Source organism: Tribolium castaneum, chromosome 3 (assembly GCF_031307605.1).
Source record: "Tribolium castaneum strain GA2 chromosome 3, icTriCast1.1, whole genome shotgun sequence".
NCBI classification, from domain to species: Eukaryota; Metazoa; Arthropoda; class Insecta; order Coleoptera; family Tenebrionidae; genus Tribolium; species Tribolium castaneum.
In genome coordinates, this window is record NC_087396.1 from 10,014,711 (window position 1) to 10,502,297 (window position 487,587).

Consider the following 487,587-nt stretch of genomic DNA (forward strand, 5'->3'; position numbering starts at 1 on the left):
GGAGGATTAGGAGAACAAAACACGTTGTTAGAAAAACAAAAAATAGATAGACTTGAATAACTTTTTATTTCTTAGTAACGCATTTACTGTATACATTACACCTGGGAGAGAGCTTCTGGGATTGGTCACTTTGACACCTCTGTATCTCGCAAACGAAGAATGAAAGACCTACATTTTCTGCGTTTTTGCCATCTCTATTGCTGTTAACATTAGCACCTGTACGGTGGGGAATGACTTCTGATACAGTCTGTATAATAGTAATAATAATAACCTTTATTTACGGTACTAAACCTTTACATTTACATGTTAAAACGAAACACAAGTTCAATTTGTCAAAAGTCTATCGTTTTACAATAAAGATTACATGAATAAAGATCATTATTAAAGGGAGAACGCAAGGAAAAATTAGATGTAGAAGCATCAATAAAACAAAGGAGATTTTACGTACAGAATAATGAGGTAGCTACTACATTAAACATTAAAACATAAAACAAGTTGAATGGTAATTTTTTCTAGTTTTCATCAAACTAAATAGCTTACCTAAACTGTTAGCGTAATTGTTTATAACTATTAACTATGGATGAAAATTTTCATTTTATAAAGTTAATAAATTTGTGTCAATTTCAATTCTCTCGATGTATGTTTTATAGAAACCGAACTCTAGGAACAGAGCAAACAATATAACAAAGTTTTCAGTGTTGAAATTCTTTTAAAATCTTTCCTATATCTGTTAATACAGGCAAGAGCTTTATTAGCTTTTGCGATAACATTTTCATAGTGATAGTTAAATAATAATTTATTATTCAGAAAAATAGCAAAATCTTTTACTACTGAAATTGTTGGTAATACTTTCGAATTAATTTTATAACTTGGAGTATTGTCTTTCTACTGACGTTAATTATAACGTTTATATTATAAAGTTCGATGTTATTGCTAGATGAAATTGTTCTATAAATTTTTAAGTCTTCCGAAACATACAAAAATGACTTATGAAGTTGTTGCCAATATCGTTGATAAAGAGCGAAAACAATAATGGCCTTTGAATCGAGTCCTGAGGGACACCTGATGTAAGAGGAAAAACAGTCACTGATTTTAAGTCCCAGATAGGTAATTGCCAAAACCATTTTATCATAAAGCCATCAACGCCATATGCCGAGAACTTATATATGTACTACCTAATAGAAAAAAATAGAGTGGCTGACTCTATCAAATGCTTTGCTGAATTCGGTATACACCGAGTTGACTTCATGACCATTGCTTAAGGACTAACTGAAATAAAGTTAATGTAAGGAAATAAATTTGTAATTGTAGAATGTTTAGCAAAAAATTCATGCTGATTACTTGATACAGCCGATTTAAGCAAAGATAATAATTTAGTATGTAAATTGCTTCGTTGCTTGCAACACGATAATTTCACAAAATTATAAATTCTGTATTGATCTGTATTTGCCTTTACCTACTTAATATATGTTTGGTAGTTTTCAAGTTATACATAATTTTTGTTATCGTTGAGAAATTATTGGCAATTTACAGATTTTTGAAGTAAAAAGTACAGTTCCAAAAATTTTCAAAAACTTTAAATATTTTGAAAAACGGATAAATTTAGGTATAAATGAGCTGACGAATTAAAATAACTCCAATACATGATCGAAAAACACAATAAAACACATTAACCTTATCATTTAGAATAAAGAAGTTAATACCGACTTCCGGTATTACCGAAAGTGTGACCACGTTTAAAAAATCTTCATTAAACAGGACCTAACACGAGTTATCGCAGTTCATCAATTTTCAGTATTGCTAACGTGCGGTTTAGACGGAACAACCTGTATTCACATGGACTATTTCAATTGCCAATACTGAAAATAAATTTAAAGAATCCCATTGAAAAAACCTCGAGAAATACCGAATAAATTAATTACAAAATAATTATTTTCAAATTTGTTGCTAACATCAGACATAGTTTTTCTTGGTCAATCTGTATTATTTTGAAAACAGAGTTTTTGTCTGATGAGCATAAATCAGATTTATTGAAACAGTTAATAAGTTTTGCGGCTGATCTTAATAAATCAGAATTTTCTAATTACATGACAAATGTTTATTTTAATGCTAATTTATTTATTCTTAAGACAGCTTTATAATTTCCGTTTTAATTTTAACGTAACGTAAATCACTAACTCACATTCAAAAAAACTGCCTGTTCCGCCATCAAAACATTTCTGAACTTTGTTTTGCCCAAATTAGTCACATTTTGTATTTTTACTTCAATCATTCGTGTTTAAGTACAGAATAACGTCCGATTAAAATAAAAATGAAGATTTTAATTGTTAATTGCCGAAGTACCATAAAGTAATAAAACCCTTGAAATTATTAATACGTTGGCAACGGCAATCTGATGTATGGAAACTGAATCTTCCGTAATGTATTATTATTGTATTCATAAATAATGTTCCCGTGAGCTTTGCGGTCACGACGGCCGAGTTTATAATACACATACATTTAAATGAATTCATATTAAACCACAGCCTGTGGAGATCTCAGTTTGATAGCACTATGTAAGCTCGATTCTGTCACCTACTAACAACCGTTTCCATGTTAGGATTTATGTCTATCTTGTAGCCTTTTTAATTTGAAATCTCTTATTTAAAATCTCGATGGTTCCTGGGTCGGATCGTGTTTAGCACTCGTATTTTTTATTACCCACTTGTCAATAATTAAGATATTGTCGAATAAAAAGTTAATGCTTGTTAACGCCATTTGTCACGCAAATAAATTCTATTCCAATGTGGTGTCAATTTATTGACAAATTCCAACAACTGCTCAAGTTTGTTAAAATTATTTACAATAAAATGTTATAAGAAGCAGCTATTGTTACTGCAAGCCGTTAATGTCATCATAAATTCTACTTAGAATTTGTAGTGATGTTTGATTAACGATTATCCTTCCATTGTGAAGCGCGACCTGCGTTCTTAGTAGAAGCGTAACTTATTGACAAATGGCGTACGCAATAAAGTCTGCCGCAGGCTTTTTAGGAATTCTACTTTTTATTTTTTCCACAAAAAATATATTTTTGGGCGTGATGTACATCTAAACACGGAGACTTTAATGCTAGGGATTTTTCAAAAAAATACTCTTTTACTGAAAAGAGAACTGAATACTTTTCATGAGCGAGAATAAAATCTAAATACATTATTGAATTTTTTCTTGCTTCTCTGGTCGGCTATAAATTCCATCAGTAGAAATGAAAGTGTGTGTCAGCTCGTGCTCTTCTGGGAAGTCCTAAAACCACTATGAATTCAGTTTCCGTATTGTGTGTGTTATTTTCTGAAATCATTAACAATCAATTAACGTTTCTGTCAGGTAACGTATTCTCCACACATGGTCGTTAAGGCGCCACCAGGCCAACCAGCTTCTTATGCCACCATCGAGTCCTTCATCCATAATCTTAGATTAGCCGATCTATACTATTAAACGCAACATACCTAATAACCATAAAACTTGTACACTTTACTATCCCAAGTTAATTGCTACACAGTCCTGGCCTGTGTAATACCTAAATACGTCGTATTTGACGAGTAAGTATTTCTACTCAGGTTTGGAACGCTTTTGAATTACATTTATTTTTTCCAATTTTCCAACTTATTTAGTATTTTTTTTTAATTGAGAACAACGACAAGGTGTCACACAATAAAAAATCTTGTTCCAGTTTTACATTTAGGGAGGTATTTCACAAAATATGAAAAACTAAATTTTTTTAGTAAAATACAATATTAAGATTTCATAAAAGTTGCAATTATTAGATTTACAAATCTGTTTGTACAGGGTGTTTCATAATTTTACGGGGCTAAGTGTCAATTTTGTTAATGTTCACTTCCAAGAATTTGAAGAGAAAAAGGTAGTAGTTAATTGTGTTTATATTGTATTGTTTATATTTATGTTTTTTTAGCCTGATGATGTTAATTCTACGAGTTGTGCCTTTAATGTATGCACCCAAATATACAAAAATCACAAAAAACTAGATACAAAAAAAACACATTTAATTATTTAATTTTTGGGAACCCATGTCAGCAATACTACTTACTGTTTCATAAATGGTCATACATTGCTGTTTTTCATAAACAATTTTCATGTGTCCTATCAAGAAACGTAATGAATATAATTCTAATCCATCTAACTCAATCGTTTTAACAAACTAAAAACGTTGCAATTTCTGAAAGGAGTGAACAAACTAAAGAAGACCATCCAATTTTTCAAAATTTGGAAGCGAGTTCGTGCTGTTGTTGATTGGGTTTTACAGGCGCAGACCTTGTAAAATTACGTGAAACACCCTATATAAAGAAAACGTTGCAACTCTTTTTTATTTAAAAACTTTTTAAGAAATTTGCTCTTATCGTCGTTAGATTTTATTACAATCAATTAGTCAAGAACGTCTAAAAAATTTCACTATGGTACGGCTTTTCTGTAGAGCGGCAAATATTTTAAGTAAGCTCAGTTTAAAATGTTTAGTTTATTATTGATTATTCGAAGCCGATTAAACAAATGTTGCAATAAAAATTGTGATTATATTTCGAAGAACGGTCGAACTGAAAAATTGCTTAATTTTTCAATAATGTTAACAATTTTCGGTTAGTTTTTTTTGTGAAACATCAATAAACACTGCGTTTTCTAATAAACATAGGCTAAAATATTCCAAAAATCAAAATAATTTACTTTTCGATCCAATTTAATGATTTTTTTTGGCTGATTTATAAGAAAAATGAGTAATAATTCTGTTTCTGTAAAACGAGGTAAAACGCTTGAAATTTCAAAACATAATCTGTAAAATTCGGTAAAGAATTCTGTAACTTTTCAATATTTATTTGAGTATGGAAAAAAAAACCAATTTTAACTGAATTAGGAAATGCTGAATTTTTAACACATAAATTGATAATATTAATATTGAATATTTGAAAATTTTCACCGAATTTTGCAAAATCTTGTGTTCAACTCGTCCGGAAAAGTGATTTTTTTATTTATGATGTGTTTTTTTATTTTGGTTTTGTCTCAAATGCTGTCTAAAATGAAAAATATTTCATTTATTATTGAATTTAATTACCCAAAATTGCACAAAACTTGGCTTGTCTTGAACGAAATTCCTCGAAATAGTCTCGTTTCTGGTTAATCGGTAGAAAAAAAGCAAAAATATTGAAAATCTTAACGCATACCTACATTAGTAAATTTTTGTTCTGATTTAACAAATCGTTTTGGCGTACAAGACCGGAAAAGTAACACTATTTGCGACATTGGAATTCTAAGATTTTTCTGCATACCTTTGATGTTTGGCAAAATAATTGCGTCTCTGATTATTTCTGAAATATTAAAACAACTGAAAATAAATTAAAATAAAATAATTTTTTGTTAATTTAATGTTTTTCCGTTTTGTTGTAAAAAATTCGCCAAATAAATAGTTTTGAAGTATTTCAATGCTCGTAAAAGGCACAAATAACACCATTTTCGACCCAACTCAAGGATTTTTAAGCAATTTTGTTACAAAGTGCAAAAAATAGATCTAGCACCTACAAATATTATTAGAGATCGGATCTTAGGAAATATCCCTAACCTGCAGTTTTTAAAAGGGCTTTTCTTGAAACACGAAATAAAATTTGTTTTGTTAAAAATATATCCTTAATGTGCTTTATACATCCTTAAGTTGTACTGAAGGTTCTTAACTTAAAATAAAATAGTTTTTATCATTTCTTAAATAAAATTTCGTTTAAAAAATACAATTTACTAGTTTTCTCAATTTTACATGTAGAGATTGTATCTCATAGTTTCTTAGTGTTTCTGTCACACAGTTTTTAAGTTTGTTAATATTTCGGCTTTTAGGTTCTCGTTTCCCTATATTTCATATTCATTTTCTAGATTTTTCAGTTGTTTGTGGTTTCACTATATTATAATTTCAGTTTTTCAGTTTCTTAAAGTTATTACTTTGCTCTTCTATAGTTTTTTTATTTCACTCTTTCAGTCACTACAGAAATTCAGTCTCATAGTTTTTTAATTTTTTTATTTCAGCTTTTCAGTTTCCTCGTAAATTTGTTTTTTAGTTATAATACAATCTTTCAATTTATAAGGTTTCTTTTTTTCAGTTCTACTGTTCTTTTACTTTTTCAGTTTTTTAATCACCTAGTGTTCTTCTTAACTTCGAACTCACTATTCGGAAGTAAAATTACCGTTGGGGGCGCCACTGAGCTAGGTCGAAAACAGTAACCATAAATGGCGGGAAAATGTTTATTCGAATATTTTGAGCATTGTACGAAATTTGAGGCTTCACAATTATTGCATTGCCTATGCGGAATGACTATTGTGCCTTTGGTGCAAGAAACAAATGTTGACAAATTAGAGATGACGAAGAAAACACGAATAAGAAATGACTGTTTAGTTTACTTTCTTTATTGTAAAATTGTTACAAAGACATTAAAAAGCCTACCTTTTGGCATAATTTAACAGCAGTTGTTAATCTTAATTGTAGTTTTGTAGATTTACCAAAGTATTTCATGATTTTGTCAGTGGAAAAATTCTAACCTAAAATTCACACACTTCACTAATTTATTGGTTTCTTGAGCCCAACTTAAAGTTCGCTGTGATCCATTACTTATAGTCTTTAATTAGACAAGTGTTTAATAACATTTTGTAACCAAAATTTAAATCTTTGTCACTTTTTATCCCCTTTCAAATTCCAACAATAAACACTTTATACCACAAAAAACAGCAGAACCAAAATTAAAGCTAGTATTTACCACCACGTACTTTTAAAGTGATGCTCTCTAATGTAAGTAATTAACACTATAGACGCAAAATTGTTAAACAATTCATTAAATGTCAGTTAAATGTGGAATAACGAAATTTCGTTACTGTTACTGTTTTCGACATAGTTCAAAAGTCATCACCAGAGGGCGTCTAGTTAATTTTATTTCCGAATATAAATTGAACGCTACATTACGTTTAAATCTCATAGGTGACTTGATGAACAACCATTTTTGAACACATTGTAATTTAATAAACTGTAATTTTTAAAACGTAAATTGTTGCACCAAATAAAAAATTACTCTTATTACGAAGGGGTTTTTATAGACTTTAAGGTGACATCATAATTAACCCCATTAGAAAAATTAACTACTCTTTGGGAGTTGAAGTAGCGCGAAGACAACGTAGAGATTTAAGTGTCATCCTTGAATATAAAATCGACCTGTCTGAGCGTTTTTTAGCAAAATGAGTCCAAACGTTAAAAACTCGCGTGCACTGTTTTCGGTAGGCCACCCTGTATACTAACACTACTTTGCGGTGAAATTAAAGTCTATGATACACTGAATTAACATCTAGAATTTGAGCAGTTTTGTTATTGCAAAAATTAAATAATAATAATTGGGCACTTCTTTCCCTTCCTTAACCCCCTTATTTTTTTGTTTATTTTTCATAACTTGTGTGATTTTTGAGTTTTTCAGTTTTTTTGCTGGGGTATGGACCCCGTTTCAAGATTTAATATTCGCCTCACATCGTTAGGTTAAACACTAAAAAGTGGGCGATCATTCATGCGTGAAGTGAACCGCGGGATCTGCAACTTGTTTGAGCGATTTACGATTTGGCTTCACGATATCTTGATACTACGGTTGGCTGTCGATAGTTCAGCACCGCACATACGGGTCATTCCCGTGTAATTTACTTTGAGATTAAAAGAGAGAAACTCTTGCGATTTATTTCCTCAGTCATCTTAATTAATGGGAAATAAAGAAAATGCGGCGGCTCAAGTTGTACCTACGAGTACTTGGCTTCGGCAAACAACACGAAATGCTCCCCGATGATACCATGGCGTATGCGGAGGAATTTTCGTGCTCGTTAGTGGTGTAATTGGGCCTAATCGACGCCCATTCGGACCGGATAATTGTTTATTGGACAGTTTTTCGGCCGACGAGCCGACGCACAAAACCGTACAGGAAACCCTAATTAAGCAAAAATGCTATTCAAACTTCGTTTACCCACTCTTTAATTAACGCGACGATTCACTGACCACAAAGCCTGATTTAACAACAATTACCCACTATGGAAAAATGGGCACTCTAATTTCCAACTCTTAGACAACGCGAGATTCCTGTTAAATGTAGACAACTATTGTAGTATTTAAAAAGTAAAACTCAATATACAAAATTTTACAGCCATTCGTATGAATTTGCTGTGAATTATTTTTATAAAAACCTTTTTATTATTACAATATATCATTTTTTATTAAAAAAAATAAAAACTTTGCTTGTTTTAGTATTTGCGTTCATTAAAATAGTTTGAAACGAAGTTCGTTCAAAAATAATAATAATTAATAATAAGAAAGAATTCTATTGTTTAAGAGCTTAAAAATTGGAATAGTTTGTAGGGAGTGATTATATCAAACAGCATATAGACTTATTGGACCGACAACCTACCTGACGTGACCTGCCTTGTGAACTATTATAGGATCTTTTTCTAAAGATTGTTAAAACGTTCAAATAATATTTATTAATTTTTGTTGTTCTAAATGTTATATCTTGTATAAGCTGTTTCAAAATGTAAAAACTCCAAAGTCGCATTTTACAGAATTATTTTTTTAAACAAGATTGATAAAATTGTAAAATAGGTATTAATTGTTAATTAATTATTAATAATAATTATTATTAATGTTATTTTTAATTATTATTACATTATTAATTAATTATTAATTATAATTAATCTCTCATTGAAAGTAAAAACTACATTAGCTATTATTTTTTTGAAGTGCATAAATAATTTATAACAGCTAATTTTAAAAGAAAATGCGACGTTGGGGTTTTTACAGTTTTGAAGCAGCTAATAAGAATATTAAGCCTTTAACTGGAATACAATGCAAACATTATTTTTCCAAAGCTTACTTCAAAATATGTATTAATTGATAAGTTAAGATTTCAAATTCAATTTATATTTTTTTTGATACGTTGTTAATTGTTTTGTATAGAATTTCACTTATATTAAAATGTTTGTGGTATAATAAAATTATTACTTAGCATAATATATTGTGCCCCTTCCGTAACGTCTCGTTCGTTATCTCACAATATTGTATCTATTTTTATCATACACCATAAGTACACTTTCGCTGTCTTACCTATTTTCATGAAAAACTCCTTCATTTTATTTTCATTACAATCAATTTTTAAGTAGATCTAGCACTACTAACATAATTTTTAAGTATTCACAGTTTTTTTTTACTTACTTTTTACTAGGCGCTATTAGTATCTTTTTAAAAAATATATACTTATCATGATTTATTAGAAAAGTTGAAAAGTCCAAATAACTAACTAACTAGCACTAACTTTTTGTTGTTATAAATAGTAAATTTTGCAATTCTCTGGTTAGAATTAAAAAATCTATCGGAATAAGCAAAATTTTCAACGAAAATGAAATCGACGAGTAGAAAACTACTTTTTAAAGCCACGTTGTACGGTCACGACCAAAAAGAATGACACTCTTACCAACCAGCAAAAGTTTGACTAAAATTCTTTTAGGTCATAAATTTTAACAAACCGGTTAGTTTACAAACTGTCAGCTAGTTTACACAATATCCAGTTAGTTTATAAACCAGCCAAACGTACACATTAACCGTATCACATCAAAAAGATATGTAGTTGCGGTTTCAGGAGTATCATTCTTTTTGATCGTGACTATACGTAATAAGCTAAAACATATCTTATTTCAAAACTTATAGCATTTTTTTGTAAGCATTCTTGTTATACAATAAAGTAATAAACTAGTAAACATTAGAGCTTGTTTTGTAATTTTGTGTCGACAAAAACTATATTTTTTCAATTAAGAACAGTTTTTGTCAAACAAAGATAGTCTAAAAAAATAAGCTTAGAATTTTCTGTATCTACAAAAAATACCTCAAATAAGTTTTTATTTAACTAGTTGACTGAAATGTGGCTCTACTAATTCAGCAGAAAAAGACCAGTTATAAGGGCTGTTTATAAAAAAGTGAAGGATCTCAAGTTGTTCTGGAATCAGAATTTGCCGCATTTAATTGTTTTATTTCTATAAAGTTTCTAAAAAGTACCAATTTTTATTTAGTCAGACAACCAGTAAAACCAAATTTTTTATATACCAACATTATTTGTTTTCTCTGGAAAGAAGCGGCAATTTATAGATAGATTATATAATAATTATTAAAAAGTGTCAAATTCACTCGATTTTTATTGAAAAGTAAACTAAATCGACAAAACGTACCTATTTCAAGTTTAAAACCTATTTTCATTACGGTGCTCTCCATCGATAAAAATCTCTTACAACAAGCGACTTTAGTTACAAAGATAATTTGTTTTCTTCTTTTAAATCAACAGAATATACCAAATTTTTGCATAAATTTTAAACCAAACTTTTAGTGGTCCACGGTACATTAAAAGCCATTAGTCTATTTTGTTTATATTTATTTATCTTTTTTAATCAATCGAAGCTAGTCCTCAGGTATAGAGTAAATTTCCCAAAAATATTAAATCTGCAAGAATCAGAGAAGAAATCGTCTTTTGGGGTCATTTTATGTTGCACTAAAGCACCAAAAGTGAAGAATATTCAAAAAAAATTGCATGGTTATTCTTCTAACTTCTAACCCCATTAGTTGAAACGACGTTAATTTTTAATTAAAAAAAAACAGTGTAAATAAAATCAGGTTTCAAATTCGCTCAAACTACATTCTTTAAAAAATATTGGACAGTGTTATTATTTAGAGAAATTATGTATGTACTTCCGCTTCGCCGTTTCGCCTATCCCTCACCCTGCAAAAACCGCACCGACCGACAATGTTGAAGGAAGAACGAACAAGAAGCAACAATTCTGAAATCAGTATGTAAGTCATGCTCTGCATCGTCGCGAAACGGAGCAAAAAGTAGCACCAGAACGTAATGACGTCGATGTCAATTGGCCATTCTTGTCATTTTCTTGAACAGCTCTCTTCAATGCCTTAGAAAGAAACAGTTTGCTTTTCGTGAAGGGAAAATCAAGCGGTTCGAACTAGCGCCGGCTGGGCTATCCTGTCTTTCGACGACAACCCATCAATAGTAGTTATCATCAATACTCGATGGATTTACACACTAGAAGTTCCGTGATTGAATCTTTACAGCTTTAGATGATTTCTTGTAATCATGTGAGCAAAGAGGTTAATTTTATGGACAAATAAATGAATCGAAAGTTTAATCGCTTCGCATTCGTCTCTCTTAATTATTTCAAGAAATTTTCTGGACGCTTCGCATTTTATTACAGCTTACACGAACTCCAGTCTTTTACTCATTTCACGTCATTAAAGCGGAGCAAGCTTTTGACCAAGTCATTAAGCAACGAGGCCATAATTTTAAAAAATTGCAACTTTTTAGAAATAAATTCGTCCAAGGCAAATAATTTAAAAAAAAATACAACGGCTTCAGTTCAGTCAAATAAGCTTTTAAATCAAAATGTTGGATAAGTTTACATTTTTAACATACTCGTAACCTACTTTAAAATAAATGATGAAGATGACCCAGGAGTACGTACAAACCCCATAACTTTTTTATGCAAAATATCGACTTGATATTTTTTTAAACAATGGATTCGACTTTAGAGCACATTTTAAAAGTATTTCAATTTATATACAGGATATCTAAAATAAAATACTCATTTAAGTTCTGTTTGTTTAAATGAAAACACCATTTTTTTTTAAATTTACTGTCATTTTGTAGATTTTTTTTACTAATTTACTAGAAGCCTTGCAGCTTTTTTCAAAACTGGTCTTTTTGTTTTTTAATATACTATTTTTGCATCTCGAAAAATTCATTACACAAATATGCAGCGTTACCAGAAAATGATTTTCGGTTTTCCTTTATCAAAACTCAGCCAAGTGTAAATCTGCATCTGCATTCATTAGAAATTTTTTGCATAAAGTATTTAGCTTTATCTAGGAATAGTCTAGTCAAAATAGATATTTCAATTTACAAAAATTCGCATAGAGATAAAAACTGGTACAGGTCTTTGCGACACGGTTTTTGCAATTTTTCTCGTAAACAGTACATGTTATCATTAAAATAGGTCAGACAAAAGTTATAGACCAAGTACTTGTCTACAAAAAATGTTCTTATACTTTTTTCTTTACGACTCACTGTTACTGAGATATCACCGTTTGAAACATCGAAAATACTAATATGCACGTCTACGCTACCCATATTTGGGACTGTTCCTAAAAACACGTAACTCTGCGATGGTTTGCATGTGGCTCGCTAATTTAAACATTTTTTGCGGTATTGTGTCTTTGTGTTTGAAAAACTAGTAATTTATAGAATACGTCTTCTTTAACTTTTAGAATCGCGATATCTCGGTAATGGTGACTTGTAGAAAAAAAAGTATAAAAACATTTTCTGTAGACAACTGCATACTCTACAACTTTTGTCTGACCTATTTTAATGATAAAATTTACCGTTTACGAGAAAAATTGCAAAAACCGATGTTTGACCTTCAAAATTTCAATTTTTGAATCAATTTTTAGCCCTATGCAAATTAGCTTAAAAAGCTTACCACTATTTTGATGTCTATTTTGACCAAACTAAAAGAAGATACGCGAATGTAAATGCTAAATTTGTTCAATTTTTGGTTTAGTAAATTTTTCGCTAAAACGTCTTTTTTAGGTAATGAAGACAATTTCAAGACTAAAAAGGACCTTTGGATTTGAATTCAGCAGCAAATGTTACATGACATTCAAATCTTTATGACGATTTTTTAAAATTTTACGCCTGATGCTTTTATTTTTTTATTAGCCACTCTAAACTCTGTTAATTTGAATGATATCAAAAAAAATTAACAAAACATTTTTTGTTGGTAACATTATAAACCTTCTTTTCAATATCTGAATTCTAGATTATAAACACTATTTTAAAATACGTTTCTGATAGCAACGTGTTTTCTCTGTTTTAAAACACGCTTCCCATAGCAACGTGTTTTAAATTAAAATCTTCCAATAAATAAAATTTTGAATAACATTTATGCGAAAACACTTAAAGTTCTCGGGCTCTCGCATACGCTCGTTGCATAACGACAGTCCTGGAACTTTAAACTTGTGTTTTCGCACTCATATTATTAATAATGACTATTAGGTATGTAAAATTTTATGCTTTTCAATTTTTATTTAAAATTGTTTTCTATTTTATTCTATTCTATTTTATTTTCGCTATTTTAACCTATTTTCGGGGGTTAAAAAAATTCTTTGGCTAAACGTTTTTGTATACTTTACAGTAACTTATATCAAAAATGCAAGTTTTTCTCTAACATTTTGATTGAAAGGCTTATTTGTGTGGACTAATAAAAAAGCTCATTTTGTGGTAATATTTGTGATATGTGTGAGATTGGCGCGCTGTGTCGCTGTGCGACCAAGACACCGATGGTATTAGCTCGAATTAATATCCGGAACAAATGTATAAACATCTTATAATGATGGTCGCGTAAAAAGTGGAATTACCATCCACTTCGACATAACTTTCAGAGCATAGTTAGCGAGCAAGTTCCACAGGTGTGTTATAGATATTTATGTAATAAGGAATGAAGCTAATTAGCTAACATGTAGAAAACATATTGTATGTGATATAAAGCCGACCAAGATTGTTTCAATGAGAAGTTGAACTAGGTGGTCGCACATAATTCCTTGGTCGCCCGAACCCATTGAACTGCTTGCTCATTACTCGAACATGCGTGGCTGTGTAGGTGAAAGTAATTTTCGTAAGCGAATTCACCCCTTTTGATGTGTTCGCAAGCGGAACGCTGGACTGAGATACGATGCAGATTTTCTCAGAGATGTTTAATTTATGAAGTAATAACGTCGGGTCCACGGCGGAACGGATAAGGAAGGATCAACGATAAATTTAATTGAAATGTATCGATAGAAGGAAATATACGACAATGAGCAGTGTAATTAAATGTAGGTAGATATTTCTAAGAATCCATAAATAAAACTAGTCTAACTTAGCAGCAGGAATGCATCAACACTGATCGTATTTCTCGCGATGACATAGTAATGGGACGTCGATGAAGGAGAATTGTGACAATTCTATCAACTTTGAAAAATGAACGACGCGAAACTTGTTTCAGAAAATTTGCGAAAAAATATCTAAAATGCGACATATTCCAACAAAGAAGTGGTAGCTGAAGTGGAAAGTGTCAAAGGTAGATGAAATATGTTGAGACTGGCTAACACCTTGGAAAGATAATCCGTCGTTACGGACAGTGAGTTGCCGTTTCACTGACTCGTCTCTTCGACCAAACTGATTTCAGTGATTTCAGCCACCTATAATTTCGGTTTCCCGCTCGTGTTTATCTCACATAATTAAAACGACCTTCTCCACTCGAATTTTTGAAAAGTTACAACGTTTGCCAGTTTTGTTTATTTTTTACATAATTGTGTAGGTGTGTTTACTGAAAGTATTTTTTGCATACAAATCTAATAGTAGCACAAAAAATCACCATTTGCTATATTTAATAATTTATATTTTGCTTTTTATTTATTATTACGTAAAACCTCTCAACAACAGACACCAATTGTCCGTTGTGAAGAGGTGTCCACTAATGAAAGGAAGGCTATTTTAATATAAAAAATGTTATTTTTTCTAATGAATAACGTAACACCGAAGAGATGCATTATTTTTAGTGCTACGAAAGCATCATTCAATAAACCGTCCACCAAACATATTCAAATTATTTAAAACAGTAGCAAAAATATATTTTACAAAAAGTAAAAGTAAAAGTAACACTTAAGTATGTATGTTAAATAAGCAAAATATGTTTTGTAAAAAACAAAATAAAATTAGAAAATTAATAACAACTAATGTAATTTGTACTTTCAATGAGAGATCTAATCATTAATAACTATTTTACACTTTCATCTATTAATTAAAAAAATAATTCGGTTAAATACAACGTTGGCGTTTTTATAGTTTTGAAACAGCTAATAGATGTATTTAATTTTTTTAATTTTTTGACCATGTTGATATATGTATGATTCGTGACAATATAAACAATTGGTTATTAAACTTTTTATTATTAGGTACAGGGTGATCCAGGGGTGCGTGCATGCTCCATAACTTTTTTTTCTATGCGCAAGCTACCAATTTACATTTTTTAAACAGTAGGTTTAGAATAAGGCACGTTCTAAAGATATTTTAATTTGTATGCAGAGTGTTCCAAAATTAAATACTTAACTAAATGCTGTTTTTTTAAATGAAAACCCTAATCCTTTATTATATTTTTTAAATCGTGACTAAATTGTCGACATAATGTACCCGGATTTAATAGACTTATTTGTCATAGTTTTTGACTTGTCAATTTATGTATGGAAATTTATAACTATAAAACCATTTAAGGTAATTTAACATTTTTTTCTCAATCGATTCGTTAAGCTTTAGCACATTTTTTGTCATAAAAGCAAACTCGAAATCGATATTCCAGCGCCTACTACGATTTTCTGAAAATGACAAATTACAAATTGCAATAACTCGATTTTTTTATATGCAACAGCTTGTATTTTAATGCACCATTGCATGACATTTTTTATGATCTTTTTGTCAATACAAGGTTTGTAGGGTCTAATTTGGAAAATATGTAAGATTTTCGCGAAATAAAAAATGTTGATGTTTTTTTTTTCGGAAAAAATAAATCGAGTAAGCTGTTGTAAAATTTAACGCTCGAGTACCATTCTGAAACGAGTCTTTTAACAAATTGTGAAGTGTAATGGAAAGAAGAGTACATCACAAAGAAAACAATTTTAGTAGTCTTTGTAAAACCAGGGAAGCAGGACAGAGAGAAAACAATCTAAAAGTTTTCAGAAAAAGGTATTTATAAAAAATGCACAAATAGGTCAACAACGTGTTCCACACAAGCTGCTAGTCTTCTAATAAATGAGTTCCGAACTCTTGCAAGCATTCAATTGAACGGAAGGCTTCCGTAATTCTTTTGCTTACTTGTTGCGTACAATTTTGCGGACTTGTTACATAAACAACTATTTAGAACGTGCCGGAACATGCTTTATTGTAAGACCTAACTTTAAAAAAAATAAATTGATAGCTACATAGAAAAAAGTTATATAGCATACATGCATCTCTGGGTCACCCTGTGTATGTATTATAACTATATAACATAACTAAAAATCTTTTCAAAATAAAATGAAATAAACAGAGTTTTTACCTAAAATCTTTAATTTTTGTTTGGTTGTTTTTAGGAGCCGTGTTTTTACATGATATATCATTCATCTATTTTTTGAACAGGTTCAAAATACTCAAACAGCGTGGTGTTAAGACAAATTTCTCTTTATCATCACTATCGTCTTTACCAATCTTTTTATCACGTTTTTCTAAAAATTTTTGCATATACTCATCGATATTTAATTTTGGATTTCCGGCATAGAATTTTTCATCCATTTCTAAATAGTCTACGTAACAAATGTTTGTTTTTTGTACAACTACTCTTTTGGTCAATCCGTTACAAAAGGCAAATTTAGGTAGACATGGTATTATGGTAAATGTAGATTTTTTTGTCCGCGTCCGCTATATACAGAGGGTCCGTCGAAGAGAGGTTTTTCCATTATTATTTTTACTTTCCTCCAAAAATGTCCGTTGTGAAGTGGTTCGTTATTCGGAGGTGTCGTTAAGGGAAGGAAGGTTTTACTGTGTTTATATGCATATAATTTTTTTCAAAAATTTTTTGCAAACTTTACAATTAAAACTAAGACTCAGTTTCACAAATGAGAGAAAATGTTGGTAAAACCGGACCTAAGGCTATTTAATATTAAAATTAAAAATATTTAGATATGAATAATTAATCTTTATAAAATTTGGTAAATTAAATATATATTTATCAACAATTTAACACATTTAGGTTGTTCGTTATCCCAATGGCGTAAATTTTTTTATTCGAAAGATAGGTAAGTAACGTAAATTTTTAATAAATTTTTTAATGTTATAGATTTTTGTATCGGTGTTGATTTTGAAATAAAAGTGGCAGATTATGTTATTGTTATTTTTTTTTGATAATGATTTTAATTTTCTTATGTACTTTTATGTTAGTTAACAATAATGTAACTAGTTATTAGTTTAAATAAAGAACCGCATTTTTGCACACAGTTGTGCATTTCTAAAAATTGTTCGAATTCTTACTCACCATCATTATTATTATAATTAAAATCTAGACTAAATCTAGATTTAGACAAATGTATGGTACGGTGTAACAATTTTGTTAACTGATTAGTAATTATGTGTAAGTTTGCTATTTATGTGTTTCTTAATTAATTGGGTTATCAAAAACAAAGAAAATTTGTGTGAAATGGTGCTTTTGACTTTATTTCTAAAGCGAGAAATAAAATCAGTCGAAAAATACCAAATAATGCCACTTTTAGAACTTATAAGACTTACTCGTAAGTGCAATTTTCTTAAAATGTCAGCAAGATTTGGGTGTAGTAACAAAAATTTTCGGAATTTTAATTTCTTGGTAGGTGCCGAGTTGTTCGTGGCTAACTAAGTTACCTAATTTTGCTTTTGCAGACAAAACGATTCGGCGTTTTTTACAAAAAATCGTGTGTAATCGAGCCTGAATAATGAGCATTCCACATATAAAGTGTTAAATGAGGTAGAGTCAAAGTGACCACATAACTTTTGGGTTTTAACCGCACTCAAGCAAGTTCTCGAGTCGGGACGGATCCTAATTGTCAATGCTGACGCAGCATCTTCTTTTAATAATAATAACAACGTCCCACTTCAATGGCAGCGTGTGTCATTTTTTCGTTGAGAATTCTGCAAAAAAATTCTTGACTTGGACAAGACGAGTCAAAATTATTTCGGGGAATAATTGACGGACGATGCTGCACCATTACATATTTCAAAATTCGGGCCTTGCCGAGACAATGCCGCTAATTGGGGACTTATCGAGAGTTCGCGTTTTGTTTAGAATTTTTGAGATGCTTTGGATAATTGAATTAAAGCAGGGAAACTTAATCAGTTTTAACGTAATTATGCAAAATATCAAATATGGATTCCAAAGCACGTCCAGCATTATGCACAAGGAAATAATATGTTACAACAAACGTGTTTTGAAACTCAAATAAAAATAATCTTAAAATTTCAAATATTGTCTTGTGACCAGGGATCCGGACCCAAACGAAATAAGGGTTCCGTTACAGTTTCGGTTCCACATGGGTAAAAATTTTGGGTTCCGGTTCTAGATGAGCAAGAAAATTTTGATAGTAAAAAAAGTAAAAAAATTAAATCAAAATAGAGGTTTCGGTTATGGTTCCGGTCAGGTTTACAATTCTACTTCGGTTATAAATAACTTTAATTCTTTAGTCAAAATTTGTTCCATTTATTGTATTTCCTAAAAAAGTTCCAAAGCTAAGTCCACATTATGGCAATCGGCAAGCACTGAATGGCAAAGTGTGGACAAGCCGCTTGGCCATAAGTTACATGTAAAATAAGCCGATCATGCCGATTAAACTTGCCAGTCGGGCTTGCCAACCGGCATGCTTAATCGGTATGATCGGATTTTTTTACATGTAACTTTTGGCCGACCGGCATGTCCACATCAAATCGGCTTTGCCGTTTGGCGCTTGCAGATCGGCAAAATGTGGACGCAGCTTGATAGTCAAATGGTAATTAATTTTTTGATATGTACTAATGTGACAAATTACATTAGTAATCTAATTATTACCTGACACATGAATGAATTGCACTCATCAAGAATTATCAATAAAATTAATAAAACATGAATTTTTTATTTTTTTGAACACTTTAAGAAATATGGATTGTAAATTTGCTATACAAACCATATCATTAGAAAGCGTTTGAAGAAATACATGGTGTTTCTTTAAAAAAAGTGAGTTATTCAACTTTTTGCGTTTTGACACACCCTGTCCATTATTTCTGTGTTTCAAGTAAAATGATTATTTTCTAAAACTACAAGGTTTTCCGAATTTTTTTGTTGCAAATTTACCGGGAAATATTCATAGGCGACTTTGTAGTGATTTTTCAAAAAAAAACTGTTTTTTTATGACGAGAAGAGATAGATCCATAATAGTTTATATAAAGTTACATTATTTTTTTACGTAGAATATAATTATGGAAAATATGTAGAGGGTTCCAATTAAAAAAATATAACTTTGGTTCACTATACTGTTCACTGTATACAACTCTCTGTGTTTAATAAAAATATTTTTAGTTTGTAGAATTTAAGTCGATCTAACGGATCATCGCAATATTTCAAATAAGAAAAAAAGTTATAGACCGATTACACACCCCTGGGTCACCCTGTATAATAGACTTTTTGAAAGAAAATTACACAACCGATCGACTTAAAATGTATATATTGTAAATTTTTGTGGATTATACAACAAAATAACAAACTAGAGACAATGTTTTTAAGGATTGTATATATGCCTCAAACGTTCCGAAAAATAGAGAAAACCAAAAAAAATTCAAAATAAATTTTTGAAAACTATTGAGAACAGGACTAAATTTATTGTATATTTTATTTTATTTTTTCATACAAAAATTACGAAAATGTCACAGAAAGTAGATGTTTAAACAAATCTAATCTCTGAGCTTAGTTTTTCAAAACATATTACATTCAGTTAAAATTTGTAGCAACAGCCACAGCTTGTGTTTACAAAAATGTAAAAATTTTGCATAGTTTTTTTTGGCAAAGATTTATTTCCTCAAATCACCATCTGTTAGTCATGTAAAATTTGGAAAAAAAGTACTCAAAAGACGCAAAGCTAAATGATATTGCGTTTTTAGACTAATTTTTAGACGCTGAAGTGGAGGTTGCAATCTCTAAATATCAAAAAGTAGTAAAAGTAATAAAAGTTGGAATAAATCAAGTTGATTTATTTTGACTTTTTGAAGTATTTACACAACTATCAAATTCACACAGTACTAATTAGGTTTAAAACCAACGTTTTCGCTAGTTAAAATGTTTTCAGTTAGTAATTAATTAATTCATTAATCTGTTTATCATTTAACACGTCTCTTGCTGCTTTGTTATTATGAACCTCGACAAATTTCTAAAAATTCGGTGAAAAGTTCGTTATTAACAGAAAATTGCGTCGCGTTTTTGGTTTTAGTAAAAACTAAGCTTCTTTGATTAATTTTGCTAAAAAAGTTTGATAAATTAAATCGAAATTAATGTTATTAAGCCTCTTTTACTTGATTTAACTCGATTTTAAGTAAAATTTTTGTCAAAAATAAGCCAAAAAGTAAGTGAAATACATAATAATAATAATAAATTATTACTTGTTAATGAGTTTTTAAAAAACTTCTTTTGAGTCTGGCTCTTCATTTTTGCAAGCGAATTTGTTTTTAGAAGATAGTAAAGCCTGCAACTAGCAGTGGTTTCACGTCGTATAAGCATGCAGGGGTTACTGCTTAGTAAATTTATGCGTCGTAAAATTCTTCGAGTAGTCAGGTATGCACTTTATCCTGCTTACCAAAACTGTACAAAAATTAATTTGCGAGATGTTATCTGTCGGCAATTTATAAGAGTTGCAGACTTCCACTTCTAAAAATGGCTATTAAAATTTGTCATCCGGCGCAGCATGAAGCCCGAATGAAGAATCGCCGACCAGCATATTTCTCCTCAAAACATATTATTACACCCGTTCAATGTATACAAAATGCGATATCAATTGCGGCTATCAAGATCCAGACCCCTGCGTTTCGGATCGCGGCGGCTGGGAGAGATAATACCAAAGCCTCCCGTGACGAGTTTGCAAATAATCGACTTTTGTTTTGCAGACATGGCCTTCTCGGTCCCGTATCCGAATTTATCAATCATCTCTTCGGTGACACGATGTAAATCCGGCGCGCTTTTTGTATAATTTCGCCGAATTTGTAATTCATGACGGATGTGGTCGTGAAACATGTCATGCTTTTTGCAAAAACGTGCTATCAATTCCGATCAAAAATCGAGAAATATTACAACGAGGGCCTGTTATTAATTGGCGCAATCAATAACGTTTAGTCTGTTTAAATAATGTCTTAAGAATGTGGGCCGTACATCATCCCGGGTTATTATTAATTAAAATAACACTGAGGCTGGAAGTAGGCAAATATCAGGCCAGATAATGGGATGGATGACTGAAGTTTATTTCTTAATTAGACCCCCGCCGACCCACGGATTGGATCCAAAACCCACGTATTATACCAGTCTTCCTTCACACCGACTAGACCTCTAAATCAGGGCCTTATAATTAATTTGAATAAAACACGGTAAATATCGGTATCCGTAACGAGGTGCATCCATTTAGGCGCTCACTTTTCAATAAGCCCTTCACTGAAGCTTTCAACCGAGGATATTTACAATAGAAAGATTTCTATGAATATTTTACACATTTGAATTTCCGTTTCCTTTATTAATCTCGCATCACGGCTTCCTATGGCGATCTTTTGTTTTTACATAACGTTACTTCGACACATATCAACTGGCTTCTTTCATTTTTGCGTTTTGTGTCATAAACTTAAATCTATTCATTCCTACAGCCTACAAGAAAATTCAACGAAATGTCAGTTCTCTTCTTTAACTACTAAACCAAGAAAAACAAATCATGCCAATATCATTTGTTGTTAACTTTCAATATGTGAAATGTACAATGTGTTTTTAAATGATTCTCATCTAGTTATCTTTGAAATTGGTTTATGTATAAAAATTGTGCCGTTCTGCTCAATTGAATCCTTTGTCAGTAAATGTCAAATCTGTCATTTGAGAAATTCAATTAATTTCTTTTAAAAATTTCGTTAAAATGCAACTAAATTGTTACACCGTGCAAGAAAACACTTTTATTATCGAAGTTTGTTTCTGAATTGGAGACTTAATAAATAGAAAATAGTAATATTCGATGTCTAAATGCCTATCATTAGTTATATGAAGCGGCATTTTGTCAAATGAGAATCATTTAAAAACACACTGTATAATAGCAACAGTTGAATTATACTAAGAACGTCTGAAGAGGAGCTTACAGGTCAGTTGGTACCTCAATTTAAATATTTTTATAAGCTGTTTCGAAACTATAAAAAGACAACGTCGCATTTTATCAAATTATTTTTTTAAATAAGATTGATAAAATTGTAAAATAGTAATTAATGATTAGATATTTTTGAAGTGCATCAATAATTTATAACAGCTAATTTTGAGAGAAAATGCAACTTTGGGGTTTTTATAGTTTTGAAAGAGCTAATAGAGATTGTTCCATATCTAGTGGCGAACTGACGGTGACATAAAAGACTCTTGAAATGCACTTAAGATAATGAAGTACATCATGGGCGCGCATTTTTTTTCTCTAAAATTTACTTAGTTGTCATTTTAACATTAATAACACATAGAAATATTACTACTATTATTAATAATGTGTTCATTATTCTTCATCTTATGTATCTTATTATAATTTTTAAAAACCAACAGTGATTTTGAAAAATATTTTACTACGACGCCCAAGAGCAATATTTTTAAATAATAAACATATGTTTTATGCCAAAATTCTGTCATTTTTGACAATGTCAGTTCGCCACCAAGTTTGTAATAAGCTTTTACCAGTTAAAATGAGTAAAAAAATCGATTAATTTATTTTCTTATAAAAAAAATTTCAAGTTTAAATCGCATGAAAAAATATTAAAACTTTAAAATAAATGGAAATAAACCTCATTCTTTGGTCATTTTCTTCTTTTTTTAAAAAATGGTACATACAGCAATTTCATTTTCTTTGCGTCTTTGTCCTAGTAATTTACTAGTGTAAGTCGCTCTTTAAAAAAATTTGCCAGTTTTAAGAACGACTTACAATCTCGAAATTTGAGAAATTTACACTAGGGAGCTAAGAAACTTTACAACTTTTAGTTTTTTGATACATTGTTTTAGGGTCCTGCATATTACTTATTTATGAAACTGTATTTTTTATGCCATTTGAACATTAGATTTTTTCTTAAAAACGTTAAAACTATTAAGCTGTTTAACTCGTTAAAACTTGGTTACTTACTAAACGAGATAAGAGGTAAAGATCATCAATACATGAAACGACACAGAATTTTAAAAAATTTTTGTGTTGCCAATGTATAATTTAGTAATTTAAACATAATTACTTCTGTGGACAAATTATACTGTTATTTACGCCAATTAATAATTCCAGTGTTATGTATTTAAGCATTCTTCTGCCTATTTCTGTAATTTCGACATTTTTTTACATTTTTATTGAGGTTTTGGATATTTTAAAATATCGGCTTTTGCGCAAAAATAATTTTGGTAGCTGCAAACTTAGTTTGTTATAACTTCTTCAGTTTTCATTATTTTTATGTTTCACACTACTATCAGCCTTTCAGTTTTATTTATTAAAAAAATATTAAAATCTAACAAAAACAACAACAAAAATGCAATTTGTAGATGTGCCAACACTGATGGAAATTATTTCCTAAGAAACCGTGTCAAAGATAATTCATTTTTATTGTTAATTAAATTCTATTGAGATTACGATTGTAACACAACGTTGCCACATATTATTTATTTAAAATTAGTAACTTTAGTTTTTCACTATTTTTACCTTTATTATTTAAGCATTTCTCTACCACACACCATTGAGTTGGTGCGCCTGTTTTTGAGCACCCGGTAGTGCTACAACCACTTCGGCCAAGTTCAGAAAATCTTTGTAATGAGCTCCGAATGCAACTTTTCTTTTCACTGCGTTTTTTAATTACTCTAATTATTCTAGGGGAGTTTTCGTTAGTTTTTTCTATACCTATGTTTAGCCGTTTTCAATTTTTGCATATTTTACTTAAAAAACAATAATTTTTAATAAATCGTATTTGAAAAATTAAAAGAAAATGCATTAACTGTTCTAATGTTCAAGTTCAAGTTCAGTACTGGAAAAGAAGTTAATAAACTCACTTAAAATTTTAAGGTTAAATTTGAACAACTTCTAGTTCTCATAACTAATTTTTTTCCAATCAAATGCTCTAGTTTTATTTCACTAAATGGATGAGAAATTATTTCTGCATCGATTTGTATTAGCATTCCGTATCTGTGATTATTTTGAAAGTTATGGCAACATATGGCTTTTTGACATTGTGGGAAATTTCTTACTAAGCACAGCTATTTTTGCAAAGTTTGCCAAAGAAACATTTCTGATTAAACAAACGACACATTCTGTTGAGAATTTTGTAATTTGTTTCGTCAAACAAAAGAAATTAATTGAATATTGGTTTGGAAAACTGACTTCTCACATTTTTTCTCTCAACCTATGAGAAAAAAGCTATGGCCAATATGTAACTTGAAAACTATTAATAATGGTGTATGTTGATTTTTTGATGTTATTTATTTTTTGGCGTTTGTAAAATAATGTAATTATTCTTGCACTAATAAAAGTAATAAACCAAAAAAAAAACAAAAAAATTGTACTGTCTGGGGTTGAAATACAATTTCTAATGTGTCCCTGTGTCTGGATTCCTCCAGAGGTTTGTCTCTGGGAATTAGCCAAAAGCGGCTAGAGGCCATAATTTTTAATAAGCTGCGTTTTTGCAGATAATAATCGTGTCATTACCAAACAATATTTAATCGGTCGGGAAAAAAGATCGTTCGGGTCGCTTAAGCGCGCTTTAGAGTCTTGAGCACGCGATTTGAGCGAAGCACAAAATACGTCGTAATTTTTTATTGCCTGTGGTAAACAATAGTGCACATAGCAGGACCGAATTATAATATTTAATAGCGGAAAGCTGGTCCCAGATAGCGATTTGTGAGGCTGGGCACGCAACGAACCCGTCTGTTGGTATTCCGCGATCGTCTATGGGTCCCGCGACCCCCATGATCTGGATCACAGAATGTGCTTTGAATCTAGATCTGCGTTTCTGTTATGTTTACTTTATGAGATCTGCAACGATATTGGCTGATTCACTGCGGTAGGGGGCTCAGCCGATTAAGAAATCAATGGAAAAATAGCGTCTAAGGAACGTAAATCAACGGCAGGATGGCGAAACGTGACACTCTTTCACTTATCCATTTCGCTTTATTTATTATTACTTCTCTTATCGCGGAAAAATCAATTTTTAGACATTTCTGGTACAATTTTTACCGTTCCATTTACGTTGAACCTTATTGCACAATTTTTAATTTCAGATTTCGATTGAGATACTTTCCAGATTACAACGCAAGTTATTAAGTATGTCATGCGTATCACCATTAAATTTTATTATAAATATTGACATCTCAGTGTAATCAAACCAAACCTGCCGAGTCCTTGCGGGTTATTAACGACATTTTATGTTCTATATCTTTAAATACCATTATAAACTTTTTACAGATTGTTGGATTTTGTAATTATAGGATGTCTGAGGAGAAAAAGAATCAGAAACATTTATTGCGAAAAAATCTAAGTAATTACTCTAAGAATTGTTTTTCATGTCCTGAATTAAAAGTAATAAAACCAAAAATGTAAATTGTGTGGGAAAGACATTACTTATTAAAATTGGAAAAAATTGAGAGTTGATAAAAGAATAGGAACTAGATAAAACTTTTCTTTTTAATCTCTAATCCTTAACACCCCCAGAATTTTTAATACCACGTTTTCCTAACTTGTTGAGTGTCTTCTGAGACAAGATACAAAAGACTAATTTTATCTTCATCATATCTTAGATGACCTTAGCAACCATATTTTTTTAAATTTGTTATGTAAAAAAAGTTGAATGTTGAAAGATTGTAGGTACGACTGATGACCCAACAAGTAATTTGTGCCTAATTTCTGCTTCAAGACATTAAAATACAGACTGTTTATATAAGAGTGTAGGATCTCAGGTGGTTCTGGAATTTGTATTTGCCGAATTTAATTATGTTATTTCTATGAAATTTCTAAAAATTATGTACCAATTTTTATCTACCCAGGCAACCAGTAAAACCGATTTTATTATATACTAGCATTGTTCATTTTTTCTTAAAAGAAGCAGCAAACTTTTAATACCTACTACGATCCCATATTCAATTATAGGACAGATTGTACATTCTACATTGTTTACAGTAAAACCTCCTTCCGAATAGCGGCCACCTCTTCACAACAGGCATTTTTGTATAGTGGACGCAGACAAAAATTACCACAGACAGTTACCATAGCGTCATATAAATTTACGGATAAACGGATGAACAAACATTAAAATTTGTTGATTTATGGACTAGGTAGAAATGGATGATAAACTGTATGCCGAAAATCCAGAATTAAATATAGTGTATGCAAAAGTTAAAAAAACGTGATGAAAAGATTGATGAAGACGATGTAGTGTTAAAGGAAAAACTTGTCTTAGCACAGCAGTAAACTTATACTGTCTGAATATTTTGAACATGTTCAAAAAGTAGCTGAAATTATGTGTCATGTAAAAATTATTGTAAAAAACTCGGCTTTTAAGAACAACCAATAAAAAAAATCAATTTTTAATGTTTTTTATTTTTGATTTACAGTAATGATAATAAATAGTTTAATAACAAAATGTTATTTCTTATGGTCATATGAATGTTAACATAGTCAAGAAATTTAAAAAATTTAAATAAATTGAAAGCTATACAAAACATAATGTAACATACTTTTTTTATATTATTTGAAATAGCTAATAAAATAATACTGTATGTTTGAATGAAACACTACGACTTGCATAAGCAATGTAACAACGTACTCCGTTTATTAATTTTTTTTTATTAAAATTGCCCAACTTCCATTTTTTACCATTTCGCATGCTAAGAAACCGTACAAACCCAAAAGTTACTACTATACTCTGTAGTTCCCATATAATCTGCCAAAAAAATCTGGGTCATTAGAAAAATCCAATAGGTCCGAAAAACCATTTTTTGTTAGGTCAAAAATAATGAAGATAAATTAACTCATTATCCATACACATTCGTCGCTACTGATCACAGTCATAGTCAGAAATTAATTGTTAGTGCTTTCAAGAATGACAGTATCTAAGCAACCATACTTACCTTTTTAAATCATTAGCGCACAACAAAATTTGATCTAATTTTCAATGATTTTTAATTCGAAAACGAAAAGACGTTTATTAGAAAAAAAATTGTGTTTACTGTCACTATATCGGGACCACGCTGTATAATTAAGACAAAATGTTCAGTCTCCGAGGCATATACAGGCTTTCCCAACGTTCCGAAAAAACTCCATAACTTGTATGGAGTTGAAAGATATTGTTTTTTTTTTTAGATTATAGCTGTGTTTTTGCTGCATGTTTCTAAAATAGTGCGGCATATATACGGGATGTTCCATTATTAAAAAAACACTAAAGTTATGTTTTTCAAATGGAACACCTAAATTTTTTGGCATTTTTGGACGTAGCTTTTGAGACTGATGATTTTAATCTAAACTGGTATTGGTCAATTTTGGGTACTTATTGAGAGAACTTGATTTTTTTGACAAAAACACGCTTTTTTTTTAAATTATTATATAAAATGTAAGAATCTCAAAAAGTAGAACTTTTACCATTTTAAACAAACAAATTCAAACTTAAAGAATATATTACTTTTATTAACTTACTGCAATCAAGAAGATAAAAAATGAAGAGCATTGTTGCAACTTCAAAATTTTAAATGAAACACCCAATTTTTTATTTTCGCATCTAAAATACCTTTAAATTGTCTCTCTAAAAATATTATCAGTTAAGTCTTTTGCTGATTATTTAAAAGATATTTAACACTAAACATAAAAAAATTATTAACTATTGTTTCAGTAGTCGAAATTTTCTGCTAATAATAACTTTAGTGTTACTCTTAGGCCTTATGCCATTATTTGTCTTTTATTACAATGAAATAACTAAAGTTAAATATTTTTCGCGAATTTTTAAATTCCCGTATAACCTCTGTGGTGGAGTTGCTATGGTTATGGTATGGTTTACTATGAGTACAACAAATAACAATGCTCATGAATAGAGTGCTGAAATTAACTTCTTTTTAGTTGTTAACTTTAGGCATTTGAAACTTTATGGAAGAAGCAAGAACAAAAAATAGGGTGTTCCATTTAGCTTTTTCAAGTTAAACAACTTTTAACAAAATTCTTAATTTTTCTGTTTCTAATTGCGTTGCGCTAAATAATTGGAATAGATTTAAGTTTGAACTTATCTATAGACAGTATTTTAGATAAAATTGCGTTTTCTACTAAAATAGGTACTTCTTAGAACAATAACTGTTTCTGTAAATTGCAGGTAGAATCAAATTAAGTCGGAATTTGATTTATCTGAAAATGTGATAAAACACAAAGTGTTAATTATTTTTAGTAGCGAGTAAGGTTTGACGATTCCAAGCTCCTTCGACTCATTAGCACCATGTAAATACCTTTGGGGCGCTCGATTTGGCTTCATTTGGGCTTGGGCGGGTGCGTTCGGTGCTATATACCGCTGGGGGCGAATTCGTGTCGATAAACTGGTTATTCGTTGGGTTGCCTATGCCGGGGGGTCCTGGCACAGACAGCCTTGCCCTCAGCGCCAACGAGCACCTGTGCCGTTAACTCGAACACCTGAGTGCTTCTCCTGCCAAGCGAATTAGCTGTTTGATCTGGAATTTTTCACAATAGCAAAGTTGAAAACTCCTCAGCAGATGGGAGCCGAGAGAACGAGCAAAAAGATCACACGAATTCGTGTCGTTAAAAATGAAATTGATTGCGCTCAGACCAGCTCCTGTCATAATCTCATCTCTATACATATTTTCCAATTTAAAGACTTAATCGCGCCACAAAATCTTCCCTGCTTTCAAATATACTTTCAAGGCGCATAGCTGGAGATATCATCGGGAACAAGCCGTCCTAAAATGCTGTTAATGATGATTAAAAAGTGACCGAGAAAAATAGATTTGTGACTACAAATTTTCTTCATGAATATTTGTTCTACTTTGTTCAAGAGCTATAGTTTCAAACGACGACTATTATATTTAATCGAGTCACGCGAGCGGTTTGGCGCAATTTTACAAGAAAAAATCTGTTCCCATGGCGATCGCAATTTGAGATAACCTAATTATTAAAATAATTGCAACAAAAATGTTTGTGAAACGATTATAGATGACTAGCCTTTTGTACTTAATGTTAGAACACGAGCAACGTTGAAGATCGAAGTCTAAAAATAATAGAACTACAAGTTTGGATTTTTAAGTCAATTAGAGCACACCTATAAATGTCGAAATGATTCACAATTTGTTTTATGTTTATAGCGAAAATGGTTCAGAATTTCCAATTTTTTTAATTAATTGTTATTGCGGAAAAACCTTACACAAAAAATTTCGGGAAAATTGACAGACCTACCTACGTATTTTGGCACGAACATGGGACTAGAAGAATGTGTCTGCTGTTTCAAAAATAAATTGGAAAGAATAGAAGAGAAATAGTCAAAATACATTTTAAAAGACGAATTATTCTACGGTTTTATCGTAATTAATGATGTGCTGTTTGCAAGGAGTTTTAGTTCAAACAAGAATGTTCAGTCAAAGGGAAGTGAAACAGGCTGATTTGAATAATAACGTATTTAAAGCAGATAAAATTGACGAGTATTGACAGTTTATTAAACTATTACCTTTTGAATGGTTGGAAAACAACCGTTTTCTGGAGTGATATAAAAATGTTATTGATTGAACACGAAAATGGAAACGGTAGAAAAGCAAAAGACGAGTCAGTAAAAGACACAATCGTACAAAATATATTTGAGAATGAATTAATAAAATAAAATAATAAAATTAATAAAATAGTACTTGTTTTTTAATACAAAGTGACAAATTGTAAATTGATTTAAGTTCGATTTCTGGTAGGCTTAAACTTCAGTTAAATTTTATCTTTCAGTTAGTTGCTATAACGTGATTAGCGACCATGTTTTAACCGAGGTTTAAATTTATCTCTCCGAAACCGGGCCATAGTGATTTCTTTATCTATTCTATTTTGTGATCCTAAAATAATAATTTACAACTTTTTTGAAACTAGTTTTTTTTTATTTTTAACTAGTTATCCATGACAGTTTCGCCAGCAGTGAAACGAATTGCGTAAATAACTTCAGCATCGCTTTATCTGTCAATATGTCCAAAATTTTCACCAAAGAACATAAAAAAATTATGTTGAAATCTTATTTCCGTAATAGACATCGGGTTAACGTAACTGTCATTAATAATTAGATCAAAATTAAAGTTCTGATTACAGAATCGAATCATCAAATAAGAAAGAAGGCAAATGCAGACTGAGTCTGTAAAGAGTATATTTTTTCTGTCAAAAATTAATGATATAATCTTACCAAAATTTGCGTTTGCTATTGAATACTTTCCACTTTCCATGGAAAGTTTTAGATTTTTTTTAGATACTAGAATAATACTCATTTCAACTGATCAGATCAGTAATCGTTAATTTTTTAAATTAATCCACAACTGTATTGTTCTGAGTATTGTCAAGTTTGTCATGAGTCATAACAGTTTGGCAAAATTTCGTTTTGATTTATCATTATTGAGAAAATAATCCACAGTTGATTTTATTAATGTTTTAAAAAACTAACGCTGTATGCAAATGTTAAGTGTACTTAGTATTTTTGGTTGCATCTTAGGTCTTGTCAGAAATAATTCCATAAATAATTCATCTCGTATTTTTTCCTAATCGTTCTAAAACGATCAACACTTATACACTGAAGATTTTATTTTATTTGAACACCACATAACACACATCGCAGAATTGTCCTATGCTCAATTTAAAAAAAAATCATGTCAATGCATTACTAAAGTTCTTAGATCGTCTGTATTATATAGTTAAAAATTTATTTCGCAGTACATTACATAACGCACACAACACTATTAACTGTCTTATCCTATGTTCAGTTTTAAAAAGTAAATGTCATTGGCAATGCATTGCAAACAAGTCCATAGAAAGCCTGTGTTCAGAAAAATAAACTCATTACTGTATGTTTTTTTGTGGTAAAATTATTTAAAGAAACAGTTACTAACTCTCAAAAACTTATTAAAAATAACTTAAGTTTATTCACTGTGTAGTCCACATCTTGCAGGTCACATTTCACAGTAATAACATTTTAAATTCGACATTAATTTGAGTGTTGCATAGTAAATTGCAACAAAATTTAATTGAACACTAATAAGAATTAATTAATTACTCATTAAACTACTAATTAGAATTGAATTGCCATTTACTTACTTGAGAAAAGTCGAATAAATTACACATTAAAATTTGATTAAAATCGGTTAAATGAACTACACAAGGGAGCTTTTTCTTAAACTAACGTTTTTTTAAGTATGTAATCCTTGCCCAAAACAACATTGAAGATCATAATTTGTTTCAGAATGTAGTTAGAATTTTTAATTTTTTTGTTTTTTTAGCGACTCTACATAGTGTTAATTACATAATTACTTAATTTTTACTAGAAAAAATTGTTGAAAAATTCTGAAAAAAATTACAACCATAATAAAGATAAAATAAAGTATTTAGTTTTTGATATACAAACAAATTTACTGCTGATTTAGGCAAATGTAAAAAATTGTTGACCTAAACAAAGAACTTAAAGTGTTGTTATCTTACAGTATATTACAATATTTTAAAATATACGAGAAGATATTTTTATTTAAGAATATACAATATGAAATGAAGAATAGAGGACTCATTGAAAAATTGTCTTCATAAAGCGATTTCCACACAATGGAAAACTGTCAGTCGCGGATGCTGAAAATATTTTAAATTCTTTTTAGATGTTTTCTCGTGACAAGTGACAGCATACGTGTGATTTAGTACGAGTGTGATATTTTATTTAAGCGCGCTCCTTTACGCGTGTTAAAAAATTCATCGAGTGGATAGTTTATGCACGACGTTCTAAAACTTTTTTACCGTTCTGATGGCAATAAATAAAATTTTTTGTGAAACTTTTAACGCTAAAGGCGTCGACCACAAATCAGATTTCTGGATATGTGGGAATTTAAAACGGTCCAATCACCGTAATGCAAGTAATGTATGAAACAGAAGTCGCACGAATAAATCAAGAATCGTGGCCATAATTAGAAAAATTCTTCGACTGTCGTGAATATAATTAATGGGTCGTCAGGTGTTCGCTTCGGATAAAATCACATTCCCATGGAAAAGTTGCAAAAAGTATCAAAATTATGATTTTATATGATCAGGAAGTTCAGATGAATGATTCTGTACGCAATTACTTGGAACGTATGCATCTCTTGGATATTTTTGCGCAATTACACAGCTTACGCAAGGAAGCAATATGTTACCGCTTACCACAATATCATTTTTACCATTGCAGCGTCCCATAGTTTAATTGTGAGCTTAATTATTATTACGTTTCAGAGATATTCATCTCCATTCCATTTATACGTCAACTGGCGCAAAAACGCCCAATTAAAACAGACATAAATCTGGACATTAGCTAGCCACTCACGTATTCAAATCCTTGTTGCGCAAAGTGGCGTCATGTCAATTCGTTTGCAAGACGTGACGTCACGACGACCCACTTTTTGCCGATGACTTTAATGAGTATAAAGGGCTCTGAACGCGACAGGTTTAGAGAAAAAAAATTCAACACCTAAGGGTGTCCCAGCGAGTTAGAAAAGTTAATATTATTCATTTTTAAAAATGGAAACATAAGTATTTTTATACAAAGGAAAAAAGGCCATAGATACTAAACTTCTACATCACCTAAGAGTACTTTTAAATACACAGGATATGTCAGAAATGACCTACAACCTTGTGTTTTCTAAAAGGAACACTCTAAATTTTAGTGCGCTTTTGGACGTAACTTTCAATGGCTTCTAATGATTTTGACCTAATTGCATTGGTCAATTTTGCTTATTTTTTTATTTTTTTTTATTTTCATTACCAAAACATGTCTTTAAAAAAACACAAAAAATAATAATGTTAGAAGAGCAGAACTTTTACCATTTTAAAGGACAAAGTTTAAATTACAGGGGACTATTACTTAGGAGACGAAACGAGATACAAAATCGCAAAATGTTCTAAACCCAAATGAGTTTAGAGTCTAACGAGTTTAAGTGTAAATCGGACGCTATATTTTACGAGTGGATTATTATCATCTAGAAGGTGAAATAAATGAACCGATTTATACGAAAACGATTTGAATACATCATTTTATTCTTCGAATTACTTCGAATTAGACTCAACAAGGCCTAAAATTGCTTTAAATCTGTTAAAAATAATGTGATGATTCGTATTCGGGTATGCCAAACAGTATGCAAAACTTCCTTACACAAGAGAAAAACCGTAAATTTTGACATTGTCGAAAAATAAAAATTATACGGTATTCTCAGCGTTTTGAAAACTATAAGGTAGAATGAAAATTATTAAAAGTTTGATTTTTTTTTAAATGTAGTTTACGATAACATTTTTGCATTATGTTTATGTTTTACTACTTACCATTGAAAATTTAATGTTCTATCTGCCCATACTTTGTTTGCTTGTTTTTTGTTTTTGTTTTGTTATACAAATACAACCATTCTTTCAATTCATTGCTCTGAAAACTTAGCCAGTAATGGAATAACTGCGCTTTCTGGCGACATTAATGGAACTATCAAGGACGAGAACGAAGTAGAAACGTAAAAAATTACGAAATTTGTTAAAAGTTTAATAACTTAAGACAGTTAACGCTTTATTTCTTTTTTTTTGGCGGTTTATACGAGGATTTAAAAATTTGCCATAAATATTAAAATTCTAGTTATTTCACTGTAATAAATGACAAATAATAACAAAGGTAACATTATTAAAGTAGTTTATTATACAACTAGAAAAGTTGTTCATTATCTGTGAGTGATGGGTTTCAGAACGTGTATAATACAACGTTTTATCTTATAGAAACATCGAGAAATTTTTGCCAAATTTTTTCACCGATAAAAAAATCACCAATAGAATAAAAAATCACTAAATAGAATTAAAAAAATCACCAAATGGCTACATTATTCTATTGAATTTTTGTTGTATGGTTTTAATTGTAGAAATTTATATAACTAGGTATATTGCTCACCTCAAATCTGGGTAGGTAATGTAAATTTAATTTTTCAATTTTTTCTTTTACGACGATATGAACTTTTATACTAGATTTGGACAATGACAATTGTTTATAAAAAAACAGACCATAAACCATAATTAGAGAGACAATTCAAAGGTTTTTTAGATGCGAAAATAAAAAATAGGGTGTGTCATTTAAAAATTTTTAAATCAACTGATTTTATCTTCTTGACTATAGTAAACTAAAAAACAATTTTTTTACGTTAGAATTTTCTTTTTTAAAGCAGTGAAAATCTTACATTTCTAGGATTCTCCGTTATTATGTAATAATTTAAGAAAAATTAAATTATTTCAAAATCTAGGCAAAATTGTCTAATAACAATAATTAGCTTAAAAACACCATTGTTAAAACCTACAACCAAAAATGCAAAAAATATAGTGTGTTTTATTTAAAAAACACAAGTGTTGTCTTTGCTTATTTCTGAAACGCACTGTATAATTGAAAATAATTTTAGATGGGTGAGGGGATCAGTATATACCTTATCTAGCGCTTTTATAAAATTAGGTATTAATTTTCTAAAGTCAATAATAGACTTTTCCATTTTAGGTTCTGGGACACCCTGTTATGTACGGTGTATCAGAAATACGTGTGTTAATTTTAACAAGTAAAACAGAGCTCAACAAATAATTTTTTTTTATTTGTAATTTTTCAATAAAAGTTTCGACAATTTACTTGAAATTTGGGAAAAATAACATATCGAAACGTGTACTGGCCTATGGGTACAAAAATAAAAGTACCAAACTATTTTCGTTGTGACAGAAATGAATAATTCGAACAATGAACCAATGAAAATTATTGTTATGTATACAAACTAATTTTTAAACACTGACCAGCTCGTTTACAAGAAACGAGAAAAACAGTAACAACAGTAAATAAAAATTTAGCAAAATTTTATACAGGGTGCTCAAAAACTGGCACACCAACTCAGCGGTACGTTGTTGAGAAGCATGAGTAGATCACGGGAAAAATCTTCAAAAAAATACCTAAAATCATATTTTAAAAAATGTGGAGCTACAAACTTATTTTATTAACTGCTTCAGTTTTAATTATTTTTTTATGTTTTTATGTTTCGCACTAAGTAATAGTTCCATAACTAAACAATAAATAATTATTTTTTAATTCCCTATCAAACTTTAGCAGTTTTTTAATGTGCCAACACTAGGGTAATTCCTAGGAAATCGTTTCAAAAATAATTTATTTTTGTTGTTGATCAATTTCTATTGCGATCACGACTGTTAGACAATGTTGCCACATATAATTTATTTAAAATTCGTTATTTATTAATAACATTATTACAGAGACTTTTTTTACTATTTTTACCTTTATATGTAAGCAATTTTCTGCCACACTCTACTGACTTGGTGCGCCGGTTTTTAAGCACCCGGTATAGAAAAGTTGTTGTACTTGATGAGTTTTAATTACGTGGTAGAATTAACAACGCCTATATATATTTTTTTGAAAATCCAAATTGATTCACATAACATATAATTCATGTACTACAATTTGCTCAAATATTTTTACTGTTAGACAATATTTAATATTTTTCACAAATGCCAGAAACAACTTTAACATGACCATAGTTTACCTCATTTTCTGCGTTTTAATTTTGATATTTTTTAGAGAAGTTGCTGCAACGGTTGACTTTCAAAGCATTTGCGAAGCCTATTTCACGTTCTCATGAAATGATATTTTCCCAAACAATTTTCTAATAGTGTCTAGACCTGTCATTAACTGCAGAGGTTGGTCTAGTGACCATTTCATTTATCTTCTCGTGTCCTTGCTCTACAGGTTTTAAACCTCTATTACACGCCCCTGTGTTTTTGTCTCAGATCGCACCTTCTAATCATCTTAGGCCAGTGACACAAATGCTAGTTATTATGGTAGTATTAAATAAAACGGAGGGTTTTTACCACCCGTTTTGATTTTCGTAATTGATGGGTAAAACGATTGGCAATGAAAAGATTTTTTTGCAAATTTTTTACAAATTGCAATTAATTGAAGTTTATAGCCAATCAAACTGGAACAAGAAGGGTTTTATACGCTTTTTATTGAGTCTACATTTCATGTTACCAGTTTTGCACCGCAAGAAATTGGCTATTGATTCCTGGTCAAGTGGCACATACAAAGTGAGTTTATTTTAGTAATTCCAACCTCTACGCTGTTTAAAACTGCTGAAAACGTTAGGCTGAGTAGATGCTACAAAGTGATAATAGCGATAATCCTTTCCTCATTATTTGTTATGTACCTAAAAGTACCATTTACAATCAAAGTAACGACATTATTATAGGTATTTATTGAGCTCAAAAAGAGGAGATAATTTGCAGTATAATAATTATCGTTAGTAGACGTGGACGTTGATGTTTGCACATAAAACTTAATATTTTCCTTAAAAATGTAGTTGCAAAAACTGAGCAAATTATTTGAATAATCGTGACACGAGACCCAGACGCTAAGTTAGCTGAATTTATTCCAATTGGAAGAACTCATTTAAATTAGCAGCAAGTGGCAGTGACATTAATTATATTTCTCGCCAAGTTTAAAAACTTTCCATTGCGTTCAGTAACCTGAAAATTGGATAACGAAGACGGGATGGATTAATTAATTTTTTTCTAAACCCGATTCGTTGCTGCACAAGAGTTGAAATATTTCCGGTGTCTGTTCTGCGGCAGCATCGAACATTCCCACTGCTAGTCGGTAGCCGAGGACACACAAACTGAAAAAGAAAAACAGGAAAAAGTTAAAATAAATCCTATAAATGAATACCTCGATACGAAGTTCTCCCTTTTAACAAGTTTCTGAACTGGATCTGCACTCACTGAAGCACAACACAGACATGTTTAAGAATTAACAGCCGAGATTGTATTTAGGAATGTGGACACGATGCTGCTCCTCACAAAAGACTCTTCATTTCAAATCGCTCATTAAAACTCTTTTTCTTCCGCTATTTTGCGCCATGCTCTCACATGACGTCACAATGAGACATACTGGTTAATTGGATACAAGATGATTACACACGAGACAGAAAATTTGACGAGAAACCGTTATTTCTCCTCCGAATTATACTGTTTATTTGTGGCTTAGGGAAATGACGCTAATAAAAACTACTAATTGTGATTAAATAATGGGAATAAAAGCGGTCGCATTCCGAATAGACGAACTTAGCGCATGTTTTCAAGTGGTTTTGTGTTTGGCTTTCAGTCCCACTTATTTCTTTTTCAGTTAATTCTAAAGCGTTTTTTATAATTATAATATTTACAAAGTTTGACAAGAGAATGAAACCAAGTGATTTTTGCCCAAACTATTTACATTCGGAAAAAATATTTAGTAATTTAATTAGGTACATTACTTTTACAAAATTTAATTTAGTTCTCGAGTTATACAAAGTTTGGGAAATCTTTGTGATGAGCTCGGAATTCAGTTTTAGTAAATTATTATTTAAAAGAGAACACTTTGGCGTAAAAATCAATATTACTGAAGTATCAAAAGTGTCTTGTTCTTCTACTTTTTTAAGAATTTTTAAGTTAAATGACTAAGATGAGATTTAGGGAATTAAAAAACGATACATTTTTTGGCGACGTTTAGAAATATTGTTATCTGATATCTTTTATAGGTAGGTATTATAGTCTTCACAAAAAAATATAATTTTTAAGTTAATAATTGTTTACCTAAAAAAATTTGTTATCTTTTTTGTGTAAATTCGAAGCTTTTATTTTCAACTTACCTATTATCAAACATTTTACAATTAAAAACACGATTAAACTTTATATATTTTGATTACAATTTGTTTGTCTTTTTGTTTGTTTGTTTTAAATTAGTTTTTGCATAATACAACACACCTACCTAATATACTATGAGATCGAAAATATTCTGAATTAGAGCAAGTTATGCATGTGAAACATTAGGCACATTTTAGCTGTTGATTTTACGCCCCGTAGGATGTGGATAAGGTTACACTTCAATTTCAAGGGTCGCTTTAATTCAGTATATTTTCGATCTCATGATATAAATATTAATAAATTGTAATAATAAATTTAATTAAAATAAAAATAAATAAGGAATTGTAAAAAATTTACATAATAGACAAATAGATAAATAAGGTGTACTTAATAACAAATGCTGATATTATTGTAGGTATCATTATTAGTTTTTGAGATACAGTAAAAACATATTTTTAGCTGACGTTATTGTTCCTGATATTTGGCGCTCGACTGCGTCAAAAGACATACAAGTAAATGTACAGCCATAGGCATAAATGTAAGCTTGATATAATGTGAACTAAAAAACCAGAAGGTTTTTGTAGAATCAAGACGTTCATACAATCGTTTATTAACCAATTTAAAAAAAGAACAATTAACATTGAACTAATTGCTAACAGGAAAATATTTAGCTAGTTTAAGTTAACCCTTTTTATTAATAATTGAGGGACAAATCTTTGATTTTTCGCAGAATTAAAATTTTTTCGAGCGCTAAAACGGCGTTAGCTGCAGTTATGTATTTCAGTTCAATTACTGTTAAACTTATGTCAACCTTTGTGTCTGTGTTTTCTTCTTTGTTTTCTTCGATTACACTCAAGTCATTTTCTTTAAAACTTTTTCTGTTCTGTAGGTTTGTTTTTGATAAAAAAAGGATAACATATGTACTATCAGTACTACCCTAATCGCCAAGTTTATTCACATCACACTGAATTAATAAATGTACTCGTAAGCCAATACAAAAGCTTTAAACCACAATTAAATCACAAAAATTAAAAGAGCACAGACACAATTAGAATTCTCCTGATATTACTACGTTCTATTTAGAGAGAGAACTTTTTCAGATTTAAAAAGTATTAAAAATTATCTAAGAGTGATAATATCCCAAAACCAATTTTATTGTCTTACTACTGGTACCTAATACCTAATACCTAAGGAACTAGATAAATTAAATTTTATAAAAAAATTTTAGTAATTTGCCGCCAATTCGATGCTCGTCATCAAGTGCGATATCATAAGTCATAATAGTCATTATTTGACGGAACATTTTACGAAAATTTTGAGGTTGGCAATAAGCAAATTTGGAACCGTGTTTTTCCTAATTTTAGAAATTTCAGGAGGCGGTTATGGAAGATTACCTTCATTATCATCCATACTCTTGCTTTTTGTCAAAATTTGGAAAAACAAAAATTTTTAATCAATTTTTTACTTTCAAAGTTGAGACATTACCAACCGTCACAAAAATTCCGAAATTGACTGAACAAATTTTTGTTTAAAAAAAACTGGTTTCATAGAACTTTGAAGCACTCATGCCTTCAAAAAACTTTGTGAAACTGAATACGTGTTTTAAGACTGATCTTCTAAAACTTGTTTTCTAATATACTATTGTCTAGAGTAGTGTACCTTAGTGAGGTAAAATTAAATTGTGTAAATTATGTAAATATTAGGTATGTACATACACAGCAGATGCACCCATATAGAATTTAAAAACATTCTCTTTAAGAATAGATTTATTTTTGTATGAATACAGCATGTTCGCGAAGTTGAGGCGTTCTTTTTAACACGAGTTACTATGCATTATTCTTATTAGTTTTAGCCTAAATTGTCTTAATAAAATGTTTTTAATAACGGAGATAATTTTTAGGTTTTCTAACTGGTCCTGTCTAACTGCTGTTTTGAGATGAGCGCTTCAAAATAATCTACCTCATTATTCTGGATACCAAACTTTCAATAGTGTTACTTTTATTATTATTAGATTAATTAGATGACAATTGTAACAGTTTTTGTTGATTACGTCAATGGTCTTTCGATTTTTTTGATCTGAATAGGGTCGGTTTTCAGTATTAAAAAAAAAAGAAAATATTGTATTTTTGTTGTCATCAACATTTTACTAATGAGTTTTAGGCTAAAACTCTTAAGAGCAATGCATGAGAGCTTTTCTTAAAAGGAACGCTACAACTTCGCGAACATACTAATTAAAAATATTTTAAAAATTAACATCTATCCATACTTCTATTTATTTAATTTGATAATTCTTAAGTACTACTATTTTAATCAGAGTATAGGGCACAATATTTAGGACCTGCATACGGGCGGCCAATTGGCTTAGCTTAGCCCTGATTTTCAGGCAAAACAGATCGATAAATTTCGAGAGGGATGTCTAAAAGTAACACTCTCTATGTTTTGAAACGTTTTTGTTTCTCACTGCTATCGTGTTCGTCATCAAACGACCAAAAGCTTTCAGTTTATGTTTGTTTTTGCTATTACTTTATTTTCAGACTCTGTTGTTTCTTTATTTTATTTTTTTGTTGGTGACATTTTAAGTCTTCTTTTTTATATCTGAATCCTAAATTCCATTTGAAATTAAAATGAATTGTCACATTGTTTCAACGTTGGCAACTCCATTTAAAATTAGTCGTCTAGGCTTCGTTCCTATGGCAATGCGGGACAGAGTTCCAAAATAATTTTTGAAATTTTTGACACTGACAATTGATTTAAAAAAATAAGGTTTTTTTTAATAATTTTTTTAAGGTTTTTTTTTAATATCTGAATCCTAAAGTCCATTTGGAATTAAAATCAATTGTCAAATTGTTTCAACGTTGGCAACTCTATTTAAAATTAGTCGTCTAGGCTTCGTTCCTATGGCAATGCGGGACAGAGTTCCAAAATAATTTTTGAAATTTTTGACACTGACAATTGATTTAAAAGAATTAGGTTTACATTGAAAACAAAAAAAATTTGAATGACACTGAGGTGTCTAGGTATGCAGTTCGCATACGCTCGTTGTAATAACTATAATTCAATTTCATCTTAAAATGTTTCTTGAAAAATGTAAAATTTTCTTAAATCCTCCAGATCTATCTCTATCTTCAGTTCCTCACACTTTGAGATTCTGGATGTATTTTTTGAAGATGTTGACAAAGGTACAATATGTTGCTCCAAAATTGAACCGTCATCATCATCTAAATCATCGTCTAAATTATCCGACGTTTCAATTTCTTTTTTCATTAAAATTCTGACAATTTTGAAGCTGTTTTTATTCTTTAAATAATTCATGCTTGTTTTGCTAACATTGTTGTGTGCTTCGTTTTTGGCTTTATTCGAAAGTTTTGATAGTGCCGGTATCATTTTTAACCAACTTATTGTCGCCATTGCCAAGTGTGTTCTTAGTACCTAATGTGAACTAATGTCCTGTATTTTTTTTGTATTGTATTGTATTCTTATTGTATCTATTAATGTATTGGAGATGTATACAAGTATTGTGAGCTGCAGCAAAATTAGGCAAAAACCGTTTAGTACCATAGTTTTGCCGGGTGCTGTATGTAAGTGGTTATTATAAAGATGAATAAGTATTTCGCGGAATTCGCTATGAGGAAGCCATAAAACGATGCGTAACAATTCGTCTTGTCAAATCGTTGGCGTCCAATAAAATCAGGTGTCGGTGCTTGCGGTGGTTATCTACTAAAAAGGAAGAAAGGGAAACTGCGGAATTCTTGTCGCCTGTTCATTGATGAACGAAGCAATTGTGTGGTGGATAATTAGAGACAAAATTTTATTGAGAACAGCTCGCATCACTTCCCCATACGGCAAGACTAGTGGCGCACGGATCCGACCCGTTTTGACCAAATACAGCCAACGAGGACTGTCTTTAATTACCCGATAATTCACCGACTAGGAAGAAACTTAAACCAAGTCCTAACGAGTGCTATTATGAATATTTAGTGCTGTCGGTTGGGAAATCCGTTGTGCTTGCAATTAAGAAAAACTTTAAATAAAATCGAATTCCAATCGTAGCGCGGCAAAATTTCAGCGGTTATGTAAGAACAGGTGGTTTTTCATTCAGCTTGCTTGGTATGCCAATAATGTGCTTTATTTTCTGTAATGGAAGGTCGATTAATCTTATTTTTCCGAAATTGTAATTGAAACTTGATTGCATCATTATTAAATTAATTAGTCTATGGTAGATTTTATGAAAAATCAAACTGCAATATTTGTTCTTGTTTTCAGCATAATTAATTTGAGACACGCTTAACGTGATTTTGTTCTACTATAAAGCAATTTTACGAGCGTTTTAGCGACCTCTCCGCTTAATATCTATTTATCACGTTGATGTATAAAATCGAAAAGCACATTCAAGACCACCTTGAAGAAATGAGTTTAGATTTTTACACAGTGTGCTTGCTTGTTTAGCAAAACTTATTAATTATATTCTCTTTTTTCAAAAGAGCTAAATATAAACAGAAAATACGCTAATAATAAAATAAATCTAAAAGTAAAATGTGCAAGAGACATTACTTTAGCATTCGGTATAAAGACATTCAATAAAATTTCAATTCAATTCAATAAGGTTATAAAGTCAAAGGACACTTTAGCCATAAATAAGTATTTACAATGTATGAAATTTGAGAAATGTTATCCTATTATGAGACACCACCTTTTACGTACCTTAGTAATCACAGCAAAAAATCAAAAGGTTAAAGAAAAACGCAATGGAGAGACCTTAATAAAATTTTAGAACTGTTGAGAATGTTATTGTTTTTGTGTTTGTGTTCAAGTAAATTACGACACTAAAAACACTTCGTTACAGAAGAGATAAAGCAACTTTCATCGAAATCTTGCGAAAAGAAGACTATTTGCATCGCTTTTTCGACTTAATTTGATCATTTAATACAAACACGTTTCTGTGCATTTTTCGAGTCTTTGAAAATTTTAAAAGTGCAAAAAATGTTTAAACTACTTAAATAAGTTCTAATTCAAAAACTACTTGTCGTAGAGCATTTTAACTGTGGTGGTCTATTGTTAAGTCTAGAAAACAATCAATCAAGGACGTTTTAGGCACTTTTCGAAGGTGTGTTAGCAAGTAGATATTTTTTAAATAAAATCTTGTTAATTACTTGGAGAATCTTTAAATTCCCTGCAAGCTCCGTTACATAATTACTTTTGTAAAAATCAAGTAGTTTGTAGCCATTGTGAAGCCATTTGAAACATTTATTACTGTCTGCCATTTTAATGCCTCTTTTATTATTTCAATTACTTGAGGAATTAATTAAACTTGTTTGACAGAACGCTTCTCTGGAGAGAAAACTCCAACTTTAACCTCTATTAGATTCGTTTTCCCGATAGAATTACGAATTTGTCTTTAGGATTTGCATTGCGAATTTTATGCTTTGGCCATATTTCAGAGATCCGAGGCCTCATTTATATTGAAATAGGACCATCAGACAAAGCACCTCTTCGTCACAGGGGTCCACTACCACGTCTAGCACTGCCCTGACTAACGACTGCTATCCACGCTATCAGCAATAGATATGTGCCGACCGGTGAGGCTCATTTGTTATTTTTAATGAACCGCCGATTTATGGTAAACATGCCTTATTTGTAATAAACTTGTGTCGACTTCACATCAAGAACGCTTCGTTTGTTCTTGCATCCAGTAACTAATATTGGCCGAAAAACTGAGTAAAATAGGTGTCTGAGTCTGCGTTCAACTTCGATGAGTTATTAGAACGGAAATAAAAAAACTGGAAGTTTGTCAAATGTGGACAAGTGAGACAATTTAAATTCGAAGCGCTAGTTAATGTGGACAGCTCGAAAATGTAAGGATTCGTTTCGTTTAATGACAATCGTATAAGGCTATGTTTTTTCTACTTAATAAGGTTATAGTCGATTTATTTCGTGGCGTGACTGCTAGGCAAGTGTTGCAACTCTAACATCTTTTAAATTAAGTATTGTACGAACAGAAAAACTCTTACTTTTTTAATCGTTTGCCATTGAATAAGTTAAATTTACTCTCTACAATTTGGAGCAATTGTTGCTACGAGTATACGGTGTGACCTCGATACATAGTGTTCGAATTTGAATTTTTTCGGGTTATCGATTTCTTGGTTTTCCAAGAGAGAAGAATGATTATTCAATTAAACGTTTGTTCTAATTATTAAACGTAGAAAAGTTCTCACATGGGAGTCTTGGATCCTGGATTTAAACAAATGCTTCATAATATTTTTTTATTGAAAATATAAGGCGAGTCTCTATCACAAAAACTAATAATTACACAGAAATTAATGCTTGCTGTTAAATATCATGTATTTTTCTTTGTATATATGTGCAGAAATTTTATTTTTTTTATAATTCTTTATAATCAAAAATTATTCATTAATTAATTAGGATTAAGTCGCTGCACAAAACAAAAATATTTTTTTATGTTATTCTAAAATAAACGATGTTTTTATGTTAATTTTTGAAAGAAAAATGAAGAAAATAGTCTTAGTTTCCAGCATTAATTAAAACTTTAAACAAACGTAATTTTCGGCTTACGACAATTTTTTTTCGTATATATTTTGCACAAAACATTCAGTTTTCATTATTTTTTAATGTTTCACACTAAGTAATCGTTTCCTAAGTAAATAATAAATAGTTACGTTTAAATTTCCTATTAAATTTCTGCAGTTTTATGAATTTAATAAAAATAAAATTTATTAAAAAAATCACAATTTGTAGATGTGTCAACACACGAAAATATTTCCTAGGAAACCGTTTTAAAAATTTCACGATTATTAAACAACGTTGCCACATATGATTTATTTAAAATTCGTTATTTATCAGTTTTATCACTAACTTTAATACAAAGAATTTTTTAAATATTTTTACCTTTATACGTATGCAATTCTCTACCACACACCATTGAGTTGGTACCCCGGTTTTTGAGAACCCGGTATAAACCCGACATAGAAATTACAAAATTTTAAATAAGTACTACTATCTCTGTTTCAAAATAAGTGAACGGGGGGGGAAGTAATATTTAATATAGAAATTGTAGAAAAATTCTAAAAAAAAAAACTAAAATAGAATGTGCTGCTTTATGGGTGTTTTTGAGATTCAGTAGAAAAGAACAGACTCGACTTGTATTTCATTGAGTATGGAAAAAGCTTAGTACTGAAGTAAAATATAAACTCAATAATAACTCATTTGGAGACTTTGATGAATTAATGCAAGAAATCGTAGAATGTGCATTGTCAAATCTCAAATAAATCGTGAAATGTTTAATCGAACCGGCGATTTTCTATGTTTTTAATTATTTTTTTTATTACCTACAGTTAAAACTTACTCTACTACATAGGTTCTTTTACCTAACTTGTTTTACCTATCTTCTTTCAGTAGGTATACAAGTTTTTTTAAATTTATATCATTCTTATTTTATTCTGTAGTGAGAAATTACAATGGTTTACGATTTCTGGTTGAAAGAAAGAGAAACACTTTTTTTTCTATTTACCAAATTAGACTTGATTCTAAAAAATTGCAAACAAAGTTAGGTTTTATTGTTTTAGTCCACATTATTTGATTTTTTTATTTTTAAATAAGTTACATGATTATTTTATACAATTTATGGAAGCAGTAACATGCACTGATCTAAAGGATCTTTTAAAAACAATGACATAAATTAGAGTGAAGTGAAGACAGGGATCAAATGATAAATTAATAACTCACAGTCACAATTTCCAGAATATTTCAAAATATGATCGACTTAGAGATTTTTCAAATTTGGATTACGGATGATTGATGGTTTAAAGAACAGATTTCCTTTTTTAAACAATCAGATATAAGTGATGTTTTGTAAACATACAGGGTGTTTCACATAATTTTAAAAGGCTTGCCTCTGTAGGATGTAACCAAAAACTCGAGTAGGGATTTTCTAAAATTAAATAGACTTTTCTAGATTGTTTGCCACATCAAATAATTAGGTTTTTTAGGTAGGTTTCCAAAAATTAAATAATTAAAATCGCATTTTTTGTATCTAATCTTTTCTAACATTTTTATATTTGGGTGCGTAAAAATTACATTATTAGGGGCTGTTCTTCTAAAGTTGTGTAAAACACCCTGTATACATTCATTTAATTTCTTTAAATAGCAAATCATTATTTTGAAAAGATCTTTTTAAGTTTTTTTTATGATGTAGGTAATTATTTTCATATTTAGATTACGCTCGGTATTTCAGTTGGCGGTTAAACCAACTTTTTTCCACGGCTGTAAGTGAAATAGGTATTCAGAGTTAAAATTTTGGGTAAAATTTACCGACGCCTATGGTTACCACATGATATACAGGGCGACAAAAATAGATATGTATAAATGAGATTACAGTGTGATAATAATTATAATTTATTCATCTATAAAATTGCAAAGCTTTATTCTTATTATTTAATCAGAAAATTCTAATTAGTATGTTTCGTTTGTCCCTTTTTTATTATTTAAAAATAGTTATAGTACATTTTTAGCTGTAACCTATGTATTATACTCGTAATTTCGCATTCATAACGTTCTAAAGGTTTTAAGAATAATTTTCCGGTTTGTATAACACTTAGTAGAGTATAAAATGTTACTTCTGGGCCAGGACATTTGGCGTCTTAAAAATCAAGGTAGTATCTTACAAATTTAACTGTTTGCTCAAAAGCAAACAACCGAAAAGGGCCCAAAACCTCTCAAAAATCATTAATTTACTTGAATATTATTTAATCACGATGGATATTATTAAAAGAAATTGTTTAGAATTAGGTACCGTTCCTATTGAATAGTATGAATAACAAACACTATTTTATTGAACCTATTCAATTAACAATTTACAACTGGTGAATCCGAATCTGAAGTGTTTTATTTTCGAATCGGTTTTGATTGAACCTTTCGAGTCAATGCTCCAGTGCACGAAATCACGACTTTCAACCAGTAACAACCAACAATTTTTTACCATAATTCATAACTCCACCATTTAATTTGCAAACGCAATCTCCACTACCGTGTGAGCTCCTCCTTATCGCAACAAAGGAGTCCTTCCGCCGGTTTCCTGGTTATTTAGCAACTCCTGCAGCTTCATTCTTTTTGATGTCTGCACTGCAAACGGTAACAATTTATAGAACACCGAAAGCTTCGTCCAGCATTCAACAAGTTGTTGGCCTGGGGCGCCAAAACAGCGTTCGCCGGGGCACAAAGAAGCCTCTCGGTGCTCTCTTATTGGTCCATCGCGGATGCTGTGCCCGAGAGGCAGGGGGCTGCCTGCGGCTGCGCCACTCTTCAGTAGTCCACCGGCCGTTGAGTGGAACGTGTACGACAGCGCAACGCGAAGTCGCGGACGTAATATTACAAGTGAATATAATTTTTTTTCGGGAAAAAGTTGGGGGAGGATTTAGCTCGATGTGGGCTGTTTGCGGTGATTATGTGCAGTGTCATGTGGCGATTATTGTGTAGGAGCATGACCCATGGATATTTATTACAGTTCTTCCTTCTGCTACTCAACCTGCTACAGGTAATTAGTTTTCTTAAATTAAGTACGCGGGGAAGTACCGATTTGGCGACGGAGTGGTGATTGCCGGGTGGTTCCCACGGGTTTTATTGGGGCATATTACAGACATTATTAGTCTCATAATCATGATCATGCCAATTAAATTCCACACATCCATTAACTGCATTATCCATATAATAAATTGCCCGAGATGAATTAATTCGCTGTTACTAAATTTCATTTTTATTTATAGAACAATTTTTCTGTTTATTCTATTTTTTCTAAATTGATGCTGATAAAAATAAAAGTAAAAATTAAGAAGTCCAATTCAGACTGCTCTCTAATCCCTCTCCCTCACATGCTGGTAACAAAAAAAGTTTCCCTATTGTGGAGTACTATTAATAATTTTGGAAAAAAAACTTTATTCGAAGTTGAGCTTTTTCTGACATCATCTTTTTTGTAGTAAAATATTTTCCAAATATAGATTTTTTAAAAAAAACTGATGAGTTAGATAAGTTTACCAAGACTTGTGAAATTTATTTTTGTTATTGTAAATTTTTGAGACATCCTATTTTGTGACGTGAATGAGATACGTTTTATTAATTCATTGTTAGCATAAATACATTTTTTATTAAATTATAAAGGAATAAAAAATCTAACCCTTTTCAATATAATTTAAGGGCTAGTGTGAGATTTTATTATTTTTTCCAATTCTAATATAAAAGAAAATTTTTAGAAATAAACAAATTTTAGTTTTTAAAAATGTCTAATTTTAAATTTTCTCAGTTGATACTAATTATTGTATTGAAGTAGGAATAATTTTTGTTATTTCAAATTCGGTAATTAATTTTTAATAAAAAAAGGAATTTAAACGTTGATTTTGGAATTTGGATTGCTCTCAATTGCATATTTATATTTTGTCTCTATAGGTGTTGGAACAAAAAACTGTTTTCCGGATTGTGGAACAGTACCTGTTAAAATTTTGTGATAATAAATTTTTATCGAAAAAAAGTTGTAAAGCGCATCTGTTGTAACTTCATTCCTTTTACTGCTATTTTTAAAGTACTGTCGTTTCTTTTCAAATTATTTTGTACAAAAACTGATGAATTATGCCGTTGGACTGGAATTTTTTGATTATATTTTTGACAATTTACATAATCTTACGTGACATCATCTAAGTACTTTTTCTAGTAATTCATAGTATAAATACATCATTTTATTAAGTTGTAAAAGAATAAGAAATCAAACGCCTTTGTAGAATTTATTACAGGCCAGTACAAAACCATTTCTTAATTCGTTATAAGATCTTAGGAATATTTTTTTATGCATTTGAGTGTCATACCAATAGTACATTTTTGAGAACGAATTTTGAGGAAGATAAAAAATAAACCTGATTTAAATAGATTATCCAGAAATTATATAAATATAATATAAATAAATATAAGAAATATAAATATTCAAATAGATTATCCACAAATATTCTGGATAATCTATTGTTACTCGTAGAGGTATTTTTGCCATTTTACCATCAACTTCTTGGTAGACAAAAAATATTTTAATTCAACATTAAGAACCTAATTCTTCTACATTATCAAAATTTATTTTAAAATGTTGATGTTATTTCGGGACGCTTTGTGGTATTTTTTTATTAACAGGAACGACCGAAATTGTTTTAAATTTTTGTTCGTATTAGACAACTAAATCGAAACAGTTACTACAATTGAAAACTCCAGCGATATTTTAGTTCGTTTGGCATTTATCAGCCCACATTCACGCAATAATAAAATAGTTACTAGTTTTTTGTTAACTTTCCAAACGCCTTGTGATTGGTCTGTTCTATAGTTGGGAGTGCGTTGGCCCATCAATATCCAATCACAAACACCTTGATTGTGATGCCATTTTTTGTATGACAGATAAATTATTCGACCAGCAAATGAGACGGTAAAGACTTGTAGGGTTAACCCCGCCCACAAAATTAGAATTTTGTATTCCAAACCGAGAAATAATTGCAAATGCTTGAAGTGAAACAATTATTATCGAAATGTTTAAAAAAAATTCAAGTCAGTTTTCCAAAAGTTGATTATTTTACAAAAATACGAATATAATTGGATAAAAAAATATAAAAACATTGGATAATAAATATTTAAAAATATTAAATATATAATTCTGTATGTACATGGTAGGTACGTACGCATTATAATTATTTTTCACGCTATTGAGTGCAAACTGTCTCAAAAAAGTATCAAACTAAGTTAGTTTTTTTAATTAATTTACCGTTTCCATCTATTGTTTTACTACTCCAAAAATCGCTTAATTTTTAACAGCAGAAAAAATACTGTATACGATACGTGTAACCTAATTTATTTCTAAAATAGAAATAGAGCGCGTCATTAGGACCTCACCATTTTACCTGAAGTGGAAATCGAAAACGCCATTTTTTAGTTGCACAATCTGTTCCAGTATTTTTCTCGGCAGTTTTGTTGCATGCAACATTTTCAAGAATACGAAACCTGTAATTGCTACCTTGAAAGTGATTTAATTATAGTGAAGTAAATACAAGACAAATAGGTTTCTTCAAAAATATTGCTCTCTGAAGGGTATGGAAAAAAAAAGAGTTTGAACAATGATTGACATTTTATAAAAAAAAATCTAACTTGATCCTGGACCTCCCGTCAACAGCAACGCGCGACAATAAACAAATGACATTCGTCAGAGCCATCTTAGATCTTCAACCGAGATTAATGTGTTTTTGTATACGTTGTGATGGTTCTATAGTAGTTTTTAAAGTTGTTTATCTTTGCCTTCCATCTTTAGCCACTCGAAGTGGTAGTCGAGACAGGTTTTCGGAAACTATTTCTTTTTAATAAGGCCGAGAAAAGGCTTATCTGTAAACACAAACCCGTGGTATTAGGAGGAAATTGCGTAAATTTTATTACTTTCTCCTGAAAACGGTGAGATGAATGAATGTTTACTTTTGCGGATTCTTTTATCGGCGCGGTTGTTGATGTGGTGGCGTCTCCTAAACCCAAACATAGACTCGGTAGTTTATTTGTGTGGTTAATTAATAGTCGTTTGGCCGAGGTGAATAATCTGATTAATTAATAAACACGTAAATTCGTAATTTTCGATTCGCTGAATCAATTAGTCGGGGAATAATTGACCTACATTAACTCGCTCTCTAGATATCGAGGAAGAGTTCTAAAAATAGGGTTGATGTAGTAGGAAATGAATTAACCTAATTGCAGGTAATGAATGTGTACAATAACCCGTTAAAGCGCGAACGTGAAATCTTCATTTAATCCACAAAATTGCTTATTAATGAGCGGTGGCTAATTAAGTCGCTCATTCTTATCCAGAAGCAGCTTTACAGAAGAGTGCCCCCTTATCTTTATTGTTTATGTAACAAACGCCATCCTTTTACTTTCCTTTCGGTGTTGGTCTGATACACGGGAATTTTATGGCTTCCTCTTATGTAGATTTTTAAAGAGCTTCTCGCAGAAGAACACTTGACTATTTGTTAAATATTTTACGAGACACGGTGGAAAAGAATGATCCAGATCAACTCCACAAAGGTTAATCTGAACGTTAAACTTTTGAATTAAAAATGTTAGATTCGTTCAAGGTCGAGATGAAATGGGTGACGGAGAATGTTGGGAGAATACTAATTAAAGTTCATGTCGATTTTGGAAACAAATAGGAACTCGTGTATTCAGTTTTACATTTATTTCGTGAGCCGACTAAATAATTGAGCTTTTTATTACGAGGACATGATTGGGTTTACAAAAGCGAGCGCTGAACGACGACCAAATTGAGGAGATATTTTTGAACAAAGAATGGAGGACTCCGGTTTTATTTCTGAATTGTTTGCAAGAATTTTGGAAATGGGGTTACCAACCAAACTCCATTAAGCAGAAAATAAACCACGCCCGAGACGAAGTCTTGCATACTTTTGTGTTTTACAATAACTTCTTCCGGTATACAGGGTCGCTAAAAAGTATGGATGCAGTTAAATATTAAAAAATAATTCATTAAAACTTGTTGAAATTTGGTATATGCTTAAAAGTATATAAATTTCGGTGTTTCAGATGTTAATTAAATTTCTATCTTCATTTGTTTAGAGAATACAAGGCTAACTTGCTTTTTTTATTGACCAGAAGGGTCAAATTTAATAATTTAAGAACAGCATTTTTTCTGAGTCTTATGGTGTAACACATGTATACCTTATTTTAACCAAACTTTAAAAAGAAAATGTTTTGAAAATGTTGTCTTTAATCTCCTGAGCTAAACAAATAATAAATTAATAAAAGGTAATAATGATTGTTAAAATAACACTTTTTAAGAAAAAAGATCACATTTTAATAAAAAAAGCTTAAAGTGGAAATACATGATTTCTATGCTACAAGTGATGTTTCAAATGATTTATATTGACTTTTTGGCTTTCTGTAGCCATAACCACCCATCATAAGAATTTCTTATGATTTTCACTTAAACGTAGCATTGTTGTATGATGTAGCATTGTATGATGATAGAAAATTGTAAAAGATTTCAGATATCCATCCTTTTTAGCGACCCTGTATGTACTTGAGCAGAATACTTTTGCATGTGTCCTGAAGACACAAGGGTTAAAAAGATAATTTTTGATTTCAAAATGTAATTTTATTTCTTTTTAGGGAATTTGGAAAGTACATTTTATCTTGCTTAATTTGTTTTATTTAAATTACTTTTCCAAATAACAGAGATGCAATAACAAATTTTTATTTGATGAATGATTTATGAACCAAAGAATCTCTAATAATAGGAACGAACCATTATTAGGTTAGCCGACCTTCGTCTTTGTAGCAGCAGCCATAAATATTGGAAACAGAACATTTTGACAGATTCGGTAGTTTCATTTTCAAGGGTCGTATTGACAACTTAAAAGGCCAAAAAAAATTGTACAAGCAAAGTAAAAAACAGCTAATTATTTCAAAAATGCGTTCTGGAATTCATTTACATAATTTATTAATGAAATATTTTTTACGCGACTAACATTTGTGTTAATTTTTCATATTCCATGACCCAGCAACATCCTGTATATTGATTTAGAACTGTCTTTAGATAAGCATTGGCACTTTAGCAATAATTATATAAATATAAAATTTGAATAAACAGCCAACATAACGGAAATGATAGCGGATTGAATATTGAACATGGGATCTGTCTATAGTTATTTAATAACATCGCGATTGAGGGAAACTTTGAATAAATTTGAATGATTAATTCCCGAATGAAACTCGTTTTGTGTGGCTCCGTTGGGCACGTTCTCGTACCCATATGCGAATTTATGCTGTTGCACGAGGAGTCGTTATCGCCCCATCCTCTTAGTGGTCGATATCGTTGCTTCGAAATTAAGTTGCAAATTTATTAGCGCGGATAGCAGTTCAATTTTGTTGTTTTCATGCAATTTACGACATCTTATCACGCTTCGGTTCTCCCACACTATCTATTATTGGCGGTAATTACGTCGATAAAATGGAACTTAATTAATATTCCACACATTCAATCCCGTAAATGTACTTGTGTTGATTTTTTCTTCTTTGTTGGAAGATCTGAACAAATATGGGTTATAGATATTTACCGAGATGGTGTTTATTGTACGTGCTTGATTTGCACCGTTTTGTCACTAAATAAAAATTTTTATTAACGAGACGTGCTCTGGCTTGAGGCACAACTGTTTTTTTAAATAATTTTGTGGGAACTGCAGTCTCCTACTTATTATTTATGGCGTTATCACTGTGTACACATCTTAAACAACAATTTTTCGAGGAACATTCTTTTATCCTAGCCTCAGACCTATCAAGTAAATATTTATTCGAGACAAATTTCGTGTTACGATATATGACAATTTCTCACGCATTCTTCGCATATTTATCATAATAAATAATAACAAGACACAAACGGTGAATAAATCGCGTTTCATTTACATTTAAGTGATTATCTAGCGCAATTATGCATAAATTCCTTGAATTATCCTTTTATTCTAAGGTTGCTCAGGTTCAAAATCTTGTCACTGTTGAGGCTAATTAAATCGAGTAAAGCTTTTAATTATACGTAATCTAATTTAATTAACGCAATTAGCATACAATCAAGGAAAGCTAACGAGGATCATTTTAAATAGACCATTGTTCGCTTTCGGGACACAGGCACGGATTATCGTAAATTTTGTTTTAACATGAATTCGTTTAAAACGTCCATTTATAATAGTCACGTTTCGTATAACTTGCCTGGGTTTATTTCATGATTGTGACAATATGGGACTTCCTGTTTTAGACAAGCAAAGGTGAGAAACCAGCTAGTTTATGCCAAATTGATGAATTTGTCCTCAAGTTAATGAACCTTCCGGAAACGCTAACGAGAACGTTGCTGGAAATCCACGATTTACGACAATAGTTACGTTTCCAAATACTAGTTTAATTTGCAACGTCCAATTAATCCTAGTTTTAATTGGCTTGTGCCCATCTAAAGCAAATGATTGGAATGCCAAGCCGAAAATTCTTAATTTACCGTCGAATGAGACAAATTAAGTTAAATTGTGCTCGTGCCAATTATCCTCGATCCATATTAGGCGGGTTTAGTGTCGTGTGCTTGTCGAGTTACCATTTCAGGAGTAGGCCGATAAGTCGGAAATCGACAACTCAATTTTGGCAGGTGATACGGAGACGAAAATTCATGTTCACTCATGCTTGGCCATATTATTTTTTCGGCTGCGAGTCGAGAATTCGCAATAATCATAACTGGAACCCCTGTTGTGACGAAGCTTTAGTCGTAAATCTAACGCCCACTGCGAGTTTGGGAAAGATACGACCAGACTAGGGTGCGATGCTTGAAATTAGTTTGGTCTTTGCGGCATGATTTGCTCAAATAGTTTATTAGTAATTCAATCAATTGACTTGCTTGATATAATACTGGAATTGTTTATATTGTGTGCCATCCTGTTTCTTTGTTAGCTTCATCCATTCATCATAATACATAATGGCACAGAGAGAATCAGCTACCTTAATGAATAAATTTTATTGAATATTTTTTTTTTTAGACAATTGCACTCGTTCATTAGTTATTGTACAGACTATAAAGACTTATTTATTGTTTCCTTGCGCTTCTAACTTTATTAAATAGGTTAATACAGAAACCACAGATTTAAAAAACGTTTTGTTTACTGATCCGTCAAATTTTACATTTTTGGAAGATCCTTCTATCAAATATTTGCTGCTTTTCTGTAAAAAAAAACTGTAAAATCTTTCAAATAGGACAAAAAGCACAATTAAAACCAGAGAACCTGTGGTAAACAGCTATGCTCTGGTTTGATGGTCTAACATTATTTTTGACATTTTTATTTTTTCTAATTTTTCGCACAAACCAATATTATAAGTAAATTATGTTAATTAATGTAGATTCATTTAAATTTTCCTTAAGACAAGAATTAATATTTTGGTGAATTTGTTAACTGGAAAGGGATTTTTGGATAATTGGGGTCGGTTTCAAGGAACTAAGTTTTATCCACACTTCAAAAATAATTATTCCTTGTAGTCAGATCAAAATATGTTTCAGCAATCAACTGGCATCATCAGCCTAAATACAGAGAATTCAATTTAATTTGAAAAACCTAATTTGATTTTCAAAAATTGCTAATAATTAAGTAATCTTTTAGAAATTGTTGAAGGCTCTTTATTTCTTTTATTTAAGCTGATGATGACAATTGATTGCAGAAACATAACATGCAATAAAGAATTATTGTGAAAAAGAAAATTCTTTTAATTGTTGGTGATATCTTTTTTCCAAAAGACAAGTAGGAAAAGAGGAAAAGGAAAAAATAAAGAAATATTCTGAAGAAATAGCTCAATTACTTATATGTCTTAAATTAGGTCTTACTTATTTGTTATTTGTTTACGTGATTTAGTGACTCTGAGTTATTTTTCTTATTTTTGAGCCAGTGATTCATTTATCTCAAGAAATTTTATCGAAAACGGTCAAAAAATGCTAAAATAAGCACTAAATTACCTTATTTCAATCAGTTATAAGCGTTTTAAACTCTTACAAACTTTTGACGTAACATAATTGATTTTTCAATCATTATACAGGGTGTCCGTTTTTCGAGCTCCATCATGTGAATCTCATTTACAGAAGAAATGCAAAGTCGGTTAAATTCGGGCAGTTTTTTATGCTGAACACTTGTCTAAAAGAAAATTTGAAGTCATTTTTAGTTTTTGAATTATTTAAAAAAAACGAAAATTACAAATTTTTAATTACAAATTTATTTTTTCAAACGAAAACCAAATAGACGTTTTTAAGTATTAATAAGACATTCTTTGGGCACTTTTTTATAAGAAATCTAAACCTGTCATCGCCTTTTCCAAGGCGTTCTTGATGTCAGAGTTATAACACTCAGCAGTTGGTTTTTTTTTGGACACCATATTTGATACTTGTATTTTTGAAAAGTCTTTTTGTTCCCGATTACAACGATGTGCCAAATGTTATGATCGAAAGTCACATGCTATTAAAATTACGAAAAAAGCGTTTTTACAAATATTGCTTTGGGAAAAACACCAAATTTATTTAACAAACAAAATTTTGACAGTTCCATTAAATACGCGAGCACAATTTTTATAACTTTGTTTTGTTTTGTTTTGCGAAGAATAAACTTTCTACCTTATCATATTGTTAGTTTTTAAATAATCAAGCTTGGTGGAAATGTGAACCTTCTTGATCTAAATTCAATAATACCTTCAGAATCTAGTTTGTTTAAAACAAAATTGTTGACGATTTTCCCAAAGCAAGAATGCTTTTTTCTACATTGTGATCTACATGTAAGATTCGATTATATGGTAGCGCTCAGCTCCGTTTGCGTGTGCGTCATCTGACATTTCTGTCACTACGTTTACATAGCAGGGGCATAGCGGTGACAAACTATCAAATATTTTTTGAGGTTACAAAGTAATTAAATTATGAATTGTTACGAAAGATACAGATTCACAAAACAAGAACTAATTAACGCAGAATCAAAAACCTAACGAAACGCAAATCACAAAACACAATAAACGAACGGAAAATACTTGCGATTAACACCGATAACACTTTCGACAACCATGCGACGACGTCTATAATTTACTGTCAATGTCAGTTTGACAAATTCGTGACACTTGACGGTGTTGTCGAAGTGCACATGTAAATTAATGTTCAAGGATACCACCCTTAGATAGCCTTTAGCTGTTTAAATTTGCATTGTTTTTGATAATTTTTTATAGCTTTGTGTTGGTAATGAAAAAATGAAATTGATGACGCACACGCAAATCGAGCTGACCGCTACTATATCATGTGATACATTGTTGTAATCAAGAATAATTAATAAGAATAGGAAAAATACAAAAAGCGACCATAGCTTTCGTAAGAAAAACCAAAGTGGAGTGTTGTAACGTTGACGTCCAGAACGCCTTGGAAAACACGATGACTGATTTAGACTCCTTGTAAAAAGGTGCCTGAAGCACGATCTATTTGAAACGTCTAGTCTTTTTGGTTTTCGCCTGAAAAAAATTACAATTATCTTTTTTTTTTTTCAATAATTCAAAATCTAAAAATGATACATCAAATTTTCATTTAGATAACGGTTCAGTATAACAATGCGCAACTTTGTTCTAATTTAACCGACCCTGTATCTCTTATAATAAGTCAGATCCCCATGGTGGAGCTCGAAAAACGGACGCCTGTATGTACAATTTTTTTGGTTTCTGAAATATGTTCAAGGAAAAAGTAGTCCTGATGAAAATAATCTTTATTCTCGTTACTCAAAGTACATTTTATTTAAATATACCGGTTATTAGAAATTATCATTTTGAGAATTGTTCACGAAGAAAATAGTTATGAATATGTGTAATTTATAACATGTAATTAATAGTATATTGCAGTTGCTTCGTTAATTTTTAAATTTAAACCGTCTACAGAAGAAACCATTAATAAATGGTCCAAATGCTTAATACAGTTTTTAATTTGGCAACATTTACGATTTGAATATGGCAAAAAGTAAACCAAAAAGTGATTAATATTCGTCAGCGAAGTAATTAAAAATACTTTTTGAAAATAAATTATGAATCCAATCATTGTGTTAATTTAGAATAACTAATTGCGAACCGGTCTTAACAGGTGGACGGAAAATTAAATGAATCATCCTTACATCTTGGTAAAATATTATGTCAACGAGTTTATTTATCGAATTATCTAAATATTTTATATTGATATGATAGTAAGTGCAAGTTTGCTTGTCTGCAAACAGTACATTCTGTTGCGGATATTCTGAGTCGCTCTGTATATCACAATCTTCTCTAATATTAAATTTCATCATGAATTGCTGTTTGCCACAAAAAAGTAATCGCTTAGCGCTTAGCTTTTGTACTTTTTATAAACCTTTTGTGACAAGCGCTTTGAACTACTTGCCAACACAACGGTAGAAAATGCTTCATGATCAAAATCCAGCAACATGGAAGGAAAACGTTGTTCTGATTTCTGATTAGTTTTATTGTGTCTTATTTTAGCGCAAAGTTTTTATGTTTTTAAAGGATATTTGTTGTTCATATTTCTTACTTTTTTTACGATTTTTGGAAAAAGCAATCGTGTAACGTGGCGATCTTGACCAGTGTGTGCCGCTGTTCCATTATGATTCCTAGTTGCAATATCCATATATTTACATGTAGCGCACATAAATTTGCTTAACCGAGTATGTTAATGGACGAGCATTTACAATGTGCAATTCAACTTTGTTTATTGAGCCATGAGAAAATTAAATAATTTCCAAAGATTAAAAATCGTGACTGTAAGAACACTTCCACGTATTCGGAGAGAACAAGAAGAGCAATTTTCTAGGAGAGTCGCTGAAAAAACTTAATAACTTAACAATGTCTAAACATCGTTTAAGTTTTTAGCTTCTTTTAATAAAACGATTTCAAAGCATTATGTTGAGACGGTTTTTGGTCGTTTTTTCCTCCGCACCGTCTCGCTTGACGGATCCAGCCAGCGATTTCATACACAGACCCCGCCGAAGCTTCATGCACGCAATCTTCATCCAGCTGTGTTTGTACACTCAATAATAAACGGCCAACAAACTGGATTTTGAATAAATACTGATATGACCTTCATAGGTGGCATGAGTGACCGCAACCAAGAATTGAAGAGTTCTAGAACAAACACCGATCGATTTCGTCGCAGATTCGATTTCTCCAAGCTCGGCTTAGTGCCCGGTGTCGGCTTACCTTTGCACCGGGACACAAAAATCCGCTCAGGTGTGCCAACATCACCGGAAACAGAGCCGAGGTTTTCCGGCTCTGTAAGGCATCGTTTTTACGAGTACTTCCACCACCAATAATATTTTTTAATAAGCGATGGCCGGATAAAAGTCGAATTTCTTATTACATCAGAACAATGCTAGCGAGGCGAAGAACAATCCATTGATGCGCAACAGACTTGACACGAAGAATGTCCATCCTGATTCAGTGCGAATGAAACAATGGGTACCGAGTAGATCCGACATGGTGATAAGGAGGCGATCTACTCGTTTGCCATACTCGATTAGAGCACCCAGGATATGCATAGAAAGTGGCGACTGATGGAATATTGGTGTTTGCTCTTCTTCGGTTGTTGACGTGATGGAACGGGGAGGATCAGCGTCTCGGGCCTGTTCTCAGGCATCGGTAAAGTCGTTGGGCATAATCAGTGTATTATTAAATCTCATGTCGATATAATTGGCTGGAATAAAATGAGTGGGCAATAAAACGGTTTTGAACCGTGGTTTTCAACCGAACTCTATAGCTAATGGTAAGGCAGTTCGCGTTTCTGTTATTAATGGTTACAACTCGCATACAAACCCCACTTATTATAGGTAGTCACTTATTATTGTTATTGTTGGATTGTTGGATAAAGTAGTCTTGTGAAGTTATTAGTTGCGCAAGGAATGACTCGATGTCATCACTCTTTGTTTCGACGCTCCAATATGCAGAATCGGAAATTCAAACTAGCTGAAGGAAGAAAAAAATATCTTTAATAATACATGAAATTAAAGATTCTATAATTATGTGTTTTGTCTGTCTGCAAACGTATTTAAATCAGAACTGGAAGCGAATAATTGTGCTAATAAGAGATTATGTTAATACATTTTGTAATAATGTACGAGAAAAAATGTGCATACAAAAATTGCAGATGATTTTAAATTCAGAGAAAGTTTTAGGTTGTGGTTGATTTTATCTTATTTGAATTTTAAATTGCATTTAAAAATTCTATTTAAATTTGCAAAACACTCACGCAAAGGGTTGGGTTGTTCATATTCAAAACAGGGGAGTTGAAATTTATGAATCTTGAGATTAAGATATTTGGTAATTTGAGTTTCTTAAATACTTATATAACAATGAACTCACTCAATACAATTATTATTATAATAGTTGGCGCAACATCCACAAATTTTTAGGAATATACTTTAATAAATTGCACTATGCATTAAAGGCGTTAATATTTGTATCTTTTTTTTGATATACTTTTTTAATTATATAATAAATTGAAAAAATAAATAAATTTGTGATAAAATGCAATTGAGCAGGGTTTTGAAATGATTAATTTTGAGAAATAGACAGAGTTAAGTTCTAGGGATTTAATATCACTTGCACTCATTTATATGAGTTATATAAATATATTCATTTGAAATATACATTTCTCTGTCCCTTGACCACCGATTTTTAGTATTTGGACATTAGAATAATGACTAGGATTTGGAGCCTCTTAAAAAATTCGTTTGCATTGTTTTTGAAAGTTGGATGTCCAGAGCTTTTGATGATCGAGCGGAAAACAAACTAATTTAGGTATTGCGAAGAGGAACCTACGTTAACCAATTTGAACACCAATGAGGAAGAACTTGATATATTTATTATAATTTATTAATACACAGTATTACTCTGATGAGAATTTAATTTTTTTTACTGTTTGTTTTTCGTATTTTTTTTTAATAAGTTGTATCACTTGTATGGATTGTATCCTTTTTCTTTGTAACTTATTCATTAATAATGTAATGTTTTTTTTTATAAAAAATGAGGGAGAAGAAAAAATAAATAGCGTACCATTTAGTAAAACATAAAAATCTTTTTCCTTTTCAGTTGCAACGTGAATTTATGATTTATTTTTTTTAAAACCATGATTTATCAAGTTTCTGAAAGATGCTATGATGTGTATTTTTCTTTGACATTGCTATAGTACTTGTAACTTGGTTTTTGTTTATTTTTTGGAAAGACGTTTTGTTGGCTTAACTACGTACTTGAATTTTACGTGGCAGAAAGAATCTTAAAGAAGTTGTTACATTATTTTTTGAAAGTTCAGATCTTTTATGCCGATGAACTTAGATCGTGTTGGAAGAATTAAATTCTAGTAATTTACCCAAACTTCCAGAAAATCATTTTCATCGTGATCCAGATGATTTAAAACTCAACTTCTGGTGAGGAACCTACGGTAACCAATTTTGACGGAAATAAAGAACTTGATCTAAATATTACAGGTCTCAAATGTGCCTCAAAATTAGCGAATTCTGAGTTCAGAGCATTGTACTTCAGTAGTTCAAATATAGGGACAATGTAAAGATTCAGGGTTTCCCACAAAGATACATTGGTTAGAAGGTGCACTTTAAGTACCATTATGTATTATTTTTTAATACATAAAAATACTTGTATCTTTTTTTTTGACTTATTCATTAATCCATGTAATCATTTTTTTTTATTACAAACGTACCAGGCACTAAAAATACTAATGATTTTTTTCCTAACATATATTTTTGAACTTTGTCTTTGTTTGGCACTTCTAGTTGCAATATTTTTTTAGGTTTATACAGGTATTTTCTTCTAGCAGATAGAAAAAAACAGATTCTTAAAAGTTGTGATTAGTCTCAGTAAGAACTTGAGCACCATGAGTTGTCAAACAAAATTTTTATTTTTTAGCAATGGTTGAATGGTTTTACAGGAAATAGATACTCTTCATTTTTATTTTTCTAGTTGTCTTTGCTATTTTTTTACGAGTATAATTAATTTTTGTTGCTGTAATTACTGAATTCTCTTTCAACGGAAATTACTGAAATAGCACGTTATCGTGCAGTTCTTCCTTTCGTTCTATAACTGTTAAAAATTTGAAATAGCTCATTAATTTTAGAGCAGCAAATCGTTTTATGGTGTTCGACAAAAAGTGTCACAAGCCATTTGATTGCTTCAACCATAACCATGCCCTGCTTTTTTCGCCAGTCCATCTCGCACAATTGTGTGGTCTTGAATTGTAAAGGTGTGGTCACACTTGGCAAATCGGCGCTCCGCTAGACGCCACAATCTTCGGACCATTGAGCGTTTTAAGTAGTTGACAACTTCGTCTGAATTGATTTCAATTTTACGGCTATTACAGGTTATTGTTTTGCACGCTTTAATACCCACTGATTAATTCACTTTGTTAAAAGCGCAAAAAAGCACCGAATGTAGCAAATTATCCGCGCTTCGCCACTGACCGGGTTCGTCGACATTGTCTATTGCGAATTTTTTTCTCCTTGATTTTTTGCTATTTCTGTTACAGTGCGCGCATGGCTCCGGCTTCTTCGAGCTGCAGGTCCTGGAGATGGCGAACCCTCGGGGCGAACTTTCGACGGGGGAGTGTTGTGGGGGTGGTGCGCGCTCTCCCATCATGGGCCGCTGCTCGACCCCTTGTAACACTTTCTTTCGACTGTGTTTAAAGGAGTACCAGAGCAATGTGACCAGCACTGGGTCGTGCTCCTTCGGGAACACCTCTAGCGTGGTGCTGGGACGCGACTCCTTCACGCTTGCCGATCCCGAAAGGGGAAAACTCGTCTTGCCATTTACCTTCAGATGGACGGTAAGTCGTTGACTTTGCGTACTTTTGTTCAAGTGACAAATGGGAAGCTAATTGTGTCGGAGGAGAACGAATCGGACTGGAATTCTCCCAGTTATTTGGTAAACCACCATGGTAATTAGATAAAAGTTTCGCTTTCAAGAGTAATGCGCGTAAAAATATTTGATTTGAGCCATTGTTGCCACTGGATTAATATTTACGAGGCGTTCGAACGTCTAACAAAACGCACGTTCTTTTGCCTTTTTTGGCCTGCAACTAATACGAAATCTCACGATCTTCCAAGAAACGCATAATAGAAAATAAATTGACGCTCTGGATTTTGCCACCAACACCAAAATCCGGCTTAGACGTTTGCAGACGCGCTAATGTATGATCTATTAAAGCAGCATGTCTACACGAATTATCTCAGCTAACCAGCTGGTGGATCTTGTAAAACGTTTCTTGCACCTCTTTGTCAATGAGTTGCAATTTTGCGCAGAGGATGTGGAAGCCAACATGAGTTTTGAAATAAAGAATGATAATTAGGAAACGCAAAACGGGCCGCGTTTCTCCACATCATGTTAAAAAAACTCGAAAGAAAAATTCTTCTCGACCAGCGCTAATGAGATAAATAAACGAATAAACCCTTTAAATTCTCCACTAACTAAAAGCGGACCTAATCCGAATTACCTGGGCTTGTGTCTGTCTTAGTCTTTTTCGAATGAAAGACGTAACACTGTCGCATACCCAAAACGAACAATAAGCTCTAAACTGTTGGAACTTATCACGTCATTATTCCACGGTCGCTTCGGGAGTTTCCATCTTTTTCAGGCCAGTATCGAAGACAAGGACATGAGTAAAACACTCTACAAACAGTACATTTTGTTTTATGGAACATTGAAAAAAGGCGATTGAGAGAGAGAAAAACGCTGTGTTCGCTTTTATTGGTCAAACGAACAGGTTGAACATGAAAAGGGGAACTTGGTCGAGGTGGCTTTTTTGTTCTTTTCGAAATAATACCATATCTGATCGGACAACAAAGCTTTTAGATTACAAAGCGGGACCTAAACACCTTTAACGGTATTGATTGATCGAGTTGTTATAATATTTTGGCGACAAATTTTCAAGTTACCGTCTAAATTGTACTCCACTAGTTTACGAACGTTTTTCTGAAGAATTTTTAAATTTAAATTCTGTTACGACTCTGGAAAACTCATTGATGAAATTTGGCGATTTTGTGACTTTTTTCGACGTAATTTCCCATTTTTTTAATTTCTTTTACTTATCCATGTTCATGTTCCATTTCTTTTTAAATTGTGTTGAATTGTCTGAAATAATGCTATTCTAGCATCAAACGGTTAAAAGTATTTTACTGTATCTCAAAAAAACAGAAATGAACGTTTGTCATTAAATTAAATTAAATTATTTAGCTCAATATGCATGCTTAATTTTGTTTGTAGTTAGCAACAGAAAGTATTCATTAATGGCTCCTAAAAAAAAGATGTTTCTTTAGGTATTATAGAAAAACATGAAGTTTTAAAGAAGTTACTGTATGGTGTTAGCTGTGTGGTGAGTTTCGCAGGAAAATATAATATATAAAATTTAATATAATTTAATATAAAATTTTGCCTTTTAAACTTAAGAAGTTTATTTGTGACAAATCAACATATGAAGGTACTATTTATCCGGGAGCGGATTAAAATTTTTAATTTAAATTTAATCGGCTACCATAATTAAAATTTAAGAATTCAAATATGTACATATAAAGATAATTTACGGGTTATCGGCGATTTATTTTATGTATTTTTTTGTACAAGACATCTACGCATGCGTGTTTATTAAAACATTCTATTAACTCACCATTTTCATTCAAATTTTCAAGTTTTTTTTTCAGTTCTTTCTGATAACACGAATTTTCGATTCCGCATTTAAAATTACTAAAACACGAAACGAAATTTTATGATTTCTAGTGTCATTCTAAAATAAACAAAAAAAAATAAAGAAATTGTATTTTAAAGCTTTAAAATTAGATACCTTTATTTACATTTTAAATTTTCATGTAATTATTATTATCTCGCCTCGCTTTATAGAAAATGATATTTTGCTTTCTAACATGTGGGTTATGTACAAAGTATGTTTTCACTTCCCTAGGAAATTTTTGTCAATTTTACTATTCCAAGTTTCCGCCTTCAAATTAGGGAGCAAAATATTTCTATAAAGCAAGGAGAAAAAATTATATAGGTACATATACCTAGATTATAAGGTGCCTTTTAGAGGTGTCTTTCCTAACTGACATTTCTAAACTTCGACTATTCACATGTCACTTAAGAGAAAACGGAGAAAACTTTTTAATGCAATTGTTTAATTACCTAAAATGTGTACAAACTATGTAGACCATTAAGTTAATTCAAACATAACCTTTTATATTATTACTTTAATTTAATTTTAATTAATTCAATAATTATTAGCTCTTAATTAATTATTACTTTAATTAATTTTTATTAGAAGGAAGAATAGAAAAATTCTGGAAAAATTCACTTACACATGTACCGAAAAATAGGGTATTTAATGGCAAACGCTAAATTCTGTGTCTTAGTTATTGGTTTGGTAAACTGACTTTGAGTTAGTTTACGTAATTTTGTGAAACAATACTAACAATACCAGCATCAGTTTATGGTAGTATTGTATTAAAAAAAAATTGCATAATTCAGGTGTCTGTTTTTATTGCTTTACACTTTTTATTGCATTCTGTTTTGGCTATTTGTTGTTTATCATTTTGTGATTTGTTTGTTGAGTTTCGAATTTCCCATCATATTTGCGCAAAACTAGCGACACGTGAATGGTGCTAATAGACCGAGATAAAGAACATTCTAACAATGTTAAAAGGCTAATGCTAAATGCGAAAGAAATGTCAACACAGAAATGCGAGATTGTAGAATTTACGGCAATAATATTAATAATGTGAATCATAATGAAAGTTGTATGTCCCGTTATGAACTCGTGGTATGAATTTTTTTCGGTTTTGGCCAAGCGAATACCTCGAATAACACATCCATAAATGAGCAAGCAGAATTCATCTGGTTTCCTGAAAAAGTGACATCTGTATTTTCCTCAATTGACACCAACAGGTGACAATCGGCAGCCAGCGTGACAAAAAGCAACAATATCTCAGCATTTCGAGCGTGGACATAACGGAAATGCCAACAAAGGCGCTAATTTGTAAGGTTGTGTGAGAAAGGTGATAATGAGATAAGAGATCAAAGTTTAGTAAAGACGCTTAGTTGGCCGATGGAGACGACGAAGAGTAATCAGAGGCCTTCGAGCGCCGCCAGACGCGGACTAAGCGATTATCAGGATCTGTGCCAGGTTTAATCTACACTGCACTAATACTTGTATTACAAAGTAGGTATTTGCAGATAATAATCTGTTGCGAGTTGTGATTCATGCTGTAATAAAGTGTGTGGACGGGCTGCGACGGTAAGTCGATCCGGACTAGTGTTCATGAGACTTTTTTCGATGACTCCTGGTGGAGGAGTCACAATAGCGGCGGAGTAGTTAATGCTTAATTTCGCGACGGTGTGTTCGCTGAATGACCGGTCTATGTATGTATGCATGAGGTATGACATCACGGGCATGAGTCGGTCACCGTGGGAAAACAGTGCAGCTCATTCCGTATGCTCGTTGGTGCGCCTCGGACTGTCGCTGACTTGCATTCATTCGACGACGACGACGTCCTATCGACTCCCGACATATTCTCGTCGGTCGCACTACCGGTAACTGATGCACGATCTTCAAGTATCGAGTAATTGACACCGAAAAAATACGTCTGCTTCCTTGTAATCTTACCGATTCAGCGCATTTTTATCGTTACTGAGAACTAAGCCATCATTTAATTGTTCCCCATTTCCTGAGATGGTGAAATAAATTAGATTTTTTAAATCGGTTGAAATGAATCTATGACGTGAAGTCATCTAAATCACTAATCAGCTGTAAAATTTGAGGACTTGAGGAAAAAATAAGATTTCATATAAAAGTAATGTGTAAGTAAGAAGCGTATAAGAATGGATGACATCGTAGACACACTATTGATTTCTAAACACTTGCTATTTCTAATTTGTTGTTAGTGGTCACTTCAATATAGGATAAGATAAATAAATCGAGAAGAGAAACTTCTTTAACCTCCAACCTATTTGTAATAAAACATGCTTTTAAAAACACATACCTACTACTTTATTCATTTATATGCATAGTAATTTCATAATAGTGATTTTTTGTCTTATGTAGGTACAAAGTTTTTAGATAACGAGAAAACCCGTTCATTTTTTCTCATGAATTTGTAAAAAACTTTCTAGTCGCTTGGAAAACTTGTTAAATACAACTCAGTTAATAATCCAACAATTTAAATAAAATCAAATATTAAATTTCAGAGTACTTTGGATTCATTTTTATAAAAATCTTGAGAAGAATAGAGGAAAAGACTGTTATGGAGAGGTAGTTTAGGAAGATATCTAACCATTACGAAAATGTCAACAATTTTTTTTTCGTGTTTTATGTCAGTGATTTACACCCTGTATTACTCTTATTCATCATTTAATGAGAGGCAAAACGTTTTAGACCAATAGTTTTTAAAATTCTATTTAAAAAACTCTATTATCATTGGATATTGACTAAACTTCTGTAAGTCACAATACTGGTCTATAAAAAAATTTCTATTTAGTAAACAAAACGTTTATCCTTATGTATCTACATACAGTTTAATCTTTCATCTTTAAATAGAGAGAAATCTTTAAACGGAAGAAAACCATCATTTCGGATAATAGAAACTTTGCCTTTCAAGAAAGTTGTCTAATTTTTAGAAAATTACCAAATTAATCCACGACTGCATGCAGTAGAAAATAGTAAGTACTTATTATATTTTTGATCTAAGGAAATTTCAAAAATAAGTTCACTAGTACATTACAATTAATTCACTCTGTATATAAAAATTGAGTTAGTTCAATTTCTTGAAGATTTTTAATAACTGTGCTGGAGTCTTCTCTCCGTTAAAAAGAAGTTTTCATCGACTTAAATCAACTTTTGATAGTTTCTCACCACATGAATAAATTAATTTTTTTTCCACTACTAGCTTTAAATTTTTCTTACTTTTTGATGAAGTACAAAGTGCTCTATTATGGGAATGGAGAGCAGGTTTTTTTAACTTTTTATTATTTGGTTGAATCAATTTTTTTATTAATGTTTTAGATGAAATTTTTTACTGTTTAACACAATTGAGCAATACCTAACTTTGGTTGTGTTTAACGATTTAAAAAATATTTTCAAGTTCGAAAAATAAATGTGAGTTACGGAAGGTTTGGGATTCTAGAAAATACGTAAAAAAGCGTTCAAAAAGTTATCTACAATCTGGTATTTTAGAAATTATTATTTTGTAAATAGTCGGGTGTTAAATTGCCAAACCAACTCGAATATCACTGTTTCTGATGAAAAGTTGAAGGTTTCAGTTTAAGGAACGACAATGTTTAGATATAGCAGTTCTACAAAAATGAAAATTTAAAACGTTTCTATTATTTGGAATAAAAATAGATCACGTACAGTCAGGATCAAAAAGAATGACTCCCTTAAAACCGCAAATCAAATCTTATCGATATGATACTGTTAATGTATACCCTTGGCTAGTATATGAACCAGTTGGATATTGTGTAAACTAGTTGGACAGTTTGTTTGTTGAAATTTGTGACCTAAAAGAGGTGCCATTCTTTTTGATTGTGACTGTACCTTTGTTTTACCCGAACGTTCGTTACAAAGGGAATATTATTACTGTAGGTACTTGCAAACTTACCTGGTTTCTAAAATTTATTTTATGGACAATGGTTGTGAGGTTGTGACAAGGTTAAAGGCTTAGTTTTGTTGGAATGCCTTAAAAAATAAAATCATCCGTCGTATCACTATAATATTATTATTACACCACTAGAATATGATTTAGTTGTTTGTAAAAATGGACACTAACAATGCCATCAACTGGAAATAACAAACAAATACCTTTGGATGAAACTGAAATTTGATATTCTTGACACTCGCCAAAAACTGCATATTTTTCTTTACAACTCAGGTAGTAATAAAAATGAGTTTTAAACTTTAGATGCGATTGTGTGAATAACTCAATTGATTTTAATATGGAAGTTTGTGGTTAGATTTAGCCACAAATCGCGGTTTGAGATGTTTGCTAATTTCATTTATTAAAAATTCAGTAGTTATGTATCTTATCTTATTTGTTACGTGGCTTGTGTTTCTGATTCACATTGAATGGAATTATAATACAGCCGAACAATAAACTATGCTTCTTAAAGAACACTCTCTTTGTATGAAGGTAATTCTATTTGTATAATATTTATTATTGCAAGACAAGTTAATAATTATCTTGATAACGGGGGAACAAAGTAAGTAAAGTATAGACTGTTTGCTTCTGACATTTCTCCGGAATGTTAGGCGTAACTGGCAGTGACCAACAAATTATAACTCATCATGCGAAAGGTTTCTTCCTTTCAAGTCAGCAAGAATACTCATTGTTGTGAATTAAACTGCCTGAATAAAAAAAATGATATTTCGAAATGGAACGCGTTAGATAAGGGCGTGATCACTGCAGTTCCCAGTTTGTAAATTGATAATAATAATTTTGAGAGGCCTGTATTTCCAGTCCCATCGAATTGATTTTATTGTTTTTCGGGCGAATGCCACTCAATTTTTCATTTATTACGGTTATTACGGTTTTATGAGGAACATCACGGTGGTAATAAAAATCGGCATTTTCCACACCGTTCTTCGACATCTTGGTGGTCTGATTAAGCCGCGATGGTTGCCGGTGAGATTACTGTCCGAGCCCTGAACAGTTAATTTGATCTGGATCCGGTTGATGGAGGTAGGCTAGCAATTAGAGTGAAATTAAAGATCTGTGTGCCAATTTGTGGCGTCTGGGAACCGGCAGAGTCCATCTCTGGAGATACAGATAGATATGCATCCGCAGCAGAACTAACATTTTATTTAGTTAAGCAAAGAAGACAAAGCGCGGCGGAGCTCTTCTCTAAGTACCGCTCCAAGTGCGTGTAGCAGTCCGGTTAGAGCGATTTAAGAGTGTCGTTAGGGCTTATATCTCCTCGGAATCTCACTCGGAAGTTTAATTCAATCCAGTTTCGGAATAAATTAGTTCGGATTTGATCCCATATAAAACGTCCAGTTTCCATGTTTGGCCGAGGAAGATAAATCGCGCGAGAGGGGAGATGTTGTGGCAAATTTCGGAATTGTTTATCATCAATAAAAATTCACGACCATGAGTGTTCTTAAGTCGATAATCACACGTGTGGGATGGCAAATGATAAATAAAAATTCCAAACCAGTTTGGTTTTGGGGGACATGTTCAATTATTTTGATTATATGTAGCGAGCAGAATATTGCTTCTGTGTCAACGATCCCGGAATAATAAAAATTAGCATGGAGAGTGCGTACCGCGTAAACAATTCTATGAAATTATAACATTCAATATTGCGAGCTATGCATGCGCGAAATGATGAATTACCAACGTCAAACGCGCTTTATGTATCAATATTCGTGGGACTCGAACTGATAAAAATTATTCATTCATCATTAAGTTCGGCTTGTTTCAGAAGGTAATCCATCACGGACACGCTAAGACGGAACACAACGATGACATATTGCTCTTTGTACCACGCAAATCCGAACATTGCCCACCCGTATCCAGAGGCACATGCGAGATTAAAACCAGAATTTAACCGAAGTAATAAGCCATGAGATAACGCGCATTCATCAAAATTAAGCACAACTTTGAATGCTTTATTTGTTCGGGAACTTGACAAAAGGAATTTATTGGTCGTAATTAAAGGAGGCAAAGATAAGAAATGTAATGAAATAAATTGATGCCACAGCGAAATCGTTGTCTTTTGAATTATCACACGAGGACAGTCACCGGAAGCTCAGAAATAACAAAATATCAAAAATTGTGTCTAAATTTGAGCAAATTGAAAAAAGCCGTGGTTTCAGTCGGAAGCAGTGATTTTGTGTGATGGAGATCTTGGGGAGTAATCAAATCTTGTCGTCTATCTTTGTAATTTGTCGGTGGTCGCGTCATTGTGCTTTTGCCTATGAATCAATCAGAGTTAAAGAGTCCTCAGTGAGGACATGTCGCGCTATCAGGTACACGTCACGTGGAGGAATGCAAACGGCCAATACCGCGAAGAATACACACATAAATAACATCGTCTGTGCCAAATGTGCTTATAGGAGAAGACGTCGGAGAGCTAACGCTTTCTTCGTCCGGCGCGGAATCGATTGTAGTCCGTGTAAAAAACATGATTAATTCGCTTTTATCGCGTCCAACAGGCGTAACAAAGAGAAAGAGTTTATCGGGAATTTACTTTGATTAGTTTTTTCGAAAGGTCCAATCAATTAAACGTTAATAAAACAAATAGAAGGCATTAATCAGCATTCTTCGTTCAATAATTATGGAATTCGGGCAAAGGCTTGGTGACCTTAAAATACTTCACCTATACCTACAAGGTCACTGGAGGATTCTTCAGCTTTGACCCCGAGCCGATCGAGACTTGTCCGTGCAAGATTCTCATTAAAAAAATGGGCAGTAATAACAGCATTCCAGCCCCTCAGCGACTCCCCTCGTTTGACTAATTTAGTGTTTGTGCGTTATCCTGGGCATTACCTTCTTTCTCCTGGTGGACGCGAGGCGAAAAATGCCGCCGTGAGTTATGATATATGTAAATTGGCTACAAGCTGGACGCAGCTCGCCTTTTCTTACTAACGTTCCGGCGTAATTGTATGAATTAATCTTGATATTATGAACGTATACATACCGCTGGTATAATACGAAACCCACACGTTTTACTACCGCACTTTCTTACAAATGATTCTTACGCGACTCGTTCCTACAACTAGGTTTACGTGTTCTGAATAATTGGAACTGGCTCGATAGTCCTGTCAAGGATTGTGCAACAAGACCAAGGCACTACACCCATCCACCATGAGACCCTTCTTCCGGGTACTTCTCAAGCCAATAAGAAAGTTTAAATTCAAGTTACTTCAACTATTTTTTTTTTGTTAAAGATAACCTCAGTTTCTGAGTGCTGTCGTAATATAACCCGAACAACTTCTAATTACTTATCGACTTAAGTCTGGTGACTTAATGGTGGTGGTCAGAAGTCCCAACATATTGTTGCATCATGAAATAATTTTAAATGAATAAAATAAACGTTTAGTAATCTAGTCATGACCAAATAAAAAATAGTGCATGTTACTGATTTCCAGAAATTTCAAAAACCAAAATTACGCAAATTATGTTACTATTTGAAAAAAAAAGGATATACTCGTATTTCAGGTTATTATTGACTTTTGTTTAACTTTTATGCGTAGCTTTGGAAAAAAATAAGAAGCTTTTTGGCACAGTGCTAGCTTTTATTATGAATATATTTTTTTCTATCTCTTTTAATAAAATGCATGTGCTTTATATTGCATCTAATTAAAAAAACAAACATTTATTAAATAGGTTCATAACATGAATAAAAAAATGAAAAATTTTTTTACAACACTTTAATAATACTGTTGACAACACGAGTAAAGATCGAACCATGACTCATGAGCTTTACACCGAAGTTTTATACCGAGTACTGTTTTTGACAGACTTCCCAAATTTACTTGCTAAATTAATTGCAGAACGGTATATCGACAAATCGGTTGTTGAAAAATAATTTACGTTAAGCAAAATGTTAATTCGACTAAATGCTTATTAGAACTCCTACAGTATTTGACTCTGTCGAAACTTTTTTTGATCGCAATAAAGTCGAACTTTGAACCCCCGATAACTGGAGTTTTTTGAAATGATATTTATTATTTGATAACTCGAACAGTTCAAATTTCTATAAACCTTTCTGAGAATCTTGGACTTTTTTCTGCCGAACTTTTCCCTCCAGTATAGGTACAGTATACTGTATATTTTGAGTTAAGGGACAATATTTTTAAGCGCACTAAGTATAAATTTACTTATTTGTTAAAAGAGACATTTTTGTTTTTTGTGTACTGTTTATTAAAACATAATGGGCTTTATGAATAAAGTGAAGTAAATGCTTCTACTTGGTAGTAGTAACAGATAAACGTAATCTCTAGCAGAAAGAAAGTTTTAAAACTAGTAAAAGCTTTTGCTACATTTTACTCATAATACTCAATATATTAACTTACTTTGTTTTCAAATCTTAAAAAGCTTCAAAACTATAAAAACCCCAACGTTGCATTTTCTCTCAAAATTAGCTGTTATAAATTATTCATGCACTTCGAAAAGATAATAGCTAATGTAATTTATACTTTCAATGAGAGATCTAGTCATTAATAACTATTTTACAATTTTATCAATCTTATCTAAAATAATAATTCGGTAAAATGCGACGTTGGCATTTTTATAGTTTTTAAACAGCTAATATTTTAATAACACGAATTTTTGGTAACTAACTTTTGTACTGACTACTGCGTATAAAGAGTTATCGATGTTTAACTGTAGTACAGTTAACATTTATGCTAATGATTAATGAATCACTTAGCTAGTTTCAGGTAACATATTTAACAGAGATAAATACCTTAGCTTCCATCGGAACAATAAAATTTAAGTGAAGTTTGATCATACGAGAACCAGAAATTGAGTTTTAAATTTTTGTGAAATTGGAAAAAATATTGTACGATACTCGTGAATAAAAAATAATATCAATCAAAAACATCTAAGCTAAACCATAAGAAAATAAAGTGAGCAAAAAATCCCCTATCGAAATTCCATGAAGTCCACATGGCTTCAACAGAAATTTCTTAAATTGTATTGAAGTTATGTGTTATGGAAGATCATCCTTTTTTCCGTAAGTAATGTAGTGAGCAATTACTTTAGTTTCAAATCTTTTCTTATTTCTCGTAATTGGTAAATTATCAGGTATTTGCTACAATTATTGCTAATTTATTTTTTGCGTTAATTGCTGTCTGCATTTCTTCGTCCTCATATTCTCCAAGTTCTGTTTAATCCGTGGTCGTTTAGATTTCTTCGAATTATGGCAAAAATGTGGTAGATTTACGTTCCAGAGTAACACGGCGTGACGTCAAATGGAATGAATTTTTGCTTGAGTGGCTTTGTGTTGATTAAAAAATGATTTTGTGCTGAAAACTCTACATTCAAGTAGCGTGTGTGTGTGGATATTGTCGAGTCGGGAAAACATGGTTCGATCTCATTAAAATATAGAATTTGCAGGAAAGTGCATGTCTTGTTGTGATGGCTTCTCGTCAGGGTATCGAGGGCAGATCGTCAATCATGAATGGCCGTTACAATATTCAACCGTATATGGGATCGATAGAAACCTCGTCGTGTTCAGTTCACTCGATCGTTCTCTGTGCTGATTTATTAATAATTGTTTTGAATTATTTCACAATGTTCTCGCAGGTATCTAATTAGGCCTAATTAACGGTTGCAGCGTTTGGATTATGTGTTGGGAGAGTCTGTGCGAGCGATACAAGAACGGTCGCAGTGCATGTTTAATTAAATGCCATGTTAGGTTAAATGATCGGTTGTTTAAATTAGTTGATTGGCGTGTAGAACAGTAAGCTACACTTACCTAGTGTTTTTATAATTGTTATGTAAGCCTCCGCCGGCATTAGAACTTGTACGTGACCACGAGAGGCACAAATCCATCACAGGAACCTCTTCATCGACTAATTAAACCGAAGATTAAGCAACCGATTGGGGAATTACGGGACGTGAGCTGGTTTTCTACTTGGAGCGACTTGTCAAAGAGCTGAAAGAATGTGACGTACGAACGCATATCCAACAGGACTTGTAGAATGCATTCGAATTTAAATCGTGCCATTGCAGCCGAGCTGAAGAGGTCGTGAGCTGCATTTACCATACACTTCTTTATATTCTACAACCTCGCAGGGTCCCTCCAAACGATTGAATGCTTTTTAACAAGACTTCCTCTTGCGTGCACTCTTTGTAGGCAAATGATACTGATTGCCTGATGTGCTGCCAAACCACTATTTACACAACTTCTTCAGCTTTGGCCACCAGACCAAACAACCAAGCGGTTTGGCCTTGATCCCACATAATTAAAACCACGTCAAATAAATAAGACTGAAATTAACTTGACTTGTAAATTATTTCCCGATCAATATTTTTTGATACCATCAATTACTTGTCCACTAGCAAAGTGGGCAGACTAATTTTGAACATAACGGTATTTTATGACAAAACTTCAACTTTCAAATCAATTCAACAACATCTAATACAAAACTGAGGTAATTGCTGAAGTAACGGCAGCGCGAATTTGTTAATTAAACGGTGTTATTTTACCATCTGTTTGGTTGAAATTTTGATGAAGCACAGATATTTTTGCCAACGGAAATCTCATGATTTAGACTTTAAGATCGTTTGATAGCTTTCCGACCCAAATACTTTGTTAATCTATTAATCATACATTATTTAAAATTTAAATTAATAGATCGAATTATCACACTCTAAAAATGGGGGTCCGATGACCCCCCAAAACAAATTTTTTGCGTTCTTTGCTCATCAATCTTGTCTCGAAACGTCACACTATGTCCTCGGTTGATTGCAATCACTGGTTATTTTTTAAATAAATTTCCTCGACGACAATCAAAATTTGTCCGTGGATCTAAAACAAGTTGGGACCTGTCTCGCTAACATTAAATGATCACGCCTCGTTCATAACATGTGTTCTATCGTACTTTTTATCAGCTCTTGTTCCGAATACACATCCCACTTGCGGCATTACTAACACATTTTTTCATTGTGAAGAAATGAATAATCAGTGAGCTTTTCTGCGGTACTTTCAATTAATCAGTCGATTGGAGCCGCTTAAGATTGAAAAATTCGTGGTCTTAATCTCTATAAAACCGCCAGCAACGTCCGACCGGATTACAACACAACACGTCAAGTCTCGCAACAAAGCTTTAATAAAATTCACCTGATGTGATCTTGAAAATCAGCTCGCTTATAAAGCATAGCAATTACGCTAAATGTTGCGTTATTATCGCAGATGGAATTACGATAATTAATGCTAAACAGTGGTTTTGTGTTTAAATGTTGGAGTGTGTTCGACGTGTGTGTGTGGAAAAAGTCGCTGAAGTGGAGGTGTGGGATGAGCAAGTGAATAAATATAATTAATTAGCGCATTGTTGGTTCCGCTCCGCTTGAAGGACTCGTTAATTGTCGACGTTCACACAACAAGACCATTTTTGATATTTTTCGAACGTTTTGCCGCAATCACACAAGAAAAGTTAAGTCTGACAGATGATCAATCATCATTACGAGACGACAATAACTAGTCGTTGAGTAACACAAAGACGGATTATATACAGGGTGATTCACAACTGGACGACCTCTAGAGTTCAATCAAATTCTGCGTGTGAATTAAGCCGGATATTGTCCATATCCGTAAAAATGTTACTATTTTTACTATGAGAATATTTTTAGTGGTCCGTTCTGAAAACCATGTCTAATTTGTAAGAACATGACGGAAGTCTTGAGACTTATAAAGTCTGATTTAGAACACCTGAAAACAAGTGTTTTACAACATTCAAGTGTCTTCTCGTTTACGTAACGGTTCATTTATAATGTCAGTAAAATTTTTAATTAGTGCTATAGGATTTCACGTTGCCTGGAAGGCATAAAGGGCACTGCTTTCTCTCTTATCTCTAGATCAGGTCTAATTATAGACAATTGAGACGTGGATCAACAAAACAAACACAATGGAGATCATTTCGAACATTTGACTTGTCGATTAGAAAGTTTCATTGTGCACTAATTTATTTTGTGTTGCAATGATTATGGTTAAAATCGCAAGGACCAAGACCAAATTGATTAATCGTGCACCACCCAAGGTGCACGGGAAGATCCTCTAAACCAGCCACAAATAAGAGGCTTAACGTAATTTGTCTCCGTTATCCTCTCATCTCTTCAATTGTCAAGACGACCGTCGCTTGTCAACTGACCGAAGAACAAACAAGACATAAAAGAAAGACATTAAGTGAACAAACATGCAACGAGTTCGTTCCTATTTTTTCGCAAAGCAGTAGAAACTGATGGTATTTGATCAATGATGGTCAAAAGCTCAAATAATTGCAAGGCTGAAATATGATATTTTTAGATCTTAATTCAACTTAACTTGGGAGCGCTGATTGAGAAAGGAATTTGGCGATAACAGGCGGAATCTTGACGTTAATTAATGCTTGATAAAGGCGTACACAGTTATTAAGAAATTTTGATTTTTGATAACTCTTAGTACTGTTAAGTGCGCGACAGGTGTGTTTTTTCAATTCGTAACGTTTTCAAGACAAGTGGTATTTTGAAATTTACATAGCAATTAAAAATCTCACATTTCTTCATAATTAAACTAGGTTCTAGATAAAAGTAGGAATGCCGAGATCGAAATCTCTATCCAAAAATGCTTTATATGTGAAATCGGAATTTCCTTACAAGCATTCTACTTTATTGCATAAACTTTTCTTTGAAATCAACATTACAATAACGACCTTTGAGTCATTCATTGTGAAGTCATGTGAAAAGTAATTTCTAATTTTATTAATCTAAGGTCTTAATAAGAACCGCAATAAAAATTTCACCGTTCTCACAGGGTCAAGAGTGGTAGGTAGGTAAATAAACATCTGGATTTCTTACGAAAGCTGTAATGTCACGAGAACTGTACTACAAGTCCAAATTGAAGAAGCGTCCAATAATTTTTGGTAGTCAATAAAGACATCACGCGAGCGTGAAATACGATAGCAATAAAATTTAACTACAAATTAAAGACGTTTTAATGTGAAACGTCGTTTTATGGCTTATTAAAAAATGTAGTATTTTTCGGTGTTTCTGCGCTTTCACCGCACGAAAGCTCTGCCAAAGCTCGCTCATCGTGAAACTCCCATTAATAAGTGCAGTAAAATCCGCTAATTATTTAATAATGACGAAATGGAGACCAGGAAGAGTGCAATTACTTCGTTAATAAATTAAAAAGTGGGCAATTTAATGAAGTTATCAATAATAAATAAAGCAGACTGAGCATTGACCCTGCGAAAATTCGCCATTAAGATTTTATTTGTGCATAAAATGCGCAAATTGCCGTAACAGAGTCTTCGGCACGATTGTGAGAGGCAAAGCGTCGAATAATAATAATAATTTAATGTGATGACAGTGGATTACGTTTTTAATGCACGAAAATTGTATTAATTAGAGGAGTTTGATGAGAGTTGGTCCGTATTGACCTGTTGACCGACGAAGCAGATGTCTTCTTTATGGCTTGGGAACCGTTGACGAAAATAACCAAGTCGTTTCGTTCAAAACGAAATCGACACGCAACAGGTGGTGACAAATTTTAACATTAATCCGTTGCTCATTTCTCGCAAAAACCGCTTAATTAAAATTGAAAAGTCAACTGGATCTAATAACAGTAATTCCTGTGTCGTATGGTTCCATCGGGCCATAAATAGCAATAAATAAATAATTGGAATCCCAAGGGGATCTACCGGCTGTATTCCAATTAACGTTATTAAAAAGGTAAAACAACAAAATTAATTGTAAACGTAAAATCGAAGAAATTTTTAATTGTGCAGCTTATGATGATTAATAAACGAGAGAAATGCAAATAGTGGCGGTATTTGTTTGAAGGAATTGCAGACGTTTATGTTGGCAACGGTTTATTTATGACCGAACTTGGAAAATTCGCCGCTGGGAGCCTTATGGTTGGGAAATGGTCGTATATGGGATATTAATATTTTTTTCGAAAATTTTATGCATGTGAAAGGACGTTAACTCACGAAATTTTTACAAAACGGCCTTTGATGCCTTAGCTAAATGTTTCCCATCGATGGGGGAGCCGCAAAACGAATTAAATCCAAAATGGTTACGCTAACATAAATTTTCATTTCACCTGTAAGAAATTATTTTATGAGCAAACGGGAGAACTATTTTTGATTGAGCACCAACGCGCAGTGTTGGAAAAACTACTTTAGGTTAAAATTTTAGAATGTTTGTTTATTAATCATCGCGAAATTAGGTCGATAAAAGCACTCTCATTGGTAATGGAGTATATATTGATGATCAGAAGTCCTGCCAAGTACTCAAGTACTTAAGTTAATGTGAATAATTTATTACGCTTAATGTACCTACCTAGATAACATTTAATTAAGGAACTAATTGTTGAAAGTTGCAACGAAGGTATTAGATTACAATTATTGATATACCTAATTTTCTATGGTGGTTGATTGTTTGTGTTCTAATTATATTGGGTTGCAACAAAATCCTCCTTTAGATGAACATGAAGGTTTAAACGTGCTGAATCTATATCTGCTTTTTTGCAATCACGTATAAAGTTTTAATGATTGTTTTAATTTCTTAATTTTTTGTGTCGTTCTTACATTTACGATACTTTAAACCATTTAAACCGTATTTGTATATTTGCATGTTTAGTTGATGGGAAGATAAAAAACTGAGAACTACCAGAAAATTATTCCAGATTTTTTTCATCTAAAGTCTGAAATATGCGATGTTTTTTCGAAAAATATTTTTTTATGATTGTCACTTTCTTCAGCGAAAATTTTGCATAGTCTTGATAAACATGAAGAAAGGTTTGATCAAAAAATATTGCACATAGATGAGAGACGATTCAACGAAAAATTGTCAGAAGATCGGCAGAAGCAATGATAGCAAATTTTTGTTGGTTAAAACTTTAATGGAAAATATGAAAAAGAAAAAATTTCAAAGAACAAAGCTATTAATATGCAGTTGTGGTTACATTTTTTAATATTCTTTAGTGATTCGGATCCAATCATAACTTCATAATATTTGTTGTAAATTATTGTGGCAGTGATTAAATTTATAATAATAATTAATCATCCATAATAATAAAAAATAATTTTTTGCACACCAGTTAGGCTATCTATTCTTCACAATTAATTATACACATATCTAGCTTTTCTTGCCCATTTATTATTAGATAATATATTATTAGAAATACTCTATATTACTTCCTTTTAATAAATAGTGATGCAGTTGAAAAAAAAAGGTTTTATTCAAAAGATGCATTAAAAAGTATGTTTTTCTATCAAAGGAGAATATTTTTGCTTACAAATTAGAATTTTAAATTTTATAAAATTTGGGAACAGTGCTTAATTTAAGAAAATATTTCTGTAATTCCGTATTGTTATGACTTTTGACCGTTCCAAAGCTTTTATAAATTTTAAAATCCTAATTTGTAAGCAAAAATATTCTCCTCTGATACTCTAAATATTTTTTTCTCGAAGATTTAGTTTCGCCGTAACACCATTATTTTGCTGCTTTGTGCAAACTTGTTAACATTAAAAGAACATCCTAATCTCTGTTCTGTGTCTATACTTTATCGTCCAAGATAAATGAATTAAAAAAATAGCGACATTTGTTTGTAACGAAACGTAATGAAAATGGTTAGGTATTAATATATTTCCGAATGACCAACATACCGTTAATGTTGGTATAAATTACGGTTTGTACACATCGAAAACCCATTTGTAAACATAACCTAAAACTTCAAAACCCCATTTAACTCCTTTGGGGGGTATTTAACCACATAGGATTGCATGCATTGTCATGCAGATTAAGTAAGTACGCAAATTTCAATTTATTAGGACAACGGGAACTTTTCAAATTTGCCTCCAAAATATGAAACAGACAGACACACAACAAAGCAAGTTAAATAAAAGCTTCTAAAAATTACATTCTGGTTAAAAAAACCTGAAAAATTGCATTTTGTTTTAGTTTAGTGTTGTTTTATGGTTCTAATGGTCTGAACCTGGTGCTTTCGTAGTCGTACGACAATTTGACAACAAGTACGTAGGCGGATGATAAATAATGCAGACACAGCTTTATTGTTGTTGTTGAAATGTATCGTAAACTCTTAACTAAGACATATTGTTCAGAAGTTTCATAGCAGCACCTGTCGTAAATAAGCGATCCTGTCGTGAATGCTTGTTGAATTAAAAGGGTGTTACTGTTCGAAAACCGCCCATGAATGTGAAATAAATTCGTTATTTTTCCATTTTGTTTGTTGTCCGAATTTCTTCGTCCATGCAAATGCATCACGGTATTGGAACGCTTACGCATCTGATCCCATTAGAAAAGCATCCGAACCTGCAAGATTGCGATCAGTCGAGATATTTTAATTAAAAGCGCTGGAACCTAAAAAAATCCGGCAAAGAGCGGCCGATTTGGCGGCCGGGTATTATTTTGCACCACCCGCGGACCTCACTAGACATCTCATTGTGCTGTTTCCCATCCAATTAAAACCGCCTGATATTTGGTTTATTGCCGAAACCTGATTTTATCCGCGACCAAAAAACACACGAAACAAAAATTTTAAAGAATGACTAATCGAAGTTTTCGAAATGAAATTTTTGCGTTAATTGAATGTTGTCGCATTTGCGCCGACTATAACTCTGTGCCTGTCGACTTGCGCGCTGGTAGAAAAAATCTAAACACGCGAAAAGACCGTAAAATAAATGATAACCGGCAACAGCGTTCATAAATTACAAGCGATGCAAATATGCGGAGGCTGCTTGTACGAATAAAAACAGAAATAAAATGCTTAGGGAGACAGGTCAGCAGGTCGTGGGGGTCAGAGGTTGATGCATAGCCTACTTCCGAGCGTTTTGCCGTTACATTCGAGGACACGCCAGACATGAATGGGTTTTTGACCCTCTCTTCCCTAATTATACCACTGACACAACCAATTATCTTACCCTAGAAGCCGTTTTTTAATTGCTCTTCTCTTTTTTCTGACGCATGAACCAAATCGATTACGCTTATTAAAGGCGGCATAAGTTGTAAATGTCAGTGCTTTTTGCAATAATAATGCGAGATAAATACCTCTGCAATTAACTAGCATCTAGAGTAGCTCCGCCAATAATTAATGTTGTTCAAGGTCGGGCGTAATGCTCATAATGATCCTGTTCATACAGTTCACAATTAGGAACGCTTCAATTACCCCCATCGGAAATGGACGCAATTTACACAAATCAATCGTGCGATTTTTAAGAGAATGTGCTTTCTTAGTGGACCTTGAGGAGTCTTGACTTGTCTTGTGTCTTCATGGCCACGAAATGTTTTATTGAACGGCTAATTGATTAACTACGGTTGCTCGATCGACACCTGTGGAGGAATATTTGCTCCAAACTTGACCAACTTAAAAAATTTTGAAACTAATGTTGTAGCAGCAGCGATTACTCTTGTGCGGTTTAATTACGCCAATAATGTATTGCTAATATCCAATTTATGCAAAGATCATCAATGTTTTATCCTGTCTAAAACCATATTTACGTCTGAATAGATTACCGTCAGTTGATTTAAAGTTATATTTATGTTATATCTGTCTGTCGTAAAAATAATTAATCTCCTAGTAGGGTAAATTGAAAAATTCTTGCGATACGTTGCGAGTTCTTCCATGTAATCGACTTTGCATTTTTAATGTTACTGTGGGAAATGGAGTTGGTAAAAAATCGATATTACATTTGTGACCTAACGGAGCTTTGTAGAATGGAAGGACGAGGATTTTTCCAAGATTCATATTTATTGATTCGGAAGTTGATGACCTACTCGTTCAGTCTTTGTCGTGGAATTTATAGGACAAGAGATCAATTGTTCAGTCACAGATTGACTAAAATTCCTATTTATTTACAATGGATACTTAACATTGTTGTAATTGTTCTTGGGTAATAAACCTTGATTAAAGGTTAATCCGGCTCTGAACAAGCAACGACAACTATGCCATTTATCACGTTATTTGTACCGAGAAATAACCTAAAACAGTGTTGTGAGGCTTAAAAATTCTTTATTGTCTTGAAGAGTTGGTCCTTCCCACGACGGTGACTGAAATAAAAAATCGTGTGCACTTGTGATAGTGTATCGCATCTGTCAGTAGGCTTTTGGACCTTCATCACGACGGGAATAATCCGTTTATATGTTACTCGAAGACACCCAACCAGCTTTTTGGACGAGGGCAGTTTATAATTAGTAAAACCGAAAGCTTTATCTCTTCAAATTCAGTTTGATCAGACGACTCTCCATAATCAACGTCAGACTTAACAATACCTTAATTAATAGTCTGAAGCTACGGTGTCGATATTTTCGACAAATAAAAATAATAAGATTACCGGTGGAACGACTCCCACCAAAAATTTAATCTTCTTAATTGACGCACCGGCATTAAATAAACAAGTTGCCATAAACCATCGCCCGAACTATTAAATCAAGTTTTTTCCTTTCTTTTCCGATCGAAATATTTCACATTTTTGGTGACCGGCTTGGGCGAAAGAACGAAACGAAAAGTCAATTATATTAAAATTAATTGGACACCAACAAAGTCAGTCGCCGAACCACAACCATCCTAAGAATGAGTCTGGTATTTCTTGGCCGAGCTCATCCAGTCCCCTAATGAAACCAAAAGTCAATTAATTGGCCTCGTAACCGCTGTCGCTATAAAAATTTGTAAATTAAAAATTCAAATTAGTGCGGGAATTCGGTCTTGTAAACATCACCATTAACGCGCTCGTAAACCAGGTATCGACTGTCAATTACCATCATCCCTAATGACGTCACGGGTTCATTATGTGTCCCTTTATTAAACTTTATGACTCCATCACGCTGCCCATTTTTGTCCCAGAACGTGCACAATTAGCAAAGAATGCAAACCGCGGTTTATGGAACACGAGATGTTATAATTGCAGCAAAACGGCGAGTTTCGTGGCCCCAACCACGCGATCCTCATATTTCTCCCAACAAAAGACATTACATTGTCACTGGCAATCTCACGCGCTACTTTCTTCTGGGGTTTTGTTGGAGAAAAAGCCGCCAAACGGTTGCTCTCACACGAGGGTTGTCAATGGCTTAATCGTTCAATTGATCCATAATACAACAGAGACAAAGGGCCAATTCGGAGATGGGAACTGGGAGGACTGCGGTTACACAGCAATAAAGCTGACCGCTTTGTCGGTCATTTACTAAGGGAGGGCCTTAATTTGGAGCGGAACTAAAGCACAAAGGCTTGAATTTTGATACGACACACTTCGGTTTCAGGACTTCAAATTACGGAGTATCATGCTCTCAAGGTGCGGGAATTCGTCGCGCGGAAATACAACACCAAGGGGTCCCAGAAGGTGTGAAATTGAAAGTTTGTGCCACCGTTCTTAGCAAAAGTGTTGGAAATTGGCTTTGTATTATCTTGTAGCGAAATCGTAAATTTACTGCTCATTTTACACTTCCATAATGTACTAATTATAATTTCAAATGAATTGGAAAGTGTTTTCGACAATTAAGTTAATTTTATTTGTTTTTGCCTTTTTTGTCGGCGCTTATAACGGTTCGCCGGATTCACGGCTTATTTTGGATTGATATTAAAACTGACGTCTTGTTCTACTAGAATTTCCTTTTTTTCACATTTCGGATTAATTTTAACGTTCCGTCCCACGTTGGAATATTTTTTTGCTGAAGTTAAAATATAGAAGTGTGGAGGAAGATTTAACGATTTAATTAAGAAAATTGAGCTATTACACATATTCCAACACATGAAGTAATGCCTTTCTAGGTCATGCAATGTAGAGGGTCCTTTGTAATGCATTATTATTTAAAAAATAATACTTTTCGTGCAACATATTGTGTAATGAAAGATTTGTAACGGGTATTTAGTACAGGAGTTTGGAGTGAAGATTTTATTGCATTGACGTGGATATTTAAAACTTTACGTAAGATAATATAATATTATTAATAGTGTTACCTATGTTACGTTATGTAATGTTTAGCCAAATTAGCTTTTCAGTGTGTAATACAAAAGATCTGAGAAGAACTCTAGTTGGTAATGCATTTCGATATGAATTTTTTAAAATTGGACGTAAGATTAAAAGTGTTGTCTGTTATTTGAGATTTAGTGAAATAAAATCTTCACTGTACGTGGTTCCCAGTGAGTATAAATTCTTCATTAAAATAGGATTTGCAAAAGATGCATTTTTTCAAGCGAAAAATTTGGATTTATCGGGAAAACACTTCTTTAGTAACACAAAGCAACTACAGTATAAGCTGGATTAAGTGAATATCCCACTATATATAAGAACTATTCAGTTGAATGAACAACCAAAAAAAAAATAGGTACACACACTGTTCTATAGAGTGAACAGATTGACAGTGAACAGTTGTTGTTACTCATTTATGTTCACTGTTTTGTCTGTGTTGTTGGAATTATTTTGCTGATTTAACCGTCAAATGGCGCGGAATTTATTTTTCTATTATTTTTTGATTGATTCATTATTTCGGAAAAAAGTTTTGCTCACAGAATCGTAAGTAAATTTGTGCCAACGTACACTTTTATTTTTTGACTACTAATTTTTGAGAAAAAATAAAAAATACTATTTCTTGTTGATCACACGTGTATTTTTGTTTTTAAAATTCAATAACGGGAAAGTTATCAAAATGGGCATTTTGTAAATCTTTTGTCCTGCTTCAGTCATCTTATGGTTGGTTGGGCAGTGAGGAAGACACTGTTAGGAAGCAGCTGTTAGCAACTATTAGCTACCAGCAAATTTTTTTAAGTGATATAGAAAAAATTCAATTTCGAGTAACCAACAACAAAGTGGAGTCTCGTTATTTGGACAGAGAAGCATTTGTCTGATTTTTATGATTTGGGAAAAGCGGTCCACCCGATATTAATAAATATTACAAAAAATCCTTAGTATCTTCATTAGACTTTGTATTCATTGATAAAAATTTTCCTCCAACATCTAGAAGTCATTTAGTGAAGGATTGGTTTTGTCAGTCTTTTATACATTTCCCTTCAGACGCTATGCAAAATTTTTAGAACCATGTTTTTTTTTCTGTAACTATGCACCTGATTTTTTTCCAAAATTCTTAAATTCACGTCTGTTTGTCGAACAAATACTGAAAGTAATCATTCCAACCAGAATTCATTGAACCGTTCAAACAAGAATTTTATAAAAAAATCGGGAAAAAATTTAAGACTTCAATTTTACTAATAACCAAATTTATAATGCCTGTGAAAGTGGGTTATTGTGGAAATTACTAGAAAGTAGAAAAAGCCCGAATTACATTTCCTGTGGTGCACTAATTCTACAGGAGAATATAAACTGAACCCTTAATTTTTGAAAATTGTTCTACAAATCTTCAAGTAAGTGTTAAGCTTGTTCAATTTATGATAAAAATTGAGTGGTTTTTGTTTGTCCTGGTCAAATTTTTTTGTGGAAAAATGCCTACATAGTGATCGCTCTTCTTCTCTTCGAAAATGTTTCTTCACATTTTGAAATCAGATACTGGTAACATCAAAATAGATTTATTTATTTTTGGTTTTCTATTGTTTCTTCAAAATAGAACATTTCAAAAATTTTTAAAAATCTAAATTTAAAAGATGTGGTTAATGTCGCTTTACCATGCGATAAAGTACATCCCTATATAAAATGTGATGTCTGATGTAATAAAGCAATGTTAGCAAAACATTTCAGTTTTTGGCGAAGACAAGTTGGAGAAAGATCCCCCACTGTTGCGGAAGTTTTAACGTTATGTAAAGGAATTAATGAAGATGCAAGATTTTATTCTATATAAATCTGTGTAAAAAATGGTAAACGTTTTACATATTTGTGGGTTGAAATATTGTAGCAAGATATTAAATATTGGAATAAGGATAAATATGAAAATGATATTTTTGAATTTGAATATTTTTGATTTTGAATTTGATAGAACCAAAAAAATACAACTGCAGCCCAAGACGTTTTAACGGTGGAAATTTTTTTAATTTGTTGTGCAAAAATTTGACCATAATCTTAATGCTCTTATAATTCTGAGAAAAACCAAAGACTTTGCTCTCCAAAAAAATCAAACAACCCAAACTGATATATCTTGATATTATCAATTAGGTATTACGTGTTTTTTTTTGTATTCTCTGCATTAATTACGCTACAAACAGTTTTAATAAAAACTAAAATCGATTGAGTAAACTTTCTCTATCATTTTGTCTCGTCGTTTCTGAAGCGAAAAAATCCGTTTTACGTTGCCGTGAGAGCATAATTTGCTCATGCTCGTATTGAGTCAGGTGGCTGAACCACCTTTGCCCATCGCATTTGAAATACTTTGTCGCAACTCGATCTAATTTATGTGACACGGGTTTAGCTTGTAGATTCGTTGTCCAGTTGCACTAGCAATAAATATATCGTGAAGCAATGCGAAGTTCGATTCAGGAAGAGTCTATTATATCCCACGCACCGTCTTCACTGTTATATCTTGTTCTGTGTTGATCTTTATTTGGTCCGACTCGCATTATAACCTCGCCAAGAAGTAGCAAAATTCCCTTTCCATTTGCGAGTTTGCTGTTTCCGTCGCGTCGGCCCAGCCAAGATGGCAAGTGCGTATAATACAAATTGCATTAGCACTCTATAAGTTGGAGTAAGTCGCAGGTGTCGTTCCATTTACAGATGCAATAAGTTACGTGGTCGCTCCGACCGCATCTTCATCGACTCTTTTACTTTCAATTTTCTAAAATCAGCTGTTGAAAGTTGCCACTGCAAAAAGATGTTTTATGAGTTAATGGATTTAATTACGAGAACTAGTTCCATTATGAATAAGTGGTTGGTGTGCCTTTAACCCAGTTTTGAGGAAACGTTTATGTCAATTTCTCACGCAATTGCACAAGTTTTTAACTCGTGTTTGCTACACCTCCGAAAGGATCGAATTTGAATAAACAGATGTTCAGACACTAACAAGCACTAGCACTTATTACAGCTCTAATGAGTCACGGTTAATTGCATTTGTTCAGCTCATTAAACCCAAATTATACGCTCGGAAAGCGGGAACCCCAAAAGCAGGTGGATGCGCCTAAAATTCAGCTTCAACTGACTACGTTTTTTTTCTCAAATTTTTCAGTCTGCATTTTGTGTGGCATTGGCAATAATATGTCGATATGACGGCATGATAAGCCACTTCATGAATAAGCCTTTCCGACTTTTTGTTCTGAAAGGGTATCCGATTTCTTTGACGCGTCAAGTCTTCAGTTTATTAGCAGCGCTGACTAAACGATTGTGGTATACTACCCTTGATAAAATCGTTAAAGCAAAACAAAGAGCTGGGATCGTTGGCTATCAGATTGATTACACCTTGTCAGTGTTCATTAATTAGACGCTATAATTCGATTTCGTCGAAATGGCTAAACGAATTTCCGTTAGGTTCCACACCTGCACACGTAGATACTTCTCTCGAATCATTCCTCAATTTATTTGCTTCGATCTGTGTGATTCATGTAGTCGTTGAATCGCATTCGGAGGAGGCATCCGAGTGAATAAGACGACATAAGATTCCGTGTGAGTATTCTGAAGGAATGTGAATGTCCAATGCACTTGCTGAGGAACAGGTTGGTTCTCGTCCATACATCTGCAGAACCAGTCCGTGGACATCTATCGCCAACAATTAATTTATTCAAAAGACCATACTTACCATAACCCAATTCTGATGACTCCTCTTCTAATTAACAACACTGTGTATGACTCGAAGGTCAGAAAGCAACCGGGAATTTATTGCCGAGGATGTGCATTAAATGCAACGACACACAAAAGACCGATAATAATTTATTGGCGATACGATCGGCTCTACTCGATAATTACCACTAAAATTAATATCGGCTATTAAATGCCAGACAAATTTTTGTGCGCGAGCTTTGATTTATCGGGCACTGATTTAGCAGCGACATCGAATTCATAAATTGGGATAGTTTCGGCGATTTTTATTACGATTTTGGAATCTGGAAACGACAAGTGTGGTCGACGATTTCCACATAAAAGCAATGAAATGTTTCAAATACTAAATCGCTGGTTTTTACAACGTGGAATATTATACATTTAATGTCGACGAAAGTCCAATAAAAACGTTGAATTTGAGACTGAAATTGCTGCAAGTTAAAATGGAAAGTAAAACAACAACCAGGTTGGACTGCCATCCGAATGTTGCTCCGACAACTTGTCCAAACCTATAAAGTGTTCAAGAATTCACCTTCCTTTTTCTAAGTGGGCAAGATTCACTTACTCCTGCGTTTTACTTTCTTTCATTACAAAAAATCGCTGACAATTTCTTCACATTATTGTTATTTTACCGTTTTTTAACGTAATGATGACATCATTATTAGTTAGAAGTACGGATATCTAAAGGTTAGGATGTGAAACTACGTACAAATAAAATGTTCCCGACATCGATAGTTCTTTTAATGTCACCAGACAGCGCAGTTGTTCTATTACCGTAAATTTTCAGAGCAGTGGATTTGAAAAATTGGTTATATTTGTACAACGGTATAACACATAGAAAACAAAAAAATACAGGCAGATGGAGCATTAATTTATTAATAGTAAGACATAAACATAATGCAAAATATTTATCGTGAAGTATGTTTAAAAAAAAATTTCTTACCATTTTTTTTTACCACATTTTTACCAATTAGTACTCTGTCTCATATTTTTTTTAACGCTGCGAGTACGGTTACAGATGGAAGAAAAATGTTTTAAAGGAAGTTGTAGAGAATTTAATTTCGAACAAATAATTCCTCTAGACCATCAACCATTTAAGCTTTAAAGTCGTTCAAAGACGGATTTGCATCAATTTGACGGTGGTCAAGTATTGGAAAGTTATTTTATACCTAAACTGTTAACTGTTATCAAAACGCCGCGAATACGGTTACAGATGTAAGAAAAATATTAAGAAGAAAGTTGTAGAGAATTAAGTTTACTACAAAAAAGTCCAGAAGACCATATCTTTATCTTCAGCCATTAGTGCTCCAAAGTCGTTCAAAAACGTCCAAGCAACAAATTGGCTTCATTTTTCCGGTGGTAAAGTTATGTATTGGAAAGTTAATTTATACCTGAACCGTTGAAGATAGAAATATGGTCTGTCATACTTTTTTGTAGAAAATTTAATTCTCTACAACTTTTTTCTTCCACTTTTTTTGTCTTTAACCATCTTTGCAGCGTTCGCAAAAATATAAGGTGGAACGCAAATTGATAATTCTAAGCCAGAATTCTTTTCGCATCGTCGCATATTTATCAAAATGCTGAGAATACGGTTGGAGATACAAATAAAGTGTAAGGAACAAAGTTGTAGAGAATTAAGTTTCCTATAAAAAAGTCGGCGACACCATATTTCTATCTTCTACAGTTTAGGTATAAATTAATTTTCTGCTATTAGATCACTGGTAAAATGTAACGAATTCCTCGCTTTAGCGTCTTTGATAGTTTTTGGGGTCTCAACCGTTGACGATAGAAATGTTTCCGCGGACTTTTTTTAAGAAAATTTAATTCTCTACAAATTTCTTCTTAACATTGTTCTTGTATCTTTAATAGTATTCGCAGCGTCTTGAAAAATGTGGGATGAAACACAAATTTTAAATAATTTTTTTCTCATGTTTCTTATGAAAATTATAGTCGTCAGTTTTTCAGTCTGTTATAAGTGCAAAGCTCTAGAAATAAATATATGGGCGTGCTAAATTATTTACTTTATTACTTTTATGTACTAATCTATGTTTGCATTACTTTTCTGTTTCGACGAAATTTCTTGAAATAAATTAGTTTTTGTGTCAAAAGGCGACCTAAACCAAAATTTCAGAAAATGAGCTAATTTCTGATTCAAAAACAGTTCGGTGTTTCGGAATTTGAGAGAAAAAACTCCGTTTCGCGGGCCGTGTCATTGCTAAGGATGGAATCAGGATGATTTATGAAAAATAGGAGAGGTTTTTTGCGAGTGAAGCGGTTAAAATGAATAAGCTCTTCACGTCCACTGTTTAGCCGCGGATGCCATCGTTCTAATCAATTTAATAGACAAATACGGCAACTTAACTGAACAAAAATGCGCCGTTTAATTTGAAATGCAAACACGGGTCTCTAACGAGTTTTGCTCATTAAATTCTCCAAGTGCGCATAAATTCGTTGTCATTACAAAGTTTGCAAGCCGTCGGACCCATCCGAGCCATTTGTTGCACCTATACATAATCATATTTGCATTTTTATGGGTTTTATGGTGATAAGGTTGATATTAAAATGGGACTTCGCGCCCGTCAAACCCTAAAATATGCGCTCGAAGGCTGGTAGTAGCAGTCCAATAAAACAAAGTGTTTTGTGTGTTTAAATTTATTAAACTGTGGCTGTTTTTTGGATTAAGTATTTTGTTTATTACGAGACGGAGGAACATCCACTTAGCGATACGCAAGGTTAGAAACCTGCTATGTTCTGAATTCGAAATGACATTCTCAATTTTGAGATCCATTGATATCGCCAGGTCCAGAACCAGTACCCGATCAAATAAAACTTAATGTACTGAATTAATATCGAATTATTTTATTGAGATTGGCCGTGTAGAAAATTTCGGCTGATTGTTATGCGCTGTTTTTATCACTCCACTTTCTTTGTTGGCAACTGGGCCGCGCTGTTGCCAAAAACCACGTCCTCAGAGAACGTTTCAACATTCAAGTGCTGGAACAATTTGATTGAAGTTTGAATTGCAAACCCAACAAAGAGAATTGAGTAGGAATTGCAAGAATGCGTTCCAGTTGCTTGAAAAAACTTTCCAAATTTTCATTTTGGGTGTTTGGCAACACTGCCGCTGGTTCTCGTTACTTGTGGTTCTTATGACGTCGTAACGTAGCAAAATAAAGGTATTGCTGTCATTACAGCGCAGAATTGTCTCACAACCACTTAACAGTGAATTAAATGCGCATCCTCAATAAACTCACTCACTTTATCGGCGATTTTCCACAGTCCCGCCAAAAAAAATTTGATTATATGCACACAAGAAGCTCGTTACACCTTAATTGGCATGAAATAGTGGCCACATTGGCACGTCGGGGAAAAAATTACCATTCTTGGAAATATTTGATGTGATCTTGTTGAATTGTGTAATTTATTCAAGCATCGTCAACGAATATTTCTGATCGGAATTATTCAACGACGAGGACGAGATTTACCGGTGAATAATGATGAGATACAAGCTTTGATATCCATCAGTCAAATTCATTCGATGTTTCAAGGGAATGTTGCAAAAATTGTGCTACATGCTCGTGTTTGAGGCAATATCGTGGCCAGGGAAATGCATGAGAATACTCACAATGAAGGGAGTCACTGACTCTGGTAATTAGTGGCCGTCTAGTCGGAAAAACGGGACTCATTGAGGCATTGTGTCCAAAATTACATTCGGAAATTAACTGTTGGCATTTATTTATTTTAAGCTTTTTTCAGTGTTGTTTTGTTAGGGTTCAGTTATCACATCGGATATCGTATTATAAAATTGTAAATGTGAGGTATTTCTGCAATATCCTGTACCTCAGTCGTGTAATGCATAATGATTAAGTGGCTATAGACGTTATCCTGTTTTTAAACACACAAATAAGTTGTCGTTTTAATAACTACAATAATTTGATTAATACTACAAAAAATACTTTTCTTGTGTTTGTTCAAATGTATTTAATATTGGCTCTTTAAGAAATTAACGCTTTTGCGGTACTTGCAAAAAATTCAAATTTTGTTATTGCCAAAATGAAACTAGACTCACAAATTACACGATGTGAAGGCTGTATGAGTTAAAAATAATTTATTGCAATTAATGACTATTCAGACAGAAACATGTTTGGATGACCATGTTGGTCTTGCGGTCATAGCTTGCGGTTTCCCGTTAAAATTACACCATGTTGCTTTCGGTTATTTATTTGCACGTACATTCCGGCACTAAAGCTGAAGAGCCCTTAAGTAATTACTTCTAATTTTTTTTGTAATGTTAAACATAGTTTTCAAATACGTATTATACATTTAAACCTCTCAACAACGGACACCGATGGGCAATTTTTAATTGTCCGTTGTGGAGAGGTGTTCACTAATGGGAGGTGAGAAATTTTAATGTAGGTTTTGTTACGTTCCTACAAAAATGTCCGTTTTGAAGAGGTGTCCGTTATTCGGAGGTGTCTATTATGGGAGGTTTCACTGTACTTTTCTCGTATTTAAGAAATAGTACAGAAGATAACTATTTTCATTTTTTTTAAGTAATTATTTTTATTACTAATTTTAATAATTATTATTTATTTTTTTAAGTAAAATGTTTTTGACATTTTTAGCTGTAGTTTGTTTAACACTTCGATCTTCGGGAATATGCATAATTTATTTATTTTTATTAAAATAACATTCTGAAAATAGTAATATATACATACTTGGGAATCGAATTGCGCTTAAAAATCCTTGAAGGGATAGAGGTTTGCGTCTAATGAAGAGATGAAGGGGAAGTACTGAGTGATGGTTCATGGCCCATTGCACAACCTGAATCGGAATAACAAGCACTATTTTTGGTTACAGAACGTCACAACTATTACCTGTATATTGGCAAGTTGTTTGATGATGTATCCATATGTAATAATAGTTCATTTAAAGGCTTAATAGCTGTATAACATATTAAAAGCATATAGATTGGTACCTGTCGTCATGTATGACATTGCGCGGCACACCCATGACAAGTCTTAACAGCATGCAAGGTCTGAAGTTGGAAAAAAAACTCGTGTGATAATTCAATAATAGTAATATGAAATATTGTCGTATGCTAATGGTTTTTAGTGCCTAATTGTTCTCTTCGCCACTTAATCAGCCCACACGTCGAATTTAAAATTCTATTCGTCACACACCATCAGCATTGTAGATTGAAGATGACTTGACGAAATGTCGAAGCTCGTCCACAATGACATATAAACATCGTGACCAATCTAGTTTGTTACTACATATAAATAAACATTTGACAGCGATAAATATTTACAATGAAATTACCTTCAGTCATTTTACCTAACCAAGTGCCCTATTGTAATTTTTTTATTTGTTCCAGGTAAGTCTTCCGGATGCCCTGCCAGATGGTGAGGAATAGTAATTAATCGTCAAAGGAAAAAATTAATCGTAAAATGCTCGTGATAAATTAATGTCGGCAAGCACAAAACGGGAACGTTTCAAACACAAACAAAACCAATTGGTACTGATGCCTGATTGGTACTACCATCGGTACCCATTTGTTAGACCATCGATAAGTGCCAGCTTTGATGTGTAACTAGATGAGCTCGAACGAAAAAATCGCTGGATATTAACTTAACGTTAGAACATATTTTTTTGCGCATGATTAATCGAACCAGATGTTTGAGGCCCGTATCTTTTCATCTAAAATTTACCAACATAACGGCTTCATCATCAAATTTTAAATGAGGTGGCAAACAACATCTATTCAGGAGAATTATTATCCATCCGGCTACAATGCTCAAGGCGGCAAATTTTCTGTAATTGATCAGCATTTAATTCAATTAATTAGGTGTTGTGTAAATTGTTGGTTGATTCTCCTGATGTACCATCATTTCTAATTGAATTGTGTAACAGGCGCGCGATGGGGATACAGATAACGTGAACATGAAAAATTAGTCGGTTTCGATTATGTAAATCCTAGCAATAGCCACAGGTCAAGTTTTTTGGACCCGGCATATTGATCTCTACATTAGAAATCGATTTCTGGTAAACATTCTCCACCATATTTTTTATTTATTTGACAAACCCGCTAAAACTAACGGGATGTGTTTGATATTTGTATTTTGTTGTGACACGGTATCCGTTTCAGTTATTAAAGATGTACAAGTTCGGTTAGATTAGGGCAAAGTTGCGCATTTTTATGCTGAACAATTATCTGCATAAAATACTGAACCGTTATCTAAATGAAAATTTGATGTCATTTTTAGTTTTTGAATGATTAAGAAAAATCAAATTTGTAATTTTCGTTTTTATTTATTCAAGCAATAACCAAAAGTACTAGATGTTTTTAACTAGAACGTTCAGGTTCTTTTTCACAAGGAATCTAAATCTGTGATCGTATTTTCCAAGGCGTTCTTATGTTCTTAATGTCAGTGTTACAACAGTTAACTTTGTTTTTTTATGGAAGCCATATTCGCTTTTTGTATTTTTGGAAAGTGTCTTTATTGATAATTACGATGTAAAAACCTAACCAACATAAATAAATAAATAAATGCTTTATTGTCAAACAGAATTACAAAATTCCAATAACAGGACAATTACAATAATAAAAATAATACAACCCCATAATTACAAAACAGTATAAACAAAATATTAAATATAAACTATAAGAAAGAAAAATAACAAACATACGATATAATAAGAAAAAATAGTTATGAAAAAATACATTATATTATGAGCGAAGACGCAGCAAGGTAGACAAAGAACAACAAAAAATATCACACTCTAATAAGCTAGATGTTGTTTATTTTTTGCAAAAGAAAACAAGACAAAATTATAAAAATTCTACTCATTTATTTAATACAATGTGTTTTTAAATGATTCTCATCTAGTCATCTGTGAATTTCCCATGGAAAATCAGAAATGCCGCTTCATAGAATTAATAACAGGCATTTAGACACCGAATATTAGCATTCTCCATTTATAAAGTCTCAAATTCGGAAATAAGCTTCGACAATAAAAGTGATTTCTTGTACAGTGTAACAATTTAGTTGAATTTTAACGAAATTTTTAAAATTAATTAATTGACAATTTGTGAATTGACAACTGGCAGTTTTGACATTTATTGACAAAGAATTCAATTGAGCAGAGCTGCACAATTTTTTTTACATGTATACCAATTTCAAAGTCAACTAAACGAGAATCATTTAAAAACACATTGTATTAATATTTAATGGAACTGCCAAAATTTAGTTTGTTAAACAAAATTTTTGGCGTTTTTTTTCTAAATCACTCTTTACAAAAACATTTTTTCTGAATGTTAATCTGCATGTAAAATTCGATCATAGCATGGATACATCGTTGTAATCAGGAACAAGAAGATTTTGCAAAAATACAAGTATCAAATATGGCGTCCATACGAAAAATCAAAGCTTAAGTCCAACTCTGACATCAAGAACACCTTGGAAAAGGCGATGACTTGCAAAAAAAGTTTCTGAAAAATGTCTAATACATAAAAACGTGTAGTTCTTTAGATTTTTTGAAAAATAGAAACGAAAATTACAAATTCGGCGTTTTTCTTAATAATACAAAAATTAAAAATGACAGATCAAATTTTCTTACAGATAACTGTTTAACATAAAAATGTGCAACTTTACCGATCTCGTTCGTATCTCTTAAAACAACTGAGATCCCCATGGTGGAGCTCAAAAAATGGACACCCTGTATAAAATTGATCACGATTTCTCAAAGAATTTGTTTTTGTAAATGAACGAAACATTTTAATGAAGAAATGGAGAGATAACAGAGTCACGTCCATTCCTGCTGCATTCCTCGCCTTTAACATTGCCGATCGATCAAATTTAACATTTAAATGAAATCAGTTTTGTAACGTGGCGACCCACTGCATTTCAAACGCTAATTCCGTGATATATATTGATTGCTATTTAAGGTTTGGGTCTGTGTTGTCTTGCTTTCAACAGTCAATTTGTAAAAGTGTTGAATGATTCCGTGATCGGATTAAGAGCGGAATCCACGCATTAATTTTATTATCAATGAGAAGCGCATAAATCAAAACTTTCGAAGCCCGCATCACTTCACGAGGAACTTCTTCAATAGATAAATAATTGATGAGAATGAGAAAGTCGCGAGGAATCTGTGACAAAATTAGCAAAAGCGTCGGTTGCACTTTATTTGTTTTAGAAGGGATGGGCCACCCACACACTGGTACTATAGAAAATGCCCAATAAATCACGACGGTTTGTCTTCTCCGCACTTTCCTGCATATTCTAGCACCATCTGAACAGGAAACCACGTGGGCGCGCGGCTCGCGTAAATACAACCCATTCATAAGTTGCCATACCTATAAAAGATACGAGTGTTAACAGCAGACTACAAAAATTTGCATTTCATGGCGGCTTCCTCTTTCCACCGTAGATCCTCTCCAGAACTATGAAATATGAAATTGTTGTTAACATGCTTCAGTGGGAAACACTCATTTACGGTACACACATGCAAGAAAAATTGAGGTATGCTAATAAGCACCACACCGGACGACTATAAATAATTGGCCGCTACTTACAAAACATGAGCAGTTATATTTAATGTTATGCAAAAATGTCGCGGTATCAATCACCGGATCAGAATATCGGCGCGTTTGAGCGTAGGAAGAGATTTATCAATTTGTGGGCCCTTTTCCTGGACGCAATCACATCAAATGAATTCTTGAGCTTTTCCTTTTTTTGGGCCCAGTTCATTAGCGAATTCAGTCGAGGGGTGCGATTGCAGCGCTCATAGATGGGCAATCTTTTGGGACTGTGGGAGCTCGTTACAGTATTTTTGCGAGCATCTCCTCGTCGCGATTAAATTCCCTCATAAAGCAGCTCTTAATGATACAAAACCTCACGAAACAAGTTGAAGCACCAACATTAATTGCTTAATCTATCAGATAACACGCCCATCTCTAACCCGAACACATTTCACCACGTCAAGATCCCGGGGAGGAAAAAACCGCAAACTCGAACCGTTCCACACAAGAATGAGCGAGCTTTCGTGTTTTGAATCCGTGGATTATTAAAGGTCGGCGTGAAATTGAGGAGCAACAAGTTGGTGACAAGAAGCTCTATTTCACGGTGTTTATTTGTTGTGGAAATTGCCTTAAAGGTGCGTGCGAGACGGTAAAACCATTACGAGCTTATATTAGCGCGACGTTCACCGATAAAACCGCTCATGAATTATTGATGAGTGGAGTGCAACGATTTAAAAATTAACTCTGTTAACTTTTATCCGTGCTGTCGTCGTAACATAAATCTCCGAGTTAATGGATGCTGCGTAAACTTTTTCAGATCCACTCCTCTGACCGACCGCCTTTGTCTTTATTAATTCGCACGTCGTTATCACTGAGTTTCTTATTATCATAACGAGGCATTTACGAACGTTTTCAGTCCTTTCATAAAATGCAAATTGAAGCTCCACAACGCTTCAGGTAGTGAGAAAAATTGATGAATTATGTAATCTCATGTGGTTCTGCGAACGCTGTGCTGTATGCGCGATTCAACAATCTAAAACCATTACAATACAAAATATTCTCAGGAAACACGAGGAATCCTATCACATTAAGACCATTAACTTGATTTACCAGTTGCGTTCGACCAGCATGCACCTACAACTTACAGGGAACAACAGGAATTGATGCCACTTGGTCTGAGTCCATTTCGATTTACCTTTCACTATTTTTTTTGCAAAAAACAAAGGGCTAATAATTAAAAAGTTTGTTATTAATTAGTAATTCGCGGCAGGATTTTTGCGCGGTTAAAAACTTTATTTAAAATTACGTTTTAAAATCTGGTCATTTAGAATACATTTGTTCTTACAGCAGGAAAAAAACATATTTTTTGCAATAAAAATCATTACAGAAATAAACAAAAAGAAATACGTTTTGTAACTTACAACACTATACTGCAAAAAAAAAGTTATAAAGAAGTTAATTAATTGTTGAACTTGAATATTGTTCTAATTTCCTCTTGTAAAATTAGTTCATTTTTTTGTAAAAATTTATCTCAACTCAGAAAATGAACCCTGATGGAAATAGGCACTACATACTAGTACCAAAATCAGGCACCTCTGCATTACCAATATTTATTATTCAATTAACATTTTTATTTTCGTCTAAGTTTGTCATTAATTTTTTCACGACTTCTGAAGTACTTTTAACAAAAATTTACACTTTATTCACGAGTTCAAAGCTTCACCAGGTTGTTTCAATTTTATATGCCGTTTACTAAAATTTTACAGTAAGAAAATAAATAATTTTTAACGTGGCTTGCCTAAAATAATGCTGTGCTTTTGCAAGAACCCGTAACATTTAGACTTTGATGGTAATTTATTATGCAATAACGAGAGTATTTGAAAAGTAGAAAAATTTAAAGTTCAAAAACTGTCACTCTAAATAAGTAACTTTAACGCTACAGAACTTTTTAACCTTTCAGCCCTTAACACGAAAAAGCTAAAAAAGTAGTGAGATTGAAGTTCTGAAGTACGAAGTAGTTAGTTGAAAAACTGTAGAACTGGAAAAAAGAAAATTCACATTCACATAAAAAAAGAGACTGAAAAGCTGAAAAACTTAAAAGCTGTAATACTAAAAAAAAACTAAAAAGAGGGATTGCAATTTTGTAAAACAAGCGATTGAACCTAAGTGAGAAATTAAAAAACTATAGAACTGCAAGTAAGAACATTAAGAAATTCGAAAACTAAAATTGTAACCACGAAAAACTGATAATTTTAGGAAATAATATTAAGTATGCGGAAACTAAAAAACTAAAAGGATGTAAAATTAAAAAACTATTAAATTGAAAAATCTAATGACAAAACAGATTTATATCCCATCTCAGTTACAGTAGAATTTTGCAACATCTCATTTGCATTTTTCAGATTGTAATTGAGAGTTTCTGGGCTCAAAATTTGTGGCTGGCATTTAATTTAACACATAATTCTTTTCTTATACAAAAACTTTCAATTTGTGCTTTATTTCAATTAAAAAACTTCAAATGAACTGTTGCAAAATTCTATTATGAACTGAAATGGGATATATTTTGAGTGATCATATTAAAAATTGCGGATCTAGAAGTTTTCTAAGATTTGGTCTCTAGTAATAACAATCCGTAGATAGTATTTTGGGCAGAAAAGAGATCTTTTTTTCTGTTGTACAAGATATCTGCGCCTTTTTTGACTGGAAAACACGATTAGCATTAGAAATTTTTCCACAACAGGAAAGCTATTGCAAATGGCAAGCAAATTGAGCCTCGAATCTTGATGGGAGCCGTCGTGGCATTGCCATCTGGTGAATATGGATTAGTATTGTTGAAAGTTTGCTGTCGACCTCGTTAGAGTGTTAACGAGGGAGTGATGAACTGGAACTCTCTTCCAATTAAAAAATGATGGGAGTTTATGTTCGGTCGGCATGCAAGTACCGTCATAGGAAGTAATATAATTGATAAAACAGTATAAACACGGAACACGGTTGAGGAACGGCACTAATAATAAAATATGGTCGCTAAACATGCGGCAGTGCATACATTACAGGAAACTCACAGCGTGTACTTCCAAGAGTGGGCCCTCGGCAAAAAACACACGATCATCACGATTGCATCCGAGAATCCGGATTGAATTGAAGAAACCCGTCTATGTGTCATCAATAACGTATGGTGAAGACCTGCAGGTCACAAAGGCCAATATCGTTGCCTGCATTTCTGTACACGGAGCAATGACGAATCATCAAGATTGTTAAGACGCGCAAAAAGATCACACCAAATCCTCCACAATTAGGTTTCGTGATCGACTCTTTAAATTATTCGATCGATTCACAAAGAACGGCCAACACTGGACGAGATATAATTACAGATAAGCGCCCGGCATCGACATTGCTGTTCCGGGCAAATTAGATACGACACTAGAGTTGGAACATTTTAATTGGACTTTATGGACAGTTTTTCATAAATTTTTGACGAAAAACTCTCCGGCGGCGTCCATTTAATTTCACGCAGCCGGATCGTGTGCGAGTTAATTTCGTGTTCTTTTGTGTTTGGCATAAAGAATTTCGTCCGAATCATTAAAACAACTTCCAATAATAAGTCTTTTGGAATATCTTGCATTAAAAAGCGACTTGTACGTTTCCAAGTACTTGCAGACGAATTTTACAGTTGAATTCAGGTAATGACACGGTGGATTAGCTGCCACCGGGCGGCAGCACAATCACCACAGGGCAGTAAACTCGAGGAAAAAACCGCCTCACGTCAGAAGGTGTCTCTATTGATCTCGACCGTAAAGACGAAGACGCGACCCACAGACCGAGACCGAAAGCTCATTGGTCACGTTAACGTACGAAAATTGCTTTCGGTACTTGACCATCATATGGTAAGCGGTAGTAGCTTACCGCCAAATGTTGGACCACTCTCTGTAATTTGGCGAGGTCTGGCGCCACTCACGATCTATGCAAATTTTCTCACACGGACGGGGTTCTTGCCCTTCATTCATGAAACCAGACTGGACAATAGGCTTGGGCAAAAAGAAAATTACGTCCCGCCTAACCAACAGTTATAAATTTAACGACGATAATCCGATGGGTTTTTGCAATCAGCCGACAATTTATCCATTAGTTATGGCGATTTTACACTTGTTTTTCCTCTTTGATTCATTACATGGTCGCTCTTTGATCGGCACGAAGCCATTCTACAGTTAAGTATGTACCGTCCAAAAAACGCGACACTTGAACGCGATTATTCATTACCCACGGCAATTGTTGCGAAAACTACCCACAAGAGGCATCCCTCGGATTAACACAATAACCCACTTGTGCCTCCGGCACGTTTAATGGGCCGTATTGTTGGCGGCCGCCCATTGGGACACCATAAGGCGGTTTGTTGTCACAAGGGTGTTAGCTTCAGTGCGAATTGATCACCCAGAAGGGGAGAGAATGTCCCTCCGACTGTCACACGCTCATCATCGAGAATACAATTTCATAACTTCCTTTTTCTTGTGAAAGTCGAGTAACGAGTGTCAAAAGGAATCTAGCGTGATGCAACACATTGCTGTAATTAGCATGGTTCCGTAAAAACTTCTTCACTTTCCTCGTAAGTGGGTTCAGCGCTGAATGTGCGCTTCCTGCGGTCGTGTAAATCATTTGTTCGATAGATTTTCTCTGTATATGGCACCGTGAAGCTTCCCGGCTCCGATTATCGACATTATCGCAGTTGGCGAACCACTATACATGGTCAAATGGTCGTAATAGACAGCATGTGCGAAATCGCCGTTCATTCGTTACTGCAGCAGTGTGTGCGTTCGCCTTTTAAGCATTCATCAATGAACGAAAACTCGGGGCATGTGTGAGTCATTCACGACACCAGCACGAAATTAAAATAACAATGGTAATAGTAAGCGTGTGTAAAACGGCATGAAATATAATATTTTGGCTTCCTCTTGCGGTTTCTGTTGCGGTCGAGGGCAATCTTGGCTGCACCGACTAATTATATCATCTCTGGATGGACGTACATGTGTTGGACAAGAAGTGTATTGTGTAGAAGTTGTCTCGAACATTGTCTGGGAACAGGACAGTTCCGAGTGAAGGCAATGGACATTTTTATTGGTGGTCGCTGACGGTCGCCGTCCGTCACTGTCACAAGACGGGGTGGCGGAGTCGTGTTGAGATCCAGACTGCTGATTTTGCCTTCTTCTTGTGCTATCTGCCACATCTTCGGTCGGACCTTCTTTATCGATGGCCGCGATCATAACCACACCGGGACCGAAACCAATTAATTGGTAAATACGACGAGACTTTCGGAAATTCCACACGCAACACAGGATTAAGTCACTTCGCCATACAATGCACAAAAATATTTATAACCACATGAAAACCGTATTGGATGATCTTCAAGAGTTTTTTTTTTGTCTTAAGTACATAATAATGCTAAAAACGATTAATACAATAGTGAAAACTATTTCTTTTTAGCCGCTGTCTATTAAAAGTTATTGAACGAATATTTTATTAAATTTTAACACTTCATAGTGTCCCTGACAGAGTTTATCAAAACTTGAGAAAATCTGTCAAGTGACAAAATTTTGAACAGGAAGAAATCAGCTTTTGCTTTTATGGAAGAGGGGTGAAATTTGTTCAAATGTTGATCAAGTTTTTGGTTCTGTGCTATTATAACAGCGTTCTGTACTAAGAGGCGGTTGTGAGGTCATAATTTCTTATTTTCGAAACGATTGTCTCATTTTTAACGTAGGAAAATTAAAAAAAATTAATTGTCATAAAATCAACGATATTTTAAAATTCCGGTAACACATGCTCGAAAAACATAAAATAAGTTCTCATTGCCTTCATCAAATGGAGACATTTGTTTAGGAGAAGGATCGAGAACTCGAAAGATGATCTTTGTATATTGAAGATACAAAAAGTTGGCGATAAAGTCTATAATTACGTTTAAATTGATTAAAGCCTGTAGAAATATTTAGTAAAAAATTTGAAACCTAGAAATTTTGTAAAAAAATCGAAATTAACAAAAACTTTATCACAACGATCGTTTATATTTGTACCTTCGTATTGAAATACTACGGACCGGTTTATAGAAGCGTCATTAATGTAATTCGCAATTAAATGCGTGGTTTGGTCACGTGATAATTTGGTTGATCTATGTTGTTTACTTTTGATAACGAATTAAGTTTTAACAATGCCCTACGTCTTTGATTGTGGTAATTATGTAGGTAAATAAATATATCTTGGTTCTTCACTTTTTTACATTGTAAATGTAAAGCAATTTACCCAGTGTTGCTAATTTTTGTTTATAAGTGGAGAAACTTGGGGAAGAACGGGATACCTAATATTTGGGTTTTCAAGATCCTTTTATGTATTTAAATAAACCAAACAAAAAATATTTGTTTAAAGATTTGCACAGTAGATAATCATACGTTAGAACGGTTTGACACTTTTTCTCTCATTACAGCTTGAACATCTCTTTTCATATTTTCTAGTAACCAGCTTCTTCAATTACTCGTACGATCTTGAGTAATGAAATAACTAAAGGAAATATCAAATAAAATCAGTTTGTTGAATATGAAGTGATCAGTATCTTTCCCAAACCTTGATCCAATGAACGCTAAATATGCATACTCGTACCTACAGTCTGTTCCGGAATGGTTTAGCAAAAATTCGAAGGTATATAGACAATGACAAAATAATTAAATCAAGTAAAATTTTCTTATACAAAAATGCACACTTTTCTCAATAGTTTTGAGCCTGTGGTTCCAAATTTTGAGGACTGCTGATCTGGGATGATAAGAAAGTACACGCCAACTTTACAGTTATTAACAAAATAGTAGACGTAATTTAGCTTCTTGGTCCACTCCGTAATTCGTCAATTCGGCAAGAAACATACCAGGACCGACAATCGACACTCCACAAATGAACATGCTAGCAACACTTTTTGGGAATTTTTAAAAATTTCCTGCGCTTTTATGTCTATCCTTGTATAAGAAAACCATTAATCGCTAAAAAATTACCATAAGATATACAATGGCTTTAAACAGGTGATAAATAAACGCATTTCTATACACAATGTTGGTAACACATTACCTAATACCCCGTATACTGCTCTACACTTGAAGTGGATATTGGAAATAATCGTGTGGGTTCTCTCCAGACTCTTATTGGGGTCTTAACTTAGTGGAACAGTCATTATCAAATTATGAAATAACTTCCAGTTCAGTTAAATGCAAACTTTTGAAAAATATGTACTTACAGCCGTTTCATTTCCTTTGCGTCCTCTTTCTAGTGTAATTTGGGTTTAGTTCATTAGTCTAAGTCGCTCTTTGAATAATTCTGCAAGTTCAAAGAGTGACTTACACCGGCGAAATTTTAAAGATTTAGCCTAGGGAGTCAATATAATGTTCAATTGTTGAGCAGTCTATTTTTCACTCAATTGAATTTCGATCAAAAAGCTTACCAAGTCATTGTTACATAAAACATACTATTGAAATAACGTGACCTTCCTCGATTTATATCTACAAAAATTATAAATTTGATTGACTGAAATTTTCTTAGCCACGTTTTGAAAATTATTTGTCGTTTATCTTCAGTTGTTTACATTCATTCACTGATCTTTTGAAATTGTTAACACTGATGGTGGAATATTTTTTCTTGTTGTTTTTGATTGAGGAAGCGCCAAATCGCGTTTTTTCGAGTTTTGCGCTAGATTGCGTCGCAGAGCAAAGATGAAGTATCTCTCTGTGAGTCAATCCAACTGTTAATAAATCAAGCCGCTTACGCGGTGCGACACAAAGAAACGAAGACGCGCTCTATGGGAGAGCCCATCTGTCTGGATTCATTTCTCTGATTGATGATCAATTGACAAGAAGCACTGTTCAATTATTCCAACTTACATCTCAGTCGGCTGTTCCGCGCCATGTTCAGATTGTAATACCATATCATAGTGTAGAAAAAAAATCGTTAGCATATTCATGACCCAGGAAATTTTAATTTGACAAGTTTGGCTGCGAACGCTGGTCTTCCTGGCCGATTTTGGGGATGTTTTGAGCTGCCGAAGAAGCGGCTCCAGCGGCACAACATCGAATTAGAAACTGGAAAGACAGGTTACGTATGATAATCTGTGGTCAGCGGTCGACGGCCTTCTTGATGCACAGGTGCAAATGCTCCGGGTCATGAGATGGGAGACTTTGTCACGTCTGACGATGGTCTTGGTGCTGTGGCCCATTGAAAAATGTCGCCAAACGCCCACTAGGAAGACTCGTTATGGTAAGACGGGACGTTGCGTAAGGACAGACGAGCTGTCTCGACACCTGTGCCAGGGGACTTGAATCATCAGACACTATCAATTACTAACTAGTACCAAAAAAATTCACTCCGCGTGTTTGGGGCAATAAAACAAACAGGTGAGGAAAATGACCTGCTGTAGGGCAAAGCGCTCCGTTAGGCCGTAGCTACTGGAGCTATTGTTGCCCATGAAAGATAACTAGCAATTCCCTATGGGCATCATAAATACACCAGCCGACACATAAAGTTCTAATATTCTATTAGAAGCGAGATTATCTGCTTCGTTGCCACAAGTATGCCCTTAAACCAAAGCTGATTCATCTTCCACGTTTGTTTTCCAAACACCAATTACTTAACAAATGGTTGAAGGCATCAGTCGGAAGTTCCGAAGCAAACCGTTAAAATCAGATTTTAATAACCGGCATTGGGGTTTATTTGACCGAATCGATCGTACGTCTTTCCAGACGGAAAGTCGTAATTTAGTGAACGGTTGTTCGAGGAGTGTACGGCGAACACTGGTTGGTGTTTGGTGAAGGCCAGGTAGACGATACAGGTTGTAGAAAATCATAATCCATTGTCTAACAAGCAATTTACTTTAGCGCAGTAAAATATACACCAAATTATAGTGCAGTGGTCAGGCTATTGTTTATGTGCCATTGCCAGTAATGGGGCCTTAATAATACACGCTGGATACGCTGCGAGTCCCACCGGCAGTGGCGGAGGCCCAAATTGTACCATTTTATTAACAGAAATAACACCACCCATTGATCGGAGGCAAGGCCGTTTCTGGAGTCGAACAAGTTTAGAAACGAGGCATTTACTAAAGGTTCAATTTAAAAAATCAGTCATTTACGAAATTTTTATTTTGAACACTTAACTATAAGTAGAGACCGGATTTTTTATATAGGTGTAGAACAAGAAATTAGGTATTAGAATCTGGTAATTTAGGACGCATTTTACATTAATTTCTCCAGCAGAAAAAATAAAAACAATTTACAAAAACAAACAAAACAGAATGTGTTTTGTAGAGATCTTAAAATTCCCCACTGCACAAAAAATTTCTAAGAAGTTAATTAATCGTTCATCTTAATTGTTGTTTTGTTGTAAAATTAGTCCTTTTTTTGTAAGAATTTATCTGAACCTAGAAAATAGAAATACATACTAGCAGTAAAATTAGGCACCTCTAACAGTTTGTCAAGTAATCTTATAAAAATTTGTACTTTTTTTACAAGTTCAGCAGCTTTAACAAGTGACAGACCTACTGTTGCTCATTTTGTTATATTATTTACTAAAATGTGGTTTTGCAAGAGCTCGAGACAATTTAATGTACATTTAGGGCCGGTTTACAGAAAGTGAAATTAAGATTTAAATCAGAATTAAACTAATTCGAATTAAGTTGCCATTTAAAATGCATTGACAAATATAAAGTTAATCGCGATAAAAATTTAATTCCAATTAAAATGTTTGGTAAACCGGCTCTTAGGGAAATTAAAGTTAGTTGCAATGGTAAAAGTTAACAACGCGAATGGACCAACCAAATTGTTTCATTTTGGTCACGTGATCAGTTAATCACACATTTATGTGTGAATTAAATTAATCACGTTTCTATAAACCGGCCCTTAGTATTTACAATTGAAAAGTAGAAAAATTAAAAATTTTTATAACATTCTAAGGAAGAAACTAACTCTAAGAAACTAAAAAAGATGAAAAACATTACAGAATGAAAAAAAATCTATAGAATTGGAGAAAACACTAATAAATTAAAACATTACATTCTAAATAAAAAATCAAAACACTATGAGACTGAAAAGCTAAGAAACTTAGAAACTGAAACCTGAAGTACAGAAAAATTAAAAAACAGTGTGATTACTGTAATTTTATAATAGTAAAATCATGAAAAACTGAAAAATTTGCAAAGTGAATATGAAATATGTATAGGAAAACTAAAAAACTAAAAAATCTATGTGCTTAAAAGTCTGAAAAGCTAAGAAATAAAAAATCTCTCTAGATGTAAATTTTACAAACTACTAAATTGAGAATTTTTTTTAAATACATACATAGTAGTCTGTATTACATACTAGAATGTAGTTAAAAAAATGAAAAAATTGAAAAATATCTAATTTTAAGTAATTAGGAAGGAAGCACTAGGATGTTTAAAACACATTTAACATACTACAAGTCAATTTAGGTACAGTGGAACTTTGTTATAACGAACAACCAAGGGTCTTCAGTATTTGTTCGTTGTAACTATAACCGATCGTTCATTCTAACCTAACGTCGTTTTACCGAGTCATTTTCAAATTAAATGAGCTTTAAGTTTGAAATAGAAACAGGAAATAAAGTATTAATCTATTTTATATATACATAAAAAAATGTTTTTACTTAACATTATCATTTTTGTAATCTTTCTGCAATATCTGAAATGTTTATTGTTTCATAGAACATAACAAAAGTGCACGTCCGTATGTTATAAGTTATAACCGAGACGTAGGCCGCTTTTTTATCTAAAAATTGGAGTTAAAAGCAAGTGTTCGTTGTAAGCAGAGTTCATTTGTTTGTTTGTTAAAACCGTACCAATTTGTTACTATAATGTAGGACTTTAAAACTTTCAATTTTGTTTATTATATCCGACTGTTCGTTAAAAGCCGAGTTCGTTATAACCGAGATCTACTGTATTTAGGGAAAATAAAAATTGTGCCAAATATTGACGTTTTTAACAAAACAGGTTAATTCGATTAAAAAAATATATTTAAATATTTCGGTTGAGGGACGTTTTCTGATTTCGATTTGTATGTTATATATATTCCAAACAGTGAAGGAAGGATCCATTTTATTTTTTGCAGCTGTTTAAAAATTTTTGACTTCCTTTGTCGCTTTTTTCGAAAACTCGTTAGACTGACATGGCAATTGCCGAGGTGTTGCCCTTTCCCTGCACGGAGGTAACAGCTTGCGTGAATCGGCAGTTTTTTCGTGTAGGTTCTGTACGGCAGCACCATTACCAATTTGAGTCCGTGGTATAATTTGCAACACGTTAAGTCCGGATTAACGCCCGGATCGTAAACGAAACAGACGAACATCGTAGGATAGCTAGCCTACTTTACGAGCTGATCGCTAAATTACAGCGCGAACCCTGGGAACGTTGCTCTCGTAATTAGACACTGGGATGATTCTTCTTTTTACCTCGCCATTGAAGATGGAGAAATTAATAGCGCCGCTGGTTCGGACGACGGCACTAAATCAAGGATTAATATTAGCTAATTACGGATGAAAATCCATGAAGCGTCGTCATTGGCAAGGGGAGTGCTTGTGAAAATGTCTCACATTCCGTCGTACTGTTTGTTGTTGTAATTGGTTTCGTGTTTCCTGTTTTATATGAGAAACTGAATACTTTGTCCATGATTTTTTAGACGTTTGTGGTTGGATGTATTAAAAGTGTGTACACTGGAGAATGGTGTCGTTAAACCGGTGACCTTTTCTAATTCGGCCGTTCTTCACATTCTCCCCATCCAATTTTCGACTTTCTATCTATGTTATTCAATCATTTCACCGTTTCGCACAGTTTTCAGCTTGGGCCGATTTATGGATGGCCGTTACAAAAGCTCAATCAGTTTTGACAGCCCGGTGAGAGGCAAATTAGATACATGGCCATACGTTAAAAAGGAACGACATTTCTATTTTCATTAGTTAAAAGTTTTAATGAGCTCTTCATGAGACCTAGAATAAATAACATTTGGGAGTTTTTGCGTTTGCACCAATTTAGTTTTTTGCCATTGAAGACACAATAGCGCAGGTCGGAAGTGGTCTTGATGAAATAAAGTCGCTAGTTCCACTTGTACCATTTGTTATGGCGTGACAATATCCTTTGAAATCCACTAATGGGCGCACAATTACCAGATCCAACAAAAGCCGAATAAAGTGAATAAGTAGTTCGGAAGAAATGATTTAAATTCCTAATTGCATACTTCCGACAAGGCTACAATGCCCCAAGCAAGACAGTTTCGTCATCGCCTTTTGACGGAACTAATACCTCAATAAAAATTTCATCGGTCAACGGTTTCGATGAGTTTTCAACACAACTTTCATTGTTTACGTAAAGGTCCCATAGACTCACTCCGAGGCCGTTGGGCACGCTTTAGTATTATGTACACAGGTGCATCGTTCTAGTGTGTAAACACGGCTCGGCTTTCCCTTGCCATGCATGAGAATTTAATGTTTCGCGTGTTCTGCATATTTGAAAGTGATTTTTCTTACATCAGAAATGTATCTCCTGCAACAACTATTCATTGTTAGGGCTCGTTGTTCGCATCTGATAAATTGCTCCAAACGCCGTAAATTCCAAAAAAGCCGGCTAAAGGCAGAATGCGGAAAAGCGCACAGATATTCGAGCTTCCGGTGATGAGGCGGAAGAAGATACGGAGAGATTGCAGCCAAGTGGAGAAATTATCACGCTCGAACGGGCCGAAGATAAACCAATCGAATTGGGCGAGATTTTGATTAAATACATCTCATTCCCTTTCGAAATATTTTTTTCTTACAAAAAACCTGTCGCAGTTTCAATTATCTAAGTCATCAATAGAATATTCTTTCTTGGTGTTAAGTTGAATAACGGATTAGGATGCCAATAGATTTGTCATCTTCCATAAGCCGGTTCCATCCGCCTCTTTCAATAATATTAATTCGATGCGGTCGATCATTTTACTGGCTGTCGTCGATCTATACAGTGGACTTTTCACTAGCGCAACAAAAATCCATAAATAATTTCAGACCTTTTCAGTTCGAAAGTTGGCCAGCGACCAGATTCATAAATTAATCTGTAATTAGTGTGAATTAATGTTACTTTGGATTTGTTCCGACTTTGAAAAATTGTCGAAAACATAAATCATAATGACGCACCTTATTCACATTCGATTCGCCTTAATATTCCGTAAAGTCATTAATTTTTCAGGTATGGAAACTGAATATAATTCATTTGAGTTGCATTGTCTCTAAATTTTGCAATCGCACGAAATGGGGGTGAAGAAGGCCAAACGCCCACGCATGTGCCTCCTTTCCCATATCGTTCCATTGATCGTTTATGGGCTATTGTCGCAAATCTGCTTTGGAAAGTCATTGTCCATTTCACTTAATTGTGCTCATTTCTTATGTTCCCATGACACTGTCACTAACAAGATATATTTTGCACAGATTCTTTTACAAAATTCACACTTTTTCTTGATTTAGGCACACTTTCTCCGAGACTAAACGAATCGATTTGGAAATTGAAGCTGGATGAATAAGCGTAAATTTGGCCCCGGCAGGTCATCCATCACGATTAGGACAGAATATTATCACTCTATTAAGCCAATATAAATAAATTCTTTAAACCACACACGCAGTCCAGCGTGTGACGAAGTAAGTTTTTGAAAAAATATGTACCTCAGGGCTACGGATATCTAAAGGTTAGGATATGAAACTACGTACAAATCGAACCTTCCCGTCCTCGGTAGTTTCGTTAATGCCGCCAGAGAGCGCAGTTGTTCCATTACCGTCTAAGTTTTCAAAGCAATGTATTTGATGAAATAGTTGTAACACATAGAAAAAAAAATATAGGCAGATAGAGAATTAAATTCTCAATAGCGGGAGATAAACATTATGCAAAAATTTTATCGTAAATTAGGTATACTAAAAAAAATTAAAACTTTTACCAATTTACACTTTGCCCCATATTTATCAAAACGCCGCGAATACGGTTACAGATGTAAGAAAAATGTTAAGAAGAAAGTTGTAGAGAATTAAGTTTACTACAAAAAAGTCTGCGAGACCATATCTTTATCTTCAGCCATTAGTGCCCCAAAGTCGTTCAAAAACGTCCAAGCAACAAATTTGCTTCATTTTTCCGGTGGTAAAGTTATGTATTGGAAAGTTAATTTATACCTAAACCGTTGAAGATAGAATTATAGTCTGACGGACTTTTTTGCAGAAAATTTAATTCTCTATTACTTTGTTCATCACACTTTTTTTGTATCTTTAACTGTATTCGCAAAAATATAAGGTGGAATGATAATTCTAAGCGATAATTCTTTACACATCGTCGCATATTTATCAAAACGCTGAGAATACGGTCGGAGATACAAAAATGTGTAAGGAACAAAGTTGTAGAGAATTAATTATCTATAAAAAAAGTCCGCGACACCAAATTTTTATCTTTTACAGTTTAGGTAGAAATTAATTACTTGACTATCGGTAAAATGTAACGAATCCGTTGCTTCATCGTTTTTTAATGCCTTTAAGGTTCAAACCGTTAACGATAAAGTCTCACTGACTTTTTAAAGAAAATTTAATTCTATAGCCCTATTTACAGCGTCTTGAAAAATACGAGACAAAACGCAAATTTTAAATTTTTTTCATATTTTTTATCAAAAGTTTAATCGTCAGTTTTTCTCACTCTGTTAAGATTGTAAACTTAACATTTCTGCAATTTTTTTCAAGTAATTAGTGAATTGGCTGGATTAATTTAAAACGATTTGGCGCCAAGACGATATATGGATCGAAGCGCCCTCATTTTTACTCTGCCGTACTGTTTTTCGGGTCCAAAAAATCCTGCGATTTTGTATCTTGTTTTGCCTCCTAATTTATAGTCTTCCGTACACAGGGCCCAGCTATCAGATTGTTTATTTTGCTTGTTGGTTTCGGACGCATGCAATTGATTCTAGGATAATTAATGGCTTGAAGAAATGAATTTTTACAAATATGATTTATTCGTTGGGCATAGCGCCGGGTTGTCGCACCATCCCACCCCGAATCCAGCCCACAAGAATTTTGTCAGTCTGAAAATTATAGCTTAATTTTAATTTAAAACCGTTATTCAAACGATTAATTACAGATTTTCGGTTGGACACTTTCACTCAAGTAATTTATTACAAGCAACGACCATTAAAGGTATTTAGTTTCCTCTTAATTTATTTTCTAATTTCCTCGATGTCGCATCCTGTTTTCCTCATACATCTCCATCCAGTTCGCCCGTGGCTAATTCGTTGTGTATCCATGTTTCGGGCCCAAATCAGGCACTGATCGTGACAGCAGCTCCGTAATTATCATATAAAATCGTTTTAATTGTTTCAACCGTAAATTATAGTGATTAAGTTTAGGATCTCGCTAATAACGTCCATTTGGAGAAGGCTTTTAACCAAGTCACCGTAATTACATGTTTGGTGTACATCGCGTATTTGTTCACGCATAATCGATTAAAACTATATTGATGGTATCGGGGCCTTAATGCATTTTACATTACGTTTTTAAGTAGTAGTTAAACGACATAGAAATATACCCAGACATGATGACTCGGGACAACAACTTAAATGCGGTGTAGCAAACGCGACTGTTATTTTTTGACGTGGCCCGCCTCATCCACAATTTTTTTACGCATCTCTACCTTATGTATACTGCTATTAAAACCGTTATCTACAAGACGAGACGTTCTCAGATCAATCAAGATTGTTGCGAATCACCGTCTCTACACAGAACACCCTGACAACGCTTAACGAGGATCTTTTGGGAACGCACTAAGCACTACTTCAAATGGCAGCAAAAATAAAAAACAGCATTTCTCATTTGACGTTTGCTTCTATTTTAGATTCCAGTTAAATTAGAGAAGCACTTTCTGAAACAGTTAAATAAACACAATACTAGGGTTCTTACTACATCTTATTCAACTGTGTTCCAGAGCTAAGTTAAATTTAATGTAATTTAAAATTGTAAGTTGTTTTTCAGAAGACGACAATTGTAATTCATATTTGTTAGTTGTTTCAGAAAGTAAATTGTATTTATGAAAGCGTAAATTGTAATTCAGAAAAAAATATTTTATATTTTACATCTAATCTTTTCTTAAATACAGCTAAAAAAATTATGAGTTACAACTTACTCTTCCTGAAATATATTTTACAACTTCCGAATTACAAAAAATGCTCTCTCAAATCAGATAATCAGATTTACTGCCTTATTAGTAAATTAAGAGAGATTCAATTTGTAATTTCTTTATTTTTGACTCTCTCATTTCTTTTAATTCTGCTACTAATGACAACATAACTTGAGCTCCATCTCTCTCCAACTTCCATATAGATATCGAAGCTTTCATTTTTGAAATTATTATTTCTATTTTCATATTTCCTGTCTGTCTTCGGTTGTATCTTTTAACTTCATTCCCAAACAATGACTAACTTTACCCAAGTCTTTAGCCTCCTCTCCTCTGTTCACTGTCATTTCTTGATATAGTTTCAGATATTGATCTTCTAAAGGTTCAATTTCATCGACAGGTCTTCAATGTTTACCTTCTGGGTGTTTCCTTTCTTATCTTGCATTGTCATTTTCAAGTATACTGAACATTCTGAATTTCAAAATCTTTTGTCTTAAATCTTCTGCTATTTTTTTTTCGTGCGATGACTGACTTTGGTTCACTTTTCTTGGGGATTTTCTATCGGGAAAATATCTAAAAATTTCTTCATCTTCGTAAAATAAATCTTCTGCAGCTGAATTAATTTTCTTATTAATGGCAATTCTGCAAATATACCATTTCTTGATTTCTTTACAGCCTTACTTTTTCACCCATTAATTTGTAGAAATTTTTACAATATCCAACAAAGAGTAATTTTTCTGATTTTGAATCCCATTTAGTTTTTTTTTCTTTTGATGAATTTGAAACTTGTAGAATGTACATATATTTCAAAGGTCAAACAGTCACAGAATAAAGTATTCTCACATTAAAAAAATAATAAGAAAATAATTTTGCTTAATTTTTTTTATCGAAGATATCACCGAATATAACTTCCACAAATTAGCGATGTAAACTTGGGAATAAGGTGCTCAAAAGACGCACACTTCTTTTACATTGCCTTTTTTTGACGAATTTTTCAACACTAAAGTGGAAATTGAACTCTTATGTCTCAGAAACTATAAACATTCGAATAAGGCAAGGTGAGCTTTTTTGACTTTTGTGAGGTCTACTTTAACCCTTTTATATCTACAACTTTTAAATTCACCTTGTATAGTTGAATGTTTCTCAACCTGTCCAGATTTCTTCTGGGGTATGTTTCTTAAAACTTTTTACGAGTAATTTCTCTAGCGTCATCCGTATGTAGACATTTTATTTTGCGATCTGTTTCAACTACAACCATTTTCTTGAAATTTTTAAATTTTTCAAAAACTTCAGACCTATTTTTAAAACATTAGCAAACGTTTTTCTTGTAAGATCGTCATTGAAAAATAAAGTTTTCCACCAATAGAATTTATTTTCTAACCTTTCTTTAGCCTTGAGCACTGATTTCTTTTGAAACTTATTCTGTTGCTTTTTACAAATATTGCATTCCCCTTTAATATCTTCAAATTTCATACCATGAACATAAAACGAGCCTCTTCATACCCAGATTGCTTAAAGTAATCTGAAATTCTATTACGACTTTCTGAAATACTGTTACCTGATCTGAATTTCAAGTAATCTTTTCTTAAATCAAATTTGCTACACTGAATTACAGTTGATTTTTTCTAAAATACATGTTACTAATTTGAATTTTAATTTAGGTGTAGAAGTCGTAACTTAATTTAAATCAATTCTCCATTTGAGATGGTAACTCTAGCAATTTGCAAGTTGTTATTAGGATAATATTATAGTTAATCTCGAATTTTTGGTTTGTTTGTATGAAAGGAAATCTGGTGAAATGAGTTGCTAGACGACTCTTCCTGTTCAAAACCATAATCAGTTTTGACGTATTATTAATCGAGTTTCCGATTCTAATGAGGGCTTTGTTTTAGTGCTCGTATCTTCATTGTTCTTAGGGAACGTTTAATTTTCAATTTATTTCCGTAATTAGGTTCTCTTCAATAACATAATTAGTAGAAATTTTAAGTTCTTCTTATAAGCTATGCGCCTTTTATTTTGGAATTGGGTTTCTTTGTACGCTAATCAGGGGCAATTTTGACAATCATCGTGTAATCGCAGCCGACCGCAGGTGAAAATTGATTTGATTACCAATTTAATTTCAATGAGGCGCCCACGGAAATACAATATCATCAAATGGAACACAATAAGCATTGCATTCGTGCTTACATAATTGATATTTGAGTTGGTGTGAATTAAAGAAATTGTGAAATAAGCGTAGGTAATGCAGTGATTTGATTCTGGCCAGACGACGAGAAAAATCATTGGAACCAAGTACACACTAATTGAAGAAATGGAATGTGTGATTAATATTTAATAGAGTAATGCGAATGTCACACACCTTTCTTTAAACGTAACCGCAGATAATTTTATCCTTGAAGTGGTAACCCGTGTAATCTACACATGATCTTGATTTATTTGTTATTAAACTAACGGTGAATGTGTTTTCTTGTCGCAAACACGGTTGCCGATTCGGTTCATTGGAGACATTGGGAAAAATTCGTGCTTCACCTGTCGAAAAGAGCGCCGCTTTTAGAAATTCTATTATTTCCGGATGATATCTTTAAGAGGAATCCGGTGCCTCAACACACCCGATATTTCAAAACACTCAATGGGATGTCAATGTGGGCAACAATCTCACGACATCAAATAGTCCGTTTAAGCGCTCTCATAATTATTAACGTAATAATCGGTCGTTGACGACAAATAAGGACAATATTATGGGAAGCCTACATGAATAAAGCATCAAGATGGTACGGAACAAATTGCATAAAATCAATCCGATGGACGTTATTTATGGGCGATAATGCCATAAACGGGTTGATGGAATACGGACGCCAAGTTTGTGGTACGAACGAGCGAAGTGAAGGTGCTGCAAACATCCAAACAGACACTTCTACATTTGCAATGTTTAAAATTCACTCCAAGTGTTTTTTCTCAGAGTGTGTGTAGCTATATTAGTCATTTACGAGTAACTGCATTCAGCGTAACCTTTGCGATTGATTTATTTATTTTATTCAATATTTATACTTCCAAATGGAGATATACATAATACATTTGCAATATTAAATACATTGTTTCTAAATTACATAATAATGGAATAACTAATAGGCTGGGTGCATATACAGGGTGTAGGGAATGGTTTAGCAATAACTTGTATGTACATCTGTCATGATCACACGAGTTAAAAACCCTTATTTTTTCAAAAAAATACATACTTAAAAAAAAATTATAACTCACTTGTTTGGAGCCACTGTTTATTAGCAGTTTTTTTTAACAAAATGTACATAGTGATGCATGGACATCTTGGGATTTTTTAAATAGTGTTGCTATAGCATGTTCATTTGTGTGAGAGGTTCGAGTGCTAGTTGTGACATAAATTTCTTTTAATTTTTTTCTCTGCAAAATTTAATAACAAAAAAAATTGAATAAGAGGAATTACGGTATGGACCAAAAAGTTAATTTACCTCCCTTGTTTTGTCAATAATATTAAAATTTACACTATATGTTTTATCATTCCAGTTCGGCATTTCTCATTTCATTTCAAAACGATGTTCTGGGAAAACTATTCATCTTCGATTTACACAAATTTTGCTTAATCCATTTGTTTTGTCATTCCTTATCTTCAAATTTAAACTATTTTCTAAGACGCTAGCTATTTTACTAACTAATGCAAATGCCACTAATGTTAGAAGGATTCTTATAACAGAACATTTTATCAGATTACAAAAATATTTAGGTATTAATTAATTAGTATGCTTTAACATTTGTTTTTTTCTTTTTGTTTCTAAATCCAAAAGTTTCATTCTTTTTTGGTGTTCTTTAATATCTTTTTTTGTCAGAATGCACTGTTCTTTTTTTTCTTTTTTTTTTTTCTATTATCTCCGTCTTTTTTCTTGTGTAAAATTCTTCCTTCTATGGATTTTCAGTTATTTCTTAGTTTCCGGGCCATCGGAGCTCTTACATTTTTTTGAAGTGTATTTGCTTCAATTTCTTTTTCTTTTTTATGTGTTTCTTCTTTTCTAGCTTCCTAGTTTACAATGCAGAAAGTACTGATTTCCAGTAAAAAAATGATTATAAAAATACATACTTGTATTTGAACACCATTATCTACTAATTCTAAGCTTTGTTCTTCAATCTCTAACACGTTCTGTAAAAATAATTTGTTCATTCTTCAATGTTACTAAGTCTGCTCATCATAATTAAAATATTAAAAAATTGGTAATTTTTTCAAAACTCGATATAATCTAATACCTCTATTCTTCAATGTTTTATGTTAGCAGAACTAGAATTTTCTTCTACTTCAATGTGCTCATTCTGCAAATGTAACTCAACATAGTTTAGCACCCTCCCTATATGGATGTCAAAAGGATTTTCTAAACTTTTTCTGATGGTCCACCACCAGTACCCTGTAGATATTTTTATTGCTTGCTGCTGTTCTTCTTGTTTTTCTTGCTTTATTTTTCAAATTATCGAATTTTGTTTTAATTTGATCTAAACTTCTGAGCCATGTTTTTTTGAATTATTGATTTCATTAAGCAACAGAAGCTTTTTCTTCTTCTTTGGGGAAATTGCTTCCTCGGTTATTTTTTTAGTCTCTTGCATTATATTCAGCGTAAGCACTAATCTTTGGACACAGCTTTACAGACACACACTTTGTCATAGACAATATTTAACATAAACGTCTACGTCTGTTCAAAAGCGGTACCAAAACGTTAATGTCTCCGTTTAATCAAATGTCCAATTAGTTAAAAATGAGGCATTAGCGGTGTATTTATGAAATCGGACCTTACATAACAGAATAAGACGTAACTTAATTTTATACGAAACAATGTATGGGATATCAAATCATTTTTTTTTTGGTTAGAATGAATTAAGTTAAAATATACAGTGTGAGCCTGTAAAGGCCTGAAAAAAGTTTGTGTCGGGTGCTTTGCTCGATCAGTTTAATTCGATCTGAAGCACTGGTATTTTTTTCTCGTTTTTCGTGGTGGTCTTGTAAAACGATGTCGGTGAACTCGATTATTGTGTTGTCGAGATTGGTAGTGATATTTCACGTGGAATAAATGTGGATTGCTACCGGTAAGTGCGAGAGGCGCTCCGGGTACGTGCAGAAATCACAAAGAAATCGTCTGCCGTTCTCAGGCACGGACATTATCCGTTAAATTGAATACATTCCTTCACGGACGAGGAGACGGTGGCACTTCGCCACCTTGCCACGACCAAAAAGCCCATCAACAGCTCCCCGGAGGAAACTTCACTCGAACCAAAAAAGATCCGAGCTTTCTACTTTATTTTTCATCAAACCGACGTAAATGTTTATCACGACTATCCATCTCGTGGCGTTTTGACGGTTTTGACGTTACAGATTGTAAATAGAATAGGTACAGGGAACGGCGATGCTTATTAAACGTTTTTATAGAGTCCGTGCTGCTGCAAGCGGAATGAAATTAGTGTGAAAAAGCAGCTAAAAATGTTCTAATGAGCGGTTAATTGTTAAACGCTGAATGGACGGCTAATAAACGTTACACTTCACAAGACACGATGTATAATTTTACGATTAGACCCCCACAGGTTGATAAATTGGATGGGATGCCACTTGGGAACCGTGCGAATTTTCATCAGACGCGAGTGAAATCAAAATTTTCCTTTTCCTAGATCAAATTAAACATAAAATAAACACTTTACTCGTGTCAAAACCGGAAGCGATAAAGCACTCAAACTCGCATTATTTCCTTGTCGTTTGATCTTTACGTCTAGTTGTTCTTTAATTGTATTTAAATGAGTTAATTTGCTAGTCCAGGAGACTCGAAGTTTCAATGACAAACTCATTACATTATCAAACTGCTAGCCCTAATTGCTTTTCTCTTGTTGCAGAGATCCTTCACCCTCATTCTTCAGGCTGTGGACCATAACAATTTTACATTACCTGGTAGGTATATCGGTTTAAAAAATTCGTTTTGTTCAGTGGGCGTTAAACACCCATTACTGGAGCGTCCTCTATCATAATAAGGTGTGCGAGTGCATCTTGACTTATTCAAGAATCTGCCCACACGAACTCACACTTTCTACGAGTGTTCGAGTGATGTTTTCCCAATAAAACTAATTAACCTACTGGGTGCTGACACTTCTGCTACCTCAAACAAAACCGATTCAAAAGGTTGTTACAGACGACCACGCACCGTTTTAATTTGTTTGGTACAACTCGAAACGGGCACTCAACACCTGGAGAAAAAACAACATCACGAAAGAAAAATTTACTCGACTGACCACCGGTCAAATTTGAATTTACGAGCTCCAACAACTGAATGTTCCGACAAGGTCCGCTAAAAGTATTTTCTACTGTATCTCAAAACTAATTATTAATCAGCGTTTGCTATTAAATTCTCTTTCATACATGTGAATTTAATTAATTAATTAAAAATAAAGGGTGTCTCAAAATTAGCAAATTCCAAGTTTAGAGGGTTGCAGAGAATCACTTCAGTAGTCCAAACATTAAAAAATAAAGATTTGAGACTTCCTTACAAAGATACATTGGTTTGAAGATCACTCTTTGAATACGGTTTTCTTCAAATAATGTAAAACAATTTATTATTTTTAAGAAAAATTACAAAGAAAAGAATGCAATTTTTTTCGAGAAATTGCATTTTAAGAAATCCAAATTCAAAGTGCACCTGAAGTGCGTCTTTAAACCAATATATCTTTGTGGGGAAGCCTTGAATCTTTATTTTGTTTCTATATTTGAACTACTAAAGTGATTCTCTTTAAGGCTCTAAACTCGGAATTGGTCAATTTTAAGGCAGCTTGTTTGTATTAGGTAATATTAATATAAAGTTAAAAATATTAATAGTCATCTCGATCCTTTTTCTAGAACCATGGACTGATTTCTTTTTACTATGAGCCCAGTGACAATTTTGTTACGTATTTTTTGCATAAAGTAACCATCGTTTGTCCTGACAAAAATATTTTTTTTGCAATGTACTACAGTGATGGACACGGAATTTTGGACGCTTCTGTCATTTCATTGTCAAAAGGTATGGAGTATTCCGTTTATGCCAAGGAAATGTCATAATTTATTAATTATCTAAATGTTAAGTTGTTTTTTATTTATTTTAACAACACGTATTTTCGATAACTTAAATTATTGTGTTAACAACTGGCTATTCGAGTTATCTTGTGTCATTCTAAATATAAATCAAGTGTTACTTATACCGGGTGCTCAAAAATCGGCGCACCAACTCAGTGGTGTGTGGAAGAGAATTACTTACATATAAAGGTAAAAATAATTAAAAAATTCTTTGAATTAAAGTTATTGATAGATAACGAATTTTAATTAAATGATATGTGGCAACGTTGTATAACAGTCATGATCGCAACAGCATTTGATCAACAATAAAAATAAATTATTTTTGAAACGGTTTCCTAGGAAATAATTCTCAGTGTTGGCACATCTACAAACCGTGATTTTTTTGCTGAATTTTGATTTTTTTAAATTAAAATAGCCGTGAAATACTGATAGGAAATTTAAAAATAATTATTCATCGTTTTGTTAGGGAACGATTACTTGGTGTGAAACATGAAAACATTAAAAAATAATAAAAACTGAAGAAGTTAACACAATAAGTTTATAGCTGCAGATTTTTTAAAACACAACTTTCGGAATTTTTTCAAGATTTTTTCCGTGATCTACACTTGCTTCTCAACAACGTACCACTGAGTTGGTGCGCCAGTTTTTGAGCAGCCTGTATGATGTTTTGTGCAAAAATACCCAAAAAACTATTTTTTTGTTTTATTAATTATATTTGAGGCCAGGTTATATTTTTTACGTAGAATCTTTTGCACAAAATAACATTCAGAGTTGTATGTTTTAGAATGACTTGAGAAATAATAGATATTTTTTGAGCAGTGACTTAATGTTAATTAATTTAATATTAATGTTAATGTTTAATTAATTATGGAAAAACATTACATACCTACGTAGAAAAAAATAAGATACTTAATATCATGAAACACTGTTTTCTGTGTTACAGTATTCGAGATACAGTAAAAATATGCTAATAACAGACTAACCCTGTATAATGAATGAACATACAAAAATCCTTGATGTAGTTAATAGAAATTTAATATGATTTTCGAAGCATAGAAAATAATTTTACTTTAAAAGACAATTTTTCTTTTAATATACCTTGAGTTAGAATTAGAATATTTTAAAATTAGTCCTTTTTAATTTTTGGGCGACAATGTATCTTTGCAAGTAACTTTAAAATACAAGTAATTATCATAAATCAGTATTGCAAAGATAAAACGGTTCGATATATTGCAAATGGTTTGGATAAATATACAGTGTGTGATATAATATAAAATTATCCTAAGACTGGAGGAATAAATGTGTAAATATAATGCAGGAAGATCGAGAATTGTTCAAAGTCGTTTAAATTGTTGCCAAGTGTGGGTTAAATCTTGTTAAAGTTACAAAATTAAACACATAAATGATGATTTGTATTTAGACCATGGAATTATCAACTTATCGATAGTTTTGAAAATGCAAAAAATTCCAAGAAAATGAAAAACAAAGTGGTTAAACCATTGCTATAGTTAATAGAAATTTTATGTTTTTCGAAGCACTTATCACAGAAATTATTCTTACTACAGTAAGACAATTTTTCTTTTGGTTTATCTCGAATTAGAATTAGAATATTTTTTTTAATTTTTGGACGAAGGTGGGTCTTAGATTTGCAAATAATAAAAAATTATGCTGAAACTGAAAAAATGAATGTGAAACAAAATCCAGGAGGATCGAGAATTGTTCAAAGTAGTTTTATTTGTTACCTAAAGTGGGTGGTTCATAAATCAGGATAATAGTACAAAATTGAGCACATAGATGATGATTTTTATTTAAACCAAGAAAAAGCTATGCTACTAACGAAGAAACAAAGGAAGAGCAGACTACCATTCGATATCTGAGAAACATCAGAGTAGCTTGTTTAAGAGGAAGGGTTTCAAAAAACTGCTAAAAGGGATTGTGAGTTTCTTTAAAAATGTGATAATTTGGGAATACAAGTCTGCAAGAAGATTAGACAATTACCAACTTATTGATAATTTAAAAAATGCGGAAAAATCTAAGAAAATTTACAACGTGGCTAATTTCCAACGTTAAATTTTTGTACCGTCATTGTGATTCCAACAAAAAGGGGCAACATACCAAAACCAGTAAAAAATGATTTGCGGAACTTAACATAAATGTGTCAAGTAGACCGAACCAAAATATCGAGACTCTTTAGCATGACATGATAAACCATTTCAGCAAACACCGAAAAGGACAAATTAAGATTTAAAAAATCAGATTAAGTGGAGACGCATTGAATAATGAACCAATAAAACAGTTTTTGTCCGAACATTTAGTTGTTAAGTTTATGTGTTTTAATTGTTCGGCTTATTGGTTATTGCAGTGTTTATTATACCAGGTGATCAATACAAACCCGAACACCCATACAAAATATGATTATTCTATCTTTAAATATTCCTGCTGCTTATAAGGTGATGTTAAAATATTTTATCAAAAAAGTAAATTAAGAATGTCTCTAATATCGGAACGATAGGTGATCCCCTTAATCCGTGCCACTTACGGCGCTTATGAGTTTAAATTAGTTGTATTAGAAAACAAAATGTGCATGTTTTCATCATGAATATCAGTAATACACAGTGATCAATATCATGCTTTCTCCTAACTGTGCTAATACTACTTAGGTCCATATCAGTGGCGTACGCTTTATCTCCAACATAAATTTAAAAAAAATATTTCGAAAATGGTGATTCTAATTTTTTTTTGTCGGTCTATTTAAAAATCACGCTGTAGAGCAAAGAAAGCTATATTTTGTATGGGTGTTCGGGTTTGAAACTGATTACCCGGTATGCAGTAATTAGTTGTCGGAGAAAAAAAAGCTTCTGATAAAGAACTTTGAGTTTGTTAGCGACTCGTCCATGTCCAGAATTAAGCCTTCCTCTGCGGTGCTGTTAATACCCAAAAATCATCATTTACATGCGTGTTATTATGACCAACCCCTCCCACTCCCGGCGGGTAGCACACGCTATAGAATAACAACACACAGTAGGCCGCAGATGCACCGCTTTATGAATGGAGAACGAGACCGTTTACACGATTGTCCCGGGGGTGTGCGCGATCGTTGTTGCGTGGGCAGTCTTCCGATTCAATCACGAATGTCTTTAGGCAAGGACGTTGCTCGACACCACCATCCAAGCTTCTGTTCTTCTTTCATGATTTATTTTTTTTACAGCTACTAACGATATCATTGAGGAAGCAACGTATTCGGGGATCATCGATCCGAGCCCCGAGTGGCACACCCTGAACCACAGGGGTCCAAAAGCCACGCTCACCTACAGGGTGCGTGTCAAATGTGATAGTCACTATTACAATGCCACCTGTACCAAGTTCTGTCGACCGCGTGATGACAAGTTTGGGCATTATATCTGCGACGCCAACGGCGACAAAGAGTGCATAGAGGGCTGGAAGGGCGCCACTTGTGATTTCGGTTCGTATCATTCCATCAATCACCGTTGAACACGTTGGAGAAAAAATGGGTGCACAAAATCATAATTAATTATTTTTCAAGGTTTTGTGGACAGTTTTTGTACATTTTTTCAGAAGAGATAAGAGCGGCAAAATTATGGAATACTTAATAAAAATTGTTTTTAAACTTCACAAAATTGAAATTTTTTCATCTTTTGTTTTTTTTTTTGGTTTTTGGAAATCTCAATTTTTTAGCCAATTTGATAGAACCTTTTAATTGTTGAAATGAGAATGTTTCACATCTTTCGAAACAACGTAAATTTCAATAATAACAAAAAGCAAACACACAATTTGTTCTTTCGCGGAAAGATCATGGATGTAGGTAAGTTTCAAACGAAGTCTTAACTTTTCTACACCAAAAGTATTTTTTGTGAGAAAACAATTGGATATTTGTTCGTTTTAAAAAAAAATTGTTATTTCGTTTTCTAAATAGACAACCAAATTTAAAAGGCCCTGTTTCATCAACTGAATGAAATAAACAGTTGAAAACAATGGTTATTATGATTATAACATTCGTTTCTATGGATTTATTATACTACTACTTTTACTTATTATACTTACTTTTGTTGGTGAAGCCGGGACAAAGAATATTATTCCGGAGGTTGTTTATAATTTACATTATGAACAATTTCTGGACTGCTAGGAAAGTTTATCCATATAGGTATTATTACTGCTAATAAGAAGTTGATAGATGGCATTATGAAAATTGTATTGTAATTGAAGATTTGACTTTTTTATTGTTAAATTATGTTTTTTCATTGATATTAAAATTTACGTTTTTCATATTTTGAAGATTTTTTTTCGAAAATAAGTTTCTATGGTAATGGAACATTTAATTTTTTGATATTGTCATTTCGACAATTAAAGTATCTGTCGATATGACTAAAAAATAAAAATTTCCATTAAAAAAATGCTAGGTAATGACGTCATTACTTATACAAAACAGTAAAAAATTTCAAATTTACCTGGGAATGTTGTACTTTTTAAAAAGTAAATTGATCTGTTTGAGCATTTTTACCATAACAAGATGTTTTTAGTTTTATTAAGACTGTTTCATAATTTTGTCGTTCACTGTGTACATACAGGCTGATTCTTTTAGGGCCTACATTAGAAACTTTTTAACTTCTAATTCCTGATTCAATTATTTTCAAAATGACTGAAGATCCCAAGATACACGGTATTGTGCGTGCCGTGCCAACTTTGAAATTCTTCTTTATATTTATTGCAGTTTTGAAATTGCGTTTTTAAATCAAAGTAAAATGTATTGTAGTTGTTAGTATATTAAATTTGTCATTGTTTTTGACATATGGCAGTTTTTGGAGACAAAATTTTTATTTGCAGGGTTTCATTCAAAACATTACTCATTTTGATTTTTTTACATTCCATAACCGAATATTTAATGAGTCATTTATAATTTTTTTTATCAAATGCATCAATAGTCAAAAAACAATATTTAATTATGGCTTACTTTTTAATAGGTATTACTTACTAAAAACTGTGCACTTTGTTAGCGTCCATTGTGGTGCAAATAACGTTCTTTTCGCATTAACTTTTATATGAGTTATCATGGCAATAGGTTAATTATTTGCACCATAATCGACGATAAGAAACTGCACAGCTAATAGTTATTATAACTTTTTTGGTAATTATTTCCAAAAATGTATGAGACGGATGTAAAAAAATGTTGATAAAAGTTTCCAAAAAAATCAATATTTTATAATTGCCTTGAGAAAACAGGATCATTCTGTTATAATCATTTTTGATTATCATTTTCAAAAAATCGTACTAGCCTTGCAATTTGATAGTTGACCATTCTGAGATTTTAAAAAACTCTCGTGATATTGTGAATGAACCTCTTCAAATAAAAGTGTCAAAAAAATTGACAAATCTATGTCAAAGACTATGACAGAAGACGCACTAATAAGTAGGGTAAATTTTACTCAATTTGAAAAAGCGAATTCGAAAATGCAGTAAAAGTATATATTATTGAGTCACATCACATGCACTGCTAGTCCACTTTGATCCAAAAACCTGTAGCTGTGCCAAAATTTCAACCTATATTTTATACTGACCGTACAACAAAATAACCAAACAAATTACTAATATCACTGAAAGTACTTTTAAGTTAATCGTTGAAAGATAACGTTTTTTGACATTTAATATTAACTATTTAAAATTTTTTCTGCTTTTAATAAGTAACTAGTTGTAAGATTTGCCAACATGGAGAGTAACTTTGATACGTGGTTACCATTTAAAATTTCAAACTTGTCTCCAATTTCTCGCAGTTCCGCATGTTTTGAGAATAATTTAATTGAATCGTGTATATGGACGGTTTGAGTTGTGTACAAAATTTCCTGGCTATATTATAAATTAAAAAGTTTCTAAAAAAGGTCCTAAAAGAATCACTCTGTATAGAAAGAAGAAAAAAATTTTTTTTGGTCACCATAGAAATCAAAATTTTGTTTTCAATTCTTATCTACGTATGGATCCTAGAGTGGCGAGTAGGTAATCGTTTTTGGATAAAATACAGAAATAGGTAATACAAATTCGAAAATGTTATCTAAAGTATTTGCTTATGATTTGTTTGTTAACAAACAAGTGTTCAGCTTCTTGAGCATTTTATAGGAATATTCATTGCCACGAGTCGCATCAGAGTGACATATCACGCTCTACCATCTCAAGGGAAGAATTTACTCCTTCCTCGTAACTGTCAGGCCTTGTTATGCGCTCATTATGGTTTTGTGCACGCGACTTTTTCCCATCGCGAACAATTTCCTTACTTGCTTCTGTTTCAGCTGTGTGTAAACCCGGCTGCCATCCCGTCCACGGCAAATGTGATAATCCCGGCGAATGCAAGTTAGTATTTACTTTATCTCCATTATTTACCAACTTAACATCATTTCCGTCATATCAATCTCCTTTAATCTTTGAATGGATAGCCTAATTAAAAATTGTATAAGGAAGAGTTCCAAGCGAAAAAAAGCTTCACAAATCCATCATGTCGTGGTTTCCGCGAGTCCAGTCTTTCTCACGTATCCATCCAATTCCATACCTAAAACTGATTTATTTCTTCAATAATTGACGTATCTTCTTTATGTTAGATACAATTTATCCGACAATTGATATAATTTAATCTTGTAGAATCGCTTTTTCCGTTAACTGCAATAAATAAGAGATCCGAGCGAGTTACGTGATGACGTGATCCTCCTCTCAATTACTTCCTCCATCAAGTCATAACATTTGGAACTTGCTTAATTGATAGGAAAGTCGCGTTTGAGAGAGCTAATTGCACGGATGAGACCCAATTTTATGAAATAAAACGGGTTTTCTGATTTGATTACACCAGAAATAAATAAAACGGCTGCTGTTTGGTGCAAATTGAATTGGGATCGAGACGCTAAAATATCGACATTTAATAATTACGTTCAAGCTGTTGCGCCGCAAGCACATGTTGCATTTATTTAACTCTAACTTTATTGCACTGTCAAGACTCGTTTTATTTGCAGCTCCAACAATTTAATTAATTTGAATTATCCTCAAAAATGACTAACACGTCTGACCAGCTATGAAGGTTCAGATTTTTAGATTTTGAGCTTGTATTTACTTATTCATTATGCAAGAATTTGATGTGGTGAAGTCTCGCTACATTGAAAATGTCAATTATACAGGGTGTCTTAGCTAAAATTTTCGAGCTTAATATCTCAGTTATTTGTGAACGGATTGTTATGAAATTTAGAATGTACATATTTTAGGAGGTGGTCTTTCAATTAGGGGCAAAAAAATGACCTCAAGTTAAAAAATGAAATTTTAAAACACATTTTTTTTATTGAATATTAAGCCAAATTGCCGTTGAAAGTTATCGTGTCTGCAGCAGTTGGGCGAAAATTACAGTTGATGAATTGTGTTCGAGTTTAAGTAACACGGTTTCGTAACTGCACATTTTTAGGCCCCTTTCATAAATCTGATACGAATTTAATTGTCGGTTATTATAAACGATTATATTTCGTTGTTATTGATGCCAGATACCCGAAGATTATATATTAACTTCTGTTGTATTAGCAGAGCTACGCCTACTGCTTTCTTTTGTAATTAATGCCAGAACGGATGGGCTCCTCACGGCTTTCGATAAAATCTAAACGCGGTCAAAGAAAATTATTGCTATGGGCGTACACATTGCAAAATCTCCAAGGGTTCGTTTCTTGCTCGAGCGTCGAAGTCTGTGATACGCTCAGCGCTTTCGCGAGGGCAAAGCACACAAAATGACTCCTTTTTTAACGCAAATTTCTATTTCCGTCCGGCCTATTAACGTTGTTAGAGATGGAGGTGCAAATTTGTCACGGCTCTTACCACAATTGCATTATTGTACCGGGAACGGAAAAGCCGAGACGAGGAAAGGTGGATTCGCCACAAAAAACTATTTATGTGCATTTACACGCTCTTGAAGGATTTTACACGGATTTTATGATTTTACAGTTGCCGGCCTGGGTGGCGAGGCGATTTCTGCGACCAATGCGAACCCTATCCTGGGTGCAAGCATGGCTACTGCAATGGGTCCTCCTGGCAGTGCATTTGCGACACCAACTGGGGCGGCATCCTCTGCGACCAAGGTGGGTTTCACAAATGAATTTTTTTTTGTTAGTAACATTTAAGTCTTCTTTTAATTATCTGAATCCTAGATTATAAATACTATTTTAAAACACGCTTCCCATAGCAACGTCTTTTAAATTAAAATGTTCCAACAAAAAAATTCTGAATAACATTCATACGAAAACGCTTAAAGTTCTCGGGTGTCTAGGTATGCAACGAGCTTATGCAAGTCCTTGAACTTGAAGCTAAATGATCAAAACTTTGGAATACGACAAAACCTATTTTTCATTTTGTCTAATGGTAGATTGAGAAATCTAAGCAGAAGGCAAAGTAATAGTTTAATTAACTTCTCTAAAATACATAAGTTTCTGTCGGAATATGTTAAAACTGTAAGCGAAGTTCAAGAATATCTGCTTCCCATTCCAAGAAAAAGCTTAAAAAAAACTGAAACTGAGCCGACGTACAATAAAGTCAGCGAAACGAATACTTAAAATGTAAATATTCATAGTAGTAGTACTGGTAGTACAGTAGTAAAAGTTCATACTACTTCATATACAGGCTAAAAGTTAAATTTATACAGAAAGTACTCGTAATAATCACACAGAGTTCAGCGTTTGCTATTAAATTTCTTGTGAATTTCTTTCAACATTCTTCTACAATTTCTTAATATTAATTATTATTAATTAAAATTAAAGCCCTGCAAGAAACCTATAACTTTTTATGTACATATTTCAAAATTAATATAAACGTAGTTTTAGTTATACCAACAGTTTTCTACATAAATTTCGCACAAAACATCATTTAAGCAGTGTTTGTTTTACCACGACAGTTCGATTAATTAATGTTTTCATATTTTTAATTTAATTAATAATAATAATTGTAAGGAAGTGTAGAAAAAAATTGAAAAAATAACAGAGAAAATAATAAAACATTTTTAACGAACACAGATTTTTAATAGTTTATGTGATAGAGATTAATAGTTCTTGTGATAGAAAAATAGTACATAGCAGACTCACCTTGTATATACACGGTTAAGCAACAGTATGGAACCAAGCTACTTTACTACTACTTTACTTTTGGATATAATTATTTCGGTTTTTTTTTAGTTTTCAAGTTATTAATTTTTTTTTCAAATTGCACCCTACAACGGCATTTTTTTTTGGTAAGAGATTATGATGTAAAAATGACTTTTAATTCCATATTATTTTTTAAAATAAATTATAAAGTTAAAGTTGTGTTCCAAGCTCATTTCGAAGATTTTTCGGACTTAACCAAAGTTGTTGTATAATTTGACGAATTAATTTACTGGAATAAAAATATCTGTGGATACAACCACTTGAGCCAAGTTGAAAAAAAATTTGGAGTGAGCTTTAAAAAAACTACTTGTTTAAAAACAGCAGATATTATTGCACTGGAAGCCTATTTTACAGAATAATCTTTTATCAGAAAAGTTGCCGTAATGCCATGCTCCTATTTAAAAAATGTTTTTTGAATCATTACATAACTAAAAAGAATTAGGGAAGAAAAAGATTAAAAAGTGATCACATTTTTAAAGTACTTGATGATTTTAGGGAAAATACGCTTGTTTCCGTCCATTTGCCTAACACTATGTCCATTAACTAATACTGAAATTTTTCGTCGAATCTGAAGAGATATGAAGATGAAGAAATTGATTTTGAATAGTTTATTTATTAAACTAAAAATCTGAAATAAAAAGAGTCAAAACCGTTACTAAATGACTTTTAGATGTCGGGGTGTAAAAAGACTTTTGATTTTCTAATTTTATCTAACATTTGATGTCGGCTTGTTAATGTAAAAATTAGTCTTTTAAAAAATTAAAAATTTAATTAAAAAAAATGAAAATCCAAAGCTTCTGAATCAGAAATATAACGTAGTTTATCGAATTAGTTGTAAAACGTGTAAGATAATCAAACAAATTTATACTGAACATTTTAAACAAACATTATTAATGAATACTTAGAATAAAAAACTACCCAGCCTTATAGCTAATCATGATAAAGAAACAAAACAGGAATTTGACTTTGATGGTGTTGAAAATCTTGATGAAGAAAGGCATTACAAAAAGTCGTACATCGTATTCCGAAATGTTTCTTATCCAATAAAATAAAAATATTGCTATTAATATTCCAAATCATATATTGCTAAACTTAAAAATAGATATAAAGTAAACTTAAACTTAAATAAAGTAAAATTTAGAAATTCCTTGTTACGAAGAAATAATAAAACGTAAATTATGGGTTAGTGCGTTTAGTATTTTCTATGTTTAAACAACAAAACTACATTTTTTTTGTTCGTTACTTGAAGTTGAGAATTTTTAATTTTTTTTTCAGAAATAAGTCTAAAAATAAAAAACTCGTTTCCAGACTCCAAGTGGAACTTGATTTTTTAAATGCATAATTCTGTTCTGAGGATCATTACGTATTTATTAGTCACTTCTTTATTTATTGTATTAATAATTTGTTATCCTCAAAAGAAAGAACGGGCGTGAGAAGAGGGCTAGAAAGCTCCATTTTTTATCTTGCAAAGTATAATGTTTGGTTAATTGCCTCCCCCGTGCATACACATGTTGAAGGGTTAAATCGCGCAATCCGTATTAGACCCCATTGTTAATTTAATAACGAGGGTTGAAGCGACCGCATGATCAAGTGCACCATTATCCCAAATCACAATCCATGACACCCCTGTTGCTCCATTTTTTTAAACATAGTGATGAATGGACACTGTGGTCCCTTTAGGACACTTTAGTTTTTTTTCTGTTTTGTATACAACAGTTGTACAAGGGCGCATCTGTCGTATTCTCATTGCTATTATGGTTTTTTAACATTTTCGATAACAAAGACGCCGATTATTCGTGGTGAAGTTTATGTTTATTAAGTTGTATGGAAATGACAGATCGCTTGCACGCTACATTAATTTTTTTTCGACGACAGGAACGTTATTATGTAACCACAATTGTATTATTCTTGATCTACACGTTTTTGAGTCGAAGTCAGCTTCATGAGAAAAGGTTGTTTTTGAGCGGCAATTAAAATTAATTAATAGCGCGCAAAGAAAGAAGAATCGTAAGTTGCGAGTAATTGCCACACATGAATGATTTCAAATAACATAAATAGTACAGAAAGAGTATTAACGATGCAAGAAATACGTAACGACGTGTTAATATGGACTGCGAAAAGGCGGTAGGAAAAAAGTTCATTAACACCACGTTGAATTACACGTGGTGATCTGAAGAATTTGGTTATAAATTGAGTATTAATGGCCCCGAAAACACCTGGAAATATTGGAAGTATAAAAGTCACAAGATAATAAAACAGACAATTATGGCAGATGACTGAAAACAAGCCAATTAACTTCACTTATTAGAACCAGGCGGTCATTACGTGACCTCGCCAAAACAGCTAATTTAGTTTGTTCCAGAGTGTCAAAACCCGCTCCGGAAATTTGTTAAACGCTGACCAGCGGTCAAAAATTTTAATTGGCCCAGACGGGACGCGTTTCCTCCCAACAAACAATTTTTTTCGCATTTCAACACAAAAACCCGTGCCGTTATGAACTCGCGATTTATTACAGCCATTTTGCACTCTGGCGGTATGTTATTATAAATTAAAATGATATATATTTCGAGAGCAGATCACCTCCGGGTTCCTTATAAGTAGAGACCGGATTTTAGGAAACCTTTCTAACACGCTATTTTTAAGGGCTTTTCTAAAAACTAGAAATACATTTGTTTTATTAAAAATGGAAATATTCGACACCCTTTTTATTGTTTCTAAATTCCTAAATTGAATCGTTCTATCCTAAATAAGTTTCAAACATCATACAGTTGTGTTTAACTTTCCTTATTTAAAATAATAATTTTTCATTAGTATCTACTTAGTTTAAAATCATTACATCAAATTATTCAGTTTCATAATGATTTTATTTTACATGTAAAGATTTTTGTTTCTCAGGTTTTCAGTATTTCACCTTTTTACATTTTCTCAATTTTTCAGTTTTTCGTGGTTTTATTACGTCACTTAGCTCTACAGAATTTAAATCTTACTGTTTTTTAGTTTTTTTGATTTCCAGTTTTTAAGTTTTTTAGCTTTTTAGTCTATTAGTGTATTGATTTTTATTCAGAAACTAATGTTTCATTTTATTGGTGTTTTTCTTTTCCAGTTCTATAGTTTTTTCAATATCTCAGTTTTCCACTCGCTTAGTTCTTTTTTTTTTATTTTTTTGTGATTTCAGTTTCTCAACGTTGAAGTTTTTGTATCGGTGTTTGAATGTTTATTTTTGAAAATATGCATACTCTAACCCTATATTAAATAATTTTTTTTATTTTACACAATTTTTGTATCTTATAAAATTTTTATATCAGCTTTGATTTTGGAATAAAAAAATTATTCACGTGGAAGTTTCAAAATAATTGCAGTGTTCGCCAATTGTTTATTTTGATTTTAAAAATTTATTTATTTTGATTACTAATTATTAATTTTTCTAAACCGACAGTGTAGATTTTAATTAATTGTGTGATTTTAATTAATTGTGTGAAAGTTCTACATTTTTTAGGATTTTAAGTTTTTGTGCACTAAATCTAAAAAAGGGTTTTTGATAAAGATTGCAATTGTTTCGTGTTCAAATTCAAACATTTCGCAAGATTTTCAGCAAAAACTCAAAATGTTTCGCAAGATTCCCTCAGAGATTAGCTAAACAAATCTTCATATCTTCATAGTTATTAACTTGGGCATTTGAAAATTATGTTTTGTTTTTATTTAGACAATATAATCATCTTTGAAAAGCAAAAATTAAAAAGTGGGTGTTTCATTTAACGTTTTCATCTTTTAACTAACTAATTTTTTTATCTTCCCAGTCTTTCAATCTCATAGTTTCTTAGTGCTTTAGTCACACAGTTTTTAAGTTTATTCTCAGTATTTAAACTTTTTTGTTTCTGAATGTCCCATATTTCATATTCATTTCCTAAATTTTTCAGTTTTTCGTTGTTTATCTTCGGACCGGTTTGCAGAGAGCTCTGTTAAAATTTAATTCGTTGTTAAAAGTTAATAACGTGAATGAACCAACCAAATTACTTCAATTTAGTCACGTGATCAGTTAATCACGCATTTAATTGCGAATTAAATTAACGACGCTTCTGTAAATCGATCCTTAATGTTCTTACTTTCCAGTTCTATAGTTTTTTAGTTTATCACTTTTTCAGAATTTTAGTCTTACTGTTTTTTTATTTTTTTTGTATACTAGTTTTTAATTTTTTTCAATTTTTAACATCTTTATAGTTTTTTTGTGTGATAAGTAATTTTAAGTTTTTTGCCAAAGGTACTTCGTGTTGTTTGTTTTTGTATGAAATTTGTTACAATAAAAAGAATATTTTTTCCTTGTAGTAGGATTGAATAAAAAAATATATACTAAATTACAAGATTTTAATACCTAATTTCTGTTTTTGTGCAATCTTTTTTGACACCGAAATAAGGTTTCTAACTTCCTAAAAATCCGGTCTCTACTTACAAAGGTATAACCAACGAAATGAAACAAAAGTGTGTTGACGCGTACCACTTTTGTGATTCTAATCCTCTTTCTTTCGCTGTATCCGGTTGAGATTAGAGGACTTAGTCCCGGGAACTCTGAAGTTGCACCTGTAGAATATCCCACGGTGTTTCGGTGCATTTGTCACAACTCGAGGAGCTTTACATTTTAAAAAGCTGTTTAAATTAGTTTAAAGGCGCTGGCATACTAATGCTTTTATTATGGTAACTAATGGGAAGTGGATATCTCTCTTTGTTTGGCGTTTTCAGCACAGTTGTAAGAAAGTTCATTCTTTTTAAATCAATACCACTTTAGATTTTGTATTAATTTTCGTCAAAATCGCTCGTTAATTATTTCAAGTCCAGTGTGTTATTAGTAGGAAGCCCCGCAACACCAAGTCCACACAATTCCCATCGAACCATCAATCCTGTCAATCACCGAGGTTAATTATTTGTCTAAATTTCAGATTTAAATTACTGCGGAACCCATGAACCGTGTTTGAATGGGGGCACCTGTGAGAACACGGCCCCGGACACTTACTTGTGCACATGTCCGGAAGGATTTTCCGGCACGAACTGCGAAGTTGTGGACAATCCATGCGCCCCCCAGCCCTGCCTCCACGGAGGGACGTGTCTGGAAGCCGGGGGCTCCTTTAGTTGTGAATGCGCCCCCGGATGGACGGGGCCCACCTGCAATGTGGGTGAGTAACCCATAGGCAACCATCAATCATCTTAAAAATTGGTTTCCTAATTGGAAGTGAGGCTGAACGACGCTCCAGCAGCTAAGACATTAACTACATTATTGTGAATTTTATCTATTGTTTTGGTAACATGTGGTGGCGTTTACTTAACCAAACGTTGTCATGTTATCGACAAATCTTTCAGTGTTGCGTTGTGGTGAAAAAAATGAAAGGGGCTGTAGTACCTCCACTTGTTCGAGCGTTGATTGATGGAAGGCAGACCGTTCTCTTTTGTTGTGCTTATAAGATTTCTTGATTAGTTCCACACATTTCACACAATTAAAATTTAATTGCGTCACTGATTCAGATGAATTAATTAAATTAAACGTTATTAGAATAATCAGGTCGTGAGAATCGTGCGGTAAGACCTTATAGGTTGGGGGAAAAGATTCGATTTGTTTTCTGCATAACTCAGAGATTCTTTGCGTCAGACAATATTAATAATTCTCGGGGCTATAATTATGGCGTTGGGGGATTATTAAGTTACACCTACACACAAACCCAATCAAAGCTACTAAGTAATAAAATAGACGATCGGTTACACAGCACTTGGAAAAAACTCTTGAATTTTTATAGTTCCTAATCACTGAGGATATAATAACATGGGCGTGAAGGTTGTTGCATTTGTAATAACTGGCTTGCCACATCCTATGTCACTGGATGAAATTCAAAATTATTGATTCAACTCGCTTTTTCTAATATTTTATTTAAACTAAAAACGATAAGTTTCTTCATCCGTAATTGAACACTCGGCAAAAGGAAACAGCATGTTAAATTGGTATGAAAGTGAAATTAACAATATAATTGCAAGTTATCATAGGTAGCAGTACGTATTTAAGTGGGCATTAATTAACAGGAGTAACTTAAAAAAGAACTTCTTCTAACCTACTTCGCGCTAATCATTACGCTGTTAAAGTATCAGTTAAATGACTCATTTGAGTGTTTTCCTGTATTTACAAATTAACTAGATTTGAAACGATGTCAAGTCAGAGTTGTGATTTTTTTTCCTTGAAAACTAACACAACAATTTAAAGTATAAAATTTCAAATTCGACCATCTATCAAGCTACAAAAATTTGCGAAACTTGCCTGAAAATACTCTTTTGTGTCCTTTTAATGAACAGCCATTAGATTAGATAGCTTCTAATTTATTTACTTTTAATTGGTAACTATGTTAAAAATTTTAGGAAAACCATTTTTGTGAAAATATTTTCAGGTTTTGCCAGATTTCCCTGAATGATACAAAAAAACATGTTCAACTCGTAAGAGAAGTGGTTAACTACGTCATGAAAACTTACCAGTAAGCACATAGACGTAGATCTAACGTTTTTTTAACGTTAGAACAATTGATATAATATAACGTAATATAACGTTAGACGTTGAAATTTACAATGTTGTTATTTGGTTTTATGATTACGTTTTCCTTTAACGTTTACGTAAAGTAGTTTAAAAACCATTTTTAACATTTAAAGTACGTCTTAACTTAAAGTTGTATTTACGTAAAAAAAACGTCAAAGAACTTTAATGTTATTATTAATCGTATGTGCTAACGTTTGTTTTAAACGTATAATTAACGTTTCAAAAAAACTGAATTTGTTGTTATGGCACTGTTTAACGTTACTGTAACCTTTTGATTGAACGTTATATTAATGACGTGAAACGAAATACCATGCGATCGAAAATGTACGTTATTAGAGCAAGCTGTGTTTGTGGAACTTTAGCCACATTTAGACATTTATTTAAGGCCGCACTCTTGAGGTTATGTTGTCTTATGCTGGTTTTACACAACATAAGATGTGGCTAAGGTTACACTTCACTTTCAATGCTTTCTCTGTTTCAGTATATTTTCGATCTCATGTTATAACTAATTATTTGGGTAGAAAACTACTACTACTACTACTGCATCTATTTTTGACAATCATTATAAAATATAAAAACTGATATAAAAAAAGGAAAAAGCAGTTAAAAGCAGCTATTTTAAAACGTTGCTTGTTGATGTTGATTACTGGTTTTATATTTTCTATAATTTTACGTTAAATTTTTGCGTTACAAAATTGATTAAACAGTTATGGAAAAAACGTTAATGTTTTACGTTACAAATAACACTACTATCGTAGTCATTTGAGTTAACATAAAAGTAACATTTTTACAACCTCATTAACATTTCTTTCTTTACGTTATTTTTGCATTAGCGTGTTTACAAGGTTAATCAATCTGTTTTCACTTTATGCAAACTACCACTTTTCTTTATTTGTTAATATACAAACTTCTGTTTTTCGTTAACCGTTCGCTAATATCAATAGGTACTACTTAATGAATGATTTTGTCTAAAAACGAAATATTTAACAGCTTTTATTACGATTTCCTCCTTTACAAGGCTCCTGAGTCGCAAAAAACGCTGTACAATTCATTAAATGCCTCTTTCAAATCAGCAAGTGTATCTGCATAAATTATACCCTAAACGGTCCATTGAGGTACAATTACCGTGGCTCCTAGCGACCTGTTCTTGTACACAATTTACAGTACCGCAGGCACTCATTACACTTTACCATGTTTAGCTAAATAGCTCACAACTGATTATTACAGAATATCTACTATTTTTCTTTGCATTTGATTCACAATTCAGTTTGGTTGAATTTAAACCATTAAAGGCTCTCACTCGCTATCGCTCGTTCGTGCTTTCAAGAGTGCAGTTTATTAAATAAGTAAGTAACAATTATTCAATGAAAATCGTTCAGAGCTTCATAATTAAGGATTAGTTAGGTAAAAACTTGCGAGGAATTAATTTTTGACAGTTTGGAATAGTCTTAGCTCGCTTCAAGCATAGTGTTGACCACAAGTGTGCTTATTTTTACTACAAGGACTTGAGGTAAAATAATACTCATAGGTAACGGTAACAAAGTGATAAAAACTCATTGCATTGCAAAGCAGTGTTAAGTCTCCAGAGCCATGTCCTTATGTAATCTAGCACTGCATTACAACAATATAAATCTCAGTACTTTTCCCATTGAACCAATTCTCGCAGGACACGTTTCTGTGGGCGAGTTTTTATGCTTCTTGAACAGCCTGTAGTTTACCGGCATTAAATCCTCGGATAAATAATCGACAATAGTGCGCTGATTCTCATACGAAACTTGACGATAAAACTGGGTTTAAAGAAGAGAAAGTGAAGAAATAGTGGAGTCGAAGCCAAGTTGTTTTCGTACCACGCCTCTCACGTTGCCATCAAACAACAGACCTGTTATTTTCTGAGAAGTTAAATTAATTGAGTTTTTTTTCAACCGAGAAGGTAAGCGTTTCTACCGGCAACCATAATGAATCCTCCGGGCCGACTTCTTCAGTAAATGGTAGTTGTCTACTGTTTTTCAAAATTGTTATTTATTAAATTATTTAATTTACTCATTCGAGTTTTTAGAACTTCATTTCTGCGTTTCCTCGTACCCGGCAATTAACCCACCTAATGATGGGTATTGGCCGACCAACAAAATGGAAACGTTCGACATCGTGATTTATCATTGCCGAAAACGACAAACACCCCGAACACAAAACTTATGGCTAGAAACCGAAGGACAATTAATTACAATAAAGCACATTGTCCTTTGAATTCAAAGTTTGCGGTGGTTCCCCGCGAGTTTTTTTTAACATTCGGTGCCGATTGATCGAAATAAGCATCTCGGATTGGCCATCACGAATAGGAAGAGCGCATTGAGTAGATTCGTGCCGAATAGGTGGCAGCACCGGAGGAATGCGGGGTCAAAGGTGGCACAGCGCAGCGTTCTGGCGTAATTAAGTCTCCCCGCGATCGGAGCGCTCCCTGCAAGTAATAGAAATAATAACGGGGCGGGGGAGCGACGTAATTGCCGGGTACGCCGCTGATTTATACGTGGATCTCTTCGTGCAACCATCGACAGGGGGCGCAACCTCACGAGTGTCACCATATTGCCTAGAGAAAGTTTAAATTAAGGGCCGCTATTAGTAGTGGACTACTCATTTTTTCAAAATCTGTATAACATCATCATTACGCGCCCAATTTGGTGCGATGAGTTTTTTACTTGCGCAACACGGTCGCTTTTGAAAACTGGTAATTTTGTTTATTTGGAGTAACCACTGTTTATAATTTTAAAGCAATCTTGTCGGTAATATCTGATCGCATGAAAAAATAGTTTCCTACCAACATAGTAACAAGCAACTACTCAAAGAACAAGTAAAAAATGTAACTTGTGACCAACATTATCCTCTAATAAGTCAGAAAGATGACAATGGGACTGCTTTGTAAAAATATTTACTCAGTTTACTCTTAAAAATTTTGAACAATATCAAAGCTTTAACAGTTTACGTTATTATTAATTTATTTTTTTACTTGACTAGAAATATTTATTTACGTTTCAGCCTTAAAACTTATAAACTTATATATACTTATAAACTTATATAAAATATATTGAATATTTTTTGATAATTTTACTAATCCATCGACAGAAAACAGTTGTCTTAGCTTTATACTAATAATTTTTAATACTTATCTTCTCTGATTCCTGCTTTCTGATTTCTAAGTTTAGAATTCAGATCTCAGAAATTAATTATCTTGTCATTAATCCCACGGAGGTTATAAGGCCATTGACAAATCAGAACAGAAAGCAGAAATAAAAAAACAGATGTCAGAATGGGTTTAAATAGACAAAATAAAAACGTTGCTATATGGTACTATTACAGCTGTTATATTCTTAACAATTTTAATTCTAAAATAGTACTGGGTGATAAATTTCAAACTCTAACGCTAAAAAATATAACTAAGGTTTTTGACTTTGTATTTATTTATCGTTTGTTAGAGATTCCTTAATTTGCTTTGTTGATAAACATATTCTTAACATCACTTTACAAATGATAGTAATTTTTAAATGGAAGGATAGGTTTAAATTTTTCTGTAATAGGGGAGAATGATGGAATGGTCTAACAGTCTAACTCACTGAAGCAAGTACTGCATTGTAGAAATAATCAACTCTCTCTGTCACACTAATCTATGGAATTTTTCCTGGTCAGCTCAGGGATTGCTTTAGATTTGTTCAAATCATACCATCCAAAAGAAAGCAAAACCTCTTAATTGAAGACTCTTGTAATAAATAATAATAGAGATTGAAAAAAGGAAATCCTCAGGACAGTATACTAGGGACGTTAAGTTAATTAAAAAAATATTTATTTCAGAAGAATTCGATTACCACTCGGGAACTGACACTACTTCCCATGCAGAGCTTTTGGGATTAATGATACCTTGAGTTGGTCAAACCAAGTGCATATGTTACGGTGAAATTCCGATTTTAGTTAAAACCGGATCATCCTAGGGAAAACTAGTTTTAGAAGTCTGATAGTTCTAGTTTTCGGTAAAACCAAAATTCACTGTTAAAACTTTCTAGGAATAACCGTTTCCACTGAAATTGAGTTTTTACGGTAACATATATACTTTGCAGTAAATTGATCAGTGTGTACCATCAGAGTAGTACTGAAAAGCTATTTATTGCCTAGTAATGCTTTAAAGACTATACCTACATGATGTTCGGTATTGGCCTAGCAATATTTGTTAGGTGAATGTGTCATGTTCATACTACTTGAGAACCATTCTAGCCTTTTATCCAAAAGTGCATACTTTCTTCTGAGTATCGAATTACCCACCGGTTTAGAACCACTATTTCTTTACGTTTTTTTTTGTAAAATTTAGTAACAAAACTTAAATTGTAATAGAAGAACTACGGAGTGCACCAGAAAGTTATTTCATATTTGTCATACAAACAAGTCGCTATAGGCGATCGGCAGTAAACGAATAATGAATCTTGTAAAGGATTGTTTAAACTAAATGGCATGCTCTAACTGCTCTATGTAACGTACATACCTATTCTTGATTTATCGATTTCCTTCCAAAAAAGAATAAAAGTATTTTTGATTCTCCTCTACAATAATCTACTAAACTACAATAATTGCTATAACTACTTAAAACATATTTCAGTCAATTGAAGAAAAACAACTCATTTTTTTTTCTAAATATGGAACCTTACAATTTAAGAGAGTATAATATGACTTATAGAGAACTAATCATCTTGATTCACTTTGTGTTTTTGTGTTTGTGTTTATGGTGTTTGATTTACTTTTACACATTGTCCACTATAATATTATTAGGTTCAATCAACCAAAATAAAGCTGAAGAGTAATTCCAGCAATGTGCATTGGGAAACCGTTGATGGAGTTGAACTTATCAGTTCTTGAAATGAGTGATACGTCCGTGCTTTATTTGCGACAGCGGTATTTCCCTGGTCATGATCTTAGATTAGATAGCGAGCAAAGAGAGGAAAAAATACCGAGAGTTGCTGTCTCCTTAACATGATATATCTGTTTCGTGCCTCATTTCTACACAACATCCGTCGATTTTATAGGAATATTTGACCTGAGTGCAGTTCTTATTGTTTCGTTATTTTATTGCAGACATTGATGAATGCGCTTCTGCTCCGTGTCAGAACGGAGGAACGTGCATCGATCTGGAGGACATGTTCAAGTGCGAATGTCCCCCAGCTTGGGAAGGCAACGTTTGCCAATTCGGTAAGTATGAAGAATCCGTTTGGAAGAAGCCGAATTTAGTGTTTTTCGCTACAGATGCAGACGAGTGCCTGACGGCCCCTTGCATCAATGCCATCTCCTGTGCGAATCTGGTCGGAGATTATCGGTGCAAATGTCGAGTCGGTTGGATGGGAAAAAACTGCGATAGTAACATCAACGATTGTGTGGGACAATGCCAACACGGCGCCACTTGTATCGATTTGGTCAACGATTACCACTGTGCCTGTCAACCAGGCTACACAGGTCAGTATTGAAAAAAATCCCACATTAAAATAAATCGTCTGCACTGAATACAATCGAGCGCTTAACGAATCCCGTGCAAGTTTATGATTGCAGATGTTGATCGGAGATAAGTAGATTCGTCAGCGGAGGACATAAAGTAGAGATTGTCGTTGTTTGCGTCTTAAAACCGTCCAGAAATTCTTCGTGCGAAACGTGGAATAAGAATGTGTCATTAAAATTCATTCTGACGTGTGAATGTTAACGCAAATAACCGTTGGTTTTGCGCTCACGACCGACATCAACACTTTAAAATTGGAAAGAGACGAGAGCTGTTGATGCTGTCGATAAGTGCATTTACATTCGGAGGTGCACGATTTCGTGTAAAATGGACATTATACAATTATTGACACTCCCTTCCGACTACTACATGGCGATAGTGGAAGTTTTCACCGGTGTTTATGGGCAATTTTATGCCCCGATCGCTTAGAATGCAAGATTGATGGTTGGGAATGAAGGATCGACCTGACCTTCGATCAATCTTCAAATCTTCATTTCTATTCTATTCACGGAACTTGCACGGCAGCTTCACAAAAACTTTGTGATAAGAACTCTTTCCCATTACGCCAGCGACCGCTAATAAATTAGCACCTCAAAAAAGTGGAAAATAGGAAACACGCGACAAATACTTTCTTCAACTAAGCTTTTGACAATTTGAAATTCTAAAACATTGTTTTAGTTGTTTGAGTAAATATGTGAAGAAATAAAATTGGTGTTTCACATAATGAGGAAACGCATTACTATTCCAACAATTCCAACACATTTTATGCTTTTTTCTCTAAAACTCGAACCTTAAAAAAAACACCGGAATCGGCTTCATATTATTACCTTTTAGTTAATGGTCAAAACTTGGAATGTGTTCGGGCCACAGTTACGGTTTGAGACATTTTTTTACAAAAAAAAAACAGCTCGAAAACGAAAAATTCTAGGAACAAAATTTTAATTATAAGTATTTTATCATGTTTTTTAATTTTTTAAGGAGCGGTCATCCTGCTCTTAGTTTTTCAACGACTTTAGTTGAGTTTTTTGTTTTTTTTATTCGGACTATGGAGGCCTAGGAGACGAAACGAGATATAAAATTGCGGGATTTTCTGAACCCAAAAAATTGTAGGGCAGCGTAAAAATGATGTCGCTTCGAACGTTATACAGTCTCAGCGCCAAATCGTTTTAAATTAATTTAAATGCAACCAATTCACTAATTACTTGGAAAAAATGTTGAGGTTTGCACTCTTAACACTTTGATGAGAAAAACAGACGACTAAAATTTTCATAAGAAAGCTGAGAAAAAAATTAAAATTAAAATTTTCGATCCGTATTTTTCAAGACGCTGTGGATACAGTTGAAGATACAAGAAAAGTGTTACGGAGAAATTTGTAGAGAATTAAATTTCTTTTAAAAAAGTTCGCGAGACCATATCTCTATCGTCAACGGTTTAGACCCCAAAGACGTACAAAGCCACTAAAGCGACTAATTCGTTTCATTTTACCTGTGGTGAAGTGATATAATAGTTATTTATTTAACGAGTTTGAGTGTAAAGTGGACGTTTTAGTTCACGAATGGATTATTATATTAAACCACGAGTGGAAACGAGTGATTTATCATCCACGAGGTGAAATAAATGAACCGATTTACGATTATTTTAGAAAATGAGTTGAATACATTTTATTCTTCGAATTAGACTTAACAAGGCTTAAAATTGCTTTAAATTTGTTAAAAATAATCTGATGTTTCGTATTGAGAAACACCAAACAGTTGTCAAAACTTCCTTACACAGAAGAAAAACCGAAAATTTTGACAGTGTCGAAGAATAAAATTGATTTATAGCTTACCTCTAGAAGATAGAAATATGGTGTCGCCGACTTTGTTATAGCAAATCTAATTCTCTACAACTTTGTTCCTTACACTTTTTTATATCTTCAACTGTATTCCCAACATTTTGATAAATATGCGACGGTTCGCAAAAAAATATTACTTCAGTGTTATCAATTCGCAATACACCTTATATTTTTCGATCGCTGTGAATACGGTTGAAGATACAAAAAAAGTGTAAGGAACAAAGCTGTAAAGAATTAAGTTATTTATAAAAAAGTCCGGGTCACCATATTTCTTTCTTTAATGGTTTAGGTATAAATTTTAACTTTCCAATACTTGACCACTGGCAAAATGAAGCAAATACGTCGCCTGACCGTCTTTGAACGTCTTTGAATTTTTTTAAACATAGTTTACGTTTAAATGCATTATGTTTATGTCTTGCTATTGAAAATTTAATGCTCTATCAGCCTGTATTTTTTGTTTGCTCTGTGTTAAACCATTATCATATTTAATCATTTTTTCAAATTCATTGCTCTGAAAACTTATAGACGATAATGGAACAATTGCGCTCTCTGGCGGCATTAACGGAACTATCGAGGACGGAGCGTTTTATTTGTACTATATCGTTTCATAACTTATCCTTTAGATATCCGTAATTGAGAGGAATCCATTCACATAAAGTGCATAAAGCAACAATTAATTAAATTCATTTTTTCTAATTTTGACGAAATTTTGGTCGATACTCGGTGGATTTATCTGACAATAACTTCTGATTTATTTGTTAAAACCTATTGGAAAGCTCCTTTAATTATCAATCTTTAAAAAATTCATCCTGACATCAATAGTGTTATTAAAAAAATTGTAAGATGAGCAACAATACGTAAAGTTTATATTTTATGTGAAGATCGCTTGAAAACTATCATGAATTTTATAATTTTCTTGATGCCAATCGATTTTTTTTCTTTGCGTAATCGGCGTTTTAAAAACATTTCAAATATATGAGAAAAAATCAGCAATTGACAATTTATTTGTGATATAACCGCGAAGATTTGGTGGTGATCTAAACAGGCATCTCAAGACGTTATTTTTTGTAATCATACTCGTATTCGCATAAATTGCTTCGTCACGATTGTAAACATTTCTCAGATCAACCATTTATAAATATTTCTAACGGTATCTATACCTACCCAACACCCGTGTCCTTCGCCGGTTTTACCCAAAAGTTCCATTTTCTCTAGTCGATTTTCATAATTCCACCATTAATTTTTGTTTTACAATCATAAAACGTCGCACGATTTAATTTAAAACACTAAAACGTCTCTCGTTGATTATAAATTAAGACAGTCCTCTTCCATATTTATAAAATAAAACAGAGAGACACCAATTCTTGTACACCACAAAGTTAATAAAAATAATCATAAATTGCATTATACGAATTCATTAACGCAAACAAAACAGTTACACTGAAATAATTCTTCGACTCCACCAAAAAACACGTTTAATAGTTTACGTAATAGTCTTGTGTCTCTGTGAATATTTCCCATGTAAGGTTTTGGCAATCTCATAAACATAACGATTTTATAGCCGCGGTAACAGAGATTTGCGACCGTGTAAACTGCGTTCCTGAAGCTGGACATTTCGGTGGGCAAATGAATAGCTGGATTTTTTCTATTTTGTCTCAGTTACTTCAGTTACTTCTTCAGTGTTGTGTTTTGTATTACAATTTTTCCGGTGACCGCCCCTCATCATTAAACGTGAAATAAGAACATGATGTATGACAGATCCGAGTCTTGAAGAGAATGAATAAATATTTTATTACACATAATTTTGCAATGAAATCCCACGTGTTGGAATTTTAATGAGGAAATCGTTTAATTGTTTTTGCCAATAGACGAGGCCTTTATTATAATTATTTATTTTTACAAACTTACGATCCGTAAATAATATTTTACAGCCTTATTACATTTAATACAACTATAAAATACCTACTCGTCCGGTGTAAAAATGAATTTAATGATAATCCCACTGGAACCGTACTCTTGGCACAAAGAAATTGCAACAAACGCGCTAATTGACAGCGAAAAAGCTACAAAGTTTAATGAGCTCAAGACATTACTCGAAGTTTAATTAAAATGAAATGTCCTTATACGTCCGCCAATTTTGTGTTCTCGAACGAAGTGAGCGAGCGTTAAGTTAATTAATTGTTAATTTTGATTTCCAGGTCGCGATTGCCACACGGACATCGACGACTGCGCCTCAAACCCTTGCAAAAACGGTGGCGAGTGCGTGGACCAAGTGAACGGTTATCGCTGCATCTGTCCTGTGGGATTCACCGGCCACGAGTGCGAGGTGAGTCAATTTACCGAAAACGTCTCAATATTAAACGCAATTTTACGAACAAACCGCTAATGTCCATAATCGTAGCAGCTAAATAAACGATAATAACGAGCGGACATTAGAGATAATGACGGGCATTTACTCATTTCTCTCGGCGAGCAAATCATTTAGTCGTCGCTAATGCAAGCAGCAATGAGACGAGACGCCCGTGGCGACATTTAACTACATAATCGGGACCGCCGACTTTCAATGACGCCGTGGCCACATCATAATGACAGCTGAGGGGCGTTTCAGCCACCTGAAGCATCACCGTGACGCGTGGGTGGAGACGGGGTGCCAACAGTTTTTATTCCAAAGAACAATGCTTCATTGCAGTTGATTTTGTAATTTGTCTTTTAATTTTCTATTTTGAACAGAATCCTCGGCTTTTGGACTTGAGTTAAAAGCCCCGGCTTTAATTCCTACAGATCTCTAATGTGCGTTCATTTTGACTTGATTTGAGTTGGGGCATTTATTTTTTGGATTTATTTGTGGAAATACAAAATTGCATTGAAGACTAGTTATTATTGTTCTTTTGCGTCTTTTCGAAAGCGACTGTTATCATTTTTAAGCATCAAACGGGTCAAAATTATTTAGTTTTACTAATTAAAATTAATTTTTAATTTACTTGTTAAAAAATTAAAAAATGATACCGGTTGGTTTTTCGTCTATTTTTTTTTAATTTGAAAATATACTACACCAGTGTAGAAAACACCGAAAATGTTTCAGTGCTGAGATCACCGTAAAAATAAATAGTAATTCAGTGCTGTACTGTGCATACAGGTGTCTCAAAATTGACGCCCGCTCTTTTAGCATTTGTTTCATGAGACTAAAACAAATCAAAAGTAAAGAGTGGAAAAATGTTATTTAGAAAAACTTAAAATTGAAAATTTAAACTTTAAATTTTATTACAAGCCAATAATCCCTGTTATGAAACTAATATTTACCACATTTGTTGACACAAAATCTGTTTAAATGCAAATTGGAAACACAAACTTTCAACATGTTGACTAAATCCCAATTGTAATAATATATCATTCTAAACATACAAAACCGAAGAAAAGAAATAATACTTGTCACTGGGCAGAGGAATTCAAATAATTTTAACATTGCTATAGCCAGCTAATGAATTATGGTGCACAACAAATTGGAAAGACTGCATAAAACTTATTATTTACATTTCTAACAACAACTTAATAACAAAGGACAAATGGAAATTTTGTTACTCTTAATTTTCGATTTGTATTAGCCCTCTGAATGGAATTTCCAAGGCATGGGCGTCAATTTTGAGACTGTATTTGTACTACACACCCACCTGATGTTTTTTTTTAAAACAATGCTTGGTATCTCAGAAAATAGCGAAAAAATTAAAAAAACTTGTAAAATGTAAATTTTTATGGACAGGTAGACACCTTACGGTGTACCTACTTTTAAAAAGAGGAGCTACATGTAGTTATTTTTTAATGGGGTTAATTCTTAATTATCATATGATCTTAAAGTTTATTAAAACCTCTTTATAATAAGTTTTTATTTGTTTTTTTATTTTTTTATTATTTATTTTTACTATTTATTAGTCAACAAAGACACTTTTCTCAGTTACTCAAAGCTCTTAATACCTAAAGAGGGGTCTTTACTAAAAAAAATAATAAAAGTGACTCGAAAACTTAAAATCCTTTGTGGTTTGTTTCAGCCAATTTTATGGTTCAATTTACGTATTATAATACTAGATATACAACATTTTTAAAATTATATTGGTCATTTCAGTTGGGTTACAGAAAATTGTTAAAAAAAAATCTTTTTTTTAAATCTTGTTTTAGCAAAGTTTTATCCAATTTTCTGTATCTTTAGAACTCTCTATATCCCTTAAAAAGGCAAAAAAGTTGGTTTTGAGACGTTTGATTTTTCCGATTTTTGTCGAGATTTTAATACCCAGAGCGTTTATCGGACAATAACTCGAGAATTATTAGTTGTAACCATTGAATTTATTATTTTTGGAAACTCTCTTACAAGAATTATCTATCTTTAAAAAATAGTTTTGCTGTAATTGACAAATATAAAAAAATCAACATACAATATGATCGATTTTGAAAGTGTCTGATAGAATTTTCATGTGATTTTAAGGATGGAATGAGACTTTTTGTCCTTGCTCTTTTAGTTTAAATTAAACGTACGCAGACCCAGTTCTAGCACAAGTTCTCTAGAAATGCAAGAATAGTTCTGAAAATTAACCACAACTTGAAAAACCTGAAAAGTTTGTAAAGTCACCAAACATGCAAACATGCATTTTGGTTTACCATTAGAATTTTATTTTTACATGATAATTTTTTGAGATAGATTTATTAGTACTACATCGCATGGAGAAAAATAGTGATCATTTCTTATCTAACACAAGAAGATCTGCTTTTAATCATTAATTTTTTACTTACATAACATTCATTTTATTCAGAAATATTACGTAATGATAATTTATTAAAAAAAATAGTATAATTTAAATTGTTTTGAAAATTTGTATGAGATAAGTAAAATTTATTTATAAATAAATATGACAATATCTTTCCATAAGAAAAAGGATCATTCTTGAAATATTTTTCGTATATCATATCAAAAAGTGTAAAAAATTTCTATCAGAAATACTAATAATTGCTCTTTTATTTGTTGACAATAAATATGATTTGTTTTTAAATACATAAAAAATAAGTACCTAAAATAACGACATAAGGATTTTTTTTTAAATTTGTAGTTGTAATAATGTGTTTGAGGGATTCTTATTGCTTCAACCTACAAAAACGTTGCTTTATTATTTCAACACAAATACTATTCTGAACTTCTTCAACAACTTTTATAAGTTAACATAAAAAGCTCTTTTTTATCACCAATATTACCATAGTTAGAATTTATAAGGGTGATTAAAAAATTTCGTACTATCTCTCTTAGGTAGGGATAATAGTCCTGAAAGTTCCTATGCAAAAATTGTTGGGTTTCATTTCTGAGCTAAATTTTTGGTACTTCGGATAATGATTTCTTGAATTTAATTAATGAAAATTGTAGGCATTCAACGTTAAAGAGATGGAAGTTAAAAAAAATTACAAATTATAGTGTAAAAGACATTTAACAAACTATCAAATTAGGCAAAAAATTAAATACGACAACATTGGAACCAAAAGAATTAAAGCTATTGCTAATGAACAAAAAATGAAAAAATATATAAAATTCAGATGATGAATAAATCTGAATTCATTTTTATGCTTAGCTGAAGGTCTTGTATTCGAAATTTGGCCCGACACATTTGAATCACCCTGTATGTTTTTTTAAATCTTTAATCGCTGACATATTTTCCACGATTATTATTAATTATTTACATACCGAAATACAAAACTAATATTTTTCCCTCGTCTTTGACAAGAATCTATGCCAGGGAGTCAAATAGACAAAAAAATTATTAAACACATTTTCATTAAAATGAAAATTCAATGCTTCATTAATAATAATATTTGGCACATTTAGTCTCTTCTTTGATGTAGTGAAAACAATAAAAATATTAACCCGTTTTTGAGTGTTTTTTGTGCAAATTCCCCATTAGAATGATTTCTAAAAAGGTTTAATTTAAAAAAAAATATTATTCCAGAACGACTACAACCATTGCAGTCCCGACCCGTGCCAAAACGGCGCTTCCTGCTTCAACACGCAAACGGACTACTACTGCCATTGTCCTGAAGGATGGCAGGGGAAGAACTGCAGCGAGAGCAAGGCGATTTGCGACAACCCGCCCTGCGATGACGGTAAGATTTTGCGTTTGGAATTTTCTTTTCTCGTGTTGGATTTATGTCGGTATTAAGTCAGAGCGCGTAAACATTCCGGTCCAATTCTTTTTGCATTGCATGGTGATTTATTTTAAGACAATTGTAATTAATGGCATTTCCACTTGCTAACAGGTTTATTTATGTTGTATAAAGGTTTCGCTTTCTGTGAGAGACACGAAAAGTCATCGATACGGAGGCCAACCTACTTATAACAACTGCATCCAAGCCTACCATATGCAAATCTCGAAATTAATGGAATAAGATTAATACTGGTCGTTCGAAAACGAGTTCTTTGTTTAAGGAAATCACTTTTATAATTGCTTTTAACTTTATTTGCCCTGATGTAAATACGGTGTGTAATTGATTTCGACATTTATATACATATTTTCCTCTTTATGGCTCTACTACAGATAAGCAAGCTTGAGGCCGCTTTAATTTGTGGCACGACTTTGTTACCTAAATTTTAATTATGCCGTAAATTTTCAGACATTTAGTGCGACTTATCTGATGGTAAAAAGCACACAAAAAACTAACTTTTTTGCCTTTTTCTTTTTAATTTTGCTAATTCACTGTGTACATGGTTAGCCAGTTATTTTTGAGTTTGCCGATTGATGGAGCGAAATGTGTATAATCATCATTCCAGCCAGTAACTAAGGAAAAGAGGCTTAGCCGGTTAGTGCATGCTCTTAGACTTATGAGAATTTTGCTCTCACTAGAAGTAGCATAAAAAAGGCTCTATTTAATGACGACGAATAAAAGAAATTTATCGCAACTGAGGTGCAATAAAATAGGAAATCGCAACATGTATAACTAATAAATGGAAAAACGTCGAAACGGTCTGCATTTCTCTTGTCGTGCTTTAAGGATTACGAATTCAAAACGTTCTCATAATCCAAATAACAGCATTTACATCAGCGGAAAACACATAATGGTAGCAAATCATTTGCGCTGTTCTACAGATTGACTCTATTAGTCAGCAACATGCAGATCTCAAACGAATGCTGCTTCATTGTCCGCTTCTCGCAGCAACAGGATATTTACACACAAGCAAACGTTCCTCTTGAGCTCTTTGACTGAGACAAACACAACTCAACCTCTCTAAGCTGTCTTACATGCGTTAATAGCGTTTGTTGTCACATTTTTTTCGAACTGTACAGGTCAGCTACAGTTGAGAAATTAAAGACTTGTGTGAAAAAAGATAAAAATTTATCGCCTCTACAGTGTCGTATTTTTTTATTAAGATTATTTTTTTATTCTTTCACTGAAATGGACAAAATGAACTGAAAAATTTCCATTATTATTGGAATTTATCTTTTAAAATAAGCGAAACTTTTATTAAAATTTCATCAACCAAACATATAAACAACGAGGAAATTTCTCTTGACGGACACCTCCTATAAGCGGACCCCTCTGACAAATGGACATTTTTGTAAGCTACGTTTTGAGATAACGTATTTTAAATGGTATACTTTCCAATAAACGGACGAAGAGTCTGTCACATACATACATATTTACACAGAAATGTGAAAAATTAAGGTGAATTGGTGAAGAAATGACTTGGAAGTGGAAATTTTTAAGGCACTTGATGGGTAAGAAAATTTAGATTTGTCACCATACAAATTTTAATTACATTTCTGGCGAATCTGCGAATATTGATGAACAAGATTTTGAAGAAAATTTTGTATCTTTTTTTTAATTCTCTTAAGAGGACACCTTCAGTAACCGGACAAAAACCGTGTCACCGTCGGTTACTGGAAATTTTCACTGTACTACTACGTAATTCTTTAAAAAAGCTATGTTGAAGGAAACAATTCAAGATATTTTTTTGCATTATTAAAACTGATAATAGAAGTAGTTTTATTTCCAATGGGTTAGCACCCAATTACGGAACGAAACAGAAATTAAAAAAATTTTTAAGATACAAATAAAAACAAGATAATAAGAAAATCAGACAGTACACAGTAAATAAAAAATAAGGGTTTACAAAGTTATGATAAAAATAAAAAACATTATGTAGTAACAAAGAAAATAATGAGTGAATCATTTAGCATCAGATGCTTCCATTTGCAAAACTAATTAAATTCTCAATATTCCCGAATATGATTGATGAAAATTATCCAAATCTCCATAAAAATTGTTGGAACTTAAACACAAAGTAATAATTTGCACTTCTGGACATAACATTTGTTTCAGCTTTATCACAGTAGAACATGTAGTCAATAAAACTAGGCATTCAACAAATAAGCACAATTATTAAAAAAATAAGTGTAATCGAGGGAGATTTGCCTAACATAAATATTTAGTTTTTTGATCTTCAGCATCGATAATTTTTGCAATCTATTCGACTTGACATTTTTTTAAATAAGAGATTCAACTTAAAAATAACACAAACATGGTAAAAAAGTTATAAAGTCATCAAGTGTTTATAAACTCGATTTATTTGGTATTTGTTAAAGTTTAATAACATTAAAATTAAAAACCAAGTATTTACAGAGAGAAGTTGTCAGCTTTAAAATGCTTCTTTTAAAAATTAATTTTTTGTGACAATTTCGAATTTTATCGAATAAATTAAACTTCTGTAATTGCAAAATTCACTGTTTTGTTTCCATATTTAGAAAATCGGTACCCAATTTGTCCCTGTATCTTTGTTTTCGTTTCTAAATTGTAGTCGAGATTTTTTTATTGAGACTAAATGTCATTTTTTTCAAAATAAATCAAAGATTAGAACTGCAAACCTGAGTGCAAACTTCTATAAAATAGTGGTATCAACACCAACGATAAAATTATTTGACACATGTGTTGAATAAATTTTGGCTTTGTTCGGGGTTATTTGAGAGGACCAAAAAGTTTTTAACAAATAAAACGTATAATTTTTCGGTATTGAATTTCAGGTACCTAAATAATTATGTTGCCTGCAGTACTACTAAGTCAGAGCCTGCTAGAGGATAATTTTTTTCGATCTTAAATACAGTAAGACCTCTTCACAAAGCCCGAATCAATTTTAAGTGTTTCATTTGTGCAAAACATTTTTTTTAATATCTGTTTAAAACTATAAAAACAACTGTCACTTTTACAGTTAGTTTTCTCTTTTTCTTTCTTCTCAAAAGAAGCGCTCCACAAAATCGAATAGTTTAGTTCCTAAAAAAGAGAGTCAAATTTCGAATGCTGTTAAATGCATACTGTAGTACGCCACCCGGTTTTCAACAGAAAAAAAGTAAACCTGATGTCAATTAACTTTAATTAGAACATCGATATAATAAAAGTCTCTCAAAGTTAGGTGCTGCAATTAAAAAAAAAATGGAGTTCGAGTTTGGTGCGTTAAAAATGGTAGCTAAAGCGAAGCTTACGTCTGTTTTACGGCCTTAATCGTTAGCTATAAGGATATAAAAACGCGACGCGTTTATTTCCATTTTAAAGACGCGACGTTATTTACTTGCGTTTCCGGATGTTAAAGAGCGAAGTTAAAACGAGCAAAACGCCTCTAACACGGTCCATAGAATAATTGCTGGGAACATATCATGCAGGTGAGTAATGCTATTTTTAAACTTGGGCCAAGTCGCGAGGAACAGTGTTAATATTGTGCATGAATCTTGGCGGATGACGCTCGGGTTGACAGGTAATTTTCAAGCTAGGTGAAGTGGGGGGCGCGCGCTCCGGGGGGCTCCTGCATCCTGCTGGGGCAGAAATGGAGCCGGACCGGTCGGCCAACTCTCTCACTTATCCACCGTTCATAAAGTGTTTAATTGACGCGAACTAGTGCGCCGTACTTTGATTTGAGGGCCACCCTCGGGAAATCCCCGCTCAGTCAAGAAAAATAACGAAAAAAATATCACACTTGGGGCTTGGCGTGAGTCTGGGTAAGGTCGTGGTTATTGAGACGTGGGGCCCACGCGAAATTGCGTAAAAATCCCTGTGGTAAATTACAAACACCCACAAGCTCATCTCTCAACCGGTAATAAGTTCTAAATAGAGATCAGATTACCGATAACCACATTGATATCTTTCATCAGCGGTATTGTATCGAACCAAATACACTCGCGGAACAGTGACTTGCATCGCCGCCTCAAGTACATACATTACAAAAGAACAACTTCTCTTCATTCCCATTGTTGTGACGTAATATTTCATCGATTTGAATCGGGACTTTTTCAAACGTATCTCCACCGAGGCATCGGCCACGGAAAAATTCAAAGACAAAATATTTTTAAGCGCTTCTTTAGTTGGCAAGTCGTTACACGGCTCATTTGCCACTCGCCTTGGTCATTCCAGAAAAGGTAAAGTATTCACTTGGAATCTTTCATTACAGAAGTGGAAAGTTGCATAGCTGTGGGAGTAGGAAGTGGAAGGAACAGCGCCCCCAGCATTTGTGGCGAACACGGGCACTGCGTAAACCTACCCGGAGTCGGACATCGCTGCCAATGTCAGCCCGGCTTCACCGGAAAGTATTGCCATGAGAGTAAGTCCCCCGAATGAGTTTCAAATAAAAAATTAACGTTTCTTTGTTTAGATATAAACGACTGTAAAGTAAATCCCTGCGAAAATGGCGGGACTTGCGTCGACAAAATCAACGCCTTTCAGTGTATTTGCAAAGAGGGTTGGGAAGGCGCTCTGTGCAACATAAGTAAGTATTTAGTAAAAATATTCTTAAAGTCAACATTTAATGCTCAAAAAAATATTGCACATATCTTCTAGCAGAATGCTTTTGAGTCCGAACAACACTACTCGACAAATCTCAGTGACAAGAAAATTTTAATAAAAACGTCGTTTTAAGACTAATTTATTTCTTAACTTAAATCTACATTTTTTTGGCAAAACAAGCCCAGAACTTGTTGTTTTGAATTTATTTATTTAAACAGGATTCAATTCGTTTTTCAGTTAGATAAGTAAAAAAAATAAAAAACACTTTTAAATCTTGTACAAATATACTTAGTCAATTCAGAGCGTTTGATCATGTTTTTAAACCAAAAAATTTTTACATTAACAACGCAACAACAGTTGTCATTTTAGGCCCAAAATGTGTTATTTTTTTTAAATTTAAATATACTTCAAACTTAAGGAGTTTTGCCGAAACAAGGACAAAAAACTTTTAAATTGACAAATTTTATACAAAAAATAATTAGGAAATCATTATTTTCTGTGTGATTTATCCTGTTTTGGTAATCATTTTGTTACCCATTTTGACCGATTTAACTCGTTTTATTAGAGTTAGAAGCTAACAAAAGTTTAGTTTTGACGAAATAATTAAAAAAATCATTTTTTGTCTTACAAAAAATAACAATTTCAGTTATTCCAGAGTAATTTAGCACATAATTGAAACTCACTAATATATCTGCAGGTCGATGGCTTATGAAATTTTAGACAACTTTGAACGATTTATGATGTTTTTTCCCAGGTTTGACAAGAAAAGAAGAATTTTTTTTAGATCTAAATTATGCTATTTTGGTCAACTCTGGTTTAGCGGCCTTTTAGGTCAAAAAGAAACCTTTAAATTAACCAACTTAACGTGTTTTTGAATTAAACGTTACCTACAACAATAGCTCAGTTATTCTTTTTTTGCAAGTAGTTCTGAACAACTTAGCATGTCGTTTAGCCAAAAACTTACAAAGACGACACATTTGCTGAAAGTATTGCTAAAAAAGTCATCACTTTTATGTAAGATTTAACAACTATAATATTTCATTACTTCATTAGACATTTCATAAACGATTTATTATGTTTTTCACTTTTTTAGAGCCAAATATATTTAAATCAACAGATTTTAATTTTAAAGGAAAAACTCACCAAAATCTAAAAAAATTTACTACAAAATTGTCGTTTTTTGGTCAAAATTCTTCCAGTTTTCGGTTAAGTTTAAACCATTTCATCCCGACCGATTTGTAGCGCTGGTTGAAAAAGTAACTTACTTAATTCAAAAGATTTTGCCGAAACTAACTTTAAAATAAATCAGTTATTCCAAGAAGATGAGCACGATTATAAGCCAAAAACTTACTTAAGTCGAATTATTTTACCGAAAGAAGCCAAGCTTTACGCCTGAATTACTCTACTTCGACTAATTCCAGGTATTTTAGTTTGTTTTGGAGATAAAAATTTAACAAATTCTATGTTTCACTAAATCCAATGCCAAGTAATTTTTATGCAATTACATAAACTCACGTAATTTGGAGAGATTTTGACGAAAATAGCTAAAAAACGACATTTACTAGGTCTGTATTTAAGTTTTTGTTCGTATCTCGGTTTTTACTTATTTCTGTTCAGAAGTATTAATTTTCCGCCGATTCAAGTTTTAAGCGAATTAACCGGTTTTTGTGGTAACTAACTAAATTCAAGATATTTTGCTAAAATAGCAAATGTATTAGTTTAGAAGTTTTGTTGATTTTTCTACCAGAAACAACCTAAAAATAAATAGCTGGAGATCGTTATTTACTTTATTTGATAAATTTTGCTATAAATAAAACATAAAGTGGTTTTAGGTTTGAATTACGTTATTTAAGCTAATTCCAAGCATTTTAACACATTTTTTGAGACACAAACTAACAAAAATCAATCATTCAAAGCTGTACTTAATTAATGGTAAGAGATGAGTCAAAAAATTGAAGTTTTACGTTATTACGATCACATTTTCTTGTATAACTACAAAACATACGTGGATTTCTATAACTTCATTAAAAAGTGTGGTGTCTTACGTAATTGCCCACCAAAAGTTATTTAAAGAAAAACATCACTGACTTCATAGTAGTATACCGGGTGCTCAAAAACTGGCGCACCAACTCAATGGAGTGTGGAAGAGAATTGGTTACATATAAAGGTAAAAATAGTTAAAAAATTCTTTGTATTAAAGTTATTGTTAAATAACGGATTTTAAATAAACGATATGTGGCAACGTTGTCTAACAGTAGAGATCACAATTGAATGTGATCAACAATTCGGAAATAAAATTAACTAGACGCCCTCTGGTGATGACTTTTAAACTATGTCGAAAACAGTAAAGAAATTTTCGTAATGCCACATTTAACTGACATTTAATGAATTGTTCAACAATTTTGCGTGTGTAGTGTTAATTACTTACAATAGAAAGAATTACTTTAAAAGTACGTGGTGGTAAATACTAGCGTTGACTTTGGTTCTGTAGTTTTTCGTGGTATAAAGTGTTTATTGTTGGAACTTGAAAGTGGATAAAAAGTGAAAAATATTTAAATTTTGATTACAAAGTGTTATCAAACAGTTGTCTAATTAAAGATTATAAGTAATGGATCACAGCGAACACAAAGTTTGGCTCATGAAACCAATAAATTAGTGAAATGTTATGAATTTTAGGTTAAAATTTTCCTCTGGAAAAATCATGAAATGCTGCGGTAAATCTACAAAACTACAATAAAGATTAACAACTGCTGATACATTTAAACGTAAATTATGCCAAAAGGTAGGCTTTTCAATGTTTTTGTAATAATTTTCCAATAAAGAAAGTGAACCAAACAGTCATTCGTTATTCGTGTTTTCCTCGTCATCTCTCATTTGTCAACATAAGTTTCTTGCATCAAAGATGCAATAATCATTCCGCATAGGCACTGTAATAATTGTGAAGCCCCAAAATTCGTACAACGCTCAAAATATCCGAATAAACATTTTCCCGCCATTTATGGTTACTGTTTTCGACCTAGCTCAGTGGCGCCCCCAACGGTAATTTTATTTCCGAATAAAAATAAATTATTTTTGAAATGGTTGCCTAGGAAATAATTCCCAGTGTTGGCACATCTACAAACTGTGATTTTTTTGATGAATTTTAATTTTTTTAAATACAAAAAACTGCTAAAGTCTGATAGGAAATTTAAAAATAATTATTCATCGTTGTGTTAGCGAACGATTACTTAGTGTGAAACATAAAAATATTAAAAAATAATGAAAACTGAAGAAGTTAACAAAATAAGTTTGTGGCTCCAGATTTTTTAAAATATGACTTTAGGAATTTTTTCAAGATTTTTCCCGTGATCTACACATGCTTCTCAACAACGTACCACTGAATTGGTGCGCCAGTTTTTGAGCACCCTGTATTAAAGAACAAGTTTTATAAGGGTTGCGCACGAGAAAAGAGGCATAGGCAAGTTTTCTGTGGGATGAGTGCGCCAAAACCCTTATAAAACGAGTCTTTTTTTCTAATTTTTAAACTTTGGGCCCCCTTTTTTATTTTGATTAATTATTTTTTTGTCTTCTAGGGATTTTTGTGTCAGTTGGTAACGACAATAATAATAAATGAAGAAGAAATGATGATTAAATCTAAATAATAATAAATATAATAATAATAAATAATAAATATCCCCAAATTCATTAAAGTACACTGTACTTTAATGAGACATAAACGATTCCTGTTGAAAGATGTTAATAAACGTATTATAAACGCAAAATATAAATAACCATTTATACAGGTGCTCAAAAACTGGTCCACCAACTCAGTGGTACGTTATTGAGAAGCAAGTGCAGATTACGGGAAAAATGTTGAAAAAATTCCTAAAGTCATATTTTAAAAAATCTGGAGCTACAAACTTATTGTGTTAACTTCTTTAGTTTCAGTTCTCTACCACACACCATTGAGTTGGTGCGCCAGTTTTTGAGCACGCTGTAGAATAAATTTGTGAAAAAGTTTCATTTGTGACTTTGGCCACTTTTTGCAGTAAGCTCACAATATTAAAGTTGTATTTCTGAAATGCTCGAACAGAATTTGTGTTTACAATTTTGAGAACAATTCATTGAGTCAGAAAGTTGTATAATATTCTTTGCCTTTGCAGACACGGACGACTGCAGCCCGAACCCTTGCCGTAACAACGGCAGTTGCGTGGACCGAATCGCCGACTTCGAGTGCAACTGCAAGAACGGCTGGAAGGGCAAAACGTGCTCTCTCAAAGACAGCCACTGCGACCACACCACGTGCAAGAACGGCGGCACTTGCCAGGATTTGGGCAAGACGTTCATGTGCCGATGCCCTCCCGACTGGGAAGGCACCACTTGTCACATCGCCAAACAGACGGCGTGCCGCTCCAACCCCTGCCTCAACGGCGGCACCTGCGTCAACACCGGCGACTACTACCAGTGCATCTGCAGGGACGGCTTCGAGGGCGTGCACTGCGAGGACGACGTCAACGACTGCATCCCCCAGCCGTGCCAGAACGGCGGCAAGTGCATCGACGGCGTCAACTGGTTCCTCTGCGAGTGCGCCCCTGGATTCACAGGACCGGACTGCAAGATCAACGTCAACGACTGCGCCTCCAACCCCTGCGGATACGGAGGCACTTGCTTGGATAGAATCGACGATTTTGATTGCATTTGCTCGCCCGGAAGGAGCGGAAAGCAGTGTAACGGTAATTAATATTTATTATATTCACGACGAAAGCAGTGGCGGTTCGTGGGTTCGAAAACTTGAACCATTTTTATCCACGAAAGAGACGATATGAAATACAAAATCACTCGATTTTAATTTTCTACTATTTTTGTCATAATAGAACTTTTGTGCAACTCCTTTTAGTAAATTTAGCCATCACTGTAATTTAGTGTATGATCTGTCAACAGCGTCAAGTCGTTTATTGATAAAGCCCGAATAATTAACAAAATTAACAGGAAATAGTTTAAACAGGTTTTGATAAGTTAAACTAAACAAACAAACAACAAAAATAGAAAGTATAAAAACACTCGTTTTATAACACTTAATTGTGGCACTTATTCTATTGAAGCACTCCTTCGTTGTGCTCCATTCGTACCACAATAGAACGTCTCATAAAACTCGTATAATAATATACTATTCCATAAGAAGTTTGTACAGTACGGTGATACAAAATTGACAGCAAACTATAAAGCTCATTTTTCTATTTTTTATCGTCGCATTATCGTTGCTGCATTTTTTACAAACTATTTTTGCTCCACAGCCATTTCATTACCGACGGGACATATTTATTTAACATATGGTATGGACATGTGGTACCTATTGTCAATCGGGATATTCAATACTGTAACGAAATAAGTCCAATTAAATTAGAAATTTTGAGAAAAAGGCATGAAAAAACGATTTGGTTGTAACACCGAATATTTGTCAACATTTATCCAGTGCAATAAAGAAATAAATCCATCAATAGTATCTTTTCTACAAGTCTACAAATTTGAATCAGTATAAAGTAGTAATATAAAAAATTATAAATTATATCTGACATTTCATTTGTTGTGTTTTCCATATAAATCTGAAAGCAATTTTTAAAGGGGTGGATTTTATTAAATAAAAATGTTTAACTAGTGTTTCTTTTTAGTTATAGGTTTAATAGTGTTTCTATTTTTATTTATTTATTTATTTATTTATTTTAACATATTACATTGTTCTAACTATATTGTTGAATGTTTATGTTCTCTTTTAGAGATACGAACATTATAGATGGAACATAAAAAATTATACAAGTAATAACAATTTTATTACCAAAATTATTATCTTGTGAACAGTGAAATTGAAGGAAAAATTTTTGAACATGTCATTTTTCGGCCTCTGAATTCCGCAATGGTTTGCTTTGTTTATCACTTTTGTAATTCTTTCTGATGTTAGCAAACTACTTTCATTTTCTAAGTAACTTTCACATAATCCTCTCAACAATTCAACATTTTTATGATCCGGTTATGTGGTAAAGATGGTTTAGCTTTTTGTACATTTTTTCCCAAACTTTGCCGACCTTTGTCTTTAAGTTTTTAAGTTTTTTTATTTTGCAACAATTTACACGTTACGTTTCCTCATAGCTAAGCTTATGTTCAGTGTAAAGTTTTTTGTTTTTCTTTAAAACCTACCTTTTTTGCTTCAGGTTTGTTTTTTCGTTTCCTTTCTACATATTTCTACAAAAATTGTGTTGTGTGTTTCTTTATTTTATTTTTTCTATATTTGTGTTCAATTTCTCCCTACGGGTTTGCCTTTCCATTGTATGCCCGTGTATCAGCACTACTAAACCAAAAAAAAATGATTACGGACAGGACAAAATTTTAAATTTCATATTTAAAATAAAAATGACACAAAAACAGTTTTTGTTCATAATAAGGCATTGACTTGACAGACTTATTTATGACTGAAAAAAATTACATTAAAGGAACTTTAATAAATGTATACCTAGTATTTTCTCAAACTTTATTTACGTTCGGCACAGGAAAAAAAGGATGATTCTGAGGCAAGGGAGCAACGTTACTTACCTACTGAAAACCAATTATGATAAAACGAAACACAACAAAGCTAAAAAAGACAAAAATTTAATTTTTTTATTAAAAAACGATATTTTGGAATAATATTAATAGATATTTCATAAAAGTAATTCAAATCAAAATTTATTCGAAAGTTAACAAGTACCGTGGAATTGTGCCAACTTTGGAGGTGGACAGTTTTCATTGTCACAGAAATTTTTTGTTGCATTTTTCTTGAAATAAGTTGTTTTCGCTGTTTTTTTCACAAGCTAATTTTTACTGCGTTTTTTATAATCTCAATATTTCAACTAATAAAGCGACAAAAATAAAGTAAGTCAAGGGTTAGTGAAATCATGTCGAGCAAAAAATAAAATTGAAGGAAACGAATATTCTGTAATGACACCAATGACCTAACGAGCCGCCGCTGGTCACGATTAGAATCATTAATTATCGATAGGATCAGTTCCAGACAATTCCCATCTGCCATCTCCAGGAAGTTGCACATGGGAAGGCCACACCTTGGAGAACAACATCACGTGGCAGCACGAATGCAATACGTGTCTGTGCCTCAACGGATTGGTGAAATGTACGAGGATTTGGTGCGGTCTGGGAAACTGCAGGAGTTCCGAGAGGGTCAACTGCAATAATAACCAGGTTTGCGTCCCGTCGCCGTCCGAGTCGTGCTTGTCACCGCCGTGTCAACCCTATGGAGAGTGCAGGGACTTGGAAAGTGGTCGAAGGGTGAAACCGCCGTCGGTGCCCAGTCCTAGCACTTGTTGGCCCAATCAGGCCGTCCTCAGCAACACTTGTGCCAGGTTAACTTTACTCTTGGACAGGCCCAAATTACCACCAGGTGTGACCGTGGAGAGTCTTTGTGGCGATTTGAGGCGGCTTTTGGCCAACCAGCAGGCAGCTAATGACTTGCAAAATGAATTGGTTCTACTGTGTGATCTTAAGATGGACTACAACGACACCGTCGAAGTGACTCTGGTAAGTTCTATTGGAGGCCATCCTAACCCACAAAAATAAATAACAATGGAAATTTTAAGTTTTATGTTCAGCGGCTTTCAGAGGGTGATAGATATAATTATTTAGGATTTATAGGACCTTTAGCAAAATTTATCTCCTTAAAGAAGTTCTGCACTCTTTTAAACATGACGTCGAAGTTGCATTGTGCAACTAAATATAAGAAAAAATGTACGAAAAAATCTGTAAAATTAAAACAATACCCATGCAGTTAATTACTATAAAGTCACGAATTATTAGAAAATTAAACTTTGATTATAAATCGGAAAAAAACATAATCTAAAGTCTGGTTTTTATTTTTTAATTATTCGGTTTGCCAAATTATAAGTTTTCTAGAATTTATGGGGTATTTTTCAATTTGATTATGTTTTATTGTCTTTTTAATTCCAAAGTTTTATATATTTCAGATTTATTTGTAAATTAATGCTCTACTTCTTCACTCGTTACTTTTTATTTATTATTACGGATCCTATAGTTACAGAATACAGATTGCAGGAAGCGAAACTACAATGGTGTTGTACTTTTGTTGAGGTTTTATTAAGAGAAAAAGTTGAATCAATCTTTCAATAAAAAAATTAAAAACAAAAATGATACGGAAAAACAAAATTCAAACAGTGGGTACACAGTTCAAAATCAGTAAATAAACTGTTCGAAAAAAATTGCAACTATTTAAGGTCTGCCTTTTGAAATTATTTTTAAATTATTTCTAAGCGTAATATTTTTCTTGCTTCTGTAGCTTTTCTTTAAAATTCAGTAACTTTTTTAGGTCAGTTTATCATAAACCTGTACCGACAGTCTTTCTAATTAAACATTTCAGAATATTACCTTCATCATAAATTGTAAAAGTAAAAATTTTCTCTAAAATAAGGGCTATAAAACAGAATTTGTTTGATTAAAGGTATTCACCTTTTTTATTCAGATATTCGAGGAACGTTTTTCTTGTAGTTTAGTAACTCTATTTAGGTTTTCGTAATTTTAACTTTGTTTTGAATTCATATATTTCTACAGTTAGTTTGGGTTTTCAGTTGGTACTTTGTTTTGGTCTGTTATGCATCAACATTCAGAATTTGAATTTGATTTTTTATTATCCTTTGATAGTATCAGACTGCAGATAAGTATACAGGGTGTATAAGTATATGAAAATAATGAAAAAAACCTAGTAAAAGCTTATAGTTAATTATAGTTAATTAAATTTTATATTTAAATAATATCAAAATTATCATTAATTTAAAACAAACTCAGTGCGGTAAATTCGACATCCAATATAAAGACATAAAAAGTGAAAAATAAGTGAAATGATTTTTTATGGAGATTTTAGCTGCCTCAAAACTAAAAAATTCCAACGTCGAATTTTACAAAATTATATTATTTCTTTATCTTTAAATAACACCGATAAAATTGTAAAATAGTTATGAATAATTAGATCTGTCATTAAAAGTATAAATTACATTAGCTATTATGTTTTTAAAATTCATGAATACTTTATAACAGCTAATTTTGAGAGAAAATGCTACGTTGGCATTTTTATAATTTTCAGACAGCTAATACATACATATAATCTAATAAACTTGAAAATATTAAAACAGCACAATAAAAAATATACAGGAATTCGAAATTTTGAAGGAACTATTCAGTTATTTTCACCATTTACACACGTTTCATTTCTTTGTCATAATAACAATAGTTTCTTTAAATCTTGTTTGTTTTTTTTTTCATTAAACGCACTATTGATCATACCCGAGATTATAGATTCATGTATGTGTGTTTAAATGATTTTCATCTAGTCGTCTGTGAATTTCTAATGTAAAATCAGAAAATGCCGCTTCATATAAATAATAATAATAATTTAGACATCGAATATTACCATTATCCATTTATTAAGTCTCCAGTTCGGAAATAAGCTTCGATAATAAAAATGTTTTCTTGTACGGTGTAACAATTTAGTTGCATTTTAACGAAATTTTTAAAAGAAATTAATTGAATTTGTCAACTAACAATTTGACATTTAGGGACAGAGGATTCAGTTGAGCAGAGCGGCACAATTTTTTTTACATGTAAACCAATTTCAAAGTTAACTAGATACAAATCATTTAAAAACATTATATTTTTTAATGAAACTTTAAAAAAATGTAAGCATCGTGCAAGAAACGTCATAATCATCACGGAGGTTAAGGATTGCCAATCCCAGACAACATTTGTCTTCGATCGGTAAAATCTCCTTAACATTCTTAATACTTAATAATACTATTGTGGAGGATTACAATTTTGAATAGTTGTTTTTTGGAATTCGTTTGAAATGAATTTGAAGTTGATATGTTTTAAACTTAAAATGATCACATTTTTGACTCTTTCACAAAATGTGGTCTCACTAGACATCGTTATTTAACTGCTTATTCTTACTAAAAATTTCTGTGATTTTCTTCACCCTCCAAATTCACAAAAACTGTCAACTATACTGAATTTGTCCCTGTTTTGTTGTACTGAAACTGCCAGAATCTTTTAATAAAAACCAACTTGTAAGTAAAAAATGTTCGTTGTTTGAGCCATTGTTAATTGTTTCAGTCTGGCGAGGAAGGCGTCTTGGACGGAATACGCGTGATCGGCGAGGCAATATCCCGCAAACAGACAACCCTTTTAGCCCTCACCTCCATCGTCGAAGTAAAAGTCGAGACGGCCCTCGTGTCCGAAGAGCAACAAAACAACAAATATCTGATCGCACTCGTGTGCTTCATCGTCATCGGCTTGATGGGCGCCCTCACCGTGGCCCTCCTCTACGTCCGACAGCGGCGCCGCAACCTCGGCCTCAGCGGCATGAACCTCTCCCCCTCCTCCGACACCTGCCACCGCAACCACGAGGACGAGAAGTCCAACAACCTCCAAAACGAAGAGAACCTGCGCAGATACGCCAACCCCTTGAAGGACGACGGCGGCAGCATGGCCAGCATCAACTCGGCGGGCGCCTGCGGCCTGGACCTGCCCAAGGTGAGCGTGGTGCGGCCTTTGAGCTCGATGCTGCCGCACGACGGCTCCAGCGAGATGCTGGAGATGATCTCCGAGGTGGACTGCCCCGGGTCCAGGAAGACCATGCTGGTGGTGCCCGGCACCAGCAACGAGGCCAACAGCATGAAGCTGGGCGATGGGCTGAGTCCGGCCCATCGCAGCAGCCAGATCATGCTCTACAAAGCGCAAAACCCCGATGTGAGGAAAAACACGGCGGCTTTCGACGACTCCTCGGGACACAAAGACTTTAGCAAAAGTATTATTAATGTGAATAAACAGAGGACTTCGCAGAACACGAGCGGGAGTAACGACGTGCTCACGGTGCTTGTGTAATGGGGCCAGTGTAGACTCGTGTTTTTTGTGCAATTTTAGTCGTAGGTTTGTAGCGCAAATTATAGTCCAAATTTTCTAATGGGCCCACAAGACTCGATAGCGATAATTGGAGATTGATCTCGTGATTATAAACAACTGATGGTGACACATAAACGAGTGTTGATTGTGTGATATTATTTAATATTTTGATTTGTTTTCTTTTTATAATATAACTTGTTAGATTTTTTCAAATTATTTTTATTTAAATTTAATTTCTGTATCCCAGAATATGTACATACTATTTGTTTTTTTATTATTGTATTTATTGTATTGTTCCTGACTTTTTCACATTTTTTAGTGTATTGTTTTAGTTTTTTAGAATTTCATTTATAGACTTCAAAGTATCTGTGAAATTTTCTAGTGTACTAATTTATTAACATTTTGAAATGTCATTCCATGGATTTTAGCGAAGTCTCAAAGATGCCTTAAAACATTTATCATGTCGAAGTAATTAACTGCATATTGTTGTAAATATGTAAATAAGAAAAATGAAACCAGTATTGATTAAATAAACAATTGTAAAGTTAGTGAAAATCTACTCCGAATCAAAATACTCAAGCAAATCATTGTAGATTTTCACAAACTGTAAAATATAAAATACAGTACTTATTCATATAGATATGTTTACGATAGTGCCTTCGTTGTGCCTGTTCACTACAGAACAATTCTGATATTTTTAGAAATAATTCCGCAAATTCCCTGCACCCCTTACGTTTTTTGTACTATATTTTTTAAAGAATTAAATAGACTAATAACAGTAAGAAGTGTTTGTACATTTTGTATAAATTATTTTGCATTTTATAACGCAAGATACAAAATGCTGAAGCTTTTGTAATTAAAAATTAAATTAGAGCTTGTGAGTTTAAGGAAAAGTAATAAAAGATTTAATAAAGTTTACATCTCACTTTTTTATTTCACCTTCATATCGGATGCCTTTCTACTTGCTGTGATCACTGATCGACTTTTGCTCAGTTCTTGTGGCTATAAATTGGCGATCTACCTTTATTATGGCAAGCTTGGTTTACGTTTGCACATTTTTAAATTTGAGCTCTAGACAGCCGAAGATTACAGACTTTTTGCTGTCCAAATCATTGGTTCCGACATTAAATAACTTGAACGACAGGTAGAAATGAAAAAGGATGAGGTAAATAATGATTATTAAAAAATGAAAAGAATAAACCAAATAATAACATGAACCTATACTTTACGGCATCTTCTGCCACAGTTTGTAGCAAGAGCAAGTCATGTATCATCTTCTTAAACGGAAAAACAATAAAATCAGAACAAAGTGCCATTAAATTAGTTGAAAATACATATTACACATTTAATGTAATTCTCTAAAAAAAGTGCTGCAGTCCAGTTCTTTAATCCGGATTGTTTCGTCTTTTTCTCCTTGGAAATTCATTCTAGTAGCCCACATCGTTCAACACGCACTAACCAACAAAGTTGAAACTTTCAATCCGCAAAATTCTGATTTTATTTACAATGCGTCTGTTTTGTGCTTCTAGTTAGCAACGCAGTTGTAGTTTTCTCCAAACTATCAGTTTGTCGCTTTAAAGCTACATTAATTGGGCAAATAGTAAAATAAAATAAAAAATAAAAAAGTGATTTGATAACGCATCTTTACAAAAACAAAATATGGAATATGGGACAGGTAGAAATGAATTACAAAGAACACAAATGTACTGGGTGTCCCAAGATTTTTGACCAGCGCAAAATTAAATATTTCTAGTTAAGTAAAAAATAGCTATTTGTGTAATAACAGCGCATTAAGTAGTACATTGTCAATTGAGAGAATGTTGACGCAAGATGAAGGAGCACGGCATTTTCTCGAAATCAACAATGTACAAACATTTACGCTCACAACATACGCAAAATTTTTTCTCAAATATGAAGACTATACTGTAATATTCAGGACTAAACTATTTAATAATTTACAAACAAAATCACAAATTATTTTTTTATTAGTAACACTTTAAGCCTTCTTTTTTATATGTGAATCCGACATTATAAAACACTATTTTAAAACGCGTTTCCCACATCAACGTGTTTTCACTATTTTAAAAACACGCTTTCCATAGCAACGTGTTTTAAATTTAATTAAAAACACGTTTCAATTTAAAATTTAAAATAAATTAAAAAATTAATTCAATTTAAAACACGTTTTGTTCCAAAAAAAAATTAATAACACACTTATGCGAAAACGCTAAAAGGTGTCGGTTTTTTAGCAGACAGCCGTCGATTATTAAGCTTGTGTTTGCACTTGTATTAATAATAACTATTCTGTTTACGTTGTTTCTAGTTACATATTTGCCAACGTCGCATTTTCTCTCAAAATTAGCTGTTATAAGTTATTCATTCACTCAAAAAAAAATTACAGCTAATGTAATTTATAATACTTTCAAATTCAATGAGAGATCTAATTATTAATTTTTTTAAATTTTATCAATCTTACTTAAAAAAAATAATTTGGTAAATTTCGACGTTGGCGTTTTTATAGTTTTGAAACAGCTAATAAATCAGTAGACCTTTGATTTTAATAAAAAGTGGGAGAGCGAGCGATTGTACATTGTCTCAAAGCGACAAAGTGATAGTTTTGAGAAAACGCCAACTTTGCGTTGCTAACTCGAAGTGCAAATATTTATTTTTGATAGCCTAAAAAATAGAAAAAAAAATAGCCTAAGGGATGGAGATTTAATAATAACGCTACAATGTGATGATTGCAAAAAAGTGAAAATTTTAAGTTTCAAAAAAATTCAATTTAAATTATATACCATAAAATCTGTTTTTAATATAATATACGTATTACAACCACACTAATCTATAATTTCCCTTAATTAAAAAAAAACAAAATGTTAATAAAAATATCCATTTGCGAAGCACACTGGTATTGAACTCATAAATTGCATCAAGACTGTGATTCTGAAATTTTCATAAGCAAATTTAATTGCAAAAATAATAGAAAAGCTCACTTACCCAATATAATTCCATGACATGTTAATCGTTGCTCCCTTTCTGACCAAACAATTTCGAAGCACCAAAGGCAAAAGCCAATCCGGCCCCAATAACCCCAGCAGCCACTCCGATTTTTTCACCTGTTCCTAGTGTACTCAACCCACCACTTCCACTCGACATTTCCTTGGTTAAATTTATGCGTTCTTCCAATCTTCGTCTATTTTCTTCAAACTCGCGCACCTTTTCTTCGTTTATTTGTCTATAATGTTGAAACTCCACATCCATACTCTACAATTCGCCTTTTAATGAAACCATATTCAAAAATAAACTAATTTCTTACTTCCTTCAGTTCAACCAAATATTTGTCGAAAACAACCGCGTCGTCAAATTTTTTCACTTGCTTGTAAAGGTCGACTGCTCTTTTCTTATTAGTTGTGTGTCTTTTATACAGTTCCTCCATAGTCCAGCCTCTAGGGCTGCGTCTGCATTCAACATCCATGTTTCTCTTGTACAACTTGAAGGCTTGAGACGACGCAGATTTGTGCTGCGCTTCAACAGTGGCCTAAAAATTGATCGAAAACGAACGAAAAACTCAAACATGATAAACCTTAAAAATGGTATCAATTTTCGGCAACGAATCACCCTTCAGGACATTGCTGTATTCGTGAACGTAGCAAAGCAAATCCTCAGCCTTAACTCTGTGGCCGCTAATCGTTTTCAAGACCACATTTTCGGGTGACAACAAATTTGTCACAAACTGCGCCACTTGAATCTTAAATATCTCATCAATGTCTGGAAATGACTGTGACAGAAAGAATCAAACTTTTGGATTTTAGTACACGTACCGTCCAAATTTCCGTCAAACGAATCAGACGCGTCAACAATGCGACCGGGATAAGGCAATAGAAAACAACTCAGTTCGTTGAAAAGTCCTTTAAGATTTTCAATTTGGTCCTTGACTTCTTTCTGGGGCGAGTTGAAGACCTCCTGCAGGTAGGCGCTCCCACCTTCAGCGCCATAGGGCTTCTCATAAGGACAAGCCCAATCCCGCACCAGGAAACACAAATTTTGGAAAGGCACAGACATACAGTTGGTCATTAGACTACCGTAGCCTCCGAAACACTTGAAAACGTTTTAAATGAAAAAGAATGCATAATGAAATGAATGAACGTACTTGCAAATGGGTCAGGTCATACTGTTTGATGCTCCGCATGACGTTGAAAATCTGCACCGAACTGATCAAGGTACTGAAAGCAAAAATTCGGGCGCAGTCCTCAAAGGTGGTTTGGTGGTCGAAACCGCCTTGCGTGTCGATTAAAAGTATGGCGACCCTCTCGCCCGTTGGTTTTTCGGTGAGGAAAACTTCAGACCACATGTGAATTCCAGTGGTATGGCGTTTGGAGCCCGAAGACCAGCTGAAACCTTTCAAAGGCCCATCTTCTGCTTTCAACCAATCGGTCACATCTCTCATTTCGCGATACTACAAGTATTTTACTGTACTGAAGGTGCTACAAGCACACTATTTGTTGGTTTACTTTAATTCGTAAGTAACGCAGTAAGAAATTAAGGAGAAATGATTTGCCTTGCCTAAATACCCCTGCGATGGAAATAATCGATAAATATCTGTCCTTGATTTCATTTTTTGTCAAGATGCAGCGAAGGGCTTCCTCATCCACTGTGATTGTACAGTCGGAGTTTGCACTGACAATTTGGAGAGAGCTGGGTTCCATCTAGAACAAAGTGAGTGCAAATACTGTTATAGATTCGTTTTTAATGTCGTACAAATACTGTATGCTCGTAATACATTTTTGATATTCCTACAACCTATATTTAAAAAAAATGTGACAAACATGACATAGATATGACACAATTACGTTCAATTTCATTTTTTTTATTTTCCCTTCTTTCTCTCTTCAAAAACTATAACACTACATTGACTAAAAGCAAAGCCAAATGGAAAAAAGCATCAAATTAATAAACTCATAAAAAGAAAGAAATATGCGAAAACAATTAGTAACTTAAAGACAAATAATGGATTTCATCTTGAAGGTTCCAATTTACAATTTACTGTAAAAGCATAGTGTAATTCAGCTCGATGAATAGTAGTGTAGAAAAAAGTAACTAAGGTAACATTGAAACAGCAAAAACAACACCATTTTCTAATTAATTCGTAACTTGTCTGCTTATTTTTTTCCAACGAATATCTGTAAAATAAATGCGTTTTTGGCTAAGCTATAAATCATATTAAAACGTTTGAAAATTTGAAAGTATTGGAAAAATTTTTACTCAATTTATTGATTACTCGTTCCATTTTATTCCGAGTAAAATACAGCGAATAAGAAACAAATGTTTAACTCAAATATGCATTTAGACATTCTAGAACTTCTGGATGTTTTTGAGGCAAAAAAAAATTGTGAAATTATACAATTTAAAAATTATGAAAACTGTATTGCATTTAACTTTAGAAGTAACACAATTTGCGACTTAAGAGCTCAAACAATTTTTTTGATATTTTTTTATGAATTCGAGCGAGAAATTAAGTGTTTCGCAACAAAATGTATTTGAAGACCTGAAAAATGCCAAAATAACATTATTTTCGCCCTATATCCGCGATTTTTCGACTCATTTTTCATTAAAAATTATGGAAACCTAGTAGCTGTTTCAAAACTATAAAAACCCCAAGGTCGCATTTTACTGAATTATTTTTTTAAATAAGTTTGATAAAATTGTAAAATAGTTATTAAAGTGATATAGCAGATCTCTCATTAAAATTATAAATTACATTAGCTATTATTTGTTTTGAAGTGCATGAATTATAATTAATAACAGCTAATTTTGAGAGAAAATGCAACGTTGGCGTTTTTATAGCTTTGAAACAGGTAATATGCACCAATAGATTAATACAATGCAAGAAACGACAAACAATTAACAAAATTTTGCAGTAAAACGTTTTTTATTAAAAATGTGCAAGAACATTTTTTTTGTAACATTTTAAGCCTTAAATCTTTTTAATATCTGAATCCTAGATTATAAATACTATTTTAAAACACGTTTTAAATTAAAATGTTCCGACAAAAAAAATTTGAATAACACTCATACGAACGCTTAAAGTTCTCGGATCTCTAGGTATGCAACTCGCTTACGCTCGTTGTAAATAACAACAGTCCTCGAACTTTAAGCTTGTGTTTTCGCTGTCGTATTATTAATAATAATAATCCCAAAGCGAAGATTTTTTGTGCTTAGGTACTCGAAAAATGACAAAACTACTAAATTTTCGCACTATTTGACAATTGGTGAGATTGTTCGATTCATTTTAAACTAAAAAATTGAAAAAAAACTGTTATATTGTAAGTTTATCTTTTTCCGTTTCGGAATTATCCAACTTTTCGTTATAAGAAAGAACAACTTGTTACTGCAATAACGCCTGTGAATATTTTGCGACATATTTGCAACAGGAAAATTTAGAATACCTTGTAGTTTTAGCACATAGTCGTTTTTTATCAGATAATGTACAGGGTGTACCAAAACACAAAATGTTGAATAACTCAATTCAGAAAAATATTATTGATTATACAGAGTGTCCCACAAAGAAACATGACATCAACTAATTATTTTTTTAATGGCATGCTATTATTTTTAGGATGCCTTTCTAGCTTCTTACATGTCCTTAAATTTTTTAAATCGGTTCAGGGTTTACTGTTAAGAAAAAATAAAAACCAACAAAAATCGATATTACACCTTTAGATTTATAAATTAATAAAAAATAAAAACAGTGGTGTTTTAATGACTTTATTGGTATGTGAGTGTCGGCAAAGTCCAACAGACTTACTAATTAAGTTTGATTGATCTGAATTATTACAGGGTGTTTACAATTTATTTCCAAACTTTTTAAAATTTAGAGGCATTTTGCTTATTTCAAATAGCAAGCCTTGTTTATTTTTATACTATTCGATGGGGAATTAAAAGATGATCGTTTTTTCTTATTACAATTCGAACGTAAATTCTAACACATTCTGAGTAGTTATTTGCCAAAAACTTGTTTTGTCAACTATTTCACTGACAAATTTAATGAATAAAAGTTGAAGATGGCTTCAACCTGATTATTTTTTGTATCATTCAATGCGGAATTAAATAAGCAACATCTTACAATCCTGTTGCACATTCAAAGTAATTTGCCAAAAACATTAACCATATTTGAATTTTTGATCGTTAGTAAATTTGTCATTGACAGAATGAGTTTTTTAAAATGACTTCGAATATGTTAGGATCTACGTTAAGGATTAGAAAATACGTTCGTCCTCTCACTCCCCATCGAATAGTGTAAAAACAAATAGGGGTTTCCATCTGAATTAAGCAAAAAAAAGCTGTAAAGTTTAGAAAGTTTGGAAGTAAATTGTAAACAGCTTGTAGTAATTCATATCAATCGAACTTAAGGTAAATTTTTACTTTAGCTACTTCTGGATTTTTTTTTTGCATTTTGCTTTAAAAAGCCTCTAGATCAAAGATATGACCATGAAAGTTTGTGCAAATGCCCCGTTTTCGAAAAATTCGACTTTGAATGACCTTGACATACTTTTTAAATTTTATTAACACTCTAATAAATGATATTAACCGTAAATGTAGCTATAAATGAGGCAAGGCGCCTACAGATGATAGCCCGCAGGCTGGGGCTTCGCCCCAGCGACCTAAAAATAAACATACCCCACGGACGAAGTAGTTAAAGTAAAAAATTACCGAACTTAATTAACACTAATAATAATACCATCAAAAAAGCATTGTTTTGATTTACACCTTTCCCTTACCGTGAACACCTACAGTGAAGAAACAATTGTGAACAAGCAAATTTGGAAAAAATAACGAAATTTAACGCACAACCACCTTATTGCCACGTAACAGAACTACACAAAGAAAAACGGAATTAGCATAAAAGGGAACCCCATCAAATACTGCCACCCATACCCATGTCCACCATTATAGAAAAGTAAAACTCCCTAGATTTAGTTAGGTTTCTGTCAAATGTTAATTGACTAGGTTATAAACAAATCACACGATAATTTTCAAAATATTCAGAAAATCACAAACATTGTTAATGATTTTTCGGCGAAAACAATGTCTCAAGCCAGAAATAAGTATCAAAACAACAACCCCCATGGCTTGCACGGCAGACCAGACTTCACTAAACACAAGAAAAAGTTTCGCTTTCATCAGAGGCCCTATGATCGGTTTCATTAGTGAGTGTTTTCGTTTCATTGGGCGTATTATTACAACTATAATTTCAGTTACAATGGGTATCAACCACGCTGGAACACCGGACATTGGAGGGAATGCTTTGTTCCAAGACAAGCCCCCCGCAAGCAACCTTCGCGATCACCATCACCGTTCTCAGGCACAGAGGAATACACCCAGCGAAAGATACAAGAAACGAGCGATATGATTAAAAAACAGCTGATGATGCCGCCAGAGGCTGATGAAATTGTTAACAAGGAGCCACCTCCTGAGGCCCCAACTCAAAGCGAAGCCACTCAAAACGACAAAATGTCCAGTAAGAGCGAAAAAAGCGTCGCAAAGCCGAAGAAAGTCGCGCATTACAACGTTGAAGAAATCCACAACAAAATCATAACCCACATCAGCAAATTGAGCCATGGAAAGAAAATGAATCTGATCTGTTCCACCTCCTCTGGGTATGACATTGCCATCCAACAGATCCAGAAGCAAAAACGATTAGAGTTATCAAAGGTTTTGCGAGATATGTGCAACAGCCCAGCGGTGGAAAATAGTGAGGTTATAAACGCGATTATTCCCGATATTGGCATAAAAATCGGAGACTTACCCTTAGAGGTGATCCAGGAGCTCAGCAGCACGTTAGACTTGAATTTTGACGACTCTTCATTTTGGGAAAGTGGCGATGACACTCAAAACGTCAAATCTGAAGTTTGTGAAAACGTCACTGAAAAACAAATGAACATGACAGAAGAAGTTTTGAACATCAAGGAAGAGGTTTTGAACATCAAGGAAGAAGTTAATCAAGATCAAAGTGAATTTGATGACTCAACTTCGATTTTTAATATCAAACAAGAGTTTATTTCTGATAATGGCTCATTGGACGAGACAAAATTGTTTGAAGTTACTGAAGATCCGTACAATGAGCTGCAAGCACCATCCACCGAAAATAAATCTCAAGTGTTTGCGGCACAGCCCGTTTGGTGCGAATCACAGACTGATTTTGTAGAGTTTCATTCCATTGCATGTCAAACCGACCCAAATAGCTGTAAGTTTGAAGTTCGAGAGAATGTAGAGAACTTGGAAGACGCCGTGAAAGTGATGCTTGAAATTGATAATGAAATAGCGCGACTGACGAAGCTAAGACAAACAATTTTTACTAAGCTACAAGCTAAAAACATGTTGAAAAATCAAGTAAATAAGGGCAAAAGTAGCCAGAAAAAGTCTCCCGCCAATAAGTTGAAAAATAAACTAATTAAGCGAAGTTTAAAACTTAAGTCAGAAGCTGCTCCAAAGCGTAAAAAAAAGTCGAATGTACAACCTCAAGCCATGAAGGTGGCGATCGACTGTGTTTACGAGGACCCCAACTTACAAGACCCAAGCACGAAGCAAGTGACTGATTGTGTGTATGAGAAACCGCTGGAGTTTAGCGTTTCTTCAGAGAAAATTTTGGTGCTAAAGGTAAATTTCTTATTCATTTTTATTCGATATGGGCAACCAAAACGTCGATTTTGTTATAAATTTTCTGGTTAAAAAATACGAACCATAACACTTGTAATTGGCTGAAGTAGTTTAATCTAATCCTTGTTTATCGATTTTTTTTGGTGTGTTTTGGCAAAATTTTTAAATAATTGTTAATAAAAATTCACCAAATCATCCAGAATTAATTTTAAAAAATGGCGCCATTCGAATATTTTCTGGCTTTGTTAAATAATATTTCTCCCAATCTAAATTTTTTATTTAATTCAGGATACTGGTTTCGGCCTGACGGCCCTCATCAGTCTTTCGTCAATTTTCCCTGTATTAAATACAAATTAAAAAAAGTAGTGTAAGATTTTCTGGTTTCTTATTTCACTTGAATTTCTGTATTAAAAACTTATAAATTAAACCAGAATTATTGAAACCAGCCTTAAAGTAGAGGCAACTCTAATTAAACAATTGCTAAATTGAAAAGCGGGAATAAGAAAATTTAATAATCTAAAACAGTGAAACAACGATTTTCTGAAGATCAGTGTGTTTCAGCAAAATGTCTTCAAGTGCCCGATTTCGTCTAAATACCTTGGTTAGTTCTTAAATAAACTGAAATATTATAACTTACAACAGTCATTCCATTTTAATGGACAGGACACTTTGCACAAATTTTTAGATTTAATTTTTATGAACAGTATCAATCGAAGAAAATTTTTCTTCATAGGAACTTTGTACTAGTCAACCTACAATGGAAGCCACATTTGTAAAACTTGAAATACGAGCAAGAAAAAGAATTAGAAAATGATGACGGACGGGACAAAAAAAAGTTCTTACATTTTTATCGTTGAACAATCTTATAAAATTCTGCTAATTTAAAAGGCACTAATTCCAACTGTAAATTTTTAAGTAAAAGCTGAACCTTTTCGAAACTTTTGAAATCACGGAACCAACGAGGCAATGTGTAACTAGTTCTGATTAATTTACTTTTTGTTTACACATGACGGACGGGCCGAAAAATCTTGTGTAAGAAAATAACTTTAAAAAAATTATTCAGACAGCTTCTAATTGTTAAAGTTTTTAACAATATCAAAATTAAAAATGCTTGGTCTTGTTTAAGTACGTAAAAAATAAAAACCTGAGTGTGTGTTTGTGTTTGCAATAACGGACGAGACAGCACAATATGCGAAGATAAAAAAGTAATATTACTATCAATTCACTTACCAATTTCCATTTTCTAAACTACCAGAACCTAGCAAAACACTTCAAAATTTATTCAACAGTTCTAGTACATCACCTGTCAACAGTTTTTCATGTTATCGCCAACAAGGCAATGTATGCAGTTTTTAGAATCCAACGAATTACTTCAATTTAAATGATTATCCTAGAATGGCCATTTTCAAAATAATTTTCGTAATGTTAGGTTTTCCTTGAAGAGTGTCTTTTTTCTAGTTTCTAGAAGTCAAAACAACGGATATCATTAATATATCATTGATTATTAGTAATATTACTTTCTTATCTTCGTAACTTTTGGTCTCCCGTTCGTCACAAACATATAAATGTTGTTCTTATTTCTTATCTCGTTAAGCAAAAACAAAGATTTTTAATTTCCACTGAAGTGCATAAGATTATGATAATTGTTTTAAATTGTTCTTTTGGTATATTAAGATATTACTAAAAATAAAATGTCCTGTCCGTTTTTTTTAGCTATTGACAGTAATATAAAGTCTGTCCAGTGTTAAAAAATGGGGAAGCTACGAGTCCACACTGCAATGGAATATATTTTTTAGTTTGAACCTTCGCTAAATTTTGTTTGCAAAAAATGTTTTTGTGTTTTCTGGGTTGTCTACTTTCTATTGCATTTTTTATAGTTTATAACCATTAACCAAATACATAAAAAATTAAGATGTTTTATATACAAATATAGTAGCTAATACTTATTTTTTAAATATAAAAATTTACATTTGAATCATGGAGTTTAAACACATTAAGGGTCAGTTTACAGAAAGCGAAATTAAGATTTAATTCGAAATTAAACTAATTCCAAGTAAGTTGCCATTCAAAAAGCATTGACAAATGTCAAGTTAATCGGGATTAAAATTTAATTGCAATTAAAATTTTCTGTAAACCAGCTCTAAGTGTTTATTATGTCTTTAATATTTTGAGTCCTTGGGTCTAAATCCTTCATAATTCATTTACAATTCACAACAAATTTATTGCATCTAAACAACTTATATGTCAGAATTATTAGTTCTACCACTACTCTTAAATCGATTTTGTAGGAATCAGGTTGATTTTCACTAACGATTTATTTTCTGAATTAATGTAAAAAAAAACGAGTAATTATTTCATATTCAGCAGCAAAGACGAAACTGAATTTCTGAATGTGCTTAGTTCGTATCAAATGATTTTGAAGACATGGGATCTGGTACAGGCGTTTCTAACGACTTACTTTCCGAATTAATCAAAATGACAAAATTGAACTGAAATGAATAATCGTTTTAGAAATCAGCAGCAAGAATGGATGTATTTGGTACCATATTTTGATTGTTATTTTTTAAAATGTTTTCTCAAATTACAGTATATTAAGTACCTATTTTTTTAAAACTGATTTAAAGTAATTTGTCTATAAATGAATGAGGCATTGTAGTAGGTATTAAAAGTTTGCCGCTTCGTTCAAGAAAAAACGAACAATGAAAAAATTGGTCTTACTGGTTGCCTGGGTAGATCAAAGTTGGTACTTTTCAGAAATTACATAGAAATAAAATGATTAAATGCGGTAAATTCAAATTTTAGAACCATCTGAGATACTACACTCTTATAACAGTCCGAAAAAAATTAATTTTCTTTAATTTAAAACAGATTTTGATTGTCAATTTAACAACTGCCACGTTCAAACAATTTTTGTAAGCATCGTGAAATGCACTGGGTTGGGCTGGAATGGATTAATAATGTTATCTTAAGACACTGCGATGAAAACAACTGGCTCAAATAATTTGATGACTGCTAAATTTGTCAAGTTTGTCATATTTGGAAAAATATGAAAATGTGCCATTTACATGTTATGACATTTTCTGTTTTTATTGCATTAATTATTGGTACTTTAATAAATATACAGTTTGAAACAATGATGTCATTAAGCTGAAAAATGGATTATTTGTGCGTCATTTCAATATTTTGTCAATTACGTCAACAATTGTGACATTGATTTTCCGTAAATTTCCAAATTTCAATAATTACAGTTTCCTTTGAAGCGTGACGCGCGTCATCTACTGGAATTTACAATTTTGACAAGTTTACGATTTTAGGCTAGTGGACAGGCGACTTTATATTACTGTCAATCAGCGAAGACGACGACTATTGCAATAGAGCCGGTAATTTTTTTATAGATAATGGATGGCAATATTGGAGAGGCATCTGCAGAAAGATCTCGAGAAAAATTAAGAGAGGCTACGCGTCGTTATAGAAGCAAAATTAAGAGTAATGAAGATCTTAGAAAACAGTATCTTGAAAAAGATGCATTAAGAAAGCGAAGAGAAAGGGAAACCGAGCGTCAAAAATTACGCGAAAATGTGTCTCTTCTCGCCATAAAAAGAAAGAAAGAAGCCGAAAGAAAGAAGAAATATAGACAGAAGATAAGAAATATGTCACATAACGAAATCGTAGCTTCCGGTTTAGAACTTCATAAATATACAGGCTGTATCAGAAATACGTACGTTAATTTTACCTTGTAATAAAACTCATCAAGTTTCCCTCCTTTCTTTTATGCAAGCGAGCCGATCGTTGTTTAATAATTAATCCGAAAATTGAGTTGAGCGGTGTAATGCATTTAGAAGATGAAAAACTCGTGTCGCAGAAAACGCTGCATTTTCTACACGCGTTAGACCGCTCAACTCTCAATTTTCGGACTGTAGTTTGTATTATTTTTATACACGTGCAACAATTTTCATTATTGTTTTAAATTGTCCGTTTCTATCACAACTAAAATAGTTCGGCACTTTTCGGTACATGTTTCAATATGTTATCTTTGTATTGAAAAATTAAAAATAGAAAAAATGTTTTATTTGTTGAGCTCTAATACCTGTTAAAATTAAAACAAGTATTTCTGATACACTATGTATATAAAAGCGAAACGTGCGTTGTCTGCAAGTCCCAGTTAAAAAGTAACTGTGGTAAAAAAAAATGGCAATGGAATACTATGTGCCACGTTTACTTAAAAAAAGTGATCAGGGAGCCAAAAATTCGCTACCTAACGGAAAGAAAAACAAAGTTATTGATTTTTACACTAGGGATGATATTAGTCAGCAAGCACCTGGGAAATGAGACACGAAGTCCATTAAAGATCCAATTTCTGGTGTGGGACAAATTTTTCAAAAATATCATGATGGAACATCACGTAAGCACATTTTACGAAACACATCGTATTATCAAGAGAAATGCCGTGTCGTTATCATGCTAATTATTATTTATACTGGGTGCTCAAAAATTGGCGCACCAACTCAATGGTGTGTTGTATAGAATTGCATACATATGAAGGTAATAATAATAAAAAAATTTTTTTATTAAAGTTCTTGATAAATAAAGAATTTTAAATAAATGATATGTGGCAACATTGTCTAACAGTCGTGATCGCAATAAAATTTAATCAACAATAAAAATAAATTATTCTTGAAACTGTTTCCTAGAAAAAATTCCCAGTGTTGGTACAAACTGTTTGTATCTTCATATTTTTTAAAATATGACTTTAGGAATTTTCTTAAGATTTTTCCAGTAATCTAGACATGCTTCTCAACAACGTACCACTGAGTTGGTGCGCCAGTTTTTGAGCACTCTGTATATTGGAAACCATCCACGAAAAAATTGAAGTTTTTTGTAAAACTGGGCGATTAATATTTGTGACCAATGCAAAGATGATTTACATTACACACTACTTCCTCGGACATTGAATTTTCGTTCTGAAGATATTATCGTGAAGTTTAAACAGTGAAATGAAACTAGTAGCCGTCCACAGCTCGTTGGACAAACAAACTTCATTGAGTGTTGCTGTGAATTATTTGGAAACAACTTCATATTTTTAAGACACATTGTTACATAAAGCCTGGGCAAGAAAAATATTTTGAATTACAAAACAACAAATTTCTAATGCAAATAGACTTTGCCGAAAATTATTCATTAATATCGGAGGATCATATCCAAGCTGCTCACTGGTGTCACAAGCAAGTTATGATTTTTACATGTGTTATTTGGATGGCCAATGAAAATTATTCTTTTGTTGTTATTAACGACGACTTACCTTACAGCAAATATACTGTTTTTACATTCATCAAGAAAACTGTAAAACAAGTACAACAGTTACGTCAAGGATTAATAGTTATTTTTGTAATTTGGCGCCATTTTGATGATTTAATAGGCATCTTAAAGCACTCAACGTCATCAAGTGCGATGTTATAATAGTCATTATTTGACGGAACATTTTACGAAAATTTTTAGGTTGCCAATAAGCAAATTCGGGACCGTATTTTTGCGAATTTCACAAATTTCAGGGGGTGTTCATGCAAGATTACCTCCATTGTCATCCAGACTCTTGTTTTTTGACAAAACTTTGATAAAACAAAAATTTGAAATCAATTTTTCACTTTCAAAATTGAGATTATCAACTGTCACAAAAATCCCTAAATCGACTAAAATAACAATTTTTGTTTAAAAACAAAAAGAGGGCAAAAAAAGTAGAAAAAAACTCGTTTCATAAGACCTTAAAGCACTCATCCTTTCAAAAAACTGAATTCGTGCTTTAAGCCTGATCTTATGAAACTTGTTTTTTAATATACTATTATTTAACGAATTTGAGTGTAAATCGGACGTTTTATTTGACGAGCGGATTACAAAACCACAAGTGAAAACCAGTGGTTTCTCATCCACGAGGTGAAATAATTGAACTGATTTACACGAAAACGAGTTAAATACAACATTTTATTCTTCGAATTAGACTCAACAAGGCTTAAAATTGCTTTAAGTCTGTTAAAAATAATCGGACGTTTCGTATGAGAATTGCCAGACAGTTGTCAAAACTGCCTTACACAGGAGAAAATTCATTTCTGGAATGATTTAGAAATACTGAGTCAGTGTTGCAACACTGTTACCGGATTGGGTTGGTTTTCTTTGACATATATTTGACGTACAACGTACAACCCCACAAGATTGTTGAATTGTTGTTAACTGAAAGAGTACTCTATTGGTGTCCTTAAAAATTTAAATTCAATATTGTTAATAGACTCAGTATTTCTGGATCAGTCTGTATTTTCTGATGGTTGTGCCGCACAATTTAAAAACAGATTCTCACTTTCAAACTCATGAAAAGACGATTTAAACATGATCAATGTATGGATTTTTTTTCGACATCTCATAATAAAATAGTTGTTATTTACGTTACTGTTACTGAGACTAAGGAAAATCAAGATAAGTTACATATAATAAATATATTACAAATATTTAAATCAAATAGTCAGAACAAACACCATTTTAAGTAATACACTAATACAACAATCTTAATAAAACTTTGTAAAAACTCTAATTTTATTATTGTCAAGTTGTTAATTAAATCAAGTTTGAATACATTTTTTAAGTTATTTTCACACACAAGATTTTTTTGTCCCGTCCGTAATGTGTAAACAAAAAGTAAATTAATCAGAAGTCGTTACACATTGCCTTGTTCTTCGGTTTCATGTTTTCAAAAGTTTCAACAGATTCCACCTTTTAATTAAAAAATAATTGTTGGAATTAGTCCTACAACGATTTGTTGTACATTTATTTGTCAATAAAATCTGAAGTCTTTTTTGGGTCCCGTCTGTCATCGTTTTATATATTTTTTCCTGCTGTTTTAATTTTTACAAATGTGACAAACAAATTTGATTACAAACATTTTGACTTGCACCAAAGTAGCTTTAACGAAAAAATCATTTCCACTAATACTGGAATGAATGGAATAAATTAAATTAAATGAATGGCTGATAAATTAAATTAAATTAGCCCCAACAAGTCAGATCACTTAGAAAGGGCTGAAATGCCGTAAATTAGTTTTTGAAACGACAATTTTTAGTCGAATTCAAGCAAAATCGTTTTAAATAATCGAATGTGTACTCAAGAAAATGCGCCAATCACCCAGAACTGTTTAAAATACCATAATTCAGTCTTGAAATGAAGATTTTTCTGGCTTCTTATGACAATTTTTTAAGACTCTTAAATCGTACAAATTAAGCCGGAATTGGTTCAAATAGTGCAAGTCAGACGCAGTTTTTTGGTCCATTTCAACAAAATCTCTTGACTCTTGGCGAATAGTTGCTAAGGTCGTGCGTATCTGATTGACGTTGCTATGTTTACATTTATCTCTCCGTTAAATATTAGCTGTTTCAAAACTATAAAAACTCCAAAGTCGCATTTTCTCTCAAAGTTAACTGTTACAAATTATTCATACACTTCAAAAAAATTATAGCTAATGTAATTTATACTTTCAATGAGAGACCTAATCATTAATAACTATTTTACAATTTTATTTAAAAAAATAATTTGGTAAAACGCGACGTTAGTTTTGAAACAGCTAGTATGTGACCTAACTGACATGTGAAAAGAGGATTTTCTGGCCTGTATCAGCAAAATGTCTTGAAGTAAGTGAGTTTCGGATTCAAAAACGAGCAAATAAATCAAACAGAATTTCTTGAGAACTTATAAACTAACCGGAAATGGTTAAAAAACGTAAATTATGATAATTGTTCCCAGACCCTTCAAGGTTAAAGAGCAACAAAATAAGTTAAATTATTTATTTGTATTTAAATAATGTTAAGCGCAAGGTAAACAAAAAATTACAGGTAGATAGAGCATTAAATTTTCAAAAGGAGATTAAGGTAACTTGAATGGAAAACTTTACAGGGTGTCCATTTTTCGACCTCCACCATGGAGATCTGTTATTATAAGACATACGAAGTCGGTTAAATTAGGGCAAAGTTTCGCATGTTTATGCTGAACAAGTACCTGAAAGAAAATTTGGTGTGCAATTTTATTTTTTTAATAAGTGTAAAAAAACGGAAATTTGTAATTTTTGTTTTTATTTTTCCAAACGAAAAACTAGGACGCCTTTCAGACACTTTTTTACAAAGCATCTAAATCTGTGAATGTTCACAGATCGCCTTGGAAAATATGTATTTTCCAAGGCGATCTTGATGCCACTTATACGTTATACGTTATGGTTTTTTTTATGGACGCCATATTAGATTTTTGTATACTTGAAGTGTTTTTATTTCTCATTACAACATAATATGGTCGAATTTTACATACTGATCAAAATGGAGCATTTTTGCGAAGAGTGCTTTGGAAAAAACCCCAACAATTATGTTTTTTAACAAACTAGATTTTGGAAGTTTAATTGAATTTGGGTGTGGAAGGTTCACATTTCCGCCAAGCTTACTTATTTAAAAACGAAACGACATGATAAGCTAAAAGTTTATTTTGTGGAAAACAAAACAAGCCAAAGTTATAAAAATTCTGCTCGCATATTTAATAGAACTATCAAAAGTTAGTTTGTGAAACAAAATTTTTGGCGTTTTTTCCAAAGCACACTTTGGAAAAACGCTTTTTCCAAAGCACACTTTGGAAAAACGCTTTTTCCTTAATTTTAATCAACATGTGAGATTCGATGATATGTGATACATCTTTGTAATCAGGAACAAAATGACTTTTTAAAAATACAAGTATTAAATAAGGCGTCCATAAGAAAAAACAAAGTTGAGTGTTGTAACTATGACATCAAGAACGCCTTGAAAAAGGCGATGACAGATTTAGATTTCTTGTAAAAAGTAAAAAATTTTTCTCAATAATTAAAAAACTAAAAATTTTCTTTCAGATAATTGTTCAGCGTAAAAATGCGCAACTTTGCCCTAATTTAACCGACCTCGTATCTCTTATAATAACTGAGATCCCCATGGTGGAGCCCGAAAAACGGACACCCTGTATTACAAAACTTCCAACGTTTACCAATTTGCGAATATTGTAAGATACAAAAAAATGTAAGACACTAATTATAGAACATTAAATTCTAGAAATTGCCCAAGTTTAAATTATTTTAAATATAATGTATAAAATAAATGAAATGAATCCGTGGCTTGAGCGATTAACCATCAAAAATTTTGTGGTAAATTCAATTTTCTTATTTACCCGTATTCGCAGCGTTTTGAAAAAGTAAACAGGCAGAAAATCATTTTTTTCTAAAAAGTCGACTACTTTAGACTTTTGAAAACTTAAGAAAATCGATTTTTTTCATCGATTTTGCTTAGTATTTGAAACAATTTTATCCACCCCATTAAGTTTTCCAATATAATCCATTGTTTCAGTTAATTGATGATGTCCTTCTGGCCGCCTCCGAAAGCGGCCGAATTTTCTACATAAATACTCAAACTGGTGCAACCGAAGCCACTCTCCAAGTGTCTCAAACCCCGATCACGTGTCTATGTCACATAAAAACGCCCTCAAATGAATCCCACTTATTGGTGGGTTCGTTTGAGCCTTGGCTCCGCGTGTATCACTACACCACCCGTTTACTGATCACCATTAGCAACATTTTTGAATGCGTCCAATGCTTGGAATACGCGTGGATGTGCATTTTCATTGGCACAACCAACGGCAGCCTGAAGCGTTATTCTCCAAAGGTATGGACGTTTCATTTTATCAAATGGCCAAAAATGAGCCCGTTTATTCCAGCAAAGACTGATAGAATTTGAGGACCGCATCTCAGAAGAGGCTGTGCTTGTGCTGAAGGCAACGAAAGAGGGCGCTCGCCGCGTCCTATTGGTGGGTTCCCGCAACGCTCCGGTGTGTGTTAGGGACGCGATGTCGGGGCTGCGTTTGAGAACTTTGGGGGATTGCGTGACACCAACTGTATATAGTTTACTGCTGGAGAACAATATGGTTTATTGTGGGACGATGTCGCACGATATTTTAGTTTTTGGGTTTCATGTGAGTGCTGGCTAAAATTAGTTATAATGTTCTTATGTTTTGATGCAGAATGGATTTTTGGTCCACAAACACGAAGCTACGAATTCCAAAGGGATTTGTTGTATGAAAGTTGTTAAAAATTTGCTTTACGCCAGTTGCTACAATGGAAAGATTTATGTTTATAATGTTAAAAGCCATAAGTATGTCGGGATGATTGAAGGGCCAGGAGGTGTGATACTCTCAATGGAGGTTTTTAAAAATATGGTAAGTGGGTGAGGAGTTTTAGACTTTTTTCGATTAATTTTTTTCTTTCAGCTGATTGTAGGGACGATGTCGCATAATTTCAAGTCGTTGTTAATTCCTGATTACATTCTAGAAAATGGGAAGGCCTGATTTTACCATTTATGATTATGAATCTCGAGAAGCGGGCATTGATTTTCTAGTCGGTTTAGTTTTTAAAAATACATGTACGATTAAGATTTGCTATGATTATTTTTTTAAATAAAATTTTTACGATTCGTTTTTAAATTTTCTAAAATATTCCTATTTCTGAATTTGAAAAATACGTAAGCAGTATAGGTATCAATTGTGTTTCGTACAAAAAAATCAATACAAAAAACATTAAAAAATAAAAGTATAATATTTAAAACAAAATTTATTTTTAAGTGAGGAAGTGTTCAAATACTGTTGCATCGTTTGAAGCTAGTACATGACGCAAAACATTCAGAGCTCTTTTATCGCTTTGTAGACATCTATTAGCTGTTTCAAAACTATACAAACGCCAACGGTTATAAATTGTTCATATACTTAAAAAGGTAATAGGTAATGTACTCGTAATTTATAGTTTCAAGTATAGTCTAAGCATTAATAACTATTTTACGATTTTATCAATCTCATTTAAAAAAATTATACGGTAAAATGCGACGTTGGCGTTTTTATAGTTTTGAAACAGCTAATATTTATAAAAAAAACTATAATGCAATTTTTTGCGGCACAAGCGCGCTACATGTGAATACTACGAATGTATAAAATTGCTTTCCAAACAACTTAGGTACAAATTTTTTGTAGTTTTATATATTTTTATAAGATCCCAAAAAATATTTGTTAAATTATTATAAATTGAAATGAAGATCCATAATCATGTACAAGATATATTTTGAAAGGGTTGATAAAATGTTTACTTGCACGTCAAAACATTTTAAATTAAAATTCATAAAATCATGAAACGAGTGCAAAATCCTCATTATCAGTCAAATTGAAAACTGAAATAGTATGTTACATTATTCACAGAGTTGGTAATAGAATATGAAGGATTACAATTAAATTTTACATTAAAATTCAGAAAAACTAATTTTTGCAATTAAAAATTAACATGCCGGTGCGCGGTAACGCTGCCATGTTAACGCGTAGTGGCAAAATTTTAAATTTTATTGTAATCCTTCATATTCTATCACCAACTCTGTGCATAATGTAACATACTATTCACGAAGGTTACAACGAAGTTTTTTTAAATTTAATTTGAATTTAATTTTTAATTTTTAATTTGACTGATGATGAGGACTGTGTGTCCTCGAAACATGTTTCATGAATTTTAAATTAAAATATTTTGATGTGAAAGTAACCATTTTTATTAAACCTTTCATAATTATTATAGTTCTTTTTAAATTGCACATGAGCTGGTAACAAGTCAAGCAATCATCAAATTAACATGAACTGTCACTCATCTTAAAAAATCATCTTTTGACGGTGTATATGAGCGTCATTAATGTAATCCATGTGATTAACTGATCACGTGACCAAATTAAGCCAATTTGGTTGGTTCATTCGCGTTAATTTTTAACAGTTCAATTAATTTTAATTGTGTTATTCTGTATGATTTGAGCAAAAAATTCGTAATAACATTGTTGATAGTCCCAAAGTTACAATAATACTATTGTTTTTTTTTATTTTTTCTTAATTAGTAATTATTTTTTGGGACTAGCGACATTTTTTGCACAAAACAACATTTAAACATCATTTATTCAAACCGACATAAGGAGTAATAATTTTTTGCAGATAGTACTTCATTAATTAACTGTATTTAGGTTAGGGTGGAGCGTCTTGGACGGGTATAATTCTACATAATTTGCTATCTCTGTCATGGTTTTATTGGTTAATAAAAACTTCACTAAAATCGCAGTACCGAGAAAATTTCTTTAAGATCCTTTGTTGTAAACATCAGCAATAGCCAAAATAATCACTGCGGATTTGGAAATGTTTTTTTTATTGGTTTAAACCAGATCAAAATCAATAGAAAATTCTTTGATAAACATTTTCGTTTTTTCGTAGAAATAAAATTATTTTTATCCGGACAAATGCATTATTATTTAAATTAATACATTTACTCCAAACTACTTGAGTATAATGGTTTGAATTTTTTACAATTGTACTCAATTGTACATGGTATATCAGAAATACGAGTGTTAATTTTACCAAGTAATAAAACTCGTAACGTAATACAACAACTTTTCTATATAACATTTTACAAAATTCTTATTTATTGTTTTCACTGTTTTCCTCGCTACTTTTGTGCAAACGAGCCGGTTGGTGTCTAATAATTAGTTTATATTCATGGCAACAATTTTCAGTGTTGTTTTAATTGTTTAAATTGCTGTTTCTATCAAAACAGAAATTTAAAATAAAAAAAATGTTTTATTTGTAGATGGTTAACACACGTATTTCTGATACACCCTGTATGAGCTCTTTAAAATTGCGACCATTAAATTTAGAAACAATTTTAAAAATTTTTGAAGGGTTCCAAAAGTTGTCCGAAGTTGCCCCACCCTACCCTACACATATGGAATTGTAGAAAAATTCACAGACATAGGCAAAAATGTAAAGCATTTAAAGCAAACGCTGAATTTTGTGCGATTATTAGTTTTTGAGATACAAGATACCTGTAGTAAAAATATACTTTTAGTAGATGCAAATTGAGAATATTTTAGGTTTGCTGCAAAGTATAGTTGAAATTCCATCCTCAGTTCTCTTCAAGGCTAAATTTTTTTCCAATTATATAATGTTGGATTGTGATGGCGACTCATAGCAAATTTTGGAGTAAGGTTAGTCCTTACTTTCTGCTTCTTTACTCAAATGTAAATAATGTAATATAAAACCTTTTTTCTAGTATTCTATTAAATTTAAACTGATTTATTGTCATTATTTGTTATTAAGTAGTATGTAAATACCTATGAATGTGAACAGTACAATGAAGTTGCGCTTTAAACAAAACATGGATTCATTTTAAAAACAAGGCTGTTTTGCAAATTATTACCAGTCTGACTATTTGAAAATTATTTTAGGTAATTGTATCATAATTACACAAAAACATGAAATATTACCTCATCATTACATTCTTTGCAGAATAAACAGTATAAACAAACGGGAGCATGTATAATAAACTTAGAATCTAATCAGTGCAACATACACAAATAATCTTGTCTTTAAATACACACAGATTAAATTTCGAGCCTTCACACATTTTATCATCACTGCTTATCATTAGTCAATATTAATTCCGTTACTCATTACCATAGGTCGAAATATAATGCGATAGTTACTTATTTACAGAACTGTTCACAATGGAAAAATGCAGGAAATGTAACAAATCATACGTTTTATGCCAGAAAACAAGGTCACAATCTCATTTTATTTTCAAATGATTTATTAATTTTGCAAAATATTAGATCCCATCCGACCATATCCAATATTATAGTATACGTGCGAAAAAAAGTGATGAGTCATAGAATAAGAGAGAGGAAGAAGCGAATCTCTCTGTCTACCCCTCGTTTTTTCGCGAAAGCGCCACCTAACCCTGGGAGAACGAACTAATTCGATAATAGCGGGAAATTCAAACAGGACATTTTATTTATTTTCCAAATTTAAAGAATAATAAATGTTAAATGTTTCTGTACTCATGCACTGTTACGAGACATTTTAATAAAAAAGCATCTGTAACAGTTGCAATAGCACAAAAAAATTTAACATCGCTTAATAAAATGAAACAAAGTCTTTCCAATAAAAATTTATTAAAAAAATAATAACGTGCTGGAATGTATAGGCAAAATTAATTTAACTCGAATTGTTCTTCATAAACATACTCAGATGTAATAATATATGTAAATACATTGTCTAAATATACACAATGATCCAGAGAAACTGAGTATGTTGGCATCAGATTAAATTATTGAATTGCTACCTGAAAGTGTACACTATTGGTATCCTTTAAAATTTAAATTCAGATTGCTAACAGACACAGTATTTCGGGATCAGTCTGTATAAATACATCAGTTTTGTTGGTTTGATTACTTGTCTACAGACTGTTCAGAAAAGCAAAAAAATATCAAAATTTTGCTTGTAACCTTTGACAATAGTCCAATTTTTAAGTCCCTTAAGGCTAAATTTAAACAACTATTTTTCGAAATTTATTCGCGGTTATAAGGTTTACGGACGTTTGTAAAAGCGGCCCTAACACGTACTTTAACAGTTTGATGTCAAAGTTCTTGATAAGTTTTGAAATTTTTTAAAAGTAATCTCGATTGCATCATAGTTATTAGTAAATTACTCAAACACAAGAGAATTACAAGTGTGCTAAAATTATTTTAAATAAAAACCCACATATCTGATATACATAACTATCACTGGAAGTTAACTGATTAAAACTACCACGTAATCATTTAAATTTATAATAATAGTAGGCTTTAATATTGATTAACTTGTATGATACTTGTAGAATACGTTTTTTCGCTTAGTTTCTAAATTAAGCAATCACAAAAAGGACAAACCTTGTTTTTTTAACAGGCATAGGCGTTATAACATTGTGTAAAACAACATAAAAGATTAAGACATAGAGGGACATGGCGAATTTGAAAACCTTGAACCATAACAAGTCCTAAACTCCCTGCTTTCACAAAATACTAGCTTCGCAACTACAATAAATTTATTTATTATTATGATATACCTATTAATTACTGCACATTATATTTAACTCCTCTTCATGGGATTTTCAATTACATCCCAAGAACCGTTATCATCTCCAAGGACGGTCTTCATCTCCTAAACATCAAGAAATTCCCTTATTAGAGAAGTTTGTGTGATCCTTCTTGGTGTAATATGATTATATTAATATCTAGAAATCGCAATTAATTGTTGTATAGACACCTTTCAATAACGTTTACCTTAATTTGCCTTAAGTTGATTCATCCTTCATTAAAACACTGTCATTCACACTATACACTAGATTCAAATAAAAGATCCATATAAAAGTAGAGATGTTTGATCACAAAAACATCCAAAAAATCACGTTAAATCGTTTTCTGAAGTCTTTAAAACACATTAAAACAAAATGTCGCCAAAAACCGCAACGACAGCAAAACAATCGGCTGTTGATAAATCAAAGAATTAAAAAGAGAAGTGTGCGCACGTCGATTATTTTTAAGTGAACCTTCTTTACTTTTAGCAAAATGTGTGACAGATTCCTTTAAATTTACAGATTTCTTTGCAACTGACGCGACCTCTAAGCTGGAGCACACGAACTATTTTAGCTATTTCCCCCCTTTGCCCCACCGCTCCCAGTGAACACATAATTTGTATACACTTTCAGGGGCCTGGTGATGAGTGAACTGGACTAGTAATGCTTGCCAGTTGCCACCCATTTAGTTCCAACGCAAAATTCCCTACAACCGGGGAAGTCCAGCAGATTGGGTGTAACTCTGTCGTGCTTTGAAAATGTTGAACGTAATTCGTCAATACATCCCCCACGATTGGGACGAAATTTTGGGAAGCCGCACCGATCTGAGTCAATATTCAGATGAGTATAAAAGTGTTATAAATGACGTAAATGAAGCTTTACAAACGACGACAATTGCAAATCGGAGGATTCAACGAGTGCAAGATATTTACGCATTTGGGCAATTTCTAATTCGCGAACAACAATTACTGAAATCAGAATCCACTACTCTGTATCGGGTAATTTTTTCAACTTTTTTGGTATTTTTTTTTCAAAATTAATTTTGTAGGTCCGCAGATTTGTCCAAGTGAGTCAAATGTACGTCAATAAAGTCGTCGAGTATAATTTGGACCAAAGGCGGTGTGGCTTGGGCCAAAGTCTAACCCTGAATAGAAAATTGAATTATTATGATCCAAATAAAGTCATTGTTGTTGTTAAAGTCCTGGAGACTGATCCACAAAGTAGCGAAACGACCGTAAAAAGGTCGTCCGATTATTATGTTGAATATATTGTGCACATATAATTATGTTCTTTACCCAACTTTGAATAAACGTTGATTTCAATGGGTGCCTTTGTTTGTATTCATCCCCTGTTGTCATAGTCACCACTTGTTTGAAAGTCCCATTACCACCATTTTCAACATGGAACACGACTTTTTAAAGAAGGAAGAAGAATTGAGAAAACAAAACAAACAATTAGAAATGAAAACGAAAGAAATTCTCCAAAAAGTGGACGACATTGTGCACAACATGCGGGACTTTAAACTCGAAGATATAAAACCAATCGAACCCAAAGAACTAAACTTGCCGAGAAGTGTAGAAGAGATGGGCACAAAGGGAATGATCCACTTCTACAAGTCAAAAATAAAAGCGCTTCAGGAGGACCTCACAAAGACTCAAAATGAACTCAAAAGCAAGGTGCGTGCGTACAACATTGATTTGTCCTTCCACCAATTTTGTTTAGAATGAAGAACTTAAAAAATACCAACGTGACCATCACACCGTCGCTGAAGAAAAGGAAAAATGGTTCTTGCAGTACAATGTTGAGAAAAATGCCAACGTTAAACAAGAAAAACAAGTAACGGTAAAAGCGGAAAATTCGTTTATTATTTTCCTCTCAGATTGCAGCCTACAACTCGAAGCTACAACTGAAAGAAACCGAAAATTTGGCATTAAAAAAAGAAAATGAGCAGCTTAAAAGTGATTTCAAAAACATATCCAGTGAATTAAACGCTTGCGAGAACCGTCTAAAGCGCATTACGCAAGAGCTTGAAAAAAATAAAACCGCCTTGAAAACTTTAAGACAAGAAGAAAAAGTAAATATTTCAATTTTGTAAATTTAAAATAATGCATTTTCAGGAAACTAAAGAAGCATTTAAAAATAATATAAAGGAACTCACCGCTACAGTTAAACAAATCCAGAAACACAAAAATGAACTACTGCAGGGTTACAAAAAGCAGGTTCAGCTTATTGACAATCTTAAAAAGCAAAAGGTTGAGAGAGAAACACTTTCAAGACAAATTCTACTTGCTAGTTTCAGGCCCACGTGGAATCTTGTAAAGTGTTGGAACTCGCAGACACTGACTTCTTTAAATTACTAGAATGGAAACTGGATTAAGATGAAATTCTTTTTTGTAAAAGAGTTTTATTCTCTCTTGTTACATACAAAAATATAACAAAGGACTTATTTAAAGATTCTCGTAAAAATTTAACGTAATATCTTATAAACGACAAGCGTATTTCAGTAACGCATCATAATATAAAAAAAATTAACACTCATTGAACAATACTAAAACTGAACTTAGGAATGTGACAGCGCAAATTACTACATTTGCGACGTCTAAAAAAATCTCCGACAAATTAAAATTAAAGGTAATACAACACATTGTCCAAATCGTGGTGGGCAGGTCTATGCATGTATTGGGACACCATAAATGCCAATTTATGGGCGTACTGGCAGGGGGCTGGCACACGAACAGTGCCGGACCAATTGTAATACATATGGGTCAGTTTGTACGTCAAATACTGGAGTTTTTCTGGGGGCAATCCCATACTGTCCTCAATAACATTGTAACTAGTTGGGGCAACAGTGCCTTGCCTTACACACTGCGACACGATATAGAAATCATACCTAAAATAATTCGACTACAATAACACTAATAAAAAACATAAGAATTTTACCTCTCGGGTAAGGTGATCACATCATCTACGACAGTTCCCGGTGGAGGGTTGTCCTTTTCGGTAAAGATCCTAGTGTTGATACGCTTCGACACAACCACAAAAGCCATTTTCACTTCACCATTGATGTAAATCTCTTCTTGCAACTTTCGTTTGATGTTGGCAACTTCATGTTCTACTACAAACGGCAATTGCCCCTCGCCGACACCATCGCGATAAATCAAAATTCTTTCTGGGTAGTGTCCATTTTGTTCTCTGTATTGTTTGCATAACAATGCAACTGCAGCGGCAAAATTGTCGGACAACTCCTCTTCCATCTTATGTTCGCAACAAATGTTGTAAAAACGGGAGATGTTTTTATCAAGCGAACCCACTATTCCGGCAAAGCTTTTCTTCTTGTTGACGGTATCGCGGCACACGTCGTAACCCACAACCATCAAACCCGAAAGTGGAATGGGGACACACCACGGAGCTCCCCCTATCTTGCAATTCATTTGAATTGCAACCTTCGTAGCAATTGACATGACACCTTTACTCGTGAAATTCCTTGCAACAAACATCTGCGTGGGAATGCCTCTATCAACGTAGCATTTCTTTTTAATGGCGGAGTAACGCTCAGTGGAATTGTTAGGAAGAATAACCAAAATCATTGTTGGTTGGTTCATGTTGATGATCTTCTCGATCTGTTCGATGTAAGACCCCGAACGATCATCCTGGATATCGAAGATCTTTGGATTGCCAAGAGACCATCTCATTCCACCGGCAGTCTTCGCCAACAACTGAATAAAATCTTGTGTGGCACTCCTAAAAAAATAAAAATAAAACCAGTTCAATTCTTTTAATAAAAAATTACTTATTGCGGTGAGAGCACACCACAGCCAAACGTTCCATTTTAGGCATATATAACATTGGCCTGCTTCGTAATTCTTTGGTCCAGTCAGCTTGGGGTCCAGCAGAGTATTTGGCATCATTGCCACCAACCACAGTCTCTTGGGGCAACACCCGGCCTTGAAATCTAACTAAAGAATTTCCAACATCTAGACCCCATCTACGAATTTCATTAACAACGTCTGGCTTGTTGTGAAGTTTTTGAGAAAATTCCATCAACTTCTTAATGCGGCCTTCTACGCCTATTCTAGTGTGTGTTGCAAGCATCTTCATAAGATTGAAATTCTCTCGTTGCCTGTCGGTCAGTCCCGTCATAAGACACAATTCTGGGACTAAATACACAGTCTCTGGAACTCCAGCACGGATCTCTCGGGGTTTGGATCTCGAAATCAGCATGGGTTGGTCTTTGACGCGGATATCAACGTTGTATTTCTTTTTGAAATAATCTTTAAAAGTGGTCTCACTGCCATCTTTTAACTTGAATGTATGAGCAGGTGTACTATTGAAGTCCACATCATCAATCTTGTAAGTTTTGTTGTTGTAATGTGTTAAAACAACACTTCCAATGATTTTTGATTGAAATTCTTTCCTGGCATTGGCACCTTGACATTCAAGTAGATTGTCGTAAACCGTATCAGTCCTCATAAATTTGAACTGAAGATCAACATTTAATAAAATGTCTTTTTCGTGTTGGCGCATAGAAGTGAAGTATCCAGGCCACAGTTGAATCTTATGTTCCGAAATGACGATCTAAAAAATATAGCAGAATTAAACTGTACTTTTCAAACTTCAAAACAAATAATAATACCTTGTTGTCGGGCATGAAGTAGTTTCGACCCACTTGTTGCAGTCCCATCAGTTTCAAACATTTTCTTATTATGATGTTGAATAACTGGATGTAATGCATGTCACCCCATGCTAGATCGCCTACTAATCGAATAGTAATTCTGACATTCTCACCACCTAAGAATTCGGATTTGTAATAATAAGCAACGCAATATAATTATAATTTAACTTACTGTTGTCAACAAACAGGTCAACCGAATCATTATTTATTCGTTGGGTTGTGTACAACACAGTTCCATCAAATAAGTAACCGCCTTTCAGAAGGTCTTTAACAGCAATGCGTACTAAGTCCTTCCTTTTGTTAGTATTATCAACATCGGGGGCCATATCCACGCGATATTGGTACAAGCACCATTTTCCCTGTTTAATGAGCGGAAGGTAATTCGCTATCAAATTGATTGGCGTTCCGATTGTACCTGCAATTTACAAAAATACACATAAAATAAAAAATACACAAAACCTGACAATAACATACCTTTCTTAGATTTCAAATTTTGGGGCCTCGTGTACAATATCTCCTTCCGAACGACTCGGCCTCGAACGCTGCTAGCTCCACCACCGCGAGCGGCGCCTTGGGAACCCTCTTGGTTTCCTTGATCTCCTTCGCCCGCAATTACTATAAAGGCAAAATGTTCATCTCATCTTAAGTATTCCAAAGAGAAAAAAACTAATACAAGAAGAAAACTTTTTGGTAGATACCACAACACATTATTAAAAGCTTAACTATTTATTGAAATAAAAATAAAACACTAAATACTGCCAAATAAAATTTACAGAAACGAACGACCAAATAACAAGACATGCTTTTTACTGTTCAATAAAAAAGTTGTTCTAGTACAATGAACTGAGAAGTGACTCCTTGGATGTCTACAAAAAGCTTAACAAAAATTAAACTTCCGCCTCCATCGCCGAACCAATAATAGGTAGATGTATTAAAAACCTACCATTTCTTTATTGTTAGCAATTATTTTCTTTACTTGTATAATAATAGTAGTTCATTATCTATGAGTGATGGGTTTCAGAACTCTGCACTGATTTCAGAAAGGAATCACGAATAAATAATGCCAACTTTTCTTTACGTGTATAATATTTCTCTTATAGGTACATCGAAAAATTTTTGTTAAATTTTTTGACCTACAGAATAAAAAAATCACCAAATTAATGGCTACTTTGTTGTATGGCTTTAATTGAAGAAATTTATACAGTGTGCCCATTTTATCTGTTCCCGCCTGAAAATTTTTGAGTAGACAACACAATAAACATTCCACAGTTAAATTCGTTTTAAGTTTCATTCTTTTTAATTTAGCAACGAAGTGAGTAAGAGTAACAGCAACAGAATAAGTGTCATTGGTATGCACGATGTGTCATCGTGAAAATAGTCAAAATCAAATGATGTTAAGCGTTAATTTAATGAAAATACGCAATATGTTTTGAACATACAATAAGGATCTGAATGACAAAACAACTGTGGTCTGAAGTAAGTGTTCAACCTGTGTCTCTGGTCTTTCTTCATCAGTAAAAACAACACTGAATAATGTTTTTTTATCATGTGTAGCTTATAAATGCACAAAATTGCAAACGGAGGGCAAAATCCGTTTCAAGTAAATGCTGAACAATCGTGACGTGATAGGGGTGAAATCCGTTAGCAAAACGGACCCTTTACTCAATTCTAGTTGTCTCTGGTTGATAGATAATATGAGGATAATCAGTTAGCGTTTCAATCACCGTCGGTTCATTTTCTGAAGTAGTACTGTACGACGTCTAATTTTTTTCTTAAAGTCTCCTGTTTCATGTAAATTAATTTTTACTTGTAAACACATGATTTGAAAGAATCTGTCTTTCTCTGGGTATAGTCTCGCATAGAGTCAAACGGCTGCTTCATAGTTTCAATTGAATGCTCTCAAAGCCATTCTCATATCGCTTTTTACGGAATCGAATACATTTTTAAACGACAAGTCAACCAAAGTCATCGTTATGATGACAGCCTAGAACGAAGACAATCGTTGGTCACTGTTAACCACCTGTTGACTATGCGTAATTCTAAAAACCAAAATTCTAAAAATCAAAGTTTACTTGGAATTGTATAATGGGTTGCCCATTTCAAAATTAAAGGCGGGAACAGATAAAAAGGGTGCCCTGTATAACTAGGTTATTGCTCACCCCAAACTCGGATACGTAATGTAAATCTAATTTAATATCATGATCTATCACATTAGAAATAAAAACACAATCCTTTTTTAATCTTACCTCTTCGGGGCACAGCGCCCTGGTCGAATTCCTGCCTCTCTCCTCGTCCTGCAACTTGAGGCTTCTGTTGCTGGGGAGCGCTCCCCATTTGGGGCCGTGGCCATGCTGAACCCGTTGGTTGAGCCGGTCGTACCCAAGCACTTTGTGGCGGACCACGTGGTGCGGGTTGACCTTGATCACCCCCAGGTCTTCCTCCAGGACGTTGTTGCTGCTGCTGTTGTTGTTGTCCAGCAGCTTGGCCGCGTGCACGGCCGTAGCCTCTTCCTTTCCCCCGGGCTTCCATTCTATAAATTCGCAAAATTAGGTTTTGCAAAGTTTCAAAAAGGCGCCATCTTGTAATAACCACGATTTGAAACCGAAAGACGCTAAGCGAGTTTTAATAAAACTGGGGGGCGTAATGTGAAAGTTTGTGAAATAATCATTACCTATTTACTTAAAAATCGGATACATACGTTTAGCTCTGGTGTTGATGTTGAGCGAGCTGAACACCACGGGTTTACCTACTTTTGAAGTAAACAAAAACAACGACGGCTGCTTTGTGTCATAGCAGCGCCACCGTTGTAGAAAACAGAGAGCGCCAAATTTAAATTTGAAAATCTCACAATGCCAAAAATTCCTCAAACCAATCGAAACATTATTATTTTTCCTTAACATCTTCCTCTTCATCAGGACATGAAATATTGAATTTGTAACAAAGTGTAATTAAACCACAAATCGTAATAAAAAAACTGTTGACACCGGAATTATCCCCAATGTTTACTCCCTAAACACACCATGTTATCACGTATCTGTAAAATAGGCATTTGCTTCGATAAGATAACAAGTCGAATCGTGTAGGTGTATCCGAAGTAAAAGTTCATCTCGGGTACGTAATGCACCTGCTGAAGTTGAAATTGTTCTTGCTTTAATAAATGTGATCATAAATAATAAACAATGAGTGGAGAAAATGAACCGCGGTCAAATCGACAAGTTGAACACACACTGACATTGGACGAAGTGCTCGCAACACAACCTGAATTGGGGCCAAGTATACCCGATGGGGGCTTTGGATGGGTTGTTTTTATTGGGACATTATTTTTTCAAGTACGTAAAATTAATATTTAGCCAACAAAATGGAGAAACAAACTTTCCTTTAGATAAGAGACTTGACTCATCGTTCATGCAATTATTACTCATTAATTTATTACAGACGTTGATTCCCTGTCTTCTCGTTAATTTTGGAATTTTTCTGGCCTTCTGTAAATTGGAAAATGGCACATTCGAAGACAAAAATATGTATCTCTGGTCAGAAAAAATTCTTTATGTACCACTATTCTTCTGCATAACACGGAGCTTTTTCGGTAAGAACAACAGGTATTTATGGTTACAAACACAGTGGAACGCGGCCAAAAACGAATGCTCGTATATAGGGTGATTCTTTTAACTTGAAACCCACACAACCCAAATCGACTATTCGGAATTCAACCAAATTATTTTCAAAATTACTGAACTTCCGGAGCGATCAAAAATTGGCGCCAACTTTAAAATTTTTAATAGTAATCATAATCAATCACACATTTTTAAATTCGCCTTCTAAAATTGAGCAAAATTTACTCAAGTTGTTGGTACTTATTTATCATAGTTTTTGACACATTTCATTTTTTTTATTTAAGTAAAATTTAAGATAAGTGAATATTTTTTGCATTTAATAGTCAAAGGTTCGAAGAGCCTTCTAGAATTTTCAAAATTGTTAACTGTTAAAATTCAAGAGTAGTATGATTTTTTTAAATGCGACAAAAAAAATAAAAACAATTTTTATAAGCTGAAGTTAGGCAAATCACACTCGAAATGATGCAAAATGTTAGAAGTTCATGTTACTATCGTTATGTTATTTCCGAGGAAAGTAACGGTGCCAATTTTGAACATTTGTTGCATGTTGAACTTATAAAATTGGTTTTTTATCACGTACGCTATAAAAATATTCAAAAAACTAATAGTGCATTGTAATGCTTGTGAAGTACTTTTTCACATGAGGTGTCCCTTGATATACCATTAGATTTGGAAAAAAAAGTTAGAGATGGCTGTGCATTTCTGACAGCAGATAAATAAAAATCATATGCAACCAAATGGCGGACAAAAATAATAGTAATTGAGCTGTTTCGAGAATTTTTACAAAAATCGCCTATGTTCAAGTTATGAATTTATTCCAGTTAAAAATTCCACTCTGCATATGAATAATAATTATTACTATTCTGTGATTAAAAAGTTTCTATCTAATGTAGGTCCTAAAATAATCACCCTTTATAACGAACAAAATTCCGCCGTTCTATTAGCTGTTTCAAAACTATACATGGAAATGAAAACGTCGCATTTATTATTTTTTTTAAATAAGGTTGATAAAAATGTAAAATAGTTATTATAATGATTAGACCTCTCATTGAAACTATAAATTACATTACCTGTTTAATAACTTTTAAAGAAAATACGATGTTGGCATTTCAAGTTTTGGAAATAGTTAACAGTTAATATATCATAGTGACAAATTTGATCGGTGCGATCAAACGAATCTTGCCTTTTTTAGTCTACAACTTGTTAATAACGTACAAAACATCAACGAAATGTCAAAGGTTCCCGAAATTTTTTGCTCGCCACCGTACGCACGTGCACTTTTGTCATGTTCTAAGAAACAATAAACATTTTTGATAGTATAGCAAGATACCAACAGACACATGGACACACAAAGGAAACGAAAATCTTTAAACTTGACCAAAAATAATTATAAAAAATTATTGAACTGTTTGAAGACTATTAACACAGAACACGGGTATAGGGAATTGATGCAGAATTAAATTCTCTTTTAAGAAAAAATATGGGTTTGTTTGTTACTCATTCAAACATCCAAATACTATACGATCAATTGAAATTATAACTGGAGTGGGCGTTTTTTTTTCCTTATCGTCAATAAAATAGTGCAAATTGAATGAAATGTTATCGTTCGAAATTTTATTATGTCTCTTCATTTTGTTTATGTAATCATTTAAAAAAATATTCAAGTCTACTCCAAATATCAACTCAATAAATTTAAAAATTATTAATTTTTCGTTTTTTGAAGTAGAGGATACATACTCAAAAACAAAAAAACTCTTATGAGTGTTCGTTGTAACCCAGTTGCTCAGTATGTATTTGTATGCTTAGAATGTGACAAAACACAAAGCCAATCTAATCTAATTTGAATATTTTTACAAAAATATTATAAACGATAACACTGTATATTTTTGATTTACACAAGGGCTGAGCATCTGTCTTGTAGGAAGATAAGTACACAACGGACAGTGTTATGCCAAGCAGATAACTCCTAAGTAAGCTTCAATTGAAATAAACCCCCTCATTTTGAGAATGAATAGGTTACTGGTTTCCGTCTACATAATGTGGTATATATTGTATTTTTTAGAAACACAATATTCAACCTTGAACTTGTAAGTCCCCCAAAATTCAGATCGCCAACCAATTTTAGTCGAGAAACCGTAAAAAACTGAGAGACTTTCAGAACTGCCCTAGTTTAACACCGATTAATCGGAAGAAAAAATATGTCTATGTTATCTTATCCCGGAAAACCAGTTTGGTGAATTTTTGTACTGAAACCTAATTTCACTTTCGTACTGATGGAAACATAATGCGATTGCATAACAGCCCATTAATTAATTCAACCGAACTCCAAATGAAAAAGGAGTTTGGGTTTATTTCTACAACTTCAAGGAAACAAAATACATAACGTCTCATTTTTATATGCCAGTGACTAATCCACTTTCAACACGTGTAACAACCAAACAATATTATCCCACTAAATTCGATTTAAAAAACATACTCCTTACAAAACTTCTTACCTAATGGTTTTTCAAAATGATAAGAAAAACAGATAAGCACTTTAGTGGTTGCTGATTGTGCAACAATTATCAACCACACTGAACTAACGGTGGAAAGACGAATACTGACCAGGCCCCTGAAAGTGTATACAAATTATGTGTTCACTGGGAGGGGTGGGGCAAAGGGGGGAAACGGCTAAAATAGTTCGTGTGCTCCAGCTTAGAGGTCGCGTCAGTTGCAAAGAAATCTGTAAATATAAAGGAATCTGTCACACATTTTGCTAAAAGTAAAGAAGGTTCACTTAAAAATAATCGACGTGCGCACACTTCTCTTTTTAATTCTTTGATTTATCAACAGCCGATTATTTTGATGTCGTTGCGGTTTTTGGCGACATTTTGTTTTAATGTGTTTTAAAGACTTCAGAAAACGATTTAGTGATTTTTTGGATGTTTTTGTGATCAAACATCTCTACTTTTATATGGATCTTTTATTTGAATCTAGTGTATAGTGTGAATGACAGTGTTTTAATGAAGGATGAATCAACTTAAGGCAAATTAAGGTAAACGTTACTGAAAGGTGTCTATACAACAATTAATTGCGATTTCTAGATATTAATCAATCAAGGATCACACAAACTTCTCTAATAAGGGAATTTCTTGATGTTTAGGAGATGAAGACCGTCCTTGGGGATGATAACGGTTCTTGGGATGTAATTGAAAATCCCATGTAGATGAGTTAAATATAATGTGCAGTAATTTATAGGTATATCATAATAATAAATAAATTTATTGTAGTTGCGAAGCTAGTATTTTGTGAAAGCAGGGAGTTTAGGACTTGCTATGGTTCAAGGTTTTCAAATCCGTCATGTCCCTCTATGTCTTAATCTTTTATGTTGTTTTACACAATGTTATAACGCCTATGCCTGTTAAAAAACAAGGTTTGTCCTTTTTGTGATTGCTTAAGTTAGAAACTAAGCGAAAAAACGTATTCTACAAGTATCATACAAGTTAATCAATATTAAAGCCTACTATTATTATAAATTTAAATGATTACATGGTAGTTTTAATCAGTTAACTTCCAGTTATAGTTATGTATATCAGATATGTGGCTTGTATTTACTTGTAATTCTCTTGTGTTTGAGTAATTTACTAATAACTATGATGCAATCGAGATTACTTTTAAAAAATTTGAAAACTTATCAAAAACTTTGACATCAAACTGTTAAAGTACGTGTTAGGGCCGCTTTTATAAACGTCCGTAAACCTTATAACCGCGAATAAATTTCGAAAAATAGTTGTTTAAATTTAGCCTTAAGGGACTTAAAAATTGGACTATTGTCAAAGGTTCCAAGCAATTTTTTTTTATTTTTTTGCTTTTCTGAACAGTCTGTAGACAAGTAATTAAACCAACAAAACTGATGTATTTATACAGACTGATCCCGAAATACTGTGTCTGTTAGCAATCTGAATTTAAATTTTAAAGGATACCAAAAGTGTACACTTTCAGGTAGCAATTCAATAATTTAATCTGTTTCTCTGGATCATTGTGTATATTTAGACAATGTATTTACATATATTATTACATCTGAGTATGTTTATGAAGAACAATTCGAGTAAATTAATTTTGCCTATACATTCCAGCACGTTATTATTTTTTTAATAAATTTTTATTGGAAAGACTTTGTTTCATTTTATTAAGCGATGTTAAATGTTTTTGTGCTATTGCAACTGTTACAGATGCTTTTTTATTAAAATGTCTCGTAACAGTGCATGAGTACAGAAACATTTAACATTTATAATTCTTTGAATTTGGAAAATAAATAAAATGTCCTGTTTGAATTTCCCGCTATTATCGAATTAGTTCGTTCTCCCAGGGTTAGGTGGCGCTTTCGCAAAAAAACGAGGGGTAGACAGAGAGATTCGCTTCTTCTTCTCTCTTATTCTATGATACTGACTGAAAAGAAACTGTAGAATATTTATGGCCCTTTAACAACTTCGACCCCTCCACAAATAGTAACTATAACTCCCACCCCAAGAAAGTACCCCCAACCATCCCCACCTCCTAGGAGGGATATTACAGACTTTACAAAAAATTCGAAAGGTACAAAGCCCTATCAATAATTTGAATTATGCACAAATTTAAATAAACCCACAGCCCTTAATTAAATGAAATAAACTCTTAAATCGCTTAGTTGTGCTAATTAGAATTTTAGATCATAAACTGGGCTTGAAGTAAGTATTTTTGATCAAAGCCTCACACACAGCCGAAGTGAATTTCACACTGCAAAACAACAAAAAATTCCTGCATTGACCTTGAATGATGGCTTGTTTGTCGCCGGTGTCTGACTGGTGTGGCTAAAAATTTGACCTATTTTCAAAGATGCAATAAAGGCTTGGGTAATCGGTATAATGCGAGTGAGGTGGTTTTTTGAAAGGACATAATAACAATAACAAGTACCTAAAGGAAATAGACGCAAAAGACGCGGAGAACTGATAATACACAAATGAATTTATTCCTGGGAATTGAAAGGGAAAACAAGATCGCATTGTTACATTTCTAAGAAGACCAGGAATAAACGACAGTGGCGAGCAAAAAAAATTTCGGTCACAACTTGTTTAAACATGTTAAAAGGACAATGTGGTCTGAGCTTAATTATCATACCGTAAGACATGTTTTAAGGAGAAATTAGCAGAAATATGCCTGCAGTTATTCATTTGCAATTTAGAGAAAATATCTTTCAAAATCATTCAAGGTGAAATTCGGACACAACGGAATATTCGTAATGTGACAAAATTATTTAGGGGTTGGTGTAGACTAAACAGTAAAAATCATAAATTTTTAAATAAGTGCAGAATATGTCCCTATTCCCTACCTATAGTATAGTAAAATCAGGTTACTCTACTCGTCTCAACGTTACAAAAAATGCCATTTATCGTCATAAAAAAATGCAACTACAGTATAAATGCTTAAAGTAGTGTCTACAACAAAAAGAACTTGACTACCTGACTGTTTCCATTACTTAATTGTCATTACTAAATACGAGTTTTTAAAAATTACTTAGGTTTTTTTGGTCTTTTTTTTAGAAAAAAAAGCCCATTCGTTCTACCTAATCCCCAGACAATGAATAAATATGGAATAACTATACCTGACAAAACCAATCAAATCGTAATATAATATGAATTGTTGGCACCGCATTTTTTTAAGAATTTCAAGTTGTTGCAGACAACAATAAAAATCGCAATAATTTCTGTTCTTTATAAAAAAAAATAATAGATTACTACCAGACAAAAGAAAAAAATCGTAGCAAATCAATAAATGATTTTTTAATTTTAGAGCAAAAAAATTGAATTGAATCACTCACTTTTCCAGACTCCGCTGCACGTAACGTTACCTCCAACTCTTCAACACCTCGACTGATTGCAGTTGTTGGAACTTGCCTGACTTGTGCTGGTTTGCTGTTCATGTGGATGGGGATAACCGGGAAAAACGACGATTGGCTGTTTGCTCCGGCGGGAATGCTCACAGGTTTGAAATTGTCTGCGTTGTTTCGTTTCAATTTAAAAAAAAAACTATTGTATTGACTGACAATCAGCCACCGGCTCACCAGCATAAACAACTGTGATAAAGCAAAAGTGCATATTTCATTTTTCCCAACCGTTGAACATTCCGTTTTTTTTTCTGTTCACAAATATTTTAAGTAAAATAACTTTCTCGGAAATATTAGAAGAAGAAAATCTTGAGATTCTCAAAAGCTTTGTTGTTGTTACTGATTAGACCCGTTTCTGGAATTTAATGGATTATCATTACTATGGGAGGAATTATAGTTTAATGGTATTTGCACCTGCATACCATCTGCCCTTTTCGATTTCTCATTGACTTGTTTGCCTGCTTGGCGACACAATTCCTAATAATTTTTTTTCCAGGAAGGTGTTTTGATGTGTCTCCTCATTTCGAATATTTTTTGAATAATTATTGTACTTGTAAGCAATTTAAAGGGGCTAAACTCAAAAAAAAATGATAAAAAAATTATCAAAAGTTTGATAAGTTTGGATTAGATGCATATATCTATTAGTCTATTAATTTCTGTCTATTAATTTCGAGTCAATTAGTATAAAAACGCGGAGAATCAACCATATAATAAAGATAAACACCAGACTATGGACAAGTATATCTAATTCTTTCGTCACATAGTTACCAGCGATCATTAATTAAAACTCTTCGGTGTTTGAAGAATATTCGTAAAATATGCGTCGTATTTAAACGCTGGAGGCAGTTGAAGTGAATTACAATGTGTTCAAAAATGGTTGTTCATCAAATCACCTATGAAATGTGCCGTCAACGTGACAGATCCGTTAAAATAATACAAAAAATGTTCGAATCCAAAAACAAAAATCAAGACAAACCCTACACTTGAAACAACTTTGCCTAAAAATGCAAAAAAGCGAGTAAAAAGCTAATTCAAAGATTTGACAAAGAAACTACAATAGTCATTTAGACGAAGCGGCACAATGAATTCGATAGTCAACTCGATGAAAACAGAACAACCATTTTTGAACACATTGTATTAGCTATAAACGGAGATAAAAGTAAATCAGAATACATAATGGTAATTTATTTTGATATAGATTTTTGCTTGGAAGTTTATTTATTTATGTTATCAGAGAATCAATCACTACGAAACGATTTTTAATAAAATGTTTGACAAATTAGTATAATTACTAATTACATACCTTTTTCAAATATTGCTTATTAGAAAAATTATTAAAATTGAATTTGGACGGAACCTAGACTAACAGTTAAAATAACAAAATAAGCGAGCGAATGTTTTGTTTTGATTATAATGAAGTTGTACACAAGGACAAAACCAAGCGATAAACCCCATCCCAAATTTTGTACACCAGATTTCCTCAAATTTGCTCTGATTTCCTCAATTTTGTACACCGATTTCCTCTGCGGTTTACATCTTAGACAAACTACATAAATTTTAATACATGGGCACGACTTATGAAATTTTCAATGGGTACAAAAACAATTAAACTACAAACCATTTTTTCAAAAATCTACCACTTTGGTGTTTAAATAAAATATGAAGTCAAAAAACAATTCCTTTTTATTCTTGCAAATTTTAGTATTTTTGAGAAGTTTATGGAATATAATAGTTAAGTTGTTTTGATCTGTACCCCAGAATAATAGTGCAAATTGCAAACCAATCGAATATTTTAAATGTTTTTTTCATTAGAACAAGATAAGCGTTAGTATTTTAATCCGTATCTTCGTAAGTAGCTGTTGAGAATTCTCTTATTAACAAAAATTCAAAAAAGATTCGGTCATAAAAATAAAAATAAAATATGGTGATCGCTGTTCTCTAAATGGGTAACATTTCGAACTAATCGACCGGAACTTCTAAAAACGCATAAAACTAAATTAGTTCTCAAATTCATAAATGGGGTTACACATAATACATTGTGATAGGGAGTGGTTTTGCAAAAATTTAAAGGTAGGTGGAGAATGGCAATACAAATCGATTAAGCAAAATTTATGTAAATCAAAAATGCATATCCAAAAAAGTCGTTCTGAAATGGGACTGAAAGTCCCATGTTTGGAGATCCGCTGAACTTGGATATAACAATTAGCGTCAATTTTAATATTATTGACAAAATAGCAGAGGTAACTTAACTTCTTGGTCCACCGCGTTATTTGTCTATTTCAATTTGTGTTTTGTTTTATGTTTTAGTATGTACATAAATAAATAAATAACTTAATTAAAAAATAGTTAAATAGGCAGAAATATTCTTTTGGCATGTTTCATTTAATTTGTTTTCTTTTAATTGTTTATATTCTGTTGAATACACCAGAAATAACAATAACAAAAATCCTTACTTTAATCTATGCAGAAATTTGCAGAAAAATGTTCGAAATTTAATTTTTTAAACTTATTTTGTTCTATTTGACTTATTTTCCAATAATAAATTAGTATTGGTTCAACAATTTAAAAATAATTGGTGTCTTAGTGTCAGATATAAACAAATAGACCAATTTGTTAGCGAAACATCATTTTATTTCAAAGATTTCTTGCCTATACAGAAAATCACAAAACATGTCAAATGTGGCGGGTATTTAAAATATGATTTAGTTTAACTAGTTCTGGACCGAGTGGTAGCCGCCACAAGAGCGAAAAAAACATTTATTTGAGGTAATTATTTATTTGGGAAAAATTGAGGCAGTCAAATTAAAGAAGTATTTACTAATAGGTAATTTAATTTGTCAATTAAAAGGTACAAATTACTTAAAAGGTACAAAAGGTTAACAAGTACGCTTACGCCAATGAAACAAATACTAAGGGTCGGTTTACAGAAAGCGAAATTAAGATTTAATTCAAAATTAAACTAATTCAAATTTAATTAGTCCGGGAACTACCCAAATTCAACATGGCTGTCCGGACTCGACTGCACACGATTACTGAAAACTGATTTTTATGTAGAATTTCCTGCTGAATTAGAATCTGTAGGTCGCTTTTTGGTTTGGAATTGCCTTCATTATGAAAAAGACGTTTTTCTGTAAATATTTGAAAAACTAAAATTGCGCAATTTTGTGTTTACATCGTCATATTTTATTTAATTGCAATAACTTGGTAAGTATTACAGATATCGAAATGATTCTTGCACCAAAAACTTATCTCAACTATTGCCATCATTTTATCTCGCCTATGTAAGGGTCTATCTTTTAAAATAAAAAAATTCCTCGCATCTCGAAAATTCCACTACACAAATATGACACGTTACAAGAAAATTGTAATTTTCTTACCTTTCTTTTAGCTTGTTTATATACATTAGAATCTACATATACTGAGGAATCTAGTGCAAAAAAATTAATTTTCAAGCTTTATTCAGAAGGAAAATATGACGATGTAAACACAAAATTTGCGCAATTTTAATTTTTCAGAAATTTTCAGAAAAACGTCTTTTTCATAATGAAGGCAATTCCAAATCAAAAACCGACCTACAGATTCGAATTCAGCAGGAAATTCTACATAAGAATCAATTGTCAGCAATCGTGTGCAATCGAGTCCGGACCAACTTCTTAAATAAGCGACTTTTGAGATGCCTGCTCCCGGACTAAATGAAATTCGCCGCCCCTCATGGAGGCGGTTGCGAATTGATTCACTAAAAATTCCGTGACCGAACCGAGTACATGCATTTACCGAATACAACGCTTAAACCTAGGTTAATGCTAATTCTTACAAGTACAGTAATGAAAGTTCGTTTACTTTAAAAAATCCAACAAAGTTTCGCTCATTTATCAATCACAACCGCATTCGAATCGGTCAAATAAACACGTAGCGTCAGCCGCATTTGTTACGTAATTTACCGCCCCGAAATGCTCGGTAGGTACTTATGATAATTTTTACAACCAAGTCCATGTCGAACAACGTGAGAAACTCCGACCACCTCGAGAAAAGGAACAATTTGCTTATCGTTAACATCTATCGTTTTGCAAGCCCCCCGCTAGTGATGGAAGCTACGCCGCCGTGTCTTCCTAACTTGTAAATGTGCTTAGTCTGTTCTGTCTAATAAACTTGGAAAAATATCGCAACAAAGTCCGACAAAGCATAAACCAAAATACGAAAGTGCAGATAACAATCCATGCTCGGAGTAAAGAGAATTCAAACCGAATAAGACTCACGAGGCATCATGCGATGCCGCCTCGGAGAAATAATCCAAAAATCAGGGCACTTAGGGCTGTTTGCAGAATACAAAACAGTTGGCACTTAAAACATTTGATCACACTAAGAACTTTTGATACTTTGAGAAATTGAGTACAGTAAGGCAACCCCATAACCGCTCGTTACTTCTTACTATGAGTAAAATCGGCGTAAGACTGACTTGGTTTTTGTTTTAATTTAACTCGTTACCTCGTTCCCCTACTCATCCCTCGTTGAATGTAAATTTGGTCAACCCCGAGGTTAAATAAGTTGGAGAATTTCCTGTTAGTGTTGCCCTGAGCTTCCTTTCTCGTGCCCCAGACGGTTTTTATTCGACATTGTTTCTAATTTTTGGAGGGCGCATTTTAATGCCCTACTATTCAATTTACTCGGCCTGGATGTGCCCCAGACATTTGACTTTGCGTATTTATTTCGTTGGGTTTTGTTTTAATTTCCCGTGATTTTTTATATTCTTGCACGTGTTCATAAATGTTACATTACTTGTCTGTTCCTTTTCCGTTGGTACTCCGGGAGGGTCGTGATGCGCAATAATTGAGAAGGACCAATTTGGCCCGTCACACAAAGTGTTTTCGCTTTACCTAAGTTCTCATAAGTTTGTATTTATCGGTAATTAAGGGTAGTTATAATAGTTTTTTTTTTCTTCGATTTATCTTATTTTTAATAATGACTGCTGTCAATGAAAAATTTTTGTTTTATGTTCAACCTTATTTTGAGACTAATTTTATTATACAGTGCGTTAAAAAAGTCTTTAGATCAACTCTTGCTGTGGCATTTTAAACGTATGTTGATTTCTTACGATTACCACATATGACAATACTGGCGTTGGAGAAAATCGCAAGTGGGGCGTTTGACACTTCAACAGAATAAAACGATAATCTATCACATGTACCTCTGATGTAGACAATAATTTTTCATAAATTCCTGTAAAATAATTTTTGTCTTTAAAAGCAAAAAACATAATGTGTATAAATAGTTGGTATTTATTATACACAGTGTTCAGAAATGGTTGTTTATCAAATCGCCTTTCAAATGAAATTTAAACGTAATGTGCTGCTTAATTTAAAATGTGAATGCCGTCAAAATTATGAAAAAAGACTTCGAATCTAAGAACAAAAGAATACGCAACAACAAAAATCACATTGAATTTGAATTCAATGACTTCATGACTTGATGACGACTTGATGAACCACCATTTTTGAACACATTGTACAAGACGACAAAACTTTATTTTATCTTCGAGAGCTGAAACGCTTGAGAAGATAATTGTGAGTTTTATCTTCTCAGTGTACAGGGTGCTGCATTTTGGATGTCCGAATACAGGATTTCCGAAATTAAGAGGTTTAGAGAAAACCGAGTGACTCATTTTCGGTCTGTTTTTGAGAAAATAATTTTGGTCAAAACCACATCTTGCTATCGTCTTTTGTTTTCGATTTATAAACAGAAGATGAAATTTTATCGAAATCTTAAAAAATCATATCTTCCTTGTTATCAAAGATACACATTTGAAACAAAGACACAAAGGCACTTTTTTTTCAGAGAATATAATAATGTTAACAACGATTTTTTTCAACCATTAGTTTAATTGTAATAAGCTTATTTTCTTCTCATTTGATATGTCTATTTGTGTAATACATTAATTTTAAATATTTAAGAAAAAACAAAACATTTCGCTTTTTCTTTATAGTAGGCCATGAAAAAAATTTGGATTTTTAATTAAAACTATGAAAATTGTATTACCCAACAAGTATTTATAATTTAATGATTTTTTAAACCCTAATTAATTCAAAAACAGCATAATAACTTTTTATTAGATCAAATTTTTGCAATTAATAAAAATTATTTGTTTTTATATTAAAATTGGCAAGCTCACGTTGTCATTTTATTTTCCAATTTTAAACATAAATTGTCGGAAGAAGAGAAATCTTATTAATTGTATGATTGCGTATCAATAAAATTTTATTTTACAAAAAAATTTCAATCCAAACACCAAAATCAAATTCCATCTGCGGTAAAAAAAAATACATAACATTATCAACGTCACCTCCATTGCTCTTCACTAAATCATAAAAATGTGTCATCAAATGGTAGTGACACATCGTTTGCAATTTTCTGCACATTTTTTATGTAATTAAAATTTGCGATGCTCGTATATTTGTTCAATTGAAAATAACTTTAACGTGGCTTATTTTTATAATTTCACATTTTTTATTTTAATAACCGTACACAAAATTTCTAGATTATTCACAGCACTTATGTGAAATAATTTTTTCATGGCCAACTATTTTCTGATATTTTAAATATATTTTTTATCAAAAATATATAAAAATATCAAACTATATTTATATTTTTTGAGGTAAGAAAAAAATAAGCTTTTCGAAACTGTCATAGCCAACGATGATTCTCATTTAAAAAAATACAACTTTATGTTATTACAGCTAAACGAATGATTAAAAAAATCACTGATAACATTATTAAATTCTCTGTAAAAAAGTGCCTGTATAATATCTGTGTATCTTTTATAATAAAGAAGATATGAATTTTTTAATGTCTCACTAAAATGTCAACTTTTGTTTATAAGTCGAAAACAAAAGACGATAGCGAAATGCGGTTTTGACCAAAATTATTCTCTAAACCTCTTAGTTTTGGAGATCGCCTATTCGGACAGCACCCTGTACAATTCAAAATTTTGTTCCTTCCACCAATGTTTCGACTGTATAGTTTTGTATTTGAAAATTATAAACGTAAAATAATCAACATTGAAAAAAACATTAAAAACAGATAAATAACAATTGTTATGAACCATATTTCTCTAGACGGTAAAATTTCGTTTTACCATGAAGTATAATTAGTGAATAAAATGCCATACTACTGTTTGCAATGGAATAAATAAAGCAGTTTGTTAATAGTAATAGTAATTCATAATTGCGTAGTACAACCTACAAAAGTAATTAAAATTGATTTTAAAATAATTTAAACTAAAATATAATTTGCACATTTTCGTGGAAAATAGAAAGCACGCGTGTTCTGATAATTTGTAAATAATACTATGTATATCAATTATTTCGAGATTTAACATTATTTTTTTAAATTTGTACAAATGTTTAAAAAATATTGCATTTTAATTTTTTTGTTATGTTTTTTGTCAGGTCTTGGTGCATCTCTCCTAATGGTCCAATGCGAAATTCTTTTAGCCCAATATTTCCGCATGAAACTCGCCGTTTTGAACCAAATTTCGCAATTCGTTATGACTTTGGGCTTTTTGGTGGCACCTATAGCGCTCGGTCATCACATCCTCAACACCAATGTGACCCAAGTTTTATTATGGTACCAAGCCATAATCCTTCAAGGACTAGTCGTTGCCCTATTTTTCAAAAAACCCTTATACCTCAAATCCAAAATCCTCAACAAACCGTATCAATTTGTAGTGGTAAGTTTTATGATCCAAAAAACGCAAAGTATTGTTAACTTGTTTCAGTCAAATCCCGACGATGAAGAGGATATTTTATCGAAAAACTCTCGAGAGTTGCAAATACGACGTCAGACAAGCACCGAAACCCAAGTGAAGAAAATACCACTCGACCAGCCCAGCACTAGCACTCAGAAGGAGTTCACATTGACAAGTGACGATGAAGTTGAGGAAAATAAGAAGAAATGGGAGAAATTCGACGAAGTGGAGGACGATATAAAATATGCGAAACTAAACGAGTGGGAAGTTTTTGACGACGAGGACGATAAAAACGTCGTGGGGCAAAGACAAAACTGGGAACGTTTTGAAGAAGACCAGTCTTCACCTCGAATTGTCAATAATCTCTCTCTGGCTGAAGAAACAAATTCTTATCCAACCAATGAAAAACCATCACCTTTGTTCGCCGATCTTCCTGTAAATAACAACAATACGTACGCTTACGACGACGAAATCGTCGCAGAAGTGACAAATTCAAACGTCTTTATGCCAAACAGTGTGGATAATAGCCACTTTAAGAAACATCTAGACGTATTGAAAGAACCAACTTTTTACAAATCTCTGTTGATGATGATTGCTAACACGTACTCGACTTTTGTTTTCTATGCCCTATTTCCAAGTTATTTGTATGTCGAAGCAGATTCCGTCAATATAAGGCATATGACTGGGTTAATAGGGTCCTTGGCTTTGGTAAACTTGATCTTTTTGTGCATCGCTTATTGGATTCCTTTGGATAAAAAGAAGAGAGCGGTCTGCTTGTGGATATTCTACTGGATTGGATCAGTGGGTTATTATAGTGAGTATATAACTAAAAATCAATTGAAAATACTGAAACATTTTCGTACTAAAATAACAAATTCTCAATTCAAGTATTCGTTGAAAAATGGGAAAAAAATTAAACGGCAAGTTACTTCAGTCATTAAACGCTAAGAACACCTCCTAAGTATAAATCGTAAACGCTAAGTAAAATAATAAACGCTACATGTTCCTAAAGTTTTTTAATCGGTTCTGGGATTACTGTTAAAAAATAAAAACCAAAAAAAATCATTTTTGCAACATTAGTTTTAAAAATTAGGAAAAAATAGAAACGGTGCTTTCTTGATGACATTTTTAGTACGTATACTTGAAAAAGGTCTAACAGACTAATTGCTGTTAATTGCTGAAAACTCGTTTAGTCAAATGTCAAAAATTAATAGCCATGTAAGCTTGAGAATAAAGTACTCAAAATACGTAAACTTCGTTTACATTGTATTTTTTTAACGAATATTCCGACGCTTAAGTAGAGGTTTCACTCTCTACAGAGTGGCCCAGACCAGTTCCCGTCTTCTGCGGCACAGTGATTATTTAAGTTGGAGTTTTGCTATTTTGTAGACCTTATTTATACTCTAGGACACATTTCAGGAAAATATTTTTGAATATAAAGAGTGTCCTAAAATATGACGTCATTATAATAAATTATTTTAATGGTATGCTATCATTTTTTAGAGCTCGTTAGGTTACATTCTAGCTTCTTACATGTCTCTAATTTTTTTTTATCTGTTAAAAAAAATAAAAACCAAAAAAATCGGTCTTAAACCTTTAGTTTTAGAAATTAATATTTAACAGACTTATTAATTAAATTTGATTTATATTACTACAGGGTGTTTACAATTTAAACTTCTTAAACTTTAAAGCCTTTTATTTTGCTTATTTCAAACGGTAATCCTTGTTCATTTTTATATCATTCATTTGTCATTGACAGAATGAGTTTTTTAAAATAACTCCGAATATGTTAGGATTTGCAATAAGATTGTGATAACAAAAAATTCTTGTTTTTTAATACTGTATCAGTTACTTAAAAAAATGGTGTTCATACCATCTTCGATATGTATTTATTAAATTTGTCATTGAAATACTTGACTAAACGAGTTTTCAGCAAATAACTCCAAATATGTTAGGATTTACGTTAGAGTTGTGATAACAAACGTAATTCCGATCGAGTAATACAAAAACAATCAATTTGTCATAAAAAATACTTGACAAAACAAGTTTTTATCAAGTAACTCGGAATGTGTTAAGATTTACGTTAGGGTTGTTATAAGAAAAAAACGTTCATTTTCTAATTCCCTATCGAATGGTGTAAAAATAAACAGAGGTTGTCATTTGAAATAAGCAAAATAAAAGACTCTAAAGTAAAGTTTGTAAGTAAATTGTAAACACTCTGTAGTAATTCATGTACCTAGTAATAATGTTATCAAAAAACATTGATTCTATTTTTTATTAATTTTTAAAACTAAAGGTGTAAAACCGATTTTTTTTGTTTTTTTAAGTAATCCCCGAACCGATTTGAAAAAAGCTTTAGGGACATGTACGAATAAGAAGCTAAAAAGATATCCTAATGGGCACAACTGTCCAACTTTACTAATAACTGAGCTTCAGAAGACGGGAGCTGAGCTGGGCCAGCCTTTATATCTCAGAAACTATAAACATGCGAATAAAAGGCAAGTTGAGTTATTTTGACTTCTTTTGAGCTCTACAATCACCCCTTAATAAAATATATTCAAAATTAACAAATTCATCCCGTACACCAGTGGGTTAGTTCAGGTTAGTCCATTAAAAAAACCTTTACTTTGTTTTAAAGAGATAAATTTTAATTTGATCTTCAGGTCAAAAACTTTTAGCTTAGCAAGTGAGTGTTAATATCTAGATAAGTATAGCGTTTTATTATTTTAAAACAAATTTTATTGTATTTTTAATATCAAGCATTTCTACTTAGCATTTAGAATATTTTACTTAACATTTACAATATTTTACTTAGAAAGAAAATATTATTAATAGCAGTTTATTGTGGTAATTAAACTTTTTATGAAGTTAACTAGGTGTGGCCCGAGTGGGGGCCGCCACAAGAGCAAAAAACATTTATTTGAGATAGGTCTTCCGGCTTTGTTGCAGAAACAATTATTTGTGAAAGATTTAGGCAGTCAAATTAAATAAAAATATTTCGAAGAGGTAATTTAATAAACAAATTCCAAAAAGGTACCTAGTGTGACAATTACGCTGATGCCAAATAACCATACTAACGGTTTCGCCATCCCTTATTTTATTATGGAGCGCTAATCTGTTTCACAAAAAATACTGTCACCGAATTTAGTAAATGAAAATACCGAATACAAAGCTTAAACCTAAGTTAAGTAATGCTAGTTCGTAACGACACAATAATCAAAGTCGTTTACGCTTAAAAATGCAACAAAGTTCAGAACGCACAACAGAACAATCGTTGTCAGCCCTTTTTGTTACGTAATTTACAACCCCGGAACTCTAAACAGGTACTTAGGATAATTTTCACAACAGAGCTTTGTTGTGAAAATTATCCTAAGTACCTGTTTAGAGTTCCGGGGTTGTAAATTACGTATTATGTCGAACAACGTGAGAAACAATGTGCATTTACAGGCTGTTCCCTCTAAATCCCACATTGGAAGTATACGAAGTTCTAATAAAGATAGTCATCTGAAAATTTGTGTACAACTATAATCTTTTAGGTCCTGCGCAATGAAAATATTTTCAAGGTGGCAACACTTCCGGTTATACGGGAAGTCGCTATCAACTTCCTTATTTTAAACAGAAAGCTATATTTTTAATGAGTTTTTGAATTTCCAGAGTTATCTTAAGGTAGTTTTCATAAGCTTTCCCTATACCTAAATTTACCCATTTTCGAAATATTTATGATTTTAAAAATCATTCTAAAAATTGGAAATATTTTTCAGCTCATTTGAAAGAGGACGCTTAGATCTTTTCTTTAGTGTTTTCAAATTTCTAAAAAAGAATAACGAACTCGAAATTTTTAAAGTTAAGTTTGCAGAACTTTAAGCACTCATAACTCATTTTTTTCAAATGAAATGCCAAAAGTTTTATTTCACTAAGGGCGGGTTTTACAATCGTCGGATAACTTTACATAAATTTTGAAAAATACATTTCTGTAACAATTGTAACCACAGTAATTTTACTAGAATAACTTATCCGGGGTTTATCTGATGATTGTAAAATCCGTCCTCAATGGTAGAGAATTAAATTCTGCATCGATGTGTATTAACCCCTATACTTATGTTTAGTAGTTTTAAAGTTACAATAACTTTTTGTTGGGACTGAGAAATTCATTAGCTATTGGTCTATTCTCACACTTTACCATGGAAACGATGAAAAAATGTGAGAAATTAAAGTTTTGTAAACCAACATTCAATGAATTTTTTTTAAGGATAAGCAGATGGATAACACAATTTTGAACTGAGTATATCGTTTAAGTTTAATCAGAAATATTTTTATGACAAACTATGCAAAAATTGCTGTGGTTAGTAAGAAATTTCCTATAATGACAAATTCAATTTTTAACACACTGAAGAACAGATATAAGCCTTCTTTTTTAATTTTCCAAATATGATTTTGAAATTAAAACAAAGCGGAGTTACCTATTTTTTAAGTACCTAACAGGTGCAAATCCAAAAATTTTCAAAAAATCCTAAATAGGTATCTCAAAAACGGTTAAACTTAGCGATCGGGAAAGCTGATAAAAACTCCCTTAGAATAACTCAACTAATCCAAAAACGCAGTGAAAAACATAGCTTTTCATTTAAGTTAAAAAAGTTTATAGCGACTTCCAGTATAAATATAACCGGAAGTGCTGCCATCTTGAAAGCAGAACTCGTACGGATTATGACTGAGTACCAACTTTCAGATAAATAATTTTATTAGAACATTAAATACTTCTAATGTGGAGTTTAGACGGAACAGCCTGTATATCAAAATTATAATTTTGCAACCCCCGATAGTGATGGAACACAACGCCGCAGTGTCTTCCCAATTTCTAAATATGCATAGTTTGTTATGTCTAATAACTTGAAAACATATTGCAACAAAGTCCGACAAAGCATAAACCAAAATATACGAAAGAGCAGGTAACAATCCATGCTCAGAGTCTTCTTTAAATCGAATAAGACTAGACTCAAATGCATCATGCTATGTCGCCTCAAAGAATTAATCCAAAATAAAGGCACTTAGAGCTTTTTGCGCATCACAAACTATTGGCACTCTGAGCACACTAAGAACTCTTGACACAGAAATTGAAAAATTGAGCACAGTATGGGGAGCACACCGGGACTATTCTCCACTTGTTAAATCGAAGTGGGACTCACTTTGTTTTTGTTTATTTAACTCGTTACTTCGGTCTCCTTCCTTAACCACATTGATTGTAAATTTAGTCAACCCTGAGGTTAAGTAAGTTGGAGAATTTCCTGTTGTTGCTGCTCTGTTCTTCCATTTTCGCGCCCCAAACGATTTTTATTCGACTTTGTTTCTGATTTTTGGAGGGCGCATTTTAATGCATTTTAGTGACCTACTATTCAGTTTACTCGACCTGGATGTGCCTCAGACATTTGACTTTGCGCACTTATTTCGTTGGGCTTTGTTTTAGTTTCTTGTAACCGCGACAATTAAGAAGGGCCCACATTATTAGTATCCCTGAAAAATGAACTGTGAGAAGTGATATTTTACTGCATTAAAAAATTCGGAAGACTAATATTTTAAGTTTACCAAGTTGAAACATCCTAGGATATTACTACATTGCCTAATGTCTTACAAAAATGGCATGACACAAAAGGGAAAGGATATCAGATTTCAAGAATAAATAAAAAATAACTAAATATGTATTTCTTGAGCAATGGTGTAGTCTCATGTACCAAACTTCCCAATTTGCATTTACTGCAGACTAATCATTTTCTGTCCCCAACTATAAAATATTACTTTAAGTCAATCTTCACTATTTCGCTTGGAAGAAGCTGAATATACAGTGTGGGATTTTTAACTGGAACAAAAATTCATAACTTGGATATAGTCAATTTTTATTAAAATTCCAGAAACAGATCGTTTTTTGCTTTTCCTATTCCATCATTTGGTGGACATGGTTTTTGTTTATTTGCTGTTAAAACTGTACAGCCGCCTCCAAGTTTTTTTTTCAAATGTAACTGTAGGTTGTGATACATCTCATGTAAAAAGCACTTTGCAAGAAATAAAACTCACTTTTTGTTTTCTGAATATTTTCAAAGCTTATGCGATAATAGTTATTTATTTAATGAGTTTGAGTGTAAATCGGACGCTTTATTTCACGAGTGGATTTTTAAACCACGAGTGAAAACGAGTGGTTTATCATCCACGAGGCGAAATAAATGAACCGATTTACACAAAAACGAGTTGAATACAACATTTTATTCTTCGAAATAGACTCAGCAAGGCTTAAAATTGCTTTAAATTTGTTAAAAATAATCTGACGTTTCGTACTGAGAAATGCCAAACAGTTGTCAAAACTTCCTTACACAGGAGAAAAACCGCAAATTTTGACAGTGTCGAAGAATAAAAAAAATTAAAGCAGTGTGGAATTATTGACTAAAATAAAATTTGTAACTTGGATATAAGCGATTTTCGTAAAAAATCTTGAAAAAGATCGATTTTGCATTTTCTTTGCACATCATTTGGTGCATGAGATTTTTTGTTTATCTGTTTTCAAAAATGCCCAGCCACCTCTAACTTTTTTTTAAATGTAACGGTATGTCAAGTGTCACCTCTTCTGAAATAGCACTTTGCAGGGACTACATACAACGCACTATTTGTTTTCTGAATATTTTCAAACCCTACGCAATAAAAAAATGAAAACCAATTTTTATAAGTTGAAATTAGGCAAATCTCGACAAAAATATTGTAAAATATTATAAATTCATGCTACTATCGTTATGTTATTTCCCAGAGAGGTACGGTGCCCATTTCAACTTATAAAATTGGTTTTTATCTTTTTATCACGTAGGCTTTGAAAAAATTCAAAAAGCAAATAGTACGTTGTAATGTTTGCGAAAAGGGCTTTCATACGAGGTGTCACTTGACATACCATTACAACTGAAAAAAAAAGTTAGAGGTGGCTGTGCATTTCTGACAACAGATAAACAAAACCCATATGCACCAAATAGTAGACAAGGAAAAATAAAAATTACCTGTTTCGCAAATTTTCACCAATCGGCTAAATCAAAGTTGTGAATTTTATTTCAGTTAAAAATTCCACACTATAAAAATTTATACCTCGGTTCATACATAATTATAGTTTTGCGATGGCGGTAGATAAAATTATTTGGGGTTTAATTAATGCTCAGAATTCAGAAAGTAGATAATTTTTGACAAAATTTCTGCAAATTAATTAGATAGCCGGGTTAATATTTTGGTTTCGTTAATAAATAAATAATATAAAAAAGTACAATACTAGGTAAAAAACTCACTTTACTGTTAAATAGGTACTAACAGGTTGTAAGGGCACAAGAACAAAGACTTGTAAACCGTTGTCTCAAAACTACAGGCAGACTTAAAATTCTTCAACAATAACTATAACTATGTAATCAATTTTATGTCAAAATATGATACGGAGTGCAGTGATAACATTTTCATATCTTTGACCCTTTTTCACCTTTTAACACTATTCTATTTGTCGAAATTTTGGTGGTTTTAAGATAAGTATGTTGAATAATGATGGTCAAGAAGCCTTCTTATCTAAATATTAGTCACATTCACATTATTAAAATATAGTTCAATGACTTTTTCCAAACCCAGGGTGACCAGGGGTGCGTGCAAGGTGCTTGATTTTTTTTTCTAAGCAAACTATCGATTAGACTTTTTTTAAACGATAGGTTTTACAATAAGGCAAATAGTAATTTTTTTCAATTTGTGTGCATGGTGTTTCAAAATAAAATATCTAACTAAGCTCTGTTTTTAAAATGAAAACCCCAAATATTTGTTACATTTTTGAAATCGCGACTATTAGCTGTTTCAAAAATATAAAAACGCCAACGTCGCATTTTCTTTCAAAATTAGCTGGTAGGTATAAATTAGTCACGTACTTCAAAAAAACACTAGCTAATGTAATGAAAGATCTAATCATTAATAACTATTTTACACTTTTAACAATTTTTTTTAAATAATTCGAAAAAATGCGACGTAAGCGTTTTTATAGTTTTGAAAGAGCTAATAAGTTGTCGATATAACATATTCTGTTTTTTTAGACTTACCTGTCATAGTTTTTTACTTATGTCAATTTTTGTGTGAAAATAGCGTCGTGCATAGACCCGTAGAAAAATTTATAACTTTAGAACCATTCAAGATAACCTAACCAACTTTTTTGCAGTCGATTCCTTAAGCTTTAGGGCATCTTTTGCAGTTGACAGTAACTCGATTTTTTTAAATGCAACGTTTTTACATGGCATTTTTTATCGATTATAAATTTGATCTGTTTCTGATTTTTTTTACCAAAGTCGCTAATTTACAAAATTATGAATTGATCCATTCATTGGCACCATACTGTATGTTCCATTAACTTCTAACAAGAATTTCCTTTTTGTTTTATTTGGAATAAACAAAAGAGTAAAAAAACTAAAGAATTTACTCAAATTTTTAGGAAAGGCCACAGATTATCAATTTTATTAACATTAAAATTTGTCTGCTATGACCAACTTGGAAAAAAATGGACACATCTTACAGAATTAATTTACTCGAATGTTTTAGTTATTCATGTTATAACTTTTTTTAGTGATTGCTGATTTTACGCAAGAATCCGTTCTTCTTATTGGAGCTGTCCAAGTCGTACTAAGCATAGGATCATTAGACCACTTAGCAAAACCACTTCTTGGAATTTCAGCAAGAGGAGGACCCACAAGCGAACATCAACTACTAACAACTCTCAGCAGTCTTGCTCTTTTAATATTTTTGTGCTTCGGTAAGTTGAGAATAAGTAATTAATACCTATACATCCACTTTCCGTTTTTAGATGCTACATTCAAGACCTGTTTCCGTCTCGTGGCAGTTTTGCATTTTTTCACTGGAACCTTATGGCTATCAAACTTCGTTTACAAAAGATTAAGAGTACGATAGTTTTTAAAATAGGTGTATTTATTATGTTACAAGAAAGCCATTTTTATAGTGATAATAAAAGCATATTTGATATTAATTGTAGCTTCATCCCCCAATTCCAAAAACCTTTTTGTCTTTATTCCCACTTAAAAGGCCTGCTGATTTTGAGATTACATCTTGTGGTTTCTTGCTTCCTCCTCCTTTGACAATGCCCGTAATGGTCTCTCCAATTTTTTTCGTACCACCGCCCAAGTCAATGTTCTTCAGTTGTGTATCCAAAACTTTGAAAAGTTCACAAGTGCTACTCTGCAATCTTTGAGCCAAGCCCAACCAAAGCCCCATTTCGCAGTATCTAAAACCATTCGACACTTTTGGTTTTGGCGAAATTTGAACAAAATTGTTGTCGGTGATGGAAAAGGGTTTCACGTGTTTGCCTTCGACACTCAGTTTTCCATGACGGGCAAAATCCGAAATCATCTGAGTGAAGATATCACGGACTTTGTTGTCCTCTTCGTTGCCTGTGTCCGATTCTAACGACTTGCCTTCCATATCTTGAGCGTCGAAGATGTAAGAAAGCTCATCGCCGTGGGCAACTGTGTCGTTGGAAACGTCATCACCTGACGAAACATTGTTAAAGACTATCTTACTACTCTTATTTAATTAAGGTGAGAATTTTCAAAATTTTCAAGATCACGACATTCATAATAAAAAATACAGACTGGTACCTTGACATTGTTCAAACAATGAAAAACTTCTTAGCGATTTTTTAATGCATTGTACTTATTATTTATCAATGATCATAACGACTTCTTTTTAATTGTCGCTATCGAAAGTCAAATTAAAAAAGTAAGTTGGTACCAGTATACATAGCTTAGTCACAGTAATGATAATCTTGGTATTACTTTAAATTTAAAAGTTTCACTATTCGTTATTTCCTTTTTTCAATGAGCTGCCTTTCTTTTGTGCAAAATTTTTGTAACCATCTATAAAAGTCAAAGTAAAATTTCATTTTTTATTTCTTATGCATTTGAAGAAACGTGTTTCATATAAATTTTTCAAACTAAAAGTCGTTTACATAAAAGAGTTTTTTATAACTTTCATATTTTTTGTGACAAATATTAAAATCGGGATATAAACCTAGAACTGGACAGAATAACAAAAATCTAAACATATCCTGGCAAAAAACAACAAAGAAAAAACTTGTTACGGTTCACAAAACATTGTTTAACCAAGGTTTTTTTTAATAAAATTATGGAACCTCAATTGATTTTCGAAATAAGGCAAAAAAAATAATTTATAAATTAAGAAGGTTAAGAAAATAAAAAAAAACAAATTTTAGTGAAAAATCCTCAGAAAAATCAGAGGCGATGGTCGTCAGGAACCCTAAAGTTGCTATTAGCTGTGTCAAAACTATAAAAACGCCAACGTCGCATTTTTCCAAATTATTTTTTTAAATAAGATTGATATAATTGTAAAATAATTACTAGTGATTAGATCTCTCACTGAAAGTATAAATTACATTACCTGTAAACTTTTTGAAGTGCATAAATTCATAACAGCCGCCGACCTGCCACCTTTCGCACAATCAAAATTAAGTTAAAAGAAAAAATAAAAATTACTATAAAGAAAGGGTCTAGCTGTTTCAGCGTTTTTTTACTGTTGTAAACATATTTGACCATTAAAAGTTTTTTTTCTGAGAAACATTCAACAACAATTATTTCTTGTGAAACAATTTATTTTACGAATGCGTTCTTGTTCTTGATTGCCTGAATGCAATCAAAGGGATTAATGAATACAACCGACCTTTTCTTTGGGAGCACATCATTTATAAAGTATAAACAATCAGAATAATCTCCATTATGTAAACTAAAAAAAACAGAAGTTTTCATAAAATGGAGTTCACTCATTCGAATTTAGGTTTTGTTAAAACTACCAATAAACTAATTGGTAATAGGAAAATATTTAGTCAATTTAATCTCTCCCTTTAAAGAATTTAGAGCCAAGTCTCTGTTTTATCTCAGAATTATTTTTTTTTCGAGTGCTTTTAAACGGCTTCAGCTGTATTTACGTTTTTAGTTCACTCATAGTTAAATTTATGTTAACCTCTTCGTCTGTTCCCTTTTCTAAGCTCCTTGTTATTTCATATTTATCCATTATTGTTAGATCTTTTCGTTTTGTAAATTTATTTATGACGAAAAATCGAGTAAAATGAATACTAATTATCACTAATCGCCAAAATTGTTCTCAACACATTGAAGAAATAAATGTATGCGAATACAAAAGTTTTAAATCGCAAAAAACAGAAAAATTAAAAGAGCACAGAAAAAAGACCCTTGTGTATTTTTTTGGTGGTTCATTTAACTGTAGTTACAAATTTGTATCTCCAATAGTTTTTTGTTATGCCATACTATTTCTTTATTTAAAGTAAGTTTTAGTAAAATGTCTAACCATAAATGTAACAACTTGTTTAGACCTTTTACAAAATTTAATAAAAATGTTTTTCAAACATTCAGCTATTCGATAAAATTGTGAAGCCAAGAAAAAAAACTAGTTTGGTTACGGAAATGAAAAGAAACCAGTAAGAGATTCTAAAAATTATTTTAAAATTCATGTTTTTCGTTTAGTGTTATCAGGTTTCAATCAGTATCAGTATTTTCCACTATGTATTATTACTGTTGTTCTTAGAATTCTCTTTGAATTAGCACTCCCTGCTTGTGGAGAGAGAACCTTTTCAGAAAAACTATCAAAAGTTATCTAAGACGATGTCCAAAAATCGATTTAATCATTTCCCTACCTTCCTACTACTGCAGTGGAAAGAGAAATACCCAATGGACTAGATAAATTATATTTTAGAAAAAGAATTTGCCTAGAGTAAAGTAAGGTGAATTGTGTAAATATTAGGTATGTAATTACTCAACAGCTGATGTACCTTGTTACGAATAGTTTTATTTTTGTATAAATATACTATTTCAAAATATTTTAAAAATAAACAGTTGCTTTCATTTATTTAACTTAGTAATTTTTAACTACTATTTTAATCAGAGCAAGGGCCGCAGTATTTGGGACCTGCACACGGGCGGCCAATTGACTTGAGTCGGCTTTGCCCAAGTGGATGCTTATTCAATTTCAATTGAGAAAACATTTGCTTAAATTTTTAGTATTTTTAGTTTTCTAGGTGTTGGTCTCAAAAATTGGAACTAAATAGTTAGACATCTTATATCTAGTAATTCAGTTTTAAGTTAAGTAAAGTTAGTTCTTTTCATACAGGGTGTCCGTTTTTCAAGCCCCACCATGTGGATCTCACTTATTACAAGAGCTACGAGATCGGTGTTTTAATTTTTTTAAGAGAAAACTAAAAGATTTAGACGTTTTTAACTAAGTCATTCTTCAGGCACTTTTTACAGGTGATTTAAATCTGTTAGCGTATTTTCCAAGGCGTTCTTGATGTCAGAATTACAACACTCAACACTGGTTTTTCTTATAGAAGCCATCCATATTTTATATTTTTGAAATGTGTATTTACTCCTGGTTACAACGATGTACTACATGTTGTAATGGATCTTACATGCTGATTAAAACTAAGACAGAAGCCCTGGGAAAAAACGCCAACAATTTGTTTTTAAACTAGATCTTGAAGGTTTAATTGAAGTTGCAGTTGTAAGGTTCACATTTGCGGCAAGCTTATACTTATTTAAAAATTAAACGACATGATAAGCTAGAAGTTTATTCTTCGCAAAACAAAACAAGACAAAGTAATAAAAATTATATTCGTATATCTAGCATTTTTTTCCAAAGCACTCTTTGCAAAAATGCTTTTTTCTTAATTTTAATCAAAAACAAAAAGACTTTACAAAAACACAATAGTATCAAATATGACGTCCATAAGAAAAATCAAAGTTGAGTGTTGTAACTATGATATCAAGAAAGCCTTGGAAAACACAAGAACACATTTAGAAGTGTCTGAAAAAAGTCCTATTTAAAATTGTCTAGTTCTTTTGATTTTCGCTTTAAAAAATAAAAACAATAAAATTTCATTTTTTTTATTTTTCTCAATAATTCAAAAACTAAAAATGGCAAACCAAATTTTCTTTCATATAATTGTTCAGCATAAAAATGCACAACTTTGCCCCAATTTAACCGACCTCAGACCTCTTATAATAACGGAGATCCCTATGGTGGAGCTCGAAAAACTGACATCCTTGGACTTCCCCAATTCAAATTTTTTTGGTAAAAAAAAACTGATAGCAGCACATGCCCATGTCTACAAATTTTGTTTATTTTTGTTTTTATCCCTAGAAATTTTGTTAAAAAATATGGTTATGTTTATCCTATTTTGATTTATCTCACTAATTATGTTGAGAAAATTTTTGAAAACGTTTTCACACACTGCTATATGTTATATCAAAATGATAAAAATAAAATATCTTATTTCCGTCGAACAGAATTCGGAGATAAGTCAAGGACAATGGTAAGAACCGTGAATCAGGGTTAAACAATGCATGCAACGCTCGAAGCACAAAGCACAAAGTTGCAATATGTGTTTTAAAGGCATTGGCAACTTAAAAAAACAACTTTATCTTAAATGATAGTATTGAGAACGATTACTATATTGCAGAAGTAAAAACCGTCTCTTTGTATCTGCTCTCTAACTCGATTTATTTCGATAAAAAGTTAGAATTATTACGTCGCAACCGCCTCTCCAGCATTTAGTCCAATTTTAAGATCAAATTGTTTTTGACAGATTTTAGAAAAATTTCTCAGATGTTTTCGCAAAATTTAAGACAAAATTTAGGACAGAAGGAAGCCGAGAAAGTAGTTAATTTTTTATTTTGTGGAAGATTTGTTCCAAATGTTCAAATATCTGTCAGGTTTTTAGTGACTCAGTGGGTTCAATGATAAGAGGATTCTGTAATGAAAGGCGGGTATGACGTTACGATTTCTTCCTTTAGAAGCGATTATCTCGCTTGTTTTTCATCGCAGGAAATTTTAAACAGAAGCTAATGGTAAATAACGAATGATATTTTCAATTTCCGTTAAAACATAAAACAGGTAAAATAAGTTGTCAGTGCCTTTCCTTTAATAATTAAATTTCAAAAATTAGTAACACTTTATCAGTTATCGGTAATAATAAAACTTACTCTGAGAATGATTTCCGACAAGTGGTAATCCTTTCAAAAAATTGTACCCTTTCCTTCGTTTCCCAACGTGTTCAAACCGGTACAAAAATGCCGGTGCACCATGTTTGGACCAAGCATCAGCGGTCAGAAAAGCTGGAGCGTTGAATAACGCATCTGCTGTAGCTTCCGCTATTTTGGCAAGACCTTCATGAAGATTATTTCTCTTGTATTGAAGATAGTTTTTAAACTGGTTGGGATCCAGAAGATTTAGCAACTTGCCAGAAGTTGAATTCTTGTCTCGATTTATCCCAATTGCGTTCTGAAGGTTCTTGACAAGTACCTTATCCAAAAATTCGGGAACTTTTTGCAATTTATTGGAAATTTCATCTCTGAATTGCCCATGACAGGCCCTCTTAGTCTCATCTTTCGTTATTCCGGTCAATAGCGGTATTTTCTTTTGGGTACTTTCTGGATCGTTCACAGGTTCAACCTCTGCAACGGGAGGCAGCGAACGACCATCCCTTCGACCTTCAAACACTGGAGCGGATCCAAGTTTTCCAGCAAGACCGGAAACAAAACCGCGATTTTGCAAACGCGTGGCTTCAATAACCGAATCGACCTGTTTACAAAAAAACTTGAACAAAACGTAAACAAAAACCGCTAAATTACTTTTATTATTGCAGCAGGAGACAAATTCTGCAGACACCGAACCATGGTCAGTTCGGACCCAACTGGACACCCATTGGCCTCGGCCACATCCATGGCAGTGTTGGCAGGAGCGTCGTCAGTAGCAAATTGGGACAGTGAACTCCCAGACATTGCTACAATTCCGCTGGCTAAGCCCTTCGCAACGTTAGATAAAGCGACCATGATGGCGCTGCTAGCACCGGTACCATGACCCATTACCACAATGTTGTTGGGGTTACCACCAAAAAATCCAATGTAATTTCGGGTCCAAGTAACCGCCAAGACCATATCCCATAGCCCGGCGTTTCCAGGAAGAGTCTTGGTTCCAGTACTTAGGAAACCCAAGGAGCCTAAGCGGTACTGGATCGTCACAACCACGACCTGCTTACCGACCAATTGCCGAACCTTTAAAGAAAGGGTTATTTTATTGAAAATACGGCTGTGACTCCATGGCCAAAAAAGCTAGCTTTTGTTAGACCTACTTATTTTACTTGCTGTTATTTCCAAAATCAAGAAAATAAGTATTTAATTTATGATTTTATGACCGAACAGACAAAATCTGTTTTTTTATAAAAAAATATTAATCTGGAAAATTTTACCCACATGAGACTAACGAGAGTCCTCATGAGGTTACAGTAGATTCCTAGCTTAAAAACGAAAAAAATCGCTCTAAAGAGATTAAAATCGCCCTATTCTGACCGAAAACGACAATTTTTTCGAGATCTTCTTGCTTAACTACAAAAATAATCGTTTTAGAAAAGTTGTAATCTGTAATCGTCTTATTCTGGCCGAAAACAACGATTTATACACCAGAGTGTCAATTGTTGGCATCCTTTGTTATTTTAGCATATTAGTAATTTAACGAATGACATTTAACGATGCGAGAACTACAAAAATTTGAGAAAAAAATGCTTGTTAATCAAACATGTTAAACATATGCCAGTACACATAAGTAGCAAGTCTGGGCCCTTTTAACAGAAACAAACTAGAGAGGAAATGGTAAAGTTTATCATATCTTAGCAGTATGAAAGAGGCATAACCAAACTGAAAAATTACTTATTTTTTGAGTTCTAATGTGGATGTCAAAATCTAAAATTAGAAGCAACAGGAAATGGTTTTATGTGAAGAAGAAATTTTAGTATTTTAGACTTAGATAAGAAATTTTTATATGAAACTTGGAATTTGTAATAATAATATTTTAATAAATGTTTGATTTTTTCTGTAAAGATACTTCCCTAGAAAAAAAAAAGGAAAACGTGTGACTTATTCTCGGGTCCGCTTTTTGAGAACGACTTATAAACAAAAGTTAACATTTTAGCAAAATTTAAAAAATTCATATATTCCTTATTATAAGAGATACACATTTGAAACAAAAACATTATACAAGCACTTTTTTACAGAGAATTTAATAATGTTATCAGCATTTTTTTTAATCATGGGTTTAGCTGGAACAACATGGAGTTTTATTTTTTAAAATAGGAATCATAGTTGGTTATGACATTTTCGAAAAGTCTGATTTAATATCTATTTGTGTAATACAATATATTTTAATAATTAAGATAAAACATAACATTTCGGTTTTTTTTTAGTAGATCATAAAAAAATTGAAGTAACAATTAAAATTACGAAAAATGTGTTACTCAACAACTATTTATAATTTAATAATTCTTTAAATACTAATTAATTGAAAAACAACATAATAAATTATTATTACATCAAATTTTTACGATTAATAAAAATTATTTGTTTTTAGATTTAAAATGGCAAGCTTACATTGCCATTCTATTCTCTAATTAAACATAAAATGTCAGAAAAAATCTTATTAATTGTATGCGGTAGAAAAATACATAACATTATCAATGTCACCGCCATTGCACTACACTAAATCATAAAAATGTGTTATCAAATGGTAGTGACATCGTTTTAAATTTTATAAATATTTTTTATGTAATTAAAATCTGCGACGATCGTATATTTGTTCAATTGAAAATAACTTTAACATAGCTTATTTTGATAATTTCACATTTTTTACTTTAATAACCGTTGTCTCCATTTTCAAGAGTTCTAAAAATTCATTAAATAAGTAGCCAAAAGTTTTCTTAAAAAAAAAATTTTAAATGTGATCTTAGTGATTAAATCAAATAAATTATTTTGTAGTGTGCTGCTGTTAAATTCTTCTATGTTTGCAAACACTATAACCATTATTATTAATTTACACCGAGATTCACACACAATTCAAGTCGATGATCTGTTCAATCTGTTGCGACTTCAGACAGTAACAAAAGGTCAAAACTGAAAGATTCAGATTTTCATTCGAACTTGGTTTATAACTAATGAGGCATTTCACGTGAAATGGACACCAAAAAAAAATGCGACAGCCCGAAATTCGGTGGCAATTATACTCCTAAAAGAAATGAATGTGATTAATTTTTTAAATAAGTTGGTCATTACGTACGTTTTTTTTAGACAACTTATTTAAAAAGTTATTGACTTATAAAAATTGACCAAACATTAAACATGACGATTTTGTAAACTCTTATTCAATAAACAATGGATAACAAAGTTGTTGAGAATTCTCTTATTAACAAATACTATGATTCGATCATAAAAATAAAATGTCGTGTACGCTGTTGTCTAAATCTGTATAATATTCCCAACTAATCGACCGAGAACTACCGAAAAACCGGAAGTGAATTTTCAAATATGAGTTTTAGTAACTTGAACCATTTTTTTCAGTTATTTTTATTTATACAAAAGTCCGAACGTTATTTCTCCCGGAAACCGGCCGATTACGTACAAAAAATTGAAAAAAGGTTCCATTTACTAAAATTCGGATTTGGAACTTCACTTACGATTTTCTAAACAAATGTCGAATCTGATTTCAAAATTAAAAACAAGAGTAAATTTTCCATGTAAAGCACCATTAACCAATCTTAAATAAGGGTGCAAACGCGTATCAGTATCCATTTGTTTTTAACTTAAGTTTTGATCAAAACGTTCGTCTTATCGTGTCAACGCTTTATCTAATACTTGAAAAATATGCGATAAATACGGAAAATGTGGTTGTTCGTATCTTCTTCAGAAAGTTAACTGAGGTCAAGCTCCATAAATTTTTAAATTTTAGCGTCAACATAAGAAAAATGCTACTAGTAGTTTGTGTTGCATTTCAAAGAAACAAATGTTGAAAAAGAAAAGGCCCACCACTCGACATTTAACCCTCACATATGTTTCTCATAATTTAGCACATGCTGTAAAAGCATTCACAAATGACCATACAGACGTTCAAAACGATACCTTATCCTTATACAATTCATAGAAATTTCAACAAGAATGTATATACAGGCTGTATCAGAAACACGTGTCTTTATTTTAACTGTTAACAGAGCTCAGCAATTTTTCAATAAAAATTTTGCAAATTTACTTCAAATTTGGAAAAGATAACATACTGAAACATGTACAGTCACGATCAAAAAGAATGACACCCCTAGCAACCGGACTGGATGGCAAAAGTCCGACTAAACTCTTTTAGGTCATAAATTTTAACAAACAGGTTAGTATACAAACTGTTATCCAGCTAGTTTATAAATTAGTCAAACATACACATTAACCGTATAATGTCGAAAAGGCTTGTGGCTGCGGTTTTAAGAGTGTCATTCTTTTTGAAAGTGACTGTACCCACCTATGGGTACCAAAATAAAAGAGCCGAACTACTTTCGTTGTGATAGAAACGGATAATTTAAACAATTTAAAACAACAATGAAAATTGTTGATGTGAATACAAATTAATTATTAAATACTGACCAGTTTGTTTGCACAAAAAAAAGGAGAAAAACAGTGAAAATAATAAATAAGAATTTTGCAAAACGCTATTTAGAAAAGTTGTTGCATTTGATGAGTTTTATAAGGTGGTAAAATTAACACAAGTATTTCTGAGACCGCCTGTATAGTCCGGTCAAAATAAACATTTCAATTCAATTTCGCATAGAGCTGAAAATTGGTACAAGTTTTAGGTACACTATTACAAAAGTCCCCACCAATCCGACATGTGCTAAAAAAGTTATTCAATGTGGAAGGTCAAAAGTATCGGTTTTATACATTTATACATAAAAAATTGTTCTTATAGGAATCACCATTCTAGAGATATCGCGATTCCAAAAGCTAAAGAAGTCGTGTGCATGATGTGCACCTGTAAGGTCTAAGGTAGACTGTTTGGCAAATTTTTTTAACGCAGCCAAAGTTCTGGTCAAAATACCTTTTATTTGAGTTACCACAAAGAGGCGTTTATAAGTTTATAAAAAGGAATTGTCTGTAGGTATGTTACATAAGGGGTTGGTGCTACAACTTTTCCAAAAACACTAAAAGATGTCCTCCTGTAAATAAAAATTGACCTCTTTCGGAATTTTATAATATTTTGTTTATTTCTCAAAATGTCCAGAGTGGCCTGTGTTAAAAAATCAGTCTGTATAATGAAACTAAATCACTATAAATGGTGGAGTATTCTCAGAATCGTATGATTTGATGTACGGTGTGTCCGGAAAGTGGCGCACTTTCGTGACACTGCATCATCGAATAAAGCACAAGGCGACAAGAAAAATGTTAAAAAATTCTAAGTCTTTTATTGTTGAAGATATGATAAAGCAAAGAGTAAAAAATTCTTTGTCAAAAATGAAGGTGTTTGCACTACTATTTCGGATCCAAATTCGTTTGTGGCATAAATGATATTGCGTAGAAGGACTTAGTAAGTAACAAAAAACTGAAGAAACCTTTCCAAATTCTTTTAGAAATGTTAACAAAATTTTTGAGTCATCAGTGATGATAAATAAATAATCTGCCAACAATTTGCACAAACTATTGTTGTTCAGATGAAACCATGGTTACGGTGATTGCTTATAATGTCATTAAAGTTTTTGTTTCGTCTGTCAGCGGTGATATTTCAGTTTCAAAGGTATCTAGCCGAAAACTTTTTTCATAGACTGGACCAAATAATGCGAACACAAGAAATTAAATATTGTGTTTTACCTTCTAATAGTATCCAGGATTTTAATTATAATTTTTAATTTCAGATTTTACGTGTTCCTCTAAGCAATGTTGCCTATTTTCATAATTTGTTTATGTTCTGTAAAAAAATGTAAAAACAGAGCATGTGAATTTTTTTAAACATTTTTTCGGTACCCTGGGGGACTTACCCAATTACTCCTCTTCAATAAAGTGCGCGCCTTTCCGGACAGCCTGTACGTACATATAAGTTACTTATATTTTTGCTTATATTCCCAAAATGCAAGTAGGCGAAGTAGTTTTGTATAATTGTATTTTCAATGTTTCAAGTAGTGATATCTTAAAAATGGTGATTCGTAGGAAGAAAAAATATAAAAACATTTTTTACAGATATCTAGTTGTATCATCTACAACTTTTGTTTGACCATTTTCATGATAAGACTTGCCGTTTACGAGGAAAATGTAAAAAACCGATACTTCTGACCTTTGGCATTGAATGACAATCTTAGCACACGTCGGATCGATGAGGGCTTTTGATATTTTATTTGTAATAGTGTATCTAAGACCTGTACCAATTTTCAGCTTTATGGGAATTTTTCCAAGCTTACGACAATATTTTGTCTATTTTGACCGACTAACAATCATTGAAACACTCGAAATAATTTATGAAATTGCAAATTGATTTGCTACAAATAAATAAATTAGAATCAAAGTTCAGGGTGAGATAAGAAGTCCAAAGACCCCCTGGGGTTCTTAATGTCATATTATGACGCGAAACTACTAATTGCATATTTGATAAAAACCACATAAGTAAATATTTATAATTTTTCTAATACAATCTTTGGATAGGAAAATGGTATGTGACACTATTATTAGTCGAATATTTATTTTTTGCACCATATATCTTAGTTAAAATAAAATTGCAATAGTTAAAAAATTAAATGACAGACACATCTGCTCAAATCAATAAATAAAATTGTAAGCAGGTGACGCCAAAAATCGTTCAAAAATCAGTCTGTATAATCAGAAAACTGATAAGCCACACGCCACACCTGCACTTATTCTGGCTAAAGTAATATTAAACACCTCCAGCCACTGAAAATAAGGGTGGACTGATCACTACAGGTAATTAGGATAATACCAAAGGCGTGTACCAAAGCAACAGCACAACTATAAACCCCCTAAAATATGTAACTTTCCCCAAATGAATGACAACCATATCTCAGTGAAATGTCGAGACAGGCAAATTGAGGAAGCACCACCTGCAGTTTTGAAGGGTGCAGAATAATGGTCAAGAAGGTCAAAAATCGATTGACCAACCGACTGGGACGTAATTCCCCACCGAGGTCATTTTCACAATGTAGTTTAGTAATTTAGTCCTTTTCAGAAATTAGAGGGATTTATGAAAGTTTTTGAACAACAAATTATAACTTAAAATTTTCACGATAACAGCGTGCGTTATTTTCTATACCCATCATTCCAAAACAGAATGATCAATGATACAATAACACAAACAAACGCACATGATTTTAAGTATTTAAACCAAAATCAGGCTCAAGTATTTTAAAAATGCTAGTCGCGGTTATTGGCGCCGGTGCTGCAGGTCTCGCATCTGCAAGACATCTTTCATCCCAAAAAATCAAGTGTGAAGTGTTTGAAATGACAGCTGAATTAGGTGGTACTTGGGTTTACACCGATAAGGTGGGAACGGACTGTTACGGGTATCCCATACACACAGCCATGTATAAAAATTTAAGGTAAAGGGAACCAATAATATTAACATTTTTTCAAAATTGTTATTTAGGATAAATTTGCCAAAGGAAGCCTCGGGTTTTCCAGATTTTCCAATTCCAGAAGAGGGTGAATCTTATGTGTCACAGGAAGTTGTTCTACGTTTCCTGAACGGTTATGCGGATCACTTTAAATTAAGACAATTTATAAAAGTGAGTTCTTTGAGTTCTTTCTGTGGCAGCGTCTGGTTTCTTTCAGTTCAACCACGTAGTCGCTGAAATTCGCCCATTTGGCAATAAGTGGGAAGTGAAAGCACTAAATAAAATCACCCAACAGACAACCATAAAAGTTTATGACAGTGTTATGGTCTGTAACGGCCACTACAACTCACCGATTTTTCCAACCTTGCAAGGGGTCAAAAAATTCAATGGGCGCATCATCCATAGCTACAATTACCGCGCAAACACCCCGTATAAAAATCAAAGAGTATTGATAATAGGTGGGGGACCATCGGGCCTCGATATTGGTTCCCAAATTTCAGAAGTGGCAAAACAAGTCGTAATAAGTCACCGAAAAAAATTACCAAATGGTGAATTTCCACCCAATGTGATAAAAAAGCCAGAAGTCCTCGAAGTCAACAACGAAGGACAGGTCGAGTTTGTTGATGGGACTACTTTTGCGTTTGATAGTATTTTATATTGCACGGGGTATAAGTACAACTTTCCCTTTCTCCATGACGATTGTGGGGTTACAGTTGAGGAATTCTATCACGTTAAACCCCTCTACAAACACATGATACACATTGAGAAACCCACAATGTGTTTTATTGGCATTCCGTTTAATGTTTGTGCGTTTCAAATGATGGATATTCAAGTAATTATAAATATTTGTCATTTCCGGTTTAGTTATCATGAAAATTAATGTTATAGGCACGTTTTTATTGCCAATATCTGAACGGGACGATGGAGTTGCCACCTAAAGAGTTAATGTATAAAGAGGTCGAAGAGGATTTAGCTATTCGCAAAGCTAAAGGTTACTCCAAAAGCCAAATGCATAAACTGGCAAGAGACCAACAAACATATTTCGACAGTTTGGCGGTTAGTGCAAAAATCACGTCTGTGCTTCCGGTGATGTGCAAAATATGGAACCACGTTGAAACAAGTATTTTAAGTAATTTTGGAAGTTTCAGGAAACAAAACTTCACTGTTCTTAATGATGAGTCTTTTGTTGTAGAGCGTCATACAGTTTAGTATCAAGAATTGTAATTAGTCCATTTTTTAAATTTTTACTCGTATTTTATTGAAAATCGCAAATGAAATATGTGATGATTTTTGGCAAATCTGAATTTTTTATTATTTTGCAAGGTTATTTGAAGATAGCCGCTGCCTTCTACTGTACTTTATTTTATTAGCAATGTTCATTTTATGGGTTTGCCGATCGTACCGGACGCCAGAATTTTTGCTAAAAGTCTGGAATTTATTACTTTGGATTACCAACTAATAAGTCATTTGTGGACTATCTGGTTCCAACTGACTTTTTTGTCAATAAATTAAAAAGATCAGAAGTGACCATTTCCTTAAAAACCCTAAAAACCAGAGTTGCCTTAATTATTATTGTTTCGAGTACTGATAATAGTAGTTAAAATTCATCAAAGTTTATTTGTTCTTTGATTGCAATGCAAGATTTACATTATTTTCCTATTAATTATAGTATAATTTTTGATAGATTACAATTTTTTCCGTAATTCGTAACCTTGATTCTTTTCCCACGCAAGCGACGATTTCTCTCAATAGGTGGTGGAGAAGCTCGACCCTTATCGGTAAATTTAAAATTATTATTCAAGTTGACTAGACGCCTGCGTTGCGATTTTTTTCCTGACTGCGGCCAAAATTGTAAAGCATTAAAAAAAATCATCGAACTCTTCATCTCAGGTAGGCAATACCATTTTTCATAAATCATGACTAGTTTGTACTGGGATGGAGTTAGGTCTCAAATTATTTTTTTTTATTTTTCCTAACGAGTAAAAAAAAATAAAAAACGTATCAAGCTAATTGCTCCTACTTTTCCTTTAAAAATCGAATAACGCATTATATCAACATACGGAATGAATTTGATAGCTTTACAATTTGCTTATATTTTAAGGGGTAATAAGTAGAGCTCAGGTCGCGCCACATCCTTTCGACGCCCGGGTGCATTTTTGAAACTCACCTACTAATATACAGGGTGCTCAAAAACTGGCGCACCAACTCAGTGGTACGTTATTGAGAAGCAACTGCAGATTACGAGAAAAATGTTGAAAAAATTCCTAAAGTCATATTTTAAGAAATCTGGAGCTACAAACTTATTGTGTTAACATCTTTAGTTTATATTATTTTTTTATGTTTTCATGTTTCATACCAGGTAATCGTTCCGTAACAAAACAGACAAAATCTGTTTTTTTATAAAAAAATATTAATCTGGAAAATTTTACCCACATGAGACTAACGAGAGTCCTCATGAGGTTACAGTAGATTCCTAGCTTAAAAACGAAAAAAATCGCTCTAAAGAGATTAAAATCGCCCTATTCTGACCGAAAACGACAATTTTTTCGAGATCTTCTTGCTTAACTACAAAAATAATCGTTTTAGAAAAGTTGTAATCTGTAATCGTCTTATTCTGGCCGAAAACAACGATTTATACACCAGAGTGTCAATTGTTGGCATCCTTTGTTATTTTAGCATATTAGTAATTTAACGAATGACATTTAACGATGCGAGAACTACAAAAATTTGAGAAAAAAATGCTTGTTAATCAAACATGTTAAACATATGCCAGTACACATAAGTAGCAAGTCTGGGCCCTTTTAACAGAAACAAACTAGAGAGGAAATGGTAAAGTTTATCATATCTTAGCAGTATGAAAGAGGCATAACCAAACTGAAAAATTACTTATTTTTTGAGTTCTAATGTGGATGTCAAAATCTAAAATTAGAAGCAACAGGAAATGGTTTTATGTGAAGAAGAAATTTTAGTATTTTAGACTTAGATAAGAAATTTTTATATGAAACTTGGAATTTGTAATAATAATATTTTAATAAATGTTTGATTTTTTCTGTAAAGATACTTCCCTAGAAAAAAAAAAGGAAAACGTGTGACTTATTCTCGGGTCCGCTTTTTGAGAACGACTTATAAACAAAAGTTAACATTTTAGCAAAATTTAAAAAATTCATATATTCCTTATTATAAGAGATACACATTTGAAACAAAAACATTATACAAGCACTTTTTTACAGAGAATTTAATAATGTTATCAGCATTTTTTTTAATCATGGGTTTAGCTGGAACAACATGGAGTTTTATTTTTTAAAATAGGAATCATAGTTGGTTATGACATTTTCGAAAAGTCTGATTTAATATCTATTTGTGTAATACAATATATTTTAATAATTAAGATAAAACATAACATTTCGGTTTTTTTTTAGTAGATCATAAAAAAATTGAAGTAACAATTAAAATTACGAAAAATGTGTTACTCAACAACTATTTATAATTTAATAATTCTTTAAATACTAATTAATTGAAAAACAACATAATAAATTATTATTACATCAAATTTTTACGATTAATAAAAATTATCTGTTTTTAGATTTAAAATGGCAAGCTTACATTGCCATTCTATTCTCTAATTAAACATAAAATGTCAGAAAAAATCTTATTAATTGTATGCGGTAGAAAAATACATAACATTATCAATGTCACCGCCATTGCACTACACTAAATCATAAAAATGTGTTATCAAATGGTAGTGACATCGTTTTAAATTTTATAAATATTTTTTATGTAATTAAAATCTGCGACGATCGTATATTTGTTCAATTGAAAATAACTTTAACATAGCTTATTTTGATAATTTCACATTTTTTACTTTAATAACCGTTGTCTCCATTTTCAAGAGTTCTAAAAATTCATTAAATAAGTAGCCAAAAGTTTTCTTAAAAAAAAAATTTTAAATGTGATCTTAGTGATTAAATCAAATAAATTATTTTGTAGTGTGCTGCTGTTAAATTCTTCTATGTTTGCAAACACTATAACCATTATTATTAATTTACACCGAGATTCACACACAATTCAAGTCGATGATCTGTTCAATCTGTTGCGACTTCAGACAGTAACAAAAGGTCAAAACTGAAAGATTCAGATTTTCATTCGAACTTGGTTTATAACTAATGAGGCATTTCACGTGAAATGGACACCAAAAAAAAATGCGACAGCCCGAAATTCGGTGGCAATTATACTCCTAAAAGAAATGAATGTGATTAATTTTTTAAATAAGTTGGTCATTACGTACGTTTTTTTTAGACAACTTATTTAAAAAGTTATTGACTTATAAAAATTGACCAAACATTAAACATGACGATTTTGTAAACTCTTATTCAATAAACAATGGATAACAAAGTTGTTGAGAATTCTCTTATTAACAAATACTATGATTCGATCATAAAAATAAAATGTCGTGTACGCTGTTGTCTAAATCTGTATAATATTCCCAACTAATCGACCGAGAACTACCGAAAAACCGGAAGTGAATTTTCAAATATGAGTTTTAGTAACTTGAACCATTTTTTTCAGTTATTTTTATTTATACAAAAGTCCGAACGTTATTTCTCCCGGAAACCGGCCGATTACGTACAAAAAATTGAAAAAAGGTTCCATTTACTAAAATTCGGATTTGGAACTTCACTTACGATTTTCTAAACAAATGTCGAATCTGATTTCAAAATTAAAAACAAGAGTAAATTTTCCATGTAAAGCACCATTAACCAATCTTAAATAAGGGTGCAAACGCGTATCAGTATCCATTTGTTTTTAACTTAAGTTTTGATCAAAACGTTCGTCTTATCGTGTCAACGCTTTATCTAATACTTGAAAAATATGCGATAAATACGGAAAATGTGGTTGTTCGTATCTTCTTCAGAAAGTTAACTGAGGTCAAGCTCCATAAATTTTTAAATTTTAGCGTCAACATAAGAAAAATGCTACTAGTAGTTTGTGTTGCATTTCAAAGAAACAAATGTTGAAAAAGAAAAGGCCCACCACTCGACATTTAACCCTCACATATGTTTCTCATAATTTAGCACATGCTGTAAAAGCATTCACAAATGACCATACAGACGTTCAAAACGATACCTTATCCTTATACAATTCATAGAAATTTCAACAAGAATGTATATACAGGCTGTATCAGAAACACGTGTCTTTATTTTAACTGTTAACAGAGCTCAGCAATTTTTCAATAAAAATTTTGCAAATTTACTTCAAATTTGGAAAAGATAACATACTGAAACATGTACAGTCACGATCAAAAAGAATGACACCCCTAGCAACCGGACTGGATGGCAAAAGTCCGACTAAACTCTTTTAGGTCATAAATTTTAACAAACAGGTTAGTATACAAACTGTTATCCAGCTAGTTTATAAATTAGTCAAACATACACATTAACCGTATAATGTCGAAAAGGCTTGTGGCTGCGGTTTTAAGAGTGTCATTCTTTTTGAAAGTGACTGTACCCACCTATGGGTACCAAAATAAAAGAGCCGAACTACTTTCGTTGTGATAGAAACGGATAATTTAAACAATTTAAAACAACAATGAAAATTGTTGATGTGAATACAAATTAATTATTAAATACTGACCAGTTTGTTTGCACAAAAAAAAGGAGAAAAACAGTGAAAATAATAAATAAGAATTTTGCAAAACGCTATTTAGAAAAGTTGTTGCATTTGATGAGTTTTATAAGGTGGTAAAATTAACACAAGTATTTCTGAGACCGCCTGTATAGTCCGGTCAAAATAAACATTTCAATTCAATTTCGCATAGAGCTGAAAATTGGTACAAGTTTTAGGTACACTATTACAAAAGTCCCCACCAATCCGACATGTGCTAAAAAAGTTATTCAATGTGGAAGGTCAAAAGTATCGGTTTTATACATTTATACATAAAAAATTGTTCTTATAGGAATCACCATTCTAGAGATATCGCGATTCCAAAAGCTAAAGAAGTCGTGTGCATGATGTGCACCTGTAAGGTCTAAGGTAGACTGTTTGGCAAATTTTTTTAACGCAGCCAAAGTTCTGGTCAAAATACCTTTTATTTGAGTTACCACAAAGAGGCGTTTATAAGTTTATAAAAAGAAATTGTCTGTAGGTATGTTACATAAGGGGTTGGTGCTACAACTTTTCCAAAAACACTAAAAGATGTCCTCCTGTAAATAAAAATTGACCTCTTTCGGAATTTTATAATATTTTGTTTATTTCTCAAAATGTCCAGAGTGGCCTGTGTTAAAAAATCAGTCTGTATAATGAAACTAAATCACTATAAATGGTGGAGTATTCTCAGAATCGTATGATTTGATGTACGGTGTGTCCGGAAAGTGGCGCACTTTCGTGACACTGCATCATCGAATAAAGCACAAGGCGACAAGAAAAATGTTAAAAAATTCTAAGTCTTTTATTGTTGAAGATATGATAAAGCAAAGAGTAAAAAATTCTTTGTCAAAAATGAAGGTGTTTGCACTACTATTTCGGATCCAAATTCGTTTGTGGCATAAATGATATTGCGTAGAAGGACTTAGTAAGTAACAAAAAACTGAAGAAACCTTTCCAAATTCTTTTAGAAATGTTAACAAAATTTTTGAGTCATCAGTGATGATAAATAAATAATCTGCCAACAATTTGCACAAACTATTGTTGTTCAGATGAAACCATGGTTACGGTGATTGCTTATAATGTCATTAAAGTTTTTGTTTCGTCTGTCAGCGGTGATATTTCAGTTTCAAAGGTATCTAGCCGAAAACTTTTTTCATAGACTGGACCAAATAATGCGAACACAAGAAATTAAATATTGTGTTTTACCTTCTAATAGTATCCAGGATTTTAATTATAATTTTTAATTTCAGATTTTACGTGTTCCTCTAAGCAATGTTGCCTATTTTCATAATTTGTTTATGTTCTGTAAAAAAATGTAAAAACAGAGCATGTGAATTTTTTTAAACATTTTTTCGGTACCCTGGGGGACTTACCCAATTACTCCTCTTCAATAAAGTGCGCGCCTTTCCGGACAGCCTGTACGTACATATAAGTTACTTATATTTTTGCTTATATTCCCAAAATGCAAGTAGGCGAAGTAGTTTTGTATAATTGTATTTTCAATGTTTCAAGTAGTGATATCTTAAAAATGGTGATTCGTAGGAAGAAAAAATATAAAAACATTTTTTACAGATATCTAGTTGTATCATCTACAACTTTTGTTTGACCATTTTCATGATAAGACTTGCCGTTTACGAGGAAAATGTAAAAAACCGATACTTCTGACCTTTGGCATTGAATGACAATCTTAGCACACGTCGGATCGATGAGGGCTTTTGATATTTTATTTGTAATAGTGTATCTAAGACCTGTACCAATTTTCAGCTTTATGGGAATTTTTCCAAGCTTACGACAATATTTTGTCTATTTTGACCGACTAACAATCATTGAAACACTCGAAATAATTTATGAAATTGCAAATTGATTTGCTACAAATAAATAAATTAGAATCAAAGTTCAGGGTGAGATAAGAAGTCCAAAGACCCCCTGGGGTTCTTAATGTCATATTATGACGCGAAACTACTAATTGCATATTTGATAAAAACCACATAAGTAAATATTTATAATTTTTCTAATACAATCTTTGGATAGGAAAATGGTATGTGACACTATTATTAGTCGAATATTTATTTTTTGCACCATATATCTTAGTTAAAATAAAATTGCAATAGTTAAAAAATTAAATGACAGACACATCTGCTCAAATCAATAAATAAAATTGTAAGCAGGTGACGCCAAAAATCGTTCAAAAATCAGTCTGTATAATCAGAAAACTGATAAGCCACACGCCACACCTGCACTTATTCTGGCTAAAGTAATATTAAACACCTCCAGCCACTGAAAATAAGGGTGGACTGATCACTACAGGTAATTAGGATAATACCAAAGGCGTGTACCAAAGCAACAGCACAACTATAAACCCCCTAAAATATGTAACTTTCCCCAAATGAATGACAACCATATCTCAGTGAAATGTCGAGACAGGCAAATTGAGGAAGCACCACCTGCAGTTTTGAAGGGTGCAGAATAATGGTCAAGAAGGTCAAAAATCGATTGACCAACCGACTGGGACGTAATTCCCCACCGAGGTCATTTTCACAATGTAGTTTAGTAATTTAGTCCTTTTCAGAAATTAGAGGGATTTATGAAAGTTTTTGAACAACAAATTATAACTTAAAATTTTCACGATAACAGCGTGCGTTATTTTCTATACCCATCATTCCAAAACAGAATGATCAATGATACAATAACACAAACAAACGCACATGATTTTAAGTATTTAAACCAAAATCAGGCTCAAGTATTTTAAAAATGCTAGTCGCGGTTATTGGCGCCGGTGCTGCAGGTCTCGCATCTGCAAGACATCTTTCATCCCAAAAAATCAAGTGTGAAGTGTTTGAAATGACAGCTGAATTAGGTGGTACTTGGGTTTACACCGATAAGGTGGGAACGGACTGTTACGGGTATCCCATACACACAGCCATGTATAAAAATTTAAGGTAAAGGGAACCAATAATATTAACATTTTTTCAAAATTGTTATTTAGGATAAATTTGCCAAAGGAAGCCTCGGGTTTTCCAGATTTTCCAATTCCAGAAGAGGGTGAATCTTATGTGTCACAGGAAGTTGTTCTACGTTTCCTGAACGGTTATGCGGATCACTTTAAATTAAGACAATTTATAAAAGTGAGTTCTTTGAGTTCTTTCTGTGGCAGCGTCTGGTTTCTTTCAGTTCAACCACGTAGTCGCTGAAATTCGCCCATTTGGCAATAAGTGGGAAGTGAAAGCACTAAATAAAATCACCCAACAGACAACCATAAAAGTTTATGACAGTGTTATGGTCTGTAACGGCCACTACAACTCACCGATTTTTCCAACCTTGCAAGGGGTCAAAAAATTCAATGGGCGCATCATCCATAGCTACAATTACCGCGCAAACACCCCGTATAAAAATCAAAGAGTATTGATAATAGGTGGGGGACCATCGGGCCTCGATATTGGTTCCCAAATTTCAGAAGTGGCAAAACAAGTCGTAATAAGTCACCGAAAAAAATTACCAAATGGTGAATTTCCACCCAATGTGATAAAAAAGCCAGAAGTCCTCGAAGTCAACAACGAAGGACAGGTCGAGTTTGTTGATGGGACTACTTTTGCGTTTGATAGTATTTTATATTGCACGGGGTATAAGTACAACTTTCCCTTTCTCCATGACGATTGTGGGGTTACAGTTGAGGAATTCTATCACGTTAAACCCCTCTACAAACACATGATACACATTGAGAAACCCACAATGTGTTTTATTGGCATTCCGTTTAATGTTTGTGCGTTTCAAATGATGGATATTCAAGTAATTATAAATATTTGTCATTTCCGGTTTAGTTATCATGAAAATTAATGTTATAGGCACGTTTTTATTGCCAATATCTGAACGGGACGATGGAGTTGCCACCTAAAGAGTTAATGTATAAAGAGGTCGAAGAGGATTTAGCTATTCGCAAAGCTAAAGGTTACTCCAAAAGCCAAATGCATAAACTGGCAAGAGACCAACAAACATATTTCGACAGTTTGGCGGTTAGTGCAAAAATCACGTCTGTGCTTCCGGTGATGTGCAAAATATGGAACCACGTTGAAACAAGTATTTTAAGTAATTTTGGAAGTTTCAGGAAACAAAACTTCACTGTTCTTAATGATGAGTCTTTTGTTGTAGAGCGTCATACAGTTTAGTATCAAGAATTGTAATTAGTCCATTTTTTAAATTTTTACTCGTATTTTATTGAAAATCGCAAATGAAATATGTGATGATTTTTGGCAAATCTGAATTTTTTATTATTTTGCAAGGTTATTTGAAGATAGCCGCTGCCTTCTACTGTACTTTATTTTATTAGCAATGTTCATTTTATGGGTTTGCCGATCGTACCGGACGCCAGAATTTTTGCTAAAAGTCTGGAATTTATTACTTTGGATTACCAACTAATAAGTCATTTGTGGACTATCTGGTTCCAACTGACTTTTTTGTCAATAAATTAAAAAGATCAGAAGTGACCATTTCCTTAAAAACCCTAAAAACCAGAGTTGCCTTAATTATTATTGTTTCGAGTACTGATAATAGTAGTTAAAATTCATCAAAGTTTATTTGTTCTTTGATTGCAATGCAAGATTTACATTATTTTCCTATTAATTATAGTATAATTTTTGATAGATTACAATTTTTTCCGTAATTCGTAACCTTGATTCTTTTCCCACGCAAGCGACGATTTCTCTCAATAGGTGGTGGAGAAGCTCGACCCTTATCGGTAAATTTAAAATTATTATTCAAGTTGACTAGACGCCTGCGTTGCGATTTTTTTCCTGACTGCGGCCAAAATTGTAAAGCATTAAAAAAAATCATCGAACTCTTCATCTCAGGTAGGCAATACCATTTTTCATAAATCATGACTAGTTTGTACTGGGATGGAGTTAGGTCTCAAATTATTTTTTTTTATTTTTCCTAACGAGTAAAAAAAAATAAAAAACGTATCAAGCTAATTGCTCCTACTTTTCCTTTAAAAATCGAATAACGCATTATATCAACATACGGAATGAATTTGATAGCTTTACAATTTGCTTATATTTTAAGGGGTAATAAGTAGAGCTCAGGTCGCGCCACATCCTTTCGACGCCCGGGTGCATTTTTGAAACTCACCTACTAATATACAGGGTGCTCAAAAACTGGCGCACCAACTCAGTGGTACGTTATTGAGAAGCAACTGCAGATTACGAGAAAAATGTTGAAAAAATTCCTAAAGTCATATTTTAAGAAATCTGGAGCTACAAACTTATTGTGTTAACATCTTTAGTTTATATTATTTTTTTATGTTTTCATGTTTCATACCAGGTAATCGTTCCGTAACAAAACAGACAAAATCTGTTTTTTTATAAAAAAATATTAATCTGGAAAATTTTACCCACATGAGACTAACGAGAGTCCTCATGAGGTTACAGTAGATTCCTAGCTTAAAAACGAAAAAAATCGCTCTAAAGAGATTAAAATCGCCCTATTCTGACCGAAAACGACAATTTTTTCGAGATCTTCTTGCTTAACTACAAAAATAATCGTTTTAGAAAAGTTGTAATCTGTAATCGTCTTATTCTGGCCGAAAACAACGATTTATACACCAGAGTGTCAATTGTTGGCATCCTTTGTTATTTTAGCATATTAGTAATTTAACGAATGACATTTAACGATGCGAGAACTACAAAAATTTGAGAAAAAAATGCTTGTTAATCAAACATGTTAAACATATGCCAGTACACATAAGTAGCAAGTCTGGGCCCTTTTAACAGAAACAAACTAGAGAGGAAATGGTAAAGTTTATCATATCTTAGCAGTATGAAAGAGGCATAACCAAACTGAAAAATTACTTATTTTTTGAGTTCTAATGTGGATGTCAAAATCTAAAATTAGAAGCAACAGGAAATGGTTTTATGTGAAGAAGAAATTTTAGTATTTTAGACTTAGATAAGAAATTTTTATATGAAACTTGGAATTTGTAATAATAATATTTTAATAAATGTTTGATTTTTTCTGTAAAGATACTTCCCTAGAAAAAAAAAAGGAAAACGTGTGACTTATTCTCGGGTCCGCTTTTTGAGAACGACTTATAAACAAAAGTTAACATTTTAGCAAAATTTAAAAAATTCATATATTCCTTATTATAAGAGATACACATTTGAAACAAAAACATTATACAAGCACTTTTTTACAGAGAATTTAATAATGTTATCAGCATTTTTTTTAATCATGGGTTTAGCTGGAACAACATGGAGTTTTATTTTTTAAAATAGGAATCATAGTTGGTTATGACATTTTCGAAAAGTCTGATTTAATATCTATTTGTGTAATACAATATATTTTAATAATTAAGATAAAACATAACATTTCGGTTTTTTTTTAGTAGATCATAAAAAAATTGAAGTAACAATTAAAATTACGAAAAATGTGTTACTCAACAACTATTTATAATTTAATAATTCTTTAAATACTAATTAATTGAAAAACAACATAATAAATTATTATTACATCAAATTTTTACGATTAATAAAAATTATTTGTTTTTAGATTTAAAATGGCAAGCTTACATTGCCATTCTATTCTCTAATTAAACATAAAATGTCAGAAAAAATCTTATTAATTGTATGCGGTAGAAAAATACATAACATTATCAATGTCACCGCCATTGCACTACACTAAATCATAAAAATGTGTTATCAAATGGTAGTGACATCGTTTTAAATTTTATAAATATTTTTTATGTAATTAAAATCTGCGACGATCGTATATTTGTTCAATTGAAAATAACTTTAACATAGCTTATTTTGATAATTTCACATTTTTTACTTTAATAACCGTTGTCTCCATTTTCAAGAGTTCTAAAAATTCATTAAATAAGTAGCCAAAAGTTTTCTTAAAAAAAAAATTTTAAATGTGATCTTAGTGATTAAATCAAATAAATTATTTTGTAGTGTGCTGCTGTTAAATTCTTCTATGTTTGCAAACACTATAACCATTATTATTAATTTACACCGAGATTCACACACAATTCAAGTCGATGATCTGTTCAATCTGTTGCGACTTCAGACAGTAACAAAAGGTCAAAACTGAAAGATTCAGATTTTCATTCGAACTTGGTTTATAACTAATGAGGCATTTCACGTGAAATGGACACCAAAAAAAAATGCGACAGCCCGAAATTCGGTGGCAATTATACTCCTAAAAGAAATGAATGTGATTAATTTTTTAAATAAGTTGGTCATTACGTACGTTTTTTTTAGACAACTTATTTAAAAAGTTATTGACTTATAAAAATTGACCAAACATTAAACATGACGATTTTGTAAACTCTTATTCAATAAACAATGGATAACAAAGTTGTTGAGAATTCTCTTATTAACAAATACTATGATTCGATCATAAAAATAAAATGTCGTGTACGCTGTTGTCTAAATCTGTATAATATTCCCAACTAATCGACCGAGAACTACCGAAAAACCGGAAGTGAATTTTCAAATATGAGTTTTAGTAACTTGAACCATTTTTTTCAGTTATTTTTATTTATACAAAAGTCCGAACGTTATTTCTCCCGGAAACCGGCCGATTACGTACAAAAAATTGAAAAAAGGTTCCATTTACTAAAATTCGGATTTGGAACTTCACTTACGATTTTCTAAACAAATGTCGAATCTGATTTCAAAATTAAAAACAAGAGTAAATTTTCCATGTAAAGCACCATTAACCAATCTTAAATAAGGGTGCAAACGCGTATCAGTATCCATTTGTTTTTAACTTAAGTTTTGATCAAAACGTTCGTCTTATCGTGTCAACGCTTTATCTAATACTTGAAAAATATGCGATAAATACGGAAAATGTGGTTGTTCGTATCTTCTTCAGAAAGTTAACTGAGGTCAAGCTCCATAAATTTTTAAATTTTAGCGTCAACATAAGAAAAATGCTACTAGTAGTTTGTGTTGCATTTCAAAGAAACAAATGTTGAAAAAGAAAAGGCCCACCACTCGACATTTAACCCTCACATATGTTTCTCATAATTTAGCACATGCTGTAAAAGCATTCACAAATGACCATACAGACGTTCAAAACGATACCTTATCCTTATACAATTCATAGAAATTTCAACAAGAATGTATATACAGGCTGTATCAGAAACACGTGTCTTTATTTTAACTGTTAACAGAGCTCAGCAATTTTTCAATAAAAATTTTGCAAATTTACTTCAAATTTGGAAAAGATAACATACTGAAACATGTACAGTCACGATCAAAAAGAATGACACCCCTAGCAACCGGACTGGATGGCAAAAGTCCGACTAAACTCTTTTAGGTCATAAATTTTAACAAACAGGTTAGTATACAAACTGTTATCCAGCTAGTTTATAAATTAGTCAAACATACACATTAACCGTATAATGTCGAAAAGGCTTGTGGCTGCGGTTTTAAGAGTGTCATTCTTTTTGAAAGTGACTGTACCCACCTATGGGTACCAAAATAAAAGAGCCGAACTACTTTCGTTGTGATAGAAACGGATAATTTAAACAATTTAAAACAACAATGAAAATTGTTGATGTGAATACAAATTAATTATTAAATACTGACCAGTTTGTTTGCACAAAAAAAAGGAGAAAAACAGTGAAAATAATAAATAAGAATTTTGCAAAACGCTATTTAGAAAAGTTGTTGCATTTGATGAGTTTTATAAGGTGGTAAAATTAACACAAGTATTTCTGAGACCGCCTGTATAGTCCGGTCAAAATAAACATTTCAATTCAATTTCGCATAGAGCTGAAAATTGGTACAAGTTTTAGGTACACTATTACAAAAGTCCCCACCAATCCGACATGTGCTAAAAAAGTTATTCAATGTGGAAGGTCAAAAGTATCGGTTTTATACATTTATACATAAAAAATTGTTCTTATAGGAATCACCATTCTAGAGATATCGCGATTCCAAAAGCTAAAGAAGTCGTGTGCATGATGTGCACCTGTAAGGTCTAAGGTAGACTGTTTGGCAAATTTTTTTAACGCAGCCAAAGTTCTGGTCAAAATACCTTTTATTTGAGTTACCACAAAGAGGCGTTTATAAGTTTATAAAAAGGAATTGTCTGTAGGTATGTTACATAAGGGGTTGGTGCTACAACTTTTCCAAAAACACTAAAAGATGTCCTCCTGTAAATAAAAATTGACCTCTTTCGGAATTTTATAATATTTTGTTTATTTCTCAAAATGTCCAGAGTGGCCTGTGTTAAAAAATCAGTCTGTATAATGAAACTAAATCACTATAAATGGTGGAGTATTCTCAGAATCGTATGATTTGATGTACGGTGTGTCCGGAAAGTGGCGCACTTTCGTGACACTGCATCATCGAATAAAGCACAAGGCGACAAGAAAAATGTTAAAAAATTCTAAGTCTTTTATTGTTGAAGATATGATAAAGCAAAGAGTAAAAAATTCTTTGTCAAAAATGAAGGTGTTTGCACTACTATTTCGGATCCAAATTCGTTTGTGGCATAAATGATATTGCGTAGAAGGACTTAGTAAGTAACAAAAAACTGAAGAAACCTTTCCAAATTCTTTTAGAAATGTTAACAAAATTTTTGAGTCATCAGTGATGATAAATAAATAATCTGCCAACAATTTGCACAAACTATTGTTGTTCAGATGAAACCATGGTTACGGTGATTGCTTATAATGTCATTAAAGTTTTTGTTTCGTCTGTCAGCGGTGATATTTCAGTTTCAAAGGTATCTAGCCGAAAACTTTTTTCATAGACTGGACCAAATAATGCGAACACAAGAAATTAAATATTGTGTTTTACCTTCTAATAGTATCCAGGATTTTAATTATAATTTTTAATTTCAGATTTTACGTGTTCCTCTAAGCAATGTTGCCTATTTTCATAATTTGTTTATGTTCTGTAAAAAAATGTAAAAACAGAGCATGTGAATTTTTTTAAACATTTTTTCGGTACCCTGGGGGACTTACCCAATTACTCCTCTTCAATAAAGTGCGCGCCTTTCCGGACAGCCTGTACGTACATATAAGTTACTTATATTTTTGCTTATATTCCCAAAATGCAAGTAGGCGAAGTAGTTTTGTATAATTGTATTTTCAATGTTTCAAGTAGTGATATCTTAAAAATGGTGATTCGTAGGAAGAAAAAATATAAAAACATTTTTTACAGATATCTAGTTGTATCATCTACAACTTTTGTTTGACCATTTTCATGATAAGACTTGCCGTTTACGAGGAAAATGTAAAAAACCGATACTTCTGACCTTTGGCATTGAATGACAATCTTAGCACACGTCGGATCGATGAGGGCTTTTGATATTTTATTTGTAATAGTGTATCTAAGACCTGTACCAATTTTCAGCTTTATGGGAATTTTTCCAAGCTTACGACAATATTTTGTCTATTTTGACCGACTAACAATCATTGAAACACTCGAAATAATTTATGAAATTGCAAATTGATTTGCTACAAATAAATAAATTAGAATCAAAGTTCAGGGTGAGATAAGAAGTCCAAAGACCCCCTGGGGTTCTTAATGTCATATTATGACGCGAAACTACTAATTGCATATTTGATAAAAACCACATAAGTAAATATTTATAATTTTTCTAATACAATCTTTGGATAGGAAAATGGTATGTGACACTATTATTAGTCGAATATTTATTTTTTGCACCATATATCTTAGTTAAAATAAAATTGCAATAGTTAAAAAATTAAATGACAGACACATCTGCTCAAATCAATAAATAAAATTGTAAGCAGGTGACGCCAAAAATCGTTCAAAAATCAGTCTGTATAATCAGAAAACTGATAAGCCACACGCCACACCTGCACTTATTCTGGCTAAAGTAATATTAAACACCTCCAGCCACTGAAAATAAGGGTGGACTGATCACTACAGGTAATTAGGATAATACCAAAGGCGTGTACCAAAGCAACAGCACAACTATAAACCCCCTAAAATATGTAACTTTCCCCAAATGAATGACAACCATATCTCAGTGAAATGTCGAGACAGGCAAATTGAGGAAGCACCACCTGCAGTTTTGAAGGGTGCAGAATAATGGTCAAGAAGGTCAAAAATCGATTGACCAACCGACTGGGACGTAATTCCCCACCGAGGTCATTTTCACAATGTAGTTTAGTAATTTAGTCCTTTTCAGAAATTAGAGGGATTTATGAAAGTTTTTGAACAACAAATTATAACTTAAAATTTTCACGATAACAGCGTGCGTTATTTTCTATACCCATCATTCCAAAACAGAATGATCAATGATACAATAACACAAACAAACGCACATGATTTTAAGTATTTAAACCAAAATCAGGCTCAAGTATTTTAAAAATGCTAGTCGCGGTTATTGGCGCCGGTGCTGCAGGTCTCGCATCTGCAAGACATCTTTCATCCCAAAAAATCAAGTGTGAAGTGTTTGAAATGACAGCTGAATTAGGTGGTACTTGGGTTTACACCGATAAGGTGGGAACGGACTGTTACGGGTATCCCATACACACAGCCATGTATAAAAATTTAAGGTAAAGGGAACCAATAATATTAACATTTTTTCAAAATTGTTATTTAGGATAAATTTGCCAAAGGAAGCCTCGGGTTTTCCAGATTTTCCAATTCCAGAAGAGGGTGAATCTTATGTGTCACAGGAAGTTGTTCTACGTTTCCTGAACGGTTATGCGGATCACTTTAAATTAAGACAATTTATAAAAGTGAGTTCTTTGAGTTCTTTCTGTGGCAGCGTCTGGTTTCTTTCAGTTCAACCACGTAGTCGCTGAAATTCGCCCATTTGGCAATAAGTGGGAAGTGAAAGCACTAAATAAAATCACCCAACAGACAACCATAAAAGTTTATGACAGTGTTATGGTCTGTAACGGCCACTACAACTCACCGATTTGTCCAACCTTGCAAGAGATCAAAAAATTCAATGGGCGCATCATCCATAGCTACAATTATCGAGCAAACACCCCGTATAAAAATCAAAGAGTATTGATAATAGGTGGGGGACCATCGGGCCTCGATATTGGTTCCCAAATTTCAGAAGTGGCAAAACAAGTCGTAATAAGTCACCGAAAAAAATTACCAAATGGTGAATTTCCACCCAATGTGATAAAAAAGCCTGAAGTCCTCGAAGTCAACAACGAAGGACAGGTCGAGTTTGTTGATGGGACTACTTTTGCGTTTGATAGTATTTTATATTGCACGGGATATAAGTACAACTTTTCCTTTCTCCATGACGATTGTAGGGTTACAGTTGAGGAATTCTATCACGTTAAACGCCTCTACAAACACATGATACACATTGAGAAACCCACAATGTGTTTTATTGGCATTCCGTTTAATGTTTGTGCGTTTCAAATGATGGATATTCAAGTAATTATAAATATTTGTCATTTCCTCTTTAGTTATCATGAAAATTAATGTCCTAGGCACGTTTTTATTGCCAATATCTCAACGGGACGATGGAGTTGCCACCTAAAGAGTTAATGTATAAAGAGGTCGAAGAGGATTTAGCTATTCGCAAAGCTAAAGGTTACTCCAAAAGCCAAATGCATAAACTGGCAAGAGACCAACAAACGTATTTCGACAGTTTGGCGGTTAGTGCAAAAATCACGTCTGTGCTTCCGGTGATGTGCAAAATATGGAACCACGTTGAAACAAGTATTTTAAGTGATTTTGGAAGTTTCAGGAAACAAAACTTCACTGTTCTCAATGATGAGTCTTTTGTTGTAGAGTGTCATACAGTTTAGTATCAAGAATTGTAATAAGTCCATTTTTTTAATTTTTATTCGTATTTTATTGAAAATCGCAAATGAAATATGTGATGATTTTTGGCAAATCTGAATTTTTTATTATTTTACAAGGTTATTTGAAGATAGCTGCTGCCTTCTACTGTACTTTATTTTATTAGCAATGTTCATTTTATGGGTTTGCCGATCGTACCGGACGCCAGAATTTTTGCTAAAAGTCTGGAATTTATTACTTTGGATTACCAACTAATAAGTCATTTGTGGACTATCTGGTTCCAACTGACTTTGTTAAAAACCCTAAAAACCAGAGTTGCCTTAATTATTATTGTTTCGAGTACTGATAATAGTAGTTAAAATTCATCAATGTTTCTTTGTTCTTTGATTGCAATGCAAGATTTACATTATTTTCCTATTAATTATAGCATAATTTTTGAGAGTACAATTTTTTCCGTAATTCGTAACCTTGATTCTTTTCCCACACAAGCGACGATTTCTCTCAATAGGTGGTGGAGAAGCTCGACCCTTATCGGTAAATTTAAAATTATTATTCAAGTTGACTGGACGCCTGCATTGCGATTTTTTTCCTGACTGCGGCCAAAATTGTAAAGCATTAAAAAAAAATCATCGAACTCTTCATCTCAGGCAGTACCATTTTTCATGTCATGACTAATTTGTACTGGAATGGAGTAAGGTCTCAAATTATTTTTTTAATTTTTCCTAACGAGTAAAAAAATAAAAAATGTATCAAGCTAATTGGTCCTACTTTTCCTTTAAAAATCGAATAACGCATTATATCAACATACGGAATGAATTTGATAGCTTTACAATTTGCTTATATTTTGAGGGGTGATAAGTAGAGCGCAAGTCGCGCCACATCCTTTCGACGCCCGGGTGCATTTTTGAAACTCACCTACTAATATACAGGGTGCTCAAAAACTGGCGCACCAACTCAGTGGTACGTTATTGAGAAGCAACTGCAGATTACGAGAAAAATGTTGAAAAAATTCCTAAAGTCATATTTTAAGAAATCTGGAGCTACAAACTTATTGTGTTAACATCTTTAGTTTATATTATTTTTTTATGTTTTCATGTTTCATACCAGGTAATCGTTCCGTAACAAAACGATGAATAATTATTTTTAAATTTACTCTGAGACTTTAACAGTTTTTTTAATTTAAAAAAATTAAAATTCATCCAAAAAATCACAATGTGTAGATGTGCCAACACTGGGAATTATTTCCTAGGAAACCGTTTCAAAAATAATTTATTTTTATTGTTGCTCAAATTCTATTGCGATCATGACTGTTAGACAACGTTGCCACATATCATTTATCTAAAATCCGTTATTTATCATTAACTTTAATACAAAGAATTTTTTTACTATTTTTACCTTTATATGTAACGACTTCTCTACCACACACCATTGAGTTGGTGCGCCAGTTTTTGAGCACGCTGTATAGTAACTGTACTAAAGCAATTTTTTGCACATTGACTAAAAATTGCTTAAAAATCGTTGAGTTTTTTCGAACATAGAAAAGCTTTTTTTGGCGATTTTTTTTTGAACAGAACGAAAAGGCACTAAATTAGTGAAAAATTACACGTATTACTTCTCCTTATTTTCAAGCGTTTTAGCATGATTATGTTGTTCAGCGAGAAATAATCAGAAACACAATTATTTTGCCAAATTGAATAAAAAAAATTCCGAAAAATCGAGAATTATGTAGCGAATGGTTTTATTTTTACTTTCTTGGATTTAGTTAAAATGAAACGAAAAGTTACTAAGCTATGAGTTGAAAATTTCAATATTGTTGCTTTTTTAAACGTTGTTTAACTAGAAACGCGACTATTTTGAAGAACTTTGTTTCAAAATAAGCTTAGAAGGCAATAGCTTCGTGTACAACAAAACAAAAATACTGATTTTTTTCATTTTAGACGTGAGGCAAAACCGAGACAAAATAACGTCATGAATAATGTGTGGAAAAGTGCAACTTTTCTTATTTTTTTTTAAATATGATTGATAAAATTGTAAAAACATTAGCTATTAATTGTTTGAAGTGCATAAATAATTATAACAGCTAATTTTGACAGAAAATGCGACGTTGGCGTTTTTATAATTTTGAGACAGCTAATATATCCATATTACTTCAACCAATATCACAAGATTTTGTTAAAATAAACTAAAAATCGAGCCAAAAATCGTGAAATTAGATCTGAAATATGTCATTTAAAATATTGGGGTAAACTAAAATGTAATTAAAAATTATAAAACTTTGTTAAAATATTAAACTTGATTGACAAATAAACGTAAAAGCTAAATTTGTTTCTGTTTGTTCCGAATAGCTCATCAAACTCACCAGTCATCAATTTATTTACAAAAATTCTAATATCTAATTGTAAATTCATATCTAAAGACCAGCGCATGTTCCCTTACGTGTTCAATGTTTTAATTTGTTAGATAATTTTTTTTTGATCACATGGTATTATTTATTTTTGCACTTATTTCTTTAACTACTTATGTTAATTGAACCAATTCTGAGTGATTTAACACATTTTTAAGCCAAAAACTTTCTAGGTTCAAAAAATTTAGTGAAAAAATTTAAAAAATCGCCATATGAAATACATTATTTGTCAAATAACTTAGTCAAGTGATCTAACTAGTGAATAAACTAATATTTGATTGGTTTTAATTATCTATCCCGTTTCTGCATTTGAAATATTTTACAAAAAGAAACATCCTCCAGACTAAGAAATTCTAGAAACAAGATTTGGGGATAGAAAGACTCGTGCCTGCTCAAGTAGTATAGGGACTGTACAGTAGACCAGTACCTACCCTGCGCCATCTCTTAGGTATTTGTAAAAAGTAATAACTTTCTCAATGTTGTTTTAAAAAAAACTGATAAGTAATGGTGAAATTAATAAATAAATGTTAAATTAATTAATTAATTATAATACAGGGTGTAAGCGAAGTAAGTAAATTAATTTTAACCAGTGGTAGAACTCATCAAGACAAAAACTTTTTCTATGTACCATTTCTATAAAATCGAATTTTTTAAAATCATTTTCCCTCCTATAAATTGACGAGCGTTTTATTAAGAAAAATTGTTAGTCTTGACAAGTTATATTACCAGTGAAAATTAATGTACTTATTTTATTTACAGCCTGTATATTTTAAATAGATTGTATAAAAGAAAGCAAAGATATTATTAAAAAAAACTTACACCGTACTGAGAAGCAGATCCATAGCGAAAACCTCCACCATGAATCCACACAATAACAGGGAGCCCTAAATTAAAAATCAAAGACCGTTCAAATATTTTCAGCACTGAATGAACTACTACCTTCCATTCCTGTGGGAAGACTCGGGGTAAAAACATTAAGAAATAAACAATCCTCTTTCCCTGTGACCTTATCTTCGCCAGGAACTGGCTGAACACACGGCGGCGGAAACTGCGTGGCATTTTCTAACCCTTGCAAAAAATACTGTCGCGGTCTCTAAAATTAATTTTTTCAAGTATAAAATGATTAAATGAAAATAATTTAACTACAAGAAATCTCTCTTTGCCCGTGGGGGCAAGCCCGTATCTAATGCCCCGAAAAACATAATGCGGAAAGTCCCTAATACCCAAAACTCTCGCCGTTTTTCCGCCAAATCGCGTAAACACTACAGGCTCGTCTTCAGGGGGCGGCACAGCCGGTTCCCCGCCAACAATTCTCCGAACTCTGCCACTTCGTTCATCACAATAAATTAACTTAACGGCAATTAATAACAACAGGGACAAATTCATGTCTGGGCAAAAACTTGAACGCGAATAAAAATTAGATAATCTGAAGCGACAGGAAGACAATAATTATCAAAAAACCCACGATTTTTATAATCAATTAAAACTACGAAATATTTAACATATAAATTTATTTGACTAAATTATACAGAATTCTTCTGAGTAAGTGTGTTATCTGAGTAGGTTTCAAGAACATCGGCCAAATGTTCATTATCTCGTGGTTTCTTGAACGTTTTCTTGCGCTGGCTCGTTTTGTGCCTCTTTGGAGCGATTGGCTTCTTAGGCCCATGATCCTGCATTGATCTAATTCCCTGTTTCTCTAAATATTCGTCTATTTTTGCATCGTCCATAGCGTCCACGGCCACAGAACGCCAAAGTTTTTGAAACTCTTCATCAATAGGCAAAGTGGCGGTCCTATCGTTGTAAAAGAGAACTTTTTTCTTGTCTATTGGTCGAGTTATAAAAATGATCTCGTTTTGGTTTTGGAGAATCTGGAATGAGGTCAAGAATTAAGTTGGTGTGTGCCGTTTGAACATGACATGTTGCCAACTTAAGGCACTGGCACCATAAAAAACAGCTTTAATTAAAAAACAAAACCACTTGTAAAAGGTGACATATGTTTTTATCGATTTGAAACAGATATCATCTTGCAGGAGATTTTAAAAACATTCCACAGGTATAAAACTTCGGAGGAGTAAAGACTAGGAGTAGAAACCAGATCGAGATACAAATTCACACTATTTTCTGTACCCAAAAAATCTAGCACGCTAGAGTAAAAATGAAGACGCTTCGAGCGTTAGATTGTCTTGGCGTCAATCGTTTTAAATTAATTTAAATTCAACAAATTCTCTAATTATTTGAGAAAAAAATATATTTAAAATTTAAAATATAGGTTTCGTCCCAATTTTTCAAAACGTTGCGAATTTGCTAAAAGATATAACAAAAATATTAGGAAGAAAGTTCTAGAGAATTAAATATGACTTATCCACAATCACATTATAATTGGAGTTTTATCCACACTTATGATTCTTATGGTTAAAGGGGAACATGTTTTAGTATGTTTCTAAGCCGCAAAATAACGCGGAATTTTTTTCTATTATTTTTTTAGCCATTTATTTTTTTCGAAAACTAGAAAAAGTTTTGAACCTAAAATCTTCATTAAATTTGAGGCAACGTAACACTTTTTAATTTTTTGAATTAGTTTTGAAAAATCATTAAGATTTTTATATTAAACAATATTTAAAAAACCGAAGGTAGGGCGACGAATCTCCATTTTTCGCTGATCACAAATGTATTTTTGTTTTTAAAATTCGTTAACGGAAAAGGTATCAAAACGTGAATTTTGTAAATCCTTTTGTTCCGTCATGGTGGGGTCGTGAAGAAGGCATTCCTTGGACGCAGCTGTGTATATATTAGTCACCAGCAAAATATTTTCATCCATATAGAAAAAACTTTAAGTAACTAACAAAAAAAATGTAGGTTTGCTATTTAGCAAATTTAGTTTGCTATTTTGGGAAAAGCGGTCTACCCATATTATTAAGCTTTACAAATAAGTCCTACATACAATTTTGTATATTTGATGAAAATTAGGGATCCAAAAGACTGATTTAACCCCGATATCTATAAATCATCTAGTAATGATTGGTTTTGTCTCTTTTATAATTTTTTTTACATAACTAGAATTGCTACTTTTTTCTGTATCTCAAAAACTAATAATCTTACGTAGAAATATGCGTTTGCAAAAAATGCTTTATTATTTTCTTCATGTATATGAGTTTTTTTGGATTTTTTTTTACAATTCCATAACAATAAAATTATTATTACTAATGAATTAAAAATATTAATAGTATTATTAAAATTTAAAATATGAAATGGAAACATAAATTAACCAAACTGTCATTCTAAAACAAACGATGCCCAAATGATGATTTCCATTTAAATTACGCATTTAAAAACAAACGCTAAATTCTGGTTGATTATTATGAGTAATTTCTATTTGTTTTGCCGACTTGTTCGATCCCTTTCATCTTTTTCCTAGAATGTTTCGCTTAGAGTTTCGACATATTCCGAGAAAGTCTGAGGTATTTCAAAGAATTTAATAGCACAAAAATTCGAATTCAATGTTACATGATATTATTTGCTTCTTGCTGAGCTTTCTCAATCTATCATCAGAAATCTTCATGACAAAATAATTTTTTTACCAAAAATAAATTAAAATTTGACCTATTGTTTCCAAAGTGAAAAAAAAGATTTTGTTGATGCTTCACTAAATTCAGTTCATAGAATTAACACCATAATTGTTTGTATGAATAATACTAGGATACAGAAATATCGTGTTTTACATCTTCTAGTCTTTAGTTGCTTTTGCCCTCTCTTTCTCTTGTCCCGCACTTGACTGTGGGAGATTCTCGGCGGCAAATTTTGTCAAAATGAATATTCGCGATTCGTTCAAAACTACAACAAAATTTTTCGTTTTTTGGACGCATTCTGTTCGTACCATCACTGTGCATCTTTCCCGTACACATTTTTAAAAATATTATGAATATTTGTTTAAACTTTTAATAAAAAAATATCAAATAATTTTTTTTCAAAGTCTTACGTTGTCTCAAATTATAATTATTTAAAAGAGTCAATTCCATTTTTCGATTTAAAATTGGATTACAAATATCGCCAAAAGTAGAAAAATAAATTTCATTACTACTTGTCTTTGCCACACACTTGGTTTAACTCTGTCGTCCCCTTTAGCCTTATAGTGACCTATTATCCACTAGTGGAATAAACTAGGAATTATGACTACCAGACAAAGCCTGCCAAGATTAATTTTACGATTGTGGATAAAACATTGTATTGCATTCATGTTTTAGTCGCATTTTATCCACTTGAGAATATTAAACATTCTTGCGTGGATAAAATGCTTTCGAAAACACTTATACAATAAATAGCTATTAAAAAATCTGCGAAACCAAGGGCCGTATGAATACAATTGAGTAAATGCTTTTACTTCAAATTTTGCAAGTAAATGTTCTAAATTGTATGAGTAAAAATGTAAGTATAAGTTTTTACTAAAAGTAAAAGCACACTGGGCGAGTATTTGCTTGAACGTCGAGGTTTTACTCAAAACAAAATGAATAAAACAAAGTAAATGCTTTTTTCGTTGAGGATTTAGTTCAAAATTGTTGACGCTAATCAGTAGGAGCATCAATTTTTAAAAGTAACACCTCAAACTCGAAACAATGGTGGGTGTTGTGCAACTATGGGTAAGAAAAACTTATAAACAACCTCGCGAACACATAGGATAAGATTTTAAGACTTTATATCGGTTTGAACGAAAAAATCTTCGTGCTTTGGCTAGGTATTTTTTGAGTGAGAACAACGAAATGGGAGGAGATGGAAATCCATTTTAAAAATTACAACATTGAAAACTTCACTACAATGATTTATTTTGAGAGCAGATTCTCCAAAAAACTAAAGAAGTAAAAGCAAGAGCAAATGCTTTTCCTTTATACTCATACTTTAAGTAAATACTTCAACTTTATTCATACGACCCCATATCTACATCTTCAACTATTTAGGCCCCAAAAATGTTTAAAAATGCTCACACAGCGGTTTCGTTTCATTTTATGGTCAAGTATTGGAAAATTAATTTATACCTAAACCAATGAAGATGTGGCGGACTTTTTTGTAGGAAATTTAATTCTCTACATCTATGCTTCTTACACATCTTTAGTTGAATTCGCAGCGTTTTCATATATATAAATATGCGATTTTTTGACACTGTTTTCAATAAAGTGTTTCCACTATCTTAATCTCTGACTCTTTCTGTATTAAGTTTTTAATTTAAATTAAAAGTGCAAAAAAATATAAACATTTATTATCAATTTGCAATCCGCGTTATAATTTTTAAAACATAGCGAATACGTTTAAAGGTATAAAGAAGTGTGAAGAACAAAGTTGTAAAGAAAAATAGTCGCGGACTTTTTTGTAGAAAATTGATTTTTCTACTACTTTGTTCCTAACATTTTTCTTGTATCTTTAACCAAATTAACAGCGTTTTAAAAATATGGGTCACACTGCAAATTAATATGTTTGAAATTTTTGCATTATTTTTAGTTGTTACTCTTGAAAATTTAATGCTCTATGTGCCTGTATTTTTTTGAATTGTGTTAATAGTTATTTAAATAGTCAACTGGGCTTTTTGGCGACATTACCGAAAATATTGAAGTCGGAGACGTTTTATTTGTACGTCGTTCGTTTAGAAAATAACTAAAAGAATGATACCTTCAAAGCCTTTTCGCAGTGTGGTAACGACTCTTGCACGTCGTCTAACAACACACCGCCTAACCCTTTCAAATCTTGTTGTTTCAATAGTTTCAGTAAGCTTTTCCTGTCTTTAAGTTTATATGGAGCTTTGAATAAAAATTTTCCGTCAGGAGTGACCTCAATTTTAGGATTATCGACTAACGCTTCGGTTTGCAGCCACTTAAATCAACACCATTACATTTAAGTATTGTAATAATGACACAAAATTACTTGCTTGACTTTATTCCCTACGTCTAATTGATTAGTTTCGTCTAAAATTTCCTCTAATGTGAGTGGATATGTTTCACCTTCTTGGTGTCTCTTCCTCATATGTTTCACGATTTTAGCGAGAACACCGAATCGATATTGCGAACTTCCTGTTGCTGTTTTGTATCTAAAAAAAAATCACAAAGTAATTGATTCAAATTTGCAATGTTTTGCTGCTTACGTGTTGATATCAAGTTTAGGGGTGCTACTACTAGAAGACTTAAACCTTTTGCTATCATCGCGAGTTGGTTCTGGTCTTGAATCAGTCTTTTTTCTTTCTACACTGAAAGTAGAACAAAATTAACTGAATAAGTTGACAAAATGCGAATGCTACTTACGTAGGAGTTGTAAGTGCACGTTTTTTGAATAATTCTCTTTCTTTTAGTAAGGCGGGGTCCATTTTATTGGAGAAATAATAAATAAATAATACGAACTATGTTGTTTGAGGAATAATCATCTGTTTTCTTTTGCATTTGACATTCACGGCTGTCAAAGTGACAAGTGGTGGGGGACCGATGCCTTGCGCTGTCTGTCTTTTGTGGCCGACTGTTCCTTGAACCGAATTTTATATATTTTTTTGCAATATTATTATTTAATTAATTACTAATTATAGAAATATGTAGTAATAATCGTTGTTAATTAACTCTAGTTTTTAATCGGATGTGATGCCAACTACTAGCTTGCTGTGTGGAGGTTTTTTGGTTTTTGTTTTACAATGCAAGCTGTCTCAAAATTTGCGAATTTCGAGTTCAGAGCATTGTAAAGATAGTAAAGAATCGCTTCAGTAGTCCAAATGTAGAAACCAAATGAAGATTCGGGGCTTCCCCATTACTTTGGTTTGAAGATCACTTTCTCTTTGCACTGCGTTTTCTTCAAATACGGACTAAAAGTTTAAGTGTTTATTCTTATTTATGGTGAAGATGATTGTTGAGAATAATAATGTAAAACGATTGTCGATTTCTTAAAAAATAGCTTTATTTTGGTGTAAAAAAATTAAGTTTTTGTAATTTGTTGTTACATTTTTAAGAAAAATTAAACAAGTTGAATGAATAAAATATTTTTTCTAAAAAAATTACACAATTTTTTAATTAGTTTTAAATTATTATTTTCTACAATCATCTAAGAACACCATAAATAACAATAAACACTAAAATTTTTAGCCCGCGTTTGAAGAAAACGCAATTCAAAGTAAATCTTCATTTTGTGTCTTCTCATACATTTAAGCTACGGAACTCTACAACGCTCTGAACTCGGAATAATTCGCCAATTTTGAGACAATTTTGTCCCAGCTAAGACTACCTGGGGCAGTGCGTAATTTGGGGGTGGCAATTGCCATCCAAAATTGTTCAGCTCAACATTATTTGTAATATGGAAGAATGAAAAAACAAAATTATCCAAGAAAGAGCCGACATTTTTGTTGAAGGGCTATGAAAAGTATGTTCCCTCTACTTTTTGACCTTTATATGTTTATTTTTTGCGATTCCAATAAACACAACATCTTGTGAGAGGTCTTTTTCTCGCTTGCGGCGGTTGAAAACGAACACTAGGAAGATTGGCCAAGAAAGGTTGTCTTCATTATCTCTTTTGGCTATCGAAAGAAGTGTTAATGTTGACATTTTCAAGGTAATTGATATCTTTGATACGAACCTTCACTTCACTTTGCTTAAAAAATAACTTATAATAATAACTAAAATTTGAATAAACCTTTGTTTTTTTTTATGTTTGTTTCATTTACATGAAAAAGATCACGAATTAAAAATTGGTCTACAGTAGGCCCATTTAAGAGTATCTCTTAAGTTGCGTCTAACTACCTAACATTACACATTACCTAATTAACAGTGAATCTTTAAAAAACAAAAAGATTCATAGGTACATAGCTACAGGTATTTCAGCAGTTTTAATTTCCGTTAATTTTTCTGCGATACGCGAAGAAGGTACATTTTTATATTTCATTTAGTATTTTCTTCAAATTTCAAAAGATATTTTTTTAAAACAACTCGTTAAATGTTGAGTTAAATTATGAACGTCTTTTGAGCCAATTTCTTAATCTTCTAGGTTGCTTTTTAATCCAGAAATTTTCATTTCCATTTTTGAATTTTACCGATACAATAAGCAAAAAATAGTTGCCGAGATAGGCCAGAACGATGTATTTCATTTAGGTTTTTTATTTACTTGTCTGTTTATTAAATATTTAGCGTTTTACCTCCTGAGTCAGATATTATATTCTTTGTTGGAAAAAAAACACAAAAAATCGCGCCGAATTTAGTCTAAATATACAGATAAAATTCAGATAGAATAAAAAGCCTGACGATCTGGCGATGCAACCCAAAAAACAGATTTCATTTCCGTCTTGATCTAATTTTAATTACAGATTGCATTTGCAATCCAAGTTATCTAATGTTGCTCTGTCAGTGCTTGACAAGCTTTGACATCGGTCGGTGCTGGACATTATTGTCACATTGTACCATGCGTTGCTCTTGCTGCAATGAATTTGTTTACCCAACGTTTCCCGAATAGACAAAATCCTAGTGGCATGATTTTTAAACGTCCTGAGAGGAAACTTGAAATTGGCTTCTTTGTAAAAGAAGAAAACACAGAGCTAGGTCTTTGGAAAATAAAGTTCGTGTAATAGCTTACAAATACAGAACCAACAGGCATCAGCCAGACTTCAGTTTGTTGTGTTCTATGTGAAAATAAATTTCGTTCCTATCATGTGCAGGTAGTATACAAGAACTTAGGAAAACTGAATTTGAACACAAATTAGAGTTTTGTCTCTTTATCAGAACACAAATGCAAGTTGGTAACAACTTTATTCAGAAAATTTAATTCAGTTATGAAGCCCAATTTTCTGCCATTGCTATGCTCAGAAAAATCCACTGTGGATAAGTGAAACACATTTCCAATGGTTTTGGTGAACGTTTAGTATGGCATCTCGCATCTTCGTAAAATACATAATCGAGCCTTTCTTCTTCCAAGAAAAACAAGCAGGAGACAAACGTTTTGAACACATTTTTCGCTAAAAGTAATTTTTTTGTCTCTTGTTTGTTGTTGTAATTTATGATTTCGAAAAAACTGTTTACCTATACCTTTAATAATGTTTCATTCTCTCATTCATTTTTTATTGGAGTTTACACCGAAAAGGCTTTTCTACTTTTTCTTTCATTCCGCGAGAACTGAATGACACTAATGATCGTTCTCTGCGCTAATGTCAGAGTGACATAAGATGATAGATAACTTGCGATTCAACTTGCAAATCGTAATTGAAATCGGATCAAAGCCGTAAATGAAATTTGTTTTTTGGGTTGCATCGGCAGATCTTCAGGCTCTTTATATCTGAATCAGCCTGTACGTTGTAACAATTTTATGCATTTTTAAACGACATTATGTGAGTGGTTTTTTATTATTTTATTTTGTCTAATTGAAGGATCTAGTTCTAAAGTGTACAATGACTACAATGTCTAAGTTTTTCAGGAAACGAGAAACATTCCTCGTCTTTTAAAAAACTTACTCTCGGAGGCTTCAGGGTACCGAAGCGATTGTTGAGAATTGGTGTACTACAAGTTGCATACTTTTTTTAGACCTGTTTTCAGTGACGGCTGTCAATCATCGGATAGGCATCCGACCTTCGCCTCGGGGTGTCTTGTCCCTTCTCATAAAATGCAAATAATGTAAACAAACTGAATTCCACTATCGCCCACGATAGTTTCTCTTATTTCAGAGATTCAAGCAACATACAGTGAAAAATACGTTTTTTATTTTGTTAAAAAAATTTGATACTAAAGAATAATAAAATACTAGCATAGTTTTGTTCCTTGTTTGAGTTGTTCATGCAGGCATTAAAACGAGTTGCAAATTTATCTTCAAGTCTATTGTATGATGTCGATAATAATTCTGTTGAGTCATTTAATGCAGTAGTTAACAAACTTGTTGGGGGTAAAAGAATAAATTTTTCAGAACGCGGTTCTTATCATGGAAGATGCTTTGCGGCAGTCGTAAATGTAAATAACAAAAACAAATTTGTATTTAAAATTATGGAGAAAATATCAGGGAATAGTGGCATTTACACCACAAAATTTTCAAATCGCTTATTAAAAACCAAAGAACTTCATGCTACAAAATTAAATAAAAGAAAAATTCGTATTCAAAGTGCAGATTCGGATTATGGTGCGACTAATGACATAATAGACATGCCAACAGAAACATATGACAAAATAAAAAATGAGTTCTTGAATGATTTGGCTGCTTGCGATATTTTAAAAATTCCTTTGTTAACAATTGGTCAACGTAATAATGAGCAGTGGGATAAAGAAAGAAATAATAGATTAACGGCTAGTAATTTCGGAAGAATTATTAATATGAAATGTACGACCAATACAGCGAATGCTGTAAAAGATATCTTGTATCGTGTGGGATTATCTAAATTTAAAAAATTACCCGAACCACTACAGTGGGGAATTGATAATGAAGAGAAAGCAAAGGAGAAGTTTGAACAGATCGTAGGTATAAAGGTAGATTCATGCGGCTTTTTTGTTGATAAAGAAAAAATTTTTTTAGGTGCAACACCAGATGGGTTAGTGGGTTCAAATGCTATTGTTGAAATTAAATGTCCATTTAGCGCAAGAAACACAAATATTAAAACTGCCATAGAACAAAAATTGATTAAATACTTAGAAATAGATTCTCAAGATGATAGTAAAATAGTTTTAAAAGAAAAAGATAATTACATGTATCAAGTACAAGGTCAGCTCCACATTACTAATCGCCAAACTTGTTATTTTATAGTGTACACCTCTACAGATTTAAAATATTGTATTATTGAGAAAGACGATAGTAAATATTGGAACGGAAGAATGCTAGATTGTCTTGAAAATTTTTATATGAATGCCATGTCACCAGAAATAATTGATTCAAGACATAGTCGCAATTTACCATTACGCAGCATAATAAAAAAGGATTTGTAAATAATATTTCAAGTTTAGTTTTAGAGATTTTTACATAAATACATAATATGATGATAAGCATTTTAATAATAATTATAATTTTTAATTTGAACAATAAAAGTAAAAAAAAAACTTCCTCAGTGGGTTGACACCTTGTCGTGGTGAGGGAGCTCAGTAGTTCTATCACAAAACCTGTGCAGAACGAAGCTAAGTACAACCAAAGTTTTAATCATCTTTTTTTATATTTTTTTTAAAACAGGAATAATTTTATTGTTAAAAGTATTCAAAAAAATAGCGAGCGTGATTACTCGTATTTCAAAATCTCATAAGATACGTTGATGGCAGTGTCTACAAAAAAAACGTAATGCAAATCTATAGGTACCTAATTATTTTGTTAAAAAAATTAATTCCGAAATCATGTGCTTTAATTTTATACCACTATTAGAGAAATCGCTAAAATTCCTATTTGTGCCGATACATTTCTCTGTCTTGAACAAATGCAATAAAATTATTATCTTGTGGGTCACCCCAATGGTGGTTACCTCCTGCGGTGAGTCCTAAACCCGTCATAAATCTTCTTCCAGCTAGCTACGCATTCGAAGAAGGATGCATTAAAAGTTGCCTACTTACAATTTAATTTTTGCTTTATATCTAACAATTAAGAACAGTTAACAAAAATCTAAAATATCTCAGGTCTGTATTTTTAAATTTCCTATAAAATGGTTTTTTTAAATTCTCAATACAATGCACCGTTATCAAAAATTCGTATCAAATTCATTAACAGACATTTTATTTAATAAAAAAATATCTAGGCATTTATTTCAATCAAAAATGAATCTTCGACCTACATTTACTTATAAAGAAACACTGCAAATGTCAAGAAACTCTTCAAGTCTAAATTTGCAGCTAAAAACAGTAAAAACAGTTTACACGTAAAACGTATGCGCCAGCTCCCAAAGGGTCTAGAGCCTTAATGCCAAGAGTACCCGATTTCCGCCACAATGGTTTTTATGAAAGTAAACCGAATGTATTTCTTTTTCTAAATTTATGTAGGTACTGTTTTGTTCGGTTTTTTATCATTATCATAAATTAATATATACTGCGTGTTCGCGAAGTTGAGGCGTTCCTTTTAAGAAGTGTTAGCATATAGTGTGCTTAAGAGTTTTAGCCTAATACACCTTAATAAAATAATAACGAAGATACAAGAGCTTTTTTTTTAATTTTGAAAGTCGGCCCTGTTCAGATCAAAAAAATCAAAAGACGATTGGCATAATTAACAAAACTGTTATAATTGTCATCTAATAAGTCGGAGAAGCTCACTATTACAATGATAACAATAATAATAAAAGTAACAGTATTGAAAATCTGGTAACCGGAATAATAAGGAAGATTATTTTGAAGAGCTCATCTCAAATCGGTAGTTAGACAGAACTCAAAAGTTTACAAAACCTAAAAAATATCTTCGTTATTAAAAACATTTTATTAAGACGATTTAGGACATAGTGGTCCAAAGTGGAAAGAAAAAATTAACTGCTAAAAAACTACCATTACCCACAATTAAAAATTTTAGCAAAATTGTTGCTTACTCGTTTCAATAAAAAAAAAACAAATTACTAACTAACAATCAAGAATCGTAAACTGTCTGTCATATTGTTTGTCATCGTGATTTGAAATGCGGGTAAAAAAATTTTGTTTCCACAAATTCGTCACACTTGGCATTTAATTTTTTCCAACTTTTTAGAACAGCGCGGAATTTGTTGGGCAGCGATGTTTTTTTGTTTTCTTAAATCATATGCTTGCCAGTAATGCACGCAATTATTATACGAACATGACAATGTACAAGAAACAACTGAAATATACAGGATGCTCAAAAACTGGCGCACCAACTCATTGCAAGTGCAGATTATAGGAAAAATGTTGAAAAAATTCCTAAAGTCATATTTTAAAAAATTTGGAGCTACAAACTTATTGTGTTAATTTCTTTAGTTTATATTATGTTTTTGTTTATACCAGGTAATCGTTCTGTAACAAAATGAATAATTATTTTTAAATTACTATCAGATTTTAGCAGTTTTTTTAATTTAAAAAAATTAAAATTCATCCAAAAAAATCACAATGTGTAGATGTGCCAACACTGGGAATTATTTCCTAGGAAACCGTTTCAAAAATAATTTATTTTTATTGTTGCTCAAATTCTATTGCGATCATGACTGTTAGACAACGTTGCCACGTATCATTTATCCAAAATCCGTTATTTATCAATAACTTTAATACAAAGATTTTTTTTACCATTTTTACTTTTATATGTAACCAGTTCTCTACCACACACCATTGAGTTGGTGCGCCAGTTTTTGAGCACGCTGATAAAAATATTTTTTTTAGAATAAGTTATCACTAATATTTTACATACTTTGTACAGTTTCAATTAAAGTATAAATTTGTAACTAATAGGTTACGTGTACATGATGAGCAAATTTGATCTTTTAGACAAAGGTAACTTTACAAGTTCTTGTGCAACACCCTCAAGCTCATCTATTATTTTCTTTCCTGATTTGTCTCATAAAACTGGATTTATCTATTTTTGTACTTATAACGATCGGCAAAGAATGGAACACTTTACGACAAAAAAAACTCATTTGGAATGTTCACACTTTTCTTAATTTTGATGTAAAATTAATTGATTTGGTAATTTTAAAAATTTTAGAAATGAAGTGTTGATAAACAAGCAAAGAAAAACGCATTTTTTTACTTAAATTTTATTTTTACTATCTTACATCAAGTAAAAACCTTGTACAAAAAATTCAGCCTTAAAATTACATAAAGATCTTCTTCATCAACAAATACATGTGTTGGTCCACTTCGAAACTGTGCAAATTGTTGGCGTCCCCTTGCAGTCGCATCAGAAGCCCTCCGAACGACACGTAAGCAGCTCTGTAAAAAAAGGAAAAATTAAAACTGTTGTCAGTACAAGTAGGTAAGATGGCGCATCCACCATTTTCGATCAATTAACTGTTGACGTCATTACGCCAGCTGGCAAACCCAATCTGGTTGGTTTAACGATATTCATGGAGGGAGTATGGATAGTGGTCGTGATCAAAAAAACACAACCAGCTAACCACACTGCCACCGTGTACATCGCTAGTGATGGCAGCAACATCTCCAAACATAAAAAACGCCACAGCGCTGGGATTTATTGATCGATTAGATTAACCCGAAATATGAGATGACGACAATGTAACGCCACAAAATAGATAACAGAGCTGGAACGACCAGAACACTTTTAAATAAATCGGTATAAAACCGCAGTTTCCAAGCGCAAAAAAGTTGGCACCACTGTAACAAGATCACCCTCGATTTGGGGGATCACGTTTGAGATTGCTAGTGCCATCTGGCGGCGAGCCAGAAGGGCCACTCAATCTAAATATGTTAGTCACCTTGCGCAATTTTTATTCGCTAATCCCGAAATTACAAAGCCGCATCTTCGTTGCACAAAGTCACCTTCAAAGAAGTTCTCCAACATAGGTGACTAGCCTAAATGCGATATTTTAATTTGGAGGCCAGCTAAACATAAAGAAACATTCAATGACCCTGTATTCTTATGCAATAATTGCCCAAAAACTTGAATTCTAAACTGTGCATTGTCGGTGGAAACTGAACGAGTAACTTAGAACTTGTTAAGCGACCGCAGTGAAGAATGACGGAAATAAAGATGTTGCGTTAAGAGTTTTTTCAATTATTTTATGCAGTTATGTAGATATGGTCGCAAAGAATATGAAATAAAGGAGAGTCTGTGCAGAATGCTGCGATGTCAGTCACTGGAACCGCTTTTTACAGCGGGTGTGGCTTCTTTACGGCAACGACAAATCTTCGAAATGGCCATAACGTATTTAAGCTTGTACTAGTTTTTTCTGGGGCATCAACAGTAGCAAGGTTGTTATTAACATTCATGAAGCTGCAGAAACAGTGCGGTAAATGATGGAAAAAAGTATGAACAATTTCTGAATTTGTAATTTTGAGTGACAAGAAATTGTAACTCGTTTTAGGAAAGATCTACGTTTTTGTTACAATGTGTATTTCGTGAGATCTCATTTATTGTATTTGTACTTATTTTGAAGTCAGATATCTGCCAATAAAATGGTAACACCATTAAAGTAAAAGTAAATAATGTTTGTAAAGTGAAATTAATTCCAATGAAATTTAAATGGTAGGCAGATATTCATTAATTGAAATTTTAAAATGATGTTTTCAGCGAAAAATACAATTAAACGAAGTATTTTGCGAAGTTAGCAACAATTTTTTTCAATGTATTTTTTGCACAAAACTACTGTTTTAGAATGACATAAGAAACAATCGACTTAAAACTACTAGCACAATAATTAATTCATTTATTAACTTCAATTAGAAGGAAGAGTAGAACGATTCTGAATAAAATCACCTGTATAGAGAAAATCATTACTACAACTTCGGGTAAAAAAAGTCTTCGTTTTGAACAAAACTTTAGGAATGTGATTGCAGGGTTGGAATTGAAAAAATATGTGTCGCAAGGGACTCAAATAATAGATTCGACCTGGTTAGGCATAAGCCCATTTCTCAACTGAATACTGCAATACATTACCTTATTCCCTTGATACGTAAATAACTATTACAAAACGTAACTGCAAACTCGATAAGTTCTCATCTGGTGAAATTATTTTGATAATTTAGTAGTGATTGTGCAGAAGTTTAGTGTGGTGTGAACACTGTGCACAAAGGTGCACAAAATTTTAAATGTCAGTAAAACACAAATTACTCGAAAAATGCAAAAGTTTGAAATGCGTTTTTTTACACTATTTGAAATTGTAGTTCACGTTTATCTAAATCCAGATATTTTTACCAGCATCAATTAAACAGGTACTAAACATATGAGTATTTACATTTACATTTATTTTATTTACGCTAATAAATACCTACGCATTACCCCTATGATTATTTTCAGTCCAAAAATTATTGAAAATTTCTAAAGCTATTAATAGGTAGGTACAATTTGAAATGGAATAGTTAGTAACGTTTTCAACTAAAAAAAGGACCAAAAAATTTCGGGCACTTTAAACATTTCGTCGTCATAAACGTGTAAAATACAACAGTGGAAAAATAATGAGTTAATCTAATTTTAGGTATTTTGTAATTTTTCGTGACAATTTATTATAAAAAAATTGCCGTTTAATTTCTGATTGTTTTCGTCCATTTTGTTTCAGTGTAGTATAGAAAAGGTGTTTGGCGTTTTTAGACTAATCACTGAAAAGTTCAAACTCAACCAAGTATACAGGATGTCTCAAAATTGGCGAATTCCGAAATGAGTTTTCTTTAAATGCAAGCTTTTAAGCTAAATCTTTAGATTTAGCGTTTATTGCTATTTGTGGTGTAGATTATTGTGGAGAATAGTAATATTAAACATTTTTTTAGTAAAAAATCTTGAGATATTGGTAATTTCTGTCTGATTATTTAAAAAGATTTTTTTACTCCAAAATAAAGCTAATTTTTCGAGAAATTATTTTACATTACCTACTATTTTTCACAATCACCTATACCATAAGTAGCAATAAACACTGAATTTTTTTGGCTACATTGGCTACAAGCCCCGAATCTTTATTTTATTTCTACATTTGGACTAGAAGTGATACTCTACAACGCTTTGAACTCGGAATTCGCCAATTTTGAGACACGATGTATAGTTTAAAATGAAGTTGAATAACTTAACATCTTTAAATGGAACACCCTACCTTTATTTCCGCATCTAAAGGACTTTTAAATTGTTTCTCTAAAAACATTAACCGTTAAGTGACTTCTAATTACGCAAAGATATTTAACTTTAAACATAAAAGAAAAAATAACTATTGTTTCAGTAGATAAAAAGTAAAATTTTCAGGTAATAATAACTTTAATGTTTCGCTTAGGACATTATGCGACATTTATTACAGTATAAATTACAAAAAATAAGGTGTTCCATTTAACTTTTTCAAATTCTTTTAGATTTAACAAATTTCCTAAATTTTTACATTCCTAATCGCAATGTGTTAAATAATTGGTACAGGTTTAAGGTTGAACTTTCTCCTTTAAAGTGGTGAAAGACTTACTTTTGTCGTCTTCTTAATTTGTGGGTCATAAATTTAAATTTAAAAAATAAATTAAAAAAGTGTTTTCGTCAAAAAATATATTTCAAAAATTAAAACAAACCAACCAATTAGATCAAAATTATCAGTTTTAAAAGCTACATCGAAAAATGCAATAAAATGTAGGGTGTTCCATTAAAAAACATGTTTGCGTTTGTAGCTCATTTCTGAGAGACCTGTATGCATTTAAAAATTATTTTAGATGATGCAGGTTGTTGCCTTTGTAAAAAAATATTTATTTTTCATTTATTTAAAATCAATAATGGAATTTTCCAACACGCTGAGACATCTGTATGTAACTAATAATATGTAACATTTTCTGTATGTCCGTTATAAGTTGGGCCAATTTTTCTATGTAAGAACTTGTAACAAAAAAAAATTGTGTTGTTGTGGCAAATAACTTATCAGTTATCGCATCACACTCATATTATTTCACGAAAATGTTTAGGTTGGCAAGAAGCAAATTAGGGACCGTATTTTTTCAGGGGACATTCATGTAAGATTAGTTAGATTACCTTCATTATCATCCATACTCTTGTTTTTGACAAAAATTGGATAAAACAAAAATTTTAAATCAATTTTTTACTTTCAAACTTGAGACATTACCAATCGTCACAAAAATCTCTAAATTGACTAAAATAATAATTTTTTTAAAAACCGACAAAGAGACAAATTATATAAAATAGTACTATAAAAAACTCGTTTCATACGACTTTGAATCACTCATTCTTTCAAAAAACTGAATTCATGCTTCAAGACTGGTATTATAAAACTTGTTTTTAATATACTATTAGGCACCTTTAAAGATTTTTTTTCTTGTAAACAGGAAAAGTAAAGTTATTATTTTTTACCTTAAACAAATTACATTGAAAAAAAAATTTAATGTGCTTATATCTACTAAAAAGTACCAATTATTGCATTGTCACTTATCGTAAATATACCAAAAGTTGAAATGTGGTGTTGTTACGCCTTGTCCAAAATGTTCCATTTAGTAATTAGTTTTTTTCCTTAAAGACTACAAAACTGTTATAAAGCTCAAGGTTTTCGGTCTATAATTTATTTTTGAAAAGATTTTTTTTTAACTTTGTCAAACATTTACCCTTTCTGTTACGTTGTGATTTTTTTTTGTTTTAAATTATTAAACTTTGAAAACTTATTTCTTATAAAAACCGTTAACAAACCAAGATATTTGGTTAGATTCTCATTCGCAAGACTTATTTATTATTAAGACATTTGCCATTTTTTTGTTTAGTCCTTTAAAATTATTATAGAGTGACACAAAATCGTAGGCGTTAATTATTAATAATTGCTGATAAAATATTGCACCTAGTCCCAACAAAACAAGACATTATTAATTACTATTATGATTAGCTACTCGAACTGAATACATACTTTAGTACTTAGTAATTAATAAGTAAATAAAATTAATCAAAACTTACAGAGATTCTGAGTTGCATAATTCAACGTATTCGATGACAATTCTATTATCTCAAAGCTATGTAACCTTTTTGATCTTCACAAAAAAATAGCGTAAATAAATATTTTTCATAACAATCATTGTGTCACGCTTTTGTCTTTGTATGACAAGCTAATTTAAACTTTTAATTGTCGTTCGTTTAATCATTAATTAAAAAAAAGTTCAAGGAAAAATCTCTTCTCTCCTTATTCTTATTATATCATATCTCGCCGAAACGGAGTGGAAAAACTTATCGATTTGTCAAGGTGTTGGAGTGACACTAGTTAACAGTGCTCTTCATTATTTATGGATGCACTTACAAGTATGACGTAACTATAAAATATGATGGCCTTGACACATGCTGTTGCCAAAATCTATTGGACGTTACAGTCCTGATTTTCGCCGCAGATTTTTGGTGTCGATCCAGTAGTTTCATCATTCGTTCACAGCAGACATGTTAAATATGTAATAAATTATGTGTATTTTTTGTATTCCTGGTTCACCACTAAAAATATTTACAAAAACAAAAAATACTCTTCCATTATGGACGCATGCCAAGAATAAAAAATAAACCAACGGTTTCGGATTTGCATCGAATGCAAAAAACCGAACATGTAATAATCATGATAATGGTCCACCCACGAACTGTGTGATGTAACACGACCCAACATTATCTAACACTGGCTGTAAAACCGAAAACGGGGGTAAACAATGATAAGAAAACGTTTGTCGTAAAACTGTTTATTTTCAATAAAAACGTACAAAGTAACAAAGGATCGTACACTTGACAGAAAATTGAAAGCGGGACATTGATTTTCGTCAACTTTCAATTTCTTTCACAACTCGAGTCGAAGCGGAGCACATCTAGTGGCAAGCGCAATGATACTTGTGGTAAGTGAAACGAAAAGAAGGCAAAATTAAAAGAGACGAGTGCACGTAGTGGGCTGTCGTACCAGATAGTGCATTTACAGAATTCTTTAGAACGGTGCAGTGTAAACGCGCATCTGGCACGGAGCCCACCACGTTCCGGAAGTCCGGAGATGAAGCCCGGAAGCAGACCGGAAGAAATGGACTGCGAACGTGCCCGAATCAGCCAACATCCATTGAAAGCACCTAAAACTAACACGACCATCAGCACCCAGCATGCGATCAGGGATCAGCCACAACGAAAATAGTCGGCTAAAATAGCTTACCGAAAATTTTCGCAAAGCAAAGAGCGTATCTCACGCGGTGCTGCTGAGGCACACGTTCACAGAGGACGATGAGCAAGCAAGTGGCACAAGCAGACACGAGGGAACAGCTGAGAGGAACCGTTCCAACAATACAGCTCATCTGGGTATAGCCCCAAAAATAACATACACCTTTCCTCGTGCATTATGCAAGCTTGGCAATGCCAAAAGCAAGTAGCGCTGCATCCGCCACTTCGGCTAAGACCAAGTGGACGCATACAGCCATGGTCATATTATAATTAGCGCAAATATTTGGATCATGGGATCACCGGGACGAGAGAAGTTCAGCGTGGAGCGACGAAGGTCAAAAAATCACGGTTCCTGCTCACCTGTTCACTCACTACCAGCAGCAGCCACCAAAACTTTGCGCATGCAATTTAACATCACACAAGAAGCGAAACAGCCTTACAATTTGGTTCTGGAGATTCAGAAAAAAAAGTGTGCAAGTTTCGGGAAATATAGTGCAAATTAAAAGTGGAGTACAGACACAAATTAAATTAGTTGCCATTATATAAGATAGTACACACGCAAGCGCAACAGACGCCGCAAAAGCAGGAATTAGAATAAATCTAACCACATTTAATGCGTTTGCCACTAGATGACACCTCGAGTTGGAAAATTTTTCAATAGAAAAGCGAGGACGACCTTTCTCAAGTCCAAGTGCAGGAGAAAGTACAAAATCCTTGGAGTTTCAAGAAAATTATCCTTTAAATTTTGAGATATCCTTTCGAAGGATCATTATTGTTTCAGTAAACTTTATGTAAACATTTTGTTACGAACATTTGGAAAAATTGAAATTATGTTACTTTTCTTGCTTTTGTTAATGAAGCCTTACCTACAGAGCTGGATTCAAAGTGAGGTAAGTAATAACTTAATTATTCGCATTAGGCGATCAGTAGAAAAAATGCCAAATTGATGCAGAATAATAGGTACTTACCTATTAATTAAATAATAATAATAAAAAAATAACTTAAAACAAATTTCAAAAATTAGTAATTATTTTTTCAAAACTCTAATGTATACCAAAGCGTAATAAGAAGCATATTTTAAGTTAAAAAGAGACAAATTACTTTATGTAAGTACACCAGACTGAACCAAAAGTTATACACAAAATTCATATCTTTGTTATTGCTCATTTTTCAATTTTTCCTCGAACAGATCGATTTTAATTTAATGCTATATTTTTATTCGGTTTTGAGTTGTGACGTCATTCTTGATTTTTTTATATGACAACCGATATTTTTGTTTACTGTTTTTTATCTTTCTAGTATTAAGAAAAAAATTAATAAGATGAAATTAAAAACTAAAAAAGTAAATTTAATAAAATAAAAAACATTATTCTTCTTTAGAATTTGTTGCTTTATTTTTTATTTATTATACTTACCAGAAAGATAAAAATGTGTACATTGTACTACCTAAATCCATTAGAAATGTCAGTTGTCATTAAAAAAATTATAAATAATGGCATTATTCAAAAACGAATACGTCAGAAATGTTAATATGGTGTCAAAATGATACATTTAAAAAATTAAATCGACCTGTTCCAGGACTTTTTATAAAATGACCCATAACAAAAATATAAATTTTGTATCTTACTTAACTTTTGGTTCTGTATTATAATACTTGTCATACTAATTCAATAAAAATGCCAGCCAACATCGCATTTTACCAAATTATTTTTTTAAATATTAACTTTGATAAAAATGAAAATAATTAATTAATTGTTGACTATTGATGTCATTGAAAAGGTAAATTTCATTAGTTATTATTTTTTTTAAGTGCATGAATAAATTAGGTATAACAACCAACTTTGAGAGAAAATGCGGTGTTGCTATTTTAACTGAATTTGAATAGATATCATACTACATAATGATGATTAATTACTATTTAAATAAGCAAAAATTATCGTTTTGAACCTGTTCTTGGCGTTTTAGCTTATTTAATAACGTACGAAACCGTTCGAAAAATAGTTCCGGTTTTACATAAAATCTCGCAAAAACCGAGTTGTGTTCAAGCACTCAAACAAAGCAAAATAACATAATTCGGTAATTTTTCGCCTTCTTATTTACGAAATAATTGCATTTCTGGATAAAAAAAGACGCTCGAAAAATGTGAAAATTGTAATTTTTGTAATCGCAAAAATGACAACATTTGCGAAACAATTCGCTGATTTTTAGCCTTGTAATTGACAAACTTTAGCAAAATAATTGCGTTTTGGATGAAAAACGTGTCAACAAATCGCAAAAGTGGAATAATAATTTTGATTTCAAGTTTTCAGCTCGGTTTAGCAAAATTTCGCTTGTCTGTTCCATTTGCGAAGAGAGTGAGTTATTATCCCAAGAACTTGCTTAAAGGCTCGAAAAATGTCAAAAATGGCCTGTTTGGTGAATTTTCCGTTTATTTTTATTACATAATGCTAAACCATAGCGTTTTGGGCTAAAAAAATGTTACTTGCGGCAATTTTTTTAAAGCGAAACAAAGTGGTTAACTGCAACTTAAGCAATGCCATTTTTTGGATTCTTCTTGTGTGAATCCGTTTGATAACGAAACGTGAAATAAAGATTTAAATAATTTACTTCGTTCTGTAATTACTGGGAAAAATGTTTTTGCGGTATTAAGTCATTAATAAAAACATATTACTTATTATTCATTCATCAAGGTTGCAATCGCGTGTCGAAAAATTTGTAAATAAACAATATCAAGTGTAATTTAAGTAGCACACCTGTACATGTTATAAATTCGAGATTATACCCTTTACAAATTGCCGGAAACATTAATGCAGGTAATCGCTTTTTGGCCAGTCAGCAGTTATCACTTGCCTAATACTCCAAAAAAGTGCTTTGATTAAAGAATTTGGCACGTGAAAGACATTATGTCACTCAGTATTAAAATATTCTCTGCTCTGATATAAATTCAAGCATTGACGAAAATTAAAATAAGAAAGGTCAAACTATTCATTCAATTGCTATTCTTGTCTGGTAGAAATAACCCGAGTCGAATTTTATTTCTCGCATAATTGTGAGAATCATAATTAATTTCTCTTTCTATCTAACGTATAAATATCCTTATTTCATTCATCGTTCTGATTTAATCATCTTGCAAGAAAATAGGTTTCTTGAATAATCATGCCGCTTTTCACATAAATAAATACTAATTGTGACAAATCATTAGCAGAAACGTACAACCCATACGACCACACTTTTTTGCTACAAATCTGTTCAAGCAAACATGAGTTCCATCTCTGTTTCATAAATTTAATTCCAGTAGAATAACAACTCAAAAGAATTTTATCTCACTAAAATGGAATCCTTCAGATCCTCTCTGTAGTGCCTTCAGCGAAAAATACAGAAAGAAACACAGACAGTAATTACTGTAAGCCACTTGTTGTACGTTGAAAGCGTCTCCATATCTATAAAAGAATCGTGCCAAGTCATACGCTATGGTGGTGGCAACCCCATAAGCATTATTCTCCATAAGCGAAACACTTATTAATGGAATTAAACTCAAATCGTTAAAAAATTCGTCCACCTCTAAAACCACTTGTCCACGATTCAAGTAATAGAGGAACGGGAAAACTGGCAATCCGGTCCATAGTAAAGAAGACTCAATGTTGTATTCACTACTGATCCATACAGAAGTCGTGATCAAAGGCAATACGAACAATGACTGGAAATACATCGCGTATTTGTAAATTTTCTCCATGGTTTTGTTTCCAATGCTGTTCCATCTCTCTATTCCAATAATTGACACAACCGCTACGGTTGCATATGCCATATGGGGACAATGAAATGGTATTTTTCGAATTTCACACCAACAACAAATTGCAGTTCCTGCCAGAAGTGCGTACGATTCAACGTAGCTCATGTTGACCAAAATTTGTTCGAATTTTTGATGTTGAACAAAGTGACAAAAAATGTCAAAAATCATAACCTACGTCCATTGTTCAGTCTGGGATACCTTTACAGCTACACTACGGACGACTATAACTTAGGAGACGAAACGAGATACAAAATCGCAGGATTTTCTGAACCCAAAGAAACACTACGGCAGAGTAAAAATGAGGGCGCTTGGGGCGTTACAGCGTCCCGGCGCCAAATCGTTTTAAATTAATTATCTAATTCACTAATTAGTAGGGAAAAAATGCAGAAATGTTACTCTTAACAGACTGAGAAAAACTGACGACTAAAATTTCCATGAGAAACATAAAAAAATATATTTAAAATTTGCGCATCGTCCCGTATTTTTCAAAACGCTGCGAATACGATAAAAGATATAAGAAATATGTTAGGAAAAAAATGTATCAAATTAAATTTCCTATAAAAAAGCGTGCGAGACGATATCTCTATGGTCAACCAGTTTAGGTCCCAAAGACGCTGAAGCGACAAAATCGTTTCATTTTACCGGTGAACAAATAACAGAAAGTTAATTTATACCTAAACTGTAGAAGATAGAAATATGGTCGCAAACTTTTTTATAGGAAATTTAATTCTCTTCAACTTTGTTCCTTATTGTATCTTTAACAGTATTTCTAGCGTTTTGATAAATATACGATGATGCGCAAAAAATTGTGGCTTAAAATTATCAATTTGCGTTCCTCCTGATATTTTGTAAACGCAGCAAATACGCTTGAAGATATAAAAATAGTGTAAAGAACAAAGATATAGAGAATTTAATTTTCTACAAAAAAGTCAGCGACATCTTATTTCTATCTTCGACTATTTAGCCATAAATTTTAACTTTTCAATACTTGATCAACAGTAAAATGAAGCAAATACATCGCTTGAGCGTCTTCAAACGAGCTTGGAGCCTAATGGTTGAAGGATAGGCATATGGCCTCTGACTTTTTTTGTAAGAAATTTAATTCTCTACAACTTTCTTCCATTTTTCTTGCATCTTCCCGGTATTCGCAGCGTTTTGAAAAATATAGGACAAATTGATAAAGGTTTGAAATTTTAAAAAAATATAGTTTACGATAAAATATTTGCATTATTTATCTCTTACTAATTACTATTATTATTATTATTATATTATACTTTATCTGCGTGTATTTTTTTGTTTGCCTTACCCTAACCGTTAAACTAATGCAGCCATGTTTTTAATTTATTGCTCTGAAAAACTTAGACGGTAATGGAAAACTGCGCTCTCTGCGACATTAACGAAATATCGAGGACAGGAACGGTTTTTTGTATGTCGTTTAGTATCCTAACCTTTACGTAGATATCTGTAAACTACACTTAACACAAAATAACTCATTCAAATGTCAAATAAAAAGCTTACAAATGCTGCTTCGTACAACGTATTTGTAATATGACGACAATATTTCGTATGGGAATTTGTCATGATCAGACGAGTTAAAAACTCTTATATCATTTTCCCAAAAAGAGCGTACTTTCCTCAGAAAATTTTATTAACCCAACTGTTGAGCACCACTGTGTGGCTTATGGTAGTTTATTAGAAGTTAATTTTTTTATTAAACAAAATGAAGATGGTGCCGCATAGGCGTTTTGAGAAATTTTCAAAATTGTGGCTAACATGTTCATTTGTGTGGGAAGTTCACATCCCGGTCCTGACAACAAAAATTGTTTTTTTTTCCGTAAAATTTAATAATAAAACAAATTGAAATAGAAGAATAACGAAGTGGACCAAGAAGTTAATTTACCTCTGCGGTTTTGTCAATAATATAAAAATTTATAATTTTTATAATTCTAGTTCAGCGGTTCTCAAAATTTGGGACTTTAATTTCAAAACGATTTTTTGGGAAAACTATGCATTTGTGATTTACATAAATTTTCCTTAATCGATTTGTCTTGTCATTCTCTATTTATCTTTAAATTTTTGCTAAACCATTCCCAAACACACTGTATAATAAACAATTTGTAAGAAGTGAAAGGTAAAACTTTGTAATCTCTAGTGTCTTTAATGATGTTCAATTTGCTGATGATTCCTGTAGCTGAAGCAAGAAAATCCACACTGAATTGATATAACAGCATGTCTATACGTTAATGAAGTCTTCGTGTTAAACTTAAGTGTCCATTTTATATTTAAATTTTGCAAGGTGTTCTCAAATGAGCTCATTTATTTCAACATGTTTCCACCACTTTGGAGAATAATAGTTGTTTGTGAAAATACATTTCGTATTATTGTGAATTTGAAACTCTATTGAAAGTGAAATCTGTTTCTGTAATAAAATTACTAGTAGATAACTAAATCAATTTTATTTATCAAAATAAAACCAAATGTTTGTGATTTAGTAACAGTATCTAGACAGCAGTCGTCATCACTTGTTAATTAATCCTCTGAGTTAATTAAGAATGACAGAATTTATTACAAGTGCTTATTAAATCAAATTTCAGTGTCGTTGTGACAAACTATGAATAATATTTTCTGTTGATTTTAATTGTGAAAGAAGAGAGTTGAGGATTTTTTATCAAAGACATTTGATTTTTAATATGTAACAGATAGTTACATTCAGATGCCGCTTTATTTTAAAAATCAATTATTCATTTATAAAGTAGGAAATTTAATATGACCGAAGAATAATTAAAACAAACAGACCTCATCAGTTTTGCAATGTGTAATGTGACTAATGTGTTACAATTCTCTGAATAACCGAAATAGCACTTTTTATATTAAAAATCATCAAGTCCGTCTATAGAACATTTCAATGGCAATCATCAAATTTTAATTAGAGATTAAATTAACGTTTGACAATGTAAAGCAAAAGATTTTACTCAAATTAGTTCTGAACTCGGTCCTAAATTAAAATTTTAACTCGGTTATGTAAATTAATCCCTAAACGTTTGAACATATTTCTACAATTATCTTTCGGTAGCAGTTGCCGGAATCTTAAAAATCTTAATCAAATTAAAGCTAATTTGGACAACGACTCATTCACAACCATAACACAAACACAATAAATAAGTTATTCTACAAAAAAAGCACATTTTAATTTTGTCGAGATCTGGTCACAATCCATTCGGTTTTTTTCCAACTTAACAGTAAATCTAATTTAATCTCAGATCTAACCTTGAAAATACGTTAGCACAAATGGACCTTTGTGGCAAAACCTGAAATCACTTCCGGTTGTACCGGATACAACAGGACGAAGGACACGTGACGTTCTGATTAGGTCCTATTCTTTGGTGACTGGAAAATCCAAGTCTTGCCTCGTCAAATGTAACAAAATCATTGTTTTCTTCTTCATGCAAGATTTGTCATCGTTTTGTTGCGGTTACGGTTTTACTGCATTAAACTGGACACAATTTGGGTAGGTCAAGGACTTCAAGAGACCCCAGAGATTCTAATCGCTCCACAAAAACCACACAAATATTCTACTACTTGTTTTATCAGCTAATAAAATAAGAATAAATTTGGTTTCTGTGATAGTTGCAGCTACTGACTGTGGCAAATTGTTCTCCTTGAGATTTTGAAGTCGTTAATTTGCAATGCAGGTTTGTTTCTAAATATTCGATTTTCTGACATGTCCTTCAAAGCGGGCATAAAAGTTCCACTAATCGATCTTCGATCGTCTGCGTTTAATTTTAGACTATTTACATAGTTCTGAATGAAGCGAACGGTTAGAATTTCCTGTTCCTTGACGATGTCGTGAAAATTTGGTTAATATTCCATCCAATGCCGATAATAATAACAATAAGAGTCAATTAATGCGAACGTGCTGGCTGGTACGTGCACCCGCACATCAACCATGCAAATCCATTTGGTGTTTGGTTGTCATTGATGGGAAGAAACTGAGATACCACCAGCTGTGTTCACTGGTCGAAATACAGAGTAAACACAGGGTGGTCCCCAGCACCGCCCCACCTTCACCAGATTCGGTCTTCTCTCCTCGGTTATTCGACCATTTCAAGATGTCAATGGAGCCATCCATCATGTCATTTTTTCGCCTCCGTTCAAAAACAACTTTTTACATTCTGATTCATGCCTCCAGTTTGCAATTATTTTAGTATCGAAAACAAAGAACGCTAACTTATGTAAATTTATATAGCACTATAAAATATGTCTTGTAACATGAGTGTTTGATCGGGTTCTGAAAAAAAAAACTAGGAGCGGCATCCTTCACAACAAATTCTATCGATATTTAAAAGTTCACTGGCCAAATTGGTGACTTTTTTTGGGAGTTCGGGCCAAGGACGCGGTATTTGTTTTCATAATCACTCCTGAACGGTCTGGAGGATCAAATACTTTCTCCTCTATCAGTTTTTGCCAGTGCGGTCACGATTTTAGAATGACTGTGTGATAAGAATATAAACATAATTATGATGTAAACAAATTGCGTTTTTAAATCTCTGGGATGTAATAATAAATATCACAGAAAATTTTCAAGCGTTTTGCGAAAGGTGTGATTGAATTGTTCATAGTTTTAATTTAAATGTCCACGTCAAAACGTAATCGAATAAATCTGTTGCATCCGTTTAATAAATGAATCTGCAGACACTCCCAGAATTTTATTGTATACGCGGCTGTTTCTCAAATTAAACACAATTATTGTGCAGATAATAAAACTTTTCATACAAAAATGTACAATAAATTATAAACATGAGGTGAATACTAAAATAAATTTTGTGTTTTGTATCCTTGTCTGTAAATTGAGAAGAGTTAAGGAGGAAGTGCAGCACTTTGATAAAAAATGATAACTTATTTTGTTTATCTACAAAGGTTATATCTTATATCCTTAATTGATCTTTTTTAGTCGTCATACGTCTATTCTTAATTAAAATTAAGATTACAATAGAATGAAGTCGGTCAAGATTACGAGATATGTGTTGTCGCACGCTATACTTGGATCTAAACAAGGTTACAGCTGAAAAACTGAAAGTAACTGATGTAACAATATCTGTTTTATTTATTATAATTTATAATAAATTAAAACCAAAGAAATGAAAAATGCTTTCGCAAATTATTTAGCATGAATACTAACACAAATATTTTTTAAAAGGTAAACAAATGTTTTCAGAAAGCTTTTAAATATTACCGAATGATTCGATTTGTTGTTCTCTCGATTTCAGGTAATCATTGAAAATTAGCTTCATTTTGTCAAATTTGGTCGACCAATTAACAATAAATTATTGTACACATTTTAACTAGATAGGTATTTTTTATTCCGTGAAAATGGTATTAAAATAATACGCCTTTTTAACTTAACAATTACGAGCAATATGCAATATACAAAATACTAAATTTTGTATTTTGCAATTTTTATACGCAAATAAAGACTCAACAAAATGTAACGTTAAAGAGAAAGAATTAAAGTTATACCTGCAGTTTAACAAGCTTATATTCTGTTAAAACAGTGGCATGCAAATATTTTTGTTAAAACTTCACACGCAAATTACTCTTACGATTCAGTTGCTAAAAATATTCTATTAATCCACGCTTACGGAGGGCAATAACTTAGGAGACGAACGAGATACGAAATCACAGGACTTTTCCGGTACAAATTGAAACCCAATTCACTAATTACTTGGAAAAAGTGTTAAAATGTTGAGCTTTGCAGACTGAGAAAAACTGACGACTAAAATTTTCATGAAAAACGTGAGAAGAAAATTATTTAAGATTTTTGCGATTCATCCCGTATTTTTCAAAACGCTGCGAATACGGTTAAAGATACAAGAAAAATATGAGAAAGAAAGATGGAAAAAATTTTCTTTTAGAAAAGTCTGCGAGACCGTATCTCTATCATCAACGGTTTAAGCGTCAAAGACGTTCAAAGGTGCTTAAGCGTTGGATTTCTTTCATTTTACCTTTTACTGGTGGTCAACTAACAAAGTTAATTTATACCAAAATTGTAAAAGATAGAAATACAGTGTCGCGGTTTTTTTTTGTATAAAATTTAATTCTTTACAACTTTCTTCCTAATATTTTTCTTGTACTGTAACTGTATTCGCAAAGTTTTGAAAAATATAGGGCAGAGTGCAAATTAATATAAATTTGAATTTTTTTAAACATAGTTTACAATAAAATTTTTGCATCATTTTTATCTCTTATAATTGAGAATTGAATGCTCTATCTGCCTGTATTTCATTTCTTTGCCTTGTGCTAATTATATACAAAGACAACAATTTTTTAAATTCACTGCTCTGAAAACTTGAAGGTGAAACAACTGCGCTCTCTGGCGTCATTAAAAAACACCATCAAGAACGAGAACGTTTTGTTTGTACGTCGTTTCGCATCCTAAGCTTTAGATATCCGTATCCACGCTCCAAGCACCGTCAGTAAGTTACCAAAAGAAAACTTACTCCTCTAGAAGTTTCTTTTGCGTCTTAAGTAAAAACAATCGTCGAAAGCAAGTAAAGAATGATAAAAATCGTAATAAAGCCTATTATTAAATATATTGCATCCATAAAAATAAATAGCTGTGGCTCACTTATCAGGAAAATCACTACAACATAATGCAGCTCAATATAATATGAGTGGACGTCGTACAATCTCGTATTTCCCTTTTAGTGGTGTAACGACCGATATAAAGGCAGTACAACAGCGCATTAAAATGCAAATTTCAAATAGAGGAAACGCGATAAATCCAATGCGGGTCGTAATTTAATGTTTATACTCACAGTCTGCTCGATGGTTCCACTGCTGCTTCGTCACCCTCGATACGGTAAACTTTTCCTGACATGACATACTCAAAGCTGTCGGCACGCGAACCTTCTGTTTCTAAGCCCTGAGGATTCCAATCGCCACTATCGGGATAACCATCCTCTCGCAGAGTTGTTGCCAAAACCAATCGGAATTTGTCACCTATAAAAAATCCAAGAGTCAAATCAAATAAGAGAATTGAATCCGTCGAAGCGAGAAATATAATATTCAATAAAAATAAAACGCCCCGAGCAAAGGTTTCCTATCGATCATTGTTAAAAGTGACAATAAACAATTTTTATAAAATTCCTTGGTCCGTCCATTTTACTCAATAATCAAGTTCGATTTGTTGACGCCAATCTTCCAACAAATCACAAATAAATTGTCAATATCAACTGAAGTTGAAAAACGTTTTTGAATTTTTCCGACGGCTGTTCAGCCTGAATTTATTTATACCTAACTGCGAGGGAAAACCCTAATGTTCAATTTCATGAACTAAATTACCAGAAGAGAGCTCTGTTAATAATTCCGCTACTCCGGAAAATAACGCTGGCTTGAAATTGAGTTTATTTTGAGGCTGCTCCCGGAAAAACAAGCGGCGAACCTTCTCTCTCTCACACACTAAATATTAATTTTAAATTAAAATGTTTTCAAACAAAGCGAAATCACCTGAAAATCATAAACTGCAGAAGTGAGTCTGCAAGAATGATAATTTAACAAAAGGAAATTCTAAATTTCGGTTCCTTTTGTACAGAAACTAGCAGATTACAATTTAATGCAACAGATAATACGTGGGAAAAATTGGAAACTCAAAACACCACTACAATAATAATAATAATAATGTTTTCTAAATAAGCTTATAAAAGTTATTCTATTTGCATGGTCAATAAATAATAACAGAAGCATTTCCTCACAATTCATCGATTCATACTGGGTGAATTATTTATGGGTTATTTCCAACATGTCGTTATACAGGGTGAGTCAATAGTGGGTTATTTCTGAATTTCTATAAATATGCAACCAATAGTAGCGATTCCAGCTGACCAGATCGGTAATCGTTACAAAAATTAAATTTAATCCAAGTTTACATTGTTCTGGGTAGTGTCAAGTTTGTCTTGACAGTTTTGCTAAGGTTTCATTATAGATTATTATTATTTAAAAGATAAAAAACCAGTGTTGATTCAATTAATGTTTTTAAAAGTCAAATGAAGCTCCAAGTGGTCAGTGCAATTAGTATTTTTGGTTGCATCATAGGACATGTCAGAAGTCACCCACTATTGACTCACCCTGTAGACGCAACAAAAAATACTAATTAGTATTTACACTTATTATATGGATACTGCGTTTGATTTTTAAAACGTCCATTAAAACATTGTTTTTTGATCTTTTAAATAATAAAACCGTTAAGACAAACTAGGCAAAACTAAGAGCAATGTAATTGTGAAATAACTTTTTGGACTATTACCGATCTGGACAGCTGAAATCGGTATTATTCTAGTATTATTAGTTGCATATAAAAAAAAATGATTTCGGCCTATGTAGGACTTTACCACAATGTATGTATGTAGAAAATATGCAAGAAAATACATAACAATATAAGTAAATAACTAAATAACAGTGGAAGATAATGTTAAAAGTAAAAAAATAAATTTATATTTCTTTTTACTTAAAAGTATACAAATATCTATAGATAAGCCAAATCGTCGTAGTTTTAACATAAAGGTATGTTAACATAAAGAGGTTTTAAAGAAAGGTCTTTAAAACCTCTTTGAAATAACAACCTAAACTACAATTAATTGTTCCTTTTACTCACACTCACAAAGTATATTGCGTTAAAATACTGTTAATTAATATTTAAAAAAAAGACAACAAAGTTTAATCAATACGATATTGATTTATGGTTGATAAAAAGTTTTTAAAACTTTTGAACAGTTTGCAGTACCTAACTTTTACTTATTTTTCACCTAAGTCCCTGATAAAGTTGACTAGATTTTTTTTTGCTACAACATGTATTTTTTAGAAATCATTTCAACAAAAAAGCAATCCCTTATTCATACATTTGTGTGTAGCTTCTTGCACTACGTTTACAAACCATGACATTCAGAAGAGTCTCAAGGATAACTCACTCTATAAATACCCAGAGTTGTCACCTTTCGGCTTATTCAAACTGAAAATTGATTTTGTTTTCCTAAATATTAGATAAATAAAATTAATAAATTAACAACTTTCAAAAGTCGGTATATTCGTTAATTGGTTCTAAATATTTAATAAACTAAGTTCTTTGACACTGGAAATAAATGATGTAACAAGATTCTATTCAGTGACGTTTCCTTTATTATTTAATACTCGTATATTTAGAATTAATGTTACATGAGAAAGATGTTATATCGAACGTATTTAATTGTTTACGTGTTTGATAGCATCCTACGCAAAAAAAGTTAAAATAGTGATAGACTATACACTACTCGTTTTAAACAATTACTCATGCATTTTCCAAGAATTAGGATCCACACATTTATTTAGGGTTTAATGAACTAATTTGATGCCCTAATGAGGCATTTTATCCATAACAGTATAAAAACATGAATCCATCAAACAAGGAGTACAAAGACTTGTACTTCAATGTAAACGGTGCTTTATTATTGAATCCTAACTGCATACACACGAGTTATTCTTAGACTTGAGAAAATAAATCAGAAAATTACCTGTAAGTACGTCTTTCAAGACTTCTTTTAAATTAAATGGATCATTAATCTAACGATAATTGCACACTGTATTATTGTTGGTCATCTGTAGGCTTAAAACCTGCAGAAAACCTAACGAGCAAGTTCCACAATTTATGAACTAAACACCTACGTGAACACTTATTATAATGTAGGTAAATACATGAGAATTCCGCATTGTATTAGTAACGGCAATAAAAAGAAAAGCAATTTTCAAAAAACGATCTTATTGATTTCCAATTACAATATTCGATCAACAGTAGAACGAAGCTTTCGTTCAGGAAAATCATCCGCTACGCGTTATTTTATTATCTGCGAAGATTATTGAACATTCTTTGTTTTATCCCAGCAATTTGTCTTGAATAAAATTTACGATCCTGAAACGCGCAAATTAATCCGCGAGAACAGATCTACACTTGAGATAACAAGAGATAAAGAAAATATTTTAGGAGCGGAAACAATGACGTAACAACAACAATAATACCTTAATTATTGTCATAAATGTGTGATCAGTGATCACATTGCATCCAAAATTTCCAATCATGTGATCAAACAACGCAAACACGTCACCTTAACATATTCCCACCGTTCTGTTTAATCCATTGAGCAGGAAAATTACAGAAACAACCACTACTGATCCCGATGTTGCCTAAATGCCACACCACACGATAAACAATGACGCGAACATAACGAAAACATAAACAATCGTGTCAGCTTGATACGCACCGTGCGTATTTTAATCGAACGACCTTGCCAACAAGACTCATTAAAACCGAATCCGTGAAAATTATGAAACTTGTCCTTCGGATTTCGTGAATTCGAACGTATCCGAGAGAAAATCGAACCTCGTTTGTTGTTTGTTGATGTTGGGCAAGTGGTCGAAAAATTCGTCATTGACGTGTTATTACACAACGAGGATTCCCCGAAGACTGGATTATCCAACAGTGTTGCGGTCGACTACATAACCGAGAGCGCTGGTCATGGTACCGGCGACGGAGAAGGCGTCGTCAGCGTCGTCACCGAGGATCGATAGCAACTGCTCCCCATTCATGGAGAGGGAAACCGCGCCACAGGGTCGAGTCCCTATCCTTGATACGTGAGTTCGCCGCGCCCTTGCGCTCTCGATGACGGTCAGCTGATACGACCGACGATCAATAAACCGCCCTTCTACTTCCAACACCATCTCCGTTCGGCCTACGACAACCGAAACTAGGTAGCGCCCCCGCAATCCTGCCTTTGGATCCACTCCAAGTGCAAGCTTCTGGAGACGATCGATGCGTGTGTGGATTTGTATGGTGCTAATGGATACATCCTTACCACACCCAAACACAAAACGCAAACATTTTTGGCAAAGAACCACCACCAGAACTACCCTAATCCAAAGACTGTTATTAAAATAGTTTTGTTAAGAAGTGGACACAGGGAAAGTCCATTAATTTCAATCGTGGACGTTTCCAACTTGTTACGACTGTGTCAAGTTAGACAGTTTCACTAAACGAACTTAAGTATCATAAATTCATTCTGAAATGCTGTAATTGGCAACAAAAATTTGGTCAGTATAAAACTACAAATTTCTGAATTTCTAACACGAGGAACAGATGAGTCTTGATCATGTTTAGGAAAAATAAATCCCAAAAGGAAGGGAAAGTATTTTTTAAAGATTATCAAGTATGTAAGACATTTGTGTTATTTCGAATCATGCAGAATCTATGCTAACATCCATAATAATACTATAATACAGTAACACATCACTGTTCAGAAATGACGGTAATATGAAACAAATCAAGACAAACCCTACACTTGAAACAACTTTGCGAAAAATGCAGAGTAAAAAGATAATTCAAAAAGAGTAAAAAGATAATTCAATGATTTGTCAGAGATAACAATACAAAAGTCGTTTGGACGAAGCGGCACACTGAATTTGAATTTTATAGTCTATTTGATAAACAATCATTTTTGAACACGTTGTATAATAACTTTTTTAAAGAAATGTTTAAAAGACAACTAGAAAAATATGTCCAATGTCTTTTTGAAACAGACTTTCCCCAAGACAAAATTTTGATGACAAAGTCGGTAGCAACTCATATTATGGCCTCAAATTTTGTATGATTTTTGTTTTTGTCACTACACATTTTCCAACTGTAGTTCGATTAATCAACTGTACTTCAGAGTGTCAGTTGTAAATATACCGTGAAAATGTTATATTCAATTGACATTGCCAATAACTCAATGTTGTCAATAGATTTTTTACCTCAAATCGCGCGGTAAAATTTTTTTTTGAAATATAATTCACCAATATAAAATGAGCCGTCTAGATGCAAAACTCACTCTTTGCCAAAAATTGGAAAAATGTCTTGCCCGCGCTTTCGTATTTAGAATTTGAACAGCAATTTCATGATTCTATTGTTTTTTTACAAAATGGAATTTTTAATAGAGTAAAACTACGCACAAAACTCACTCTTCGGTTTGACACTACAGGTGCAAAACTAACCCTTTTCTTTTGGAACCAATTAAAACTGTAGGATGACATCATGTGACTTCTAAAAATTTAGAAAGAAATTTTGTATCAACGTATCCCTCCCTATCTGCTGCTTAATCGCATTCTAGCTATGTGTATGTCAAAGGTGCCCGAAATTGAAGAAGGTGAAAAAATTTCGTTTAAAAAATAGGGTCTAGGATTACCCTTCTTTTTTCAGTTGAAGTTGTGTCAAAATTTAAACTTTTATAAATTTCGGATGCACTTCTGTCCTTTCAACGCGTTCTTACTGAATGATTTGCTGAAGGATACAAAAAAGTATTATGAAGATTGTGTTTAAATTTTTTTTAATTTATTTGAAATTACAGCGACCAAACACTCTTATTTAATTGTTCAGTGAGTATTCAGCATTTTCGTCACTTTCTTGATAAAAACTGGAGACGTCTAAATTTCGTCGGTGGTTTTTTCATGACTTCTGTTTTCAGAAGTACAGAATGTCTTGTTTTATCAAATTTTAATAGTATTTTTACGTTTAACATTTTTTTTAACATATAGGGTGAGTCAATAATGGGTTATTTCTGACATGTCCTAAGATGCAACTATAACCCAGAAATAACCCACTATGAACTCAGCCTGTATGTACATCGAAAATGAAAATTGACAATTTTTATTAAAATTACTACGAATTAATTTGCTAGTGGCGCTAACGTAAAAACTGTTTGACACGTCAATTTAAAAAAAGAACAAACTTTGCATAATATAGACTAACCCAGAAATCTGTCGGCAATACAAAATTTAAATTTAAATTTAAATTTTGAAGAATACCAACGGAGTATGCTTCCTGTAAACAACAATTCAACAAGAAAAACCGAATCCGGTTACAGTATTGCAAATTACTAACAAAAATACTTTCAAATCTGTTCACAACAGATAAAGTCACGACCAGTCTGTATTATGTACTCATAAAAACTCTTTATAGCAATTGTACGACATGAAATTGTGTAAAAAGTAAAAGTAGTGAATGAAAAAAGAAGAAAACGTTAGATGAAAATTAAAAAAATAAATAAACTTAAAGAGAAAATTGCTGGAAACATGGGAATTTTTTCAGTTTAGTGATTTTAGAAAGGACATACTAACACATAGTCTTCAGTATGAAAAAAAAAGTAAACCACAGAAGTTTAAATGTTAAAAAAATTAATTTCTCTTGATAACTGAAACATCTCACCAATACGTCATTTGTTGTTACGTATATGTTGTAATTACACCAAAACTTCCACCAAATGATTTTTTTTATAAAGCTTCTAACGTAGTTGACAAACATTAAAATTAGTTACTTTTAAGAGTATGAAAAATATTAAAATGACTTGACAATTAACTCAAAAGTGATCTCTCTCATTGACAGAGAAATTTTAGTACAGTCATTTTTTTAACAAAACTGATTACAATTGTGTACAATGTTAGTTGAATAGCAAAAATAAAATTCAATTTCAAATAATAATTTGCTATTGCAATAGCGCATTTTCATTTTTTGGTATTAAATACTAGATCAGTAGATCACGAAAACAACTGATTTTTGAGTAAATCAAAAAACCTCTGTACAACGGGATCCTTGTCACAAACTGTGAGCTAAAAAGATCCACTATTTCATTCGCAAAAATAATTAAGAAGTTGATTGGCAACTAAAAATCCTAATTACAAATGAAGATCTGTTTGTTGTTAATGTCGGTTTGTCACTGAATTTTTGGCAATGAAACCAAACAAATAATGTAATAAATTATTAATTAAGTATCACAAAATATTCTACAATGCGTTTACAGTCATTTCATTTTTTTGAATCTGAAATACCTCAGTGAATTCAATTAGATGGATAGGAAATGACAGTAACTGTGACAATGCTCAGTGCCTATAATTTATGTACCTTTTTGGGAAATAATTCACTGCGATAAAGCAACATGCAATTAGGAAAGAAATGCGACGATTATATCATCTTTCATATCCTGTTAGGCGAACTGCTACTTTCAAGGAAATAAAGTAAAAGCACATTTTCAATCATCTCAAACCTTATCATTAGCTTCTTGCTTCAGATCATGGTATCGAAGTGCAGATCATACTAAAAGTTCACTTCCTCCCTTTCCGTTTCTGTATATATAAAATACACAAATTTTAACTCTGTTTACGACACATTCAATCATCGCCCGATTTTGGATTTTAATCATGATGGATGACATTCAATGACGCCAAATAAAATAATCACTCACAAAATCGTTTCCTTATCGTACGGCGCAAATCTACAAAATTCATTCCAACAGGCGTAAAATATGGTTTATAATTAGCCAACGTTTTGAATTTATTTAAATATAAATAGGAAAGCAATTATGTTTTTGTGTCGGTCCTCACAAAAGAACTGCGACCTTGACGAGCTACACAGATACATGGTCGTCAATTTTAGAACATTTTGAAATATTTTATGAGTAAAAAGTTACTTACTTACATTGGAATTGTTTCATAGAATGGGAACTAGGCAGAGATAAAGTAGATCCTGCACATCTTCCGGAAATTAATAATAAGTAACAATAAGATTGTTGCTAGATCTGTTAACTGGTTAATTTGAACTTTGTTACGGTTTTGGACTTGTAACATTTGCGCGTCATTATTTAATATTCATGTGCGTTGAAGGCAAAAGTACCGTAAGTTATAGGACAGAAAAAATAAACTAAAAAGTACATTTTACTTTCAAAAATCAGTCAATACTTCTTTATTTCTATCAATTTGTTTTTTTATGAATAAATAATGCGTAATTACGTAATGCGTGAATTTGATAGCTTTACATATATTTAAAGAGGTGATAGTAGATCTCGAAAGAAGTCAAAATAAGTCAACTTGCCTTATTCGAATGTGTATAGTTTTTGAGATATAGAGGGTGAAACCTTCACTTAAGGGTCCGAATATTTGTTCAAAAAAATGGAATGTAAACAAAGTCTAGGTACTTTGAGTACTTTCTTCCGAAGTTTACATGGCTAATAGCTAATAGACATTTGAAACAATAAAATTCGGTGGTAATTACGACAAAAAAAATGATGCAAAATTTCTACTCTTTTTGTAATTTTTTTATGCGAATGAGAAGGCCATTTTTGCAAAAATTTTAACAAAAATAAGAAAATGTAATAGGTTTTGAAGAACTAACCGCAAAGACTATAATTTGTACAATTTTTGTCGTTAAAATTATTTCTCAGAAACAAACTATACACATTTGGATAAGACAAATTGAGTTATTTTGGCTTCTTTTGAGCTTTACTATCATTCCTCAAAATATATGCAAACTATTAAATCATTTTGTATTTAGCACGTTTTGAGTGAAACTTGTATTATTTTAATCAGTTATAGTCTTGAAAAATAAACAATGAATTCATTCATCATGGCTATGCAGTATGACGTTCCTGGAAATTTTGCTCAACAAAGATGTGCCATTGCAAACAAACAAATCAAACGCTCTATTTAAACACTTTTCTCGAAACAATTAAAAAATTAAGTGCCAAAGCGCTAAAAATAGCCAAATAGTTGAAATTTCCGAGTCCAGGGTATGAGTGACTTCTCCAATATAGCAGATGTATTTGCAAATTAAAAATTACTTATTAATTTTCATTTCTTGAACTAATGAATTTAGTGATCCCGCATTGACGTAATTTTCAATATTAATGATACAAAAATTAATCAACTGACGACAAGAGAATATTTTGTTCATCTCTACATTTTCCGTACATTTAATTATAAATAGTGTGTGACTGTGAATTAATGGCGAGTAGGAATAGGAAAAAAGTAGGTATGTACTTTGCGTCAAATAAACGTCTTACTGAGTAAAAATAAATTTAGTTCTTGGCGGCGAATCTATTACCCAACACATGTGTTTATTTTTTTATGTGACAGATTATGTGTGTTTGGAAAATTTTTCTCCCTTTTAATAAGAGGCGAAGAATCGTGACCATGATGCTTCACTTTAATGGATGTTAAATATAAAAAGTGACTAATTTTGGAGATAATATAAAAAGTGACACCACATTATCTACAGTTAAAGTATAACAAATTACATGTTGCTTCATAAGCGTCTTCACAAATAATAATAAAATAGCCCAACAAAGGTAACATTGAGCGTTTCCACCACGTCACTGCCAACCCACGAATTGGGTAACAAAATGATGAAACTCAATTTTGGTAAAATAGAAGAAAGGATTTCGATTGTGCTACTGTTTGGGTATGAATGTAGGTCATTTTTTTGGTGTTGGAGGGTAGGTGTTTGGCATGGATACGTGCAGTCAAAACGTAAATTCAGCAATATGGCATCTAAAACTGCGTCGCAAATAAAAATGTACCGGCTCGAGAATAACACCGGATTAAGTTGATCGATTCGTTTAACGCGCATCACACATTAAGCCACGAAGAAAACAAAAACAAAACTAAGACAAAAACGTAGAAATTTACCTGTTGTGGGAGCCGCACATCACCACCTCCTCGTCACAGGCACATCAGCCATGTTAAACGCAGACGCCGCTCGTACGAAAAACTGAACGCGTTAAGAAGGTCAGCACCACCTCGTCGAAGTCGGCCTCAAAGTACCATAAGGGTGTAACGACGCACACAGCGACACCTCTCCGAGTCCCCGTTTGTGTTTTTGCATTCGCACAACAAAAATATTTACGGACATAAATTAAGCAAGTTGCGCGGTGCGGCCTGTTGCCAGGCGGGCGCGTTTAGTACGTACACGGATTACCGAGCGGCCTTGACAACAGTTTTAAAAAAGCAATTGGGGGTCACCTTGGTGGTCGCCGTCGTCGTGGCGTGGGGCGCCGGTGGCCGTCTTCTCCGAGGGTGTCGGCGAGGGCGGGCGGCGCCGCGCGCCCGCTCGACGGCCGCGAGCGCACGCCGTGCGGCGACGTCTTCGGCGGGCGAGCTGCTTCCTGGTGACGGGACTTGCAGATGTCGTAGGACTGGCCATGTTACGCAACACTTGGAGGCCCCAGCTAGGCGCGAGGAGGCCGCAATGCAGCCGCGCAAGCGCGATCCTCTGCCCAGCCTTGGCAATGAACTTGGCAGTGGAACAACGCCGGGGCGGCGACGGCGGAGGGACCGCTCTCGGTCGATAAGTTTCGACGACTCACACTACCGCGATTTTGCACCGGAGGATCGCCGATGGTCGGCGCACCCCCAGGGACACGAGAAAGGCCCCAGATGGTCGAGGTACCGTAAACCGGTGCATTCTTCAACGTCATTAATTCGAATTAGGTCCCCACTACGACGCGAGAGCGATTCGAAACGTGGAGACGATGCCGGTTTTATTGCGACGATTATAAGCGCCAAAATTACGGCGAATTTTTCGAACAAATTTACCGAATACCTATCATTAACAGGGAAGATGTCGATTAAACTCGATTCAAGAACAAAATGATTCCAACAATATACCGTATAAAGATTTTAATTCAGTTTGTTTTAGTGTTTCTTCAGTTTTTCCAAAACTTATCAATCTGAACGCTAGGTTGAGTAATGTTTTGCACAAAGCATTGCAAGACTCGCAGGACAGCAGCTCTCAATGCTTCAAGTGATGTCTTGCTCCTTTTAATAAAAAAAGGAGATGGAAAGATATTACAAAGAAAAATAGAGTAGGTGTAGCATACAAGCTACTTTTAACCAAATTTATCGGCATCTCGCAGATGCAAATTGATCAGTGACAGTAAATAAAGTTTCTAACTAAATCTAACTAATAAGTAATAAGTTGTCAAAAGTAAAATACTTTCTCTTATCCCAAAAGAATTACAAAGATTTTTTATAATACAGGTTACTCCAAAAACGGCGCACCAAATCAGTCATACATTGTTGAGAAGCATGTGTAGATTGCTATAAGAAAAAATTCCTAGTCTTATTTTAAAAAATCTGAAGTTCCAAACTTATATTGTTAACTTCCAGTTTTCATTATTTTTTAATATTCCTAACTTTCATACTAAGTAATCCTTCTCTAACACTGATGAATAATTATTTTTAATTATTATTATTATTTTTTTGAATTAAAAAAAATCGTAGATGTGCCAACACTGGAAATTATTTCCTAGGAAACCGTTTCAAAAATAATTTATTTTTATTGTTTATCAAATTCTATTATTGCGATCACGATTGTTATACAATGTTGTCACTTATCATTTATTTAAAATTCGTAATTTTTCAAGAATTTCTTAATACATACATAGAATGCAAGCATTTCTCTATCACACCAGTGAGTTGGTGCGCCGGTTTTTGGAAACCCAGTATAAATCTAATTTGTAATTCTACTATTTTTTACTTCGTACAGTGAGAAGGTAACGATTCTGCAAATCTTACCATATTATGTTGCAATAATAATACAAATTAACCACTACACTATGGTGATTATCTTCCCAAGTGAAGTTTATTCGATTTTATACGTTTTTTTAAATTTATTATTATTAAAATAACAACTAATATGCTTTTTTTCTCATGTATAGTAGTCCAACCCTTGAATACACTTCTGGACTTCTTATTTTTATTACAAGAGTGATTTATTATTATACTCGATAAAATCATAAGTGACATTTGGTGAAACTTCAAAAAAGCGTGAAATTATAGAGTTTTTTACTTTATCTGATTTTGAATAGTTCTTCAAAATTGTGCAAAAATGAAAAGGAGCCCTGGAAATAAACATTTTATTCATTCGAGTACAGTACAATGAGTCAAAAATGTAATGTGTTCCTTCGAAAGACCGCAATCCAGAATACATTAATTCAATTTTAAACATAGGATTGTGAAGAGCGTAATCAACGCAAATTTATCCGCCTTTACTCACATTCTAAGCTTAAAGTTAAAACATTATATTTTCGTTGCGCCACGTTCGAGAAACACGACATTATATTTTTGACCCACTGTACATCTGAAGTATTATCATAATTTGTACACAATCCTTAGCGGTATACAAAATAAAATTTAACTGATCAACAAAGATATTTTGCAGCGTTACATTAATTACTGATAGTAATGGATACTAGATGTATTAAAAATACACACTGTTCAAAAATGATTCTTAACCGAGACGACAATGGAATTTATACTCAATGTGCGGCTTCGTCTAAATGACTATTGTAGTTTCTATGTACTGTCATCTCCGTCAAATCTTTTGACTATTTTGCATATTTCGGCAAAGGTTAAAATTTTCAGAACATTTGTGGTTCAGCAACAAATATTAGTATATGCATTAGTTGAATTTTAAATTGTATAACATATTTATTTTCTTAAATAATTAAATAATCTACTGTCAGTGTTAAAATTCTGATTTGAAACTTAGCTGTATTCTATTTAACATTTTGCACATCAGATTTGACATTTTTGACAATCGGCCGTTAGTAGTACTCGTTAATTGGTTAGTTTTTAAAATAATTAGATTTGTTGTACGTGATATAAATTGAAGACAACTTGAAAAATTTGGAAATTGAATTTGCCAAGTAAAAAAATTACACCAATCGTAATTCAAATAAAATTACTATTTAAAATATGTAAAGCCAACCTGACGACTCTTAGACAGTTAATTATAAATAGACTTGGTACATGTGTACGTAATCATTTGGTACAGTTTTAGAAATGAATAGGACATCTTGGTACAGAAAACCTCTAGAAAAAAAGATTAAAAACGTTCAACCCTCGGTTCTACCTAATTTTGCAAATAAAATTCCATTTTGTATTACATTTTTGGTGTTAAATACGCTGCAATTTATCAGTATCAAAATATTTCAATGCAGTTTGGAAAATAAAATTTTCTTTCTTGCAAAATACGCTACTTGATAGTTGCCTTTCTAAGTTGCATATTATCCTACTAATAAAATTAAAACGGATGTTCAACTCCACATATTAATTATTTTTTTTATTATTATGGTAGATTTGCAGAGAAAGGTTGTATGTTGCAATTTACCGAAATGACAATTAGTTTCACCTCCCCCAGAATTATAAATGCCATTTTCTCCTACCACATCATGTCATGCAAAAACTCATTATTTTGAAAGAATCATTTAATAGCCGTTACACCACATACATATCGTTTAGTTTCCTTTATCTCAACATTCCTCACCAATATCTGATTCTGCAACCTCGAAATGAATACTGCAACCTTAACATTAATTATCTATGGCTATTACCAAAACAACAGCTTTTATGAAGTTGTTCATAATTATTGTTTTAAACAGTGCGAGTCATGTGTATGAATTTCAACGATAACAAAATGTTTCTGTTAATAGGAGCACAATGCCTAGAAAATTCCATTCGTATCGAATTCTTTGCCCTTGTGCAATGTTAAATTTCGCTGGGGAATGTTCCAAAAATAAATGCAAACTATAACTTAAAAAAAAACAAAAACATATTTATTGTAATGGTTGTTTTAGATAGACAAATAACAGAAGGAATAATGCTGTAATAAATCGTTGAAATTATCAGGCGTAAAAATACGCTTTCAGCAAATGTTAATCGCATCTTCATGCAACCACGAGAATGAATAATATTGTATTATCAAATTGAACCTATTACGACCACGTATGTGTATACCTACATTTAACTCCATTCGTGTACGTGCATGTTTAACTATAATAAAATATTACGTCGCCGCATGAAATGCTACATAATAATTGTTTCAGTATCTCTTGGGTCTTGTGTAGTTAACAACTTCACTCAACACAAGTAGATTAAGATTTACTGCATTCAGATACGATGCAAACTAAAGTGCACATATCAAAAGCAAATGAAATAAACTTAAAATCCATCTACATTACTAAAGATATTTTTGCCCATTTTACAATTAAGCGATAACTCCAGATAAACATTCCATGCTTGTAATTCTCGTTTCCACTAATTTCTTGCAATTGGCAACAGATTATGTTGGAAAATCAAAAGCAGCCAACAAAATGTTTGTAGCCTGATAAAAATAACAATGTGGTCGTTTTTACTTTCAATTATTAATTCACCAGAGTAATTCACGGTAATTAAATTAACTTTACTGCGGATGTTATGATTTTATCATGTCGGGTATATTTTTCGCCTCTGCTCTCTGCAGCAGCAATAAAATGCTCGCAATAGTGTTGCATTTACTTATGGTTCTAAATTTATAAAATCGCTCCATCTAAGATAATAAAGTAGCAAGTTTTAAAGCCAAAGTTAGACGAACGGCACTCGTCTATGAAATTTACAACATTCTAGGACTTGCAAGAGTTTAATTACACCGTAACCAACAATGGAATCTACATGCTTAATAAAACCAATTAAGAAATCGTTCATCTTAGCGTAATTACTGTGCAGATTGCGCCAGACAATAAAAATAACATCTACAGAGCTCTGTAATTAATTACGTGTCACGTGTCCTAATAGGAAATTTATCATTTTTTATTTATGCACTGATAAACACCCAAACTAAAATGATTTACAAACATAACACGGTTTTCTGCGTTATTACTTATTAGTATCGGCAATCTTTTAACACTTAATGGCAGTATCGAGTAACAAACGTGGAAATAAATTAGACAGCGCCGTTAAAGAAAATTTATAGCAAGAGTGCTGCAACGAGTAACTCAACTTTAATTAAAGAATGTGGCGTGTTTCTCATCGAAATTTGTTACATCTTTTATTATTAAGAGACAATATGTTCCTGCCGTTTTCAAATTTTAAAACATCTCAAAAAAAGCCACATAACAAGTAACGAGCTTTTTCCAGATGTTGTTATCAATTACGAAGATAATCAATATTCAAAATCCTCTTACAAACAAGATAAACAGTCTTGAAAGCGTGCTCCTCCTACCCCAGGACATTTGTATCCTACAACCCTACTATTAATAGAAATAATCAATTCAGCTACCGACCTACATTTTTCAATAACATTATAACGTGGATACTTTCAAAATCACACCGCCCATCACACTGTTAACACCTCCATTACAAATACAAACCGATAAAACCACCGAAAGGACGACATTTTACACGCGCACTTCGAAAACACCCTTCTGCTCCACCTGCCATCAAGGATGGTAAGTTTTCATCCTGATGGCGCAAAGGTCAGAGGTCACAGATTTCCCTCTCCCTCTCTTTCCTGCTATAAATGGGTCACGCAAATGCCCCAAAACCAAATCAACTGTATTACCTGCTCATGTTTATAAGCGCATACATCACCGACTCTGGTATGCAATCATAAAAAGTGATCCCGACCATAATAACACGGGATTCATTTTTTTTAATGAAATTTTTCCTCGAAACCGGTGATTAAAGTTTTCTCGGCTATTCACAGCTCTAGCTCACTGCTTTATTTTACTTCCAGAAACTTCGCCCCTCTTTTGGGTAAAAATGACCATAAAAACAATACTTACAAGTGGATACACATTACTGAGTTTACATTAGATGAAGACTATTAAATCGTCTTTGTAGATTTTTCGCAAATTTAGCAAATGGAGAAAATCTTGCAAAAGGATAACGTCAAAAAGATTTCATTACCCTAAACCTAAACCCTAAAGACTTAAGACTTATTAAGGTCGTAACTAATTTTGTTCAAATTGCTTTAGTTCTTGAAATTTTATAGATCTTGGAGAATAGAATAAAAATAAATATTATTTGAAAATTCTGCTGCCTTATTCCAATATTTTCTCTAAAAGGTAAGCAGTTTAAGTGAATATTTGTATATACATAAAAGACGGTTTGTACAATAACTAAATGGTAACGTGCTTTTGTAATGCGTATCAAATAATAATAATAGGGGAATCTTCACAATAACAATGTTCGAATTATTCCAAGGTATTTTTGTGTTTACAAATAATGCATTATAATAAATCATAGGACTGACATTCCTGCATATTTTATGTACTCGCTAATTACGAGCGGTCAGGTTTGTCTAATTAATAACAATAATTACATCAGAAGAAATCCAACAGAAGAGTCGGTTTCCCGGCTATAATACCCGTGACTTACCGGCACATAAGGGAGAATTTTCAATTTATAATAACAATAAAACAATCGGCCTTGTCATTCATTTCACAAATTGAATAGGAGTAATTTTATTAAATGAAACACCGGCTTCAGATAAAATGAACTATAGAGAAACCTTATTTGAGCAAGGTCGGGCCCATTAATAATAATCGGAATTTCTGGGAACTAGTGGCGTGTGTTAAAAAAAAAATGTTAAACGGAGGAAAGAACGCAAATATTTGTGTAGACGACGACAAACAATAATGGAAGGTGACAGCTCGATAACAAAAGTTGTTTGCTTTATACACTCACCTAACTCCATGGGATATAACCAGGAGTTTATGTCCAGGATCAAGTCCATCTTGAAGGATTCGCTCTCGCAGTGCAAGCGGCTCACTGAAATGGAAAAATTAATTAGAAAAAATCGGTTCCGTCTCAAATCGGTCTGTGTGCATAAAATCCGATAAAACGCAGTCGGTGTGGATATCGAGCGGAAATTTCAAGTGCATGGTCGCAATAATACTCGTAACAACGACGGTCATATGACACAGTCGCCCACAGCTCGCCGTTAATCAACAATCTTGACATTGAACTCATTACTTCGCGGATCTGATATGGAAAAGAAAGATTTTATCCACGTGAAATAATACCTGCAATTCCTTGATTTTTTAATAAAGTCGATTATTGAACAAGATAATTTGTAACAAATCGGCTGGATGTTCGGCGTAATGGGCTCCTTTTATGGACGTTACCTTGTATGTACTAAATGAGTACATGCTGCTAATGTAGATCTTAAAAGCGCAAATTAAAAAAAATAAATAAGCCAACCAACGGCGTCTCCAAATACACATCACGGTGTCTTTGTTAGGATTGATGTATTTAGCGTGAAAATATTTGTGACAGTTTCAAGATTTCCATAATTAAAAACGAATCTCAAAATATCTCTAGTCACATACCAAAATAGAACATTTTTTTTAACTCACTGTGGGTAGGTACGGTAGAAATTACTTTAATTACTATACATAATTTATGTCCTGGTGGCTACTAAAAATTTACCTAACTTGAAAGTTTTATAAATTCTTGTTGACAAAATGAAGACTTGAAAATGCCTATGGCATGCTAAACACCTTGCGTGCCTCTAATGTAATTAAACAAGTGATGCTAACAGAACTGTCGAATAACATGAAAACAAATGGATGATAATTTATAGATAATTAATGAGTTAATAACTAGTCAAAAAATTAAGGTAAATGAAAATACCAAATACCAAAATATAGGGTAATTCCGGTAGAGATGACCCAGCGAGTGAGATGACCCATTGAAATTATTCTGTTACAATGCAAATTATATGGGCGCCTGTTTGTCATACCAGGTAATAGTGTTATGAAAACGCGGTGTAAAAAGCATACAGAAAGTAAATTAATTATATCTAATACGTGTAAGTTTTCATACATGCTTAAAATTCATCATTAGCTAGACCATGTTTTCTTTTTTGAAAAAAAATCCTAAACCTAATTCTTCTCAGTGATTTGTAATTATTTCATCATTCTTTGGGGGATATGTTTAAGTTATGAGGATGACTAAGCCATCATTTTTTAAACAAAAAAGTCAGCGAGCCATCTCTCCCGCAAGAATGAAAGAGATGACCCAATTTTATATATATGCCCCTGTGCTACTCGTTATTTAACAATCGGAGAAGAAATCACAAATAGACAATTCATAGTCTGAAGGATCTTTATTCAATTTTGAGACACAAGATTCTAGTAAAAGTATCGAACACGATGGAAAAAGTAGATTGTACGAGCTGTGGAGAAAAATATAATCAAATATCAAATCAAAACTATGAATGATTGTTTCAAATTTCTGAGCTTCTATGACGAATATGGTAAGGTTTTATTTAAAAAGAAGTGTAACACCGACTTAAAACCGTTTAAACCGTTAAAAACATTTTGGCCATATTCACCCATAGTTACTGGGTCATCTCACCCTGGAACTATGGTACAGATGGCCCAACTCCTGTTTTTTTATTTTTTTTTAAGAAAAGTTTCCGATAATTTATTTACCAGTACTCAATATGTACATAGAAATGTAGTTATGTATTTGTTCTAAACAAAAAACATTAACTCCGTAGTGTGTGTAAAAAATATTTCTTTTTGCAAATGTGGGGCATCTCTCCTTGAATTACCAAACTATAAGTTATACAGTCTGATCCAGAAATACTGAGTCTGTTGGCAACAGATTTGAAAGTATTTGTTCTCGTAATTTGCAACATTGCAACCGAATTCCACTTTTCTTGACAATTATTTGACGTACAACCCCACAAGAATGTTAAATTGTTGTTAACTGGAAGCGTACTCAATTGGTATCCTTAAAAATTTAAGTTCAGTGTTGCCAACAGACTCAGTATTTCTGGATCAATCTGTAGTTAAGTATAACTTACAGCTTTATGGCTTTACCAGAAAATTGACAAAATTCGGTGTCTGCACAATGCAATCCAATACTGAACAATCTTTATAATTTAAAATGTAAATGTGTTCTTAAATCAATGTTTGATTGGTATTTTTCCGCTGAAAGAATGTGAATCTTCGTAGATAAAAAAATAATTTCTTGGTCGAAATTACTTTTCAATAAGCAAAAAATTACCAAAAAAAATGAAATGTTCCTTATTAATATCCAGTTACTTAGGTGTATAAAATTTCGCCATTTTCGATTTCGCCAAACACTGAAAAAAGGTAAAAACTAACGATTTTTTAAAAACTTAACATTTTTCTGGTAGGTGTCTAAATTCTTTGTTGCAACGCTGCTCAACTTCTCAAAAACAGTCAAACATTTTTTTATTTAAGAAGTAAATTTTTTGAGATTGGTAGATATTACATAATAATCCAATTTAAAAAAATAAGTTTCAGGGCTTTAAGCTCAAGATAGGCTAACTATTTGGCCGAATTGGACGAAATAATATACCTAGGTAGATAATATAAACAAACAAAAAACAAGTAAATAAATAAACTGCTTGAAAGCATTAAACAGTGATTTTTTTTCTCTTATAGGTAGTAATAATGTTGTTCCTTATTTCATAGATACGAATAGACGTAGTACACCTTTAATCTACAAGTGGTTACTATGATACATTATTTCATTTAGTTATGGTCTGTTTTTTATAAACAATTGTCAGTGTCAAAATCGAGTGTAAAAGTAGTTCATCGCGACCTGAGAACCATAAGGTTCTAACCGACTTTTACAAAATTTTAAACAAGACAAAAATTCATGTTTGCAGGTTCATAAAATTTCTTTATTAATTATAATTCAAATTAAACTATGACCGTAAAATAACATGTTATTCCAATTTATTGTTTTGCGGAAGCTATTGGACAAATGTGTCCAATTGACAAATTATTTAAAAATTCAATAAATTTTCGGTAAGAATCTTATGGTTCTCAGGTCGCGTCATATCGCTTTAAAATGGAAAATTGAGAAATTTTTGAGCAATACATCTAGTTATATAAATTTCTTCAATTAGCCATACAACAAAAATTCGATAGAATAAAGTAGCCATTTTGTTATTTTTTTATTCTATCAATGAAAAAAATTAACACAAATTGCTCGATGTACCTATAAGAGAAAACGTTTATTATATGTTTATTTATTATATTATAATTATACATGTATAGAAAAAAATGGCATTATCTGCTCGTGATTCGTTTCAGAAACACAACACTCGCAGATAATGAACAACTTTTTTTACTTGTACAATAAACTACTATTATTTCTTTAATTCGTTTTATTTATTATATTACATTATCTTTTTTTACTTTTTAGCTTCAAATCAGAGAGATTCTGGCTCAAAAAGCGCAAAATATCACTTAAAATCAATTGAAATACTCGTAATTTAGACACTTACTTTTTCTGGACTGTTTCGATAAAACTCGTGAAATAAGTGTGTTTTACAACAATCTAAATCGGTCCAAATTTATTCGAAATATAAAGTTTCTGGTTACCTTCAAGAAATCTTCTGAAAGAGGAAGCGAAATTCAAAAAACGCTAATTTCCGTTATAGTGAATTTTGGCTAATGAAAATGACTTAAATCTACCGTTTTTGAACAACACACACCATTTTCAAAATCTGACACAAATACCATCAAACTCTTAATAATTTTTTAATTTTCAGCATGGTAATAAAAATTTCTTTAAACCATATACCTACTTACTTGTTTTTTGCAATTTGACATTTAACACGTACCTACTGAAATACCTAAAGTGGGTGACAAAACCAAATATCCACAACACTGTATTCTATTTCAAATTTACAACACGGCAACACTGTTTGACGGAAAACAAAATGTTTTTCTGGCATCATTAAAATAAAAGTGTTACTTAAAAGTGAATAAATATAAATATGTGAAATAGAATACAGTGTTGTGGATATTTGGTTTTGTCACCCACAATATGTACATACTTAATTAATAGTTAAAGCATACCGTTCTGATTAATTAATCACATCAGCTACCTCCACCCTTTAGAATCGACCACATAACATCCACTACACTTTCTAATAAATTTTTCAGGATGAAGGAAATAATTACTCTGTACATGTATTCAAAACCGATTTATGGCCACTATTTGTTCAGCCTAGCCGGGACGCGTTTTTCTCCATTCTAGAAAGATGACACTTTAGTTCGAGAAAAAGGAAAACTGGAGAGGAGAAAGCGCGAGTGACGCAGTTCGAACGGGCGTAATGACGTCAATAGCCGCGACGTTATTCAAACCGCCCACAAAAAGATTCAACCCTTAATAACACACAATGATAATGATAGCAAATACAATGATCTCTTTAGGAAATTAATTCGTATCTTTTCACATCAGTGACGGCGCCCATTCGGCATGAGTATGGCTGAGGGCGTGAATGAACACTTATCAATGTCACTCAAGATAAACATCAACATATTGTTCCCGCGAGCTATTCGCTGGACCTATTCCTTTTATCAATCATAGAAATCTCAACTGAGCAGATTCAAAATAATGGTCCGCTTGTAGTTAAAATTATATTTAATTTTTATTTGCGTAATTTAGGAAATTGGAACTTCTATGACGAAAGACTTTCTAAATGAGTCACTGACTGAATCTTTCTCTACAAGTCTGGTCATCGGAAAAACCGCTAATGTCACCCCCAACAAATTGTCACATAAAAGCTTCATTTGTAACCCATCCCCACCACTGGGATATAAAATAGCCGTGTCATTTGATCATCATTTTTATAAATCTCAAATTAAATAAACAAACAAAACAAAAATGTATTTTATTTATATAGTTCAGATCTAAAAGTCTCCTAGTGGATAAAACTTTATGCCTACATAGGGTAATTCGGGTAGAGATGGCCCAGCAGGTGAGATGACCCATTGAAATTATTGTTACAATGCAAATTAGGCACCTGTTTGTCATACTAGGTAATAGTGTTCATGTCATATGAAAACATGGTGTGAAAAGCAATGATAAAGTAAAATTATCTAATATAAGTTTTCATACATGCTTAAAATTTATCGTTAGCTAAACTATGCTTTCTTTTTTCAAAAAGAATTCTTAGTGATTTATAACTGTTTCATCATAGTTTGAAGGGTATGTTTAAGTTATGGGGATGACGTTACTTTCATTTTAAAACAAAACAAAAAGTCAGCGGGCTATCTTTCCCGCAAGAATGGTAGAACTGACCCAATTTATATGAGACATATGGCACACCATTTAAATAATAGTAGATAACCCATAAAATGTAGTATTAGTAAAGTTGTCAAGACAAACTTGGCAATAGTCTGAACAATGCAGTTGGAATTAGTGTTATTTTAGTATTATTGAACGCCCTTGAAAAAAAAAAACAGGAAAACCTTAAAACTGACTCACCCTGTATAATAAAATAAGATTTGCTAAAAAAGCTGCTACAAAAGGCTATACATAAGCGTGTATAGAAAATGGCGCATAAGCTCGCGGATACGTTTTAGGAAACCTCTAAAAAATGTAATAAAAAATCCGTCGTTATTTTTAACAAATTTATCAACACAAAACTGTTTGGTAAAATTGGCAACATCGTCAGTACTTAAGTGTTTTCGCCGTACTTCTATTTCAATTGTTGTGGGGTACTTACGTAATGTTGTATCTACCTATGGATTTTTTTTATTGTAGCCAGATCAATTTATTAGCTGACCGGATATAAAAATCAAAATTTAATGTTTATGATTATTATAAATAATTTACATTTTTTTTATATTGTCGTTGGCATGAAAGAGTAGAGGAATTTGGTCTTTTTCCTGATTGTGTCACCGATTAAAAATATTTTAAGAAATTAAGAAAAAAAAACTCAATCTTACTTCTTGATATTGCTAAAGATAATTAACAAGGAATTTTTTCTAGAGTTTGTTAGAAGGTGTGCGTATACTGAAGAGCTTATGCCCCAATTTGTGTACCGGGTGTATCAGAAATAGATACGTGTGTTAATTTTAACAGGTAACAGAGCTCAACAAATAAAACATTTTTTCTATTTGTAATTTTTTAGTAGGTTTCGCAAAATTACTTAAAAACTGGAACAAATAATATACTATAGAAATGTGTACCCGCCTATGGATACAAAAAGAAGAGTATCGAACTATTTTTGTTGTGATAGAAACGGACAATTTAAAAAAATTAAAACAACAATGAAAATTGTTGCTCTGAATACTAACTAATTATTAAACACTGACCGGCAAACAGTGAAAATAACAAATAAGAATTTTGCAAAATGTTATAAAGAAAAGTAGTTGTACTTGATGAGTTTTCTTACGTGGTAAAATTAACAAGTATTTCTGCTACAACTTGTATACACCCTGTATAAGTATGACTTTTCAGGTAATTAATTAATTAAGGGATATTAGTTTTTTTTGAGGTGGGGGTGAACAAACTCGGGCGCGAATTTGAAAAGAGGTAAAACAAAAAATATAATTGCATCATTGCTACTTTTTTTCGTAAAAATAAACAGTACAGGTTGATTTTCACAAATTTTCTGGAATAAAAAGCACTTGCATAATTTTATTTAAATAAAGATAAAAAGGCAATTGCATTAAAGGAGTGAGAATCAACTATAAGAATTTAATACCGAACCAAATGCTGCACATTCTGCAAATCCTGATTGCCGTCGATTGGAAGCTTGCAAAACCCAATTCCTATCCATGATAATTTCCAACGTTCTCATATAAATGTACGGCACGAGGTTTATTAATTCACATAAGCGAAAGCATTGGAGAATTGAGCGTTCGACTCGGTAGGGCTACAGTCGCCATGTTGCCGGCGCCAGGGTAACAAAAAGCTCTCCGATTGGCTGATAATGGCCCCCGGACACACCCAACTGTTTTTTCATGCCATTACCACACGAGCCGACTCATCCTAGTTGGCCTAGGTCGCGCCGGAAAGTCCCATTCTAGTGACAAATTATTTCAAAACATCTTCGAAGCACGCTCTTGACGCTCTAATTTACGAGCGATTTTATTGCAAAGGGTGATTCGAACTTTGTCATCTCCAACATGGCGACAAGATGGCGACCTTGGACATTATGACCGTGGAAGTCGTTAATTATTCAGACATCGATAGACGCCGGCGACATAATGGACTGAAAAATGGCCAGCTCGCCGGTGATAAAAATGACAAAAAGAAGACTAACTTTGTGTTAAAAAGAAAGTAAATACTAAGGCTAAAACGCCTATCACAGTATCGACTGAATTCAACCATTGCCACTAAGATGTTCCAACCCATTGAGACGCCATTTTGTCCTACAAAAATTTATAGATATGACAAAAGAAGAGTTAAAAAAAAGACAAAAGTTGAAATCCACACTTTAAGCAACCTAAAAATATTGATTTCATAAATTCTTTTTGCAAAATGAATGACAAAGAGGCTGCAGAAAAACTACAAAACGAACCCTACTGTCTGCGCCAATTAAGTAAAAAACATCACAGAAGCAAAGTTTTTGTTTCAATTATTTTTATAACCATTACTACATGTGTTTCTTGAATCTCAATAAATTTAATTTGTTTTACTGGCCGCTTTTGAGGTATATTATTTTTGATTTTTAGTAACAGCACAATACAAGAGTATAGCATGGTTAATAATTTTCAGCCTCAGCAGCCATTGCAACGTAGAAAATGGATTTAAATAAAAAAAATACTCATTCTTTTAAACACTATTTAATTTGAACGCACTAAAGCTGATCGCATACCCATTTATTCTACCCACTTATCCACTAATTTTTCTGTAATTAACACTGCTAGATTTTTGAAGTCCACTGGTTTACCGTTCTTGCCGATTGCACCTCTTTTGCTATAATCATGGCAGTTATGTAATTAGTAACGCATTGTTGTCGGATGCGAGACAACTAATGAGACGCAAGTCTTCAACAAACTTATGATGACGAGTTCAAGGTTTCCCGCAAAGTGAATGACGGTTCAATTTCCATTGTGTTGCGTCTTCGATAAACATCTTAAGACGACTTGGTACTAGACACGAAGCAGTTTCTCACTAGAATCCAGACGAATAAACAAAAATAAAATGAAAGTTTCAATTTACAAGTAAAGTGCTTGTCTTTATGCATCATTAGCGGTAAGCATATTGTTTAGGTTGATTCTGAACGAAGGTCGAATTACTAAATTTGGCAACATCAAATGCACGTTTTTACCTTGTGTTTAAGTAAAGCAGCCTAATATGAAAAAGTTGCCTAATATAATATTCGATAGCAGTGAAGGTATCATTAAAGTAACGAAGAAAAAATAAAAACTTCCCTGTGTGAATCCCGGTAATGAATTTGCTTCCATCAGCTAAAGTTCAGAAAACTCATTTATATGAACACAATTAAATTTCCTTGCAGTTTTTAATTACTTTATGCTGTGAACTACTGAACCGAAAGTTAAATCAATTCGTCCCTATACGACACGTATAGGTTTCAAAAACATGAATTAAACATCTATCATGACTTAATAATTTTATTAGCAATAAGGGTATTTTAAAAATCAAAAACAGTATTTAAAAGATGAACATTGCAATCGACTTTGTCAGCCATTTTAGATCAGAAAATAATAAAAATTAAAGAAATATCTCAGAAGGAATGTATTTTCGATTAGAATCAAAATTTGCTGCCCTTTTCGGTAAAGCTAATTATAAATAATACCTACTAGTAATCCTAAAACCTATCATGAATTTAATTTTGAAGTTGAAACTGTAGATAAGTACCTAAGTAGAAATTTTTATATCTTTGTACGTCAAAATTTGGTGCATTTATATAACATTTGCCACCTTCTAACCTAAGTATGTTAAAAAGACAGTAAACTTACTTCCTACTCGGTTGTAAATGAAGACAGATAAACGCCTAATTCTTTTCAAAAAGAAAAAGAAAATAACTAATTCTATGTAAGGCATTGAACATAAACACAAAAAAAGTGGCAGACGGTAAGTGCTACATATAATTACAGTAGAGCTAGCTTTACAACGAACACTCGAAGAGACTTGAGAATTTGACGTTACAATCGATTGTTCGTTCTAACCGAACGTATTAAAAAAGTAATTTTCAAGTTAAATAAATTCGAAAGCTTAGAACAGGTAACGAAATAAAGTATTACAGTAAAATCTTTCAACAACGGACACCCATGGCAAATTTTAAATTGTCCGTTGTGGAGAGGTGTCCACTAATGGAAGGTGGAAATTTTAATATAGGTTTAGTTACGTTCCTACAAAAATGTCCGTTGTGAAGAGGTGTCCGTTATTCGGAAGTTTTCATTAAGGGAAGTTTCACTGTAATCTAATTTAGTAAAAAAGATATGTTTACATACACAGTTAATAGTTAACAGTTTTCCAACAATACAATAAATTTTTATTTTGTAGGCAAATTTAAAGATTTGTCTTGCAATATGAGAATATGTTTATTGCTCCATTGAACGAAATAACTAAAGTACAAGAGCAGCGTACGTTACAACCGAGTTGGAGATCGCTTTTTTGTCAAAATATTGGACATTAAAAGTGCATGTTCGCTATAACCGAACTAATTTGTTACGATAATATAGGGTTTTAAATAGGACTTGCTATTCTGTTCCTTATATCCGACCATTCATTATAACTTATAAGTCAGGTTCGTTATAACTAAGCTCTACTGTATCATAGAAATACTTTTTAAGACTATTTACTTCCATGCCAGCACTATAATACATACCTACCAAAAACATTTATCAGTGCCATTATAAATTTCAACCTAGAAGCATTTGATAACTTATTATATGAAACATGTAACAAAACAACAGACTACTAGCTTGGCGTCAAACTTACTGGTTACCAGTCGACTTAATTAACAGTTTAAAACTGGTGAATAATTAAAAAATGTAACACACATAGCATTATACCCCTAAAGAAGTATAGATTTTTCTGCGATCGTCAAAAAAATGCCATTTCTACCTTACTGATCTAACAGCGCAAAGTTTGTTATGTTTATTTAATAAAATACAAAAAGCTACATTACGACCACAAGTAAAAAACCAATTATTCATTCAATTTATAATCTTTAATTAAAATATTTTTAAGTAAAAGAGATTTCAAGTGATTTCGAGCTTCCCAATGAAATTTTTAAGCTTTAAAAAACTTCTTTAAGGTAGCTACGTACTTTATACGAAAAGTTTGTGATTTTTGTTGTGCATTATTAATACTTCATTAGAAACACACCTAATAAATTCGTGTACGTAAGTAACCAAATCAAACGTCAATTTCTAATTGTCATGTTGAATTAAAATGGATATGTCCTTGCTCTACTTCTTATAAAAGAAGCTTAGAGCTTTATTGTACATACAAATAAAAGGGACCCAATACAAAGCTTTATTAAAAGCTTCTTATTCCTTCAACAAAACCAAACCAATTCGTCGATTCTTTCCGTGTATGTATTACGCTCTTACGGCAGTTTACTTATTTCTTCTTATTCATGTAGTGTTTAGTCATCCGAGTTTTTTTTTTTTTCTTAAACTGTTTAAGTTTAGTTGGACTTTTCCTGTTTTGTTTTTTATTTTCCGGTTTTTTGTCCCAGACTCTGCCGTTATCAAATTTGAAATTTTTTGCCTTGATTCAAAGTATCCCAGTATGATGCACAATCATTAAACATTCAAAACAAAGTGAACAAAAACTTATCTTTTTATTACCAAGAATTTAAACTGATGGGAATTCCATTCTCTTCTGCTACAACCACAACAAAGATTCGCGAAATTAGGTGATAAATGCAAATTAAGATAAATGACACTAAATTATAGGAAATGTTAAAATGTTTTATAACAGAATTTGTAAGTAGTCGTTCCTCTGAAAGGTCTGATATCTAAAAATAATAACTGAGATGTCCTAAATCGGTATTTCCGTCATATAAGAGGCCAATTAACGCATCAAGGAAATCATCAATAGATTTTCGAAGAAGAGATAAAAAACGTGCTCCAATTGGTAGAAATGTCAAGTGTGTCATTGAAATTCTTGTGGTTTGGAACGACGGCGACTTTTCAACGTCAACGTTTAGTTGCATAAGTGGCTCACCCTGTATCACAATACTTCTCATCTAACAAGTTGCATAATTTATTAGAAAAAAACAATTTTATTATTTTGTGGTGTTTATACAAAAACAATGACTTTGAAGCAGTAAACAAAATAGCCTCCGTAATTTATTCAGCAGATTACCTAATAAATTTTGGAGATTGGTACAAAAATGCACATTTTCGTTGTAGTGAATGCATGTGTCATACGACCTTGGCTTCTATTTTTACGTTCCATTATATTTTTGTGAGATTTTTAGGCAATTTCTGGGACCAAAAATCTTGACCAATATGTACAAACTATTTTTTACCAATTAACAGGCGGAAACGTCAATTAATTTAATTTCATTAAATCAGGAATGAGGAAAAAAGAATCGTCGTTTCTCGTTTCCAGATGAATAATTTCGATAGTTCGTGCGTGGGTGTGCTTACCATTTTCTGAGGTAAATCGGTGGTGGTGCGCGCATGGTCATCGACAAAACCCCGTCAAAAATACCATTAAAAAACAAATAATAAATAAACACAACAACCGTCCAAACGCAACACAACAAAACGTATTAGACCCGAACACGTTGTTAAAAGTTAAAACAGACGAAATAAAATGTTGGCCGATGACGGCAATTTGCAATATTGGGGGGAGAGCCGAGGGGAGGACGGTATTTCGAATGCGCAATTTCCCCACCACATTGGAGTTAGACCGGAGGAGATTCCAACGCGAAAAATCTATAGGCGTATATTGCGCAATATTGCCGTGTCATGTCGAAAAATTCTGGATACGTGCTATTTTCCAAATGTGACATTCGGGATGGGGGAGAGCAATTAAAAATATCAGCGTTAGGACGACGTTAATTAAAAATTGCCACCACGCTTCTCATTTATTTCTATCTGAATGATCATGAAAAGTCGCATTTTACTGAATAAGCACTTGTTGAACTTCGAAACGATGTGCATCGCACAAATGGAAAAGATATGAAGATTGGAGTGGACCAATAAGGGCAAGAGAACCAGGCGCCTAAAAGCGAGCCGGTGGACAAGTCCTACTCACATCTTTTATCTAATCCTTTATCAACAGAAAAGTTAATTACACTTTTAATTCACTAGTTCATTTAATAGTTATTAAAGTAAAGAAGTCCCCTTAACGCCGTAGCGAAAGCGTTAATTGTTGATGTTATTAATCGCTGGATAATAAAAGTCAATCATTTATAATCTTTTTCAAAAGAAATAAAAAAACAGAACAAAAAGCTTCATATACAATTATCATTCTACCAAGGTACAGAATAAATATGATACTCATCCAAATCACTAAAAAGAGTAAAAGGTAAACAAACTAGAAATGACTATTCAATTTTTCAAATTTTGTAAGAGAATTTGTAGAAAAAAATGCATTGTTGAGTGGGGTTTATACGCGCAGCTTTCGTGGAATTATGTGAAACACCCTCTATTATCATTTATGCGAGTTGTCACTTATTTTTTAATAAACTATTTGTCAAGTATGGGCATATTTAATAAACCAATTTGTCACGGTACTTAGATGCTCAGATGATGCGTATTTATGAAGGAAAAAGTGCTTATTTCCCCTGATTAAAACTAATTAATCTTTCCAGTCTTGTTACCGACTCACACTGGTTTAGAAATGCCAGTTTTCTATTTATTATTATTAATGTTAATAGCTTTTATAACATTTTATATCACAACGTTATAAATATTAAAGACAGTTATTTCACACACTAAATTTTGCCTAATAAATAAACGATTCTTATTTATTCATATCTTTTACTTTCTTTTTAATCTAAATACGAAATTATTTCTACTGATCATACCCCACCAAATGTCATATAAATAGGCATTGGTAATAATTAAGGTCAATAATTATCCCGCATATATTTTAAAATGCCTTATTTTTCGCAACCAGTTACGCAAAATGGCATACTAATTCTGACTTGGTGGTGCAAAACTCATTAAAATTTTAGATGTTATTAATTCCAACAATTTTTGTTTTTAAATAGAAAAATTAACGAAATCTTTTCAATTTATATAATTTAGAAATAATATTTATTCTTAAGTTTGATGAAGATTTTGCAATGTTCGGTAAAAAATGTGGAGTCAAATAAAGTTTTTTTTGTTCTGTGCTTGACATCCTCAGAGCTTTCTATTGATTTAATGCACATTTTGAACAGCTGTATAATTAAAATTAATCCTAATAACATCTGTATTTTCTTTCCAATAGAAAAAATTATTTTCGAATTTAAGAAAAAAGACCTACCTGCCTGAAAATTAAAAAGAAGATGTCTTTTTTTATTTTATAGGGTGTCTCACCTAAAACTTTTGAGTTTAATATTTCAGTTACTTGTCAACGGATTCTACAAGTGGTTACTATAGTACATTATTTCATTTAGTTATGGCCTGTTTTTTTAAACTATTGTCAGTGTTAAAATCGGATATAAAAGTAATTCATATCGCCTTAAAAGGGAAAATCGAAAAATTAGATTTACATTACGTACCCGGATTTAGGGTGAACAATACACCTAGTTATATAAATTTCTTCAACTAAAGCCATCCAACAAAAATTCGACAGAATAAAGTAGCCTTCTGGTGATTTTTTTATTTTATTTGGTGATTTTTTTATTCTATTTGGTGATTTCAGTTGTTACAATAATTGAATTTTAATCTTTACCTTCCAAAATATCTTTAACCTTCATAAAAATCTGTTGACAACTAACTATATTAGGCTCAAAAGTCTTAGGTGAGACTTAACTTAAGGATGCAAAATATGATTCGTCTGAATTCACAATTTTTTTTATTTTAACTCTCGCTTCTTGTTGGACTTCCTTGATGATGAACGTCAAAAACTCGTCTTCAAAATAGCTTTATTAATACATCAGACACGTGTATCGACCATAAGGTGGTCATCAGAGTCATCACACAAGCTTACAATTTTTTACCAAAAGATAATTTACACTGACTGTAGTTTCTGTTTACTCATTTATCACTAGTGTATCAATAAAAATCATTCTGTATTCCTAAGAGTCTACTTCATGGCCAAAAGTATTTTATTTTCCCTTTAACACTTATTGTTGATGGAAAATGATTTTCAAAGAGGAATTAGATTAGATTTTTTTCAGTTTTCAAAAATATTTTCTAAATTAATTTTAAAAAACTTTCTCCCCTACAGCCCGAGTAGAAGAATTTATCCTGTAAATCAGTTTCAGAAATGTAACGTAAAACAGCCGTAAATCAGAGCAAAAAATGGCTAAAATTTAACTCTTTTTAGCCCCCTTAATCATAGCCTTGAACATATTTTTTAGACAACCCATTCGCAATACATTCCTTTAGATATTATACTTGGTAAAAATTAAGTTTCAGGAGGTAAGCAGATCGGTCCAGAATGACTCTAATTCGAATCTCGTATAATGCTTTTTTTTGAAAAATTTTACATTATTATTCTCCACAATCATCTTCACCGTAAAGAAGAATAAACACTGAAACTTTTAGTCTGCATTTGGAAAAACCGCAGTTCAAAGAGTGATCTTTAAACCATGTATCTTTATAGGGAAGCAATTCGTGCCTTAAGACTAGACATATGAAACTTGTTTTTTAATATACTATTAAGAAATTAGAAAATAAAGGAGAATCAATTTTTAAATATATTTATTAGATTTGTTGAAAAGACTGCTGTACTGGAAAGTTGTTAAAAAATTGTTTGCCTTAAAATGTCCTAAAATGAATGTAAAGTGAGCCCAAACAACTTTTACAATGTTTGTGGTAAAATTATCCTACGAAGCTTAAAAGCGATAAACATGGTGAACGTTTCCATCAAGACTTACACTAACATGGATAGTACAAAGAAAAAGCGGTCTGTGACACTTTCGATTTTGCAAAAATTATCAAATACTGATAATTTCTAATAAATAGGTAGTATTTAAAAAACTTGACGTTCCAATTTTTTTCGACTTCAGTATCAAACTTAGGGCGAATTATTCTACGATGCATCTAGGTGTGTCTAGTTAAAAATGTTGATGTTGTAAATTAGTGTCATCCTCAGAATGTAACCTAGTGGGTGGACTGGTGTAGCTATCAAGAATTTGCTTTGAGTAGATAAATGTGCAGCAATCCTGATTCTTAAAATAAGTCCTTGATGATATTCAGCAATCAGAGATGTTTATTTTTGTCCGTAATTCCTAATAAAGAATTGCAGTAATAATAGTGCAAATAAATGACTTCTTTCATAACGACCTCTTTCATTTCATTGATAGCAAAGCAAGTTGATTCTGTTATTGACATGGCGATCCTCATAATACAATGTTCATTAGTGGGGTCTGGGAGTGAAGGCGGTGCATGGCTGCTTCTCATTTCTGAGTACAGCAGCAGCAGCAGGAACGGGGAGATGCAGGTCGCGGTTTTCAAAGCAGGAGAGAACGAACGAAGGACATGCGCGTCGTCGTAAAACATACGATCGATCCAGCTGTATCTGTGGTGACGGTCAAGGTTACCGGGTCTAGGTCACCGTTCACCCCTACACCCGATTTTCACCATCTCACGACAAAACAGGAAAACGTCCGGTTTCAACATGTTCTCAGTTACCTCCATGTTGCCTTTGTGATACAGATAAGCGGCCTCCTCATTCATCTCATGCTATATTTACCGACACAACGGACACAGAAAGAAACTGAGAACCTAATAAGGAATCTTTTCGAGATGACAAATAGAGTTCAAGATAAAGAAATCGCACATGTCCATTTCAGTACATTTCATGAAGCTAAATGGGATTTTACATTTTTTTGTCAAAGGAAGAACGACATCAATTTCGTAATTTTTACCAAGAATACCTGAATTTACAACGAAAATAATGTTATCGCGTTACCCAAAGTCCCACGTTTCAAAATGTTGATCAAATAATTTTTTAATTTTTATTCCGCCTTTATTTCAAAAGTTACAGGTTGGCGCAATGATACGAATTGTTCCTTATCACGAGAGCTATCAATTGATCCAAATTTGAATTTGAGTGGTCATTAAATTTCCATAGGACGGAAACCTTCTCCTTAGAAAAGTGTCACTTAAATCCAAAAAAAGTATTGTAAAAATTATCACTTCAAAATTGCATTAATCCCGGCCCCCATCAGACAATTAAAGAATGATGACAGGTCCGTGAAAACCTGAACTTGGTTACATATTGAACAATCAATATAAATACATTTAACATTTAACCACAAACGTAAATGAGCACCAAACTAATTCAAACAAATTTAAAAATGTGCCCACATTTTTATCTGAAGTTCCTTAATAGGTTTATAACCAACCAATTTAGAAAAATCGTTAAAATAAATGACGACTTTTTATTCACGCGTTTCAAAGCCACGTTTGTACGTGTTTTTAGTTAAAATGTGTTACAACGGATCAGCAACTCATAATTATATTATTTTCCGTTATAAAAAATAGAATGCATACATAAATATGTTGTTTGTGTATTTAGCTGAGCCTAACAGATGTAGAACCTATTTTATGTTTACCAACAGGTAGTCTTAACAAAAAATACAATTCTCTAATTTAACATCTTTACGGGAATTAATTGTTCAGCATTTCCGTGAATATTGTCATGTTTTATTCAAATAACGTTTTACAAGAATAACATGTTTTCCATACAAGTTTCCATACCATGAACCAGTTCACCATTGTGTGTCAGGTCAATTTTTAAAATTTCATTACTTATTTCCCATAATTTTAAAAGAATAAAAGAACATTGCTACACTAGATTTTGCGTTTCCTCTATTACACTTTTCTTACTATCTCTTGTTCTAAATCTTTCCGTCATTTCTAAACATCACTATCTAAAACTTAATAAATATCACACCTTTCCATTCTGCGAACGTACAAGTATTTTATATCATTGTAAATGATAAGCATTAATTACAACTAAGGACAAAAAATGCTATAACCTATAGCTTATTTATAACTAGAATTTATTAAACTGTGTAACACAAAAGTTTATTTTACCAGTACTGCAAATTACATACAAGGCACTTTTAATTCCTTAAGGTCCGGTTTATAGAAAGCTTTGTGAAAATTTAATTCGTTGTTGAAAGTTAACAACGCGAATGAACCAATCACATTTGTTCAATTTGGTCATGTGATCAGTTAATCACGCATTTAATTGCGAATTAAATTAATGACTTCTATAAACCGGTTCTTCAAATATAGCAAATTATTTAGTGTTCAGTACTATAACGAAATAAATCCACTTAGACCAGTTTTGAGTTTAGTTGTTTTGTTGTTTTTTGACAAAATTTTGATAAAACAAAAATTTTAAATCAATTTTTCACTTTCAAAATTGAGACATTACCAACTGTCCCAAAAATCCCTAATAACAATTTTTGTATAAAAACGACAAAAAAAGGCTAAAAAAACTAAATTCGTGCTTTACGACTGGTCTTATGTATGAAACTTGTTCTTTCATATACCATTATTTTTTTATACGTCGTCCACCAGGAAGAGGTCAATAAATTAATGAAATTTTTACAGTAGTCTCTATGAGTGATATAAACATATACATTTTTTTGAGTTGTTGTTTTTAAATGGAAATACCTTTAACCCCAAGAGCTAGAACGAACCACTATTTTAATGTTTTTGTTTAATAAAAACCACTCCTTTAAAAATACTGTCTTTAAATTTATAGAAAACACACAAAATGAAAGGTCAGATGTAATTTATAGTTTTTTATATTACTTTACATTTAATAGTAATTTGTAGACTTATAGAGAGAAAACGATTGACTGACTTATCTCATTATTCTGCTGAACAAATGTTCACAAATTTTCGGTGTTATAACAAAATTGTTTAATAACATCTAAATAAACCACTCTATTGCAAAAACAATTATTGCATTTGAAAGAGAGGGACTTTATAGCATACGTTTCTATATTTTTCTCAAAATGACAAAAATTGGACATATTTCGTTATAACATTGAACAGTGAAGACCCCATTTTTCACCTGTTAGAACCATCCAGTAAGCAGGCATGTATGACTAGATTTTTTAAACATAATTTAGGACCACTGGCGTTGTGCCACCAAATTTTCTGTTATTAATAACTAATTTGTGTTCTTTTCGTTACATTTAATCAAGTTACAAGTTGTTTTGTGGCTAATTATTAATCTTTTTCATGGATAACATCACAACATCTTATTAAATTTGAGTAAAATCAAAAATTGTCAACCCCCACTTTTTTTTCGCAGACCGACACTAAAAATAAATTGTGACCAAAAATTTATTCAAAAAGACCTATGCTTTCAATAAACACTAATAATAGTAATAATACAGAATAAAAACAAAAATTTTCACTTTTTGTTACAGTGTTATTACCTGTAATATTTTTAACTAATTTTTACTGGAACAACTGATTTTCTTTTTCTTTTTAACAATTTAATTTCAATATGATAGAAACAAAAATAAATCGCATTTTTATCATTTTGAAATGTGTAGGAGTACTTAATAAAATGTATTAACTTGGAAAATTCGAAGTGTAATATTTCTAAACGTCGGTTTAATTTTTTACTTTGTATTTCTTCTCTTTATTCATTTCAGTTCCTAATAACACTAGTTTACAACGTTTTTTGCCAATAGATGAAACCAATGCGTATCGGTAAGTCTAATACATTCACTTAATGATATTTTAAAGCAAATAAAATGTTTAACAATTAGTTCATCACAGAAACAACGGATGCTAAATTAGACACCAGAAACCAATTTTCAAAACTTTTAGTGAACATTAAAAAAAAACTAGATGTGATAGAAAAATGTAACATACAGGATGTTTCAAAATTGACAAATTCCGAGGTCAGAGCGTTGTAAAGAATCACTTCACTAGACTAAATGTAAAAACAAAATAAAGATTCGGAACTTCCCCACAAGGATACAGTGGTTTGAAGGTGCACGTCAGCTCACTTTGAATTGCGTTTTCTTCAAATGAAGGCTAAAAATTTTTCATTATTTTCATTTTTATTACTTATGATGTAGATGATTGTGGAAGATAATAATGTAAAACAATATTTCAAAAAATCAGCTTCATTTTAGAGTAAAAAATTTAAATTTTTGTAATTTTTCTTAAAAACAAAACGGCAAATTAAAAAAATTAAGATTTTAAAAACTCCAAAATAATATAAAAAAATAAATATAAATATAAAATAATAAAGCTAGTTTTTTGAGAAATCGTTCACAGTTATTATTCTTCACAATCATCGTCACCACAAATAAGAATAAACACTGAAACATATAGGCTGAATTAAAAAAAACGCAGTTCAAAGAGTAATCTTCAAACCAATGTATCTTTGTGAGGCAGCCCCGAATATTTTTTTGTTGGTAACATTTGAAGCCTTCTTTTTAATATCTGAATCCTAGATTTTAAACACTATTTTAAAACGCTTTTCCCATAGCAACGTGTTTTCATTTAAGTTCAAATATTCCAAAAAAAAAAATTTAATAACACTCATGCGAAAACGCTTTTAAAGTTCTCGAACTTTAAGTTTTTGTTTTTGCTCCCGTATTATTAATAACTCTTTTCGATGTTTGGACTACTAAAGCAATTCTCTACAGTGCTCAGAACTCGGAATTCGCCAATTTTGATACACCCTAAATGTTTTTTTAATACTGTGTTGCCAAATAGCCTGTATATTTTTGTTATCAGTGAGTAAGTAGAAAACAAAATTACCTAGTAGAAATGATTTCTTAGTAAAAGAAAAAAAATTGTAAACTAGTGTAATTAATATATCCATTTATTATCCCAGCTAGAATGCTCTAAACCCCTACGTGTTTCTTAATATGTATTTTATTGCTTTTTGTATTACAATTAATTCATGTAATTCATCAGTCTTCACAAATGATTCAAACAGCGAACAGTTTTAACAAAAATGGGGGCCGGCCCATGTCACCCATACACACCACCTACAAACCACACAAGTATTAAACAAAAATTAATACGTTAAAAAATTATTAGTATAAAAGTAAAATTTTGTAAGACTAATTTTGCATAATTCTATTAATATAAGTCCTTCAAGTAATTAATTCTAACCAAAAAAAATCTATTCTATCTGCCTGTTTTTATTGGTTTTATTCTTAATGCATTAAAAAAGACCAATCGATGCCACAACTAGGACACAGGTGGGGGGGTATAACCAATATTTAGAGTAGGACGGTATTATCGTATTAATAACCACATACACACGCTTTCCAAATTCAGAGGTAAATGAGACAAGATGTAAACTTTAAATACATTCAAAATTTAACACAATTTCGAGCAATTTTACGAAACGTTAAAACATAACCTCAAAAACGCCGGTCACACATCCAAACAAACAGACGATAAAAGCCACTTACCTCGATCAAATTTCTTTCCCTCAGGATCAATATCTTTCACGTTGAATATATCTTCAAACAGGACACCTGCCATCGTCGAATAACGTGTAAATAATAAAAAATTAACACACTTTAATACTTTCTTATGAAAATGGGCAAATTTTGACAGACATCAACACTTGACAGTGTTCCAACCAGTGCCGCCATCTGAAAGGCCAATTCCCCAAACAAAACCAAAACAAAAACGTCACTGTTTAAATGTCAAAGGTCCACTAGAAGTGTCAACACCAAACTTTAACCTAGTTGAAATTAATAATTTATTAAATGAAAATGGCAACACTACCCCCTAGGAGGAACCCCACACCTACAAAAATATCCAAACAGCACCTGACCCCGCTACAAATCCTCCTCCAGATGGGGTTCCCCAAACACAGAGCGTGAGTAAACAAAATGATAATAAACTTTCGGGTAACTTGAAATTACACACAGCGAAAAGGCCTTAGCTGCCACTGGTAACAGGGGCGTGCAGTTGGCCTCCGACTGGTTACTGGCCCACGTAAATGACCCATTGCTGGACGATAACTCTCCAAGGGAGTACATTTTATATGCGTGTCCCACGGGACCTTTCCTGGAACAGTTACAGACCTTCTGGGAGAAGTCGCACAGGGAATGCGCCTGGAACGGGGCCCACAATTTCACGCCGCACATTACGCTAGTTTCGTTTTTTAAGGTATTTCATTTGATAAATTTTGAATTCGTTTAATGATGTGTAACAGGCGCCTGATGAAGACGCCCTACATCTGGCGCAAAGCCTAAAGTCCGTAATGGAAAGGCAGGGCGCTATGTTGAACGAGCCCCTAAAACTAGAAACGTATACTTCTCCAAATTTTATGGGGTTTTTTGTGGCGGAGGAGCACGCTGATTATTTAAAAAGGATTGCCATGCAATATGTTAAAGAAGTTTCAAATGCTAGTAAGTCGATTTTTCTATAAACCAGTAGATGGGCATGTTTGTAACTTTGTTGGTTTTTGATTACCAGAAAAATATTTAGATAATGATTGGTCCTTATTATTACTAATCATGTTTTCTCAACATTGTAAATAAATTGATAACGACACATGCTTGCATGGTAATCAAATTACTTGTAGTTGTTCTTAATACTAGCATGACAATCTGGCTAAAGGTGGTGGTTATTTGCAGTTATTAGTGACACATACGAACATTTCGATGCTCTAACAGCCTGTTTTCCGTGGTGTACCACAACAACTGCTCGTTGCATTCCTCGGGGAAGTAGATGTAAGCAAATTGTAGTTTAGTGTAGTTTCCTCTAGATAATTATCATTTTTTTGTATTTATTTTCTATTAAAAGTTTGAATTTTTACTTTGCTTTTCCTTTTGTTACTAACATTTATTTATCCTTTTACTGAAGTTGCTGGTTTACTAACAGTTTTATATTCTCTTACCTATCATTATCCTAACATGTGAATTAGTTACCTTTTGTCTTTTGTTTTTGAAGTGTCTGAAAGAGAAATACAGCCACCATTAGTGGTTTGAGTCTTTATACAAAGTAAAAGTCATCTGCAGGAAAGTTCACCTTTTATTGCACATTTGATAAAATGTGACAGTAGTTAATGACCGATATTGAAAAATATGTTGCGGAATGTGTTTGTTTATTCCTTGGTTTTATAAGAGCTTTATAAGTCCGTCAGGCGGTGGCAAAATATTTACCAGTCCTTACCGATAAAACCTTTGGAAAAAGTGTCTTATATTTTTTCCATTTATGGAATAAACCTGTGATTAGACCAAAAGTAAGTACGATTATTGTGCATTGTCATTACGAGTATGTTTTCAATTCAAGAATTTTAGACAAACTTGCTAGTGATTAATCTTGATTTAAAGCAAATACTTTTATATTTTCCTTATGCGGACAAGGTGAATCTGCTTAAAATTTCATCTTAGTAGTAATTGTGAAATTGGCCTCATTATGTTCTTAGCAATTTTTCTCCAAAAAACTACTTTGTTAGCAAAAATCTACAAAAACATTTTTAAAAAACATATACATTATACTTTGACGATGGATCTGATCTCTTTTAATATGTACTGTATTATGTACGAAAAGCAACAGAAATTTAAGGAAAATACATCAATAAAGTTTGATAATTAATTATTATTATTTTCTATTTTGATACTAATTTTCAATTTAATCTGTGTTTTCATAAATTATACTTTCAGTTACGGTAAAAAAATAGTAAAGGAAAAAAGAAATGAGTTAACGAATTCATTGAAATAATAAGGCGGGTTTTCGTTAAAAATAAGCTGAAACAAAACGATTAGAACTTGATTTTTGGATTTCTTGCATCATCTTAACAAGATTCTCGATAAGAAATAAGAAAGATACGTAGTACGAAACAATAAACACATAGAAGACACTTTTTGCGTTTTTTCTTTAATTCATCATCATAAAACAAAAGATAAATTTTAATGTTACATGCAAGGTGAATCTTATAAAAATATTTTTGCTGTGTATCATAAGCTAATAATTACACGAAAAATCAACGCGTACTCTTAAATACTTAAATACTCTTAAATCCAGGATTATTTTTTATCAACGAGCCACGTAGAAGATCTCAGAAAAAAAGAAAAAAATTTAGATATAAATAGGTCAATTTTTATTTACAGGAGGCACCTTTTACTTCTTTTAGTGTAGTTTTGAAAGTTGTTGCACCGACCCCCTTTATAATAATAAAAACAATTTCTATAAATTTTAAATGGCATTACCTCCTTTGCGATTAGTGGCGGATCCTGAAATAATTTTTTTTTGGGGTGGGGGGGCTTCCAAAAATTTTTAGACATGTGAAGGTTAAGCTATTGAATGAAACTTTTACTATCGGTATGTTAAAATATTTAAATAAATTTGCAAAAAATGAAGCCCCAAAAATTTTTATCCAAAAAATTTTATAATGCAGTCTTATATGTTTTTAAATAAAACACCCTATATTTTGTGCATTTTTGGATATAGGTGTTGTTATCATCATAATACAACAGGGAATGTTTAATTACAGTTGTTTAAGTAATAAAAATTTCTGCACGTAAAAAGAACTAAACATAAAATAAAATTTTCTTGTTTTACATTTCATTTTATTTTATTGTATTTTATTAAGTAATAGCACAGGTAATAGTTTATTTATTAATTTATTAATAAATGTTAATGTTATTTTTTAAAAACTTTTGTTCATTAGTCTTTTATTGTATTTACAAAAAAAACAAATAAAAGTTGGAGGGGGGGGCTGGACCCCTAGACTTTTTTTTTTTTTTTTAAATCAGTTTTCCAGTTATTTAAAAAACAATGTTTTTTCAAATGGCACCGTACTACGGACATTTTTTTGGTAAAAGATTATGCTTTAAAAATTACTTCTAATTCAATAATTTTGTTTTTGAACCCGTGTTTTTTTTTTAAGTTATTAAAGTTGCGTTCGGCCAAGTTTGAAAAACCTTCGCATCGAGATCGGAATGCAACTTAAATAAAATTTATTTTCCGAGAGCCACTGGTTTAATTACAATATTATTGAATTTGAAGTAATTTCTTGACCATAGTTTTTTACCAAAAAAATCGCCGTGGTGGGGTGCCATTTTAAAAATGATCACATTTTTATGGTACTTGCTGATGTACTAATTGTTTTCTTCGTAAGGCACATAATTTAGGCACAAAACGCTTAGTTCCATACTTTTACCCAACGCTGTATAAGCAAGCTGTTTCAAAACTATAAAAAAGTCAACGTCGCATTTTACCAAATTATTTTTTATAAGATTGATAAATTGTAAAATTGTTATTATTTATTAATGATTAGATCTCTGATTGAAAGAGCAAATTACGTTATCTATTATTTTTTTGAAGTGCATGAATAATTTATTATAGATAATTTTGAGAGAAAATGCGACGTTGGCGTTTTTATAGTGCATACTGAGGTCTTTAAAACACGCGCGACAGAGGAAGTGTTTTAAATCCACGAATACTTTAGGTTATTTTTTTATTGGTACACTTTCGTTGTCATGGAATTGATTGTCATTATAATAAAAAATCATTAAAAAGTTATACTTCTCGTTTCTGGGGTTATTAATGTTGACATGGACACTTAAAAAAACGCGCGTTTTTTAAAATTGGATTTGTTCACACTGCTGGGTGTTTTAAATAAGAAAATAGATTATCAATTAAAAAAAATAAACGTTCAGTATTCAGCCGTGCGTAACAGCAATGAGCGAAGAAACTGAAATAGGGCATTAATCATAATCATAGATTTGGGCCTGTTTGCCATATTTATTACATAATTTAACGAAATCTTTTAACTTCTAATTAAAAAATAATCTAAATCGAATGTCGCAACCTGAATTAATTCATAGCGCGGGCTGATAATTTTTCAGATTTTTGTAACAACTTTTCAGTGCAAGATTTAAACAATGGGTATTTTACATTATGTAATTACATTTTCCTCGCATGTTACCCGAAATCGATCGAAACAAGGAAAAACGACTCGTTTACGTACCGAAAATAACAAATTGGAAGCTCAATCTTTCGCTTAATTTGTAAGACCGTCTAAAAGACAGATTTTGATTAAAAAAAACATCAAGGCCGTATGACTACGGTTTTTCGAACAGGATTTCGCAATTATTGTGTTTATGTCTTAAAAGATAATCAAATAATTACGTACCAGCTACCCAGATAATATTTTTTTTAATAAATAAATTAACTCCTGGGATTATTTCTTTGCGACTATAACTACAAAAACAATTAGATACAAGCATTAAACAAATAAAGAGAGCAAAGTCCTGTGTTTCTCAAGATAGTGCCCACACTTTTCGTATCTTTTGTTTATATGTGTTTATATTTTCTTCTTTACATAGCTAATAATCTGTGGATGGATGCTACTTGACAAACATTAAAGTGTCTATAAATGTGACTATTTCATTATTGTGTTTTAAACCCACGTGAACTCTTGCAGCTATAAGTCTTGAACCCCACGTAAAATCGCTCCATTTGACGTTGGCGTACCAATTCCCCAGCACCCACTACACCCACCTCAAATCCCTCGTGGACGAGCTCGACCCTAGCGACTCCGCCGGCTGGGAGTTGCGTCTCTACTCCCGCGATCCCCGCGTAAACGGTAAACAAGTCCACAAAGTAAGAAATCATCCTGTGCTCATCCTTCCAACTAAATTTAATTTATCATCAAACTCCAGGTGATTCACCCCTACCAACCAACCGAGTGTGACGAATTGGATCTTCGCACGGGCGATTACGTCTACATAAGCAGCGAAGCCTTGGCCAATTCGCCCGACGGTTGGGTCGAGGGCACTTCCTGGTTGACGGGACTGACGGGACTCTTGCCAGAGAGCTACACGGAACGGACGGCAGAGTCCGATGCGTGGACTCTGCACAAAAAAGTGCCACTGAATCATATCACTCAACCGGAAATTAAGTACACCTTACCCCAAAAAGTTTTAGAGATGGAGGAGGACGCCTCCAAGCCAAGTGCCAAGGATGGGAGCGAATCGAAGAATGGGGTTGAAGATTACTGCTTTCCCACGTCGCCGAGGATCGAGAATTTGTACGAAAATGTGTTCAAAACGGGGCCTCAAAAGGTAATTACTGTTTGATTATTCTGGAAAATTTTGTTACAAAAACTCAAAAAATTATGTTGACCGTGGTTATAACTATGCTATAACTTTGTGTTAGCCATCCGCACATTTGTGTGGACTTACATTATTCTGGCTGTTCGTCGTATGTTCGGTTCAAGCACTCAAGCTCTGTAAGTCACGAAATTGTCAACCATATCATAGGCCTACAAATTTATATCATCAATGTACATTGTGAGACTCGACTAGTGGTGGACTAGTGTTTTAAGATGAGTTTTAAAAGTGGAAATGAGTTCCTGTTATATGACGAACTCATAGAACGTATTGAAAGTTTTGAACAAAAAAATACAATCAATTTGTATAAAAGGACTGTAAAAATCTCCCAGAAGAAGAGATTATCTCAAAAACTGAAGAGAGCAAGGGAGAGATTATTATATTATATTATTATACCGGGTGCCCAAAAACTGGCGCACCAACTCAATGGAGTGTGGAAAAGAATTGGTTACATATAAAGGTAAAAATAGTTAAAAAATTCTTTGTATTAAAGTTATTGATAAATAACGAATTTTAAATAAACGATATGTGGCAACGTTGTCTAACAGCAGAGATCACAATTGAATTTGATCAACAATAAAAATAAATTATTTTTGAAAGGTTTCCTAGGAAATAATTCCCAGTGTTGGCACATCTACAAACTGTGATTTTTTTAATAAATTTTATTTTTTTTTAATACAAAAAACTGCTAAAGTTTGATGGGAAATTAAAAAATAATTATTTATCGTTTAGTTAGGGAACGATTACTTAGTGTGAAACATAATAACAAATAACAAAATAACAAAAAATAATGAAAACTGAAGAAGTTAACAAAATAAGTTTGTAGCTCCAGATTTTTTTTAATATGACTAAGAATTTTTTCAAGATTTTTCCCGTGATTACACATGCTTCTCAACAACGTACCACTGAGTTGGTGCGCTAGTTTTTGAGCACACTGTATATAAATCGTATTAATAACTTATTATTTATTTTATATTTATATTTATTTATTTTTTATTATTTTTTACAATTTTGAGGTTTATATGTAAGCATTACATTACTCCACACATCAGTGAGTTGGTGCGCTGGTTTTTGAGCACCCGGTATAGGAATTCCTTTACAAAAAATTTCTAACTCTGCGTTTGGGAGATAGTTATCATTTAAAAATAACCAATCACAAAAGGTTTATTTGCGGAAGAGTGCGAAAACAAAACACGTTACCATACCAAAAGAGAGTGACAATAAGTAGAAAGTTAACTGACCTAACTTTTCGAAAAAGCTTGAATAGAAATTGATACTGACAACACGTTTAAGAAAGCTCTAAAAAATAATTTTCTAATTTATTCTCACTCTTGTGTGATATTCGAAAAACTAATTATTGATGTTTCGCTCGAATTTTCTGTTAAATTTATCGTACTTAGAATGCCCGTTTTGTTCGACCTTGGTGGTTTTGTTCCACAGACATGAAATTAAAATAAAACTTTTACTCAAAAAAAAACATCACAGTTACAGCAAAAATTACTGGTATATGTTAAGTAGAAAATTGCCAGTCTAATATTGATATTGATAATATAATTATAATTATGTTTGGGGTTCCAACTTTTTCACTCGTATTCTCTTAAGGTTAATACACATCGAATACACTTTTAACATTGCCTCTCACTAAAATATGTGACTTTTTTTGTATAACGACCAAGAAAAATTCCAATCAAATAATCGCGGAAAAGATAAAAAGTCGGTCATTTCTAAATTATCCGGTATTTCTAAACAACCCGCACTTTTCCGACGCTTGATTTATCGGAGTGTTTTAGTCTATAAGCCATTATTATTAGTATATTTGTAGTTATACTTTTTTGCCACTTATAGCCTTCTTTAACCGTCATCTGCATAAGTGCAATGGACCCAACGCTGCTTATAAGTTATAATATACGATACAATTTTTTTTTATGGCAGAAAAAATCCAAATAAATTTATATGTACTTCTAAATGTTTACAGATGTGTTATGTATGACCGTAGAACGCATCTTAGTTTTTTTATTTATATGAACCAAACATAATAAATAGTATAAATAACTAATCTGAATAAATACAGCAGCGGCAATACAAACAATGCAGCAATGCAAACGCTATAATTGTTATTCTAAAATTCATAGAAAATCGAAGACAACCTCTGAGCCATATCATAACAAGATTTTTAGCAAACATGGTAAAAAAACAATTACCTGCGTAATGATTGATTTTAGTTGTTTAAAATATGCTTAAATATATTTGATTTGATTAATAAAATTGTAATCATTTATCAAAAAAGCAGTTCGAATGTCAGAAATTGGTATTTTACCCTATGGGTCCATTAGACCCAACCTATACAGAGTAGGTATATGGTATATTTCCGAATCCATGCAGATGAGGGTTAAATTGAGATATCGTACCTTGAACTAATACAGTCTTCATCAAACATATTCCAAATTGTACTTATTGATGAATAATAGCACTTTTGTTTTTAAAAACTTTTTTAGCAATATTTGAAACCTGATAAAATTTTCTGAATTTTCTGTATTGAGTAATTGCCAAAGTATTAAATAAGACGAAAAAATGCTTTACAAAGGTTGAAATTGCTTTAATTTACAAAAAACGCACGATTTAAGAACGAAGATTGTTGCTTTAAAAATGTTAAACCATTTTATTCAAGCAAAACCCATGATTTCTGCACTAGTTTAATTAAAGACACTCGATTTCACTTTAGAATGGCTGAAACCACCAGATTCTAGCCGAAAACAACTAGTTTTGCACCAGTTAAGATGAAATACTTAATTTCGGACGATTCCTTGTTTGTAAATAAAAAAAAATTTTTAGAAAGGCTGAAATGGTCTCATTATGGCCGTAAACAACGATTTATGCACCAGTGTAGATTAAAAACTAAAATAATCGCTTTAGAAAGTCTGAAGTCGATTATTTCATTCTGATCGAAAATGGTGGTTTATGCACCGGTTAAAATGAAAACAATTTGATTTAGAACGATCCCTTGTTAAAAAATAAAAAATTGCTTTAGAAAAACTAAAAATTTTCTCATTCAAGCCAAAAAAACGACGTTTTTTGACAAATTAAGGTGAAATCGGACGACTCCTCATTGTTTCTAAACGAAAAAAATTGCTTTAGAACCGAAAATGACGGTTTATGCACCAGCTTAGATTAAAACACTTGATTTTGTGCAGTTCTTGCTTAAAAAGTAAAAAAATCTTTTTAGAAAGACTGAAATCATTTTATTCTCGTCGAAAATGGCGATTTTTTCACCTGTCTCAACACCATTTCGAATGACAATATTTCATTTCGGACTTTTCTATGTTTAAAAACAAAAATATCGCTTTAGAAAAGCTGAGATCGACTTATTCTAGCCAAAAATGACAAATTTTGTGCACTAGTTCGATTATTTGATTTTTGGGAACTCCTTGCTTAAAAACAAAAAACCTGCTTTAGAAAGACTAAAATTGTCTGATTCTGAACGTAAACAACGATTTGTACACCAGTTTAGATTAAAACACTTGATTTCGAAGAGTACCTTGCTTAAAAAGTAAAAAAATCGTTTTAGGAAGACTGAAAACATTTCATTCTCGTCGAAGATGATGATTTATATTATAATACACTGGCTAAACGAAAACATTTAGGTTTGAACGACTGCGTATTTAAAACGGAATTTTTTTTATAAAGCGTTTCATTCTGGTCGTAAACGACGATTTATGCACCACTTTATATTAAAACACGTGGTTTCGGACAATACTTGCGTAAAAACTAAAAAAATCGCTTTAGAAAGAGTGAAAAAAAGACCGCCTAAAAATAAAAAATGCTTTAAAAAGGCCGAAATCATCTCATTCTGATCAAAAACAACGATTTATGGATTAGTTAAGATAAAACAACTTGATTTCGAACGGTTCCTTCCTAAAAAACGAACGTTGTATATTCGCAATTTAGATGAAAATATTTGTTTCGGACAATTCTTTGCTTTTAAGTTAAAAAAAAATACTTTATTAGAAAGGCTGAAATTGTCAAATTTTGGCGAAATGACCATTTGTGCACCAGTTCAGTGGAAAACACTTTATTTTGGACGATTTGTTGATTTAAAACTGAAAATCATTGCTTTAGAAAGGCAGTTTATGTGAAAATACTTGCTTTCTGAAGCTGAAATCGCCTCATTCTGATTGTAAACGACTATTTAAGCATCAATTCAAATGAACACTTTATTTCGGACGATTCCTTGTTTAAAAAACAAAACACTTTGCTGTATAAAGGCTGCAATCGACATTTTCCTGTTGAACAATTTAATTTTACAATCTGTTTAATTGTCCTAATTATCGCTTGTTTCGTGCCACCAGTTTTTGTTGAGTTAAAAAGTGTAATGGAATTTTTTACACCAAGCTGTGGCCTTGAGTTGCACTTACATAAAACGCCATACTTTTTAAATTGGTTATCGCTAATTATTTTCATTATCTGTTCCCTTCCTTATCTTTAAACATCCTTCAAATTAAAAACCTCCAAAATTCCTTATTTATTATTATGCAATGAGTTCACATGTAAGCTAATAATTAATTTTTGTCTGATTTATTTAAACAATGAAACGCCTGCAGGAGCAAGACAAAAAATCCCGCAAACTCTACCTGATGCGTCACGGGGAGCGCATAGACTTCACCTTCGGCGTCTGGATCCCCTATTGCTTTGATGAGTCTGGCCGCTACACCCGGAAAGACCTGAATATGCCATCCACAGTACCTGAGCGATCGCACGGCCCCGCCGGCTACACCAAGGACACCCCCTTGACCAACGTCGGTCTCTTCCAGGTAGGGTTTATTACAGTTAGAGAGGAGAATGCATTTTTAAAAATAATGAAAAAAGTAAAATTATTGAAAATCTGGTATCCACAGTAATGGTGAATTCCCCTTCTGTTTACGCTAGAGTTCCTTTATTGGCTATGGTTGGGACACTGATTTCACTGAATGTCAATTTTCGAAATTTTGTTTCATATACGTCCGCTGTAATGTGTAAAAAAACAAATTGGGATAGAAATCAGTGGTGATTCGGAAGTAAAGTTACCGTTGGGGGCGCCACTGAGCTAGGTCGAAAACAGTAACTATAAATGGCGGGAAAATGTTTATTCGGATATTTTGAGCGTTGTACGAATTTTGAGGCTTCACAATTATTACATTGCCTATGCGGTATAACTATTGTATCTTTGGTGGAAGAAACGAATGTTGACAAATTAGAGATGACGAGGAAAACACGAATAACGAATGACTGTTTAGTTCATTTTCTTTATTGGAACATTATTACAAAGACATTGAAAAGCCTACTTTTTGGCATAATTTACGTTTAAGTGTATTAGCAGTTGTTAATCCTAATTGTAGTTTTGTAGATTTAACAAAGTATTTTATGATTTTGTCAGTGGAAAAATTCTAATCTAAAATTCACACACTTCACTAATTTATTGGTTTCTTGAACCCAACTTAAAGTTCGCTGTGATCCATTACTTATAGTCTTTAATTAGACAACTGTTTAATAACACTTTGTAATGAAAATTTAAATCTTTTTCACTTTTTATCCACTTTCAAATTCCAACAATAAACACTTTATACCACGAAAAACCGCAGAACCAAAGTGAACGCTAGTATTTACCACTACGTACTTTTAAAGTGATTCTCTCTAATGTAAGCAATTAACACTATACACGCAAAATTGTTAAACCATTCATTAAATGTCAATTAAATGTGGAATTACGAAAATTTCGTTACTGTTTTCGACATAGTTCAAAAGTCATCACCAGAGGGCGTCTAGTTAATTTTACTTCCGAATACACTTCAAATTTGGCGAAAAGTCAAATAAATTTGTCAAAAAATATTTCCCTTTTTCGTCGAATAACTGCGTTTAGAAATGGTTTAGACTAGCAGTCGTCGTCAATTCACTGTTTCTCTTGATATGAACTCCAAATTTTAAAAAAGATTTTTTTGTAAGTTCAAGAATTTTACATCTAAACTCTTCATCATAAACATTTTTCCCTTAACTTTGAAATTCAACCTTTCCTGCCAAGTTTTTCCTTTATTATTAACAAGCATTTGGAAAAGTGGATTGTCTAAACAATGTTATGTACAAAATCTATGAGATTTTAGGAATTTATCTATGCGTTTACAAAATACCTAGGTACTTGAACCCAAAATTGGGTCTAATTTTTAGAAAAGTTGAACCTGTCGCTGTTTGGCCGCCTTTAGCTTCTACGTGAACTGTTTCAAATTATAAAGTAATTAGAATTTACGATTTTGTTACGTTTTTCACACGAGAAGAACTACGATATAATTTTTTGGGAAATTTAAAAAGACGACGGAAAATATGATGGGTTCTTGATGACCAATTTTTGGGACGAGATGTTTAACTTAAAATTGTGACCGGAAGAAAGCCATTTTTAGCATTTGATTAAAGTATGTTTTATGTTATGTATTTAATATTAAAATAAATATCCAATAAAGGAACTCCAGTTTACGCTACGTTGACATTCCCACTACCGCAAATGATTAACATGCTATTTCATATGACGGTATTTATAAAATCCCGCTAACGCATCCGTTTAGACAAAAGATGGCCAAGTTCCAACTTCTGCGTTTGCGTTACGGGAACGGGATAAGCGGTAGCCAATGTTTTTTGAAATGTGATCTACTGATTTTTGCAGCTGTAGCGTCAAATTTTTTGACAAAACGAAAGTTAAAGGCATTGGCAACTTAAAAAACAACTTTGCCTTAAATGATAACACTGAAAACGCTTATTACAGTAGTGCAAACCGTCTCTCTGTATTGGCTCTCTAACTCAAGTTGAAATTATGACGTCATAACGGCCTATTGGAACATTTGCTCCAATAATAAGATCAAATGGTTTTTGACTCTTAGTGGCACTGTCAGAGTTTTCCAAAACTTGACAAAAAGTCCTACTGTTCTACGATTCTCCGTTTTTGTGTACTAATTTTTTAAATAAAACGTGTTTTTGTCAAAAAAATCAATTTACTTCAAAAACTACGCTGAATCGACCAATACAAATTAAGATTAAAATCATCAGTATTAAAAGCTACGTCCAAAAATGCAATAAAAATTAGGGTGTTCCATTTGAAAAAACATAACTCTAGTGTTTTTTTAATATTGAAAGACCTGTATATATACCGCAATAATTTAGAAACCTGCAGCAGGAACGCAGCTATAATCTAGAAAAAGAAAAAGAAATTATTTTAAATAATAAACATGTTAACAAGCCTGTTTGTAAACCACTTCTAATAAGCCTGCCAAAATGCAGCACCCTGTACATTGATAAGAACCACTCTTAATTTTTATTATTATTTTTTTGTTAATAAATAGCAGTTTTGTGAGTTTTCGGACACTGTTAATTTAACTATAAAGTTTTTACACTAAAAGTGTAAAAACACCTGTTAACACCTATTGACGAAGTAAACCCAATTACAAATTTTTACTTGGTTGGTTAAATAATCGGCCAAACAAACCAGACTCGTGTTTTATTAGAATTTGGTATAATTTGCCAACAAATGGATCACTTACAGAAGCCGACCTTTTTGAAGCGCTTTATTTAGTCTCGCAATAAAATTGACAAAAACTGATACCTTTTAAGCATACTTAAAAAAAAACAAATGAAGTCCAAAATAATCGCCTTCGGATATTTTAATTACGAGACAAATTTTGCTCAATAGGTTTAAAGGTCGTCTTTTATCACTTCAGACTGTTTACCATCGAAATTGGTCATTTGGACTGTTTCTTGTTGGATTTACTTGGTATGCGAGGAATGGGCAAAAACGCATATCTAAGCCTGACCCATCAAACCTTTATTTCGAAACACAAACATTTCGACCATAATGTGGTCAATGTATACAGTGTATATTAACATCTGAGGATGACCACTTTGTGGTTGAAACACGTTGCCCTTCCAAATAAAAGTTTTGGTGTGTCAGGTTTAAGCTGTGTTTTTGCTCATTCCCCCATAACTATTCGATGGTAAACAGTCAGAAGTGAAGTACGACGACCTTTAAACTCAATCATTGGTCAGAATTTTTTCTTGTACTTGAATTATTGCCATAATCCGAAGATGACCATTTTGTACTTCATTTGTTATTTTTTAAATCTGCTTCCTCTTCAGCTTTGTCCTGAACCTTCTCTAATCAATGACTAATAAATAACATCGCATAATGGTACTTGAATTTCTATTCAACAAATATCAATTTCTCTAAATGAAAAAAGACCTATTCGTTTTCCAAAAATTGTGCTTCTTTAAAGTTTGTTTAATTGTTGTTAATTTATTTTTTGTCGTACTCTAGGCATATTTTTGTTTTCATAACGCTTAAACGAATTAAAAAAAATTACTTCAAAAATGCAGTGTTATACTAAAAAATGAAATTTTTTATATAGATAGCCAACAACAAAATAGGCGACCCATATTTTTTTATTTTAACCAAAGCTCTACCGTTTTTGAGAAAAATAATTGAAAAGGTGAAAATTCCTGGCCTAACGTCAGCAATGTTCCTTTTTGAATCAGCCAGTCACAGAACTTGAGATAGAAAACTTGCCAACAAAGATAGCTTGAAAGACGTACGTTTTTTCTTAATTTTTGCCTCTGCTGTTTTACATGCGACTTCAGACGTGCTGTAGGAGCAGTCATTTTACCAAAACACAAACTCCTGCAAAATATTAGCACACAACACAATCACAATCGACTACTCCCAGTTTTGACATTTGTATTTGACGTTTACCAGCCCAAACGTAGGTCGTAGCTTTAATTGTATGCAGCGAAAGACTGACCAATCATTAGTCGAGACATTGCTTACGTCACAGCGCAAATTTTCTATTATTACTAAAAAAGTACCGATTTAAAAAAACTCAGACCGATATTACTAGACATCATTTTCTGTCTACTTTCAGCATCTGTAATTTCCAATAACTTTTACTTTTAATTTTAATCATTTAATACCTGCTAATAGTCTAACATTTGTGCCAAGTTTCATAAAAAACTTCCTATTCGTTCTTGGTGTTGCAATTTTTATGACACTGAGTATAATTATCTAATTTATTAATTTAAAAATTTTAAAAATTGGAGAAGTTAGTTGCGGGAATTCTCGGGTATCGAAGAAAAAAATAAGTCGAAAAATTAAAAACCCTACTTCCAGGCCACCACCGTCGGGGACGCCCTCAAAGAAGCGCAACTCGACATCGCATACGCCTACTCCTCGCCCTCGTTCCGGTGCGTCCAAACCTGCGACGCCCTCCTCAAAGGCTACAACAAACGCGACGAAATCAAAATCAAAATCGAGCCTGGACTTTTCGAATGGATGGCCTGGTATCCGGACGGGTTGCCCGACTGGATGACACCGGCCGAATTGGCCGCAGCTGGCTACAACATAGACCTGGACTATCAGCCGTTCGTGACCGTAACTGAGCTGAAAGACGCCAGGGAGACTTGCGAGCAGTATTATTTACGCAACACTTTCGTCACGAGAGGGGCTCTCAATGCGCACCTCGACGGAAACGTGCTGTTTGTGGGCCACGCGTCCACTTTGGAAGTGTGTTCGAGGGAATTGGTCGGGAAGAAGCCGCGAGCTGCGTATGAAATGACCGATGTTATACAGAAAGTGGCCTATTGTAGTTTACTGCAACTGGCGCAAGAGGGCGACAAGTGGGAGATTGCCGAGCTGCCCTTCCCGCCCATCACACACACAACCAATCATAGGTTCGATTATAAGATTTTCCTGAATTAATTGAAACGGTGCCCTCCATCGTGGAGCAAATCTTAGAGTTCAAAATTGGCGAAACGTCCAATGAATGGTTCACCAATTTTGACTAGGATTTGGCCACAATGTAATGTAATCCATTTACCAAAGAACGCCTGCATATTTTATTTTTGCTATATTTTGTTGCATAGATTTGATACAATAAGAATAAAGCATTAATTGTTGTGGAAAACCGATTTACGGAGGACTCAGATATTAAGGGGCCTAACTAAAAATCTGAGAAATCAATCAAAACTGATGGTATATGTAGTCTGTTTTTCTCGATTCAAAAATAAGCCAAAATTCAAAAATTACCAAATTTAAACAAAATAATGTAATTTTTACCTCTTTCAAATAAAATGTTAGACCAAAAATTCACGAAATTAAATTATATTTTACAAAATTTTGTTTAAACAAGTCAAAATCAACCGAAAACGGTGTTATTTTTGATAGTTTTGAGCGCTTCTTCAGCGAGATATTTTTAAAGGAGAGCGAAAGTTTAGGAAAGTAAGTCAAAATATTTTTTTCCTTTTTCAACCATTTTGGGACGCGATTATTTTGAGGAATTTCGTTTAAGATAAGCTGAGTCAAAGTGCTAGTAACACGTTTTTTGTCCAAAAGCGCATAATTTTGTTAAAAATTACACTAAAAATCATTAAATTGGGTCACAAAAAGTGTTATTTTTACCTTTTTGGTCTTTTTAACCTAAAAGCTCTATACCTGTAAATGCTTCGAAGAATCAAAATACAAAAATGTCATTATTTTGCCTTTCGGCGTTTTAGTATTTGAAAATATTTTTCGTCCAAAGCCCGAAATTGCCGAATTGGGCCGAAAAAGTCGCTTTACGAGCGAAAATTACAGATTTGTTGAATTGTATTAAAAGTGAAATTTTAGCCTTTTTCTAGTTCTTAAACACTTATTTTAAATAAAAAACTTCAAGAAGTTTTCGGAAAGGGTCCCTTTTCCGCACTGATCATCTCAGACAATATGCATATTTTTTCATATATGTATAGGGTGATTCAAAAGTGACGAACAAACTCTCGTATGGTGAAAAAAAAAACGTTCAGTTAAGCACAAAAATGAAGTCAGTTTTTTTTTCAAGCATCTTAATTTTGATATATTTTTTTAATTTGTTTTTGCTAGCAATGGTAGATTTTTGCTTTTTTGTTTCGTATGATGTCGATTTATTGTCAAATTTGCAAGTTTTTTAATTGTTTTGTACATCATAGGACATTAATTGTTGATTTTTTTCAACAGGTATTTATTTAGTATTCTAAGAGCTGTCGTTTCCGCTAACTGAAGTCAAAAAATAAGATCTGAAACACCAAAAACGTAAAAATTTAACTGTAAAGAACTATATCTCGTGAAAAAGGGCACAAACAATTTTTTGTCACAGGAACTTTTAATTCAGTTTGATGTCCTTTATCAGCACCCGAAAGATTGTCCGGTACTTTAAAATCACCCTATATTTTTCTTTTTTATGATGTTTCGCTATCTTGTCGACGTCCTTATCCTTATCTGTAAATCCTTCCCTAAATTCATAAAAATAACAAGAAACTAATGCAAATTTAGTGGTACATTACATGTTCCAGTCGATTTGACTTCTTTATTCAAAAATAAGCCCTAAAATCTTAAATTTTTAGACCTTTCAGCACCTTTTCATGCAGAATATCAAACCTAAACAGAAAGCTACGAAATTATAATTAGTTATAATTGTAATTAAATATTATTTTTGCGTTTTTTGAGCATTTTAGCTAATTTTTTAAACAGAAACGCAACTATTTCACAAAATGTCGAAAACAAGCCAAAAATGGTATCATTTTCGTCTTTTTCTCAAACTTTTAACAACGTATTTTTGCAAAACCAAACCGAAAAATTATTGTAATTGTATAATTATTTACATTGTTATAATAAAAAATACTCTAGGAGCTAATCCGCTTTACGTCTCCCACACTCTTTGGTGGTGAATTCTGAAATGGGTTTTCTGTGTGAGAAATTTAAATGTGACGTGAGGTTGACATTGCACATTTTGAGTTATACCATAAAAAAATATCTCAATTTGTGCAATTATATTATGAGACTCGTCATTTCATTAGTTTTCCACCGAAAAAACAGTAATTGCATTCATCAGTGCCACAAAGAAACGGTTTAAAATTTCATGTTCACCAGAAGGTGCAGATATCTTAAGCTTGTATAACGTCATTAAACAATTTAATTTAGTGATTTAAGGTTTTAATATGGCCAATTGTAAACATTGAAATCAAAAGATGTAATCAAGTGAATTATTTATTTTTTGTGATGGCAACACGGTACACCGTGTGACCCAATATTTGGTCCTCTGTAAGCTGACTCAATAAAGAAAGACTTGTTTCTTAGTAAAATATGTTTTTATAAAAATTTACAGTTGCACCTAACATCCCTTTTGTACTTAAATATGACCTCCTTCTTTCAATTTTCCAACAAGTGCATCCACATCGGGCAAAATAGCTCCGGCTTGACGCACTGGCGGATCTTCCACACTGACCACAGTGATCCTAGGAGACACATCAACCCCCAAATCCTTTGGAGTCATTTTAGTAATTGGCTTCTTCTTCGCTTTCATAATATTTGGCAGAGTAGCATATCGTGGCTCGTTCAAACGCAAGTCGGCGCTTATCAAAGCCGGGAGCTTGCACTTGATCGTCTCCAAACCCCCATCAACCTCCCTGGTCACGGTGATTTCCTTATCACCCTTTTCTATCTAAAATAATTATTGGTAACACTTAAATACATTTCTCAACCGGAAAACGTACCTTTGAAGCAAACGTAGCTTGGGGCCAATCTAAGGCGGCGGCAGTCATCTGAGCCGTCTGATTCGAGTCGTCATCAATTGCCTGCTTGCCAACTATGATCATGTCGGCTTTTTCCTTCTCGGCCAGTTTGGCCAAAATTTTTGAAACGTGGATCGGTTGGAGGGTTTCGTATTCAGCCCCTGAGACCTCGACGTGAATGCCCTTATCCACACCCATGGCAAGGGCCGTTCTGATCACGTCTTGGGCCTGAGTTGGACCACAAGAAACTGCGATGATTTCAGACGCTAGTTTCTTTTCTTTCATACGGACGGCCTCCTCTACGGCTATTTCGTCGAAGGGGTTCATCGAGTGTTTCACCCCATCGGTGACAACCCCGGTTTTATCGGGCTTAACCCGAATCTGTAAATCTCCACTAGTGAACAAAAAGCGAAAATAAGGTGTCAAAACGTACCTTAACGGCATAGTCGATGACTCTTTTAACCCCAACTAACACACGAGCCATTGCTACAACAAGTTGTAAAGGAATTAAATAATTGGGAGGTATTACAAAAATTGGACCATTGGACTTTGACACTTCTATCAAAGTTGACGTTTCATAACGAAGTTGGCGACCCTGTCCAAATAGGAGCGGGAATTCAAAAGAAACGACGCTCAACACCAATGAATTTATTATCATGAGAAACAAGAAACTGTTATTTATATTAAACAAGCTGGAGTAACAATGATAGAGTTGTGCTAAACAGTACCGAAAAATTGTGTCAGAAGCTGCAAGTTAGATTTTCCCGAAGACTCTCATTATCTTGTAGTTGGGATGCACCTCAGGCCGCACATTCAGCACCAAATAGAGCAAATCGGCCAAAACCTAAACAGACAATAATTGAATTAGAAATAAAACGCGAGTCTGTGGCCGCAGCCGTAAATAAAATCACGCAATTTACAAACACTCCCAAAATAGAAGCGCTACCTTTTCTTTGTTGGTTTTCACGTCATTTTCCACCCCAATGATGATCTGTTCGGTGTTTTTATCAATTCTGGCGGCGATGTCCTCCTTCGAGCCCAAATGTTTGGCCTCGTACTCCCTAAATTGCCTCTCTCTTTCTTTTCTGTAATTTTCAATTTCCGCCTGGGCTTCCTCTCTCGCTTGCTTAATTCTGCGCGCTTTTCCTAATAATAGGAAAATTGGGATAATGTACGACTTGCTGAGATGCGTAAATTGTCAAAATATTTATAAAACTAACGTGTCAAAATGTGCATTAACTTGCAGAAATAACACGGAGTAGCTCTAAATATAAACCGCAACTTTTATAAATAAAATACTTACGTTTCCTGGCTTCGGCGACTTTTTCAGCTGCCCTTTTTTCAGCAGTCAGCAACTGCTGAATGCCTTGAGTTTGACTTGCCATTGCAAAATGGAGCAAGACACTTAGATGTTGTGGTATTAATGAAATTATGCCTCAATTGTATTAAATTGCTTAAGTGTGTAGAGGGGCAACAGAAATTATTTAAAAATAGAAATACCGAATTTTCGGTACGTCGTTACATAAGCAGCGACTATCACTACAGGAAAGGCAATCAATTTCAACTACAAGTGTGACCAGTAAGGTGGGTATTAAATCTATTGTTGTGATACAGAGGAAATACAAATTGGCTCTTTTGTCGCCTCTACTCCTAATTAATATTGTGCACACTGAAAAAGCCATTTGTACCAGTGATGTCAGCCACAATAATTGGAACAGCAATCATCTTAATTTTGATGGCCTTTGCAATTAAAACTTTATTATCACTTTGATACTTCAATTCTGTTTTTAACAATTTACAAAAATTATAGACTGAATCACTTCAGAAAACATTTTTTTTGTAAATTTGAAATTTTGATACTAGTGGCGAGGTAAGGAAATAAAAAAACTGTTTGAACAAGTTGTTTATACGATATTTTTTCTATTTCGCGCTTTTATTAGGGAATTTCGTGTACGCAAAATGTAGTACTTGCCACCAATATTAAAAACAAAACATACTAGGCAAGTAACGTCCGTAAATATACCACTACGTTAACTAAAAACGTTAAGCAGGAAGTGGATAATGAAAAAAGAGACAAGTACGATTTATAACTTCTTTATTTAATCCGCTTTTAGTACTTACAAATAAAAATTGTACCTATCATGACTACAGCCCCTGAAAACAAAACTTTAAATTTACAAGTAACTTTCATTAGCTGCATACTTACATAACTAGTTTACTTCTTGAGAAGTTGGTGTCTCAAGATGAGGAAAGGAGCCCCAAATCCAGACCCAAAGAATGCAATGAAGAGGGCTGTCAACTTATACCTATTGCTGATGTCAAAGGGCAAATTCTGCACACAACACCGCAAAAATTAACAAACATTCTAAACAGAATTGTAAAAAACGTTATCAATCCCAACCCCAAAAATTGACAGTTATGTAATCTCAAGCGTGTTTTATTACCTCTCCGGGAACACCTCCATGTCCATGATTTCTGACGAAATTGCTAATTGCTTTTCTTGCAAACAACGAGCTGCGGTGCAACATGTTGCTTTTTGAGGAGAAAATACAAAATTTCACGAAAAATTTCTACGAAGTTGACCAAATGACAGATGTTAGCGGGGGCGCATGTGCTGCCAGGATCGCCAATATGCGGAACTTGAATACTCTAAAATTATATCCAACAAAATCTTTCTCCAAAATTGCTTAGAGGATTTAAAAACAATTAGAAAGTGACCGACTATTAAAGGAATGCCAGACAAGTTAAAATTTAAAGCAATTTTTAGTGCAAATTTTGATTCTAAATGTTCACAAAGGCCGCCACACTTAACAGTAATCAAAATAAAAGTCACTAAATATTGTTTGTGGTCTGTTTCAATTTTTTATTTATTCATTAAGGTCAAAGATTATTATTATAATCTAAATCAGTGATAACGCAATAATCACCATAAGTAATAACTCCTCAATTTTTTAATAGTGTTGTGTGACCCCCATTGGTGACAAAATGTTCTCCAAGTTAAAATTCATTCCCAACAGAAGTTTAATAAAACTGTTCCATACGGACACTAGCAATGTAATCAAAACGAAAATAGACTACAATTCGCAACAATTTATCGTAAGTATCTCTCACAAAAATGGATTGCACAACCTGTATTTCGAAATGGCGCTAATTTCGAACTTGGTGACATCAAAATTGCAACATCAAGGAAAAGGAATTTTTTGACGAAGCTTAGCACATAAATTAGACAATTTGCAGGTAATAAATGATTAAAATTTGAACAATTTTGATCAAGTGATATGAAAGCTTTTATCATTTAATTTCTGTTACCTACAAGTATTATTCCAATTTTTTGCATTTCTGACTAATATCAGTCTTTTTTGTAACTTTCTAAACAATGTTTAAGCAAAATTGGTTTTTACGATGTGCCCTATTGTCACCGGATATGTTTCTCGACAACGTACCTCTGGTTGGTGCCCCGGTTTTTGAACACTGTATTTTAAATTTTTTTATGTATCAAATATTATACAAGGGCGTGTCCCAGTGATGTGAAAAATTCCATTATTGACCTTTAAATGTTAGAAAATTAATCTTTTTTTTACGAAAGCCGTACATACACCTCCATGACTCACTTAAAATTAATTTCAAGTATACACGGTGTTTATAAAATTAGCTACAATACAACACAAATTTATGTTTTTTTATAGAACAATGTATAATTTTTTGTATTTTTGGATGTAGCTTTAAACACCGATGTTTTTAAGCTAAATTGTTATTGGTCGGGTTTGCTTTGTTTTTTTAAATAACTAGATTTTTTGACAAAAACACGCCTTTTTAAAAAAATAATTACATAAAAACTAAGAATCTTAGGAAAGTAGTAGAACTTTCACCTTTTTAAAGGAGAAAGTTCAAACTTTAAGGATGTAATATTTTTATTAGCTTACTGCATTCAAGAAGATAAAAAATGAAGTGGTTTGTTGCAAGTTGAATAACTTAAAAATTTTAAATGGGACACTTTTTTTATTTTTGCTGTAAAAGACCTCTAAATTGCCTCTCTAAAAACATTAACAGTTAACAGTGTCTTTTGCTAATTACTCAAAAGATATTTAACATTAAACATTAAAAAAACATATTAACTATTGTTTCAGCAGTCAAAAAATGACATTTTCTGTTAATAATAACTTTAATGTCACCCTTTTTATTATTATTAAAATTTTAATTAATGGTGAATTTTTAAATTCCCATATAACCAACCATATTCCCATATAAACCAACAAATGGTCTGTGGTGGAGTAGCTATGGGTATGATATTGTTTACTATGGTATACCCTTTCCAGTCAATAATTAAGTGAAAAACAAATTACTAACACTCCGCGATTAAAGTTGTACCGGACCAAATTTTAGTTTTTCCTTTAAAATGTCTAATTTTTCGTTTTAATGAGTCACAGTGTTTAGGATTAAGCTCATATTAAACTAAACAGAATGGACCAATACATGTTGAGATTAAAATAATCAGTATTACAAGCTACGTTACAATTTAGGGTGTTCAATTGGAAAAAAAACATAACTTTAGTGTTTTTTTGATATTGGGACACCTATATATACCGCAATATTTTAGAAACATGCAGCAAGAACGCAGCTATAATCTAAAAAAAGGAAGTCAGTATCTTTTATAAAAAACAAGTTATAAAGCTTTTTCGAATCATTGGGATAGCCTGTATGTATTATCATTTATTACGAAATCATCCTATTTTAAAAATCGATTTTCATCGGATTAACAATGGTCAAGATACGCCTAGTTCTAGAATATTATCTACCTGAAACGCCTACTGCAATAAAATTAATATGTTTGGTAACAATTTATAGAATTTTGTTAGGGAATGTCGCTCGTCATTGCAGTTATGTTTTTGTTTCATTTATTGATTAATTAAGTTTTTCTATTTACTTTTATAATTGGTAAAAACAGTAATAAACCATTATTATATTATTATTATAAGTTATTATTCAAACGACTAGCAATTTCTTTAAATGAAAAACCCGCTATTTGTAGCCCAAAAATCATGTCTCTTTCAAAACTGCTTAATTGTTGGTAATTATGGCTGTGTTGCACTCTAAACATAACTGCGTTTTTATAAAACTTAAAAATAAACGAATTAAAAAAAACTGAAAAAGTCAGAAAAGTACAAATTGGAAAAACAACTTTACTTGCCGGTAAAAAAATAGTACCGAAAATTCACTTACCATTTGATTAAATCGTTTAACCATTTATTATTACCCGCTAATAGTCTAACATATGGGGTGTTCAGTACTATAACGAAATAAGTCCATTTTGACGATTTCGAGTTACGAAGGTCCGAACTTTGCTGGAATGCTGGAATGCACATCTGTTTTATGTTAAAGTTGCATGGTTTTTAGATAATAACTAAAAGACAATGTAAACTATACTACAGTAACATAGTTACAACATTGTAAAAATTTTTGTTTGAAAAATAAATAAACAAAAGTTAGTATAAAACGCGAATTGGAGGAATGAAGTACAGAATTTATTTCTTTAATTTTATTAGGATTAAGACGTGGACGGCAGTTTTTTTTCAAATTAGAAGCTCTTTTTTTTCTAAAATATTACTTCTTCATAACTTAGATAGTCCGAAAATTTATGATACAAAAATTGTGTTTTCTCTAAGCTCTAAATTTGAAAACAGATTATTTTTAATGTAAATAAACAAAATAAATATCTTACTAAAGTCGGCGTTTTAGCGAACGAGACACTAAGGATAGCAGCTTTTTTTTGTACTTCCTCCATCAGGAAGTGGTCATAAATTAATGAAATTTTTACAATGGTCTCTGAGAGTGACGTAAATATTATATAATTTTTTAGTTGTTGTTTTTAAATGGAAACACAGAACCACTATTTTAACATTTTTGTTTAATAAAAACCACCCCTTTAAAAATATTGTCACCAACTTCCTGTTGATGACAATATTGTGTTCAAATTTATGGAAAATACGTAAAATGAAATGTCAGATGTAAATTTATAATGTTTTGTATTACTTTACATTTAAATTAATTTGTAGACTTGTAGAGAAAAAACGATTAATGAACTTATCTCATCATTGCAATGAACAAATGTTCACAAATTTTCGATGTTATAACAAAATTGTTTAATAACATCTAAATAAACCAGTTTATAGCAAATCCAATTATTGCATTTGGAAGAGAGTATTTTATTACATACGTTGCAATATTTTTCTTAAAATGTCTAGAATTGAACTTATTTCGTTATTGTACAGCCCATATTTACGTCACCGGGTATATTTTCAGAATAACGAAACTCAAATGAAACAACTAGTAACTACTTTGCAAAAGCGCACCGAAGACATAATAAAAGGAGGTGGCGAAAAAGCCGTCAAGAAGCACACATCAAAGGGAAAATTGCTAGCAAGGGACCGAATCAACAAACTTCTAGATAAAAGCTCAGCTTTCCTTGAATTTTCGTCACTAGCGGCGTACGATATGTACGGGGGTAATATTAACGCAGCTGGGATTGTCACAGGAATTGGGAAAATTCACGGCCGGGAATGCGTGATTGTTGCCAATGATGCCACCATCAAAGGGGGCACCTACTACCCCATGACGGTCAAAAAACACCTCAGGGCGCAAGAAATCGCCCAAGAAAACAAACTCCCTTGCATTTATCTTGTGGACAGTGGTGGTGCCAACCTGCCGCACCAATCGGACGCATTTCCCGACAAAAACCACTTTGGCCGAATTTTTTTCAATCAAGCGAATATGTCAGCTGCTGGAATCGCCCAAATAGCCGTTGTTTTGGGGTCTTGTACCGCTGGAGGGGCCTATGTGCCTGCAATGGCCGACGAATCTGTGATAGTGAAGCAGCAAGGAACGATTTTCCTGGCGGGGCCCCCACTTGTTAAAGCCGCCACTGGAGAGGAAGTCTCAGACGAGGATTTAGGAGGAGCTGAACTGCACTGTTCCACGTCCGGAGTGACCGATCATTTTGCCTTAAATGACGATCACGCCCTACATTTGGCTCGGGAAATCGTCAAAAATTTAGAAAAACCCAAAGCAGAGACGTTCGACCAAGAGTTTGAACCTCCCTTGTACTCTAGTGATGATTTGTACGGGATTATTGACCAAGACTTGCAAAAGTCGTTCGATGTTAGGGAGATTATAGCCCGGATTTTTGACGGGTCAAGGTTCGACGAGTTCAAGAAAAAATACGGGGAAACTCTAGTTTGTGGTTTTTCAAAATTGTATGGAAAAACAGTCGGGGTCATTGGCAATAACGGGGTTCTCTTTTCTGAGAGCGCGATGAAAGGGGCCCATTTTGTGCAACTTTGCACTCAGAGGAATACTCCTATTGTATTTTTGCAAAATATTACTGGTTTTATGGTGGGAAGACAGGCGGAAATGGGGGGCATAGCCAAACACGGGGCCAAGTTGGTTACGGCAGTGGCGTGCTCTAAGGTGCCCAAATTCACTTTGATTGTCGGGGGCTCCTACGGGGCTGGGAATTATGGTAAACAATTTGAAAAAGACTGCGGAGAACTATATACTAGGGAGCAAAACCACACTTGATTTTCGTACCCAAAAATTAAATTGCTTGAAAAAAAAACAAGAAGTCCAGAAATGTTGAGTACCAACTTCTTAAAAACCGAGAAAACCTATCGACAAACATAAAACAATATTACAAATTTAAAATTCCACATTTTTCGTTACGAATACAGTTACACAGACGGAACCAAAAAAATTTTCAAAAAAATCCTTGGTTGATTTAATTTTAACACCATAATGACATTTTTCTACATTGGTTTCACAAATTGTTCACCGTGAAACTAAAAGTAGTTTCACAAAGAGAACTTTTGTGTAATTTCTTTTAGTAAATTTTTATGAGTTGTTGTGGCAGTGCTGGATTGGGTGTCATCAGTCATCACTGTAATTTAGTGGGTGATCTGTCAACAGCGTCAAGTCGCTTATTGATAAAGCCCGAATAATTAACATAAATAAGAGGAAATAGTTTGAACAGATTTTCATAAGTGTTAACTAAACAAAAACAAACAACAAAAATAGAAAAAACACTATATTACACTCGTTTTAGAAGACTTAATTGTGGCACTTATACTTAACCATTCGTGCTACAGTAGAAGCTCTTATAAAACTCGTATAATATACTATTATGACATAATTTTTTTCAGTAATGATGTCTTTTTACTTTTTTTAATGGCAATCACACTTTTGTTTACTATTTCCGATAGTAACCTCTTTTATCTTTCTGGTAAGTATACAAAAAATTTGAAAAAAGTAAGTAAAAAATCAAAAAAGAAGAAAAAAATCAATAAATTTAAAAACGTATTGACAATTTTATACAAAGAGCTTCCTCATTCGGTTCTTGCTTTATTTTATTTTATAAAATATGGTTGTCTTTTGTGTTTAGGTTTCATATTATTAAGTACTCATGCTAATTAAGTATTGAAAAAATATATAAAAAAAAAACAATTGCCACGTATAATAAAATAAGGCAAGAACAAAAAAATCCTTTTGTGTGTAATTGTCAATAAACATTTTACTTTATTTCTTCTTTTGTTTATAATTTCATATTCTTTTTTTTAACAAGAAAGATGTGTGGAAGATATGTAGCTAATATTAAAACAGTGGACAAATATGTCTGTTGTCATTAAAAAAAAGTCATTACTCAAAAACAAAAATGACATCATAAATGTCACTATCGTGTCAGCAATTAAAAAATTAAATCAACCCGTTCGAGCATTTTTTTGAAAAAGCACCAACAACGAAGATATGTATTGTACAAACTTGAATACGTTGAAAATGGTGTTATTTCCAACGTATTCAAGTTTATAAAAGTTTCAAGGACGAATTGTGTGCTTTTCTTTTAATTCAGTCAAAAAAATAATAAAAAATTAAATTCGATAATTAAATTTCTTAGAAAAAATTCGTGAGACGTTCAAGTTCAAGCCTTTTAAGAAACAGATTCGTTGTCACTGCCGGGAGAAAATTTTAAAACAATTATTTAAATCTAAACGATTGAAGATAGAAATATGATTTTAGTGGATTTTTTTGAAGGAAATTTAATTCTTTATAATTCTGTCTATTAAACATTTTACCTCTTTATCCATATTTGTACTGATTGATAAAATATAGGGCGCTCATTTCTCGTTAAACAAATTTCTAGAAATTTTACACACTTGCTTACTCGACGTAAAAATACAAAAAAGAAACTTTTAATCAGTAAATCAAATTTTAAGGGACCGTCCCTTAACTCTGAAATTAGTTGTACAAATTCTTTAAATTTACTCGAAACTACTGCATGGAATTACATGTTTTTTTTTTTAATTTAATAATTCCAAAGAAGTATTTGGAATTTATAATATTATCTTTGGAATTCATGAAATTACTGGAATTCTTTTTGGTCCGAGAATTACAATTAAGAATTACACGAATTATTTTGAAAATAGAATTCACTGTTCAATTTTTGAAATTCAATCAGAAATGCTTGAAAAAATTATCTTTGGATTTATAGAACTACCGAAAATTTGTGAATTTCATGGTTGAGCTATAAATAAGTGGCTTCAAAAAGGTCGGCTAATAATAATATGATTTATTCCGAAAAAATCCATTAGGCAAAGAATACCCCAAAAAGTTCAAGAGAATATTTATAGCTACAAGTAGATTTACTCAAGATTAAGATTAAAACATGTTAATATTAAATTCGTTGTACACTAAAACACAATTCAGACACTTACATAATAAAAGACGAGAATAAAATAAGTTTAATTTTTTGACAGTTTTATCTAGTTTAGAATACTAGTAAATAATTTATTTTGTTGGTAAAGTTATGCCTCTTGGTTTGCGTTTAAAAAATCGATTACTTGGTAAACTAAATCAAAATTTTAGATTGTGATAAATCATAACAGTGTTTAAGGCTTAGTGAAGATATGTAGTTATTTAACTATAAACAGTTAATTAAGAATCGTAGTACAAAAAAATTTCTGCGATCTCATTCATTATCAAAATAAAAACTGTGTGAATGTGTCTTATCAAAGACACATTAGTAAGGCCAATAACATCTTGACAATTTTAAGTAACTGTATCGTTTTCGTTAATTTTTACATGTCCTTAAGAATTCAATACTAATCTCTCTGAAATTTTTTGTTTGCTTTGTGCTGACCGCATTTTAAGTAGTCATTTTTTATTTCATTACTCTTAAAATTTTGATGGAACAACTGCTACATCTGGCGACGCTAACGGAAATAAGACTGGACATTTTATGTGTCCTCTTGGTGCCTCCTAGTATTTAATTCTTCGTGGACTACATTAAATTGCAAAATTTTTCAATTTGAATTTATTTTTTAGGCATGTGTGGGCGCTCCTATTCGCCCCGCTTTTTGTACATGTGGCCAAACGCGCGCATCTCGGTAATGGGGGGCCGTCAAGCGGCTGGAGTTCTATCTCAAGTGCAAAGTAAAGGCAAAAACTGGACGCAAAAGGAGAAGGACGATTTTGAGGCCCCCATTATCGAGCAGTTCGAACGGGAAGGATCGCCGTATTTTAGCAGCGCTAGGCTATGGGACGACGGAGTAATTGACCCCAAAGACACAAGGAAGGTGCTAGGTTTAAGCCTGGCAGCGGCGCTAAACGCCCAACCAGAAAAAACCGAATTTGGAATTTTCCGCATGTAGACATTTAATTAAATCACATTTTAACAGTGTCTCGTTTTTCAATATACCTCAATTGTTTCTTCTTCATTTTCTTAATCTTACTCGTGTTTGTTATGACTTGGACTATTTCGGACTTTTTGCGGTTTTCTTCTTGGCGTTTCAGGTTTTCTCGCCGGCGTTGCTTCTTCTGTTCTTTCTCTTCGTCTTTTGCAGCTTTGATCGCGCGACTTGCGTCTTTTATCCTTTTAAGTTCTTGTCTCAAGACTTGTTTCTTTTCAAATGAACTGCGGATTCCTCTAGTTTTGATTATAGATGAAAATTTCTTTTTCTCGTTCTTCCAAAAACGCCCCGACTTGGGTTTGCCTCGAATTACGTCAGGCTCTTTTGACCTTTAGGACTACATGTAGTAAAGTGCAAACCAAAATATTTTCAAACTTACTTCTTTTTTGTAGATTCACTAGTTTTTTGTACCCTACTTGCTTTAGTATTAATTTTTGTCATTTTTCACACGTGTTTAAACGTCAACAAATTCAGATTATTTTTGAGGTTAAAACATTGTAAATAATCATGGATGCCAACAAAATCAACTTAACTTTCTTTTTCTAACACATTAGCGCGACGCTTATGACAAGTTGCTCAAGTTTGTGACACTGGTAGGATTATTTTTATCAATTTTATCACAATTTTTATTTATTAATCTTGGTGATGGGTCTGTTTTAAAACTAACACCTGCTCAGTCTTTAATAATTAAATTAATTACAGTTTGTAATGTTTTTCTTTATTTATTAAAAAAATCTAAATTGTTATTGACCGTCTTCGGTATCTTGGTTGACCTTTGCTTGTTATTCAGAGAGCCACAAGATTGATAAACTTTGGCTAATTAGGATAATTGATGAAAAAACGCAATATTTAAAAAAATGAGTTTCATTGTTTCCCGTCTTGCGGCTGTGCGTTCTGCAAGAAACGCTCTGGATTCGGACTTTCACTCATTCCACCACAATCTCCGCACGATATCCTTGAACGCTGACCAGTTAGCGCCCAACAAAGATAAAAGAAAAATGGTAAGAATGCACTCTCATTAAATTCCAATAAGAAAATAAACACAAATATTCACAAGGCTGGGAAATTAACCGAAGAACAGCGCAAAAGCGACCTGGAACCACTGTTAAAAAATGGCTGGACTGTGGTTAACAACAGGGATGCAATTTACAAGGAATATCTCTTCAAGAATTTTAACGAGGTATGGTCGAGTTGGTTCCACACTAATTGGTACTCTAACTAGCGCACTCTTGTGGCGATATTTTGGTAACTTTAAGGTTATGTTTGTAGGCTTTTGGATTCATGACTCGTGTCGCCCTCTTGGCTGAAAAAATGGACCACCACCCGGAATGGTTCAATGTTTACAATAAAGTACAAGTCACGTTATCTTCCCATGATGTCAACGGATTAAGCAATCGTGACGTCAAGCTGGCCAATTTCATGGAACAAGCCTCCAAATTATTTAAACAGTAAGATTATCGAAGCGAACTTTGAGCCATGAATAAGAGACCAAATAGCGGAATTTTGATAAGTGTGGATTCTTTTATTGATATGTTTTTGTTGTCGTAATCACAATAATAATTAATAAATGTCTGAGCAGAATTTTGTTACAGTTAATAAAAAAATATACATCTTAATTAATAGTATAGCCACAGGTACAATTAATTACATTGTTGCTTGTATATGCATTCGTCACTAGTCGACGAGACCGCCAGATTGTCTGGCAAATTTTCAAATTTAACCTTTTTGTATCGATTGAACAGTAGTTCTCTCAGTTCCAAACTATGGGCGTAATCCCGAGTTTCACACACAACTTTTACCTGAAACACAAGGTGTCACACTTTCTTCAAATTTGCTTAAGAATTACCTCAACACTGAAAACATCAGAGGTGACCCAAGCCCTTTCATGTATGACGTCTTTGATGGAAACCCCAATGGAACCGATCAGTTTACATAATTCGGAAATACCTCCAGGTCTATCGCTTACAGTAACTTTACATTTGACAAGTCGGCCATCGGCTGCCAGGCCACGTTCTAAACACCGCCCCAAAATTGTGGTGTCGATGTTGCCCCCGCTCAAAATTAACACAACTCTGAAAATTTAATTTAAAATTAAGAAAAATCCTTTAAAAAGTAATAGCGATTTACATTGCATACCGAGGAAGGAAAGATACGGATCCTCTCCCGAAGATATGAATTAATGCCCACCACGAAGCGGCAGTAATCATCTAAGGGAGGAAGAGGTTTTCCTCTTATACATTTGATTTTTTCATCAGAAAATATTGTTTTTCATCTTCTTAATATTAGTTTAATATTTTCCACGTACGTATTTGAAGTGAAGAAAATAATATTTTCTGATGACCACTAAATATACCGATTTATTAGTGTGTACTGATAGGTGGGTGTAGTATTTTCACCAATTTTGAATTTGTCACTTTTTGTGATTCTGTGAAATTCAAATTCAAAACGTGTAGTGTTAATGATTTGCAATTTTCTTTACCTCCGTTGTTTTTAATAAAATTGTGTATTTGTAATTATTTATAATACAGATTAATCGAATTACAGAGACAGGATAAGTAAAACAAAATGTTTCAATCGTCTAGTTTTTTACTCTATTGAACATCATGTTTTAAAAAATAAAAAATAAATAATAGTACCTTTTGTTCAGTCTCAACATAACTCTGTTTTAACGATTCTGATGATGTTCCATAAAGGAACAAAATTAGTCGATTCAAACATTTTGTTTTATTTATTCGGTTCCTGTAATACAGCCATTCTATTTTAACGGGCGGGACACTGCACAAATTTTTATGAACAGTAGTATCAGTAGAAGTGATTTTTTTTCTTTATACGAACTTAGTACCAGTCAAACTGTTTGCAACCTACAACTGGAGCCACATTTGTAAAATTTGAAATACGAGCGGGCAAAAGAAATACAAATTGATGACGGACAGGACACCAAAAAGGCCTCACATTTTTATCGTTGAACAATCGTTTTTAAAATTTTGTTAATTTAAAAGGCACTAAGTGCAACAATTATTTATGAAATAAAAGGTGAAACTTTTGAAACTACGAAACCGAAGAACAAGGCAATGTGTAACGACTTCTGAGTAATTTACATTTCGTTTACACGACACGGACGTGTATATTTTTAAAAAAATATTTAGGCAGGTTTTAATTATTAAGGACTTTAACAGTATCCAAATTAGACAGTGGAAACTAAAAATTCTTGGTCTTGTTTAACAACATAAGAAATAAGAACAACATTTATATGTCTGCAATAACAGACGGGACAGCAAAATCTACGAAGATAAAAAAGTAATATTATCAATTTTCTTGCAGATTTCTATTTTCTAAACTTCCAGAAACTAGTAAAACACTTCAAAATTTATTTAGCAGTTGTAGTACATCAGCTGTCAACAGTATTTTATGATATCGTAAATGTAAAAAAAAGTAAATGATTATCCTCTCCCATTTTAAATCCTCAACAAAAAAAACTTTTGTTGCAAAATACATTAAACATAAGACAAACCGTGTATTATGAAAGAAACTTTACATAATAATTTTTTGTTAGTAACATTTTAAGCCTTCTTTTTAATATTTGAATCCTAGATTATAAACACTATTTTAAAACACGTTTCCCATAGCAACGTGTTTTCACTATTTTAAAATACGCTTCCCATAGCAACGTGTTTTAAATTAAAATGTTCCAATGAAAAAAAATTGTATTACACTAATGCGAAAACGCTTAATGTTCTTGGGTGTCTAGGTATGCAACTCGCATACGCTCGTTGAATAACGACAGCCCTCGAACTTTAAGCTTGTGATTTCGCTTTCGTATTATTAACAACTATGTTTTGAAAATTTCGGTGTCAGGTTGCATTATTCCTGGAATGGCTGAATAATTGAATTAATCATCTACATCATAGTAAGGAAAGAGTAACAACTTTTCTGTAATTCTGTAAGTGAATTTGTTTCTGGTTTTATAAAGGTAAGTATAATATTCTTATAGTTAATTATTAATTCGGCTTAAATCGAAACAATTTGGTTTTGCAAAACAACAAACAAAACAGTTTAATGAAAAAACTGAAATTTGGTTCGGTACTACTTTTCGCGCCAATATTTACACAAAATACACTATACACTTTATAAACTCAAACGATTCCGTTAATACTAGGTCAGCTACAAAATGGAAAAACAAGAACCAAATATTGATAAGAAAGTCCCCACCTTTTCCCCTTGAATTCATCCAGCTGTCCCGCCAAAATCGCAGCCAACCCAACAGCCCCAGCACCCTCCACGACACACTTTTCCAACTCGACCATCCTCAAGATCGCCACTGCGATCCACTCTTCTTTCACTACGACCATCTTATCGACTAGAGATTTTGCCGTCTCCCATGCGTTGTACCCAACCATTGGTACCGCCAACCCATCGGCGAGTGTCCCCTCAATAGCCGTAGACACCGGCTTTTCCGCATCCATGGCTTTGGAAAAACTTGCACACCTTTCGGATTCAACTCCCTAAAACCAATCCTAAGCCCAAATTTCATACAAGTGTGACACAAATACGATAATCTTAATTTTGGGGTTCAGTGTCTTAACGGCGACCGCCACCCCCGCCAAGAGCCCGCCCCCACCCGTGGGCACCACAATAGCGTCGATGTCTTCCACTTGCTCCAAAATTTCCAAAGCTATGGTGCCTTGGCCTGCAATAATTTGCGGATGGTCGTAACTACAAAACAATAAAAATGATAAACATAACAACTAACAATTTCTGGTTGTGGTGGTGGTACCCGTTGATATAAGTGTAACCTTTCTCCTTCGCCATCTTAATGGCGATTTTCTTGGCTTCGGCCATATCTTTGCCCTCCATGATAACATTAGCGTTGAATTCCTTACACTTCTGGATTTTCATTATGGGGGCTATTATGGGCATGACCACCGTGACGGGGATTCCCAGGAGGTAGCCGTGGTAACAAACCGCTTGGGCATGGTTTCCGAGCGAAGCCGCAATGACTCCGTTTTGTCTGCGCTCCGGTGACAACATCAACATGGCATACCGCGCCCCCCGTTCCTTAAAACTAAATTTACGTCGCAATTAACAATCCCCTATATTATTTTTATTACCTTCCCGTATTTTGTAAAAAGTCTTTTTTCAAATAAACATCCATTCCGGTTAAGTGCGACATGTGGGAGCGCTACAATTAGTTTCATTGTTACATTGTTTTTTTTTACTTATTTAGTTAAATACCGGGCATGGTGTGTTGATAATCCCCGATTTGATTTTATACGCAGCCGATGTAATTTCCTCGAAAGTGACTTTGAGGGGTGAGTCCGGGTTGCAGCTGGGGTCTTCCACTAGGGCCCCATTGTTCTTGTGGCTACAAGGGTTGGGGTTGTTGGGATCGCAGCAGAAGCCAGACTCCCGCATGTCGTCCTAAAACAATAACGTATAAACAATAATATTTTGATTGATCTCACTCACTCGGCTGCAGTTTAACTTTAATTGAACCATGATTGATTAAAAATGAACGTGTTTATTGACTGTTTTTATGTGGGTAAATAGGGCAAGTGAACTTTTCTCGCACAAATAAAGCGGATTTTTCCACATTTAGTGATGATAAAAGACTCCTGGGGTCGACTCGTTATCTCAAAACTATCCAGTCATTAATTACAGTCTATCACAGTTCTTTTTTGTGGTGATCATTAAGTGACCATCATCATTGAGGGGGATCGTGATAATGTTTTACGTATTAGGTTGATTTTTATTATTGAGTTTTCTCGTTCAAAAAATTGAAACTGTTCAAGAATAAGCGATGAAAAGTGTGTTGGTGCGTTGATGAATGCATGGAGAATGGTGAAGTGCATATAAACAAATCAGTAAATCACTTACATTGCAGTCGGACTCTTCCGATGATGTCTCAGTTGAATACAAGTAGTTTTCCATTGTTAAATTCTCGAAACCACTAGTAGAAGATGCTATAAATAAATGACAATAACAGATATCCAAGAGCTTCCAACTTAATGACCTCAAGAAATTCAGCATGAGTAGTATATCACTTTCACTGATAAGCATATGTTTGTTGTGTTTTACATGATTTTAATAAAAATAAAACGTGGCGATTGGGAAGTGATTAAATATAGAATAACATTTCTTAGAGACTCATGCTGTTGATAAACGCTTATCGACGTTCTCCAGAAGAGATCCAAAAGTCCGAATCCTGTTATGAATATGACGATACATTTATTTTTATTTGTTTTTGTATTTTTTGTTATTATTATCTCTGTTATAATGAATTTTTAATCGATCAGTTCAAATGTAAAAGTGGTGGCGCCTTAATTTGAACCGTCCACTACTCCCAACCAAACAGCTCAAAGCGACCCAGTGTAGCCACCCGTACCGAGCAATGTAATTTCAATTTTGTAAGAACCTAAAAAAGCATGGCTAAAATTTTACCCCTCCGAAGCTTGGAACAAGTAAAGAAACAGAAATTCAAAGATGAGGGCGTCGTTACAATAACTTCCCTGGAACAGGTGCGAATTTATCCTTTCTGAACGAACATAACCTCTTCATGACATTTCAGATTGAAGTCGAGGAGGCTGTTTATAAAAAACTGCACGACTTAAGTTTAAGAATCAAAGTCAATCCTAATTTACCCGAATTGTTGCAAGAGAACCACAAGTGTTATCTTTTGGATTGTTTAATTTACCTTTCGTCGGGTTACCAGGTGAGTATTTGAGTTAGGAAAAAAAATAAAGTTTGAGTTGTTTCTCAGTCGTTAGATGCGAGCCGACCATGGCTGTGCTATTGGATTTTGCACGCGTTGGCTTTAATGGGAATCAAAATCGATGAGAAACTCAAAAGTGCCATTGCAAAATTTCTAGCAAAGTAAGTTTTCTTGGGTTGATTACGGTGGTAATGGTTTTTGTAGATGCCAGAGCCCTGATGGGGGCTTTGGAGGAGGGCCTGGACATCTGGCCCATCTCGCAGCGACGTATGCGGCCGTGAATGCTTTGGTTATCTTAGGCACAGAAGAGGCTTATAATGTTATTAAGAGAGATAAGTTACAGCAATTTTTGTGGCGGATGAGGCAGCCTGATGGCTCCTTCTGTATGCATAAGGATGGCGAAATTGATATTCGTGGTGTTTATTGTGCTTTAGCCGTCGCTAGTCTTACAAATGTGTTGACGGAGGACCTAGTCAGAGGCACTTTTGAGTGGATAATTAGGTTTGATTGACTTTTGATTTTTAGGGGAAAAAATTAATTCGATTTTAGTTGTCAGACTTACGAAGGGGGCTTTTCAGGCTGTCCAGGGATGGAGGCTCACGGCGGCTATGCTTTCTGCGGCTTGTCTGCACTTATCATTTTAGGGAAGGGTCATCTCTGTGATTTGCAAGCTTTATTGGTAGGTAATATAATACATATTCAATATTAAAAATTGTAAATTATTAAAGGGTGATTCAAGGGTGGTAAAGACGTTCAACAAAGCATAAAAATTAATGCAATTTTTTTCTAAGCTGTGTATTTTTTTGTTTGTTTATTTTTTAGCATCCGTATTAATTTTTGCTGTATTGTTTCCGGTATTGTCGAATTTATTGTTGAATTTTCTAATATCTGTTTAAAAACTATAAAAACAACTGTCAATTATCATAACATGAGTTCGAAAATAAACTGAATTAGAGCAGGCTGTACCTACGGAATTTTAGCCACATGTCAATTTTTTTTCAAAAACTGATTTCTTACTTAATCTAAATTATTTCGAAGTGGTGTTTACCACCCAACAAAAAGCCTACAGTGTTGAATGTTATTTTAACATGTGAAAAAAAAGGGATGTATTCAATTGGTAAAAGAATTTAGAAATGAGGGAGAAACTTCTGAAAGATTTTTTTAAACGGGTATTTACTAACATAGAAACAGTATCTATGGACATCTCCTTAGTCTCCGCTATTGTCTTTTGCAACACGATGTTTTGAAAAGGATGTGGTTAAAGCACAGCTTCCTTGATTAGTGAAGGGAGGTACCCTTTGCACGGCTGGTCGCATTGAACAAAAAAAGTGTTTTTTGAGATCTTACTTTATTGTAGCGCCATCTATTAGTTGCTGCTGAAAAATCCACTTGGTGTCAAACGTGACAGCCGTCATATTTTTTACAAATTTAAGTTTTCAACCTCTTTTGCACAAGATTTATACAAAATTTTGCTAACAGGAAGGCAAGACAAAGCTTAGTTTAATTTTTTTCCACAAGTTTTAATCTAAATTTGAAATGCAAAGCATTTGGACACTAATTACATTTTGTACAGTTGGTTGCAAATGCGTTCCAACACTCTTTTGATCATTTTCGTGAGCATAAAAATGTTTGTTTACCATTCGGCAAAATGTTCAAGTTTGTATGATGCTTTTTACGTTCGTTTTGTGTTTCGCAGTTCGCTCTTGGCATATGCTCTTGGTCGCTCACATGGCAACATGCGCTTTTGGTTCCTCATAGTAAAAACACGTGCCAAATGTTTGTAGAATACGTTTTCTACAACTATATAGCTAAAACTAATGCGTTTTGCCTTAGAAATCTTCTGCACTGACAGCAGTGTGACAACACTTAACCTTAGAACTGTCAGAATTGTTTTACTTTATAGTGGCTCCCTCTCAGAAACAAAAATATGCCAAGGAACTAAGCAATGCGGCCAGCCGTGTGAAGGGAAAGTCCCTTCATTAATCAAGGAAGCTGTGGGTTAAAGTTATACTTCCTTTTCAAGGCTTGCTTTAATTCATGGTATTAAGGAGTATTCTTGGCATTAAATTTGTTAACACGGGATCACACGAAACAAATTGGTGACCTATTATTACCCCAAAAAATGTAAGTGCGATGTTGCTAGTTTTTCTATATCGCGTGCTCAAAAACCCTCTGGCGGGTGATGGAGTAATGCTACCATATAAAGGTAAAAATAAAAATAATAAAAAAGTTCTTTGCATTAAAGCTATCGATAAAAAACGTATATTAATTAAATGATATGTGGCAACGTTGTCTAATAATTGTGTTCGCTAAAGAATTTGATCAACAATGAAAATAAATGATTTTTGAAACGGTTTGACTACGAAATAATTCCCACCATTGCCACTTCACACAGTTCTGATTTATGAACTCAAAAAACTGCTAAAGTCTGATAGAAAATTTAAGAATGTTAGGGAACGATTGCTTAATGTGAAACATAAAACGTTAAAAAATAATGAAAACTGAAAAAGTTTAATGTAAAAACTTGTTGGTCTATGAAAAAGTTTACAAAGTAAACTACGAATGTTTTCAAGTTTTTTCCCGTAATCTACACATGCTTCTCAAGAACGTTCTAATGAGTTGGTGCGTCTTTTTCTGAGCAACAACCTGTAGTTTTAAAAGAGCAAGAAGTTTGTTGGATGTTAAATGTTTTAGAATTAGAAAAGTCCATCATTGATTTTTAAATAAATAAAAAATAATTATTTTTTTACAAAAAAAGGTAAAAACGCTTAGGCACAAAAGTCAAAAGTAGATTTGTGTCTGAAAAGTAAAACTTTTACTTCCGACATTTAATTATAAAAGTGGTCACTCCTGTGGTGTTTGCTCATAATATGTAATTATAATTAAAATAAATTGCTCATTACATAGTTATTTATTGTTTCAGAGATGGACAGCGAACAGGCAAATGAGATTAGAAGGTGGTTTCCAGGGACGTACAAATAAGCTAGTTGATGGCTGTTATTCCTTTTGGCAAGGGGCCGCTTTTCCATTAATTTATAGTTTATTGGCTGAAGGTGGCATTAATCACTTTAATACACTTTGTTAATTAATAATTGTTATTACAGATGGTTTTGAAGTGAAAAACCATTTGTTTGATGAGCGAGCTTTACAAGAATACATTTTAACGTGCTGTCAGCACCCACAAGGAGGTCTCTTAGATAAACCTGGCAAACACAGGGACATTTACCACACTTCATACACTCTAAGTGGACTGTCAGTAGCGCAGCATTTTATGAACGATATTCATATTCTAGGAGATCCAGACAATGAAGTGTGTTGCACACATCCAGTTTACAACATTAGGCCCGATCATGTGCGAAAAGCTATGATTTTTTTTAATAATCTAGGGGTCCCAAGCAATCACAACGTGAGCACGTGACGGTTATAACCTGTTACCCTTATTTTCTACATAATTATTGCCGAATACAAGTTTTTAAATACTTCAGTGATTTTTTTTGTAGTTTATCATTTATACCAAGTAAAAAATCCCCAAATGTGAGTTGAAAAAGTTGGCAGATTTGTTCTTATTTACCATGCGATTTTTTAAAATTTTGATTTAGTTATCTATAGTATCTGTCAATATATCCAAATTGTTCACCGAACAACATAAAAAAATTATGTTGGAATTTTATTTCCGCATTGGACATCGGATTAACGTAACTGTCATGGATAACTTGATCAAAATTTTAGAAAAACACATGATATTATTACTATAGATTAAATTTGAACTACAAAAAACTAGAACTCAGGAGATGAAACGAGATACAAATTCACAGGATTTTCTGAAAATACAAAGTCCGGCAGAGCCTTATACCGTCTCGTCCCCAAATCGTTTTAAATTAATTTAAATTTAACCAATTCATTAATTACTTGGAAAAAAATGCAGAAATGTTGAATCTTGCATTCCTAACAGAATTGGCCCCGTATTTTTTAAAAATGTGACAGTGCGCAAAAAATATTCGCTTAGAATTATTTTGCGATACACTTTATATTTTTGCGAACGCTGCGAATACGGTTGAGGGAATTAAATTTTCTACAAAAAAAGTCCGCGAGACCATACTTCTATCTTCAACGGTTTAGGTATAAATTAATTTAGCAATACTTGACCACCAGCAAAATGAAGCAAATCTGTCACTGAGCGTCTTTGAAGGACTTTGGGGCCTAAATAGTTGAAGATATAACTTTACGTTAGAGTTGTGATAACAAAAAATATTTTTTATTTAATTCCGCATCGAGTGATATAAAAAAATCATAAGATCTTTTTATTTTATTGATATCATAAGATGTCTCCTAATAGCAATATTATGATCTAATAATAGACTACCAGACTGGCTATGGATAAACTTAATTAATAAGTCTGTTAAGTCTTCTTCAAGACCTACATACTAATAATGTCGTCAAGAATGCACCGTTTCTATTTTTTATTGATTTTTAAAAAACATTTTTTTTTGGTTTTTATTTTTTTAACAGTAGTCCCTGAACCGATTAAAAAAATTAGGGACATGTAAGAAGCTAAAAAGGCACTAAAAAATATAGCATGCCATTAAAAAAATAGTATGAAGTCATACTTTTTTGGGACACTTTGTATAATCAAATATATTTTCCTGAAATACGTCCTCCTAGACTCCTAGAGTATAAAAACAACGTGTATAAAATATCAAAATTTCCAACTTTACTAATAACTGAGTTACAGAAAACGGGAGCTGAGCTGGGCAATTCTGTATACAGCCCGTATCAGAACTCGCTCCGCACCGGACAGGTGGGTATAGTTTAGGTAATTCTGAAGCAAAAGTTCTTTTATAAAAAGTTATCTTACAAACAAAGAATAAAAGACCTACTTTTTTGCATTTTTGCCATCTCCATCTCTATTGCTCTTACCATTAGCACCTTTCCGGTGGGTACATCCTGTGTTTTAGTGTAGGAGGATCCTGTTATTTTTATAAAAACTGAGGGATTAAAGCCTATATAAGTTTTTTTATTGGTAATTTATTTTGCTTATTTGAAAATCGCTGCTGTGTGTATAAATCCAACTTTGAAAAACGCGCATTAATAACCCAAGAAACGTGAAGAATAAATGTCACCTTTTTAATGATTTTTTTATTACAATGACCATCAATTCCATGACAACGAAAGGTATACTTATCTCACATTACATAATTTTTTTTAATATTAATACCAGTATTTATGATTTCAAAGTGAATAACTAGTCTTTAAAACACTTGCTTTATTTTGAGCACTTCGGCTACGCCGTCGCGTCGTGCTCGAAAAATCGCGCGTTTTAAAAACCCCAATATCCACTTATACTTTAATATGCTATATTACAATTTATAAAAAAAATCCACATAGTTTGGCGGAATCTTACGAAAGAATTCTAAGATAAATTATTGTGAGAACAGATATTTTTTTAAGCTTTCACCAAATACCAACAAAATCACATTTATGTCATCTCCGGCCAGTATTTTGAAAAATTTTTTTATGTTTAGGGGTTACAATTACTCATAGTACTCATAGGACACTCTCTAATCTGTGGTAATGGATTATAAGCAGAATACAAGTTTTTTGAATAATCTGGTGATATTTCGTTTAGACGATTGGTGACACTGTTCCATGACTTTCTCCCTCCACTTTAACAAGAGATAAACACATGAAGCACCGACCAATCACGAGTAGTTGTTCTTAGAAGGACCAAGTCACGAGACGATTCGGGTTTGCAGTGAGCCCCGCGTTGTAAACAATGTCGGAATAAATAATTAGAGTTTTATTATCTTATCTTAATGATAGTGAAGTGACAAGTAATTGATAATAATGATAGCGAACGGACAGATAGTGGGTGACGGCTCCTGGAACCTGCGGGTGCTAGTTACCGATTTGCAAGCGGAGCGCCAACTCCGAGTGAAGAGCGACTTGCACATCGGAGGAGTTATGCTGAGACTCGTCGAGGACTTGGGTCAGTATGTGAAGAATTCGATTCTTTTACAGTTAGTGCACCTGTTGCAAATAGTCGCTGGAATGCGGTTTTGTGGATTGCGCTGATGGTTTATTAATAAATACCCCACGTCTGTGCACTCGACGGCGCCTGAAAAAATCATCGGCCTTGGCCAATTTATTCAAATGTGCAAAATACGACGAATTTTTTCGGTCACTTATTGGGGAAATAACTTATAACCTCTAAAGGAAATGTAAAACGATCCAGTAGGCTGCTTGTTTAGGCGATCTGATTGGCGGACGCTCTGTGACGTATGAATTATTGTTTGGAGCCAGATGGTTGTTTCCATAAATGACACCAGTTTACATAATTATTTTATGGATTTTGGGCTTTCTTCACAATTTTGGACAAGTGAAATATCTCACAGTGATGCTTTTAGTTCTTTCTTGAAAAATTATTGTTAACCTTTTATGAAATCATTTTTACTGCTTATAATTTATGCCACATTGTTTTTCATGAAAATATCATAATTACGTCTGATCTTTATACTCTATTTATTTAACATTCTTCAAATTTGTAATTTTTTATTGTTTGCTTCCTACAATTAAAATTCTAAATTCTGTATTTTGTTTTTCAAACTTAGTGAGAAATTCAAGAAATATTCTCGAGATTCGTATACAGACTTTACAACATTCTACCTGAGACAAGGGATTTTGAAAATTTGCATGACAATAGGTGGGATTTCCGTCTTCAGGTGTATTATCTGTCATATTTGACACTTGTCACGTCATTAATAAAAATGTGTCTTTAATGTTTATTTTCTCATTATGCACCTTTAAGCTTAAGGAATAAATTACAAAGTTGTAATTTGCTAAGAACACAACAAATTGTCAATTTTTAAAGGTGAAAACTTATTTTTTTATTTTTATTTAGTCACGACCTCAAACCGCCGAAAAAATTCGAAGTTGTCGCAGGCTAAGTAATTTATCGATATGTAGTTTTTACATTTCTGGTGCCTTTTTTCCTTGTTATGAAATAAAGAATATAAAGAATCATAAAACATGTATACGAGGTTCACTTTTATAAAACCATTGTGGTACAAATAGCGTACGTTTGACATTAATTTTTATGAGTTGTCATGGTAACCGGCTAGTCATTTGCACCACAATGGTTTCATGAAAGTGATCTGAAAGTAGTATAGTATAAAATATTTAAAAAAAAATTCCCAAAAAAATTCACAGTTTATTCTGAAAATTAAAAAAATTAAATACTAATAAAAATGTAGAGAAAAATTCTTTCGCTTGTGTAACAGTACATAAAATAAAATTTCGAAGTTGGGAACTATTTAGTTAAAAGCTAGTAATTAGAAATCAGGTTTTTTGGTAGAAATAAAATTAAAAATGCTCCCTATTATTTTACCTTATAGTTTCTTATTCTTTGAATTGAGCAGTTACAAATACAGTTACAATTTAGACAAAAAAGTGGTTTACAACTCGATTATAACTTATAACGAATTGTTACGTTCAAGGAAACAATAAATATTTCTGATATTGCATGAAAATTCCAACAGACACAGGAACACACAAAGTAATCAGAAATTTTAAATGTTGCCACAAATTTGAAAATTATTGAATTGTTGGAAAACTTGTTAACATTAGGTATTATGTAAATGTATCTTTCTTAATAAATTAGATTAATACTTCTTTTGTGTATCTATTCCAAGCTTTAGAATTCACTTAACTTCAAAATTACTTTCGTTTAGAATGAACGATGTGTTGTAACGAACAAATTGTGAAGTTCCTTAAGCGTTTGTTATAACCGAGTTCTCCTGTATGTTATACCTAGTTTTTTATCAGGTCTTTGAATTAAATTTTTGAGAAATTTATTGGGCACCAATTCGCCACAAATTTTATCTGTTTCTTGCCCTCGTTTTGTTAGTTACGTTCTCCTGTTGAATTTTGGATCCACTTTTGTAATTTAAAAGAGTGATTATCGAATACTTGTGAACAGATATCATCATTTAAAGATAAAATCTCATGATATTGATAAAAACAGTCTACACTTAAGCAATATAACTGGTAAAAATCGGCTTCACGCTATAAAATTTATATGAGAAAGAACGGTTTTGGAGTTATATCCCAATTCAGTTCCAATGTAGAATTGCAACATCGCATTTGAATTTTTTTTTGAAAAATAAAGCACAAATTGAGAGTTTTAGTATTACAAAATAATTCTGTGTTAAACTAAATCCCAGCGACAAACTTTGAGTTAAGAAAATTCACCATAAACTCTCAATTTGTGCTCCATTTCATTTAAAAAAATGCAAAAACGCTGTTGCAAAATTCTACTATGAACTGAAATGGGATATAAAAGTTATTTTACGGAGACGTACAGATTGATTGGCAATAAATTTTGTATAATTTATTTGAAAATGAAGTCGAAGTTGAAAGAGGTTTTTCTTCAGTTTTAGTTTCAAAATTAAGGGGTCTAGTTCTGAATAAAGATCTTTCACCTTTTAGAAAACTTTTTTTTAGAAGCAAAAAGTGTTTTTTTTTTGCTGAAAATATTTGGAGATTCTACAGTTTCTTTAGAGTTAAAAAAATTAAAATGAAAGTATAACGTGCTTTTTTCTACTAACAAAAACAAATAATTATCAAATAATTACATAATAATGATTATTATTAGAATATGGATAATTAAACTGTTGAGTCAGGTCGGGTTATGCGCCGAATGGATTTTGGCTACTTTGCAAATTCTACTATGAATTTAATGGGTTCTTGCAGATTGAACATATTGTTTTAATTAGTAGTTTGGTTTGGAAGTGAACAACATTTATTTTAAGAAAATCTGTAGAGGAAAGTTGGAATAATTTAGAGTTTGTAGAAGTTAGATGGTTTGATTGAAACTCTCTTACTCATTGTCCGAATGTATCAATTACAAATCAGCTGTAAAGAAAATCAATTATTAAAAAAAACATTTCTCATTTAAAATACCAATTTTGTGCACCAATGAACACATTTCCCAAGGTATGTGCACCCACATGTTACCTACGGATTTAGCATGACGTCAGAGTTCGTAAATTGTGTATTTGGTCAAGGCACTTGTCATAATCATAAATTAACACTCTCCTTTCAATATCTTGTAAATAAAAATGTATAAAAAATAATTTCATTCCCACGTAATAGCAGCTAATTGCGAAATTTGTGCCGGTTAGTTTACTTTCATTGCTGGTGACAAATGGATTTTAACGCCAATTATTTTTTGCCACTTCGGCGCCACCACTTTATCCTTTTAAAGCAATATTTCGCGACTTTCACCAGGATCGATACCGAAATGTCGCGAAACCTTTTTAAAAGATAAAGGAATAAATAAAACGTAACGTCCGCCGGAATTTCCATTATCGTGTCACTGTTTATTTATCAAATAAACAATTTCCCTCTGTGAAAATGTGTTGAAATTTTGTGCGGCGTTACCGTAAATGGTCGGTTCTGTTGGTTGGAGAGAGTGCGGATAGCAAGGTCGTACGGTTGCCTAGGCTATCTCGATTGACCATGACATCGTCCTAGCTAAATAAAAGAATACACCCTGCCTCACCTGAAAGACAGGTCGTGTGATGGTGACATCACAATCTGCAACGGCCGGGAGTGCCGCTCGAAATTGTTTTTTTTACACTAAATCAGGATCAATTTCACCGTTTGATTGGTCTGTTCCGAAGGTGCAGCAAACCTGTTCTAGTGCATTCATTCAAGGAAAACTGTCCACTGACAGAAATAAAAGACAAATGGCGAATTTTGCATGTTACGTAAGCGCTAGGTGTGTAAAACCCAGCCCATAAAAGGAAAAATAACAAAATTTGTAAATAAACAAAATGATAAAATGCTTCAATGAAACATAATTTGTCTAGGACTGGCAATTTGTTTACTATTTATTTTGCTTGGTAAACATTTAGAGATCAAATGATAGCCGCCACATTTGAAGAGACGATTATTCTGGTTTTAATTGGGGGTTTAAAGCAAACGAAATATGCTTCTAATTATGTAATGGAATAGTTAGGATCAAAGTAGGCATTGATTCATAATGATCAAATACTACATACATTCTAAAAATGAATTTTTAAACGCGAACTGAAGAAGAAACAGCATTTATTGTGGAATAATTTGTTACAACATTTGGATTATTAAATTTTTTTGCCAAAAGTTAAAATCGTCACATAAGCCTATTTAATTCTTCACTAAAAAAATCACAACTTAAAAGTCCTCCAGCAACACGGTTGCCACAGCCAATTCTATGGTTCATTTTAGTACTATTTTTAGAACTCTTTATATCCCTTAAAAGTGCAAAGAAACTGAATTTATGCAATTTTGAGGTGTTTTTCCGATTTTTGTTGATATTTTGGTCGATTTCCGGTACCCGGAGCATTTATCAGGCAATAACTCTGTAATGAAGAGTCTTAACCTTATCAAGTTTATTACCTTTCTCAAAAAAGATCGTAATTCCCCGACTAATAGTTTTCAAGAAAGTTGCTAACAAAAACAAAAATAGGTAAAATTTATGTGTTGATAACTTGAAAAGTATAACGAATTTTGGAATTTGCTCGACGCCAGTCGATTCCCGGATCATTTATTTAATTTAAAAGTATCCCAAGATCAATTGACGCCTGTCTATCTGATAGATTTTGATGTGCTCTTTATGATAGAATAAGGCGTTTTCTCTGAGCTCTTTTAGTTTCGCCGTAATAGGCGTTTGAAATTTGTTTTGACAATATTGCCTTGAAACATATGCCATTTCGTAAAGGTTTTTAAGTCGGATTTTTTGTTTTTTTTTCGCTAGCTCCTAAAGTTTCGCCGTAATCGGCGCTTGGAAAGTGAAAAAAGTCAAAATTTATTTTTTTTGCGCTTTTTTGGGAAACTACAAGACTATAAGAGCAAAAACCCAAAAAAGCATCAGAATGCTATTTAATTTATCTACAGGTGTTTCAAAAGTATCGGACCAGTTTGGCTGTCCCGAGTTCAAACGCAGTATCTGCTTTTTATTTAATTTTTCACTACACCCAAAAATAACTTATTTAACTAGCCTCTTTAACTCCCGGTTTCTTGAACCAGTTATCGTTAGATAAATTATATCGATTCAATAATTTCTATAGATACACGAATCAGATCATTTTTACCTTAGCCACTACCCAACCGATAAAAATTATCGAACGATAAGTCGTTCAAGAAACCAGGGGTGAATGACTTATTTTTTATGCAATTGTTTAACTTAAAAAATTTCTTTTTTTACGCTCAATTTAAGACGTGAGTATTAAAGTATCTAAAACAACGTTAAAAATGTATATTGTCATTTGTGTTTTTCGTTGGTTCAATATTTACAAATACTATTCAATAGTATTATTTCAATATTAAATGCTACTATTTAAAATAAGGCAAATACAATTTCAAGCAGTTTTCAGTACAAAAGCAATTAATTAATAATAATATAAATATTAATATTTCCGAGACAAATTTATGTAATAACCCAAGACACAAATGTGGCCAATCTAACTAACAACTAAAAGTTCGATTAAAAGTTCTATTATTGTGTAAATGCATTCTGTGATAATTAAATTATAAAATATAGCTTTTTCACACCTGTATGAGCTATTTTTACTTAAATGGAGTACAATCGACCGTCTCTTACATCTTAAGATATTTTGTAGATACGGTGTTTTACTTTGGGAAAAGGTATGTTCTATTACAGTTACTATTTATGGAAAAAATAATTTTGTTTATTAATATAGACAAAGAATTGCTAGTGAGTATTTAAATAAATCTAAGCGTAAAAGCAAAATATGTAAAAATACTCATTTTTTAAAAAATTGTTGGTTACTGTGTTTTTACTTGGAACAGCCGAACTCTCGTATAGTACTATACTGAACACCGCTTAGTTCAGTAAATGATACCAGATTTTTTAAACAATTTAATTTTTAATTTTGAATAATTACATATTTTGTTTATTTGATTTCTCTGATATCTCCTTAATGTTATAGATTTGCCATTTTCGCTAAATAAATTAAATCTCAGTAAAAAAAAATCACAAACTCAAACTAAAAATCTAACTTTTAGGAGCTATATTTTGTGAAGAAAGGTTCAAACAATTCTTGCCCTAGGAACTTTAACTCAGTTTGTCAGTTTTATCAGTTTATCACTGCCCAAGAGATGGTTCGAGATTTTTTTATCATCCTGTATGTCTTCGTAAAAACCTGGAAAAACTCCGGGCAACGGCAACGGCAACGGCTCGGGTTACACAAGCATTTTTAGTTTTTGATTAAAAATTAAAAAAAGTCCAAAAGCAAAATGTTTTTTCCAGCGAATTCTACTGATTCAACGTATTTTACATCAGCAATTTCTTTCAAAAATTCAAGTGGGTATTTGCTCCAAATTTTGATTTGTCTAGACTATTACCTGTACTGTCTGCCTCAAACATTTGAATTAAAAGCTTTTGCATGAGACTTAGATCGGGGAGGGCAGATTTATCGAAGATGTAGCATAAAGATCAATTTGTTTGTTACCTCATGATTCATGAACACTTTCTTCAAACTCCTAGTGCTTCTAATAGGTTACCTACTTGCTACTGTTTAATATACAAATAAATTCTAGGTTTGCATAATCCAAATTTTCGCAAGGAAAAAAAATTAAAAAAAACAATATTCGTACGGAGATTTGTTCAGGATATTGCGAATGTTTTATTTAAATTTTGATATTCTTAAGCAAATAAGGAAATGTTTATGTTTTTCGATCCCACATCTATTTTTTCTACTATGGGCGAAATGATGAAAATAGGGGACTTCCACTTTGTCGCCAGGACTTGGTTAAAAGTGAGCCATTGCGGATCTAACGGCACACAGACCCGTCTCTGTTCTCGGCTGTTTGCATGTTGTGCAAGAATCGGTCGATTATTATGTCACTCCGTTTATGGGCAATACATGTGGCTTTCTAGTCGCCTACATATCCGTGAATGCCACAGGATTTTGCCCCCTTTAACAGTTACTTTGCTTCATTTTATGTTTTGAATAAAACTCATTGAGGATGATATCAGTGCTTGTGCATCGATAATTTAAGATGACTTAATTGTTGACTCAGTAATTGTGCCGCGGGGGAAGGATTGTTTTGCGAGGCCATCTGCCAATTGTATCTGATAATGGTTAAAATGGAAGGCGGTGCAATACGTATAGATGCTTTTCATTATTTTATTTATTAGAGTCGTGACATTTCGCAAAGAAAAAGTCACCGGCAATCGCGAAAATAATCCAACGTCGTGACTTTTAGGTATTCTAAATAATCAAGGATATGCTCCATAAATTTCTGTGGTTGTTTGAAGTGGGGTTCGTCGAACTTGTGCACTGTGAGAAATGCACTGCAGAAGCACGTGTCGCCGCTGGAATAATTGGTTTAATGCCGGTTTCTCTCCGAATAATAACATTAAATTGCTTCTGATTTGTTTATTGACGTGAATGAATTTTTATTGTATTGCTACTGCGATATCGAATCGAATTGATTAAATCAAGATAATCCCACTAATGGTGATTTATTGACCGAACGGTGCCACAAGAACTTACCCTCAATTTGTGCTAGTTGGACTGTGACAATCAGAAATAAATTCCTGATAATGACGACGATAGAACGGAAGAATGATTTATTCGATATCAGCGTTTTCCGCGAAATGGTTGGTGGATCATAGTTTATGTCGCACATTGGCAAAAATGGTCACGATAACGATCTGAATACAAAATGTGTACTAATTTAATTTCAGCACTATTATTATTCAACACATCACACAGCAATGTTTAATTATGTAATACATGCAAACTAGAATATGGCTTGGAAGTCTTGAGTTACTGTCAGACTTGATTAAAGTTTGATTATTTATTTTAGTCTCAATCTTTTATTATTTTTTTGTTGGTAACATTTTAAGCCTTCTTTTTAATATCTAAATCCTAGATTATGAACACTATTTTAAACACGCTTCCCAAAACAACATGCGATTTTTCCAGCACGACGGCGTAGCCGAAGTATTCGAAATAGTGTTATAATTTTTTTATTTGTACACTTTGAGATCATAAATACTGATATAGTGTAGCGCTCAGTTCGATTTGCGTGTGCGTAATCATTTTCATTTTTTCACTACCAACACAAAACTGTAAAAAAATATCAAAAACAATGCAAATTTAAACAACTAAGGGGTATCTGAGGGTGGTATCCTTGAACATTAATTTACATGTGCACTTTGACAACACCATGAAGTGTCACGAATTTGTCAACCTGACATTGACAGTAAATTATAGTCGTTGTCGAAAGTATTATCGGTGTTATTCGCAAGTATTGTTCGTTTATTGTGTTTTGTGATTTGCGTTTCGTTAGTTTCTGTTTTGCGTTTCGTGAGTTTTTGTTTGAGTTTCGTTAGTTTTTCTTTTACGTTTCGTTAGGTATTTGATTCTGCGTTTATTAGTTCATGTTTTGTGAATTGTATTTTTTGTCATTAATTAATTATTTGTGACCAATATTAAAAAATTGCTTACTATTAAACAAGCATTAATGTACTTGTGTTGATATTAAAAATTAATGTAATGAGGATCACCTCTTTATTCTAATCAAATCTTATTACAGGTGCAAAACAGTGTTGACTAGTAGATACTTTCCATTATTCTGTCACTAGGCCAAACGCTCTATAAATGAAATAAAAATGGAAATTGAGTGATCTTCTAGTTTCTAGATGGTCAAAATTACAAGTTTGACGTTCATGCTTTTGCTTCTGGTGGTGGGATGTGGACCTACATATTTAGTTTCAGCTTTCAGATCTTTTACTTTTCACCTGTAGAAATGCTTACAGAAATGATTACAGATTCCAACTATTAACAAGACTTACATCTGGGTTTAGGGCAATCTACACGTTATTTTAGTTTCATTACGAAATTTCTTGTCCATACTCTTTTATGTTTTTACTTAAATGTATTTAACTTAAATAAGATACTTTTTTGTAGCCTATTTTACTCCCACATTAGATACTTTTCTTTACAAAGTCCATCTTCTAAGGGCACCAAAAATTGTGAGCTTAACTTTGCAAAGGTAGAACCGTTGCAAAACTTTTTAATTTTATATTGGTGTAATACTTCGACCAGTGTAACAAACAAGACATCTAGGAAACAATTTCCAATACATTGAACACAATTTTAATTGTATTTAAAGAAAACAACACTTTCACCACCAACGAACAACCCAAAATTGAAACACTTTATAACCTCAAAAAATATTTGATAGTTTGTCACCGCTATGATCCTGCTATGTAAACGTAGTAACAGAAATGTCAGATGACGCACACGCAAATGGAGCTGACCGCTACCATATTAATATTACAAAAATTGGAAATAATGTAATGTGAGATCAGTATACCTTTCGTTGTCATGGAATTGATGGTCATAATAAAAAATTATTAAAAAGATGCCATTTATACTTCACATTTTTTGGACTTTAAAAAACGCGCGTTTTTGCAAGTTGGATTTATACACGCTGCACTGTTTTTAAAATAAGCAAAATAAATTACCAATAAAAAATTAATGTTTTCACTATTTTAAAACACGCTTTCCATTGCAACATCTTTTAAATTAAAATGTTCCAAGAAAAAAAAATGAATAATACTTATGCTAAAACTTGGCGAAAACGCTTAAAGCTCGGGTGTCTACGTATGCAACTCGCATACGCTCGTTGCATAACGATAGCACTCGAATTTGTGTTTTCGCACTCGTGTTATTAATAATTATATTATCAAACAATTAAAACAAGAAAAAAATTGCCAAGTGAAAACTGGGTAAGTGCTGCAATCATTAATGGACGCAAACGACTATACAAAAATCGCTTGGTTTTATGTCGCATATTTTATTAGACAGTGTTTCATAGACACTCTTTCATACAGTGTCATAGGTCAATTACTTGAATGTTTATTGTGTAGAAGACTATAAAGGTGTACGTGACCAAAACAGTATAAATGTTAGATTCTAAAAATACCTGTCAGGACACAATACTTATCTATTTACATACAATATTAACATATTTTTACGTTTTATGACGAAGATAGTTTTTTTCGATTTGGTGGTATTTGAGCTAATTCACCTGCAACCAAATCAATTATTTGGCAACGATGAAATCATCAAAAGAAATACTTTTCATTAAGACCGCCATCAACACCGTTTTATAAAAACAGATGGCGTCAACACTCATTACAATCGTTTAATTTTAGCACAAATCATAAACAAGCCCACATTTTACTAAATTCTAATCTTAAATTGGAACGTACGGCAAACCAGACCTTAAAATATATTTTTCATTAGCTATCTGGGTCAGAGCGAACGATCCACCTACATAAAATCGCAATAGAAACTAATTGACCCGCCAAAGGGGAACACAATAATGCCTCTCATCTTTCCCAATTTCCGCCAATTTTCCTCGTGGGTTCAGCACACGTGATTTTGTTGGTAATGCAGCAATTTGTCAGCAACTCGTGATCTGGTGGTTTTGACACGGATCTGTTTTTTTTTGACTGGGGTCGGAAATAGAAATAAAACAGACCGGACACATCTGTTTTAAATAAACGTCACACACAGTGTATAAGTCGATGCTTTGTAGTTACGGCGAAAGTTGGGAAATTGTCGAAGATTACGGTTTGGAAGAGGAAGTTATGTCTTGTATTTAATTGCTTGTGCTAAGCAGTAAAGCCAATACGGGCTAAAGTCTATTAAAAGTGACCACAATCAGCCTACTTGGAGTTGCTAGAGAGCTCAGACTTTCAAATTCGGTCAAAAAATGGAAAATATTGTCATTATTTCATTAAAATGTTTTATTATTAATTGTTTTTTACTTTTTGATAAATGGAAACCTTCATTAGTTGCATTAACTAATGCGAAAAGATAATCATTTTTACTTGCTTTGCGTGTTTGTGTAACCTTGTTTATGACATTTAAACGTATATTTTTAACGTCTTTATCAGGCATTTGGAACTTATCGGTCTCGGAAAAGCCTGACTTAGGGAAAAGAGCAGCTGAAAAGGCACTCAGCCCCCCAATCACCCGCATATTGCCAGCCCACCAAACATCTGCATATAATACGTTTGAAATCGCCCATTGTGCCTTTTCACAAATACTAAATTAATAGTGAAGCGTATAAAAGCACGACGCATTTATTGTTGCATGATGCAAAACGCATTGTTTATCTCTCCAATGGTTCGTCAAAAGAATGCGATTGTAGCATCCGGTAGCCTTTAAAATCAATCTTTTATTTTTCGTTCGAACGCTAATTAGCTGGCGTAAAAATAGCCAGGTAAAGGTAACTTCCGCCAGCTCGAACAGTCATAAAATTTATAAATAAGATGACACATGAGCGGTTATTTTTACAATTCACAAATCCGGCACAATGATGAAAAGTTTCTAGAACGTCTAATAGGAAGTTGAGGTTGGCATGGTTAAATAATCGAGTTTTGGGTATCTGCCGGATATCCGTGTTGTAGGTATACACTGCATTATCTGACTCATGACGCCACAAGAAGCGTCAAAGTTTAATTTTTTGCGCTGTTTTTGTCATATTCAGATGCGATGACGGTCTTGATTTGAATTCCAAATTGACCTGTTTAAAATTCCAGTGAAAACTGACCTAATATAGGAACGCTGCATACATAATAAAACGAGTGCAAGAATTGCCCCGTTGATGATCTTAACAAGGCATCTTTGTGTTTGTTTATGTATTTTTCCTGATACTAGGCAAGGTGTGGTAGTTTACGGAGTGGTGTTTGTTTGTTCTACTGGACCCGGTACTTTTAAAGAGACGTAAAAGCTCGCATTGTTTGGATTTTAAGATAAATAAATGTTAAAAGAAGGTCTGTTTTCTAATATTTTACAGTGTTGAGATGATTAAGTGTTTACAGTTTAATACAGGAGCTAATAAAAAACAGATAAAGCGGAAATGGAAGTCGTTGGAAAAAAACATTAAATGGAAATGACCAGAGTAAAATATTTCGTTGTTTAGTCCACTCTTATTTTTTCATAGTCGGTTTGCCCCTTATAAAAGACGTAATTTTATTCGAATCTAAGAAATAATGATAATGATAATGAAATGATAATGAAAAAATAATGAACCGACTGTCACTAGTTAGGGCTTTAACAATTTTCGCAGGTGTCATCTCGTGCAGTGGGTTTCCTGATTTTGTGCTGAAAACAAAGCTTTTCAAAAATACTTTCGACTGTAAAGGAAGTTTGAAAAGTCGGCTAGTTAGTGTTTTACGAATTTTTTCTTTTCTCAAAAATATTTACGATACAAATTGTAATTTTTTCTCAAATGTTATTCTGTGCAGGAACTTGACTCTTAACTTTTGTGGTAAACAAAGCTTGTCAGAAGGACCTTCGACTATAAAAATATATTTCAAAATACAATCTTTACAATACAATTTTTATTTTATTTTTTTCTTATTGTGTAGCTCGTTTAACGGTTTTCCTGATAATTGCAGAAAACAAAGCCGGCCGATAGGGCCGTCGACTGTAAAAAAGACGTTGAACCAACAGTCACTAGCTAGAGGGCCTTTACGTTTTTTTATTTTCTCAAAATATCTTCACAATACATTTTTTTTCTCTATTGTTATCTCGTACAACAATTTTCCTTATTTTAGCAAAAAACAAAGCTTGTCAAAAGAGCCTTTGACAATGTTAGACCAACCGACACTCACTAGTTAAGACGATTTTGTTTGTGTGTTTTTTAAAATTTTGATTTAACTTGTTTTGTTGTATGTCTGTCTGTTTCATATTTTTGGAGCCAAATTTGAAAGGGTTCCCGTTGTTCTAATAAATTAAAATTTTGCATACTTACTTAATCTGCGTGACAATGCAATCCTATGTGGTTAAATACCCCCTAAAAGGCTTAAATATGGTTTTGAAATTTTAGGTTATGTTTACAAATGGGTTTTCGATGTGTACATACCCTAACTTACACCAACATTAACGATATGTTGGTCATTGGGAAATATATTAATACCTAATCACTTACCTTGGACAATAGGTATAGACATAGAACAGAGGTTAGGATGTGCTTTCAATGCTAACAGCTGTTTTCTATCACATACCACTAAACAAGTTTGCAAAAATCAGCAAAATAATGGTGTTACAATAATACGGCGAAACAAAATCTCAGAGAAAAGACGTTTAGAATAACTAAAAACTAAAAAAAAAAAATAAAAAAATGTTATTTTTAGCAAAAAGCTTTTATTTAAAAGATGCACTAAAAAATAAAAAATAATGTTTTTCTATCAGAGGAGAATATTTTTGCTTACAAATTAGGATTTTAAAATTTATAAAAGCTTTGGGAACAGTGTTCAATTTAAGAAAGTAATTCTGTAGTGCCGTATTGTTATGACATGACTTATGACCGTTCCTAAAGCTTTTATAAATTTTAAAATTCTAATTTGTAAGCAAAATTATTCTCTTCTAATAGAAAAACATTATTTTTTATTTTTATTAATTTTATTACTTTCTTCACAATACAAATTTTATTTTTTCACAAGTGTGGCTAGCGATTTTTCTGATTTTTGCAGAAAACAAAGCTTGGCAAAAGAACTTTGGATTGTAAAAAATGGTGAATCGACAGTCACTTGTTAAACCCTTAACGATTTTTTTTCAAAATATCATCTCAATACAAATTTGATTTTTCTTTCATTTGTCAACTCGTGAAGCGATTTTGCTGTTTTCTGGAGTAAACAAAGCTTAGCAAAAGGGCCTTTTCTTTAAAAAAACAACAATCACTACTAAGGGCCTTAATGAACATTTTTTGTTTTTTCAATATATCTTCACCGATACAGGTTTTTTTCATATGTGTAATCCTGTCTAACGAGTTTTCCTGATTTTTCGGAAACACAGCTTAGTAAAAGGACCTTCGACTGTGAAAAATGAGCCAGCAGTCACTAGTTAGGGCCTTGTTCCTAGTTTCTTTCATCGTTTTTTAACCGGAAAAAAATTCCTTTCTTTCAACCATTGACCAATTTTCGTGTTGTATCATTAAAACGAAGCAAAAATTATAAAAATTGGTTGAATGTATCACCACACATACTCGTATAGTGACATAATCCCCAGATTTATAGTCTCGCCCCATTTCTGATCCCACTTCCCGCATGTTTTTATTCACGGCACACGTTCAAGCGTAATAAAAACGGTGATATTACATTCATTCGTATGACATCAAAATCACTCCCACATAATTTCTGGATCTAATGAATTCGATTCAAGGCCAGTCCAGATTCCAGTTGGTTTCCTTCCAACTTGCCTATAGTTGGGTTCATTTCGAAGCGATCGAAAGTGGAACATGCTGCTGTCATAAGCGAAATGAATTGATCGCCTCGTTATTGCACCCGACTTTTATTTAATTGACCTATAAAAGAGCGAACAAAACAGATGCGTTTGCTTTTGCGCGAAATAGGTCAGAGTTGTAAAAACTTTCTTAAACTGAACTAGAAGAGAAATTCATTATTTTTGTCTCAAGTTATTTCTTCCAAATCTAAAATAAAACTTGCGCGCCGGCCAAAATTACCAAACTGAACTTTTGGTGTGGTTTGTTACAGAAATCTCAATGGACTGGTCGGACCATGCCCTGTGGTGGCCCAGCAAGAACATTTGGTTGACGCGAACCCGCTCAACCCTCGACCAATACGGCGTCCAAGCCGATGCCCTTTTGCACTTCACCCCCATGCACAAAAACTTGCGCGTCCAACTGCCCGACTTGCGCTACTTGGACATGAAAGTGGATTTTTCCGTAAAAACATTTTCGGCCGTTATTCACTTGTGTAAAGACCTGGGTATTAGGCATCCGGAAGAGTTGTCGTTGTGCAAACCGCTCGAACCTTGCCATTTGAAATACAATTACAACTCGATGCCAAAGAAGAAAGTTGAAAACGGGGTTGCGAAAAACGGGCATCCCAACCTTCCGCCAGACACCAACACCTTCATCGCCAACAGCAGTCCCGATGGGAGCACCGGGAGCTTGGACAAGAGTGGGTTTATGTGCGCTCCTGTCACACCCTCGAGGCCTCCGCCCTCCTCCACACCGGTCAGCAGTCCTGTGGGAAATGTAATTTTTTCCCGATGGTTTTTACTAACACTTGACTTTGCACTCACATCTGTTTTATTTCATTTGTTCGAAAAAATGCAAGTTTGAAAGTGAAAGAAGCGAGTCGAAAGCACAAAAAATTCGCACTTGTGCTTATCAAAGATGTTTTGGGAGAAAAAAATATTTTTGTTAAGTCATTTTTCAAAAAAAAAACCTCGAACAGGTCAGTTTTTTTAAATGCTACATTTCAACTGTATAGTGACATTTATGACGTCATTGGTTTTTGAGTAATGACGTCGTTTTCAATTTTTTTAAATGACATTTTTAATTAGTGTTTTGGATAGTACAAATCATCTTTCTGGTAAGTACTCGTATAAAGAAAGTAAAAGAAAAACAAAAAAGGAGAAAAGTTAAAAGTTAAAAAAAGGTTTAGAAATTGTATACAAAGAGCTTTATCTTTCTGATCTTACTTTATTTTTTACACGACTGAGCTCTATTTGATTATTTACGACGCCTGTTTCCAAGACAGTAAGTACATGGTGTTTACTAGTTGCTACGTCCAAGGCGTCGTTAACATAACCTGGTCTTGACAATTATTTTGACATTATTTAATAAATCTTAAAAAAAATATAAAGATCGTGCAAAAAACGTCATAAGCATCACGAACGTTAAGGATTACTGATCTCAGACAATAATTGTCTTAGATTGGTAAAACCACCTTACTGTTCTTGATACTTAATATACTATTTATTGTAAGAAGTGATTGTTTTTGTTTGTGTTTAGATTTACGTTGCATATGTTTTCACGCTAACTATTTAAAAATTCATATCAAAAACAATACATGAAGCAAGAACACACAGATAATGCTTTTTGTGTTTAGTTGTCAGTAATTGTTTTATTTATTTATTTTTTAATTTCATTTTTTTTCTTATTATCAGAAAGATATAGATGTGTATATCCTATTTCAGTTCATATTAGAATTTTGTAACAGCGCATTTGAGTTTTCTGAAGTGAAATAAAGCCCAAATTAATAGTTTCTGCATAAGAAAAGAATTCTGTCCTAAGCTAAATCCCTGCGGCAAATTTTGAGCCAAGAAAACCACCAGGTACTTTCAATTTGTGTTCCATTTCACTCCAAAAAGTCCAAATTTATTGTTGCTAAATTTTACTATAAACTGAAGTAGGATATACTAGTGTGGATATACGAGTACTATCTTTACACTAAATGAAACTGTCAGTTGTCATTTAAAGAAAATATAAATGACTTCATAGCTCAAAAACGAATGACGTCACAGATCTCAAGATAAAGCATTTAAATAAAAAAATAGACCTGTTTTTTTAAAAACAGATTTTTTTTAAAAAATGACCATTAACAAAGATATGGATTTTGTGTGTTAGTTTTGATTCAGTCTGTACATTTCGAATAAAATGACAAAATTGCATAAAATCATCAATTTAGTTTTATGGTGACATTTGTAAAAACGGTGTCAATTTCTTTTTTTTAATGGGGTCTTGTATAATTTTTTGCATCATTTAATAGAAGATTTACTTTTAATTTGTAACACGTGTCACAATATAATAAATTAATAATAAATACTAGTAGAAAAAAATAAAAAAATATTTAGATTATTTTAGGTAAAAAAGAGCTACATGATAAAAAAAACAATTATTAAAAACTTTTATTTACAAATTTAAGCAATGAAATAGTTTTCATAGGTAGTTAAGTTTTTTTTTGAAATTAACTACTATTTAGATTACGCAATTCTTAATGAATAATTGTTATTGTAACGTTACTTTGAAATATGGGGTGTGATACATATTGCAATTAGAAGTTAATTATAATTACACATCAAATGGTACACAAAAAATACAGGGTACCATCTAAAAAAAAGTTCACAGTCATTTTTGACATATGTCATCCTAAACCGAAATTGATTTTGAATGAAATTCAAAAACAATTTCCCAAACCATAATTTGTCCTAGTTTTAGACGTATGTCAAAAAAAGGTTTAAACAGAGTTTTTTCAAATGGAATGACTGTTTTTTTCATTGGGGATCTAAAGACCATCAATTTTTTCTAGTTTTTGAAATAATCGCGAAAAATGGATTTCAGTTCATTATTTTCATTTCAATCGAGTAAATTTTCGAAAAATTTGTGCTACTAATTAATGGAAATGTTCAATTTGTCCACCATTTTCATTAATAATAATAATAATATTTTCCGGCTTATTTGATAATGAAGCAGATAAAAACTAAACAAGATGTTAAAGTTTGACAATTGTTGACCATTACGCAAGGCGTACTTGATTAATGATGAAAATTACGAAGTACAGCTAGTTTGTTTCTTGTGATTTTTTCAAAAACTGTGAACGACGTATTGATAAAAGCTTCCATAAATGTCGATGTTCTTTCTATGGCTATTTGAAATTTTTCATCTTAAAAAAATCATACTAGCATTGAAATTTGACATTTGACAATTTTAAAAATTCCAGAAACGTTCAAAAGCTGTAATGTTTTGTATAAACTCCTGCAAAAATTTTTTTTACAATAAATTGATATATCGTATCAAAAACTACGGCCACTTTGGGTTGTATAAAAAATTTCACAGCTGTAGTAGTTGTTTCAAAACTTTAAAAACGCCAACGTCGCATTTTCTCTCAAAATTAGTTGTTATAAATTATTCATGCACTTCAAAAAAAATAACAGCTAATTTAATTTGTACTTTCAATGAGAGATCTTAATCATTAATAACTATTTTACAATTTCATAAATCTCAGTTAAAAAAATTATTTGGTAAAATGCGATATTGGCGTTTTTATACTTTTGAAACAGCTAATAGCTACATTAGAAGTTAAAAAGTTTCTATTATCTGTTAACTATAGGAACAACTATCATTTTTCACAATTGGTTTTCTCTTTTAATTTGTGATCTATTTGATCCGAAAAAATTTAAGTGCGCTGTTGTCATTTTTGTTAAAATAATTTTTTAATGTAATTTTTGCCAAGGAACAATTTCTGAAATATTTTAGGAGGAAAAAAATAAAAACCGTTTCAGTTTACGAAGGTGCAATAAAACAGATTCGCTTTCAAATGGTGTATGTGTATATTTTTGTTGAGATAATTTTATCTCTGTGTTTATTTACTTCTTTTTTTTTTGGTTTCAGACAGGATCGTGGGGTCGTCAGGTGTACAATTCGGAGACTAACGGTTATTCCCCCAATTTGACGACAAGTATCAGTTCGGAGCAATTGAATGGCAGTTACGACAGTTTTCTTGCCCAAACTCCACCTCCGCCGAGTCCTGAGGCTCGGAAACATATGATTAGGCCGAAATCGCTTGTAGAAAAAGCGAGAATGAATGTGGCGTGAGTTTATTCTCGTTACGTTGCTATAGAAGCCAAACTGTCTTTTTTAGTTGGTTAGATTCGTCTTTGTCAATTATGGAACAAGGAGTCAGAGAATACGATACGTTATGTTTGAGGTTTAAATTTTACGTGTTTTATGACCTAAACCCCAAATACGATGCGATTCGAATCAATCAGATTTATGAACAAGCGAGGTGGCAATTGTTAAATGAAGAGATTGATTGTACGGAAGAAGAAATGTTAATGTTTGCCGCCTTACAGGTGAGAAACATTGCACAGCAGTTGAATTTTTTATTTAACAAGCACAACAATAGAAATCAATACTTTAGATAAAAATTTCGTCCTTGTGGTTTTCTTTGGCGAAGCAATCTTTTGCCGGTATCTGAAAACCTTATAAACATATTCTGTCTTTTAATTTATTTTGTCCGTTGTTTCACCCCATAAAAAACATATTACGTGAGTGTTTTAATCAATTACTAAATTTTGTGTAGGTAAATGATTATATCTCACGACATTATTATTGTAATTTAGTGCGTTATGTGGTAATATTTTTTTTAGTTGCAAGTTAATTTACAAGCTAAACAACCCCAACCTCATTTGGATAATGGCAATGTGTCTTCCCCTGTTGAAGACGACATCGACGCGGCCTTAACCGACCTTCAAACAACTCTCGAGGGATCAACAATAAATTCCTACGCCAACGACATCACACAAGTGCCTGAATTATGCGACGAATTACGGTTTTTAAAGTGAGTATAAAAAACAGCTCAATTGGAAGAGATGAGTCCATGTTCAGAAACATTTAATTTAAACTTTAATCCTTTCTTATCGACTAAACTTCAAGTTTTTATGATTTTGAAAATGCCAATTTATGTGAAGATATTGTTCAGCCTATTTTTTTACGAATTTTTTGAAAGTAATTATGTTCTGGGGCAAGTAAAGTGCTAAAACGTTTGAAAAAGGAAAAATACTTTCGTTTCGTAATTAATTTAGATTTAACAGAAACAGGTTCAGGAGTTGGAAAAAGTCATTTTTAGTTAACTTAGATATTCCGTCATTCGGCTTACTTACGCGAAAACGAAGTTTTTAGCAAGATAGAAGTGTTTAAGCTCTCGAAAAAAATTGATAATTTTTTGGCTTATTTTTGACCATATGCCTCAAAATAATTACGTTTCTAGCCAAGTAGTTTACTAAAATATTTAAAAAATGAAAAATAATGTCTTCTGTTAACTAATTAAGAAATTTATCATTCCGTTTTAACAGAATCTCACAAAACAATAATTTTTTACAATGGCCTACATTGGTGATTAATGCTTATTTAGTTTGGAATATTTTAGACAAAATGCATTGCGTTTCTTAGCCAAATAATATGTCTAAAGTGTTCAAACATGGAGTAATAATTAATAATTTTTATTTTGTTTATGGATTTTTCAATATGGTTTATGAAAAACTTGCGAAAAAAACCTTAAGTTATTACGCTAAACACATTGGTAATTTTTCGGCGTATTTATTTTGTCAAAATTCCATAAACTATTGCATTTCTGGTAATAAAATTTCGCGAAGAAAACAAAACTTTGGTCCTAAAAACATGTTTAAATGCTTGAAAAAGTCTAATATAAAACCAATGTTCACCGAAATTGAGATTTTTCCCATTCTAAAACTAAGTTTATCTCAACAAATGCTAAAATGACACCGTTTTAGAACCAAATTGGTGAATTTTTGATTTATTTTTGACGAATTTCCCCGAAACAACTGGCGTTTCAGGCCAAATAATGTGTTCAAACGTTTGAAAAATAAAAAATTTCATTTTTAACTAATAAATTAGAGATTTCTCTTTCTGGTTTATCATAATCTTGCGAAAAAAAGGCGGCTTTTGGCCTAAAAACATATGTTCATGCTCATAAGAATGAGTAAATTAACACTGTTTTAGGCCCAATTTTTTATTTTTCGGTTTATTTTTGACGAAATTTTTCAAATTAATTGAATTTCGAAAAATAGAAAATAATCTAATTTGGCGATTTGCTTTGAATTTTTTGACAAAAATTTAGATACTAATGTCGTTTCTAGATCAAAGCGTGCTAATAAATTGCAAAAACGGTTAAGTAATATCATTACGAAGCACTGAATCTGCAACAACGATAATACTATGTTTTTCTAAACACTTAAAAAAGCGTTTGTTGACTTTAGCTGTATACACCATGATTCTTAAATAGACCGACAAACTTCTACCCGTGGTAGTATCAAATGAGTACATGTTGGAAAAAAATAGTAAAAAATTCTTAGAATCACCATTTTCGAAATACAAACATTTAAATTTATGTTGAACATATGTTGTTGAACAAAAATCCTTTTATATCTCAAAATCTGTAAGCATTCTGGTAAGCCAAGTTGTTATTTTCACTTATTTTGAGTTGTACTATCATTGCCATCATCCTACGAAATACCTATTTACCTAACTATCAATTCCGCCTGTAGTATTTTGATTTTGAAGTTATTTTTTTCTATACTTATCAGTTATCACTTATCACCGGAAAATTTTTGTAGTTCTTGGTAATACAACCCTTTATTAATGAAAACATTGCTTTCTGTGTCTTTCAGCATTTTAAAACGATAATGTTCAAAGCATAAATTTCAATAATACTGACTTGCGCATTATAATAATTCAGGTTCGTTTCAGTCGTATTGTAAAAGAACTATAATGGTGCTATTCTCTAACTTCTGTTACTACGTTATTGCTGTATTACTGTAGAAATTACAGCTGTTATTTAAATTTGTATTCCGTAAACTCTGTTACCCTCTGTTAAGCTACATTTCTACAGTAACATTCTCTGTTAAATAACAGCAGCAAAAATCGCCATAAACTAACAGTGACAGTGACAGATAGTGAATTTTTACGATGTTTCACCAAATTAACAAGAAATTGCATTAAAAATGTGATAAGTGGGTAAAACTAGAAGCTTAGAATCACGCAAACAATTCGACCTTTGGTTTTTGAAGTATTGGAAAACGAAAAATGGGGATAAGATTGATCTTAGAAAAAAAATAAACTGGTATAATTATCCATAATGATGCAAAGGTAATCTTTGGCAATCCTAAGTAGCAATGAACACAACTTAAAATTGGTCAGGAACCAAAATTTGTATAAATAAAAAATTTAATACTGTGTACTCTTCATTTTGGAAACATTATTCCGTGAAAATAAAACATAGATTTTTTAATTTGTATTATTTATTTTAAATTCTATTTTTTGTCTTTCAATAGTTATTTCGTTTCTTCCAAGTTTTGTTTCTCCCTTTTATTTTGCGTATAAGTTTTGTACTGCAAAGAATAAAATAATTTGATTTCAATTTGATTACCTAATCCAACACGAGATCCCACAGAAAATATTTCAAAACAAAAAATGTGATTTTTTTTCAATAAACAAGGATATTCTTTGCCTTGACCTGCATTCACCACTATTTTAATATTTTAGTGGAACTTTTTGCCATACTATAAATTCGAAATGATAATTTTATGAAAACTTCTTGACATTTTCGGATAAAATATTTGAATCAAAAAGTAAGTCATACGATGGTCATACGTCAAAATTACATTTTCAAACAAATGGGAACTCTGTTATCCTTATTTTAACAGAGACAATTAGAGAATCGCAAATTAGGCAGCTCTGTTAGGCGGTGCCATAACAAAGCACTGTTGCTAACATTCTGTAAACGTAACAGTATAACAGAGATAGTTAGAGAATGCTAGAGTTCCTATATTGGGAATAAAGGAACTCTAGAGAATACCACCATAAGTATTTTACAATAAGCTTAGAAACTAAAGGACGTGTGTCTTCGGAACTCAAGCCTAATGTCAAAAAAATTAAGTAAATTAAATTATTATTGGTATCCAGTTTTGCCCCATAGACACCATTTACGAGTCGTGGAGCGTTCCGGTGTTATTTGTGTCACGAATTCACAACATTTAATAGTTTACGTGTGAGGTAATTTCAGTCAAATTTTGACAGCATGCTGAACTACAGACTGATCCAGAAATACTGAGTCTGTTGGCAACACATTTGAAAGTATTTGTGCTCATAATTTGCAACACTGTAACCGAATTCGATTTCTCTTGACAATTATTTGACGTACAACCCCACAAGAATGTTAAATTGTTGTTAACTGGAAGAGTACTCCATTAGTATCCTTAAAAATTTAAGTCCAGTGTTGCCAACAGACTCAGTATTTCTGGATCAGTCTATAATACACAACACCGGACACACGTTGACACACGTTCTCAAGTTATATGCCTACTTTGTACTTATCCTTGGAAAGCTGTAATAAAATTGTGTTGGTCTATTTAAGAATCAGCCTGTATAAACGCTTGTTTTTATATTTAATAAACTAAAACTTGTGGAACTGTAGCGTGTTATTTTTTCAGACCGAAAAGGTTCACATTAAAAGCGTACAAAAGATACTGGTTCACATGCCGCGACCTACATCTCTACCTGTACAAATCCAAAGAGGAAATGATCCATCGACAAAACTCGATCTACGATATCAATTTGCGCGGCTGCGAGGTCACTCCAGACGTCAACATTAGTCAAAATAAATATGTAATCAAGTTGGAAGTACCGAGCGCCGAAGGCATGTCTGAAATGTACATACGATGTGATGAAGTAAGTGATTTCACGAATCTAAAACTGATAAAATCGGTTCACTTTCTTAACAACCACTGTGGTGCAAAGAGTAACCTGTTACCCTGACAACTCATATAAAAGTTAATGCCAAGAGCACGCACGATATTTACACCACAATGGACGCTAAGAAACTGCACGGCTTTTAATTTTTTTTTCTGATCCGTTGCCATACGTCACTTATTACGTATATAACTAGTGGTGTAATAAAATTCATTACATGACCACAGACCGATCCAGAAATACTTGGCAACAGAATTGAAAGTTTTTTTTGCTCATAACTTGCAACATTGAGTGGTATGATTAAAAAAGCATCTGCTTTTTCTTGAAGTAGAAGCATTTACTCTGTAGCATTTGCTGTAGTATAAACTATTAGATAAAGTAAAAACTTTGGTGCGTAGTAAATGCTACGGCTTTCCTAATGTCAACTGATTGACATTTATTTTTTATTTTTCATAAAGTGAAAATATTGTTAGGAATGGTGTTTGTAGTCTTGTGAGGATTCGTTCGCCCTAGTGATATAGTACTTAAGTTTATGGGAAGTGTCTAGGACAAAAATGCAGGGGAAGACTCCCTAGGTCATGAAGTACTAAGGGGATAGAAGGACGGTATTCTGGAAGACGAGAAACAGAAACAGTCTTCAGGGTTGACAGAATTAGGCAGTAAGAGTTCACACTTGTTAATTACCACAGTGAATGAATCTTGATTTGAGTTTTTTGATTTTATTTAACTAATTTTAATAAAGTTTTCTAACAATAGTTAATAGTTATCATTTTGACCATAAGTGAGAGTAAAAATAATGTTGGGAAGCAAATGTAAATGCAAAGGAATGATCTTTTGTTAAAGGATATTAATTTTTTATTATTATTTTAGTATTAGCAGATACAATCTGTAAGCCTTATTGCTCTGGGTCTCTGGGTGTGCACTATCCTTTTTGTAGATTCAGTTTTAGGCACTGGTTTAGAAGAAAATCACTTTCTTGAAACCCAGGATAAACGTGATTTTTTAATAATATTTTAATTTTTATTACATTTTCTGATCCTATTTAATTTTCTATAGTTTAGGGTGGTCCTGATCCATTTAACGTTCTCTGCATTAAAGCTATAAGAATTCTGCTTTATTTTAATCATAATATTTTACGTAGTTGATTTATATTATAATTGGTGACAATAGCTGTTTTAAACAGTTTTTTGACAAAATCACGAAATCGAAGTTACTTCTTGAAGCAAATACTACAGCTAGAGTTCCTATATTGGAATGTAGAAATATATATAATTTTTTCTGAAACGTTAATTATATCTTTAAAAGAAACGTTAGTAAAAACAATTATTAATAACGTTTAAGTTCGGTTACGTTTTTTACGTAAATACAACTTTAAGTTAAAACATACTTTAAACCTTAACAATTGATGATAAGTATAAAGGTGGTTTTAATTATACGTCACATAAACGTTAAAAGAAAACGTAATTATACAACCAAACAACAATGTTGTAATTAACGTTAACATTAACGTTAGGCAGTGCCATAAAAACTAAATTTATTTTTTCTGAAACGGTAATTATACGTTTAAAGCAAACCGTAGTAAAAACAATTATTAATAACGTTAGAGTTCTTTTAAGTTTTTTTTAATATAGAATATAGGAACTCTAACTATAGCTAATTGGAAGTTTCCATAGCATTGTCCTTTATATACCAAAGTACATAAAGCAAAGTCTGAAGTATTTACTTGTACTACTTACTTCAAGTCAAGTACTGTCAAGTACTCGAAGTAAAAACTACGACGTGCAGTATTTACTTGAAGTAAAAACAAATACTCATACCACTCTTTGCAACCGAATTCGATTTTTATGGGCAATTATTTGACCTAAACCCTACATAAGATTGTTAAATTGTTGTTAACTGGAAGCGTACTCCATTGGTATCCTTTAAAATTTAAATACAGTGTTGCCAGCAGACTCAGTATTTCTGGATCAGTCTGTAATAGTTACGAATTTGTTAAGTAAGTCGTTAACGGCCAAAGCAATTTTTTTTTAATAAAATTGTGGAAATTAATTTTACGACGGAATTGGAAAAAAATTGTACGAAATACGTTATGAAAAGTTACTTGTTTGCTGCACTCACTCGTTTTTTCCGTGTGATGTAGGAAAGTCAGTACGCAAAATGGATGGCCTGCTGTCGATTGGCTTCAAAAGGCCGATCGCTGGCCGACAGCAGTTACGAAACGGAGAAACAAACAATTTTGGAATTTTTGCAAATGCAAAGGCCAGCGGATGAGCCTGCCATTAATCCTAGCAGTCTCGATCTTCAAGCAGAGGATTACATCGCACCGCGATTTTTGAAGAAATTTCGAGGGAAAGTAAGTTATTGTTTAAATCCGCTGTTGTTGCACTAGCTACCAAACGTTCCGTTTTCAGAATCAAAGAATTTTGGAAGCACACGCCAATGTTAAAGACCTTCCGTTGATTGAGGCCAAAATGAACTACATCAAGGCGTGGCAGTCGCTCCCTGACTATGGTCTAACTCTGTTTGTTATCAAATTTATGGGAAGCAAAAAAGAGGAGTTGCTAGGGGTGGCCCCAACGCGAATCATGAAAATGGACATAACGACAGGTGATCACTTGAAGACATGGAGGTACAACACCATGATCGCCTGGAATGTTAACTGGGAAGTGAAACACATGATGATACAGTTCGAAGATTGTAACATCATGTTCAGTTGCTCCTCAGCTGATTGTAAAGTCGTTCACGAATTTATCGGCGGTTATATTTTCTTGTCAACGCGGTCGAAGGATGCGAGTCAGACGCTAAACGAAGAACTCTTCCACAAACTGACAGGTGGCTGGTCCTAAGAGTAGTGCCTTAATTATTATTAACGTGTCAATTAAAAAACAAGGAATTTTGTTGTAGCAACTTCTAATCCGGTTATTTGTTAGCGTTGATTCAGTATTTGGCGACATTGAAGTGTCTATGGTCAAGTTGTAGCCCGTTGAACCTCTCCAATTATTGTTATTCAAATTTTATAAATATTTTTCAAATAATGTGGCAATATCTAATAGCAGGTTGCGCGAAAGCAGTTTTTCTTGTAACTTTACTAATTTACTAGTCTAATGTCACATTTTAGTGACCGCCTAAAAACTTTTGGTAATTCTTTCACCTCTCTATCAACCCGACTAGCAAAAGTGCTTATATTTTAAAACATAATCGTGCGCTCTTTTGCACTAAATTAAAACGAAACAACAGAGGTAAGTAAAATATTTGAAATGAAGAGAAATGTGATAACAATTTAACGGAAATAACTAAATATGGTAAAGGGGGTTTTAGGAAACAAAATATTCACTAAATAAAATGATTCCTTAGATAAACCCCGATATTCAAAAATCGATGTGTCCGTGGTAATTACTTTACCATCAATAAAGTGGACAGATGCTTTTCAACTCATCTGTAACTATTTATTATGTAAAGGTCCAACCAAACGAGGGGCCTATTTCACCAACGAAATTTTCAATTTTTTACATGGTAACATACAATTTGGTGATAAAGAAATTTTTCCAAGATGTCAATGTCGCTTTTCACCTTTCAAACGTTTTGTAAAGTGTAAACAGACTAAGAAGAAAGATTTATAAATAAGAACAAATTTTGGTTAAACATTTCAAGTTAATTCTAACAATTAAGAAAATTGTTAAATTATAATCACTAAAAAGATCTGAAACAGTTACTACACATTGTAAAATTAATTATTTGAAATTTTACGCATGTTTTATTTTGTCAGTCAACTTCTTTCTGTGAAAAAGAAGACTGACGAATTCTGAGAAAAAGGCTCAATTTACTTCATATAGACAAAAGAACATTGTGAAAAACTGAAAAGTAAATAAAATTGTATTTCTTTAATAATTATACTTTTGAAACAGAAACACTCTTTACTTTGCAGAATCTGCAAAGTGGAAAAGCATAGCGTAGAAGTTTGTTGGTAAAATGGACCTCTGATTTTATTATAGTTCTCAGTTTTTGTGTTTTTAATTTGTAATCAGGAAACAGATAAAAAACGATCAATAAAAGTTTAAATAAAACGCTACATTCAACACTACTAAAACAGGTGTTTCTTTAAAAATACATAAGTTTGCATTTTTGTATATATTTTTTTAATACGCATGCTTGGACATTCTGTATAGAGGCACCAATTTACCTACCTCAGGTGAAATTGTCTAGATTTGGTTTGGAATTTTAAGGCATTATTATGCATTTTTAAATAGGCTAAAGATTTTATTAAACAGTACTGTACAATCACCGTAAAAAAGAATGACACCCCTACCAACCGGGATAACAAAAGTCCGACTAAAATTTTTTAAGTCGTAAATTTCAGCAAATAGGTTAGTTTACAAACTGTTTACACAATATCCAGCTGATTCAGAAACTAGCCAAACGTACACATAAACCAGAAGATTTATGGCTGCGGTTTTAGAGGTGTCATTCTTTTTTATCGCAACTGTCCTGACAAATATTACGATTTAAAACATATTTATTGTTTAAATATTGAAGGAAAAAGAACAAGAAAAACATTTATTTTTGCGCGTGTAGTAAAAATTTGTGTTCATTAAATATGCAGACATACGGATAAATTTTAACCGGTTAAACCGAGATAAACCCCATATTTTTTATTACCTGTACCTAGTCTACGTATTTTTTAACCCAAAAACGTTTTGAAATGTTTAATTATTTGACAGTTGTACAAAGCCACACTTTGCTAATTGGGAGGTAACCAAGGAAGGGGTAAAAACTGCTTTTAAGCCAGCCTGAATAAATAATATTGTATTTATAGATAAAGTGTTTACTAATTTTATTTAACTTTAAAATAAAATTACACGTAAAACAAATATGTTTTTTTAATCATAATGTATGACATATTGAGGGAAAAAATCGTCATCATCGTATTTGACAATAACCGTACCCCTTGAGTTTTTACTGGTGTCGTAAGATTCGGGTGGCACTGTCATGGAGGAGTCTCCAATGACCGACTGAGACACTAACACCTTGTTCAGCAGCATCACATTGTCGCCATAATGGTACGCGTATGACGCTTCGGGTGTAAATGAAACTCCCTTTCCAAACTTGTGTCCAAATGATTTCCCGTAACGTTGAGCAGGTCGCCGCCAGTCGTAACCGAACTTGCAAATACCGTCGATATTTGCTTCTCTAGTTCCATGAAAGAGCTGTCTTTCCGTAACACTTTTTGCCTCCGCTAACATTTTCTCCTTTTTCAACAAGTACTGGCCCAGCAAATACGGGTTTTCAACGCGTTCCAACTTGGTTATGTTCAAACCGCGTCTTTCACTTGTTGATGAAAATAAATGTTCAACAGTGGCGTATTCAGGCGTTGAAGTACTGAAGTTGGTACGGCTCGTGTGATGTCCCCTCCCAGTTGGATGCTACAGGCAGTGCCAGAATTTTTGAACACAAGTCCGGATCTGGCGTCGATTTTTCGAAACTGTCGTGTTGGCTGTTTTCTAACTTGATTTCTTCAACCCCGATTATTTCGTTTTGATTTTCTGGTTCGTCCGTAAAAATATGACTTAATTCTTCTTTGACTTCGTGTTTCTTCCTTTCAACTGCTTCGTTCGAAATTTCCAAACTTTGCTCTCCTTCTGCTTTCTCAGATTCGATGATTTCTACAACCTTGGAAGACGCTCCATGAGATTCCTCTCCTTGTTCAGAATTAACTCCAGACTTGACTGTGGTTATGTTAGTAATCTCTGACGATTCGTAATTTTTCGAAAGTTGTCCAGGGATTAATTTAGATTCTACAGAATCATCTCCGAAAGGTTCAATAGTTTCAGGAAGAGGGTCAGAATTGTTCAAATCTTGCCTAATATCCACACATACAATTGCTTCATCTTGGTCTTTACCAGAGTCGTCATCCAATTTTCTCTTTTTTGTGCTTATGTCTTCATTTTCTACTAAAAGCGTATCAGGAAGTTCATTTTCCAATGCCCGTTTTCTTGCAGGCTCAGTTTCTCCTCGAGGTCCAATTGCTTCTAGTTTCGAATTATCGTCTTTACTATTGTTTTGGTTGTCCGTATCTACATTTCCTTCAATGTCTTTAGATGAAATGGAATTAAGTTCGACTTCATTGTAAAGATCCATATTTGAACTGTTCTGGTTTGTTATTTTTCCCAATGGAACAATGTTTTCTGAAATTGTAATAATTAATCTAACCGTGGAAAAACATTTTTGAAATTCAATTTAAACTATGACCCAATAAAACAATAACGCACACTGCAGTTTTATCATAAAACTGTCTAGATTCCTCAAGTAATCTTTTTATTGTGATAAAAAACTTTTGAATAAATACCTGCGATAATTTCAGCTATTACAGAAAGGTAAGTGTAAAATGTAATCCCAGTAGCTTTAAAAAAGTACGAGATTTAAGCAGTGGAAACAAGAAACAACCCGTAACTACACATCACAATACTGTAAAATAATATGAACAATGATTTGCTAGTTTTCGAGCTATTTTCTTTAATCTCCTTTATGTTATGCCGATGGATCATTTTACTATTATGAATTATAATCTTAAGAGATATTGAGCAACACATATTTGTACTCGAACTTACAATAAATTTTTTTTCCAAAATTGTCGAAAGACGTAGAAATTTATTTGAAATTGTTTCAAAATTTAGTGCTTTTTGAATAATGCGATGCCAAAGAATTAATCTAACCATAACATCTAGGTACCGCAAGCAGCTTGTAATTAATTAGTGTTATTATTAAATAAAACTTACCTGATACCTCTAGCATCTAGTTTTTTACGATTCTATATCACGGACATTTTACACATTATTTAGTGGAAATATTTTACTCGGAAATAACACCATGGCGAAAAATGATACCGCGTAGTTCGTCGGGGATTCCCCGAATTATTTAATAAAGATTCCGATCGTAACGTCACGATGGTGCGCCTTGCAGACGCTTATTCCCGATCGTATTTATTGATTTTTAAATTATAATAATAATTTGTAATTTTTTAAGACCTATTAAACGATTATCCAAAAAAATGTACGTACGCATGGCATATCAGTTTGAGTGTATTCTTATCACTAAAGAATGTGAGGCGTTGTAAGTCAATCTTCGCATTATAGGAAGATTGTCTTACAACGCCTCCCAATCTGTGATTATCACAGACAATTTTGCCAATGGGAAAAATTTTCACCATCAAGTGTGAAACATAAATAAATAATAATTTTTGAGTCAACGGTGTCCATTTCCCCGAATTATTTTAGTTCTTCAAATAAATTAAAATATATTCAAGACTGCCAACAAAACGTTGTTGTTTAATTTGTGTAAATGTATTCGAATATTATCGAAACGGTTTTTTTCAAAGATCCTCAAACTAAGTTTGTTTAGCATTACTTATTAGGGTACATACGTCAAACAAGCTGAAAATGACGCCTCACTATTGGATTGCAAACTTGACGTAATAATTTCAAGATAAAGTTCTTTAGGATTCTTTAGAATTAAATCGGCCACTTATTTTGCATTGACAAACGTCAAGTTAATTAAATGATAATGTTTTTTAAAAGAAAAATTTAACAAACCATCTCTTGAAGAAAAAACAAATCATTATTAACTTAAAAATGTTTCTGAAAAGTGTGGGTTTACCTTAAGTGGCTTAATTCTTTAAAAAAAAAGCGAAATTAAAATTTACTTCAGAATTTTATTTAACTAATAGTTCGAATTAAGAGGGAGAACACGCTAGAAAGCTTCGAATGTCACCCATTTTCCTGCCTATTTTATAGTCGTTGTAAGTAACGTTTTTGAAAGTTATTTACATGATACATTTTTCTAATCGGGCTGTAGGGGGAAAGTGTTTTAAAATGCTGTCAGTGCTTTATTTAATTCAGATAAAAATCCTGAAAACTATTTTTTATTTCCCTTCAAAATGTGTATAAAAAGAAAATGAAATACTTTTGATCCTGTTAGGAATAAAGTGCCATTTGTTTTAACTTAACTTGAAATTGTCAATCCTTAATTCGTAAAGCTTGCGGTACTGGCCTATGATATCTTCAGCGATCCTTCTTTTGCTTCAATTCAGTGTTGCACACTGTGGGTTATTGCCTCAAAAACGGACTCGTTTACACTTATTCTAAGTTAGTTTTTGTTTTCGAATTGCCTTCATCATGAAAAACTGGTCATGTAGAAATTTTTGAAAAACTTAATTCATTCCTTTTGGATAAAGCTAGAAATTTTTTTTTGCAAAACGTTGTTCACTGTCTCTACTGTTTTTTGAAGATTCTCGGATCTCCAAGATTTTTCAATTTTCTTTTGTAGGTTTGTGACATCTTCAAAAAATAGTAATAAAAAAAATTAATATTTTACTATAAGAAACTTATAGACTAAGGGAAAAAACCGCGCATAACCTCTCAGTTGTATTTTATTATTCAATCGTTTATTTAAAAAAAAATAAGCTCTCAATTTGATTTCGACTACCTATGGTCAAATAGAAGCTCAAAGACTAACTGACGCCCTCGTGTTTAATTCTTGGGTGGATAAAGTGCTTTCTAAAACACTTACGACCGGTTTAAAGAAGCGTCATTAATTTAATCTGCAATTGAATGCGTTATTAAATGATCACATGACCAAATTGAATCACTTTGAGTGGTCTATTTGCGTTGTTAACTTTTAACAACAAATTAAAATTTAATTAAGCCTTCTATAAACCGGCCTTTAATACAATAAATAACTGTTATTTTTGGGGCTGGTTTATAGAAAGCTTCATCAAATTTTAATTCGTTGCTAAAAATTAACAACGCGAATGGACCAATCAAATTGGCTCAATTTGGTCACGTGATCAATTAATCACGCATTTAATTGCGAATTAAATTAATGACGCTTCTATAAATCGGCCTTAGGGCCGGTTTATAGAAAGCTTTGTTAAGATTTAATTTGTTGTTAAAAGTTAATAACGCGAATGGACCAATTACATTTGTTCAATTTGATCACGTGATCAGTCAATCACGCATTTAATAGCGAATTAAATTAATGACGCTTCTATAAACCGGTTCTTAGGGCGGGTTTATAGAAAGCGAATTAAATATTTAATTTCAAATTAAAAAGTTAATGTCGATTAACTTAATTTCGTGACGTCACTAATCGCGATTAAATCGATTTAATTCGAATTAAACTAATACGTTGTTAAATTCCATTTAATCGCAATTAAATCTAGAAATCGGTTTACAAAAGCTCAATTAACAGTTAATTGCGATTAAATTATACATTAATATGAAATTAAGTTAATGAAGGTAGCTACTTCAATTAAATTTTAATATCTGTCATGTTTGATTCCAAAAAACTTTGAGATAGCTTATATTTAAATAAAATAAACGGGAAATAAAGGTAAATAATACACATTTTTTAATTATTTTATTATTATTCAAAAAATTACAATTAGATGTCTGATGTATCACTTACGACTACATCATCGTCTGATGATTCTTCTGAGGATGAAGTAAGAATGGAAAGAATACCTAGAAGATACCGAGGGATAAGAGATAGAAGAAATCCTTATGAAATTTTCGACGAAGAAGAATTTGAAATGAGATTTAGATTCTCGAAGGCAACTATCTTATGGCTTCATGAGTTGATCGGTCATGATTTAGAACCTACAACTAGAAGACGCAAATCGATATCTGCAATAAATAAGATTTTAATTACAATGAGGTATTTGGCAACAGGTTCCTTTCAACAATTAGTGGGTGACACTGTTGCTGTACATAAGTCAACAGTCTGTGTTGTTATAAAAAGTGTTATCCAAAAAATCGCTCAACTTAAACCACAATTTATAAAAATGCCAAACAGAGAAGAACTACATAATGTTCAGTTAAAATTTTATCGTAAAAGAAGAATGCCAAGAGTAATAGGTGCAATAGACTGTTCTCACGTAAGAATTGAATCACCAGGTGGCCCCAACGCTGAAATTTTTCGTAATCGGAAGGGATTTTTTTCAATTAATGTACAGGCAGTATGCGATGCAGACCTGCAAATAAGAAATATTGTCGCGAGGTGGCCAGGAAGTGTCCACGATAGCACAATATTTAATGATTCATCCCTCTGTGCACATCTAGAAAGAGGTGAATATGAAAATGGTTTTCTACTTGGAGATAGTGGATATGCTTGCCGTCCCTTTCTTTTAACTCCAGTACTGAATCCAAGAACAGCTGCGGAAGAAGCTTATAATTTGTCACACAGAACGACTAGAAATGCTATTGAACGGTGTTTTGGAGTTTTGAAACGTCGTTTTCCTTGTCTGTCATTGGGACTGCGGACTAAAATGAACACTACATTAGCAACTATTGTGGCTTGTGCTGTGTTACATAACATTGCCATTTTCACAAATGATAATGAACCGCCAAGAGATCCAGATGTTGAAGTACCTCAAGAACTTGAAATTGAACCTGTTCATAGAAATAATAATATTAATGAAAATACTGCCGCTCGTACGGCCCTTATAAGAACACATTTTCATTGAAAAAAAAAACAAATAAAATTTCAATATTTATTATTCATTTCGGCTAATTTTTTCCAACTCTTTTTCTTTAATTTTTAATTCTAATTCGTACATCTTTTTTTTAAATTCAATTTCCATGTTTGCTAATTTTATGCGCTTTAAATATAGTGTTCTTTTCAAATCAACTGTTTTTTTTTTGTTTGATTTATTTTTAGAAGGGGTGTATTTTTTTCGTGGTGGCTGGTGGGTAGGGATTTCTTCACAAACGGTTTCGGATGGGGGAACACATTCATCTTCAAGGTAAATGGGGAGATCAGAAATATTTACATTAGAGTGTCCTTCAACAGGTTCCAGGACAGGAGGGGATATTTCCTGATCTTGAGTTAATAGTACTATATCTAAAAATTTGATAAATTATTTGAAAGTTAACGATTCTTGTTTGAGATCAAATGTGTGTATTCGTGTATTATTATTATTATTATTATTATTACTGTTAAAGCATGGTTTATTTACCTTTGTGGTAAATATTGTCATCATCAAATAGATTTGGTAAGGGCCTTGCCTGTGGCTCGACCATTGCTAAGACTCTAGCCCCCACGTCAGTTAATTGGCTCTCGAACGTTCCACCCCCAGTTTTCGAAATGTTTTTCTTAAATGGATAAGAAAATTAGTTTTTCTGAAATTTAATTATTTTAACTAACCTTATCTTCATTTTTTTTTCGTTTAAGCTCTGCTATATTTCCCAGTTCATTCGTCTCATCTAAGTATCTTTTTTTCTAAAAATGTAAACAGTTATAGTCACTCACATAAATAATATTATTTATTTACATTTTCTTTAGCAATATTTTTTTTAGCTGTCCGGCGTAAATTGGACCAAAGCACTTTCATCTGCTTTCCTGTTCGTGGTGCTGTTGATGATGCTGAATTAAATTCTTCAGCCACCTTTTCCCATGCGTCTTTTCTCTCCTTTTGGGAAACACCGTCGGTTTCTTTATTTTCTATTTTGTTTTGATATCTAAAGGAAAGGCAGAGGTGGATGTAGGATAACGTAAAAGAAGGAATATAATGTCATATTTGAAAAAAATGGTTGGATTAAAGTGCAGTGCAAAAATCATGTGGAAAAAAATTAGGTGCATGTTTGAAACCTAAACATACGATTTAAAAAAATGTTAGAATTGTGTTTTGCACCAAATTCCAGACTCAGGAGACGTACAAACCTAACCTACAATAATCGTTAATTTATGCCAAAGTAGCTACATACCTGTTTATAATATCTAGAGCAATTTCCTTTTCCCTTTCGGTAAAGTTCTTTGTTCTTTCTCGGTGCACCTTTGCCTCCGTCATTTTAAATTTTAAATGTAATTTGCACAAGCGCACACACAGACCACACGGGAGAGAATTATAAAAACACTCGTGAAAATAGCCACTGAACTTAATCAGTTGTGCCAACCCCGTCAAATGTCAATTTAATTCGAATTAGTTAATCACAATTAAAATTTGATTAAAAACGCATATGTAAACCGTGATCAATTTGATGGCGATGTTAAGTTAATTTTGATATTAACTTAATTCAGAATCAAAAAATGTTCTATAAACCCGACCTTAGTGTTTAAATTTAAATATCCTTTGAGTAATCAGCAAATCACACTTAACTGTTAATGTTTTAAGAGAGACAATTTAAATGTCGCTTAGATCCAAAAGCAAAAAAATTAAGTGTTTCAGTTAATTTTGAAGTTATTCAACTTGCAACAAACCTTTTCACTTTTTACCTTCTTTATTGCAGTAAGCTAAAAAAAATAATATGTCCTTTAAAGTGGTGAAAGCTCTACTTTTCTGAGGTTTTTATGTAATAATTAAAAAAAAGCATGTTTTCGTCAAATAAATGAAATTGTTTCAAAAACAAAGCAAAATCGACCAAAAACAATTTAAAAACATCAGTGTTAAAAGCCACATGCAAAAAATATAGGTTGTTCAATTTAAACAAATATAACTTTACGTTGTAGTAATTTCAGAAACAGCCTGTATACTCAGAAAATAATTTTAGTGAGTCAGGGGGTTAGTATGTACGGTCTTCGTAAAGAAAAAGATTAATTTTCTAATGATTAAAGGTCAATATTGGGCATTTTTACATGGCTGGGTCCCTGTAAATCTACCCAAGTACGGACTGATCCAAAAATACTGGGTCTGTTGGCAACACTGGACTTAAATTTTTTAAGATACCAATGGAGTACGCTTCCAGTTAACAACATTAACATTCTTGTGGGATTGTACGTCAAATAATTATCAAGAAAAATCGAATTCGGTTGCAATGTTACAAATTACGAGCACAAATACTTTCAAATGTGTTGCCAACAGACTATTTCCGAATCAGTCTGTATAAAGGAAGCGTTTAAAAAAAAAATTAAATTTAAAAAATCTAATTTGACTGGGCTCTTAATTCTAAATTCAATTTTAATTTCGCTTTCTGTAAACTGGGTCCTAAAGGAAAATATAATCTGGAAAATATACGTCTAGTTTGCAATAGGCTACAAGGATCGGCATACACAGCAGGGACTGGTTTATTAAGGCGTTATTTTCACTTTGTTCGATTGTACATAAAAATATTTTATTTGAAAATAAAATTACAATAATTGCATAAATGGACATTATATTGTTAAAGATTATGGAATACAATACTGTGGTTAGTTAATACTGTTTTAAGAAAATTAAAAAAATATTGAACAATAATAGTTTAAACTTACAAGTTCATTTCAGTGGGTCCATTCCCTTTAAATTTAATAACGTTACTGAACAATTACCAACAATTACGTATATTTCGTTGCAAATGGACACAATGAGATAAACTTCTTCACATGTTATTCAGTCATCAAAAATTCTAAATGAGCCCCCTTCTGATTCGGTCCTCATCCGGAGAAGAATACTGTTTAAAACGCCATCTATAGCGGAAGAATAATGAATGACATATAGGGGGTAGAAATCATCATCTTCATATTTTACATACACGGTGTTCCGGGCATTTGTCGTAGTATCGTACGATTCGGGTGGAACTACCGTGAGGGAACCTCCCACCATTGAACGGCCCACCAACACCTTGGAAAGGAACATAACATTATCCCCGAATGTGTAATGTTTCGCATAAGAAACTTCGGGCGCGAACGAAACTCCGCGACCAAATTTGTGTCCTCTGGAGTTCCCACATTTTCGCCAATCAAAATTAAATTTGCAAATTCCATCGATGTACGTCGCTCTAGTGCCATGAAATAGCAACCTCTCGGTTACTCCAGAATACTTGCCTGCCATTTTCTTTTTTTTCAATAAATATTGTCCAAGAAGAAATGGATTTTCGACTCGTTGCAATGTATCAATTTGTAAACCACGAGCGGTCTGCTGAAAAATACCTTCGATGCGTCGAAATTCTAGCGAATTGCGGTCAACAGTATTTAAGACGTAGGGTTCATGCGTTGCGGATTCCCAATTTTGTGTCATTGGATCGCGTAGAATTTCTTGAACAATGCGGGGATTTACGCAGGATTTTTCGGCACTCATTTTCACACTTTGGAAAAACTATTTTAGAGCCAACACAGTTTAATATAAAAATAGTCTTACGTTTTACCAGTTGAACGATTTACAAACCAATTTGCACAACTGTAATGTGTGGAATAAAGATGCGCACAAAGTCGGGGGAATCACTTGACTCAAATGAGGCCTTGAAACTCGTCGAAATGCAATGCTTGTTTATTGTTTTCACTTAGCGCTTTGTTCAGTGAGAGTGATAAAATATGTTATCAAATGCAATTGTGCAGAATTATTTTCGAGGAAAACCGAGGAAAAACGACGATGATCGAGTGAGTGCGTATCACGCACGAATTATTTTAAACGCGGCCTATTAAAAATTAAATATGTAATTAATGTGTACCATCGATATGTCACACCGATCTCATGTAAAAATTTCAAATTGAATGTCTGAAACTCCTTTGTTAAAATTTCTCATTTTTTATTCGCAGGGTGAATCTGCTAAAAATATACAATATTCTTTCCTCTATGCGTGTCAATTTTTACAAAATTTTCCTCCAACTCCTGCTGATTTTTTTTTTTAATAATTCCTGAAACTAATAATGCTTGAAAGTTGTGTTTTGCAAGAATTACATAAAAAGAATTAGTATTACGCTAGTGTAAAAAACTCCTGAAAAATTTATTCGTTGTATAGCTTACATTTATTAACTACAAAGAAAATTTTATTTTGCGATTAATTTACCTTTCCATATGAATGGTAACTTCAATTAGTAATTAATTAATTCGTAGTGTTCAATCAAATTTTGCTGCCGTTTATTCTGCACAGTTCAAATTAATTGCGAATTAAAATTTAATTACCATTACAGGTGAATACGGAGGACTATAACTTAAGAGATGAAACGAGATTCAAAATCGCAGGACTTTCTGTACTAAAAAAATAGTACGGTAGAGTAAAAACGAGATCGTTTCGTTATACTGACTTGGTGCCAAATCATTTTAATTTAATTAATTACAACCAGTTCACTTGGAAAAAAAACTTTGCATTCTTAACAGACTAAAAGAAAAATTGAGATAAAAAACATGAGAAAAATATATTTAGAATTCAAAGTTTTCGCTTCGTTCCGTATTTTTCAAAACGCAGCAAAAAATAGTGTTCCATTTGAAAAAAATTGTTATTCAATTTTTTGCGTTCTGACACACCCTGTATATTAACTGCGTATTTCAAGTAAAAGTCGACTATTTGCTAAAACTGCAAAATATTCTGAGTTTTTCTGTGAAAAAATTGTCAGAAAATATTCGTTGGCGATTTCGTAGATTTTTCAAAAATTGGTCTTTTTTATAACAAAAAGTTGAATAATTCCGAAACGAAGAGATAGACCTATAATAGTTTGTATAAAGTTACATTATTTTTGTGTAGAATCTAATTATGCAAAAATATATAGGTGTTCCATTTAAAAAATATAACTGTGGTTCACCATCCTGTATACAACAACACCCTGTGTATAATAACAATATTTTTAGTTTTCTAGGTTGATCTATCGTATAATGAAAACGGCATGGCAATATTTTAAATAGCAAAATAGTTGTAGACCGATTACACACCCCTGGGTCACTTGTATAGCTCTTCAAAGTTAAATTTTTAAGTTGAGTTTTTGGTGCTTCAGATCATATTTCTTTTGACTTTAGTTAGCGGAAACGACAGCTTATGAAACTTTAAATAAATACCTGTTGAAAAAATTCAATAATTAATGTCAAAACAATTAAAAAATTAAATTAACTTCGACATCATAGGAAAGCAAAAATCGATACCGTTTGCTACGGAAAAGAAATTTAAAAATATATCAAAATTAAATTGCTTGAAAAAAAAATCTGACTTCATTTTTGTGCTTAAATTTTATCCCCAATTCACCATAACAAGAGTACGTTCGTCACTTTTGAATCATCCTGTATACTATGTATGTTATAACTACTAAAAGAAAGGAATTGTGGAAAAATTCTGAAAAAAAATCACATGCATAGAGAATGATAATAACCTCCTTGGAATAAAGCATCCAATAGTAAACACTGCTTCCTTGTTTTTTAGTTTTGAGATATAATAAATAATAAATACATATAGACTTGTAGAACACCCCGTATAAAATCCTGTCGTATCAAACAGCCCAAAAATACTATTAATATTCTTGTTTAATAAGCAGCTTATGTTAGAAACTGTTTTTGTTAAAAAAAAGTCTACCTGGAGAATATTAATTTTATAGTTGTTAAAGGGCACATCCAAAAATGATGTCTCATTAAAAAAAACATAAGCTTGTATTGTACATCATTTTTGAATTACTTGGAATACTTATAATTTGGTTTAAGTTTTGTCAAATGTTTTAACTGTTAAAGGACTATAAGAGTTTAAACAACACATGTTGTGTTGTTTAAACTAAATTAATCAAATTTTTTTGGAAGAAAAAGGTAACTACTGACTGTAAACGTTCTGGGCAAATTTCCATATGCAAATCTTCTTCAATTACATACACCTTTTCACTTGTCAATTATAATAGTTGGATACTTGGAAAGAGAGGTGCATTAAAAAAACACATTTTTTTTACTAATTTATTATAAACAAAGTTTAATTTTAATGCAGATAAACAATTAAGACATTGGCTAATAAAAAAAATATTATTACGGAATTTAGCATTTTTGAAAAATGCCTGAGACAAACAAAAAGTTAATTCAAGAAAAATGAAAAGTTTTCGGTAACAGATTGATTTTCAAAACACATTTACTTTAAAACTTCATAATTTCACTCACTTTCATCCAAAATTTCTGGAGTAAAAAATAAATCGTTAATTCAAAAAGACGTGAGTACCTTATAAAGTAGAAAACTGAATAATAAAATATTTTCTATACATTAAACAGTAAGTTTAAAAAATTGGGCATCTAAAACAACCGCTTCCCACGTGTTCTTGTACGACATTGCATTTTTTCTCATCAACTGCCTACTAATATAAATCACAATCTAAGAAGATACCACATGGGAAGAAAACATTAAACGCGAAATCGTTTCGTGGACACTTCACCTTAAGAAGGCACATGCACATACGCTGACATTAAGTAGTCCTTATTAAATAACAAATTATTCAGCCTTACCCCATGGCAGTGCAATTATTTATACCATCTCCTCTTTGGTTGTAGGGACCAACTTAATAAGTAACCACGCCATTAAATAAGACCGTTGGCTTATTACAGAACAAAGTAAAAATACTGGTAAATAATTTAAAACTTATTTAAAAATCCGTGGCAGTGTTGCTCATGATATAATAATAAATGTTACGTTACGTGGATTGATCCGACGAAGGACTCCTCTCACTAACTGTCTCCAAACTGGCTTCATTCTTGAACCTATTCAACTCAACGCCTAATTCCTACAAAGAAAAATTAAATTTGAAACTACATTGAAACTGGTCACCTTTGGTAAGTCGGTTCGAAGATGAGTGTTGGAGAATTTCTTCACTATCCTACTGAGCTGATTATATAAATCTAGAAGCGGCTGCAACGAACACCCGCTTGTAATTTGCACCGTCTGCTCCAAAATCTTCTCCAGCTCCTTTTGCGAGCACTCAACCGGTGGCCTATTCACTGGTTCTTCAACTACAAATCATTAAAAAAATAATTTTAGACTATAATACAACGCAATAACGAAAATGTTTCAGGCTTAAAAATATTATTTCGTCCAGATAAACACCAAAAATTACCTTAAACAGTTCCCATTAGCTCTTATTCAAGATACTGAAACTACTTGGGTAATTAAATCTTACTACGGCGGTTTACGGGGAATTATTCCCAGTTTGATTCTCTGCTTGACCTTTTACATTAAGTTTCAAACATGTAATTTATCAAAAAAATCATTTCCAAGTTTTGTTTTTAGATTAGAATGGCACGAAATTGTGTTAATGAAGTCGACAACTTTGTTGTTATTAATATTTGAATTTGAGATTATTTCTAGTGTTGGGTAAAACATAATCTAATTAATGATTACAAGTAACCATGTAATTTGTAATTCCTATACTTGTAACAAATTACTAAAGTAATGTTCATTCACAGTTATACTCAATGTAATGGATTAATGTGTAACTAATTACAGTTAAAAATCTAATTTAAATACTTTGTATTCAATTACATTGTAATTTAGTATTTTTATTAAATAGGAATATCTGTCATACTCATGGTATTTGGGCTTTTGGTTAAAGATAAAAAACGCATATTTCAGGATTTCTGCAAATTCCACCCCTACGGGTGTTCAATATAAAAATGCGTCATTTCTGAAGCTGCATTGTTTTTTAGAAGTTCCACCTCAAAGGAGGTTAAGAGAAATTTCTTTTCATTCTGAAACACGACTCTTCAGTTTTAAGCGAAAGTAATACAAATACAAATCTTTATGAATAAACAATTAAAAATAACGGATTTTTATATTTAACCCCCTCAAGGGTGGAATTTAAAAAAACACTTGTTGCTTCATTTTATATCGAAACCCCAAATACCAATTTTCATGGTCATAACTTCAAAGATGACGAATTTTTGTATTATAATGGAATTATAATGGAAATCCTAACGCGCGTTGTTGTCAGAAAGCTGGGAATTTAACTCAATTTCAACTGAAGCACTGAAATACGCATTCAGAGTTAAAATCTTGGGTAAGATTTACCATTAATTTGTAATTAGCAATTTAGTATTCTGTTAGTTACCAATGAATTTAACCGTGCACTGAAATACCGGGCGTTAGGAGATTATTTTCCAAAATAATCTGATGTAATGTAATTAAGTACAAAGTAATCAGATTCCATTGCAATTAGATTAATCTGTAATTACTTTATAATCTGATTATGCCCAACTCTAATTATTTCTTCAACTTATTTATATTTAATTAATAATTTTAATTATTTAATTAATAATTTTAATTGAGTACTACTTTTATAGTTTAAAGTTTTTTCATTAGTTGTACAACACACGTTCCAACAACCTCTAGAACAATAATAAAAAAATTCTTCTCAATTATTCTTACCAATATTAAAAAGTAAAGTGGATTTTTTCTCTTAACTTCTTAAAATATTTTTAATCGTTATATAACCAAAAAAGACAGTTCTCTACTCTTTCACCTCAACAAAACTGAAAATTATTTGTAATAATCATCAACATTACGGCCGATTTATAGAAAGTATCATTAAATTTTAATTCCTTGTTAAAAGTTAACAATGCGAATGGACCAACCAAATTCCTTCAGTTTGGTTACGTGATCAGTTAGTCACGTATTTAATGCAAATTAAATTAATGACGCTTCTATAAACCGGCCCTTAATTTTAAAATTTGTTATTTTTGTCTCCACAAAGTATAAAAATTGATCTGGCTACATTGTAAAAATATTCAAGTACTGACAATGGTGCCAATTTTACTAAACTATTTTGTATTAATAAATCCGTTAAAAATGAGGATGTATCTTTATATTTTTTCCTTAAACGTAAAGTTTTTCCATATTTTTTTGTTCTCTTCTATATTTATTTTAGTATCTCTTTCGTTTAATTTTATATTTTTTTATTATTTTAAAGAATGAGTTGAGTGGCTTTTGGCTGGCCCCACAGAGTTTGTATGTTATTTTATTTTTTTCAATAATGGCCTATTATTATTATTATTATTATTATAAAAATATTGAAGTAATTATTATTGGGCTGTTGCGTATCTTAACATAAGCTAATAAAAATTTTCATGGCCATATTATTTTATCCTAATCCTAAATTAGCAAGATTTAGCTACTGGGAACCTGAAAATATAAATATTTTTGTTGGGTAGTGAATTTACCATTTTCATTGAGGGCTTGGTCGATATCATCAAATTCTAAAGGATTTTCTAATAATTCAGACGGACTCATGAGATCACTCAACCTCCTCCTAGGCGACCTAAAACCAAGCCAAAAATTTTCATTTTTTACATTTTAAAACCAACTCACTGCAATTCTGCGTTCTCTTTCTGGGGCGATTCATTACAATTAATGGTCAACGGCGCCGTACTTTCAACAGTTTCAGCGGGCACATCTTCAGGTTCAGACGTAACATTAACATCCTTAGAATCATCCGATGAATCTTTTTTTTCACAATCTTGCTGCAAACATTCTGACGTTTTACTCGTCCGCTTCCTTTTCTTCACATAGCCCCTTTGCCAACTGTTTTGAGACCTCCGTTTTTTCGAAGTGTTAAGCTTAGTCGTACTACTCGTACTCTCATTAAGTTTTTCTTCGGTCTTTGGTTTCTCGGGTACTTTGACTTCTTGACTTGGATTTGTTTGCTCAGTTTCTTCAGTGTTTTTATCGGCTGGTTCTTCCGATTTTGCAACGAGATTAAAATCCTCTAAAAATAAACAATTTCAAATGGGGACACACTTAATTGAGACAAACCTGGGGTTTGAATGTATGCTGGTAGGTATTTCTGAACGCTGGCTTTTCTGACTTGTCTTTTTAAGGCGATGTCTTGACACTTATCTTCGAAATCGCTGTCCATCTCATTTTTGATTAAAGTGTAGGCGTAATCGCGAAGCGAGCAAGCTCTATGTCTTATTTGCTTGTCTGCCGATGTTCTAAAAAAAGACGCTCATTTTTAATGCATAGAACCATATTTTTTGTAAGGTTTTTGGTGTGTTTAAAAAGTTCGCGTCTCGTCAAAATCATTTGTGTGCAGTCAAGGTCAAGTGTGACAAATTATTTACAATTTTTAATTCCGTTTTTAGGCAATTAAAATGTAATTAAAGAAATAATAAATTAATCAGTATTGAAAAACTTGTCCTCTCATCTTACTAATCAGTATAAATTTGATACAAATAAATATTCAGTGCATCCAAATACTTTGAAGGTTAGTTAAATAAATAGGTCAAGAACAGTTTACAATAATTATTCTTTTGCAGTCAATTATAATGAGTTTGCAACCGTCTAATTCACTTTGCGAAAAATCGGAAGAAAATTCGGCCCTGTTGGAAAAAATCCTCGGCGACCCCATGACAAAATACTGGTTGTCTAATAACCACAATCCTTACGCATTAAACATCGTTCATGAAAATTCAGACGAATACAACTACGTGCAACAATTATTTGAACGAACAGCTGGAAACTTAATGATCAGTAAATTAGAGCGTGTAGAAAACCCCTACTTGGTTGGTTGTTATTTATTAAAAAAGAAGCAAATGTGGGACAAATGTGGCCATTTAGTTGAGAAAACTTTATTTCATGGAACAAGGAATGCTTTTGTTGATAGCATCTGCAAATTTAATTTTGACTGGCGAAGAAGTGGGACTTCTAAAGGAACAGTCTTTGGGAAAGGTGTTTATTTTACTTCTGACGTCTCGTATGCACATGAATATACGTTCGGAGACAATGTTATGTTTCTTGCTAAAGTGCTGGTCGGGGACAGGGTCAAGGGGAAGGCCTCTTACGAGGTTCTCCCCGAACCGTTTGATACCGCCACTAACGATAAAGAAACTATTTTTGTTAAATTTGAGGACAATGAGTTTTATCCACAATATGTTATACAGTACAGATAATTGCTTTTAAGAATAATAATTTAATAAATTTAAAATTAAGTTTATAATTAAGTTAATAATAAACTAATAAGTTTCTTCTCTTCGAGTTAATTGACTTGAAATTGCACAATTTATACTTAATTTAGCGATGTTTGGATTTTTTAGGGGAGATTCTTTGAAAAAAAATTTCTGGCTATAATACTCAGAATTTGCTTAACTTAACGTGTTATAAATTTATTTTGGTAATCGGTGAGTCCCTGAAAACTGTCTACAATAATGATGTATAATTCTAGGAGCTCTCGGCGAACATATTGTGCTTACATTAAAATAATCTAGAAGATAGCCATAGCATTGTCTTAAGAAACAAATAAGTTATAAAAATTATACAAACAGAACCAAAAGTAATGCATAAAATTCATATCGCTGTTGTGGGTTATATGGGTCATGTCATGGGTCATCGAACAGGTCGATTTTATTTTTTCAAAACTTTTATTTAATTTGTTTTGTCGTTTGTCTGTTTCATATTTCCGGACGAACTAAAATTTTGCATACACATGTAATTTCTGTGACAATATTATTCACTTTAATGATTTATAAACAATAAACAATTGTTATAATTATGAACAATTATTTATCAATAACTCGGCTCTTAAATTAAATACGAAAATGCAACTGAAACCAGTAGTTTTATCACTGTCCTCCTAGGATAACATTGGTAAACCATTGCGTTATCTAGTGCATTTCTACAGGATTAGAGCAAAAATGGTTTACATGTGAGAGGGCAGAATCTGTGTCATGCTAAAAAAATTAAATTTTCAGTTTTTTACAAATTACAAATTAAATTTACGAATTATTAGTTATTTTTCTTCGAGCTGAAACCACTTGAAACTGGGTGAAATAACGCAATTTACATGTAATAAATATTTCGATGTTTATTTCCTTTTTTACAGGAAATTTCTAGAAATTTTTCTTACTTAAAAAGAACTCTAAATACTCTGAATCTGCTGCACTAACCTCTTTCAGACTTATTTTGGTATTTGGTGAGTCGCTGAAAATTACCTAAAAAAATTTAATTCAGCGAGTTTTCGGCGAACGAATTTTTTTTGTATGCCACAAATGTCACAATAGAAAAAAATCGACATTTATACAGGCGTTTATACATAGCGTTTAACGTAGTCTAAGCTGATGCTTTAAAATTTTTCTAAATATCATAGCATATTTTAGACTATACTCAACTTCCTTATTTTAAATTTGTACCCATATTTTTCTTTTCCCTATTTGGATAATACTACTTTTTTGGTACAAATACAATGTGTACTGTTCTATATCTGTTTTGTTTTATTTAAAAAGCCATAACTAACTAAAAAGTTACTTAGAATACCCGTTTTGTATGAACTTGGTCGTTTGGTTCCACATACATCAAATTAAAAAAAACTTATACACAACAATTTTTACAGCAAAAATTAGTGCTGGTATTTGTTAAGTAGAAAATTACTACTATTGATTAATTAACTAAAAGTGGCTAAAAGTAAAACAAATTAAATTGAAAGTTGTTTTTAGTTTTTATAATCGTCAAAAAATAATTAAAAGTATATATTTAAAATAATAATAATAGTAGAAATTATATTTCGCAATATGAGCCTTTATGCGGTCAAAACGTCCGAAAATATTCTAAAGAGCTCCATAACTTGTATGTTATTAAAGATATTGATTTTTTCTTTTTTTTGATGATAGCTGTTTTTACTGCATGTTTCTAAAATATTGCAGAATATATACAGGGTATTTCAATATTAAAAAATACTGAAGTTATGTTTTTCAAATGGAATACCCTAAACTTTATTGCATTTTTGGACAGAGCTTTTAATAGTGATGATTTTAATGTAAACTTGTATTGGTCGATTCAGTGTAGTTTTTGTAACAACTTAATTTTTTTGCCAAAAACACGCTTTTTTTAAAAAATCATTACATAAAAACTAAGAATCTCAGAAAAGTAGAACTTTCACCACTTTAAAAAAGGATGTTCAAGCTGAAAGGAATTATAATTTTTATTAGCTTACTGCAATCAAGGAGATACAAAAAGAAGAGGTCTGTTGCAAGTTGATTAACTTCAAAATTTTAAATAGAACACCCAATTTTTTATTTTTGCATCTAAAAGACCTTTAAATTGTCTTTTTAAAAACATTAACAGTTAAGTGACTTTTGCTGATTATTCAAAAGATATTTAACATTAAACATTAAAAAAAATTACTATTGTTTCAGTAGTCGAAAAGGGAAATTTTCTGCTAATAACAACCTGTACGTTTGTGTTTTAGTGAAACTTGTGTTTTAGTGAAGTTTTTGTTGTTGTTTTGTTTGGGTTTGCTTTAATATAGACAAAGTGTTTTAATGTTTGTCGACTGTATTTAATTAAATTCAGGTCCTGGTAGTCGGTGTTTTCTTGACGGTGAAGTCGTTTTAAATGCGGGGCATCTTTTAATATGTGGAATCGAAGAACACACTGTTTTATTGTTTACAAGACGAACCGATCGGCATCGTAAATATTTTCGGGTCACCCTTGTCAAAATATCTTATTGTAAAGGTTGCTTATCTTAAACAACCATAATCTGTTGTAAAATTTTATGGTGTACAACGAAAATGTTGCTACAATGAGATTTGAAATGATTTTTTGTGTAGAGTTATTTAATTCTTTCCACTTATTCCATATGAAGCAGGACAAACCTTTTTCTTGTGTTTTTTTTTCATTTTTTTTATTGACAAAATTCACGGGTCTTAAAAGAAAAACTTACTTGGCTGGATTATACTCGAGGGCGTTGTGAACGATAAGCTCGATATCCTTTAGAAAATCTTTGGCACATTCGTATCGGTGAAAATCGACTTTGGTCATCATCGTCTCCAGATCCATGGGCTGTTTGATAATGGTGGGATAATCAGGCACTTCTTTAGTGTCGACTGGTTTGGTGAACATATAGAACAATTTGTTATTGGCTAACTTTTTACAAATATCTCTTAAAAATATCCTAAGCTCCCTGAGAGTGTGTTCCTCTTGTTCGTATAATTTTTTCGACTGTTCTTCGGTTAGAGGCGTAGGTGGAGGGGTGCGAGCTCTCGGAAGAGGTGGCGGTGTCTTGGGCCTTTTCCTCGGCGGTCTGTGTGGCTTCAAACACGAATCGATCAACAATGGTTTGAAAAATGCTTCACGACTTGCATCGTTTGGCAAATCCAGTTGGTAAACTTCCTTCCGGTAGCGGGAGAAAATATTTTGAATCTAAAATTTTATTTATTTATATATTTTATGTAGATCAAGGGAAAAATAACTGACTTCGTCTGGTAGATTATCGTAGGTTGTCTCGGCCGTTGCTAGTAACAAAATGGGAATATTCGGATCCATTTGCGACAATTGCGCATCCAAAATCGCCTTCACTGTTTCGCTAACCAAAGCCCACCAATTATCAATGTTTGGAATGTAGATCACACTTGGAACGTTTCGTCGCGCCTCATTAAACACTTGAATGCACGTTTCTTCAGCTGAACGACCCGTTTCTCTATACAAAGTCGCTAGATCGAGAATGTAGGCATGGATATGTTCCATTTTGTACAATATCGCAGGCGCCAGATGTGAAGTTTGACCACAGTCGGGCGTTTCTCCCAAGAGGAGAAGCTGAGCTGGTCGTAAATTCGGAGATAATTTAACTTTGGAGAGAGCAGGGTTTAAAGCATGCGGAAACGTTTGTTCAAGCATTTTGAAAACGTTTTTAACGGCTTCACTCAACAATGGTTCTAGGATTACCAACAGTTTGCGTCCTAGGCCTTGAGTGACCCGATGCGAGGCAGGTACTAGGAGAGATTTGGCTCTTAAAAAATCGATCTTTTCGACTTTAACGTTCTCCGGATTTAACATCAGTCGATAGTCTGCATTGTAAACTTGAGGATATGTTCGTCTGAACCCTTGTATAACGGCTTCCGAACACAAAGCACGCAAGTCGGAGCCGCAATAGCCGACCGCCGTTTCTGCCAAGTAAGATAAAAGCTCCTCACTTGGCGGAGAGGACCACTGCGAGACGTGCACCTTCAAAATGGACTCACGTTCCTAAAAAAACATGTCGAATCAACGCTTTGAAACACAAAAAAAAATAATTAATAAAAAAACTAGTATGGCATGAAAAACAAAGTCAATTATCTACTACTCTGATAAATGTGGAAACAATGGAATTTTAAAAATTAAGAAAAATGACACCACCATATAAAGTTATAAAAATGTAGTATAGCGATAAACTCTTGATAAATATTCAAAATGTGAATATCAATTTTCATATAATCTGAGTATCACCTCACTTGTGTTTCCTAAACATATCTATGTCTTAGCTGTTTCAAAATGATCAAAAGGAAAAAGTCGCATTTTACCCCAAAATTAGGTGTTATAAATTATTCATGTACTTAAAATAATAGCTCAATTAAGTAATTTATACTTTCAATGAGAGATTTTATTAATAAATATTTTATAATTTTATCCATCTTATTTATAAAAACAAATCGGTAAAATGCAACGTTAGTGTTTTAAAGTTTTGAAACACCTAATATGTATTAAAAAATTATCTTAAAATATCATAGAAAAATAAAATTTTCGAACGTAGTTTTCGCTGGATGAAAAAGCATAATTTTATAAATTTTATAGTTTTTTTGTATAACTAAGATTCTACAATCTACAGCAAAACATAACACTTTTCAAAAGTGAGAATACGCGTAAAGGTATTCCCTTCATAAATGCCTTCTGTCGAACAATATGAATTTGCTGCGGAACTGCCATTTCATTATTTTAAATAGGTAGATAGATACAAGATCATCCGTGGTGGTAATAAACAATTATAATTACAAAAGCATTTTCTCTCATCTCCAAGTTTACCTATTTCTAATGGATTCTTGGACATTAGGTATAGTTTCTTCAAAAAAGATGTACTTCGTAATTTGGATATAAGTTTTTTATGGAAATAAATATCAGTATAGTACAGACTGATCCAGAAATACTGAGTCTGTTGGCAACACTGGACTCAAATTTTTAAGAATACCAATGGAGTACGCGTCCAGTTAACAACATTTTAAGATTCTTGTGGGGTTGTACGTCAGATGATTGTCAAAAAAAATCGAATTTGGTTGCAGTGTTGCTAATTACGAGCACAAATACTTTCAAATGTGTTGCCAACAGACTCAGTATTTCTGGATCAGTCTGTATAAACTGTGACCAGACAAGGATTTACTCATAAAGTTATTGTTAACTTCGTTGTTTTCAAAAGAGAGTCCGGCAAAAGTGTGGCGTTTTTTGCAAAAACTATTTACTCTACGATGAAAATAATAAGTACTTAGCGGGTGTGTCAAAAGTCGCGAATAGGCTCTTAAGAGCAGCTAGATAGAGCTAGACAGAACATTATTTTCGATAAAAAAATCACAAAACCTTTGGTTGAAATCAGAAACAAAAAATGGCAACGCCGCCGTAAAGTACACCTATTTTTACACGTTTTTATACACCATTTTAAAGAAGAATGTTCAAACTTAAAGGACATATTTTTTTATCTTACAGGTGCAGGTTTTTAGGTACATTATACCATTGTTTTTGATGAGAGAAATCAATGGTATAATGTAAATGGTGTAAGATAAAATAAAATGTCGTATATCACACGTGATCCAAATGCCATTATAAAGCTCGGGAGAAGTGTCCCACTCGTGCGCAAGCGCACTGATGGGTCAAAATTCTCACTCGCACATTCACTTCCAAGCGAAATAGTGAAGATTGACTAAAGTAATATTTTACAGTTGGGGACAGAAAATAATTAATCTGCAGTAAAACGCAAATTAGGGTTTCTTCGGGTTAAGATGTTTACTGCTCACTTCGTCATACTTTTCAAAACAGATGTTGCCATGAGCCTAAGCCGAAGCAAGCCCGAAAAAACTCCAATTTGCATTTTACTGCAGACTAATCATTTTCTGTCCCCAACTGTAAAATATTACTTTAGTCAATCTTCACTATTTCGCTTGAAAGAGAATATAATGATGCATTTCTATCACTTATAATATAATATACTATTATTAGACCGCCCCTTATTAGACCATTATTCGTCATTTTTTACAATAAAATAATTAAAATTTTAATAGTTATGGCAAATTTTTAAATCCCCATATAAACTCGAACAAATGATGTTATGGTTATAGTATGGGTTCCATTTAAATTTTTCAAGTTATTCAACTTCATAATAAGGTGCCGATTTAAGTTCAACAATTTTGTTTAAAGTGGTGAAAGTCCCACTTTTCCAGGCATCCTCGTATTTGAGAAATATATTTTTAAGAAAGGGTGTTTTTGTTAAAAAATAAAAATATTTCAAAAACTAAGCAAAATCGACCAGTGAAATTTTAGTCTTAGACCCGAATTAAGGTCGTCCTGGACGTATCTGCTTATCGGATAAAACTTAATTTTTAACAAATATAAATGGGTTGCTTAAAAAAATATATTCCAGGCTATGATTAAGGGGGCAAAAACAATTAAATTTTAGCCATTTTCCGCAGTGATTTACAGCCGTTTTAAGTAACATTTTCGAAACTATTTTACATGATGGATTCTTCCATTCGGGCTCTAGGAGGGAAAGTCTTTTCAAATGGGTCACTGCTTTATTTAATTCAGAAAAAAAATCTGAAAAAAGGACTAGATTTTTTTCAGTTTTAAAAATTATTTTCTGAATCCTACTATTAGATCAAAATTATTAGTTTTAAAAGCAAAATCCAAAAATGCAAAGTATATAGGGGTGTTCCAATAAAAAAAAAACATTACTTTGTTTGTAGGTCGGTTCGCTTTGCGTGTGCGTCATCTCACATTTCTGGCACAATCACATTCATTAATAATCACCCGGTACGTAAGTAAATTAATGTTGAAGGATACCACCCTTAAATATACGTTTGTCGTTTTTTTCCAGTTTTGTGTTGGTAATGAAAAAAAGAAAATTGATGACGCACACGCAAACCGAGCTGAGCGCCACTATATTGTAGCTAATTTCGGCTTAAGGAAAACAACTGATACTGTTCTAACATTTAAAGGTAAATAATTGACTTTACCTACTCGCTAGGACACCCTGTATAATAATCGTTTTGAAATAGTTGTTTAGTGATAGGAATTGGTAACAGATCTACCACTCTAAGAACAAATCTATCTAAGTTTAATAAAATTGTAAAATAGTTATTAATGATTAGACCTCTCATTGAAACTATAAATTACATAAGCTATTATTTTTGTGAAGTACATGAATAATTTATAACCACTAATTTTAAGACAAAATGCGACGTTGACGTTTTTATACTTTTGAAACGGCTAATATGTTTTTGGTAAAAACAAATAAATTTTTATTTTAATTTTACTTATTAGAATTAAATCTTTAAATTTACAATTTTTCCTAGTAACTAAAAACAATCTGAAGTGAACTATCTAAGTAATAACCAGCATTTTTTTAATTGAATAAAATTCATATAACAAATAACAGTGACACTCACTTGTTTCGCAGGAAGAGGAAAAAACAGCTCCCGATCGAACCTCCCTGGTCTTCTGAGCGCAGGATCAATGGCATCTATCCGATTCGTCGCTCCTATTACTATTACTTCACCACGATTATCCAAACCGTCCATCAAAGCAAGCAACGTTGAAACAATACTAGCATGAACCTGATCCTGTCTGGAAGACCTCACAGGAGCTAAACCGTCCAACTCGTCGAAAAAAATAATCGAAGGATGTAACTCAGCGGCCTAATCACAACAAAAATTAAAAGACACATTCCTTTACAAACCACTTAACTTACTTGTTCGAAAAGCAATCGTAGTTGTTTTTCCGATTCACCAATCCATTTACTGAGCAAATCTGCTCCTTTTCGCATAAAAAACGACACCTTGCGGCAACCAAAACTGCATTCATTAGCCAGAGCACGCGCGATTAGAGTTTTGCCAGTACCTAGAATCCATTTTCATTAAAAAAAAATTAACAATAAAGTGTTAGTAGTACCTGGAGGCCCATGAAAGAGAACACCTCTGGGTGGTTGTATTTGGAATTGTCTGAACACTTCGGGATACATCATAGGCAGTAGAATCATTTCTTTGAGACACTGGATGTGGCCATCTAGACCTCCAATACTACTAAACCTAACTTTAGTGTCTAAGGTTTCAGGCCCGATTGGTATAATTTTACTACCACCGGCGCCAGATTTCATTTTTTGCTCACTCTTGGAATGCTGATTTTTGGGTGTTTTACTGTGTTAATAATAAATATGTTAATAGTTAAATGCAAGCGTCAAAACAATGTCCCAAACCTATGCCGTACGTCCGCATCTGATGAAGAACTCGAACTCGATGATGAAACTTTTCTTCGTCGAGTGAACCGCTTCCGGTTTCTGGGAAGTTCGTGTGAATGTAACGCCGAATGTTTCACTGAAATCTCGCAATTAGGAAAAAATTTAATATATTAATCAATGTATTACTTGGGGGCGGTTTCGGTTGCCGAGCTCGTAGCGAGTAGCCCTTCTTAACGCCCTCAGATTCGGAACTTGAACTATCTAAATTTTGGTTTATTAAATTAATGGTTGTTTCTACGGAGGACTGAGATTAGGAGACGAAACGCGATACAAATTCGCATAATTTTCTGAACCCAAAAAATTAAGTACAGCAGAGTAAAAATGAGTGCGCTTCGTTAAAGTCTCGGTGCCAAATCGTTTTAAATTATTTTAAATCCAACCAATTCAGTAATTACTTGAAAAAAACAGAAATGTTGAGCATTGCATTATTAATAGATTGAGAAAAACTGACGACATATGAGAGAAAAAAAATTAAATTTGGGCTTAGTCCCGTATTTTTCAAAACGCTGAGGATACGGTTAAAGATACAAACTGTTCGGAATAAAGTTTATTTACATTATAATCTTTGTATTTCTTTTAAAGTATATTTATAAGAGAGCTTAAGGGGGACGAATGCGGCCATTTCAATAATTTAAAAAAGGCTACTGATAAATTATAATCAACTATCAATTTACATTTCGCCTTAGATTTTTGAAAATGCAGCGAATACGGATGAAGATATCAGAAAACTGTACGAAACTAAGATAAAGAGAATTAAGTTTCCTACAAAAAAGTCAGCGACACCATATTTATAACTCAACGGTTTAAATTAATTTTACGTTTTTTGACCACCGATAAAATAAAACGAATCCATTACTTGAACGGCTTTCAGTAGAACTTAGATCTTTAAAACTTTCTTCCTAACATTTTTCTTGCAATTGTAACCGTATTCGCAGCGTTTTGAAAAAGATGGGCAGATTGATGAAGGCAGATTGCAAATTGGTAAAAGTTTACCAGTTTTTATTGGTATGTCATTTCGTCTCCTAACCTTTAGTAACCCGTAGTTGTTTTATAGTTTACCAAAGGGCTTGCGATTCTTAGGCCTCCGCGAAAAATTCCGATCCAGTATGATGGTGGCATTCGACGGTTTTGGTCTTGTCCGCACCTTCGGGAGATCACTCTCTGATGATTTATTTTCTTCAACTTTGGCCCCTTCTTGATTCGTTTCAACCCCATTTTCTTGTATCTTGCTGTCATTGGAATCATCTTCCACAGTATCATCGCTTTTCTTCTCACTATCCTCCCCTGCGGCCTCACTTGTCCTCTTCGAAGACCGACTATGTGATGATCGTCCATTAATGTTAGTTTCTTCGTTGTTTTCTTTATCGTTCGATTCGCGCCTATTTCGTAGTTCTTTTTGATTGCGTTCGCTCGAACGAGACGTTATCTCGCTTCGACGTCTTCGTGGAGGGACATCATTCGTTTCGTAGTTGTATAAATACTTGGGGCTTTTTATTTCTCTACGTTTGCCGCTATTTACATCGTTTGAATGACGAGTGCTTCTGCTGGGTTCTTCTAAGCGAACATCTGGGGCATCACGACTGTCTTCCTCCGAATATCCAGGTGTATTTAAGTTGGGATAACCCATTTTGTGCATCTGATCGTCGGCAAGCCACGACATGTTTTCGAATTGGACCTTGCGCTGCCGCTTGCTGCGCCTCAGTTCGGTGTCTACATATTTAAAAAAATTGATGTCATTAAAATAATAGACTATTTTTTAGTATTGTCTAATATTTCCGTTGGTAGCATTTGCTTATAATTGTTAGTAAATAAGAAAAATATTAATTTTCTTGAAATCTCTAAATTTATGGTAGGATGGGGCAGTATCAGTCGTAGGAGGCAGCTCCGGACATTTTGAAATCACGGCCTTTTACTAAGCCTGAACGTGCATCAATTGGTGAAGTGGTTTAAAACATTATTATTTAAATTAAACATTCGCTCAAAAACTACTTGAGTATAGTCGTTGAAAATTTTCACAAATATAGTCAATTATATAAACCATAATATCTCCAAAGTGTAACCATATAAATTGTGAAACAATTTAAAAAAAATCGTCCACAGCAGCTCCCCAACCCTTAAATAGATATTATTAAAAAATGTAATTTGAATGTAAAGCACTTTTCGTATTAAAAAAATGTAAAAAAGAATTTTTTATCAAAAACAAGTTGTAACCACTGAGGATGTTTTTATAAGGAATGTCTGTGGTCTGTCTTTTTAAAGTTGGAACAAATTTTCATTTCTTGTCGGTGTCACAAAATAAAGACCTCATTTATAATTTTACTTACTGTTTTAAGTCAAGTCACAAATCCGTATCAACGTTTTAATATATTTTTGTGTTTTTTAATCGTTTATGAACATTTCTGAGTTAAAAACTTGTCCTTTTTTGAGAGATATCGCTAGCCACGGTCAAAAATCACTTAATTCAGTAGAGACAACATTCTTATAGTATTATTCGACCGATTTAGTTTTTTAACCAGAAATGCATCTACAGACTGATCCAGAAATACTGAGTCTGTTGGCATCACATTTGAAAGTATTTGTGCTCGTAATTTGTAACACTGTAACCGAATTCGATTTCTCTTGACAATTATTTGACGTACAACCCCACAAGAATGTTAAATTGTTGTTAACTGGAAGAGTACTCCATTGGTATCCTTAAAAATTTAAGTCCAATGTTCTCAACAGAGTCAGTATTTCTGGATCAGTCTGTATTAAGCAATTTTTTTAAACAAGCCGAGAAATCTGTAATTTCGAAAGTTATGCAATTTTCTAAAATTTTCATCTAGTTATCAATGACAATTACGTTAACCCGATGTGCACTACGGAAATAAGATTCCAAGATATTTTTTTTATGTTCTTCGGTGAACATTTTGAACATATTGACAGATAAAGCAATGGTGAAGTTATTTACGCAATTCGTTTCACTGCTGGCGAAACTGTCATGGATAACTAAATCAAAATTTTAAAAAATCGTAAGGTATTATTTTTGCCACTTTTGGGCGTTTTAGAAAGTTCAAAAACCAATCAGGATAAGTCAGGAAATTCTAAAAATTAAGCATTTTAAACATTTCTCTTATAAAATTACAACAAAACAAAAAAACAAAGATAAAAACAAAATTTTTACTTAAAGTTACTTGATGAAATTGTAACATTGGCTTCTGAACGTTCCATATGTTTCTTCTTTTTTATGCAGTTTTCAGGTTTTTCTCAAAAAAATCTCAAAAATAGCCGCAAAAAAACAGTAACTTATATGAAAATGATGTGCTTTTGAGATTTTACTAAATTGAGCCCAAAAAAAATACTGAAAAATACTGAAATACTGTTTTTGAGCTCAGCACTCAGTTTTCAGCGAAAATTTAATTATAAATATTATTCCTTCTTCAAACATTTTGCGCGTTTTTTTAACTCCAAACGTAATTATTTAGTTCAAACAAAAATAAATCGCAAAATTAGGTTGAAAAGTTTTATTTTTGTTAAGAAATAATACCCAATAGAGCTAAAAAATCGTAAAATTAAGCCAAACACGACGACTTTTCAGCTACAATTTAAAGAGTTTATAAACTAAACACTGAAGAGATTTTAGAAACGCTAGCTCTAAAATCACTAAAAAATTAAGTCTACAATAACATGAGTTATTCCCTTCTCAAACATCTTGCGCATTATTTCAAAAATTAGACTAAAACAAACCGCAAAATTACGTCGAAAATCGTGCCATTTTTGTCATTATAAACAATTTAAGCACGTTCTTATGTTAAAAAACTGAAGTTTTTTCAGACATATTACTCAAAATAACAAAAAATTACTAAATTCGTACAAACCTGACGTATTGTTTATCCTTCTTCAAGCGTTACGCCACAAACGTAATTCTTTTGCAACTATATTATTATCGCCTTATTCTGGCTCTTTAGAACATTTATAGCCAAAACTGCCACTGATATTCAAAATTACTCAAAAACACACCGTGCACAAGTGCAAAAATCATCGATTTCGGTCAAAATAGGGATATTTAAGATAATCTCAAGAAATATGACTCGTTTTAAAACAAGGAATCGATAAAAATTAAAGTATTTCAACGAAGCCACTGTAAATATTCATGTGTGTAAGTTTTTGAACTAAAAAAATTCTCCTTTTGTAAGACCTTAATAAAATCGGATTGGAAATTTGGTCCAAGACTAGTCTTGGAGAATCAGCGAAAATCAAAGGCAACTAGTGGTAATGGTGATCTTTTTTCTTTTTTGAGTGATTTCGATAAAACCAGTCAAAAAATCACTAAATGGTTAATTTTAGTCTTTTTTGAGAGTTATAGCACGTTGATCTTATTATTATTGTGAACTTTAGTCAAGAATAAGCAATTTTTTTTTTTGAGTTAAAGGCTTACCGGACATGGAGTCGGCGTAGCATTTTTGGCTGATGGGGCGCAGCGACAGCGCAGTCCTACGTTCAATCCTATCTAAATGCGACCTTAAGTGACGTGATCGCCTTGGTTTTCTGAAATTGCAAGTTTAGAAAAAGCCTAAGGCAATTTGACTACAAACCGGGAATACATGTCGTCATCCGAATCATTTCCATTGTACATGTCTGAATCATTGTGCATATTCCTTGATGAATAGACTGTAAGAGAATGTCTCGCATCAAGTGCTATTCGTTTCCGTGTATTTAAATTATCACTGCGTAAGCTGGCTAAAATCCCTTCAAATAACACCACGCCACCAAAAACTTTCAGTCAACTTACAAGAATATTTTCTTTCGCTATAAACAAATCTGCTTCGCAGTTCTCTGACTCCGGGTCCTAAGGCCGGATCCTTCTTGGAGTGGGTCTTGGTCTTGTCTTCGGACTCCCATGAAGCGTCCTCACTTTGAGAATCTTCACTTTCGCTAACACTGGATGAGTCTGAGTCTGCAGCTGCTGTTTTCTACAATGATACTCAATGAGGGGTTTGTGGGTTTGAAAGGCTGTCTCTCATGCAAATTTTGGTGCTCAGACGTGGACAGTACAAGTAAAAAGTTATCAGAATCAGAGGTACGTAAAAAGGGGTGAGAACTGTATGACAAACATACCCCTGGACGATGCTGTGTGTTGAAGTCTGGCGTCGAGCCAATTGACTCCGTACGACGAGTATTCACCATCACACCACCGTCAGCTGTGACAATAACTCAATTACCCAAAAGTTACCCCGACTAAGGGAGACTACGCCATCTCACAGAGACTGTATTTTGCCTACTTAAAGCAGCCAAATCAACCAACTTTGCAAAGAGTACAAAATCAAATACAAATTGTTGTGTTAAAGAGCAACCAAGATATAAAACTAGTAAAGGATTCGCAAGAACTGAAGTTTGAAGGGCGTTAAGGTTAGTCGTGGCTTAGGTCTCCCGTTACGCACACGAAACCGACAAAAATACAGGGAAATTACAAGAAAACAAAACATTGTTGTTACACAAAGCTCGTCCAACACAAAATAACGACAAATAAAACACACAACAAGCATATAAGGCAGGTTAACGTTGCAAATCAGTAACCTCAAACTATTTACTAAGCATTTTCTGGTGTTAATATAAAGGGTTCCACTCACAATTTCTGTTAAAAAACTAAATTCTAAGGTGTTTTTCTTCTAAAAATCAGGACAATGAACAAAACACACAGCCATTCACGTCTTTCACCAAACGGCGCTGCCAGACGAACGAGCTGAAATGTTACTAAATGGCAGAGCAGGCAATCGTCAAAATGGAAAGGTACCAAACAATTCAAATCCAAAAAATAAAAAAACAATTTTTTAAACATTTTATGATAGTTATCACAACCAGTGATAACTACATTAATTATTAATTGATGTTTCATAATTGCAGCTTATAATACGTAATTTATGAACGTAAATTCACAGCAATTTTTATTTTTCTGCAAATGAACATTTATTTATCATACATTTTCACCAAGAAGCGTTGCCAACCAAGTATGTTTAAATATTAACGGCACAGTCAACCGTAAAACTGAAAAAATTCTAAACAATTTAAATCCAACAAACTTAAAATATAAATATACTTCTTGGTACGTATAAGCTGTTTCAAAACTATAAAAACGCCAACGTCGCATTTTACCAAATTATTTTTTTTTTAATAAAATTACTAGCCCAGTCAAATTAAACAAATCGGTGGAAAAAAATCTTAGAGAGTTGGAGCTTTTTTTAAAAAGCTTCCTTTACAGATGGGTAGACATATATCAAAAGTCCCCGTGGTTGGGTGACGAGTTCGAGAAAGGGGGAGAGGGTTAAAGCAGCCTTTTTTTGGTTTTTTGTTTATACAGGCTGCTCAAAAACTAGCGCACCAACTCAGTGATACGTTATTGAGAAGCAAGTGCAGATTACGGGAAAAATGTTGAAAAAATTCCTAAAGTCATATTTTAAAAAATCTGGAGCTACAAACTTATTGTGTTAACTTCTTTAGTTTTCATTATTTTTTTATATTTTTATGTTTCATACCAGGTAATCGTTCTCTAACAAAACGATGAATAATTATTTTTAAATTTACTGTCAGATTTTAGCAGTATTTTTAATTTAAAAAAATTAAAATTCATAAAAAAAATCACAATGTGTAGATGTGCCAACACTGGGAATTGTTTCCTAGGAAACCGTTTCAAAAATAATTTATTTTTATTGTTGATCAAATTCTATTGCGATCATGACTGTTAGACAACGTTGCCATATATGATTTATCTAAATCCGTTATTTATCAATAACTTTAATACAAAGAATTTTTTTAATATTTTTATCTTTATATGTAACCAGTTCTCTACCACACACCATTGAATTGGTGCGCCAGTTTTTGAGCACGCTGTATCTCGAAAACTGTTACTTCTATCAATTTTTATTTTCTTAACCAAAATTAAAGCTAATGAAATTTCCTACAAAATGCATTGTATGCATTTTACTTGTAGAACTAACCCCAATCATTAAAAAAATGTGCTTTAAAAGAAAATGTATTGTGATTTAAAAAAATGACAATAAACTGATTTTATTAGGTTCAACACTTTATTAGAGAAGAAAGGAGTAGACATGGAGGTCACAGAAGTCTTCAGAGTCGTTTTTAGATGCTGCATGTTCGTCTTCGTCTCAAACATTGAAAACTGAATTACAGTCTTGTTCAGTAAAATATTAATGAATAGATGATTTAATATAGATGTTTTGAATAAATTTTATAATAAACTGTATGCATTGAGTCTAATAGTTCATTCTATCATATCTTCTGGGTCATCTTCAGATTCTGAATTGTAAATTTTATAATAAACTGGAGAACCCAAGGAAAGAAAGTATTTTTCTCTCTCTTATTTCGCACTGTTAGTTTAGTTGTAAGACGCTTTACGCACACTATTTCCATATAAATACTTATGATATACTAATGTATACAGTGTCATGTAGACACCAAACTTTAAAAGGTAGTCGCTCACTTACGGTTAGTCCTACAACAATGAGGCTAGAACTTTTTTCTAAGAAGTTTCATCAACTTTAGTTTTGATAAGAAGATAAAAAAAACAAAAAAGACAGCTTTAGCCTCCTCCTCCTCCTCCTCCTCCTCCTCGAGCTCGCCTCTCACCTTCGGGGACTTTTGATAAATGTCTAGGAAGCTTTTAAAAAAAATTCAACTCTCTAGAAATTTTTTCCACAGATCGCCTTATTTTTATCTAATTTGACTGAGCTATACATGTGCTATTATTTTTTTGAAGTGCATGAATAACTTATAACGGCGAATTTTGAGAGAAAATGCGACGTTAGCGTTTTTTGAAAGTTTTGAAACAGCTAATACGCGTACTTACTGTACAATAGTATTTATAGTTTTTATCACAAATCTTTTGGCCCGTAATAATAAGTGCTTTCCGTCGAGTAAAAAGTAAATTGAAAATGTAATCAGTCTGTCAGATTAGCATTCTTTGAGTATACCAGATGCTCAAAAACTGGAGAAGAGAACTATACACTTTTCTCTTAACCTGTATTTTTTTCGGAATTTTTTTACATTTCCTTATAAGTAAATTTAACTAATTAATATTAAATAGCGGCAAAAAAATATTATTTCTTATGTTATTTCACAACAAGCGATCATAAAATTTTGACTATATCCCATTTGAGTTCATAGTAGAATTTTGCATTAAGGGTTTTTGGTGGGTTTTTTAAGCTCACAGGTATCACTGAGATTTAGTTTAACACAAAATTATTTTCTTTTACAGAAACTCTCAATTTGTGCTTTATTTTTTACTACTAAAAATTCAAATGCGCTATTGCAGTTCTACTTTAAAGTAAAATAGGATATAATTAATATTTTCATATTTTTTATTTTATTGATATTTGATATTACCTGTGATACTACCTAATATTTTTAATTTTTAATTTTAAGGTCGGTTTCATGAGTAAAAGTAAAGTAATAGCAACGATTGTTTTTAAATGTTTATTAAATTAACAAAAGTATATCCCATTTCAGTTCATAGTACAATTTTAAACAGCGCACTCCTATTTTTTTGAATGAAATGAAGCACAAATTAAGAGTTTCTGGTGGGTTTTCTTAGCTCAAAACGTGTCGCTGGAATTTAGTTTAACACAGAATTCTCTTTTTTTTTTTCAGAATTTCTTAATCTGTGCTCTATTTTATAAATGGGATACAGGTGAAATGGGGTCTTATTAATTAATTTTAACTGTAAAGAAGAGTAGATAAATTTTCAATAAAAATTACATGCATTGGGAAAAATTCAAATATTTATATAAACGCTAATTTCTTTGTTACTATTAGTTTTTGAGATGTAGTAAAAAATACTTTTAGTAGACTCACCCTGTACAAAAAACGTGCCAATTGTAAATATAGCCATACATTAACATTATAGCAAAGCATCAAATGGTAGTGTAATTATTTCTCTATTTAGATATACAGTCCGTTCGGAATTAAAATCAATTGTCAGTGTCAAAAATTTCGAAATTATGTTGGAACCATAGAATATAGTAGTTATAGAAAATCAAGTAACACGTAATTCACTGGTCGTCAAAATTTCGATAATAGCGCCATATCTTGGTAGTATGAGGAACTAAAATTTGCGGCAAATTTAAATATTTTATTTTTTATACAATTAATTTAATTTTTTATTTTTTTTACAGTTTAAACACACATAACCGATTTTATTGAAAATCGGTTAAATGTGTTTAATTGCAAAATTTTGTTAGTATTATAAATATAAAGAAAACATAAATACAATGAATGAAAATAATTTATTAATGAATTAACGTTTCACAAATTATAAAAACATCAATTATAAGAAATAAATGTCGTGTCTGGCTTCCACATATTAATTTGGCGACTTTCTCACCTTCAAAAACCGGTTATTTAACATTATTTTGAAACTTGGAAAAAAATTAAAGAACTAAATAAGTAAATACGGGCTCTAATAAGGTACCATTGGAGTTTTAGACATGTGCCCAATTCAGTTTTCAGAGAAAAGTAGTGCTTTTAATAGTTTGTGCAAACATTTCTTGTATGTTTTCGTGTTGGTTGTAGACTCACGTAGATGACTTTACAAAATTTTTTCACTTTCTTGAAGGTAAGTGTTTTTACTCAGGAAATTTTAGCAAAAAAAATCAAAATTTTAAATCCCTAAATCCCGTGAAAAGTTGATATAATACAGAAAATGAGCCGCTGAATTCAATGGAACAAACCGCATTGCTCTACGACTTTTAGTTTTTGAGTTATGAATTTTTTTGTTGAATAAAATTTTCCGCTATAGATACTGCCTATCTTAATTTTTAGCAAAAAACTTTAAAAGTTTACATCTCGTTAAAAGTTGGTTTAATACAGAAAATGAGCCGCTGAATACAATGGAACAAACCACATTGCTCTACGACTTTTAGTTTTTGAGTTATGAATTTTTTTGTTGGATAAAATTTTCCACTATGACAAATGTCTACCCTAAATTTAGGTAAAAAAATTTAAAATCGCCTCTGTAGCCGGATTTTTTTTATTTTTCCTTTGTCGGTGTGTTTAAGAATCACGCTGTATATTAATTACAATTTGAAGAAAATAGGCTGCCCACGGTTTTGCTGAAGTAAATTAGTCTAAATAAATATATGTATTAAAGCTCCTCTACGGCACACTCCCCCAACTCCGAAGCAATAACTTCAATTTGCATAAATTTATAAGGCTGCGAGTTGCTGAATAACAATAGGGATAATAACTTCGACTTTACATTAATGAATTTAATTAAGTTAAGTTTATCAACTATAATAAATAAAATAAAATCCACGAATTTGTTTGTCTTTAAATTGAAGAGCTAAAGATACAAACGAGAAGCTTTTATTTAAAAACGAGCTGGACTTGTTTAAACACAAAACAACAATGAAACAACTTTAGATTTTATTTCCTTGGGAAGTTAATATGATTGATGTCGGTTATTTTAATGGAAATTTTCTGTCTTGTGACGTTACTGTTGAAAATATCCACCTGCCACACTTCGGAATTTTGTTTTTGTTGACACGACTCCTGTCACTATATCCGTGTCATTCAAAATTTCAGTGAAAATGAAATAAACCATTGTAGCTTATAGTGACATGATTTGGTCTTACAAGTTATGTCTACTCCCCAAAAAACCAACAGTCCAGTAATCACCACTCAAGTGGTAACAGGCCAGCCGATAATCAAAGAGGGCAAAAAGCAAACCGTTCTTGAGTCTCATGGCTACATTCTGGGCAAAACGATCGGCTCCGGCTCGTACGCCACGGTGCGGGTGCGTATCCACACACAAACCGACCCTGTTCACTAAATGTCCCACCCGATTAGATGGCCCACAGCGAGCGGCACAACATGAACGTCGCCGTCAAAATCGTAAGCAAATTTTCAGCACCGGCAGACTACTTGAAGAAATTTCTACCGAGAGAGATTGAGGTGGTGAAAGGACTCAAACACCCCAACTTGATCCGGTTCTTGCAAGCCATCGAAACGACCCACAGGTTTAAACCCAGGCTTTGCCCCCCTTTACTGTCTTGTTTTACCCAGAGTGTATATCATAATGGAATATGCCGAAAACGGGAGTCTTTTGGAAATAATCCGCAAGGATTCGTATATTGACGAAATCCGGTCGCGGAAGTGGTTCCGGCAGTTGGTCGATGCTGTGGACTACTGCCACGAGCGAGGCGTGGTCCACAGAGACATCAAGTGCGAAAATCTGCTCCTCAATTTTGAATATGAGATAAAACTTTCGGATTTTGGCTTCGCCAGGGGCCATATGAAGATCAAAAACGGGCAAGCGCCCTTGAGCGAGACCTTCTGCGGGAGCTACGCTTACGCCTCCCCCGAAATTCTGAAGGGCATCCCCTACCAGCCCCAGTTTTCCGACATCTGGTCGATGGGGGTCGTGCTCTTCGCCATGGTTTACGGCCGTTTGCCCTTCGATGACACCAATTACCGCGATTTGGTCAAGGTACTCTCACTGTAGTCTAAGGGCCAGTTACCGGCAGGCTTACATTACTTTATATTTTCGTAAATTATTCCCCCAAGCCTGTTTATATGAAATGGAAACTGATTATTTGCGGACGTGGTCGTGATCAAAAATTTCGTTTAAATCGAAGAACTTCGTGAAACATTCATTTGTGAATTTTTTTATAATCATTGTATACAATATAATGGGCCGTATGAATATGAATAAAGTAACATGTAACAGCAAAAAAATATATAAAAAAGCATAGTAAAAGCTTTTGCTACATTTGGAACTGTCTTTCCGTTGCCGTAAATCTACGGAAGATTTCAACCACATTTGTTTATCAATTTTTATGATAATAGAAAAGCTTAATTAAAATTTAATTTTGTTAATCCTCCAATGAATTTTCTAAATAAAAGCCTTTTGAACAAACGGTCAAAACTCCCAGAAAATTTTAGCAAAGAGTAGGAAAACGTAACGAAACAAATAGAAAATTGATAAAAAATGTGCAAGACCTGACCTGACCTGCCAGCCACTTGCTCTTAGACAATTATCGGGCTGTTCTGATCAAAATTTCCAGCAAGTCACGAACAAGGTGGTTTTCCCGAAAGAACCGAAAGTGTCGCTGATGTGCAAGGCGTTGATAAATAAAATTTTAGCGCCGCTTAAAGCCAGGATTAGGATTCCGGGGATCAAGACCGATCCTTGGTACACGTACAATACCAACGACGGGAGCCATGGAAGCAGGGAGCGAAATGTAGTATCAAACCCCACTTCCGATGAGGCGGGTTTACTAAAAATTAAATACTTTTGATGGTAGGATCCCGAGCGAAGCGGAAACGTCAGCACTGCGTCTATTCCGAAGGAGACTTGAGTCGGAGGTGATAAACCAGGGAAATTGAATTAAGTGTCTGGTATAAAGTCGGTTTTATTATCGTTTTATAAGACTGGCTGATTATAAAATATACAAGAATACTTACATTACTGACGTTATTGTTGTTTGCTTGAGTGTGCATAACTGTGAAGCGAAATGAAAATTTTTCAGAACCATATGCGACTAGAAATTGCTGCATCGGATCGAGTGACAAAGCAAGGTACAAAAATATCAATTTGGGCGCACGGTTTATTTACAAAATTGCAGCGCTTAAAGTGGCCGCTTGGGCCACGTCGTTAGATCTTTGGTTAAAAATTTCTAGTATCCAATGGCACTATTAAAAAGATAAAAAATTAAAATAGTTTATCACATTCAACTACATTAACAAGATTATTGCGTTAAAATTAGTTTGTACAGAATAACAACCCTACCTATGATATGAGTATATGTGTAGGTATGTACATGAAATCAACTGATGTAACAAATCAATACTTAGCTGTGTGATATGTAAGTACGAAAAGTTCAATTTCGGTCACAACAAAATGGGATTTGGAACCTAATTATGGCACTTAGCGCAAAATTAGAGTTGGTGAAGATTCACTGCAACTATTTTACAAGGCACTCGCTGCATACTCGGGCTGCAGCAAAGGCAGTTCGGGGCACTGACGTAACAGTGTAAAAGCGGGGGAGTTTATGTCCAGAACGAGTGTGATCCCGGCTTTGTACTCGGCTGGGATTTGAATATGCGATGTGGAAATGTAGTCAGCGCGGGCCTCTCTGCGGCTCTCACGCACAACTTTCGCAATTTGACCTAAAACAAAGAAAAAATGCTAGAATGACAAGTTTTAGAGACACATTGCCAAAAAAGTAATTTCCACCCTCATGTTATAATTTGCTGCTGCAATACTCTTTAGTTCCAGCAAATCCTTATTTATAAGAAATATCAAAAAAATACAATTCATACAGATTTTAACTAACTACCGAGTACTGACAGCATAAGACTGGTAGAAAGTAAATTCAATTGGTTAAACCGACAAGTTTCTACCTGTCATCACAAATTAGTAAATTCCGGAGATAAATAATTATTTTCAATTTTCAAGTAAATCTTGAATTTATTTATTTATTATTATTGACTATTAAATTTGCATATTTAGCTCTATGAATGTGGCAGCAAGTGACTAGTTGTTGCATTTTTTTAATAAAAAATTTACGATATTCATGCATTATTTGAAGCTTATTCTGTACAACACAAAAAAAATTAAAGCTGAGAGCTTTGGCCGAATTATTCATACCCTTAGGGCACTAGGACCAAAGATTTTGTTCAATACCCACCTACAACATTCAGTTCCTTCCACCGCACGTCATTAATCCTCATTAGCTGAGGTAGATCCACCTTCGGATTCCACCTGGAAATCACGTCTTCGGTCCTAACCAGCAGCACGGACTCCGACGACAACTGCGGCCACAACTCCGCCGGATCGATACATTCCAGTGGATTCGTTAGATAAATTCCTTCCGGGCCCACCCCAAAAATCATCTGGTGGTGCCAACTGTCAGGAATACTCCCTTCGCATTTTTGTAAATTCAGCGTGGCGATTGGCACAGCACCATTTTTTATCCAATAACCAAGCCACGACTGCAAATTGACCACCCTTTCTGGATACATTGCAAAAAACCTCGAGTAGAGTCTTTTCTCTGATAGTTTATACAATCCAACGATCAAGTCCCGGTGAGTGCAACCGGCTTGACTCCTCGAAAGCAAATACTCGGTCAGAGGACTGGAATTGGCCCTCAGTCTTGTATTTACACACTCTTGGACCTTTTCCAACGTCGGGATGGGAAACCTAAGCGCGTTGAGAACGTTGAGAACTGCGGTGGCGCCACAGGCCGAGGGCCCCACTTGGGTTATCTGCTTGACACAGGCCTCGTGATGGGTCCAGATCATTGTTTTTTCCACATCACAGTCCACCGAGTTTTTATCATCGATTAAAATTTTCCCGGTGGCGTTATGAAACGACGTTAGATTGGTGATGTTGATGTCGTTGTTTAGCCCGATTTCGCTCGGGGACGAGAGCTCGCCTCTGGAACTGTGGTGTCTTTTGACCATTCGAAGGGATTTTGCCGTTCGAGTGCGCTCGGAGAGCGTGCAAGACCACGGCATTTTTATTTCGTTTTTTATCGCAATGATTGGCTCTTTTATTGGCTCCGGTATTGTTTTGGTCAAATTGAGATATTTGCTTTTAACACCGTTGTCGAATTTGTTGATGTTGCTTGATTCTGGGGGGAGGTCGTTGTTTAAATCTTTTGAACAACATGGTTTTGGTTCTTCGACTTTTTCGGTCTTCGAGTCTAAGGGTAAACTTGCCGCGTTGTCGATTTCGGCGTTTGATATGGAGTCAGAGTCGGCGTCTCCCGAAGGTCCGGGGTCGAAGTCCATTTCCAGGAAGTCCATCTCGGGACTGGAGTTTTCTAGGCAAGGGAAAAATCATTGGGTTTGTTGGCACCCAAATTTTGTGTCGATTTTAGAAAGATCGGAGGATTAGAAATAATTCCACACTAATAATAAAAAGATTAAAATAACAACATAAAAAACATGTTTTTAATAAGCAAACACAAAATATCCAAATGTATGAAAAAAAATAACAAAAAGTAACCGGAGCTGTACGAGCATTTAGAAACAATTTTACCTGAGACAAAATAGTACAATACGTTCAACGAGGGCATTCAGTGTTAAAATTTTTAAAAATATACTCAAAATTTTGTCTGTGAGTGGGGGTTATTACAAGTCACAGAAAATTAAAGATGTTCTGAAATAAACGATATTGTATTTTTTTTTAAGTTAAACAAACATAACACTAGATATTCATCAATTTTTACATTTTATTGAGTTGTTATTTGAACTCATTTGTTACAGAAATTTTCATAAATTACCCTTAAAAATCACTAAAATGGGTCGTAAATAAATCTTTTTCCGAGCATTAATTTTAAAATAGAGCAATTTTAGCGTTTTTCGAACGTTTCTATTTAAAACGCAATTTTCTTGCCAAATATTCGTATCAAATCCGGGTTAAAAATAGATTGGGTTCACAAGGACATTATTTAGTCGTTTTTGAGTTATACTAACACGCATTTCCCCTGAAACGGATTTATTTTGCAAAAATATTTTTTGGCTAAAAACTTTTCGTAAAAGTATGTTAAAAGAGAACGAGAAATTAGGTAAAAATTACTCTATTTTTCTCTTCTCCAGCGTTAAGCACATTTGCGCCCAGACGTCAAATCTGTACAGAAATTTGAAAAAAAAATCGTACTGGATAAAAAATAATGGTGTTATTGTCTTTTCGAGCGCACATTTTTAACGAGTTTTTGAGGTACACACTTTTTCGTGAAAATTACGTTAAAAAATTATCTGAAATACTTCACCCAAAATTATTTACAAAAATTTGTCGTAAATTAACAGAGAAATCACTAAATTCGTTCAATACGTAAGCAGAAAAATTGTAGAATTTGTGGTTTTTCAGAATTTATCGAATGAATTATTTCGCAAAATCTGGTCAAAAATTACCCAAAAAATCTGATTGAGATGCTAGTGGCTTTCATAAAAGCCATTTATTTTTTTTAAGTAAAAAGACCTTCCTGGGATTTCAAAAACTGCATTAATTAATTACGTATTTAAAGTACTTATGTGTATTTGTTGAAATTTGTTGTGACTTTGTTTCTTTCTTTAATTAATTAATCATTATTCGCCTCCAATTTGGCGCCATTTGTCTCTGATTGTAACTATTATTATCACTTCCTGTTTTGACGGAAATTGCAAATGTGTTACAAGAAATATTATGCAACTGTGCGAAAATTCACGAGTCAGTTTACGAGCAGTAATTTTTATTCGGTAGATAATAAAATATCAAAGCGAGTGAAAAAGTTATACATATTATTTAAAATGGAAAAAGCAAAAAAGAACCATCGGGAGAGGAACACAGAATATGAAATTTTGGCTACTTTTGCCCTACCTTCCCGCCCATTTCCTGGCACCTCGTCCAGCGGTGGTATTTCCAGGTTGTAAAAGGAGCTTGGCAAGTCCGCCACATGATCCCCCTTATAAGTATAAATGCACCCATCATCGGACAAGGACAATAATTCATTATCATCACTAGAACTGTCATCATCTTTCAAATTTGGTTCCCTATAACTAGCACCAGCTTCGACCAAATCGCCATAGCTCGAGCCACAGTTATGCACCGGAAGGTACGGTCCATTCAAGAAATCATTCTCTACTGGGATATTTAACGAGCTCTGTGCAAACCCCGTGCCTTTATGCACATCTTTCGAGCTGATTTGGACATTCGCTGCGACGCATTCTACGTACGTATTGTTCAAGTAATTGCTAGAAGGCGAAGTGTTCTTTGTAAAGCCGTTAATTTTCAACGGGTCCACCGTCAACACACTTGTCTCGTCCACATTGTTGTTGGTCTTTTTCGAGGCTATTTTCGCCAGTTTTGTTTTGGGGATGGCCCCTTTACTTTCGTTTGTTGTCAGGCTTAAGTTAGCATTGCTGTCCGGATTCGTTACTTGGCTGCTTGATGGTAAATTGTCTTTGTTAACCCCACTTCTTTGGGTACCATCTGAATTCATTGTAAATTGACTGGGTTTGGCAACATTTAACTCAAAAACGGAACACGGCCGATAACGGCTGATAGAATGTGCTTCTTTTTGCAACAATTCATAAATAATTACTGTCACTAATTAGAAACATTCTGAAATTGACAATTATTTATTTTTATCACCGCCATGACAAATGACAGAGTGACAGGAAAAATCACCAACAGGAACTCGGCCTTGCAAAAAATTCATGAAAAAATTACGTGAGCCCGTAAACAAAACAAGTGCTATTGTGGTCAAGGTTTTTTTATTGTATTCAACTGCGTTTAATTTTCTAGAGCTTGAAATAATTAATCAATTAATTACAAACAGGGGGCAAGCATGCCAACACAACATTCGAAGTTGACAGGCGCTGTCAATACTTAACCTATCAAAAAAATTGAAATTTTGAAAATGTCTTGCGAATTAAAAGTAATAGATGGTTCTATGTTAGAAGGAGTACGTTGTGAAATTTTTCAAGCCGTAATTTATTACTGCCTTTCCAGGGAGGTCAAATTTTAAGAATAGCTCTGACTCTGAGTGTCATCAGAAAAATCCCAATTCGCCTTATAAAAATACGTGCAGGTCGCAGTAAACCGGGTCTGATGGAACAGCACTTGAAAGGTTCCTTATCTTAAATTCTTGGTCAAAAAATGAGTGATATTTTAAAGGCATTGAGTTGTTGAGAGACCTCTGTAATGCCAAAGTCAAGGGTGCATCCCTGGGCTCCACTGAGGTTGAATTCTGGCCAGGTGAACTGACTGGTGGAAATCACGAAGCCCGTGTCAAAACAGCGGGCAGTATAAGTTTACTTCTGCAAGCTGCTTTGCCTTGCTGCTTATTTGCTAAAACTCACACCACTTTGAGGCTACATGGCGGAACTAATGCTGAAATGGCGCCTCAGATTGACTACACAACGGAGGTTTTCAGACCGATTTTAGAAAAGTTTGGGGCAACTTTTAATTTTGATTTGCTCAGAAGGGGGTATTTTCCAAAGGGAGGGGGCGAAGTAATCATAAACATTGACCCTGTTATTAAACTAGACTCTGTAAATTTAACAGAAAGGGGGCAACTCGTGTCTATTTATGGTTGGAGTTTCGTTGCTGGAACTCTCCCAGTAAATATGAGCCATTTGATGGCAGATTCCGCCACACATTGCTTGAAACGTTTTTGTAATAACATTAAAATTGAGAGGTATAAAGAACTGAGAAATGTGGCCCCTGATAATTGTTCAGGTATTATGTAAGTATTTTTTGCGGTGTTGGTTCCTTGCTTGGAATTAAATCATTTTGCAGTTTGGTAGCTGAGACTGATACTGGGTGTGTGTTAGGCGGGTCAGCGTTAGGAAAAAGGGGTGAAAGTGCTGAAGAAACTGGGAAAAGAGCAGCTGTGGAGTTAGTTAAGTCAATTGAAGAAGGGGCTTGTGTTGATGGACACTCCCAAGATCAGATTATTGTATTTATGGCTTTAGCACAAGGGGCTTCAAGTGTTAAAGTTGGGGAAATAACTATGCATACTAAGACTGCTATTTTTGTCGCGGAGGAATTAACTGATGTGAGCGATTTTGTTTGAAATTATTTGCCTCTTTAATAATTAATTTACAGACAAGGTTTGAAATTGTCCAGAAAGGACCAGCCAATATAATTAATTGCACTCCCCAACCAGTGACTTAAATATTTTGTGATGTATTATTTATTTTAAATAAATTATATGAAAACCAATCTTGTCTTTTTATTAAAATGTCCACACCTAGTGTTTTTTTTTTGAGAATTTAAGTTCAATCGCCACATGAAGTCCAGACTCCACCATGTGCGCAAGCGTGTAATGTTGGTTGCGTAATGATTATAATATTCGTCTCTTAATAGAAATTGTTTTATAACTTTATAGCACAAATTAGTTTGCCTTTGGTGTATCCAAAGGCTCATGTAATTTAGAATTTTTTACAATGACTAAACTGTTCTAAAGACTATTTTTGATTTCTAAAAATTGCAGAGTTACCGATTTTTAAAATGAAAGACACTCAAAAATTTTCAAAATTCTGGTACCTATAGTAAAAGGAAAAGCTAATGAAAACTTTCTTAAAATAACTCGCGTAATCCAAAAAGGGCTAAAAGTCAAAGACTCCCTTTTAAAATAAGAAAGTTCATATCGACTTGCGGTATAACCCGTATAAAATATTGTATAATGGCTGCGTAATGTACCAATTTTCAGATAAATATTATTATCCGAAATTCTAATACTCCTAATATGGAGTTAAGACGGTAGAGTTTGTTGTGTTCTCGTATAATTTTAAAAATTCTTTTTTTTTATTGTATAGTTCGTTTTGCGGAGCTAGAGATGTGCGCTCGAATATTTTGCATGAATTATCAATTTATCAGCAATGAATACCTAATATCGTCATGTTACGTACGACGGGAATCGAGATAATAATATTGATGCACGCCTGTGTAAACTCGATATTCTCCGATACTGGCGCACCATGTAGGACAAGTAGCATTTCTTTGATCACATCATCCTTTAGGAAACGAATCAAACAAAAAAGCAAAATCGTAATTTTTATTCGGCATTTATGTGGAGCGGAAATTCATGCTTGGTAGCTTTCTTGGTAAACGATTTAGTTATCACCACCACCTACGCCCTGTCGATCCTCTTCCCGAAAGTGTACATTAAAAATTGTTATCCCCTTTTTTACCAAAACTGTGTAAATCGCGAGACAAATGTATGTACAAAATTTAGCTCGAAGCCCTTGGAATTGTTGAACTTTGGGTTTATTACCTAGCGATGAAACGACTTCGAGCCGTAACAGATGTCAAAGTATCGAAACATATTATGGAACTAGAGATCCGAGAAGCTTCAGGCCTTACCACTTCTACAAGTTTCATGCTCGTGGGCTGTAACTCGCAACAGAAAGTGTCCTGAAGGAACGGGATTGGTATTAGATTTAAAAAGTCTGGAATCATTACTAAAGCATTTTTTTCTCTTATCTATTTGAATTATTTTTTTTTTAAATTTTGCGAATATGTAATCATACCAATATTTGGTAAATAAAGCCAAACATGCAACTTTGACCGTATGTAATCTTGTAATCGTAATCGTTTAATTACAGTGCAGCGGTGAATTGAATAAACAGTGCATGTAGTATGTAAATACTAATATACCCATTGCTGTATTCCTCGTTATTGGTTATTTTTCTCATTTATATGATGCAAAAATTTTAATCAAAACACATTTTTTGTGCCTCTCTGCATGTAACGAATTAGCGTGGTATGAATCTAATTTTCCATTCCCTATTCGCCTATTCACTTACGACTAATTATTCGCTAGATTTTCACATGTAATATTCAATTTGAAAGGTATAAAAGGATTAAGGATGGAAACGCTTTTAATAGGAAATTATATTTTTAAATAATTTATCAACTCCATTGAACGGATACATTACAAAGTCTGTTTTCGAATGGGAGAGAAACTTATTATTTCCGGGATAATTTGTGTCATAAAGAATTCATTGTTCACAGCAAACTTTTCTATTACATAACAATGAGGCGGGATTCCTGCCATATTTAAATTCTAAATGGATTGTTATCATTTTTGTTTTCTATTCAGTCCCAGACAGAAATTTAATTTAAGAGTTATTCGATTTCCTCAAAGCTCGGATTGAAAAGAGAAGAAACCTAATTATTAGCAGTAATGGAACCACATTACGTACAACTAGCACTAAATATTCGAGGTGCTTATAATATTTTCCGGGCCCTATAGCACGATAAGAAATCAATAAACTATTAAGATTGTAGACTATAAAGGCGCCGTTATTGCTTTCTTACCTTTTGTGCAACTAAGTGTGCTTTTAATGAGCATTAGGAGCTTTTTTCCTTAACAAGGTACAAGAACGAACATTTGTTCTGTTTTAATTTTTTTAAAGGCGCAAATTAAATCGCAAAATGGGGTGTAATAAGAAGTAGGGATTTCTTGTACTAACCCAATCTCGAAAAACATCTTTGCACCCGATTTAACTGGTGTTCTAATTGTCTCTTAAGCACAAATAAACGTCAAACAATGCGAATAATGCGATTGCCGTTACACCCTAATGGCTTTATTACACTGATCAAACATGAAAGCTGCAATGAGCGAGATTTTTCGTACTCTTCTCGAAAGTTATTAAATTATTTTCGTGGATAAAACTTTTGTTCTCCCGATGGCTTACATGTGGCTTAAAAGTTGTCCGTGTTTGTGTTTCCGGTGCAAGTCTGATAAAAACTTGAGGACCTCCTATCAAGAGTTTCGCAAACCGGAGCAATTGGTATTGATCGAGGGTTGATTAAAAGCAAAATTCTGCAAGCCAAAATCAGATTAAAGGTGTACGCCGATAATGATAATCTTGGAATAATTTGGGAAATAATTATTTGCACAGTAATGCCGATTCGATTGAATTTACGTACAACAGGCGTATTATAATCACAAACAGAGCTTTGCATTAAATTAGTTAATGTCCCGTGTCCGCATTTTGTGTTTGAATAAACAAAAAATAATTATTTGAATAATAAACCCAGTGAATTAACACGTTCGTTAAATATCGAAACGGTTACCGATCATTTTATCGCCATGGCGCAGCCACCATAAAAGGAATTTTATCGCACTTCGGTGAAATCATTAAATTTACAAACACTTTTATTTGGCCTGTCGGCAACTTCAACAATATATCACGTAAAACTGACGACTTTTTTGTCAGAGGATTAATTACCACTCGAACCTACTACTTTTCGGACGCGGTGCTAAATTACACGACCTCAAAAACCCTCCAAATAACAACAATTGATTGCTGTGATTAATTTCTTTCTACGATTTATCTTTTTGTCTTATTTTAAGAAATTGCCATGGCTTTGCGTGCTTCTATTATTGAAAACTTATAACGTTTGATTGACGAGACCCGAACCAGGGCCTAAGCCATACCCCCTTCCGTGTTATTAATAATTCAATTACGATAACATCATACCGATATTAGTTTTTCTACTTTGTGTGCCATCAGGAATAAAAAATGATGAAAATCATCCGCTGTGACAATAAATGAAAGCACAATGGGAAAAGTTTGATTGGGTTAAGATTTCCCGGCCTTTTAGAGTTAAAATTTCTTTGTTGTTGCGTGTCAGTTACAGTTTATTCGTTGACATGAAGACCGGAATCAACTTCAGTTTTGACTCTCCGAGACATGAGACGCTATTTGTGAACTATTTATTACGTGAAGAGAACTCAAGTTTTCGTAAAAAAAAATACAAAACATGTAGAATGTAGAAAGAATCAGCTATTAAGTGGTTGCAGGTTTTGTAGTTGCGAGCTTGCATTGCTGTAAATATTATGCAGCTGACAGTGCAGCACATTATCAGGACAACTAATCTTTATTCGGTTATTGTAGGCACTTGCCACTTTCGTAATTGGGTTGTGGTGCCACTTGTTGCAAATTAAGCCTATTATAACAGCAAATATTATAAAATAGGCTTTGTTACAATAATTTCCTGCTTTAACACTACATTTATTCAAGCAAAAGGTTGTATAAACTGCTCGTTAATTTGATTTCTCTCACCGAAAACAATGGTAATGTACCTAAAAACTGCACCTGAAAGATAAAAATAGTTTATTGCTTATGAACTTGATTCTTAACCGGAAGCTCTGTTTCTGAAGTGGCAGGTTTGCGAAGAAATTGTGTCGTTTCCTGTTAGATTTTTTGCCGATAAGCCCGGTTGAATGTTAAATACGGCTGAAGAGGCTGCAGTGTAAATATCTGTATAATACTTGGAGTGAAGTCGAGTCGGTCGTTTCTTTTATGCGAATTCGCCCGTATTCCGAAATAGTTCTATTTCATTTAAACGGTATAAAATACCTTCGGGCTTTAATTGTGACTGTTTATCCGGAATGCAGCCATTTCCACGGTTATTTTCTCCGTATTCAGCTCGTCATTTCAGCGAAACTTTGACCCTTGTCTAGCTGCGGTTGCGTCTCGAATATGAAAACTCGGGAAGGAGACCGAAACTTGTGAAAACAACTGTCACCTCATTGATATGAGCAAAAGGGTTTGGAATGTATCGATTTTTTGGAAATTAAATCTTTGGCGTTGCCGCCATTAATCATGATTGAGTGTCTCCTCAAGGAAAAAATCGCTTTTTGTCAGAGTTCGGTAAAATCCAATCAAATATTTTTTCGGAGGAGCAATAAAATGTTACAATACTCAATCAAATGTGGCTTTGAGGGCGGTATCTTGCTGCGGACGTGGTTTTGCCCTCCCAAGGGTAATTTATGCGGCATTGTCCTTCCAAGATGAGTCCCTTCACGCGAACTATGACACTAAACACGAGCTTGACGCAGCAAATTTTCTCGGCATTTTGCAAAGTTGATATTGGAGCGCAGAGTTTGTTTTTGCGGAATGCAGGTATTGAGTTTGTCGCCGTCTTATTTACATAGCTGGAGCTTTCTTGTTAGCTACCCAGACAGAGCTTTCAGCAATAATGAAGTTAATCTGTGCGCTTTCACTCGCTGATTATTAAATATCAAGGTTGACTGCTTACAATCACATCGATATCGCGCTGAAAAGTAAAAATTTAATGAGCGCCATTCTTGACGTAAATTAATTTCGCCAAAGCTATTACACTGATAGATCAATTAAAATGTTTGGCGCAGGCGATTGTTGAGTTTATCAACTGCTTAGATATATCAACGCATCTGAGCAACAATAGCTCATCATGCGGGCAAGAACTTTAAACTAGGACACACTAATGAGTTTACTTGCACCTCGAGGGCGCTAATGCTACGCAAAAACAGTAATAATTCGGAATTAACTAAATGGCTCATTGAAATTTACGTTGGATAAGTTTTGCGTTTTAATTTATATTTATGTTTAAATCCTGCATTTGCTGCATTATTGAATATTTTATTACAAGCATTTGTAATTCATGAACATTGCGTTAATGAATAAAATCACTGCAACCATAAAATCAAGGTATTCCAACATTTATTGAATAGTTATGGGTGGTAGTGACTTTGCATACATATTTTTAAATTTCTGGGAAATTCGGGATCGGGGTCCGATGTTTTATCAGTTTCGCCTAGTAACAATATTTACTTTGGGTTTAGTTACAGGCAAAGAGAAAAGTGAACATGTGTGGTAAAGCATAAATCAACAGTTAATGCGATGATTGTAGATCGAAAACAAATATTTACTAAGAAGCTACTTGATGTATAAGAGACAGCAGCTTCGAGATCAAAGAAAGTAGTTCAAAACACAGTGTCCAGCGGAATCCTTGTGAAAATAAGCCGATATCATCGCGGAAATTGTTCAGGTTTCGTGCCATTTTATCTTGTATCTTTAACGTCTTTCAAAATACAAATCAAACAAATCTGCATAAAAATGGGTCCACTGTTATGGTAAAGAGAGGGTTTAAACTGTTATCGCGGTCTCAATCGGCAAATTGCCCTTACAACTGGTAAACACTAGTGCTCATGTACGAACACAACGGTGTCATAAACGTGGCATTACTTCTTTTAACGCAATTGTAGGAAGTAAGGACAAATCGCGGAACAGAATTTTTTATCGAGTGACCTGATTAATTTTTATACTTAGCTTTTTCCACTGCTTTCAAACCGTTTTGTCAAAAAAATCTTGTTTTGTGTTTACGGAAGGGAATTAAATTTAATCACTTGTGCACAAAGGTTGGTGGTAAGTCTCAGCGTCAAACCGATTACAGTGTATAAATAAACCACCATCTTAATTACAATGTTTTCAAAAGGGTGGGAAATTGAATAGAGAAGTCGGATTTCTTGGAACTTTTACTAACGTTTCAAAAATGTAGAAACATTACACTGGGGAATCAACATTAAAAAACAAATTTTTTAGATATTTATTTTAATATTTGCACGTAGGAGTATTGTGTTCCTGTTTTTTTACCAAATTAATGAATTATAAAAGCTTCTAAAATATGGAAATAGCTTGTATTAAAATCAAAAACACACTTTATTAGAAGAAGAAAATATGCCTGGGTCCTATGAAAATAAATAGCTTAAATAAGTTTAGTAAAAGCCGTCATAAGCATTAAAAAAATACAGTACAAGTGTGGTCAACGGAGAACTAAATACAAGGTGAAGGTGAAAAATTCTTGGGCTGAAAATCAAAGACTGCTTCGTTTAAGAGTTCAAAAATGCCTAAACCTAAACGGTTGAAAACAGAGAAATAGACTTTTGCAAAGTTTTTGAAGAAAATTTAATTCCGTAAATCTTTCGTTATTATTATTATTTGTGCTTTTTTTGTTTGTTTTACTCATCGTGCTATTTATTTATTTCATTGCTGTTCAAACTTAGAACTACTGTATTATTTGTGTGGTATTTTTTTCAAAAACGCAGGCTACAACACTTGAGGTGTTGCGAAAAATATTCATTTAAACTAAACTTATTGTGTGTGTGGCTTTATTGAAATTAGTAATTAACAAATTAATGAATTATAAAAGCTTCTAAAATCTGGAAATAGCTTGTATTAAAGTCAAAAACACACTTTATTAGAAGGAGAAAATATGCCTGGATCCTATGAAAATAAACAGCTTAAATAAGTTTAGTAAAAGTCGTCATAAGTATTAAAAAAAATACAGTACAAGTGTGGTCAACGGAGAACTAAATACAAGATGAAGGTGAAAAATTCTTGGGCTGAAAATCAAAGACTGCTTCGTTTAAGAGTTTAAAAATGCCTAAACCTAAACGGTTGAAAATAATGAACTTTCGCAGACTTTTGTAAAAAAAAAAATTTATTCCGTGAATCCTTCGTCATTATTATTATTATTATTTGTGCATTTTTTGTTTGTTTTACTTACCGTGTTATTTATTTATTTCATTGTTCTTCAAACTTAAAACTATACTGTCATATTTGTGTGGTATTTTTTTCAAAAACGCAGGCAACAACACTTGAGGTGTTGCGAAAAATATTCATTTAAACTAAACTTATTGTGTGATGGTGCCTTTATTGAAATTAGTAATTAACAAATTAATGAATTATAAAACCTTCTAAAATCTGGAAATAGCTTGTATTAAAGTCAAAAACACACTTTATTAGAAGGAGAAAATATGCCTGGGTCCTATGAAAATAAACAGCTTAAATAAGTTTAGTAAAAGTCGTCATAAGTATTAAAAAAATATAGTACAAGTGTGGTCAACGGAGAACTAAATACAAGGTGAAGGTGAAAAATTCTTGGGCTGAAAATGACAGACTGGTTCTTTTAAGAGTTTAAAAATGCCTAAACCTAAACGGTTGAAAATAATAAACTTTCGCAGACTTTTGTAAAAAAAAATTAATTTCGTGAATCCTTCGTCATTATTATTATTATTTGTGCATTTTTTGTTTGTTTTACTTACCGTGTTATTTATTTATTTCATTGTTCTTCAAACTTAAAACTATACTGTCATATTTGTGTGGTATTTTTTTCAAAAACGCAGGCAACAACACTTGAGGTGTTGCAAAAAATAATCATTTAAACTAAACTTATTGTGTGATGGTGGCTTTATTGAAATTAGTAATTAACAAATTAATGAATTATAAAAGCTTCTAAAATCTGGAAATAGCTTGTATTAAAGTCAAAAACACACTTTATTAGAAGGAGAAAATATGCCTGGGTCCTATGAAAATAAACAGCTTAAATAAGTTTAGTAAAAGCCGTCATAAGCATTAAAAAAATACAGTACAAGTGTGGTCAACGGAGAACTAAATACAAGGTGAAGGTGAAAAATTCTTGGGCTGAAAATCAAAGACTGCTTCGTTTAAAAGTTCAAAAATGCCTAAACCTAAACGGTTGAAAACAGAGAAATAGACTTTTGTAAAGTTTTTGAAGAAAATTTAATTCCGTAAATCTTTCGTTATTATTATTATTTGTACTTTTTTTGTTTGTTTTACTCATTCTGCTATTTATTTATTTCATTGCTGTTCAAACTTAGAACTACTGTATTATTTGTGTGGTATTTTTTTCAAAAACCCAGGCAACAACACTTGAGGTGTTGCGAAAAATATTCATTTAAACTAAACTTATTGTGTGATGGTGGCTTTATTGAAATTAGTAATTAACAAATTAATGAATTATAAAAGCTTCTAAAATCTGGAAATAGTTTGTATTAAAGTCAAAAACACACTTTATTAGAAGGAGAAATTATGCCTGGGTCCAATGAAAATAAACAGCTTAAATAAGTTTAGTAAAAGTCGTCATAAGCATTAAAAAAAATACAGTACAAGTGTGGTCAACGGAGAACTAAATACAAGGTGAAGGTGAAAAATTTTTGGGCTGAAAATCAAAGACTGCTTCGTTTAAGAGTTCAAAAATGCCTAAACCTAAACGGTTGAAAACAGAGAAATAGACTTTTTCAAAGTTTTTGAAGAAAATTTAATTCGGTAAATCTTTCGTTATTATTATTATTATTTGTGCTTTTTTGTTTGTTTTACTTACCGTGTTATTTATTTATTTCATTGTTCTTCAAACTTAAAACTATACTGTCATATTTGTGTGGTATTTTTTTCAAAAACGCAGGCAACAACACTTGAGGTGTTGCGAAAAATATTCATTTAAACTAAACTTATTGTGTGATGGTGCCTTTATTGAAATTAGTAATTAACAAATTAATGAATTATAAAACCTTCTAAAATCTGGAAATAGCTTGTATTAAAGTCAAAAACACACTTTATTAGAAGGAGAAAATATGCCTGGGTCCTATGAAAATAAACAGCTTAAATAAGTTTAGTAAAAGTCGTCATAAGTATTAAAAAAATATAGTACAAGTGTGGTCAACGGAGAACTAAATACAAGGTGAAGGTGAAAAATTCTTGGGCTGAAAATGACAGACTGGTTCTTTTAAGAGTTTAAAAATGCCTAAACCTAAACGGTTGAAAATAATAAACTTTCGCAGACTTTTGTAAAAAAAAATTAATTTCGTGAATCCTTCGTCATTATTATTATTATTTGTGCATTTTTTGTTTGTTTTACTTACCGTGTTATTTATTTATTTCATTGTTCTTCAAACTTAAAACTATACTGTCATATTTGTGTGGTATTTTTTTCAAAAACGCAGGCAACAACACTTGAGGTGTTGCAAAAAATAATCATTTAAACTAAACTTATTGTGTGATGGTGGCTTTATTGAAATTAGTAATTAACAAATTAATGAATTATAAAAGCTTCTAAAATCTGGAAATAGCTTGTATTAAAGTCAAAAACACACTTTATTAGAAGGAGAAAATATGCCTGGGTCCTATGAAAATAAACAGCTTAAATAAGTTTAGTAAAAGCCGTCATAAGCATTAAAAATATACAGTACAAGTGTGGTCAACGGAGAACTAAATACAAGGTGAAGGTGAAAAATTCTTGGGCTGAAAATCAAAGACTGCTTCGTTTAAAAGTTCAAAAATGCCTAAACCTAAACGGTTGAAAACAGAGAAATAGACTTTTGTAAAGTTTTTGAAGAAAATTTAATTCCGTAAATCTTTCGTTATTATTATTATTTGTACTTTTTTTGTTTGTTTTACTCATTCTGCTATTTATTTATTTCATTGCTGTTCAAACTTAGAACTACTGTATTATTTGTGTGGTATTTTTTTCAAAAACCCAGGCAACAACACTTGAGGTGTTGCGAAAAATATTCATTTAAACTAAACTTATTGTGTGATGGTGGCTTTATTGAAATTAGTAATTAACAAATTAATGAATTATAAAAGCTTCTAAAATCTGGAAATAGTTTGTATTAAAGTCAAAAACACACTTTATTGGAAGGAGAAATTATGCCTGGGTCCAATGAAAATAAACAGCTTAAATAAGTTTAGTAAAAGTCGTCATAAGTATTAAAAAAAATACAGTACAAGTGTGGTCAACGGAGAACTAAATACAAGGTGAAGGTGAAAAATTTTTGGGCTGAAAATCAAAGACTGCTTCGTTTAAGAGTTCAAAAATGCCTAAACCTAAACGGTTGAAAACAGAGAAATAGACTTTTTCAAAGTTTTTGAAGAAAATTTAATTCGGTAAATCTTTCGTTATTATTATTATTATTTGTGCTTTTTTGTTTGTTTTACTTACCGTGTTATTTATTTATTTCATTGTTCTTCAAACTTAAAACTATACTGTCATATTTGTGTGGTATTTTTTTCAAAAACGCAGGCAACAACACTTGATGTGTTGCGAAAAATATTCATTTAAACTAAACTTATTGTGTGATGGTGGCTTTATTGAAATTAGTAATTAACAAATTAATGAATTATAAAAGCTTCTAAAATCTGGAAATAGCTTGTATTAAAGTCAAAAACACACTTTATTAGAAGGAGAAAATATGCCTGGGTCCTATGAAAATAAACAGCTTAAATAAGTTTAGTAAAAGTCGTCATAAGTATTAAAAAAAATACAGTACAAGTGTGGTCAACGGAGAACTAAATACAAGGTGAAGGTGAAAAATTCTTGGGCTGAAAATCAAAGACTGCTTCGTTTAAGAGTTCAAAAATGCCTAAACCTAAACGGTTGAAAACAGAGAAATACACTTTTGCAAACTTTTTGAAGAAAATTTAATTTCGTAAATCTTTCGTCATTATTATTATTTGTGCATTTTTTGTTTGTTTTATTCATGGTGCTATTTATTTATTTCATTGCTCTTCAAACTTAGACTGCTGTGATATTTGTGTGGTATTTTTTTCAAAAACGCTGGCAACAACACTTAAGGTGTTGCGAAAAATATTCATTTAAACTAAACTTATTGTGTGATGGTGGCTTTATTGAAATTAGTAATTAACAAATGAAATAACACGAAATTTCATTTAAAAAGCGCACTGTTCTTGCATAACCGTTTCCTCCCGTTGTAATTGTAATGCAAATAATTCATTGAAAGTTTAGTTAACGCTGCGCTTTTATGCTTGTGAAGTTTTAATTTTAGTAATTAGCCATGTTTTAGTTTTTGCATTTGAAACTGCTACAGCCAGTTTCGTGATTTCTTTTTGTAATTAGCAGCGGCAAAACTCATGCACTCTATCCCCAATCATCTTCCGTTGTAAATAGAAGAGTAACGATTTATTTATAAAGGCGCGTAATAAGCCCACAAAAACGCCTGTTTCTCATGAGCATTCGCGTTTGTTTGTTTTGATCTCATGGAGACTCACAAGTAATAAATTTGCAGGGCAAAAACGTATTTCTAGAATCATCATTAGAACACACAAAATGATAAAACAGACGCGAGCTTGGCATAAATTCACAAATGAGCAACTCCTTCACAATTTGTCTTTGTTTTGTGTATCACCGTGCTCCACATGTTCAACGAAGGAGGTATTAATGGTGCTTTCATCGCGACGTGCATTCACATGTTTCAAGTGTGGGTTTATTTTTAAGATTCTGCAACCATTCGTCTAGGCCGGGTTTTGCTTGCAGGAGCCGAAATCCAGTTAATTTGCAATTTCGCGAGCTCCTAATGAATTATTTTCGTTTCACATACGCAACTAGTGTGTACAAATAAAAATGGGGATGGTGATGTTTACGATTTCTGCCGCAGCTTTCTGAAAGCGCTGCCTGCAGTCGACGCTTTAGTACGCCGTGTGCCGTCGCGACGGTCACTTGCCCACTTCCTCACGCAACAACAGAAAAACTTTTATTAAGTCGGATACGTGCCACCGACTTCGATTATTGCCGCCACGACCCCAGTGTCAAAATTTTATTGCCCAACTTGACTTTCATGCGAGCTAAAAATGCGCGATAAAGATATTCGTAAGTATTTTTCTTCGATATTTCGCCTCCAGTGGATTCGGCACAAATTCGCCTAATTATTCAAATAGAGCGCGGGCGTCTCAAGGTGTTAACGCATTAAATGTATCATCTAATGCCGACCGACGTCTACATTTCCTGACATCGATTTACTAAATTGGAGGACTAAGTTTTAGTTGTTGCTGTAATCGAGTTATTTTCAAGTGTCTTCTACAGCGATCTATGAAATACATGTTCATTAAAGTCGCCGAAATGGCTTCTATTCATGTAATAATTGCTTTGAGCCGTAATTTGGGACTGGCGTAGGTACGGCCCTTTTTTCCTAATTGATGAGGTCATGGCGCGATTGCTTATAGCTTGATAAATGCTTCAAATTTAAATGAAGCGTTTCTTTTGAAACATTTAACAATCTATTCATCGGAAAGAATTCTGAATAATGATGCGAGAATATTTTACATTTCTCTATCACATTATTGAATTCGGAGCAAATGAATTATTCAAAGAGTTTTTATTTTAATAATATTGAGAAGAAGTTAAGGTATTACGTGTACGTATTTTATTTAAATGCGCAAAATTAATTGAAATGCTAGATGTGCATTGAGAATATTAGACAACAACGCAAAATACAAATATGTTACTAAATAAATTGAGGCGTTCTTCGGATTATTTTTGTTTTCTCTTATAATTAAAATGCATGAGCAACTGAAATAAATTGAAAAAATAAATTTTCACCCATAATAGGTGTCCCAGAGATAAATGACAAAAATCTTGCCAGTGCTACCAATACAGAATTTTAAAAAATTGTTAAAAGCTTTCACAATAACTCAAAAATTCAATTTATTGGTCGTGGCTATTCAGTTTTGCTAAAAATTTTCATTGTTTTTCATAAAAATAGATCGAGTTTGTTTTATAATAGGGTTCTGAAGCGTAAATACAATGTTGTATTTTTCTGCTATAAAATTAAATTCGAGTTTATGTTAATATAAATAAAATTTAATTGTATAATTAAATTAATTAATTAATGGCTGATGTGTGTTTATTTAGAGATTAAAAACCAATATTTATGTTTAATTGCCATAATCCCAAACATTACATATTCTCTGCCCTGACAACGGAATTTATAATTTTGAATGCTATTTTTTACTTTTTTATTTTACTGAGCGTTCAGCAAAATAAAATTTTTACTGCATATTATTTATCTAGATTTTAATTTTTCTTGATAATAATTTAATAAGTGTGCGAGTTAAGATAGCGCTATGGCACCCTAGTTCTGAACAAGTTTCTGCTCAGCATGATAATGCAGGAGCACAAATGCAAACAAATTTCCGAAGGCAATTTTGTTGCAGTTGTGCTCGTATGTATGGACTAAAATGTCATAATTTAAGGTCGTTAAAAACAAACACAGCAATTGACTCGCAATTGGGACCGGCTTGATTAATTCGCGAGTTAATTCTCTTTTATTTTTCATTCAAACAAGTTATTAAAAAAATTGAATTGTTTCATTTTTACAAGCACGTGAAGGCTTTAAACGTGTGTGTTGTGTGCGGGAATTGGGGAAACAAAAATATGGAAATTTTACGGCATGAGCAGGTACAGGAAAAACACATTTTTTCATCCAGTATAACGCGTTGACGGGAGATGTTTTCATGATTTTTGACTGTGTTTTACTTGTTTTTGCCAAGGAAATAATTAGTTATGTGCATGGAGCGCCGCTTGACACTTATTAACTTTTTCTGTAATAAAAATAGCGTTGCATCCGCCAAATATGTTATTGTTAAAAATCATTTTAATTTATATTGAAATTTTCATTTTGTGACTGCCGCCCGGATTTGTTTCAACTTGTGCAGATCTGCATGTGAATTTTGACATGTAGAACTCTCTATAACTGACAACACATGTTTTCAAACGCATTTTTATCCATCACAGCCCACACTAGCCATTTTTGCCGTCACGTGCATTGGTTTGGGTTGAGTAAATCGGAAATTAATTTAATTGTCCTACAATATGAGGACGGAAGCGGCGTCTCCTTTTCCATTTTTAGCGGTGCAGCTCTTCTACGCGACGTTCTTTGTTGACGATTACACCCAGTGGAATAATCATATCACGCTTATAAGCCCTTTGTTGTCGAATAATACCTCTCTAGCAAGCTTTTCCTTTCAATCTAACTACTGCGACTTTCTTTGACTACACACGAGAGCTGCACACGGTTAATGTAGTTAACACTAGGTTTAATTTGTGTCTCTGCAACTACTTACAAAAAATAAAGCGAAAAGTGCATTGTAAATCGTGTTGTGGTTAAAACGGTAGTGCAGTTATTGATTTCAAAAGCAATTATTTTATTCTAGAAGTCGTAATTAGCCATAAATGGGTCAGATTCGGAACTAATGTACAATGTGTGTCCGTATCATTGCATTAAATAAACTTGTCTAGAGAAGTGAAATCGGTGAAGTGCCGCTTGCGGCTGTATTTACATGCAATGAAGGCTTGTATTGAACGTTATACTGTTGCACATATTACCCGCTATCTGCTAGAAGTGTTGATGGGCTTTATATTGGTTTATCACAACCCAACAGTGCGTTTTGCGCTAACTGTATAATTATTATTATTATTAACAAATGATTTTGTAATGAACACAGTTAATACTAGTAAAATCGAGATACTTCTACATACATTTTTTACTATAAAACTGTTTACTTGTTTAGAATCAATGAAAATTATAAGTAGTAACTTACATCGGAATTAAGCGACTGAAAACTATATAAGATCTGTAGTAGTTTTTTTCAGTCAGGCAAAGTTAAAAGTTCGGGGTATTGGTCTTCCAAAGTATCATATTTGTTTCTAAGGATAATATTTTTTTACTGAAAAATGCAAACTCGATATAACTCCAACCGATAAAATAAAAAACTTTATAGAAAACACACATGTTATTATTTTGTAAGTTTTTCCAGATTTTCTTGAAAATTATGTTATATCTTTGAGTATTATTACTCCAACATTAGATGAGTGCTTCACTCTTGTTGGTTTTTCCAAAGTATAACAACTTCTTGAAGTATTTTTTAGTGGTATAATGACAAACTTCACCTGCTTTAGAAAACTAATTTCACGCATATGTTGTCTCAGCTGTACGTATTTACAGTACCTATACCACACTGAAAATGACACATTATTTTAATTAGTTTTTGGTTATTCATCTCAAATTACAAGTACTATAAACACTTTTGGTGGCGTTGTTTAAATAAAGCGAAAATACTTTAAAGTATTTTCACGGCATAAAGCTTTAGGATCGGATTGAGGAATGTTAACCATTTATTTCAAAGTGTAGTGAACAGATAAAATAAAAAAGTAGTAATGGGTGAGCGTAGTTTTCTGCAGTCTAGGATAGGAAACAGATATTAAACTCGAAATTTTTGTTCTAGAGTTTTATTAGAATATCTTAGGTTAATTACAGTTTAATTGATTAATGTTACATTAAGTTGAATAGTTTTGGTCGTGTTTACAGTGTTTAACCTTTCTTGAATGAAAAAAGAGTGTTGTAATAATATTGATTTGTTCCATTTTTGTCAAAGTTCAATCCCTCGTAATGGAAGTTTTTTTTTATTGCTTAATTTTTGGACCCTCGGCTTTATAGCACTTGAGCACTTTTATGGAGTAAAAGTGAGATAGTTCATTTGTCTCTATGCCGCCAAGCCCTTTGGAATTTTTCTGGGCGACGCATTCTTCCGAAATAAATTTATTAAATTCAGCACAATTGAATGGAATAATTACGAATTCTCTTCGAAAAGTTCGAATGGATTTCAAGCGAATAAATTATTCTCCCGAGTTTTTATCATGGAACTTTGGGTTTATAGGACGTGTTTAAATGTGTTTTAACGGTATTTGCTCATTTGCAACTTTTTGAACGATCTATCTCCTTCCAAAAACTTGAAGATTTCTGCAACAGCGGACAGGTCGTTAGAGTTCCTTGACTCAACTTCGGAATTTTCAGCTGTGCTGGAAAATCAACAAAATGTTAATTGATGAATATTGAATCAGAACAAGTGGAATATGCTCTGGTTGCTATTTACATTTAATTTGAATAGGGCGAGCAATTTATTATAGGCTTTGAGGCATTAATTCGCATCAGCTTTGTCATATCTTTGTTTTTTCTTGCTGGGGTATTCGGTATTCGTTACGAATATGTCTTCTGTGTGTGCATGGCGTGGTTTGTTTTATTCAAGAACACGTAAAAGCTGAAACGGAATGTGGGATGACTTGTTTGAATGTTTTACAATGTTTTAAAACTTTACGATTTACATTTTCGTCTAAAGATGATTATTATTGTAATTAAAGCGGCATAGTGCTCGCATTTGAGATTACTGAGTATTAGCGATTTATTTCACATACAAAAATGTGTTCCTGCACCGTTTTAGTTGTGTAGGTTGCCACACAATAGCATGTACAGACGATTTAACAATTGTGCTTACGGGTAGATACGAAAGTTTACTATGCAATTTAATGCAAAGTGCCTCCAAAATTTCTCAAAATTATAGTCAGGTTTTTGCTGAAACCCGGCTGGAATTAAGCTACTTGTTAAACAAACTGTGCAAAAACAACATCAAACAATAAACAGATATTAAATCATTTCGTTCAAGGCAATTTCTTCTAAAATTTAATTAAAAAGTTTTTTTTGCCTACTTGGATATTTCTAAAAGATTGATTTTGCTGGTGTTGTGTTTACACTTGTAAAGTTCAATATAAATGTTGTTAGCATCTGGCGTATCGCAAATTATTACCAGAGTGGATCAATAAATCAAATTGACAACCTTAACATGACTGCAGTATACATTTACTTGGCCTTGTTGGAAAACTGGATCCTATTTTGTCTGATCACTGCTGAGCCCAATATTCTATAATAGCTTTGTGTGCAAATAAGAAAAACCAATAACTCAAGTACAAGAAACGTCGAATAAACGAATTTTATATTCGACTCGTATTATAAAAAATATAATATTACTAAACGCTTTTAAACCCAATGCCAGTTTTGAATTATTCATTCTTCTCAACTTTGAAAACGTCTAGACTTTATTATTATTATTATTTGTCAAGGAAATTGCGATCAATTAGGTTATTAGTAAGAGACAGGTTTCCACCCCGTCGAACCTTTTCTGCACATTTTTCGTGAAACTGCGTCGACACGTTATCTCAAGTTGATAACATGAAAAAATCCTTACGTCGAGCTCGTTTGAATCCACCCTCACTTTCGCTAAATTATAGTCATTCATCATCCGTAAGGGAAACTGCTAGATAATGAGTAAATAATTGAGTGATGGTTGGATTTATAATTAGTTGCGTTACATCAACTAACTTAACATTATTTGATGTAATTACTCAACTTCACGGCTCTATTGAACTCTAAAAATTACTTCAACTAGTACCTAAGAGAAAGGGTGTTTCTGAACGGTGGTTAGTTCAGTGTTCAGACATAGTTACATTAATAAAAATATTTAGATATTTTTTAGATATTTTTGAAGCTCACTTCAAGCCTGAATTAGAACTTTTTGTTTCCTACTTTAAATTCTTTGTATTGAAGTTCACAGTTCTATTCACGATTTTATTTGAGAATACTTTTGTTTGACCCTGATTTATCTTACGTGGGAGTTCTTTGTCGAAAGTCTAATAAATTATTATTCTAAAATTTTATTATTACTCTGCGCAAATCTTTACAATGTTGGGGTAATTTGCGCAATGTTAATACTATTTAAACATAAATAGCGGAAAAAGTGAATCACTTCAAAGGGCACATAATGATCTGTAACGATTTTAATTGGAGGTTGCGATGAAAGCAGAACGGACAGTTGGTAATTTATTTAATCTCAAATTCGTACTCTAATCTGCAATTCATTAATAAATAGGCCTTGGCCGGGTAATTTGTGAAGATTCATGCGGACAACTCACGTGATAAAAAGTGCCCTCAAGAAGAATGTGGACTCGAAATTCGCGTGATGATATTCGACTTTCTTTCATAACTTGTTCATTCATAAATAAAGACGAAATATGTGCCGCAAAAAATCTCAACCAACAAAATTAAAAGTTTCTGCGTCCGACTTAATTCCAAGTAAAAGTAAAACTGAATTAATAACGACGATAATTTCTAAGTTTTAATGCGTGGAGTTTTTCAGTCAAGACATTTGACCCAAATTGCTTTTCAATGGACAAAGCAATAATTAATCCGCCGTTCGTCTTAATTATGGGCAAATCGGATCGATAAGACAATTCGGACAGTAATAAATGGTTGCGGTTGTTTTCGCCCTGCTTGGGCTGATTCTGCGAATAATGTTTAAATTTAAAAGCGTCCCGGTGGGCGGACACAATTAATCATTTTCAACACAACATCTTACAATAGTTTCATTAGGTAAATACCGAGCCTTTAGTGCGGCGCGACCTGGCCGAGATTGTTTATCTGAAAAATTACCATTTCGCTCGGAATTAATTGCAAAAGTTTCGGATTAATAGGCTTACATGAAATCAAATTTTTCAGCACGGATGAAAAGATAAACACTTTTGCACCGCTGGGAGGCCTGGTCATAAAGTTGTTAATTCCCAGAAGCGATCTCGGGTTTAGAAAAGTCGATTTAGTTGTGTTTTATCATTTACGGAAAGTGAACGTCGTAAAACATATTGATTGGAATTGAATTGTGGTATCGCAGGAGCTGTTTTTTTGGCCCGAATTTCCTGTTATTTTGTGGTGTGGTGGGTAATTAACGCAACCATTGGGGCCACGTTAGTATGCGAAAGCTCTAAAATCAACTGGAATTAAATCATGTCAAATTGCAGAGTATTCAAACCACTCGACTATAATAAGACCGATCCATTATTCTAATTAAAACTGATAGCTCGCATACCAATTAAAAAGTTTCGAATTTTGCACGCAACGTGCACAATTTCCCCAATAACGTTTGATGGGTAATTATCGAAATTAGAAAATCCATCCCTGAATTAAATGTTTTGTCGCATTATTTATATGTCTCGCGCGTAGTTGTCATAAACCTAGGAAAGCGTTAAATCGTTGACACAATGGCACGAAACCGAAGAAAAAGTATCCGTCTGTATACAACTCAAACGCGGCAAAATTATGGCGGATGCGCCGGGATACATAATGATAATACTTTTTCGTTTCGAGCAGAAAATTTAGTTCGTGTCATGGAAGTTGATTTGAATTGTGTCAAGTTATTATCGTCGCGACATAAAGTTATTACCAAGTTTAAAATGTAGACGTATTTTAAAACTGTCAGTTTAGGCACTCCTATTGTTATAAATTGGCGTCCTCGCTCTGTGCTGCGCTGCAAATACATCAAAACTCTACGGCGTCTGTGTGTAATTACAAATTTATGAAAATAAGTTATCCCTGAATAATTCAGGAATTTAATGCAATAAATTATGCAACGGAACAAATACCAAAAAACCGATTGCGTTTTAATGAACGCTGCTTTTTGCTCGCTGTGAAACAAAATCTAATAACACGTGAATCTAATTTATATTAGTTAGAACCAGTTCTCTATAAAACATAAAAATATTTAATGAGTTTTTTAATTACACGGCAAACCACTTACGCTAGAGTGGTACTAATTATGGTCTTTTATTTACATTAAAACTTTCTTTGTGAGAATAGAGCGTGTGTAGCAAATGAAAATTTATATTTCTGACAGAATAAACACTTTTCATCTCAGATTCGCGTTTCATTTCTCTCTGCTAAACTAATTAATTTAATACAAACTGCCCATATTTGCTTTTGTAGTTATGCGAAAAATAGTTTAAATTATCACTCTCATTTCATCTTTTATACGCTACCAGAATAATTTGTTTTGTGAATCAGAATCAGTTAATGTGTGCCGTTTCAACAGATATATGGTCTTTGTTTACCAAGGCCTAGTATAAATACGATATTTTGCAACATATTTACATATTGAACATCATGTTGCAAAATCTAATAAATTGCGATATGTTGGTACGAAGCATCTATAATTAAACAATTTATTATTATAATGGATTGTGCTTAAACATGTATGTTTGTGTAAAGGTGTATTCACATGAATACTGTAATGATGCCTACATTAAAAAATAAATAAAACAAACATCAATGATTTATTTATAATTTTAATTAAATAATTATTTGTAATTTTAAAAGATAGTTTTTATACGCTTCTAATTTCTCTGAGTAGAAAAATAAGAATTTTTTTATTTATTGTAGTTTTTGTTTCTATGTTCCAATTTAGAAACATACTCTTTAGAGTTATTGATTCTTATTATCTTGTTTTTGCAGTTATGGCTTTCGACAAAAGCATAAACATTAGGTTAAATTTGGCCTGAGCTAACACAATGCCAAGGCTTTAATATGGCTTTCACAGGTAGTTAAATCGGAGAGACGATTTATTATCCGTACTTACTCTAATTGCTTATGAACGAAGTATGAATGCGGGCACAACAATAATTCTTGTTATTTATCAGCTGTTGTCACTACACTAATGAAGTTGTGCTGCTTTCCATGTTTCCAAGTGTGGAAATCTCCATATATCTTCCACCTATCGATTATTCTGAAACGCGCTTCCGCCGTATAATTTAATCTTATTTTGTTAGCACTGAAAGTGAAACACTACATTAGCTTTTTCGTGAATCTGATAATAAAACTACGTGCGTTTTGTGCGCTGCTTTGTTATATTGGGTTCATTTTCTTGAAGGTGTTCGCACTATACATCCAGCGACATGCAATTTTTGAATTAGTACACGATAACTTAACCTCTGACTCAATTTGTAAGCGAAGGGACAATTATTAGTTATTATACGACACTTGAACGAAACAAGCAAATGAATAATTTAATAGTAAATGTCTGGCATTTAATTAAGTAAACAATTTTTTGTGGAGTTTGGTCTGATTTGTGGTTTTCATAATGTTTGTTAGGTTTCGTAAAAATAACTGAATTTGTGTGGGCTATTTCAGGAGTTATGTGGGACTTGTCATTTCCACGTTGATTTAAATTCCTAGTAAATAGTATCTCAGCTGTTCATCTCCACTTAGATTATATTTACGCTCGTATGTTCCAGTAATTTTAGCTTTAATATTTAAGTAGTGTCGTAAATTCTGGAATTTTACGCTCAACTAATTTTGAAGCTTTGCGACCTTCCGTTTGAAATGTAATTAATTGTGAAAGAAATTTACTGGGGGGAAAAATGTTTAACTAGGACAAACTAGTGAATTACGTTAGGATTTAGTTTTTATACCAACGTTAAGAGAGATATTCGGAAATATAAATCGGTGTGGCACGAAAAAGGAATAAATATCGGCTTGGTATGTGCCACGTGACGTAAATGTACTGAAAGAGTAGAAGAATTGACAACAAACAGTCACACGTAATTGAAAATCAAACTCTCGAAAGAACAATGGCATGTCAAACGCATACATTACTGCTGAGGCTATTTGAAAATATTTTTGCCTCTTCACATAAATTGGTTCAAATTGATTATCGGAACTGGCAAGGAAAGCAAGATTAATCTCCTACAATTTTAAAGTTGTGACTCAGATTATTGGAAACGTGTCCTAAAAATCCAGCGCTCCATCTTTAATCGGATAAAGAATTAATTATGTCTGTCTGACTAATTAATATTTCAACTTTAAAGTTAATTAAAAACACGGTTTTACAATACAACGCCGACTAATAAATAACTCGATCGATGCGAAATACTATTGGCTGTCAGATCGGAGGATTATAAGAGATTAAATTTCGAAGTCGAATATTTTTCGGATGTGAAAATTACGTATGCACATACATTTGGGATAATTTCACATAGAATTTGCATAATAATCACTGACGGCGACATCAAAGTTGAAAAAGTTTTGTAAACAGAAATTCGCTTTTGGATAATTTTAATAATTCATTGAACTATGCTTTCCGTGATGAAGCTGGAAACTGATAAAACACAAATGTGAATTAGCTTGCGAATATTTTTATTTTTTCATTAAAGAACGCCGTGATGGATGACGTAGGAAATTACCAAAAAAGCTATTTATCAAGATCACATCAAAGCGTGGAATATGATGTGGAACAATGTAGATATTGGAAAATTTCAAACATTTTTTTACGTACGCACAGATTTTGAAGCCTGCCAAGAAAGTTGCGAAAATTATGCCAAACCTTGAGGAAAGTATTAATTAAAAGTCGTTAAAGTTTAGCATATTGAGGCAAAAGCGCAAAGTTTAACACGTGTAATACCGTAAAATACACCTTAAATTGTACTTCAAGTGTCAAAGAAGCCGTACGTAGGTGTCAAGTTGCACCGCTTTTACTGCAAGTCGGCGTATCCAGTATCATTGTGGTTGTAGGTAATTTGGTTAATTAGATAATTGCTTTAATGATGTAAATTACGAACATAATACAAGGCGTTATGTTAAATGGTAATTAAATTAATTTGTAATAATACGAATGAGTACAACGCAGCGAAGCATGCTTGTACATAATTTAAAAAATCAAAAATTAAGCAAAACTTTCTGTTGTAGTAAGATAACTCAATAAAACAAAAAAATACAGATTTGTTGGTAGCTAGACTTTAAACATGCTAATTGTCGCCGCAGTTTCATTTTGACTTCTATTACACTGGGTTTAATTACACGTCACAGAGAAACTCATGTTGTTTGACCCTTACAAGAGGATCTGTAAGCAATGTTTACAGAGGAAATTTAAGCCCATACCCAGGGCAAATAAATGTTGACTTATCCTAATCTTCTTAGCACATATGCGTCTAAATAAAAATAGGATACACTAGCTAGTACAAAGGGTTTAGCTGTAAGCCGGCGCAAGAAACTTTACTTGGAATGATTTTGAACAATTTTTTACGTTAGTCTTATTTATTTTTTAATTATTTTTAAGTGAAAATTTTTGCAAAAACAGTTCTAGGATTACAGTAAAAGCATTTTTTAATTATACTTACTGTTTTATTATTCATTTGCACACTGTTAACATAAGATCATAACAAGTTAAAATATTTGCCCGGCGCATCCACCAAAACTGCTTCTTCATATTTTGCGATATCACACAATGTGTCACAATACAATAATACTTAGGTGTTATTTTTAAGTAAAAATTTTTGCAAAAACAGTTCTAGGATTACAGTAGAAGCATTTTTTAATCATACTTACTGTTTTTTTATTCATTTGCACATAATTAACATAAGTTCATAACAAGTTGAAATATTTGCCTGGCGCATCCACCAAAATTGTTTTCTAATATTTTGCGATATCACACTTTACTTTACTTGGAAGGTTTTTGAACATTTTTTTTACGTTAGTCTTATTAATTTTTTATCTTTTTATCTAAAGATTTTTACAAAAACAGTTCTAGAATTACAGTAGAAGCATTTTTTAATTATACTTACTGTTTTTTTATTCATTTGCACATAATTAACATAAGTTCATAATAAGTTGAAATATTTGCCCGGCGCATCCACCAAAATTGCTTTCTCATATTTTGCGATATCACACAATGTGTCACAATAGAATAATATTTGGGTGTTTGTTTTTTGTATAAGGGTATATTTTAGTTAAACATTGCATTTTTATGCTAAAATAATTTTTTCTTTTCGTCCTGTAGTCACGATTACATATTTGATGAACTGTGTGCAATTAAATAACAAATATTTCAACATTCTTTGAAGTTTTGCAAGTAAATATTATTAATTTGTAACATAATTAAAGATAGTGCATACTCTGTCTAATGATTTCTTCCTGATAATAGTAACCATTCTTTATTAAACCTCTTTTAGTGAGCATTAGAAATCAAATTAAAACTTGAAAGCTCTTTGGTCTAATCTACAGCATTTGTCAGTCTATAGCGAAATCTCATGCTTTAGCTGTCAAATTACGCTTTAATGGAAGTTTATTTATTAGTTGTTTGTAAATTCTTAACTAAGCTGACGAGCAACGCGTCTGTGATTAATAAAGTTGATTTTTTGGTAGTTGCTTCACAACTTCCGTAATTATTTCGCTGGAATGGGAGTAATATTAAAACATTTCGTTTGTTTCAGATGCATATGGTCGTGTCTGGCGTCACCTAACAAGAGACTTTCGCAGTGACTATGATACCAACTAGTACCATCTCATTAAAGTAGAATAACATCTCGCAATCTCTTCCTGACGGCGCCCCTTTTCAGCAAATTATGAAACAATGCGAACGGAGCGCCTGAAACACGAGAATTGCCGTAAACAAAGCCGTTCCGTCGTGATGTAATAATAATAGTAGCGGGGTTGTATATGTGCGACCTCTTTTGTGATTGTGCGGATTGTACGTGGAGACCATTCTATTAATTATGCACCTACAATTAAGACTGATCGAGATTATCACTCGAACGTCTTAACGTCTGCGTTCGCAACCCTCTCGCTCCACTACCCGACTCAATAATGGCAGTGATTGTGCATCCTTTGAACATTTACATGTGCCTCTTCTTCGTCGTCTCGGCAGAAATGATACTCACTCCTTCTTCCCTTATCTGCCAAGGTTGGTAGCCCGATTTTATCGAACCCGACAAATCCAAACAAACCGAAGAAGTTTAATTAAACAATAATATGTGTTTGCTCTACCGAATGTAAATTTATGTAAGTTTAAAATTACTGTTATATCCACACGAAACCGAGAGTTTATTGTTTGGTGGAATTGTGGCGACCCGCCGGGAGTTCACATTATTACCCAAATTCTCATTCTCGTGACCACAACATTTTAAATATTTACACTGTGAAAAACTAACAGATAATTGCGTCTTCACTGAGCGGGCTTTGCATTAGAATCGAGATTAGAACTAAACTTTTATATAAAAAATGTACAACTTTACCCGTCCGGTGTTCAAAAAAATTAAGTATACTTTTCTAGCGATTAAGTAAATGCTGGTGCTGGTAAATTTGTAAATTCTTATAAAATCACTAGTCTGCCAATTGGCGCTATGTTTGTCTAAAGCACTATAAGAAATTTTAAAGCTTGACAAAAAAGTTCGGCCGAACTTGATTTATTGATTCAAGTATTCATTTTTACTTACAATGTCTGCTTAATTACAACTTGCTACTTTCATTGGTAGGTATTTATAATAAGGACAATTTACCAGACGAAGACAAATATTTGGGGATATAATATATTCTGTTCTTTTGTATTTATGAAGTTCTATGTTTAAAAACAGAATTGTTTTATTTATTGAAGAGAGCTCACTTCGAGAAACGCTTCAGCTTTAACGTTAGTCTTATTTATTTTTTAATTATTTTTAAGTGAAGATTTTTGCAAAAACTGTTTTATGATTACAGTAGAAGCATTTTTTAATTATACTTACTGTTTTATTATTCATTTGCACATTGCTAACATAAGATCATAACAAGTTAAAATATTTGCTCGGCGCATCCACCAAAATTGCTTTTTTTTTAATGTTTTGCGATATCACACAATGTGTCACAATAGAATAATACTTAGGTGTTATTTTTAAGTGAAACTTCTTGCAAAAACAGTTCTAGGATTACAGTAGAAGAATTTTTTAATTATACTTATTGTTGTAGTATTTATTTGCACATAATTAACATAAGTTCATAACAAGTTGAAATATTTGCCCGGCGCATCCACTAAAATTGCTTCTTCATATTTTGCAATATCACACTTTACTTTACTTGGAAGGTTTTTGATCATTTTTTTTTACGTTAGTCTTATTGATTTTTTATTTTTTTGTGTGAAGATTTTGCAAAAAGAGTTCTAGAATTACAGTAAAAGCTTTTTTTAGTTGTACCTACTGTTTTATTATTCATTTGCACATAATTAACATAAGTTCATAATAAGTTGAAATATTTGCCCGGCGCATCCACCAAAATTGTTTTATTGATTTATTGATTCAAGTATCCATTTTTACTTAGAATGTCTGCTTAATTACAACTTGCTATTTTTATTGGTAGGTATTTATAATAAGGACAATTTACCAGACGAAGACAAATGTTTGGGGATATAATATATTCTGTCCTTTTGTATTTATGAAGTCCTATGTTTAAAAACAGAATTGTTTCATTTATTGAAGAGAGCCACTTCGAGAAACGCTTCAGCTTTGATGTTGAAGATCAAATACAATTGATTCATGTCGTTATTATAATTTAGATTGAATTAAGTAAACAGGAATATAAAACACGTGACTGAAAGTGGATAATTTCAATAAATATTAAAAAACGCGTCTTTGATGTAGTCGAGTGTATCAGGGATTTCCTCGTGTTTCCAAATCTTTAATAAACAAAACGCACATTCCGCTTCCTTCTTTCATACATAAACAAATAGCCGCTGGCAAGGCGGTCGAATTTGTGTAATAATCCCATTGCTGGAATATCCGAAAATTGAAGGGACTTGAATTATTTAAAGTATTCGCGAGGAAGCAGGTAGAAGTAATGAGAGCATTTTCAAAAGATATTCACTTTAAAGTAAACATCCGGCGGCGTTTCCATACATCCATACCAAAATTATTTTGCATTTTATTTCACAAGGAAGGAGAAGTGTTATTTAATGAGAAGTGCATGAGTGGCTACGCTTATAAATATTTGGAAGTTTGCGCTTGAATGAAAATTGTAAACAACGTGTACGTGCACGTAATAAACTAATAAGATAAAATAAATATGTTTACGTTTACTTAAGCTGAGGTGGTTCCCATACATTGAAATCTGACGCGGCTATTTTCCAAATTTGAGGTGCAAGACGTGAAATAAAATTGCGTGCCACCGCTAATGAAACCTGTTGATCTCAGGATTTGTGGCGTATTTGCATTTTGACTGGACTTGGTGAACTTCCACTTTCGGCACTAAACCATTGACCTTACATGGCGTGGCGAAATTACATTAGTTTCGCATTAACTGGAGAGGTATTTTTACCGAGATTATTTCACTATAAACACACATCACACTTTGCATCTTCTTATGGGGGTAACGAGCGTGAAAGACTTCTATTTCGTGCGAGTTTGTCGATTTAATGTTTAGTTTATTTCGAGGTAAGCTCAGGAATCTGCACAAAAAGCAAAATAGGACAAAGGCGTTCTCGCCAAAGAAAATTGATTGTTTTAGCTTCAACTCACTTACATTTCGTGCAATCTTATAACTTGACCTGGGGACAAAAGCAGATCGCGGGATTTTAAACAAGGGAGACAAATTATCATTTGACAAAAGATAAATGTCGTGAATATCTCAAGATGAAAAGCTTCGGAGTAATGATTTTTTGAGGAACGACAAGCTGGACCTTTTCGACAAAGGAGCGGTTTTAATCAAGTCCCTTATTGTGTTTACCTGAAGATGGAACGGTTTTGTTTGCCGGATGGGGCCACCAGAAGGTGGCCAATAAAGGTTCGAAGTTATAGCAAGATTGAAGACGGTCGTGTTGCAAATCTGGTGCAGTAATAACTCGTCGATTTTTCGTTATTTCAAGACTGTTGCGTTATCTCGTGAAGAATTCTCCGTTCGACCATAACATTGTCTGGAGTGAGTTTAATCGGAGAAATATTGCAGATATGGTCAAGTTGAGCCGAGATAGGAGGGCGTACGAAGCTCATCGAAGCAGAGACAATGTGGTGAAACCCTCTTCCGGGTCCTCTCCCAGCCGGGGCTCAGTGTTTGCAACGGCCAATTCAACATCGGTGGCGGCGCAGATCGGGGGGACGGCGAAGCTGCCGTGCATCGTCCGCAAGTTCAACAACGGGGTTGTAAGTGCAATAAAGTTGGTATTAGCTCACTTTGCGAATAAAACTTCGATCGTCGGGCGATATCACGCCGAACCGGTAAATAGGCAGCGCATTTACAGCTTAGATGTTATCTTTCCAGAGTCATTGAATGTTTGTGTTTCCTAACTTTAAAAGGCATACTTGACATTTTCGAGAGAGAACGAGCGCTCGCCGAATTCACTACTAAACAGCGCCGTTTACTTTATTAAAGGCTCGCTGGGGCACCACTTTTGAGCTTAGTTTGCAGTTTAACCGCTTTGATACTTTTCCAATGTACAAGTAATCGATAAAAATTGTTAACCCCGTGTGTTTTCTTCGCCCACCCTGACACTCAATCAGAACCGTGACTCATTTAAAACATTCAACGGAAAGCTCCTATGAAATGCGTGATTCATAAAAAATGCAAACGCTATTTCTGACACTTTCTTTAAAGTTTTTGCCACGGAAGCCGACTTTCGTAATTCTCATTTTAATTTTGAATGGCTTCTGAATAAGTAAACACTGAAATAGATATTACTCGAAAATAGACACAAATGTGTATAATCCACTAAATATTCTAATTGAATGTTATTTCTCCTCTTTGGTGCTGAGTATTTAAATTTTATAAAAACACAAACATACGTTTGAAAAGGCACCAACTTACTGAATCAAATGGTTCTCCGTCTACATGTTAAAAACATTCTTTTCTTTGGTTCACTGATCTAAGAAAAAGCAAAGGCGGTCGTAATAGAATACCAAATGGAAACTTCAAAGCTACGAACAAATAGCCTTAAAAATTTAAAACTTGTCATCAATTTTTTAAGCTATTTGTGGTCAAAGTGTAAACGTTGCTGAAAGGCCATTGAAACTTCTGTTTACGACTTCGCGGAAGATATTTCTTGAGTTCTCTAGGAAGCATTTTTAAACGTAATTTTTCAATTCAATTTGATTTATTTTACTTAAAACGAAAAGAGTACACTGCACGTAATTGACGTTCGAAGCTACTAATCTAATCCATGTTTGAATAGTACAAGAGCGCTGCTATTCAGTGGCAAGTTTCAAAGAAATTAGATAGCGTGAAAGCAGATTGATTAGATACTTTCTAGCTCTGCTGATTGAAACCTCATAGAGACTGAACTTTTGTTTTTTGGCTCGTCAGCTCACTTTCTATTATGGAACAAACATTTTTAAAAATGTTTTAATATTAGTATTGGAGCTTTTAAGCCGAATAAAATGCGTGATGTTTTGTGCCTCTTAAATTATTATGTGCTAATAAAAAATATTTAGAAATAAAAATCCTTCGTGTAATGACAGCTTCAGTAATTGTTAGGTGTCCTGGATCCGCAAGGACATCACCCCTCCCACGATCCTGACGGTGGGCTTGGGTCCATACATTGCCGATGACCGGTTCATGGTAGAGCACGCCCGCCACCTCCAAAACTGGGACTTGGTCATAAAACATGTGCGTCCCTCCGACGCCGGACTTTACGAATGTCAAGTCTCAACACATCCTGCGACTAGCATATTTATCGAGTTACGAGTCACAGGTGAGCAATCCAATCCTCGACGTTAAGAAACTCCGCGTTCATCTTTCCACCAGTCAGTCTCTTCATTTTTTGTAAAGGGGAATTTCCGGTTTATGCTCATTTTTTATTCATGATTTGCTATCTTTGCGGCGGTGATGAATTGTTTGCCGTTTTTCTCGATAGACGATTTAATTTACGACCCGGAACGTATTCACATGGCACAGGGATTTTTGCTTAATTAAGCGCATGATTCATCATACGAGACAGAAAACGCTTTTCAGCGATCCGATCAAGGTACTCGTAAAGCCAATCCGCGCTTTTTACAGCGGCTTTAAAGTGGTTATAAATATGTGATTAAGGACTTCGGAGCTGCGCTTCAAAAAGCTGACAGTTTCTGGAGCTTGGGAGACATTTCTTTGTCTCTTATTCGAATTATTGTTTATTTAGCCAAAGTTTGGCGCAACAGTTCCTCAAGTTCGCTGCAGTTGAAAAGACGGGGAAGTAATGCTTTAAACGCACTATAAAACTAGGGAGTTAGAGACTCGACTCGAGTGGGTTAGATTTAACTGTACCGTCGACTATAAACGTGGTGGTAAAACGCTAAAGAAGTAAGGAAGAACAAAGATAAATAAGTAAAGTTTCAATTTGACTACAAAGGGTGTCTACCCTAGACTTAGAAAGCATGAAAATAAATCACGAATCCACGATTGCATTGTCCTGACAGTTTTGCGATATTTTATTATTTAAAAAATAAGAAATCAGTTAAAGGCAGTATCAAGTGTTAAGTGTAATTAGTATTTTAGTTGCATTTAGAGATACAAATAAACTACAATTAATTCTACTGTAAAAACAAATTTGTTTTAATGTTGCACTTTCCAAACTAAAATTTCGTTCAAACTTCTTTGAGATTTTAATATATTTGGATTTTCCGTAATAAGAAACTGATATGTTTTCTAAAGCATTGTTGAGCTATACATATTTCTTTATCCGCGGGAATGTTATTCACTGCTTTTATTTTTCTCCAAAAGTGGACTGTTATTTTTTGCGAAAGCTTTCATGTTATTTTATGTAAATAGTCAATATAAAATCGTAACTTACCAGCTGTGATCTGAGCCGAATACTTTGATATATATCTTGAATTATATAGGGGATAAGGACTGAGATATAGGAACGTTCCAACAGGAAATATTCCGGAAAAAGGTTCAACGAAACTTTGCAGATTCAGAACTGTCATTAACTTCCATAATAATAATTAGTATTTTTTTATACAAACTTAAGAAAGAATTAAAAAATATACGATACTTTGACACTTCTTTTATTCCAACTTTAAAAACTACGTATATATAAATCGAACACTTATTTTAAAATATACAGGGTGTTTACGGTCTTGGGGTTGAAACCTATAAGGGAGATGATATGTGTGATAGAAGATAACATAAAATCATTCAATTTCCATTACAATTAGTCTGTGCTAATTATGACAACCAATTTATTATTTTGATAATTTACGCCATGGACATAAATTTAATGAAAAACCTCCACAAATTTCAAACCAAACTTTCTCAATAGAAGTGATCAAACCGAAGATCTTCGAATTTAAATTTGGATTAAAACCAAAGCTATATAAAATGATAACAGTGACGTTTTTCACTGAGAAATTATTCCAATGACCCTTAAACCTGTACCAACACGTCGGAGTTAGATATTAAAAATAACAATTCTTTCGTAGTTACCTCATTTCTATACACTGTTTTAATACCAGGTCATGTTCGACTCCAAGGCCGTAATAAATAAATTAATAAATTTATTTCAGCTTTGATAAAAATTGCTATTTACAATGTCCACTGCATTAAAAAACCATTACGTTAGATTTGGCTATAAAGTTAATTGCATTTATGTGGGACACAAGATTCGCTTTAGCTGAATAATTAAATTTAGAACGATCAAATAAACAACAAATAATATTGAATCGCGTCCCTGTTTTGCATTGGCCGATATTTTTATTTGCGTATTAATGGCTAACGCAATTGTATTATGTTTAATTAAATAAAATAATTGAAAAAATCGGTCTCGCGTCCACTGTTTTTGATGTAAATGCGATTTTTATTGAATCAAGTCGGAGTGTGATGACCCGTGTGCTCACTCTGGCGTTGTTTATTTCATTAAAAAGCGCGAGTAAAGAGGGAAACGCCGAATTTAAAATTTTACGAGACTCAACCGCGCCTGGTAATTACGGTTTTGGTAAAAACTTCGTTACGGCTAACCCTTGGAGCTTAGAGGCACGTCAATTCCGCCATTAACAAATTTAAATTCCTGCCGTAGAATGATTCCTGATTTCCTTTGTCATTTTCCTCTAGTTGTTTGTCGCCATCAAATATTTGTGCGTTCCCGCCCCCGCTTTCATCCAATATTTATTTACTCGCCTCAGCGATATCGGCTGAAATATCGCGGCTTGCAGAGGCCTCAGCGGAAATCATCGGCGCTCCGGATCTGCACGTCCGGGCGGGCTCCTCGCTCCGCCTCGTCTGCACGATCCTCCGCTCGACGGAGCCGCCCGTCTACGTGTTCTGGTATCACGACCAGCGGATGATCAATCACGACGTCGGCGTCTCGGTCACGATCGACAGGACGAGCAGCGTCCTGCAGCTGCAGGACGCCGACACGACGCACAGCGGGAACTATACCTGCGATCCTGCGAACGCCATCCCTGCATACATCAACGTGCACGTCCTCAATGCCACTGAAGGTAACTAAGCGAGCTTTGGGGGCGCTGATTTATACATTAAAAGCACCGCAGCGTTGGAGCTTTGTAACTGGTTAAAGTTTTAGCGATAAATGAAACTCTGTGATGAAGTAATTAGGAAATTCGGGTATTACTAGTATCGCTAATCTAGTGGAGGCGTAGGTGTCTCATGTGACGCGTTGTTCAAAATTTGCAATAAATTGATTTGGATGACGGAAAAATTAGCGGTACCTACGCCCGTTTAAATGTCAAGTAATTAGGTTTGAGGATTTTAGTGACCGTGGCGAATTACATATTTTTATATGTTCATTCAAACGGAAATAACAGCAAAAGGTTTTACGATTTCATTTTGAACGTAATCACAAATCTCCGACCATGAAACCTGCAAATTGTAATATTTTCTATGCACGTAATGAGATAACATTAACTGATTGTTTTACTTATTTTACACATTTAATTGCAACAGAAAAGGGTGCAGTTTGTACTTTTTGGGGTGTGGAATGTGAATTTGAAACTCGTTTTAATTGTTATTGGAGGGTTTGAGAAAGTTGCAAAGTTTAATGTTTACGAGAAACTTTATTAGCACGTTCTATTTTAGATAAAAAGTTATTGCAGGATCTAAATTTTAATAATAATAATAAAAATAATAATAATAATAATAATAATAGTAATAATAATAATAATAATAATAATAATAATAATAATAATAAATAATAATAATATGGGCCATAATTTTTTAAATGGCGGTTTTTCCTGAAAGAATCATCGGATTCTAACTTAATGTCTACTAATTTTAACTTAGGAGAAATGTTTTGAGTCATGAAGAAGAGTTGAGATAAACTCGAAACGTCGAATTAAAATAAAAAAATTACAAGTCCGGACTTCTTCAATTAACTCCCTATTTTATCCTCAATAATGAAAATAATATGTAAAAACGTGATTACGAAAAACTAAACCGATGGAAACAAATTCTGCATAAAACAATAAAAACCATATTTTCAAAAATTATTCTTTAAAATAATCAAAACATTTTTCAATCTAATACTGATTTCATCAACGTGTAGAATTTTTTGAGATATTATTGCTTAAAGTTTAAGCCTAAAATTAAACATCTGGGATGTGAATTTTAAAGTCATTAAAAAATTTTAGAGTTTTTTACGTCAATTTACAAAGCCAAAAATCCTCACTTTTCTAATTTTTTAAGTAAAATTGTCTGAGTAACTAAGTAAGTTTTTGACGTATTTACTATAAAAATTCAGATCATCATGCTAAAATCTTGATGGATGAGTGGTATGTTTAAGATTTTTTTCCTCAAGGTACAATAACTCCTCAATTTTTATCTTATTCAAGGTAAAATCAACCTTCGATTTGAAATCTGATATGGGACTTTGAAGGTAAATAAGTTTGAAATAAGCCACTTGCTTTTAATCTTTTTTCTGACAATTGGTAATAAACAATAAATAATAAGTAAAAAAGTTCAAATTATTTTTTAAAAAGTCCTCCAATTAAAATTAAAAGGGGTTTCAGTGTTTGCTGAGAGTGTTCAAGTGGGGCAAACGATAAAATTTGGTCGAAAATGCAAGCGCATTTCTTTAATTTTAAATGCGTGTAGCGAATTTGTTTATAGTTATTTGCAATTCCGCTCATTGTCTTTTTATATTTCAGAAGAAAATCCAGCGGCGATGTTGCATGCAAGCAGCAGTGGAATTTCAACCGCGCTCTTTATGACCATAATGCTAATTGTTGCTGTAAATATAACATTTTCATTAAACAGTTGATTGTCTTCGAAATATTTGTATAAATTGTAAATACCTGTACAGTCTCATAAACTACCAGCTATTTATAACTGTAACTATTTTAGGGTTCCAGTTCGAATTAATGATGAGTATTGACTAAAACTACGTAGTCATATTTGCCTCATTGTACTGTGTGTTACAATAAAAACAAGAAAAATAAATATAATTAAATCTTTCATTTCTTTTTTAATTCCCTAAGTGAAACCTCCCGCCCACGTCTAATTTTACTTAATTACGTTTCCACAAAAATATGAGGTGGAATGACGAGAATTTGAAAGGATCTCAAGTAATTACTGTTTTTCTGTCCGCTTCTATATCTGTTACAAGTGACATTCGTGGAAGCAGAAGTGAAAAAGTTATTGCCTCATGTGCGATAATATCACTTTTATTAATAATCAATATACGCAGTGAGACACCATTTAGACATATTTGTTTGGCTTAATCCTGGATTTGGCCACAATACTGATTGTTATCAGTGTTCCATGGCTTTATCGAAAAATTGGAAAAGTTTGGAAATTGTCGTAAATTTTTAATTCCAGTTTTTAAAATACAATACCGCACTGTCACTACCACTGCGTTTTATTTGACCAAATCCGGATTTGCACCGGGGTGAGACTCTGGTTTTTTTGATAATTTATGAAAGGCAATATGTCAACAGTGCTGTTTAAAATTTAAACAGCCGGGGGTGAAGCGGATATAAAGTCTTATATGGACATCTTCTCTGCCAATGTGAGCTTTTATTAAGCTTTATAGTTCCAAAGCACTTGAGGGCCCAGCTGATACCCGATAGACTTTAATATTGTTTGAAATATCTCTTTTCTGAATCATGCAAATTTGATGCCCGATCATTTCGCAATGACCAGTCAACCACATCATTATTTTCTATTCTGTGAATTATTCCCGCAAACGCACGCTGGTGATAGCGATCGATACGTAATTTTGACACCAAAAATAGTGGCGTTAATAATTCGGAGCCACCGAGACAGTTTCTTATTTCTCTTAAATAAGCAATGAATGTTGGCGACATGTGGCCGGGAAACAAACTGCTCTACTGCGGACATTTCTGTTATATCTGGCTCCAGAAATAATGTAGAAACTGGTAAGTATACGCTTATAAAGCTGAAATATTTAAATATAAATGGATATGAGCTTGAAGTTTTACCAGAAAATGACATGGGTGTGCTGCAAAGCAATGCCCATGTTTGAAAATAATTTAAAACTGCTTAAACATTTATGTAGCCAACTCTTTAAGGTATTTTTTACAATTCTTTGAGAAGACTCGTCTCGGGGATAATTCTTGGCTTATATTCAATTTTCTCGTAAAATTTGGATGTAAGTCAATATTAACTTTTTTTCAGGAAAAGTTAGAACGAGTATAATTCTTTGTTGACTTTGCAAGGGTCCTTTAACTGTTTGTAGCACCCTTCTAGATTTTGTCGGGTTCCTAATGAAGGGAATAAAAAAGGCAATTTCTACGACTAAGTCTTCCCCGTATTTTGTTGTTCTTATCCTTTCTTGTTCTTTCCCTCTCAGCGTTTTTTATGCACACTTCGTTAACCTGTCAAGAAATCATTTAGGCCTTTGTTTAATGCACATATCTGCTCTAATTTATTCTTGTTATACACGGTAAATTCATAATGTTTGTATTGAGTTAGCACGCACTTATTGCCTGATCATCTGAGGTGATAATTTTTTTACGTAATAATTTTAATAATTGTGTGTATGTGTCAAGGAATTGTTGCAAAATGAAATCGAGTTTCTATCGAAACTCATTAAAGGCTTTAATCTGCATACAAGATGAAGGTATAATGTTTAATATAAATGTCCGCGAAGCAGGCGATAGTATCGATTTGGAGGCAATTTTCGTTAATATCGCTCTATATTTAGCTCGTGAAGTTTAAACAAATCCTCCGAAAGGTAATTTTTTTAAGTGGTATACATTTCCTAAATGAAATAATCCGTCGGTAATTGATGCAAATGAAGTAGGGCCACTGCTGTCAACATGTCAATAATTCATAGTTCTGCCAGGCGTTACATGGAGTGCCGTGCTTTATGACACCCTATTTGTTGAGCCATTAGGCCCACAATAAAGCTCTAATGTGTGTGTCTGTGGTGAACATCACGATCGAATTTCGGTTGGGGCGCGAGGAAACCGCCACTTCATACACCACCAAGGGAAACAAACAGATGGTCCAAAAATTAGCTACGGTTTATTGGATGAGTGATTCATCCCCATATTTTCTGTATTTTGGATTTAGACGCCTAATTAACGCCCGGATTTTGCCGGCATGGGGATTTATGAACTGTTAACATACCAGTTAATGCATTTATACACGCAAAAAAATAAAAATTAATTCTGACGGAAAAATCTTCACAAACGCGTTAATTTCAGTTAACACCATTCCAGTGAGATCTTCACGACTATTGCATTATAACTTATAATGATTTAAGAGCAGTCGTAATTGTTGAGCAAATTACAAGCGCAGAATATTACCATTACTCCTATTCAGGTCAATAAAGTGTTACCGTTTATGGCTTGCAAGTAGTGAAGTACGTTTAAATTAAATTAATTTTGAAATTATTTCTGTAGCAAATTAAATAATTTTATTCTGAACGAGTCACAATTTTGGGGCGATAATGAGACAGGTAATTTAATGTAAACAATAAAATTCCGTTCACAAATTAAGAAAACACTTTAATTACTTCAAAATGACACCTTCCCCATTAAATTTAATTGTGATACGAACGTGGCCCCAATTTGGTTGGCGTCGAGTCGAACTCAAGATTACACGAGTGTTTTCAACCCTTGTGTGCAAAGTGCAACTTGAAATCCTTTGTAACCAAGTATGTGACAATAATTAGACTACTGGCCCGTGCTTTATTATATTTTTTCTCGCAGAAGAAGAGCAATAAACAAAGCTTTCTGAGGCACAAAACGCCGAAAAAACACCGTATTGTCATTGCTTTTTAATAAATAAAATCCATATTTGTTGCTTCATTTCGAAACTAAGCTCTGGCGTCTCCTGGGACTCCAGTCTTTGCAGTTTTTCTCACAAAATAAAAGCATTGTTTGCTGCAGCTCGTAAGCACTTTACCCATTAATTATGGATAAATGTAAAAAATTAATTAAAAATTTTAATAACAAATGTTGTGTATCTTGAAGGAAACGGAACTGAGCGTCTGGCACAGCTGACGGCTCCGGTCAGGAAATCACAACATTTCCGTAGTTTTTAATTTTCAACTAGCGTGAAAGGTATTAGCGTTAGATTTTGCTATCATTAACCAACTTTATTGCATTCCACGCACTTTTCAGACTTTTCAAGATTTATGGTGCCATGCACGAACGAATTAGATATTCCGCTGTTCAGAAGATCGTCTTTTTTTGTAATAAACTCCGGCTATATTTTTACGTCTCTGCTTGTAATTTATCACGGATTTCCTAGAGTAACACGCTTTCTGCAAACATAAATTGTAATCTTTTTATCGGGAAATCTTAGGTGCGAGAATATTTTTACGGCACGATAATTGCTTGGGAATTAGTAATTAGCAATGGCTTAGAAGCACTTTTTGTAAAAATTTGTATTTGTGGGTTGTAACAATGTAGAAATCAACTTAAACCGAATAACAAACTCCCCTTTTATTTGTTTTTTACAAGTTTGCTAACAAGATTATCGCACCGTCTTAAGTGCTGCATTAAACTTTTTACAGGGTTTACAACTGTGCATATTCCATGTACTTGCAACTACAAAGAGAAAACAATAACGTTACCACAAGTTGGCCAAGTAAAAAGCTTGCTACAATTGATTTAGAAAAATATGAAATGGAATTTTTATACAGACATCAATTTAATAATTAATTTAAATAGCTTTTATGCCATTAATTAAGGCAACCAGCAATTAAAATGTAAAAAAGGTGATTTTATTAAAACTTCAATTAATGGATATATCGTGTAGTTTAAAATAATTCAATATAATTAGCTATAAATAGAAATTGGAAATACGACAGTAACACAATAATGCCAATGATGCCATTCATCTGCTTGTTATTGCATACAAAAATTCGGTTAGTTATTACTAATCCGTTTTTCCTGTAACTAAAATCCTCTCTAATCATTTCAATTTGCAGTTGATATTAATTTTAAATTGAAAATGACTATTGTAACAAAATAAATCGGTAATCCAGTAATTAGCAAATTGGTCTAGTTACGATTTATTTTTACGCTGAAACAATAATTTAAGTCAGTTTGGATGTAGTGGAGTATTAAATGTGTTCGCAGTGTTCTCAATAAATCAAAAGAATTGTCTGCATTTTGTGAATATTGCGGCACCTGGTCCTGGTGCAAAATATTAAGTTTAGAAAATTAATAGTACCGCGGAGTCGTAATCGATTAAAAACTTTTCACAAAAAGCTTAGAAGCGAGCTTCTGAAGCTTTCCACACTATGGCAACTTTTGATTGATGGTAAATAAACAGTCCCAGTGAATGAAGTCAACGCGGTTTTACCCTTATTTATTTAGTTAGCGGTTCAGGCCGGCAAAAAATCTCCCCCATGAAAGCCTAATAAGACCCTATTGTTCCTCTATTGGATAAAGGCAGTCGAAAAAATAAATCAAACGCACTCAAGAAATTATAATAAATTTTCTAATCGCCCGGTCCATCGTCTGGCTCCGGTCATGAGAAATGTGGCCGGCGGTGGCTGCCGCCCACCCCCATAAATAACTTGGCGTTGTCACGGCCAAGTCGAAATCTGAGCCGCCCCCCTGCATTTACCCACCATTGTGTCCTAATAGTTGCACAAGTGGGGTGGACTTATTGTACTAGTGTTGTTTGGAATACAAATGCACAGGTTTTGCGGTGGCTGATGATTTAAAACAACAATTGGCAGCCTGCTACAAATTTCATTGTTCGGATGCACAAGCCGAAAGAGGAGTTAAAATGGTGCTTAAAGTATTAAACTGATCCGGGAGGAATTTACGATGGGGCAAATTTATCGGTTGTTCGTGATGTCGTGATGGTTCGTATTGAAATTTAATTTTAAACATTCCATTTCGGGACTCGACTTATTATTAACCGAACTGTCTTGGCATAAATCATACTTAGCATAATTAACTTTGGCAGTGACATGCGGTTTTTACTTTAGTGGAAACTGCAGAGCACACACTGCACAACAATGCATGCTAGTTTGTAATTAAACAACAAAGGCCCCACTCGGTTAAGATGTTGTGTGAAATGAAACTTGATTGATATGAATAATTTACGTGTAAGCAAGGAAAGTTCCAAAACTTTGGAGGGTTCAGCTTGATTCACTGCCTAATAAGAGATGCCTTTAAGATGATTCAATCAATGTCCCTACAAATTGTGAAGTGGCCTGGACGTAAGGAAGTTTTCTTTGAATATTGCACAGAAAGGTCAGACAGGGATATTGAATTAGGTCTGATTAAATTTTTACTTCAAATAAATCGGTTACGTATTCATCAAGAACAAAGTTTCAGTTTATTTATTACACTAGTTAACATCTATTTTGTAAAAATTTTTAGTATTTCTTTATTTATTTTTTCGTTTCTCCACGATCTTGTTGTTAAATCGTCGTTAAAATGTTTTTTAAATCAAATAAATAAATAATTTAAAATAGATATTTATGCACCTACATGCACGTTTATTTCTTAAGAGTTCTATAAGTCTGATAAACGAATAGAAAACCAATTACACAAGGTACAAAAAATGCCTACAAAGATAAACAAATATGTGTACTTATACTTTAAAACAACTATCATAAGACCAAGAAAGAAACTGTAGAACTTGAGTTGCATTATTGAGAATGCTTTCCCAGTGTTGATTTAATGAAGCAACGAAAAATAAGAGTTTTAACACTCTTGGAAGCAGCTTTTACTAAACTAAATATGTTAATTCCAATTTTTTCATTTACAAATTTAGATGTGAAAAAATTTCATCTTGTGTTGGTGTTTGTGTAGGAGCCTAAATAAATACAGGCTCACGGAATACGTTGCGTTTGTTTTTCCAATAAAAGAGAGAAGTGAAACTTTAAACAAACATCCACCTTACAATTGAACAACTCCGCAGAAGACATTTGGACCATTTTAACTACGAAATAAAAATCTCAGCAAAAAGTATGTCTGATCTGTTAATCAGCAACTTTGGACGTTGTCATATCGGTAAGTGGTCGGTTGGTCTGCAGAAATAAAACTTCTCATAACTCGGATTCTCGCCGACGTCTCTTATTTCGGGCTCGGCCAGATAGTCAATAAGAAAGCTCCATTTGTAGATATTTGGCAAAATTTGCGGATCTTGCATAAGCCTATGGTCCACAATAATTCACAAACTTCTTGGCCCTTGCAATATGTGGAATGTAAACTACGAGCAACATTCGTTTAGTGTCAAATAAACGAAACCCTTAACTGAATGGTCTGCGTGTTCCGAGTTCTTCACAGTTCCGGCCGCAGCGACACATTCGTTTTAGTTTAGTTGACAATATTGCTTTAAAAAAGCTTCCGCAAAGTTTTAACTGATTTATATTTGCAAAGGCAGCCATTGTTGTCTACTAAATACTTGACAACTTCCTAATGCGCCTAGTTAAATTGGTCACCGTAAAGAGATAACTTTGTGAGCATTGAGTAACGGAGCGCAAAACCGCCAACAGGGCTCAAAGGAGATGACTTAGAATGTCTCCTTTCATCGCTCGAACCTCCAAAAAGAAAACGGGAACAAGCGGCGAACCTGGGGGTTAACAGTTTGGTTTCGACGGACTAGACTTTGGATGTTGCTCCGTGCAACCCTAGGGAGCCCGCTACCGCCAAACGGACTTTTTGTACTCTGTCCCAGACAGAAGCGATAAAATTACTTATAACTTTGACCACTGTACATCTATGAAACTAATAATTAATTTAGAAACACTTGAGTTCAAAGATACGTCAGCAGAGATTTATTTAAATATCGGGCGATGAAAGACAGTGGCAAAATGCCAGTTATGATTTTTTGATGAAGGTCTGTTAATGTAACTGACAGGCTATTGAATAAAAATTTCAGAACATGATGCTATCAATAACTGGGTTTACGTGTTAGTTATGCGTGATGGGTTGGGTGTTTGCCTGAATATGGGCTAGAGAACTAGAAACTGATCTGTTATTAGATGATACGGCCGTCAGGTGAAGTTGGCAAATCCGAGCCTCGATATTTCAAGCAAAAGTTTCAAGTCTGTACGCCAACAATTGATTTACTGTCATATTTCAGATTTAATGGTGATTTAACATATTCTGCAATTCGAATCTTACTAAGAAATTTATTGTCTATTTGAGTTCGCAAATTGCAATTAGTTCAGCTTCACCAGTCTGACAAAGCCAGTAAATTTTACTTTGCGCTTTTCTGCGACAAGATTAACTTCGATGGATTTAAGTTTCTTAAAGTCCAGGCTGTGCGTCTAATGTTGGGTTGTTTTAATGAATCAAGTGCAAGAAAATGTCATCGTAATTAGCCGCGGCATCGGAAGCCATAAATTGTGGCCTGCTTGAAAAGGGCGCTCGCCACGCTTTCGGCGCGTGCAGATTCGAGCAAAACACATGTAGAGGGTGAAGATGGTGTTATATGTTAAGAACGTGTGAGTAATACGTTCAGAGGCTAGATTAGAGAGCCGTACATCATGTGCGCTCGTGGAGTAGTATAAGAAAACAAAGTAAAAAGTGAAATAATCTGGGAGGTTGGTCGCCGGCGTGGATCATGCCGGCCGTAGAGCGCCTAACACAAGAGTAATGCCGCAGTCATAAAACTAGCTCATATTTCATGGAGGCTTAATTTTATTTTGGGAATATGTCGGACATCCTATTTCGTCACAGTAGATAAAGTCTGATACCTCAAAAGCCAACATTTATAGATGGGGCGCTTAACGATGCAGCAGCGACCCTTCGCTACCGCACACATTTTTCTGTATCGAATCGCGGGCCAAAACGGCCGATTGGCGGCCGACGCAGACGTCAAGACGAACATAAACAGCGCAAATTCCCGCCGGAATTCTTGAGGGATTCGTCGGGAACAATGCAAGCTACTCGGAAAGCCATTTATTTGCAAACTAGCTGCTGGTACATCACAGGCTGAACTTTTACATCACACAATAAGCAAAATATCCTGTGCTAAAACTTTAAATGGTCTTTTAAATTTATATACTTTTTGTTGCTAACTCCATTTCTTAAGCTTGAACTCGCTAACTTGCACGTCAGAGAGCACGTATTTCGTACACTAAATACTTTACAACTCCATTAAAGTATGAGGCAGAGGAACGGCGCAAACACGCTCCGCCATTTATGCACATATTCACCTTATTAAGGACCATATACCTACAACTTGGACAACGATGCCGGGTTTCGCCTAATCAACAAGACCTTTACGTGGTTTAAAGCCCCCTTAAGTCCAGTCAGCCACAAGTGGGTCGCAAAATCTGCTAAACCCGTCATAAACTATTTTTCAGAAAGTGCGTCTAATTTTATAAACGGGCTTTACATTTTCGTAATTAATGAAATTTTATAAATAAACAGGTATTTTTGTCCAATTTTTTTCAAAGAGGGAAATTATTAATTCCAACATTTTTATCTCCCTCGTTGCGCCCGCTTCCTATTGTAGCATAACGAATGCAATAAAGAAGAAATTAAATAATCTTTTATTTGGCGGTTTATTCTTTCTCCAACGAATTGTTACTCGCTGCAAACAAAGTAGCGAGCGATTTAAAATTGAATTTTAAAAGTCTGATCTTCGAAAAACAATTTCAGGCTTTGTAAAAGCGGAAATCGATTATGTGTTTTGTTAAACTTATCGTCTACTTCGAATCGTAAAAGCCACATTGGTGTGTGTCCGCGAAGATGTACGGTTTTACGCATGCAGTATCTTCTTCCCGAAATGGTTTCTGCGCTAAATTAATATGAAGGGAGTAAATTGCGTTTTAAATCGGCAAAAACTGATGTACGGTGATTCGATTTCGTACTATTTGTATTCGCAGCCTGAAAGTACTAATTAATTAACTCTCACAAATGGTTTGTTCGGATACGACAAATGACGTTTTAAAAGTCAGAAAGTACAATCGCAAACGAACCAATCCACTTTGATTCCGGTCGGCTTGATGTATTGCCATTCTATGAAAAATAGAGAATAGACGTAATGTTTCAAAGGTCGCAAATATAATGGAACATTGATTTTCACCGGCTGAGGTTCGAATAACGGTGAAAAAATTAAGGTAAAATTCAGTTATTCCACGGGTTACTAATAATTGTCCTTCCGTGTTAACTTTATTGCAGAAATGTGTGGGCAGTGGGTTGGATGTGACATGTTAAAACGCTGTGGCAGTTCATTACAGTTAAAGTGTTACAATTTAGTTCATTTAAAATCAACAGGGTTCTTCCAGCAAATGACTAGAAAAAAGCGCGTGCTCTTTTTAATGCGTGGAACATGAGCCCGAGATCTGACCACCAAATTAATTGCAAAAAATGCCCGAAACGTACATTTATAAATAATAATCATTTTCAGTGGCACGCAGTAAAAATTTTAAAATTGATCACAAAATGTTACATGACACAAATATTTTTTAAGTAAATATTTCTGGTTCTGATGCAATGTTTTTGAGCATGTTTTCCGTAAAAAAAATATTTCAAAAAGTAGCAACATTAAGCAACTTAAATTTAGCTTGAAAATCAACAAACAAAAGTGTTTTATTTAAAAAGTATAAATGTAGGTCTCTTCGGCTATACTTAGCCAGATTACTTCAGATTTTTCTGCTTTGACCTTGTTTCTATCGTTTTCATTCCCAATTACGCAGCAAACTGTTGGGGATTATATCGCTGTTAAAAAAGTTAATGTATTTTTTACGTTATTTACGCGAAAACTGAAAGTGAAATTGCACAATGAGGCTGAAATTTGATGCCGAAACCGCTCCGTAAACTTGCCAGTGCTAAGCCGAAGTTTCTGTAAAAATCAATAGAATTGCCGGATCTTTGATTTAAAGTCTTCGCCTGAAATTATTCGACGGGGTGTTTGGCTGTAAGGACGTGTTTCGTTCTAATATTTCCTTAGATTAGCGATGGAACAAGGCTCCAGCCCGATTAGTGAGTCATTGGCCAATAAATCTGGGGCTTAGAGCTTGCTTCGTATCGATATCAAAACTACATTTAATTCCTCGCCGTTTGCAGTAGGGATTGTTTTCCATTATCAAACATCCTATGAATTAGAGTCGGCTCAGCAAACACATGTGATTTACCGTCTAGCATCTGCGAGGTGGTGCACAGATGTACCTGTGATAATTTAAGCACTGGAGGGTGTTTGTTTAGTGTTTGAGATTTAAGCCCAGGTTAGTTTGAACTGCATTAAAGCGCTCGTTAGGGACTGCGACAATTATTTCGCATTTGGATCGGCAAATTCGGCCATTTTTCATCAAATTGCTGGGGCTTTCCGCTAATTTCGCCCGAGCCGCAACAGTCAGTTTATTATCCGATTCTCCAGTGCTGCGGCCGCTGCAGAGGCCAACCAAACTTAGCGGTTTCATTTAAACTGGAAGTTGCTGAAGTGAATTTCCACATTGTTACTCACACATGACGAATTATGTAAGCGCATCAAGTTTGATAATTGCCTCCAGCGACAATTCTGAATGCAGCAGAATTATTGATCGGCGGTGTTGGACCAAAGCCCACAGTTGATATTTATGACGGCTCGGAATAGAATCTTTGCATAAAAATTCTATGTTTCTTGACGTAAAGAGCGCAAAAAGATATTTGCAACGTACACTCTTTCTACATTTATTACCATCGGGAGAGAGATGGTCGGTAAAAAAATGCGCCACTTGGAAACAAATTACCAAAAAACTAAACTAGGACCTGCTGGTGCGACTTTTAAATAAATAATCAGCAAACTCGTTGTTGCAGAATTATTACTCCGAACCACATGCTATCGACAGGTGATGAATCTCCCAAAAGGGAAAAAAGCGACGCCAATATGCGCCCGTTGATATTACACGAACCCAAAGCTTATTGAAAAATAAATGTTTAATGTTGCTTTACATATCACTGCGGTTTCGGTATTTTTTTGAAAATTCATACCGTACACCACAGATTAAAACAATCAATTTTAAAATCTGGAATCATTATTATCTTATTGTGAGTCTAGGTTCAGGGTTTAAAGTCTTTTCATGTTTCTGTAGGTAAGATTTTTTAAGATAATTTTTTTAAACGAGCTACTTTTGACAAAAAATTGAAAATTTGAATTTTTACCTCTTTGAAATACACACTATTCCCTAAAAATTTGCAGTGGTTTGACCTCACTTGTGATACTTTATGATAGTGCGATATTTTTACTAGGAATTTGCTTATTTGTTATTTTTTTGAAGTTTCTTTTTTTCCTAAAGTATGCAATCACAAAACAAATTTAATTGTGTATTTCTAAAATTTAAATTAGATTGATATTTTCGAATGAAAACATTTTGAGTCGGAACTGTAAAAACAGATTTATAGTTCAAAGTGATCACGAAGTTTTTCTCATGCAGTTTCTAAAGAGTTTTTCAAGCTCTTACCGTACTATATTCTGCTTCCAGCCAGGAATAGGCGTGTCAACAATATAAGGTAGACAATTCAATTGTTTACTCGTCAACAATTACGTCGACGTAATTGTTGAAGTGATGTCAACTATGTCAACAATATAGAAATAATAAATAAATGACATTATACTGTTAATATTTGACTATAAAATTGGTGTAATTGTTAAAAATAAAACTTAAGAGTAGAAGGAATTTTTAGAAAATATATAAAATATAAAAAATAAAAATACAAAAATAAATAAACAAAGATAGAGTTTTTAAAAAACAAAACAAATTATTCTTTATTTTTTCTTTTCTGGGCTTTGGCCTTTAATCTTTTATTTACGTTCTCAAAATAATTTTTTCTTTAAAAGAAAATATACGTAAAACGCAACGTAACAATAACAATTAAAAAATATTTATCCCGGCGCATCCACCAAAATTGTATTTTTTTTTGTGTTGAAAAATTAACGAAATTAAAGTTATCTGCCTAAATTCAAGTTTTTAAGTGCAATGTTTTAATCAGTAAAAAACTAAAAAAGCAAAGAAAAAACCTTAGCCACTGAAAAAATAACTGAAATAAAATTTATTCCGGTGCATCCACCAAAATTACAACAACATGTTTGCGTAAAAGGCAATCTTAAACGAGTTTCAAACTATTTAACACTGTGTCAATATACAATATAGCACTTCTTGCACAAGTGTTATGTGTTGGTCAATAGAATAGTGCAGGTACGTGTGAAGAAAACATACGTAAAAATACGTAAAACACAACACAACATTAAATTCTCAATGTTGACCTTTTGTTGACATTGTAGACATTGTCTACGCAATTGTTAATACGTCGTGTAGACAATCAAAGTTTTGCTTCCAGCAATTCTTCTGTTTTCATTGATTAATTTGTCTTTCATCATCTTAGTTTTATGATGGAGTTCAAGATTACAGATAGATGACTCTGTAGGAAAAAATCTAAGTTGTGAAATCTTTCAGCAACCCTCCTGCTTCTTTCCGATTTCAGTTTCCAATAAAATATTTAACCAAAATTGTAGAATAGTCAAGTAATTTATTAATAAAAATGCACCAATGGCAGAATTAACCAAATTCTTAAAATGTTTAAACATTTGTAGGTTTGCAATTTTAAAATAATAAATTCCAACAAGTTTGCTTTAGCTATTTGATCATTATGGCTTTGAAAGGCTTGGTAAGAATAAGCCAAAGTTTCGAGTTGCGAATCCTTCGCCCTTATTAAATGTAATTCCAATAAAGTCTTTGTTAGCAATTTCCATATTCTGTTACCAAAGTGAGTTTAAAAATTTACAAATGCAATCTGTAGAGGGTAGAGCTGTCTTTTCGCGAATCTGACAACGCGTTATGAATAATGCATCACGTTATGTAATTGAAAATGTAGATAAAGAAGAGTTGGAAAAAGAATGCATTACTTTTCCACGGAAAAACTGTTTTTTCCCCTTATATCAATCACGGAAGTGGGTTTCATACGGAATATCATAACAATGTATTGGTATTCATATTTGATGGCCCAACTCCAGCAGTGTGACACGGCGGTTAATGTAATTCGCTGTAACACACTCCAAAAACTATCTCCTCCTAGTGACAATTATAGCGCTTTGAAGACATCTTTGTCTTGGAAATGACTGCTATTAATTAAATTATTATATGGGAATTAGCTGCGCCGAGAATTCTAATGCGCAAAGAACGTATTATCTCTTTGATTAAATGTCAAGCTCTTAAAGTAAATTATTCATACAAAACGGTTCGTGCAATTTTCGCTTTATCATCGGATTCCGACATTTTATTTATTTAATTCCGTCCTACGAGCGTCGCACAATGGTGGTGGTAAGCCCGTTCGAATACAACTTGATGGATGTTTAAACTTTATGGCAAAGTCAATTACACGAGAGATTAACTGAGATACTCAAACAACATAAACAATTTAATGCATCAATGTCTGCCATTATTGGGGCATGTATGCTTCCAAGGCGAAATTAGGCCCAACAACGAGCTATATTTCCGCCCGATTATAAGCAGCAATCTAAAATCTGCATAATTAAACAAAGCCTTACTGTGTCGCGATCGCCCATAAAGCAAATAGAGCGAAATCATTCTCGTAATTTGGCTCCACAACCAACAATTTATTTTTGTAATGTATATTACGGCATAAAAAAATTATTAGTCTTATTATTGGAGCAAACGGGAAGCCATGCATTTTTAAACTGCGATGGTATACGATAAAACCACCACATTATGTGATAGGCACATTTTTCTAACCACGAAAATTATCGTTAATTTTTAATAAGCAGTCATCGGATAATAGAAGCCAATAAAACTGTACTATACTCCCTTGCTACAAAAATGCCCTTTCAGAACCATACAATTTGTTTAAAGTTAACTCCAATAATTCCGTAATAATGAAAATTGCATCGCTGTATTCAAGTTTTATTATTTATGTTTAAAGGCACGTTTTAGATCCATTAAGCAACATTAATATTCTTATATTATTATGTATATTGTATTAAAAACATATTAGTTATGACCTGTCAAGTACATTGTTTATGGTTTGCATATTGTGATTTGAATAAAAACCATAAATTTTAAAAATAGTTAGCTGGAGTTGTAGCTAGCGGGATTTTGTCGTGTTTAATGCTCCAAACAGTTGTTTCTCAATTTACATAATGAATTGCATCCAGTCTGAAAGAAAGTTCATCTTAATCCTCCACACGTTCATGCGGCTGTCTTTGGCATCCAAATCTAATTGCTTCAATAAATTGGGGTGGCTCCCTATCACAGCCCTGCATTTGCCGCAAAGGGATGGTGATTAACTGAGGTACAACCAAGCGTTGTCCACATCTATGTTTAACGAGGTTAAAATTAGATGACTGTGAAAGCTTCTTAAAGTTCCGACGCGCAATATTACACTCTATAATTAGTAAATAAGTTGCATACGCCCATGAATTTTGCATTTTCCTGGGAACGCTCGTAAATAATCGACTTGTAAAGTGGGACAGTGGTCGTAATACCCTTAGCTAAATATTCGCCATTTCTGCATCGCTGCTTGTTTATCTTTCTTCAAATTTTAATTACCTGAGTTAATTAAGAATGAGGTTTCCAAACGAGCTAAGTAATAATTTTACATTTTATTGTAGGATAAGACGCTCCGCAGACATTATTCTTGAATAAACTGACAAAACCGTTTTGACGAAAATGAGTCATTGTGCGAATTGAGGGAACTTCAGGGTAAATATAAATTTGCTCCAAGTTGTATTGTTTGGCTACACATTGTATTCCACGAAACTGATACTTTAAAATTAGGACACTTGATTCATTCATCGCAAAGAAAACAACACAGGGCGCAATTTTTTGCCAAAATCTTTAATAATGATGTATATTTTGTACAAATATGAGTTAAACATCATAAAAACTGGCGAAGTCCGCCCCATATTTCGCGGACTTTTATTTCAGCTCGAGATAAATTGCTCTTTGCCGGAGTTTGTGGTAAATTTCGTTTAGTTAAGATGCACATCCGAATTCCAGTCTTCGCATTTTTTCTGTAAAACTTGAACAGCGTCGAAAGAAAAGCCATAACTTTTAGCGGTCGTTTGATTTTACGGACGTCACTTCTTGGCCGAAACTTGAAACAACTAGGTAAACGTATCTCAGCGAGTTTCAGTTCCCCGGAGATGGAGAAACTAATCGAATACAAACCTCTATATCGAATAATATAGCTTATTGGAAGCCCGTTCGATGTAAAAACTTCCCTTTTCTCAGGTTTCTCGTCCCGAAATCCATAAATTAATCCCCGTCAAGAGCGAATTTTATTTCCCTCCTCATGTCTAAATCTGTACGCCCATATGAATGGAGCTGGAAATAACAATTTAAAGAGATGACGCCTTGTAAATATAACATTCGTGATTTAGGAGATGGTGTGTTTTGTGAGGAGAAACATCCGGTGCATTTGTCGCTGATCTCGTCGGACACTTGTGCCCGTCAAACTCATATGTGAAAGTTGGAGATATTACACGCACGTGTTCCTCTCAGGTTATCTCTTGTTGCTTCCATGGAAAAAAAGACAAAAACTTTTAATAAATCTCGGCCTCATTTTTGAAGCCGAATAATAAAAGTGTGACAGACACCACCTGTGGGACATAATTGAAGTTTAAAATAAAATCCGAGTTTTTGCTTGTTAAATTGTGAAAAGCCGAGAATTGCGCCAGAGAAAAGCAATAACAAACTACTATAAAACTAAGGACATTGTAAAAGTTTAAAATAATATTGTAAGACATGACTATTATACTAATAGCCACGGACTGGAGAGCTTTTGCCATTGCTCGCCTCTCGGCGCCTCCTTCATTATTGCAGTTCGCGAATTTATCCAGGGATTAGCTGCATATCGGTACAGTTTCAAACTGCAAAGCATTAACTGAGTACTCCCGCTTCCAGTTTTTAATAAGCGGCGTAAATGCCGCTGGTATTTGTTAGTATTAGTTCATGCCAAAACAATTTTTTGAGTTTTATTTTTATAATTCAATTAAGAACATTTTTTACCTCCTTTAAAAATAAAACTGACACTATGTAGCGTCCTTCTAAGATTTTTTTCTTCTTGTTACTGTGCGTGATTTTTGTAATTTTGATATTTCTGTATCGAAATATAGTATATATGACAAGAATTATGCATCGCGTGAACTTTTTAATGAATTTTTATATATTATTTAAAATTATAATAACAAATTTAATAATTGAGAATATAAATGAGAAATATCCACAAGAAAAGTTATAATTCCAAAACATGCAATGCTTGTACGTAAAAGTATTCTGTGTTGCATTTTTACCTGGTCAGGGGCGGAGTTTTAAGTGAATTACCTTGTATACTAATGGATCTGGTTGAAACCTTTCTTTAAAACTTTCGGGGAAAGAATTTAAAGGTCCAAAAAATTATTTTTTAAAGAAACATCTTACATTTCAAAGCTTAATAAAAAACAGAAGTTTCTGAATGATTTCCAGATAATTCGCACTTTTTTAGCTTTCTCAGCTTAAAAAGCTAAAAAGCTCAAAAGCTTTACATTAGTTCAGATCGGTTCTTCATTTATGCAAATAAATTTAAATATGCACGTGCAATAATTGTAATTAAATAACATGTTGTGAAGTAATTTGATCATGACTGCGTAAGATAGAGATGCGTTATTGATTTTAATTTCGCAGTAATGGTCAAAGGTCAGCTTACCTCCCAAGTGGCAAATTACGTTTTTTCGGTCTAAATATCACACTTTTTTAATTTAGTGTTAGTAGTTTATGTCTGACATTTATGCAAATTGTTTAGAGAGACGGAAAATAAATAGCAAATAAACTTCACTTGAATATCTTCATAAACAGAGACTAGTATACGAGGAAATGATATATTTGCGAAAGTTTGAATGAAAATTTATTTGAGAATTTACTGGGTTGCAAGTCACGCCGAAGCAAATCTCCCGGAATGTACAGCATTTTCTTTACTTCTCGGCTCGACTTTTCAATTTGAAATTACGAAGTTATTCATAAAATTGAATTTATTATCTAAATTCGCTCTTCTGCTTTGAAGTGGAGGCCAGCTTTGGTAAAAATATGCTCCTAATTATCGATTCATTGTGTTCGGGGTAAACAGGGCGAATTAAAGGGGCTGTTGACAAGTTCATCAAATTTCTGCTTGAGAAGTTAAACCTGGGATTACATCGCTATTTTTCTTAAACCGTATGAGCATGCATATACACAGAACTAATTGGATTACTTGAATGAATCTTCTCTTTGAAGTAAAATCCTCCTGATGAAATGCTCCCTGGGAAAAAGAGAGACGGCATGTGGAAGATTAATTTAATTTGTGCGACTAAGAGGATTATCCGCGTTTAGGCTGGCGTCGTATAAAACCGTTGCTCACTGTGTTAATTACGCCACCATATTTTGCGAGACGAGCATCGATTTGGTAATCGATGATTAGATTTTTGCTGTGTGCGGATTTTAGCGGTCTCGCGAGACGCGAGCACTGACAGCCTAAACTGCAATTTCGGTCAAACCAGAGGTACACAAATCGTTATTATACCATCCGCCATGTAAGTGTAATATAGTTTGGTTTGATTTCTCAAAGGGATTGAAAACCGTGGCTCTCAGTAACGTGAACTATTTCATACGATATTCCCGGGAGAAATGAAGGTTGTCAGAATGTATTCAAGACCGGAACGTCTCCCCGAACCATTAGGACATGTGCAAATTGTTCAGACACTTTCCATACGGACGGAATTTCGATACTCTTTAAGGTAGAAACGTGTCAAAACAATGCCGAGTCTATAAATAAAACACTTCATTTTGAACGCAATAATTTTTGTTTCAAGTTATTAACAGCAGATTTATCAAATAAAAAATATTCGTCAAATAATTTATTAAAAATAAAATGAATAAGTAACTGGATTATTTTAAGTGATTTTAAAGTAAATAATTTAAAAGTTATTTTTTCACTTATTGATACCCACTACCCTTTAACCTCTTATTTACGTTTTCAAAATAATTCTTTCTTTAAAAAAAAATATACGTAAGACACAACATAACATTAACAATTAAAAAATATTCAACCCGGCGCATCCACCAAAATTGTAATTTCTTCGTGTTGAAAAATTAACGAAATTAAAGTTATCTGCTTAGGTAAAATCAAGCCTTTAAGTCCAATGTTTTAATCAGTAGAAAAATAAAAAAAGCAAAAAAACTTTGGCCAGTAAAAAACATAACTGAAATAAAATTTATCCCGGCGCATCCACCAAAATTACAACAACGTTTTTGCGTAAAAGTCAATCTTAAACGAGTTTCAAACTATTTGACACTGTGTCAATATACAATATAGCACTTCTTGCACAAGTGTTATGTGTTGGTCAATAGAATAGTGCAGGTACGTGTGAAGAAAATATACGTAAAACACAAAATAACATTAAATTATCAATGTTGACCTTTTGTTGACATTGTAGACACTGTCTACGCAATAGAATTTCGATACTTTTTAAGGTGGAAACGTGTCAAAACTATGCCGAGTCTATAAATAAAACACTTCATTTTGAATACAATAATTTTTGTTTCAAGTTATTAACAGCAGATTTATCAAATAAATAAAAAATATTCGTCAAATATTATTTTATTATGGATAAGTAACTGGATTATTTTAAGTGATTTTAAAGTAAATAATTTAAAAGTTATATTTTGACTTATTGATACCCACTTGCGTTATTTTGTTTCATGTGGGTATTGGAAAACTTTTGCAAATCCCGTTCGCAGGCCATTTATCGCGCCAAAATAAATACCGCTTTGGCAATGGGAGGCACATTGAGAGCGCAAATTGCAAATTTGGTCGTTCTAAAATTCAGAAAGCATTTTACTTGCACAAAGAAGGGGTTGATTGGGTCCGGAAGGTCGAACTTTACAGCCGGAACCCAACCGAGGAGACAAGGGCTTATCACTGCTGACGACCGATCGGAACAAAGATATATCGCTCGCCACCCATCACTGCCTGATTGAAGTTTGCAGACATAATTTCGCTATAATTCGCTCACATTGTAGCGACCCCATTAAAATACCACGTGTTTTCCAGAGAACAAGGGTTAACGTCACGCGACCTATTTGCGATAAATTTTTGCCATTTATTGTAATGCGACCGACTTTGTAATTGAATTGTCCAATTATTGTAAATCAATTGCTGGAATTACATCGCGGTGTACAAAAATTAATTTATTAATCCATAATTTGTAACCATTTGTAATTGTTTTTATTTATACGGCTGTAAACGAATGGGGTTCGTTAAAGTGTGTGTGCTGTTTTATTGTTTGAATTGCAGGTATTTACAGTTTAATTGCTTGCATTTTTAGTTGGGTTTTTTCAAACCCAGATTAATTACCATTGGTAACAACTAATTAATAAATGAATGTTAACGAGGCACGGTGATGGATAGTCGGGGGACAGACGACAAGGAACAAGTGACAAGTTAATGGTCTAGGCTTAAGATAAGGGATGAGGTTTTCTACTTGGTGAAATAAAACGGATAAGCCGCTTAATCTTTATAC

General features: G+C 32.8%; 28 protein-coding genes, 7 long non-coding RNA genes and 5 other non-coding genes across 57 annotated transcripts; 18 read left to right on the plus strand and 22 right to left on the minus strand.

The window, feature by feature from the left end:
* Nucleotides 1-47,099: 47,099 nt before the first annotated feature.
* Nucleotides 47,100-165,331, plus strand: Ser (Serrate). Of its 2 annotated transcripts, none has more exons than XM_008198074.3 (16): nt 47,100-47,348; nt 61,935-62,231; nt 118,403-118,457; nt 122,821-123,075; nt 125,909-125,969; nt 127,587-127,720; nt 133,708-133,941; nt 140,448-140,561; nt 140,616-140,822; nt 144,892-145,019; nt 148,672-148,825; nt 153,153-153,302; nt 153,354-153,467; nt 157,627-158,196; nt 160,494-161,026; nt 163,625-165,331. In XM_008198074.3, the coding sequence occupies exons 1-16, from the start codon at nt 47,259-47,261 to the stop codon at nt 164,393-164,395; spliced, it is 3,867 nt and encodes a 1,288-aa protein (XP_008196296.2). In that variant the 5' UTR covers nt 47,100-47,258; the 3' UTR covers nt 164,396-165,331. The 2 variants fall into 2 exon arrangements, with proteins under 2 accessions (XP_008196296.2, XP_008196297.2); XM_008198075.3 differs by having other exon boundaries at nt 47,101-47,348; nt 160,500-161,026.
* LOC107398299 (uncharacterized) lies at nt 92,429-93,275 on the minus strand. The gene is made up of 3 exons (XR_001575183.2): nt 93,120-93,275; nt 92,675-93,069; nt 92,429-92,621 (listed from the first exon to the last, which is right to left on the minus strand). It is a non-coding gene; the product is annotated as an uncharacterized LOC107398299 (long non-coding RNA).
* A 1,863-nt stretch (nt 165,332-167,194) lies between the features above and the next one.
* On the minus strand, nt 167,195-173,336 carry LOC656906 (atlastin). Of its 4 annotated transcripts, none has more exons than XM_008198076.3 (8): nt 173,220-173,336; nt 168,925-169,119; nt 168,564-168,869; nt 168,235-168,511; nt 167,997-168,181; nt 167,730-167,951; nt 167,411-167,677; nt 167,195-167,356 (listed from the first exon to the last, which is right to left on the minus strand). In XM_008198076.3, exons 2-7 carry the CDS (start codon nt 169,117-169,119, stop codon nt 167,432-167,434), a joined length of 1,431 nt encoding a protein of 476 aa, XP_008196298.2. In that variant the 5' UTR covers nt 173,220-173,336; the 3' UTR covers nt 167,195-167,356; nt 167,411-167,431. The 4 variants fall into 4 exon arrangements, with proteins under 4 accessions (XP_008196298.2, XP_975919.2, XP_015837434.2 ...); XM_970826.5 differs by lacking the exon at nt 173,220-173,336 and adding an exon at nt 172,192-172,338; XM_015981948.2 differs by lacking the exon at nt 173,220-173,336 and adding an exon at nt 169,172-169,308 and having other exon boundaries at nt 167,407-167,677.
* Nucleotides 172,367-184,576, plus strand: LOC658052 (uncharacterized protein). The gene is made up of 6 exons (XM_964465.5): nt 172,367-172,620; nt 172,669-174,070; nt 183,457-183,771; nt 183,824-184,078; nt 184,127-184,321; nt 184,373-184,576. The coding sequence occupies exons 1-6, from the start codon at nt 172,499-172,501 to the stop codon at nt 184,448-184,450; spliced, it is 2,367 nt and encodes a 788-aa protein (XP_969558.3). The 5' UTR covers nt 172,367-172,498; the 3' UTR covers nt 184,451-184,576.
* A 2,397-nt stretch (nt 184,577-186,973) lies between these two features.
* On the plus strand, nt 186,974-191,517 carry LOC103313825 (uncharacterized protein). Its single transcript, XM_064355494.1, has 7 exons — nt 186,974-187,155; nt 189,696-190,060; nt 190,111-190,738; nt 190,785-190,898; nt 190,942-191,136; nt 191,180-191,314; nt 191,362-191,517. Exons 3-7 carry the CDS (start codon nt 190,463-190,465, stop codon nt 191,437-191,439), a joined length of 798 nt encoding a protein of 265 aa, XP_064211564.1. The 5' UTR covers nt 186,974-187,155; nt 189,696-190,060; nt 190,111-190,462; the 3' UTR covers nt 191,440-191,517.
* On the minus strand, nt 191,447-203,323 carry aub (aubergine). 3 transcript variants are annotated; one of them, XM_064355490.1, is made up of 9 exons: nt 203,185-203,322; nt 199,844-200,070; nt 195,981-196,264; nt 194,209-194,349; nt 193,907-194,149; nt 193,696-193,850; nt 192,853-193,637; nt 192,003-192,803; nt 191,447-191,952 (listed from the first exon to the last, which is right to left on the minus strand). In XM_064355490.1, the coding sequence occupies exons 3-9, from the start codon at nt 196,261-196,263 to the stop codon at nt 191,688-191,690; spliced, it is 2,673 nt and encodes an 890-aa protein (XP_064211560.1). In that variant the 5' UTR covers nt 196,264; nt 199,844-200,070; nt 203,185-203,322; the 3' UTR covers nt 191,447-191,687. The 3 variants fall into 3 exon arrangements, with proteins under 3 accessions (XP_064211560.1, XP_008196304.2, XP_008196303.2); XM_008198082.3 differs by lacking the exon at nt 199,844-200,070 and having other exon boundaries at nt 203,185-203,323; XM_008198081.3 differs by lacking the exons at nt 199,844-200,070; nt 203,185-203,322 and adding an exon at nt 196,433-196,565.
* LOC103313827 (uncharacterized) lies at nt 196,741-220,016 on the plus strand. The gene is made up of 7 exons (XM_008198080.3): nt 196,741-197,063; nt 197,170-197,320; nt 203,193-203,348; nt 210,693-210,973; nt 211,022-211,805; nt 219,600-219,785; nt 219,837-220,016. Exons 1-7 carry the CDS (start codon nt 196,914-196,916, stop codon nt 219,938-219,940), a joined length of 1,812 nt encoding a protein of 603 aa, XP_008196302.2. The 5' UTR covers nt 196,741-196,913; the 3' UTR covers nt 219,941-220,016.
* LOC135265627 (uncharacterized) lies at nt 200,067-201,462 on the plus strand. Its single transcript, XR_010333356.1, has 2 exons — nt 200,067-200,382; nt 200,432-201,462. It is a non-coding gene; the product is annotated as an uncharacterized LOC135265627 (long non-coding RNA).
* Nucleotides 219,940-254,718, minus strand: LOC658512 (uncharacterized protein). Its single transcript, XM_964895.5, has 6 exons — nt 254,439-254,718; nt 254,232-254,385; nt 254,112-254,176; nt 225,706-226,128; nt 225,058-225,655; nt 219,940-220,536 (listed from the first exon to the last, which is right to left on the minus strand). Exons 1-6 carry the CDS (start codon nt 254,676-254,678, stop codon nt 220,025-220,027), a joined length of 1,992 nt encoding a protein of 663 aa, XP_969988.3. The 5' UTR covers nt 254,679-254,718; the 3' UTR covers nt 219,940-220,024.
* Nucleotides 232,267-234,013, plus strand: LOC103313826 (senecionine N-oxygenase). The gene is made up of 4 exons (XM_064355492.1): nt 232,267-232,475; nt 232,523-232,661; nt 232,708-233,322; nt 233,379-234,013. Exons 1-4 carry the CDS (start codon nt 232,288-232,290, stop codon nt 233,697-233,699), a joined length of 1,263 nt encoding a protein of 420 aa, XP_064211562.1. The 5' UTR covers nt 232,267-232,287; the 3' UTR covers nt 233,700-234,013.
* Nucleotides 240,865-242,610, plus strand: LOC135265625 (senecionine N-oxygenase-like). Its single transcript, XM_064355491.1, has 4 exons — nt 240,865-241,072; nt 241,120-241,258; nt 241,305-241,919; nt 241,976-242,610. Exons 1-4 carry the CDS (start codon nt 240,885-240,887, stop codon nt 242,294-242,296), a joined length of 1,263 nt encoding a protein of 420 aa, XP_064211561.1. The 5' UTR covers nt 240,865-240,884; the 3' UTR covers nt 242,297-242,610.
* LOC135265626 (senecionine N-oxygenase-like) lies at nt 249,437-254,385 on the plus strand. The gene is made up of 4 exons (XM_064355493.1): nt 249,437-249,669; nt 249,717-249,855; nt 249,902-250,516; nt 250,573-254,385. The coding sequence occupies exons 1-4, from the start codon at nt 249,482-249,484 to the stop codon at nt 250,891-250,893; spliced, it is 1,263 nt and encodes a 420-aa protein (XP_064211563.1). The 5' UTR covers nt 249,437-249,481; the 3' UTR covers nt 250,894-254,385.
* Nucleotides 254,719-254,786: 68 nt separating the features above from the next.
* TfIIEbeta (Transcription factor IIEbeta) lies at nt 254,787-259,753 on the minus strand. The gene is made up of 5 exons (XM_964967.5): nt 259,577-259,753; nt 259,420-259,521; nt 259,203-259,365; nt 258,951-259,151; nt 254,787-255,163 (listed from the first exon to the last, which is right to left on the minus strand). The coding sequence occupies exons 1-5, from the start codon at nt 259,636-259,638 to the stop codon at nt 254,816-254,818; spliced, it is 876 nt and encodes a 291-aa protein (XP_970060.2). The 5' UTR covers nt 259,639-259,753; the 3' UTR covers nt 254,787-254,815.
* A 2,278-nt stretch (nt 259,754-262,031) lies between these two features.
* Nucleotides 262,032-262,531, minus strand: LOC135265721 (uncharacterized). 2 transcript variants are annotated; one of them, XR_010333533.1, is made up of 2 exons: nt 262,325-262,531; nt 262,032-262,254 (listed from the first exon to the last, which is right to left on the minus strand). It is a non-coding gene; the product is annotated as an uncharacterized LOC135265721 (long non-coding RNA). The 2 variants fall into 2 exon arrangements; XR_010333534.1 differs by having other exon boundaries at nt 262,319-262,531.
* Nucleotides 262,532-266,918: 4,387 nt separating this feature from the next.
* Nucleotides 266,919-320,846, minus strand: Polr2H (RNA polymerase II, I and III subunit H). Its single transcript, XM_965040.4, has 4 exons — nt 320,711-320,846; nt 300,103-300,186; nt 283,587-283,770; nt 266,919-267,109 (listed from the first exon to the last, which is right to left on the minus strand). Exons 1-4 carry the CDS (start codon nt 320,781-320,783, stop codon nt 266,992-266,994), a joined length of 459 nt encoding a protein of 152 aa, XP_970133.1. The 5' UTR covers nt 320,784-320,846; the 3' UTR covers nt 266,919-266,991.
* Mir34 (microRNA mir-34) lies at nt 267,236-267,314 on the minus strand. The gene has a single exon (NR_036286.1). It is a non-coding gene; the product is annotated as a microRNA mir-34 (primary transcript).
* Nucleotides 272,509-273,335, minus strand: LOC135265720 (uncharacterized). Its single transcript, XR_010333524.1, has 2 exons — nt 272,977-273,335; nt 272,509-272,902 (listed from the first exon to the last, which is right to left on the minus strand). It is a non-coding gene; the product is annotated as an uncharacterized LOC135265720 (long non-coding RNA).
* Mir277 (microRNA mir-277) lies at nt 272,723-272,803 on the minus strand. The gene has a single exon (NR_036303.1). It is a non-coding gene; the product is annotated as a microRNA mir-277 (primary transcript).
* Nucleotides 280,753-280,829, minus strand: Mir317 (microRNA mir-317). The gene has a single exon (NR_036310.1). It is a non-coding gene; the product is annotated as a microRNA mir-317 (primary transcript).
* A 26-nt stretch (nt 320,847-320,872) lies between the features above and the next one.
* On the plus strand, nt 320,873-338,527 carry Epp (Ecdysteroid phosphate phosphatase). Of its 2 annotated transcripts, XM_965099.4 has the most exons (8): nt 320,873-321,126; nt 321,179-321,419; nt 321,466-321,661; nt 321,890-321,985; nt 325,687-325,865; nt 325,925-326,326; nt 330,973-331,182; nt 335,547-338,527. In XM_965099.4, the coding sequence occupies exons 1-8, from the start codon at nt 321,014-321,016 to the stop codon at nt 336,132-336,134; spliced, it is 2,025 nt and encodes a 674-aa protein (XP_970192.3). In that variant the 5' UTR covers nt 320,873-321,013; the 3' UTR covers nt 336,135-338,527. The 2 variants fall into 2 exon arrangements, with proteins under 2 accessions (XP_970192.3, XP_008196305.2); XM_008198083.3 differs by lacking the exon at nt 321,890-321,985.
* Nucleotides 338,420-339,548, minus strand: Etfb (Electron transfer flavoprotein beta subunit). The gene is made up of 3 exons (XM_965164.5): nt 339,390-339,548; nt 338,939-339,337; nt 338,420-338,886 (listed from the first exon to the last, which is right to left on the minus strand). Exons 1-3 carry the CDS (start codon nt 339,438-339,440, stop codon nt 338,575-338,577), a joined length of 762 nt encoding a protein of 253 aa, XP_970257.2. The 5' UTR covers nt 339,441-339,548; the 3' UTR covers nt 338,420-338,574.
* Nucleotides 339,549-339,589: 41 nt separating this feature from the next.
* Nucleotides 339,590-340,515, minus strand: LOC658882 (V-type proton ATPase subunit G). The gene is made up of 3 exons (XM_965233.4): nt 340,260-340,515; nt 339,903-340,102; nt 339,590-339,800 (listed from the first exon to the last, which is right to left on the minus strand). Exons 1-3 carry the CDS (start codon nt 340,339-340,341, stop codon nt 339,711-339,713), a joined length of 372 nt encoding a protein of 123 aa, XP_970326.1. The 5' UTR covers nt 340,342-340,515; the 3' UTR covers nt 339,590-339,710.
* Nucleotides 340,516-340,691: 176 nt separating this feature from the next.
* Nucleotides 340,692-341,386, plus strand: LOC135265677 (uncharacterized). The gene is made up of 2 exons (XR_010333454.1): nt 340,692-340,826; nt 340,897-341,386. It is a non-coding gene; the product is annotated as an uncharacterized LOC135265677 (long non-coding RNA).
* Cox7c (cytochrome c oxidase subunit VIIc) lies at nt 341,035-341,566 on the minus strand. The gene is given in 3 exon segments (NM_001163459.1): nt 341,035-341,110; nt 341,163-341,288; nt 341,401-341,566. Coding segments are annotated over 2 exon segments (201 nt in total). The 5' UTR covers nt 341,485-341,566; the 3' UTR covers nt 341,035-341,110; nt 341,163-341,171.
* Nucleotides 341,567-341,756: 190 nt separating this feature from the next.
* Nucleotides 341,757-349,679, plus strand: Mccc2 (Methylcrotonoyl-CoA carboxylase 2). Its single transcript, XM_008198085.3, has 3 exons — nt 341,757-342,052; nt 345,257-346,472; nt 349,325-349,679. The coding sequence occupies exons 1-3, from the start codon at nt 341,942-341,944 to the stop codon at nt 349,648-349,650; spliced, it is 1,653 nt and encodes a 550-aa protein (XP_008196307.2). The 5' UTR covers nt 341,757-341,941; the 3' UTR covers nt 349,651-349,679.
* On the minus strand, nt 349,637-350,274 carry LOC659103 (uncharacterized protein). Its single transcript, XM_965435.4, has 2 exons — nt 350,069-350,274; nt 349,637-350,018 (listed from the first exon to the last, which is right to left on the minus strand). Exons 1-2 carry the CDS (start codon nt 350,128-350,130, stop codon nt 349,664-349,666), a joined length of 417 nt encoding a protein of 138 aa, XP_970528.2. The 5' UTR covers nt 350,131-350,274; the 3' UTR covers nt 349,637-349,663.
* Nucleotides 350,275-350,399: 125 nt separating this feature from the next.
* On the plus strand, nt 350,400-351,270 carry Pcd (pterin-4a-carbinolamine dehydratase). Its single transcript, XM_965511.4, has 3 exons — nt 350,400-350,690; nt 350,747-350,869; nt 350,959-351,270. Exons 1-3 carry the CDS (start codon nt 350,547-350,549, stop codon nt 351,139-351,141), a joined length of 450 nt encoding a protein of 149 aa, XP_970604.1. The 5' UTR covers nt 350,400-350,546; the 3' UTR covers nt 351,142-351,270.
* Srr (Serine racemase) lies at nt 351,191-355,811 on the minus strand. Of its 2 annotated transcripts, none has more exons than XM_008198086.3 (8): nt 355,564-355,811; nt 354,922-355,107; nt 354,798-354,868; nt 354,464-354,751; nt 354,240-354,402; nt 353,899-354,191; nt 351,536-351,761; nt 351,191-351,488 (listed from the first exon to the last, which is right to left on the minus strand). In XM_008198086.3, the coding sequence occupies exons 1-8, from the start codon at nt 355,744-355,746 to the stop codon at nt 351,330-351,332; spliced, it is 1,569 nt and encodes a 522-aa protein (XP_008196308.2). In that variant the 5' UTR covers nt 355,747-355,811; the 3' UTR covers nt 351,191-351,329. The 2 variants fall into 2 exon arrangements, with proteins under 2 accessions (XP_008196308.2, XP_970671.3); XM_965578.5 differs by lacking the exon at nt 355,564-355,811 and adding an exon at nt 355,156-355,507.
* Nucleotides 355,812-355,958: 147 nt separating this feature from the next.
* Nucleotides 355,959-359,878, plus strand: Fntb (Farnesyl transferase beta subunit). The gene is made up of 7 exons (XM_965646.4): nt 355,959-356,204; nt 356,255-356,398; nt 356,447-356,559; nt 356,603-356,899; nt 356,948-357,077; nt 359,322-359,451; nt 359,503-359,878. The coding sequence occupies exons 1-7, from the start codon at nt 356,112-356,114 to the stop codon at nt 359,814-359,816; spliced, it is 1,221 nt and encodes a 406-aa protein (XP_970739.2). The 5' UTR covers nt 355,959-356,111; the 3' UTR covers nt 359,817-359,878.
* Nucleotides 359,879-362,086: 2,208 nt separating this feature from the next.
* On the plus strand, nt 362,087-390,378 carry LOC659396 (unc-112-related protein). 2 transcript variants are annotated; one of them, XM_008198087.3, is made up of 8 exons: nt 362,087-362,384; nt 376,986-377,491; nt 380,633-380,832; nt 380,883-381,093; nt 381,391-381,581; nt 385,252-385,489; nt 387,651-387,863; nt 387,922-390,378. In XM_008198087.3, the coding sequence occupies exons 1-8, from the start codon at nt 362,243-362,245 to the stop codon at nt 388,354-388,356; spliced, it is 2,136 nt and encodes a 711-aa protein (XP_008196309.1). In that variant the 5' UTR covers nt 362,087-362,242; the 3' UTR covers nt 388,357-390,378. The 2 variants fall into 2 exon arrangements, with proteins under 2 accessions (XP_008196309.1, XP_008196310.1); XM_008198088.3 differs by having other exon boundaries at nt 376,986-377,470.
* On the minus strand, nt 362,181-362,817 carry LOC135265737 (uncharacterized). Its single transcript, XR_010333560.1, has 2 exons — nt 362,489-362,817; nt 362,181-362,441 (listed from the first exon to the last, which is right to left on the minus strand). It is a non-coding gene; the product is annotated as an uncharacterized LOC135265737 (long non-coding RNA).
* Nucleotides 390,379-390,745: 367 nt separating the features above from the next.
* Nucleotides 390,746-392,569, minus strand: LOC103313807 (hypothetical protein). 2 transcript variants are annotated; one of them, XM_015982001.2, is made up of 2 exons: nt 392,284-392,569; nt 390,746-391,692 (listed from the first exon to the last, which is right to left on the minus strand). In XM_015982001.2, exons 1-2 carry the CDS (start codon nt 392,297-392,299, stop codon nt 390,872-390,874), a joined length of 837 nt encoding a protein of 278 aa, XP_015837487.2. In that variant the 5' UTR covers nt 392,300-392,569; the 3' UTR covers nt 390,746-390,871. The 2 variants fall into 2 exon arrangements, with proteins under 2 accessions (XP_015837487.2, XP_008196226.2); XM_008198004.3 differs by lacking the exon at nt 392,284-392,569 and adding an exon at nt 391,854-391,991.
* A 3,694-nt stretch (nt 392,570-396,263) lies between these two features.
* On the minus strand, nt 396,264-397,941 carry LOC135265736 (uncharacterized). The gene is made up of 4 exons (XR_010333558.1): nt 396,834-397,941; nt 396,707-396,781; nt 396,519-396,654; nt 396,264-396,403 (listed from the first exon to the last, which is right to left on the minus strand). It is a non-coding gene; the product is annotated as an uncharacterized LOC135265736 (long non-coding RNA).
* Nucleotides 397,942-398,584: 643 nt separating this feature from the next.
* On the minus strand, nt 398,585-399,142 carry LOC103313828 (uncharacterized). The gene is made up of 2 exons (XR_010333559.1): nt 399,007-399,142; nt 398,585-398,941 (listed from the first exon to the last, which is right to left on the minus strand). It is a non-coding gene; the product is annotated as an uncharacterized LOC103313828 (transcript).
* A 2,960-nt stretch (nt 399,143-402,102) lies between these two features.
* Nucleotides 402,103-421,190, minus strand: LOC655905 (ATPase family AAA domain-containing protein 2). Of its 3 annotated transcripts, none has more exons than XM_064355783.1 (18): nt 421,048-421,190; nt 420,536-420,618; nt 420,210-420,390; nt 420,013-420,088; nt 419,856-419,965; nt 416,498-417,148; nt 415,565-415,639; nt 415,397-415,514; nt 415,093-415,337; nt 414,893-415,041; nt 414,591-414,839; nt 410,383-411,150; nt 409,850-410,328; nt 405,949-406,127; nt 405,505-405,901; nt 405,357-405,454; nt 402,973-403,154; nt 402,103-402,928 (listed from the first exon to the last, which is right to left on the minus strand). In XM_064355783.1, the coding sequence occupies exons 2-18, from the start codon at nt 420,602-420,604 to the stop codon at nt 402,839-402,841; spliced, it is 4,116 nt and encodes a 1,371-aa protein (XP_064211853.1). In that variant the 5' UTR covers nt 420,605-420,618; nt 421,048-421,190; the 3' UTR covers nt 402,103-402,838. The 3 variants fall into 3 exon arrangements, with proteins under 3 accessions (XP_064211853.1, XP_064211852.1, XP_064211854.1); XM_064355782.1 differs by having other exon boundaries at nt 420,013-420,157; XM_064355784.1 differs by lacking the exon at nt 420,536-420,618 and having other exon boundaries at nt 420,013-420,157; nt 421,048-421,184.
* On the plus strand, nt 406,127-409,453 carry LOC659593 (uncharacterized). Its single transcript, XR_010333557.1, has 2 exons — nt 406,127-406,399; nt 406,452-409,453. It is a non-coding gene; the product is annotated as an uncharacterized LOC659593 (transcript).
* Nucleotides 421,191-425,946: 4,756 nt separating the features above from the next.
* Nucleotides 425,947-427,902, plus strand: LOC659657 (testis-specific serine/threonine-protein kinase 4). The gene is made up of 5 exons (XM_008198092.3): nt 425,947-426,224; nt 426,278-426,447; nt 426,494-426,917; nt 427,495-427,671; nt 427,735-427,902. The coding sequence occupies exons 1-5, from the start codon at nt 426,069-426,071 to the stop codon at nt 427,786-427,788; spliced, it is 981 nt and encodes a 326-aa protein (XP_008196314.2). The 5' UTR covers nt 425,947-426,068; the 3' UTR covers nt 427,789-427,902.
* LOC100141576 (uncharacterized) lies at nt 427,825-432,575 on the minus strand. The gene is made up of 3 exons (XM_001811813.4): nt 431,796-432,575; nt 429,121-430,257; nt 427,825-428,599 (listed from the first exon to the last, which is right to left on the minus strand). The coding sequence occupies exons 1-3, from the start codon at nt 432,415-432,417 to the stop codon at nt 428,400-428,402; spliced, it is 1,959 nt and encodes a 652-aa protein (XP_001811865.1). The 5' UTR covers nt 432,418-432,575; the 3' UTR covers nt 427,825-428,399.
* A 7-nt stretch (nt 432,576-432,582) lies between these two features.
* Nucleotides 432,583-434,144, plus strand: Rtca (RNA 3'-terminal phosphate cyclase). The gene is made up of 6 exons (XM_008198094.2): nt 432,583-432,668; nt 432,723-432,882; nt 432,930-433,047; nt 433,095-433,665; nt 433,719-433,977; nt 434,028-434,144. The coding sequence occupies exons 2-6, from the start codon at nt 432,838-432,840 to the stop codon at nt 434,094-434,096; spliced, it is 1,062 nt and encodes a 353-aa protein (XP_008196316.1). The 5' UTR covers nt 432,583-432,668; nt 432,723-432,837; the 3' UTR covers nt 434,097-434,144.
* An 11,814-nt stretch (nt 434,145-445,958) lies between these two features.
* LOC659863 (hemicentin-1) lies at nt 445,959-468,122 on the plus strand. 5 transcript variants are annotated; one of them, XM_015982170.2, is made up of 6 exons: nt 445,959-446,165; nt 458,214-458,683; nt 461,689-461,882; nt 463,210-463,426; nt 465,834-466,151; nt 467,814-468,122. In XM_015982170.2, exons 2-6 carry the CDS (start codon nt 458,587-458,589, stop codon nt 467,924-467,926), a joined length of 939 nt encoding a protein of 312 aa, XP_015837656.1. In that variant the 5' UTR covers nt 445,959-446,165; nt 458,214-458,586; the 3' UTR covers nt 467,927-468,122. The 5 variants fall into 5 exon arrangements, with proteins under 5 accessions (XP_015837656.1, XP_971223.2, XP_015837657.1 ...); XM_966130.4 differs by having other exon boundaries at nt 445,960-446,165; nt 465,864-466,151; XM_015982171.2 differs by lacking the exon at nt 445,959-446,165 and adding an exon at nt 446,239-446,468.
* Nucleotides 468,123-487,587: the final 19,465 nt, after the last annotated feature.

Coding starts and splice junctions, on each gene's coding strand:
- Ser (XM_008198074.3), top strand. CDS start 47,259: ATGTGCAGTGTCATGTGGCGATTATTGTGTAGGAGCATGACCCATGGA. Junction 145,020..148,671: donor TCACCGGCCACGAGTGCGAG/GTGAGTCAATTT, acceptor ATATTATTCCAG/AACGACTACAACCATTGCAG. Junction 153,468..157,626: donor AGGCGCTCTGTGCAACATAA/GTAAGTATTTAG, acceptor TTGCCTTTGCAG/ACACGGACGACTGCAGCCCG.
- LOC656906 (XM_015981948.2), bottom strand. CDS start 169,195: ATGTATTACGAGCATACAGTATTT. Junction 169,120..169,171: donor ATTACGAGCATACAGTATTT/GTACGACATTAA, acceptor ACTTTGTTCTAG/ATGGAACCCAGCTCTCTCCA. Junction 167,678..167,729: donor ATTTGGTTGAACTGAAGGAA/GTAAGAAATTAG, acceptor GGCGAATTGTAG/AGTATGGATGTGGAGTTTCA.
- LOC658052 (XM_964465.5), top strand. CDS start 172,499: ATGTCTCAAGCCAGAAATAAGTATCAAAACAACAACCCCCATGGCTTG. Junction 172,621..172,668: donor CCCTATGATCGGTTTCATTA/GTGAGTGTTTTC, acceptor CTATAATTTCAG/TTACAATGGGTATCAACCAC. Junction 184,079..184,126: donor TTTTAGTTTTTGGGTTTCAT/GTGAGTGCTGGC, acceptor GTTTTGATGCAG/AATGGATTTTTGGTCCACAA.
- LOC103313825 (XM_064355494.1), top strand. CDS start 190,463: ATGGAACACGACTTTTTAAAGAAGGAAGAAGAATTGAGAAAACAAAAC. Junction 190,739..190,784: donor AAAATGAACTCAAAAGCAAG/GTGCGTGCGTAC, acceptor AATTTTGTTTAG/AATGAAGAACTTAAAAAATA. Junction 190,899..190,941: donor ACGTTAAACAAGAAAAACAA/GTAACGGTAAAA, acceptor TTTTCCTCTCAG/ATTGCAGCCTACAACTCGAA.
- aub (XM_008198082.3), bottom strand. CDS start 196,263: ATGGAAGCCCGGGGGAAAGGAAGAGGCTACGGCCGTGCACGCGGCCAA. Junction 194,350..195,980: donor GGGCGCTGTGCCCCGAAGAG/GTAAGATTAAAA, acceptor TTGCCTTTATAG/TAATTGCGGGCGAAGGAGAT. Junction 193,851..193,906: donor TGACCTGTTTGTTGACAACA/GTAAGTTAAATT, acceptor CCGAATTCTTAG/GTGGTGAGAATGTCAGAATT.
- LOC103313827 (XM_008198080.3), top strand. CDS start 196,914: ATGAGTGGAGAAAATGAACCGCGGTCAAATCGACAAGTTGAACACACA. Junction 211,806..219,599: donor TGGATCAGTGGGTTATTATA/GTGAGTATATAA, acceptor AACTTTTTTTAG/TGATTGCTGATTTTACGCAA. Junction 219,786..219,836: donor TTTAATATTTTTGTGCTTCG/GTAAGTTGAGAA, acceptor TTCCGTTTTTAG/ATGCTACATTCAAGACCTGT.
- LOC103313826 (XM_064355492.1), top strand. CDS start 232,288: ATGCTAGTCGCGGTTATTGGCGCCGGTGCTGCAGGTCTCGCATCTGCA. Junction 232,476..232,522: donor GCCATGTATAAAAATTTAAG/GTAAAGGGAACC, acceptor ATTGTTATTTAG/GATAAATTTGCCAAAGGAAG. Junction 233,323..233,378: donor TTCAAATGATGGATATTCAA/GTAATTATAAAT, acceptor TTAATGTTATAG/GCACGTTTTTATTGCCAATA.
- LOC135265625 (XM_064355491.1), top strand. CDS start 240,885: ATGCTAGTCGCGGTTATTGGCGCCGGTGCTGCAGGTCTCGCATCTGCA. Junction 241,259..241,304: donor AATTAAGACAATTTATAAAA/GTGAGTTCTTTG, acceptor GGTTTCTTTCAG/TTCAACCACGTAGTCGCTGA. Junction 241,920..241,975: donor TTCAAATGATGGATATTCAA/GTAATTATAAAT, acceptor TTAATGTTATAG/GCACGTTTTTATTGCCAATA.
- LOC135265626 (XM_064355493.1), top strand. CDS start 249,482: ATGCTAGTCGCGGTTATTGGCGCCGGTGCTGCAGGTCTCGCATCTGCA. Junction 249,670..249,716: donor GCCATGTATAAAAATTTAAG/GTAAAGGGAACC, acceptor ATTGTTATTTAG/GATAAATTTGCCAAAGGAAG. Junction 250,517..250,572: donor TTCAAATGATGGATATTCAA/GTAATTATAAAT, acceptor TTAATGTCCTAG/GCACGTTTTTATTGCCAATA.
- LOC658512 (XM_964895.5), bottom strand. CDS start 254,678: ATGAATTTGTCCCTGTTGTTATTAATTGCCGTTAAGTTAATTTATTGT. Junction 254,386..254,438: donor CGGGCAAAGAGAGATTTCTT/GTAGTTAAATTA, acceptor AATTAATTTTAG/AGACCGCGACAGTATTTTTT. Junction 220,537..225,057: donor TGTCGGAAATCATTCTCAGA/GTAAGTTTTATT, acceptor ATGTTTCGTCAG/GTGATGACGTTTCCAACGAC.
- TfIIEbeta (XM_964967.5), bottom strand. CDS start 259,638: ATGGACCCCGCCTTACTAAAAGAAAGAGAATTATTCAAAAAACGTGCA. Junction 259,366..259,419: donor CCTAAACTTGATATCAACAC/GTAAGCAGCAAA, acceptor ATTTTTTTTTAG/ATACAAAACAGCAACAGGAA. Junction 255,164..258,950: donor ACTGCGAAAAGGCTTTGAAG/GTATCATTCTTT, acceptor ACCTCATTCCAG/ATTCTCCAAAACCAAAACGA.
- Polr2H (XM_965040.4), bottom strand. CDS start 320,783: ATGGCAGGTGTCCTGTTTGAAGATATATTCAACGTGAAAGATATTGAT. Junction 300,187..320,710: donor GGGAAAGAAATTTGATCGAG/GTAAGTGGCTTT, acceptor TTTCCATTTCAG/TGAGCCGCTTGCACTGCGAG. Junction 267,110..283,586: donor GTGGAACCATCGAGCAGACT/GTGAGTATAAAC, acceptor CTTTTTTTACAG/AGCTGCTTACGTGTCGTTCG.
- Epp (XM_965099.4), top strand. CDS start 321,014: ATGAAAATGGCAACACTACCCCCTAGGAGGAACCCCACACCTACAAAA. Junction 321,662..321,889: donor TAAAGAAGTTTCAAATGCTA/GTAAGTCGATTT, acceptor GGTTATTTGCAG/TTATTAGTGACACATACGAA. Junction 321,986..325,686: donor CATTCCTCGGGGAAGTAGAT/GTAAGCAAATTG, acceptor GAACTCTTGCAG/CTATAAGTCTTGAACCCCAC.
- Etfb (XM_965164.5), bottom strand. CDS start 339,440: ATGGCTCGTGTGTTAGTTGGGGTTAAAAGAGTCATCGACTATGCCGTT. Junction 339,338..339,389: donor TCATCGACTATGCCGTTAAG/GTACGTTTTGAC, acceptor GGAGATTTACAG/ATTCGGGTTAAGCCCGATAA. Junction 338,887..338,938: donor AAGCTACGTTTGCTTCAAAG/GTACGTTTTCCG, acceptor TAATTATTTTAG/ATAGAAAAGGGTGATAAGGA.
- LOC658882 (XM_965233.4), bottom strand. CDS start 340,341: ATGGCAAGTCAAACTCAAGGCATTCAGCAGTTGCTGACTGCTGAAAAA. Junction 340,103..340,259: donor AGTCGCCGAAGCCAGGAAAC/GTAAGTATTTTA, acceptor TCCTATTATTAG/GAAAAGCGCGCAGAATTAAG. Junction 339,801..339,902: donor TGAAAACCAACAAAGAAAAG/GTAGCGCTTCTA, acceptor TTGTCTGTTTAG/GTTTTGGCCGATTTGCTCTA.
- Mccc2 (XM_008198085.3), top strand. CDS start 341,942: ATGTTCTCCAAGTTAAAATTCATTCCCAACAGAAGTTTAATAAAACTG. Junction 342,053..345,256: donor ACAATTCGCAACAATTTATC/GTAAGTATCTCT, acceptor GTATATTTTCAG/AATAACGAAACTCAAATGAA. Junction 346,473..349,324: donor CTACGGGGCTGGGAATTATG/GTAAACAATTTG, acceptor TTTATTTTTTAG/GCATGTGTGGGCGCTCCTAT.
- LOC659103 (XM_965435.4), bottom strand. CDS start 350,130: ATGACAAAAATTAATACTAAAGCAAGTAGGGTACAAAAAACTAGTGAA. Junction 350,019..350,068: donor AGTGAATCTACAAAAAAGAA/GTAAGTTTGAAA, acceptor GTAGTCCTAAAG/GTCAAAAGAGCCTGACGTAA.
- Pcd (XM_965511.4), top strand. CDS start 350,547: ATGAGTTTCATTGTTTCCCGTCTTGCGGCTGTGCGTTCTGCAAGAAAC. Junction 350,691..350,746: donor ACAAAGATAAAAGAAAAATG/GTAAGAATGCAC, acceptor AATATTCACAAG/GCTGGGAAATTAACCGAAGA. Junction 350,870..350,958: donor TCTTCAAGAATTTTAACGAG/GTATGGTCGAGT, acceptor TTATGTTTGTAG/GCTTTTGGATTCATGACTCG.
- Srr (XM_008198086.3), bottom strand. CDS start 355,746: ATGCTTATCAGTGAAAGTGATATACTACTCATGCTGAATTTCTTGAGG. Junction 354,869..354,921: donor TTATCAACACACCATGCCCG/GTATTTAACTAA, acceptor AACTAATTGTAG/CGCTCCCACATGTCGCACTT. Junction 354,752..354,797: donor TTTTTACAAAATACGGGAAG/GTAATAAAAATA, acceptor ACGTAAATTTAG/TTTTAAGGAACGGGGGGCGC.
- Fntb (XM_965646.4), top strand. CDS start 356,112: ATGGCTAAAATTTTACCCCTCCGAAGCTTGGAACAAGTAAAGAAACAG. Junction 356,205..356,254: donor CAATAACTTCCCTGGAACAG/GTGCGAATTTAT, acceptor ATGACATTTCAG/ATTGAAGTCGAGGAGGCTGT. Junction 356,900..356,947: donor ACTTTTGAGTGGATAATTAG/GTTTGATTGACT, acceptor ATTCGATTTTAG/TTGTCAGACTTACGAAGGGG.
- LOC659396 (XM_008198087.3), top strand. CDS start 362,243: ATGATAGCGAACGGACAGATAGTGGGTGACGGCTCCTGGAACCTGCGG. Junction 381,094..381,390: donor TAATGTTTGCCGCCTTACAG/GTGAGAAACATT, acceptor TATTTTTTTTAG/TTGCAAGTTAATTTACAAGC. Junction 385,490..387,650: donor TGTACATACGATGTGATGAA/GTAAGTGATTTC, acceptor CGTGTGATGTAG/GAAAGTCAGTACGCAAAATG.
- LOC655905 (XM_064355782.1), bottom strand. CDS start 420,604: ATGGTGAATACTCGTCGTACGGAGTCAATTGGCTCGACGCCAGACTTC. Junction 419,966..420,012: donor GATGACGACATGTATTCCCG/GTTTGTAGTCAA, acceptor TTGCAATTTCAG/AAAACCAAGGCGATCACGTC. Junction 417,149..419,855: donor CTACGCCGACTCCATGTCCG/GTAAGCCTTTAA, acceptor TTAAATATGTAG/ACACCGAACTGAGGCGCAGC.
- LOC659657 (XM_008198092.3), top strand. CDS start 426,069: ATGTCTACTCCCCAAAAAACCAACAGTCCAGTAATCACCACTCAAGTG. Junction 426,448..426,493: donor GCCATCGAAACGACCCACAG/GTTTAAACCCAG, acceptor TGTTTTACCCAG/AGTGTATATCATAATGGAAT. Junction 427,672..427,734: donor ATGGAAGCAGGGAGCGAAAT/GTAGTATCAAAC, acceptor TTTTGATGGTAG/GATCCCGAGCGAAGCGGAAA.
- LOC100141576 (XM_001811813.4), bottom strand. CDS start 432,417: ATGAATTCAGATGGTACCCAAAGAAGTGGGGTTAACAAAGACAATTTA. Junction 430,258..431,795: donor GCCAGGAAATGGGCGGGAAG/GTAGGGCAAAAG, acceptor TCCCTTGCCTAG/AAAACTCCAGTCCCGAGATG. Junction 428,600..429,120: donor GAAGGAACTGAATGTTGTAG/GTGGGTATTGAA, acceptor TCTTTGTTTTAG/GTCAAATTGCGAAAGTTGTG.
- Rtca (XM_008198094.2), top strand. CDS start 432,838: ATGTCTTGCGAATTAAAAGTAATAGATGGTTCTATGTTAGAAGGA. Junction 432,883..432,929: donor ATGGTTCTATGTTAGAAGGA/GTACGTTGTGAA, acceptor CTGCCTTTCCAG/GGAGGTCAAATTTTAAGAAT. Junction 433,666..433,718: donor GATAATTGTTCAGGTATTAT/GTAAGTATTTTT, acceptor ATCATTTTGCAG/TTTGGTAGCTGAGACTGATA.
- LOC659863 (XM_015982170.2), top strand. CDS start 458,587: ATGGCAGTGATTGTGCATCCTTTGAACATTTACATGTGCCTCTTCTTC. Junction 461,883..463,209: donor GCAAGTTCAACAACGGGGTT/GTAAGTGCAATA, acceptor AGTAATTGTTAG/GTGTCCTGGATCCGCAAGGA. Junction 466,152..467,813: donor CGTCCTCAATGCCACTGAAG/GTAACTAAGCGA, acceptor TTTATATTTCAG/AAGAAAATCCAGCGGCGATG.